At 41.1% G+C, this 529,568-nt stretch overlaps 2 protein-coding genes and 1 long non-coding RNA gene across 14 annotated transcripts; 1 reads left to right on the forward strand and 2 right to left on the reverse strand.

Moving 5' to 3' along the window:
* Positions 1–57,727: 57,727 nt before the first annotated feature.
* On the reverse strand, positions 57,728–65,082 carry LOC122467952. Its single transcript, XR_006293108.1, has 2 exons — positions 65,009–65,082; positions 57,728–58,617 (listed from the first exon to the last, which is right to left on the reverse strand). It is a non-coding gene; the product is annotated as an uncharacterized LOC122467952 (long non-coding RNA).
* Positions 65,083–189,286: 124,204 nt separating this feature from the next.
* FRMD6 (FERM domain containing 6) lies at positions 189,287–430,230 on the forward strand. 12 transcript variants are annotated; one of them, XM_043556141.1, is made up of 17 exons: positions 189,287–189,368; positions 229,422–229,489; positions 266,570–266,634; positions 326,958–327,030; positions 391,601–391,845; positions 397,692–397,782; positions 400,676–400,779; positions 401,795–401,871; positions 404,114–404,300; positions 407,537–407,692; positions 411,073–411,138; positions 412,004–412,072; positions 414,944–415,118; positions 419,562–419,897; positions 421,017–421,148; positions 425,217–425,308; positions 427,225–430,230. In XM_043556141.1, the coding sequence occupies exons 5-17, from the start codon at positions 391,747–391,749 to the stop codon at positions 427,507–427,509; spliced, it is 1,869 nt and encodes a 622-aa protein (XP_043412076.1). In that variant the 5' UTR covers positions 189,287–189,368; positions 229,422–229,489; positions 266,570–266,634; positions 326,958–327,030; positions 391,601–391,746; the 3' UTR covers positions 427,510–430,230. The 12 variants fall into 12 exon arrangements, with proteins under 12 accessions (XP_043412076.1, XP_043412077.1, XP_043412075.1 ...); XM_043556142.1 differs by having other exon boundaries at positions 189,290–189,368; positions 400,676–400,755; XM_043556140.1 differs by lacking the exons at positions 189,287–189,368; positions 229,422–229,489; positions 266,570–266,634; positions 326,958–327,030 and adding an exon at positions 350,209–350,367.
* LOC122468100 (translation initiation factor IF-2-like) lies at positions 349,812–350,834 on the reverse strand. Its single transcript, XM_043554550.1, has one exon. The coding sequence runs from the start codon at positions 350,832–350,834 to the stop codon at positions 349,812–349,814; it is 1,023 nt and encodes a 340-aa protein (XP_043410485.1).
* Positions 430,231–529,568: the final 99,338 nt, after the last annotated feature.

The raw sequence follows: 529,568 nt of genomic DNA on the forward strand, positions 1-529,568 counted from the left end.
TTTATTCTTTGTATAAGTCAACTTTTTCCTATCTGGTATTCATCAAAAGAGATCTCTTCTTTAAAAAACTGTAGGACTGGGGAGCCTGGTGGCTCAGTCCATTAAGCATCCAACCTCAGCTCAGCTCATGATCTCCCAGTTCCTGAGTTCGAGCCCTGCGTCAAGCTCTGGGCTGATAGCTCAGATCCTGGAACCTGCTTCAGATTCTGTGTCTCCTCTCTCTGCCCTTCCCCCTCTCATGCTCTGTTTCTCTCTCTCTCTCTCTCAAAAATAGATAAACATTAAAAGTTTTAGCAATTTTAGCAATGGACTTCCTTAGGAGCTCATGTACAAATAAGTCCTTGAGCAGTGCATATGCATTCTTCTGACAATCTTTTCTCCATGTGGCAAAAAGAAAACCCAACTTAATTTGGCTCCTGAATTGTCTGTTCATGGATATAGGATATCCTCATTGCTTATTCTATCACTCTCTCAAAGAGTTATCACTCCTTTGGGAATCACAGTCTACCTCCATCTGGAACATGTTGCTTAATGAGTAGAATTCTCATTTGTAAATATCTATAAGGCTATTTTATGTACTTAGTAATATACTGTCACTGATTGGTATCTTCTTCATATTTGTGTCTGCAACTTGTACTTAAGGGCAAGCATGTATCTTTTTCTTAGCTTAGGTCTCCACCATCCCCTCCCCTATACTCCTTCAAAGCACAGCCCATGACAAAAAGTGCTAAAAAGTAGTTTGTTTCGAAGTAATCCCACTGAGCAAGAATGAGGGGTCAGGGGGATTGAACAAGCAGGGAGGGGAAGCTTATACAGTGATACATCATTGAGTTGTCCATTCTTATGGGTGACTTGTGCTCAGTCTTGATAGGGTATTGTTTCAAATGTGTTTCGTAACAGTTTGCTTGGGGGACAAGAGGGGGAAGCTTTTATCCATTGGCTTTTGTTTCCTATTGGCTAAGGCTGGCCATGCAAGCATTAGCTCCAAGAGGTGGGACCAAAAGGATTTACAGTGGTGTGAATGAAGTGTCCAATAAAATTTTGTGAACTTGGGGTGCCTGGGTGGCTTAGTCGGTTAAGCGTCCGACTTCAGCTCAGGTCATGATCTCACAGTTTGTGGGTTCGAGCCCCGCGCTGGGCTCCATGCTGACAGCTCAGAGTCTGGAGCCTGTTTCAGATTCTGTGTCTCCCTCTCTCTCTGCCCCTCCCCTGTTCATGCTCTGTCTGTCTCAAGAATAAATAAACATTAAAAAAAAAATAAAAAAAAATTTGTGAACTTAATAGGACCCAGCTCAATTCTGAGCACAAACTATGCATCCAGTGATCACTTACTGACGTCATGGTTATCGCTCTGACAACAGAAATAGCACAAGTGTCACATTATTATTCCTATTTCCACCAGTCTAAACAAATAGGCTATATTTTATTTTATAATGGTTTTAAACAAAGTATTGTTCTGCTGATGTTTTTATGGTATCCAATATTCTTCCTACAGAATTTACACATTAATATCTACAGAACTTAAGTCCAGCAGTCCGAAAAGGTATCATGCATGTAATACCCTTCAGAAATGTGCCACATAGACATGTGTTCACTTAAACACTTAAAAAAAATCCTTAAAAAAATTTTTTTTATTTTTAAATAAGTGTCGACTTACAGAAAAGACTGGCAAAAATAATACAGAGTTCCTGTATAACCTTTACTCAGCTCTCTCTCATGTTTATACTTATTCCACAGAATAATAGGGCTATTAACATTGACACTCTACTATTAACTAATCTATGAACCTTATTCGAATTTCAATAATTTTTCCACTAACGTTGAAGAAACCCCTCTGGTCCCAGATCTAATCCAGGATCACACACTGCATTTAGTCGTCATGTCTCCGTGGCTTCCTTTCTTTGTTTTTCATGACCTTCTGGAGAGTACTGGTCAGTTATTTTCTAGAATTTCCCTCAATTTGGGTTTGTCTGATGTTTTCTGATGACTAGTGTGAGATGATGTATTTTTTTCAAGAACACCACAGAGGTTAGTTTGTACCCTTCTCAGTGTATCATATCAGGGGCACATGATATTGCTATGCCTTATTAGTGGTGATATTCACTTGGATGGCTTGATTAAGACACCAGGTTTCTTCCCTGTAGGGTAATTCTTTTTGCCTTTGTAATTAGTACATGTCTTGTAGGCAGATAGTTTGAGACTGTGCAAATATCCTTTTTCCCATAATAACTTTTGCCTGCTCATTTTATTATCCATTGATGGTACTTCTATGCAGTAGTTATTAGGTATGGTGTTTGCCTAATGGTGATTTCCTATTTACTTCATTCCTTCCATATTGATTAATTGGAATGCTAAGTATTTTCATCAGCTTTGTGTCATGAATATAATCCATCATTACTTATTACATATATTGTTGCTCAAAGTGTTCTTACCTTGGCTATGGGGCACTCTTTCCAGTTAGCCCCCATGTCCTGAGTGTGCCCCTATTAATTTTTGACCACTTCCTTCCTTTCTGACACTAGAAAAGGTTCCAGGTACAGTTTAAGTTTTTCCTGTCCCAGGTTTGGAATCTCTAAGATTTCTCTAAGGAGCTTTGGTTCCATTAATTAGAGAATTTCATTGTGTCTGGGCCCTCTCAGAAGATAGAGCTAGGAGATATATGTATGTGTGTTAACCCATGCTTACGCACATATTTTAATCTATTTTTATAGCTCTTTATCTGTATCTATGTTAAAAGCAATGAGTTCGTATTGATACCTCTGGTTACAGACCAGTATCACAGGATTCATTCTAGCTGTCTTCACCCCACCCCCCTCCCGCCCTTTCTTATATTGTAATGTCTTTCTTTGGTGGTCAGAAACATGGCTCCCATTATCCATGATATATTTACTTATTTGTTCAGAACCAGTAAGATGGCTTCAGAATTGCTAACTACCCCTGTGAAAACCAAATTTACTAAGTAAAGTATCATATTTGTGCATAGTTCCTTTGGTCTTAGCTCTTTTTACAGTAGATAGTCAAAATACTGTTTCTTAGGCTAGCTCTTGCTTTCCTACCTTCTTCATGTGGTTATATTATTCATGTAATACAGTTCAGTTCATTTGTTACTGTTTATTCCATTTTTGGGTTACCCCCACCCCCTAATTTATTTTAACCATTTATTTTGAGGGGACATATGAAAGCATAACATGATTTTAAGAGTCAGATTTATTAAAAAAGTTTTTTTTAATGTTTATTCATTTTGGAGAGACAGAAGTGACAGAGTACAAGTAGGGGTAGGGCAGAGAGAGAGGAAGACACAGAATCTGAAGCAGGCTCCAAGCTCTGAGCTGTCAGCACAGGGCTCCACACACGAGCCGTGAGATCATGACCTAAGCCGAAGTTGGACGCTTAACCGACTGAGTCACCCAGGTGCCCTAGAGTCAGATTTATTTTAAACGAAGTATATTCAGACTAGTTTCACTGCCCCCATTTAAATACTCTTTTCTTTTTCCCCATTTTTTTCTGCACTATTCCAACTTACTTTCTATAGGCAAAACTCATTAATTTTTGGTGTAACCTTTTGGCATTTCTTTTGAACAAATCAATGAATATATAATGAATACATACATATATATTGTTATACACCCTTTTGTCTTACATGAAAGGTAGCATAGTACAGATACTCTTAATTTTGCTTTTTAAATTTTATATGTTTTGGAAATCACTTCATATAAATTCAGAGAGATCTTCATTCTTTTTTATAGCCGCATACTATTCCATTGTGTGGATGTATCATAGTTTCTTCAGCAACTCCCCTACTGAGGGCATTGAGCATCTAGGTTGCTTCTAATATTTTACAGTTACAAACAGTGCTGCGGTGAATAATCTTGTACATATTTATTTTGTATTGTTGGAGGTTTATTCTCAGAGTAGATTCCTAAAAGTGGGATTGTGGGGCAAAAGTGCGTCTATAGTTTTTGTTAATTGTTGTCAAGTTTCATTCCAGAAAGGGTTGTTATTGGCCTTTATTCCCACCAGCAATTATGAGAGTATTTCACCCCAGTTTTGCCAAGAGAGTGTATTATCATACTTTCTAATTTTTGCCAGTCTGATAGATAAAAATGTTATCTCAGTGTTTTTTTAAATTTACATTTCTCTAACATTTTTTTTTTCACATTTTAAGGACTATTTTATATTTTGGGGATGAATTGTCTCCATATCTTTTTTTCCCTTTTTCTTTTGGCTTTTTGGTCCTTTCTTGATTTTCAAGAGCTCTTTATATATATAACATATGTCTTGCAAATATTTTCTCCCCGTTTGTCAGTTGTCTTTCGTCTTTGATGATTGTGGGTTTTGCTTTTGTTTTTGTTATACATTGTATTTATTCTTATGTGGTCAGATTACCAGTCTTTTGTTGTTTCTGTATTTTAAGTCTTTGTCTCTATGCCAAAATTGAAGATGAATTTACTCATATTTTCTCCTAATACTTGTATAGTTTTATTTGTTAGATATCTGACACATTTAGAGTTCATTCTTTCGTATGGAATGCATACAGATTTGATTTTACCTTTTGTTCCAAATGGCTACCCAGTTGTCCTGACACTATTAAGAAGTCTATCTTTGCTCCAGTGATTTGAGATGTCACTTTTAGCATATACTAAATTGCATAGAATTACCTATAAAAATTTATCTTTGCTCTTTTTGTACTTTGTAATGGTGTGACTGGTGTTATATTACCTATTCATTGCCTGTGGCCACAGATAATGCTCCAGATTGGTTTTTGTTCTGAAAGAATAATCAAGCTAGAGAAATTTACCTTCTGGCTATGAATTTATTAAACACTGTTACCTAAATTGAACCCACAGCTATGAGGCATGGCTCCTTCTGCCCAAATGTTATCAGTGTCAGTGTCTGCTGTATTGTAAAATCATTAGGCTGAAATAAAGCTTCCTAAATGAGTCTCAGTGCTATTTGTTTGAAACTACCGAATTGAGAATGTGAAGAATGGCCTCATGAGCCCTAGCTTTATGAAGGTTCGTTGTCTTTGGCGCCTTGGCTGTTTTCTTAATTCAGCTGCTAGATCTAGGTAGACAAATTGTAATACTGTGATTACTGCCAGAGTAGAGTCATTAGAATTAGGTGGTAATTTAACTTTGTAGGAGTTACCTACATCTAGGGTACAGAGTTGCCTGGCAACAATGGCATCCTTGTTAAAATACAGAAAACCTGAAACAAAGTCTAGACATTGTCCTTTCAGATGGTTTTATGCTGATGTGAGGAGAAACACCAACCCAGGGGCACCTGGTTGGCTCAGTCAGAACATGAGATTCTTGCTTTTGGGGTTCTGAGTTCAAGACCCACATTGGGTGCAGAGATTATGTAAAAATAAAATCTTTAGGGGCACCTGGGTGGCTCAGTCAGTTAAGTATCTGACTCTTGGTTTTGGCTCAGATCATGATTTCACTGTTTGTGAGTTCAATCCCCATATTGGGCTCTGCGCTGGCAGCATGGAGCCTGCTTGGGATTCACTCTCTCTCCCTCTCTCTCTCTCTCTCTCTCTCTCTCTGCCCTTCCCCCACTGTGCTCTCTTTCTCTTTCAAAATAAATAAATAAACATTAAAAAAATAAAATCTTAAAGAGAAAAAAAAAAAGAAAGCACTACCCAAAAGAATCTTCCTATTTACAAAATAAATGAGCTGTTTGGAGAAATAGATTAAAGAAGACTAATGCAATATTGTATTGCATTAGCCTTTTCCCCATATTATAAGGCCTGCCTTAAGTATTTGATTAGTGCTGTACTCTGGCTTTGCTTACAAAGCACCTCAAATTTGGGGGCTTTAAATTTCAGAGTACATATGTGGAAAGTGTCCGAAAGCCAGAGGAATTTTTATTTCTTGCCCTTATTGTATCCTTTTATGTGTCCTTTTATTGTAATAATGACTTATTTAAAAAATTTTTTTGAGAGAGAGAGAGAGAGAGAGAGGGAGAGAGGGAGGTGAGGGGCAGAGAAAGAGAGAGTGAGGGAATCATAAGCAGGCTCCAAGCCCAACTCCATATGGGGGGCTGTAAGGGAGGGCGACATGGGGATTGATTTCATGACAGTGAGATCATGTCCTCAGCTGAAATCGGAATCAGATGCTTAACCTACTGAGTCACCCAGGTGCCCCAATACTGACTTATTTTAATGTGAAGAAGAAAGTTGTAATGACAAATGAAGCGGAGTCTCCAATCCAAGGATTTTTTTTTTCTTTTACAGACATGTTATTCATGCCCTTGGCCTCCAGAGGGAGCAAGAGGGTTATACTTAAATAGTAATCATTCCTGAAAAAAAACTTTCTCCTCTGTTCTTCTCTTCCCTTCTCTCCTTCTTCTCTTTCTCTTCTACGCTACCTTCATAAACATGTAGATTTTGTGGACTCGTGTCCTCTTTATCATTTTCTGTTTCCGTGCTTCTTTTTATGTGACATTCACATAGTTTTCCCTAAAACCTTATTAAGTGTGCCTGTCTTCCGGTCGTCAGAACTTCCATTCCCCTATGATGCAGGAGGTACCTTACTGTTTCAAAAGCGTGACTCTCAAGGAACCCAGATGCAAGTTTGTTTCAGCAGTTGGGGATATTTCTTTGGAAATAGTGTTGGTTCTTTCACCCCCATCGCCCCACTCTGCCCCTACCCCCAACTCAGAGGGGGGCCTACATATTCTGATTTCCCTCTGCCTCCTCAATGGCAGAAATGTTAAGAGTGTGTGGTGAAACACTAAACCATAGGTCCATTTTGAATAGAGACGCCCCCCCGCCCCCCGACCCCGGGTGGCTTCTGGGCTGAAAAAATGGTCCACCATGAGATCCTTTGTTGATAGAAGGATCAATAGGGACTGCTTTGTTTCTTACTGGTCTCCTGCTTGTACAGGGAGTTTTCTCCACGATGAAGGATCCCAAGTAAGTATGTGTTACTTTTCTCTAAGATAAAAGTCTGTGCAGAAATGATGACCTAGTTCTGACATATACATTTTCTCTCTCCTCTGTGGTTATAGCTAAAATCAGGATGAGTTTGTGGAACCTGAGTCTGGACCTTAAATGTTACACTGAATCTTGAGACTCTGCCTTGAGGTAGGTTCGGATTGGGTCAGAAATTTTCCTCCTGTCCCTCTTGTCCTAATGTGGCTTGGCCTGCAGAAACTTCCATCCCTGGTACAGTCCATGCATGGACCTACCCATTCTTCATAAGGAGTGTTGGGCTTTAGGCATACAGATGACTGACTCCCAAATGTTTATCATCCTCTCTGGCCTCCCTTCTAAGTGGCCTATTTGACATTATCACTTGGATGTTTAGTTGAAATTTCAAATTTACTGGGTGCAAAACAGAGTCTTTGACTTTTCCCAAATGTGTTCTCCACTATTCCCAAATTGACCACCATCTCTCTGTTACTCACTTAGGAGTCATTCTTGCTTCCCCATTTTCTTCACCCCCTACCATCTCATCCTTCAGTCAGCTCTGTTCTTATTCCAACGTATTTCCTACATCTGCCTACTTTGCTCTCTCTTTCCTGATCTCTGCTTCACTTCTACCAGACAGCATGCTATGCTTCTCTCTCATCCAGACCATTAGGAGAGATTCCTTAACAGGTGTAATGATGGCAGTGGCTTGGAAAAATTAAATGTGCTTTTCTCTTTTTTTCAGATATAAAGGGATAAACGAATACAAACTGAAAGAGTTAAGATTTGGCTTTTGACATTGAAAAATAGGGCTGTGCAGAAAACCAGTAGATTTGAAAGCTTGTCTTTGTAGGGAGAGAAAGGATTTCATAAATGTTTTCAGTTTCCATTTACATAGCAAGGATCAGGACTCTAAGACTAGATCATAAATTTCTCCCATAACATATAGAATGTCTGTACTATTCACCTTTAATGCTTAGTGATAAGGCTGGAGTTCTGAAGGTGGGGCTATGGTAATGAAGCCTGCATACCTGCCCAAATAGATTTTTGTAGAAGGAAGACAGAGAGAAAGAAGACAGGAGATAATGGTCAGTTAGGGATTCTAATCTTCCCTTGGGGCTGTAGCCCAGAAGGAGAGAAGTCAATTAAATACTTGGAGGAATACAGAGGGCAGAGGGACTCCTTCTTGGCTTCTAGTCTGGGACACTGGGGAAAGTCACCTGGAGGCCCTGGGAGGGGGCCTTCCTGGCCAACCCGGTGAGTGCCTACATGGAAATAAATTCAGAGATGTGGTCAGGGAGAGTGAGGGTCTCATTTGTATCCCGAAGGCTTCCTCTGTTCTCTCTAGAATGAACGTTGAGTTCAGAGCCACCAGGGCCAACATGGGCCTGTTGAGATGGGGACTTCGAGGCATCCAGAGAGGCCTGTAATGCCAGTGAGAGAGGAGGTGACTAGCAGTCCCACCCAGCGGAGAGCTTGGTTACAGACCAAGATGTATACCAGCTCAGCCTCAGCTACAGCCCCTAATGACACCATTGTAGGTGGGGACAAGGGACATTGCTGGAGAGCTAGAGGAACCCAAGGACCCTGCATGGTTTTGAGGACTCTTCCACCAATTCCATAAGGACATGCATGCTTCTCTCCCTCCATGCACCATCCTGGAGGGCAGAGATTATGCCATAATCTAGAGACTAAGCATGTCTAACCAAAGAGGCTGAAGAGGTCTAAGAGTTCTCTCCCATGCTCCTTTTATTTTCCTATAGTTGATAACCACTAGTGAGTTAGAATAGATCAACTCTAGACCAAGTGGGAGTCTAATTTCTCCACACATGTGAGTTCTGGGGTAAGTTCACTGTAACGCTGTGACAGTGGTTGTGTCTTTGCATCTACCTGTAGCACCCCTACAGTGCCTAGTCCACAGAGTAAGCAGAGCACGCCTTAGAAGTGTGAGAAGCTGAGCATACCATCTTCCTACATCTTCCGAAGGCTTTGTATTGGGCACAGGATGAAGCATCAGCACCTCACCTCAGAAGGCTCCATATGATCAGGGCTTGTCTTCCTCTCTCTCCTCATCCTAAACCTTGTCCTCCAAGCTCCAGCTCAGAGGCCCTTCTGTTCCATGAACAAGCTCTCCTCTTTCCCGTCTCAAGCCCTTGCACTTGCTGTTTATGCTGATGCCTTCCATTTGCCCTTTCAGAACCAACTTCCATCCTTTGTCCTTTTGTCCTTTGACCCCATAGGCTGACCATATGAATTGCATCAGTGGACACACTAGCGTTCTGGCTTCCTATTGGAATTGGCCAAGGGAAGACTAGCAGGGGATCAGAGAGAGGGAGGGAAAAGATACTTATTCGTGGCATTTATTCTCCCTGCTTCTTTCTGGCTAGGTCACTGGAAATGTTCCTGGCTCCCCCCACCTTTGGTAGTACTGGAGTATCACCCACTGTCTCTCTAGTTTCATTAAATTCTGTCTATGACTTTTTATTTTTAATTAAAAAAATTTTTTAATGTTTATTTTTGAGAGCACGCAAGAGGTAGGGGAGCAGAGAGAGAGGGGGGACAGAGGATCCAAAGCAGGCTCTGCACTGACAGCACTGAGTCCAATGCAGGGGTCGAGCTCACAAACCATGATATCATGACCTGAGTGAATGTTGGACATTCAACTGACTGAGCCACCCAGGCACCCCAAACTCTATCTGTACTTTTGTCCAGAGTCCTGTTTGGGTGGTGCCTGCTTCTTGCCAGACCTCAGCTGTCATATTCTTCTGTATGCTCCCTTCTAGGCTTTCTGCATGCTGGTTTCTTCTTCTTGAGTCTCAGCTCTGATGTCATCCCCCTCAGGGAGTCTCTCCCTGAAGACCCACCATCTCACTGCCCACATCAGTGGCCTGCCTCTTGTCCTTCACTCTATCACAACATATTTTTTTAATGTTTATTTATTTTTGAGAGAGAGATATATATAGTGCAAGCAGGGGAGGGGCAGAGAGAGAGAGGGAGACACAGAATCCAAGCAGGCTCCAGGCTCTGACCTGTCAGCACAGAGCCCAACACAGGGCTCGAACTCACAAACTGTGAGATCATGACCTGAGCCAAAATCGGAGGCTTAAAATGACTAAGTCACCCAGGCACCCCTATCACAACATATTTTTAATGTCTTGCATTTTAGTGATCAAAATCTCATGCTATCCAATATTGTCCAATATTGGGCAATATCTGGGCTCCCTAAGAAGAGCAGGGCTAGCGCCAGTAGAGGTATTCTCAACACTAGCTGATTGTCTGCGTCCCCTGTGGAACTTACCCAGCTGTCTGGGCTGTACCCCAGAGCCACTGGGTCATACATTCCAAGGGATGGGTTCAGGAATCTGTACTTAAAAAAATTTTTTTAATGTTTATTTATTTTTGAGAGAGGGAGAGAGAGAGAGAGACAGAGCATGCATGGGGGAGGGGCAGACAGAGAGGGAGACACAGAATCTGAAGCAGGCTCCAGGCTCTGACATGTCAGCGCAAAGCCTGATGTGGGGCTCTAACTCACGAGCCACGAGATCATGACCTGAGCCGAAGTCAGATGCTCAACCAAATAAGCCACCCAAATGCCCCAGGAATTTGTACTTTTTAGAAGTTCCATAGATGTTTCTTTGATACAGCTGGGTGAGAGACACTAGACTAGCTTAAAGAAGAGGGGTTTTGCTTCCGTTAATTCAGGGATCTGATTATGTTGTTTTAACTCTCCTGAACCATTAGCATAAGGCTGATGAGCCAAATCCACTTTAAGTCACTTTGTGTTTGAATCAGTCAATGTTTCCACTCATGTCTTTGAAATCACTTCTCAGTGGCTATAATAGAGGTCTTGAAAAACTTGGCATTTGAAGGCTACTAGTATTTTTAATTTATAAAGTAAAAAACTGAAATCTGGAGAGGTTAGCAAACTACTCAGCCACAGTGGCCCTGAGACCATTCTTCTTCTCCTGTTAAGCTGTATTATAACTCAACAGCCCATTGCATAAAATTCTTTTAAAATATGACACCCACCAGGTCCCTGTAGAGTTTTCTTTCTTTCGTTTCTTTCAGTGCTCACACTGATCTCCGTAAAAGGCAGCTTCATCAACAAGTTTGGTATTGCTGTCTTCAGAAGCATTTTTCAGTCCATGTCTTTCTGTTTGTTGCTTATGAAATAGCAGGCATCTGTGAACTTAATTGATGCACTCATTGGCCCATGTCAGCTTCTGGTCCTATGTGTACATTCAGCTTGTACAGATTTACAGTAATATCACATCTGGAATTCTATGATATATATCCTCCATTTTTACTATGCCATGAATATTTTTTTCTCTGTTTAATTGAATTTAATTTTATTATTTTATTTAATTTTATTTTTTACAGAGCATCCAGTATAATTTATTTTATTTTATTTTATTTTATTTTATTTTATTTTATTTTATTTTATTTTTTTAAATTTACATCCAAGTTAGTAAGCATATAGTGTGACTGATTTCAGGAGTAGATTCCGTAATGCCCCTTACCCATTTAGCCCATCCCTCCTCCCACAACTCCTCCAGTAACCCTCTGTTCTCCAAATTTAAGAGTCTGTAATGTTTTGTCCCCCTCCCTGTTTTTATATTATTTTTGCTTCCCTTCCCTTATGTTCATCTGTTCTGTGTCTTAAAGTCCTCATATGAGTGAAGTCATATAATATTTGTCTTTCTCTGACTGACTAATTTCGCTTAGCATAATACCCTCCAGTTCCATCCACGTAGTTGCAGATGGCAAGATTTCATTCTTTTTGATTGCCGAATAATACTCCATTGTATATATATGCCACATCTTCCTTATCCATTCATCCATCAATGGACATTTGGGCTCTTTCCATACTTTGGCTATTGCAGATAGTGCTGCTATAAACATGGGGGTGCATGTGTCCCTTTGAAACATTGCACCTGTATCCCTTGGATAATTACCTAGTAGTGCAATTGCTGGGTCGTAGGGTAGTTCTATTTTTCATTTTTTGAGAAACCTCCATACTGTTTTCCAGAGTGGCTGCACCAGTTTATATTCCCACCAGCAGTGCAAAAGAGATCTTCTTTCTCCGCATCCTCACCAACATCTGTTGTTGCCTGAGTTGTTACTGTTAGCCATTCTGGCAGGTGTGAGGTGGTATCTCATTGTGGTTTTGATTTGTATTTCTCTGATGATGAGTGATGTTGAGCAGTTTTTCATATGCTGGTTGGCCATCTGAATGTCTTCTTTGGAGAATTGTGTATTCATGTCTTTTGCCCATTTCTTCACTGGATTCTTTGTTTTTTGGGTGTTGGGTTTGATAAGTTCTTTACAGATTTTGGATACTAACCCTTTATCTGATATGTCGTTTGCAAATATCTTCTCCCATTCTGTCAGTTGCCTTTTAATTTTGCTGATTGTTTCCTTCATTGTGCAGAAGCTTTTTATTTTGATGAGGTCCCAGTGGTTCATTTTGCTTTTGTTTCCCTTGCCTCTGGAGATGTGTTGAGTAGGATGTTGCTGCAGCCAAGATCAAAGAGGTTTTTGTCTGCTTTCTCCTCAAGGATTCTGATGGTTTTCTGTCTTACATTTTGGTCTTTCATCCATTTTGAGTTCATTTTTGTGAATGGTGTAAGAAAGTGGTCCAGGTTCATTTTTCTGCATGTCGCTGTCCAGTTTTCCCAGCACCACTTGGTGAAGAGACTGTCTTTATTCCATTGGATATTCTTTCCTGCTTTGTTAGAGGTTAGTTGGCCATACGTTTGTGGATCCATTTCTGGGTTCTCTATTCTGTTCCATTGATCTGAACGTCTTTTTTTTGTGTGCCAGTACCATACTGTCTTGATTACAGTTTTGTAATACAGCTTGAAGTCCATGCCATGAATATTTTTAAAATTTATTAAGTATAATAAACAATACCCGTTTCAGTATAGGTAGTTGAATTTTGACAAATGTATGTACCTTGTAACCACCACCACAATTGAGACACAAAATATTTCTAGGGGCACCTGGGTGGCTCCCTCAGTTGAGTGTCTGACTCTTGATTTTGGCTCAGCTCATGATCTGGTGGTTGGTGGGATTGTGTTGGGTTCTGCTCTGACAGCATGGAGCATGCTTGGGATTCTCTCTCTCTCCATCTCTCTCTGTCCCTCTCCTGCTTTCTCTATCTCTCTCTCTCACTCTCTCTCTCCCTTTCTCTCAAAATAAATAAATAAACATTAAAAAAAAAAAAGATACCAAAGATTTCTTTCCCTGCAAAAGTTCCCTCGTACAATGCTGTGGTCAGTTGCTCCCTCCACTTTTGGCCCAGGCAACCACTGATCTCCATTCCATCACTACAGATTTTGTGTTTTCTAGAATTTCACAAGGTGAGATCATACATACAGGTGATTTTGTGTCTCATTTCTTTTACTCAGCGTAATGTTTTTAGATGTAAATTTTTAAAAAAAATTTTTTTTTCAACGTTTATTTATTTTTGGGACAGAGAGATACAGAGCATGAACGGGCGAGGGGCAGAGAGAGAGGGAGACACAGAATCGGAAACAGGCTCCAGGCTCTGAGCCATCAGCCCAGAGCCCGACGCGGGGCTCGAACTCACGGACCATGAGATCGTGACCTGGCTGAAGTCGGACGCTTAACCGACTGCGCCACCCAGGCGCCCCATAGATGTAAATATTTTTTAATTGTTCTCTAGTCTTTTTTTCTCTTACCTAATATTTCTACTACCACCACTCTCCTGCTCCTTTAAACCAGGTAGCTTAAGCTTGGCATGTATATTTTCTGTCCCTTCTTATCAAAATGTACCCGTCCAAGAGAGCCTAGATAATTCGGTTTGTAAAGCTTCCTTTGTGAACACAGACTAGGACAGCAAAGGGCAGAGAATGGATTTGGAGGGGCAAAAGGAAAATAGTCATCAAAGGTAGGTATTCCTGCTAGTAGATGAGAAAACTGGGAAACTCAGAAGGTGCTTACAAATGGTCACTGGCTGGGACAGGCCTCTGTACAGTTCTTCTGACTCCAAATGCCACATCTCACTTCCCTGCAAGAGACTTTTTTTTTCTTAATAAGAATGTAAAGACCCCAAAGGCGATGAAATGTAAGGAAATTTAGAACCTGCACAAAGGCAGTGATATTAGTGATAATAATGGTGATCGTAGTGACATTAGCAACAGTGGAGATGCCGAGATGATGGCAGTAATGGTGAAGATGATGGCCACCATGGTGGTGGTGCTCCAGAGTATCACACTGAGGTCCAGGAAGCACTGAAGGGAACAGAAAACAAAACCCCATCTTTTTACAGTGCTTTCACCTATTTTTTTTCTCACTTCAACTTTGCAGTAATCCTGTGAGGTGTGTATTATTATCATTCCCATTTTATTTTTATTTAGAAAGAGAGTGTGTGGGTACAGTGGGGAGGGGCAGAGGGAGAGAGAATCTCAAGCAGACTCTGTGTCCAGTGCGGAGTCTGACATGGGGCTCAATCCCACGACCCTGGGATCATGACCTGAGCCAAAATCAGGAGTCAGATACTTAGCTGACTAAGCTACTCAGACACTCCTACCGTTCCCACTTTAGAGGAGGAACCTGAAGACAAAGCAGTTACTCAACTATTGGCAAGAGAAGAAGGTGATAAACTTTAGTCCACTCTTTACAGTAAGGTGTGAAAATCAATAAGCAAGTATTTCAGTGGCATGTATTAGGCATTTGACAGATTTGAAAAATAGTTCCAGTTGTTAACACTTATTTTTCTCCCAAATTTTCACACTTACAAGTAAATTTTCTTCATGCCAAGTTATTGCTAAGTATACTAGAAAGAATGGGTTGATCTGTATTAACTTGGAAGGATTTCTGTTACTTTATTATTGTTTTCCTTAGGTGGGGAAATAAAGATGCAGGTAAATGTAGATAGTAGGTTCTATTTTCATTAAATGAATATTAAACGTATTGAACTGTGGCTTTCAGTCTGGTTTGGCCAAGCTGAGGCTGGTTTCAGGAGATGAGCAAGTGAGAGGAGATGGAGGTCAGGTGGCTATCTCTCCCGTGCTCCCCACTCTGCCTGCTCCCTCCTTGCTTGGCTCTAGTTCAGGCAGGTGATCACAACTCCTGCTGATCTCTCCTTTCCCACACAGCCTTGACCCTCAGGAGGTCCCTATAACGTCCTTCCTTCCTCTTACCCCTTAGGTTTAGGGTCCTAACAGCCTCCTGCTGTTCCCAGTTGCTGGTTGTTTTACCATTCCCTTGACCTTGCCACGCCTTTTGTGCCCCTAAATTAAGCTAATATTGCTCAGCTCCTAACCCTTCTGTGCCCTGCTTTTCGGTGCTGGGCTGGGACTTTGCAAACTATACCCCTCTGTGCTAGCAGCAGCCTGTCATTTCTGCCAATGCCACAGGGAGCCTGCGAGGCTGAGGAGGAGGGACTTGATCTTCTCTTTGCTTGCTTTTCCTATTCTAGTCCCCCATGACAGCTGGGATTTCCTGAACAATTAGCACAGCGGGGTACCTGTATCAGCTGGGCAGCACCTCTGAACTTTTGGGTTGTAACAACCCCAAGCTCTTCACTTGATTCCCTGGCCAAAGTAGTGCCAGCCTCTTTTCACACTAATCAGTCCCTATCTATCTATCTATCTATCTATCTATCTATCTATCTATCTAGTTGTTTATTTAATATGTAATCTGTACACCCATCGTGGGGCTCAAACTCATGACCCTGAGATCAAGAGTCTTCACAACCCTCTGGCCAAGCCAGTCAGGCGCCCCTAGCTGCTTTTTTACACTTAACTTTTCTGTGTCCCCTCAGTGAGCCCTTTCACGTACTCAGCTCTCTAACACCTTTTTTTTTTTTTTCCTTTTTATTGTGGTAAAAAACACCTTAGTTAAAATTTACCATCTTAGCCATTTTTAGTTGTACAGTTCAGTAGTGTTAAGTGTGTTTACACTGTTGTGAAACAGCACTTCAGAACTTTCTCATCTTGCAAGACTGAAACTCTGCACCTGTCGAACCACTCCCCTTCTCCCCCTCCCCCACGTCCTTGCAACCACCATTCTCTTTTCTGCCCTTATGAATTTGACTGCTTTAGATACCTATTAAAGATCTCCAACTCTTTTAAACTAATTCCTTTTATTAAAATAATTGGCATAGTTTCTGTTTTCCTGATTGGATTTTGATATATCTCTGTAAATAGTCCCCTCTTTAAATAATTTTTGGTTAACTCTTTGAATGTGCCCCTTGATTCCTGCTGGAATCCCCACTGGTACACTATTTTGGGGGGGGAATAACAATTGTTAAAATAACAATAATGGTAAAAGCCCTTTTAAAACCCAAAGCACTATATATTAGTACCATATTCTATGTTATTACTATAATACTATGTTAGTGGTGGTATTCCAAATGAGGCCATATCTGAACCTCCCTTATAGTGTTGCTTGAAGCACTAACATCCAGAAGAGGATGTTAGACACGAGAAAATAGATGCAAGCTCAGAGTTTCAAAAAACCCATGGCTCTGAGCCTGAGGCTCAGAAAGAGAAGGTAAATGGGAACTGTCCCCTTTCCTAGGAGAGGGTGTGGGGAATATAACAAAATCCCCATAATCCTATTCACAAGTTACCATGGGGAAGAAGCCAGGGTGTCTGTGTCCTTAAGTGATACAGAGACTCTGGCTCTGGTCAGGATGAGACTCCAATCCCAGATGCCAGTCCCCAGCGATACAGTGACACTTCAACATCCTAACTTAAAATGAAAAATCTGGTTGCTTTTACCGAGTAGGAAAAGACTGGAAAATCCCCAACTACTAGCCAACTCACATATGCCAGAAACTCCTTGCAGCCATAGCCTTGGCTAGAGAATTCCCTGGCAGGGTGGGGTTCCCCCAACCTCTTTAAGAGGAGCCCTCCTCTCTGAGGAGGTCAGATTGTAGAAGGAGGCGCCAGTGGTCTTGCCCAGGGGCTTTAAAGGGACTGGGGGGGGGGGGCGAGGGCAGGAAGTATTGTGAACAAGTCCAGTGAGGAGGGCCTTGGCTTTTTTGAATAGTGTCCTGGTTGGCCATGCACTCTGGAGAATACAGTCAATCCCTGCCAGGAAAGAAGGACTCAAAACACAAGTCTGAGTGAGATTAAGGCATTTTCTGTAGCAGCTATTAATCAAGAAAACCTTAGCTACAAGGGCAGGATATTACTCATTTCTTAAACTATTTGACTAGGTTGGTCTCTTTGTATTTGGGTAGGACTAACTATGATAAAAAGCTCACCCACATGAGTTTTGTGGCTTGATGTTACGAGACTCACACATGGGCTATTCTTCTAATGCCCAGGAGCTCTATAAACCCCAAGAAATTATTTGAATTGTGTGTGTACATGGTGACCTGGAACAATTTTCTAGGGCCTGTAAATGTCATCTGATTCACAAGAGTCCATGCCCCCTCCCTGACTCCCCATCCTCAAACTGCAAATAGCTCTAGATTATGAATCATCGTAGGACGGGGCCATAAATTTCATCTTTGAATCTCCAACAACATCCTGCTTGATGGGCTTTGTGCACCATCTTATTTGATTTTATTTGATTTATTTTTAAATGTTTATTTATTTATTTTGGGAAAGAGAGTGTGAGTGGGGAAGGCGCAAAGAGAGCTGGAGAGAGACATTCCCAAGCAGGCTCTGCACTGACAGCATGAGCCTGACATGGGGCCAGATCCTATGAACCATGAGATCATGACCTGGCCCGAAATCAAGAGTTGGATGCTTAACTGTATTTTAATGAATATTTACTAAATAGAACATATATATAAGCATATATGTAACATATATTCATATGAATATATAACATATATATATTCAGCTTCTAGGAATCCACAAAAAAGTCTTTCTATCCTGAAGGCAGACTTGTGATTGGGTGACCTTTTGGGGATCTCAGTAACAGTTCCTTCTATTTACAAGGTGGCTCTTTGCACAGGGGTATTCAAGAAAAGAGTAAGCACTAGTTTGGAAAGCTGAGTGCCAGCATTGTTTCCCCCACCAACACCCCAGGCTTTTTTTTTTTTTTTTCCAATTTCATCATCTGAAACCTCATAGTCTCTTCCTGTCTCTACTACTCAATGAAATTATTATGGGGACTCATGATAAAAATGAGAAAGAAAGGAAGAAAGGAAGAAGTGAAGAAAGAAAGAAAGAAAGAAAGAAAGAAAGAAAGAAAGAAAGAAAGAAAGAAGAAAGAAAAACCATAGCATGAACTGAAAGTCATGGTATTAGTATTGATAGATGAAATAGTTGATCGCTTGCTTTCACTTCTAGGTTGTTAGAAGGAAAAAGGAGACAAATTGAGGGAGGAAAAAGATGTAATAAGACACTGTTATTAAGATCATAGTAAAGTAATATGACATAGTGTAGGTGAACAAGGAAGGAAGATAGCTTTGAGTCTCTCACTTTAAGACAATAATGTAAATGAGTCAAAATATTTTGGGAAGTGAAAAGATTATTATTATTTTTTTTTACCATTATCCTATTCTTAGTTTTTCTTTTCATTTTAGTTATGACCTCTGGTCTGCTAGAGACATTAAGTTGGGGGGGGCAGGGGTAGGGAGTGGAAACCAATTTCATTGATTCTAGAATACACATTTTCACCTTCCAACATCTCTGGGAATCAGATGGTGTCTGCTACACTCATCGGAGATGCAGTTATTAATATGGCCAAAACTTGGTCATAGCTGCTCATTATTGTCATCGCTTTGATTAAGTGTATTTCTGTTACTGTAACTGCCATTTAAAAGGTCCTCAGAAGATTGTATGTGATTTGGCCTTGAAATGAAAAATTATGTTGCAAAAAGGCACAGAAACAGAGCAGTGGGACTTTAATTTGATATTGGTGAAGCAAATATGCATGGTTGGAGGGATGAAGAGTTGCAGAGTTTTTGCAAAGCAACAACCAGCTGCTTTCTGGAAGCTTAGATTGGAAGAGCCATCCCTCAAGTAGAAGAAACTCTGAGATCCACAAAAGAGTTGGCCATCACTAGCCCAGCCAAGTGACAAGAGAAAATGCTAACACATGTCGGATGGATAAAAGAAACGTCAAAGCAACAAGAGGCTTGCACAACTGTGGAGGACTATGGTTAAGACATGCGTTGTCACTTAATGGACAGTATTTTCTCCAGTGGTACATAAGAAAAGGTGTGCCTTACAATCAATGGAAAATGGTACAAATGCAGGCTTACAGAGTTCAGGGAGCCACTACTATTTTATAGCAAAAGACAGTTCCAATGCTTTCTCTGCTGGTGGGCATACAATTAGGAGATTTGGCATAAAATTGGCAGATAGTTGACCAGGCACTCTATGAGTAGGAGCATCCTGTATGCTTCTGATGCCATGTGTCCAAATGACTGTAACAAAAAGGAGATCGAACAGCTCTCAAGAATATAGAGGGGGAGGGGCACCTGGGTGGCTCATTCGGTTTAGATGATTCATGAGTTTGAGCCCCATGTCGGGCTCAAGTTGACAGGATTTTCTTTCTCCCTCTTTCTCTGACCCTCCAATATTTGTACTTGCTCTTTCTCTCTCTCTCAAAATAAACAAATAAACATTAAAAAAAAGAGTATGGAGGGGGAAAGAACTTGTCTTCTTAGATGTATGGATTTGAGATGGACAAAGGTTTTTTTTTTAAAAAAAAAAGTATAGTTTTTTATTTAAAGAAAATATTTACTGTTTGGGGATGCTTCTTATACAATAACAAAAATTAAACATGAATTCTTAAAATGTTTATTATTTTCATACCCCACAGCAAATATAAAACATTTTCAAGTAAATTTGACTAGTAAATATTTAATTGTCTTAAAGATTATACCTTTAAATTTGCCAAGCATGAATATTTTATGGGTAGATTAAATTCTATACAGTCGGGGCGCCTGGGTGGCGCAGTCGGTTAAGCGTCCGACTTCAGCCAGGTCACGATCTCGCGGTCCGTGAGTTCGAGCCCCGCGTCAGGCTCTGGGCTGATGGCTCGGAGCCTGGAGCCTGTTTCCGATTCTGTGTCTCCCTCTCTCTCTGCCCCTTCCCCGTTCATGTTCTGTCTCTCTCTGTCCCAAAAATAAATAAACGTTGAAAAAAAAAAATTAAAAAAAAATTCTATACAGTCAATTATTAATGTCCCTAAAATAACAAAATTACTTCAGGTTAATAAAAATGCCAGAAAATTAAATATTGCATATATCTACATTTCTGCCAAATGTCTATTAACAGAACATGAATAAAAAGAATACATGCAACTTGTTTCCTTATACATCCCACCCCATCCCCACCTTGACTTTCCTCATGTGGGTATAAAAATTTTCAGCCATCTCTGGTTCTTAATTCTCCATCATGTTTGTGGTAATTCTTAACCTGGGGTTCATGGGCAGAGATTCATGGATGGGCTCCAATGAGCTTGTGCTGCCCTGAAATTATATGAAAAATCTTGGGTCTTATATGCTTTTTGGTGGTGTTGAGGAAGGGGATTCTGGTTGTTACCAGTTTCTCAAAAGCATCCGTTTTTTAAAGAACAAAAGAGTCCATGAACTACTAGTCAGCATTTTGGATCAGTTGGGACCTGGCCTGGGGTCCCTCCCAACAGGAGGTACTTTTAGTGGGTGTTCGGTTATAGTAGGAGTGGGAGCTAGACCAGCAGCAACTGAGCTGACTGGTCTCGTGACTCACGAGAGAGACGAGACACCTGGGAAATGGGCCTTGTGATTCTGTCTTGGTTTTGGGACTTGGCTGCCAAAATGTCCCTGCTCTTCCTCAAAATAAACAAAGAAAAGCCATCACATTCCTGTGCCTTCCAGGTTCAATCTGGCACTTTGAACTGTGTTTTTAAGTGACAAAAACCAGGTCTTAATCCTTTAGTTTTCCTCTCCCCCTGGCAGGTCCAAGATATCCTGTGATAAGGATAAGCTTAGGGGAGGGCTGAAGAGGCAGTGATCCAGGCCACTTGCTGCTGGTGGCAAGGAATCAGGTTGGATGGATTCTCATTTAGTTCCATAAAATTCCTGTACCTCACAGGACTGGCTTGGCTTAAACTGATGCTCAGCCTCTGAAAGTCCTAGGTTAAGAGGGGTCTTGAGAGCTAAGAGCATCTGGGACTTTAGCTAGTATCAGAAAGTTGTTGGAGAGCTTGTTCAAAACAGATTTCTTGGATCATCCCTACAGATTCTGATTCAGTAGGTCTGGGGTGGAATCCTGGAATTGTTCTGTTTGTTTTTTAGATCAGTGTCTCCAAGTGATTTTGAGAAAGGTGCTATAAAGAGTTCTGCTTTTTCAAATGTTGAGAGCTTGGATGAAGAGAAGGACATCTGGGCCCTCAGACATTCTGTCCTCTATGAGTTGACTCTGTTGAGTCTGGGTACTCTCCTTATCTCTAGAGAATGGCCTTAGAGGGGAACCCTGGGTCTGTTTTGTTTCTCGACAGATGTGATGCAAGGACAGGGGTGACTTGGGTCTTGGTGCCATGGCTCCCTCAGTCTTGGCAGATGGGAAGCCACTGCTTAGCCCTGTCACCTCCAGTATTTCTCTCCAGCCAAGGGCTTGTATCCCCTAAAAGAGCTATGAGTGGGGGTTGAAACATCTTGGTTAATTCAATAACCAAGAATTGTCTTTTGGAGGCTGTGTGTTTCCAAGCCCCTAACCCCACCAAAGTTGTGCATTGGAGCTCTGAAGAAGACAATATCCAAAGTGGCAGTTGCTGTAGCCTTCTTGCTGGTAGGAGGCAGAGTAGTACAGTGGAGAAGCATCCATCTGGGAGTAGTAAGTTATTCATTCACTCATTTCTCCATTCACTCAACAAATACTGTATTGCTTACCATACGCTAAGCACTGTGTTAGGTGCTGGGATTCAAGAATGAACGAGACATTGTCTGTGCTTTCATGGAATTCTTACTCTGGTCAGAGTGAAAGACATTAAAAAATGGTTTTAAAATTTCTACATAGGAGGGAATATTGGAGCTTCAATCTGGTTTTAAGAGAAAGGGAGTGGCATAGAGAGTTGTCTTGAAGGTGATTTTGTACTGCAAAATGACATCTCTCACATTATCTGTTTGTTTGGGGTAGATGGTGAAGAAGAGCTGATGGAGAATGTCAAGTGGTCAAAGACACCTCCCTCCCAGCATAACACAAAGCTACCCCTCTGTGCCAACATCAGAGAGTAAACAAATCATTATCTAATTCATTTACTCAGTCAATCAATCAATCAAGTGATTAGTTAATGACAGCCATAGTGCAAAGAAGTATAAGGCCTTGTGGGAGCTCACAAAAAGGATAATTAGTCTGGGGTAGGGCATGAGCGAAAGATTTCTAAAGCAAGTAACTTTGAAGCTGAGACCAGAAAAAAAAGGTAAGAATGGGTGTGGAAGGAGTGGTGAGTTGGGGCCCTGAAGCTGAGGTAACATGGGGAAAAGTATCCCCATGAAGTTAGAGAGAAGCAGGATGAGAGCCTACAGGGACTTATGGAGTTGTTTTTTTTTTTTTTTTTCTTTCTACTTGTCGGTATGTGATCTTGAGTAAGTTTCCTGATTTCTCGTCTGTAAAATGGGGGGACAGAGCCAACCTGACAAGGCCATGGCAAAGATGAAAAGTTGCTTTGTAAAACATAGTCTTACAGAAACAAAATTATTATGGCTGCTCAGTGTCTAGTAACTCACTTGAAAATGACAGACTGGTTTTGGCAAGAGCCCAGATGGGACCCTCCTTAGCTCTTCAAAAACCTCTCTGTGTAGGAAAGGAAACATGTCTCTTCTGTTCCATCAACCCTGGCTCTCTTGGCCATGCCTCTTCAGACCCTTCTCTGGGCTCAGCCAGAGCCGACATTTTCTCCAACAGGCTGTCTAGCTTCTAGAAGTTTCTCAGTTTCTGGGTGTGCCATCACTTTCATTTACTCTTGTGGTTTTTCTGACAATGAATTCTAGCCCATGTGTTTTGTTGATTTTCAGAAAGTAAGTTTGAGGGATGCCTGGGTGGCTCAGCAGTTTGAATATTCAACTCTTGATTTCAGCTCAGATCATGATCTCAGTGTTGTGGGATTGAGCCCCATGTCAGGCTCCACACTCAGTGGATTTTCTCTCTCTCTCTCTCTCTCTCTCTCTCTGGCCCTCTCCCCTGCTCATGCTCTCTCTCTCTCTCTCAAATAAAAAAAATAATTAAAAAGTAAGTTTGAGAACAGCAACCTGTGGTTAGATAAACATTCATTTTTTATCTCAGTAGCTTTATATTAATGGAATCTCTACAGATGGATGAATCAACATGACATTTGACAATGGTGTCACTGAACAGGAAGTATACCTAGCACTTATTTCAGTTGTATACATGAAGTACTACATGGTTCACAAATGGTCAGTGCAGAATCTGCGGGGAAATGAAGATCTGTCTACTCTTTACTCCTCTGGTCATTGTCTGCTTTTTAAAAGTTGGGTGAATACGCATAAGCAAAATTCCTAGATTGAACGTGATTATCTGCCCTTAAGATGTTATTGTCAACTTTACAATAGTTGATACAACACCTCTCTTCCCAAGGATAGGTACATCCCCACATTAGCACTTCTTCTTGATTGCATATATGTTTATTAAAATTTAGTCAGGGAGGAGATTTCTCTGACTCAATAAACGAGACACTGGAAAAATTTCTGGGCTGGGAGTCAGAGGTTTTGAGTTCTAATTATGGCTTAGCCACATGCTAGCTGTGTGACATTATATGAAACGGACAAATGGTGTCTTATAAAAAAAGAGGTTTGTTTATTAACTTTTAAATGACAAGAAAGCTGAAACCAGGAAGTTATTGCCTAGATTTCAGCCGCCAGTAAATGATGTCATCCAGGACCAGGTTCCTTGGGTCTTTTCCTTTCACAGCCCTTATCATGTGGCCCTTTTATCCTCATGCTTATAGTTTTATTGTCACAAGATGCCCATCCCGGCTTCAGACCCCATGGCTACTCAGGCAGGATGAACAGGAAAGGATAGTACGTCCACATCTGGCTTACTTTAAAAACAAAGCAGAGGATTTGCAAGAACGTCTCAGGACTGTTATGTAGTCACTCATAGCAGCAGGGAGGATATTTAGTTGTGTCACCTTGTGAAGTGGAACGTAGCAAGGGAGGAGAGCTTGCAAGTGCCTATAGGCTTAATCAAGGGGCAGCCTCTGCCCCAGAGTTTTTGGACCATTTATATTGTTTCGGACGTCAGTTTCCTCAGTTTTAAAGTGAGGTGGTTTAACCAGAATGTGGATGGTCTCTGGGGTTCCCTTAGTTCAAAACCAGGAATTCTCAAACTTATTATTATTTTTAGGTAATTCTTACATTTGAATGTATATGCAGATCACCTGGAGAGCTTGTTAAAATGCAAATTCTGGTGGCGGGTGGGGTATGAAGCCTGAGATTCAGTTTTACTGACATAGGAGTTTAAGGCATACAGCATAGTGACTTGACATACATATATTGCGAAACGATTATCACAGTGAGTTTAGGTAATATGCATCGCCTCATGAAATTCTGCATTTCCAACAGGCTCCCAAGTGATGGGGATGCTGCTGGACCACACTTTGATTTGCAAGGTTCTAAAGGTCTATGAGTTGATATTTTGCTGCTTTTCTCAGTGGACAAGCCAGCTTAAGGCAAACACCATACAAAGTTCATAAGTTGCCTAGAATGACTCTGAATTCACAGAAATGTTTCTTCCAGCAGTAAGTGTGCACATTCTTACTGATTTTTCAGCATTTCCAGATCTAGAGGAGGTAAGAGCTAGAGTCTCAGTCTTAGAGAATAAGGACGAGGAAAGGACTTTTCTAATCCTCACAGGAACCCTGTGAGGCCAGTGTGATTGCTCTCGTCTCACAAATGAGGAATCTGAGAGGGAGAGACTCAGTGAGGTGAAATTACTTTCTGAAGGTCATACAGTTGGTAGTTGACAGGATTTCGATTCTAAGCCAGATCTCTGATTTCGAGGTCTGTGTGTTTTCCGTCTCTCCATGCTGACCCTTGCAGAGGCCCACACGTGAGAGGAGCTAAGGACAAATACAAAACAGCCCACAGTTGAGTGATAATTAGCTTGTTTCAGACCTGCCCATGCTGATTAGCATCCATTTGCCCTCCCAGATCCCTTCTCTGCAACCCCAGGGAGACTACCTCTACCTAGGCCCTGGCCTCCAGTTGGATCCGGCCAATGGGAACCACCTCCAAGAGACTGCTGGAGTGGAAGAGACAGAGGTGGGATATTGGTTCACTCCCTGTCCCCGTGGTTTCTTTACTTCAAGGCCATGACTTAGGTGGCCTCTTCTTGGCCTTTCCCTGGTTTTCGGTAACTGCTTCCTCCCCTTGTCTCCTCAGGCCTGGGGGATAGTTGCTTCCCCCATTGCTAGATCCCTGGGTTGCTTTGTGTTTCCCTTAACCTTGCCTACACCTCCATAAATAGTCCCTTTGGCTGCCTTCTTGAGGTGCTACCCGATGAGATCATGACTCGCTGACTCATTTCTTAAAAGTTTTCAGGTGGTGGCAGATAGCAGTAAGCAGTAACAAAGTTGGTGGAAGATCTGGGTGGGGGGGGGCTCCAATAGTCAGGACTTGGAGAGAAGGCAGGGCTTCAGCTGGGGAGGGTTTGTGGACAATGGAGAGAAAATATTTAGGAAGAGCTTCCGGCAAAGTCAAGGATTGGAGGGGCATGGGGATCTGCCAGCATTTGGGAATCAATCAGAAAGTAAGTGGCCTGGGGTGACACCAAATAAGGGTGGGTTATAGTAACAGTGGTAACATCATTATGTGCTATGTGTCATTGTGGCCTAAGTGCTTTACTTGAACTAACTCATTTAATCTTTGGCAGCCTCTGGGTCACCTCATTTTTAGAGGGGAGGAGGAAACTGAATCACGGAGAAATTACAAACTTGTTCCGGGTCACCCAGCTATGGAGTGGCCAGGATTTGACTCTTTGTGGTCTAGTTCTGAGCCTCCCTCAGAACTCTTAAGCTGTGCTGAGGCACAGATTCCACTGAGTGTTTTGGAGACAGGATGACATCTGAAGAAAATAGTATTAAAGGGGCAGAGCCTAGATGTGTGGGGTAGAAGGCATGCTGGGAGGGAAGAATAGAGGAATCTAATGTGCCCTACATGGAGCCGTCAGCTTAGCACAGCTCTGGGTCACGTGTGGGAGTCCACATCCTGCCCTTTTCTGGGTGTGATGACAGAACTTCTGTCTTTCCTTTTTGTAGTCCTAGGTCAAAATCACATTTGGTTCTCCCACGGGCAGGGAAATGGAAGGGGCCTGGTGGTCAAGATGCTGGGAGCAGCCCCCGGTTGCCACAGACAGAAAAACCTGGAGGAGGAGAGGTCCCCTACCCTACACCTCTGCATCATTGTGGATTGAAAGAGAGCACATCAGGATTTAGCATAATTTTGTTCTTAATCTGCTCACTGAGGAATTTCTTTGGCAGCTAAGATAGCTCCAATGGCCCTATTTATGCTCTATTTTCCATGTGGAAATATTGATTTAGCCTGAGTCTGATTTTTCCTCCTCTAGAAACTGGTGGTAATGAAAGCCACCAGACATGTAATGTGCACACATATGAGGGCCCATGGCACAGAGACTTACCTTCGGCAGGTGCTCACAAATACTAGTGGAAATTCTCCTTTCTCCTAATTCACCTTACTTCTGTCAAAAGATAAACTGAGGCACATTAAAAAAATTTAAGAGTTTATATGAGCAAAAATCGATTTCAGTGGGCAGCACCAAACCAGAAGTGCTCTACCAGCAGGAGCTGGGGCCGTGGGGACTTTTATAGAGACAAGGCAGAAGCAAAGGAAGGACGTTTTTGGCTCTAACTTAACATCTAGTTTGCTGTTTGTGATCGGTTGTCCTTAGGTTTCAATTTTGTAACCTTGAGGCATTTATAGGCTTAGGTTTTGGTTTGCTTACTAGGCCAGCACGGCATTAGAGCCACCTAGACTAATGGCCTCCTTGTTTAATTAGTTGATCACTTTCTTCCATTTAAAGTCATTACAAAGGGGCGCCTGGGTGGCTCAGTTGATTGAGCGTCTGACTTCAGCTCAGGTCATGATCTCGCCATCCCTGAGTTCAGGCCTTGCATTGGCCCTGTGCTGACAACTCAGAGCCTGGAGCCTGTTTCAGATTCTGTCTCCCTCTCTTTCTGCCCCTCCCCCACTCTGTCCCTCTCTCTCTGAAAAATGAATAAACCTTAAAAAAAAATTTAAAGTCATTATGAAATGATAATAAGTGCGTTAGAGGGGTTTTTTTTTCTCCCTGCCTTCCTTCTCCTTTTCTTCCGCCCTCCCTCCCTTGCAACTTTATTGTGAAAAATTTCATACACACATAAAAGTAAAGGGACAGTGAAATGCACCTTCATCATCATCTAAATTTAACAGTGTTCCACAGCTTGCCATATTTAGTTTCTCTATTTTATTTTTGCTGAAGTATTTTAAAATAATACCAAATGTTATAAATTTTACCTCAAATACTTGAGTGTGCATTTCTAAAATATAGGAATCTTTTTTTTACACCATGACACCGATCTACCTAACAAAATTAACAGTAACTTCTTACTAGCAAGTCCTACCCAAACCGTATTTGACTATGTTCAAGGCCAACATAATCTTTTTTGTATTTGGTTTGATTGAATCAAAATCCCAACACGGTGAGGAGCTACAAAGGGACAGAAACCAGCTACAGTTTACAGTTCTTAGAGCTCAGGAATTTCTTCGCCTTTTGCACAATGACTCAGCCTTACCGATAAAGTGCACCCTAACATTTGTGGTTTTAACTGTCTGGAAACAACTCCAGATGTCCATGGCATTTCGCAAAGTCTGCGGAGGCACACATGTGAATCCTGGGCATTTCCGGGGCTGTGTCTGGGAAGGAATTGTTCAGCTAGAGCGTGCGCCTTGTCGAGAGCAGGCAATTGGCTTCTCAGTGATGTTCTGTTGTCCTCTCTTGTTCTTTCCTGATTTGGTATTTCACATATTGGGACAATTAAAAAAAAAAAACAATTAGAGTCATACATAGGATTATTGATTTTTTATTTTGCCAAGTAAGGACATTAGAAAAATATCTCTTATCACCATTATTTCATAAAAGGAAGGACATTTTAATATTAAAAAGACAGGACTGACATCGTTTCAGAATAAAAGGGCATCTTTCCCCAGGAAATGGTAGTTGGTCACTTTATGCTGACATACATATGTTCTGTGGTTCCAGTTTTCTCATTTTGCCATGGACTGGGGAGCAGCACTCCATCATAGTTTGGTATTTGGGAAGCATTTCTTTACTCAACATTGCTTGGATGGTAAAAACTTGCCAAGTGATAACATATGTCATTCTTTTTTTCGAAAAATAACCATTGAGTGGGAGATGAAACTTGAGTAAAAGTTGAAAACAAAGTTATCTTGTGATGTGGGGGCAGGTACAGGACAGAGGTGCCACTTTTTTGAATTGTGATTCAGGGACGTGTCAGGAGCCAGGCATAAACTTTTTCATATTTCCCTATCGGCCTGGGATTGGATCAAGGGATATCAAGAATTAATCATTTTAAGTCATTAGACTTCTGATGAAAACTCTTCTTGGTTCCCAAGAACTCCTTTGGATCTTGCTATTTTCCGGTCCTGTATTTCCATCCTTGTTCTGTCCCCCCTACTTGCCACACACTGTGTGAGACCACGGGCATTTCACACACGCTGAACTTCTCCCACAGCCTAACACCGACGCTGAGCCCATGACCCACCCATTTGTAGCTCTCACCTGCTCTGCTCTTGAGACCAGCAGGTCCAGCTGCCATTCAGCACCCTCACTTGAGTATCTTTGGCCCAATCTGGCTCCTCCTCCTTGCTTCCCCACTGCACACAATGGAGAAGTTGCTCATGTCAGAACCTGGGGGTTCTCCCTGACACTTCCATCACTCCTCACATTCACCCCTTACCTATTCCTGATGTGTTGGCTGCAAAATATATTCCTAGTCTGTTCACTTCATGCCGTGATCAATGCTATTGCCCCTGTCTTGGTTACTATTCCCTCTTGCCCGGGTTCTTGTGATAGTTCCTCTTAATCCCCATCTCTACTCTAACCCCATTGATCTGTCCTTCATATAGTAGGCAGGATGAATTTCTTAAGATGGAACTTGTGCCATGTTGCACCCCCTGTTCAAAACTCTGAGGACATTTGGGACAAAATGAAAAAAAAATCCCTAACAGGGCACACAAAGGCCCTGTGGTTGGCCCATTACTCAACCCTAACTCCATCTCAGGTTACTTCCTTTTCATTTACTATGTTTGATGAACACACTGTACACTTTGATTTTCTTGAACACTCAAAACCCTTTCCTACTTCAGTAAAGGAACACATGGTATTCCTTCTGCTTAGAAAGTTCTCCCCACCCTCCCACTCTCTGCCTGTTCCCCCTCCAGACCGTAAGCTTCCTGAGGACAGATCCTTGACTGTCCCTTTCAGTAGTGAATAACCAACATCTAATACAGTCCCAGACAGAGAGTAAATCTGCGTGGTAAACCTATGTTGAGTGAGTGAATGACTGTTCCAATTAACATCAAAATTCTTCCATCTTCGTAACAGGAACAGAAAGGGGAGGCTGCATATATTTTAGGAAGAAATAAAAGGCTATATTTTTGCTAGCTCAGCCAAATTGATATTCAGCCTTGAGTATTCAGGCCAGTATTTATCTCTACACTAATAATACGGGACCTTCCTGTGAAATAAGCCGTATTTTAAGTAGGCTCCACTTTATCTGCATTACCAAAATTGTCAAGGTTCCTGTAAAACTCCCGCAAAGGATGGTCTGTCTTTAATAAAGTGCTAAATCTGTCCATTTCTGAAGCACCTATAATACTCCCATTAAAAAAAAACTAAGTGCCTTAGTATCGCTGGTTATTGAAAAGGCTAAAATCAAATATACTAAAAATGGCACCATAATTTAAGCTTACCTTTTTGTTACAGTTTGAAAAGAGAAGAGTCAACATATTTGTAGAACCATTTCTTATCAAACTTTTCAATAAATTATGTAATTTTAGTTTTTCTTTTAACGGAAATGTTTTCTGAGAACAGTAAGCCCGTGCTGAGGTCCCCCATTTCTTATTCCCATTTATTTATTTATTTATTTATTACTTTTTAATGTTTATTTTTGAGAGAGAGAGACAGGGCAAGAGCAAGCAGGGGAGGGGCAGAGAGAGAGGGGGGACAGAGGATGCGAAGCAGGCTCTGTGCTGACAGCAGAGAAGCGTGATGCAGGGCTCGAACTCATGAACTGTGGGATCATGACCTGTGCTGAAGTCACATGCTCAACTGACTAAGCCACCCAGGTGCCCTGCCTCTTATTCCCTTTTAATGCATTGTGTTAGTGACTCACCTTTAACACCATGTCCTATTTGTGAATTATCTCTACTTTCCAACTTCGCTTTTTACTCCCTGGTAATTTAGTCTCTACATTTATTTTCTGCATATGACTTATCCCCTCAAGCTTCTTATGAATGGGAGTTGTTATCTTTTTCTGTAGCATCCTCAGTGTGGTGATCAGGTCAGGCCAGGTCATACAGTAGTAACAAAATGTCCAAAATCTCTGGGGCTTTGTTTCCTACTCCACTTACGTGACTAATGTGGGCCAGCAGGGGGATTCCTATCATTTGTTCTCTCAGGGACCTCGGCTAATGGAAGGCCTCATCTTCACCCACATCCCTGATGAAAACAACGGTGGGAAGGAAACCTGACAAGGCACACAACTGGCTTTTAAAGCTTCTGCCAGGATGTAACACATATCGTTCCGTATGTGTGTCATTAGCTAAAACAAGTCACGTGGCTATGCCTGACTTCAAAAGAGGTGAGCAAGCGAAACTCTAAAATGTCTCTGGAAAAAGGATAGTCAGGGACCGCAGATGCACTGCAGTCATGATTCACAATTGGTGCCTGCAAAGCCCTGCTCAATTCCAGGGCTCCTCATGCGAACTTCCATCATAATTGCTTACTGAAGTTTGGAGACACCTGAAGATCTACATGTGGGCTAAAGGTAAAGGAGAAGGTAGTTGCTGGTTGAAAATGAAGAAAGTATTGCTATAGTGTATTTGCATTCTCCTGGTTTCAACTTCCCTTCTAAAATCTGGAAATAGGGAAAGCTCTAGAGAATACTTTTTTAAAAAGGGACCCATGTGAATACCTACTTTACACAGCACATAGCTATGCATGCACTAATGACCTGACCCTACACCCTGACCTAATAAACATTTCTGCCAGTGATTTCAAAGACCACAGATGTTGACACTCAGAGAACGTTTGTGGACTACATGAACCTGGGAGGGGAGTGAGTGATTTGGGTGATAGAATTATGATTCAGAGCTGGAATTCTGGTCTGGATAATGGGTGCACTCTAAGGGATCAATGTGTAATGTTTGGGTCTAAAGCCGTATTACATAAGTACAGGATGGTAGGTCTTTGAACAACAGCAATGTGTGAAAAATCTCCAGGGCTTCCTGTTGACATAAATTGTATTGTTATTCAGTGGTGGGATGTGGTAGCCAAATGAGCTAATAGAATGTCCACACGGAAGCATAATACCCAGGTCAGGGGAAGGGCTCAAGGACTCTGCTCAGCTGGTGCGTGGAAGCTTGAATTCAGTTTGGGATGTCACTATTTGAGGGACCTGGGCAGATGAGCTTGCCCATGGGGAGAGTACCTGGATCGCCAGTGGCATAAGAAAACTCAAGGAGGAGATGAAGGAACTGGGTCTATTTAACCTAGAGAATGGAGAGACATGATGGGGGAAGTATGGGATGGGGAGGGCGGTCTGCATAATCAGAAGGTTACCAGGTAGAAGAGGGAATTTATTTTGCTACAGAAGACAGAATAAGGTTAGGTTGTAGGGACACTGATTTTGACTCATGATCAAGACTAGAATCCTGTGAAAGTTAAGTCTCTGGTAGGTTATGTTGTCAGGGGATTTATGAATCTAAAAAGTAGAGTGACCAACTATCTATCCAGTTTGCTTAAGACAGAGTTTTCTAAGACTTGGAATTTTGAGTGCTAAAATCAGAAAAATTTCAGGCAAACTTGAATGAAGTGGCCACTCTACCAAAAAGGATTGCCCTTAATGTAATCTAAGGTCTCTTCCAATTTAAAGACTCTCTGATAGGTTGATTTTCCCAGAAAATCAGGCAAAGCAGTTATTCTTATATACAATTTTCCTAATCCTTGCTTAATTTAATCAAAAGGGGCTTTGCATGCTCTCTGAGCAATTGTTCCACACTTGTGTTCAGATTTAATTACTGCTGCTAGATCCATGTCCTATAATTGTATCATATAATGAGGTGACATTTCCCTGCAAGTCCAAAGTCTTTCATTACATAAATGAGCATTTTAGAAACAAGGAGCTACACCTTTCTTAAGAAACAACAATGGATAATTATTTGATAGCTTGAATGGCTGTTATTCTTAAATAAAGCATTAAGGAGGTGAACAGCAATATAGGAAGTTAAGTTCCATCATAATGAAATTTCGGTTGGATTATGCACAATACAAGGGCTATTTGTGTTCAACACATCCTTGTGGAAACTTTATTATTTTCTTTTAATCACTTACTGTATTTGTGATTCTGGAATAAATTTATTCAATCAAACCGCAACCTTGCGGTTTTGTTTGTTCTTTGGGGTTCAATGTTTCTGTATTAGAACCAAGACTTCAAAAAGAGGTTTTGTAGTTTTCACCTGGCATTCTTCCTGGTGATGTACCACCTGCTAATTCTAACTATTTAACTTCAGTGAAACCATAAGGGATAGTTACTGAGTTTGGACAACTTTCCTAAGCCTTTTCTCTTACAACTCACTTGATACAGCCATGTAAGTAAGTTCTTTGAGAAGAAAAGAGTAACTGGTAAATAGGCTCTATTTTTTGTCTAGTTGGCGATTTATAGAGAAGAGAAGGAGTCCCTTCAATTTTAGGGCTTTGCACTCAATCCCAAGAATAGAAATCCAGGGAGGTGAGAGAATCATGGGAAGACTCTTGACGTGGCTTAAGGGAAGTGGCAATTTAAAAAGTTCCGCCTGAAAGGAGAGCAGTGGGGGACTAGCTGCTCATTCAAACCCACTCCACCACATGCTCCCTTCCACTTTAGCTTGGAATCATGCCTTCTGGGAATTTTCCTTGGATTGACACCTGACTCTGCCTCTCAAACAGAAATCACTCTCTGTTCTTACACCAGTGCTGGTGACTGTTCACTGTAGTTGTTGGTGAGAGACTTATTACAAGGCCAGGAAAAAAGTGGCTCATGATAAATAAAGCCAATAACCGTGGGTACAGTGTTGGATGTTCTACTCATTTAGGTGGCAGCCATGCAAGAGAGGCACACACAACTGTCTGAGATTTGCCTTCTGGTTATAGAAGCGCTGTGTTTACTTGACCATAGAGCCTCTGAAACCCTAGCTGGGAACATAATATAAGCAATAGAATGTAGAAGGACAGTAATACCCCCCCCCCCCCGCAAGGCCTTATGGGGAAGAGATACATTTGTTACTATAATCCAGAGCCTGCCTGGCAGCTTTACCAATCTGTTACATTCTCACAGATAACATTCTGGAATATCAAACTGAGCCCAGAATTCTGTGCTTACCTTGTGCAGCCCTCCACTGTTGATTTCTAAAGGAAGCCAGGACTATGAATATTTTCAGTGGGCACTGCACTTTTGATCCAGATTCTCTCTGAACTTTTAATAAATCAACCTAATGGTAAATATTGGAAATCCACTGTTCAAGTTCAGAAAGGACCCACTAAAGGTAAAGAGCGTGAGTTCGTCAGTGATAATTAGCTTTATTTTATTTTGCGGCATAATTAGCTTTATTTTGCGGTATTTCATCCATGTTGCCCTTTTCTAGGTTTGTATTTGAAGTTGTCTAACGGGATAAAGGTGGGTTTTTTTCCCTCCTTCAAGTGACTGCTTACTTTTTTCTCTCTTGGTACTCGTTTCCTGGTTTCACATCCTTTTCTCATGGTGTTCATGTTGAAGGAAGGTGAATATCTCCTTACCATTTCCCACAACTAGTGTAAGTGCAATAAGTTGAGAAAGAGGAGTGTGAAATAATTTGTGGGCATAAAAAAATAGAGAGATTAGGAGTGTTAGGTCTGAAAACTCAGTGTGGTGGGGATGGTGTGGATAAAGGAACTCTACAGTATCAATTGGTGTGAGAGGAGCTGTAGGACATAGTGTGGCTCCTGCGGCAGACCCCTCACGGACCTGACAGGTGAGCCATGGCTAGCCCCCTGCCTGCTATCCACAGCCACTCGTATGGGGCTGATGGGTCTTGCTGAACAGGATAGAATGTGATCTCTGATCTCCTGTGACTGTACTTTTCAAATAATCGTGTTTACATTTATGGACTTATTGTGAAAAACTGAAAGTTGCAGATTGCATTCATATCGCCCATGGAGAAATCTCCCTCACCAACACCCAGCGCGTGGCCAGATACGGTTACCTCCACTTCCCTGCGCAATTGCTTTCTGCATTTGCTGTGTTTTTTCTGTAGGCTGCCCCGTCGGTGTGACCCTGTCTGCACACGGCCTCCATGTCACCTGTCTTGTCACCTTTAATCCAGCCCCTGCCTGAATTGCACTGTCATGTTCTAAATTCAGCACAGAGTTCTTGTTTTTTTTTCAAACTGGTATCAAAGAAAAATTCTCCATGGGCAACCAAGCTGTTTTTCTTTTACTCCATTTGCTTTTAAAAAGGCTTTATAGGGGCGCCTGGGTGGCGCAGTCGGTTAAGCGGCCGACTTCAGCCAGGTCACGATCTCACGGTCCGGGAGTTCGAGCCCCGCGTCAGGCTCTGGGCTGATGGCTCAGGGCCTGGAGCCTGTTTCCGATTCTGTGTCTCCCTCTCTCTCTGCCCCTCCCCCATTCATGCTCTGTCTCTCTCTGTCCCAAAAATAAATAAACTTTGAAAAAAAATTTTTTTTTTAAAAATTAAAAAAGGCTTTATAAAGTAATAACATGCATAATATACAGTTACGAATATAACTGTGCTCAGGCAAGTCACCAAGTTATTGTTTGGTTTCTAACTTTCTTCCTCAAGACATCAATCAGATGCTTGGAATAAACAGTTAACACCAACACGCCCTTGTATTTCCTGTGTGAGTCTTGTCTGTCTTCCCTATATAATTCTCAGGTGCTTAAAACAAGTTCATGCTCTATTTGACCTTTGCACCGAACCCACGAAGTCACTGCAGGTGATGTTTGCTCTTGCACTCAGCAAAAATTTTTTAAGATTTTTAAAAAGTTCATTTATTTATTTTGAGAGAGAGAAAGAGAGGGGGGCAGAGAGAGTAGAGAGAGAGAATACCAAGCAGTCTCTGCATAGTCAGTGTAGAGCCTTCTACAGGGCTTGAACTCAACATCGAGAGATCATGACCTGAGCCGAAACTAAGAGTCTGACACTGAACCAACTGAGCCACCCAGGCACCCTATACTCTGAAATTTTAAGTGAGATATTAGGTCCAATGTCTGAGGCAGTCAACATAACAATGATGCTTCCTTGTTGTTGTTATTGTTTTTTAATTCCTATGGATTGCACAAAGATAAGCCTCTCATCTTTGTATCTATCATTATATATAAAGGCATTAGAGAGACAATAAGGTTTGCTTAACCTGTCCCTTTGATACAGAGGATGAGTGTGTGTGTGTGTGTGTGTGTGTGTGTGTGTGTGTGTTTAGCATAAAAAAATATAGAGCGAGAACATTTTTTTACCACAGTCATTTAGAAGGTAATGAGCTGGTATGATTCCTTAGCATGAAGGCAACTCTGATGTGCTCTATTTTTACCACACCCTAAGATGGTTGTGTTGTAAACTGGGGTTATGGTATGTTGACTTCATTATCACTGTTATGCCCTTATAGCAAAATTGCTATTCTGATAATTAGCATTTTCAAAAGAATTTCTTTGCTTATGCGTTTTAAAGATGTATTCTGCCTCAATTTTGTTTTTAAGCAACAAATATTTATTGAGCATCCTATTTGTGAAGTCTGTACAAGACAGTGAGAGGGAAGGGACCCCTGTCTTCAGGGAATTTATTTAGCAGAAGTAGATGAGTTCATATATGCATTTAAAGTGTGAATATGAGATTATTAGAAAAGAGGCATTGTTAAGCCTCCCACTGAAATATTTCTGCTTCCTCTGAACAAGAACAAAAACATACATTGCTGGTTAATATGCCAGCGTAGTGAATACTTAGATGTTGGTCTTATGTTAGCACCAAAGTGTTAGGTTATGTGTACCTTAACACACATGTGTTGGGGTGCCTGGGTGGCGTAGTCGGTTAAGCGTCCGACTTCAGCCAGGTCACGATCTCGCGGTCCGTGAGTTCGAGCCCCGCGTCAGGCTCTGGGCTGATGGCTCAGAGCCTGGAGCCTGTTTCCGATTCTGTGTCTCCCTCTCTCTCTGCCCCTCCCCCATTCATGCTCTGTCTCTCTCTGTCCCCCAAAAAAATAAACGTTGAAAAAAAAACACACATGTGCACATTTATTTAGATCAGTGACTTTCAAACACATTTTATCTTTTAAAGTAGCAAAGACTGGCTGAAGTGAATGGAAGGCAGGAGACCTACCCACTTACCTGTTTCTGCCACCACCTTTCTTCATGCAGTAGCCTCAGAGCATAAACTGAGAAGCCCTGCTTCAGATTGTTAAATATACAAAACTTTATCTTACAACATTAAATTATTACAACTGTGATCCATTTACACAAAGATGATTCAATACATGTTGTAATAGTACCCTGGTGGATTGCTATGTTGCTTAAGTAATCTTATTGCCCCTTATTTGTCCCTCCTTCCTAATCCAGGACTTGCACCTCATTCGGTCTACTTGGTCTGTGAATTCTGCTCTGGCAATTGATGTTTTGGGAAGCATAGCCATGATGATGCTTTGATCTCTGGATATTTAATAGCATTCCATTCCATTCCATTATAACCTACTCTTATTTCTTCAATATTTGCCCTTTCTCAACCCATTCCTCTAAACTTATTAAAACGTTTAAAACTTTTGTAGGGAGTCAAAAGCATTTACTAGTAGAAATAGTGTTCTTTTGCCAGAATGTTCCAATTGCTAGCTGTTCTCCAAACAGTTTATGAGAAGACTTTAGCAGAGAGCTTGGCACAGTGGCTAGCCGTTGATCCTAGCCAAATCTCATCATAAATGGGAAGCTCCAGGTTGTGACATGAGTAGCTTCCATGGGACCTGGAAGGTGAGAAGAAAGTGTGGTCCAAATTTGAAGGGAATGAAAGTAGAATTGTTTTGTTTTAAGTAAATGTATTTCATTACAAAATATGCACTGTAGAAAATTTGGAATATACAAAGAAGTAGAGAAATAAAGACATAGAAAAATCATATGTAGTCCTATCACATAAACAACTATTTACATTTTGGTTAGTCCTGAAGGAAGGAGTGGACAGCATGAGGCAGACTAACATGCCCAGCAAAGGCTGGCCATGGTGGAGAAGGTGAGGTGTCTGTGACAGGAGTTCAGACTCTGGTCAAATAGATGACTAGGTAACGTGAGGCAAAGTTGGAAAGGAGTTTCACATTTTAGTTTAGAGGATCCATGGGCCCAGGATGGTACAGGGAAGGTCAGTATAACCAGTGAAATGTCTGGGATTTTAAAGGCCAGGGCAACTAGTGCTAAAGGAAGAATGAGGAATTTGAGCAGAAGCTGATTTGGAAGCAGGTTTGGGGTCCATAACAGAAGTGTTTCCTCCATAGAATTTGTGTGGCCAGAAACAGAGTGGGGAGCAGGGGGCGTGGTTCAGATAAATGTAAGAAAGACAATCTTATAAAAAGGCTGATCTTGGGGTCTGGAGAGAAAAGGCACCTTTTTCCTCTGGTGGCCAAAACTGTGGCCTGGAAGGTAGCAAGTTGGTGAAAATAAACAAACAAAAAGGAATCCAAGGGATGCTGTCTACAGTATGGCCTTCAGACTAGAAATTCAAGAAACTGGGAGAGGGGAGTCACTGTAGGGTGCCCAGTAATTTATTATCCAAACTGAGATACTCTTGAAAACAAAAGGATGCTATGAATAATTGTGCAGTGAGATCCAGGAGTGTCCCAGACAAACCAGGACATATGGCCACCTCTTTTGTCATTAAGTACCTCAACCATACACAATTTGCAGCTTTACCACAGAAATTTTCTATAACCAAATTGGTTGCTTGATAATACCTACCGCATTTATTTTCCTAATAAATATCTGTGCCTCAGTTCAGGCGTTTATCATTTTTCTTCTGAATTATTAGCAGAACCTCTAAACCAGCTTTCCATCTCCATTCTCCAAACTGGTGTCCAAGCCATTCCCCTACACTTTGTTACCAGAGGGATATTTCTAAATCATCAGTCATTTCTTGTTCCTCTCTGCTTAAAATTTAGTGCTTTGCATGGTCCTTGAGGTAAAGTTTGAAATTCTTACCATGGCACACCAGTTCAGTCTAGTTCAGATCATTGAATGTCCGCTGGGGTAAACATTAGAAACAGGCACCTTTCCTCCAGCCCTCCTACCTCACTGCCCGCCATGTTTGCAATGATGTTTTCTAGCACCTCCGTGCCATGCTATGAGCGGTTCCTTCTGTCTAGCACAGCTTTCCACACTCTTGACTAGTTCAATATTTTTTAAAAACTCAGCTCAAGTTTCACTTCTTTTTAGCAATGTTTCCTGTTTATTCTCAGACCGAGAGCGCTTTATGTTCCCCCTTCACTCAAATATGTGCCAGTATATATTTTTTTGTTAGAATTCTGTTGCACTGATTGTTATAGTTTGTCTTCCCCTGCAAGAATGTGTCTCTTTGATGGACAGGATGGTGCTATTCATGTTTTTTTTTTTTTCTTTCTCTGTATTATATCATCAAGCAACATGACTCTTCTAGTGTTATTTAAAAAAAATGTGAACTGGGGTACCTGGGTGGCTCAGTCAGTTAGGTGTCCAACTCTTGGTTTCAGCTCAGGTCATGATCTCATGGTTTTGTGGGTTCGAGCCCCGCATTGGGCTCTGTGCTGGCAACACAGAGCCTGCTTGGGATTCTCCATCTCCCTCTCTCTCTGCCCCTCCCCCACTCACGCTGTCTCTGTCTCTCTCAAAAATAAACTTAAAAAAAATTTTTTTTAAAAATTTTACAAAGTTTTAAAAATGTAAACTTGAAACTATCCCAGTAGTCATGTCTATTATGGATGAATGTTTGTGTTCCTCCAAAATTCATATGTTGCAGCCCTAACCATAGTAATTTGCGTTAGATGAGGCTGTAGGAAATGGGCCCCCATGATGGGATTAGTACTTTTATAAGAAGGGACACCAGAGAGATTGCTCTCACTCCATGATCACGCACCAGGGAAGCGCCATGTGAGCATTCGAGGAGAGGGTGGCTGTTTGCAAGCCAGGGAAGAGAGTCCTCGGAGAATTTGCCATGCTAACACCCTGATCTCAGACCTCAGCTTCCAAAACTGTGAGAAAATTACTTTCTGTTGTTTAAGCCTAAGGCATCTTACTATGGCAGCCGAGCAGACTGATAGACCTTCAGAGGAAGAACTGCCTATTGATCATTTTGTTTACTGTCTCTCAATCAGATTTCTAGCTGTAAAAAAAGGTTTCTTTTAGTTCCATGGTAACTCAACATTTAAAAACATTTGTTTTTCCTTAATTAAAAAAAGTAATACATGCTTGGGGTGCCTGGGTGGCTCAGTTGGTTAAGCATCTGACTTCGGCTCATGTCTTGATCTCACAATTCATGAGTTCGAGCCCCTCATTGGATGAGCACAAGTCCCACTTCAGGTGAGCTTGACCCTTGTTTGGGGTGAGCCTCGCATGGGGTGAGCTGTGCTTCAGGTGAGCCCCACATCTCTCTCTCTCTTTGTGTGTCTCTGTCCCTTGTACGACTCTCTCTCTCTCTCTCTCTCTTTCACTCTGCCCTTGACTCACTTGTACCCTCTCTATAAAAAAAAAAAAAAAAGTAATACATGCTTAATGTACAAGATTTGGAACACACACACACACACACACACACACACACACAAAGGAAAAAAATCACCCATAATACAACACATAGAGAGGATCACTGTTAATATTTTGGTGCTTGGTTTTCTAATATTGTATACAATATAATGTATAAATATGTGTGTATACACACATATACATATTCCACAAAAATGGGATCATTTGCTTATGATTTTGGAGACTGCTTTTGATACATAGTGCACATTTTCCTATGACAGTAATTATTCTTCTGCAACATTATTTTGTTGTTTGTTTTCTATTAGATCAATATCAGATACCAGATAAATATGTAACTCAAATTTAGAAGTAACTCTTGGTCTGTTCTTTTCAGAAGTAATTAAAATTTTATTAGTTTATTAGTTCCTCCAAGCCAATAGTTTTTCACTCCTACAAAGGTTATGTATGTAGTTTCCTGTGGTTCAGGTATGACAATTTCTGGCAAGAGTGTTATGGAGAATCTTAAAACTCATTTATTCATTCATTGATTAATACATATTTATCAAATACCCACTGAGTAGTGAGTACTATGTTTGTATTTCTGGAGAGAAATTCAGCAGCATGTAGTAAGAATCCTAAAAATATTCATGTCCTTAAAACTATGCATGACCTTTGTTCCAGTTATTGTACCTTTAGATATTTGTTGTGAGGAATGTCTTAGATGCACAGATGGATTTATGTTTATTGCAGCATGGAAAGCAAAAGAATGGATGTGACATAAATTTCCACCAGGAGAGACATAGTTGAAATAATTGTGGCCCATCCATACGATAGAACATTTTTCAGCCATTAAAAGTACTGTTTTCAAAGAGTATTTAAGAATGTGGCAATTGCTTAGAATAGAATGTTAAGTAAAAAAAAAGTTAAAAAATTATGTGTACGGTATGTGAACCCAGTTTTGCACAAAACAAGCCGAAATAAAAGTCTATTCAGAGAAAATAAAACAGAATACCAAAATAGTAATGGTATTTTCTCTAATACCTGGATTCTTGATCATTTTTATTTTCCCTTTATTATTCACTGTATTTTCCAGAGTATTTATGGAAAACATGTATACTTTTGTGCTTAAAAATATTTTAAGTGATTAAAAATATGCAGGATAGTTTATTAATTTTAGAATAATGGAGCACCTTTTATTGGAATCATTGTTTCATTTTGGTGAAATGAAATGCTTCAAAAACAGATTAAAGATTCATCTTTATGGTGATGCTAAAAAGCTTTGGGAGTGTTTTTGATGAAGAAGAAATTCACCAGAGAACGAGGGGAGGCATCACCAAAATACCCTATTCGCTTACCTTCTAGACCCAGCTTAAGAGCCACGCTCCTGAGGCATTTTCTCTGCACCCGACTCCAGCACCACAGATCCATCTAGTCGAGCCACTGATCACACTGCATTGCGATTATGTTTCTTCTTCCTCCTGGATTGTTCAGAGCCTAGCATGGTACCTAGTTCATAGCACTCAGTAGAATGTAGGGTGCAGAAATGAATGACTTCCATAAACACCAATAATGCCCAATCATCCTGTGAAACTCTGAGACCTGAGCAAACCATAGCTAGTATGTTGCACTTGATGGAGTGATACCAGCTTTATTTAAGAGGAGCAACTGAAGTCAGGAGATGGGATGGGTTGTGTCTCTACAACCTCAGTGAATGTTTTCCATTTGTTGCCCTTACTCTTGTTCTCCCAAGCCCTTGCCTTACCTGAATTAGCCTTCACGTTTCTGAAGTGAGAACTGTTAAGCAGGAAGGAGGCTGCCTGCTCTGTGGGTCAGCTTCCTGCATTATTTGGTCCTGAGTCCTGAGGTAGTTGATGGTAGTCCTGTGGTAGAATGGTGCGTGTCCACACATGGAACTGTCTTTTTTCCAAGTGGGCTGGGGAAGTCTGCTGGGGTCCTCTGACCTCAAAAGCCTAATAGGGGCTCCTGGGTGGCTCAGTCGGTTGAGCATCCAACTTTGAGTCACATCATGATCTCCTGGGTTTGTAAGCTCGAGCCCCACATTGGGCTCTCTGCTGTCAGCACAGAGCCGGCTTGTGATCCTCTGTCCCCTTCTCTTCCTCTCCCTCCCCTGCTTGTGCGTTCTGTCTCTTTCTGTCTCAAAAATAAATAAACATGAAAAAAAAACTAATAAAGGAGCAGTCATACAGTAAAGACACTGGGGAGGGGGCTATCGACCAGTGCTTTTTTGTGTGGCAGCACACAAAGATGGGGGCCTGGGCTAGGAGTATGAGCCTTGCTAACAAGCAACCTGCCCTCTGGCTGCTCTTGTTGTCATGTGAAGGAGCTGAAGTCAGTGAGCAGATGGCTAGAGCACAGGACTCTTTCTGTTCACTTCAAATTCCATTCCTATGGTGTAGGACTGATTAATGGGACATGGGTCACATTCTGGCTCCCAAAGCCATGCCCACAATTCCTGTTGGAATCAGTGGGAACTGTGGGCTCATAGCTGAGGGCAATTTGGTTTCCTTAGATGAAGAGTATAGAGTGTATGGTGTGGATGTGTGTAACAGAGAGAGGGAGGGAGAGAGGGAGAGACACTGAGAGAGGTTGAGATTGAGAAATACTGAGTACTGGTCTTTTCCAAGAGAAAGGACTAAAGACATCCCTGTGTGTTTGGGGATAGTCCTGTCTTTGCTGTCATGAATCACTCTACTAATAGAAAGAAATAACTCCATCTGTCTTAGATCCCATTTAATATTCATGCCCGAAATAAACTGAGTTCTTGCCCTGATCTGGCTCACTGACTATTACTTTTCAGCCTGAGGGAATGGATTATCCCCGTGTCATCTCTTCCTGATATTCGAAGAGAAGAGGGTGAGGGTGGAGAAACTGAAAAGGTTGATTCCGCCTTGCAAAGAGTGGAATTAAGGCCACTGCCCTTTCGCCCAGGATTACTTTGTGGCAAATGGCTCATCTTGGTTTTCTGAAGCATACCACCTCTTATTAACAAAGGCCATTGAAGGTCACTGTGATTGGCCTTCATTTCTCTAGTGTCGCTCCCTTTCCAGCCAGGGCAGATCTCAACTTCTATCTTGTCTCCTGGTAAGGCTGCCTTTCCTGCGTGGGATTCTGAAAGACTCTACTATTTGATATTCAATTTTGCAGACTATTGCCAAAAGCTGTTTACATGTCCAGACACAGAATTGAATGTGTTTTCTATTGTCTATAGGAGCTCTTCGTGAAGGGTAGCAGAGAATTCAATTTTCTGATTTGGCCAGACCAGGCTGATAAGAGGTGTGTTGTCAGTGCAGGGCCTGGAAAACCGTGTCCCAGGTGGATCATGCCACCCCCACCTCCAGGTGAATCTTAGTGCCAAGAATTTGCTCTCTTAAGTTGCATAACTTGAAAATAAATTTTGGTGTCCTATAGGGTGAATGTTCATGCCTCGTTCTTCTTCTTTAAAATTGTTTTACATATTGTCATATATCATGCTGTCATATTCCAATCAAAATTGTTTTAGGTTTTGATTGTACTTTCTCTTAAATTATAGGTTAATTTGGAGACAGTTATCTCTACAGGATATTTAGTCCTATCACATGACATATCTTTCCATTTATTTGGCCTTCTTTCATATCTTTCAGGAAAGTTTAAGTTCTCCAATTAAAGTCTTGCACATGTGATTATAGCACATAATTCACTGCCTGGATACTCCAACGTTTATTGAATAAATATATTTTTGTCAATATTATGAAGAGAATAAGAGTTCAAAAAATGTTTTATTCATCTTTTATCCAGGAATATTTCTGAAGCATCTTTTTCAATTCTAATACTGTACGTCTTGGATTTTCTATGTATAATAATATAGTCTGAATATCAGAAGTTTTTTTTTCTTTTCATTCCTTATACATTTCATTTTTTTTTTTATTGACTTATTTTACTTGTATGGTTTCCAGTACAATGTTGAATAGAAACACTGATGGAAGACATCTGTGTCTTTTCAGGAATGTATTGGGAAATCAAAGTCTCCCCATAATATGTATGCTTTCAATGGATGCCCTTTATCAAGTTCAGGAAGTTCACCTTCTATTCCTAATTTTTTAAAGGTTATTTTTATTTATTTTGAGAGAGAGATAGAGAGCAAGTGGGGGAGGAGCAGAGAGAGAGGGAGACAGAATCCCAAGCAGGCTCTGCACTGTCAGCACAGAGCCCGATGTAGGACTTGAACTCAGGAACCAGGAGATCATGACCTGAGCCGAAATCAAGAGTTGGAGGCTTAACCCACTGAGCCACCCAGGCCCCCCATTCCTAATTTTAAAACCATGGGTGGGTTTCCAGTTTTATTAAGTGCAATTAAAAAATGAAAATCGCTTGATTGTATGTGCTGATATTCATTTTCTGCACCTACGTTTGTTCGGCGTTCAGTCTTTAGTATTTGTCAGAGCACTGATGCAAATGGGCTGTGAAGTAAGAGTGTTCTCGGTTTCAGTTCTTGTTCTGTCACTTCCTGACTCCTGACTTAGGCAAGTTACTCAAACTCTGTGTTCTACCTCATCTCCAAATGGAGTTAACGGCAACACCTGCTACATAGATATTAAATGGAATAATCAAGTAAAGCTTTTAGAATAGTTCCCAGTGCTTTTTGAACATTCACTGTATATCAACTGCTATTTTTCTGCCCATTGCTACTATTTCTTAGATGCTCCTTGTATCATTTTGGTATGAAGATTATAATAGTACCTAAAAAGAGATTGAGAAATGTCTCTTCTATTTCATTTCCCAATATAGCTTATATAGGGTTAGGACTTATATTCACTGAAACTTTGGTAATACAAATAATAAATAAAATTAATAAAAATCATCTGGCCTGGAATTTATATGGATAATTTTTTTGCTATTTAAAAATATGCAGATATATTTAAGTTTTGAGTCAACATTGACAAATTTGCCTAAAAATTATAAAGTTAGTTCTCCAGGCGACTGGGTGGCTCAAAGTGTTTGACTCTTGATTTCGGCTATTCTGCAAAAATATTCTGTGGCATGGTTGCAGAGTGTTGTGAGTGTACTCAATGCCCAGGAATTGTACAATTTCAGTCATATAAACAATTTTGAAATTAATAATAAAGACTATACAAAACACAAAATGATAAAATAATAGTTGAAATACAGCAGAAAGAGAGCACAAATGGGGAGAGGAAGAAGCATTCTGCTAGGATGTTGGGATTGGGTGATTGAACTGAGAGTCATCCTACAACTAGGTGTCCCCATGGGGCTGTGGGGGCTCTCAATATCTCTGGGATCCTGGTGGGGGCAGTGACAGGGACAGGGGCAGGGGAAGGAAGGGGTAGGTTTAAGCCCCACGTCTGGCCCTTTGCTGACACTGCAGAGCCTGCTTGGGATTCTCTGTCTCCCTCTCTCTCTGCCCGTCAGCCATTCACATGCTCACTCATGCTCTCTCTCTCTCTCTTAAAATAAACTTAAATAATTAATTAATTAATTAATTAATTAATTAAAAAAATAAAAATAATAAATTTAGCTCTCAAAATTTGGATTCACAGCATTCACTTAGGTCATTTCTTCAGTGTCCATTGCACCTGAAATGATTATCTCTTTTCTACTTCTAACCTTGTTTAATCTGTGCCGTTTCTTTTTCCTGACTGGTCTTACCAGAAAATAATCTATTTGATTTGCCATTTTGGAAAAACCTTGGCTTTATCATTCCTTTCTATTGTTCCTTCCTGTTGCCTTTGCTGTATCCATTCATCTTTCTTTGAGTTTTATCTTTACTCTTTCCGACCCCTTGAATGCCTAGTTCATCTTATTTTTAGTACACGTAGGTACACAAAGCTATAATTTTTCCTTTAACTCTGCTATAGCCATATCCTCAAGTTTTGGCCTGTTATGCTAATGATTTCTACTCTGAGTTCTTTGTTAACCCAAATTATTTGGATATATGTTTTCTTGTCATGTGTAATTGTTCCACTGTTTCAAAATTATGTCTTTCTGTTGCATTTGGGGGATTCAGGATTCTATATTTCCTTTAGGTCTATGTTGGTAATTATAATTCAAATATTCTGTGTCTTACTAATTTTTGGTCTGGGTGACTTATCACTTTCTGGGAAGGTATATTGGAATCTTCCTCTGTGATTTTCCTTTTTTTTCTTTCCTCCCCTGGAGTTTTGTAGCTTTTTGCTTTATATATTTTGAGACCGTATTGTTTAGCACAACAGAATCAGGCTCCGTCTTTCTTGCCACTCCAAAATTCCTTTTCACTTAGTTTGTTTAATATGAATAATTCTATTTGCCTAAATTCTATTTTGTCTGATGCTAATAAGGCTCTGCTAGCTTTCTTGCAGTTACCATTTGCCTGATACATCTTTTTCTCATCTTTCTATTGCAAATACTGTACAGTTGGAATTTTAAAAGTACCAGCCTGAGACTATATTATAGCCAGCGGTTTTATTGTTTTTTCTTTTCCCATTGATTACTGATATATTTGGGACTCTTTTCTTCCATCTAATTTTATGTTTTTATATTACTCTTTCTCTTTGCTATTCTTTTTGCTCTTTTTGTCCTTTCAATTTTTTATTTATTTTTCTCTCTCCCTTTTCTAATTTGGAAGTTATATATTTTTGTTTCTATTAGTGGTAATCTTTAAATTTTTGTCATCATACCTAGGTATAAAGCAAACATTTCCCAAACTGTGTGAGGACTTTTAATTTGTCCCAATTTTTAAAATTGTGGTAACATGTATATAATGTAAAATTTTACCATCTTAAGTATTTTTAAGTGTACAGTTTGGTGGTATTAAATACATTCATAATATTGTGGTGCCATCATCACCATCCGTGGCCAGAATTCTTTTGTCAAACCGGAAGTCTGTATTCATTAAACAACTCTCCCAGCCTCCCCAGCACCTGGCAACCACCTTTCTACTTTCTGTCTCCATGATTTTCACTATTCTATGGACCTCATAGAATTGGAATCATAATGATTTGTCATTTTGTGGCTGACTTATTTTAAGTAGCAGAATGGGGAACTTCCACTATTTATTTTAAAAAAAAATTTTTTTTTAATGTTTATTTTTGAGACAGAGAGAGACAGAGCATGAACGGTGGAGGGTCAGAGAGAGAGGGAGACACAGAATCTGAAACAGGCTCCAGGCTCTGAGCTGTCAGCACAGAGCCCGACGCGGGGCTTGAACCCATGGACTGCGAGATCATGACCTGAGCCGAAGCCGGACGCTCAACCGACTGAGCCACCCAGGCGCCCCGAGAACTTCCACTATTTAAACTCTGCTCTTCTCTCATTTTCATCTTGGGTACCTACTCTTTTCTTCTATCTTGTTTCTGACTTTCTGTTAGTTATTTGTGTTATTATTGTTTTCTTTATTGGCAAGCTTACTTAGATTTATTACTATACATATTGACATTAGTGTTCATTATCTCATCTGGCATCTTGTGCCTTTGTTTTGGACTACATTTCTTTCTTAACGAGGCAGAGTTTTTACTAGACATTCCAGTGAGAGTCCATGAGTGGTAAATTCTTCCTTGTCTTTGTCCATACGTGTTTTTATGGTGCTTGCTCTTTCTTGAATTTTGGTTTCGTCAAGTGTAGGATTCTAGGTTGACAGTTATTTTCTCACAATGGTATGAAAATACTGTTTCATTTTCCTGTCGAATATACTGTTGCTGGCGGGAAGCTGGCCGCCAGTCTGGCTGTCATTCCCTTGTACGTAATTTGTCTCTTCTCTATGTCTGCTCAAAAGATTTTCTATGGTTTTTGAAATTCTGCAATTTTACCATAATGTGTCTACTGGTAGAATTATTTTTATTTATCTTCTTCAGCATGGGGTAGTTATTCATTCTAAGTAATTATGCATTCAGTTCAGAAAAAAATCTTAACCATTTTCTTTTCAAATCCTGCTTTACCTTTATTCTGTCTTTTCTCTCTTTCTAGACATGTATTTTTACTTTCACATTCTAGTGATCATATCTCTGAATTGATTTCACATTTCCTGTCTCTTTATCTCTCTGTATAATATTCTGCATGAGTTTTTAGATCTATTTCCCATTTACCTTATACTCTCTTCAACTGTTTCATCTGCTATATCTCTTAAGATTTTCATTTTTAGCACTGTATTTTTCATTCCTAAAAATTCCATTTAAAAATCTGTCTATTTTCATACTTTTATTTATGATTTCCATTCTTTTAAAAAGTATCTTCATTATTTTAAACATACTAATTTTGTAGTCTGTTTCAGAAATTTGGAATAATAATTCCCCCATGTATTACATCTACTGGCATTCCTTCTTGGTGGCTTATTCATTTCTTTTGTGGATTTTAATACTTTATTTTGAGCTTTCTATCAACAGGGCTTTTGTTTTTTTCTTGTGGGACTTCTGGATTAAGCATCCCTACAAGAAATAGCTAAAGTATAGGGTCAGGAAAGTTATATATTTTTTGCTATAGGGGACCAAGCAGCAGCAAAGAGACAAGTTCCAAGTGAGAGAGGACAAAATTGAGAGAGTAAGATCGTGGAGAAGGTGAGAAGCAGGAAGGTAAGGAACCTAGGGTTAACTTTAAAGAAAGGAAGAGGAGTACCCATTTCTCTGAAATAGGAGAGAAGACAAAACTGTGGTAAAAAATATAGAGGAATTTTTTTATGAATATAATTTATTGTCAAACTGGATTACATACAACACCCAGTGCTCATCCCAACAGGTGCCCTCCTCAATGCCCATCATCCATTTTCCCCTCTCCCCCATCCCCCATCCACTCTCAGTTTGTTCTCTGTATTTAAGAGTCTCTTGTGGTTTGCCTCCCTCCCTCTCTGTAACTATTTTTTTCTCCTTCCCTTCCCCTATGGTCTTCTATTAAGTTTCTCAAGATCCACATATGAGTGAAAATGTATGATATCTGTCGTTCTCTGATTGACTTATTTCACTCAGCATAATACCTTCCAGTATCCAAAATCTATAAAGAACATACCAACTCAACACCCGAAAAACAAATAATCCGGTGAAGAAATGGGCAGAAGACATGAATAGACACTTCTCCAAAGAAGACATCCAGATGGCCAACAGACACATGGAAAGGTGCTTAATGTCACTCATCATCAGGGAAATACAAATCAAAGCCACACTGAGATACCATCTCACAGAGTTGCTAAAATGAACAAATCAGGAAACTACAGATGCTGGCAAGGATGTGGAGAAATGGGAACCCTCTTGCACTGTTGGTGGGAATGCAAACTGGTGCAGCCACACTGGAAAACAGTGTGGCAGTTCCTCAAAAAATTAAAAATAGACCTACCCTATGACCCAGCAATAGCACTACTATGGAGGAATTTTGAGTAAAGAATCTGAGAGGATTCTAAGCAATGACTTACTAATCTTCTTTAAAAAAATTTTTTTAATGTTTATTTTTGAGATAGAGACCCAGAGTGTGAGCGGGGGGAGGGTCAGAGAAAGAGGGAGACACAGAATCTGAAGCAGGCTCCAGGCTCAGAGCTGTCAGCACAGAGCCCAATGCAGGGCTCAAACTCACGAACTGTGAGATCATGACCTGAGCCTAAGTCAGCCGCCTAACCGACTGAGCCACCCAGGCACCCCAATGACTTACTAATATTCTCAGAATAATAAATGAGTTTGTCTTTCTAGTTAAGACAGTTACATGTGTCTGAGGAGACCAATGCTTTTAGAAGTGGTATACGGAAACAGGAAAAGTTAACAAAAATGGTCAGTAAGGAGTGAGGACCCAGCTGAGTTTAGAGAAAATAAGCACAGGGATGCAATCCATGTACTTTGGTGTTTTGTCCCGTGTTACTTGGCATTTTGTCCCACATTACACATAGACTGGGGGGAAGCAACAGTAAGAGTGTCCCGGATTTGATTATTGGCAATCTAGTCACAGTGGGTAGCTTGGGAGTATTTTTTTTTAATGTTTATTTATTTTTGAGAGAACGCAAGTCGGGGAGGGACAGAGCAAGAGGGAGACACAGAATTCGAAGCAGGCTCCAGGCTCTGAGCTGTTAGCACAGAGTCCAACGTGGGGCTCAAACTCATGGACCGTGAGATTATGACCTGAGCTGAAGTCAGATGCCTAACCGATTGAGCCACCTGGGCACCCTGGGAGTAATTCTAAGGTTCGGGGGAAAACCCTGCTGAAGTCATTTCTGATGAGTTCAGGCTGGGAAAGGGGCAAATGAAGCCAGAAGGACATTGATGGTTTAGGACACAGAGAAGGATCTAGAGAATGGAGGCCCAGAGGAGGTGGGGACAGATTTAGTAAGAATTAGAGGGCTGTAGGGTGAGAAATCAAAGGAGGTTTAGGTCAGGAGGAGGAATTTTTCAGCTTGAGGCCTTGGTGATGGAACAGTTGAGGATATCAATAATTCTTTGTGGATTGGTTATTTCCTAGATATTTGGCATCTGGAGGAAAAGTTAGTTGCTCTGAGCTGCAGCATAGCGATCTATTTCAATTTCTTCTTCTAAAAAGTGGGAATAACCAGCTTTGCAGAAGTCTTATCCTACATTTTATTTGATTATTTTTATTTTTATTTATTTTATTTATTTATTTTAATTTATTTTATTTATTTTTATTTTAGCCTCACAATCTCTTTATTATGATTTCTGCTGCACCCAGGATCTGGGCGTATCAGCTCCTTCAGGGGTGAAGGCTGTGCCATGGGGAGGGGGTGGGCATGCAGCTGTAGTGATGGGAAGGCAGGGCCTGAGGATCTCCCCCTTAGCTTACGGTCAAGGAAGGGCATGAGGGGCCAGAGGGCATTGGATCCTCCAGTTCCTTGAGTGTTCTCAAGAGCCCTGCTCACAAGCCTGTGTTTGGCTGGGAGACAGATCACAGCTCATCTCTTCAAGGAGACTAGGCCCGAAGGCCTTTGTTTCGCATGGATATGGAAAGGCCTTGCTGCTTATACCTCCATGTTCTCATCTATGGCCATGCCAACCCATGCATGAGTTGAATGAATATGCCCAGGCTTCTTAATCACTAGCCCAGACCAGATGTGACACTCTCTCCTCAATCCAGATCATCAGGGCATGTGCCAAAGGAAAGAAGGTTTTCCTTCATGCTAGTTGGGTCTAGTGGAAATTCTGTCACCTGTTTATTTTCTTTCCTTTCAATGTTGCCAAAAGCAGTGGCAGCAGGAAAGCAATGGTGGGAGCAGGGGAATACCCAGTCCCACCCCACTCTGGGACTGAGCTATAGTGCCTTAATATTTTCCTGCACTAATATTTTCCATTCTATATCCATTTATCCCACATTTAAAAAAAAGGTTCATAATAGGTGCTCACCAATTTACAAAAATCTCCAAGGATTTTGTCTAGCATCTTCCTGGGCTTTGAACTCTGCTTCTTCAAGTGCTTGCCCATAATTCCTGGAATCTCTGCTTTTGGGCTGAGCTCTTGGTTTGGGATATGCAGCGGATGATACAGCCACTCCCTGAGAGCGGCCCAAGGCTGTGACTGACAGTTTCCTCACTGAGCCAGCTGCAGCAGCCTTTGGCATGTTTCTCCAGAGTGGCGATTGTCATCAGCCGCGCCGTGGCTTGGCCATTTTCCATGCCAACTGCGGTCGCATCTGCTCTCCTTTTCCATAAGACATGTTGGCTGGCTTGGTGCTTTACCAGACTGCAGCGGGCTTTGTGGGTCTCTGTCAGCATTTCTTTCCTTCTGCCTTCTTGGTCTCAGCTGTTTCCAGGAGGGAGCAGAACTTTGTCGCTGAGTCATCACTGGCTGTGATATGGGAAGTTGGAACAACTTTTAACTTTTTCTTGTTAATTTATATCCGTAACTTTACACACACCCGCACCCCGAGCTCTCAGGGTTTCTTGAAGGGGAAGAATCATAGGAAGGGATTGGTTTAACAGGGATAATAGCCTGGGATGGGACATAGTTCCTCCCAGTCCAGGCGTTCCCCCCACCTGCTGGTGGGGAGGGGTCTGTTCACCATGCCATCTCACTGGGACTTGCTCTGAGGTCTACATAACTGAGATAAATGCAGGAAATGCAATGATGGGATTGCATTAGTTCTCGAAAAAAGTGTTTATTTGTGACTAGCCTACTTAGGAAAATGGAGTGGGAAAAAACAACAACAACAACAAAAAAACCAAAAAAGGAAAGTTTTGATGCAGAAAGAAAAATAGGATGGTAAGAGGTAGAAATAGAAGACTACAGTGAAAGATTAAGCAGATGGGCTGTGTCTGCTCTAAAATGTCCCAGGATGGTGCTCCTCCTGGCTTTGCCCTGGATTTTCCATTTCTGCAGACATTCCCAAGTCATAAGTCAAGGGGACATATTCGAAAAGCCTTATGATTCTGCTGGAATGTGAGTGCTGGGGAAACCCTCTGGGTGGCCGAGGGCTTGCAGGTGCTGGAGGTGGGCAGAGCGGGTGGAGAACAGCAGGGAGGGATGTTGGACCAGGTGACCACGCTTGTGGAACCCGAGAGCTCTCCTTTTTGTAAGCAACTTTGGAGTTTGGCCTGTAAAGGACAGCCCAGTGAGTCACTTCTGCCGAGCTGGGGCGGGAAATTGCTACTTTTTGCTCTCTTCAGATTTCAAAAGTCTGTAGGAGATGTGCAGCCATAGATTAGATCTTTCTTATTCCCCCTTTTACTTTGATTTTAAAAAAAAATCACAGTCAGCAAAACCTTCCCCACTCTGCCTCACATCTTTTTTCTCTCATTTGGGTCACAATAATTCTGAGCACTACATAGGTACTTTTCAGATGAGGAAGCTGCGTATTGCCCCAAATCCTGCTCTAAGGGTCACCTTTTCCCCAAATTTATGACTAATCCCTGATCAAATGCTTCATATTTTCAGAGCAGTCATAATTTCACTTTTTTGCATGTCCTAACATCTGACATGGACATTTACCTAGATGCCTTTCTCTCTGAGAGAGTGGGAGTGTGAGTAAGGTAGGGGCAGAGAGAGGGGGGCAGAGAGAAAGGGAGAAAGAGAATCTCAAGCAGGCTCCATGCTGTCAGTACAGAGCCTGATGCAGGGCTCGAACTCAGGAACTGTGAGATCATGACCTGAGCTGAAATCAAGAGTTGGACGCTTAACTGACTGAGCCACTCAGGTGCCCCAGGCACTGTTCTTAATTGCCTGATGCCATAGTGTTTGGGTTGTGACTGTGTAGCATGCTAATCTCTAGATATCCATAATTTTATTTAGTTTTTTAGTCCCTATGAAGTAGGTATTGTTATTAATCTCATTTTATAGAGGAATAAAATGAAATCAGAAGAGTTATGTAAGGCAATCCAAAGTAATGCAGTTGTTAAGTCAGTATTTGAATTGAAGTCTGTCCTACCCCAAAGCCTAAACATCTAACCAGTCTACCGGGGACTCTCAATCTGTGCCCCTGTCTCCCCTAAATTCTATGTGAGCTTTTGTGCACATGATTTTTTTTTTCCAGGAAGAAGGATCATGGTCTGTATTGGATTTTCAAAGGGCTATGGTCCCACAAAGCACTGAACTATTAGAGTTGGTAGATCAGTTAGGATGCTCTTGGTTGCAAAAGAAAGAAAACCCACATCAAACTAGCTTAGTCAAGTGTCATACACAGTTTCATCAGGATTTCTGTTTCTTTTCTCTGGTAACACTTTGTTGGCTTTGTGTGTTGACTTTGTCCTCAGGATTCCCTCCTTGGTAGCAAAATGCCTGCGGTAGTTCCCGATTCAGTGCTGTTCAACATGGGTCCAAGGAGAGTGTTTCTCTCCTCTCCACCATACCACAAAAATTGTGGGCTTCACTCTGATTGGACCCACTGAGATCATGTGCCCCTGTCTCCATAGGTTCCTGGGGTGGGGTGGGCATGAGCTGATTGGCTGTGCACTCTGTTCCTACCCAATTCCTGAATCAATCCCAACCCAAAGAGAATAAGGTTACACTGAGTACCTTAGGCCCCTGGGGACCAACGTTGGGGGATGGTATTTGAGGGAAGGGTCATTTTTGCCCAAAGAGCATGGCTGTTTCATAATGGTTAGGGGAGGAGTGGAATGGGTGAGGAGGAGGCATCCAGTAATAACCAATATTGTTAGTATTCTTCCCTTGCTATCTCAAAGAAGACCTTAGAACAAACTCCCTATCTTAATGGGACAAGATAAAAGCAAATTCCGGGAACCTGGGTGGCTCATTTGGTTCAGTGCCCAACTCTTGATTTCGGCTCAGATCATGATCTCATGGTTTGGTTTGTGGGTTTGAGCCCTGAGTTGGGCTCTGTGCTTACCATGTGGAGTCTGCTTAGGAATCTCTATCCAGCTCTCTCCCTGTGCTGCCCCTGTTCCCGCATGTTCTCTTTCTCTCTCAAAATAAATAAATAAACTTTAAAAAATTAAAAAAAAAAAAGCAAAAGCAAATTTGGCTTCTAGTAGGAAGCTTGTTGACATTTCATTGTTCTCTTTGATTTGAGGAGTTCTATATCCTGCCTTTCCTCTATCCCCAATCAGAGTCTATTTAGTGAGACAGGATGCCCCTACCAACTAAGAGATATTTCCTTTAGATGCAGTTCTAATTAGAGTTGCTGCTTCTGAGAAAGACTTTCATTCTCTCAGTTACACATTTCTTTGGTATATTTTCCACTTGTTTAAGAGTGTATAGTCTCAGACTCTGAGAGTGGGTGGGGAAAAGGAAGAGCATTTAAAAAGGAGAATGTGAGGGAAGACAGGAGTCCTTTTTATAAGAAACCAAGCAGAGTGATGACTGCATGTGTCTGAAAATATAATTATCCTCTTTTGTTTGCTTGATAGAGTTTTGATAGATAGAATCTTGACAGGTCTGTTATGAAATGTTAAAATGTAATTTAGGTTAAAAAAATCTTAATTAACTTAAATTATAGTCTGAAGTCATATTCGAGGCTTTGATCGTTTTATCGCGTGTGACACAGCAGGGGCTGCAGGTGCAGCTAATCCAGCTGCTGCGTTAGCATAAAAGAAAGAAAGAAATGGTTGATTGGCTCACTGGACACCCCTGGGGGGGATGTATGTATGCACAGAGGGAGGCCAGTGGAATTTGCTTCCTGCTCAGAAATTCCTGGAAGATGCTCTTAAATTTAGAGCTGAGGGGGGCATTGTGGGTACTTCCATCCATTAGAGAAGAAAGCCCAATCTCCTTGGGGCAATATTAAGTCTCTTCAGGACATGGCCTTCAACACCTCCTCAGGCTCAGGGAGACGTAAAGTGCAAAGGGGAGAGTATTGGCTTCAGAGCTAGGGGCTAGACTCTTTCCTCTCCTTTTGGCTGTTGACCATTCCAGGATTAACTGTTTAGGGTTTCTGAGTGTTCCCTCAGTGCACTGTGAAAGCAAAGAAGTCATGCTGACCTTCCTTGTTATGCCATATTGTCCCATCACCCTTCCACACCTGTCCCAGATGTCCCCTTCCTCTCTCTCCCTCCCTTCCTTATATTCTGTTACTTTTATTTCACATGGCCTTTCTTCCTCACACTGCTTCCCATCAAAGAGACTGAACATTTGTTCATTAGGGGCATGATGTGTCTCCTCACTTCATCCCTGGTCCTAGTAGAATGATTTGTAACATGGTACATGGTTAAGTCCTAGATTCAACTTTGCCAGAATGAATGTTCACCAATAGGTTTCATCATCCATTTGGCTTTCTTAGCAAACATCAATAAAAACATGAAATCCTTCAGTGAGGCAGAAGGAGAGAGAGGGTAGGTGAAGGTGACACATAGCTCTGTAGCATAGGCGCTAGATTTGGAAACACGGAGTTCAACTCCTGGCTAACTGCTGACCTTGGGCAAGTTCCCATTCTGGGCCTCCTCTTTAAAAATGGGGATGATCGTAGGACCCACTTCGTTGGGTGGTTGTGAGGAAAAAATAAGATGATGAATATAACACATACTGAGGAGAGTAGGTACTTAATTAGTCTGAAGATTAGTTCTTCTAGATGAGAATTCTACATATATGACATTCAATAAATGTCTTATTCTTTCAGGAAATGAAAACTGAGCAAGAGGAGAGAAAAGCTTTCTGCTCATGTTTCCCAAGGTGGAGACCAAGAGACATCTCCATAAGACGTTTCCCTTAGACAGTCTGAGTGACTGGGGGGCAGAGGGATGGTGGGTGGGGAGTGCTGCGCCCCAGCCTGATCACACTGCTGCCTGTTTTACCATATCAAGAGGCTGTTAGCCTCTGAAGCATTTTACCTTTAACATTTTCAGAAGCTACCTGTCATGAGGACTAAATCCTATATCCATTTTCTTTCAAGAGTCAATAATAACATTTGTTAAGCACTTATGATGCATCTATTGCATCTCTGTATTTTTATGTAGGTAATTCATTTCATTCTCACAGCAATCCCCTAAAGTCGAATCCCAGCCTCACAGAGGAGGAAACGAGAGCATCGGGCAGTCAACTGCCCAAGGTGAGATGGGTAGAAGTGATGGATGCAGGGTCTACACCAGGCTGGCTCACCCTGGACCCCGTGCTCTTCACCTCTGACCCTACTGCCTCTCCTTGGTTCTGATGTCTGTACCCCAGGGTCTGGCATGAGTCCACAGACACCCACCCACCCAGCTGCCCTTTCCTACGTGGGTGCTCTTCTCTTTGGTTTATTGACTCAGTCTCTGGTTCTCTATTGAATAGTGATAAAAGGTAATGCATTTTTGAACTTTAATGCCAAACAATAGCCTTTAATGTGGCTATCATTTCAAAGGGAGAATCATGATTTCAAAGAGACTTAGTGAAGTTTAATGAATTCACTTGTCAGAAAGGTGATTCTCCTAAGGCTCGGGGAGTTAAAAGGGAATTGAACACAAGCCAAGCAGATTGATGTGATGCCTTTGCTTGGGGCCTGCAAGAGTCCAGTGTGAGGCAAATGGAAAGGGCCAGCTGCAAAAATGGGTAGGCACACATTTCCTTTCTTCCACCACATGGGGTGTCCTTATTCTCAGGCTTCTCAGATGCCCTTCCCACCCTGCAGTCCTGCCCCTGGCTCTGAAACCCCGCACACCTGCAAGAAAGCAAAAACCAGTTTTTAAATAAACACATTGCACATGCTTATCTCGAACCCCAGGGTGGAATCAAGCTTTGGAAGGGGAAAGAGAACGTGTGAATTTTACTATTCTTCGGAGCATCTTGGACTCTATCTGCTTGTCTCAGAGGAAACACCAACGGTTCTCTGGGCTGTCTTTTGTGCCTGGGAAGACCAGGGAGGCCTTCGCTGCCTCTGGGGAAATCTCAAGAGAATATTTCTCCCATTTGGTTCCAGGCATTCCTGAAGTAGAGATTTTTAATTAGGCTTAGAGGATCATTTATACAAGGTTCTTTCTCTTTGGAACCTGATGGTTTAACATCTGCTTTGGGGCAAAGGTATATATATATATATATATATATATATATATATATACACACACACACACATATACACATATACACATATACATATATACACATATATAGAGAGAGAGACTTTATTTCTTTCCATTAACAGTTGTTTACCATGCAAAGTCCCCATGTATAAACAGGATGGGTGTTAATAATGCTGCAGCAGTTGTTGTGGAAAACCATCTGGCCTCAGGCCTCTGTGTATAACATGCTAGGACACACAGTAGAGTTACTCAGCCAGGGTGCCGGCAGGATGCAGGGGAGTCAAGGCACCCCACCCGCCTCTGCCCTGCCTGTTCAAAAGGTTTCTCTGTTTCCTTACTTTTGACATGTGGGGTGGTAAATATGAGAGCTTACTGAGATGTCAGCTACGGGAAGCTAGATTCTGGGTAATGCTGCAGTGTAGTATTCCAGACTTGAAGCCCTTAAAATAATTAGACGTATAAGTACTTGAAAGGCTGAACAGCGACAACGATGAGCTGAAGAAAGACTGAAACAAGACGTGACAAGCCTCATACAAATTATTCATAATTGCATTCTGATTCATAACAGGAGTTAAAGCAGCCTGTAAGCCCCACACTGCAGCTGGTTATATGAGAGCACTGGTCTGTTGATTTGCTCCCTCCAGTGAGGACAGGCCAGATGGAGAGGCCTTTGGGAGGGAGATCACTGTAGATAAAAATGATCCTTCCAGGCCAAATGGTCTTTTGGCTGAAAGTCTCAGAGATTTGGTAACCACAGTTGGACTATAACCAAGGAAAAGACTGAGGAAATTCTCAGCCATAGGCCACCTGGGTAGACTTTTGGGGGGTGGTGGTCCCTTCTCCACCTCTGCCCACACACTGCAGATTATCTCTGGAAAATGTCCCACAGTCCAATCTTTCTCAGGGTGATGAACTGTCTACTTCAAAATTACCTAGACTACTTATTAAAATGCACATTTCAGGTCTCCCCCCAGACCCCGTCATTCAGAAACTGTGTCAGTACAGCTGGGGAATCTTCTCTTCTAGAAAATGTTCCAGATGACTCTTTATACTTAAAAGTTCAAAAACCACTGCTGAAGCCTGATAGGCAGATACATTCTTGGGCTCTGGCATCATTTAACCTTTTCTTTAACTCAGGATGAGAAGGATCTGTTACGTCCCAGATTGGACATAGATGGGCAAGAACTTGATGCATCTCAGTAGGCTTATCCAGTGGTTAGAAAAATGAACGAGCAGGTGTTTCCTAAGCATTCTGTCATAGAAGAGGTGCTCAACGTTTGCTGTGTTTGTTGGTTTGTTGTGATGTTACCGGTGAAGGATACTCAGGTCATATGGTAGGTTCTTGCCCTCCAAAAGCTTTCACTTTGGTTGAGAAGTTAAGGCCAACACCGACGAAACATCTGCAAATCCTGTGAAGTAATAGATAATTTAGTACAAGATTGCCTGGTATAAAAAGTTATAGGTTAGATAAAAAACAGGCTGGCATAGTCAGAGGAAGCCTCATAGGGGAGATGGGATGTAAGCTGGATTGTGAAGAATTGGTAGATTTGGGGCCTGAAAAAGAAGGCAGGAAGTTCCTGGCAAGAGGAACATGATGGCTGGAGACCCAGAGGTAGAGGAGGGCTGGGGGATGGATGGCCCAGTAGGAAGATCAGAGTGGCTTCAGGGAAGGGATGTGTTAGGAAGTAAGTGGGATGGCTGATCACAAAGGTCCTGAGAAGCCAAGTAAAGGAATGTAGATAAGAAAAGGGAGTGGAAGCTATTGAAAGCTGTTGAGGAGCAAAGATAACACTATTTCATGGGCCCAGCAGGGTCAGGAGAAGTGTTATTGTTTTGGTGGTTCCCAAAGCTGGGCATCACTTACATGCTAGTGGGGAAAATGGTGAGGAGTCAGATACATCTGGGGAGACTCAGTCTAGAGTCTGCATGTCAGATATACGGTCTGGAGCAGATGAGGCAACACAGGGCAGTTCTGGGTCTAGCAGGGAGAGGGGTCAGTCCAAGATGGCTGGAGCCAGATAGAGAGTTGAGTCGAGGTCACGGGCTGTGGAATCTACAGTAGAGAGGGCCAGGGCTTCCCAGGCCAGGCAGGAGGCCAAAACAGACATTGAAACTAGCAAATAAGGAAAGACTTGGCACAGCAGAATCTGTGGAATTAGTCTGGTTATCCACGGTGAAACAAGGCTCATGGGATCTGTTCTTGGGAGACCCTAACAAAAAAATCAGTATTGTGCTTTAAAGGGCCATCCCACATTGCATGCGGATGGGCTGGAGCCAAGCTCCACCCAGCTGTGAGTTATAGTTAAGATTGGCTTTCCTCTGTGTGGCATGCTGGCAGGACCATTCTGGAGTCTGCCCAGAGCCACAAGTATAAAGGGGCACTAGACCATAGGCATATATGGCTGATTTCTAGGAAGTCCTGATTCCCCTTTTTCTGGTGATGCTCCTCAATCAGCAAACCTGTACTTTGAGGAAATTCACATCACAGAAGCAGAGAATGTCCAAATACTAAGGGAGATTTTAGATTGTAGCTCAGGGACACCAAAGAGATTTTTTTCTCCTGTGCTGACTCCAGTTACATGACGGTGGCTGCCCAGAGTGCTGGGTCTAGTGTGGGTTTTGCGGGAAAGAATAGACTGATTGATCAGGGATGTTTGCCATGGGTATGGGAGGAGTGGGTAAATATTGTCCCCAGTGCCACCTATTTGCCATGTCTGACCTCCTCTGTGGGGATCCAGAAGCCCGAGGATGTTAAATATGTGACCCACAGCAGTTCTAGGACTGGGCCTGTGGTCCTCTGACTCCCAGGCCTAGTGTTTTTCCTCTGGATCACACAGCCTTCCTACCCTCCTACTCACCATGGGGCTGTCACACTGACTTCATTTTCCCAGTCCCACCCTTGGCTTTTACTAGACTGTGTTAGGAACTTGGCCATAGAACTAATTTGCACAATGGCTAAACTTGTTTTACATGTGATCAGAACTCTTGGGGAAGGATTCTAGGAAGAGGAATTACAGATTGATTCAGAATTCCCGAGTACTGGGAAATGCAAGTAGGAAGGGGGACGGCAAGAGCTGACTGAGAGAAGCAGGGTGAATGAGGAAGCAGCCGTGGATTGCCATGACTTTCATGGCATTGAAGTTGGTGGGTGAGAGGTGGGCATGTGGTGGGAAGGAGAGAACCCTATGCTTATGGAACAACCACTGTGAGAGGTAAGGTGGTCCTAGAGGGCACGTGGGCAGTGGCCCTGCTCACATAATGTAGCACACAGTGAATGTCAGAACAAAGAAAAGCCTACTGTGCTTATAGTGTTTGGTCCTCACAGCCAGTCTGGCTGTGGATCTGATTAGCCCACATTTTACAGAAATAGGAAGTGAGTTGGGTCTCTGAATGGTTAAGGAACTCAAACACTTCAGTAAGAGGCTGATCATATTACAGATTCCAAATCCCATCTCTTTCCCCTGGTAGGGAGAATGCCTTCTTAGGGAACCTAGTATTTCAGAGAGATAGCCAAGGGTTATCTCGTTCTGCTTATTAGCCTTCTCTCGGATGAAAAACCGTCTACTTCCAGTGTATGACACATAAATCCAACCTCATTCCTAATTCCTAGGGTAGAGGTCAGCTCTGTGTGTTGTTTGCTTTTGCGTTGTGTGCATGTTTTATTGAGGAATTAACTTCAGAGGAAAGGGGTATGTTTGGAACTTTATAACTGCATCTGTCACTTCTCTTCGTCAACCTCTTCTCCTCTCCCCTACCCTGCTTTTTGCTAAGAGAATCAGGGATAAACCGCTTAAATAAATGTGCAGCCTGCTGAGTCCAGACTGCCCTCAATTGCTTGTGGTATTTTGAGACATAAAATGTTGTTATTTGAAGCTGTTCAAAGAGGCTTCCAGCACATGCCCGGGCAGGGCCTCAGGGTGGGCAGAGCTCAGCTCAAATGCTGGCTCCACCAGGCTAATAACAGGGTAACATGGCTCCTGTCTTACGACCAGCCTCAGAAATTAAACCTGCACTTCTGGGGCCTGGCTGGAAACCAGCCCTCCTTCCCCTGCCAAGGAGGAGCTGTTTCCCCCGGGACTATCTACAGAGATAGTGTGGCCACTCTTGGGCATTAAAAGCAAACTGACTGGTTTAAGCCATCTATTGCTGTTAGTGTTGGCTGCTGCAAGTGAGGCCAGAGCCTGGAGGAGGCTGGTGAAGGGTTGCCCACCTTCTCTCTTCAGTCCCACCATTACTCTACAGTAGCCCTGTAGTAGTCCCTCCCCTCCTTATCTGTGGTTTTGCTTTCCACAGTTTCAGTTACCCACGGTTGACCGCAGTATGGAAGTAGGTGATCCTCCTCTGACGTATCATCGGAAGGCCATAAGTAGCCTAACTCAATGTCACAATGGCTGTGTCATTCACCTCGCTTCATCTCAGCACATAGGTATTTCATCATCTCACATCATCACAGAGAGAAGGAGGCTGAGTATAGGACAATAAGATAATTTTGGAGAGAGAGACCACATTCACATAACTTTTATTATAGTGTATCATTGTAATTGTTCTAGTGTATTATTAATTTTGTTATGTCTATTTATTTGAGAGAGAGAGAGAGAGAGAGAGAGAGAGAGAGAGAGAGAGAGAGCGCGAGCACGAGTGGGGGAGGGGCAGAGAGAGAGGGAGATGCAGAATCCAAAGCAGGCTCCAGGCTCTGAGCTCTTGGCACAGAGCCCAACTCGGGGCCCAAACTCCCGAACCATGAGAGCATGACCTGAGCCGAAGTCAGATGCTTTACCCACTGAGCCACCCGGGCGCCCCTGCTAGTTTGTTATTATTATTAACATTGTTCATCTCTTTGCCTGTTTTATAAATTCAGTTTTGTTATACATGTACAGGAAAAACCATAGGGTTCAATGCTATCCATGGTTTCAGGCATCCTTTGGGGGGGGGGGGGCGGTCTTAGAACATATTCCCACAGACAGGTGGTGAGACCACTGTATGTGATTTACTCTAATAGTCCTACAAGCACACTAGGGAGCATGGAGGGTTCATCAAGCTCATTTAATACCAGAAAACCAGGACACAAACTTATTAAGGCTTAAGGTTACATCGAAACCCTAACATTTGTGTTTTGCTTTTGTTTTTTGTTTTTAAATTTTATTTTATTTTATTTTCCAGTTTTACCAAGATATAGTCGACATATAACATTGTATAAGTTTAAGGTGTGCCACATAATGATTTGATATATGTATATACTGCAAAAATGATCACCACATTAGGTTTAATTAACAGCCATCACCTCACATAGTTACATAATTTTTTTTTATTGTTGAGATAAAAACTTTTAAGATCTGCTCTCTTAGCAACTTTCAAGTATGCAATACACTATTATTAATTCTGGTCACAGTGCTGTACATGATATCCCCGTGACTTATTTATTTTATAACTGGAAGTTTGTACCTTTTGATTCCCTTTACCCATTTTGCCTACCTTCTGGAACCCTGACCTTTGGCAACCACCAATCTGTTCTCTGTTTCTAGGAGTTGAGTTTTTTTTTAGCTTCCACATAGATGTGAGATCATATAGTATTTGTCTTTCTCTGTCTGAGTTATTTTGCTAAAACCCTAACATTTAAAAATGGAAACCCAGCTTCTACATATCTGTAGAAATGATCATTTATGTGAATTAAAAATAATCAGATTCTATTTTAATTCTAATTTAATTTAATTTTAATTCTATTCACTGCTCCTTCCTGAAAAGAGATAATTATAATGCAAATGAAAAAAATCTCAATACTTCCCTGTTTTTAGAGCACCTGGGTGGCTCAGCTGGTTAAGTGTCCTACTTCGGCTCAGGTCATGATCTCACAGTTCATGAGTTTAAGCCCCGTGTAGGGCTCTGTGCTGACAGCTCAGAGCCTGGAGCCTGCTTAGGATTCTGTGTCTCCTTCTCTCTCTGCCCCTCCCCTGCTCATGCTCTCTCTTTCTCTCTCTCGCTCTCAAAAATAAATAAACATTAAAAAAATACTTCCATGCTTTGTTTTTTTGGAGAAGAGAGCAAACTGAAATCAACCAAAAAACACTTAACCACATGATATGTCAACAAGTTTCTACTGTTTTGCTTAGAAGACTTTCCAAGTGTTACATAGTTTCATTTTTAAAACACTGAATCCAGAGTCCTTTGCTATTAGATTTTAAGAAATTTCATATATACATTTATGAAAAAATAGGTTCTTTGTGAAAACTTGCAACCTGCTCTAAAAACAGAAAACAAAAGTCATCCTCTAGTGGAAATTAGAAGTAACAGTTTGCATTGCTATAGCTTCATTCTGTTTTTCTATGCCTATGTAATTTTCTTTAAACAAAATTAACACCTTGCTCAATACACTCTGGAGTCCTCATTTTTTTCACTCCACATCACCTCAACCTATTCCTGTAACATTAAGATGAGAATACATTATTTATAATGGCTGCACAATATTTCACCATTCTCTTCTTGAATTTTTTTTACATTTAGTTGCTAGGACAGTGCGCTCTCTCTCTCTCTCTCTCTCTCGGTTCTCCACCTTAGAATCTTCTAAATTTCTGCAGAACCTCTCCAATTTCTTTTAAAAAATTTTTTTTAATGGTTATATTTATTTTTGAGACAGAGAGAGACAGAGCATGAGCGTGGGAGGGACAGAGAGAGAGGGAGACACAGAATCCGAACCAGGCCCCAGGCTCTGAGCTATCAGCACAGAGCCTGACGTGGAGCTCGAACTTGTCAACCAAGAGATCATGAATTGAGCCGAAGTTGGACGTTCAACCAACTGAGCCACCCAGGCGCCCTGAACCTCTCCAGTATCTAACAGTGGGAAGTTCCCCAGAGTTCAGTCCTAAGGCTTCAGGCTGCCTCTCTTCTCCAGCTGTACTCTCGTGCCCAGTGATCCCATCCATTACCGTGGCCTCAAATACCATGCATGTACTGCCAGCTCCCCAGTTCTATCTTTAGAGCTGAACATAAGTACAACTGCCTTTTGGCCATCTCTGTGGCATCTCTATGACTCATGAACGTATTAAACTTAGTAGGTCTAAAGCTAAACTCTAATGAACCTGCACCCCAGGTCCCAATCTTAGCAAGGTCTCCATCCTTGACCTACGGCGGGCCTCCACCTTGGTCTGATGTTTTCTTTGACTCGTTTATATCACACATCCAGTCCTTCAGCAAAACCTACCAGCTCTTCCCTTCAAGAATGTTTAGAATCAGAACTCACCTTTCATCTCATCTTCATTGCAACCACCCTGGCCCAAATCACCTTCATCCCCTGGTTGGATGATTTCAAAAGCTACCAAATGGGTCTTCATCCTGATTCTTTTCTGGACCCTGACAGTTGATGCTCAACACAGTAATCAGATACTGTCATCGGTCTGTTCAAAAGCCTCGAAGGGGTATTCCAAACTCACTGCTAGTAAAAGCCGCCGCAAACCATCAGTGCTTCTACACCCACCCCTCTGGCCCACGTCCACCCTGCTCCAGCCACACAGGTGTCCAGTTTGCTCTCCCTTTGGAGCTTTGCCTGGGTGTATCCTAACCTGATAGGTTCTTCCCCACAGACAGCTGCCTGTCTTGTTCCTCTTTGCTTCTGGTATTTCTGGTCAAATACCATCTTACCTTTGACAGTTCTCCCTGAACTATATGAAGAGCTATCTTCCCACCCAATACTTCCTCTCCACACTCCTGTTTTTATTATTCTCCATATTACTTTCTCCATGGAGCATATGTATTAGTTTCCTACGGCTGCCATAACAAAATACCACAAATAGGGTAGCTTGAAACTACGTAAGTTTATTCTCTCCTGCTTCTGGAGGCTTGAAGTCTGGAATCAAGGTGCTGGGAGGGTTGGTTCCTTCTGAGGGTTCCGAGATTCTGTTCCATGCCTCTGTCCTGGCTTCTGGTGATGGCTGGCAACCCTTGGCATTCCATGGATGTAGGTACACCACTCAGTCTCTGCCTCCATCTTTACATGGCTGCCTTCCCTCCGTGTCTCTTTCCTACTTCATAAAATGCTACCAGTCATACTAGGTGAAGGTTCACCCTATTCCATTTGACCTCAGTTAATTTAATGAATCCATGTGCAATTATCCTTGTTTCCAAATAAGGTCACATTCTGAGTTAGGACTTTAACACATGTTTTCTTGGAGACACAAAACAGCCCATAGCAGCATACAACATATTTACTTGTTTATTTGTTTAGTGTTTATTTTATTAGGTTAGTTGGGTCTTTATCCTCTCTTATTGGGCATTTAGGTTGTTTCTGATTTGGACTTATTATAAACAATACCATAACATATCTTCATTGTTTTTACATATGTGAAATTTATTGTCAAATTGGTTTCCATACAACACCCAGTGCTCATCCCAAAAGATGCCCTCTTCAATACCCGTCACCCCCCCTCCCCCCCTCCCACCCCCATCAACCCTCAGTTTGTTCTCAGTTTACATATCTTCAAACACACTTTTTTTTCCTCCTTTGATGTCGATATTTTTTTTTCCTTAGGGCAAATTCTCAGGTCACAGACCCTCAAAGAGTCAAAGAGATTAAAATTTTTTTATAGTGTTTGATTTATACATCCTCATTTGAACCACTTGGACTAAAGAGGATAGTCATACATATTTGAAGACCATTCACATACACATCCATCTTTTAAGACAGTGGCCTCCCAACTTTTTGTCATGGCTATAGTCATTAATTAGTTCATATTCTCTTAGTGGGTAGAGTTTCCTATTAACTGGCCCCTACCTACTGGACCTGGGCCAGATTCAAAACTGAAGGCAATGCTGTGTGGGCATGGTGTGAGGGAACCAATCACCCCTGGGAGACTGGGAGAAATCATACCCATTAAATCCCTCCTAACCATGCAGTGCTACATGAACCAGCCAAATCCCCTATTTAAAAAATATATGTACATATAAGATGATCAAAGAAAAGGCCACTCAGCTAAAGGCTGTTGTTTTGTCTGGAGCAAGGGTGAGCAAATGGCACCGATTATCTGTGAAGCTGGCTGGACATTGCAGTCAGTCAGCTGAGGTCCCTGAGTATCTATGGTGCTGATGGATAATTCCTCCTTTTGCTGAACTTTCCCATGGTTCTCTGTAATAAACTTTTATACCTGCTAACAATTTGTTCACATATCCTGCTTGTAAGCCTGAAGAGAATTTGACTAACAAAGCAAGCACGATATTGCTGTACAGAAGGAATGTACCCCTTGACGATCTCACCAATGGTTATGCCTGTAAGCAACTGGGTCACCTCAACCTTCCCAGCTCTGGAGGTTGCCATGAAAACCTTTTCCTTAGGTTTCAGTTCAGCAGTTATAAAATGGCAGCTCAGTGTTAGTTTATTTAATTACTGGTTCGAAAAACTCAGCACTTAAATGTTCCTTACTTATTGTATACGAAGTTCACTGATAGACTGAAAATTAGTTGTAAGTGTTATCTGCTAAATAATATTCTTCATTCACTGGGAATTTATCTAACACTGATCTCAAATTATGTAACAATGAAATTTCAGATTTACTGTAGACACAAAAGTCCTCAGACTTATGGAATTTGAGGATCCATATTGTATAATCTATCATTTGATTTCTGTTGTTGTCAATTGTCTGAGCTGTGGCCAACCTGAATGCTTTGATGTTTCCATGTAGTGTTGACCCTTATGCAGAAAATAATCATCAGTTAAATAAATAAAACAATTAGGAATGGAACACTGGTACCTATAGTAGGCACAATTTTAAGATGAGCCCAGTGAGTCATACTTGTAAAAGCCTATGAATTGCTTTTAGCAAATGGGATATGGCAACAGTAATAGTCACCTCCATTGTTATTGTTATATAAGACTCCACTGTAGTAGATTCCAGAGAGAGAGATTGTCCTTCTGGCCTTGAAGAAGTAAGCTACCACATGGCAATGAACTGTGGGCAGCCTCTAGAGGCTGAGAATGGTACCCGGGTGAGAGCCAGCAAGAAAACCGGGACTTCAGTCCTTCATCTACAAGAAACTGAATTACGCTAGAAACCATGGGAACAGGGCAAAGGCCCCCACACTCCAGAAAAAAATGCAGCTGGGCTGACACCTAGGCTGCAGCCTTGAGAGACTCTGAACAGAGGACCCAGTTAAGCCATGCCTAACTTCTCACCTGTAGAAACTGAGAGAATAAATGGATGTTGTTTTAGGCTACCAAGCTGGTAGTAATTTGTTACTCAGCAACAGAAATGCAGTACTGTCTCCTTATCCCGGTAGCATGCAAGAGAGTGGGTTTAAATCTCACCTCTGCTACTTACTAGCTATACAGCCTTGGCAAATTTTAACCCCTCTGAGCCTGTTACCTTAACTATTAAAATAGTACCTACTTCAGGGTGTTGAGGATTGAATGAAATAATGCATGTAAGTTACTTAGCATGGCACATGACACTAGTTAAGTTCTCAGCAAGCGTTTTTCATTGTCAGCAGAGATGGGGCATTTTTAGTTCCATAATGCTAAACATTTTCATCGTTTCTTTTCTCCACGTACCCCAAGTTTGGAAGATTTTTGTCTATCACTTTAACTGAATTTGTTAAGTAATCATTCACTTCCCCATCTATTTCTGCTTAATTAGACACACAGAGCTTCTGATCAGCTTGCAGTAGTAACATAATAATTATAATTAATATAATTTGGCTAAAAGCAATGACATTTGATGTTATAGTTAATGCAATTTCCATTAGCTTTTGAAATATTAGAAAAGAGTGGTTGAGCCTTGTGAGAGTACCAGATTTGGACCCTTGCTGTTAGTTGATTGATGGGAAGTAGGCATTGAGTGACCTTCTGTAGTTCAGCAAGTTAATCATGATTTACCTTTATATGTCACCATATTTGCTCAGGTAGTGTTGGACAGGTGAGATTGGCTGAAAAGAAAACCAAGATCAAGTGAAAGAATAAAGTGCTAAGAAAGGACAAGAAAGACGTTGGATACAATATTAAAATTATTTTAGGCACTTACTTCTTGGAAAGTAGCTTTAGAATGGCTAAAGTTTTAGGAATTGTGCAATGTCAAGGTTTGAGTAATGGTAGAATGAATAATGTATTGATGCTCTGCATTTGTATATTTTAAAAAAAATTGTTAATGTTTATTTATTTTTGAGAGAGAGACAGAGTGCAATCAGGGGAGGGGCAGAGAGAGGAGACGTAGAATCTGAAGCAGGCTCCAGGCTCTGAGCTGTCAGCACAGAGCCCGATGCAGGGCTTGAACCCATGGGCTGCAAGATCATGACGCTTAACCGACTGAGCCACCCAGGTGCCCCTATATTTAAATGTTCTTATAATTTATGTTTGTATAGGAATATTTGAAGTATGATTACTACTCTTTCATTAGTGCTTTATTTCTTCTTTGAATATTAATTTTTTTATTTAAAAAAATTTTTAATATGAAATTTATTGCCAAATTGGTTTCCATACAACACCCAGTGCTCATCCCAACAGGTGCCCTCCTCAATACCCATCACCCACCCTCCTCTCCCTCCCACCCCCCGTCAACCCTCAGATTGTTCTCAGTTTTTAACAGTCTCTTATGGTTTGGCTCCCTCCGTCCCTAACTTTTTTTTCCTTCCCCTCCCCCATTCTGTTAAGAGCAGAATATTATTTTTAAAAACTGCATTTCATTGAATTGTTATCATCAAGGCCTGATATATTCAGTTTTTTGCTGAATACTTTTCAAGCAGATTGCAGACTTGATGGCAAATTTTATGTATTTAAAAATTTTTTTTTGATGTTTATTTATTTTTGAGAGACACAGAGAAACAGAGGATGAGCAGGGGAGGGACAGACACACACACACACACACACACACACACACACACACACACCCCACATAATCTGAAGCAGGCTCCAGGCTCTGAGCTGTCAGCATAGATAGAGCCTGAGGAGGGGCTCAAACTCATGAGCCAAGATCATGACCTGAATTGAAGTTGGTTGCTTAACTGACTGAGCCACCCAGGTGCCCAGGAAATTGTATGTATTTAGTAGAAGTTTCTTTTATACAAGCTTACCAAAAATTCTGATAAACAAGAAATGGCTATGTTGTAATGAACTATTTCATCTAGTTTAAAAGTATACTGATTTTTTAAGTGCAGAAAACAAAAATAAAGCTTAAGAAGTACATTCAAAAAGTTAAGGTTAAATAAATTGTATTTTCCAGTTTATACTCTGAATATACCTTGAAAAACATAAGTTCTGTGATACAACGTACACAATGCATGCAACAGGCACACAGTGCATACAACACCCCACAGTGCACACACAAAACACACAAATGGCAACCCATATTAGCATTTAAAGGGCTCTGAGAAGTCCTGCAGTAGAGCACTATTGAACTTTATTTAATCATGTTTTTCTGAAATTAATCTCAGAATCCTTCCTCCTCCTCCCCCAAGTGACCTTGATTTCTGATGACATGGTGCTTTCTGGAAAACACTTTGTGAATGATGGCTCTGGGAGATTTTCCCTAAGGAGTTAGCTATTATGTAGGATAAGTATAAGGTGCCCTGAATATTTATGGGTGAACTTTGCAACCATTAAAACAACTCACAAATGAGACACAACACCTCCAAACTATGTAAAGAACATTGAGGATCCTGGCAAGTACTGGAAACTCTGTTACTTCCTGAGTCCAGGTTCTTTCTTTTATGCACAGATGAAGCCTCGTGTAGTTGCAGTGCCATTCCCTGCTCATGTAGGGACAGAGGTCCTGATGAACATAAAGGTGGTCACTTTCCTGCAAAGTGGGTCAGTAACCCCAGGTTAGAAGTCCCTCTCCCAGCTGTGTCAGGAGACTTTGACTTGACAGCATGATGTGGAGCAGTAGGCTATTTGCATTCCTGCTCCAGAGGGATCAGATCAGGATCCAAAGGCAGCGCCTATCAGCTTTACCCCACCCTGTTTATTTCATGGAGAAAGACAGAGGACTATATTTCAACATCTCAAGAATGTACAGTAGGGCTTGCAGGGTGCTTACTCTAAAGATTAAAAAGGTTTTATCTTCATAAGGAAGCTTTGACATTTGCTGTCAGGACGCCAGACCACAATTCTATATAAGCTTTCTTTAAGGTTCAACCGACAGTGTCTCGGGTGCTGAGAACCTTTATTGCCAAAATGAGAATGAATGGCTGCACAGTCTAAGGCGTTAATGTTTTGTATTTTGAATAAAACTGTGATTGTTCCAAGAGTGTCTTAAACGTTATAAAGTAAATCAAATATTTTGGCAACTCCTAGATAGGCCCTTTCTTAGTAAATTACCTGTTTATTAAGGTGCAGAGCAATGAAAGAATTTGCTAAAAATTGTTTTGCTTCAGTTCCCTCAACATTTGAATACATACAAGATATTTTGCTGTGTTCTTTGCCTATTGATGTGCCCCATTGGTAGAAAGTAAATATCTGATACCTTCATTCTTCCAAGATAATTTCTACTCATTGAAGGTCTTATTTGATGGGCATTGCAGACTGAACACATCCCAGAGTCAGCCTGTCTGCCTTATTATTTTTTTTGATTTTTAAAAATATTTATTTATTTTTGAGAGACAGAAAGAGACAGAGCACAAGCAGGGGAGGGGCAGAGAGAGAGAGAGGGAGACACAGAATCTGAAGTAGGCTTCAGGCTCTGACATGTCAGCGCAGAGCCCAACACAGGGCTTGAACCCATAAACCGTGAGATCATGACCTGAGCTGAAGTCTGACGCTCACCCGACTGAACCACCCAGGCGCCCCCTGTCTGCCTTCTTAAACACACAAACTTAACCAGCCTGGCAAATGGTCCTCAACAAAGCCAGTTTCATGGGAATCAAATTGTTTTTTTCATGGGAATTTTTAAATGTTAAAGAACAACATCTATTCATAAATTAGTTTCTGATTAAAAAAAAATTTCCCAATCACCAATGCTGAGCTTTGTGCCAGTCCTTACTAGCCTTTTAGTGTATTGTCTTGAGCTGAAACACTAGAACCAGTATGTTGAAAGACACGTATGTTTCAGGAAGCTGCGTACTGATAGGATATTTCTGCCCTACCAGAAGTTCAGAGACAGGAGCTTCCTTAGCTTTAATTCTTGAGATCATTTCTAGAGATTGCGATCATTTCCAGAGCCTTAGTCTAGGTGCTGCGATTCAGAGGGTGGCCTCCTAATTGCTCGAGTGTGGATTGTAGTGGTGAATTTTATGTGTCAACTTGGCTGGACCATGATACCCACATATTTGGTCAAACATTATTCTAGATGTCTTTGTGAAGTTAGTGTTAGATGATATTAACATTTAAGTCAATAGACTGTGACTAAAGCAGATTGCTTTCCAGAATGTGGATGGGCCTTGTCCAATCACTTGAAGACCTTAATAAAAAAGACTGATCTGCCCAGAAGGAGGGAGAATTCCACAACATTTGTATTTTCCCAGATCTCTAGCCTGCCAGCCTACCTTACAGATTTGGACTTGCCAGCCTCCATAATCATGTGAGCATGACTCTTTAAATAAATCTCTCTCTCCCCCTCTATGTACCAATCCTATTGGTTCTGTTTCTTTGGAGAACCCTAATACATGGGTGGATCTTTTACTGTGCCTCGTGGTCAACTCAAGAGCTGCCGTATAAAGAGCGGTCTGGAATGACAAGCAAGACTTTCAGCAGTCTGTCTGGGTCTCCACATTTGGCTTTGATCTTTTCCTGGAGCTTAGCTTCTGGGTGCTTCCTGAAAATCCTGGTACTGACCCTCGGGCTGGCTCCTTATACACCAGTTTGACTCTGCCTTTTGTATAAGAAAACAGGCTCCCTTACGAACGAGAGTCTGAGCCCTCTGACGTTTTTCTCTCCAGCTAAAATTATATGTGGTGTGCTCCTAACTTTGTATAATTTAAGGATCTATTCAGAATTTAAACAGTAAACATGTCTGAGTTCTAATATGATACAAGGTTAATCAGTTAACAATTCTCAAACAGCATTTTCTTGTACTTGCCTTATACAAGTCACATAACGCTGAGCCTGTTCTATTATAGTGTCATTTTATATAATTTTGTGTATTTCTGCTTATCATGTTTCAGCGGATCCTATGCTGGAGGAGAGGACCTATAAAACATCTAACGCATAGTGTCATTTGTGTAAATACAATATTATATGTCAATGATCTAGTTCTCAATGGTGGTAACACAAGTATTATAGTGTTATGATATATCACTATATATATATGTGACTATATATATGTGTGACTATATATATGTGACTATATATATGTGACTATATATATATATATATATGGAGAGAGAGAGAGATCATGTTTACTGAATGCTTACTATGTGCCAGGCACTGTTGTGTAGGTACTCCAACAACTTAACTGAGAGAGGTGCTATTATTAGCCCCATTTTGCAGATGGGGAAACTGAACTGCACACCTAGCAAATGATCTTTGAGATTGCTTGACTGTCCTTGTTGGGAGGCACTTCTGGCGCCCCACTGATGGCCTTGAGAATTTCCCCTTCTGCTTCAACCCACAAATGTAATAGCGTAGTAATCTCCTAAACTCACGGTCAAGGACGTTACCCTGAGGAGCTGTTTCATCTTAAACTTTTCTGGCTGACTCTCTTTTCTGAGGTCTATTCTAGTGTCTGATTTGTCATGATTTCTTTTTGTTTATTTATTTATTTATTTATTTATTTATTTATTTATTTATTTAACGTTTATTCATTCTTGAGAGACAGAGCATGCATGGGGGAGGGGCAGAGAGAGAGGGAGACACAGAATCCGAAACAGGCTCCAGGCTCCGAGCCGTCAGCACAGAGTCCGATGCGGGGCTTGAACCATAAACTGTGAGATCATGACCTGAGCCGAAGTCTGACGCTTAACCGACTGAGCCACCCAGGTGCCCCTGTCATGATTCCCTTTGTTCCTCCCCTGCCCTTCCACAAATGACCCCTAGTTTGCTGGGTTTCTGTGTCCTGTCTCTTTTCCAGCAAGCTTTGTACCTGTCCCCAAGGGCTCAGCGTGCTCAAGGTTATGGCTGTACCATCAGAAAGCTCGTTCACTTCCTTCTCAGCTTCTTGGTCTGACCTGTTCTACAAGACTGAGGGCTCCGGATAGCTGAGGTTTTCTATCCATAAAAGAAGTACACCCATTCCTTTTTTCTGACTTGTGCATAGGATGATTTAGCCTCTTTTCACATACGTTTTTCCTTCAACCAAAGTTAACTTTGCAGATTTCATTTAAATACCACTTCAATGAACTTGTTACAAGTTCTCAGTGCTTCTGGTTCTGTTTTTTAACTTTGAGAGGGCAGCCTTCTATTGCTGTAATACACTGAAAAATCTCCCTAAAGCCAGATGAGCCTTTTCTACACTTGTCTCTCTGGAGCAGACTTCGATTGCCCATTTAACATATTCCTTCCTTTTGTGCCAAAGCATGCTTGTTGTCTGTGTGTGTTTATGTCTTCTTAAGTAGCAGAAGTCCATCATACCTGGGGCCCATGGCATTGTAATTGTGAAGTAGCTGTAAAAATACTACCTTCCTTAAGGCACCTGGGTAACTCAGTCGGTTAAATGTCCAACTCTTGATTTCAGCTCAGGTCACGATCTCATGGTTCGTGGGTTCGAGTCCTGCATCGGGCTCTGCACTGACAGTGCAGAGCCTGCTTGGGATTCTGTCTCCCTCTCTGTCTGCCCTTCTTTCCCCTCTAGCTTTCTGTCTCTCAAAATAAATAAATAAACATTAAAACAAAGTACATTCCCCCAAAACAATGGCTGCTACAATCCAATGCATTAATTCCTATTAGAATTATAAGGGTTGAATCCTGCTAGAGCTGAGCAGATAGGGCTCTCATGGTCAGGAGGCGGGGGTGGGGGGCAGGGGCAGGAAAGAGCGGATGGACTGGGAACTCTCAGACCCAAGAACAGGGCCCTGGAGTCAGAAATAGGCAGTTGCTTCTGATGGTTACTGACATGGACACTGAGGAAAGGATGGCCAAGTTGGAACCAGGACAGAGGGGCAGGGAGCCAGAAGTTGAGGTGCCAAGGACATAAATGGAAAGCCAACGGATATTTGGGTTCCTATCCAGGCTGAGAATTCTGAGGCCCTGAGGCATCTCCACTGGTGCTTCCTCAGAAAACAAAGTTCTTCTGAAATGACACGAAAACTCCCATTCTCTGCGGATTAAAGGGTCTGATTGTACTGGAGCTAGGACATGAGAGCTCTGCATACCAATGGTGATATCCTTGATGGTACATTCATGCCCTTTTCTAGAGAAGGAATTTCAATGCTCCTGAAACACTGAATTTAATTGAATTGAACTGAGTTGAGTTGAGTCCAATTGAAGAGAAAGTGTGGGGGTGGGGAGGGAGAGAGAGATTGAAAGAGACTGAGAGAAGGCTGCAGTTGGGTTGAGGCAACCTACCTGAAATTCGTATTTTAAAATTTAAGCGTTTGTTTATCTCCAATCATGATGTTCCATTTGAGAAAGGAAGGGAATCTGTCTTGTGAGTCAGATACTTCAGTTTAACTGTCTCATTTGTTATTCCTCTCACAGCAGAGGAAAACTAAGTAAATTGTATAACTGGAATAATTACACTTCCTATTTTTGGGCACCATATTTGCCAATTCTTTCTTAATAGCATTAGAACAAATTCAGTGAAAACTCATTGTGTGGTGCAAAGGGCAGTAGTGGTTAACATAACTTGACAAGTAGATCCCTGTGGATTGGAAAAGAGGCCATACGGGTCCACAGATTAGAGAGATACGGATCTAGACAAAATAATTTTTGAAGCATCTTTAAAGATATTATTCCAGCTTAATCCATAAACATAATTATAGCATTCCCCCACTTATTTTGCAGGTACTTCATCATTCTGTCCCCTCTAGAGAAGAATAATCTCTTTGATAGGATAACTCTCATTTACCTCTAGTGTAGCTGGGATTCCCACGCATAAACCTGCATAATTAGAGGCCCACAGGAGATCTGACAGTCTTTCACTTGGTTTGTCTCTCAAAAACTCTCATTCATTTTTAGTTTCTCTGAAGCATCACAAATGCCTTCCCTTCATTGTGCTCAGGTCCCCAGCATCCCGCCTCAGGGCAGCGGACTTTCTGGAACTTTCCTGAGACACGGCACCTATATCTAAACACCCTGTGGCCTGAGTTCTGGTAAACAATGAAAGGCATGTATGGACTTGTGAGGATGGGAAGATATTTGCCTTTGTGCTTTTTGTCAGTGGGAAGCCCAGGAGGCTGGCCCTGTTTCAACCTCTACACCTTTCTTTTTATGAAGATAATGATGATCACAGAGTCATATTATTGGCCTCCCTGCAGGCACTCAGAAGCAGGCAGCCTAATGCTCTGATGTTCCTTTGCCTTTCATTTAAAAACGACATGTAGAAACACATAGACTTGGTCAAGATAATTTGTGAAAGAATCTTTGAATTTAATTAAATAACATTTAATAATAATATAGTTAGTTCATTTGCATTGCGTATTGCAACATGGAAAGGACTTTCGCATGTGTTACTCCATGTGCTACTTGAAACATTAGACCTGTCTTCATGATCACACAAGTGTTACAGCAAATGTTTTCCTTTATTTCCTTTGGGAAGTATGACAGAAACAGAATATTTGCCCTTGACTCTTTCGCATATGCTGTCCTATTTTTATGCTTTTCATTATAGATTAAATCCTTTCTTAATCTAGTGCTTCTCAAAAGTCTCTTGTACTTGTCCTTCTATAGCCTAGTGCTTAAGCCAAATTTGGATTCAGGGCCATATTCTTGTTAATTTCCTTTGTAACAAGATGTGTTGTTAGCAATCTGTGCAGCTCCTTCTTTGGTTTGGACTTGCAACTGGCAAACTCACAAAGCTAGAGCAAAGGGCAGGTGGGCTGGCCTCCGGGATAATGTTTCCTCTTCTTTTCTGCAACAGCTTGCATCTGAAACAGTCCCCCCAAAAGGATTATTTGATGAAATTTTGACATTTGGAATATATAAATAGACTTCATAAAATGGTATGGATGAACAGAGATTTTTCTGAACAAATATATGAAAGAGAAAATAAATAACATTGAAATGGGAGCTGGATCCCTAAATCTGAGTTGAAGAAGAACTTCTTTCTTTTTCCTCAAAGCCTCCAAAATACTGAGGTGGGCTTCATATCAATAGCCCTTTTAGGGGGCTATGCTCGGGGCGGTGGGGGGCGGGGTCTGGGCAAACAAAGTGAGGGACAAAATGCAGAATTTTACCAAAACACCCTTTTTATTGAGTCTATCGTACATACAAAAAAGTATGTTGTGTGTGTATTGTATGTGTGTGTGTGTGTGTGTGTGTGTGCATGTGCACAGATTTTCTAGCTCTGCTCGCTGAAAAGGCCTAGAAACAATGACCATCTGGTAAATGAGCATCTCTGGTGCCCAGACTGTAGTCTTGAAATATCATTTCCCCCTAAAAGAATCTAGAGAAATAGCTATTTCCAGGTCTGGGGTGGGAAATGAAGATGTGTCTGGAACATCTTGTCATACTAGATAGTGAGAACACTTATCAAAGACCACCAGGATTATGTGAAAAACACTCCAGAACCAACTTGAAGAGACTTCTGGTGGCCAACAAAGGGAAATTTTGAGCTTTGAAAAGGATACTAATTAAAATTGATTGGAACCCATCAAATAACTTTAAATCCATGGCTTCATAATGCTATTTAAAAAAAATGATCCCCTTTAGAGTATGATAGGGAAGCAATTCTTTTTATGACAATTGGTAGATGAAGGGAAATAATCATTTATTCTGCTTTTCCCAGGTGAATGATACCACCAAGTAACCAAATAGTAGATGAGGGAAAGCATGTGTTTAAAAATTATGGATTAATGAGGAGAAAAGAAATGCTAGAAGTAGAATATTACATTCTTCAACCCCCTCTCAAGTAATAGAACATTGAACATCAACAGCTGCTACCGTCACAGAGAGACAAACAGACATCACATGACTCTTGAGGAAAGAACAAATCAACACCTAGAGTCTTGCAAAAGATAAAACCCAGGGATGAACAGTCCTCTGGATCCAACTGCCCATGTGCAGGACAGAGGAACATGGTGATCCCCCCTGTGTGTATAATCTGCCAAATCCTGAACATAGGAGCTCCACAGGTCAAATTTCCAGAGGAGTTGCAGGCAAAAGAAAGGGAAGGAGGAAGGAATCTGTGGAATATAAGAGACTTTACAAGACATGTCAAATTGACAAATGAGTAATATTATACTATAGTATCTAGGGATGCATGGTTACATGATAAAACTGCAAACACAAGGGTATGATTACTATAAAAGCCAGGGTTGTGGTTATGTTTGTGAAGAGGAAGCCACATTGACCAGCACAGGACATGTTGAAGGGCTTCATTAAGCTATGTGTTTGCTTTCTGCAGTTTTTTTTTTGAATCTGGGTTTTATTGTATAATGGAAAGTCTGAAAGAGAAGAAGAAAACCTGGATAGCAGTTTTCACATTTACATTTTATGAATGATGTGAGGGCTTTGATAGTCGAGAGCCATTTGGGTCAAGGTGCAGTACGAGGGAATGATAAAGAGCATGAGCTCTGGAACTACCCCAACAGGGTCCAAATCCCAGCTTGTCCACTTGCCAGCTGTGTAACCCTAGGCAAGTTACTCAGCTTCTTTGTGTCTCAGTTTTCTCATCTGTAAAGTGGATGACCTTATAGTTTCAACCTCAGCGCATCATCGTGAAGTTTAAATGAGAAGATACATGTGAATGTTTGGGATATTGCCAGGCATATATATAGTAAGAGCTCAACACACGTTGGCTATGTTATTTCTATTTCTTAAAACTTGCTTTTCTCTCCTGCTAATTTTCTTCACACGCCACAGCTTTATCTCTTTCTTAAAAATGCTTGGTGGGCAGGGGGAGGAGGACATCTTCTTCTAGTGTAGTCCATGCCTCTCTTCTCCTTCTATCCTCTGCTTTCTCATTCTGTATTAAAGACCCCAAAGGAAGCATCTGGCAAGACAAGGAAGGAAAGAAAGATCCCAACCGGGCAGTCAGAATGTGTTCAGTGATGAGTGGCGGGAAAAGGAGTTTTCTTATTTGCCACTGGATCCCCAGCATCTAGAATAGCATACAACATTATGTTGGCACATACTAGACAATTTGTTGAAGAGGTGAAGGAAATAACTTGCAGAACATGACTTAGAAAGTGTTGTTTAAAAGTGCGTGAAGAGTGAGAAACGATCCAGGTCTTTATTTCTGCCTTCTTCCTGCCTTGCTGGTTTTCTTTCCTGTTGCCCCATATCAGTATTCATGGCTTTGCGAGTCAGTCTAATTTAGTATCTGTTCGTAAAATTGTATATTGCACCTGCTCTTCTTTTAGAAGCTACATGTTGACCCCCGTGTGCCTGCCAACCATCTTGCTGCCGTGCCCCTCGGAGCTCCTTCCTGCCCTGTGGATCCATCCATTTTGTCCCCTCTTCCTCTGATACCCTTCTTGTCATTGTTCCCATACCTGGCTCCTTCACAGTTGATGGTCCCAATGTAGATGGGTCCATTGCAGCAAAGCCTTCTGAACCAGTCTCTCACAGGTAAATCTCTCAGGCTGAATCCTCCTCTTTTTCTTCAAAGTACCTACTACATATATACTTGTGAATAAATATTTGTTGAATACTTGGAGGAGTAAATGGCCATTACAACAAATAATTAGATACAGGCTATAAGAATGGAAGCATGAGAGTGAATTGACTTGTTCATTGTCTCTGCCATAACTTCCATGAAGGAACAATGACTGTTTAGCTTGATACTTTTTAGTTCTTGGCGGGTGCTCAAGAAATACTTTGTGAATGAATGAATGAACAAGTGCATAATGCATGCAGCCTCATGCTTGGATTTGGGGTAGGTGGTTCTACGAGATGAAGGATCAGAAACTCATTGAGAAGGTATAGCAAGAAGATGGGGAATCCAGGGCTGAGATGCTCACACCGTTAAGGAAACATGCGGTTGTACTAAAGATCTGCATACAGCCAGGTGGACCACCTCATAGCTTTATCCAGAGATGGACTGGAAGACAGGGCTTAGGAACAGGGACTGAGGCTGAAGCCAAGTCTCAGGGCCCAGGGATGGTGAGCTGGATTGCTGAGTCTACTGGGCGCCCAGTGGGCAGTCCTTGAGACACTGACTCCAAGGGGCATTTCTGGATTTCTGAGAGTGATTGACATCTGGGTTCTACCAGGACCACCAGCATGGCCTGCCCCTGCCACGGTGCTTTAGGACTTAGCCTGTACTTGCAGACAGAGTATAGCTTAGCAGGCTTGAATTTGAACTTTCTTTCTGCCACTTCATAACTGTGTGACACTGGGCAAGTTTTTGGCTTCTCTGAGACTTGGCTTCATCATCTATAAAACGCAGATCAAAATACCTACTTTCTGTGGCTGTTCGAAGATGAAGTGAGGTAACGTCAAGTGCCTTGTTGGGTATTGCTCAACTCTGGCTGTGCATCAGAATAGTCCATGCCTAGTGTTAGCAATGTACACACACACCCAGACCCGACTATTGGAGTTTCTGGCTTAGGAAGTCTAGGGCGGGTTCCAAGCATCAGTGGTTTTAGGGAGCTTACAGGTGATCAAGACACTCCAGCTGAGTTGAGCAAAATTGCCTTGGTGCATGTAGGCAACAAGACACGGTAGGCAGCTTCCTCATTCCCCTCTTCCTCCACGGCCACCACCTCGTCTTCTTTCTCATCCTTTCTCCTTGTTTCTTTGCTATTGGGTGTGGGTGTAGGTGGGCTCAGTCAGGAGATGGTTGGGGGAGCAGAGACATGAGAAACAAGTGAGGGCTAACAGTGTTTATGTTGGACATGGATCCCAGCAAATGGCTAGATGAAAGCCACAAGATTGAGGTCTTGGTGCTAATTAGTCAGCTTTAAACATCTGGAACAACAAATGTGAAGGTGTGAAAGGCAGTACTGCCAGTATTTCATTTGCATGAAACAACTCTTCCATGCACTTTTCTGCTATGTCTGTATTTTAAAATGACTTTCTGCTGGAGAGCTTTGGACATTGTCAAATAAAGTACAACCCTTCTAAAATCAAGGTGGTAGAGCTAAGTTACTCGTGTGATGAAAATTTATTAAGTGCCTCCTGGGCTAAGGACCGTGGAGATAGGATTGCTTTCCTTCAATAACTTTGTACTGAGCACTGCTCTAGGTGTTAGGATGTATCCATGAAAAAAAAAAAAAAAAACAGATGAAAATCCCTACCCTCTTTGAGCTCACATTCCAATGGGGAGAGATAAGCAGTAAAAAGTAGACCTAGTAAGTAAATCATAGAATGTTAGACTGTGGTCAAATGCTATTTAAAGGTATTTTATATGAGACAGTTAAGGAGACACATTGGACAGGGGAGACAGGAAGCCTCTGCGGGTCAGGAAGGGTGGACAGATAGGACTTGTAATATAACAGGATCACGTTGGTTGCAGCATTGAGAATAGATTATAGGAGAGCTGAGGTACCAAGGAGAAGACAAGGGAGGAGGCTTCTGTATGAACCCAGGGGAGACTCTTGGTGCTTTGGACTAAAACGGCAGCAGTGGAGGTGGTGAGAAGTAGATATATTTTGGAGGCAAATTCACCAGGGTTTCCTGACAGGTTGAATTGGGTATAAGATAAAGAGTGGAATTACTGATTCCAATGTTTTTTTTTTTAATTAAAAAAATTTTTTAATGTTTATTTTTGAGAGAGAGAGTGAGACAGAGTGTGAGTGGGGAGGGCCAGAGAGAGGGAGACACAGAACCAGAAGCAGGCTCCAGGCTCTGAGCTGTCAGCACAGAGCCTGACGTGGGGCTCGAACTCCTGGACAGTGAGATCATGACCTGAGCTGAAGTCGGACGCCCAACTGACTGAGCCACCCAGGCGCCCCAGGGTTTTGTTTTTTTTTTTTTAATTGTTTGGTTTTGTTTTGTTTATTTGGTTTTGCCTGAATAACTGAAAGACTGGAGTTGCCTGCAAGATGGGAAGACTGTGGGTAAGGCCAGTTTGGGAAGGAATACTGAAGTCTGCTTTGGGTCATTTGAGTCTGACCCCTGAGTGGAGATGTCTAGGAGGCCTTGGACCTGGAGTTAGAAGGAGTATCTGGGATGGACAGGCACATTTTGGGAGCTATCAGGGTATAGGTGATATTTAGAGCCAGGGACTGCTTGGGGTCCCTGGGGAGTGCAGATGGAGAATTGACAAAGCAAGGACTGAGCTCCGAGGCTCCCACAAGGTCTGGAAGACAAGGGGGAGTGAGAAAGGAGAAAGATGAGGAAGGGCTGGAGAAGTGAGAGGGAAATGAAGAGGGTGTGGTGACCTGGAAGCCCAGGGGAGCAAGTGTGGTGAGGACAAGGGCACTGGGCCAGGTGCCACTTGTGGGTCAGGGTAGAGGACAGAGAAACGCCAGCTGGGTTTCATGATGGGGAATCCATGACACACCGTGACAGGAGTGGTCTTCCGTGCAGAGGTTAAAGCCAGCTTGGAGACAGAATAGAGGAACGGCAGGGAGCTGAGTAGGAGAATTAAGTCCAGAAAAGGTTTTTGTTCTTTTTTCTAATGAGAATGACTGTAGCATTTTTGTGTGATGATAAAAATAATTGGATAAGGGATGGAAGGATTCTTGATGCCAAAGGTGTGGGGGGGAGCTGTTGGAGCAAATACCCTTGAGTAGGTGGGAAGGGATGGATCTAGAGCACAGGTTGGGGGTGGTGCATGGGGGGGTCATCCCTGTATTAGGTGGGAAGGTAGCACGCGTGGGTGCCGATGCCAGTGGTGAGTAGTGGGTGAGTCAGTGGATTCTTTTTTTTTTTTCTTCTTCTTCTGATGGCTTCAGTTTTCTCAGCGAAATAGGGAGGAAGGTCATCATCTAAAATTGAGGATGGCAGAGAAAGTATCAGAGGCCTGAAGAGGATGGATAAAGTATTACATGGTAGTCTAGGAGAGCAGGGAAACAGACACGGTTGCTTGGCAGCAGTAACAGCTCACCGCTGTTCATCATCGTGAACTTGAAGTGGGATCGGTGAGCGTGGCTGAGCTTTTCCCTAGCCACATTTAAGTGTTCAGGCGCAGGCACAGGTTGCTGGATTTAACTGGGGCTGAGGTTTTGCCGAGTGACAAAGCTAGAGGGGGCAAGGGAGCCATTATGATAATTGGCCAGGTAATTTAAGCAGTGAAAAAGGGAAGAGGACAAGGGATGGTGAGAAGTGGTGGGATCAATGGATCCACAGTCCCAGTGGCTGAAGGCTTGTAATAGTTGGGGCATGAGGTGAGTGAACTGGAGAGTTAGGAGGTGAGTGGTCAGAGACTGGGATGGATGAAAATGAGCATGTGGATGGTGGGGTAATTGTTCACCATCGTGGATGACTGGGCTACCTTTTGTATTCCTCCTTGCACTTAGATAGGACCAGTGACTACTTCTGGCAAGTGGAATGTAGGTGGGAGTGATGTGCCCCGTTTCTAGCCTGGCCTGCAAAAAACCCTTCCGTGCAATCCCATACCCTCCCTTTATTCTGACAGCCAGCTGGATGCTGAGAATCCAGCCAAGGACTGTAAGTTCCTGGGGTGTGGCTGTACCTCAAGTTAGAAGGATCCCAGGTCCCTGAACTGTCACCTGGATGACCCTCCATCCAGCTCCAAAGGGGTGATATACCAAGAACCATACATAAGCTTGGAGTGTATTTATTTTGTTCGATTCTTTGGTATTTTGCAAAGCACAGATCCCCCCCCCCCCCCGACTAAATCAGGTGTTGAAATTATTGGCTTGGGAGGGTGTGTCCTTGGGAGTGAGTGGTGGAGGGGAGAGTTCAAACAGGATGATTAGGGGAGGGGAGGTCAAGTGACTAAGAGGATGGATTTGGATGCTCCATCTGTGTGCATTGAAATCACCAAGAATAGGGAGAGACGTAGTACAGAAGAGAGGGACAGTGAGCTAGGTGCTGAAGTAATCACACAATGGGCAGGAGCCAGCAGGAGTGGGCCATGGCAACAAGGAGAGGTAGTGAGGGCTATAGGGGTGATGGCACGAGAGAACATGCTGAGGGTTGGAAGGAAGGAGCGGAACAGTGTGGAGGCAGTATTTGTGGGGGCAGGGAGGACACCCACTCCACCTCCAGGCCCAGTACTGGGAAGAATGAGGGGAGAACATCAGTGCTGCAGGAGAGCTGCAGGGGAAGAATGCCCTCAGGAGCCCTAGGTGAAAGGAATATTCAGAATAGATTTTGCTATAGAAGGGCTGTGGATCCGCTGGAGAGCCCTGTGATTAGAAGATGGAGACAGAACAAGAGATGTGCAGACCTTCTGGGGAGTAGAAAATCGGAGACCTGGGGCCACCCTGAAGTCGGGCTTCTGTGGATCCAAAGCGATCAAAAGCGTGATGTGAGTAGTCTGGGGGACCCAAGGCAGAGAGTGCTGGCAAAGGGGCTGGAGAGCAGGGAGCAGCTGGGCTTCCTGGGACTCCACCTCGACCCCTGTCGGTGGATGCCAAGAGGTCTGGAGAAACATGGAGTTAGTCCTACTCAAAGAGCCTTCTCCAAGCCCTCAGACTCCTCGTCCAGCCCCAAGGATGAAGGAAGAAGGCCTAGGGGAGTTCGGTCTCATAGTGGGATGAAAATACAGTCTCACTCTCGGGATGCCCACGTTTATAGAGAGAGAACACAGGTGCCCACGTAACTTTGCCTCAGTGGGCATATCAGAGCAAACGTCATTTAAAAGGTTGCTCTGCGCTCATTGGTAGAAAACAGAGTCAATATGCCATCTGCTTTATTGTGGTTGGCTGGGCAGCTGTGTACAAGTGCCACCCACCCAGGTGAAACTTTGCCATTTCCCCAAGCCCCAATGCCTTGCTTCTCACAGAGTGGGTCCACCAGCCAGCAGCCTCAGCCTCACCTGGCCACTTGTTAGAAATACAGGATTCTGTCCCACCCCAGACCTACTGAATCAACATCTACATTTGAACCAGATCCCCAGGTGATTCGTATGCACATTCAAGTCCAGAAGCACTGTGAATGGGTTCCTTGTTATTAGTAGGAACAAAGCTGGTGCCTCCATGAAGAAAAAAGGCAAGTATAAGAAGAAGCCCCAGGAAAGATTACGTGTTACTCATCCACCTTAAAATCCCAAGTTCAATGCATCTTTTCCCCAGCCCTGGCAGTGTATTGGATTCATGTGAACTTCATTAAAAAATAAAACAAACAAAGTTCTAACTTGCATGGCTGGAAAAACATTTCATTGTTTCTTTAGGGAGAAATAGATCAGCACAGACAAAGTTGATTATACAGAATAAGGAAAAAAACAACTCTGAACTTTTAACCTGCCTGAGTAGTCATGGAAGTCTTAGAATCATAGAATTCCAGAATGTAGAGCACTGGTTCTCCATGTTGGCTATAGATGAGTGTCACCTTGGGAGCTTTCAAAAGAAAAAAAAAGTAGCAATGAGCAATGCTGAGCCCCAACCCCAGGTATACTGAGTTGAGTGTTCTGGGGTTTTCAAAAGCCCTGAGTGATTCTAATACAACAAGAGTTGAGCCTCACTGTTAGAAATAAAATTACATACGTAATTTTCAGTGATCGAGTAGCCAAAGTCAAAAGGTAGAAACAAGTGTAGTTAATTTTAGTAATCTATCTTACTGAACTCAATATATTCAAAATATTATTTCAACATGTAAATAATATGAAAAAAATAATGATGAGATATTTTATATTCTTTTTCCTTAACTAAGCTTCAAAATCTGTTGTGTGTTTTGCACTTACAGCACCTCTCAATTCAGCTGAGGCACATTTCAATAACTCCGTAGATTCCTGTGGCTAATGGCTATTGTATTGGACAGGACAGCTTCAAGGAATAGTGTAGCGCCAGACTGTGAAAGATTTCCACTTATGGAAAACAAAATGATTGTCTATTTAAAGTAGAAGAGATGGTTTAGGGGACAGTAAGGTATAATTCTACATTATTTCCCATTTACAAACAACCTCTTAAAGGTTAGTTTGGAAATTCAGTGAGGAAGTAGAATTTAGAAGGTTTGCAAATTTTTTTTTTCCAAAAAAGGACACGTTGGGTGGGATTTAAGTGATGTAGTCAGATCCTTCCATAATGCTCTATAAGGCACATGAATACTGTGCTGAGTCTTTAGTACCCGATGATATTGGGACGTGTTGGACTTCTGGTTTTGATCTAGGAAAAGGTAAGAAGGTAGTCACTGGCCACATTCCCTTTTTCTCTCCTGGAATTAACCAGTATGATGTACAAGCATCTTTGGGGATTTTGGTGTCTGCATAGCTGAGTCAAGTGCTAGAATCAGGGTTGTGAAAGACTAAAATTCTGTGGCTTGGCATTCCTGGCCCAATCCTTCTCAGAAAACAAGCATCACCCACAGATCTCCCAAACCAGTTGTTGAGTATAATAGAGATCTACTTTCTAGGATTAACATTAGATTGGATTCTTAGAATCTGATTTTTTTACCATAGGTTCCCCCTCCCCAAAGGAATTAGAGAAATCACTTAGTCAATGGCTTGCATTAAATTATAACCAGGTCATGTAGCTCTTCTGAGCGTAAGGCAAATAAGTGGAAAACCTTAGAGACATGTGCTGAGAGCTAGGTTAAACACGTTTCCCAGGACAGATTGCAGAATAGGTTACCACTGCTGATGGTGAAGTGCAGAGGCACCCTAGGGGGATGGTCTCCCTCCCAACCCCCATCTGTCCAAGTGCCCATTGCTCATGTCAAGGCTCTTTTCCACTATAATGTCTTTGCTTCCACCAAAGCTATTCCTACCCAAAGCTGACTATGGTTTAACAAAGGAAAACATCAAGATGGACGAAATTTATCTTTGGCCCCTCTAGTCGCTCCATTTTGTGCTCCTCCCCCACCTTTGCCAGTAATAGCCCCTTCTTCTGAAGGCCCTGGAGTGTGTCTCTGCTGTCAAAATCCTTCTCAGCAGAGTCCTGAACTCATTCACACCATGGAGTAACCTGTTCCATCAAATGGAACATAGTACAAATGTTCCATAGCTTACAAATGACACATAGCTTTCTCTCCCCCATGCTTTTGTGATAAAGGAATAAACCACTTCCAGAAGAATATTAGGCATTGGCTAGGTGGTGGAAGATTTTTAAAAGGCGAGTGGAAAATTAATAGCACTGAATAGGCAACAGTGTCCCGATAGAGGAAAGGATGGCGTCGGAGAACCCTCAAGGGAGTCAAGTATGAACCTGCAATAATGATAGGCTACCACCAGGGGGCGCTTCAGTCCTTGGTTGGGTGGTCAAACTCCAGACGTTTACTATAGCCAGAGAATAAGGTAATTTTTACTTCTTTAAAAATGTAGAACTTAAATAATATTACCAAAATTAGGCCTAAAGATGGTTCATATGAGTAAGTTCTTAAAAAAATCAAAGCCTAAGAAAAAAATGTGCTACCTGTCTCACCACTCTTTCAGGGTAACTCTGTTCATACTCCCAGATGTCATGATTACGTTCCTTCTGACGCACACTGATTTCTGTTTGGGAGCCATACCCTTTTATTAGGACGAGAGAGAACACTTAAAGGGGACTTTTGCAATTCCAGTTAGCCCAACAATATTCTGTAACTTTCTCTCTTCCTTTTCTACTGCTATGTGGAATGGAAGGAGCAGCTCTCTGTGTTAAAATGTGGGGATTATTTTGTAAATTTGACTGTGGAGAATAGTTACATGATATATATCTGTTTTTGGTGAAGTATTCTTAGCTGATATTTTCAAGATGTTATAAGGGATTTTGAGGTCAAATTACTCGGAAGTCACCCATTAAGAAAAGCCTAACCCTGGCCAAATGTGTATGGTTTAATCTGTCTGAAACCCTGCAGTTGTCCCCTTTGCTTAAACATGAAGGCAAATGCTGTCTAATGTGAATGAACATAGGATAGACATAGTGCATTAACTTGAATTACTGCTGAAAGGTAACATGAAGACATATTATAAAGAAATCTTACTGTTTGACTCAGGAGTTTACACTTAACTAGGTAGCTGTAGGGAGCCACTGAAGGTGACGAGGAGGATATTCTTGCAGTGGTGCTTTAGCTGCCCTTTGGGAAAATGGAAAGGAGGAGAGGAGCCCCAAAGCTTGGTGGAAGTGAAACCTATAGGAGCAGCAGCAGATCGGATGTGGAGACTAGGGAGGAAAGGGGAGTTAAAGACGATTCAGATTGGGGCACTTGGGTGGCTCAGTGGGCTCAGCGTCCGACTCTTGATTTTGACTCAGGTCATGGTCTCACGGTCATGAGACGGAGCCCCACGTCAGTGCAGAGCCCATTTGGGATTCTCTCTCTCTCTCTCTCTCTCTCTCTCTCTCTCTGTCCCTCCCCCACTCAGTCTTGTTCTCTCTCTCTCTCTCTTTCAAAATAAATATATAAACATTAAAAAAAAAAGATGATTCAGGTTTGAGCACAGGAGGAAGATAGTGACTGAAAGAACAGGGAGGTCAAAAGTTGTTGGGGAGAAATATAATAAACTTGATCTTGAACATGTAATGTTTGAGGATCAAATAAAAGATATACTGAAGCACTTTCAAGAGTATACAGCAGTACTCTCAGGTGATAAAATAGTAACAATAGTATCATTTATTAAACGTGGGGCAAATATGTTGACTTTGATTCTTTGTTGGACAGGAGCAGGGACTATCAAATAGAATTGGCCGAATGCAAATTCAGATTCCACAGTTTAACTAGCTGGGTTATCTTGGGTAACTTAACCTGTTTATGTTTCAATTTCCCCATCTGTCAAATGGGACTGTCAGAAGTATCTGTTCATAGCATTGTTGTGAGGCTTGAGTGAAATCACACCTGGAAGTACCCAGAATAATGCCTGAAATACAACAGTAATTCAAAAACAATACTGCCAAATGCTATAGAGGACTCCAAGCTGATAGGGAGAAAATAAAAACCACGCATTGCATTTGGCAAAGGGAAGTGAGTAATGACATTTTGAGGGAGAGTTTCACAGAGTGGTGGTGGGGGAGCACAAAGCTTGTCCTCAGAACGTTAAATTTCAGTCACAATGTAGAGCAGTAGTAATAGCAAACTCAACAGAATCGTAACTCATGTGTATTTCTTTCAAAGTGGCCTGTTGGAATTTGTTACACATTGGGGGAGTTTTTCCAGTCTTTCTCATGCACAGGAACAAAGTCTGACATAGTAACAATATGTAAAAGAGTAGATGTTTAATATTTATAACATTCGTGTTTGTTTTTTCTCAGAAGAAAATTTAACAGTATAATTTGTAAAATGGAAGGAATCTAATTATCATGTCCATGCTGAGTAGTATGTTATCACACCTAGGAATTGCATTGGTGAACATTTAAAAAATATATTTTTTTTTAATTTTTAACTTTTTAAATTTATTTTTGAGAGAGAGACAGAGCACAAGCGGGGGGTGGGGGTAGGGGAGCAGAGAGGGAGACACAGAATCTGAAGCAGGGTCCAGGCCCTGAGCTGTCAGTACAGAGCCTGACATGGGGCTCAAACCCATGAACCATGAGATCATGGCCTGAGCCAAAGTCAGTCACTTAACCAACTGAGCCACCCAGGACCCCTTGATATACAGCTTCTAAAATATTATGTACCTTGTCTTAATATTCTTCACTATAACACTTTCCCTGGGATTCATACTAGATGTAGATCAATGATTTAATTACATCTTCTCACAGATGTTTTTTAAGGGTTCTCCTGAGTCTTAAATCAAGTTGGTTGTATATTAGTATCAAAATTTGGTTTCTTGGAGTATGAACATGTAGAAAATATAAAATTTTCTCTAATTTCATTTATAAAATGTAAAATTAGAAAAGCAATACAATCATATTTTAAAAAATACTGAAAAGTATTTACACTACTATTCAATAAATCACTTTAGGCAATGTGGACTATTTACTTCAGGATTTTTAAAAAATGACATTTCTTTTTACATAGTTGTAAATATCCCATATATGCAGTGTTGGACCTGCTCTTTAATATGAAATTAATAATTTTTAGTTGCCTACATAGTCTCCACAACCATCACTTTAATTATTGGATAATAATTTATCAAGTAAATATACTCTAATTTACCTATTTATTCCCTTCTAGCTGAACATTGGTTTCCTGTTTCCGTTTTTTACTGTTCAAAATAATAGCATTGAACATATTTAAGGATGTAACTGTTTCATATTTAATATTTTTTCTTTCTTCTTAGAAGTTGCACTGGGGATCAAAGGGAATATGCATTTATATAGCGTTTGGTATACACTGCCAGGTTAGTCCCCAAAGGAAATACATGTGTGTGTGTGTGTGTGTGTGTGTGTGTGTGTAGTTTTGCTGATAGAAATTGATGCCTTATTTTAGTTTGTAATTCTCTGATTCCTTGTAGGTTTGAGTCCTTTCCTAATTGTATCCCTCTAAAGTTATTTGCTTGTTCAAGAGCTCTTTTGTGTTGGCCCAATTTATAGGAAAGCAATTCTTCTGTTTAAAATTGGCAAGTGGTTACAATGAAGTTAGGTTATTTATTGCTTTCTGATATTCTCCACCCTCACTAACCAAAGTACAGATTTCAATCTGCAGCTATGCTTTAGAAATGTAGCCATAATATCAATAAGCTTTAAAAGGGCTTAATAATGTTTGTGCTGAAGTAGAATAAATTACCTGAAATACTTCCCTCAGAAAAAAGCTTCAGGGGTCCTTAAAAAGAGAGAGAGAGATCTTTAAAAGGCAAAGTTTGATGATATGAGTAGCGTGAACTTATAGAAGGCAGTGGGACAATTTGAAAGTATTTATTAAAAGTAATTAGGTTGGAGAGACTAATATTAGTCTGAAAGGAGCAGGAACAGATCCTAGCAAAAAAGTAGGACAAAAGGAGAAGAGAGAAAGTTTATTGGTGGGTTGGGGGGATATTTCATGCACTCCAAGGCAGGGATATAGCTGAGCCTCAGGAAGAGACTCGTGGGTGGGACTCTCTAGGGTACCTCCTTTCTCTCAATCTCTATCTCAGCTTCTCTCTCAATGCCCATTTATTCTTTTAGTTAAGGCCTTTCAGTCTTGGATCCAAAATTTATTGGCCAGACTTAATAGAGAACCCTACCCACAGTCCACCACAGCTGTGTGGCCAGGAACTCCAGAGTAGAGAGACATAGCACTTCCTACCAAACTGTTTGGGTGGTGAGTGAGTGGGTAGAAGTCATTCCTAGAAAATAGGCGCTGAGCAAAAAAATTAAATAACATGCGTGCTATACCTGCTATCCTATTTTCTTTTCTGCTGGCTAACTACAGCTTTAGTTTTGTAGGAGCTCTTAGTCTACTCTGACTTGACCATTCCTCCAATTGGCTAGATAATGGCACTTCTGGCAACATGAGTATATTCCAGTGATATGTATCTTTTTGTATATTTCTATTCCCATACAAACAGTGACTTGTAAATGCCTATGTGTGTATCTTGTGTGTATATAGATACAAAGATAGAAAGAGATACTTTCTCAATTGTGTCTGTGAGAAAATTCTAGGGAAAATACCTCATTTTCGTTGGCCAGATAAGTTCTAGAAGTACTGAGCTGTACAAAGATATACAATTTCTGTATTGCATGACTTCTCAAGGTCTTTAGTGCATTATATACTTTTAAGTTTAGGAAGCAATCAGTCTTTCTTTCTCCCTCTTCAAGGTATATAATGCACTATATACCTATTCTATATTAATTTGAAGAACATCGTGTAAACACTTTGCATATTATATAGAATGCAGTTTGGGAAGGGCTGGCTTTGGTCCAAAGATAAATCCGAAATTCCCTTCGGAAAAGGGGGTTGTGTGCAAAAGAGAAGATAGTTTGTTAAAACCCAGAGGAAAAGGCAGCTGGAGGAAATAAGCACCTTTGGAAGAAGATCAGCCAGAGCGGGGGATGAGGGGTGGGAGTGAGTTCTAGCCCTTACATTTTCCATTGACTTGTAAAGACCTCAGGTGAGCTGTGACCTCTGCTTCCTCTAGTGGAAAACACCAGATTGAAATGTCTCTTTTCTGGATCACCAACTATCTTTTTCATGGTGCTTGTAATGATTTATGAAACACCCGGCCTTGAAATTTAGCACTATTTGGTAAGTTTCCGTATAAGCTTAAGATCCAGATACTTCTCAAAAACAGTAAGAGGTCTAGCTACTTCCTTCAATTAAAATTATCATATCATTAACTAGGTACAGTATTTAGTAGATCTTTCAACTTCCTTATTTCTCCCTCCTTGCTCAAGATGTTTCCTTCTATATCAAGAGAAGGAGTTTGGTTTTTTGTTGTTGTTGTTGTTGTTGTTTTGTTTTGTTTTGTTTTTTCAGAGGCTACCTATAAGTTATTGATTTAAACATTGAAGCTATTGGGGCACCTGGGTGGCTCAGTCCATTGAGCGTCTGACTTTCTTTTTTTTTTTAATGTTTTTTTCATTTTTGAAAGACAGAGACAGCACAAGCAGCAGAGGGGCAGAGAGAGAGAATCTGAAGCAGGCTCCAGGCTCCCAGCTGTCAGCCTAGAGCCCGATGTGGGACTCAAACCCATGAACCATGAGATCATGATCCGAGCCAAAGTCAGACGCTCAACCGACTGAGCCACCCAGGCGCCCTGAGCATCTGACTTTTGATTTCAGCTCAGGTCATGATCCCCGGATTGTGGGATTGAGCCCTGTGTCAGGCTCCACATAGAGAGTGGAGCTTGCTTAAGATTCTCTGCTCCTCTTCTTGCTCTCTTTCAAATAAAAACGGTAATAAACAAATAACTGGATAAAAATAAAAATTGAAGCTATTGTTTTTAACATCCTTGAAACCAGCCAAAAATAGGTACATAGAACTTTTGATATCTTTAAGACACCTTAAAGGTTAGTCTCGCAAATCATTCATTCATTCAATTACTGTTTGTTGTGTACTTATTACAGGTCTGGCTTTCTCCTAGGTGCTGGGGCTGTAGCAACAAACAGATAAAACCCTACCCTCATGGATCTTCCCTTTGAGTGTGTGTGTGTATGTAGACTGAATACAGCCAAATTACAATATAGTGTCAAATATTTGGCAGTAAGAAGAAAAATAAAGCAGGATAAAGGGATAAAGAGTGACTGAAGGTACTATTTCAGATAGAATGGCCAAGGAAGTTCACTTTGTTCAGTTAACATCTGAGCAGAGACTTGAACTAAATGAGGGAGTCAGTCATGAGGTTATATAAGGGAAGGGAGTTCCAGGCATCTGAAAAGCAAGTGTGAAGGTCCTGAGGTGGTCATGTGCTAAGTGTGATTCAAGAGCTACAAAGAGGCCACAGTGGCTGGAGCCAGGTGACTGAGGGATGGAAAGATGGGAGTTGGTGCATATGTGTGTGTATTTGTGTGTGTGTGTTGGGGGAGAAGCAGACAATGAAGAGCCCTGTGGTCATAGGAATAACTTTTTATTTTATTCAAAGTATGAAAGGACATAAAAACCAGAATACAAAGCATCAGGGTCAGTATTAGGTATGTTTATCATCCTTTTCCCCCTCAATCCTTATAGTTAAAAGCTTTTTCCTTGCAAGGGAAAGAAACACATGTCCTATCTGGCAAGCACTTTGGGATTAGGGCCACAGGAAACAACAGTACCACAAGCATGAGAGCCACAGTGAATAGGCACTTTCCAAACGAGATGGGCATAGCTGCTGCTTTGGGGTTCAATTTGTGGTCTATAAATATCACTGCTCATACACGCCATTAACTTGGTGACGGGGTGAAGAAAGGCAAATAGCACCAGCTTGGAACTGCCTAATGATGAGTCAGAATTGCTGTGTTTCTACCTGTATGCCTTAAATGAACAGAAAGCTATTTGTAGGTACAGAGAGGCATGCTGGTGCAAGCTGGGAAGAAGCATAAATCAGGTGACTCTCAAGACTTCCTGGTGTCAGGAGCAGAGAGTTTTTCTCTGTGCCCTTAGAAATCCACTTAAAAAGAGATTAGGTGTGAGGAAGTAAACAGTCCTCTACCCTCCTTGGAACACATGCACTGCGGTGGGTTTCATGCAGGGTACTCGCACCTAACTCCGGGAAATATCTTTTTTAATGACACGTACACATGGTGACAGATTCCAGGTGCCAGGGCCTGATGGTGCGGCTCACCAGTCACTCTGCACTTGGAAGCTTTCAGTTTGAACCCTGGCCTTGCCCCTGAGTGAGTCCTCTGGTTTCTCCTTGCCCCTCCACCATTGTTGGTGCTGGAGCCAGAAAGAGCCTGGGTTCCAGTTCTAGTTCCACATCTCGGTCACCTTGTGTCTGAATTAGCAAGCACATACCCTTCCAGGGCCTCAGTTTCCTCGTTTAAAAAATGGGAACGATAACACATATCTGTTGTTTTAGGATGTAAAGTGTGCAGCAAAGAACCTGGCATTCCGAAAGCATTTGCAGTAGATCTTGGGATGCAGTAAATAGAAAATTAAATTTCAGTGTTATTATCCACATCCAATAGTTTAGAAAACAGAGTTCTGAAAAGCATGGAAAAATTTACCAATTGATAAAATGGCAGAGATAGAGTTTCAACTTATGTCTGCTTGAATCTCAAACCTGAATCCTTCTAGGATCCCGGGTGGTCTACTGAGAGAACATTACCATTAGCAGATACTTAGTGTTGTACTAAAGGAATCCACTGAAAATAAAACAACAGGGGATGTGGAGCCAGAGGGTTTATTCTTCTGGCCTAGCCTCTGAATCTCATTGGATTCTGTGAATAATTAATGTCCAGGAAACAGAGCCAATCCTGTTGTTGATGGATAAGTAGAAATGTATTCTTAGGCAACACTAGACAAAGATGCTTCTTGCTCATTTTCTAAACGAACTCCTCTTCCTGGCAGTCTGTTCTAGAATCTTCCAGCCCTTATAGACACCCTCATCTTGAGCCTTAATCCCCTTCATGGGGGCCACTACCACTCCTCTAATAGCTTGACCCAGACATGAAGACAGATCTTAAATCTCACTGTAGACATCTCCTTCTTGGAATAAATAGCCCTGGTTCTTTTAGATTTCTCATAAGACCTGTTTACTTAGCTTTTTAATAATTTTCACAACTCTTTTCTGGACATTTTCCAAACTTTTCACTACTTGTCTCAATTACTGAGTCCAAAATTAGACATTTAGCTCTGACAGAGCTCTGAGAAGGTGAACCAAAGGACTGGCCCCAGGGTCCTGTATACCCTGGTCCTGTTTATATGTCCCAGGAGCATGGTCTATGTTTATGCTACAGCATATTGAGTCATTTTCCTTGCATTTCAAAGAAATGCCAACTTTGAAAAAAATCAATAAATTAGGAAGCCAGGGCTTTTAACGGTATATAACAGAGCTGCTATTACCACTACTAAGGGTCAATCTCTATATATATCTTTTTTAGTTCTAAGGAAAAACATAAAAATGAGTGATTTTTTTTTTTTTAGCATCAAGAATTTACAAAGCATGTCAAGCAAATGGATCACTTAAATGCAGCATATTAGTGTTCTTGGCCTGAGCAGAGCAAAATCCTCAGGTAATAAACAATTTGGGAGGGACCCAAAGGAAGTAAGCAAATAAGCCAAGATAAAGACTTTACAGCACAAGACTTCTTTGAGTTTTTAAAGTACCAAGATTTGGTTTTTCAGTTATAACTTTTGGGAGATTTAAAAGGGAATACTTGGAATAGAGAAGGTTGCAGCTTTTTGCTTTTAAAAATACCCTTACATATATCTAGCCACAGGGAAACATGTTCATAATTTGATATTTAAACATTCAGTGTGTGATTTGGTTAATTATTTTGAGAGCTAATACCATTTCATTAAAAATTTCTTTCAATTCAGTTTGGGGATTAGATGAGTTTTCAAAATTCTCTTAAGTTACGGTTTATCGCATTTTTGGTCAGTGCTTTTTTTTTTTTTCTCTATGGGAATATATTTTCCATTTTCGATTTCTATTTCATTGACAAAAAATATTTCCATTTACAGAAATGTGTTATCTAACCAATTGATTAAGCAGACATCAGGCTAAGATTCTGTCTCCCACACTAACCAACTAGGTGACCTGGAAAAAATGACTAAAACTCTGTGGCTTAAGTTTTTTTTGTGACAATAAATGTACATAGAGTTTTTAATGCAAGCTTAGAACATGGTAACAGCTCAAAAAATGTTAATGTTAGCTAACAGAGATGTAAGTACTCTTACATCTTTATTCACTGCTTCTATTTGTTCAATTAATTTGAATTCTAGTCTAGTCCTTTAAAATACTAGTCATCTCACTATTTTAACAATCTCCTCATTGATAAAAACATAACATATCCATCAAATTAACAACCCTTTAAAAATTCCAGTTGCAATGTTGCTTACAAAATTGAACTATTTTCTTGCTTTTGTTTCTCTGACCTTACCTGAGATACCTTTTATTATTTCTTCATGAATCTTTGTTAACTTGTGACATTTCTACTCCTTATGAGATTTGTGTGTGCTTTATGTCATATATCTTTTTTGCCAACCAATATACCATGGTTTTCATAATTTCCCCCCCCCAATCACATGTGTACCCCTTCCTTTCCTGTGGTTCCAGGATAGTTTATTTTTTAAAGTAAGAACTTCTATTTTCCTGATTTTATATACCCATGACATTTTTTTTCTCTCGTGAAGTTTTATTCTTCTCTGACAATTTTCCTAAGCCAATTGGAAACTTGGAAAACATTGGTATTAAGTTTCTATCTAAAGGGTGCCTGGTTGGCTCATTCAGTTAAGTGTTGGACTCTTGATTTCAGCCCAGGTTATGATCTTGTTCTTTGTGGGATCGAGCCCCGTGTCAAGCTCTGTGCTGACAGCATGGAGCCTGATTGGAATTCTCTTTCCCTCTCTCTGTGCCCCGCCCCTGCTTGTGCTCTATGTCTATCTCAAAATAAATAAACGTTTACGTTTCTAGCTAATAAAAAATGTGTAAGTGGGTGAACAACATCAATGTTCAACTTTTCTCTGCTAATGGGAACAAAAATGATCATACTTTGTGGTAAACTGTTACCTTGGTGACAACAATGAACCTTGACTCTTGGTTCACACCCTTGTGTAGTTCCCTCTTACATTGACTCTGGACTTGGGCATGGAACTTTGGCCAGTGGAACATTAGCAACTATGATACAAGTGAGAGCCTGAGAAGTGCTTTGATCTTGGGGCTTGTTTTCTTGGACTATTTGCTCTTGGAACCCACCTGCCATATTATGAAAAAGCCCAAGCAGCCATGTGGACGGCCTAGAGAGCAAAGGACCGGGGCCCTGGCCAACAGTCCTCGTTGGGATCCCAGTTCACAGCCAGCACTAACTTGCCAGCCTTGTGAGTGAGCCATCTTGGAAGTGGGCCATCCAGCCCCAGTTGAGCTGCCCCAGCTGACATCATATGGAGTAGAGACAAACTGTCCCCACTGGATCCTGATCAAATGACAGAATTGTGAGCAAATAAATGATTGCCACTGTCGTAAGCTTCTACGTTTTGGGATGGTTTCTATGTAGCAATAGATAACTGAAATATACAATCACTCTCATTCCTGACCTCAAGTACATAATCAAGAGAAATTGGCAGCAAACTGACTCAGGGCTACACTGATGCTAGACAAACGTATATCGCTTCCACCTAAGACATAATTAGATCTCAAGAACAGGGGGAGCCTGAGGCTCAGGTGAGCAGCAAATGGCGCTTTTCTAGAGGTGGCAAAAGTTTCCTCCCTCCTCCTTCTCCTCTCCCCACCATCCTTATTGACATATATTCATGGACCACCAGTCAACAGGACAAAGTTCCTGCTCTGATGGAACTTATTTATTCTCCTTCCACTTCAGTTGTTTACCAAGATGCCATAACCTCTGATAGTTTGAAGTCTGACTTAATTTCTCATCCCTTATACAGTACCAAATGTTGACAAGTGACCCAAAGGCGGCTGGCCAGGAGAATGAGCAAGTGGGTCGTTAGCCCATTTTCAAAGACAGTGACTGACAGAGATGACAGAAGAATTGAGATCTTACATGTGCTGCATTCATCCTTAAGAGATAATTTTTCTACACATATATCGCCTGAGGTTGGAAAACTCTGCATTTCCCTTTCTTCAGTGGGCAGTGTGTCTCTTAAAAGCTCCCATGACCCAGATTTCCCTGTGGAATGTTTCCAGGCACCTCCTTGCCTCTTCAGTACTCATGAGGTTTGTGATGTCTCTCCAGATTCTGCACACCCCTTGGTGTGTGAGAGAGTAGGTGGGTTTTAGCAGCTGGGGCAGAGGCTTGCAGGGTGAGACAGCTCTTGGCTGCAGTTAGAGAGAAAATAAAACGGGTGGTACGTTCCAATTTCCTCTTATGCTGAGCAGCTGACCAGAGGACAAGCGCTGGAAATCCTGGAGAGGTAGAAACAAGTGGAAGAGAGTTTATTGCTCTATAAATACTTCATTTACTCTGAAGCAGAGGACTCACTGGTCATTTGAGGACACAATGGAAGATTAAGATGTTTTCCTTGTAGGGAGACAGTACAATGCAATACTTGCAAGAATGGGTGCTGGGGACAGACTGCTCAGGTTCTTAGATTTCTTTCATCACCTATTAATCTTGTGACCTTGGTTAGGGTATTTATATCACTAAATCTCAATTGCCTCCATGTGTAAAGTAGGGAAAATGGTAATCCCTGCCTCATGAGTTGTTGGTAAGAACAAATGTGCATGGTAAATGCTCAGTAGACATCACCTGTTAGTATTAGCTATTGTTCTTTCCTTAAAAACTGCAATTTACTTCCACCGATTGAGTATATTCTTTAACCTGCAAAGCAGAAAGGACCATTTTAACTATTCTACAGACACACTTTTTGAGATACATTCTGGTTTTGTTTTCTGATAAGAAACCTACTTGCAGGGACACCTGGGTGGCTCAGTGGGTTAAGCATCTGACTCTGGATTTTGGCTCAGGTCAAGATCTCACGGTTCATGAGTTCGAGCTCCATGTCGGTCTCTGTGCTGACAGCATGGAGCCTGCTTGGGATTCTCTCTCTCTCTCTCTCTCTCTCTCTCTCTCTCTCTCTCTCTCTCTCCCTCTGCCCCTCCCCAGCTCTCTTGTTCTCTCTCAAAATAAATAAGTAAACTTAAGAAAAAAAGAAATCTACTTGCAAGATCGAAACTGTCTAGCTTCAGAAAACCTTTAATCTAAAAATATATTTTAAAGCCATATCTCATGAGTCTTTTCATGCATGTAATCATTTAAATGGATCTGTATCATCAAGAATTTAAAGTAAAGCATATTCTTTACAACTCAGTATACAAGTAGGATTTGTGAGGCAGCTTTGAGTGGTTTATGGCTGCAGAAAGTTTTTGATCATGCATCCTTCTTGGAGCAGTCCATTCACCAGGGAGCTAGATCTAGGATTCCTATTATTTGAAGAATCTTAAAAGAAGTTCTATGTTATAGGGTCTTTATTGTCAAGCCAGTTCATCTATAACCACGCAAGTCAGTTTACTGACAGAGCTTGACAAATGCTGCATTTTATATTGTGTTTCCTTTATCTCTCCCCTTCCTCCCCTTCCTTTACCTCCTTCTTTTCTTGCTCTGGCCCTCTCTTGCTCTCTATCATGTTAAGCCTTGCATTATTCTCCTTCTGAGAGATGAGGTATTTTTTTTTTAAGTTTGTTTGTTTGTTTGTTTGTTTATTGAGAGAGAGAGAGCAGAGGAGAGCTACGTAGAGAGAGAGAGGGAGGGGGAGAATCCCAAGCAGGCCCTGTACTGTCAGTGCAGAGCCCAATGTGGGGCTGGAACCCATGAACCATGAGATCATGACCTGAGCCGAGATCAAAAGTTGGACACGTAACCAACTGAGCCACCCAGGCACCCCTGAGATATGAGGTTTTTTATGCCCATAGAACAAAGAAGGTCATCCATATAATCTTTAAACTTTACCTTGTAAAATAGAACTTATCTCTTCTACTCTCCATTCAAACTGTGTTTAAAGACTGGGGTGGAACTTTTGAGTGTGTTCAGTCTCCCTTCTTCCTTTGGTAATCAAGGCATGCGAAGCACACCTTAGAGTCCATCCACATGCACAGAGGACTCATGGACTCTATAATTAGAAAACCATGTTCTCATTTTATAACTACTACTCTTTATCAGTTACTTCCATGCCCAATATCCACTCTGTAGGGATTTGCCTGTTAATTCCCTCATTTTGATGTGTTCTAGTCCTATTACTTCTAGGAATGGGCCCAGCGTGGGTGCCAGATTACAGCAGAGTCAGATTTCAAGTACTTGTTTTAACCAGAGATACCTGAAGGGCACACATCTTTCTGTTGATTCATAGGTCTGCTCATAGTCAGCAAGAGACCTGGATCGTTCTGACTTCCCAGTCTTGAGAAGTGTCCTGTTATTAGCAATGAGTCTGGGTCCTAGAATCTGGAAAAATGCTCTATGCCTCTTGTGAACAGGTGAGAAATGACAAATGGATGGCCCTGGGAGGTGAGAAAGTTTAATTATTTTCATGATGGCTTATATCAATATTTGGCAGCATGTCATGGCTCATTTGATAAAGCATGAAAACACGAGGGATTCCGTTTTTACGATACGACCCTGTGAATTTCCTTCAATGAAGGAGCCATGTCTTATTTCTCCCTGCGTCCACTTAGCACAGTATGTTGGCAGTGAGTAGGCACAGAGGAAGCACTGATTGCTTGAATAAATGCATGCCCTTGTTCAAAGCTTCGTCAGTTACCATCTAATAAATGCAATCATTTTTGTGATTAAGGCTCTTAAGTTCTGACGTTGGCAGACAATTCATTGCCAGGATAAATTTCTGGGTATCCCTTCACAGTAGCATAAGGTCTGACCCCTCCATGCTCTTCTGCTTTCCTAGGACCCAGTGAATGGAATGTCGCCCTGGGATGTGGAAATCTCAAGTTTCCTGGATGTAGGGAAGTTTAGAAGGGAGAGTCAAATGAAGATTAACAGTCTTGAGATCGCTGCTAAAGGTGACCTAGGAAAATGCTCCTCTCTCCAATCATGGTACGTACTACAGAGATGGGAATTTGGTAGAATAGAAACAAGAGTAGAAACTTATGCTTACGTCCCCTGCCTGACTCTGAAGTTGATCTATAATTGACATCTGTGGGAAGGAAGGCAAAGAACCTCTTCTTTCCTGGACCACTTTGAGAAAACATTAAGGTGGTTTTCAGTTCCCTCTTCCCTTTTGTGTATAATCCAGCTCTCTTATTGTATAGAGGAGGAAACCAAGGATCAGAGTGGCAAAGTGGTTTTTCAAAGTTATCTAATCAGCTACAGGGCTGGAGCTAAAATCCAGGGCTCTAGAGTCTTCAGTGCACTGCTGTTCTGTCAGCTTCCCATTCCATCTTCCACCCAGTTCCATTCTCAGAGACCTCATCTCCTGGCCCCTGTCACCATTATCATGACTGCAGCATATGGAGAGCTCACTATGTTGAAGGCACTGTGCACTTGCCATGCATTTCATTTACTCCCAACAACTTCATAAGGTTGGTCCAATTATAATCCCCACATCCCCACAGCATGGATGAGCCAGCTGAAGTTTAGAGAAGCTAAGTATCTTACCTAGGTTTCCATAGCTGGTGCTGATTCCAAAGTTCATGCCCTTAAACACTGTGCCCCACATCCCTGTAAGGGGCTTGATTGGTTCATGGTCTGTGTTCCTTACAGAGCTTGCTTTTGTTTTTTTTGTTTTGTTTTGTTTTTTGTTTTTTGTGTTTTTACTATCAATTTGAGTGTAAAAAGCCTGTGTATTAGTCTTCTAGAACCACCATAACAAAGTACCACAAACTGTGAGGCTCAAATAACAGAAATTTATTTTCTCAGAGTCCCGGAGGCTAGAGGTCCAAGATCAGGGTGTCAGCAGAGTTGCTTTATTCTGAGGCCTCTCATTTTGGCTGATGGATTTTCACTTTCTTCCAGTGTCTTTACCTGGTTTTCCCTCTGTACATGTCTATGTCTTAATTTACTCTTATAGGACACCAACCATATTGGATTAGGACCCACCCTAATGGCCTCATTTTAACTGAATTACCTCTTGAAAGACCCAGTCTCCAAGGACAGTCATACTCTGAAATATTGGGTGTTATGAATTTGGGGGAGGACACAATTCAGCTCGTAACAGCCTGATGTGCTGTCACTTCCCAGGGTATTTTCATTTTGAAGGAAGTCTCTTAGATCTATAAACGCTTAAGCCCAAAGTAATAACCTATGGTGTGTGTTTCAAGCACTAGACCAATGCAGTATGCACTCTGTTTTTAAGGGGAGGTGGGAAGAACACAGGTTTTAACTTCACTTCCCATAATGTTGGCCAATCCTGCCTTACAATTAGCTTGCGTGTGTGAATTCTCAGATCATTTGAAGGGACTTGGATTATGAGAAAAACAATTAAAACTTGTAGTGCTTGTTCATCAGAACCTCACTTGACACCATACATTTCTAATGATCATCCCTTCTGGAATAATCTGTAACCCTCACAATTTAATGTCCTTAACAGCAATTTTCAAATTCCAGAGGTGTCTCGGGTGAATTCCCAGGGTCAATGAATGACACATCCCCAGAGTCATTTACTGTTAGCTTGAGAGCTATTTGCTTGGCGTGCAAATAATCCCCTGGCTCCTGACTGAAGAGAGGCCAGTTCTTCCTTCTCAGGAAGGCCCTTGAGTTCTGTTTATAAATCCTCTTTTGTCATAAAATCCAGACCCAGAGAGCTTCCACTTGCACTCTGGCTGCATGCTGTAATGAAGGAAAATCAAGGATGGGATGTGTGGACAGTTAACATAACTGGACCCCAAGAGCTGCCCACCTGGAACCCCCAGAATCATGAGTCAATGAGGAAATGAGAAAGAAACATTATAGGTTTCAAAGTGTGGGGCCTCCTGGGTTTCTCCTTCCCTGGGTGATGTGGGGCTTACACAGTGGCTCTATTGTTCAAAAAAGACTGAGGTGCCAGGCTCCTGCCCTGAGAAAGAGTAGCAACGTCTCCCCTTCTCTACTCTTCCTGTGCCCTCCGCCTTCCCCAGTGCCTTGGCATCTGAACCTGTTGTTCAGGTCAAGCCAGCTGGTGCAGGTGCCATGGTATTTTATTGGACCTGTCATACCTGTGTCAGAAGGGTGTCTGTTTATGACATAAAGTGATGACTGTTGCTTCCTTTCCCCATCACAACACCCGCAACCCCCTGGCTGTATTTTTCCTCGAAGAGTAGCTGGGTTAAGGTTATTACTCCTAATTTAAACCAGTCCGTGTGATGGCAAAACATTAAAAATGAACCCTCCGTCCTGGGTATCTAATCCCAGCTCTTCTGCAACTTGGTGTGTGAGTGGCGTGAATTGCCTGACCTTTCTGGGCTTCTTCCTTCTGTAAAATCACGTCTCAGTTCCCTTAGAGCTCTGTGTCGACTAAGAAACAACCAAACAGTGCGAGGCTGTTGGCCAAGCTGCAGGATCTGTGAGGCCCAGCAGTGTTCCAGCCCTGTTTGTCAGCGACTGCAGGGGCTGATTCATTCTGCCTCTCCGGCGGGGTGAGGGGGCAGAAGTGCCAGTCTCTGTGCTGTGTGCTTGGTGTCTCCCTCCTTGGGACAAGTCTGGGCTTCACCCCAAGTGCCCGTGAAAGCGGGTCAGAGCCTGTGAGAGAGGGTGGACGCAAGGCAGGGGGGTGGGGGTGGGAGTCTCTCACATTTGTTTTTGGTCCTCAGAACATACCAGATGGACTTAGGATAACTGAGGATCTGTGAGCCAACATTCTTGTCAGGAGGCCAAAGAGGACAACGCCAGAACCGTTCTGTGCCACGTTGTGCCGAAGGGTGACACTTCTCCTCAGAAGCTAGGAGCCTGAGGGCCTGCTCTCTGTTCCCGAGAGAGGCAGATGTGGTGCAGAAAGTTCCAGCATTGCCTAGTTTTGTTCATAGCTCTCAGGCACCTTGGCTAGAAAGAATCATCTAATTCATCACATCTCTTTCTCCCACCTCTCTCCCTATCTTCCTTTCTCTTTCTCTCTTTCAAAAAAGCATTCAGCTTCTCTTTTCAAAGCTATAACAAAAATGTTTATTGTTTTTAGTTTTATTTATTTCAAGTTTATTATTCTGAGAGGGGTGGGAAGAGGAGAGAGAGAGAATCTCAAGTAGGCTCTGCATGAGGCTCTGAGGATCTGAGCCAAGATCAAGGGTAGGATGCTTACCTGACTGAACCACCCAGATGCCCCCACCATGTTTATTGTTTGTAAATAGGAGGGTGAAACCACAGTGAAGAAGTTTAGTTCCTGCTTCATGGAACATCTTTTCTCTGGAACACTGATTTGTCTAGCACTTGAATACCCACAGTAATCTTTGTTGGGTCATCAATAACTGTTTAATAAACATTATTCGGAACACCTGGGAAGATAAAGATTTGAATGTAATATATTTTTCCACATACTTGAGAAATATGTTCCATGGCCTAGAACTTTCTTACACATTTATGCACTCACCAATGTGCTATTAGTTTGTAAATAACACGAAATGTTTGCTCATGGAGGTGGAAGGGATTTTCACATGATTCATAACCATCTGGTTATATAGCAGGAAATGAGGTGTTTGTCAAATTTCTTTTTTTTTTTTTCCTGAAGAAGTTAAACATGTGTTCCGTGGCCCACAACTGTGAGAGGTCTTGTACTATTTATCATTATAATCCGTGGGCTTGTGGCGCGTGCATTGCCAGAGAGTTCGGTGGCTGCTGAACACAGCTGCCCGAAGTTAATGATTCAGGAGCCACCATCTGCGCTGAGCTGTCTCCGCGGACGGCACACAGACCCATCCAGAGGCAAGGCAGTGCTCAGGCTCACAAATTAACATCCTGATCCTCAGAAAACTTTCCAGGTAGAAGGGCCAGTTTTCTGAACTTTAAAACTTCAGGTGAGTCATGAGAATCTTGCATTTGGGGAATCTGACAGCCGATTTAGTCAGCCAGCCAATGTGACAAGTCGGACACTAACGTGTAGCTTGGCAAGCTACAAGGGTCTTACTAATGGGTTAGCTCCAACAACCTCCTTTTTTATATGCAAATCCAATTTCCCAATTACAGTTGTGCTCAAGTGGGTGTTAGGTGTTCATGTAGTTAAGGCTAAGTGTTAAGCCGCATCATGTGTAGAGTTCAGGGGATTCATCTCTTGCTGTGACTGTTTGTAACTCACCCTCCATGGATCCCCTTCTGGAAGGGGCTGGACGGGAGAAGAGCTGACCCTTGGTTTGGTCAGTGAGGAGAAGAGAAGAATCTGAGAGATAATATCTTATCTGCAACGGGAGGTTGGAACATAGGCGGCCTGCCTGATGAGTTGTCAACCCAAAAGATTTGGGTGATTCTCTTTGGGCATATGACCTGAAGAAAGAAACTAAGGCAAAAATAAAGAGGTTCAAGCAAAGGATGGTGTGCACACACCTTGCAGAGAGTTCCCCCATCACAAAGCACAGCCACAAGTCCCATTTTTAAAGGGGTCTGTGGCTTCTGCCGTAGGTGGGGAGGTTAAGTATTAAGATTAACAAGGTGGGTCAGATGCCTCCCTCTGACCCCACAGTATCATAGGCAGGTTCAGACCTAGAGTTGAGACAAGACATGTGAAGTTTTCAGCAATTTTGAAATACGTGCAAAGTATATGTTGTATGCAATGATGATTTGTGGGGGAAGGAAAATAACTTCTACGTAGTAATCTGTTTTTTGCCTTTCTTCAAAATTAAGGACATGAGTGTGTTGTTGTACTTTGTGACTTGCTTTGCTAGCAAATTGGTTATCTTTGATATATTTAAAAGTGTGAAGTCCTGGGAGAAAGTTTAGAAGCATTTGGGCACAGAGAGTTTTTTTCTAGGATAAAAAGAAGCAAATGACCTTAGGAGAAAGTCGCTGTATATGTACCACAGACATACAAAAAAGAGTTCCAAAGATAAGGATTTTCTTTCAGATTTAGAACTGATTAGGTGCTTTTCTTGAAACTAGTATTTTTATTTTATTAAAACATTTTTTGATATTCATTTTTTTTTTTTTTTTTGAGAGAGAGATTGAGACAGAGCATGAGCAGGGAAGGGGCAGAGATGGTGACACAGAATCTGAAGCAGGCTCCAGGCTCCGAGCTGTCAGCACAGAGCCCGATGTGGGGCTTGAACTCACCAACTGTGAGATCATGACCTGAGCTGAAGTCAGACGCTTAACCAACTGAGCCACCCCGGCGCCCCTGAAACTAGTAATTTTAAATCTTTGGTCTGTTTCCTTGCTCATGACATGGAGATGTTGGTACTTGTGTTTAAATTATCGAGGCCATCCTGAGATGAGAACAGTCAATCTAACTGGGCTCCTCCACCCATGATCCCTTCTCATGTCTGCTGGCAGAAGTGGGTGTTCATTTCAGTGCACATTGCCCCGAGGTAGGAGTTACGGTCCATAGGCAAAGCAGAACTAATTTTCTTTCATTCCATTCCTGGTGGAATGCTTTTAGCACCTTACTCAAGAGTGATAGATATGCATTAATAGACAATTTCTCAAAGAACATTGTCTCATCATCTCTATATCAAAGACACATAGATGTACCAAAAAGTGTCAGTTAAAATGGCCAATATTTATAAATTGAGCAAATTGTATATATTTTTTGCATGTGTAACTACTCACTAGATGTTCTTAGATTATGAAAAGGGCACTTAAAAAATCTCTGATAACCAGTCTTTTGGAACAAAGAAATAATGGTAAATCTAGCTAATTCTTTTCTAGTTTCAAAAAGTTGCATCTGGAGGCACCTGGGTGGCTCAGTTGGTTGAGTGTCCAACTTTGGCTCACGTCGTGATTCATGGTTTGTGAGTTCGAGCCCCACGTCAGGTTCTTGGCTGACAGCTGGAGTCTGGAGCCTGTTTCAGATTCTGTGTCTCCCTCTCTCTCTGCCCCTAGCCTGCTCACGCTCTCTTTCTCAAAGATAAATGTTAAAAAAATTTTTGTTAAAGTGGCTAATAATTCTCTCTGAAGACAGCAAGTAAACTGAAAGATTGGGAATAAAACTCCCAATCAGGGACAATGAACCTCATAACCTTCTCGCTTGTCCCTAGGTTTTCCTCACTCTAAACCATCCTACCCACTGCCGCCTAAGAGAATGCCTCAAACCTAGGTGTGCTCACTCCTTGGCTCATAAAATGTCCATGGATCCCCAGTGCTTACTGAATAAAACCCCAGCTCCCTGAAATGGTCACTAAGTACCTCTAGGGCCTGGCCATAGCCCCATTCTCAAGTTCTGTTTCCCACACATTTGCTTGTCCTCACCCCAGACAGGCACACCTTCAACTCACTGCAAACTTCTCACTGCTCCCTGGGCAAGCCCTTTCCTATGTGTCTACCATTGCTCATGTGCTCTTGTCTGCTGATGCCCTGGCCCCAGCTCTGCTCTTGGAAACCTTACCCTTCCTTCATTCCCTGAGTCAGAATTAACCACTCCCTCTTCCACCTTCCTCAGACATCACTGCATAGCTCCCTTCTGCTTTGTATTAATATCAAACTATCTTTGCACATTTCCCACACTAGTGTGTCGGGCTGTCGCTTTGAGGGATTATTTAATCTTTCATCCCTCACAGTCACCAGAAAATAGAAAGTGTTCAATACATGCTCAATCTACTACTTTCCTCTGTAGCAGACATTAGCCCCCATCTGAATGTACTACATCTTTTAGTATAGGTATCTATGTCTAGTGAAATCTCATTAATCTAGATTAAAGTTGAGGTACTAGTCTGAGTTAGAAATATATCTGATCATTAGAATATTGTTTCCAAAATATGACTTTATTATTTTTGAGGGCCTGCAGTTACCAGAGTTAGGGTGTAATGTGTTGTTTCTCCTTGAATTGATCCTGATGAACCATTTGAAATAATGCTCTCATGATAGCCATAACAGTGCCCACCATGTTTCAAGTTCAGTGGAGTTATCGATACCTAGGTAGATGCTCCCAAAGCATTTATCTACCTAAGAGAACTGTTTTCTTAGAATTTTTATTCCAGAATTATATTGATTGATTCTCCCAAGAGAAACTTTAGCCCAGCTCTTATCATTATTAGTGAAATTGTTGAATCAATTCAGGTAGAATTGAGAAGTTTTATTGCATAAGGCAAAATACAGAGGAAGAAGAAAGTAAAAAAAAAAATGAAATCTGTTTTTTCAGGGAACATTGCTTTGTTAGGAATTATTTCTTGATTATAGACCATTAGTAATTTGAACAGATTTTACGAGGCTTTGCAATTTTATGCTAGTTTCAGGTAATAGTGAGATAGCTAGTAAGTACTTTATTTATGTAAAATAAAAATGACATAGACTTAGGATATAAATGAATAAGCTATTTTCTTATTTATCTATTTTTCCACGTTAATTAGTAACCAGAACTTAGTCATTTGCTGAAGCCAGCTTATATAAAACACATAAAACAAATGTCTGTTATTTTATCAGTGCTGGTACATATATGAATAATAACAACTATCATTTAGTGAATGCTTACTGTGTGCCAGGCACTCTTCTAACAATCTTACATTTATTAACTCACTTAATTCTTTTTTTTTTTTTTTAAATTTTTTTTTTTTCAACGTTTATTTATTTTTGGGACAGAGAGAGACAGAGCATGAACGGGGGAGGGGCAGAGAGAGAGGGAGACACAGAACCGGAAACAGGCTCCAGGCTCTGAGCCATCGGCCCAGAGCCTGACGCGGGGCTTGAACTCACGGACCGTGAGATCGTGACCTGGCTGAAGTCGGACGCTTAACCGACTGCGCCACCCAGGCGCCCCTAACTCACTTAATTCTATGAGATCATTTAATTCCTGTAGAATTTAGGAGACGTGATGGAATTATCATTTCGTTTTAGAGATGAAGTAACAGGCACAGAAAGGTTGAGTAACCTGCCTGAGGTCACACAGCTGGTAGGTGGTAGAATCAGGGTACTAAGACGGTGCTGTCTACAGGTAGGGACTGAATGAAGCTCCTTAGAGATAAAGCAGAAAACTCAGGGATGCCTGGATAGCTCAGTCAGTTAAGCCTCTGACTCTTTGATTTTGGCTCAGGCATTGATCTCAGGGTCATGAGATGTAGCTCCATGCTGAGCGCAGAGCCTGTTCAAGATTCTCTCTCTCCCTCTCCCTTTGTTCTTGCCCCACTTGTGCATGTGCACACACGCACTCTCACAAACAAACAAACAAACAAACAACTCCAGAAAACTTCGTCTCTGCCTCATGCTGTTATGGCCGGAAGTTCCACGGGGTGAAAGACAATAGAGGGATTCAAATAAAAGCTGATGGAGGTCAGCAGAGGAAGAAATTGCTGCTGGTGGGAAGCTGAGGAAGACTGCCTGAAGAAGGTGGCCCATTAGCCATGTTGTCTAGAAGGAAAGGACTTCATGTGGAGACGTGGTGTAGGGAAGGGGACAGAGAGAAGTGGCCCGATGTCACAAGAGTCTGGTGCAGATCCTGAGACTCCAAAGTGAAATTCTGGGTACGTGGGCAAGAGTACTGTGAGATTTAAGAGGTACAAACTTCTGGTTATAAAATAAATAAGCTATGGGATGAAAAGTACAGCATAGGGAATAGAGATGATAATATTGTAATAACTTTGTATGGTGGCAAATGATAAGGAGACTTCCTTTGTGAGCACAGAGTAATGCACAGAATGGTTAAATCACTACATTGTACACCTGAAACTAATATAACATGTCAACTATATTTTAATTAAAAAAAAAAAAAAGTAGCGTGAGGGTTTTTGGGTGGCTCAGTCAGTTAAGCATCCAACTCTTGATTTCAGCTCAGGTCATGATCTCACAGTTCGTGAGATCAAGCCCCATGTCAAGCTCTGGGCTAACAGTGTGCAGCCTGCTTGGGATTCTCTGTGTCCCTCTCTCTCTGACCCTCCCCTGCACATATTCTCTCAGTCTCTCTCAAAAATGAATAAACAAAAACATAAAAGGAAGAGTAATGTGAGATTATGGTTAGAAAGGCACCTGGGTCCACACTGTGGCTTTTAATGCCCACATAAGAAATTTGTACTTTCCAGGGGAGGAAATGGGGAGCTATGGAGGAGGTTGGAGCAGGAAAGCAATGCACAAAAGCAGTTTTTCAAAAAGATAACTGGCTGCTACTTACAGGGAAGATTGAAACACAGAAGGACCAGAAGCTGGGCTAGGTGCTGGGAAGTGTCTCAGTGGCGTGGGAGAAGGTAGGGATGGATGGTGGGGACAAATGAAGGAAGAGCAGGAGGCATGGCAGCAGAGTGGGAAACTGGGCTTTTGGGACCCACCTGAGTTTGGCACTGGCACCCTCACTCTCTAGCTGTGTGTCCTTGGGTGACTTCTTTATCTTCCCCGGGGGAAAAATGGGGATCATAATGCCTGCCTTGTGGCGCCGCTGTGAGTAACGTATGTAAGGCCACTGTCACCGTGTGTGTGCATACAGCAGACCCTGATGATAGCCACCGAGGAGGGTGGTTGTCCCTGCTGTCATCCATCACTCTTGCTGCTGCTACGGATACTTGCTTTCGGGAGAAGAGATCCTCAAAGCTGTCTCTACAGTCTTAAATGTCTCTGAAAGGAAGATGAGGCGCCTTTCATAGAAATAAGAAACACAGAAGCCGGAGCAGACTCAAGGAAGGAAAGATGAGCTCAGTTTTGAACAAGTGACTGGAAGGTTGTCCTTTTCAGGATACACGGAGCTCTGGAGGGAGATGGGGCAGGAGCCCAGGCTCAGAGAGTCAACTAATAAGGGGCAATGTTTAACTGCTCTCAGGAGGGCAAGTGGGGGAATCCCCACCTGCAGCCCCCAGTTCTGCAGGCCCGTGCACACAGTCTGTGCACCCAGGTGGGCCACTGTTGTGATTAGCCTTAATTGGTATTTTGCAGCAGGGTCAGAGTCCTACTTCCTTCTGTGTAAACCATTGTATGTGGACAGAGGTAACTGGATGGGGTTAATGTAACAAGCCTTTCCCCTGCGTAGTTGCCTCAGGGACATGGAGGATGACCTAGACTGGGAAGTGTTACAGAGTCCTCTCTACATCCACAGGAAGGAAAATGTTAACATGTCCCACTCTGCATGTTGTTTACCCCCAGGGAACAATAGGAGTTTTAAAGTGGTACCTCTCTGATGCTGGAAGGCCCTGAGTCTCTAGGAGAAGTCTGGTGGCCCTGGAACTAGGCCTTTGGAGGTATGACAGGAAGGGCCTTGGACAAGGAGTCAGGAAGGCAGATTTCTGGTGCTGGTGCTCTGCTCCCCACTGGAGGGCTGACGTTGGATCAGTCAGTTACATCTCCGGGTATCAATTTTTTTCCCTGACAATTTTGAGATTGTGCTAGAATCATAATACCTGAAGAATAAATCACACAATCCCTCCCCAGTCCTCATCCTGATCCTAATGGTGGCTCGCCCTGGAAGTGGTTTTCCAAAACCGGAGTGAAAAGCCCTAATGTCATTCTTACAACTCGTATCCTTTTGTAGAAAATTTCCAAATCTTTTCTTGTCCTAATGATTTAAGGACATATGCTGAATCAGAAGGAACCTGCCATTTTAGTGCAAAGAACTGAATGAAACTCTGAAATTCTGCATATATTAGAGTTAACAAAGTTAACTCTTTGTTATTAAAGCCCACTATGAACCTGAAATGCCTTTAGGTATGTTTCAGATTAAAAAAAAAAAAAAGATCACTCACAACATAGATATTGAAATATTTTACACCAGAGGGATTTTAGATGGTGTATTCTCCAACCGCATCTGGGTTATAGATGAGGACCCTGAAGTCCAGGGAGGTTCAATGTTCTGCCTAAGATCATGGTGCAAATGAAAGTCAGAACCAGGAGCAGAACTGAGTTCCACGACTTAAGAGTCATACCTGAGAGGAGATGAGGTAGCATTCATTCATGGTCACACAGTGGTTCTCAGACATGAGTGTATGCCAGGCTTCCATGAGGAGCTTGCGAAACATAGCTTCTCAAATATATTTACCAATCCAGAAAAAAAGACCTTGGAATCATTACAACTTCTCCCTTAATATTTTGCAGTTGTCCACTATCACCTAATGCAACAGTGGAGTTTTTTGTTGTTGTTGTTGTTGTTTTTTTGGCAACTCAACTTTATCCAGTCTCTTTAAAACATCCAGTGTTTGGAGAAATAAGAATCTCTTTGTCATTTCATCGGTGTACATATTATTTAATTAAATTACGTAATTACAATAAAAACGATTAGCATAAACATGTTTGGGAACAAACACAATGGATTCCTGGTAAGCATACGACTCACCTAGTGGGACTATAGGTGTGTGGGTTAACTAAAAAGAGCCTGCCAGCTGTGAGCACTCAGCATGCTGGGGCATTAGACATTAAGTTTATGTAAAGAATAGAGAGTTATGGTTATTCCAGGGGACTATTTAGATTTTCAAGAGCACTTCTATACAGTAATTTATTTAACCAATTTCCTATGTTGGGCATCTAAAGATTTTTTGTTGTTGTTGTTTTTGTCCACCGCCCCCAACTCCCCACCCCCCCACCCGCCGCCCTCACTGTTAAAAGTAATGCAGCATTAACTGTCCATGCAGCTAATTCTTTGGGGCACTTTCCCAGAATTGGGACTACTGTGTAAAATTATATACATCTTAAAGACTTTAAATCCACATTTTCACATTGTTCTTTTAGAAAGGTTTCCCTGGACTTGATATTTTAAAGCAGCATTTAAAATAATAAGAGACCTTTTAACAGGGAGTCTAATTAGACAACTAACTTTATTTTTTGGCGTGTGGCAGGAATTTAAGTCTTATTTTATCTTAAAATGGTGATTTCACCTCTTCCAAAACATGGCAGGAGAACACCTTCCCTTTGTTTTCTGTGACAATAGCAACAGTTCCCACGGATGGAATTTATTTTTCATCTAGTAATTCAACCCATTTGGTTTTAGGATGTGGCCAGGCAAAATGAGCCAAAAATGCAAGATTAAGGCAACTTGATTTTTAGGCTTTGTATATAGTTGAGCTTTGGGTTTGGCCACTACAAATAGTTTCCATGGTTTGGGAGTTTTTGTTGTAGCAACAAGTTCCTTGGGCAGTAGTCTGTAAAATGCAAGGTCCCTCTGTGAGGAACATCTTGAACTCTGAGAGTCAAAGGAGCAGATCAGGTGGTGTCTTGGATGGGTTCTCTGGAATGCCCATCCTACCCCAAGCTCAGGCCAACAGTAAAACAGTCATCCATTTCTCTGAAGAGTTTTTCCACTGTTCGCAACAGCCAGTGGTAGTATTCAACTTGCTAATGTCAACAGGGCTTGAGCAGGGAGGGCTAGCGGAGGTATGTGACTCAGCCTAAGATGAAGTCACTCTGCTAGAGTGAATTTGAAGCAGCTGCTCTTCTCTCACCTCCTTCCCACAGTGTTTGGGGTGGTGATGCGGGTGCCTGATTGGGCTGGACTCCTTTCTTTCAAGGGTGTTTGTCCGTGGAGATCACTGGGCTTATAAAGTTTGAGGATGGATGTTGAAAAACAGGCTTGGGGCTTGGGTAGGGGGTAGTGCCCAAGGTGAGGGTGAAAACCGTGGCCCATCCAGGTCACCCATCACATGAGCTGAGCCAATGGCAAGAGCCACGGAACTGGGCCAAAATGAGGGCCTTTGAGTAACCAGAAAATTAATTGGTTGAGGTCTTGGCAAATTCTGCTGAGAGCAAATGGCACTTTCATTTGTGTTTAGCAAATTTGCATGGGTAAACTGTGTTCATTTAAAAAGGCTGGGGTAGGGGTGTCTGGGTGGTTCCATGGGTTAAGTGTCCAATGCTTGAATTCAGCTCAAGTCATGATCTCACGGTGGTGAGATCTCTCTCTCTCTCTCTCTCTCTCTCTGTCTCTCTCTCTCTCTCTCTTTCTCTCTCTCTCTCTCTCTGTCTCCTTCCCTCTCTTTCTCCCTCTTCTCCTTTCCCCAGGTTGCTCGCTCGCTCGCTCTCTCTCTCTCTCTCTCTCAAAAAAAAAAAAAAAAGGCTCGGGTAAATGAGCCGCAATAGTCTTGAAAAGAATGCCTGCAAATGGCAGTAGGAGAATTGGAGAGTATTTTGAACCCCAAGTTTTAAAAAAGGTGGGAGAACAGGAGAGTCAGAGGCACTTGTCTCAGGCAAGGCAGTTGTTCCTCATGCCCATAGGTTAGGGGGCCAAGAAGGTTCTCTGAATCCCTTTTAAATCTTTCTCCCAATTGCTTATGAATTTTTAAATAACCTAATATAAATTCACTTTTTGAAGAGTATATCATATCTGAAAGTAGTTTTGGAATGAAAGATATAAAATAGTATATTAAACATGTATAAGATAAAATAAGGGTATCATGCATCTGGTTTATGGAAAATAAAGTCCTTTGCATGTTCTTCCCCCTTCTGAGAAATTATAATCCTGATTTTCGTGTTGATCATCACTTTGCTTTTAAGATTTACCTTTTATATTTATTTTCCTCTAATACATGTTACTTGGTTTTACCTACATTTGAACTTCTTATAAATGGTATAATACTATATTCTGCAACTTAAAAAAAATCCATGTTGTATCTTGGAATATTCTTGTGTGTTTCTATAGTTCATCTCATTGCTATATATAATTGGATTGAGTGAATATGCCACAATTTGGATTTTATTCTACAATTGATGGACATTTGTATTATTTCTAGACTTTTGCTACCACAAAACAGTCCTGCTATAAATATTCTTGCATGGTTTTTCTGGTGCATACGTGCAAGACTTTCTCTAGATCTATTCCTAGGAGAGAAGAGGTAGGATCATAGGTGTTGTAAATGTTCAAATTTATTAGAAAAAGCCAAATTATTTTCCAAAGCGGTTGCAACAATTTAAACGTCCACTGGTAGTGTATAAGTATTGTCACTATTACTTGCTATTTTCAGAAGTTTTAATTTTTGGTTTTCTGGTAGGCATGAAAGACATTACTGCAGTCTTAATTTACATTTTTTTCTTACTACCAATAAGCTGATATTTCTAGGTTGATTGCTATATTTTCTCTATAGTAATGTCTGTTCAAGCTTTGACTGTTTTTCTTTTTTTGTTAGTAAAATTTTGTTATCTGTTATGAATATTAAACTTTTGTCTGTTGTATTTGTCACAAGTATCTTCTTCCAGTTGATGGCTTGAATTTTCACTCCCTTTTTGGTGTCCTTCAACATACAGAAGTACCTAATTTTAACATAGTGAATATTTGCTGAGTCTTTCCTTTATGGGTTGTGCTTTTAAGTCTTATTAAAAAAAATGTTTTTCTATCGCACGATCATAAAGATATTCTATTTTTCCGTAGATGCTAAAGTATGATCTTTCTCTCTTAACTCTCTAATTCACCTGGAATTGACTTTTACATGAGCTGTGAGCAAGAGCTCCAATTTGATTGGTCTTTCTTATGGATAACCAACTGCTCCAGTTCCATTTTTTTTTTTTTGAAGTCCATCCTTTCTTTACTGTTCTGTAATTCCTCTCTGCCATACACAACATGTGCACTCTGTTCTGTTTTATCCCTGACCCATATTCCAGCATATTCCAGTGTTTTAATTGATGTAGTTATATAATAATTCTTGATATCTGATTAGGTACATTCTACTCTCAGCCAATTTTTTATCAAGATGATCTCAATACTTTTAGTTCATTGTGTTTCCACATATTCTAAAACACAGCTTGTCTAGTAATATATCTACCACGTACGTTCATACAAAAGGGAAAACTAAATCTTTGGAGATTTTGGTGTGCATTGCATCAAATTTACAGATTTTTTTGGGCAATGGCATCTTTGTGGTGTCTAGTTAACCATTTCCTGTTGTGACCTTAGCTTTTACATTTATTTATTTTTTATCTTTGAAATAACATTTTGTGATTTTCTATACTAAGACCTTGTACATTTTTATTAGATGTATGATTCTGTATTTTTGATGCTATTGTGTAAATCAGTGTTTTTAAGATCATGTCTTAGAGTTTGTTGTTTATATATATCTAAAATTGTGAGCCTAAACATGTAGTACGGGTGGCAGATGATGATCATTTGAACCAGGGTGGGGGAGGTGAAGATAGTAGGGGTGGTGAAATTGTGTATATATGTTTAAAATCAAGCCATTAGGATTTGTTGTTCAGTGTGACATTGACATCTTCTATATGTTTGTATGTATATGAGGGATTCTTATATGAGCTCATATTTTGAAAACTATCTTTGCTGGTTTTTTGCACCTAGGTCAAAAATGATTTCCATCACAGAGAATGTTCTCTGCTTCTGCCAGGCTCTGGGGCAACTACTAACCCCAAAACACTTTAATTCCAGTATTTACCTTGAGCAATTTTAGATGACCTCGGTAGCATAAAGCCACATAAAATCTGGATATCCAAAGGAGACTTTTCTCCTTCCCACCATCCCCACAGTTGGAGAGAGGTACTTTTCATTACATTACTCAGGGATGAGGACAGGTTTATTTCTAGTCTACTCCTTAACTGAATAGCCCTGATGAACCCCAGCTTCAGTGGGGATCTCTTATTAGCTTCCCCATGGTCTTAGGTAGAGAGATTTGTCTCTTCTGTCCTGAACCCATGAAGACAAAAACTAATGCTTAGTTTCACCTGGGGTTGGCAAATCCCTCGGGGCAAAAGCCAACCTAAGTGCTCTGTTTACCTTTCTTGCTTCGTGCTTTAAATTTAGGTTTTTTGGCCTCAGAGAATGTTTTGCTTTCTGGACAGCTTATCAACAAATTTGAAAAGATGCTAAAAGACATTTTTATCCAGGATTTTAGTTTTTCCCACAATGCTACCAGAAATGAATATCAACTGCATTCCTCTAAGCTGAGGCTTTGGTCCTTGTTACAATGTAAATGTCTTTGCTTGAGAGCATGTTAAGGCAGTATTTCTCACAGTGGCATCTTAAAACCACTACCATAAAATTCATGTGGCATGCTTGTTAAAATGCTGATCATGGGTCACATCTCAAACTTTCTGATACAAATCTTGGGATGGAGGGAAGAAGAATGTATATGAAGCGTTCCAGTGGAGAATCACATTGTTAAATTGTTATCTGTCTTTTATGCTTTTGTAAAAATTACTTTCAAATTCTTTTCTGAAACAAATTTTCATAACAAAAAAGGTTAGGAATACTTGATAGCTGGAGAAAAACATCTTCCTGATAGTGACATCAGAAAAATTACTCTTCTCTGTAAAGAATCCAGCATTCACTGATTACATTTCCCTGACCACTACAATGGGGGTATTCTCACCTATATCTTTAGGCTACTTGATCTCAAAATAACCTTGTTTTACTGAATTTTCTTGAGACCAGCCAAGGAAATGTGAAGGCTCATTTTTCAGCCACATTTATAGAGAAACTATGGAGCCTCAAAAGGTTAAATAGCTTCTCCTTTTAGAAAGAGGGGGGAAAATTCTTTAAACATTCTTATAAAAATATGTTTGAGCATAACTCCAATTATTCTCTCAGGAGAAATTCTTTGAAATGGATTCACCAGGTCAAAAGGTATGCATATTTTAAGATTCCCCATCCCATAATAAAAACAGCCTTATTATTCTGATTGTGAAAAAAAATATATATATACCAGTATAAACTCAATGCTAGATATGTGCACTTCAGAAAGATTTAAGAAGAAATTAAAATTACCCCAAACCTGGTACCCAGAGAAAACCGTGGTTAAACATGTTCGTATATTATATACCTTATTAGATTTTCTTCTTATGCATACACATACTTTCTTTTTCAAAGAACAGAATAATCCTGTTTTGCAATCTGATTTTTAAAAATCAACATTATATCGTGGATCTCTATGTAAATGTGAATTTTGGACAACTGCGTAGTATTTTATAGGTGTTGTACACAATGTGCTTATTGGCTAGCAAAATACCTGATACTAGCAGGTTCTTCATTTGTTCATTCAACAAGTATTATATTATCCAGCTTGTCATGCCTGTAACTCCTCCTGGGCAGTCTACCCCTGTCTTTTCAGACAGGACAGTAATCAGACATCTACGTTTTATACCATGTATTCCCTCTTCTCCTCTGTCTGCTTATTGGGTGAGGGGTACTTAGAGGCTCAAAGAATCCACAGGCTGGGACCTAAGGTGTGGTTTCATAAGCAAAGGATGTGCTAGCTACTGAGATTCCATTTCTTAAGAATTTGAACTAAAAAATATTCAGAGGAAGAGACAGCAGCAGGAGCGTTACTGAAGTCATCTTATATTGCAGGAATGGAGAGTCATAAAGGACCAAGTTTAGGGCACATGCATTAAAAAAAAAAAGCAGAAGCTATGAGGTAAAGGCAAGCTATGGAGATGGAGGAGGCCAGGGGTGGGGTACAGGAAGAAGCAGCCAATGGAAGGAGTCTGAGTCAATTCAAGGCAGAGCACTACAGCAATATCCCCATTTTCAGTCTGCTGGTCCTTCCCTTAGGTCACTGCCTGCTTATGCTGGGGGTGCCCCAGTTCTACCAATTCAATCCTATTGTTGGATTTCTGCTAGATTCCATTTCCCTGGTGCTCCATGTGTCCTTACAAGTCCATCCACCAATTCATCCACCCATAGACTGGGGGTCGAAGTGAGTCTCTGTACCCAGAAGCCTAAGGATATAAATAACACAATGGTTTTGATAATTTAGACCCAGGGTTACTTAAGGGAATGGATTTTTTATTTAACTTTGTTCAATATATTCTTTAAATACTCCATATAATTTTGGTTTTCTAATCTGTCAGTAACTAAAAAGTAGTCTGTTAAAGTCTTTACTAGTATACTATTTCTGACCATCTTTTTTCTTATACCTCCAATTATCACTTTATAGAGTTTGATGCAGTTCGTTTCCTTAAGTGCTGTTTTAATTTAATGTTCATTGCCATGACACCTTTTGCCTAACGTTAGTATGGCCACCTTGCTTTCTTTTTTTGGGTGTACTTTCTGATATGTCTTTAGTTACTCTTTTCTTTTTGAACTTTTCCATATCACATTTTTAAGTGTCTCTTATTGAAAGTATAGAGATTTTGTTAATATTTTTTGTTTAGACCTATCTGAAAGTCTCCAGAGTTAATAGGACAAGTTCATGCACTGTGTAACCATCTCGAAGCTCATTTAGTTTTCTTCCTGGGTCCACAGTTTCCCTTGGTGTCAGGTGTGGGCACATGACTGAGTTCTGGCTAACAGAATATGGTGACAGTGAAATGCCTGCACTTCTCAGCCATGATCCCTTTGTCTTTCTGGTCTGCATGACGATGCCACGGCAGCCTTGTAAACCACAGGTGAAATGGCAGTCTCTACTGGTTTGAGTCCCTGAATAACTGCAGGAAACAGACACCCTTTACTGCCAATTGGACTCTGTATGAGAGAGAAATAAACTTAGGTAAAGCCACTCAGCTGCTAATGCCATGACAGCTGGTGTGAACTAATGCAAGAAATGGTAAAGAAAGCGGGTGCTACCATAACCCCAAACTAAAACATATAGTACTGTCTTAAGAGCTGAGGAGTGGGCAGCAAGGAAACTGATCTCAAAGACTAGGGGATGGAGACCCATGATTTGCAATGGCAAAATGTCTGGAAAAATTTTTGTCAGTGATAACTTGCAAGGTAGATAAAATGCCTCTGAGCTCTTAGTTCTAAGGGAATAAATTGACTACAAGATTGTTATACTGTATGGTAGATGATAGTGGCTACATTTTATGACATTTTAGAAGGAAAAGCTCAAGCAATAACTGCAGAGACCTGAAACTTGGGCTTTTAAATAGGAAAAGTTGATGGCCATAGGGCTCAAAGAGCAGGAAACTAAGTTGAAAGAAGATGTTGAGGAGTTAAAGCCCTTCAAGACTCAGTCCAAGGCAAAGAACTCCTTAAAGGTACGGTATTCCTTACCCAGCCTCCCCAAATAGCCACCATTAAATTGAGAGAGTGGAAAGGAGTTGAGTAAGAAAAAACTGGATTCGGATTGGGAATTATGACCAGGAAAGAAATTTAGGTATGGTTTTTGACACACAGAACTTCTTGGAAGCAAATGCACTAGGTTCTTACTAAGGGCTTGGAAAAATTATGTAACCAAAGATTCCTTAGAGCCTGGATATCATTAGAAATCTCCTCTCTGATCATAAACTTGGGGACTGGTGGATGGAGGTGACACGTCTGTGTCATAATATAGCAGCCAAAGACTGCTATACAGTGGCCAAAGATCTGGGCCATGCTCAATCCCAAGTGAGACCCTTTCAAGTAGTTTCTGCCCTGTGTTTGGTAAAGCAACTTCACGAGAGACCAAGTTCTGAACATTGTTTGTTCTTTGGGCCAGCCTTCTGCCCTGCCTCTTACCTACACATCAGGAAGAGTCCCACAGCACTGGGGAGGAGCCCAGGCCTGCAAGCTTTCTCTTTGCTCTGGCTGCATTTGGCCTTGGGCCTTCTGTGTAGTTTCTGTAGAATGCTGCTGATCTGCCACCGGAGGAAGGTTTCAAAGGAGCTGGAATCATCTATCCTGTAGCTGTCTTCCACCCTCAGCCAGACTTAGAAGCATTGCTAAGTCTTCTTGAGGCTCCCTTCCCCTCCCTCCCTTCATTCCTTCCTAAATTTTTAATGACTTTATTAAGATATAACTCATATACCATGCAATTCACTCATTTTGAAATTCATTGATTTTTAGTCTATTCATAAATACGTGCAACCATCACCACTGCCAATTTTAAAACATTTTTATGACCTCTAAAAGAAACATGTACCCTTCAGTTATTTTCCCCTATTCTGCAACCCCCCCCCCCCCAACCCCTAAAGCAACCACTAGTTTACTTTCTGTGTCTACAGATTTCCCTTCTGGACTTTTCATATGAACAGAATCATATAGGGAGTGGCTTCTTTCACTTAGCAAAATGTTTTTAAAGTTCATCCATGATTAACATGTATCAGTACTTGTATGAATACACCACATTTTGTTTACCCATTTGTCTGTTAATGGACATTTGAATTGTTTCTGTCTTTTGGCTAGTATAAATAATGCTGCTATGAACATTTAGGTATAGGTTCCCTTCATTTGTTTCTTACAAAATCCTGTTATTTTCAGGAAGGAAGTCTCCAAGTCACCACCTAGGGCTTTCCTTTAAGTTGCTTCTGTCTGTAATCCATCAGGAATTCCTTGAAGTCCTAACATACTGATAGTGCTCTTTCCTTCTTTCCAGAGCTGATGCAGGTTTTCCGTATTTGAATATTCTTTTGATACTTTTAGTCATGATCTAGAAGGGAAAGATTTTGCTGGGTTTGAAGTACCTTATTACCAAAGTCATTCTTGTAGCCTTAACAAGAGGATATTGAGTATAAGTTAAACTTTTTATTTTTATAACTCAAGTTCATCCTCATAAACTAATTTATTTATTTAGTGAATAATTCAGGTTCCAACGACATACATAATTCTGTTTGTTTTTTTCATGAAATGGCCTTAGAAAATTATTTCCCTTTTTACTTACTATCATCATCAGCCTGGAGAGTGGTATTTAGAGAGTGATATTTATATATTTTAAATCTTCTGTAATTAGGACAAGATTTGAACCAATATTATCTATTTAAATTTTTAAAATAAAAATTTACATAGAAAATTACGAATACATAATACGTGTGTATTCATGTTTATGAAGTGTACATAGAAAAATATGAATAGTGACAAATATTGATCAATTCTATGAAGGGAACTAATAGTATAAAAGGAGAGAGGACAAGAGGGGGGCCTAGTCAGAGTGTCCTGGGAAGAATTTCCTGAGAAGAATTTACCATTTAAAAATTTATTGTAGTAAATAAAATTGATTAGTGACCTTAAAAGATGTTTTAAATCTGAATCTTCTCATTTAATGTTTGGGCAGTACTTTAATGATGAAGTGAAATTGAGCAGGCAATCAGAGTTGGCCTGGTAGAGAAAGGTTTTTCACAGTGCTGAATAGGAAGATCAATGTTCTCTGGGCAAACAGGTCTTTTCTGTGATGTAGGTGGTAGTCGCTAGCACGGTTTGCCAATACTCCCCTCTAGCAACATGGTGGATTGGACTCACTGCCCTTTTGAAGTTGGGTGTGGCCACATGATTTACCTTGACCAATGAGATGTGAGCAGCAGTGATGTGCATCGCTTTCGGGAGCAACCTTTCTGAGCCAGCTCCCCTTCCCATAGTTCCCTTCCCACTACCTGGGGGAACATGGAAGTTCATGGTGAGTCGAACCCCTTTATCAGCCTCGCTCCCTGAGTGAGTATGGCCGCAGAGCCTTTTGCCAGCCTGTTGTGGACCTGCAGAATGAGTGACCTAGAAACTTTTGCTATGAGAGGCCACTGAGATTCTGGAGTTTAGCTTATTCTGACCTGGTTCATCACACGAGTTTCAGGATAGGGGCGCTTGATAAGATCAAGATAAACCAGTCCTTTCCAGGAGTTGCCTTCTCCCCCACGTCTTTACAAGTGCACAACCTTCATATCTCATTGTGGAGTCTCAGTGGCTATTTCCTTATCTGGGAACTCCATGGCTATTGTGGTGTTAAGGAACCATACCCTGCAGCCCTCCTGGCCAGAAAAGTCCATCTGCCAGGGAGCGGGCTGCTTCTTGCTTCTGCTGCAGCTCTTCTTGCATGTGGACCTCGAGACTAGGCCCCTTTAACTAGTTACCAGGACCTTAAGCCTTTGTCCTGGAGCTGGAACTGAGCTCCTATGATGGCTGACCCTCCTTTCACTTCAGAGAAACTTTCCATCTTCTCTTCCTCACCCCTTAGTGGACACCCCTCCCAGATTGTTAAACTCATCTGTTCCAGAATCTTCTGGACAAGAACTTATTCTGCTGCCTCCCAGGCCTTTTTTTTTTGAGGCTTCTATAGTTTGTCACCACCATCGCACTGAACCGGGGGATGATTCTGGACATACTCTTTTTTCTTTTATATCAGCAATGGGGGCAGGGGAGGTGCCTGCTTCACCAATTTCCCCTATTTAATTTCTTTGTCCCCCTTTTTTGTTCTTATTCCCACTTCTTAAAGGTTTACTAATAAGGTGACTTACGTCTGGAGAAGTGGCCGGTTTCTCTGTGTAAAAATGATCTAGCACTCTCCTGGGGCTCAATATAGGAAAATTTAAGAAGTAAAATGCATAACCCTTGAGTATAAAATGCTTCCAGCCTAGTTAGAGAAAGAACTTGTTTATTTGAAATAATGCGTGAGTGAAAGAGAATTACATTCAAGCATTATGTATTGTTGAATTAATTAAACATCATGTATTGCTCAGTTAGATGTGGCTCTAATGCCTGGTGGCCTACATAAGCAAACCAGAACCTCAGCCTGTAAATGCCTCAAGGTTATGGAATTAAAATCTAAGGACAGTCAATCACAACCAGCTAGGCTTCAAGATATAGCCAGTCAATAATTTCCATACTTTTCTTCTGCCTTTTCTCTACAAAAGTTCCTGCTGAGCTTCTTTGATGGAGCTCTCCTAACCCCTTTTGGTTTGGTGCTGCCCCATTGGAATCAATTTTTGCTTGCATAAACTCTTAAAATGTTTTGCTATGCCTCAGGTTATCTTTTAACAGTTTTTTATGCCAGTGAATTCTATGTCATGTTGTCTGGACAGTTAAAAAATTGGGTAGCCATTGATTAGGCGTGATGAGATAGATTAGTCATCGATGAAGCTGCACAGTGCTTGATTCTATTAATAAGGTAAATAAGCCTTGACGAGGTATTGAAGAGAAAGACTGCTGCATTCCTTCTCATCCTCTGGGATGAGAAAGAGCAATAGACTTCAGAAGAAATGTGGAAATAGAACATTTTTGTTTCATAGGGTGAATGGATCTGTACTGAGAGAAGGAAGTCACCAAGATGGTGACATAGGTAGTTCCTGACTTCACTCTCCCTCACAGAAACAACAACTAATAACTATTCATGAACAAAGTATCACTGAGAGCATCCTAGAATATGAAGGTGAAGCTGGAGCACCCCCATGTACCACGTAGACCAAGACCTTAGAAAGGTTAAGAGGAGCAGCTGACCACATTGCCCCTCCCCCAGGCCGCTACAGATTACCATCATAAATACTCACTGGTAAGGGAAAATATGCCAAAGTTATATTGTGTAATATGGTAATATGGTGAATAATTCACTTATATTCACGAATGTAGTGAAAATAGCCATAACTATAATAATCTGTTATAAGTTACACTGTTAAAAATATGTAGGTTGTGACAGCAATAACCTAAAATATGAGGGGGAGGAGAAGTAAAATGCAAAGTTCAGGAATTTTATTGAATTCAAATCTAAGTTGTTTTCAGCTTAAAATAGGGTGTTATAATTTTTTTTAGAGAGAGAAAGAGAGAGAGAGTGTGTGTGTGTGTGTGTGTGTGCGCGCGCGTGTGTGGGGAAGGGGGAAAGGAAGGGGGAGAGAGAGACTTCTTAAGCAGACTCCATGCCTGGTATGTAGCCACACGCAGGGCTCGGTCTCACAACCATGAGATCATGACCTGAGCCAAAATCAAGTTGGATGCTCAACTTACTGAGCTACCCAGGTGCCCCGGGGTGTTGTAATTTTAAGATATTTTACATACTGAGACAAACCTCCCAAGTCCACATGTGGATATAAACAAGCTAAGCACTTCGCGAAATTGTTTTGTCTACATTTTATAAGAATTTCCAAGAGCACAGTGAAAGTAGAAAACGTGGCAATCCCATTTAAGTTCAGATCCTTGATCTGCATTGTATGGAAATCACAGGCTGTGCATCAGCCAGGATGCTTCAGTTGAAAGGCAGAGGCAGCCATTTTTGTTAACCTTCTGTGGCTTCCCAAATATGTTCCAGAAAATGGCCTCTCTTTTAGGGATACATGGCTTTGGGTACACCTTCGCTGCAGGCAGTCCAGCAGGTGTCATGCTGTTAAACTCCTCCTCATGGCTTTGTTGTGGTCTAAAGTACTGTTCTAAAGAGGAATTTCTGTTTCTCTTTTGTACAGATTTAAAAGTTTGCATGTGTTGTGTTGCTCTTTAGCAACAATCAGCAGAGCTTATGGGAAAAGAAAGTATCTCCAAGAACGGGAAAGAAAAGTGTGAGAAAAAGCAGCTGTCATCACACTCCTAGCCTTTCTGAGCCATTAATTTAGTTGTAGATTTCTCCAGAACAACTCCCTTCTCTATCCCTGCTCTACTCACTCCTGGGAGAACAAAAGGTCAGCATATTCTGTGAACACATCATGCATTTTGAGTTGGGCAGGACTCGCTTTCATACAAAACAGCTGAAATAGGGAATTCCAGTTCACGTTCTTCACCACCAGAGCCATCTGTGTCTGCCTTATCCTGGGCAGCATCTGGCCCCAGCCTCTTCCTCCTTTTATTTCCTGTGGCTCCATCCTTTGCTCTTGCTGGTGCCAAGCAGTGCTGCTGGTGCTCTTGTGCAATGGATGGTTTGGATTGGACTGGATACTGCTGCTTGATCTCGTTCTCTGCCCTGGCCTCGCACCCTCTCTGATTATCTTCACCCTTGGAATCCCCACGTGAACTTCTCTGTTATCAGCTCTCTATCCTTTGTTACCTTGATTCTGCTCCTCAATTCGCAGGCTGGACTTGTGACCCCCTGCCAAGGGCTCCCAGGACTGACCCTGCACACCCCAGGGCTCTGTGTCTGGTTTCAATATCTTATGTGCTTCTGAATCTTCCATCCCTCCCTGGGGCACTCCCCACCTCATGCACTGCTTCCCCCATTGCCTCCATGCAGGTGATCCTTTCTTCTGAGCTCAAGTCCTGTCTTTCCGGCAACTGCTGGAACATGTTTTCACCTCTGTCTACCCATTAGAATCACCTGCGGAGCCAATAAAAAATACCAGTGTGCATGCTCCGCTCCAGACCCAATTAAATCAGGACCCTAATCAAGGAATTAGTGATGTGTGACCAATTGTATTTCAGACTTATTATGGACAAGTTACTTCTCTGTGAATCCTGTTGTTCCCTTCTCCACTTCTGAACTTGAATGTCTCCTGTGATTTTCTGTTTCAGTGTGATAATTTTAAGGTGGGAATATGGGACAGAAAACTTGGCTTTTTGGCTGACAGGTCTTCAGATTGAGAGAATCATACTTCATAATCATACCTTATGAAGATATCATACCCTACCGTTCCTTAGACATGATTTAGAAGACGAAATTCTGGATCTCCAATCTAAACCTTTTGCTATAATGAGATGAGGCTCTTGAAGGTCAGGGGAGGAAGAGAGTGGATTTTGTATGTGGGAAGAATAGAAATAATTAGTGGTTAGGGGATGGACTGTGGTAGATTAAAGATGGCCACAAAGCCTTTGATACCCCTCCCACTGAGAGATGGAATCTGTTTCCCCTCCCTTTGGGTCTGGGTTGTCTATGACTACTTTGACCAATAGAAATGACAGAAACAATATTGGGCCAGTTCTGGGCTGAGTTGTTTATAAGGCAGTGGCACTTTCTGTCAGTTCTTGAACCCTGAGCTACCATGTAAGAAGTCTGCCATATAAGAAAATTAGGTAGAGATACCCTGTGACTGCACGGGAAGAAAGATTGGCTGAGCCTGGACTCCCGTATGTTTCCATCAGTGAATGAAAGAAGTGAGTGAGGCCATTTTTCATCCTCCAAACTGTCAGTCCAGCTGCCAGCTAAATACCACCAAGTAATCCCAGTTCATGCCACATGGAGCAGAAGAATCACCTGATTGAGACTTACTCAAATTCCTGTCCCTCAAAATTGTGAAATCTAATAAAATGACTGTTGTTTTCAGCTACTAAGTTTTGTGATAGTTTGTCACAGCACACTGGATAGCCAGAACTCCCCTCCAGGTGATTCTAATGTGCAGGCTAGCCATTTAGAAATCATTCCACCTGGGTAGCTACAAATATTATTTTTCCCCTAGCCCCTATTCACACATTACACAACATTTGCTTCATTTTCCACCTAAGTAAACTATTTTTATGTGGCAAAAAGACATCTCCTGCATTTGGGGGAGATAATCCATAATATTCAATAAAGTGTCATGGACTTTTAAAGAGACCAAACCCTGGAATATGAATCAGAAAACCTTGACTTTATTCCCAGCTTTGACATGACTAGCTCTTATGACCTTGGGTGAGTCATATATCTTTTCCCAGTCTTATTTTTGATGTTTGTAAAATGAGGAAGTTAGACTACGTTGTCTCTAAGCTCCCTTTCACTTGTGGGGTTTTGTGGCAGTCGGTGTAATGGTGTGTGGAATAATAACTATCAATAGGGAGATATTATTTTCACAGAAAAACACACAGCCCATCAATCTGCTCTTGATCACCACTGACTCAGTCTAGATTTATAACCACCACCCCGGGGTTTTGAAAAGCTTTGTGCTTACATCAGTAGTAACTTCTTCAGGCACTTAGCTTCCTGAGTGTGCATGCCTGTTTTGCATGCACAAAGTTCAAGAGGAAAGAACAAAAAAGAAAATAAAGCTCAGTATCCATTCTTTCATTCCATCAAACTCTGTAGATGCTTTGTGTTCACTGTGATTATGCCAGGCCAAAGACTTTCCGTGCCATAGGCTGTCCTGGTGGAATGAAGGATACGGTAATGAAATTCATGACATGTAAGTTTGGATTTACAATTTGGCAACAAATCCCTCTGTGAGTCCTCAGAGCCTCTCCACCTCGCCTTAGTGACATGTTAAAAGCTGAAAGAAAGCATTCTTTGTGTGGAAAGCTGAAATATGCTCCATTCTAGGACTGTAAATATAGTCACTCACTTCCTCCATCTCCAGTTAAGCCTTGGTGACCTTTCTCAAAGTATTCTTTTCTGGCCTCCATTAATAGAAGAGGATCTAACCCATTGCTGCTAACTGTACACGTGATAGTTGTGTGTCAGTTTTGAAACCTGAAAAATGGTGTCTCCATGTCAATTGGAATCATTTCCCAGTTCCTTTACTCTTAAAGTTCAGACATAACCTTGTATAGAAGCTCACATATTCCTGGTAGTTAAAATCAAAGTCAAGCTTTTTGCATACCACAGGGAATCATCAAAAGAACAGTTCCTTCTCATAAATCAGACCAAGAGGAGTCCCCAGTAAGAACATTTCTCTCATCTTTCCCTTGGCACAAAATGTAGCAGTACAAAACATGAACTGCATGGTGTTTACTACCCTTGGGTGGCAGCTGCTAGAAGGCAACATTGCCATCTGTATTCAAGGGACCTTTTATTCCCAGCTGCATAAGCCAAGCCACAGGACTTGCAAGAATGCTTGGGATGCTTCCTGTGAACTTAGGACACAAAGAATCTGTGGTGTGGCTCTGAAATGGGAACCGCTAAAGAGAGAAGAGCTGAAAGGGACTTTTATTACTCTAGTAAGGACATTGCTATTCATGTATACAGTATGTGTGTATGCAGAAAACAGCTCATATGTGTGTGTTGGAGGATATGTACATGGTGGGGTGTGTGTGTGGGGGGGGGGAGAGAGAGAGAGAGGGGGACACACACACACACACACACACACACACACACAATTGAGGTCATTGTTTTCCACATCTAACCCAGAATGGTGTTGGAATGGCTTAGTGGGCATTAAGCCATCATACCTGTGAGTGGCCAAGTTCAATAAGGGAACTGCAGAATTAGAGAACGAGCCTGTGTTTTTCTTATTAATGGTTAAGCCATTGACTCAGATAAAGGGAATTTCAGTGTTTACCAATAGGAAAATGGTCACTCAAACTGGAAATCCTTCCAAAACAGACTCCCTATTTCACTCAACATTGAGCAATTTTGGTATGCCAGGGGCTCTCAGAGAAGGTTTCTATGAAACATTCAAATCGATATGCTTCCAACTCATTCTTTCTTCCCTTAAAGGGCTGTGAAAAAGTTACCGGTAATACCACCTGGTACAGAAAGTGAAAAACTTGAAACTTTCTTTTACATCAAAGTCAGAGAAACCATCACACGTGCCAGGGGTCTTTAGGATGATTAAAGCCTGTATTCATAGCCTCTCCTTCTTAACCAAGGTCGTAGTGAAAAGCAAACTTGAGTTTATAGTTCATGGTCCTTAACTGAAGCATCATAGATTTACATACACAGAAATGTAGCAGTAATACAAGCAAGACTTTGAATTTCACCTGATGTCAGTGATGGACGCTGTTAATTATTTCTCCTCTTATGTACTTTTTCCAAATTGGGGATAGAATTATGAGCAGTGTAGGGTAAATGGGACCCTGAGGATGGCTTAGTTTTTCTTAATCTCATCTAACTAACAAATAGAGATCAAATTGCAAGTAGAATGGTTTTTAGGTGTCCATGTGGAGTTCTTGGTGAGATTACTTACATGCAGAGGAAGCACCCCTTTTAAATGCACCCATTTTGTAAGGGTGCCTTTGAACTATGTGATCGGAATAAGACTTGTACTTCATTACTTCCCTTCCATTCCTGGAGGAAGGCTATCACCAACTAAGATATTTCCTTGTTTAATTTGATAATGGCGCTAAATTAAAACAACACAACTCGTTTGATTTAGACAATCAAAAGAAGACAAGATGTAGCAGCAAATATTGAAATTAAGATACAGTAATGACACTTTTATTCAAATTGATCCAGTTTTTAATGATACAGTATTGGAAAGGCAGAGAATGGCAGAAATTCTGCCTTTGGTGAAGATGTGGTCCTAGGTGGATGAAACCCAGCTCCCTTTCCAGCCTGATCATACACACACACATAATACCTCAAGTGTGGATCTCCAGGGAGTTAAAGAAGACTTGTGGTTTATAAGGTTGATTCTTTTTCTCTCCAAAGAGCTGTTAAATGTGATTAATACAGATGAAATTTGGGAAAATTCCATTTTCCTGTTACAAACAGAAAGGTAGAGGAATTCACAGTGATCTGGAACACAAAATTGTTAGTCATGAGGTGATTCCCCTGCTTTGACCTTTGTGAATGATGAGTTCAATGACTTCCCAGTACGAAACATGAGTACTAAAGCCTGGAACTCAAACTGAAAGACCCTAGGCCTCATGTTAATTGTTAACTTCATGATTTCTACACCAAATACAGGGCTTGCTCTTAAGCATTTACAAAAACAGTTTTTATTGACATGGGAAACCTAAAAATAACCATAGCCTTGAATACTTAGATCACTGAGCCTGGTTAGGACACCAGCCAAACTACAGGATGAAGGACTCAGATAGTTGCTAGGAGGAACTGGAGTCTGCCCAGTGTGCTGGGTATGAATAGTGCTGAGAAAGGAGGCAAGTCAAAGGTCTTTATGTCTGGAGCTTAACCTCAAGGGCAGGGCCCATCCCTGAAGCCAGATATAAAAGTCTCACAGCCATTTCTGCTGTTGGCTTTTGCACTGATGAACAGATAGTTCCCACACGGAAAGATAGAGAAATGGCCTTTTAAACATGTTGAAAAATGTTCATACTTACTCATAATTAATACAAGGAAAACAAAACAGATACAATTTATTGCCTGTTGGATTAGCTAAAATTAATAAATCTGACAACATTCTGTTGGTAAAGGTTTGTGTGTGGGGGGAGAATAGGCATTCACATACATTGCTGATAGGAAATCTAACTGGTACAACCTTTCTGGAGTGAAATTTGGCAATATATTTTTATTTTTTTAAGTTTATTTATTTTGAGAGAGAGAGAGAGTGAGAGAGAGCAAGTGAGCATGTGGTGGGGGGGGGGCAGAGAGAGAGAGAGAGAGAGAGAGGGAAAGAGAGAATCCCAAGCAGCCTCCCTGCTGTCAGCCCAGAGCCAGACGCCGCAGGGCTTGATCTCACAAACTATGAAATCGTGACTTGAGCCAAAAGCAAGAGTTGGGTGCTTTACCAACTGAGCTACTCAGCTGCCCCTGGCAATACCTTTTAAAATAGCATATTTACCTACCATTTGACCCAGTAGTTCTGCGTTTAGAAATCTAACCTCAAACATATCTCCAATAATATGGAAAGCATGTGTACAAGGTTGTTCACTGAAGTATCATTTGTAATTGAACAATATTAGCAATAATCTCAATGCCCATACATAGAAGAATGATTGAACAAACAATGATTTGTCTATACATGGAGTACTATGTATCTCTAAAAAGGAATAAAGAAAATCTTTATGAAATGATAAGGAATGATTGCAGGATACATTGTTAAGTGAAAAAAGCAAAGTGCAAGAATACTCTTCATGTAAGGAAACATAGGATATTAAAAGCAAATATATGCATCTGTTCAGTTCAATATAAGTAATACAAAAAGAATAAATCAGAAGGGAATGAAATTGGTTATGTACAGGAGGTGGATGAAAACAGGGTCCAAAGAATAGGGAATGAGGTCAGAGTAGTAAGGACAAAGGGTGAGCAGCACTTCTATGAGTACACCTTCCTGTACAGCTCTGGCTTTTAGAACTATGGCAATGCCTCACATATCCCTCTCTTGCAATAATTAATTAAACCCAACCAAGATAGAGCACATCAGTAAGAAAAGAATTAACCTAAGTAACTTTGGAAAACTTTGAGTATGTACTATAACACTGAAGACAAAAATAACTATACAAATATTGTACACAAAGTTGGTAAATGTTTTTTATGGGGAGAAAGAAGGATTAAGAATTCCATGAAGAAATAAAGATTATTGGCATAGTCTCAAAGTTTCACTCTTAAAGATTCCCAAGGGAAAAATAGTGTCTTTATGGTAGAAAAATCTGTCAGCTACCATCATAACCAAATCACCAAAGTTGCCACCAGTAATGACATAGGGATATTGTGTACCCCTTGATGTGGTGCACTGAGAAGGGCATAACATAACCTCTAGGATTTTCTGCAAAAAAAAAAAGTATAATTATGAGAAATCATCAGATGAACCAAAATTGAGGATATTCCACAAAATAACTGGCCGGTACACTTCAATAGTGTCCAGATGATAGAAGACAAAAAAGGCTAAGTAAGTGTCATATGTTAGAGGAGATTTAGATGTGACAACTTAAGGCAACACATATGGAATCGTGGATTAGATCCTGAGGCAGATATGATTTGAATTTTTCCAGTTTTCCCACTTGTCTGAATATTATTTAGTAGTAGTATGTGAATATTAATTTTCTGTTTGATCATTGTAGTATGATTGTGTAAGATGTGAATGTCAGGGAGACTGGCTGAAGGACATCCGGGAACTCTGAACTACTTTTGCAACTTTTCTGTAAGCCTAAACTTATTTCAAAATAAATTAAAAAGAAATAGTTGGTTAAAGAGGAACAAAAGGCGACACAAATAACCATTTTTGCCTTTTATTAAAAACCTTAAGAGGCCAAGTCTTGAATTTATACTACTAAAAAGAGTACCAACCACATACAATTATGTTTACTTGAACCCAAATCATATTAAAAATTATTCATATTAAGAGAATATGTGAAAAAAATGACCCTTACAGGGATTAGCTGGTTTCTCCTCACCTGGTGAAACACAGCTAGAAATAAGACATAAACCAGAGATATTTTATGCTCGTATCTCAAATTCTCTGCACAGAAGTCCTTACACTTTACTTCAAGAAGATGCCCTTCATCTTGATTAAGAGCCTATTCATTCTTACTTCATGCATAGCTCTATTAAGTTTTCTCTATGGTTCAAGCTCTGTCTGGTTTTCCAGCTCATAACAGGTGAAGAGAGAGTAATCGTGCATCTGATCACTACAGGGGCAGAAACAGTAAACAGCCCAGTGATGTGTTGGCTAGATCATAACGTTTTTTAAAATTTGCATAGTTGAGATATTTAAGCCATAATTGGGTGGGACTGCCTGTGGCCACTCTGACTTGCCCTCTAACACGCTTCACCTCCTGTCACATGGCACTGGAGTAGCGGCAGGCATTTTTGAGCTCCAGGTAACTGAGGTGAATTAGGGTTTATCAGGATATATTTGTATATTTTTCAGTCACTTCTGTGTATTGTTAAATCATTGGTAGCTGATCGAGGGTAGGGGTTTCTTCCAGGAATACTCCCACTCTCCCAACTTGGGATCTAATTTTGTGTTTGTCATTTTGTATTCTTAAAGAGCTCTTTCCTCCCCCTCTGCTCAATGGTATGGTCTTCAGGCCTCTAAAAGTTTGAATCTACCCTTGACAATGACTGTAATGTTTGAGGGAAGACCGAGTTAGAGGTGTTATAACAAGGAATTAAGTAGGGAAAAAACTCCTATTAATTAACATAAACAAAAGATAAAAAAAAAAAACATAGTGCTCTGGGGCTATTTAATATGTAGATTAAGATTCAGCATACTTCAGTAGATCCTAAGGCCATCATTGTATTGAAGCATATATGATAATTGGTATTAGTTGTAATGATCCTGAGTCATGAAGTAAAGCTTAAACTGTTGAATATACTCTGTTAAAAAAATACAGAGAAATGTATAATTCATTTGAGGAAGATTTCCTTTTCAAATGTTTAAAATGAAAGTTTTGATGCCTATGCATCTAAATCTTCAATGATCCAGAAGACTTACCTAAAAACAGTTGTTTATCCAAGGATTTAGATGGCCTGGATTTTGCTCTAATTTGGTTAGGTAAAGCCTGAATGGTGCATTATGATCCTTACTCAAAAATCAGAGTGGTGTGTTAGACCATTCAGTTGGATCAGATTTCCATGATGGAGATCTGAATCTTCCCTGCATTTTTAGCACTTTTCTCATGGAAGAGTTGTGAATGAAGTAGGCCATTCTTAGAAAGTCCTGGAGAACCAAGATTTGGCTGAAGATGCTTTGTAGAGGCAGAATGGTGTCAAAGAATGTCTATAGGTTATACAGCTAAAGAGATGGATTGTATTTGTTTAAAAAAAAAAGCCAGACAAAATAGGACAAATACTGTATAATTTCACTTATATGTAGTACCTAGAGTAGTCACATTCATAGAGACAGAAAGTAGAATGGTGGTTGTCAGGGGCTGGGGGGGGGGAGGAGAGAATGAGGAGTTACTGTTTAATTGGTACGGTTTCACTTTGGAAAGATGAAAAGAGTTCTGGAGGTAGTGGTGGTGATGAGTTGTGCAACAGTGTGAATTTACTTAGTGCCACTGAACTGTACATTTAAAAATGGTTACTGTGGTAAATTTTATGATGTGTATATTTTACCACAATAAAAAAAGTAAAATAAAGCAACAGTGAGTTGCCAACATAAGTCAATTTTGTAATATGTCAAGCACAATAACTCAATAAGATAGGAATTAACTAGTCCTATTCTCCAAGTGTGGAAACTAAGGCCCAGAAAGGTTAAGTAACTTAGTCTAGGTCAGAGAACAAGTGGTATGACCAGGACTCAACCCCAGACAGTAGAATGCCATATTTTAGAACTTCAAAATCTGACAGACATAGGTCTGATCATCAGGTTTGTGCTTGACATATAGTAGGTATCTAATAAATGTTTTCTACTACTAATGTAGACTGTGCATGAGAATTTGGGTTTGTCTTTGTTAACTCTTACCTAAAATTTGGTGATTTTTCCTGTGTGTAATTGAAGCTCGAAAGCCATGGTAAAGAACACGGAATGTGCCTGAAGTTGAGGCACTATGGGAGAGGTTTGGTTTTTGGTGGTGACTTGAATGAAAAAACAATCCCTTCTTTTCCTGCAGTGAGCTTATGACTGGAGTCACCTGAATTGGCTCTTACAGCCTTTTGAGCTGGGCATCAGGCAGACCTCCACACATATTTGGACTGCATTTTGATGACTCAAGTTTACTGGAAAGTTCTTTGGGGCCATTTAAAAGGGACACTCTTGAACCACAGAGTTGATCTCAAGCATTCCAGAACAGAAAAACACAGCAGTAAAGGCAGCTTCAGAGTTCTGCCCTGCTCTGTTGTCTTCAGAGTTGGGGAGATGGTCCCTTCAGATTCCTGGGCTGGAGGAGGAGAAACTGCAGATTAAGCCAGCCTCACCAGAGCCAGGACCTCTTTAAAGGGTTGTCCTTCCTAAATACTTATGTTCTGTTTGTTTGTTTGTTTGGTTGGTTGGTTGGTTGGTTTTTTGGCCAACCCATGAGGATTGCCTCTCATTAGGCTAAACCTTAGACTAAAAGCCAATTATTTTCTCAACTGGAGGCTAGGAAGACTTTTTAAGTATTTGATCCCAGGTCTTTTAAATTCTAAACCTCATGCTCTAAACCAATAGCTTTCAACTTTTCTGCATGTAGATTTCCTTTTGATTATTGCTTAATTTTGGACACTTTCCTAACCAAGCCAGTCATTTATTGAAGACCTATTATGTTATGGTGGTAGGGAGTGAGGTGGAGTAGCAACGACTTCAGTTAAATATGTTGTTTCAAAGGACATCCCGATTAAATGCATTGAGTCCTGAGAACATCCCCATGAAGCAAGTCTCTGCTCAGGGATCCAAATTCTCCCTTTCCAGGCAAGCAGGAGGTGCAGATGGCTCCCAGAACTCTCTAATCTGATGATTTAGCACAGGGCTTCTCAGCTCTTCTCCTATTAACATTTTGGGTTGGATAATCCTTTGTTGTGAGTGAGGTCCTGTACATTTTTCATGTTTAGCGGCATCTTTTACTTCTATCCATTAGATGCCGTACCACACCCCTAACTTCCAGGTGTGACAACTAAAATGTTAAGACTCTGGTAAAGTGTCCCCTGGAGGGCAGAATTCTCTTTGGTTCAGAACCATGTTTGCCAGCAGGCTTGGAGTCACTACTGCAACTGTGGTGTCTGGTCACGCTCCTTCTGCCACCTGCCTTCTTCCCCACTATGCCTCCTGCAGATATGTTGTGTACTCAATCCCAGTCTGGCCTTGTCTTATGCTCCACAGCCTGGAATAAGACTCAGGGGGACTTCTGGTCCTGCCCAAGTGCTTAGCTCCTGACACTTCAGTGAAGAGATCACCGGGCCACTCCAGAAGTTCATCTTTCTGGAGATCTCTGTGTCCTGTCAGGGATCTGTATGTCCATCCTTCTGTCTCTCCTGAGTCCCAGTTTCACTTTCATGGCATCTATGCCCCCGAGCCTGAGGTTTGGAGTTGTGGCTGTCTTCAATCTCCTAGTTTCATCAGAGATGGCTGAGTTTCTGTTTCTATGTTCCATTCTTTTAAATTTTTATTTATTTACTTAAGGAAGGGAGTTGAACTGAAATGCCCCATTCTGTGATCTTCACCTGGAGACTTTGATCCAGTTTTACTCCGTGTGTCACAATACTATGAGAGATTGAGAGAGAGAGAGGTTGGGGGGAGGGGATGAGAGCAAGCATGCTAGAGAGAGCAAGCAAGGGAATATGAATGTCTAAATGTAATCCAGTACACTTAGAGCTTTGATAGAATCTGTCCTTCTCCTATATTGGTGTTGGAATTAAGTTAAAGAAGGTATATGGAGCTCCTTGTAGAACTATTGTATTTCAGAAAAACATAAAAAATCTTAGTTGTGGAGGGCACTTGGGTGGCTCAGTCGGTTAAGCATCTAACTTCAGCTCACGTCATGATCTCATGGTTCGTGAGTTCAAGCCCCTCACTGGGCTCTGTGCTGTCAGCGTGGAACCTGCTTTGGATCCTTAGTCTCCCTCTCTCTCTGCCCCTTCCCCTGTTGTGCTCTCTGTCTCTCTGTCTCTCAAAAATAAATAAACATTAAAAAAATCTTAGTTGTGGGAATAATATAATAATGTAAAATTGCTTTAGAAAATTGCCATAAATATACAGTGTATTAAATGTGCCTGGTAATTATATACTGTTTAATGAGATAATTAATCTTTCCTATCTCTGTCCACTCTGATGAATATAGAAACATTCTCTGTTCTCCTTCTGAGCACCTGAAAAGTGAGGATTCTCAAGGCCCTACCCTGAGGCAGGCTTGCTGTCCCCTGTCTGTTTACGTGCTCAGAACTCCCTGTAGCACTCAGCCCATGAGGAGTCCCTCAGGTCCAGGTGCAAGAATCCTTTTAATTGAGCTTATTCTGTAAGGCACATTAAATACTTTTTATACTTTTAGATGACTTAAAAGCATTCATGGATGGTAGTGACTATAATAATTCTGATATTGGTATAAAGTGCTTAGTGGTTTGGGGTGAGGGGGTTGAACTAATTGGTTATCCCTTCTTCCCTCATTGTCTTTCTCCCCTCCTTTACTGTCTCTTGTCCTTTCTTTCCCTCCCTAATCTTCCCTTTCTCTCCTTTTCCCTCCTTTCCTTTCTCTTCCCTCCCTCATTCTGTCTTGTGCTTGCTCTCTCTGACATATATACACTTGCACGTGCTCCTGTCCATATTTTTTCTTTTTTTTTTTATATTTTTTTTTCAACGTTTATTTATTTTGGGGACAGAGAGAGACAGAGCATGAGTGGGGGAGGGGCAGAGAGAGAGGGAGACACAGAATCGGAAACAGTCTCCAGGCTCCGAGCCATCAGCCCAGAGCCCGACGCGGGGCTCGAACTCCCGGACCGCGAGATCGTGACCTGGCTGAAGTCAGACGCTTAACCGACTGCGCCACCCAGGCGCCCCATCCGTCCATATTTTTTCTAAGGCCTATCAGGGGTTTCCACACCTTGAGAAATACAATTTCAGTAATTGCCAAGTATAGTGCTAATTAATTAGACATCCAGAAAGAAGACTAATCTTGAAACTTACACATAAGACTAAACGGCCCCGTGAGTTTTTTCTGTGATTTCACTCAGGCAAACTCCTAGAGAGCACCAGCCTGGCTTGCCTCAAGTTTTTCTGTCTTTAAGTTGTTAAATATTTATCCCTTCCTCCTCCCGCCCCCAAAATATTATAAGCTCCTGGGGGCATGAGCTATGCCTTTTAAACTTATACTATTCTAGTGACAGCTTAAGAAATATTTGTTGACACATTTGACATATTGATTGTCCCAAGTCACCTAATTTCTGTGGTTTGTAACTAAGCATTGCTGGTCAATTCTCCCTCCTCTGGGGCAGCCTCCTTCAGGGTAACTCTATGCCAGGCTTCTCTAGTGTAATCATTTTGATATAAAACATGGCAAAACGTTATGTTTCACCTCTGAAGAAGAGCAAGAAAGCCCACAAAGTAATGCATTATTTTGTCAGGAAGCCACAGAGTACAAAATAGAAGAATAAGCAGTATCTGGCCTTGTGTCTTGATGCTTTCTGAGGTAGGATTCCTGGTGCAGGAATCTCTGTGTGACTCTGGCTTCTGCATACTAATGAGGTCATGAAGGCACTAGAATGGGATTAGCTCCATAGGACTTGAAGCTGATGCCCATTGCCCATAAGCTTTTTCCCCTCTCCCCACCCCTGGCCTAGGAGACCCACATTCTACCTAGTTCTGAGAAAGAAACCATGCTTGTTCTCTCTCTTTCAACTGAACTGACACATTGAGCCCAATGTGTCAAAGATACTCAAAAGTTTGAGCAAAGGCTCTTCTTCTGACTTTGTTTCATCACAGCCACGCCTGCTAGGGAAAATGGCACGTACAAGCAAGAAGAATTTGGAAGAGTCCACGATATAGATTTTTTATTTCTTCTCCCCAGATCTTTCTATTTATATCCTATGAGTGTCAAAATGGATGTGACTCAGCTGTGAAACACCAAAGGATTAGGCAGCATGTAACTCAACCCTCACTCTCTTAGCATATGGCAAGGTTTGTGGCTGCCAAAAACTATGCAGACTCTTGTCTCCAAATGCATACGAGCAAAAAAACCTGTGTTGCGTGAAACCTAAGGCTGCACCTTCACCAGCTTGTACTGCATATGTGGCCCTTCTGGACCTGATAAGACTGAGGCTTCAAAGGACTTATACCAGTAGTTGGTTTGCCTATATGGACTTCATGCCTCACCCTTCTCTCCAAAAAGACTGTCTCGATGTAATCTCTGTCCTCATCTTTCATGGGAAACCGTGCAAAAGCTCTCTCTGCCCAAGTTTCTTTGATGCAGTCCCCCCTTAGAAAATAAACAGGGAAGTATTTTTTTTTTCCAGCATTTTCCAGAATGCTAGAGACTGGCTTACCTCCCACTAGCAGAGAATAGCAAGGATGATTGCTTTCATGAAGAAAACTTTGTGTGTGAATGTTTGAGGTAGAGGGGGGGAAAATGTATTATTCCCTTCAAGCTGTGAGTTTTTATCTGGTCAGTGCTGGTCCCACCATCAAGGGACTTAATGATAATTTTGTGGCCATCAGACACTCTTGAGGGTCCTCTTGAGGACTGCATGAGACTGGGGTGGGAAGAGGCACACTCCCATGTTGACACAGCAAGAGTTGTTTGTTGTACAGGGTTGCCATGATATGAATTTGGGATTATGCCTCAGCTCAGTTTTTCCTCTCCCATTTTCCCTGGACAATCTATTACAATTCCATTGTTAGCAATATATGCGGTCAGTTATTTCGAAAGCTGCCAGCCCACATTTGTGGGGCTGATGGAGAATGGGGGAGGGCAAGGGAATTTGGACTCATAGTCCATTGTTGTTAAGTACTTGAAGGCCCTTTCTCCTTCAGGTGGTGATGGCACAGGGAGGATGAGAGCCAGCTCTTCTTTTGGCCCTGGCAAAGGTCACTGAGCCCTATTCTCCCTTAAGAGTTTCGTTCTCCAGATTTCTCAAATGTTTTCTAAATTGCTTTAGCAAGCCCCCTTAGAACTGCTGGGGTGTGGAGGCATCTCCATGCGTGAGTCCTCTCAGTTGTTAATGTCAGTTTCTAGGGAACTCACATCCTGGTCCATTCCCCTCCAGCCTGAGATGAAGCAGCTCCTCAGAGATGTCTCTGAAGCATTGTGCTTGAAAACTTCAGAGATAATATAGTGATCATTGAAATGCTTCAGGAGCCTGGAGATGGCCTAACTTTGATTGACTGTTTATTCTTCTCTTTAATGGACCCAGGAAGAAAGTGAGGGTCTGTGTCCATTCAGTTGACCATCAAGCCTCAGTGACTCTCTGCATAGGCTTGGTTCCTGCCAGGAGAAGCTGGACTATCATCTAAAACAGTGAGAGATTGGGCAGTTCCTTCTATAGCTCTCAGCCTGAAAGACTCTCTTTGCTCCTGATCTGATCTATGTGTATCCATAGCCAGCCTGCTTTGTATGAGGGTTGTAGCTGGGCCCCCCCACAGAGCCCTCGGGCCCACCTGCCTTATGGAGAGTCATGTCCCAGGTTCCTAGGCCTGCACAGAACTCTCCGCCTTTTGCCCTGTTGTCATCAAAGCCAATGATCGGGTCTGGGTTGAGGGGTTTGGGCGCTTCCTTTTTTGTGACCTCAAAAATGAGTCCTCTGTGGGCTTTCCTAGTCCATGAGAAGGAGAATGGGAGGAGAATCTGCTGAAACGGAAGTGAGAGCTTTTACAAACAGCCAAATCCCCCATGATTATAAAATCCTATACTGTTAGAGCTAAAAGGAGCCTTAAAGATCAACTAGCCCAATCATCTGGCTTTGAAGTGCAGGAAACAGACCCAAAAGGATTAAGGGACTTGCTTAAAAAAGATTTTTTGACACCTGCTAACTAACACCTTATTAGAGACTCCTTGCAGCCTCCAATATAATAGGGAAAAGGCGAGAAAAGAATATCTTCCCAGGTGACATCATCTCAGGTGCTCTTCGTCTTTATACCCTCGACAGCTTGCACAGAGAAGGCTCTGTAAATGCTTTGTATGATATGAAAAAGCAAAGAATCGTCCACTGCTGTGATTCTGCATTTGTCCGTAATTAACTCAATACATACTTATTAAATAATGATTATTATGATAACAAGCAATTCTTACATTTACTACATACCAGGTATTTGTAATGTATTTTCCTCATTTAATCTTCACACTGATCCCGTGCAGTAGGTAGCATCACTACCTCCATTTTAGAGGAAAGGGGGGCAAGAGCATTGAGTGGTTTGTACTTACCCACTGCCATAGAGCCAGGAAATGGTGTGAAGATTCAGACTCATCATGACTGGTTGCAGAGCCCATTCTTCACTTCCATGGTGTCTCTCAGAAATCAGTTGTGTGCCTCATACTGTGCTAGGAGTTGTAGAAGATGGTTAGTTTTCCTGAGATATTTACATTTTCTGGGATAAAACAAGATCTGGGGATTCCTGGGTGGCTCAGTCAGTTAAGCATCCAACTCTTGATTTCGAATCAGGTGATGATCTCAGAGTTCATGGGGTCAAAACCTGTGAAGCATGGAGCCTGCTTGAGATATTCTCTCTCCCTCTCTCTTTCTCTCTCCCTCTGCCCCTACCCTAAGTACACGCTCTATTTCTCTCTCTCTCTCAAAATAAATAAATAAACTTAAAAAAAAAAACAGGATCTGCATAGCAGCAGAGATTCGAGTCAGAGCAGTGGTAGAGGAAGGGATCATAGGAATGACTGATATTTTCCCCAGTGCTCTTGCTTCTCATTTCCATCTTTGGGAAAATTTACCTTAATAATGAAGAAAAAATAGAGACAATTTGAAGATCGATAAGAGGCTGCTGCTGCCCAAAGGAAGAATAAGGGGAAGTGAAGAATGGAAATGCTATGGCCACAGAGTAGGTCAGTGCATCTCTCTATGTACATACATATGTGGAAGTTGGGGCTACCTGTATTGGATTCTAGATCTCTTAGTTTTCTGAGTCTGTAGCATATACAAATAAAGATGAGTTGAGTGGTTTGGAAGTCATGCAATATGGTTCTAACTTTACTTATTCTTTCAGAAATAATTTAGTGAGAGTCTACTATATATCCTCTAGTGCCTCAGACCCTTTGGATTTTGTCAGTAATCAACAAGCAATGGTCCTCACCCCCAAGTGAAGGCTCTAGTGAAGGTGATTACAGGACAGGGAGATAAGACCTCTGATTGACATGAGTGCAGGCACCATGCCAAATCCTGACAATATTAAGATGATTATGGAGCATTCCCTTAAGAAAAGGACTGAGGTTCTTTGCCTGGGAGAAGACAGACATAGGGAGGAAGTGATTGACATGTTGGAGAGAAGGGCCATCCTGGGGAAGTAAGCCATGAGCCCGTGATTCCTGGGAGACCTTGGGCAGGCAGGGAAGACAGCACTTATCATTGACATGGTACTGGAAATTCCACACTGCCTGTGAGGAAGAACTGAAAAAGGTAGTTGTCTCCTCCAATATTGTTTTAATGCTCTGTCCCCATATGACTAGGCAAATGTGGTCAGAGATCCAGGACTTACAAGGAGGGTACAGAGGAATTTTTGTAGCTTCTAACTCATTGCATTTCCCCTGGTTTGGAGTGGCAAAGTATAAATGAACAGAGCGCCCATAGGGGCTATAGGTAGCAACCCCAAGGCCACATCAGACTATGGGAGAAGCAGCGGAACTTGTGTAACTGTAGTTGGCCTCCTTAGGTTCAGAATTGTAATAGGTCCCTAATGTCCTTAGAAATCACAAAAATTGTTTTCTAGAATGGCCTCATCACCTTGAAACTCTGAATTAGCTTTCTAATTTTGCTATCTCTCCTGCTCGCAGAGATGGGTAGTGTTCTACATAATCTAGTGCACCAGCTTGAACACCAGGAAGAAGTCATACTTACTGGATGCAGATACTAGAGACTTTCCATTATTTTCTATCACCTGAACATATCAGAACTTCCACATATGCCTCCAGGCCTTTACTCATACTGTTCTGTCTGGAGAACCTCTCCACAGGGCAGGAAGACACCTCTGTGCAGATTATGCCCTGTTAAGGGCAACAGGCTGAAGAATAAAGGGAGGGTTGGCCTTCTGCTTATAGCCTACACTCTAGGCACCTTGGGTGGAGCTGTATTGACTTACAGGTAGGGCCTTTTCCTCATATGAACAAAGGATCCTATAGGTAGCTCCCCTTCACCCCCATTCTCCAGCTGTCTAAATCCTACTCATCTGTCAGGATCCAAATCCAGTTATATGCCACTTATTCCATTCATCACCCCTCAGCACTACTATTTTGCAGAATTAGTTGTTCCTTCCTTAGCTTCCTCAGAGCACCTTCTTTATAACTATTACAATTCTTATCACAACTTAAATTGTTTTATTATTGCTCTGAGGGCTTAAAATGCTAGGTTGACAGCTATGTACTACTTGAAGATATTCTGTCTTTTCTGGCCTCCAGTATTGTTGTGGGGAGGCTAGCATCATTCTAATTGCTGTTCTTTCATAGGTAATATGTCTTTTCTCTCTAGATGTTTAAGATGATCTCTTCATGTTGTTGTTCACAGATTCATTATAATGGGATTATTTGCAGATTTCCTTTCATTTATTCTACTTGGAAGTTTTTAGAATTCCTGATGTTTAGGAAATCCTTAGCTATTATCTCTTTAAATTAAAAAAAAATTTTAATGTTTATTTATTTTTGAGAGAGACAGAGACAGAATACAAGTGGGTTAGGGGCAGAGAGAGAGGGAGACACAGAATCTGAAGCAGGCTCCAGGTTCCGAGCTGTCAGCACAGAGCCCAATGCAGGGCTCGAACTCATGAGCTGTGAGATCATGACCTGAGCCAAAGTCGGATGCTCAACCGACTGAGCCACCTACGTGCCCCAGCTATTATCTCTTTAAATATTGCTTTTTCATTATTCCTTCTGTTAGCTCCTTCTAGATTTCCAAATAGATGTATGGTAGACGTTCTTACTGTATTCTCCATCTGTGTTTAACTATTTAAAAAATACACTTTATGGGTTGCATTTGGAATATTTACCTCATATTCTGGTTTACTAATCTATACTTAAGTGTGTGTATATCTAATTCCGCACATTAAATCTGTGAACTCCTTGAGGTGAGGGACTACATATAGTTCATCTTAGTTTAGTGTCTGGGACATAGCCAGTGAATAATAAGTGTTTGCTGAAATTAATTGCTTGGCATGTTGGAGGGGTTATTGTTGGCCTGATCTTCCTGTTCAACTCAAGGTACAAATACATGCTAAAATACAAATTGGTTATCTGCTGGCAAAGAAAGAGGAACCATGAGGGCTCACTGCTTACAATAATGATATATGGGACTGGTTGGACTATACTGCTCTCTCTGTGGTGGAAGGGCAGGTTCAGCCAGGCAGGAGCACATGGCAGGCTTGCCTACCAACCACGGCCAAGTCAGGTTTTCTCTTTCAAACAAAACTCCCAGATATCATTCTGCTTATGCAATAAAACTGGGGCAGGAAATGAGACATACTGCCAAGTCCCAAACCTAGGGAAAAGCCACTTTTGAATTGGGTTACCTCACCCAGTTTGATGTAGGTATGATCTTGACATCCTCCCCCACTTAAAAATACATGAAAGAAGGTTACCATCAAGAAAAAGGAGTTCAGTAAGTCTCAGAAGGCTTGTTCAGACTAGTTGTGGTATCTCATCCCAGGCAGCAGGTAAATGGGACAAGGGTAGGCAAATAGCGTATGCAGCCTCCCCTTGGAAATACCTGCTGCTGTGGTTATCCAGAGCAGTCTACTTTTTAAGTCTAATTAAAAGGAAAAGTTGTCCCTGCCATCTTTGTGGAACACATGTCTACCCCTCAGTTGTTGTACCCAGCTGCTGGTGACCACAGTCATGCACAGGCAAGGTCACAGTCCAGAAAAGATATGCATGACTTCAGAGGGAGTTTCCCAGAGTGTTTTTGGCCAGGGGGGGGTAGGGATGGTGGGAAGGGTGAGTCTCTCCCTGTGGCATTCAGCGTCTGGCATTCGGCCATTCTTCAGTGGGAGGTTCTTGGAGAGAAACACAAAAATCAGTCTTCAGGGCAGTTCTACAAAAGGGCATGTGATGTCTGCTGCTGATTTTGAGATTCCACCCAATGAAAAAGGAATCTCAGAACACAATGAATCTTTCCCTCACAGCTTATGTGATTATCAGGCTAAGGTACATCTTCTACTATTTGTCGGTGCTGGCATAGAACAGTTCCAGAGCCACAAAGAAATAGCTGGTCCACGATTCCAGAGCAGGCCATTTGAAATTGAAGGATGCTCTGTAGTCCCTGATCTGAAATCCTGACTTGGGAATGCTCAGTGGTACCCACAGTGATCCCAAAATGTGTCATCAAATTATCATAACTAGATTAAGTTGAATTAACTTTATTATTACTAATAGATATGTATTAAAAACATATAGTGGAGGTATCTAATAGAGGCGAACATTATAGGATGATTGTTAAAGCCTGGAATTCAGGGACATTAACTGAATGCAGTCCAGGTAAAGCATAAAACCACAGCTGGATGATTCGTCAGGCCCCAGGGGAGTCCCCAGCTCTTGGGTCAGCACAGAGGAACAGATGGCAGCCCCAGTAGGTCCAATTTTGATTTCCTCTGCCTGGAAATCTTTTGCTTTATCTCAGCCGGGGATTTCAGCTATTCCGGATGGCAGTGATTTCCATCTGGGCCTGTGGTGAAAAATAAACCTCTTATGAACCATTAAAATTCATAAAGCTGTTAACAGATAAGATGTAGAAAGCTCTTGATATGTCTTTGTGCATGTGATTGTTGTCTGTTTTGGGTGAAAACACTTATACCTGTGGTGAAAATTCAGTACACTTATAACATTGAATCTTTCATGCCAAGACCCTGTGACTTATTGTCCCAGAGGTAAGGTAAGAATTAAATGAGATAGCAGTGGTAGTTTGGAGATGATAATGTTACTACCGTCTTCTCTTACAGCTGTCTAGGGAAAAGATATGGAAGGAAATTTGAGAGAAAGTTTTTTGTTTCATAATTTGAGCTAGGAATTAAAGTAGAAAGATTTCTATATTAATAGAAATCTGGAAAGACAGAAAACCAGAGCAGAAGTCACCACCCAGGATTGACTTCTTGCTCACTCTCAATGTTCTCAATGGTCTCTGACCATTTTTTCACTCTTTAACCCAAAGCAACCATCTACCTGCTTTGGACAGCATCTGTTAGCTCCCCCAAATGAAGCCCAACCAAAAAATCCCCCCAAACATCTCATTGAGCACAAAGTAGAATGCATGTGAGGAACCTGCTTCTGGGAGTAACAGCTCCTTCCAGGGTCCAGGAGTGATGTAGGCTAAGAGTGAATGTGAAGATGGTAAGTCCCCTTTCTGATGAGGTCAGTACCACAGAAAAGTATGAACCTAATGTTTTCAGATATTTAGACTTCTTATGAGGTCCAAAATTTAAGATTTTTATATGAGGTCTCCTGAGTTTTAAACATTGATATTTTTCAAAAATAGCCATCACATGGGCCAAATAAACCATGTGACTGTGGACTGGATCTGATCTGCTGGCTACCAGTTTTTACCCCAAATGGAAAAGCTCCATGAATTGTTATCTACCTTGGGCCAGCCATTGTTCTAGACACTATGGACATCAAGATGAGGGGAGTCCTATATATGATCCTGGGAAGTTCACAAACCAGAGGGGAAGAAAGACTGACTTGCAAATTGATCATATGAGCTCACTGTGGAGAGTGATCTGGATGTGCAGGTGAGGGGCAGCTAGCTCACCTGTGGACTCTGCATGTCACAGAAAGCCACCTGGAGGCAATGATGCTAGAGGAGTTGAGTCTTGAACCTGAGTTGACTCTTGAGAGTTAACCAGATGAAGCAGGTAGACGGGACATAGCAGGAAAAGATCACTGCAGGAAATGAAGATGAGCGTAGTCTGGCTGGTGAAGACACCTATACAGCTCAATAAGTGATAACAAGGTGAAGCTGGGGATGGAGAGACCAAGGAAGACTTTTCTGTATTAACTTGTTTGGGCTTTATCCTAAAAGCAAGGGGGGGGGGGGGCGCCATGGAATGCTTTAAGCAGGGTAGAAGCATGGTAAGATTTCTGTTTTAAAACTATACCTTCAGCATGTATTTGGAACATAAATCTCAAAGGGAAGAAGACAGGCATCAGGGAAATATTTAAGAACCTAGAGTAGTAAAGAAAGCAAGAAATTGTAAGGGCATGAGCTAGGGGTGAGGAAGACAGCAGAAATTTGATAACTGTTTAGGAAGTTAGATTGGAAGGACATGGAGATTGAAGAAGGGGATGAAGGAGAGACAGTCAAAGATTACTCCAGATTCCATACCCAATGATGGGTGGGTGATGGTTAGGGTGACTATCCCTGTTTTCCTAGGACTGTTCTATTAAGACTGAGAGTCCCACATACTGAGAAGCCCCTCAGTCCAGGGCAAATAGGAATGGTTGGTCACTCTAGTAATAGTTCTCCAACTAACATGAGAAACAGTAGAAGAAGCTATAAGTCTGGGAGGTTGGGGAGATAATGAGTTGATTTGGAGCATATTGAATTTAAGTGCGAGTGGATGTTGAGATGAAGATATTCAGTAGGCCTTAGATGAATCAATAGCTCAAAAAATGGCGGGTGGGGGTGGAGCTCAAAAACGTGAGAATTTTGACTTGGAGAGAGTGGATTTAGAGGCCATCAACATAAATAGGGGTTGTTTAGGGCCATCCAGGGAGAATCATCCAGGGAGAGACTATAGAGCAAAAAGGGAAGTGGATCTAGAATAAAACTGCAGAATGAAACATGGCAAGTCCAGTGTTTGGGGAGCATACAGAGAAAAGAGAGCCTCGGAAACAAACTAAGAAGGAATAGTCAGAGGAGTGTAAGAAGTACAGACTAAATGCTCAATCTTGGAAGCAAAGTGAGTAGAGAGTGTCTCAAGGCATGAGCCATCATGGGGGTCAAGAGCAAGACATGTCCAGGACCATGGTGAGAAAAAGTGGCCTCCTCATTGGTGATCTTCAGTTGAACTTTCTTAGTGGTTTGATGGGTAGAGGCCAGTATACTCCTGGGGAAGAGTGGATGTGAACTGAGAAAATGGAGATGGTAAGTACAGTCTCACCACCTGAGAAACTTGAGGGAAAGGGAAGAAGAGAGGTAAAGCAAAAGCCAGAAGACCATGTATGGTCAAGGAGGAGCTATTTTCTTTAAGATGGCTGAGAACTAAATAAACTTATGAAGCTTATAGACTTATAAACTGAGAGGGAGCAATTGGTAAAAAGAAAATTAAAGATACAGTGACTAAGAGAAGTAATGAATGGATCAGGGCCCATGGGGAGATGAAATGGTAAAGCCATTGGCCATTGGCTTTAGGGGAAAGAGGGATGTGGCACACTCTGGGACTATGGGAGGGAGGGCAGGTTAGGATAGTGCTGAGGGAAAGGAGGAATGACAGGTTGGAAATGGAAAAGCATAAAACAAAGAGTTGTGGTTAATGTCAGCAAGGAGAGAGTAAAAAATGAAATATCAGAGGAAATTATAGACATGCTGAAGATCTACCTCAACCACTACTTTTAAGAGGAATGATTATAGTCTAAAGATTCAGGGCATTTTCAGATAACAATGGACATACAGTTTTTGGAAAGCTTCAGGAAATAATTCAGAAGCGACTGCATGTTATTTGAGAGGCTTATCCAATCATTCCCTTTAGAATGAAAGGGTCTGAGTCAGAATCAAATAGCACACATGCACACTGCTATGGACTGAATGAATTCTCCCCCATATGCTGAAACGTCATCTACAATGTGATGGTATTGGAACGTGGGGCCTTGGGAGGTGTTTAGGTCATGAGAGGGAGCCCTGTTGAATGAGATTAGTGCCTTTATGAAAGAGACCTCGGAGGGCTCCCTTGCTCCCCCTTCCATCAGATGAGGTCACAACAAAAAGACAGGCATCTAGGAAGTGGGCCTTCACTAGACACAAAATCTGCTGGAGCCATGATCTTGGACTTCTCAGTCTCCACAACTGTGAGAAATAGTTTTCTGTTGTTTATGTCTCCCAATCTGATATTTTTGTATAGCGGCCCAAAAGGACAATACACACACGCACACACACACACACACACACACACACACACACACACACACCCCTACACCTATGCTTTGTGCATAAACAATTTACAACTTGCTTGGTTTGCTTGGTCTCCAAGCTGAGTTAAATCTCTAAAAGTATTGTGTTCAGGACCAGTCAGGCTGAAGAGAAGGTTTTGCTAGGTGGGAGGTCAGTGCAAAAGTACAGAAAAGCAAAGTAAAAATTACCTTTCTAATTAAGTTGTGTATTCAGTTAGGTTGAGCTTAGAAATCATTGAGGAGTCATTCAAACCAATCTTGAAACACATGCTTTAAGAGGAAATTACCATAAGCAACGAAGCAGGGCTCTGCTCCTCGCCAGTCCGTGGGGGAAGCCACAGCAACACGAAGCCTATGAGAGAGCCGACGTCCCACAGGCAGCCAGCAGGGAGGTCCCCACACTGCCACAGTGAATCATCCTTGCTCACAGCCTGGTGCCTCCCCTGGCACAGGGAAATGCCATGGCATTTTACTAGTTGTGCTTATTTTGATCAACGACTAAGAGCCACGTAGTGATGCTGTCCAGGGTATGTACTTTACCTTCTCCAATTTTTTTTTTTTCATTTTTAAAGTAATGTTTTTTTTTTTTTTTTCTGGCATAAAAACAGTCGGTGCCCTTTGTAGACATTTAGGTCAATGAAGAGAAATAGAATTAAGACCAAAACACATCTCTATGTCGAGCAATGTTAACATTTTGGCATATTTCCTTCTTGTCTTTCCATTGTGGTTTTTAGGATGAAGAGAACTGATCTCTTCCTTTCTGAGAAAAGCCGATAATCCCAGGACAGGAAAAACTTCCTGGAAGAGGCACCAGAAGATCTGGGTTCTAATCCCAGCTTCGCCATTGAGTATCTGTGGTGTTGGCAGCTGCCAATCCCCTTGAGACTGCTTTCTGGTTATGAGATTATGGCATCGATTGACTAACCTCTAGGGCCTATTCCAGCCCGGGCCTCTGATATTCTGACTCCCTGAAAGATGTGCTTTTGAACACAAATTCTTCTGGAGCAATTATAGCTCCCACTCTGAAATCCTGAGTCTTCTGAAGCTATGAAGAAGGCTTTTTGAAGTGATGTGACTGCTTTCCTATCCTTTTGTTAAATTCTGGAAATTAACAAATGCACTGAGTAAGGATGCATTTCAATGCATGACATATGGCAGAGACTCTCTAATGAGAGAAGGTGTATGATTATCCAGTGAGCTGGGTAAGCTAGTGCCCTGCTTTGTTCTAGCTAGCAATCGAGTTAAAAAATCAGGAGCTAAATAAACCTATTAACTAAATCTGGCTCAGAATTTCCCAAACTGTATTCTCAGAGTGAATAGGTATACTCTAGAAAAAGAGAGCAATAGTCAAGTAAGTTTAGAAAAGGTTAGGTCAGGGGTGCCTGAGTGGCTCAGTTGGTTGAGCATCTGACCTTGGCTCAGGGCATGATCTCGTGGTTCACTGGTTTGAGCCCCTCATCAGGCTCTGTGCTGATAGCTCAGAGCGTGGACCCTGCTTCAGATTCTGTGTCTCCCTCTCTCTCTCTCTCTCTCTCTCTCTCTCTGCCCCTTCCCCACTCGTTCTCTCTCTCTCTCTCTCTCTCTCTCTCTCTCTCTCTTCCTCTCAAAAATAAATAAAAGATTAAAAAAATTTTTTTAAAGAAAAGTTTATGTCAAGTAAAATTTAATGGGTTTCTTTAGGATGTCTTAGAACTTGAAATATGCTTAAACTCAGGGAATACCAAGAGGGTGATAGGCAATATGCATCCTGAGCTAACAGGATCTTGGACTATTTTGTCAAGGAACACTGATTCACATCCCAAGGTGTTAGTCTTCCATAGAACACAGTTTGAGTAATATTGTTCTAGCTCCTTCTTTCAGTTCCCAAAGATGTGCTTTTTTAAGGCACCATTGTGGTTCTTTTAATAATTTTTCCTGACTATTCCAATCATCGTGGTGATGTCCTGAGCTGGATTTTTAAAAACCATAACCCTCTTGACCCTGTGTACTATATTTTATACGTTTTATAAATTCTTGCATTGCATCTGCAGGACAATTTTTAATTTTCTCAAATGTATATTTACCAACTGAGTGGTAGTCTGTGCCTGACACTATACTAGCATTCTTAGCTCTGACTTTTACCTTTATTCGTCTGTATGATCTTGATGAGTCATTTAATGTCTTTAAGTGAGGTAGGCTGGAGTTCATTTAATCTCTTCAGGTGATGTAGGCTGGAGTTCAGGAGCAGAGAACACCAGGCAGAGAGCTGCCCAAGAACCAGCAAGCTCAGATTCACAGGGTTTGTGGGAGTGAGAGGAAAAGCAAAGTTCTGGGGATCCCGGTGTGAGAGGAGAATGTAAAGGGAAAGGCAGAGGAATCTGAGCTCTCCATTGTGATAGTAGGGCCTCTTTCTCAGGGCAGGTCAATGCAAAGATGGAAAAGGTGAAGGGTAAAGTTCAGGGTCTGCAGAAGCCTCGTCTTCAGGAGGGAAGATTGGGAACCAAAATTCAGGAGAGATCTTGGACCTGGGCCTCATCTACCTGTCATTGTCTAGAATAGTAGGAAACACGCTGGTGCAGTGGGTAGACTGTGCCTGCAGACATGTGAGCTAAGGATCCAGGGAGGAAAACAGTTCCTTGATAAAAAGTTTTGGAAGCACTGGATTCAAGGGGACTCTGGGTGGGAGTTTATTTCTACCTACCTAATCTTCTAATGGGAATATTTCTTTATAGATTGCATAAAGCATTCCTAGATAAGGTCTGAGTCTAGCCTGAAGTGGAATAATACTATTACCATGACATGCTTAATAACAACAAAAATATATAACATAAATAACAACATAAATATATGTGTGTATATATGTACATATATACATATATACATGTACATATACATATGTACATATATACATATATACACACACACACATATGTATATATGTGTTTTTTAAATCAGAAGTGTCTTTATCAAGAGTCTTGGGATATAGGTGATAGAAAAAAGAAGCTTCCATGAATAATTAGCAAAAATCAAAACTTATTCTTTCCTCTCCTTCCTCTGACTCCTCCCTCTCTTCCTGTCCTGTTGTCTCCTTCCTGCCATTGGCCATGAACTCACTTCCCACTTTTCTAAACTTTTCTAACTCTGGGGAGAATGGTATGGTATTTTCTAGGGATGTTGACTCAGAATCATGTCACTGGTGCTGTTATCCAGACTTTTTTATTCATTTTAGCCCCTCAATAACCAGACTTCCTGGCTTGAGCTTTTGAACCCCCTCTACCCTTTTCAGTCTTCCACTAATATCTGAAGACTTGCTGTGAGCTGGGCACTGGGACACAAGATGAGCGGGGCAGACACAGTTTCTGACCTCAGATACAGACCGTCTGACTCTTGGTCCCCCTAGGCTCCTGGAGTCATGGGATGTGCCCCAGGAGGCCTCCCCCCCCCCCCCTGCCAAACTCTGGCCTCCTTGGCTACCTTGATTCAGCCAATTTGTCTTGTCTTTGGCATATCTGACTATGCTTTGGATCATCTGCCCTAGGATACCTGTTATTTCTTTTCCTCCCTACTAGGTCTCCCCTCTCTCTTCTACCCCTCCTTCTCTCCCTCTGCCTCCTGCCTACTCTCACTGACCTCACCCTCTCCACAAGCTGACTGTATTCTGGAGCTCCAACCCATCCTGCTCTCCCTGGCCCAATGGGGCCTCTGCTGATCCCACTTGTCTTAATGCATGAGGACTTGTGGCTGGGTTTTGTTCCTGGCAGGGAGGGGGGCTGTCTGCTCAAGGGGAAGTCTCTCATGCTTTCTGTTTCACTCTAAAAAAATGGCACAGTGATTGACTGCCTGGCTTTGTCAAAGGACTTCAGTTTTCAGAGGGCCCATGAATTCAGATACAAATGTACACAAAGCTTTGCTAATTCCAACTTATGGGGGAAAAAAAAATGAAGGAAGGCATCAAAATGCCTCAATTACAAGATATTTGTAAAAAATCCTTATATTTAAACATAGTTCAAACTTAATAAATGAGGCCATGCAAAATGCTAGAATGTAGAAATAGACAACAAACTGAACAAGAGGTCTGGAGAGCTAGCTTTGTAGGTTCCTCATGCCTCTGACAAAGTGTGATCTGAGGCAAGTCACTTCACCTCTCTGGACTGCTCTTCTCCAGCTACCTCTCCCTACAATGAAAAGATCTATTCAGACACTGTATGATTTTCCTCCACTTTAAAATAGCAGTTGTGGGGCACCTGGCTGGCTCAGTCAGTTAAGCATCAGACTTCAGCTCAGGTCATGATGTCACAGTTCGTGAGTTCGAGCCCTGAGTCAGGCTCTGTGCTGACAGCTCAGAGCCTGGAGCCTACTTCAGTTTCTGTGTCTCCCTCTCTCTCTGCCTCTCCCCTGCTTGTGCTCGCTCTCTCTCTCTCTCTCTCTCAAAAATAAATAAACATTAAAAATTTTTTAATAAAAAAATTTAAAAATTTTAAAATAATAAAATAATAAAATAGCTGTCTGCAAAAACCATAAAAATGGACTACCTCAACCCCTCTGCAACCTTTACAAGTAAAGAAGTGGTATTGCCATATTTAAGAGTTTTTACTATAATGATGTTTGAAAACCTTCAGAGACTATTAGAAAAAAAAAAGAGACTATAAATCATCAAGTGTATGATGACTAGAAAAAAACCTGACAGAAAAGTGGGTGTTGTGGTTGACAAAGCATTTTTATAAAAAGCAGATTTGAGAAGATACAAGTCTCTGTGATTCCTGGCCTTCGCTTTGTAGTGCATCTATTAAAGTATTTGGGGAGGGGTGCCTGGGTGGCTTAGTTGGTTAAGCGTCCGACTTCAGCTCAGGTCATGATCTCACAGTCTGTGAGTTCGAGCCCTGCATCAGTGTCTGTGCTGACAGCTCAGAGCCTGGAACCTGCTTCGGCTGTGTCTCCCTCTCTCTCTGCCCCTCCCCTGCTCATGCTCTGTCTCTCTCTGTCTCAAAAATAAAAAAATAAATAAATAAATTAAAAAAAATTAAAGTATTTGAGGAAACTTATTATTTTCCCTTTGAAGCTAATGATGTGGCAAAGAGTCCAAGAGATGTTCCTCACTTTCTACCCTGCAGATAGGCTTCTTAAACATCTATCGGTTATTAAATATCACAACTGAATTGTGCCTTACAAGATGCCCTGGTCAAACAGTAGGTTCCAGGTGTTGGGAATTAGAAAGGTTCTACCATAGCCCCTCACTGTAATCGGGTGAAGGGTTTAATCAGTGAGTACAGAAATATCCCTCATGGGAGCTTTCAGTAGGGAAAAATGGCTGATTTATAAAAAGCATGAATGCTTTAACACAGAACAAATGTTTACTAATGTGGAACAAATGGATGAAATCATGAATATTTAGTGAATCATGGACTCCTGTACAGAAGAGGAACTTGAGAACTCAGCCTGTGCTTGCTCTGAGATATGCTTGGGTTCTGACATGATTGTTTGTTTAGTAACCTTTCTAAGGTGCTTTGGAATGTGGGCCAGATAGAGTGGGTAAAATGCAGACACGCATTCCATATGAATAACTTGATTCCTTTGTTTCCGAAATTCAGCTGTTCACTCTTTGACCTATTTTGTTTCCTGTGTCATAATTTTCAATAATCTTTGAAGAGGGAAGAGAGTTGTATTGTTATGATATGAGTGGTTGATACCAGCAATTAATTGTCCCTCTTTCTTGCCTGGCCCCTTAGCCATCTCCCCTCACCCCACTCTAATCTCTTATCTGTCTGGGGAAATGTTTGCCAAATGACTGATTAGACTTTCACGGTAAATTGCATTTTTTGTAGATGATCCTGATAGCTTTTTCACAGCTTCCCTAGAAGGTTCCGAGATTATATATCTTATCTTCAAGCTGTTTGGTGTCTTTACTCTAAACCACATGCTATCTTTAAGGTTTTTTTGGTGTGTTTTAAATGAGAAATTCCTTTGAAGTTTGGGAGACAGTCTTTCTGAACTCAGTCGATGCCACAGTACTATCCTTCCAGACCATTAATGATGCAATTCCAGAACCAATTGGATGATTGATTATTTATAATTAGGAAAACTAGAAGATAAACAAGGTGGAGAAAAAAAGAACTGAAAGGGAACCTGGACTGTGTTCTAGTCTGAACCCTGACTTCTTTTGTTGGACTGGTGTTGGGGTTAGTAAAGGGTGAATCGCAGTGTCTAGTTTTTCCCTGAGCAACCATCCCCGTGGTGTGCCTTTTGATTCACAAGCCTTGATGTCCTCTTGGTCTTTTTCATGAGAAGTCTGCAGCTGTTTTAAGCTGCACAGAGGGCTGGCGATGGAAATGAAGGACTGTATTACTGAAACACTCAAGCTCATTGGCTTTGGAGATCATGGCTTTGACTTTGTGGCTTGGGCTGCCAGAGAAAATGAGGGAGCATAAATTAGCAGGGATGGCAGAGTTCCGTTAACACCCCCTCCCAGCTCTTCTCCATCATCTCTGTCAGGTCACAGAGTGTCAGGGGTACACAAGGCAGTACAGGGAAGTATTGACTGGTGCTAGTAACTGGCTAAAGAGTTTTCTCTTGGGGTACCTGGGTGGCTCAGTTGAAGTGTCAGACTCTTCATTTCAGATCAGGGCACGATCTCATGGTTCATGGGATTGAGCCCCACGTTGGACTCTGTGCTGACAGCATGCAGCCTGCTTGGAATTCTATCTCCCTCTCCCTCTCTCTGCCCTTCCCCTGCTCTCTCTTTCTCTCTCTCTCTCTCTCTCTCAATAAATACATAAATTAAAAAAAAAAGTTTTCTCCTTATGTTGGCCCTTATATCTATTTACTTATAACTGAAATCCATTGATTTTCCTTTGGTCTCTAAAGCAACAAAGAGCAGATCTTACTTTCTCTGATAATCCATCATCCTCCACAGTATTCTGTTGTTTTATTTTTTTTGTGCTTCCTGTAATCTCTCAAAGATGACTGTCCTTTAGGCCCTGGAGTCCAGTTCATACGTGCTGGGATTGTTGAGGCCACCTGAAGTGACAAGGCCCTCTCTCACTAGCTTCTTGCCTATCTGGGACTGAAATTCCCTCTTTGCATTGTTCTACCCTCTTTAGGTTGAACACCGGGCTTCCTTGTTGAATAGAAAAGTCAAGGGGCGCCTGGGTGGCTCAGTCGGTTAAGCGTCCGACTTTGGCTCGGGTCATGATCTCACGGTCAGTAAGTTCGAGCCCCACGTCGGGCTCTGTGCTGACAGCTCAGAGCCTGGAGCCTGCTTCAGATTCTGTGTCTCCCTCTCTCTCTGACCCTCCCCCATTCATGCTCTGTCTCTCTCTGTCTCAAAAATAAATAAACATTAAAAACATTTTTAAAAAAGTCAATTGGACACTTCTTTTTTCTCTCTTACCTCCCTTACCACTACATCAAGCAAAGTCCTTTGCTTTTCTCCTTGTTTCAAACATACCTTTAAAAGCAATTTCTGACTCTAGTATTTTTTAAAAGTCTCAGCTAATGCTGCTCTTTAGCTTTCCTGACACTATTTTATTATTATTTTTTAATGTTTATTTATTTTGAGAGAGAGAGAGAGTACATGCACAACTGGGGGAGGGGCAGTGAGAGAGGGAGAGAGAGAATCTCAAGCAGGCTCCCTGCTGACAGCACAGAGCCAGACACGGCACTCCATCTCACAAAACCACGAGATCGTGACCTGAGCCAATATCAAAAGTTGGGCTCTTAACTGACTGAGACACCCAGGTGCCCCTTTCCAGACACTATTTTAACAAGTTCTCACTAAATGACATAAAACATACTCTTGTTTTTCTGTTAATGCAATTTAATATCCTTATTTTTTCACTTGGTATTACATCATGAGAATCTCCCAAGTCATCAGATTTATTCATACTGTGTTCATTCTCTCAATCATTGAGCAGGCACTATGTGCCAGAAACTATCTTAAGTTCAAGATGTGTTGGAGAAGACAATAGAAACAGGGTTTAATATTAGAAATCACTAAATAATTACACAGATCTTTTTTTTAAATTTTTTACATTTATTTACTTTTTGAGAAACAGAGTGAGACAAAGCATGAACAGGGGAGGGGCAGAGAGAGAAGGAGACACAGAATCTGAAGCAGACTCCAGGCTCTGAGCAAGCGGTCAGCACAGAGCCTGATGAGGGGCTCAAACCCACAAACTGGGAGATCATGACCTGAGCCGAAGTCTGACACTCAACCGACTGAGCCACTTAGGCGCCACAATAATTACACAGATCTTTGAGTAATCATAGTACATGACACAAAGGAAGCACATGTGGACCATGATAGGGAATACATGGGGGAACTTGGCCTAGTGTGTCACGTAAGAGAAACTTCTCTGGGCAGCATGGAGCATAATATGCTTCGTGATTCCCCTGTTTGGGGACTTTATGCTGTTTCCAATCTTGGCTATTTTTAATAAACCTGCAATTAACACCTCTGTGCATAAGCAATATTATTTCCTTAGGGTAGAGTCATAGACATGTAATTACTGGGTCAAGAATGTGAATATTTTATGGCTCTTGATACATTTTTAGTAAAAAGTTTTCTAGAAGCAGCTGGTGCTTTTGTGGCTGGTGAGGGGTCTTGGGCCACCACATATCCAACTACTTTCATGGAAATAATGAGTTGATTTTAAGAAATCAGTAAAATTAGTAGTGAAAACAATTGGTATGTTTCTTGCACATGCTCGAAACTGATGCTGTTTAAAGCATAGACCTCTGACTGGCGTAGGTCCTAGAGATGTTGATTAGGAGTCTGTGATAAGGCTGGAAATGGACAATTAAACATTTAAAAACCTTTATGGCGCTATGATAGTGATTTCATGTTAAAAATTTGGCTGTGTATACTGTATGCTACTTGTTCATTTTATCTTTTTCCTAGTAATTAATTATTATTTTTTTTTACAATGAAAGTATTTGTTCATGATAAAGGAGGAGGAAACAAGTCCTTCCCCACACAGTTTGTGTGGAAGCTAGTGGAACCCCCTTAATCAAATTTCCTTTTACAGACCCAAAGTCCCCTGGTGCCATATAACAATTCCCCTCCTCATGGGAAACCACTGGGATTAGCAAATTTTGCCAACAAACATGTACATTTAAGTTAAGCCACACAAGATCTGTGAATACCTTTCCCAGAAAGATAAAGCCCACCCATTGCAACAATTGGGGCATGTGTTGTTTAATGAATTTCTGTGAGACATTTCTTGGTCCAGGAATTACAGTTGCTCATGGTTTTATTTTTGGTCTCAGAATGTAACAAGGTACTTGACCACTGAACCTGCCTGTATGGAGACAGTGGAATTATGATTAGGTGCTGCCACTGCCTGTTGTTTCTCCCCAGAGGAAGTAATGAAAGGTGTCAAAAAGCTTCCCATCTCTGAAACCTTTTGCCAATTGTGGTCATGGAGGTTAGCTGTGGGTTAAAGGCTATGTTGTGTCCTTATCCCCAATAGCAGAGACCAGAACTGTTAAGATATTTGATATGATGAAGAAATCTCACCAGTCAAGGGCTGAAACTCGTGTGGATAATACCTGCATATCATTTAGCACAGTATTGGATGGGAAATAAAAGGAACAACAAAATGTTTTTTTGCCAATTTGTCTGAAAAAATGAAAACCAGATCTAGCTCAGAGAAAGGGTTCACCCATAATATTGCTGAGGTCCCCAATGTGTGAGAACTGTTTTCCTAAAAACTCTGCCTACCACCAATTTGCTGGTCAATATAAGAATCAAGCATTTTTTTTGTTGTTTTTCATTTTGCATTAAGGGAAAACAGGTAATAATGAGTTGGAGTGTTGACTCTGAAGTCAGAGTGCCTGGGTTTAATGCCTCGACTCTATGTTTTGCTAGCTGGTGACCTAGTTGGAATTACTTTCCTCTCAGTGCCTCAGGTTTTCATCTACATCATGGAGACCATAACAATAAAGAGAAGTTCCATGTAGGGTATCTCATATACCCAGTTCCTGAATATCAGATCGTCAATAAATGTTAGCTGTTCTTACTCTTATGATAAAATTCATTAGAAGACATTCTGTTGAACAGGAAGGAAGGAAGGAAGGGTGGGAGGAAAGAAAAATCACAAAGCAATGGAACCCTTGTCACAGACTTCTTCCTGTGGAATGTTGGAGAAGAGCACAGGATTTGGGTCTAGGTGACTTGGGCTCTGGGCCAGGCTATGCTGTTCATTAGGTGTGTGATCCAAACAGTCATGAGATGACACTGAATGTCAGAGTCCTCTTCTCTTTTGTAGATGGAATGATGTTAATAATACCTGCCTCCTGGGTTGGTTGTGAGTGCAAATGAGCTAATGTATGGGTAGGAGCCTTGTAAGTGGTAAGAGTGATAGGGGTGTGGGCTATCTCTATCTACAACTCTTCCTTTGCTATGGCTTTCCTTGGTCATGTGCCTGCTTGAACTGGCTCTTGGAGGAGGAGGAGCCTTCCTGAGTTTGGGGCTTTGGGGCTGGTGTTTTCCCTTTTCTCTGGGCTTCCATGCAGTAATTGTTCATTGAGACTGAATGGGTAGACCCCATCTACCTTGTTCCTGGTAATTGAGAGGTGAGTGTTACTGCTGGATATCCATGTGTGTTTTCTGAATTGCTTCATCAGAACAATGTGCCCATAGATGAGGAAAAGCTTGGTCATGGACCATTCTGAATTTGGTTTATCAGTGTAAACTTCTTTGGAAATGGAACTGTGAGGAACCATAAGTCAAGTCTTTTAAAAAATTTTAAAAAGTGACTCATAGATGAAGAAACAAGTTAAGAACCCAGAGGCTAAGAGTTCCAATCCCATGTGGCCACAACTTGTTAGTGACATTGGGCAAGTAGCTTACTTGATCACTTGGTGGCTTCATTTCTTTGTCCATAAAATGTGGTATTATGGTACTAACCTACCTTGCTAGAGGGTTACAAAAAATAAAATTAATTTTGGCCACATATATATATTTCAGCTACCCACTGCTTCCAGAACTATCTGGTTTGGGGCAAGTTGGAAACATGAGAAGAGCAACTTTTCCTATTGTAGTTCAACCAGAATCTCTAGAAGTTTGCTCTTTCCTTCATGAATTTTCTCAATTCTATTCTGTTAGTTGTTTACTAAATAACACTACTCTATTGACTTAATCCACGGGAAAGGTCCTGGGAGGCTCCGGGGAAACACTAACACAAGATGTGGTGTTGACACTTCCAGAAACTCTTAATAATGGCCTTAAAACAGGGATCAGTGCAGCCTCGCCATAAGCCACACTGCTTACAGCCAGGCTTCAGGGCCGCCAACACCTAACACTCCACAGGGCACGTTGCAGGCCTTCGGCCTGAAAGACACATTAATTCATTGTCCACAATAGCCATTTGCACTTCACTATTAGAACGCAGTCATTGTTTTCTTCCTGAGGCTTTAGTGGGGAAAGAACAATTATACTCATATTTATTTCTCTTCCAACTAAAGCCTCAACTTTGCTGGCAGTAGAAGAATGAAATCTCTGTAAACCCAGCACAATGAGAGCAGAAGAAACAACAGCAGAGGAGAAGATAAATTTTTGGAAGACAGCAAACGGGTGAAGTGGTGTCTAACTTTGAACAGAGAAAGCAGAATGTGCTGAAAGCCAAGTAATTTGTGCTGGAGAACCTCAGACAGACTGGAGAATTAAAGAGTCTGGGTTTTCTGTCGGCAGGGATGAGGGTAGAGCTGAAAGTAGGAGAACTGGGTTAGCAAAAGCTACCCCTGCCTTAGCCTGTGCTACTGGCCTTCCCAGTCAGAGCCAAAGGCAGGGATTCTGTATCAATAGGTACAGCCCAAGGGGCTCAGGACTTGGAGACTTCAGTTAGAACATGGGGTAGAAATGAGGTAGGGGGTCTGTAAACAGGAAGGAAGAATTGCATACTAAATGATAATATCTCCGATCCAACTTGGCCCCAGAATGCTGGCAACCAGGCTTTCATACCTGAAGCAGAAGGCTAGAGAATTGCTCTCCAGGGAAACAGACAAGCTCGGGAGAAATGGCCTGCAGAAACAGATTTAGGAGTCCTTTAACAAAAAAGCTGGATCTCTGCTAGGTCAGCCAAGGATGAAGTCAACCCGTGATAATCGAACTCATTCCCTGCACATACGCAAAGCTTCCAATCAACCAAGAACCACCGGAAATGAAAGAACTACTCAGTATCAAAAACAGAAAACAAAATAAAATGAAAAGCAAAAACCTGAAGCGAAGGAGACAATATTAAGGAACATATGAAAAATAGGGAGAAAGATTTAACAGTTTTAGAAAATTAACAAAGATTTTGAGTCATAAAGTGTAAAAGAAAAAAATGCTAGTTTAATTTTTTGAATAACCAGAATGGTTGTTTCTGGTTTTGTTTTTGTTGCTTTAAATTTATTGAACTATAACTTAGTAACAAAATACTGCAATAGCTAAATGTACCATTTGATTATTTTGACATTTGTATGCATACATAAAACTGTCATGACGATCAAGAAAATGTATGTTTCTATTATTCCCCAAAGTTTCCTCACAGTCTTTTATAATTCCACCTCCCTCTGCCTCCATTTCCAGGCGACTATGATTCTTTTTTACTGAAACTATAAATTAACTTTCACTTTCTAGAATTCTAAATAAATGGAATCATACAAATACTTTTTTTTTTTTTTTTGGTCTGGCTTCTTTTACCAGCATGATGAGTTTAGAATCATTGATGTTGCCCCATATATTGAAAGTTTGTTCCCTTTGGTTGGGTAGTATTACCTTACATGGCTATCCACAATTTGTTTACTCATTTACACGTTGATGGACAGTTGAACATTTCTAGTTTTAGGCAGTTACAAAAGTTGCAGTGAACATGTATGTCTTTCTGTAGACATGTTTTCATTTCTCTTTGGTAAATATCTAAGAGTGCAATAGCTGGTTGTAGGGTGCATATTTAACTTTCCAAGAAGTGATCCAACTGTTTTCCAGAGTGGTTGTACTATTTTATATTCCATCAGCAGTGTGTGAGAGTTCCTGTGGTTCGACATCCTCGCTGGTGCTGCATATGGAAAGTCTTTTTCATTTTAGTCACTCTAATGGAGGTCTAAAGCTTTATTGTAGTTTTAGCTTTCATTTTCCTAGTGAAGATTGATGTTGAGCATCTTTCCATGTGCTTCCTGGGTATTTGCATATCATATTTGTGAGGTGTCTGAATCTTTTATCCATTTTTAAAAGTAGGTTGTCTCATGACTGATTTTTATAAGAATGCTCTACATTTTGGATATAATTCTTTTATATGACTCATGAATATTTTCTTGCATTTGCATATTTTAATGGTCTTCTGAAGAGCAAAAACCTTTAATTCTGGAAAAGTCCAGTCTATCATTTTCTTTCTTTTGAGATTTATATTTTCTGAGTCCTGAGAAGCCTTTGCCTTCTCTAAGATAACAAAACTTTTCTCCCATATATTTTTTAGAAGATGTATACTTTTAGGTTTTACTTTTAGGTCTCTGAGCCAATCATTTGAATTAGCATTTATGTATCATGTGAAATGAGGACTGATACTCATTTTTTCCCCCATACAGATATCCAGTTGATTAGCACAATTTGTTGAAAAGACTTTTCTTTCCCTATAATATCATTTTGGTACTTTTGTCATAAATTAATTTATCATATATGTATAGGTTTGTTTCTGAGTTTTCTATTCTGTTGATTGATCTATGTGTCTATCTTTTTGCCTGTACAAAACTGTTATTGTTACTATAGCTTTAGAGTAATTCTTAAAATTAAGCAAGCTAAGTACCCCAACTTCACTCTTCTTTTCTAAAAATTGCCTTGATTATTCTAAGTTCTTTACAATTCCACGTAAATTTCATAAGTTTGTCAATTTCTGCAAAATATCTTGCGGGCATTTTGATAGGGAATCCATTTAATCTAAAATCAATTTGGGGATACTTGCTATTATAATCATGTTGAATCTTCTATAAATGTCAAATATCTCATATTTTAGTCTTCTTTAATTTTTGTCAGTAATGATTTATAGCTTTCAGTGCAGAAGTCTTAGAAATATTTTGGTAGATTTACTTCTGTTTTATGTGGTTTTTTTGGTGCTACTAAAATTTTAGTTTTTTGAAAATTTATTTTCAAATCATTAGTATATAAAAATACAATGGTGTTTATATCAACATTGTATCCTGTGACTTAGCTTAATTCACATATTGACTCTAAAAGGCATTTTGTAGATTTTCTAAAATTTTCTATGTAAACTGTTTTATCAACTGAAAATAAGGACAGTTTTACCTATTTCTTTAATAATTTTTCTTTTTTTCTCTTTTGGTTTTGACCTCATTGCTGGAACCTTCAGTACAACGGTGAATGGGAATAGTGAAAGGATGTATTCCTTTTTTTTATTTTCTCCAAACTTAGGGCAGAACAATTCAGTCTTTTACCATGAAGTATGAAGTTAGCTGTAGGTTTGATTTTAGATGGTCTTTATTAGTGTGAGGTAATTCTCTACCTTTCAGTTTGCAGTGAGTTTTTTTCTTTCTTTAATTATGAATAGGTGTTGTGTTTTTCAAAGTTTTTTTACGTCTTTTGAAATGATTGTATGGTTTTTCTCCTTTATTCTGCTCATGTTGTGAATTATACTTGATTTTTAAAATGTTAAGTCAAGATTGCATTTTGGGATAAAATCTACTTGGTCATGATATAATATTCTTTTAAAATATTTCTGAATTGGGGCGACTGGGTGGCTTGGTCGGTTAAGCGTCCGACTTTGGCTCATGTCATGATCTCACGATCTCACAGTCCGTGAGTTCGAGCCCCGTGTCGGGCTCTCTGCTGACAGCTCAGAGCCTGGAGCCTGGAGCCTGCTTCAGATTCTGTGTCTCCCTCTCTCTCTGCCCCTCCCCTGTTCATGCTGTCTCTCTCTGTCTCAAAAATAAATAAACGTTAAAAAAATTTTTTTTAATATTTCTGAATTTAATTTGCTAACATTTTGTTAGGTATTTTCTGGCTATACTCATGAGGAATAGTGGTCTTTAATTTGTTTTTTGTTGTTGTTTTTGTAATTTGTAATTTGTAATTTTTTTGGTCAGATTTTGGTATTAAGGTTCTGCTGGCCTCATGAAAACAAGCTGGGCAATGTTCCTTCCTCTTCTGTATTCTAAAAATGTTTGTATAAGATTGGTATTATTTCCTCCATGAATGCTTTATTGAATTCACCACTAAAATGCTCTGCATCTGGAGTTTTATTTTTAGAAAGATTTTTTTTTATAACAAATTCCATTTTTTATATACATGAAGGGTTATCAGATGTTTGATTTCTTTTTGTATCAATTTTGGTAAGTTGTATTTTTCAAGAATTTTCACTTAATCTAAGTAGAGTTCTTAACATAATTTTTTATATTATGTTTTTTTCCTTTAAATATTTGTAGGATCTGAGGTGATAACTCCCCTTTTAATCCTCATATTGGCAATTTCTATTCATTCTCTCTTTCTCTCAGTCCATCTTGGGATTTGTCAAATTTGTTGATCTTTTTGAAAAGCAGCTTTTGTCTTTGATAATTTTCTGTTTTATCTGTCTGTTTTCTAGTCCACTCGTCTCTGTCCTTATCTATATCATTCTCTGACTTTTAAAAATTTCTTCCTTATATAATATATGCATTTAAAGATATTTTAGCTGAATTCATTTTCATTTAGCTCAAAATGTTTCCTAGTTGCCCTTGTGATTTTGTCTTTCACTCATGAATTATTTAAAAAGGTGTTTAATTTCCAGATATTTGGGGGTTTCCCTAGATACCATATTGTTATTGATTTCTTGTTTTAATTCCACTGTGACCAGAAAATACAGTCTGCATACTTCAGTCCTTTAGCATTCGTTGGCCCATTTTATTATCCAGCATATGGCCTACCTTTGTGCACTTGAAGAGAATAATATATACTGCAGTTGTTGGATATTATGTTTCTTAAATGTCAGTTAGATAGTGATTGATAGTGTTGTTCACATCTTCTGTGTGTATGCAGATATTTTATCTAGGTTTTCTCTGAATTGCTTACTAATGGATGTTAAAGTCTCTTGGTATAATTGTGGAACTGTTTGTCTCCTTACTTCTGTCAGTTTTGTTTTCATGTATCTTGTTATTAAATGCATACATATTTATAATTGTTATGTCTTCCTAATGAATTATTCCTTTTATCATTATAAAATACTCATTGCTTTTTTTAAAAAGCTCTTGGAAAATTAAGATATGATAACTGAAATTTTAAAATATATTTGTTAAAAAGAAGATTCAGAAGATAAAGTTATAGAGACCCCCATCCCCCCAACCAACAGCAAAAACAAAGAAAAGGACAGTGATGGAAAATGATAGATAAATAAGAACCTAGCAGAAGTACTCAGTGAGGTCCAGCATTCAAATAATAAGAGTTTAAAAAGAGAGAGAGAGAGAGAGAGAAACCCAAGAAATAATATAAGAATGTTTCCTGTAAATGAAGGGCATAGTTTACCAGATTCAAAGGACCTCCCTAAGATCCATGAGAGTGTAGGTTGAAGAGCTAGACCAAGGCACATTTATGAAATTTCAGAAGATCTGGGTGTTTTAGGGACCCTTTTCTTTTCATTCAACTGCTGAAGGGATGATGATAGCCATGAGAGAAATACCTGTCCAAGGAGAACCAACAGGATCCCTCCCTTTCAGTTCCTAAGCCTTGTCCTCAGCTTCCCTGAAATTAGACTCATATAGCTGAGGCAGTCCTGCCAAGAATTCAAAGCTGCCCTGTTCCCCTTACCCAGGTTTCTGGTTTGACTTGAGTCATGTAAATCTTTGAAATGTTCTTAGTCCTCAAGCACTCAGGCGCCAGGAATCTTTGTTGAACCACTTTAGCAAGTTAATCCCCTGGTTGTGCTGTAAGTCTGTTAACCAGATTCAATTAAGAATAATGTACTGTGTGCTGCTTTAGGAGAGTATTTGCCCCTACATGTGATAAGACCTAATGGTTACCCCATAGAACACTTATTAGTTATACCCTTAAGCATTTTGGGAAATAATTTTCAAATTAGGTATAATGAGTTAAAGTATTTTGGAGGTCATCCAAATAAGGGTACCTAGGCCAACAGTGGAGGCGCTGGGAAGATGTGAGGGCCTGGGATTATGCCCCTGCCAGCCCTGCTCCTGCTGCTGGTCCCCAACCCTAGGAGAATTGTTTACAGCCACAGTTTTCTGGGGCCATACCATTAGCGACAATCAGGACTTGGCCTTGACTCACCCTTTCATGTGGCTCTCAGCCACTTCTCAGTTTTACTCTGGTTCAAATTCATACGAATTCATATTCATATTTAAAAGGCTTTCAGTGCAGGACCATCTTTACTCAGCCAGTGGTAGGTTTCTGCTGCCATTTCCAATCCCCTGAGGCCACCACCACTGCTACTCCTCAGCCGCCCCAGCTGACTCAGAACCTGACACTGCTTCTCCAGTGATTGTAGCTTCTGACCACCTAGAACTCTTCGCACTTCCAGAGGTAGTCTTGTTCTTCCTGTTTTACACACCCTTGATTGAGGACATTTGAGCAGGTTGGGACTGGTACTCCTTCCATTTGAAGACACTATCTGTAGTGTCACCAAGCATCTTCCTTGCTGATTCTGGACTGATGCTGCAGGTTAGGGCCCAAGCTTCTGGCCCTATCTCAGGGAGTTTTCTGCCTTTCTAGAGCAATGCCCCCCCCCCCCCACTCCTTTATCCCTCTTCTGGTTTCAACCACCCACATCTGAGATGGGAGCATCTTTGTCTCCAACTTATTACTAAGGATTGATAGTCTTACTCTTGGAGCTAATTTTGATGCTTTTATACTTTTTTTATCTCATTAAATCTTAAGATCTTATGCAATATAATTTCTCTTGTCTTAGAACTGTCCAAAGTTCTCAAAGGAAAGATGCAGACGAAGGCATCCCTTCGAATTCTTGTTGCTAATCATAGTTAACATTTACTCAGCACCTACCATGTGTGAGGCACTATGCTAAACATGTTACTTATATGATCTCATTTAATCTTCACCAAAACCGTATGAACTCCCCGTTTTACAGGGAAAAACCCTGACTTAGAGAATCGAAGAAACTTTCTGTAAATTTGCAGAGAAAAATAGCCAGGCAGAGATTAGGATCCTGGTTTTCTGGAACCCAGAATCCACACTCTTAGTATCATTTGGTCTCACACAGAAAAGACTTAGGATACTAGCCATTCCAATGCAGAGAGACATATAGTAAGTAGTCTACATCCAGGTCTGTGTGGACTGATTTACATTTTACCTCAATTCAGGTAAATGCTTGGTACTTATTTGTTATCATCACTGTGATTAGCACAGTGAGGATAGACAGGGAAGTTCAGAAATTTCTCTGCCCTTCGCAATTTGAAAGACCAAACACATACACAGGAGTTAAATACTACATGATGAAATTTCATAGCTTAGCTAACACAGAAGAGGATGGACTAGTGACATAGTCAACAGGGATCTAGATTTGGCAATTTAGGCCTGGCAGGGAAGAGTTAAACCTCAGAACGCTACATAGTACAGCTGAAATGAAGAAATGAGTGGCCTGGCGTAGCTGGAAAGGTTTTCATGGATATGGATGGACTTGAACTTACCCTGAACCAATGAGATTTGGGTTTATGGGAAAGAAGAAAGGAAATTCTAAGTAAGGAAAGTATGATCAAAGGTGGGGAGGAGGGAATGAGTGTGGGCATTTGGGAAGGCATCAAACTGGGTCAGATTAGAAAGTAGCCCATGTTGGGGAATGGTGGAGGATACATTTGAAAAGGATCTTGAGTGTCATATTAGAAAGTTTGGAATTAAGTTTGAAGGCAGTGAGGGATCACAGAAGGCATTTGGATATAAGAAATATAGGCCAAAAAAGTTCTTATGGAATGTTTTTTTCACAGCATGGGTCATTTCACCATATCAAACAGGCTAGAGTCAAGATGTTAGCACTGAACTCCAGAAAATTAGGTTCTGTTATCCATTTAGCATTAGAGCCACATTCTTCCTGCCTAGATTTTTGCCTAAACTGAGGAAAAACCTTATGTGGTGAGAGCTTGCTCACTGTCTCAGGGTAAAAGAACTAGATGGTTTTAGTAATGTGAGTCATCAGTTATGATAATGCCCCTTCCAAAATAGGGTTGTACCTGCCAAGAGAATGACAATGCTTGTTTCAGCTAGCCAGAACATGTTGTCTCTCTTAGGCAGTGTTGAGGCTCACTGACAAATTCCTGTTCTTTGCTTATCTTTTTCCTAGATTCTGAGCAGACTGTATATTTTTCATTATTTCCTCAGTCAGGAGACTATGCAGTTTACTTAGTTATAAATGGATTTACATCAACAACATTCACATCCTGAGGATGCAGACAGGTCAACCTGGCACTTTGAACTACGTGGTTTTTCTGGACTCAGTTGGATGAACAAGCTGTTCTCCTTGCTGTAGAGTTGGGGAACACTATAACCTCAGGAGTCACTATTGCTGGCAGCTGATTTCACCCATTCTAAATTGATAATGCTTTCCACTTCGGAGAATGTTCTTACTCTCAAGTTCTGGAAGGGTTGTGGCCACTTTGAATCATGAGCCATTATATGGAGCTATTAGCATAATGCATGATTTTTCTGTCCTGTGAATCTATAAATAGCATGAAAAAAATCTCTTTGTTCTTCCCTTGTGTTGCTTTCAAAACTTAATATGGATAAGCTACTATAGACTACCTGTATCATCCTAGCTAGTGATATTTAAAATTTTCCTTTACAAACTTCTCAGGTCATCATAGCAGGAGACATAATATCGGAGATGCTTCCTTCCAAACTTTTCACCAAAATACCCATAAAACTATACAAAATATGTGAAAAAGGAAGGATGATATACTGTAAATTTAAGATAGAGAAAGGCTACATGTTGAGGTCCACAGGGAATGTCTGCTAATCTAATTGTCAGTGAGGTGGATTGAGAAATATATTCTTCCTTTTTTTTTTTTTTTTTTGAGAGAGAGAGCATGTGTGAGTGCCAGCACAAGCAAAGGAGGAGCAGGGGCAAAGGGAGAGGGCGAGAGAGAATCTCAAATAGGCTCCATGCCCAGTGCAGAGCCTGATCAACATGGGGCTCGATCTCATGACCTTGAGCCCATGACCTGAGGCAAAATCAGGAACTGGACACTTAATCAACTGAGTCACCCAGGTGCCCCAAGAAGCATATTCTTTTTTTTTTTTTAATTTTTTAACGTTTATTTATTTTTGAGACAGAGAGAGACAGAGCATGAATGGGGGAGGGTCAGAGACAGGGAGACACAGAATCCAAAGCAGGCTCTAGGCCCTGAGCTGTCAGCACAGAGCCCGACGTGGGCTTGAACTCACAGACTATGAGATCAGGACCTGAGCCAAAGTCGGACGCCCAACCAACTGAACCACCCAGGCACCCCCAAGAAGCATATTCTTAAATTTACAAAATACATGCCTCATGCACTGAACCCAGCTAGTGCTAAAAGAGAATAAACACAGAAGTACCTTGTCCCTATCATTTGCCCTCAGCTATTTCAGAATCTTAGAGCTGCACTGGCCAGGAAAGCAAATGGTCCAACTGGGAAGAAACTATCTTCTGAAATAGCCAGAGTCAAATCCAGAGTCATGCCTCCCAACCCAACCTATCAGCTTCTTTCCTTCTATATTCATGTAGAGATATGGCTCCCAGGCAGGAGGTATATGGAAACAAGCAAAGAATGTTTTGTGTCCTGGAAGGGCTAATTGTGTGACATTAAGTGCCATAATAGGGTAGAAGCAAGAAGAAGGCAGGGGACAATGCATACTGGGAAGGCATATGATCTTTTATGTACTGCCCTCTAAAACAGAACAGCAGATTGTCTCTTGGTCTCTCTCTTCTTAGTCAGATAGAATAGGAGAAGCCCTACCCAGAGACCTGGTAGACCCTGAAAACGGAGGTAGGTACTATGTGAGTCAGTTTGCCCTTCAGATCTGCTTTGCTTGTACCCAAGAGGAAAGTGAGGGAATATTAAGTCTCTTCACCAGTACTATCTGTTGGCAAGTGTCAGACTTGAACATACTGTTCTCTTTTCTGTCTATGAAAAGACAGAAAGATGCCCAAAGGGGTCCTAGGAAAAGAATACTGCAAGATAAGAGACAGGTATCTTTTCCATTAAAACTTGAAGCAAGCTTATCTATCTGGAAATAAATTTCTCCAGGAAAGAGAAAAACATGTTAGCAGAAATATTTTTGGTATACTCAGAAAGATGTGAGAAGGCATAGCCACCATGAAATAGGATTCAGGGGCCATCAGGATAAAAAGATTGAGATGAAAGATGATTTGTAAAGGTTGAAACAAATATGCCCAAAGTATAGTAGCAAAATTCAAGCGTGTACTGAAGAGAGTAAATATAGACAAGACTCTACAGAAGTCAAACTGGTAAAGTGGAAGGTAACATAAGGAACAGAATGACCAAGATGAAAATGTTGAGAGAGAAGACAGAAAACACAAATCTTATCTAAGAATTATATTTATTCCCAAAGAAGAAATGGAACAAAATACTGGAAACAATGGTCAAGCATATGTCAGAAGAAAACTTTCCAGAACTGAAGAAGATCTGAGATAACAGACCCAAATAGAGACATATCTCTTAAAAGGTTTGTGTTTCCAGGTTAAGGAATATTTTAGGCATTTAGACAGAAATGAATAGGTTATTAATAAAATAAACACCCAGCTGGGGTCAGACCTCTCAACCCTAAAGACTAAAAGACTGTTCTAGAAGATAAGGTTGTCTCTTAAGAACATCATATTCACCCAAAGAGATATTTATGTGCAAAGACCGTAGAAATTCATTTCTAGATTTACAAGGAAGTAGAAAATCCAGCCCACATGGTCCGTTCTATAAAAAAATGTATTTCAATCTGAAGTCCAATTGATCAACAGGTAAGTTGGTATGAGGGCACACACACAGAAAAGTACAAAATGACTTTCAGTGAGCAATTGGAAATTATTAAAAATATTTTTAGGGGTGCCTGGGTGGCCTAGTCAGTTGAGCATCTGACTCTTGATTTTGGCTCAGGTCATGATCCTGAGTGCTGCATGTGAAACCTCCTTGAGATTCTCTCTTCCTCTCTGCCCTTCTCCCCCACTCACGTGTTCCCTCTCTCTCTCTCTCAAATAAAAATTAAAAGTTTAAAGTTTTGAATATGATTACAAAACTATACACAAAAGCTAATACCTATTGCTGAAAAAAGATTTACGTAGGTCTGAAAACCTTAAATTAGATGAACAAAGATTGATAAAAGAGGAAGTAGGACTGTATTCCAAGTTTTCCACAGCGAGCGGGTATCTTTTCTACAATTAGGGAGAAAATATAAAATGTTATTATTTAATGTGAGTTAATGTTTTCTCTGAGTGAGTGATTCTAGTTTGAAAATTCTCCAGGAGAATGCTTTTCAAGCCAGCTTATCTCTAAAACTGAAATTATTATAGGATCAGATGGGCCATGTATCTGACTTCAGTTGGCAGTGAAGGAAATCCTAATAAGCTGAAGCTTTAAGAAACTACATCAGGAGACAAGATATATAAATGGTTTTCTTTCTTTCTGTATATATATTTTTTTCAAGTGACGAAAACTGCTTGCATCAGTGAAAGTGAGCCATATGCAGTGGTAACTATAACTAGGTTGACTTTGGTGGGCTGAATTTTCTCACTGGACATGTTGGTCAGAAAAGATTCTTTACTGCTTATAAGAGTTTGCTCAGAAACTCATGAGTTGCAGTTGAACCAATGTAAGAACTTTTAAGTAAGTTTTTCTCTGTGGTTTTTGGCTTTTGTTGAAGTTTTGATCTGAAGTGACGAGGAAGAGGAATCTTGTGAATTTTTACATATCCTCTTCTTTGTAGAATGAGTATGGGAATGAGAAACTGGAAATTACGACTATGATGAATGTATGAAATAATTGTGACTTTTAAAAAATACTAAAGCTTGGTCTAAATCATTATCTTTCCCAATTTTTACTGTGCTGTTTATCTTTGCTGAATATGTCTATACTAACTATGGTTGTTGGTTTTTTTTTTTTAATGTTTATTTATTTTGAGAGAGATAGAGCATGAGTGAAGGAGGGGCGGAAAGAAAGGGGAGACACAGAATCTGAAGCAGGCTCCAGGCTCTGAGCTGTCAGCACATAGCCTGATGCGGGGCTTGAACCCACAAACTGTGAGATCATGACCTGAGCTCAAGTTGGACACTTAACCAACTGAGCCACTCAGGCACCCCCTAACCATGGTTATTAAAGGGAAAAAAAGTGCTGGAAGAGATTTGGAGAAAATCCATAATATTGTGGTGTAAATATTTGGTTACTTGGGGAAATCTTGCTGCTACCTAATTTTTAATAAAAACAGAAGACCCAGTTCTTGGCCAGGATAAAATTAACAACCTTCCCTGCCCTGTAATTCTCAAAAATTTCTTTAAAAAAAAAAAGAATTACATTTGATTTTTTTAATATGAAACTTACTGTCAAATTGGTTTCCATACAACACCCCGTGCTCATCCCAACAGGTGCCCTCCTCAATACCCATCACCCACCCTCCCCTCCCTGCCACCCTCCAACAACCCTCAGTTTGTTCTCAGTTTTTGTTGTTTTTTTTTTTTTAATTTTTAAAAAAAATTTTTTTTTCAACGTTTATTTATTTTTGGCACAGAGAGAGACAGAGCATGAACGGGGGAGGGGCAGAGAGAGAGGGAGACACAGAATCGGAAACAGGCTCCAGGCTCCGAGCCATCAGCCCAGAGCCGGATGCGGGGTTCGAACTCGCAGACTGTGAGATCATGACCTGAGCCGAAGCCAGGTGCTCAACCGACTGAGCCACCCAGGCTCCCCAGTTTGTTCTCAGTTTTTACGAGTCTTTTATGTTTTGGCTCCCTCCCTCTCGAACCTATTTTTTTTCCCTTCCCCTCCCCCATGGTCTTCAGTTAAGTTTCTCAGGATTCACATAAGAGTAAAAACATATGGTATCTGTCTTTCTCTGTTTGACTTATTTCACTTAGCATAACACTCTCCAGTTCCATCCACGTTGCTACAAAAGGCCATATTTCATTCTTTCTCATTGCCACGTAATATTCCATTGTGTATATAACACAATTTCTTTATCCACTCATCAGTTGATGGATATTTAAGCTCTTTCCATAATTTGGCTATTGTTGAAAGTGCTGCTATAAACATTGGGATACAAGTGCCCCTATGCATCAGCACTCCTGTATCCCTTGGGTAAATTCCTAGCAGTGTTATTGCTGGGTCATAGGGTAGATCTATTTGTAATTTTTTGAGGAAACTCCACACTGTTTTCCAGAGCGGCTGCACCAGTTTGCATTCGCACCACAGTGCAAGAGGGTTCCCATTTCTCCACATAGTCTCCAGCATCCATAGTCTCCTGATTTGTTCATTTTAGCCACCCTGACCGGCGTGAGGTGGTATCTGAGTGTGGTTTTGATTTGTATTTCCCTGATGAGGAGCAACATTGAGCATCTTTTCATGTGCCTGTTGGCCATCTGGATGTCTTCTTTAGAGAAGTGTCTATTCATGTTTTCTGCCCATTTCTTCACTGGGTTATTTGTTTTTCGGGTGTGGAGTTTTGTGAGTTCTTTATACATTTTGGATACTAGCCCTTTGTCGGATATGTCATTTGCAAATATCTTTTCCCATTCCGTTGGTTGCCTTTTAGTTTTGTTAATTGTTTCCTTTGCTGTGCAGAAGCTTTTTATCTTCATGAGGTCCCAATAGTTCATTTTTGCTTTTAATTCCCTTGCCTTTGGGGATGTGTCAAGTAAGAAATTGCTGTGGCTGAGGTCAGAGAGGTTTTTTTCCTGCTTTCTCCTCTAGGGTTTTGATGGTTTCCTGTCTCACATTCAGGTCCTTCATCCATTTTGAGTTTATTTTTGTGAATGGTGTAAGAAAGTGGTCGAGTTTCATTCTTCTGCATGTTGTTGTCCAGTTCTCCCAGCACCATTTGTTAAAGAGACTTTTTTTCCATTGGATATTCTTTCCTGCTTTGTCAAAGATTAGTTGGCCGTACTCCAATTCTGGAGTCTCTATTCTAGTCCATTGGTCTATGTGTCTGTTTTTGTGCCAATACCATGCTGTCTTGATGATGACAGCTTTGTAGTAGAGGCTAAAGTCTGGGATTGTGATGCCTCCTGCTTTGGTCTTCTTCTTCAATATCACCTTGCCTATTCGGGGTCTTTTGTGGTTCCATACAAATTTTAGGATTGCTTGTTCTAGCTTTGAGAAGAATGCTGGTGCAATTTTGATTGGGATTTCATTGAATGTGTAGATTGCTTTGGGTAGTATTGATATTTTAACAATATTTATTCATCAATCCATGAGCACAGAATGTTTTTCCATTTCTTTATATCTTCTTCAATTTCCTTCATAAGCTTTCTATAGTTTTCAACATACAGATCCTTTACATCTTTGGTTAGGTTTATTCCTCAGTATTTTATGATTTTTGGTACAATTGTGAATGGGATCAGTTTCTTTATTTGTCTTTCTGTTGCTTCATTATTAGTGTATAAGAATATAACTGATTTCTGTACATTAATTTTGTATCCTACGACTTTGCTGAATTTATGTATCAGTTCTAGAAGACTTTTGATGGAGTCTATCGGGTTTTCCATGGATAGTATCATGTCATCTGCAAAAAGTGAAAGCTTGACTTCATCTTTGCCGATTGTGATGCCTTTGATTTCCTTTTGTTGTCTGATTGCTGATGCTAGCACTTCCAACACTATGTTAAACAATAGTGGTGACAGTGGACATCCCTGTCGTGTTCCTGATCTCAGGGGGAAAGCTCTCAGTTTTTCCCCATCGAAGATGATATGAGCTGCGGGCTTTTCATAAATGGCTTTAGTGATGCTTAAGTATGTTCCTTCTATCCCAACTTTCTCGAGGGTTTTTATTAAGAAGGGATGGTGAATTTTGTCAAATGCTTTTTCTGCATCGATTGACAGGATCATATGGTTCTTATCTTTTCTTTTATTAATGTGATGTATCACATTGATTGATTTGCTAATGTTGAACCAGCCCCGCAGCCCAGGAATGAATTCCCCTTGATCATGGTGAAGAATTCTTTTTATATGCTGTTGAATTCGATTTGCTAGTATCTTATTGAGAATTTTTGCATCCATATTCATCAGGGATATTGGCCTGTAGTTCTCTTTTTTTACTGGGTCTCTGTCTGGTTTAGGAATCAAAGTAATGCTGGCTTCATAGAATGAGTCTGGGAGTTTTCCTTCCCTTTCTATTTTTTGGAATAGCTTGAGAAGCATAGGTATTATCTCTGCTTTTAATGTCTGGTAGAATTCCCTAAGGAAGGCATCTGGTCCTGGACTCTTATTTGTTGGGAAATTTTTGATAACTGATTCCATTTCTTTGCTGGTTATGGGTATGTTCAAATTATCTGTTTCTTCCTGTTTGAGTTTTGTAAGTGTGTGGGTGCTTAGGAATTTGTTCATTTCTTCCAGGTTGTCCAGTTTGTTGGCATATAATTTTTTTTTTTTTAATTTTTTTTTTAATGTTTTTATTTATTTTTGGGACAGAGAGAGACAGAGCATGAACGGGGGAGGGGCAGAGAGAGAGGGAGACACAGAATCGGAAACAGGCTCCAGGCTCTGAGCCATCAGCCCAGAGCCCGACGCGGGGCTCGAACTCACGGACCGCGAGATCGTGACCTGGCTGAAGTCGGACGCTTAACCGACTGCTAATTTTTAATAGTATTCCCTGATAATTGCTTGTATTTCTGAGGGATTGGTTGTAATAATTACATTTTCATTCCTGATTTTATCTATTTGGGTTAGTTCCCTTTTCTTTTTGAGAAGCCTGGCTAAAGGTTTATCAATTTTGTTTATTTTTTCAAAAAACCAACTCTTGGTTTCATTGATCTGCTCTACAGTTTTTTTAGATACTATATTGTTTATTTCTGCTCTGATCTTTATTATTTCTCTTCTTCTTCTGGGTTTGGGATGTCTTTTCTGCTCTGCTTCTATTTCCTTTAGGTGTGCTGTTAGATTTTGTATTTGGGATTTTTCTTGTTTCTTGAGATAGGTCTGGACTGCAATGTATTTTCCTCTCAGGACTGCCTTCACTGCACCCAAAGCATTTGGATTGTTGTATTTTCATTTTCATTTGTTTCCATATATTGTTTAATTTCTTCTCTAATTGCCTGGTTGACCTATTCATTCTTTAGTAGGGTGTTCTTTAACCTCCATGCTTTTAGAGGTTTTCCAGACTTTTTCCTGTGGTTGATTTCAAGTTTCATAGCATTGTGGTCTGAAAGTGTGCAGGGTATAATCTCAGTTCTTTTATACTTATAAAGGGCTGTTTTGTGACTTAGTATGTGATCTATCTTGGAGAAGGTTCCATGTGCACTCGAGAAGAAAGTATATTCTGTTGCTTTGGGATGCAGAGTTCTAAATATATCTGTCAAGTCTATCTGATCCAATGTCTCATTCAGGGCCCTTGTTTCTTTATTGATCCTATGTCTAGATGATCTATCCATTGTTGTAAGTGGAGTATTAAAGTCCCCTGAAGTTACCACATTCTTATCAATAAGATTGCTTATGTTTGTGATTAATTGTTTTATATATTTGAGGGTTCCCATATTTGGCGTGTAGACATTTATAATTGTTAGCTCTTCCTGATAGACCATCTCATTATTATATAATGCCCTTCTTCATCTCTTGTTACAGCCTTTAATTTAAAGTCTAGTTTGTCTGACATATAAGTATGGCTACTCCAGCTTTCTTTTGATAGATAGTTCTCCATCCCCTCACTTTCAATCTGAAGGTGTCCTCAGGTCTAAAATGAGCCTCTTGTAGACAGCAAATAGATAGGTCTTGTTTTTTTATCCATTCTGATACCCTATGTCTTTTGGTTGGAGCATTTAGTCCATTTACATTCAGTGTTATTATTGAAAGATATGGGTTTAGAGTCATTGTGATGTCTGTAGGTTTCATGCTTATAGTGATGTCTCTGGTACTTTGTGGTCCTTGCAACATTTCACTCAAAGAATCCCCCTTAGGTTCTCTTGTAGGGCTGGTTATGAATTCCTTCAGTTTTTGTTTGTTTGGGAAGACCTTTATCTCTCCTTCTATTCTGAATGACAGACTTGCTTGATAAAGGATTCCTGGCTGCATATTTTTTCTGTTCATCACATTGAAGATTTCCTGCCATTCCTTTCTGGCCTGCCAAGTTTCAGTAGATAGGTCTGCCACTAGTCTTATAGGTCTCCCTTTATAAGTTAGAGCCTGTTTATCCTTAGCGGCTTTCAGATTTTTCTCTTTATCCTTGTATTTTGCCAGTTTCACTATGATAGGTTGTGCAGAAGATCGATTCAAGTTAAGTCTGAAGGGAGTTCTCTGTGCCTCTTGGATTTCAATGCCTTTTTTCCTTCCCCAGGTCAGGGAAGTTCTCAGCTATGATTTGTTCAAGTACACCTTCAGCCCCTTTCTCTCGCTCTCTTCCTCTTCTGGAATTCTTATGATATGGATATTGTTCTGCTTGATTGCATCCCTTAGTTCTCTAATTCTCCCCTCATACTCCTGGAATTTTTTATCTCTAATTTTCTTAGCTCCTCTTTTTCCATAATTTTATCTTCTAATTCACCTCTTCTCTCCTCTGCCTCTTCAATCCGAGCTGGGATCATCCCCATTTTATTTTGCACCTCATTTATAGCATTTTTTTAGCTCCTCATGACTATTTCTTAGTCCTTTGATCTCTGTAGATTCTCTGCTGTCCTCTATACTTTTTTAAGCCCAGCGATTAATTTTATGACTAGTATTCTAAATTCTTGTTCCATTATATTGCTTAAATCAGTTTTGATCAATTCGTAGCTGTCGCTACTTCCTGGAGTTTCTTTCGAGGGGAGTTCTTCCATTTCATCACCTTGGGTAGTCCCTGGGGTGGCGCCAAACTGCAGGGCACTTCCCCTGTGCTGTCGGGAGTAACTTGTGTTGGTGGGTGGGGCTGCAGTCAGACCCTATGTCTGTCCCTAGCCCACCGCTGGGGCCACAGTCAGACTGGTGTATACCTTATCTTCCCCTCTCCCAGGGGCAGGACTCACTGTGGAGTGGTGTAGCCCCTGTCTGGGCTACTTGCACACTGCCAGGCTTGTGGTGCTGCTTTGATGGGATCTGGCATATTAGCCAGGGTGGATCTGCAAGGTGCACAGGGGCGGGGGGGGCAGACTTAGCTCACTTTGCCTGTGGTGGTCCCCTGTGGGAGGGGCCCTGCAGCACCACAAGGTAGGCAGCCCCATTGGAGGGATGAATCCACAGAAGCACAGGGTTGGGAGTTTGTGCAGTGCAAACAAGTTCAGTGATGGGAACTGGTTCCCTTTGGAATTTTGGCTGGGGGATGGGAGAGGGAGATGTTGCTTTCCAGCGCCTTTGTTCCGCGCCGAGCTGAGCTCTGTCTTCTGAAGCTCAACAACTCTCTCTCCCGGTGTCCTCTCACCCTCCTCACTCTCCAAGAGCAGAGCTGTTGACTATTAACATTCCAGATGTTAAGTCCCTCTGGCTGTCACTCACTCTGGCCCCTCTGCTTTTGCAAGCCAGACTTCAGGAGCTCTGCCTCACCGCATGGGCTCCCCCTCCACTGCCCTGACTCCCTCCTACCAGTCCATGTAGCATGCACCACCTCTCCACCCTCCCTACCCTTTTCTGTGGGCCTCTTGTCTACGCTTGGTTCTGGAGAGTCCCTTCTGCTAGTCTTCTGGCAGTTTTCTGGGATATTTAGGCAGATGTGGGTGGAATCTAAGTGATCAGCAGGATGAGGTGAATCCAGCATCCTCCTAGGTCACCCTCTTCCCCCCTCGTTCCTCCAAAATTTCTAATTAATTTTGTCACTGATTGCTGACAGCTTCCCTGTGGCTTCTCAACTGTAAATGTTTCAAGCACGTAGAGGATGGATGTAGTAAGGTTAACAGAGAATCACCTAGAGATATTTGTAGACTATGAATTGTCCCAAACCATTCATCATTGTGCTCAAAAGGGTTTGTTTAGCATGTATTTGTGCACTCCACAAACATGGTACAAGTCTTCCAGGGTAGGGATTTTGAAAGATGTGTAATATTGATGTCTACAAGGGCCAACCAACAGTTGTGATAACTTACAGTGCACACAGACTCCACTAGTTGTGCAGAAGACACAGAATAAATATGAATCTCAGTCTCTGCTCTCAAAGGAATGGAAAGCTTATTGGGGAGACCATGATAACACAAATGAAATGATTAGCCAACAGTCAAGTGTAAAGATGAGTTATATTGTCTTCCCGTATCTGTGTTTGTTTATTCCTCTGTAAAAGAGGAATAATAAAACTACTTCTCCCAGGAGGGCCTGGTACACATGAAGTACTCAGTAGAAGTTAGCCCATCCTGACTGTTATTTATATTATTACTAATTTGTAAATGTGATAGAAGGTCAGAGAAAGAAGTGATCAGTGTGTGCTGAAACAGCGAAGAAAATTTACTTAAATAATTGCAATTTGAGCTTGGCCTTTGAATGATGGGTAAAACCTAGTGAGATGGTGACCTGAGCAATGCAGATGTCACCTGAGGTGGGAAAATGGTAGCTGTGGGGGCATGTGGGTTGCTGCCTCTCTAGTTAAGATAACAGCCTGACTGGTTCAGTGGGTGTGTTGGTCTTTTGGGATTTGTGGGAAAGAAAATTGACTAGATAGGGTGGGGAAAGATTATGGAGGCTTTACAAGTCAGGCAAAGGAGTTTGGGTTGTGAGATGATCAGCAATGAATTGTTTAAACTTGAGTGAAAGTGGGGGTCAGGACGGTTGGAAAGAGTGGATTGCTGCAGTCAGGGAGGTGAGAGAAGGCTGTTAAAACAGCCCAGTTGAGCAGTAATCAGGGCTGGGTTAGCAGAATGGGGAGTCAGATACAGCCAAGGAACTATGGAAGAAGTAGTGACAAGCTGGGGGAAAACAGCAGAGCAACGGAAGACAAGACTATGTTTTGAGATCTGGTGCCACATTTTCTGAGCCCAGCATCAGGATGCAAGGTTGACACATACATGTGTGTTTATAGAACGATTGAGGCGGAATAATTGAAAATGTCACTGAAAATGCAACTTATGAGAACCCTAAGTTTATGGCCAGGCAGAGAACAAAGACCAATAATAAATTGGGAAAGAATATGAAGAGAAGGGTGTCTGTCCTCTTCGATGTTCTTTTTGCTTCTATCTATTATGTATCTGTATTCCTGCTGTATAGAAAATTAAGACCTAGGAAGCAACTGTTGGTTTAAAAACCCAGAACTGTAATAATCTATTTTGCATATGTGTATCCTCCATTAGTGCATGTGGTGCCTGAGGGTAAGAAAGCATTGTGTTCACATATATCAGTTGGGATGTCTGGTGTCCTACCAGGACCTAGGTGCAGATCCTGACACTAACGCCCCTGAGTGAGTTACTCAACCTCTCTGTGTTTTAGCGCTTTCATGATTAAAATGGAATAATAGGGGCACCTGGGTGGCTCAGTCGGTTGAGCGGCCGACTTCAGCTCAGGTCATGATCTCGCGGTCCGTGAGTTCGAGCCCTGCGTCGGGCTCTGGGCTGACAGCTTGGAGCCTGGAGCCTGCTTCAGATTCTGTGTCTCCCTCTCTCTCTGACCCTCCCCCTTTCATGCTCTGTCTCTCTCTGTCTCAAAAATAAATAAAAAATGTTTAAAAAAATGGAATAATAATAGTATCTACCTCACAGTGATATTGTGAGGCATATGAGAGATAATACATGCTAAGTGCTTAGAACAGTGCCTGGTGAGTGTGAGATATTATCTGGGAGGAGATGTGGTAGTGGTAGGTTGTGGTATACTGGTGAAGGTGACAGTTCACTTCAACCCAGTAGTGGTCAGGAGACAATCTCCAACCAGTATGTTGAAAGTGTGATTGTCGAAGATGATCTTGTGAAACCACGTGCATGATGCTGTGCAAGTAAAGAGCAAATATCAGGGGGCCCTGGGGTCACCTACTAGGGCCAGTGTCTTAAGTTTCAGAGTGTTACCTTGATTCATCATTCATACAATGAGCACTTAATTAAAACAATGCTATGCGGATTGCATTCTTATACACACAGCACTTGAAAGGCAAGAATGAAAATACTAGGTACCTACTATTTGTAAAAGTATAAGCTATAAAAGACACAAACACTTCATAAGTTAATATCACTTGAATTTCAGGTTGAGCTCCCTTAGATGACGTTTTCCCTGGTCAAACAAGTTGGCTTTTATTGTAGCTCTTGCACTGTAGACAAGCTATATCTTAGGTCCTGAAAAGTGGCGAGATTACAATAAACATGTAGGGTCAAAGGAGAACTCCCAGTCACTTGACTGAAAACTGGAAAGAATTAGAGTGTTTTCTGGCATGGGGGCTCCTCCAAGTGCTTTCTGGAGTGGACCATTCAGCCAGTAAATCAGTAACAGAGATTAGAGCATATGCAGAACTGGCCCTTTTGTTGTTCCGGGAACTGGCCCTAATTTGTATTAGGTTTTATTTTGTTTGTCCAGATCATACTTTATAACTGCATTTTCCCTTGGGTGTACCTGAGAGCAAGCAGTATGATGCTGGGAACCACAGCTCATGCCATTTTTCAAAGGAGTTGGATGTTTCAGGGATTGGAGAATGGGGATCATTTTAGTATAGAAAAGAAAAACATGTCTAGCAAAAGATGACAATCTGAACTTGATTAGTGCTTTTCATGACATAAAAGAGATGCTGCCTCCAATAGAATTATCTGGCTTTACCTACTTTGGGCTCAAATCCAGATGTTCCCTAGAGCTATTTGCTGACCGCCTGAAATGTTGACTGGGGCTTATGTCATGGCACATGGGCAGGATGCAGCCCCTTTTTCTGGAGCCAGCCCTGGCACATGGTGTCATGGAGACTGCAGAAGCCCACACCCACCTTTAGCTGCAGGCCAGTACTCTCTCCAGGGCCAGTGGAGAGGATCCTCATTTCATGTTTCTAGAACAAACTTGAAGGGCAGCAGAGCAGGCTGAAAGAAAGGCTCTGTAGATATTTCTATGCCCTGTTTTTACCAGGGAGTCAGAATTGTGTTTTTCTCCGTCTCTGCTCACTGTGAATCACTGGGAACAGTAAACTTTAGGAATGCCACATTCTTTTGAAATGGGAGAATCTGTCTGGAACACAGAAATAGGCATAGTACAACTATACCTGGTGAACAGGGAAATCCAACTGAGGGAGGAACTGTGCCTGTCTAGTTGGTTTTTAATGAATCTAGTGATGTTTCCTCCTGTTCTGGTTTAAAAAAATTTTTGAAAGCTAAATATGTTTAGTCACACACTGGAATACTATTATTATCAATAACAGTTTGGTTTTATAAATGTTCTTTCTTTAAACCATTATCTTCGGGGATTTTTACTGCAAGATTAATTGATTCATCCAGTAAATACTGATTGCCTGTTTTTTAATTCATTAGACACTGTTCTGAACACAGGAGATGTAGTACTGAGGAAGACAGTGGGGCTGTCTGCTCACAAGGCACTTAACATTCTAACTGAGGGGGACGGACAGTACACAAAGGGCAAAGCCAAAAGTCAACAACTTAGAGCTTGTGCTATTTCCATTATGCCATGTTGTTTTAACATTTGGGTACCTTAGCACAGTCCCTCAAACATAGAAGACATTCAATAAATCTTTGTTAAAATATGGGAAGAGTGAACATTTCCATTAAAAATTCTTCCTTTATTTTTAACACCAAATCCCAAAATGATGGCCTAGGGTAAGAGGTAAATAAAAACAATAACATTAGCCCTGCTTTATTGAGGAGCTGAACACTGTTTGGAACTATCGAGAAAAACTCAGGACTTGTGTTTGAATTAGAACCCATGCAGGTTTCAATCATGGGAAACATAATCCATTTAGCTTTCTTCAGCAGAATAAAATGTAATACAAGGAATTGAACACATTCAACATTGTCAGAGAGTGAAACCTGACCTCCTAAGGATTGTGAATCAAGTATGAGGAGTCACGGTGCCTGAGTTATCTGATAAATGTGCGAAGAATGATATCAGCAAGATGGTGAACTGTGTGGTTCCTGATTTCAGTTCCCCTCATGGGAAGAACAACTAGAAACTCTCCACAGGCAAGACCCTTTTGTGAAGGTCTCAACATTGTTGGAGAGACTGGAAGAGGGGTTGCTAGGCTGGAACTGCAGGATGATTCCCAGAAGGAATTACTAATCTGACCTGTCAGGAGGAGCCCCTCTGCCTCCTTCTGCTGCAGTCAGGAACAGGGTATGAATCAGAAGTTTGTTGACTGAACTGTTGACTTCAAGAACACATCCCCTTAGCTGCAATGAAACATTCAGGAAAACTCCACTGCCACCACCAGAACAGCCCCTCATCTGTTACACATCTGGAGACTAGACCCTGGAACACTGCTGCAGAAAAGCTGCCGCCCACACAAACCCGTGTCCAAAAGCAACAGTAGAGGCAGCAGAGGGAAAAGTCCCTCTCTCACATTCGTTTTCCAAATCTGCTACACTTGCATCTAATTGGAGGATTGATTTGCAAACCAAATTCTGGCTGCAAGGAGCCTGGAGAAAGTAATTCTTAGCTTTCCAACCTCTATAGTAGAAAAAAAGTAGAGTGGATGATGGGTGCCAGTTTCTCATATCCACATAGTCTTCCCCCTTTTAACCCAAATGCAATGTTCATCACTTGGCAAACCAATTTGGAAACAAAAATGCAGCCAATGAGGTAAGTTTTTGGTTGACATCAGTCAGATGTAGTTCTCCTCTGAGCAATGAGGAGCTCATCTTCTTGTATGAGAAGCTTCTTGGACCTGTGTTTGTATCATGATGCTTCTGTCCTCAAAGAGAAAAGAATTGAGGATTAGATTATGCCCTGGGAGGTCCTCAGAAGAACCCAGCAGAACCAAGCTTGTGAGCATCAGTGAATGGTAGGCTTTTGAGAAGCCTGAGATCATGGGTCTTAGGAGGCCAACCACTAGCTCCAAGAAGGTGAAATATGCCTCCAGGCCCTTCCCTTTGCATCGCAGCTCACTCACATGGAAAGTTCACTTGCAGAGTGGGAGCGCCTGGGTGGCTCACTTGGTTAAGCATCTCACTCCTGATCTCAACTCAGGTGAGCCCACTTAAGTTGACTTGACACAGGATTTAGATTAGCTAATACAGGCATGAAGGTTATACCTCATCCTTCAGAAGTTTGAGCTGAGAAACCTGGCAGCATTTCATGCCAGTTAAGGACACAACCCTTTTCCTTGAGTTCTCAAAGAAAAATTCTGGCTTGACTCTTGGATTTAAATGTGGATGTTTATTAACTTGATTCTCAATCAACAGGTATCTATTTCATATAGGAGCTTATCACCAACCTAGTGTACTCGTGTTTCTTGGGTGAGTGCTAGAAGGTCCCCAAGCCACAGATTCCTTCTCTGTATAACATGGGCATTAAAAATAGTCATATCACAGGGAGGTTGGAAGGTTGCATGAGAACACATAAGAAAGCACTTCACATATTTCCTGGCATATATTTAGCACTTGGTCAATGAAAGCTTTGATCCCTTACCTGCATGATTCTCCTCTTGATGGATAGTGTGGTGACCAGATCTGTGTGGGCCACCAAATACACTGCCTCAATCTGTGCCTACAGATTTCTTCCCATTTCTTTTGAAAAACTGAGGCACTTTAACAAAGGTTATTAGCAGTGATTAATGGCCATACCAGTGGGAGGAGATTAAGTCCTTTTAGTATGATTTGTTTTACAAGGCAGGGAAGACTTCCATGTAAAATGGTAAAAATAAAGAAACTGGCATTTACAGGAATACTTTTAGTTGTATAGGAAATTTATTTGTGTAGAAGAACCCCTTTGTGACAATAACTGATAATGATATTTTTTCTTTCTTATTTTAGTCTAAGGTGGTTCCCTAGAGACAGCATGATAGAGGTTACATGGTCCCATGGAAAATCCTGAGAGTAGGACTAAGAAAATCTGTTTTTTATATCTGCCTCCAGCATTTATTAACTGTGTAACCTTCACACAATCACTTAAAGGCTGTCAACTTGAGTTTCTTCATCTGTAAGATGGAAGTAATAATAACCATTTGCCTATTTCCTAGAATCCTGTTGAATGTCAGTGGCATCTGATGCCCCTCCTCACTAGAATTACCCTGCTGTGAGATCCTATCTTGGCCTATATTATCCCAAGAACATCCCCCCCACCTTCTTCAGACCCACCTTAACCCATGTTCCAATCCCACAGGGCCTTGAAGTAGAGTGAATCATAAAATGTGTGTGAACCTGGCTTGCTATAGCATCCTTCCCAGTTAAACAGATCAACCTCCCCCCCAACTGCCACCTAGAAAACTGAGTAATGGTGCAATTTCAGGAAAATTTGAGCCAAAGGAATTTGGGGAGCTTTATTAGTTGTCTAGGGCTGCCCTAACCAAATACCACAAACCTGAGTGGCTTAAAACAACAGAAATCAAGTCTCTGACAGCTCTAGAGGCTTAGAAGTCTGAAATCAAGGTGTTGGCAAGACCATGGTCTTTCTGAAGGCTCTAGGAAAGAATCTTTCCTTGCCCCTTCCTAGCTTTTGGTGGCCTCTAGGAATTTTGGCATTTCTTTGCTGGTAGCCACATGACTCCAGTCTGTGCAAGTGTTTTCACATGGGTTTCTCCTCTGTGTCTCTGTGTGGCCTCTCTTCTTTCTTATATGGACACCAGTCCTTGGATTTAGGGTTTAATCCAGTATGACCTCATCTTAACTGTATCTGTAAGACCCTATTTCCAAATAAGATCACATTCTGAGGTCCTGCGTGGACATGAATTTTGGGAAGACACTATTCACCCCACCACAAGGCACCTTTAAATCGTGCCCTAATGGGGTGTATGCTTTCTCAGCAAGGATATCCTTAGATCCAGTATACACGTGTTTGAGGAGCAATGCCACCTTATCATCCTCCATCCCAATCGCACCCCCAACTCAATTCTGTACAAAATTCTTTGCCTGTTGGCTCTCTACCCTAACCATAAATCTGGGTGTCCCCTTGAACTCATCCCTTGCCCTCATTGTTCCCTTCCCCTTATTCTGCCCAGTCACCAAGGCCCATGCATTCTTGGTCTCTCCCCTGTCTTGGTCTTCCAAAGTCAGCCCCAGCTCCTCCAGGGCTGCCTGGGACAAGTATGAGCCTCAAAGCTGCACCCCCTGGCTCTGATCCCATTCTCCAGTTCCCATTTCCACATTGCCCCCAGAGCCTTTAGAAATGCAAATTTAGGTCATCTCCCATCCCTGCTGACTGGTGACTGCATCTAATCTCTCAGCTGACTTCCAACTCATCCCCTCTCTTACCTGCTCCCAGGCTACTTCACTCCAGTCACACTAAATGCCTTGCACTTTCCCAAGCTCACCTGTGCTCTGTGACACAACATGCTGTGCCAGGCTTACCTGACTTCCATCTGGTTACCTTGCAGACTCCCTTTCAGCTCCATCTTCACTTTTTTTGAAGCCATCTCTGATGATTCTCAAGCAGGGTTCCATATACCCTTCTGTGCACATTTGACTCTCCTCATCTGTATGCACAGTTGGCTTACTCCAAGGATTTTCTTGTCTCTCACACTAGGTTCCTTCATGGTGTGTACCTCTCTTCTCCATATTCCAGATATCTGTATCCCAGACACCAAACACAATACGAGGCACATAGTAGGTGGGTCTACGAAATGCTTGTCAAGTGAGTAAAATGAGGTCTTCCAACAGAGTTTAGAACTAGTAAGTGGCCAAATCAGGGCCACTACGTGGCTTATTCATATGTAGTGTGTGGCTCTTTGAGATTTCTAATTTTCACATTAGAATATTCAACATGTGATTCTCCAGGGTCTACTGAGGTCATGCCGTCTTTTTGTTTAGCAGTGATTGCGTATGTCGCTACAGAAGCATGGGCATTTCCCAGCTGAAGAATGTTGAGATATATATATATATATATTCATATTTTATTTATATGTCTATCTTTTCCTACCTAAGGGGAAAGTCTTCCACAGGTTAACTTCTCTGTGGAGCCCAGAGGGTTTTAACAATGGGAGACATCTGGAAAGCACCTGTAGCCAAGCAGAGGGGTTGCTGAGAAGTGTATCAGTGTGCGTCTCAGGAACTGCCTCAAAATTCCACGTCTGATTTTTGCTGCACTGCCTCGTTGAAGTTCCAGGCGTATCTTCAAGCTGGATTGCTTTCTCTCTGGGAGTCTGAATGGACTCAGGAGGGTACCCGGCCACGAACATTAGTGTATGCAGTATGGTACAGCTCGGTAGCAAGGATTCCCGTGTGGAATTGTTCTGTGCACGTGATGCTCTGGACATTTCATTCACCAACTCCATAACATTTATGAAGTTCTCACTGTTTACCTGTTACTGCATCTGGCACTATGGATATATGGAAAAAAAAAAAAAAAGATGACGATGATGACTAGAATAGCGTGCAAAGAAACCAGATTGTCTTCTTGTAACTTCAGTGGCCCTGGCACCATGCTAATTTCACTTTCCTGGTCAGTCCAGAGCTTTGCTTATCTGTAGATGTAAACACAGTCTGAAAGTGGTGATCTGGGGGTAGGGATGCTTGTCCTTATGTTGAAGATGCCAGTGATCCCCTTTTTTGTCATTTAACATATATTGTCATATAAGCCCCAAATCTCTGGCCTTGCAGCCTTTAAAAAGAATGATGTAATGCTATGTGGATGGCATGGAAGGATGTCCCAGATACAGTATTAAGTGAAGAAAGCAAGTTTCAGAACAGTGTATGTTGTGTGTGTATGAAATATAAAACCATTTTTAGTTTTGCAGTATTGGTTGAAATACCGTCCGGGGACCAGCAGGATCAGCATTACCCAGGAACCTGTCAGGAATGTGCATTCTTAGGCCTCACCCCTGACCTACTGGATCAGAAACTCTGGGTGTGCAGCTGGCAGCATGACCTCTAGGTGGTTCTGATGCTCGTGCAAGTTGTGGAACCACTGCTCTGCGTGTCCGTTTCTGGGAGAGTTTGCTACTGTGTACAGAGTCCCTCAGGACACTAAGGATGGGTCTGTAATGCCTTTATAATTCGCACAGGGTCCCAGGAAATGAATCACTTATGTTTTATAAGGGATTTTGACTGTGTTGTTTCTGAGTCATTGTATTCATGTATGCCTCTTCTTTATGTGTTTATTTTTCATTTTGAGGAGAGCACAAATGGGGGTGGGACAGAGAGAGGGGAACAGGGGATCTGAAGCGGGCTGTACACTGACAGGCTGACAGCAGTGAGCCCGGTGCAGGGCTCACACTCACAAACTGCGAGATCATGACCTGAGCCGAAGTCGGGCGCTCAACTGACCGAGCCACCCAGTCACCCCTCAGGTGTGCCTCTTCTTTACAAAATCAGTGAAACAAAAAGCCAACGAATTCTATGTGCAAAAAAATATTGGCAACCCTATGAAAAAAAAAAAGAATCCCTGGAGGACTATACCTTCAGCTGGTGCTTCTCAAACTTTAATGTGCATACAGATTACTTAATGGCCTTGATAAAGTACAAGACTGGCTTGAGGCCTGGGGTTCTGCTTATCTAACCCCTTCTAGGCCAAGGTGCTGTTCCGTGGGCCATGTTTTGAATAGCAGGCCACTAAGACGTTATCCCCGGTTATCTCTGGAAGGTAGAACTGTGAGGGTCTTCACTTTACATTTCACCTTTGTGCATTATTTGCATTTGTTTTTTAGACAAAGAACTGTATTCTGAGAGTAAAGAATTTAAAAATCTTTCACCAGAATTTGCCTTACTTCTACATCTCTGTGTTCTGCAGATTTAACCTTAAAAAAAATTTGTAAGAGTGCGTCAAAAGGAAACTGATTTCTTGTCCCCCTGCATCCCCATGCCACCCAGATCTTTATAGATGTGAATGTTTAAAAGCAATAGAGTTAGGTGTAGGGGGCAGTTGGAAGGCATTCCTATTAGCTAAAATGTTTCAGTGGCAGGCATCAGAAACGTAACTAAAATGGGCTTAAGAAGTTAAAGGAAATTTTTAAGAAAGACAAGGAAAATGCTGCTGTCACTCATAGCTGAATCCAAGCCTTCAAATGACATTTTCAGGAATCGGTCTCTTGCCATCTCTAAGCTCTGTTTTCCTCTGCAGTGGCTTTATTTTCAGGCCCTCCCTCTTTCTCTAGAATGGCCACCAGAAGCAGTAGGCTCTGTTCTACCAGGTTAGCAGCCACAGCCATGTGAGAAGGCCCCTTCCCTGCTCACGTTCCAGGGATGACGCTCGTTGTGTACGGACCCATCTCTGAATCTATCAGTGACTCCGATTGGCTTGACGTGGCCACATGCCCACTTCTGAAGAAGCCTGGGGGTGGTGTAACCTCATCTGAACCAGCTGAGAGGAAGGGGTGGTTCCCTGAAGGAGAACCAAAACATTGATACTAGGACGAGGTGAAATAGATGTGGAAGTGGAGAGGTGGTGTTCTGTTATTGTGCAGATCTCCAGCCCCGTCTTCTCTTTTGACTTCTTTGGAAACCAGGTTAAGTGATTTATCCGTAGACAGGATAATAAACACTGGAGCCAAGACTTTCCAATTTCTGTCCTTCTGCTCTGTCCCCTCCATGGTGTTACCTCCACCTTCTGGAAAACCAGGAATGAATCAAACACGAAGCTTCTATGACACTTGATTGCCATTGAAATGCCTTTTTAAACACTGCATTTCATGATATGAAACTTAAAGGAATTGTAATTGCACGTCTATCATCTTTGAGGCTCCTCCATTAACTGCCCAGAGTAAGAAAACCACATTCCTTCTGTGATAGTAATCCTTGCTACTCCTTCCCTCGTTGGGGAAACAAGTCAAAGCTTGACAGAGTGTAGCTGCTGATCTACTTGGGAGAAGTTCGAGCCCTAACCAGGTGATCCCATGAGTGAGGTGGGTGCCCTGTGGACAGAGGGGCTCACACCAGCCTCTGATCTTAGTTTGTGGCATATATTATCCCAAGAGCTTGATTAATAGTCTAGACTGGGTCCTCCCTTTGGGCGGGCTGTTGCCCTCCCAATTTTCCCAGGCACCGTGATATCCCTGTGGACAGGTACAGGCATGCATCACAAATCTGGAGGCTCGCCCAAAAAGTATGTCTGCTGTTTGTGAAGGGGCAATGTAGCAATTACCTGTGAGTAATGTAGTGGCAGATCTTCTATGAGAAATTAAAGCTGAAAAAAGAGGGCTTTCCTCTCCTTGAAGGACGTGTACGTTGGCTGAACCAACTCTTGCTTTGAGGACTCTTTCTTCTCCTTTCTCTCAATTCGATCCCTTTCTCCCCAGACATCCTTTCTTAGGCACCCCGCTTTCACAGTCGGCAAGCCATGGGAATAAGAAAGAATTGGCTGGAAGTAAATTGTCTGCTTGCTCATAGCAGTTGAAAGTTTTCTTTCGATGCTTCTGGTTCCAGGGGAGGGAGCTGAAGATTAAATCCTGGAGTCTGCCCCATTAGAAGAGCAGCAGCCTGGTTTCTGGTAACTACAGCAGCAGGTAAGAAACGAACGGTTGTTCTTACCTTTTGTTTTACATAAAATATAATTTTAAGGCAGATTTGATGTGACATGTCCGTGTATTAGGCATAGTAGAATCACCAAAAGATTTAAATAATATGATTTCCACGTGTAAACCACCCTCGACTAGTGGGAGGATTGGTTCTGCTGGCTGGAGAACCTGTCTCGGGATTTCTTTTGGAGGCAAGCGGTGCCTTGGGTTGTTCCCTATAGTAGACATCGTGGTCAGTGCCAGGAAGAAACTCATGTCTTGATGAATTAGACAGCATCTGTGTTCTCTAGATTTTCACTTGCAGTGTGCATATTTACAGGTGTATGTATCCTGTACTCCAGACACACAATCACCTTTGGTAAGAACACTCACAAAAGCACAGATGATGATCTGACTGGAAGATAGGCCCCTTTTGATGCATTCCTATTCTAAGTTTTCCAAGAGCCCATCGGTTGACTTCTTAGAAGACAACACCATGCATTTTTTAGGAGGAAGTTATTAGGAGTGTGAGAAATATTGAATAGGTGTCAGTTGCATTAGTACAGTTACTTGCTCACCCTCTGGATCACAGCAAAAGGCTTTCATGTATTTGGGGGTCATGCACTTCTTTATAAGGAATATAACTTAGTAAAAGTGGACAAGAAACCATAAAGTGAACATGATGAGCTGTTACAGAGTTTGTCATAACCAGTTCCCAAGTGTTGTAAAAGTAAAATATGATGTGTGTGTGATAGGAGGAAGTAATAAAGGGAATATGGAAAGGAACAAAATGGAGTTTTATGAGAATTTTTAGGTCTACTTTTTATTTTTTTTAATTTTTTTAAATGTTTATTTATTTTTGAGACAGAGAGAGACAGAGCATGAACGGGGGAGGGTCAGAGAGAGGGAGACACAGAATCTGAAACAGGCTCCAGGCTGTCAGGACAGAGCCCGACGTGGGGCTCGAACTCACAGACCACGAGATCATGACCTGAGCCGAAGTCAGCCGCGCCGAAGTCAGCCGCTTAACCAACTGAGCCACCCAGGTGCCCCAGGTCTACTTTTTAAAAACAAACTGAGTTTGTGAGTCAGCAACCAAAGAATCAATTCTCTGAGAAAACGCTTGTGAATGACCAAGTGTTTCTTGTTTGCTGGGTGGTGGGGAGGGGAGAGGGAGAGAGATGGAAAAAGGGAGGAGATACTTTCCTCACGTACTGGGTTGGAGCCTGGCTTATTTTAAATGCACCTCAGTAACCACTTATTCTGCAAACAGCACCTTTTGTGTTCTGGGCACTGTGCTGGGCTCAGGACTATATGTGTCATGCTCAGTTTCCTCTTCAGTAACTTTTGCCCACCTCTTGTTAGTGTCACCAACAAACAGACAACCACAGAGTTTAGTGCAATTACTTATCACTGGACTGTTCAGGTGGCCTGGTTACCTGAACTGCTTATGTATCGGTCTGCTAGAAAAATATATATTGTCTTCCAGTTGAAATGACACCCTGTCAAAAAGAAACTTCCTCCTGAGCTTCCTAAAATCCAGTTCTCTGAGGCCAAGGAATAGTAGAGCACTACTATGAGATTTGTGCTCTGTTTGTGACTCCTGTTTTCTGGGTAAGTGAGGCGCTGATCCTTGACTGGAAGCTTGGCCTGGAGCCATGCAGGCTCTAAGACAGGGGCAATGCCTTGCCTGCTAGTCTCTCACCCAGAAACTCTGTGGAAGTGAGGGGTGGGGTATGGGTGGGGACCCTTCCCCTTTGGGTGTATCTCAGGGGACCTGCTTCATCAGCTGGCAACAGGCCCTGGACCCTCAGCGAATATGATCAAACCTCCTTACATGCCAGGCCTGGGCCCTCTTCTGCTTTGGCAAGCTGGCTTCTGAGCTGATTTGAGGCAGACCCAGAGGCACGGTGGATAGATATAAATATTACCTCATTACCAGCACATGCTCTCCCTTTTCACTTCTTTCCTATGGCTGCATCTTCTCTTGGTTGCTATAAACAGCACCATTCTCCCACTCTGGAAAAGGTCTGAGTTTGTCACTGGTGGTCCCTCGACTCTGCCCGTCTCCCAGTTCTGGTGAGAAATGCTGCCATGAGTGAAATAACAAAGCAGAGGATAAAATGTACAACACAAAAATAATAATAGCACCTAACATTTGTGAGACCTGCCTGTGTGCCAGGCGCTGTGCTAAAGGCTTTGTATACCTGATCTCATTTGTTCTTTACAACTACCTATGAGGTGGGGACCCCTGGTATCCCGATTTTACAGGCAAAGAAACTGAGGCTTAACCATTTACTTACTGCTTGCAATTCAGACCTAAGTGCCTGACTCCACAGCATTTAATGACAGCCTGTGATAAGAGTGACAGTCAAATTTAGCTTGAATGCTGGCCAAGGGAAGATAGTACACACCAGTGAGCAGGGTGCTGAGGCAGATGCCCTCTGGCCCTCTTGGCTTTCCTGCTCTGCAGTGATGCCTCTGGAAAGGTCTACTGGAGACCACCAGGGAGACCAAAGGGATTGCTCGGCTGCCTGTGGCTTCTCTACAAGTGGCTTGTCATGCCTCCCTTTGAGGTCTGGCAACCAACATTTATCTTGGTCTTTGTTTACAAACAAAGGCCATGCATCCTGTTCTTTCCTTGCTATTTGGGGCTGACTCTAATTTTAAAGGAGCATATGTTCTAGTTCCACTCTGCTGGTGTTTTGGGACAGACGTTAGCCCTTAAGAGGCGTCAGGGAATGTTTGTAATAAGTTCTTTCCTTTCCTTGATTTCAGCTAATATATTCCCTAGAGCCTACCTGGAACCAAAAAGAGTTCTCCTTTAGAGATGGTCTCTACTTGGTCAATTACCACTCCTAGTACCTTTTTGAAACTACTCTGAGGAAGAATTTGGAAAGTCTCCAGGCTGTTTACCCATGGGCTCCACAATTCATAAGTCACATCACAGGCTCATTTCTGAGGGGTCCTCTCACATTTTGAGCCCCTTCCTGTTTTCAGCATTTAGGCAAACTCTTCTACAATATGGATCTTGTCCAATGAGACCAAAGCCAAAGAAGGGTTCAGATCAGCCCCTGCACCAAGCCTATTGGACGGCCCTTTGGTTAACTCAAGCAGTGCATCAAAACCCCATCCCCTTAGACTTCTTGCAGACTATTTTTATTGTGTGACTTGGCAATGAGCTAGTGAAGTATTACATTCTTTGAAATTTGGCCTTAACTTGCTTATTTCCAGTTTCCAACTGTTTCCCCTATTGTATGTATTTGAAGAGAATGAAAGCATTGGAGGTCTGGGGCGGCAAAAAGGAAGAGGACTAATATTAATTGAACACCTACTATGTGCTACATATTCCACTGGTCTCTATACACATGATATGATATTTAATCCTGATGGAACCTAGGAAGGTAGGAAGGCCCATTTACAGTTGAAGAAGCTCAAGATTCAAAAAAGTTAAGCTACTGTAGATGGAAGTGTAATACAAAGGTGGGGCAGAATTCACATATTCCCTTATCCCATACTGCCTTCACCATGTCACCTGGGTTCTACAGCCTTTCCCAGTGGACAGAGTACACTCAGATCTTCATGATCCTGGGATTTAGGTATGTGATACGTATTTGGTAGATGAGGAAACTAGATTCAGAGGGTACTGCTTGGGTTAATGGAAATCAGCTGCTATTAAGCCTTTGCTCATCTCCTATTCATCTCAGACAGCTGAGAAATGGTGTTCAGGTGAAAAATTTTAACCCCCAAGATCCTAATGAAGAGTAATCTATTTGTATCACTTTTGGTTTTCCAAACCTTGATCTTAGTAATGTGTTTACTTACATATGCCCTACTCTGTATTTCTCACATAATTTTATTTCAGAAATGCAGGTCAATGTTAATGAAATTAAATACTTATCACTTACACTGAGACAGTTTTCTGTTCTGTTACTCAAGCTGATTCCTTGTTATTGAGCAGTTGAGATGGTCCAAAGAATACAAGTTCATTTCTTCCTTTTGCTTTTCCTTTTGGAGTGTGTGGTCTCCAATAAGGAAATTGCTGAGTCAAATAGTATAACAAATTTTATAGCTCTTATGAAAAATTGCCAGACTGCTTTCATCAGAAACCTCACATTGTCACCAGCAACAAACACAAGGACTCATTTTCCTCCAATTCCAGGCTGGCCTGCTCTTTATTGAGCTGAATTTATTTATAGTTCTCCTCTCCAAAAGTTTTGGGAATACTAATCTTCGAGTGTCTTTCTTCTCATCACTGAGCCTTCTACCTGAAGACTGACACTGAGCCCGCTAACCACACAAGCCTCCAGTCAGAGTAATAAAGACGTGAAATGCCATGTTCCATGGCCTAACAAAGTTGGAGAGGGGAATAACAGGTATGGAATGAAATGAGAAGTAAAGAGAAATATTAAAGAACCCATGGTGAATAAATAGGTCAGAGAATAATAGAGGATATGGGAAAATTAGCCTCTTGCGAATTCTTCAAGCGTGTGAAATACACATATTCATTTATTGGTTTATGTGGTAGCCAGCCTTCAAGATGGCTCCTAATGATCCCTGCCTCCTGATATTAGCGCCCGGTGTGGTCCCCTCCCACAACCTATCAGAGTTGGTCTGTGTGCCCAGTAGAACACTGGATAAGTGATGGGATGTTGACTCTGATATTAGGTTATAAAAGATGTTATGGCTTTCATTTTGGTCACTTTCTCCATTTCTTGGATCACTCACTCTGGGAGATACCAGCTACCATGCTGTGAGCAGCACTCTGGAGAAGCCCATGTAATGAAGAACATGGTGGTGACAGCATTCTACTTGTGGTGGAGTCCCAAGTCACACCTCTGCCTGGAAACCTGAACCATCTGCTCAACTCTTTGCTCCCTGTTAGACTGTAAATAGACATCAGTTATCCATTGCTGCAGAACAAACCACCCCCCAAATAAGAGTGATACCCTCGTGTTTGGGGCCACAAATAGGAATTGATGGAACAGCTGGGGTTGCTAGAACTCTCCATATGGCCTTTCATTGTGGGCTTTATCACAGTATGGAATTCTCCCAGTACCAGTCAGACAAAAATAGAAGCTGTAAAGCCTCTTGAGGCCTGGGCTCGAAAGTTACACAACATCACTTCTTCCACATTCTGTTGGACAAAGCAAATAAAAAGGCCAGCCCAAATTCAAAGGGTGGGAGAAATAAACTGCTTCTTAACAAGACGATTTGTAAATAGTGTGTGGTTATATTTAATCCATCAAGCCCAGCTTCTGGCCATAATTATTTCAATTTCTCCCATAATATATAAAATACACTCCTCTCTCCCAGGACCCCCGTAGTCTCATCCAATGACCACATCAAGCTCAAAGTCTGTGATCTTGGGGCACCTGGGTAGCTCAGTTGGTTGAGCATCCAATTCTTGATTTCAGCTCAGGTCATGATTTCAGGTTTGTGGGGTTGAGCCCCACATAGGGGCTCCCTGTTTATAGCACAGTGTCAGCCTCTGTGGGAGGCTGGGATTCTATCTCACCCTCTCTCTCTGCCCCTCCCCCCTTGCGTGCTTACTCTCTCTCTCTCTCTCTTTCTCTCTCTCAAAATAAATAAACTTAAAAAAAGAACTATGGGTTGTCTATGTATCTCATTATTGTTCATTCCATTATCCACAATTCTTTTGGGGACTGGCCTCTACAGTAATGCTGATTAAAATACAGTACAAACCACAAATGTGAATGAACTACATATGTGGGGTTTTGTCTAATTCTAAGAGAAGACCCACAATTTAAATAACAGTAAAAACAAAACAAGTGAAATTAATTTTAGTGATAAATTTTTTAACTCACTATAATCAAAATATTGTTGCAACTTTATGTTAGTAATAAGATATTTTACATTTTTTAATGCTAGGTTTTTGAAATCCAGTATATATTTTATGCTTATAGCACAACTTAATTCAGACTAGCCACATTTCAAGTGCCCAATAGCTACATGTGGCTATATTGGGCAGCCCAGCTTGATTACTCAGAGCTATTTTGGGATTAGGCTCCTATGAATCTTAGAAGCCCTTTGTCTAGTTGAGAGGGCCCTCTCAGCACTTCCTAAAGTGTTTTCGAGGTCTTAATTAAGGGTCTTACACCCTATCTTTGATCAGTCTTTACTCTGAGACCATCTCTTCCTTTGAGAATCCTTTGCCAGCTGGAGAGAGTGGAAAGAGGAACTTTCTAACATAGCAAATCCTGAACCTCCCTTCTTTCTTCTCAGTTTTCTGTTTGCAAACATGGGTTCTGGCTTTAACTCTCTTTCCTTGTACCTTACTGTGCAAGGCTAAAATATCCACTGGTGCTTTAAGCATTCTGCCCAGGAGTCTCTTTAGCCAGACCAATAAATTGATTAAATCTATTTTCTAACCTTACAAATTACTACAGATGACAGTTTTGCTGATTGTTTCAGCAAGAAGGGCTGCCCGTTTCCCAGCCTCCAAAACCAATTTCCTCACTGCCCTTCCAGCCTCTCCCCGCCATCTGGTCCCAAAGGCAATACCACATGTTATAAGTCTTTGTTCGGCAGCATCCTCCTCACCAGGTTCTGTTTTAGTCACAGTAGAGTAACAAATAACCCTAAAACGTAGCGAATGAAAACAACAGATTATTGTTTCTCCATGCTTCTGTGAGTTGACAGGCTAGTTTAATTGCTGGTATTACCTGGGCTTATTCATGCAGTTACCTTCAGTTTGAAGATCTTGAAGATTGGTGGCTGGGCTCAGCTGGGCCAGCTGGGCCTCACTGGCTCCATGTGCTCTTTCATCCTTTAGGAGGCTAGGCTTTGTCACACGGTAGCGGCCGTGCTCTGAGGGTCCAAGCTTTAACGTGAAAGCACTTATGTAACCTCTAAGAATCTCAGTTTTGCTGATTGCACTGGCCAGAGTAAGCCCACGACCAAGTCCAGAGTCAACGTGGGAGGAAACTACATAAGCGCACGGTCTTGGAAGGCACGATTGGTTGAGGAATAACTTGTATAAGGCCTGCCATGCTATCTCTTCCAGGTATCTTATGGATTACATGAGGTAATTTGTACATAAACACTTAAGGTCTCACGGGCAGATACCTGGGAACTGGGTTCCAAAGTTGCTTGTACCTTATGTTTGGAAAGATCCATCCATGCTTGCTGCATTGGTGGTCTAATCAGGAGCAAAGAGTTGAGCAGACAGGTTATGTTATATGTCAGACGGTGTGCAAAAAGCTTTAACTATGTTAGCTCATTTCATCCTCCAAGTAGTCCATTTTACAGATGAGGAAATGAGTAACAGAGAAACTAGTTAACAGCCAAGGTCATGCAGCAAATTAGAGGTGGAACTGGGGCCTGAGTCCAGGCAGCCTGGCTCTCGGGGCCATGCTCATGATCGCTGTCCCACAGCTGTCTCCGTTCAGAGAAGGCAGAAGAGACAGTGCAAGGGTGGAAAATGAGGCCTGGAGTGCGGAAGAGGGCAGGGCGACACGTCAGAGTCTGTGTACGATCTTTTCAGGCGTTTAGTCCTTTGGGTTTTCTGCATAAACTGTTCTTCTAGAACTCTTTTCTCTGGCGACCAGCTTTCCCAATCAGGGCAGATGTGTAGGGAGGTATTTTTTTTTTTTTTTTTTCTAGTTGATCTCACTGGATTCTCCTCTCTGAGCTGAGCTTGTTAGATTGAAAATATTCTGATGTGTTGTGAAATATTGGCTGGAACACTGTCCAGAGAGCATGCTTCTCAGAATACCTTGGCACGGCTCCTCTCATGCTGGTGGCAAACACACAGGTCCCAACAGAGTGGAGTCACTCTGGGTCTGCTGCTGCCACTGCAAGATTTACGATATATGAAGGTGCCAAGTTTGTAGGGTGAGAAAAAGAAGCAGCTCACATTTACAATCATGTTTTTAAAAATCTGCCCACATGTTACTGGAGTTGTACTTTAAAGGCTTTTGCCAGATAACACATTTTGGGAAATGATGGGGGAAATCTTAAAGATATAAACTAAGGTAGGAACAGTATGATGTAGTGTGTGTGTGTAAAGGAAACAGATTTGAATGAAGCAAGATCCATGCTACTCGACTGTTTTTAGATTAGTTTTTGTTTGTGTGAACGTAGAAAGGCCTGGGTAATTAAGATGTCCTCAGGTAGCAGAGGAAGAAGATTTATGAGGTTGAAAAAACATGGAGGCCGTAGACGATGCCTCGTATACATAGAGGGGTGTGAGTCACACACCCCTTAAACGCCACACACCCTGAGCACCCTGAGTTGGAAGCCCATGCAGTGAGCAGTGAAGTGAGCTGTTTCTGGGTTAATTTCTATCGAAAGTGTCAGCAGTTTCAGAAATGTTGGCCTAAATTAGGAAGCTGTTTTGATCTCTGATGTCGCAGGGATTTTTGCCATGAATACTTATAGGAAATGTGCCAACTTATCAGGGCGGCTTGTCATTAAGGAAGCTGATGCTTCAGAGAGCTTTTCTTTTCCTCCTTCATATAAATCATTTCCTCTGCCCCAAAACTCTTAACAGTTTGGGCTGAAAGCCATGCTATTGCTGAATAAGAGATCGGAAATGGAAATTCAGAATCTCTCCATGCCCTGTTCCCTTCCGCCTTGCTTTCTCATTTGGGGTGTTTACGTCATTTTAAATGAATGGCCTTTTAGGCATTTCTAACAGGAAATAATCTAGAGCATTAGCTATGATTTATCTCGTGGAATTTCAGCACTTGATAGGAGCCATTTATTCCCATGTTCTGCATTATTGGTTCCCTGACCGAGCATATGGAAATCAGGTATGTTGTCTGTGCTGTCTTTCTATACCTCAGATTCCTGGTGTGTTTAAGAAACCTGGAATTTTTTTTTTTTACTCGTCGCTAATTATATCCATGTTTGGAAAGAGGAAAGTCAGGCAACCCGCAACAGTGATACTTCCTTATGGAGCAAATATTGCTTAAATTACATTATCTCCTTTCTAGTTAAGTCCTTTTTATTGAAGTAATAGAGGTTTTATTTGTTCATTTGCTGGTTTTGGTAAGTTAGGTGCTTCTGTTGCAGACTCCTTCCTGATACACCACAAGATGGAATGTGACTGTTTTGAAACAGTATGCAGAATGGATAGTTCCTGGTTCTGTGGGCCCAGCCAGAACTGCGTTACCAGATATCAGGAGCCACTTTTGATTTGACATACCCAGAAAAGAGGGTTTGAAGGGAGCCAGTGAGAAAAGGAGACAGGATTAAAACAAAACAAAACAAAAGGCATTTCTGGTCAGGTCAGAGTAAGGTTGTCCTGGTCTGGCGATGAGCTGCTGAAAAATGGGAGCTGGAGCTGATGCTCACGTTTCTACCTCAGCATGACTCTCAAAAGCACTTTTTGTCTTTCCACGTAAAGATTTATTAAGATGCTGAAGGGAGCCGAGCAGGCTCACATTACCCAGATTTGTTGTGTTATGTTTTTATTGAAATTGACACGGCAGCTGCCAGTCCGTTTAATTGAGCTGTTCAAATCCTAGCTGAGAAGCCAAGCAGCCAAAGGCATGGCGCCACACCCCTTGTTCCTCTTTAGGTCCTGATGTTTAAACCTGGCTCCTACGAGCGGGTCTCAGGTTGCAGAGCTCTGTCTTCAGGCAAACTCCAGTGGTTATGAATGGTTCTTCCAGCAGCTGACAGTGTTTTATTTGGTTTGGCTTTTTTTATTTTTATTTTTTGCATTTGGGATCTCCAGCAAGGAAACAGAGCCCCCGACCCAGAGGCAGGGGTGGGTGGAACTTCATGGGTATGACTCGAGAGAGCTCAGAAAGGCTTTTTGTCCCTCAAACATCTCCCACCCATTTGCCACACTAATAGGGGGTGATTTCTTTGTGTTAGACAAATACCCCCTTTAAAAAAGCATATCAATGGCACCATAAGATAGACTTCTTAATCTTCAAAATTTTATGTGAGCTGGCTACCTTAGATCCATTCTTTCTCGTGGCAAACTGGGCACCTCTGAGTGCAGGCAATGGGGCTCACGGGTCAGACATAAGGATAAAGACCAGAATACAGGGTGGCAGGCCTGGTTGCAAGGTAGGGAAAGGGCTCCTGCCAACTGATGTGTGGATTTGGAGTGCTAATGGTTCCCGAATCTACGTCCATCCACAGCCACAGCCCTTCTCCAGAGTCCCAAATCCATATTGGCAATAACAATTTCCCTTGGATATATCCATCTAAAGTCCAGTAGACCTTAAATGGAACGTGTTCAAAATTGAATCCGTCTCTTCGTTTTTGCGCCAACTCACACTTTGTTTGCTCCAAGTTTTCCCGAATTTCTCCTCAACTCCCCCCACCCCAGTCACCAGTCCTGAAAATTTTATCTCACCCGCTTCTCTGCTCTGCCGGTGACTTCTTTCTAACTCTGAGCTTCTTCATACAGACGATTGCAACAGCCATTTAATTGGTCTTTCGTCCTCTACCTCTTTTTTGTTTCCTCCTTCACACCACTGCCAGAATTAGCTTTCTATATATAAATCTTATCACTATTTGCCCCTCAAAACCCATCCTTTAATTATCTGCTGTTGCCACAGAAGAAAATCTGAACTCCATAGTGTAGTACATGGAGGCTGTCTCAGTCAGGCACCCCACCCATCCTATCCCCCCGCCTCACTGGAGCACAGGTCTTTGATTGTGCTTATGCTCTGTCTTCTGCATTAAATGACATTTTCCACCATTCCCTTAAACCTGGCATCAATAGCACCTCCTCTGTGAAGCTCTCTCCTGCTCCCCCAGCCACTCCCTCCTTCCCCAGAGCACCCTAGACCTTGCCACTTCTGTAGCATGGATGTCGAGTAGGTGCCTACACACAGGAAGTGCTCTATTAATGTCTGTTGTTGAGTGAAAGAGATGCTGGTGGGAAAAGAGCTCCATGCCATGACGGAGGTGCCAGAGGGAGAAGAGAAAACACTGAACATCAGATTAACACCGCAAATGAGACAATCATTTACAACCCTCAGACTAGAAAAGATGAACCACACTCCTTATGCCCTGCCTCCAGGGTGGACGAGGAGAATGGACAGCTCCCTTTGCTGTTGGAAGGATGGAATATTGGTCAAGGATTCCTGTAGGAGAATTTTGACAGGATGCATCAAAGCTTTTAAAGATGATGGAATTTGACCCAGCAGCTCCATTTTGAAGAATCCATCTTAAGCGAGTGATCTGACAAGGATTTGGTAATGTTTATGTAAAGATCCTTATTTCTATCAGCAATAACATAGTGACATCTGAAATGTCAAACTGTAAGCAATTGATTAAAGAAACTACAGCACATTTTTATCCTGGATTATTAAGCAGCCATTAAAATGATAACATGAACCTGTACTTATTAACATGGAAGGATCATATGTGTGACCTGCCGTGGAGTGAAAAAAGTTGTTTATAAAAATATACGCATACTGTAATCTCACTTCAAAATACTGCATTCGAAAAAAAATCATGAGGGTATGTACTGTCACGTCAACTGTGGTTATTTTGAGTTGGTGGTATTCACATGTTTCTATATTTTCTGAATTTTGAAAACTGGTTGAAGTACGTGTGCACACACATACACATGCACACTGCCCCCGCCCCCCCCCCCTTAAGTTATTCCATTAGTAGAAAGAACAGAGAAAGCAGAAGATGGCAGGCCAGCCGACTGCCAGTTCCCAGCTCCTTGGTAGCCTCAGGGCAGCCTGGCCGGTGGACATTTAAGGCAACAGAGAGGCAAATATGTCCCTACCTTTTCTGTTAATATCCTAGCTAGTCAAGAATCCTTTTGAGGATATTTGGAAGGTGTTGGGGGGGGGGGGCGAAGAAGGGGGCAAATCAGTTAGTGACCCTGAATAATTCATGGCCTTAAACCTTTCTAAAGTTCTACTGTAAGGAAGGGGCACCTGGGTGGTTCAGTCAGTTAAGCATCCCATGCTTGATTTAGGCTCAGGTCACCGCTCAAGGTTCAAGAGATTGAGCCCTACTTTGGGCTCCCCCCATGACAGAGCAGGGCCTGCTTGGGATTCTCTCTCTGTGTCTCTCTCTCTGTCTCTCTCAAAATAAATAGAATAAACATTTAAAAAATAAATAAAATCCTACTACAGAGGAAAATAATTTTTAGAAATCTCATCAGAAATCAGATCTGGCTGAGCTAAAACCTAGCAGGGAAGCAGGCAATAGCTTTGGAAGCCAATGACCTTCCTCTCCTTTCCCCACCAACACATTTCAGATCACAGAACGCCTACTAATTTCCAATTCAATTAGAAGTACTTCAGAGCAAGTGTTTGTTGAAAATACCACCCAGGGGGAGCTGAAAGGGGTGGGCTGGGCATTGCCGTGGTGACAATGGTGAATACAGGATCCGGGAGCGTGGCAGCTACATTTGACAGGAGATCATTCCCCAGACCCACTGGCTGCTTGGTCAGACCCCTGTGCCAGGCAGAAAGTCAGGAGACACTATTTTCTAGGTGCCGGGGAATAGGGTTACTCTGCCTTCCAAGCTGGTCTGTGCACCTTGATCAGGCCTGAGCCCTTGGGGCACACAGGTGGGAGCCAGCTCCTCCTTTGCTACTCCTTCCCCTACGTTGTGAGCACTGACCCCTCAGGCTCCATCTTGGACCCTGGAGCCAGCTTCTCCCCTCTGCAGCCCCCTAGCCCTTCCTGTTGCTGTTTCAGTGCCAGAAGGCCTGGGCAGTGAGTGGAGGAGACAGCACAGCGCCTGCTCTGTGCTCACAGCTCTGTCTCCCGCTGGGTGACCCAGGCTGGCCCTGCCTGGTGTTGCCTCTTCCCTGCTCCCTCCCTGTGGCCACCCCAACTCATCAATCCCGAGGGCCCCAGAGGCGGCACTGGCAGCAGTTTAGGCAGTGTCTGTCCCAGAGCAAATTGTCTGGGAGCTCTGCCAGCTTCTGAAGAAAATCTGCTTTGTGAATAGGGGAAGAAGCCTCTTTTATACTTTCTGTTAATCACGTTATTCACATAAGAGAGTTCTTCGTGCTTCCTTCCTTTCCCACAAGCCCCTGCTTGTCCAGGAGCCTCGAGGAGACAAGAGCAAAGAAGTGAACAGGTGGTAAGCGATCATCCAGAATATAAACGAAAAAGTACAGTAAATGGCCTAAGAAATGGTTCCATTTTTCAAAAGCCTAAAGTATTTTAATAACACATTTTCTCAAAACAGAATTAAAAAAATGATTTAGCCTTAGGGCGGGTGGCTCAGTTGGTTAAGCATCTGACTCTTGGTTTTGACTCAGTTTGATTCGTAGGTTCAAACCCCATGTTGGGTTCTGCGCTGACAGTGTGGAACCTGCTTGGGATTCTCTCTCTCTCTCCTTCTCTCTCTGCCCCCCCCCCTCTCTCTCTCTCTCTCTCTCTCTCTCTCTTGCTCTCAAGATAAGTAAACAAGTTAAAAAAAAATGATTTAGCCTTAATTGGAAAGTTTATTGCAGCCCATTATACGCACTCTCCCTGCTTCACAAAACAAAGAGTAGCATGAGTTATGTCTTAAAAAGCAAAGTGTAATTAACATCTCTTGCCTACAAGGTTGATTCCTCTGTGATGTTTCTAAGCTTATTTGATTTTCCCTGCCTCAACTTGTCCTTTAACTCTTGGCCTTTCTCTCTCCTCCCACCCCCTTTCTTCTATCCTGGGTCTTTTCCTTTCTTTCTTCCCAGCGTTCCCTACCTGGAAAAGTGAGTAGAGGCCAACAGCTCATGTGTAACAATAAAAGAATGAGATCTGTATGTTAGATCGTATTTAAAAAGTCAAAATTAGGTGAAGGACAGCCTTCAAGTAATGAGTTCAGGAAGTTATGCACTTAACATCACTGTGCACCATTTTTCACCATGTTTATACAAGTCCTCATTTGGGATTGCCTTTAGGGGTAATTTACAAGGTGCACACATGCACACACACACACATGCATACAATCAATCTGTACACTTTAATTTTGTTCCCTCTTGATTATGTTCCTTCTTCATTAGATTTGGCTCTAAGTGACAAATTCTAAATGAAAAAAAAAATCACTCCAGAAGGACCAAGATTTGCCACCAATAACAATACACATATGTGTGTATATTTTAAACAAGCACTAAGGATGTTCCTAACAGAGTCGGGCCAAAATTATTTTGTGAAAACAGAGTTAACGTTGGAGTCAGACATAGCGCCCAAAGTGGCCATGTGGGAAGATAGTGTTTCATTTGGATATACTGGCTTAGAAAAGTTGGATTTTTTTAATGATTTTATTATTTATTAAAGTTTATTTATTTTGAGAGAGAGAGAGACAGAGACAGAGACAGAGACAGAGACAGGGAGTATGTAAACATGAGCCAGGGAGGGGCAGAGAGAAGGGGAGAGAGAGAGAATCCCAAACAGGCTCTGCAGTGTGAGCCTGGAGCCCAACACGGGGCTTGAAACTATGAATCACAAGGCCATGACCTGAGCTGAAATCAAGAGTCAGATGCTTAACAGACTAAGCCATCCAGGCGCCCCTGTATGTTGTTTGTTTTTAATCAGCTTTGTGGCTGGGTAGGGAAACTGTTGTGACATGTGATATGCACTAACATATATTGAGTGCATTCTCTGTGATGTGCCAGGATCTGTGCTGAGCTTTTTATGTGCAGTATCTCATTTAATTCTCCCAACAACCCTGAGGGAAGGCTGAGGCCTTAGAGGCGGGTGACTGACCAAGGTCACACAGCTAGGGAGTAGCAGAAGGAGGATTTGGACCCATTTTTCTGACTCCAGGGCTCATTCCCCAAGTTACCAACCTGAGGCAGGTCACTTGTTTTCTTTGTGCTCCTAACACATCTGGTTGTTCAGAGCATCAAACAAGACATTGCATGGAAATACATCGTAGGCTGTCGAGTGTGAAACAAATACTGTTCGTGCCTGTTTTTGTGCAGCTGTTTGCCCTTAGCTCATTATTCCCATTTTATATATATATATATATATACATATATATATATATATATATATATATAAATATTTTTTTTCAGGAACTGGTTTCTCTATGTTTTCCTAAGATATTATTAATGATTTCCAAAAGATCTAAGAATATTTTATGACTACAGATTTTTGCTCTAGCCAATTGGCTTCCTTTGTAGATGTTTCTCACTTGCCTCATAAAAGAAAACTCTGTAGAAAGATTTCTCATTGACATACCGCAAGCAGCATGCATTATTTCCTTGTGATTTTAGAATCACTGACAGTATTTGGTCTTTATAGTTTTTTTGTTTGTTTGTTTTGGTTTCTGGGTTTTGTTTTGTTTTTGTTTTACTTTTAATCTTTGTGGTGGTTTTAGTACCAGCTTTCCAAAAAAAAAAAAAAAAGATTGTGACTGACTCAAATAAGACAGTATCATAGTATCATACAGGCCAGTGGCCGTGAACTAATATGAAGAAGAAGGTAATTCTGATAATGTGAGTAACAGCTTTGAATTGATCATGAATATTCTTTGGGGTTGGGTGATGGATCAGGGTAACGCATTTCAAATTGTGAAGGTGTGCCGTCTATTGGATTGGCTTGGCTTATGAATTAATTGTATTGCCATTAATTGGCACAGAGCGTGCCATTAATTGGAAATGTGAATACTTTTTGTAGGTTGTAGAACACCTCTCTTGATAAGCCATCAATGCTTATGATAGAGCGATAGGATAATACGAGCGATAAGAAAACCCCATCGTATCACCGTTTCATAGGTGGAAAAAATTGAAACAGAAAGAAAAGAAAGAATCTTTTCCCTTAGAAGGGAAAAAGCTAGGTTAAAAGCTAGGACTAATAGAGTAGTTCTTCTAATTAAATGATAAATTCAGCATACATATTTTATTCTTCTCTTCTAGTAATAGTACTTCACAGTATATATGCATAGGACTCATATGGTCCTTTGAATCACTTTAGTTCTCTTTAATGTAGTTCTAGAATTGAAGAACCTTGAATTTTGGGTTTTGCCTCTGTGATAAGCTCAGACGCTAAATGGCTTAGACACTAGCCATGCTATTCTTCAAGGGCCTCATCTTTAAGGGGCTGGTATGGAGCTGGGGGTGGTAGACGGATAATAATTGTGCATACTAAGGCGTTGTTGCAATTTAATTAATATTTATAAAGCACTTGGAAATCCTCAGATGAAAGGTGCTCCTCCAAAGGACAATTATCTTACGATCTCTCCCATGTTCCTGCTCCAGGTTTTTTGGCCAAAATGAAAGGGGTTTAACCTAGAGTCTGGGAATTCTGCTCCCAGAATTATGATGAAGAGTGTAGACATTAAGCTTGTCACCCCTTGTGCAGAGTGATGGTTTATTTTGGGTTGCTGAAATGCTGCCGCAAATCACTGTGTCCCCAGGAGACAATGTCATATCATCTTTTGAGCCGGCCACTGAGGAATTTTCTGTCTCAGCAACTCCTTGTCCTTAAAGCGGGCTCATGCAAGAAAGTCACAACCTCCTCCTGATAGTTGGTGTAATGTTTCATTTTTGTCAAGAAGGATAAAAAGAACGGCAGTCTTCAGGCTGCAACACAAATGAGTGGATTCCAGTAGCCATGGGGGAGAGAAATTGGGAGGAAGAACAACCTGTATGTCCCCTCTTTGGTCCCTTATTTCTGGAACTCTCCCACTTCCAGTCATGTGACCAGAATGAAAGCAAAGCAAAGATTGGGGCTCAGTGATGAGGTGTCTGTGGCATTGGGAGGGCTCCTGTCTTTGCTGCCACAGTGTCTCCTGGGATTGACCACAGCATTGCTGACCTCTGAGCACCTTGAGGGCTTCTTCTTCCTCCCCAACACTGAGCACTGATGTGTATTGGAAAAGAAGCCATTCACAGGCAGATGGGGAGGCTCTCTACCTGTGCTCTCAAAATGAGCAGTGTCCAGTTCAGTTCAGTTCTGACAAACACAGTGCATGGTGGTGTGAAGGGAACCTCTGCTACACTTTTTCAAAGTGGACCTCCAGGACCATCTGCATCAGAACCACCTGAAGAATGTCCTGAATCTGTGGGCCTGGGTCTCTGCATTTTATCAAGCTCTCCAGGTTTCTCTGAACTAGAACAATACCCTGACCCACTCCTTGTTGAGACCAGTCTTGCCTAAAAGTTTGGTCCCAATGACCCAAACAGGCTGGATGAAAAGAGCCAAAGAGCTCAGGGAAGAAAGCCAAACAGGCTCTTTTCAGGTTGCCTGAAAAGAGAGTAGCCATTCTTGTCAGCTGGCATATTAGGTGGCTGCTACCTTTTTTGAGAAAATATCATGTAAATTACACATCAGAGAATACTAAGGAGCTGATTCCTTTGGCTGTTCTTCTCAGCCCAAATCCACAGTTCTGTCACATGTTAAATACCTGTGCAAGACCTTTCTTTGTAATGGCTGCTCTGGCTTTACAGTGTAATCTGGGTGGCAAAGATTCAGGCAAAAGTTCTTGTGTTCCTAGAAACATGGTATTCATTTAATCGATGTTCTCGGCTACTTCCTGAATCTACTATCTATTTTTTCTGAATCTATATTTTTAAACTAAGGAGCATATATCTATCATTAGGAGTTTTTCTAATGATCCAGAGTCAGGTCTGGGTACCAGTCAGTTAAAACAGTTTAGTTTTTGACTTGGGCCAGGAGTATCTGATATCCTCTGTTATTACCCTTCTGTTAATCCCCTGCCTTCCTCATTTATTCACATCTGGGCCCTCTTATTTCTGCAGCTGATGCCCCTCTCTCCTCCGTAATCCTGATTGGAAGCAAACAATTTAAGCTTTCCCAGTCCCCCTAATGGAAAGAGCTTAGGCTGATGGGGCACTAACCAACTGTGGGATATCAGTGAAGTTACACAACCTCCCTGAGCCTCAGTGGCTTTATTTGTGTATGTGAGAAGAATAATTCTTACCTTGACAGGATTAAATTAGATTATGTATGTTAAGTGTCCTGCCTTGTACTGGTCACACAGAGCATGCTCGATTACATGATATAATGTGACGCTCATCTTCTCTGGGCTCTTAGACTGCTTCCCACACAGGTCTCTGCCTGCTCGCCTAACCCCGGATGCAGCCAGTCCTGACAACCAACCCCCAAGCACGATTTAGCTGGACAGAGACAGAGGAATCAGTCTCAAAGCACTTCTTCACCCTAGCACATTCTTCAAAAGTGATCCCTCTCAACAGTTTCTAAGATAAAATGTTTATTTAATACAAACAGTTATTAAGACTATGATGACAAGAAGAGAAAGGAAATAGTATAAGATGCAAAAATGTGGGGAGGATCATTGTGGGTGCTATTTTTATTTGAAGTATATTTATCTATTTTGAGAGAGACTGTGTGTGTGAGCATACAAGAGGGGGGGGGCAGGGAGAGAGGGAAGAGAGAGAATTCCAAGCAGACTCTGTGCTGTCAGCACTGAGCCCCAAGTGGGGCTGCATCAAACATCCATGAGATCATGACCTGAGCCGAAGTCAAGAGTTGGGTGCTTAACTGACTGAGCCACCTGGGTGCCCCAATACTTTTTTTTTCTAAGCTTTTTTTCTCTCATTAACTGATAGAGTTTTCATGCATACCCCGGAGTTCCTGACCCTTTGATTCAACCATGGTCGTGTCCCTACCCCACATCCTAGAACTTAGTTATGCCTCTTTTCTTAGATTATGCTACAAAATAGAAACGGAGCCATACCTCACACTTTCCCTCATTTAGTCCCTTCCTTCAGTGCTCCAGTTTTCATAATGGAGCTCTGACCTTGGTCCCATATTCCAGGGCACTCCTCCCCACCCCTGTTCCCATAATCCAAATCTTAGCTCTGCCTTTGTCCCGTTTCTGACTGCTCGTTCTGGGACATACCTTAGTCTCCTTCTACCCCTCAGGCCTGCCTATCTCTAACTAGGCCCTTTGCCCAGTAGCAGGGCCTCTGTTCTCCATCTTTTGATGCACCACTGCCTAACTGCTTGAACTTCAATATATGTGCTGCCCAAATTCCCCATGGCTGGGCTCTGCCTACCTGTTGGGCCCCCACTTCTAGAACACTTGGTGCCCCCATCTGCTGGAACCCTGGATGGAACTATCCATGTTCCCTGGACACAGTGGCTTGGTTTGGCAGAATCTCCACTATCACCTGGGCCTACCTTCCACCACCTGTCTTGACCTTAATAACACATTTGCTCCTCCTTACTGCATGGTCTTCAGTGTTCAGTTCCAGTCAGGACACCGGCTGCATGAAATAGGCAGCCAATGATGCAGAGAGATTGTTGTCAGGAGACAGAATAGCTGAGTTGCTACTGATGTTTCCAAGGAGACCCATCCCCTGGCTACTCCAGTAGCTGTGTTGAGGAAACCCATCAGGGAAGCTGAATTTTACCATTAAATAGCATAAAATCTCTTTACTGGGAGCCTAGGCAGTGAAGTTTGAATCCAGGAAAAGCCAGTTGCTAATACAAATAGAATGTGAGAAGCTTTAGACCAGCAGTTTCAAACGTCAGCAGGCTGAGATGCTGCAAATAGTTACTGTAGTAAGGCAAAGGGCTCTTTCTAACCTTCTGGGAGGTCACAGTTCTGACCACTGCTCTAAACAGCATCTTAACTTCATCTAGCCCTGAGCCAGGCTGTACCCAGGAGAGGGGAAGGTGCTCACATCTGGGAGAAGATGGGAGTTTCTCCTCCTGCCAAAGATTTGACCACTGGTCAACCTTGTGCTGTGAATTCCCTCCTCTAAGGACTAACCTTGGCTATTATGCATCAAGATACCCTCTTAAAAAGCAAAATGTGTTCCACTTGAGTTGAATAATAGATTCTCTATTTGCAAGGACTGGGTTTTAGGCTAGCCCTTTGCCATCCAGGCAATTAGACATAGGGCAGGTCCACTTACACTGGGGACCAGCAGAAGGAAAGAGTGCAGGCGTGCACTGATTCAAGTGTCCACTCAGGAATACAGTTCAAGAATAGAAGACATCAGAGAAGGGAAGGGAGTAGGGCAGTCGGAAGCCAACACAGAAACAAACTGGAGCCTCCAGATGCCTTCAGAAAGAAGCAGAGTAAGGATGAGGGAGTGTGTGTGTGTGTGTGTGTGTGTGTGTGTGTGTGTGTCTTTGAGAATGAGGTGAAATACTTTCATTTGTCTATATTCATAACTCTTTAGATCCTTGTCATCTTGGGTGTGTTAAAAAATGAGAAAGTACTTGTGCTTCCCTAAATACAGACAAAATGGACATATTCTTAGTCTCAGATAAATATGAAAAGCTGTGGGTTTAGAACTTCATGTGTTTATTTTTTCATGGCACTTAGAATAAAATGTTCCAAATTTAACATTTAAAAGGGAACAAACAAAGTAACCCATTATGCAAATGGTATTATGGGATGGAGAGTCCCTGGGCAAAGGAAGATAGATGTATTTATAATTGCATTTTAATCTTCTCCACTGGAAACAATCCCTTGTCTGTTTTAACCTAATGCCAATCTTTGAATCAAGAGATGGTGACTTAAATTTAGAACTTGGTCAAGGTGGCTATCAATTGCCTTAACTATAAAGGATCTTGTTATTTTGCCTCTGAATCATAATGTCATTTAATGACAATTCCCATTGTCATTACGGATGTTGTGGTATGAAAGACTGAATGATGAGCTTTGTTGGATACTTTAGTTATTATTTTTGTCATGAAAAATGCCTAAAATTTGAAACTGGGAAATAACAGGCACAATTAAGGAAACAATCTGTAACTGATGTACTCCTCTCTCTAAATTACATTTTCCAATGGTTTATTTATAAAAGTTGACCAATCCAGTTTGACTGTTTCCATACATATAAGGCCATATCTCTCCCCTGAGGAGCTTGCTGTCAGCCATGCTAACAGCATTAATGAGTTTTCTAATCCAGACCAGCTGGAATCAAGTCTCTAAAGTACTTTATTCTGAGCAAAGAATATACCACTTGTCACATAGACATAAAAATTCTTAATGAAGCATTAATAAAGAGAACTGCTTATCCTTCATGTAGCTTTTATAGAGGCCAATGAGAATGTAGAAATATAGCTGTTGAAGAAAGAGAGATTAAATTGTGTTTTTCTTGGTCATAGCTCTCAACTATTTGTGGGGATGATAGAATCTCAAATTTTGTCCAATGACCCAGCCCTGATCCTGAACAAAGTTGAGTTTTCCTTCCTTCAGCCCATTACAAAGCCTACAATTACACCATTGTCATTGAAGGAGGCAGAGACAAAAACACTTGACATTCTGCAAAGCAATGGTCTAAAAATGTAATCCTGCTACAATATTAATGTCAAGCCACGGCCATACTTGCCATTGAAGATCATTCTCCAAATGCAAGCTGGGTTTCCAATATGACTTGATGTGATAGCTCACAGTACTGCCTCGCTTTGTTCCTTGGAGGATTGAACAGAGGTGATGAGTAGCTCTGTGGTCCTTCCTCCCAAGTTCCTGTCTACAAGTATCAAGCCCCATTGTTCCTCCAAGCATATCAAGGCAATGAGATTTCTGAATAGATGTGCCTCAGCTATGGAGTTTCTCTTGGACAAGTAGCACATAAAAACAATTATGGAGGTTTCATCTGTGTAAAAGAAAAAAATCATGTCTTCATGCTCTAGCTAACTACTTATAAAATAGGGTTTGTATAGAAAAAGGAATTTGAGGGTTCACAGAGTCATGACTTCCAAGGGGCTCATTCCTATGGAATTATATGCAGCTTTGTTTCAAGAAAACTCCATTTTGAAAACAAAGTTTTGATGCAGCTTCATTTTCAAAATTGAGTTTTCTTTTGATACAGCTTTGTTTTCAAAATGGAGTTTTCTTTAATACTGTGCAGAGTGTACCATAAAGATACACTATAGTAAGGATAATTTATCTCATCTCATGACACACAAAAGGGATATTATTTAAAATTCAAGAGGAGAAGAGAAATGTACACTTAGATGTAAACTACCACCCATGGCACCCAGTCAAGTAAGGGCGTCGTCCTCCAAGGGTAGCAAAGAAGAATTTTAGAATCCAGCTAGTCCACTTTGCTGTTAAGTAGCTTTATAAAATGTTGGGCAAGACACTTTCATTCTCTGAACCTCATTTCCAACTCTGTATGATGAGGATGTACTAATACTCATACCCCTTGTGGCTACTTCCCAGGAGTATTGTAAGAATCCAGTAAGAAAATGTATATGAAACTGTTTTATAAACTGTATGAAATATTATGTGTTATAGTGGTAGTCAATTTTCTTCTTATTATTAATCTTATCTCTGATCTAATCTAGGAAGAAACTAATTTCCTTGTGACCCTGCTCATTTCTGAGGTCCCATGTATTTTCCCCCACTTTGGGAAATTTTAACCATTAGGAATCAAAATGATAGAAGTCTTACTCTGAATCATAATTGACTTCCTAGCTAGGATGTTACTGGGAGATCTGGATTATTTTATTGCTACCATAGCATCGTTTTCCCCTGAGTGGCTGTGGCTATTTAGTTATATAGCTTTCCCATTATAGAAAACATAGGAAACTAAGGCAAGGCAACTCTCTCTGATGCTTCATTTGTTCATGCATATATACAATCATTCATATATTAACTACATTAATAAATACCTATGTGCTAAGCACTGAGCACAGGAGAATGAATAAGATTCCTGTCCTCAAGATGGCTCGTTGTTCTACTAAGTCTAAACTAAAAGAGTTGATACATGGTACTCTAGATATTTCTTGCCTTTCTGACACAATGCTTGGGATACGGTACATTTTAACAAATATTTTCTAAAATACGTGAACAAAACACAGGCCACTAGTTTTTTTAAAAGAAAGGACAAACTCATTGAGTTCTGATTTTGAGAGGCAAGGAGAGGTTTGAGCTTTCTGGGTCAATGTATCAGAGATTTCTATTCCTAAAATCTAGAACATACTCAACTTTTAAATTACTTTTACAATGCAACAAGGAGGTCATGATGACCCTTACACTGCAATGAAATAGCGTTTGTACTCATTGCTGACTCATCTTGTGAAATAAAGAAGACTTTCTGTGGAGAAGTATTAGAAAGAAAGGAAAGGAATGAAGGTGGTCCTGAGGCAGAAACTCCTGATAGCACAAAATTTGGGGAGATATATCATTGGTGAATCTTATGCTCGATAATCCCCGGGACTCTTTGCCACAGAAGCATTATCAATCACTGTGGAATAGACAATGTGATTTACCTTGGCATTACATTTTAAGAGATATTTACTGCACTCACTGGCAAAGCTTATTTGTAAACAGATATGCCTACCATGTTCCAAGGAATGGTGCTGTCAAAAACTTCACTTCGAAAGACAGCATGAGAAAATGCAAAGGCAAATCACAAAATGGGAAAAAAAATTCACAATTCATATGTCTGTCAAAGAATGTCTTCAGATATATGCAGACGTTTTATCACTAAATAATAAAAAGACAAACAACCTAATTTAAAAATGGGCAAGAGATTTGACCAGATTGACTTCATCAAAGAAATATACGAATGGACAATAAACACATTTAAAACACATTAACTTCACTGGTCATCAGGGAAATACAAATTATATACCACAGTGAGATACCAACATATACCCACTGGAATGGCTAAATTTGGATAAGATGTGGAGCAAATGTTCTCATACCCTGCTGATGGGAATGTAAAATGGTGCATCTACTTTGGAAAAGAGACAGTTTCTTATATGGTTAATCAAATGTACCCCATGACCCAATAATTCCACTCTTAGGTATCTTACTCAGTACAAATGAAAATATATGTCTACACAAATATTCATATATGAATGTTCACAGCAGCTTTATTCTTATTAGCCCAAAACTAGAAACAACCCAAATGCCCATCAAAAAGTAAATGAATATACAAAGTGTTATATATCCATACAGTGGAATTAAATCTAGCATTTAGAAGGGAATGGACTATGGCTTCATGCAATAACATGGGTAAATCTCAAAAATATTATGCTGATCAAAATAAAAATACAGACACAAAAAATGCCCACTTTATGATGCTAAAAAAAGTTAATCTATAGTTACAGAAAGCAAGTCGATGGTTGTCTGGGCTGGGGGTAAGGAGGATGTTATTACAAATAAATTTGAGGGAACTTTTTGAGGTAATGCAAATGTTCTGTATCTTGACTGTGAAGGTAGTTACACAGATGCACACTTTTGATGAAACTGTATATTAACACAGGTGCATTTTACTCTATGTAAAATGTAAACATTTTTTTAATGTTTATTTTTGAGAGAGAGAGAGAGAGAGAGAGAGAGAGAAAGAGAGAGCGAGCATGAGCAGGGGAGGGGCAGAGAGAGAGAGGGAGACACAGAACCGAAGCAGGCTCCAGGCTCTGAGCTGTCAACACAGAGCCCGACGCGGGGCTGGAACCCACAAACTGTGACATCGTGACCTAAGCTGAAGTCGGGCACTAACTGACCGGGCCACCCAGACACCCCCATAAGCTTGATTTTTAAAAACTGACATCATGAAAGGGCGTACATAAATGTGCTCACGTAGAACTAAGGCAAAGTATTTATATTATATACAATTCATAGTAAAGTGAATACCTTTACTGTAGTAGAACGGAAGAGCTAAAGTAAGATTGGAGTGCATAACTTGAAGGAAGTGTTACTTGTATGTTCTTTTAACGTTCATACTGATATGTATCAGAGATGAAATACAATGCACCTGAATCTTCAGGAAACACTTACATATTTAGGTATTTTATCTTCCAGTATAAATTATATAGCCTTAAAAGCAAGGACTGCTGTCATTTTTATTTAAACTTAGAAAAGAATGTGGAATAGAGGTAGTGATTTGTTGATAGAGTTGGGCAGGTTAAGAAACTTAAATGCAAACACCCCAGCCAAGAGGTAGGTCTTAACATCAGTCAAAAAGAGAAGGAGGAGGAGGAGGGAAAAGACCCTTTGCAGGGACCAACTGTTTTGAAATTATAAATTTTCACTAAAGAGATGCTGTGCTCTGATAGATTAGTCTCCCAGGGATGCCAAGTTCAATGAATTGCTCTGTGTGCTTTGTAGACACAAATCCCAGGCTTGGCCCCATCTACTCCCTTTCTTTCCCCTAGAATATATCTTGGGTCCAAGTCTCATATCTATTTTACAGCAAACACTGAGACTCCTTTGCTCAGGCACAGGCTAGTCCAAGATAGAGATCATGACTTACCCACCTTCCTTCATGAGCCTCTGGCTTTGCAACTGGCATGTGGGAAGCTTAGTATCTATTGTGAAATGAAACATTCAGTTCTAAAATTCTGTTTCTCTACCTTTCTTAAACTCACCAAGACAAGTTTGTGAAGAAGAGAAGTGATACATATTTGCCATAAATGCTTATCTCTGGACACGTCATATTTTTGGTCCCATCCGGTTTAGGCCCATTTATGTATTTAGACTCCTCTCTGAGCTGTGCAGAGAGTGCTCGCTTAACATGCAATGGAAATTGTGGAGTGTGGAATGATTGCTTTTAAATGTAGTAGTCATTTTAAATGTACTAGGATTAAAGGTCATTTAAATGACTCATCTGTGGAAACATACAGTGAAAAGATGGCATTCTTAATTTAGCTGTTCCTTAGATTTGTTCTTGAGCAGAATTTTTAAAGTGGCTTAAACACACACCTCAGACCGATTTATCCGGGACCACTCATGAAATCAAAAATGGATTCTTATATAAAATGTCTTACTTCTAAGTGACAGGAAATAATCTTGTCTTAACCTCAAAATTTTAGGTTATGAATAACACGCAAACAATAGCATTTTCCATTGCAAATTTTACATGTGGCTATTTTTTATGTGAAGACATAAATCCAGAGAGCGGGGATGGGGTAAAATAACAAAACGATGGGCAATTTACACTTAGCCTTTGCAGATGGGCTTTACATTTTTCAATTAGCTCTGTCATTTAGATTTCTGTCCATCATATCGCTGATATAAAATCCTGCAGCACCGTGTTTGGGGAGTAGTCGCACAATAATAAGAGTGCCTGTTTTCCCTTCTACAGTTTTAGAAAGCGCTCTAGGAAATGGAGCGTGAATTTGAAATCCAGTCATATGTATCTGCACCTTAGCATCATCATAAAATCATAGATTTGCACAGGTGTGCCCCTTTGGGGATTTGGAAAGACAATGCTGCCCTTCCCCCTGGATCGAAAATGCTTGCTACGCCAGAAATTTCTCCAGCAACTAGAGAAAATTAGACTTGGCCTGAAGGACTCAGACCAAAGAGACACATTGCTGTGGGCAAATTTAAAAATAACAGAAACTGAAAATGCAACACGTAATATAAAATTTTTTGTACTCCATGTGTACTCCAGTTGGAACAGTACGGGAGGTTAGCGTGGTCCCTGTGCAAAGATGTCATGCAAATTCTTGTGTGATTCTCGTTTTACCAAAATGTAAGTTATAGATGTGATCTGCATAGGACAAAAATTACACAGAAATACAACCCCAATGTAGACAGTAATTATCCTGGGGAATTAGGACTCTGATTTTGAAACCTCTATTTTAGATTTTTTTTCCGCAGTAGGGGTGTGAAAATTCATAATTAGAAAAAAATAAAATAAGCATTTAAACACAAAATGATATGTTCACTCAAACTTGACTGCCTACATTTGAAAGCAGAGTTGACAAAAAGCGAATTAAATTTTTTTTTTTACTTTAAGTACCTTAGGGAAATGACTTTCTAGCTATTCTTCTTTGAGTTTCACACCAGTACAGTTAACATACAGTGTTATATTAGTCTCAGGTGTGTAATATAGTGATTCAACAATTCTATACATTACTCAGTGCTCATCAAGATAAGTGTACTCAATCCCCTTCACTTATTTCACCCATCCCCCCACCCACATTCCCTGTGACAACCATCAATTTGTTCTCTATAGTTAAGTGAAATCATAAGGAATTTTCTTTTTCTGTCTGGCTTATATCACCTAGCATAATACCCTCTAGTCCATGCATGTTGTTCCAAATGGCAAGATCTCACTCATTTTTATGGCTGAATAATATATATATCTCTACATACCTATATCTGTATCTCTATATACCTATATCTGTATCTCTCTCTATATAGATATATATAGATATAGCTATCATGTCTTCTTTATCCATTCATCTATGAATGAACACTTGAGTTGCTTCCATATCTTGGCTATTGTAAGATAATGCACCAATAATAAACATAGGGGTGCATATATCTTTTTGAAGCAGTGTTTTCATATCTTTTGGATAAATACCCTAGAGCAGAATTAATGGATCATATGGTAATTCTGTTTTATAAGTTTTTACACCAAAATGAAAAGCTTTTGCACAGGGAAGGAAATCATCAGCAAGACAAACAGGCAACTTACTGAATGGAAGAAGATATTTATTTGCAAATGATGTATCAGAAAAGGGGTTAGGGGCGCCTGGGTGGCGCAGTCGGTTAAGCGTCTGACTTCAGCCAGGTCACGATCTCGCGGTCCGTGAGTTCGAGCACCGCGTCGGGCTCTGGGCTGATGGCTCAGAGCCTGGAGCCTGTTTCAGATTCTGTGTCTCCCTCTCTCTCTGCCCCTCCCCCGTTCATGCTCTGTCTCTCTCTGTCCCAAAAATAAATAAACGTTGAAAAAAAAATTTAAAAAAAAAAGAAAAGGGGTTAATATCTGAAATACATAAAGAGTTTATACCACTCAACATCAAAAAATACAAATAATCAGATTAAACATGGATAGAGGACTTGAGTAGTCATTTTTCCAAAGAAGACGTGCAAATGGCCAACAGACACATGAAAAGATGCTCAGCATCACTCATCATCAAGGAAATGCAAATCAAAACCACAATGAGATAACACTTCACACCTGTCAGAATGGCTGAACTCAAAAGCACAAGAAACAACAAATGTTGATGAGGATGTGGAGAAAAAGGAACCCTCCTGCACTGTTGGTGGGAATGCAAACTGCAACAGCCACTGTGGAAAACAGCATGGAGGTTCCTCGCGGCCTTGCTTTTAAAGAATTTTCTTTCCTCATATGATGTTACACTTCCTCCTGCTTGATTTTAACACCTGGAATCTATCATGCTGGTGGATCTTCCTTCCTTCTGCCCCCTCCTTTTGTGCCCATTGCATCACAATCACTGACCTCCTTACTTTCAGCTCATCTTACACTTCTAGAGTATGGCACACATTCGCACACCCTCCCATACACTTGCTTTAAAGGGAAAGTCATAAAATAGAAAAGATGTAATATTTTTATCTTTTAAGAGATCACATGCATCACTTGAGAGGTTCTCTGATAGGTACAAATTCTGCCTTCAGGCAGTTGACTCTTTCAAAGATGGATGAGTAAATACAAAAGTGGATGTTATAAGTGCCACGAGAGGGGTGAGCTCAGAGTCCTACAGAGGACACAGGAAGGGGTCAAGAAGGCTAAGGCTAAGGAGGGGACATCTATTCTGAAACCCACAGGACAGGAGGAGTGAGCTGTGTCTTTTGTGCAAGAATGAGTAGTAAGCCATAAGTTGATCTTCCCCCAGGACTGTCCCTGCTCTTAATAGGGACTGTCCTCGGGGCGCCTGGGTGGCGCAGTCTTGTTAAGCGGCCGACTTCAGCCAGGTCATGATCTCGCGGTCCGTGAGTTCGAGCCCCGCGTTGGGCTCTGGGCTGATGGCTCAGAGCCTGGAGCCTGTTTCCGATTCTGTGTCTCCCTCTCTCTCTGCCCCTCCCCCGTTCATGCTCTGTCTCTCTCTGTCCCAAAAATAAATAAACGTTGAAAAAAAAAATTTTTAAATAGGGACTGTCCTCTATAGACTGAAATCTATAGTTAAATAGCTGTCTATAAACCAGAAAGTCAAAGAGATGCACTAGAGAATAAGTACTTTGCATTCAAGCAGTGACTTTCTTCAAAAGGTGGAGTAGTCACTCTGCCTTGCTTACCCCCCTCACCCTTATCCCTAAGTGCACAGAACTTCCAACTGCTGCCACTTCTTTATTTGAAGACTTCCTCTAGTCTGGAGCCTTCTCTGTCCCACGCTCCATCCGCAGGTAGTGTCAGGGAATTAATGCCCCAGAAGCAGGCCCCCATCAACAGCCAATAGGAGTTGGGACATAAATACCCCGGTCCCCTTGCTCCTTGTAGGGATGCCTCTGAGATGTGTTTCCCCAGAAATAAGCTCCAGTTGCCCACAAGGATAACTGCTTTCTTTCCTTGCCTCATTTTCTTGTCACCTTGTGGTGACATCTTCCAAATAAGTCTCTTTATAACCCTCAAATCCTAGGGGTGCCTGGGTGGCTCAGTCGGTTGGGCATCTGACTTCGGCCCAGGTCATGATCTCACAGTTCGTGGGTTCGAGGGCTACATTGGGCGCTGTGCTGACAGCTCGGAGCCTGGAGCCTGCTTTGAATTCTGTGTCTCCCTCTCTCTCTCTCTCCCCCTTCCCTACTCATGCTCTGTCTCTCAAAAATAAATAAAACATTGAAAAAAAATTTTTAAAAACCCTCAAATCCTTGCCCTCATAATTGTGTCTGAGGGAACCCAAATTAAGATTCATGAACAAAGCACATTTGGAAACAAACAAACGAACAAAGCCTCACTTCTTATATTGTGTCTACACTTCCTACTTCACTATTCATCCGGACACTCTCCCTGTGAACGCAAGGCTCTATCACAGTGCCCGGCTCACCACTCGCTCACTGCTCTGCCTCTCCCTTTGAATTGTAAGTGTTTTGAGAATATTATGTCTCTGTATCTCCAGGACCCCAATAAATGCTTGCTAAGTGGATTTCCTGTGAGCTTTGTAGTCCTTGGCCAGCAAAAATGCCTCAGCTGAGGATATTTTACAAAATGCCTGGCAAGATGGACAAGGTGAATGAATTTCGAGAATGTTCTGGAAGAGAAACAACCCTGAAAAGTTCTCCACAGTAAGACTTAACCCCTGCCCATAAGTAAAGCACATGCATTACTATGTTTCAAACCTCCCTGTCTCTAAAGCGAGGATTAAGTAACACTTGCCATGATTTAGTGTCGGAAAAGTGCTTTGAAACTTCAGTGAGGCTCTACACGATTAAAATAGTAGCCACCGTTCCATCATTTAAATAATCTCATTGGCAGAGACCATGCATTAATCATCACAGAAAAGTATTTTTATATTCACCAAACATCTTTCATCTGAGAACATCACCATCATTTATAAACATTAACTCAGTGTATTCCTCATGATGACATGCAGACTGGTCCTTTACATGAATTGATAAACCAGGTCCTGAAATAGTGAAACAGCTTGTTCCAAAACATCCAGATTCGGGGCAAGAAACAGGTCACTACTAGGAGAGTTAGTAATCAAGAGATAGCCCTATGTAAATATTTGGGTAAATGAGGCAAATAGATCAGATAAGCAGACCCTTAAGGAAAGTAGCTCCCTCTCCTTTCTCTGCAGCTCGTAGAAGCAATCTGGGATTCCTGATGGGATATCTAGAAAAGCCTCCACTGAATTAATGGTTTCATGAATTATGAAAACCCTACAAAATATTTAGCAGTTGCTTTGTGCTGAGCAGATACTCTGCGTGCATTCCAAAGATGCCCATTCAAGTGTCCCTACGTATTTTATGCTCCTGACAGTGAAGATAACTACCTTCTAGCCAGATAAAGGGGGAAGGCTTCTGTGTCTTTAGAAAAGACAGATGGGTGAGGCATACATTAAAACGGCTTCCATTTCAGTAAAATGTGATCCCTCTGTTTGAGCATCTGTTCTGCAAATGTAGCGGGAACCTTTCATCAAGACTGAGTGGCAAGTCTGCTGGTCAGCAGTTGCCAGTTCCTCTTGCTTATGCCCTGGTATTGGCAGGTGAATTCCCACTTTGACCAGTGGATCACCAGCCAAGAGGTATGAGTGACTTTGTGGCTCACCGACCCCTGTGTTGTCTCTCCTCAGCTGGCCCCCAGAAAGCACCAAAGTCAATAACGTGATACCAAAGGGGCACTTGGGTGGCTCAGTTGGTTGAGCATCTGACTTGGGCTCAGGTCATGATCTCACAGTTCATGAGTTCGAGCCCCACATCGGGCTCTGTGCGGACAGCTTGGGGCCTGGAGCCTGCTTCAGATTCTGTATCTCCCCTCTCTCTGCCCCTCCCCCACTCGTGCTCTGTCTCTCTCTATGTCTCAGTAATAAATCAATGTGTAAAAAATTTTAAAAAAATAATGTGATACCGTGATGTGACACACGAAGCATTGGAGCACTAGCCACTGGCACATTCTCAGCTGTGTGGCTTTGGGACAATCATGTTCTCTTTCTGTTACTCAAGCCCTCAGATCTGTAATTTTCCACCTGTATCACAGAATGCCTGCATTTCAGGAGATTTCTCAGAAGCCACTAAAGAGATCCCAGAAGGCAGAACACTGAGGTCCCCAACCTAGCGACGACCAACTGCCTCACTTTTTTTCCCCTCTTTTATATATTGAGTGCCCAAGTAAGAGTGCATTTGGAAACAAAGGGAAAAAAGAAGGCCTCTTCTTGCGAAAAAAAAAAAAAGTGTTTGAAAAATCACTGGTCCAGATATCTGCTTTTTTCTAACTGTGAAAACATAAAAGAAATCATTGAGATTGTTCTGATAGTCTACGATTCTTTTCTACCAGAGCAGAATGGGATTGAATCCTGTCAATGCAGGGAGACCTTCCAGCAATGCCAGTCAGCAGAGGAGCAGCCAAGAAGTTTTGTAGCATCAACGCTCTCACCGCCGCTGGTGCCCCCTCGGCAGTAAGGGCTTGGCATAGCTTTCCCAGCAAAGGCTGCTGCTTTCTCCTCTTTCAACTTCGTCATAAGGGCTCTCCCACTCCACAAGCCCCCACACCTCCTCTCATGTTCAGACACTTCCTATAACAATCATAAGTCATTTTTTCTGAAACATACAGAAGTAATAAATAGTCTGTCTCGTGGGGCATGCATGGTGAAACAGCCCACAGATGTAGAAACATGGTGTCTTGTGTTTCTTTTCCTGCCTTTCATCTAAATGGGCAAGAAAATGAACACTTCATAGTGCCTGAGAGCATGTTAATTCTGGTGCTTAAATTCCTTGGGCTTAAATCCTAGATTTCTATACTTATTAGTCTTCTGGCCTTGGACAAGTTGCTCAACTCCCCTATGTTAGTTTACATGCACATCGGTAAAGAAAAAAGTAGCAATGACAATTACAATAATAATAACACCTATCTGCCTTTCAGGATTATGACAATTAGTTAATACATGTTAGTGCTGTAAAATACCTTGCATTTTTTTTTAATTTTTTTTAACGTTTATTTATTTTTGAGACAAAGAGAGACAGAGCATGAACAGGGGAGGGGCAGAGAGAGAGGGAGACACAGAATCTGAAACAGGCTCCAGGCTCTGAGCTGTCAGCACAGAGCCCGACGCGGGGCTCGAACTCACGGACCGTGAGATCATGACCTGAGCCGAAGTCGGCCGCTTAACCGACCGAGCCACCCAGGTGCCCCTAAAGTACCTTGCATTTTAAGAAGTGCTACAGAAGAGTAAAAATACAAATGCATGCACATATACATATATACATGTACATGTGTGTCATTAAATATACAATATATAGAGAAAAATACATAAAAATATATTTTGTATATAAATCAATATAATTCTGATATTTTAACATAAACTTTCTCTATAAAATATACATATTATATATATTAGATATATCTACACACACACATACACACACACATGCACAAAGAGCATAGGTATTGGACCAGGCATTTTATCAATGTTGTTATTGTGTATGTATCTGTGTATTTATTACATACTCATTAGCAATCATTTTGCCCTTATGGATAAAGAAAAAGAACTGAGCTTTCTCTCCGAGCGAGCAGTAGGTGTCAAACTGAGAGTCTGGTCTCCTAGTCCCAGTGTCTCGGCATGGATCACTCTACGTGGAAAGATGCACATCCAAAAACTCTTGCCTGGCAAAGGCACCTGGCACCTGTATCTTGTAACGAAGAACCCAGTCAATGTTACTCTTTCCTCTAGTTCAAGTGCACATTTCCTATGACTGGAACAAATGCCAGACCACAGGATCTAAGAGAGATTTAACTGCTTATTCCCAGCTTTGTGACAAGATGCCTTGGGTGGGCCACCTGGCTGTAGACAGCCGTGCCCACAGCCATGTGCTGGAGTCAGTGCCTACCAGCTCATGAGAGCCAACTGTTAGATTTTCAGGAATTTTGTGAGGCAGTTGTAAAACACAGTCACTCTTAAAACTTAACTTATGTAAATTTGCAATTACATAAATTATATTCTGGGGGCACCTGGGTGGCTCAGGCAGTTAAGCATATGACTTCAACTCAGGTCATGATCTCACAGTTCGTGGTTTGAGCCCTGCATCGGGCTCTGTGCTGACAGCTCAGAGCCTGGAGCCTACTTCAGATTCTGTGTCTCCCTCTCTGTACCCCCCTCCCCCCGCTGGCACTCTGTCTCTCTCTTTCCCTGTCTCTGTCTCTCTCTCTCTCAAAAATAAAGAAATAAACATTACAAAAAAATTCAAACTATATTCTACACAAAGGTAATGAATACTCAACTCATCAAGTTCTAATTATTTTACTATGAATTACTGTCCTGTGTACTCCTGGGGTTCCATGCATCTACTGTATGTGGATGGCAGGCTGGGGTGCTATTCTGTATCTCTTGCCAACTGGGTCTTTAGTGGAGTCACCTTGGAAGCTTCATGTTGCTGTGGTGGGAATGTTTACAGGACAGAAACGAGCAAATGCTACAAACCAGGGTTCCGCTTATTGTTTTGTTGATTATGTAGACTTAGTTACATGAAAGTGTTGATAATGCAGTTTAAACTTAAAAGTGTGTTGCATCTACCTCAAGATACGTGTTGAGTTTTCTTATTTTACAGTGTAGAACCCCGGCAGATTCCACCTTAACAAAGTGACCGACGTTAATATCACCAATAGTAAGATATGTAAACATAACCCCTGATGCTCTCAGTCTGGCTTCAAGCTACTTTTCTGGGCATGGGAGCCGCCATTTGCATTTCCACCGTCTTTGCCCCGGTTAGTCTGCTAGACTCACAGCTGCCTCAGTCCACTTTTTCTCTGCTTGCCTTTTATGCCTGGTCATCCCTCTACTGCTGCCTGGAGTAACTCCTCTCTACCTCTCTGTTCAAGTGAACCTTGCCCCTTTACCATGCGCATTGCTGATTTTTTCCTCACTCCTACATGAAGCCCTCTATGAAGATGCCTGCAGTCTTCATTCTTATATTCCTGTATTATTTTCTATATTACTACTTCTTACAGTACCATTCAGGGATTACATGATATATTGGACTGCTGGGTTGTGTGTGCATGTTTATGTGTTATCCTCCAATATGCCTTCAAGCCCCTAACAACAGAGACTAACTGCTTCCTATGCTTCTATAAATCATTCCAGAACCTTAGTGTGTATTCAATAAATATTTGTTGACTGCTTTTAAAAACAAATGGACACTATAAGTGATGTCCACATTTTCATAGAATATTTTCATATGTCAGTCCATATTTTCACATTTCAGTCCATATTTTCATAGACCCTATTATCCACTGGTTTTAGTACTAAAAACACAATTAACCTTCTAACAGTGACAGCAGTGAGAGGACAGCACTCAGCCCTAGGTTATCCCAAGGTTCACTCAACCTCATTTTGTAAATCTTCATCAACCCAGTGCCTAGCACATTGCCTGGCTCTTCGTGGGCTCTCAGTAAATGTTATAAATGTTATTAATCCCTTTGAGGGCTGCAACACGGCTATTAGGTCACTCTGAAGAATGTTCCCCTGGAACAGTTTGGAAATTGTTTTTTATGAAGAGTAACTGTGTCTACATCTTCCGTGTCTGCCCAACGCTTGGGCTACATACCTTGTGCCGCCCTCTTGGTTTGACCCCAGTACAACACAGTGGCAAAGAAAGTACAATTCAGAGGAGTCACAATGTCGCGTGAACAAAGCCAAGACCTGCTTAGGTTTTTGTTGTGCTTCAAAAAGAACCTGAAGTTCTTTCTGGGAAAGGGCAAGTTGATGGTAGGGAACTGCACTACTCGAGGGCATTGGCAATTAGTTAGCAGCATTGATAGGATTAATTTCTTAGGGTGGTTTGCTTTACAGAAAGGTTGCCTTAAAAAAAAAAAAAGCTGGATAAAAACAGGTTCCACATTACATTTGCATGAGTTGTCCTGAATGGCATAAATGATTTTTCTTAAGGCTGTTAGCTCAGGATCTGAGTAGGACACTGGTATTTTATGGGATCAGGATGGAGGCAATCAGGGCTGCCTCTGTTTTGCATAATGTCTGACCTACTGCTGAGTCTCACCGAACGTTGGGGATCTTTGACCCATTCAAAAATGAGAAACTGTGAAATAATTGTCTCCAGATATTTCTGTCCAGTTTGTCAAACCTAGTAATTCCAACTTATAGGAAACGAACATCCTCTTGAACTCTTATCAATAAAATGTCATGCTCCCAGCGTGGCATTACCAGGTCCTTAGGGCCAGGTTTCCTGCTCTTTCCCAGGATTCCATCCATCTCCTCTGCTCTGCATTCAGAGAGAGCTTCTGGGTCCTGCCTCAAATCCTACCTTGTGAGTCCTCGTCACCACCCACTGACATAACTCCCCTGTTTTCAGTTTTCACTGCAGTCTCCTTTCCACAGTGTGGATCCCTTTATCTGCCAGTTGCAGTGAGACCAATAGGAGGAAAGTGTTGAGAAGAGCAACAGCAATGCCCCTCCCTGGTGGGTGGGGAGAGAACCCAGTTTGCAGACGTGCATTGCCTGGTGGTGTTGCACTTGTGTGAGGCAACTCTGCCAGCTCCTTGGACAACCAAGGAGGTGAGTCAGTGGAGGGTGGAGGCACACAGAGGGCACACCCCATTCCTGTCGGCCTGCAGGGACTTGTTCACACCATGCAGATGGCTGGAGATCAGTTCATTCCAAAGGCTACTAATTGGTTATTTTTTCTTTAAAAAAAATTTTTTTTTATGCTTATTCATTTTTGAAAGACAGAGAGAGACACAGCACAAGGAAGTCTGGGGTGGAGAGAGAAGGGGACACAGAATCTGAAGCAGGCTCCAGGCTCTGAGCTGTCAGCACAGAGCCCAACGTGGGGCTCAAACTCACTAACCATGAGATCATGACCTGAGCCGAAGTCGGACGCTTAACCGACTGAGCCACCCAGCTGCCCCTCGTTATTTTTTCTTGAACCACATGCTTAAACCAACGTCCCCTACATAAACAGCCATCACCCATTCCATATCACTGCTTTAAAAATGGAGGGATTTTGTCACTGTCCCCCTGGCAATATATGATTGAGTCATCAGCACTCAGAACTCAGTCCCAACAGTGCTGGAGGGTTGAAGAATGAGGAAGGCTGTGATGGTTAGATATTTTCTGGAAAAGTACCAAGGGCCTGGCTTCTTCCCTGGGGGACAATCTGAGTTGCTTGCCTTTTAAAACCTTTCTACCTTTCCTGTTTTGAATACCTGTCAGGTCTATATAAATATCACCATGTCTCTCCTTTGCCCAGCCAGCAGTCATTTTATTTAGCTTTTCCTTCTATAACATCTTGCTTACAGGTGTGGTCAGTGTCATAATCCTTCCCCTAAAACTGGAGATTAAAATTCTCAGCCTTCCAGAACTGGTGAATACGTGCTCCATCACGAGAAAAATCAATACGTGCCACCCCAGGAAGTGAGGCAGGGAGCATTTGGACAAAGGCCTCCACTTGAGCTTAGTAGCAAGGTCATTTGTGTGACCCAAAAGTTATGCTTTCTTGCTAGTTTTACAAAAAAAACTGATGAGCGGGGTAGAGGAACAAGAACCCAGATACAACGAGAAGCACGTGCCAGGTACTCCCCAGTGGGAAACATGGACATTTGTCTAGGTATCACATCCCCGCCACCCCAGGTCTAAGCAACCACGGATCTACCCTGGGTCTCTCTGAATAGGCCTGTTCTGGACATTTCATAAAAATGGAATCACATAAAATGTGATTATATGATTGTGACTGTCTTTTGTGGCTGGCTTCTGTCACTTAGCCTGATGTCTTCCAGGATCATCGATGTTATAGTGTGTGTCAGTGCTTCATTCCTTTTCAGAGCCAAAGAACATTCCATTGTGTGGCTGTGCCACATTTTGTTTATCCATTCATCAGATGATGAACTTTTGGTTTTTGTCTATTATGAATAATGTTGCTGTTAACATTAGTGTACATGTATTTATGTGGACATAAGTTTCTGTCCTTTCCTTTTTTTTTTTTTTTTTTTTTTTTTTGGAGTGCCTTTGCTAGGTTATATGGTAACAGTATGTTTCACTTTTTGAGGAAGTACCAAACTGTTTTCCAAAGGGATGAAACCATTTAAAAATTGCACCAGCAAGATAGGAGGGTTCTAATTTCTCTACATCCTTGCCAACACTTAGTATTATCTGTCTTTTACATTTTAGCCATCCTGGTGGATATGAAGTGGTATCCTACAGTTTTGACTTGCTTTCCTTTGTGACTAATGATCTTGAACATGTTACCATGTGTCTGTTGCCCATTTGTGTATCTTCTTGAAGAAATACTCTTCCAAATCTTTGCCTATATTTAAAAAGGGTTTTGGAAAATATTTTAACTTCCATTTTTGATCATTCATAAACCAGTCTAGCAGTATTAGGGAGAATGATTTGTATGGTGGACTGAGATAAATAATGGAATTTATTTATTTGGGCGGATTTTTAAAAAATATCGGCTTTTTAGAGTAGTTTTAAGTTCAAAGAGAGTTCCTCTATACTTCCCCCCCCCCCACCTATGCACGGCCCCCCTTACTAACAACATCCCACACCAGAGTGGTACATTATTACAGTTGATGAACCTACATTGACACATTATCATCACCCAAAGGCTCACTGTTAGTGTTGTACATTCTATTGATTTGGATAAGTGTATGAGGACATGTATCCATCATAGTATCATACAGAATAGTTTCACTGCCCTAAAAATTCTCCATGTTCCACTTATTAATCTCCCCTCCCCCGACCCCTGGTAATGACTGATCTTTTTCCTGGCTTTATAGTTTTTGCCTTTTCTAGAATGTCATGTAGTTGAAATCATATAGTATGTAGATCTTTCATATTGGTTTATTTCACTTAGCTATATATATTTAGGCTTCCTCCATGTCCTTGAATGGCTTGATAGCTCATTTCATGCTGAATGATATTCCATTGTCTGGATGTGCCTAAGTTTATTTATCTATCCACTTACTGAAGGACATCTTGGTTGCTTCTAAGTTTGGACAATTATAAATAAAGCTGCTATAAACATTCATGTGCAGGATTTTGTATAGACATAAGTTTTCAACTCATTTGGGTACATACGAAGGAATGTAATTACTAGATCATATGGTAAGTCAGGAAGTGCCAAACTGTCTTCCACAGTGGCTGCATCATTTTGCATTCCCGCTAGCAGTGAATGAGAATTTTTGTTGCTGCACATCCTTGCAGCATTTGCTGTTGTCAGTGTTTTGGATTTTGGTCATTCTAATAGGTGTATCCCATTGTTGTTTTACTTTGCAATCCCTAGATGCAATGTTGAGCATCTTTTCCTGCACTTTCATCTGTAACTCTTTTTGGTGATGTGTCTGTTCAGGTCTTTTGCCCAGTTTTTAATTGAGCTGTTCATTTTTTTTATTTAGTGAATTTTAAGGGTTCTTTGTATATTTTAGATGACAGTCCTTTATTAGGTATATATTTTGCAAATATTTTCTCCCAATCTGTGTCTTATTTTATCATTTACTTGACAGTGCCCTTCATAGAGCAGAACTTTTTAATTTTAATGAAGTTCATCTTATTAATTATTTCTTTCATGGATCGTGCCTTTAGTGTTGTGTCTAAAAAGTCATTGCCACCACCGAGGTTGTCTCTATTATTATCTTTCAGGAGTTTTATACTTCTATATTTTAAATTTAGGTCTATGATGCATTTTGAGTTAATTTTTGTGAAGGGTTTAAAGTCTGTGTCTAGATTCCTCCCTTCCCTCATTCTCCTTCCTTCCTTCCTTCCTTTTTCATTCCTTTCTCCCTCCCTCCCTCCTCTCTCTTCCTCTTTCCTGCCTCTCTTCCCTTCTTTCCTTCTTCCCTTCCTCCTTCCTTCCTTGACTCTGCCCATTTTAAAATTGAATGGTCTTTTTTACTCTCATAAGAGTCATAAGAATACTTTATATATTCTAGATATAAGTCCCTCATCTGATATATGATTTGAGAATATTTTCTCTCATTCTGTGAGTTGGTTTTTCACTTCCTTGATGGTGAAATTTGAAGCATAAAAGTTTTAATTTCATGAAGTCAAATCTATTTTTTCTTTTATCACTTGTGAATTTGATGTCATATCTAAGACTGTATTGCCTAGTCCAAGGTTAAGAATACTTGCTTCCATGTTTTCTTCTAATAATTTTACAGGTTTAGCTCTTTCATTCAAGTTGATGACATATTTTGAATTAATTTTTGTACATGGTGTGAGGTAGGGGTCCAGCTTCTTTTTTCTTTTTCTTTTTCTTTTTCTTTTTTCTTTTCTTTTCTTTTTTTTTCTTTTTTTTTTTTTTGGCATGTGGATAACCACTTATCCTGGCACAATTTGAAAAGACTATTTTCCCCAGTAGTTTCTTGGTTTCCTTGTCAAAAATCAACTAACTGTAAAAGAGAATTTATTTCTGGACACTCCGTTCTACTCCATTGATCTATATGTTTGCCTTCATATTTGTACCATGCTGTCTTGATGAATATACCTTGTAATAAGTTTTGAAATTAGGAAGAATATGTGTTTCAACTTTTTTTGTTTTGGCTATTCTGTGTTCCTTGAATTTCCATATGAATTTTTAGGATCAGCTTGTCAATTTCTGCAAAGAAATCATCTGGGGCATTAATAGGGGTTAATAAGTTTGGTGAGTATTGCCATCTTAACAATATTAAATCTTCTGGTTTGTGAACATAGGATTCCTTTCCATTTATTTCTTCTTCCTTAAATGTTTCAACAATATTGTATAGTTTTCAATGTACAAGTACTACACTTTTGAAATTAAATTTATTCCTAAGTATTTTATTCTTTTTGATATTATAAATGAAAATGTTTTCTTAATTTCATTTTCAGATTGCTCACTGCTATTGTGTAGAAATACAACTGACTTTTATACATTGATCTTGTGTCTTGAAACCTGAGTGAATTCACTTACAACTTCTATTTTTTTGTTTGTTTTATGTTTGTTTGTTTGGTGGCTCTATCTCCACTTTGTACTACTCTCTTCCCTTTTCTCTGAATTCTACCCTTTCTGATCTTCTTTCAGGTTCTCTAATATGCCAAGCTCCTTCTTGTCATAGGGCCCTAGGACATGCTGTTCCCTCTGCCTAGATCTCACCATTCTCCTGCATTTTTCACCTGGTTTACTCATCCTTCAGCTCTATCTATTTGAACTGCCCTCCCACCCCGCTCCATGTCTGATTCTTTTCTGGAAGCCATCACAAATACTGTGTTCTTCCTTAACACATACCTCAGCTTATGCTCTCATTTGTGTTACACCTTGACTGATGTCCTTCTTCTCCAACAGATTCTAAGCCCCTCTCCCATTTTTCTCACTGTTATAATTTTCATCACTATGCCTGGCACATAGTGGATACTCAACAGCTACTTGTTGAGTGAAATAAAGAATGAATGGTTAGCACTGGAGAAATATAGCTATAATTAAGAACTTTGGGTGGGGTAGGGGGGTCGAAGAGCAAATTGAAGGTGGGGCACATACCATCTGTATAACCGATCTGGCCTCCTTCTGGAGAATTAAGTTCTGGAATGGAATGTGGTTATCTTAGGAAGGCCGAGGCATTGAGTGTGTAGCCAGTAACGTTGGATTTTCCCCCATTAAATCTCCTTACTTGGTGGTAAGAAACACAGAGAAAAAAGACCCAGCTATGTGAGTCATTTGTAGATAATAGCCACAGTCTGACTTCTTATTCACTTCTTACCTTTCCTGGGGTACAGCTGACTTGTTGTGGGAGAGGAGGGGAGGAGGCAGTGGGGTAAAAGGGGAGGAGAAGGGGAATTGAAAAGATTCATTTATTTTTCTTGCCAAATCAATTCACTCTAAAAAAAAAAAATAGGGAAATCCCCAACCAGCTGTTCCAGTGACTAGCAAGAAAAATATTTCCTTGGAACACTGCAACAGAAAACACACTTTATGTGCTGGCCCTCCCAAAAGACTGCTCTGGAGCCTTGCAATTATTGTCCTTTTTGAGTGCTTCATTGATATCAAGGACAATAGTTAGAACAGGGTGTTTTTTTCCTAATTAGAATTCTCTTAAAAGTCTGGTGCTTCAACCCTGGTGCTTCAGTTGGAAATATTAAGATTAAGGGTGATAAGAGAACAGAGGGAAAGGTAGCGATGGGGTCTGGAAAATGAAGCAAAGATGAAATGGGCCTGCAGCTTTGTTGGCCCGTAACGTATTTCCTGTCCTATTCTCAGAATCCATGTTCCAGTTGTCAGGCCAGATAGAAGGAAAATGCGTGTGTGTGGTGAAAGAAATTTGGGAAATAGAGATTTGTTTTTTCATTTGGAGCTATAATTTAGAGGATTCTTACACATCTGAGATGAGGTTTTGTTCTAAGGGGTTTGAGATCTTTTAGATATAGTGAAACATTACATTATGAAACTAGGATACCATCATGGTAGGGGACACTGGTTTTCTTTGTGTCTCTGTCATCTAGCACAATGCCTGGCTCAGAGTAGAGGCTCAATGAGAATTCAACAGAACAGTTTAAAGAAGAGAATACAGGCCATACTAAATTTGCAAATTAGATATTACAGCCCAGTAACCTAAGCCCATTTTCTTTGTTTTTTATTTCATCCGATTCCCATTGTCCCATTTTGTCTCCTAGACAACAGAGTGCACATATTTTGAGTATTTAATTTGTAGTTGTTTAGGGTAGGTAATTAATGATAAATTCTATAAGTAAATGAACCAAATCATTGTTTTACTGCCAATAAAATAAAATTCAAAGGAGAATGATTCAAAAGTAAACATTATATCTTACTACCTACGGTTTTTAAATGTCTTGCCAAAGGAAATTTTAAAATACTAAGCATTTACATTGAAACAAGAACGAAGGGGCGCCTGGGTGGCGCAGTCGGTTAAGCGTCCGACTTCAGCCAGGTCAGGATTTCGCGGTCCGTGAGTTTGAGCCCCGCGTCAGGCTCTGGGCTGATGGCTCAGAGCCTGGAGCCTGTTTCAGATTCTGTGTCTCCCTCTCTCTCTGCCCCTCCCCTGCTCATGCTCTGTTTCTCTCTGTCCCAAAAATAAATAAACGTTGAAAAAAAAATTAAAAAAAAAAAGAATGAAAGAGGAAGTTTATGAAAGCACAACACTTAAAGATATTCATTTCTTAGACTGAAATGTTAAGCTATATACTATGCAGAACTACCATTTCTTATCTTCTCTCCTATTTTAGAATACCTCTCTAGTAGAAGAACAAAATCACAATTTGGAGTGCTTCCTTCTGAACTCTTGGAATCTCTGTCAGTAATGTAGATGTGAGGTGTCTTAGGCCAGAGGTTTTCCCAAGTGATCACAGCCAAGTTTCCAGTTCCTGCCTAACAAAATTCCCGGGGACAAAATTGTGGCAGACCTCCAAATCAGGATGACTTTACTTGACTTTAATAATTTGCAAATTGTTATATCTCTATATGGGTCAAGATTATTGAACTTGGATTTTCTTTCTTAGATTTCCTCTGCTCTCAAAGCTTTGTCTATCATTTACAAGCTCTATAAATTTTCACTGTGCGTTGACTGAGGTACACTTCTGGATTCAGGGAAAAAGAACATACCCAGTATTTTTTTATTCAAGGCACAAAGTTCCTTTTCTCATGGAAATTATGCCCTTGCAGAGCTTGGGATCTAGAGATGGAATTTGAGTTTTTAATAATTTGTTGCATGATTCTGAACAAGTCTCCTAACCACTCACTCTAAGACTCACTTTCTTCATAGTAGAATGGAATAAAAATACTACATGCCTCCCAAGGTTGTTCTGGGGACTAAATCAGGATGCAGGTGGGAGATGGAAGGCAGAGAGAAGTTGAGAAAAAAAAACACCAGCAGATTTTCAAGTCTCTTGACTACGTATGGATTTGAGTAGAAGTCAAAGGAGATCCTTTGGTAGGATGTAGAAACATGTGCATCCTTCAAGGGCATAGGAGAGATGAGCCTTGATCAGTTAACAGAACTGTGACTCCAGGTGTCATGGGAAAAAGTTTTGAGTGGGAGACTGTACACATGCTTATGTAACCAGGCTCTGGAGAAGTATCATTTGAAAGTGGTTAACAATTTTTCATCTTAGAAAGTAGGAACTTTAGAAAGGTAATGTGTAATGCCTCTGAGACATTTTCCTTGCTAAATTATGTGGTATGAGGCTTTTATTGTGGAAGTAATTTAAATGCCTGTAGGAGCAGAATATCAATGTTTCTCAAAGTATTTTCCCCAAACCACCTGCATCAAATCACTGGAGTGCTTGTTAAAACTACATACCAGGTCCCCCACAATAGAATCTCTGGAAGTTGGACTTGGAAAACATAATTTTTATTTTGGTAAAATACACATAACATAAAATTCACCATGTTAATCATTTTAAAGTGTTAATCCAGTAACATTCAGTACATTCACAATGTTGTGCGTCACTGCTGTCTAGTTTCAAAACATTTTCATCACCCCAAAAGATAAGCCCATTAAGCAGACACTCCACATGCCTCCCTGCCCTCCAGCCCCTGACAACTACTAATCTACTTTATGTTTCTATGAATTTGCTTATTCTGGATAAATCCTATAAATGGAATCATATAATACGCGACCTTCTGTATCTGGCTTCTTTCACTTAGCGTGTTTTGAAGGTTCATCTCTATTGTAGCATGAACTTCATTCCTTTTTATGGTTCAATAATGTTCCACTGTATGGTATACCAGTTTGTTTATCCAGTCATTAGTTGATAGATATTTGGATGTTTTTCTTCCTTTGGCTATTGTAAATTAGTGTCTCTGTAAACATTTGTGTCCAGGTTTCTGTTTGAGCACTCGTTTATAATTCTTTTGGGTATATGCCTTCAAATGGAATTACTCACAGTGGTTGCACAACATATGCATATTCTACTAGCAACATATGCATATTCTAATTTTTCTACATCCTCATCAATACTTATTATGTTCTGGGTTTTTTATTATAGCAACCTTAGTGGGTGTGAAGTGGTATTTCATTGTGATTTTGACTTGCACTGCCCTAATGACTAATGACCTTAAGTATCTTTTCATGTACTTGCTGGCCATTCATATATTTTCTTTGGAGAAAAGTGCATTCAGGTCCGGCGCTCATTTTTTAATTGAGCTGTTTGCCTTTTAGTTGTTGAATTATAGAAGTTCTTTTATAGTCTATAGTATACTAGACCCTTGTCAGGAATAGGATTTACACATAGTTTCTCCCATTCTGTGAGTTGTCTTTTCACTTGCTTGATAGTGTCCTTTAATGAATAAAAGTTTTAAATTTTGATGAAGTCCAATCTATTTCTTTCTTTTGTTGCTTGTGGGAAAGCACCAGAGTTGATTATGATTTTTGTGATCATGCTTATACACTAAAGCAGTACAATCTTGTACTGATGATATTACCAGGATACTATTTGTTGAGGATAGTATATTCCTAACGGTTGGATTTTCTTTAGGTGTGCATCCCTAAAAATAGCAAAGAAATAACATACATTCACCTTTGCGTCTTTTCAATTAAAAGATACTTAAGTATCATGTGTAAGTATTCTTTCACCTTAAATTTTGATTATAAGTAATTCTCATGCATTATTTAGAAGGGTTACGGCAAAACACAAGTACCAATTGTCTAGTCATCTTTACAACTTCCTTTTCTAGTTCCATTGTTCTAAACATTTACTTTTATACAGTATGTATCTCACATTCATTCCATTCACCAAAATCTTATTGAGCACCTACCATATGCCAATGTGCCAAGCATTAAAAATAGAAGAAAAAAAGACACGCTCCCTGTCCTTGTGGATCTCAGTCTTGCTGGAGATAAAAACATAGGAACTGATAAAAGATCATACCATACAAGAGGTTCCTATAAGAGAATAAGACCAAAGTGCTCTGGGGTAAAACAAGAAAGAATCACTGACTGTATCCTTTAGGTGATGGGGGTCTTCCAAAGAGATCTTTTGAGCAGGGAAACTCCATGAACTAATTTAATTTTTAGAAATATAATTCTGGCAGCAATGGGAGAGAGGACTGGAACAGAACAGACAAGAGCCAGTCAGTGAAATCAATAAGAATGGATATTTTGGCAATTAATTTTTCCTCATATCATTTTATTCAGCCCTAGAAATGTTCTACAGTGCTTCAAATATTGATATGAGATGAGTTTTCTTAAATTTTTTATTACGGAAAGCTGTAGACATATAAAAACTCTTTGACTAGTAAACAAACTCCACATACCCATCAGGACAGATCCAACTGTTATCAGTACATGGACCAAATATTTTATCTGTGTCCTCTGCCCCTTCTCCCTTCCAGATATTTTGAAGCAAATCTCAGAGACCATATTATTTCATCCATAAATATTTTATTATGTAACTTCAACAGATGAGAGCCATTTTTAAAATATAATCTCAATAGGATTATCCTACCTAAATAAACTTAATAATAATTTCTTAATAGTAGGAGGTTTTTTAAACTCAAGAATTTACAAAAATATTTACACAAAGAATTCCATCTTATTCCCTATAGAAATTTTTTTCCTTAATATTTTTGGTAGGGGCTGGAGAGGTGATAAAGTTTCTTAAAAACTAAAATAATACTGCTTGAAATACACAGAAAATATGTAGTTCCTAGGACTATGTTAGTGATTAGCTTTTCTATTACATGTATTTAGGTAGGGAAGTCTCTACTTTGTTACAAATTTATAGTTTAAAAATAATGTGTATAAATTGGGCTGTTGAGAAATTTTACCTTTGGAATTGTTATTCAGTAATAACTCTTCACATTTGTGTAGAGCCTTGAATTTTCCAAAGTGCCTTCATGCCTGTTATCTAGTGAACTCTGATATCTCTGCTGTGCAAAGATGTCTATTATCTAATGTTTACAATTGTTATCAATTTTACTTTGTTGTAGCTTTCACACTTAGATTAAAATAATAAACAGTATATGCAAAATCCTTTACTTGTGAGCCAAGAAAGACTTTGTAGTCAGGCCTGCATGGGTATGAAAGGAAATTACTGTGAATAATATCTTATCAATTATAATTTACTTAATTTTTCATAGTTTGGAAATATTTGGTATTTATGCTCACACACAACGATTTTAAATTCATGGTTATAAGCCAGTATCTTTCATGGACTCAAAACCCACACATAAATTTCCTGGAAACTTCTGGAAAGGCTTGTTTCTTGATTAAGAAACAGTAACACTTGAATTAGGACAGGGTTTAGAGCTGAAAAATGTTGATAGGTCACCCTTAATTGGCGCTCCATTCTTTTTAAATTACTTCTTCATTTTTCATAAGCATTCCCAGACATACTAGACATAGATTGTCTTCAAAACAGTCTGTGGTAGAAGAACGTGGTTAACTATTCATCAAAGAGGTTGATACAAATGTCATTTTTAATATAAATTCTTGCTCTTTACCCATAAAATATAGAAAACGCGAGTACTCTTTAAATAGTCTCACTAAATATAATTTATCTGAATGCAAAGGATATTAGAAATACCTTTGCATTCTCGTATGCTTTTCTCAAAGAAAGGGTGAAAACCTTCCCCATGGGTAGAGAGGAGGGCAGAGACTGAGAGCATGGGCTGTGGAGGAGGACAGATCTGGGTCTGAAAACCGCTGAATCTGAGTAAGCTGCATAGCCTCTCCGTGATTCAGGTTCCTCCCGGGATGTGCTGGAGTCTGTTAGACTGGCTCCCAAGGGCTGATTGTTACATGTGCAAGAATTTTTCCAGCCAGTGTGTAAACCATTGGCTGCTTAAAATCAGGCATGGTGGGAATATTTACATCCCAGGAACCAGGGAACCCTATAAATTAGCGTTCCCTCCCCATTCCTCAGAGCTGGTTTACCAGCACACTACTGCCTACCAGATAGGTTTAAGGACAAAACGAGTTGGTTTCTGTCAAGCATTTGCATGTTTTCCCCCCTACCAGAAAGCATTCAGTAAGTGCCAACTAGTAGTAGCAGCAGCAGTCTTTTACCATTAAACACTAATGCAACCAACTCTCAATTGTTTCCTTATCAAACTGATGCATGATCTACGATTTATCACCTGGAAACATGCTCAGACACAGAAAATAAAGCAGCCAAAACCTAATCAAATCATTGTGGGCCTTCTTACATCATCTTCATCCTGGCAAAACGTTTGATGGGAGAAAGAAAAGCAAGAAAGTTGTGACAAAATGAAAACAGAGGATTATATTTAAATTCAAAATGATCACTCGACTTTTGTCTTCCTTGAGACAGCTAGTTGGAATTTCATTATAAATGGCAAATGACAAAATGATGAACAACGTCAAATGCTTGGTAGAAAAATCTGACAATTCTGGATTTCGGCAACAAATGGCAGAATTCCCGACCCAGATTATGTTAAGCCCCAAAAAAGTGAATTATTTGTTCCAAAAGTAAGAATTCAGAGATAGGTCTGTTTTTGAACACAGTTTTCAGTAGGGCTCTTGCTAGCTCTTGAAAGTTCATTTTGTTTTCTGCCTTCGACTTTGTTAGCTCCATCCCCAGACTCCATATGGCAGCTCCAGCAGTTTCAAATTCTATCTTTAAAGTGGAATGTTCTTGGGGCAATAGGGTGGCTCAGTCACTTCAGGTCCAACTCTTGATTTTGGCTCAGGTCACAATCTCAGGATCATGGGATCAAGCCCTGTGTCAGGCTCCTTGGTGAGTGTGGAGCCTGGTTAAGATTCTCTCTCTCTCTCTTTGCTCCTCTCCCCTGCTCATGTTCTGTCTCTGTCTCTCAAAAATAGATAGATAGATAGATAGATAGATAGATAAATAGGTAGATAGATAGATAGATGATAGATAGATAGATAAAATAAATGAAAAGAAAAAATAATGTGGAAAGTTCTTCCCAGAATCATATGCACCAGAAAAGAGAAAAACACTTTTCTTAGAGTTCTTGCACAATGCCTGAAGTTCACTCTGATTGAATTGTCACATGGCTAACTCTAGTGTGAGAGCCTTAACAGACTGTCTAATAGAGACGAGAAAATGTACTCTTGAAAAAAACCGAGGTGCTATTACACTAAGGAGATGAGGTGAGTGTTGGGCAACCAGAAAAAAAAAAAACAATTTTCTACTATATTTTTAAAATAATTTTTAAAAATAATCCCTACCTCCAATGTGGGGCTCAAACTTAACAACCCTGAGACCAAGAGTCATATGTTCTACCAACTGAGCAAGCCAGGCGCCCCAAATATCGTCTACTATAAATCGTCTTCACTGTAATTGGATAAAAATGACAACAACTCATGTACACATGTAGAATATAAGCACACTGCTTGCCAGTAACCTTCTCAGGCTGGGTTTCAGCTCTGAGCACTTCTGATGGCGTTAGAGACCTTAGTCATAGGGAGGCATGAATAGAGAGAGTATCTTTACAAGGAACTGATTTTGAGAAACCCAGTAAAAGATTGTTCAAAAGCTAGTGCTGGCAAACAAGTTTTATAATACCACCTTACAGGCAGATTTCAAATTGACAGTTCAGATACCAGGTGAGTGTTCCCGACATGCCATTGGTGCCTTGTTGACCAAGAACCCGAGCCCGTGGTACAACGACAGAGGTTTGGGAAGAAGCATCACTGTGAAAATTGAGAGACGTAAAAACTTTTGAGTGTTCCGTAATGGAAACAAACCTGGTGGCATGTAGAAATTCCAGAGTCTTTGGCTATCAATTTGTTTTAGAATCTCATTCCAGGAAAGTAAGTTGTGACCCTAATGTTATGGAGAAGTTTAAATATTTACGCCAGAAAAAATAAAAAGGCACAAACCCCTCTATCCCCAGAGTACCCACCACTGACAGGTTACATAATTCTACACTCTGTGCATCATGGCCTCTGCTGGAAAGCTGAAGCTTCTGTTTCTCTTGGCTGCAAGTTTGTTCTGCCTGTGCCTGATGCCATCCTGATTCTGAGCCTTCTCTTGAAGCCACAGGCTGTCATACATGAGTCACAGTGGTTAAAATACAGCCTTTTCTGGTTTATATCATATGCACATTCTGTAACAGTCTTGGAGTGGCGTTCCGTGATTCACATCCTAGCCTGGTGTGCCCTAACCAAATACATCTTCTGGAGATATATATTGAGAGCCCTATAGTGCGTATTAGTATGGAGCAATTTAATTTTTCTATCCCCTGGGAACTTTCTGTCTTATGGTATCCTACCCAAATGTGATTTGTTTTTAATTATTGTGACACTCGCCTTTATCTTCATCATTGTATATAACATACCAAATAATCCTGTGATGATGCCAAGGAAATGCCAAGTATTATTAGAAGAGTATTTTACTATAGTCACATCTGTAAGCATTTTGGAGGGTAGGCATATTTCCCAAAGATTTTGAGATTGGGTAGATGTTGGCACTCTGTGTGGCCCTGAAAAAAATATCTTAGGTCTTTTGTAATTGAACTAGAAACTGCAGACCAACCAAGAATCTGTAAATAGCATCACACAGCATTCATTTTAAAATACACAGAAAGGGGACACCTGGATGGCTCAGTCAGTTAAGCGACTGACTCTTGGTCTAGGCTCAGGTCACGATCTCAAGGTTTCGTGAGTTCAAGCCTCACATTGGGCTCTGTGCTGACAGTGCAGAGCCTGCGTGGGATTCTTTGTCTCCCTCTCTCTCTGCCTATCCACTACTTGTGCTTTCTCTCTCAATCTCTAAAACAAAACAAAACAAAACAAAACAAAACAGCCTTAAGCAATTTAAAACAAAGAAATACACAGAAATGTTAATGAGGTGCTGCCATGAAATCATCTTTTACTAAAAAACGAAATGTGCCCAACATCAGACTGTGGAGATAATTACCAATTTCTTTTCTTTATGAAAAAATGACACCCGGAGATTTCTGGATCTTAGAAAGAAAGGAATTCCCATTATTTGCAAAAGTATCATTAAGACTGTGTAAGTGTGGCACCAAAGGACAAGTGCCACTTAAAAACAGAAAAATTAAAAAGAGGCATTGCCAGAAAATCAGTGAGAATGCTCATGATGGCTGAGCTCTGTAAGTAATGTAAACATATCTGGCATCTGTCCCCATTTTTTTCTTGGGACCTTTTAATTGAAAGGTTACTAATTCATTCTTAATCACCCACAAGCTGTTAGGTACTCCGTGGCTTGTAGCCATCAGAATTAATTGCAGGTGCCTCTGTGAATCTGCAACATAGCCTAGTAGGCTTAGGGTAATTAACTCTGGATCCCCTCTTCTTGTTCTGAAGTGCTTCTAATTCTCAGTGGATTCCTGAAGCCACAGTTTGCCATTGAGAGAACTGAAGAAGCTCTGTGGAAATAGAAAGATAACTGGACTAAATAAACTCCTGATTTTTGGAAGGGGAAGTGTGGGGAGATCTCAGTTAAAGCCTAAAGCACTTCTGTAAAGATGTTTCCCTGAAGAAGGAAAGATGTGGATTTGGTAGTGGTATATTTATCCTCAAACTTATGAAGAGGGACCCTGGTGTTCCAAAGTCCAGACTTCAAGGTCATCTTCACGTACTATAACATCTTTCCTATCAAACTGTAGTCCGAGGACTGGCAGCATTACCTGGGAGTTAATCAGACATGTGGAATCTGGCCACGCCAGACCTACATCAGAATCTGCATTTTAACAGGGCCCCCACGTGACTTGTATTCATACTGACATTTGAGAACCAGACATAATGCATGTCTGTGATACTTAATCCATTTAAGGAGCTTATCATTCTGTCTAGGTGGCATTCATATTCCATATATGACTGCCAAGCAGATCCAGAAAGAAGTGGGCGCAGTGTTGTTCCTTGGCAGAGCATGCTCTGAAGGCAGGGATACTGCCTTCCAGGCCTTTGGATTTGCATCACTTAGCTTGGTGCATGACATATTGGAGGTGGACAGATGGATGGATGGATGGGTGGGTGGGTGAGTGGCTGGCTGCTGGGTGGATGTATGGATGGATGAAGAGCATGGTACCTTTACCATTTTTTCTCCAAAAAATTCGAAAGAAAAATATAAATATATATAAAAAAATCAAGTCCAAGCAGAATTTAATTTTTGTTATTACTTCATTAGGAAAGGCTTGCTTAGTGTCATGATCACAATATAGTGACAGGCCAAAAAGGGCTTATTTTAGGAATTGATTGGGCAGTTATAGACGTCCATCAGCCCATGGAGCCAGGTTTGGGGTGTGGAAGGGTGTTTTCCAGCAATGAAGACAACATTCCCTCCGCTAAACTCATCTAACACTCTGCATCTGGGCCCTTTGTTGCTATGTTCCTTTTTCCTGGCTGTGCCCTATTTCCACAACTAGAGTATAAACCTTTTAGAGACAGGGACCATGCCTTAAACATCCACTCCCCTGCCACCAGAACATGTCCACTGACCTGACCACCACAATGGTGCTCATGCCATGTCTGCTAATAATCAGAGTCCTATTTTAACACAGAGGTGTTCATTCAGAGAGAAACAACCTGTGCCTCCTTTTCTCATCTTAAATACACCTGTTCACTGATACCATTTCTTTTGGAAAGAGGCATGATATCCTTCTATTATTGGTTCATTTTTTCATTCAATAAGTTGTTGGAAATTAAAGCCAGCCAATATCGTGTAACAGGGGGTGGCTTCTGCTTCTCTGACACGTGATGAAAACATTTGTGCCTGTGTGTCAGTGCTACCCTCAGGAAAGAGCTCTGAGTGGCTTTGCCAATACCAGCCTCATCAAAGAGCAGCTTAGGAGGAGACACTCCATGACTCCCAGCATGAGTGGATTCCTGAGATGAAGCTTCAGGATATGGAGGTAGAAGTGGGGTGGTAAAGGGAGTATTAGGAGCACTGGCCATGAAATCAGAAAACTTGGATTTGAATTCCAGCTCCCCCAGTAACTACTTGTGTGACCTTGGGCAGTTTTCATCATGTCTTTGATTGTACAATACCTGGTAGCGTTCACCAAATACTAGTTTCTTTTGCCTCTCTGAGCCTCAGTTTCCTCATTGTGATGCAGAAAAATATTGCATCCTTTAGTATGTGGCACATTGACGTGCATAATGAATGCTTTGAATTCCCTCCCAGTTTGCTGGTCCCTGGTGCCACTCATTATGTGGCACACCCTGTTTCCCTGTGCAAGATCTCCTTGGATTCAAGTGTTCTATTGGAACAACTTCCATTTGTCCCTCACTGAAATGGTCTGAAACGATGGTTTATCTGCAAAGTACACTTCCTTTCAACACCTGTGGTATTCTCTGCCCATCCCTGATCACTAGTACATTCCTGGTTTACCCCGGCCCTTATATCTAGATCTCTGCCCTGTCTAATCCAAGTAAAAACCTTGCCCCATTTGTCACAGGTAACTGACATGTAGACAAATATCAGAACCAGAAAGTAGTATTCTTAGGATACTTCTTTGAACTTCAATAATTTTGGCATTCTTGAAGAAAGTATAATCTTTATAAATAATCTTTAAAAGTGACCTGAAGGCATATAAGTTCATTGTAGAAGAAAAAAATTGTTTAAATACAGATGATCAATGCACTTTGAAATCTCTATATAAATGAACATATAATTCATTTTATATAAATAAATTCACAAATAAATTCATATAATGTAAAGCATATTAACATATATCATGTAAATATATGCTAAGATATTTTGACTATATGTATATGTGTATTTGCTCCATCACTAACTTAATAGAAACCATCAGAAACCACACATGTACATACACAATCTTAATATGTTATATATACAATATATAATGAATTTATGACCTGTTTTTTCTCATTTGATTATCCCTCATGTTATTGAATATAAGTCATAGGTTAAAGAGATTAGTGCCTAGAATATTGCTTAGCCCATAGCAGTTCACAGTGTGTGTATATGTGTGTGTGTGCGCGTCTGTGTGTGTGTGTGTATAAAGTAAACGAGTGTACATATGCTAATGTATTTTCTGTGTAAATTTTGAATTTTCTGTGATAGGTTTCCTTTAATGGGAGCAAATTTGTTGATGAACTGTCATGAAAAGTATATGTGAAATAAAAAGCCTGATTCTTTACTAAGGTGACCCCAGATAGGTGGACCCCTATCTGCCATAACTTGACATCCCAGAACCACACACAGATTTAGAATCGGTGTCCTGTTGGGTAGATTCAGCACTATAAGTGTAGACACGATTTTGCCTTTGAACTTTGGGGGCTTTAAGTGTAATATTTTTAGGGATTGGGCAAACGGTTACAGGTGACAAGTGTCCCTTGGATCCCCTGCCAACAGGCGCAAACTCTGATGCCTCTAGGGGCCAGGTAGAGATTTTACAGGAGAAGCAGACTGAACAGAATGCTGATCTAAACCTAGTATAGACAGTCTGAAAACTGGAGTGCCCAGTCCTTTCCAACAGGTAGCCGCTACTGAGGCCCATTCGTGTGCCAGCGTGAGGCCCAGTGGTGCCAGCTCTTCTGATTTTTCAAAAGACACCAAAAATTGAATATTTATGGGATATTCCTAATTCTGAAATAATGGCAACTCATTTAATTTACAGTTATTTTTTAAACCACCTTATAGAGGTATGGTCAACATAGAAAAAAGCTGTACATACTTAATAATGTATGAAACAATCAGTTTGGGGATAAGGAGACACCTGTGAAGCCATCACCACAATCTATACCATAAACATAGCTGTCACCTCCAAAGGTTTTCTTCTTCCCTCTTTATTATTGTTGTTGTTGTTGTTGTTTATTCTTTTTTATTGTTATATTTTATTTTATTTTTATCACGGTAAGTGTACTCTTTAATCCCCTTTACCTGTTTCACCCATCCCACCCCCACCTCTCCTCTGATAACCAACAGTTTGTTCTCTATTGTTAAGAGTCTGCTTCTTGGTTTGTCTGTCTCACGGTCTCTTTTTTCCTTTGTTCGTTTGTTTTGTTTCTTAAATTCCACATACGAGTGAGATCATATGGTATTTGTCTTTAACTTGTTTCACTTAGCATTATACTCTGTAGCTCTATCCATGTTGTTGCAAATGGAAAAATTTTATTCTTTTTTATGGTCAAATATTCCATTGTATATACGTACCACACCCTATTTATCCATTTATCTATGAGTGGACACTTAGGCTGCTTGTAAAATAATGCCGCAATAAACATAGGGGGTGCATGTACCCCTTCGAATTCGTGTTTTTATGTTTTTGGGTAAATACCCAGTAATGAAATTACTGGATTGTAAGGTGTTTCTATTTTTAATTTTTTGAGGAAGCTCCATACTGTTTTCCACAGTAGCTGCACTAGTTTGCATTCCCACCAACAGTGCATGAAGGTTCCTTTTTCTCCACATCCTTGTCAACATTTATAATTTCTTGTGGTTTTGATTTTAGCCATTCTGACAAGTATGAGATGGTATCTCATTGCGGTTTTGATTTGCATTTCCTTGATGATGAGTGTTGTTGAGCATCTTTTCGTGTGTCTGATGGCCATCTGGAGGTCTTCTTCGGAGAAACATCTGTTTATGTCTTCTGCCCATTTTTAAGTGGACTATTTGTTTATTATTATTGTTTTTCATTTTTATTTTTATTATTTGTGTGTGATAAAAATACTTAACATTACAAGTCCTACAGTACCCACCTGAGAACTTTAAGCCTCTGGATTAGGCTGGGGAGCTGTTTTGTTCACCTGAAAGACTGCAGATACTTGAATGCCAGGTGTGACTGCTTTAAAGGACTGACTGTACCTGTCATCATCAAGGCGTGCAATCTGTCATTTTCATAAACCAGACTTCTCAGTGGCTCCTGCAGGAAATCCTAAGTGGATGGAAGGTTTTGCTGGGCAATTACCATAAGTAATGTCAATACAAATAGAGGAGACGGCCAACATTTTTTACCTGGCTCAGTGAATTGGCAAGCTGATCAGAGGGAGAGGTCCTAAATACATTGTGAATAAGCTCTTCTCACTTCTAAAAAATATTCCTGGGACTAAATTATAAAAACCCTCAGATTTACCTGCTCTTGAAGGTCTACTGGAGTTAAAAGTCTAAATAGCATTTTAAAAAGTAGGTGGATGTCAAAAACAGACAAATCCCAGCCAAGTAACGGGAAATGTCATTTCAGGATAATAGCCTTAATAGCATCTGCACAATGGACATTAAAATATATTCTTTTCCTATAAATGCCCTTAACTCTGCAAGTTGGAGACATGGCTTTAATCAGACAGGTACTCATATCAGGTTACATCAGGATGTAAGCAGGGGATTGTACTTGCCTGATCAACATGGGAAAGAAACCCAGAACATTTTCTTTTATGGCTAAAGTGTTTTTTAAGGGAAATGAATAGTTAGGCATCTTTATTATTCAGCATCTACAAGTGTTAGAGTTGATTGAAAATGGAGGTTGACACAGTCACTACCCTGGAAATTTTTATGTAATTTCAAAGGACAAACGGTAATAAATACACAACTATAAGAAGAGAGGCACAAGAAAGATGCACCTCAAGTAATGTGGTACTCAATGGAGTATGCCCACTTTTGAGGTATAGAGTATACCTGATTCTGCTCTCCGTCCCCAAATGGCACGTACTCTCTGATGCAACTGGGGTTCAAGTCAGATCATGCCCCATAGTCCATGGCTCATTGGTGGGGCCAGGTCAGCACTAGACTGATCGAGGAGGAATAAGGAAAGCTCAGGAGCTGACCTCCAGATATCCAGGAGATGCTAAGAGTTACTCCATAGAAAACACACCTGAATGAGATGTCCTGTGGGTTCTCCAGAACCACATTAAAAACATGCTGGAATGAGGCAGGAGGGGACACCTCCTCTTAGGTCTTCTCCAAACCAAGCACTAGTTAGCATCTGTATTGTATTTCTCCTGACCTAGCCCATTCCTAAACCAGCTCCTCAAAGGGCTTGGGAACCTAGGGAGATGATTTGGTCCTGTATCTTGGGGAAATTGAGCTGATTTTTAGCTTATTATTGAACACTTTCCTTTTGAAATGATGGGTCTGGCAATTGGGTTACCTTTTTCTTCGTTTCGTGACCTCCATCCATCTGTCCATTCACTTACTGTACTTTCAGTGAATGCCTACAATGCGCTAGACACTGTGCTAGGTGACAGAGATAGAAGAAATAATCCAGACACACACGGTTCTTCTCCTTACAGAGATGGCAGCCTGGTGTGGGTGGTGGAGGAGACTTCCATTACATACTCCTACAAATGGTGAATAATTATGATCAGGATAAATGCTATGCACCGGACACTCCTTTTGCTCTTCTTTTTCACACCCCCTCAGCCCTGCCTCTTATTCAACCCCTCTTGTGGCAACATGTTCCAGGCAGCCTTTGACTAGCCTCACAGATGTATAATTTGACAGTGCCTGTCCTTAGACCATGGCTGCTTCTTCCTTCTTGCCCTGCGGCTTATCTGATACTCAAGTGTGGGAACCTGCTCAGAACTCACATTTAGCTAGCCTGGAGGGCGTTAATACCTACAAGGCCACCTTTACTAAATGGGAAACTAAGGATAATAAATTAATGCCTTCTCTTTTTATCCCATGGCTAGGCAGTTTTGAGATGTTTTTCATAAGGCTCTTCAAAATATTCCAGCAGGTTCAAGCATCAGTTGCCCACAGCAGTGGCCAAATCAATAGTATATCCTTTTACTGGCTTTTCCCCTTCCCTGTTTCATTTCCCTAGTTCCTCACTTCGATTTCCTGAAATCAATCACCAAATAAATTACCTTCATGTAGTCCTTTTTCAGGCTCTGCTTCCAAGGATTCTAGGTTAAGACATACTATGGAGAGGTATAATGGTTCTGAAAGTATATGTATGCATATATGTGTGTGTGTGTGTATTATATATATACATAATATGTATGTATTATATATATGTATGTGTGTATTATATATATGTATATATATAATATGTATGTATTATATATATGTATGTATATAGACTTGCTATATGTATGTTATAGACTTGCTCTTTTATAAATGACATGTAGTTTTCCACTATTTTCCCATATATATATATTATTATATATATAATATATGTATAATATATGTATATATGTATATAATATATGTATATATAACATATATATGTACATATTATAATATATATAATATATTTCCCATATATATGTACATATATATATAATACACACACATACACACACACACACACACACACACACACACAAACCCAACTTAATCTGTATTGTAAGGGAATAAAATAATGCCGTAGCTACTCTACCACACATTTTTGGTGAGCTACCCAATAGTCATGTTCCCCTTCTCTGCTGACAGAATCCTGATTTTATTTAGGTATCTAGCCCTCAGGAAAGCTCAAGGATATACTCTATTTGGTCTAAACCAATTTTGATAATCCCATGTAATTTATCAATGATTGATCTGGAGGTGAAGATATGACCCAATTTGGGCCTGTGAGACATAAGAAAATGTTTGCTGGGAGCTTCTAGAAAGCTTTTTTTTCATACTTCAAAGGCAAGAAGTAGATTCTCTATGTATCTAGATATGACACCTAGACCTGTGTCGAGCATCTTGTGGCCATAAGGGTATCTACTCTAAGGACAAGGACTAAGATAGCATGGCAGAAAGCTCAGAAGATCTTAGATCCTTGATGGCATTGTTGGATCACTGAACTAGCTTACATTTTGGTATTGTTTTAGCTATTTTGAGCTGAGTTTTTAGTTAGCAAGGAAAGATCACTTTCCCTAAAGGGGTGGATACCTAATGCTATAACCAAAAACATCAGAACTGAAACACCTGACTAATGGTAGAAGAATGGATCAGGTTTTCTTTGGGGATACCTACTAACTAGTTTTAAGAAATACAAAAATATCTGAAAGATATTATTCTTTTGGTGGCTATTTCTAATGCTACTTTGACCCTGAAGGAGTTGCTGATAGTGAAGAGCTAAGAGAAGAAATGGAGTGATATTTACCATGAAGAAGAGGGGCAGGCTGTGAATTTAGACAGCAATAAAGGAGAAATGGGACTATGAGAACCTTTAGGAAGATGAGGGCAAGCTTCCACCCAAATATCAAAATAATACCCTAAAACCCCATTAACAGGAAGCATACCTGGTGCTCAGATTTTGGTTTCTAAGACCATTCTCCAATAGAAGGAACCAGGAATCCTTGGAGAAATGGATGATTCTAGGACAGGGCAAAAATATACAAGATGAACCTGGCACATCTTATAAAGCCAGTAAGGAAGTGCTAGCTAAAAACAAAACAAAACCAAAAACTTAACAATGATTAGGGAACTCCAAAGGAATAAAGGAGCCAGTTGAAAAGAGCTCCCATGACCAACGCTGGAACACTTTGAGCAACAAAATGAAATGGTATTTGGATTAAACATTAATTAAAATTAATATCCAAAATTAAAATTAATATCCATAAGTCCATACTGATATAAATGAATGATTGAATAAATAAATAAGGAGAAGAAAGAAATTCTCCATGCCAAAAATTCCAGGTAGTTTATGTAGATGCTCTGGTCTCAAGATGATGGAACATAACTCCCCATCCCTTAAGGGGGGGGCTATGCAGAGTAACTTCTCTCCAAAGAGTAAAGTATGAAAAGGAGGAGAAAGAGTAACTTTACAGTGGAGAAACCTTACAAACACTACCTCAACCAAGTGATCAAGATCAACATCAATAGTGATACCATGTTGATACTATATATCCTTGATATGATGTGATGAAAATGGTACCACATCTGTGGTGTTCTTCACAGAAACCCATAACCACAGTCTGATCATGAAAAAAATGTTAGACAAACCCCAAAAAGAGGCATTCTATAAAATGACTGTCAAGGTCATTAAAAATAAATAAGATAAAAACAGAGAGGGAGGCAAGCCATAAGAAACTCTTAAATATAGAAAACAAACTGAGGGATGCTGGGAGCAGATTAAATGGGTGATGGACATTAAGGAGGGCACTTTTTGGGATGAGCACTGGGGGTCATATGTAAAAGATGAATCACTGGGTTCTACTCCTGAAGCCAAGACTACACTGTATGCTAACTAACTTGAAAATAAGTTAATAAAAAAAATTAAGAAATAAGGAAAGTCTGAGAAACTGCCCCAACCAAGAAGAGCCTAAGGAGATAAATGTAATGTGGTATCCATGATGGGCTCTTGGAACAGAAAAAGAACACTAGGTAAAAACTAAAGAAAACTGAGTAAAGTATGGACTTTTGTTAATAATAATATGTCAATATTAGTTCATTAGTTGTGATAAATATACCATACTAATGTAAGATGTTAATAATAGGGGAAACTGGGCCTGAGGTATGTGGAAACTGTCTATACTATTTTCACAATTTATCTATAAATCTAAGACTAGTCTAAAAACTTTATTAAAACTAGCATCCAAGTCTGAACTAGGAAACACTAACAGTAATAGTCCACATAATGTGAACTATCTCTCCAGTGCGTTTTTTTTTTTCCTCAAGAAGCTTTCTTGGTTAAAAGGGCATTAATGGCATCACTAGGCATCGTTTTACCTGAGGGCCACCAGATGTCTGTCATCTGGCAAAACATTATTCCCTAGACTTTCCTGCTGAGCACGTGATCTTCAGATGCATGTGGGAGAGCATTTAATTTCCAAGGAAGAATTCTACTGATGATGTCTATCTAAATAATGTGATATTTTTAACAATTTCAAATAATAGCAATGAATGCACATCATAAATATACAACTCAGGTAGTTCATAGCAAATTTAATCCAGATTTTATGTTCTGTTATTCATTCAACAGATAAATAATGACTGTCTACTATGTGCCAGGCAATATTTATACATACGAACATATATAACTATTTATATTTAGATATTTAGTTATAAGGAAACATAGATATTTGTTTTATTTTATGTTTATATTTATTATATTACTCATTACATAAAATAAATGTATAATTATAAGTATATTAACATAAATATAAAGATGTATTTTGTGTAAATATGTATCCTATATATATAAGTCACAGGCCTTTGATTTTTACAACTGGGCCATGTAGAAATTGCCTTTGGAACTGATTAGTTCTAAGCACTCATAAATTTGTAGCTTTATCTAGATACTGATGTGGTCTGCTCCTGGTTAAAAAGACAACTGATAAATAGTAGCGATATATTAAAGAAAAGATAAAACTATTGAAATTGGCACTAACTTAATTACACATTGGGTTGGGTTTACATCGTATGTAAGATCAGAACTCTCTGGATGATTTGTTTGAAGGTTGGAACAGGAGATGTGCAAAGTCACTCTGTAATCACTCCCTGCCTTCCGATGTAGTCATTTGTTTGTACCTCAGCTACTCATAAGCTTTTTCAAAGCCAGGGCTAAATATTATTTACTGTTGTGTCTCCCACCTGACTACCAAAGGGCCTTCCTTATAGTTGGTGTTCCATACATCTGGTGTACGAATTAACGTTTAACTCTTTTCTCCTGTGACTTAGCAGGAGGCTTGACAGGACATCACAGCAAGCTCAGAATACACCATTGTGGTTACTACTTCCTCCCACCCACAAACATCAGCAGTAATTTTTAGAAAGCTTTTGTTTGCTCAGCTTAGCAGATTGGTATATTAATGCACTATACGTTTTATCTTTTCATATACTTTATTCTTCCTATCAGTCTCTGAACAATTAGATGGCATTTCTTTTTCTTCAAAGTGTCAAAACATTTCACAGCACCAGTTTACTTTGCAAAATTGTACATTTGAGTAGGTGAGAGCCTTAATGATCAGAGTGAAGCCTTCAGCGCTGAAATGTGCTCTGTGGTGACATTTGCTTAATTGCTTCATCAGACAGAGGCTCAGTCAGGCTTGTCTTTCTCAGCAACTCTTATTTTTGATCCTATTATGCATCTAGACCAGGTCCTTGGTGGGCAAGGGAGTGAGGAGTAACGTTGGACAAAACTCTTTCAAAGAAGATTTAGTCCATAATTGTGTCCAAATTTCCCAATTCATAGTCCATCCCAGTTGTATGAGGATTGAAATGTAACTTACATGTAACATAGTATGGTAATGCCTTGTTTATCACTGGAGAGTGAGGCCATCACCTGGCTCCACCCTGAGCTGCCTTGTTTTCCTCTCTGCTCTCTGCACTGTACTCCTGTGACTTCAACTGAAATTTCTGCATAAGTGGCTTCCAGATCCACATAGAGATCTCTGACCTTTCTTCTAAGCCAAGATGCTTGCATTTCCAGACTCTAGAATTTTGCTTTTTGAGGGACCATGTTATTTTCTCCTGGCACTTTGCATGATACCTTGCATGCCATAAGGAAGGTAATAAATGAGCAAATAAATAACTGAATATATAATATGCAAAACCAAAGCTGATTATCTCAAAGCTGATTACCAAAGCTGATATCTCTGAAATTGTAGCCTTTTTAAATAGTAACTCTTCAAAAATGTCATACCTCCATGCCATTTTCAGCAAAATATTTTAAACATAGTTTAGCAATTTTACTTTTTTACTTAGAGATCACCATTATGAATATTAGTTGCTATAACATACAGTAACACACTAGATCTTAGGTGTTATTAATCATTTGAAGAAATTTTGCCCCTCTTCCAAATGAGTTCTTTTGTCTGCTTTTCATATTCTTTACTATCAGGATGTCTTCAGTGTCAGCTATCATTTCTTTCTGCCACCTATGTCTGTGCCTCTAGCACCGCCCCTGCCCCACCACGCCCTGCACCTCTCCTTGCCAAATTTTATGACTTTAACTGCTTTAAGCTAAGAAATCCAATAGCCAAGTTTTTAGACATCTCTAAAACAAAAATAAATAAGCTTGAAGCAAGGCCCTGAGGAGTTATTTTATGAGAACTGTGTGTGGATTTGCTTAAGTCAGTTTTTTCCACGCTGAAACATTTTTTTTTGCCCTATTTCCCAGCTTGACTGTGTTAGAGATAAATGAAGTTGCTAGGTAAGAGAAAGTTGCATGCACACATGGCATGACCAATATTTCACTTGCTTTGGTATCTACTCTCTGATCCTAGAGAATGTGCCATCTCTCACTCAGGGGAGAAATAAGATCTGTAAGTCCACTAAGAAAATATCATCTTTTCCCCCCTCTGCTTCTCTTTAAAGGTCATTAATTTTTGCCCTCTTCTGCAAGGCTCCAGCAGTCATCTTTTCCAAGCGTCTCTTGGACTGCGGTCCTTAGACCAACTGCATCAGAAACACTCAGACTGCATGTTATCATGCAGACTCTTGGGCCCTAATTCCAACCAACCCATTCAGAATCATCTGGTAGTGGGTTCTACGTACTTTTTTTTCTGGTTTTTAAAGAAAGCCAGCTCCCCTGGGATTGATTCTCAGGCAGACTGAGAGTCTCCATCACCATGCTGGTGTCCCCTCTGGCATCCTTCACAGTTCTCCCCCACCAGCTTTCCTCAGACCTTTGTGCTTTCTTTGGCCATTTCAGACATTTTCTTTATCCACTTTATCTTGAATTTTCCACTCTCCAGATCCTCCAATTTCAGTACCCACAAGTACCTTCCTTTGAATATTTTCTATCTCCTTCATTAATCTTTCTCTAATTAAAAAGAAATAAGATACCCATTTTCTTTGTGTGCATTTAACTCCTGCCATCTGCTCAGCTGCTTCCCTGAACCTGCATGTATAAGTGGGCTACATAAACTGATGAAACATGTTTTCAGGAAGTTTTAAAGACGTGAGTTTATCTTCATAAGTAGAAAGAACTAGATGATATATACAGCCATTTTTAGGCTTATTTAGAGTCTTGACTAGGTAAATAGTAATTTATTATTTTTTGTTGTCTCCACTTTATGATATTTGTTAGTTTTTTGACTTTGTATTTTGAAGCTCTTCTCTGAGGATTATGTTTTAGATTTTTTTTAATGTTCACTTAGAGTACACACTAGGAATCTATAATACATTATTGATGTGGAATAAATATGTGTTGATCAATATTTTGCATCTTTTTTTTCTATATCACAATCTAGGTGTGAGAAAGCAGAAATTCACCTATCACAATGAAATGGGCATAAACCAACCCAAAACTAAGTTTAATTCTATACTTATTTAAATATTCTCTGATAAACTCTTGAAAGCTTTCATGTCGGTGTCCTATGTATTTATATAAGAAACCACATGAATGGAGCAGTAATAGTCATAAATGTAGTGATATTCACGCAGGTCAGCAACAGGGTGTCAGAAGAAGCATGGGGAGAGTTTTCAACCCTGATGAGTTTTATGTAATGGCCAAGTTGGCAGGTGATCTCTGATAAATCCCACTCCTTTGCACTGATCCCTCTTTTCTTTAGGCATCCAGAGTCAACCCAATGGGGTCCTTTCCATATCCTGCTCTGACTTGTCCTTCTATGGATTTCTCCAAACTCCAAATTTACTCTTGGTCCTTCCTTGATAAAAGCTTCCAGTCCATCATCTTTGTATTAGGGAGAAAGTAACCTGATGTTTGTACTTTAAAAACAGAGTTTGTTGAATGAAATTAATCTTGAATTGTTCACATCTATGAAGACCATATTCTTAAGCCCCTCTCCCCACCATCAGAAGACTATGGTTTAGCAGTTTGCCATTTCAATTGGAAGTATCACAATTTTGGGGTAAAACTGAGCTAAATTCTGAGCACATAATATTTGCCCTCTGAATCTAGGTAACTCTTTTCAAATGAAGTCCTTCTGGAAGAGCCATTTGTACCAGCTGCCTTCCAGGGGTGACTCAGGCAAATTCATATAGCTAACCATGTGTGACTATAGAGGAAAGAAATTACTGCAACTGTGATTCCTTTATATGAATGACAACATTAATTTCCTAGACTATCAGTCTAGTCTTCCTCTTGTGGCCTCTAACCCTAAGACTATTACAGAAAAGGTATGTTTAATCATTAAGTGCTAGAATATGAAATTAAGTAAAAACAAACAATTCAATTTGAAAATCCCTTCAATAGTGGAAGGGACCTTCTTTGTACTAGAGCCTGTTGTGGCCCAGAATTAGGAATGTGTTATAAACTACCAGTGCTTAGAGTAGAGGGAAACAAGTATCCTTTGTAGAAACTGAGTCTGAAGCTGTGAATCATGCATTTAAGTAACAGAGCTGTAGGTAAACATCCATAGATTTGTAGGGAAAGATTAGGTTGCATTTGATGATAGGCTTAGGTGGTTTTTTAACAACCCCAACCTAACATTGATCTGATGAGTTTCAGAAAAATAGTCTTGAATTCAAGAACACTCTCTTCCTTGGAGAGGAGGTTTCCATGTTAATGGATATGCCAACTTTATTCAGTGAAAATGAACATCAAAATCTTCTGAATGATGATCCTTTCAGGCTATTTTAATTGGGCTTTTTAGTATCATAATTCAGTCAAAAGAAAAAGGAAGAAATCACTATAGATTCATTTGTAACCTTATCCCAATTGGGAAAAAATTAATAATATATTAGTTCATCTTTCCTAGGAAATTTGATTTCGTAGAAAGATCCTGGTGTTAAATCATTTTATAAAACTGTTACTTCCAGCATTGCCAATTCACTTTATTTTCTTAGTCTGTAGAATTTGGCCCAAATCAAAGATTCTCACTTTGGCTTATTTTATAAGTCTTCCAAGGCCCAAGTCTAGCACAAATTGCTTCTTCAATTTCAAGATGAGTTGAAAAATGACAATTTGAGAGGCATAGAACACTGCAAAGTAAATATCCATCACTCACCTCCATATCTCTATCCTGCCCCATCCCCAGGTCCATGGGTTCCATGATCTAAAAATGAATATCTTACTTTCTTAATCAGAATGTAAATATTAACCAGAAATTGCCTAGATCTGGGGACTAATGGAAGTAGATTAGGAGATTAGAGCTAGATCTCATCAGGAGTCATACATGATGCCATTCATCAGCTAGTGAAGGAGGGCAGGAGCATTGTTCAGGCCACATGGCACCCTGGGATCTTCAAGTTGGCCCAGGTATAAGCACTCTGGAGTCATAATTTATTAAAATCCTGGTGCCAAAACTGTTCTGAATAACTAAGAGTGCAAGTCGATTGTGCATGGTGATTGTATGAGACCCCGAAAGTGTTAGCCTAGATAAAGCTGCTCATTTTACTTCTTATAAGAGAACATCCAAGTCATCTTCTCTCTTCCCTCTCTTTCTCCCTCCCTCTACCCATCCTCTTACCCAAGTACAATTTTTGTGCAATGACAAATCATAATGGGCTGGGAAAACATATTACCAAGAAGATTTGAATCAGTAAAGGCTTTCCTCCAGCATAAAATTTTATAACCTGAATTGAATTAAACATGATAGATTAATTAAATACAATTTGTATCATAGTGATTAGGGAATGTTCTAGGTATTATTGCTGCATAACAGACTACCCCAAAACTTAGTGGCATAAAACCATAATTTGTGATGCCCTTAGATTCTCTGGGTCAAGAATTCAGACAGGACACAGTAAGGATAGCTTATCTCTTTACATAAGGTCAAGGCCCTCAGCAAGGGAGACCCAAGGGCTGGGGGTGACTTGATGATTAGGGGCTAAAATGATTGATTCTGAGGCTTCTTTCTGACATGTCTAGTGGTTGCTGATGATTTCAGGCTGGGCGCTTATAGGGCAATTAGCTAAAGTGCCAAAAAGTAGACCCTCTCAGCATGACAGTCTCAGGATAGCCAGACTTCATACTTGAGTGTAAAGAGTGAATATCCCAAGAGAACCAGGAGGAGGCTGCATGGCCTTTGCTGACCTAGTCTTATACAGTGTCATTTCCATAGAATAGAATATTGCTTACATCCCAAACTCAAGGGAAGGAGTAGAAAATCCCACCTCTCAATGTGTCAAAAAAATTTTATACATGCTTTAAATATGTTTCAAAGTAGCGTCATCCATATAAATCATACCTATCAAGAGCTAGAGCCACAATAGAAAGAAAAAAGACTATAGTGGTTGCAATTTTGATTACATGTATATCTCAGTAATGATAGGTAGTAAGAAAGATGAAGATAAAGTATATGAGGACAGCATATGACAGTATATGAGGAAAGTATATGAGATCAGTATATGACAATACTAATGGCTATTGGAAATGCTTGATATAACTGAGCTTGGAAAGTCCAGGTTTCTTCACAAATATTAAGGTTTTATAACTGTACATTTAAAGATTTTTGAAAAAAGATTTTCAAAACAGATTTTTGAAAACAGATTTTCAGAATTCCTACAAGGTAAATAACTTAGAATTGCAAGTTGTAAAACTTCTAGATTCTCACTGCTTTTGCCTCTTGAAAATAATTGTTTTATAAGCAGTGCTTAAACTTTTTGTTATGGAAAATTTCTTGGAAGTGCAGCTATATATTGATTGCATTTATTATAGCTATATTGATTATTTATACTAGACTTACTCAACGTCACTTAACACCCCACAGAAAAGCCCTAATTTCTCTTCAATCCTCCTTTGGCCACATTCCATTTTATTGAGTCTCTCCCTGCACTGTACTCATATTTGTCATGACTTATAAGCATTTTAATTCCTAAAGGGTAGTCTACTCATTAGAGTGAGAGAAAATGCATTCATGTTGGTGTCTTTGATCTTTGAGGCACTACATGATTTCAGTTTGTCTCAGATCCTCAGTTTCCTCTCTATAATAATGAATCTGGAAAGAAAATTGCATAACCTTGTTTTAGACAAAAATCTCTTATGGCTTAAAAAAATTTTTTTTAATGTTTATTTGTGAGAGAGAGAGGCAGAGAGTGAGTGGGGGAGGGGCAGAAAGAGAAGGATACACAGAATCTGAATCAGGCTCCAGGCTCTGAGCTGTCAGCACAGAGCCCAATGCAGGGCTCAAACCCACGAACCGTGAGATCATGACCTGAGCCGAAGCTGGATGCTCAACTGACTGAGCCATCCAGGCTCCCCTCTTTCTTATGACTTTTAAATGATGAGATGAAAAAAAGTTGCCCCCTTGAGAAGAGAGGAGGTAAGATGGAGCAACCAGTGGGGACCCAAGGAGATTAAAAGGCCTCCATTTTGAGCATAGAGCTCTGTGGTTCCAGAGAGAGCCAACCAAGGACAACTTTGACAGAAGAGATTATGGACTGAGGTAGGTCAGAATAATAGATGGTTTAAAGGATATAATTAACAACCTTCCTCTGAAGAGTAGAACAACAGCCTTAGAAAGAGGGGTCAAGAGCCCTTTTTGAAAGGCCTCAGGGCAACATCCTTCTTCCAAGCATAAGGGAAAGCAAATGTTTAAATAAGGAGCTCACCTACTAGTTACAGAGTGACTACACTTACGTGTAGGAGTTTGTACTTGCTCAAATCAGGTACCATGTCACTTATAGGAACAAGTTTATTAGCGAGTATGATAGTCTCTAAAAATATAGGAAAAATATGTGTGCATGTCCCCTATGAATGTATTTGTAGAGAATAAAAAACACGGGGAAATTATCTTGCACAGGAATAGTTGCAGACCTGTTCCTGTCGCTTAACTTCCGATTTGTCAAGTCAGTAAGTCATGAGTGAAAACTTCTGTGGAAAAGGTTTTAGAATTCAAAAGCAATTGTTCGCTCCACACCCAAACCTCTGTTTGGCTCCTCGGATGACACTGCTATGGGGCCTCCTCCCTTTGCTCTGCTCTGCACATGCAGAGAGGAGGTGGAGCCAAGGAAGTTGAAAGTTCTTGACACCACTGCCAGGCAGGACAAGTCTGGCAACTTTCTGAACAATGGAAATTAAATGGTCAAATTCTGTATTTCTCCCAGACTGATATGACTGGAGACTGATGACCAGAGACTGATATGACCAGAGACTGATATGACCTCTCCATTGGAAGTTGCTTAGTGTAAACCTGCCAGTTACCACTGTAAACCATTGAGGGGCAGCTATAGTTGAGCTGTTTAAGAATGGATGGTAGGCTACCTGCTGAAAGGGATTGGGGGGGGGGGGGTTGGTTTTAAATACTCTGAAAGAAACAACCCTTCTTGCTAAGGACTAGTGCCTGAGTTGTGGTCACTGATATGAATAGGCAACTATACGTGATCATCAAATGATGGAAGCATGAGTTCTAATTGGTTGAATTTATTTAAAGTTCCAGTTGGTCAGAAAATCACTTATTCCTAAGTTATGACAGCTATTGCTGTGAGACAATCATGTGTGGATTTTATATTTTACCTAGGTTATGAGTTTTAATTTATTCTAAATAATTATCTGGATTCTACAGATGATGTGCTCCAAAACACATTGTGTTCTTTTCAAATGGAGCTGAAAATATATGACATCTATATATGGTACAATTACTTACAAGCTTTATTTATATGACTTCCAAGGGAAGCTTTTAATATATGACAATTAGTTCTAAATCTATGTCAGGATAGGTGAATGTTCATTTTCCGTTAGCCTGGCTTTCTTCAAACTGAAGGTCAAATGGTTGATAAATCCATTTAGCGTGTTTTGACCTACAATTTTTAAAAGAAACAGGATGGAATGGAATGGAATGGAATGGAATGGAATGGAATGGAATGAAATAGAAAATACCAGAATGCATGAAGTAAAAGTTAATACCATTTCATGTAACTTTAATTTCAGTCTCGTGTGTAGTGTTATTCTGGACCAAAATGGAAAACTTATGTCTTTCTGAGGGTCACAATACAAAAGGTTAAAATCATTTAGGCTAGCCACTGGTTCTTGGTCTGGATACTCTCTAATATTTGTCTAATTGACTTCATCATCAAGTCTCTTCTCTGAGATTTGAGTAACTTGGCCAAGATCAATATAAGGTGGTACTAAGACCAATGGTTCATCTATCCACCCTCTCCTGAATTTCTTCAACATTCAAGCTGGACAGAAAATACTCTTACTCTAAAACATGCTACAAAACCTATCAAAAACATATCTGTGATAATGCTACATTATATTTCTGCAACCTCTTTTCTTAATGGTTTTAGGCTTATAGATATTAATGTACATGATACCTGTGTGTTAAAATTGTCTGTTTCCTGATGGGAAAGCTGATAAAACCATAAAATAAAGGGTTTTAAGGGCTCCTATTCCAGGACAAGTTTTCAACTCTATCTTTCAAGACACATGGCTTTCCAACCTGTTGTAGGTTTCTCTATCAGTAAGTTTTTATTTATATCCAAACTGTTTTCTTTTAAAAAATATTTATTTTTGAGAGAGAAAGAGATAGAGGAGTGAGTGGGGAGGGGCAGAGAGTGAGGGAGAGAGAGAATCCTAAGCAGGCTCCACACTTTCAGCACAGAGCGCGATGCAGAGCTTGAACCCACAGACCGTGAGATCATGACCTGACACGAAATCAGGAGTTGGACACTTAACAAACTGAGCCACCCATGTGCCCCTCAAGCTGTTTTCTCTTTAATCCCATCTCATTTCCACACTTTCTGTCCTCTGTGGAGAAATTCATAGAGAAAATGGTTTAAGCAGTAAAGCTTAAAGAATACATCTGGGAATCGAGAAATTTTATTCTCAAACTTTAAATTTTTTTTTTCAACATTTATTTATTTTTGGGACAGAGAGAGACAGAGCATGAATGGGGGAGGGGCAGAGAGAGAGGGAGACACAGAATCTGAAACAGGCTCCAGGCTCTGAGCCATCAGCCCAGAGCCTGACGCGGGGCTCAAACTCACGGGCCGCGAGATCGTGACCTGGCTGAAGTCGGACGCTTAACCGACTGCGCCACCCAGGCGCCCCTTATTCTCAAACTTTAAACTGGAAGCTGTTGAACTCTTCTCAGAAGAAGTGTATAGAGACTCCTGTGACCGTCCCATCCCTAGTCTCCATTTCCTCCAGTCTCCATGCCCCACATCGCCTTTCAACCAAAACTTGGAGCAGCTAATTCTTTCCTTGGGTCTCTCAGTGAGGAAGTGGGCCAGAAAGGGAAGGACTGCACCCAGCCATTAAATCTCCTTGGCAACTTGCCTAAACCTAAAAGAGGAGAAGGGAACTGTAAGGAGAAGAAGAGGAATATACCAAAATACATTCCAGATGGAGCCAAAGATTGAAGTATAACCATGCAACCATAAATGTCCTGAAGGAAAATATGAATGGAGTTTTTTTTTTTTAATTCTTGAAGGGTAAAAATAATGACCCCCCCCAAAAAAAACCCAAACAACAAAAAGAAGGCATAAAAGAGTCAGTAAATTCAACTACTCAAAAAATAAGATTTTCTATTCCATTGAAATACACATATACAATGTTAAAAGTCAAAGCAGGTGAAATATCTGCTATAATTTATATAGTAAAAGAACTAATTTCTATAATATGTAGAGAACTCCTATGAGCCAAAAAGAAAGAACCAAATAATACAATGTAAAAATGAACAAATAAATAGGAACTAAAGGTCTTTTAAAATGTTATCTTTCAGTTATAATAGGAAAATGCAAATTAAAATGGCACACTGATTTTCAGTTATCAGATGGGCAAAGATTTAAAAATCAGTAACATTATTTAGATTAAGGTGTAAGGAAAGAGATATTCTCATACATTTGTAGTAGGTGTGCAAATTGATACAACCTCTTTGGAGGATAATTAACCATACTTATCAATAGTTTAAATATACAGACACCGTGACTCGTCAATTCCATTCCTAGGATTTTATCAGATAGATATTCTCATACATAATGAAAAAACCGTATGTCCAAGATTACTGAAGAATTTTTTGTTGGGGAAAAACAAGCAACCTTAATTCTCATCTGAAAAAGGAAAGGCAAAATAAATTATTTATGTTCATTTGGACTGGATTACAAATACAGTCATTGAGCAGCTCTATGTGTACGAATGTGGAACCGTTGGTGAAGTATGTTAAATGAGAAGGGCAAGGGCGCCTGGGTAGCTCAGTCAGTTAAGCGTCCGACTTCAGCTCAGGTCACGATCTCTCGGTCCGTGAGCTCTGGCCCCGCGTCAGGCTCTGGGCTGATGGCTCAGAGCCTGGAGCCTGCTTCGGATTCTGTGTCTCCCTCTCTCTCTGCCCCTCCCCCATTCATGCTCTGTCTCTCGCGGTCTCAAAAATAAATAAACTTAAAAAAAAGAAAGTGGCCTTTAAATGAGAAGAGCAAGCCACAAACTCTTTGTGGAGTACACAGCTATTTGTGGAAACAGAAAGGGAGTGGCTGTTATTCATACATGCTGTGTATGCTTAGAACATCTGGAAGAATATACAACCAGATAACATTCATTGACTCCAATGAAGAGCAAGGTAGGTAGGCTTACATAGTCATGATTTACCCTATCCTCCTTTATCCTTTTCTCGCTTTTGAATCTTGTACAGTATGAATGGATCACCTAATGAAAAGGTATTTTATTTTAATTAAGAGAAAAGAAAGGAAAAAAACAAAGAGAAAATGGCTGAGGGAAAGAATAGGAGGGAGAAAGATATAGAAAAGTAGGTGAGTTTTACTTCTTTTTGCTAATATTTATTTATTTTTGAGAGGGAAAGCACAAGCAGGGGAGGGGAAGAGAGAGAGGGGAACAGAGAAACTGAACCAGGCTCCACGCTGACACAGCACCCCTGGTGCAGGACTCAAAGTCACAAACTGCGAGATCATGACCTGAGTCAAAGTTGGATACTCACCTGATTGAGCCACCCAGGCGCCCATGAGTTTTATTTCTAATCTGGAAATTCAAAACTCACAAATTGGAATTTAGTCAATAAACATGTAAGGATTTTCATTTCAGTGTTGTGTTAGCTGCCTAGGCATATCCAAACACTCTGGGTTCATGGAGTCATTCTAACTTTAGTATTGCAAGAAAATGACTCAAGTCCTCTTCCTGCTGGAGGAGCTCAGTGTTCGCCACCTCCAAGGCTTCTCAGAGTAGTAACATCTCCGCTGTGCACCTCTTATCCTATTTCCTGAATGGCATGAGGTTCTTAATTACACTTATAGAGTTTATCCTACAGCTTTGTGTCTTTCTGCCCTTTGCCAACTCAAATGAGTAACACAGCCTGTTACTTATTTTAATTTCCCTCCCAAAGTCTCTCAGAAAAAGCAGTTGGTCACAGGAGAAAGTTTCATCACAGCATGGCACAATAGATGGTCAATATTAGATAACAGATTGCCCTGGATTTAAAAGTCTTTGGGAATTTCTTAGAAACCTATTTTCTCTAACATATAGATTCGTGCCTGGTCTCAGGGCCTCAGAAACTCAGATTCTCCCCAGCACCCCTTCTTTTCTCCTGTCCCTAGAACATCAGAATGGCTGCTTTTTTATCAAGGAGGGCAATCCATTTTTGCCTCTTCTGCCTTGGGAATTCTTCCGGAGGCTTTAAAAGAATCTTCTCCATGGGGCACCTGGGTGGTTCAGTTGCTTGTGTCAGAGTCTTGATTTCAGCTCAGGTTATGATCCCAGGGTCATGGGATCGAGCCCCATCAGGCTTCACACTGACTGAGGAGCCTGCTTGAGATTCTCTCTCTCTCTCTCTCTCTCTCTCTCTCTCTCTCTCTCTCTCTTTCTGTCTTATTTTCCCTCTCCCTCTGCCCCCTCCCCTGCTCATGCTCTTGCCCTCTCTCTAAAAAATAAAAATAAAAAAAAGACTTTTTCCACCAACTGCATTACACTAGTAATGGGGGGAAGAAAGGTCTAAATGCTCAGTTATAGAGGACTGATTACATAAATTGTAATGCGCCAACACAATGGAGAATGATACATTCACTACAAATTATTTGAAATTCCATATTTACAGGAATAGAAAAAATTTTATAACATATCAAGTGAAGTAAGAAGTTTGCAAAATAATGTGTGTATAGTCAATGTATATGATATAAATACGTATATAGTATGCATATGGTATATACGTATGTAATGTGTATACGTATGTTCATACATATATATGTATATGAATATATTATCCCATTTTTAAAAATTTATTTTGAGATGGAGAGAGAGAGTGTGTGAGCAGGGTAGGGGCAGAGAGCAAAGGAGTGAAAGAATCCCAAACAGGCTCTACGCTGTCAGCACAGAGCCTGACATGGGGCTCGATCTCATGCACCATATCATGACCTGAGTTGAAATCAAGAACCAGACACTTAACTGACTGAGTCATCCAGGAGCCCGTATATTATCCCGTTTTTTAAAAACTCTACATAATATACATGTTTATATTTGTTGGAAGTATAGACATCAAAATGTTAACTGTATAACTCTTGGGGTGGCTTAGAGGATTTATTTATATTTTGAAGATATAATTATTCTGCAATAAGTATCTATTGCTTAAAAAAAATAAAAGTATAAAAGAAAATATCCACTGGGCAAGAGGGTAGCAGTGACAACAACTCCTCAGGGTCCTTCAGGGGCAGACTTCTGCTCTAAATAATCGGCTGATACAGTTAGAATCAGCCACTCCTGCCCCCCAGATGCCTGGTCCCTAAGGAGACCCTTTCCTTTTGTGCTCTCTTGCCCCAACACCTATTTTATAGGAGAATCTCTATCTTTGCTAAGAAAAGGTGAGATTTGAAAAGAATAAAAAATAAGAAAAAGCACAGAATTTCCTTTCCTTTTTTCTTAAAACTGTAGGCAATTCAAATATTTAATGTAATATTTTCTATAACTTTTCCATCTTAAGAGGTATTACAAGTTGGCCCCTCTTCTCTTCCCAGGTAGCCTCAAAGAAGGAGGATGAAATCTCATCCTCTAAGTCAACAAGATGAGACTGAGCTAAAAAGGGAAAAGACTTCCTAGGGGAACATGAGCATCAGTGATAAAGTATATATCAGAACCAGAAATCCCAGGGAATCTACCATTAGACTGTAGGGCCAAACAGAAAGGAAGCTGGATATGAAACACCAGTGTGGGCTTACTGGTGGGCACAAGCTGGGTATGAGACCACACCTGGCCTGCACACTGGCAGGCTAGGCAGCGATGTCTACGTGCAAAGGATTGCAGCCTGATTCCTAAGTCAGAACAGATTGTCTCCCTTTACCCTAGGCACCTTCTTCTGAAAACTTGGCATATTTTATCTTTAGGGACCTCAGAGATCATTTAATATGCCTTTCTCATCTGAGGAACCAAAACTGAGACAGGTTAATGGATTTCGACAAGTTCACAGAGTTAGTTAATAGAAGAGCCAAGAGAAAGCCCACGGGGCTGGGCTAAAGAAGTAAACACATTTGGGATGACCAGGTGAATAAATGAATGACTGTTCCAATACAAGTATGGAACTCATTCTAGATCTAACACATGCTGCTTGCATTGCCCGACCATTGGGTGCTCTGTACATTTCCTCAGAGCATACCAGAAGGAATTGGTTGTCCACAGTAAATATTCATACAGATGTGCCTTACTTTGGGACACACAGGGCTACATTATAGGTAGATCTGACTATATCTCAAATACATAGGAACAACTCTGCTTACATAAAATTCTTTGTGAAATAGGTAAATTTTCTGGAAGAGAATAATCAACCTCAACTTATCTGCTATCTCACTCCAAATTTTCATGCATAACATGCGCTTTGCATGGATCTTCCTATAGTAAGTGACCTGAAGGAGCTAATGGAGCATCCATCCTTCGTATGTGAACACAGCCTGGTAACCTCCACTAGAGAACATACATTTTGAATCATGATCACCAGCGTACTTACAGAATCCAAAGTTCAACTCTTTGTGTACGTTGTCCATGATATTTTCCTCTGTGGATTGAGAACAATTTTATAAGGTGTCCTTCTGTGTGTAAGTTGCTTGGACATCCTAAAGTGAGGCTGAGAGGGCAGGATCACTGATTGTGACCGAATTGGTTGAAGTGGAGCATATATCACAGCTCCCTGTGCGGGAGGCCCTATTAACGTACAGCAGGGTCATAAGCTCAAATGCCCACAGAGGCCAGATAGGGGATCTACATGAGCACAGCATGTTAGGTGAGAGAAGTTAGGGGGATTTGTTTGGGCAGTGGAGAGCAGAAAGTCAGTGCCCCATCCAAAGGGGGTGGGTTTTACTCAACTGTAATTCATTGTTACCAGGCAGAAATATATCCCAGGTTTTGATAGACTGTCCAATTGTCAAGAGAAAATCTAAATCTATACATTTTAATGTAAAATCATTCAACTTGTTAATGTTGGTAACTAGTTCAAATTTCTTTGAAAACGTGGCAAGTGATGGTCAAGTAAAAAGCTCTTTGGCCCACTGGTGACCATTTTGAGGTTTCTGGACACCCTATAAAGATATTTAGTGAGTGAGATTAAATAGTATAAATGCGCGCATTCATTTTCTGAATAAAACACAGAGAAAGACCACTTATCTTTTTATACAAATCTTATGTATCCTTTAATCTACTTTAATCACTTCTAAATCAACTTAAATCACTTAAATCACTTAAATCACTTAAATCAACTTAAATCACTTAAATCACTTAAATCAACTTCCTAAAGTTGTCCCCAACTCTCTGACATCATATATCTGTATGGTCTGTACTAAACAGTCCATGGTCAATAAACTCTGTCCTCTTTCTCCTTGTTTGTAATTGTTTCACATGTGCAGATCTTATATTAAGACTTCATTATAAATAATTCCAGGACAAAAACCATAATCTAATAGTTCTTTTATGCCAGCTTCAAAGTTCAATAAACATTTGCAGTTGTTTTTTTTTTCAGTAAAGGAAAAAGAGGATAGCCTTTGCTGACACACAAATACATAGTTATACTAGAAATGAGTTGAGTATCTTGACGTTCCTGAATTTCTAGCCTAGGCAAGCGAACAAATCCAAGTCTGTGGGCACTGTGCCCTGCTGAGCTGAGAAGCACTGGCTTGCTATAAATTTTTAAGAAGAAAGCAGTTAGTAGAATAGTTATGAGTTCATCATGCCTTTTCTAGAATAAAAATATTGTAGAATGTATATTATCCAATGGAGGTGATGTGGTCCTATGTAAGTCCTGACTTCAAAAAGTTTTCGGAGCCAACTCTTGTCTGCAGGAAACCTGCCATTGGTTTAGGCAGTTAGAGAATGGTAGGCTCACTTAGAGAAGGTCGAACTCATGTTTCACATTCACAAGTCAGAACTTCTTGGGCTATTTTAGAACGATTTGAAGCAGCAGAATCATGAGCTGCAGTCAACCTTAATCCAGAAATGAATGCATTGGGAGGAGAAATGGAGCAAGCCCTGAAACTCCAGAAATGACCAACCGCTATCTTTGTCCCGATGGGGTGGCCAAGCGATGGCTCTCATCACAAGCAAGTTTTGCAGTATGCTGGACATTAAAGTTATCTCTACACTAACAGAAGCAGGCTTCAGAGTCAGAACAGCTAGGCATGTGTGTCAGGGCAACCACAAACATGTCTGGGAGGGGGCCTAGTGTTTGGTTTGAATTGGCCAGTACCACTTGCACGTTGAGAAGTGTGGAAACAATACCCCTGTGGATCCCTAAGTCTGCTGAGCTCGATGTGATGGGGAATCCAAAGGCTAAAGTGAACAGACCAGTTCTGATGTGAATTGACTGTCTGACCAAAGAAAAGCATTGTATTTTCTTCCTTACTGGGAAATACTGAAAAAATACTCACAGAGCACTTTTACTGAAAATGTTTTCTCTCTCCATACTCCTTATTTTCACAAAACGACCTATGTGCCTTTCAGATACTTCGCAGTTCTCATCATTTTCTGCATATTATTTAGTAGTTAAAAAAAAAAAAAAGAAAAACATTACCAAGTAAACAGGACTCATTACATTAGGAAGTAGATTTTGGAATGCAAAAAAAAAAAAAAATGAATGCTTTGGTTACTAAAAATAATGCCTCGACTTAGGCAAACAATACTTGGGTCAAAATAAACGTTAACATTGTTTAGAAAATTTAGTTGTATCTCTGTTATAATTATCACCTTCTATTCAATCGAATTTTCTAAATAATGAAACGTCTTTTTTTACTTGTCACTGTGTTGATCCAATTACATCTTCATCTGTAAATTTGTTTAAGTTGCTAATAAAAAGCAAATGCGGAAAATACAATGAATGTATCTTTGGGATAATGGTGTTTATCTAAAAGTTACTATTAATTACAATGACAGAGTAATTTGGATTTCCTTTCTTAATTGCCTCTTATATTTCTCTCAACAGCCTTTACATCCAGTTTTTATTTCTCATGAGGCTTCTTCTGGTTGGAAACTACCAAATTTCATCAGGTAAGGAGTACTAAATGTGAACCTGAAAAGCTTGTTGTGAAGGAACCCAAGTTTAGAAAATCCAAAGATGTGTCAGCTCTGGACAAACGTCTAGAATATGAACTAGGAAAAGTCCAGCAGGATCTCTAGTTATTTTAGTGGATCTGACAGTTTGGTCCCCACACCAACAGCATCAGTGCCACCTGGAAACTTGTTAGCAATGCAAACTCTTGGGCCCTTCCTTGTGCTTTAACAAACTTGCCAGGTGTTTCTGATGCACACACAAGTCTGAGAATCTCTGCTTTAGATGGGCTTTATGGACCAAAGGAGCAGAAAATATCTCCTCTGGATTGATGGGATTTGATGGATTTGATGTCTCTTCTTCCTTTCTTTTCTCCATTGTATTTTCCTCCTTCCTGCAAGTTCATCCATTACTCATTTAGCAAGCTCAAGTTTGCTTCACAAAATCATACTACATTAAAACCTGTAATTACTGTCTTTATGACAACTTAATTGCTATCTAATATGGGACTCCATCAAAATTAGCTATGCAGTAGAAGTTGTCGACTAACTTTTTTAAAATCCCTTTTTTAGGCTTTAGAAGGAAAACCTCTGTAGTCACATAAGACACATCTAGAAAAGGGTGCCCACTTTCTAAGACGGTTGCCTTTTATGCCTAATATCTGTAGGACATTCTCTTTACAAGTTAATATTTTTATCTGGGCTGCAAGTGTTGAAGTTTCACCTCTGAAGTCATCTGCAAGGATTGTGTGGTCCAAAAGGAGCTCATGTTCTCTTGTAGTGTTTAGGATATGTTTGAGGTCTGAACAGTATTTGTTATCTCTAATTCTGGAAGCCAGTCTTGATAGCTTCCCAGCAGCCATTTCACCACCAGCCTTAATGTAATTTGGTGTAATCCTGTGCATACCTATGAATGTCTGCTAATCTATGAATTATGCTGTCATTCTGAAGTGATTGCTAAATGCTGCCCCCAAAATGCCTTTGTTCAAGATATCCCTCCCTTGCGGAGATCTACATGATTTCTTCTCTGTAGCATGCATATTTCATGGGCAAGTAGGTATTGGAGTCTCTAAGACTGTTTCCTTGTTTGTAAACTGGAGACAATGAAAGAATCTACTTGTTAGTATTGTTGTAAGAAATAATGAAAATAATCTAGATGCACTTAGCACAGTGCCTGGCTAAATAAATATTAGCTATGATTAAAAAATTATTGATAGAATTATACATTCAAAAATGTCACCTTAGACTTCATACCATTAAAAACAAGCACAAAGGGGAGAGATCAAGTGTATCTCCCTTGCATGATTCCAACCATTACTACGTTATATTTTCCATGGAGATTTACTGTTTTCAGCTCTCTGCTCTCTTAATTCCTTGGCCATTGCTGGAACTCCAGCATGGGGCCAGGTAGAATTAAATACATGATAGAGTGTAGAAATCCATCATCCATGGCCGACCTGTAGGGCTAGGAGAGCACAGAGTAGTGTCTGCAATTAGTTCCTCTAATACCTATCAGCCCTTTAGAGCAAAATCCAAAAGGCCAACGGGATGACCCAAGTGCAGTCATCAGAAGTCAGAAGGCATAAAGAGAACTCTGAAAGGTGATTTACCTCCCTAACCTCTATTCAACTTACAAAACACAACATGTATCCAATTTTTAAAGATTTCGGGAGAAGGAAATTTCCCTAATATCTTATATAGATACTGATATAAATAGATTTATGACTAATAAATCTAACAAATAGATGACTTTGGTGAGAGAAGGGATGCAGAGATAGGAAAGGAGATTCTTGGAACAGAGGTATATAAAACATTAGGATTAAATAAATGTCCAATAAACAAGAGATTTCTGACTTTGAATTAGTGACATAGAAAAATGAGAAACATCTGGAATCTGTACTTATTTTACTGGTCAGAAACACAGTTGAGGTCCTTTTTTAAATTGTTTACTTTGTAAAGACTTATTAAAAACAAATGTCTAAGGTGGTTGAGAAGAGAATGTAGTTTAATTCAGAACCCCAAGGCCTTAAAGGGAACTCTTTAATTTCAAAGAGTTTTTACTTTCCATCAACTAAGCTTAATTCTGTCTCCTCAAAGGAGTCCTTTTGTTCCATTTTAATACACAGTTGAAGAGTCAAAGGCTTACAGATCTATTTGAAATTTAATAGTACATTTTGGGGGGAAGATAGAGGACTCGTTTTTCTCATGATTCTTAAGTTATTTTATATGATTTTTCCATAACCAGCACTCCTCCATAATAAAATAATCTAATGGAAGGAGATCTACCTAGACATTGGCTCTTATTTTTATTAATGATGCAGTTGGGAATTATAAGTGAGGTTTCCCTCTTTTATTTCTGAGAAAGATTAGTTCTATGGATAGGCTTCTGCCCAAGACGGACTAGGGAGTGAGTATACAACAGGTTTATGGGTTACTTAAATCCTACTGTGTTCTCAATTGGGGCTTTCACATGCCCTTGCTGGGGCTCATAACTAGTCACTCACTAGAAGGAAAGCAGGCCAATGAGGTGACCCAGGGTGTTGGGATTCTGAAGGGACCACCTCCCCACCCTCTCCCACCCTGGGGATTATTTCATGCCAATACCCTGCTGTGCCTTTTATCATCCTTTCTGCCTGTATGAGACAAGGGAGAAGGGAGATGGGAGGGATGATGAAAAGGAGATTTCTGGAAGTGAAATAGGTATTCTCTCCTCCTACATCAATCTGCTATTCTTTTTAAGTACTTTACAAGAAAGTAAATATTGTGAAGAGCCAGATCTCAGGTGAGCCATGGAATGGAATTGTACATTAGACATAAAGTGTATTAATGAAATTCTGGGGGCATACTGACTTCCCATGATGCTACTGCTGAACCAGTCTCATGCTGGTCTTTTGTATTCAGATCATGGTAATGAAGAAAGTCCCCGTGTCTTCTCTTTTTTATACCCAAGTTATTAAATTCAGGAGTGTGGACCACTTTACCTTACAAGAGGCAAGGGTTGGGGGCAGATGACCACATGCCAAAGCTGTCATTCTCAAAAAAAACAGAAGAATCTCCACTTATAGTTCAGACCACAGGCCTGGTTGTCTTTCTCATGAAGTAGCTTTACTGTAAATTAACAACTAGGAATACTTTGCGGGGATGGGGGGTGGGAGGTGGGGGGAGTGGTGTGGAGCTAAGTTTGCTTTCTAGGAGGCATTCCCAGAATCCCGTAATCATTAGCTTAGCTCTTGTTAAATTCATCATCCTCCAGCCTATTTTTTATTTTCTACTTGAAACATCTCTTTAGATAATGGTTTCCATAGAATGAATAGCCACTGTGTGGCTTCATGCTTTCTTTTATAAATGCAAAACCTACCTTTGATTCATTTTGAGGACAGTCCTTGGTGTTCTCTCCCTACCCTATTCTTTATGGTTTAGTAAGCATCAGTCCTCTCTGCCTCCAGCCTTCATCTTTTTGGACTGAAAGGTGTGATAATTCTCCCTTACACTCGGCCTTTCTAGTTCCCTTTTCTGGACATGCCCTGGAGTTTATTGGCCCAAAGAATTCCAAACATATAGGGCAGTATATGTGCAAAAGCAGAATATAAATATTCACCAAACCTTTAAAACTACCCTAGGAAAAAAGTGTGTATTTTTTAAGATCTATATGGATTTTGTAATCCTAAAATAAAATATAAACCCATTGCTTTTATATAAGACCAATGTGGATTTTTTCCAACACACTGTGAAGCCTATAAAAATAACTCTTCTGTGTCTAGAGAGATGATGCCCACCAGTTACTCAAAATGGCTGCCAGGAACACTTCCATTAATTCTAGTTTATAGCTGAGAATGGCTTAAATTTTCATCTTAAGATTTATTACTTAATGTAATTTTAAAATATGGCTTAAATTTTAATTTTAAGATCCAGAGATGATCTAAAATAAAAATTTGGAGGAAAAGAATTCAGGTCGATTTTCTACTGACATGAAATGATTGTGTAAAAGACAGGCTATGATTATAAAGACAGCTTTGTCTGCGCTCCTTGTGTGTGAGGTCTTTGGTCTTAGGTCAGCTGAAGGGGCCCACCTGGCTTTGACTTCTCCCATAGATGCTCCCTGGCTGAGGGGAGTGGATTTACCTTTCTGTGACCTCCCTGTACTGGCTATACTTCATGGACTTCCTGGGTACCCATCAAACTGTTTCCATTTTCATGAGATTTTACAGAACTTTAAGTCTTCTAGTCACAAATTGTTTTCTTTGTGAAACCCTCAGACATTTGCTTTCCCTCTTCATCACAATGGCAGGAATAGAGCTTTCACATGATTTTTTAATGGGATTCAGCTGCCCAAACTGCAGTGCCTTCAGCTGCACTTTGGAATTTGCTATGTCGCTGCCTTATTTTTCATTTGCAGATGTCTGGAACTCAACCTCTTCTCTCCTCTTCCCTTCCCTTCCCTTCCCTTCCCTTCCCTTCCCTTCCCTTCCCTTCTCTTCTCTTCTCTTCTCTTCTCTTCTCTTCTCTTCTCTTCTCTTCTCTTCTCTCTCTCTCTTTCTCTCTCTGTCTCAACCAGCAAGAGCTCATGGACAAGAGCTGTATCCTTGCAAATGTGAACCTATCAGTAGATATTCCCAAATGAGGCAAATTTCACCCTATTTCAGCCAGTTTCAGCTATGGTCACACATTTTTTTAAGAAAATAGATATGCACTGGAGCACCAGGTGCCTGTCAGCAACAGGCAGTCACCGGCCATCAAGTGTGACCATGAGCCAGAACAAATCCAGCTTGAGCCCTGTGGTCAGCGGTGGGGAGAGGAGCAGCCAGCATATGAGAGATAAAGGGGAGTCAAAATAATTCAAAGATCAAGGCAGGCTTGACACCCAAGACACAGGAAGACGATTTGTAGGAAGAGTCTCTGACACCAGGGTGCATGGAGTCTGCAGGAACCACAGGGACAAAGCATGAGGAAGCACAAGGCAAGTGTATGTGCCAGCATCAAAGGAGCCCTTCTGATCATTTCCTGCTTCTGAATGTCTCCACATTCCTGTGGGACTGACAGTAAGCCCAGTATAGGTGGGAGCAGGGGAATGAGATGAGAACAGGCACAAAGAATCTGATGTATCCTTTAGTAGGAGGGGCAGTGACATAGAGGAGGAAGAATTCTTTAAAAGCACACATAGGAACATTAAACATAATGTAGTTTGCCAAGTCCATTCACACCGACTGAAAATTCCTCTGTCTTCTAGCTTTACACATGCCTATCTCATCTCTTCTTTTGAAGCAGACTGCTTTTTAAAATCTTTATCCTATAAAATTCAACATATTATCTCCTGTGACAGACCTTGTTTCTGCGCTCCATAAGTAAACATCACCCAATACGTCCTTCCACCCCTAAACTAACAAACTCCATCTTTTCTTTGAACCCCAGCATATTATCTCTTGGCCCAGTTCTCAGTGTTTCCATTTTCCACCATCTGCAAAATCTTCCCTGTCTTCAGAGCCCATAACAGTACAGATCTATGCACGCTGGGGACAGGAGTGTCCCAATATCGAATTAGTTACTTTGACCATCTTGTTTGACTTGTTGTGTATGGAAAACAGGTCCTTGTCCTGGTTCCATCTTGCACTGGCCATGAACATGAGGCAAGTGTCTTTCTTTCCTTAAGCTTCTCCTGCCTATTCCAATGAGCTATGGTAAGAATCAGATGAAGTAATGGAAGGGAAAGGATTATAAATTTTAAAGTACTACGGAAGGCATTGTTATAAAATATGGGTCCTTGGCTCACATTGAGGTGGGGTACCTTCAGTCATTCTTTTAGCTTGTTTATGTAACCTCTGGTGAAATATTAATAGTTGCTAAGTGGCATACATTTCAGTATTGCTTATTTCTTCTGTGGCTTTCACAGGGCAGTCACACCTGCCATGAACTGATAATTCCTCAGAAGGGTTGGGGTGGAAAGACATGTAACTAAAAGGGACTAGGAGGCCTCCGGTTAATGAGACATCTTAGATAGGAGTCATTTTAACCACTCCAACCCAGAAAAGGACAACAACAACAGCAGCAATGTTGTAAAAACCATAGCAAAACAGCCAATAACTTAGCACTGTTTCTTTTCACTTGAAATTTCCATTCACCCATGTTTGATCTTATAGCTACCACCATCATGGACATCAAATTTTACTGATGTCCTACTAGCTCCATTAAATTTCAACACGTATTTTTACTTATCAATTATGTGCCAAGCCCTAGCTACCACCATCATGGACATCAAATTTTACTGATGTCCTACTAGCTCCATTAAATTTCAACACATATTTTTACTTATCAGTTATGTGCCAAGCCCTCTGCAAAGTGTATAACAATGAGTAATTTACAGATTCTTCCTTAAGAAACTCACATACGGATAAACACACACATAAATAATATTCACTGTGAACGTTGCTACAGGGGAGGTATATTCAAAGCGCAGGGGGAGTACAGAAGTTGGAGTAACTCAGCCAACTCTGTATGGGAAGCTGGAGAGGAGGTAGCATGTGAGCTGGGCCTTTAAGGATGAATAGAACTTGGTCAGAAAGTGAATACAGTCCAGTAGTTTAGTACATGGGCTGTGGGGCCAGCCCAACCGGTTCAAATCCCAACTCTGTCACTTCCCACCTGCAAAAGTTGGCTAGTTACTTATCTTTTGATGCGTCCGTTTTCTTATTTCTACCATATGATATTATATGATACTAACAGAGCCTACCTCAAGGGTTATCATGAGCAGAAATCAGTTCAGGCATGCATAGTACTCAGAACAGGTCCTGTCATGTGGACAACCATTTAATTAGTAGTCATTATTATTGTTATTATTATTCTTCACCAAGTCAACAAGCAGGAAAGAGATTCTTGGAAGTCTTAGAGACCTGGTCTCTGAATTTAAGAGATTTCTTTTTTTTTTTAAACTTTTTTTTAAACGTTTATTTATTTTTGAGACAGAGAGAGACAGAACATGAACGGGGGAGGGTCAGAGAGAGGGAGACACAGAATCTGAAACAGGCTCCAGGCTCTGAGCTGTCAGCACAGAGCCCGACACGGGACTCGAACTCATGACCTGAGTGAGATCATGTGAGATCATGACCTGAGCCGAAGACGGCCGCTTAACCGACTGAGCCACCCAGGCGCCCCTGAATTTAAGAGATTTCTATGGTCATGATTATTATTATTCAAAACAATAAAGCTAAAACGTATGTGCTAGGCACTCGACACCTTACATATGTAGCTTGACTTCATTCTCATTGTGGTTCTGAAAGTCACAAAATGTACACTGAAATATCAGTAATGCTACAAAGAATATGAAGTGAAAAATAAGTGGCACGTAGGGTGGGTGAAAGAGAAGTACAAAAGGAAGGATATTTATAACCTAAAGTAAGGAGGCAAAAGTCAAAGGGTTTGCAAAATAAATGGTAGGCTTGAGCCAAATGAGGTTCCAGACATGGTTTTTTGTTGTTTTTATTTTCATTTTTTGTGTTTTTAGTTTTTGTGTTTGTTTCCTTGCATGCTTATTGACGGGCCTGCCCTTTCCAGTCTACTCCAGTTCCCAGTGCCCATCTCCTACCCAAGCCTGAAAACATTTCAGTATTGAAGTTTGTGACGTACAGACAAGGATCTAGAACCTGAAATTGGCAGCTTCTCACGTGTGTCAAACAGTGTTTTCATGCCAGGCACTGTGATAGGTACTTTGAGACACATGATCCATATAACATGCTGAATAAAGGTATTATTATCACCAATTTACAGATGAGGAAACTGAGTGTGAGAAGGGCTAAGCCCTTAAAAGGACAGGGTCAGAGGCACCAAAGCAGGGAAGTACATGGAGTGTTTGAGACTCATTTGACTGGAAAAGAGGATTTGTGCAGGGGAGTTGTAAGAGCACAGGTAGAAGGGGTTGGATGAGGGATGCCTGGTTGGCTCAGTCGGTTAAGCGTCCGACTTCGGCTTAGGTCATGATCTCACAGTTCGTGAGTTCGAGCCCTGCAGCAGGCTCTGTGCTGACAGCTCAGAGCCTGGAGCCTGCTTCGAATTCTGTGTCTCCCCCTCTCTCTGCTCTTCCCCCACTGATGCTCTGTCTCTCTCTCCTCCAAAAAAAAATTAAAACATTAAAAAAAATTAAAAGAAGAGGTTGGATGTTCTTGAAGGCCAGACTAAGGAATTAGAACATGGCTACATGAAGGTAATAAGTGATTAGCTTCCTTTTCTTCTTTATGGCCTTATGAAACTCACCCACAGCAAACATAAGGGCTGCCACAAGGTTCGCTATGAAGTGGGAGAGGTGCTGGGAAGGGCGGAAGATGTTCACTCGTCTTTGGAAAATGCTCCGCTCTAGGCAGGGATGGTCCTTCAGCTCTCATGACAACATAAGGGAGGAAGGCCTGTCCAACAAATATTCTCAGCTGAGCTTTTATTCATATATTATGTCATTTTTAAGAAAATGGCCACTCGGTTTCCCTCCCTAGATTCCAGTCCTTGAGATCTGAGTAATATTTAAGTCTTACACAGCAGAGCGCCCTAAAATCAAGAACAAACTCTTTAACCTTTGATTCTAAGAAGTTCTTTCTGGTATTTCTCCTGTTTACTTTTTCGCCCTCATCTTGCTCCACTCCCATGATGCACCTCGGCCATACTATTGTTCCCGGAAAGCACCAGGAACAACAGTGCTTTTCTCCAAAGCACTGCAACAGGCCACACACTACCCCTAACCTCCATAATGCTTTGCTCTTACTTCTAGGATACAACCTCTCACTGAGAATGTGCTTTTTGTCTAGATTAGACTATAAGCTCCATGAAGGTAGGAACACTTGTTCTCTACTGATTGTCTGCACCTGACACATCTCAGCATGTAGTCACTACTCTGTAACAATTTTCCAAATGAACAAGTAAATGATTAAATGAGAGAGTAAGTGTTCTGATCCCCTGGTCCTTATGGTTCACCTTCACCTTCACCTTGCCAGTGAACTTTCCCCTCTCTAATTGTCTGTCTGACCCTAGATTCCCCCCAACACCAACTTGATCATCGATTTCCATGTCACTTTCCAGGTCTTACATATCCCCCACTCTATTTACCATCTGACACATGCACATGCTCACCACCACCAAAAACAACAAAATCTGTTTTCTCTCTCCTTTCTGGTGGTCATCTTTTGCCAAAACCTATCATTCTGTTGCTGTTAGCCATGAAACGTTTTGTGTCTCTTGGGTTTCCTCTCAGATCTAACAATTATGTTTGAATGGGCTCATCTGGAAAAAAAGATATGGGGATGGCAGCAACATCTCGATTCTATAGCATTGTTGTTGGAAGTTCTTAGAATAGAGAGGAAGTATGTGTGCTTAGAGTGTGTGTGTGTGTGTGTGTGTGTGTGTGGTATATCAACCTGCAGCTGGGGATGGTCTGGCTAACTCTCATGGAATGAGTAGCCTGGGAAGGACATTTGATACCTGCCTGCTCATTGGAAAGGGGAAAGCCCTAGCTGGGCAGTCCCAGCTCTAGGGGCTCAGGAGGAGCTCTGCCTAGCAGGCCAAACCTGGTAGTCCAGTACTGGCAATAATAATAATTGCTAACACCTATGAGAACTCCCTATGTTCCAATCACTGTGCTAAGCACTTAACATAGATTATTTCAATTCTTTCTTACATCAGCCCTATATGGTGGGAGCTCTTATTACTCCTGTTTTGTAACTAAGGAAACTGAGGCACAGAGAAACTAAGTAGCTTGCACAAGATTACACACTAAGTGATGGAGCCAGGATTAGAACCCGTGCATTCCAACAACAGAACTCCATCCACTATGGAAGAGTTCCAAGCAGGTAGCCCTTAATCACTGAGAGTTAGAATGTGGAAGCAACACACATACAAAAACAAACATCTGTTTTTACAGTATAGCTCTCACAACTGGGGAAAATAGAAGAATCGTTTGCTTTAAGGAACAGGTAAAGAGGTTCGTTAAAAGTATCTTCCAGGGGTGCCTGGGTGGCTCAGTCAGTTAAGCGGCCGACTTCAGCTCAGGTCACGATTTCACGGTCCGTGGGTTCGAGCCCTGGGTCGGGCTCTGGGCTGATGGCTCAGAGCCTGGAGCCTGCTTCCGATTCTGTGTCTCCCTCTTTCTCTGCCCCTCCCCCATTCATGCTCTGTCTCTCTCTGTCTCAAAAATAAATAAAACGTTAAAAAAAAAAGTATCTTCCAAACATATTGTATTTCTCAGGATGTTTATAAATTTGTAAATGTATTCCATTATACATACAGGGAGATTAAGGGAGCACTGGGCTGCCACACATTGAACTGCAAGTTCCCAGGAATTGTGCAGTGCACAGACTGCTCAGCCTTACACGGTGGCTCCAGAAGGCATGCTTCTTTATACCCATAAATTAATATAGGGACCAAATGACAATGTATTAATGGGGCTTGAGCTAGTGTGGCCTTCAAAAACTAAATAAAGGAAAACATGAAACAATGATAACCTGCCGATCATAATAGAATAGAAAGAAGATGTCTTTCCCAGTGTGGCTGCAGAGAGACTCTGCAATCTCCTCTGTCACCACCCCTTCCCACTCGACTTTATCAGCGTCACTTGCCACTGTTCCTTGCACACACATCTTCCCTTACTTCCTAAATTGTGTAAATGCTTCTTCCCTCTTCCTCAGCCTCTCCCCATCTTTCTTTACTTATTACCTCCTTCTTCAAGATGTAGATATTCTTCGATCCATTCATTCAACAGATGTTTTGGGAGCACCTACCATAACCCAGGCCTTGAAGAAGATGCAAAGTGACAGAGATGAGGAAGGTGTTCCTCAGCCCCAGGTTGCTCACAGTCTAGAGGGGATTAAACAAAGTGAGTCTTCTCTAGGGAGTTTTATAAACATTCTCTTTTCTTCCCCCCATCTAGAGGAATTCTCATGTTCTGGAAACATGTACAGTGCATTTCCGTATGGGTTAAGGAACGATGTAAAACACTTAAAACTAATACATTGTAGAAAAACACAATATTTTGAAAGCTGTAAATCAGTAAGTTTATATGTCTGTATCTCTTCTGGTCCATTTTGTGAGGGGGCAATAAAAATGGAAAGTTAAAGTTCAGTTGATTTTCTCTAGATACTTGCCAAATTCTTGACATCACATTTTACTGTATTGTTAAGATTCAAAGAGTCTACCCAGTGCTTGTGCTGAGCAAAAGAAACGTATATATCAATCTAGTCTGGAAATGATTTTTTTTCATTAAATGTGTGAGGCTTAAGCCAAACAACTATATGTAGTATGAAAATAATTTCATCCCCAAAGACATAAAGTAACAGCTTATCTTATGAGAACCATCACAGGTGAAAGACTTTAAAAAATATCCTCTACTATGGATATGAAGCCTCAGCTGGCCATGCATGTTTCATTTGAGACACAAAGCCTTATCTTAGTAGACTATGAGCTCCTTTTGAGCAGGAACTGTGTCTTATTTACTTGTCTAGTTCAAGCACCCAACATAGGGCTCAGTAAGTATTTGTGAATATGTTATTCTGCTGATCAAAGTGGAAGTCTTTGTTGTTCTCTGACGGTTTGTCATATTCTCTAATGTTCTCAAGAAAGAGGTATCAGAGTTAATGTTTGGGGTTTTGGGGGATAGGGCAGAAAGGAGAATTGTTTTTCTTTGTTTTTGAGATAGGTCATCAATCATGAGAGACCAGGATGAAATCAAGAACCTTGTCCACCAAGACAGCTTAGATATTGGCCCACTGACCATCCCACTTGATGAGTTACAGCGATTAGATGACTTTATCTTCTCTGTGATGAGTACACTTATTACTTTGAAGTTTTGCTATATTTTCACCTCAGGAATTGTAACCAGCCCAGTCTATGGCTCTAGACCTCACATGTCTTCCAAAGGCATTAAGATGCTCCAAGCCTTCCCACCGCCCCATACCGTTGCTAAGTACACCTTGGTCTAGATCACCTGTGAGATCAATTTATAAACAGGAAGTACCTTAAGAATCATGCTTGGTCTGAAAAACACAATATATATATATATATATATATATATATATATATATATATGTCATCTCACCTTCAATGGAATGTGGAATTTGCTGTTACAACCGTCTTCCTGTTCAACCTGGCAATGGCATTTGGTTTGACTTGGTGATGAGAAATGTAACAAAACTCTGAGAAATTTTCCTTCCAGAGCACTTCTTTTTTTAAATTTTTTTCATGTTTATTTATTTTTGAGAGAGACAGAGACAGAATGCAAGTGGGAGAGGGGCAGAGAGAGAGAGAGAAGGAGACACAGAATCTGAAACAGGCTCCACACTCTGAGCTGTCAGCACAGAGCCCAATGCGGGGCTGGAACTCATGGAATGTGAAATCATGACCTGAGCTGAAGTCGGACACTTAACCAACTGAGCCACCCAGGCTCCTTCCAGAGCACTTCTTAAGGAAGCTTGGTTGCTTTATAGGAAATTTGTATTGCCTAGCATTCATGAAATGCCCCTTCAGTACATTATTGAGAAGTTTCAAGACCAAATAAACACATTTCATCTGGACACATTTAGAATTCACAATAAAATAAGTAAAAAGATGAGTTGATGAAATAAGGGCATTTTTACCATTTTATTCCACACGTATTTTTTACTTTCTCTCCTGTCCTGTAATAACTTCTCAACGTAGTGGCACCCATATACATTTTCAGAGGATTTTCATATTCTTATGTATGGAATTATATAGTGTCAGTAAATCCGTTACAAATTCTCATTTCCAACTCTCACAGTTTGGCCATAAAGATTCAGAAAGAAACCAAGACCTTAAGGAGAAACTAGTGGTTGCAGATGCAGGGTCTTTATTGTTTGTTTATATCATACACATCTTGGTTGGCCAAACCAAAATGGTTTAAGTTGTGATGTATCATGTAGGTCCCCACTGCCTGCCTTCAGGTGTCTGTTTGGAAGAAGACATGCGCCCACCCAGGGCACCAAATCCTCCCTGTTTTATCGTGTCATCCATCCACTGCTGGTGTGGACACTGTTGTGTCAACTCTCTGCTAATGTTCTTTTAATGATCTAGTGACAGACGGGCCCTTATTGATCTGAAATAGACTCCTCAATTTGAAATTTGGGTAGTTAGTAGTAAAAGGAAAACTTTTTTTTTCTTCAAGAAATATGTTGTTAAAAATAACAGCTATAGGGGCGCCTGGGTGGCTCTGTCGGTTAAGCGGCCGACTTGGGCTCAGGTCATGATCTCGCGGTCTGTGAGTTCGAGCCCCGCGTCGGGCTCTGTGCTGACGGCTCAGAGCCTGGAGCCTGTTTCGGATTCTGTGTCTCCCTCTCTCTGACCCTCCCTTGTTCATGCTCTGTCTCCCTCTGTCTCATAAATAAACGTTAAAAAAATTTTTTTAATAAAAAAATAAAAAAATAAATATAAATATAAAAATAAAAATAACAGCTATAGTTTTTTTTTGTTTTTTGTTTTTTTTTTCCAACGTTTATTTATTTTGGGGACAGAGAGAGACAGAGCATGAACGGGGGAGGGGCAGAGAGAGAGGGAGACACAGAATCGGAAACAGGCTCCAGGCTCCGAGCCATCAGACCAGAGCCTGATGCGGGGCTCGAACTCACGGACCGCGAGATCGTGACCTGGCTGAAGTCGGACGCTTAACCGACTGCGCCACCCAGGCGCCCCTAACTATAGTTTTTTAATTCCTACACGTGCATTGTTTTGTTCCCTATGTTTTGGTTCTCATAATGAATAAATGTGGTTCTTCTTCCTAGGAACCAACTCTTCCTAAAGTTAAAAATGCCCGCTGATAGGGAACCAATATTAGGTTGATATTTGTTCTCATTGTATTTTCCCTGCTCTGGTGTCCTCCTGCAAAACAGCTACAGTGTGATATTCATCCTTTGCAACCAAGTAAACTATGATGTGGTACATGAAAGAAGTCCTGTATATATTTGGGCTCTTTCCTCCAGAATTACATAAAATAGATTTTATACCTGCTTCTCCCTCTTGTTGAGGCTGGATGGTATCTCAGCCATTTGTTTACTCATTTACTTAATTCATACCCTCATTGAAATCATTTTTTAAGTTTATTTATTTATTCTGAGAGAAAAAGAGAGAGCACGAGCACACATGAGCAAAGCAGGGGCAGAGAGAGAGGGAGAGAGAGAATCCCAAGCAGGCCCCGCACCGTTAGCACAGAGACCGACACAGGCTGGAACTCACGAACCATGAGGTCGTAACCTGAGCCGAAATCAAGAGTCAGATGTTTAACCAACTAAGCCACCCAGGCACCCCTCAAAGCATTTATTAAGAACCAATCGTTTGCTAAGACATGAAAAAAATAGAAAATGGTGAAGATCCTTGCTATTTTCTTGGGGAAGCAATATCGACATGGGTTATTTAAGAGTTATTTAAAGTATGTGAAATTTAGTTGTGATAATAATAATAGATGATATTTACATAGCATTTTCTAGGTGCCAGAAACTCTTTATGCGTTTTACATGTATCAATCCTCACAGCAATCTTGCCAAGCAGCCCCTTTAATGATCCCATTTTATAGGTGGTAAAACTGAAGCACAGAGTGATTAACTAGTAGCTGGTAAATAGAGCCAGGATATGAATCCAGGCAGTCAGGCTCCCGAGTCCAGGCTCTTTGGCCACAGTCTACCATTGTACATATAGTCACTGTAGAATTAAATGTTGCAGCAGCTTTTGTTCACCGTAGGAAGCCCCCTCAGCTTCTCAAGACCAGATAGAGAAAAAACACTCAGAGAAGCTGCCCATTATGGTTCCAGAGTGTTTCTTCTCTATGACAGGCTGGAGAGGTGGAGCTCTTCCTTCCCACCAGGCACTCCACTCCCTGTGGTTGCTATTGTAACCTTAGCAGGTTTCGTTCACCATAGGAAGCCCCCTCAGCTTCTCAAGACCAGATCTTCCATGGACAGTGTCCATGATGATGTACAGCATAGAGGGAAGACTTGGACTTTCTTGGGAAGCAAGGACGGCGAGAAGAAAATCTGGGACTTGGAAATGAATACAGTATGATAGGAGGAATGACTAGCCTACAAAATGGAATGAGAACATTTTTATATAGGGCTTTGAGCACGAAGCCTAAAAGTTCAAACAGAAATCCGTAGGCAAGTGTAAGAGCCAAGACCTGGCTCATGCATGACTGATGTAATTACAGCTCTGGAATGTACCTTGGAGAGCATCACTTCCAACTCCTTCCTTGGTGATTATGGAATCCAAAGATCCAAAGGGTTGAAATGATTGTCAGTGTCACTTACCTAGTTGCAGAGCTAGGACAGGGCAGAGCTGTCCCGATTCATCATTTAATGCTGTTTCTAATGTTTCAGGCCTGGAACTCTGGAAGGTTCCCCTAGGAGAGGCATTTGGTTCAGCTTAGAAGGGAGAGACAGAAGCAGGGTGACCCGTAAGGCATTAGTGCAAAACCCAGGTGAACATACGAGGCCTGTGCTCGGTGGAGATGGGTGTCACTGATGAAGGAAGGGAACGGGTCAGGGTGCCTCCAAGTTGACCTAGCTTTGACAGAAATAGGGAAAGTGGACAAAGATGCCACTTGGGCAGAGAGATCATCAGTCTGGGTTTAGTACCTGTGAGAGAGAGGTGACTTATACCTCATCCATACGGCACCTTCTATAACATGGTGATTAGATCCCAAGGCTCTCTGCAATTTTGCTGCTGAGCGGTTACCACCATCATCAGTGTGGGAGAAAGTTCTTGCCAAGACTGAGATGAAATGCTTTGACACGCATTGTCTGCTCCATCCTGGCCTTCTGTTTGGTGGTTTCTTCTGCCGCCAGTCTGCCTCATGCGTGTTCACTCCCCTCAAAGGTTGAGCAGAATAGTGGTAAAGGGTGTAGGTTCTGACAGCAAATGGCCCAAGTTTGGATCCTACTCTGCAGCTCTATACTTGTGTGACTTGGACAGATTGTTTAAGTTCTTTGTGACTCAGTTTCCTTGTCCGTAAAATGACCCTGTGATCAGTACTTAACCTCCTAGCACTAATGTGAGTGCAAATTAATTGATCCATGTAAAGCACTTAGAATAGTACTTAGAAGAAGCGGTAGCTGTGATTGTTGCTCTTCTGTGATTCCACTCTGCTCCATTATGATTCCAGAGTGTTCTGTCTCTGTGACGGCCTGGAGAGATGAAGCTCTCCCTTCCCACCAGGCACTCCACTCCCTGGGGCCGCTGTTGTAACCTTAGAGGGTTTTGTTCACCACAGGAAGCCCCCTTGGCTTCTCCAGCAAAGGGCATCCTGTGCCCCTGCTCCCCATCACATCTGAGTCCCTGCCCAGTAAGCCACCTTTCACCATCACACATATACACACACAACCCAAGTTTGTTTTCAGGGGAAAATGATCCCTTTCTCTATTTTCATGCAAACTTATGACATAAAATTGTGATCAGGCCATCCAGCTTTCACCCAGGAACTCTCAAATTCAGTAGACCACCCTATCCTGGAGTTCACCTAGTTAAAGTTTCAAAAGTAAACTGTCTGCTTCTGACGCCGGTCTGAGAGGGATTAAAAGCAAAGAGGGAGGGAGGCAAACCATAAGAGACTCTTAACAAGCTGAGGGTTGATGGGGGCAGGGGCAGGGGAAAATGGGTGACGGGCATTGAGGAGGGCACTTGTTGGGATGAGCACTGGGTGTTGTACGTAAGCGATGAACCACGGGAATCTACCCCTATAACCAAGAGCACACTTTACACACTGTATGTTAGCCAATTTAACAATAAGTTATATTAAAAAATAATAATAAATAAAATAAATAAAAAATAAAAACAGATTTTACCCCCCCCCCATAAATAAATAAATAAATAAATAAATAAATAAATAAATAAAAGCAAAGACCTGAGAGGCAGCAGGACCTCGAGGCAAATCTAGGTTTCACATTTCCTAGCTATATGACTTTGGATCACATAACACCTCTGAGTCTTGAGCTCTTCACTTATAAAATAGGAATATTAACACCTATTTTGCTTGTTATAAGGATTACAGGTTTATAACCTTTACAAAGCATATCACCTGGCATATAGTAAGTGCTCGATAAACTCTGACTCTTATTATTATTGTTGTTATTGTTGCTGCCATGACTGCATCATCCTCCAAGCTGTAACAGATGTTATGTATTTCTTTTTTTAATTTGTTTTTGAGGGGGGAGTGCAAGTGAGTGAGGGGCAGAGAGAGAGAGAGAGAGAGAGAGAGAGAGAGAGACAGAGAAGTGGGGCTCATCCTAAGTGGGGCTCGTGTTCACCCAAAATGGGCTCGAGCTCACCTGATGAGGGACTCGAACTCACAAATCGCAAGATCATGACATCAGCCGGAGTCAGATCTTTAACCAACGGAGCCACCCAGGCACCCGGTGTATGTATTTCTATATCATTAAGGAAATGACTATAAAACCACCCCCAGTTATGAGTACATTCAATGTTTAAAAATACCCTAAACATTTTATTTTAGCTTTTTTTTTTTTGGCTTTAATAACTCAACCAAGTTGTTGCTCGCGATGACAGGTGATGTACAACATTAGAAGCCATCAGAGCAAAGCAGCAGCCAAACCGTAAGCTCATTGTTTTGATTTCATCTAGAATGTTGGCTCCTTAGGGTGGAGGTGCCAATGGGCCACTAGCCAAGAATTTCAGTTATCTCTGTTGGCCAGAGGAACTCAATGCCATGAGGCGCTGAGCTATTACAGAATGAGCCGTTTGAAGAGACTCTTCACTACTAGAAGTTTCCAAGTCAATATGATGATGCTACTGTCTGCCCTTTTCCATATTCTTTATAAAAATATCACAGGCCATGGAGCAGTTTTAGGCTTTTTTTGATAGTTCTCTGAGGTACACGGATAAGCTAGACATGAAAATTCACAGCTGGCTTCATCTAACACTGAATTTTAAATGTAGAGTGAGGTGACTTCTCTAGAAATACAGATGAGGGGGCAGAGACACCCCCAAATCTCTAAGGGGTTCTGTGCAAATGGCACCAGATTCATGACTGTGCCTGTCCATGAAGGTAACCTTGAGGGTCCTTCAGACAAATCTTAACTGCAGTGGTATTCTTATTCTTCCTCTGGGCATTCAACAGAAAAAGGCAAGGCTTAGCCTTGCAGCAAGATGGAAATGAGCTCAGTGGATCCCCAGTAGTCAAGGGCTATTTGGGTTAGAATTCTGGCAGACAATTTGTCACGCATATTATCTTTCTTTTGTATCATGTTCTCTGGCACTGCCATTGTCTATATTACTCTGCTGTCATTTGTTCCCTTCTAATTTGGCTTTAGACATCTTAAAAGATGGATTTTCGTTAGATACTAAACACAGGGAGAAGTTTAAAATAAAAAGGTATTCTATAAGTTTTTGCTTGATTATTTAACAAAAATTATAAATAACAGGGGATAGAAAAGCTGCCCTCTGATGAGATATCTTCTAGACTTGGCAACAGTAGGACCCAAACAGAGGTTCTAATTTTCCTACTCCCCATAAGTCAAATTCGAGTAGAGAGCCTTAACATCTCTTAACGCTGTTACTAGCCTAGCCTGCCCCGCATCCCACTCTGATATGCCACTGTCTGTGCCTGTCACGGCTCTGGCTTAAAGAGTTCTGACTCATCTCAGCTTTGAGGAATTAAATGGAAAGATATAAAAAAGCTCACAGATCCTGCGAAAAGGTCAGAAAATCAGACTCAGAACCCAGGTAGGGAAGAGAGGAAGCTCACAGCCCAGCTCTCATGTCACATAAACAGCGTGGCTCAGCCACTGCTGTCTCTGGGGACCCTGTGCCGTGGCTGGTACTGTTGTCCCTGGACAGTGGTTGCCATCACCTCTAAAATGAGCCCCTAACCTGTCCAGACTTCTCTTTGTCATTCACTCCAATATTAAATTCCGGAGGAAACACCCAATTAGCCTCCTACCAAACACAAAGTGGTGATGTTCCCAGAATACAGGTTGGGGATTCGGGTGATAGGCAGGCAAAATACTTTAAATATTTGCTTTCTCTTCCATCCTCCTCTATTTTCTCCCTTTCTACCTTAAATCTAGTATAGAGCTTCTGGGTTTTTTCCAAAAATATTTTTTGATCCTTATAGTATTATTATTCCCATTTCACAGATAGAAAGACCAAGTGTCTTCATTCAGGATGCTATAACAAAATGCCATAGACTGAGTGGCTTAAACAACAAGCATTTGTTTCTCACAGTTTCTGGAGGCTGGGAAGTCCAAGATCAAAGTGCCAGAAGATTTGGTATCTAGTGAGGGCCCACTTCCTGCTTTGTAGATGACCATGTTCTTGCTGTATCCTCATGGGTCAGAGTGAGTTCTGGTCTCTTTTTCTTCTTATAAGGGCATTAATCCCATCATGGGGGCTCTACCCGATGACCTCATCTGAACTAATCACCTCCCAAAGGCCACACCTCCAATACCATGACATTGGGGGTTAGTGCTTCAAATAGTGTCTTTTTGGTTTTTTTTGGGGGGGGGGGGTTGGTTTTTGGTTTTTAGGGAGACACAAACATTCAGTTCATAGCACCAAGTCTCAGAGAGGTTAAGTGACTACGGAAGGCCATAGAAAGTATTTGTGACGTCTATATTTGTTTGCTTCATGAATGGGTTTCCTTAATGCTACTACCCATCTTGCTTTATTTTTTATTGTTGGCTTTTTAAGTTTTTTTGTTTTCATTTTGCTACTGGAGCGTTTTAAATTTTTCTAATGAGACCTTACAAGAAACCTCAATATCTCAGGCAGATCAAAGCAGAGCTGCTTGGGTTGAAGAGGAAGGGAGAACAGAACTCTGTCTGCTCGGCCTCACACTCCTCATTTCAAACACACAAAACACCACTGAGGTTTAAACACTGCTGTTGCTCCTCTCAGGAAGAGAGGTTGGCCATTCGTGGTCCATTTCCTGTCACTGTCCCTCCAGCCCCGGGCTCAGGGACTAGAAATAGCTCTGAGTTCAAATAGAGAATTAGCTATTCATACCCAAATTTATCCATGGCCACGGTCCAACATTTCTGTTCCATAGAACTCTTGTTCATCAGGATATTAATAAATGAGAAATGAGAAAAATAAAGGTTTTGCTAATGGTGTATTTCTTATCTCAGCTAAATATGGGAAACAATAAATTTGTGAAAATTAAAAACATTTCTTACCTACATTAATACAGGGAAGTATTGTGATTCTCCAAAGAAGAGGTATAGTATCTAGAATTTTCCAAAGATTTGACCAGAGTCCTTATTTTCAAATTGCATTTCTCAGGGCCAGTCTCTTGGAGGTTTTGGTTTCATCTTTAAATGCCTAACCATTTGGCTGTCATGGAACCAGGATGAGTTGGTTCTTAACCAACGCTTTTTGTTGTTGTTGTTTTTAAAATAAGGATTCTTGTAAAGCTTGTAAATCCCAGAAGAATTGCTAAACTCACCCAGGAAGGGTAAACTTCTATGGATCCCTTACATCTGAAAGATCTGCCTTATGTATTTCTTGGGAAGGTAAGGTTATAGATACTGCAGCCCAGAAGAACTCTGAAAAATCCTGGGCCTTTATACTCTCAAGATAGTAACAACAGTAATTACAATTCTCTAATTAAAAGAGGTCTATAAAGTTCAATTGTGAAAGGCAGTAAGGTGAAGGGAAAATTGCTCTCAGATTCACTCTTTTTAAACACTGGTGATTATATATTTACCTCTCAGAGGAAACAAAGGTGTCTCCAAAGGTCTGATCCAAATGAAGAGAAGAACTTAAATTCTGGAGGAGAAATGATTTAGCTGGGGGGAAAGCATCTAGCTGCCCAGGGCAATTTATCCCAGGTAACAGCCATGACATCATTTTACTCTGTCAAAATCAAATGTGTAGCCTGGTTTATATATGTCTTACAGTCCCCTGTTGCCTTTTGCCTCAAATGAAACCTGCTCAGCCTGGAATCTACTCCCTCCTTCAACTTCATCTTTTCTCACCAATTCATTTCTCGCTTAAGATAAATCAGTTACCCGGGGAGCCTGGGTGGCTCAGTTGGTTAAGTGTTCAACTCTTGGTTTTGGCTCCGTCATGATCTTGCAGTTCATGGGATTGAGCCCTGAGTCAGGCTCTGCCCTGACAGCGTGGAGCCTGCTTGGGATTCTTTCTCTCCTGTCTGTCCTCCTCCTCCTCCCTCACTCCTCTCTCTGTTTCTCTCTCTGTCTCAAAATAAGTAAAAACATAAACTTAAAAAAAAAACTTAAAGATAAATCATTTACCCAATGTGAGTCTTTGGGGCTTTGTGTTTAGTGAAATTGGAGTAATCCTAACTGTTCTGTCAATTCTGAGGGTTGTGGTGAGAATCAGTTGTTTTGACCAGGACCAAGACTAGCCCACACTTGCATCTTAGTTAATTAGAAAAAGGCACCCCTTCTGCAAGTATGTGGGCGTCTGGTTCAAGCTTGGCTACTTGGCATGGGCTAGACTGCAGCCCCAGGCACCCCCAGATCCTGCTACCACCCACCCAGGGGCACACCTAGTATCAACAGAAGCAGAAGAACTATGTAAACTAAGAGGCGCTGTCATCAGGCAGGGCTGTGGAGAGGCACTCAGGACCAAGACCCATGTAGGATCTGGGTGTCTTTGCTGGCTCTGCCATAACAGCTGTGTGTCCTGGGCCAACTCAGTGACCTCTTCGAGCCCCCATGTCCTCATATGGTAGATGAGGATGACAGCAGCTAAGATTTGAAGATTAGGTGAGATAATACCTGAAAAGTACCCAGAACGTAGTAAGTACTTGATAAATGTTAGCTCTAACATTTGTAAAGCATGGACAAATGGATTTGCGGACATTATTGTCATTTTTATCGTGACACAGATCCTTTATTCTGGCCAAATTAATCTTCTTTATATAACAACAAACTACTGGTCAATCTCTATGCCTTTCCCTATGCTGCTTTGCACTAGGAAGCAGGTCAATCCAAAGCTCTCATTTTACCATTCCCTTGGTACTTTCCGGATCACCTACATCATTCTGCAATGTTTTTGGAGACTAGTTATTGGAACTAGTTAATACCTTATGATGTAGTGCTAAGGGAAAAAAAAGCAAGGTTCAAAATTGTATATTAATGACCAAAAATACGTTTAAAAAAATAGGCACACCAGTAGTCCACTCTTTGCAGAAGCTTGATATACATGAATTTCAGTTACCATGGGTTAGTTAAATAACAGCAATCTCTTGACACCTTTCAAATTTCAGTTACCCTAGTATATTAACTGTGAGTAATTGCCTAAGTAACGCTTGACTGCTAGCAATTCAGTGCACAGATCACCTTGTAAATGACAGATACATATCGTGATCAGTAACCAATCACATCACTTCTTTCCAAGTCTGTCTGTCATCGGTCATGGTACACCTGCCATTTAGTTCATGTACAGACCACAGAGTATGTGATTGTGTTGCCTCCTCATCTTCCAGTGATAAACCCACATGTCATTTTTTTTTTTAACGTTTATTTTTGAGACAGAGAGAGACAGAGCGTGAACGGGGGAGAGGCAGAGAGAGAGGGAGACACAGAACCGGAAGCAGGCTCCAGACTCTGAGCCATCAGCTTAGAGCCCGAGGCGGGACTCGAACTCATGGTCCGTGAGATCGTGACCTGAGCTGAAGTCAGACGCTTAACCGACTGAGCCACCCAGGCACCCCCCACATGTCATTTTTAAAAAATAGTTAATTGATTGGTCGACAATGGTCAGTAGATGCTAACTGGTTGGTCATCATTGGTCAACAGTGATGAAAGTGCAGCAAAGAAATGAAAAGTAGAAGTGAAATTTTAATCCATATAAGTGGAGTTATAGAAGAAATAGCTGACTATAGCGTGATTATATGTAAGTGATGGGTCACTGGGTTCTGCTCCTGAAACCAATACCACACTGTATGTTACTTAACTTGAATTTAAACAAATAAATTTTTTTAAATGTTATAGATAAAAAAAAAAGGAAAGAAACAACTGACTGTGGATGTTGACACTGCCACAGTTTGAGAGACCCTTGATATGGAGCCAGAGGAACTTGGGGAAGGCAAAATTGACATAAATGACGAAAGTGGTTGGGAAGAGAGGGATGGAAATGTCCTAGAGGAAGTGATGCTGGCAAAACACACTTGACATTAAAGGAACTCATGAAGATATCTCACATTGAAAGTGCAAAGAATATGGGGCACCTGGGTGGCTCAGTCGGTTAAGTGGCCGACTTCAGCTCAGGTCATGATCTCGCAGACCGTGAGTTCAAGCCCCGTGTCAGGCTCTGGGGTGACAGCTCAGAGCCTGGAGCCTGTTTCATATTCTATGTCTCCCTCTCTCTGACCCTCCCTCATTCATGCTCTGTCTCTCTCTGTCTCAAAAATAAATAAATGTTAAAAAATTTTTTAAAAAAATAAAGAAAGAAAGAAAGTGCAAAGAATAAAATACCGGAAGCTGATCTAAACTGAGAGAGGAATATGACAGTTTGCCAAGGCATAGAAAGGATTGCTCTGTAATGCAAAATACACAAGCACTACTCAAACTACTTTTCTTACATTTTTTCATAAAGAAATGAAGCACTTTATTGTTCAGTGTTTCTAATATTCTAAGGGTGCTAAATTTAATGAGTACTAAAGTCACATTTTGCTATTTTCTATTTCCCTGTACATTTATTGCCAACAGTAAGAGAGTTTTCAATGTTTTGACAAAAAAACCTTAAAGGTCACAGAACAACAGGATTTCCCCCCATTGATTATTAAAATGACTTTGCATGGTTTCGCTTTCCATGGTAACTTTTACAGTCAAACACTATCATGCAAGGTGACAACTGCCTGTACCTTCTCTGAATTGTAACTTATTTTAACTCTCTTCTCTGCAGTTTTTAATATTTTCAAATTGTTCTACAATTAACACTTGTTACTTTTATTATCAGAGAAGAAACTGTTATTTACAATAAAATTGGTTTAACATTCAGCTCCATAGGGAATATTGTTGGCCCTCTCTATCCTTGGCTCAGCACCCCTTAACCAAAATATAATCAAGATATCTTGTTGCTGATATATAGTTCTATAAAGCCATTTGGATTATTGTCTGGATTTCTTAATGATATCAACAAAATTAAAATTTTTGTGTATAGAGACATTATATATATAAATTGTTTTCCTTCCTATCCCATGGAGCCCTGAATGGTGTTCTGTATATATAATCGATGCCCAAAAAATATTTCTAACCTTCTCTCAAAAACGTGACAGCAGTAGCTGGGAGAAATTACCCCAAAAGCAGCAAGGAACATAATTAGGTGATATTTGAACACCATTTGAAGAAATTTCATGTACAATTATTTAAGTGTTTTACTCATTTAATTAAAAATTAAGTTGTTCTTCTTCACACAACACTATCGTTGAGAGTCTAGAGGCCTTCTACGTCATGGTGGTTACATTTTTCATTTCCACAGTAACTGTAATTCAGCCTCAGAGTCTTGACAGATTTCTTTGGGTTATAGCACGTGGACGTGGGGTTGAATTTTTTTTAATCTCTGTATACATACAAAAGCAAAGTTATGATTGTTCTGGAAACCACAATTTCTATTTCTTAAATAGTATTCATTAAAAATTAACAAAATATCTCACAGTTTTTAAAATGTATGCCCTTTGTTAAAAAGACACGAGATGCGATCAAAGCCAAAATCCGTGCGTGGCCGGTTGCAGCACCTGACATCTTTACAGATCCACTCTCAAGTCGGCTCAGGCCCAGGTGTAGGAGCTCGGGGAGGTAGACAGAGGTGGCAGGTGGATGGTGCCATTTTTGTCACTCACCTTAGTACACAGTGTGTTTCGCAGTTTTAACCTAAACCGCCTTCTTGTTTTTCATGGTCTCCCGAAAAATTGCATTTCATGGCAATGCCCTCAGCCTAGCGGGACAGACATCACCGAGGCCTGTGTCACCACACCCCCGTCTCAGAAGGAGGGGAACTGGAGAACAGAGCAGGCAGAGGGGCTCTGTCCTGTTGCCAGCTAACAGCACGAGATTTCAGCATCTGACAAAAAGGTTTTTGTAGCACAGCCTCTAACCCAGCCAAAGACTCTGTCTTCCTTCTGAAATTTGATAATTGCACCTTTTCCTGAAGAATGCGAACAAATGAAAGCAAAGACACACAAATTGTAATTTCAAAATATAACTAGAATCTTGAGCTCTCCCCACCCAGCATTTTACATACATACTCCCCTGCTTGCAGGCTTATCATATGGAACCTGTCACAACTGAGGCACGAATGACAGCTGGCAGTTATGTCAGTACCAGCTGAGAGTTGGCAACGTACATAAATCCCTGTGCCTTTCAGTGGTTTCCTTGAGGTCCCTGCCCTCAGGGAGGCTGTAGTCAGTACGCAAATGTGCCCACAGAGTGAACTCCTACGCTCCAATGGCAAATCCAGTTGATTCTGTTTGCCGTGCTGGGAGCTTGTGTGGCTTCATCCAGCTACACCTTGACTCCCACTTCTGGAAACCAGAACGCCTTTTTGATATTGTAAGTGCAAAATTGAAGATGGCGATTTGAAATACGTTTAGTTAGTATACATATATAAAGCCCACCTCTCCACGGCTATAAAATTTCCACTCCTCCTTCCCAAGAATAGAATCCTCGTATGTTCTGAACCAAAGATAGGGCCAAACGGGTGGGTGTTTCATAGGTGTACTTTTGGGGACAGCGAGGCAGGGAGTGTGAAATGGAAATACCAGACGGAATTATTGATGGAACCTAGGTGAACTCATGGCCTTTCTTGTACTGTATCCAGAGACTTCCTAAGAACAGAAGTCAGTACATGATTGAATCCTCATCCCCAGCAGGAATCCAATTCCTCACTGCACTTGGAAATGGGAAATAGGACAGGAAGGGTCCCTGTTATTTACAGGTAGCAGGACTTTGGTCAGAACTGTTAAGCAAAAGCAGGATTGACTGCCTTGAATTTTCATTTCTTCCTTGGGAGAAGGTGCTGTCAGGGAAACTGCCCAAAGTTGTGTAGAAGACACAGAGCCGAATGATAGATTGTTGAGGTAACTCTGGGTAATCCAGCCTCAACAGAAGAGGATGGAGTCCTGCACTGTGCTGAAAATTGAAAGGGGGAGTTTGGGGGTATTCTTGAATCCTCCGTACCTCCATCCTCCTCTGGATACCCAGACTTCACAGGGACCAGTGGACCAGGGGTTCTTGGAGTAGACAGACTAAGTAGATGCTTAGAAAATAGGTTTTGAGAGCTTATGAAAGACTTATTTTGCAAAGCTATTTCAATCCTCTTACTCTGAAATTCTGCCTTTTCGAGTTCTAGTTTTAAGCTCAGGCGTTATTGCTGGAAGATCCTCTTGAGCTCAAATTTGTTTTCTGGAAATATGTATTATTAGCTTCAATTTCTCCAGATTAGTTTGTAAAACACTTTCACTTTCCCACAACAGAGACTGGGGAATAAGATACTCTGGAATAATGGCACACGAGACTGGTAGAGTTTGATTATATTAGGAAGGATGAGAACAAAACCTGCTTCCAGGGTGAACAAAAGTATGAAAGTATTTTTAACAGTGTAAAGATCTACCCCTGGACTAACATGGCAGAAAAAAAAAAAAGACTATTTAGGGAGGAGAACACAGGGTAAACCCTGATAGCATCAAATCCAAAGGCAAGAGGAGAGGTGCCTGGGGGGTGGGGGCAGGTTTCAGCTGATTAAGCGTCCAAGTCTTGATTTCACCTCAGGTCGTGATCTCACAGTTCGTGAGTTCTAGCCCCGTGTCGGGCTCTGCGTTGATGGCGTGGAGCCTGGTTGGGATTCTCTCTCCCTCCCTCTCTCTCGGCTCTTCCCCCGACTCAGAAATAATTAAACATTAAAAAGAAAGAAAGAAAGAAAGGAAGAAAGAAAGAAAGAAAGAAAGAAAGAAAGAAAGAAAGAAAGAAAGAAAGAAAGAAGAAGGCAAGAGGAAAGCCATCTGCATGGAAAACGCTGTTAATCAGGGTGAGTTAAAGATAATATTGCGGGTCAATTACATGCTGTGGAATAGACAACACTAATGTTTCCATTTGGTTTAGACTATGGTTCACTAACATTCTTCAGTTAATAGCTTGCTTTCCTTAAAGTCTCAGGCAAAAAAGGATCTTCAACATTCTGATTTTTTTTAATAGTAAGATATTGCCAGTGATTAATTAATGGTATCTGAATGTGAATGGACTCTAAGTTCCACAGTCTTGAATTTATAATTCCTCTCTTTTAGAGTTTGCAGTGTTTTATATGTATTTTGGTTTGTACTTGTGAAAAATGTTTTACTCCTGCCGGTGTTGAAATCATGGCTACCCACTGTTTTCTGTAGCTGTGAAATATCATGAGTCTTGCGGCTTGCAGAACTTATGTTCTTACTGATGTACCTCTCCCGCCCCTTTGATTAAAAAGTAGCAACAGCAAGAGACAAGGCCTGGGACTGAGACCTGCCATTATTTTTATGTCTCCTTTTGTCACAGTAATTCTCCACTCAGGCTTCTTCCTTGGGAGAAGGTGCTGTCAGGGAAGCACCAGGCTTCACATCAGAGGGAACTATGCAGCTTTTTAAATTATGGAATTTCCAGAGGGACAGCCTGGTGTGTGTGTGTGTGTGTGTGTGTGTGTGTGTGTGTGTGTACACATTTAAATAATGCAGGGAATCTGATGCATAGCCAGAATCAAGACTTCTCACTTTATTGATTTCAGTAAATATCTGCAAACAGTTTAAGTCTGGGATTGGAAGGTGATTTAAACCTCTCTTCTCAACTCGTACTTACCACGTAAGATCCCTGCCATCTGATCGATCAAAATACTTTGTGTGTATTCCTCTGTCTGCCTGATTGTTTCTCCTGTTGCTTGCATGAAAATTACAAGACATAGACTCCTTCATAAGTTACTCACATGGCTGGAGGTACAAAGGCTCCTCACTAATGACTTTTTAAATACACTACTTCATAAAGAGCGGGATTGTTTTGCCTCCTGCGGGTGGTGGCCTGAGCTGTGGCTGAGCCCCAAGGCTCACGGTTACGCAGTGACGCTGCTGTGGCCTGTGAACACAGCTTGCTGTGTGGGCACGTTGGTGGATGAGAGACTCATCCTGAGCAGAACCCCACTGCCCTGGTTCAAAAGTTCATGGGTGCAGAGAGGGCGGTGGTGGACTTGAGGCCAGACAGAAACGCTTTCTTTAACCCGGGAGAATGCCGAGAAGCAACGTGGCTGCCCGTTCCTCTGGGCAAGACAGCGTGCTGCCTGTGTACATGGGGGTCCTCAGATTTCTTGCTCTGTTTTGCAGCTTTAGACACCCCACAAAAAATTGCATAGCATTTGACCGACATGGAAATATTCCTTTTTTTACATTTTTTTAATGTTTATTTATTTTTGTGAGAGAGAGAGAGACAGAGCATGAGTGGGAGAGGGGCAGAGAGAGAAGGAGACACAGAATCTGAAGCAGGCCCCAGGCTCTGAGCTGTCAGCACAGAGCCCGACATGGGGCTCGTGATGGACCGTGAGATCACAACCTGAGCCGAAGTCAGACGCTCAACCGACTGAGCCACCCAGGTGCCCCTAAATATTCCTTTTATAAATATGCATTTAATATATCCAGTGAGCCTAATTGCAATAGGTAAAAGGGGGCATTCATTCGTGAACTAACATAATGTAGAGTGTACATATTCACTCAGGCATTTTTTCTAACACGTGATAAATACTGCAGTGGGTATTATCTACTCTGTGCCAAGGGATGAACTAGCTGATATGGGAACCCAGAGATCAATCAGATATGCATCATACCATAGAGTGCCTGCCTTATGTTTGTAAAGATAAAAGGTGCATATAAGTCATTAGGATACAGGGTAGAACAGAGTACAATTAAAGTTCTTTGCTATTTCAGAATAAGGAGATTGGCTCCAGCTGAAGGCAATTCAGAGAGGCTCTCTGGAGGAGGTAGCATGTGCCCTGGACTGTGAGGGATAGGTAGGATTTGGACAACACTGAGCTTAGGTGAGGGGCCAGGGCGGGTGGCTTTGCAGGCATAGGGAACGGGGTGAGCAGGGGCACCAGACAGTAGATCTAGGGTGTATACAGCAAATTTGGCTAAAATGTGGGATGTGTAAGGAGGAAGGGAACCTCTGACACCTTCTGAAGGGCCACCTTGGGTAAGTTACCGAACCTCTCTGTGCCCTACTTTCCTCATCTGTAAAATGGGATAATAATAGTGCCTCCTTCCCAAGGCTGCATGAGAAACAAATGAGTGAATATATGCAAAATACTTAGAATATTCCGTGGTACATAATAAGTTCTCTAAGTATTAGATCTGAGTTATTATTAATGAAAGGGGTGAAGAGATAGCAAGACCAGATGAGCTCTAAGATCCCTCCAATTCTAGGGACCTAGCATGCCGACCCACTGTGAATTTTGAGTGGTCTCTGAGGGGGAGGAGGCCGACTTCCCACTAGACCTGGGGACAATTTTGGAAAACAGTAGGGAGGAGACAGAGGCCTAGAAACAAAGAAAGCTCTGAAAACAGAGGGCTGCTGACCCTTACTTTTGCTGTTAATATAGAGTCTGAAGAAAAGGGGGGGAAGAAGCCCTGTTATGTCATCCCTTTGTCTCCCAGTGGAGAATTCCCTATTGTGAACTTCCTTCAGCTACTCTTTTGTGTCCTTCTTTGGCCAACAAAGGATTAAAAAAAAAAAAAAGAGGGGAGAGAAAAAAACAGCTTTGCTGTAGAGAGGAGGAAACAAAACAAAACAACCAAACTGAAACAAAAAGAGAAATTAAGGTTCTAATCTGTAGTCACAGAAAGTGGCCCCAGGAGCCGAACCTTTATCTGTCCCCTTCACACTGCCCTCAGAAGCACATGAAGTCTGAGAGCCAATGAGACAGGTTGTCAGGACAGGGGTGTAGGGCAGTCTCACTGGCTTGTCGCCACATCGCGTGACCTTTCTAAGGCAGGCAAGCTTTCCTCAGTCACTCTTGGTCTCTTTTCTTCAAAGTTGGAAGTCAGGTTCTGAATGATAAGTGACTTCCCAGGTAAAATTCTGTTAAATGCTGAAACGCGTGCCCTTAAGACCCTCCTACTTCTCTGCACCTGGTTCCCTTTGGAGGCTAGTCCTCTCTCTGAGTGACCTCCAGGTCCTCCGGCTCTGGAGAGGCAGTCAGGAGTCATGGCGTCTATGTCACCTGCCTCTGGCCAGCCTGATCTCCAGCCATCACACAGGTTCCCAACTGCTCTTACCTGAAAAAATAAATAAATAAATAAAGTTGTCAGAAGATTTGAAATCACAAATCTGAAAGCCCCTGTGCTTTATAAATTCCAGGTGACATTGATAACTGTTTTAATTTATTTTTAACGTTTATTTATTTTTGAGACAGAGAGAGACAGAGCGTGAACAGGGGAGGGGCAGAGAGAGAGGGAGACACAGAATCTGAAACAGGCTCCAGGCTCTGAGCAGTCAGCACAGAGCCCGACGCGGGACTCAAACTCACGGACCGTGAGATCATGACCTGAGCTGAAGTCGGACGCTTAACCGACCGAGCCACCCAGGCGCCCCAATAACTGTTTTAATTTTTAAAAATTACAGCCCTCTCATTTTTTTTTCTCCAGAAAGGGCATAAAAGAGATGACAGTTTGGTTTGTATTTTATCCCTTTTCTTAGCTCAAGCTCTCCTTTGAATTGCCCAAGGGAGTGAATGACTCGAACACAGACTCAGAATTATGATAGTGGATTTTGCAAAATAAGATATGCTGAAGCTCAGGGGCTTAATTTTTTGCTTCGTTCAGTAACATATTTCAGAAAAGCACCAGTAATTGGGACATAATTTATTTATCAACAGGGATCCAGACTACTCCCTTGCTGTTGATTTCTGAAATCCATTTGACTTTTGCAGAGTGCTATATCCAAGGTGAGAGAGGCTAAAAACAGACGTAGAATTACAATTACCAGAGGGAGAAGATTTGGCCGTGGGTATTTAACCACGCTGGCAATTGGCCACCAAACTGGGTCTTTCTTCACAGCCCCTGACACATCCACTTGTGAAGGAGGTTAATAATAGCACCATACCTACACCCACACAGTTACAGCTAAATAACAATTTCCTTGATAAGCCTTTATTTTTCTGCAATTTAGAATTTAAGACCGCAATTTTATCTATACCGTCTAAGCCCTAAATTTATTTTTGGCCTTCTCTAAGAAAGTTGCACCCATTTAACTTCGCCTGACAATGTAAGAGAAAAATGTTTTTAAGAATACAGATTTTAATTAGCTAGGCAATTTGCCTTTCTCTGAACCACCAAAATGTGGCCATTGCCAAAGGCAGGGAGCCAGATGAAGTGGAGCCATGGTCAGATACGGAAGGCAATGTCAAGAGCTTGCAGCGAGCTGCGGTTGCCCATAGCCTGGGTTAGTAATGTGCGTATTATTTTAATGACTTATTAGCAATTGTCACTGAAATGAAAATTGTGCGATTAAAAAAAAAGGATATTTGGGCAGCAATTTTGGGGACTTAGAGGGAAGGTATATTTTTCACCATTGACTTTCAGAAGCAGTTTGATGGCCTGCTACTGACCTTCAAGCTACCTTTCCTAGCCCTGGGGCTTCTCCTGGCATTTCCTGGGCAGACCCCTCTCCCAGTCTCCCTTGTGCTCTGGGTAGAGCTGAAATGCAGCTTTTGGAGCCTCTGGCCTGGGTTACATGGATGGCAAACAAACATTACTGCAAGGGAGAACCTGCTGGTTTGTAGCCCCTGGGTCTAAAATTGTTTTTGTGGTGGGAGGCTACCTTTTTGTTCCACTTTTCTATGATATCTTTGAGGAAGCTTTCACTGTCCTGGAGTTTCGGAGATGTCTTTCAGGAAAGAAGATTCTTGTGACTTCAGTAACCTACCTTCCTCCACCTCCTTAATAAGAGGAGACCTTTGCAGAAAATGATTTTGCGCCAATATTTGTTGTCCTATCTCCCAGTGGTTGCTTAGAGTTGGTGGTGAAACTACCAGGTTCGGTCACTAAAGGGCTCATGAACACATTTTGTTTGGTGCGTCACAAATATCTACAGATTTAGTGAAATGCTCAAGAGCTGCCTCTAAGCTTGGGTTGCTGCTTAATAAAAACACATTTTTCTTTAATTGCTTATGCATACAACAGCACCAGTAAAACCATAGATTAGGGACTCTGGGTAAAAGCCTTGAGCCACAGAAGATGTTGTGAAGCTATTATCCACAAAAGGCAAAGCGTAAGACCCCGTGTCCAGCAATATACAATGTCCCCAAATGCCTGGGCTTGATATCACTGGGCAATTATAGCCTCCATCACAGCTTAGCCATTTGGTTTATCTACCAGTTTGTTCAACAGTTGATAGCCTCTGATTTGAGCTTTTAATTTTCTTTGTCCTGCCTTCCCAGTTGGATTTTAAGCACTGAGTAGACTAGTCATCGGAACCTCTTTGGCAAGCCTCATAACACCAAAATCAACTTCCTTTTTTTTTTTCTTAAAAATCAACTTTTGGAGTGGAGAACCAGATATCCTGCTACTTAAAAATGTCGTTCTCAACATCCGGTTAGCTACCACTGTGCATATTCCTTTAAATGGAAATTCCTAGAAGGGAGATTGATCCCTGACAATCACTCCTTAATGTGAATTACTTTGGTCAGATAGATGCTCCCAGAAAGAGAACTGATTGAGGAAAATGGAAGTAATTTTTGAGCAGCCAGTCCACAGAGGAAAGACTCTGGGGCAACCAGGTGTGTGTGTGTGTGTGTGTGTGTGTGTGTGTGTGTGTGAAAGAGAGAGAGAGAGAGAGAGAGAGAGAGAGAGAGAGAGAGAGAGATGATACAGGAGAAGGAAGGGCTGGAAAGCAAATTCTCACTGATTCTGTAACTTGGTCTGTGAATCTGGTCACATAAGTATGAATGGATGATTTGGAGCAAGAGTGAGCAGAGTATAGCCCTGCCCCCTGATTCTGTGTGGTTCACAGGCTAAGGGTAGTTTTTACATGTTTAAGTAGTTTAAAAAAAAAGAAGAAGGAAGAATACTATTTTATGACTCATTAAAATTATGCAAAATTCAAATTTCAGTTTCTATAAATAGTTTGGTCAACACACAGCCATGCTGTTTCATTTATGTATCATTTATGGATGTCGTTGTGCTGTAATGGCAGAGTTGACTGCTTGCAACAGAGACAATATGGCCTGCAAAGCTCAAATATTTACCACCTGCCCTGGTAAGCAAAGTCTGTCAACCCCTGACTTAGATAAAGTTTTCTTCTTTGTTTCTTTTTAGCTTTAATGCTTTTGGGTGAAAAATCGTTCACCATTCATAAAATGAGTAAACACCATTTCTTTCCTTTCACGCCTAACCATTTAGTATTGGTTAACGTGTGTTATATCTACACAATTGAATGCCATAGAATGCTTTATTGGCGTGGCACTCTGTGTCCAGTATTGAATCTTCACACACAAAAAATGTTCCAATCAAAAATATCTTAGGGGCACCTGGGTGGCTCAGTTGGTTAAGCTCTGACTTTGGCTCAGGTCATGATCTCACTGTTTGTGAGTTCGGGCCCCATGTAGGACTCTGTGCTGACAGCTCAGAGCCTGGAGCCTGCTTCGGATTCTGTGTCTCCCTCTTGCTCCGCCCTTCCCTGCTTGCACTCTGTCTCTCAAAAATGAATAAAATCTAAAAGAACTTAAAAATATCTTCAAAGATCCATTCCATAATTTAGACATATTATATCTGAATGGTGGGGTTACAAATAGTTTCTTTTCTTAGTTTTGCTTCTCTGCATTTCTAAAATGGTTTTCAGTGAACAAATATTTTCTTTATAAAAAGGAAAAAAAACTATTAAAAAAAACTCTTTTTTCCTTGGTAGAAAAATAGAACAAAATTATTACAATACATTAGGTATTTTGTGTTCTTCCCTAAGGGAAAAAGAGGAATTTTCCTGGAGATACTGGAACAGGGGCCTTAGCATCAAACCGCTCACTGGGGTTCAGAAACTAAACCTGGGGTGCCTGAGTGGCTCAGTCGGTTAAGCGTCTTGCTTCGGCTCAGGTCATGATCTCACGGTTCGTGGGTTCGAGCCCCGCATTGGGCTCTGTGCTGACAGCTCGGAGCTTGGAGCCTGCTTCAGATTCTGTGTCCCCCCTCACTCTGCCCCTCCCCCACTCATGGTCTGGCTCCCTCTGTCTCAAAAACAAACATTAAAAAAAAATTTTTAAAAAGAAAAAGAAACCAAGCCTTCCAGTCACTGGTTCTGTAATCTCACTCTTAGCCTGTTTTCCAAGTTCTCCAGTAAGGAAAGAAAACATCTTCTTAGGGCTTTTTCAAACATTAAATAAAATAATGCATTCGAGGGGCACCTGAGTGACTTGGTTAAGCGTTTAACTCTTAATTTCAGCTCAGGTCATGATCTCAGGGCTGTGAGACCGCATCAGCTCTGCACTGTGTGTGGAGCCTGCTTACGAGTCTCTCCCTCTTCTCTGCCCCTCTTCCTGCCTCACGTTCTCTCTCTCTCTCGCAAAGAAAAAAAAAATAATGCATGCAAAACAATTGGCAACCCATGTAGTGATAGGCACATAAACAATACAAAACTGTCAGTTTCCAGTCTATTTTATGAAAAGTATTTGCTATAAGGATGTCCTGCCTTCCGCATCAATTTGTCTTGTGAAAAGCGGTCCCTAAGTGAAATGTGTGGAGCGAGGAGCAGGGGAAGGCAGATGAGTGAACAGGAGGGCAGCGGGGGATGAGAGTGCCACCTGTCCTGAGGACAGTCAGAGTGGAGTGGTTCAGAAGAGGCATAGGTTTTGTCATTCAGTCAGGAAGCTTCCGTTACCGCCTAGAGTAGTCGGGGACAGCTAGATTGCTGGGGAGGGGGCGGGTGGTGAGCAGATGTGTATGTGTGTGACGGTGCAGGTCTTGGAGGAAAATTGTTGTGACAGTTCACTGTTTAGTTCAGCAGTTTTCAAGTGTCTATTATGTGAAAAGTGCCAGGCCTCCCAAGGTGCATAAAGCGTGGCTCCAGAGGGAGCCTCGCTTATAGGTTTAGAGAGATGACTTTGGGGAGAGGGACTGGGCAATGGATTGCTTGTGTGTCCAGCCCATTTTCCAGTAGCACTCCAAGGAATGCTTGCACACTCAGGGTTTAGCAAGAAGGAAGATGATTACGAAAATATTGTTAAAAGAGCCGTGTTTTGAGGAAGTGATTGGGCCAGAAATAAAACCAGTCACTAAAAACAATCTACCGGTAACATAGGGGACTAGATGCTAAATGCTTAAGAGAATGGGAAGAGGTGAAGAGAAGATTCGTGGCCAATTGCATTTCTTTCAGTAAACACCAAGGAGCAGCTCTTGGGTAGGATAATGTCAAGTGGGAACTCTACAGGGTGCCTTATTCTTCTCGTTGTCCTCCTCGTTCTCCTGGTTTTCCGGAGAATACTGCTCTGAAACTTCATTTCCACCTTTACTCTCTCCCAGGCTCTCTCCATATCCATGCAAAGTCCCAGCCTTCTAGACCATTGGTCACTATTGACACTGGCATGTGAATATGGTTCATTCCTTGAAATGATATCCTTGAAGTGTCAATGGCCTATACGAACTGCCATCTCAAGATACACGAGGGGTAAAACCTGACCAAACCAACCACAACCATCTCTTGGTGAAGAGATGCCCTCTAATGCATTACATAGTCATTACTTTTTCTATGCTGTTCACTTCTCTGTAGGTTTCTTTACATGTATTTGTATTATGTTATTTATTCCAATTTTAGGATGGGTTTGTATAAGCAGGCCTTTGCTACATCAAACAAGAGAAATAAATCATTCTCTCTTAATGTGTTTTTGCCTGAAGAATTTAGAGTCAATGTAATTACACCGTTTATGTCTTACCCCAAAGATACATATGTTCTGTTCAAATATATATTCTCTCTCTGCATCTTGGGAGGATGCAGAGAGAGAAAATATATCCTATCATAAAAGGCACTCCAGTGAAACACCATATCCCCATCTGCAGGAAAGGTACTCAATAGGCAAAGACTATACAAGATTTACTCTCTGTAGGATCTGGAAGAAGGCTCTTTCTATAGCTAGGCCCCCTCTACAGTTGGAGGTGATGTGTGGACCTTGCAAGGACTGGTAATACGATGTGGGTTATGTTATACATTTTGAGACATACTGAAAAGGAAGATACTTAGAATCACAAAATAGTTTATTCATCTATAAAGGGAATTAAAGTGGGTGTGCTGGAAGGAGCTGGAACCTCGAAATCCCAGAACTTGTGTCCTTCCCACTGCTGAAGCTGGCTCTCCTGAGCCACTCTAGAGTGACTATTAATTACCCAGTTTCCATACTGCTGTCTCCAGAGGGTCAGAGAAACTGGCATCTTAACTGAAAATTGGTGATATAGCCAGAAATGAGATGGGTCAGTTTCCAGAGGCTAGGGAAAGCATGTTCCCCCTGGGGTGAGGTAAGGACCATCCTCTACCATACCCTTGCATCAGTGAGGTGCCTGGAGGTCCTCTGCAAAGAGTTAAGAATGTGGCATTCAGTCTTTTAGCACCTGGAAACAGCTCCTCGGGCTTCTGCTTTGCGGGAAGCAGGATCTTTCCATTCCATACACATACTCATACTCACATACACACAGACTCCACACATGCAGTAATAAATATAAGCATTCACAAATGCTCATGCACACACATGTGTACCCTTATAAATGCTCAGACATGCATTCAGGCAGTACACACACAAACACAAACATGCACACATGTTCAAACACACACATACGCACATATGCACAGGCCAGCTGGCACCGTGCCGGCCCTTTCCAAGGAGCTATTTCTAGCCCCTCGCCCCCTCCCACCACCTCTGCCCTAATGATACACTGGCCTTCAGCTAATATCTAGGTGACCCTGGCTCTCTGGGGCTCAGCTCGTGAGTTATTCCTAACCCAACAGCTTTAAGGTTGCATCTCTAAAACCAGCGCTGGAAAGCGAGAAGGCTGATGTTGGGGAGGACAGAAGGGAATGACTCCCTTTCTCCATCTGTGAAACCATCAGAGCAGAGGAGCTCTTCTGTCTCTTCTGACTCAGAACAAACTATGAAACTGTCAATGTTTGGGAGGCACCTTGGGGTGGAAAGTGTATTCTGCATCCAGTTTAATACGGAGGGGAAACCGGGGCATTCGTTGACCATGGCAATCAAACAAAGCATTGGCGCCATGCCTGATGCGCTAACTTTAATCTTGACTGACACCAGGGTTCATCTTTCACTTTCTTTTTTTCCTTATAAACCTGTTTTTATTTATTTCACTGTTTTTCGTTACCCATTAATATAGGATTATCATAGTATTGTGCAAATTTCAAAAAAAAAAATACAAGTTAAGCCAATATGTCTCCCACATACGGCCCCCTCCTCAGAGACGACCACTATTAGCAGGTAGTGTGTGGCCTTCCAGACTATAGACTGTCTGGACTGTATCTTTTCCTGTCATAAATGGCACCCCACTCCATGAACTGTCTTACGACTTGCCATTTTCCCCACTTAATCGTATGTCTTAAAGGTCTTTTTATTAGGGGATTTTTTTTTTTCATATGAAACAAGTCAGTGTACTTCAAGGGGGTGCCTTTTCCCCATTTCTGCCAAGTGCCACGCTGGGCTTGCGGTTCTGTCTGAGATTCCCGATTCTGGGCTCCTGCCTTTCCCCATCTTACAGTTACAGTAGTCGCTTTGCAGCGTCTCTGGGCTCCCGCCTGTCTGCTGTGGCCGCGTGAAGGAAGCAGAGTCGTCTTACTGTAATTATTTGAGGTTCTGGGCACTTTTCTGTGCATCAAATCCAGTAACACAAAACAGAAGAAAACCATTATGCCTGAAACCCAGCTATTTACTCTCTCCCACACAGCATTTTCTGGGAAAGAGAGACTGTAGTACTCTGGGAAAGGGATCGGCCACGATGTTCAATTAGGCCCCAGAGCCATGACATGCAGCGCGCCCTCTGGGCCCCCAGGAGGGCCATCCCAGGCAAACGGGAACTTTTACCAGGAACACTAGCCCGGTGATTAAATGACACAGATGTGATCAGACGTTGCCCCCTCAAATCCTGGTTCCATCGCTAGCTCTAGAAGCGTGGGTCAGATACTTACTGTCTGCACTTTCATCTAGAAAACGGATGTCATAAAAAGTGTAGCTGTTTTGTGAGGGTTTTGTGAAGCTCGGGTGGGAGAATTCACGGAAAGTCCTTAGCACAGCGCTTGGCGTATAGTAATTCCTCATGAAATGTCAAGTGCTGAGTGAGCTTCCCCCACCCCTTCCATCTCTTAGAAAACTTCTCGGTGGTTCCACCCCCTTGCGTCTGCCCAGATAGTCACTCTTTCCCTGTTCAGGCAAGCTTACAGCAGCTGGGAACCTGCCAGCTGTTCCCAGCCTGGCCCTTCCCTGGGGGTGGGAGGGGGGGGTGCTCCCTGGAATCGCCTTCACTCACGTTTTCCACAAACCTTTCAGCTTCCTCTCAGCTGCAAGCCCAGTGAGGCTTACCTCCACTCATTCATGCATTCATTATTCGTTCTTTCAGCGTTATGTTAGCGCCTACTATGTGCCAAGCACTGATATAGGTAGTAGGGGTAGAAAGAGACACAGTCCCAGCTCTAAGGGAAGGCCAGTCTTTGGGGGCTAGAGTCTGGGTCAATTGGCTCTACGGTGTGTGGAGACAAACACGTGCTCTGATGAGAAGTCTTGTCCGGGATGCCTCAAGGACGCACACCAGCCTTGCCGCGGACCTCTACTTTCTGGGAGACTTCTCCAACTCTCTTCCAAACCTCCCCTTGCATTTTTTATGTCATCAGTTACGCTTTCAATTACCAAGTCTTCTTTTTTGTTCTCATCATTCTTTCTTTCATAGCGGTTCTTAAAAAGTGTATAGGAATCAGCCAGAAATGTACATTTGGACCAGGATGGATCCCAACAAGTTGAGCAGGAGCCTGGTTATCAATGTCCCAGCCTCTTGGTGTCAGGTTCTCTGTAAGAACCAAAGAGACAGTTGGCCACGCTGATAAAAGCAGTCATTCATTCCTTTATTCGTTGCATCAAAATTAGTGTTATGTGCTGTTGCACATTATGGTTTGGGGCAGGGAGAGGCATGATCTGTTCTTTCAAGATTTCACTAACGTGTGGAAGAAACCAGCACCTGAACAATAGCAATACCGAGGGGTAAGCTCCACATGCATCTTGCTGTGTGGATTGATCAGGAAACCACTGAGAAGAAACTGGGAAGGAGACAGGAGAAGGGGGCACAGCAGAAGAGGTAATTTGATTGCTGAGTCTTAAAGGATAAGAGGTAATTCCCAGGCAGGGAAGGAGCTGAGGAAGTAGCAAAGGGGGAATGGCATTCCTGGCAGAGAGAAAGGCGTGTGTTAAATCCAAGAGGTATTAAAGGGTTTATGGCCTGTTGGAGACTGGTGAGAAGTTCTGTGACTGGAACTTAGTTCACCCAGCCAGAGAGGATGGGGAGAAGCCAGCAGGAGATGGGGCTCCAGAGAGGTCGGTTAGTCTGGATTGTGAAAGACCTCATCTGCCATGTTAAGGATTAGGGCTTTACGCTTGAGGTTCTTCAACACTTCTACATGGACCCTTTTGAAAATAGGATAAAAATTATGAACCTTCTCGTCCCCCCAAAATGCCTGGATACACACACTTTCAGGGCTTGAAGGATCTGAAGCCCCTCCCTGTTCCTCGAGCTAGGCAGTGGGGAAGCCCCAGAAAGTTTTAAGCAGGAATGTCACATTCAGTTGGAGGACTGGGTTCTGGCTCTTCCGCTTCCAGGTGTATGTGGCTCTAGTGACATCTCTGTGCCAGCTTCACGTCCCTGCAGCCCACCTTGGATTTCAGTGCCGTTGAGGTGGACAGTTCCGTGCAAGCTCTGACGTGTCCTCACGTTGGCAGTGTGTCTTCTGTGACTCACACATAGGCTTAGTCCTGGGGCAACCCCCAAACCTGAAGACCCAAGGGTGAGGAGTGTCAGCGCATAAATGTCCCAGCCTCCCTTTTTCTGGGTTACTGTTCCTCCAACCACTTTCTGTTTTCCAAGAAATTTAAAACTCCCTCATAAGCTGATAGCCCTATCGCATTCTCCTTTTACACCTTAAGAAAGACCACCTTTCTTGATGGTGATATTTTTCTTCCATTTATTTTTTTTATAGTTTTTGAATATTCCATAATGAAACACCAGTTACTTTCATAACGAACAAAATACTTGCAAATACTACCAAGAGGGAAGACAAAACAATGTTGTATTCAGTTGGCGATCACCAGCCGGACATCTGTCTGATATGTTGTATTACTTAGAGTAAAAAGTTTTAACTATAAACTTAACGTTTAAAGTTTTAAACAAATATTAAATTGGGGTTGTTGAGCATTGAAAGAAATTTGAACCAGAATGGCTAACGTCCCTAAAACTGGGATTAAAGATTAAATCGCTTAAAAATCACTTTTAAGTTTTTTTAAATGTTTATTTATTTTTGAGACCGAGAGAAACAGAGCATGAATGGGGGAGGGCCAGAGAGAGGGAGACACAGAATCTGAAACAGGCTCCAGGCTCCGAGCTGTCAGCACAGAGCCCGATGCGGGGCTCGAACTCACAGGCCACGAGATCATGACCTGAGCCAAAGTCGGAAGCTCAACTGACTGAGCCACCCAGGTGCCCCTTAAAAATCACTTTTAGGGGCGCCTGGGTGGCGCAGTCGGTTAAGCGTCCGACTTCAGCCAGGTCACGATCTCGCGGTCCGTGAGTTCGAGCCCCGCGTCGGGCTCTGGGCTGATGGCTCGGAGCCTGGGGCCTGCTTCCGATTCTGTGTCTCCCTCTCTCTCTGCCCCTCCCCCGTTCATGCTCTGTCTCTCTCTGTCCCAAAATAAATAAACATTGAAAAAAAAAATTAAAAAAAAAAAATCACTTTTAATTGACCAAGTGTTTTGACATGTGCGCATGTTCCATTGCAACATTCTCTACAAAAGTCAAAATATTCAGAGAATGTGCTATGATCCTAGTTTATGTAAAAAGGGGAAATAATGCTGAGTCCTTGTTTTGAAAAAGTGTGTACCCATCTTGGTACCAGGGTTAAAAATGGTTAAACACTCTGCAGGACTAGGAGATCCAAGTCTACCAAGTGAACTGAAGTGTTCGTCTTTTTAAGTGGTCAGTTCATTGAAAAGAAAATTAGGGAAAACGGTTCACGGCTCTGACCTTGACTTTCCCACCTCTCTGTGCTTATGGCTTTGTGTAGATAGAGTCAGAGTGTCAAAATCTACTAGCTTGCTTCAATATGGGCAGATAGGACAAGTTGGATTTGGGGCTTGAAGGCAGGACACTGTGCCAAGACAAGTACAATTATTGAGAAGAAATCAAGTAGTCTTTCCATTGCTTCTTGGTGCTACGTTATAGGAAATCCATGTTTTGTGGTCTCTGAGCAGGGTCTCCAGAGAATATCATGGCCAGGAATCTCTTGGGAGAAGTGGCAAGGGAGGAGACTAGGGGGAAGTAGAAAGGGAAACACAAACGGGAAATAAAGAAAATTTTTTTAATGTTTACTTATTTTTGAGTCGGGGGCGGGGGAGAGAGAGAGAGAGAGAGTGCGTGCGCACACATGTGCAAGTGGAGGAGGGACAGAGAGAGAGGGAGGGGGACACAGTATCTGAAACAGGCTTCAGGCTCTGAGCTGTCAGCACAGAGCCTGACGCAGGGCTTGAACCCACGACCCGCGAGATCGTGACCTGAGCTGAAGTCGGACACTTAACCGACTGAGCCACCCAGGTGGCCTAAGAAATTTTTAAATTTAAATCTTCCTAAAAGCATTATGGGGTCTTGTTTTGTTTTCATTGTTGTTGCTCTGTTTTGTTTTGCTTGATCTTGTTTTACCAGAATTTCCCACAGAAATTTGTAGAATGCCTTATAAAAAGATCTCGAAGACTAGAGAGAAAGGGCTACTTAACTATTTAATCAGATTGTGGCAGGGTTTCAGTTCCTCCTTCAATGGCTTTCCAGCACATTGGAATCATCAGGGCAACATTTAGAAGACTGATGTTTGCCCACACCACCAACCCCCACTTCAGTTTCTGATTTAATCTCGTGTGACCTTGACATCAGGATTTTGAAGATCTTCCCAAGAGATTCTAAAGTGCAGCCAAGATTGACAACCACTGTTTTTAGCCACTACCTCTCACATACTAATGTGCACACAAGTCACCGGGGAACTGGTTAAAATGCAGATTTGAATTCAGTAGGTCTGGGGTAGGGCTCAAGTCTGCATTGGTAACAAGCTCCCAGGTGAGATACAGATGCTGCTGGTCTGAGGACCACACTCTGAGAAACAAGGGGCTACAGATCTCCGAGATCCTTTTGTGCTGTTGATGTTGTCATTCTACCAAGTTGCTGGATTTCATGCCTTTAAGTATCACTTCATTAGGACTCAAACAACTCCGAACATTGTGGTGTGAGTAACTGACGGGCTCTTATGCAGTCATGAGAAGTTATGTTTCTGAAGATTGTATAGTAATAATGAAGGAATTTTAATATCATGATGGGAGATGAAAGTAACAGTGACATAAAATTTTATGTGATCAAAAATATGTCAAACAAATAAAAAATGCATGGAAAAACTGGGAAGAATTACAACAAATGTTAACAGTGATCCTGATGGTGATATTTTTCTTCCATTTATTTTTTCTAGTTTTTGAATAGTCCATAATGAAACACCAGTAACTTTCACAATGAACAAAATAGTTGCAAAAGAAATGTCTAAATATCTCCAGGTTGAAATACCAGAGTGCGTGGAACATTTTCATATATCCAATTTTGTGTTTATCTCTGCCTTTCTTTTATATTTTTTCCAAATTTATTAAAATGTAATTGACACATAACACTGTGTAAACTTAAGGTAAACAACATGATGATTTGATACACACATGGGTATTGCAAAATGATTACCACAATAAAGGTAGTTAACATCTCCATCATCTCATATAATGACCTATTTATTTCTTTATTTTTGTGGTGAGACCATTTAAGATCTACTCTCTTAAAAACTTTCAAGTGTATAGTACAGTATTGTTAACATAATCCCCATGCTATACATTAAATCCCCGGAACTTTTCCACTATGTAACTATGAATTCGTTTATAATTTGACCAACATTCTCCATTTCCCCCATCCCCCGGCTACTGGCAACCACCATTCTTCTCTCTGTTTCTATGTTCCGCTTTTTTTAGATTCCACATATAAATGAGATCATATAGTGTTTGTCCTTTTCTGTCTGACTTATTTCATATACTCTAATGCCCTCAGGGTCCATCCATATTGTTGCAGATGGCAGGATTTTCTTCTTTTTGTGGCTGAATGATATTCCATTGTATATATCACATTTTTTATCCACTCATTTGTCAATGAAAACTTAGGTTGTTTCTACAATATCTTATATTAATAAAAAGTACAGCTAGAAAACTAGAAGAGACAGAGCTGAGTCTAAAACTAGTCTCATGGTCATAATTAGGTTCTTTTCACCAAAACGTTCTATCTGTACAAAATATCATCTTTGTTGGCCAAGAGACACATGAAAAAGAAGGTCAGCATCACTAATCATTAGGGAAATGCATAAAAAAAACACAATGAAGTGTCACTTCACACCAGTCAGAATGGCTAGTATCAAAAAAAAAAAAAAGAAATAAGAAGTGTTAGTGAAGATGTGAAGAAAAGGGAACCCTCATGCACTCTTGATGGGAACATAAATTGGTGCAGCCACTATGGAAAACAGTATAGAGGTTCCTCAAAAAATTAGAAATATTATATGACCCAATAATTCTGCTTCTGGGCATTTACTCAGAGAAAACAAAACACGAATCCAAAAAGATGTATGCATCCTCGTGTTTATTGCAGCATTATTTACAATAACCAAGATACTGAAGCAACCTAAGTGTCTATCAGTAGATGAATGGATGAAGACAATGTAGTATGTGTGTGTGTGTGTGTGTGTGTGTGTGTGTGTGTGTTGGAATATTACTCAGCCATTAAAAAGAATGAAATCTTTCCATTTGCAACAATACATGTAGACCTAGAAGGAATTATGCTTAGTGAAATAAGTCAGGAAGAAAAAGACAAATACCATGTTCTTTCACTTACATGTGGAATATAAAAAACAAAACATGAATAAATCAACAAAAAGAATCAGACCTATAACTACAGAAAACAAACTGGTGGTTTTGAGAGGGGAGGGGAATGGAGAGGGTAGGCAAAGTAGCTGAAGGGGATTAAGAGGTACAGACTTCCAGTTAAAAGTACATAAGTCAGAGGACTGAAAATCATAGCATTGGGGATATAGTCAATAATATTGTAATAACATTGTACCATGTGACAGATGGTGACTACACTTACACTTGTGAGCACTGAGTAGTATATAGAGGCATCAGATCACTATGTTGTACACCTGAAACTAATATGATATTGAATGTCAACTATACTTCAATAAATAAATAAGAATGTCATCTTTGTGCTTGTTGAATAACTCAGGTAGTGCCCCGAATTGTAAGTAGTCACCTGAGACAAGGGAAGGATAGCTAGGCCAAGTACAAGGAGAGCTGAATTCTGGTCTAATCTTGCCAGGTTACTAGCTACATGACTTTTGGTACATTGCTTAAATTCACTGAGGTCTCGCTTTTCTCTTTTGTTAAATGAGTGGTAATAGAAATGCCTACGTCATAGGTCATCACGGAGGTGAAATGAGGTAGCGGGCCCTCGGTGACTCATGTAACCTCTGAAGGTCTGGATTTGCTCATCCAGGATTGACAAGGGAGATTAGAAGATCTCTAAGGATCCTATCTCGTGATATTAGAGAACTGTACTTTTGGAAAATCTGGAGAAACAAGATCATGTGGCCTTTGTCTAGATGGCAAGTAAGTGCCTACAGTTCTTCACACTGTACCGTGCAGCGAGGACAAAATGAGTAACCCAGAGGAGCACCCGGTCAAATAATTCAATACAACATGATATGTGCCATAATGGAGATATAGATAAAGTGCTCCAGACTCCCAGAGTAGATGTAGTAGAGATGGTGATAACGTGGGTCTTGAAAGGGAAGAGGGGGAAGAGGCACGCAGGCAGAGGAAGTTCATGGGCCAAGGCTTGGGAGCATGAAAGGCCACGTGTGGTGTGGCTGGAGCAGATGTGGGTTGGGGGTTAAATCGTAGGTGCATCTGGGGTTCAGACAGTTTGTGGAGGGCCTTTTTGGCTACAATGAGGACTTTATGGTATGATCTTTGAACCAGGGAGTAGAATAACTGGATCTGTCACTTGAAAAGAAACCCTCAGAACAGTGATGAGGAAGGTGATCTGGAGGAAGGGAGGCCAGGTGGATGGAGGCCATGACAATAATCCCCTCAGTGGTGACAAACACAAAAGGGTGTATTAGGAACACTTGATAGGCCTTAATGATTGTTTGCACGGGCTGGCACGGGCAGGGAATGAGGAGACAAGGAAATTAAAGGTGCCCGTGACCCAGATAAAAAGTGCAGGAGGAGCAGGACTGGTGTGAGAAGTGCTCATACGTTCGGTTTTTAGGTGGAGCGTCCAGGAAGACAGCACAGATGTGTGGGTACATATACCTCCAAGATGAGAGGCAGAGAGATGACAGAATCTGTACGCTAGGGCGAAGTGATGGGTGGGTCAATGTTTGTCTCTGAAAATGCCAGAAGTTTCTAAGGCAGCATGTCTCCAAATGTAGGCCAAGGACAGCCTTGCCGGCATTACAGCCCCTGGTGGTGGGCTCTACCCCAGGCCTACTGAGACAGAATCAGCAGGATGAGTGACAAGCATGAGCATTTATAGCTCAGCAAGTCCTACTCTAAGCAAAAGAGCATTTTGATAAACTCATGGAAGCTATAGACTCAGTACCGTCCAATGGAAATGTAATGTCAGCTACAAACGTAGTTTTAGTTTTTCTCGTAACCATATTTTAAAAAGGTAAAAAGAAGCAAGTGTGATTAATTTTAATTATTACGTAAATAATTATTTATTAAGAAATAAATTAAATAATTATTTGAATTATTTTACTTAATCCAATGCACACAAAATATTATAACTTCAACATTCATCACTGTAATAATTGTTGAGATACTTCACATTCTTTTGATCATTCTAGGTCTTCAACAGCCAGTTGGAATTTTACACTTACAACATTCTTCAACTGAGGCTATACTATATCAAGTGCTTCATAGCCACCTATGGCTACTGCATTAGACCGTGTGGCTATAGATAGGTCCCACGACTCTGCCCTGAAAAATATATATGCACACAAAATTTTCCTAGAATTCTGGGGATTCTTTTAGCCCCTGAAGTATACCTATGCTTGGTTAAGGACTCTTCCTTTTAGAGGCACCTAGGTGGCTCAATCGGTTAAGCATCTGACTTTGGCTCAGGTCACGATCTTGTGGTTCATGAGTTCAAGCCCCATGTTGGGCTCTGTGCTGACAGCTCAGAGCCTGGAACCTGCTTTGGATTCTGAGTCTCCCTCTCTCTCTGCCCCTCCCCTTCTTGAGCTCTGTCTTTCTCATAAATTCTCTCAAAATAAATAAACATTAAAAAAAATAAATGGTAAAGCAATAGTCCTTTAAAAAAAAAAGAACTCTTGTTTTTAGAGACTTTAGGTTTCTTGAGACTGCTTCTGGAAATCCATGGCTTTCTTCAATATTATGAGGGTTAATTTTAAATATTCTGGTTACACAGAATACAAAGTAATGTACAATTCAGAATGACAAGAATTTATTCTTGCAAATAAAAGGATTTTATAAAAGGATGTATTGCCCAAATACATCTTTTTGGTTTGTAATTCTCCAGTGGACTGTCTACACTGAAAGATGGATTTTTACGTTTTCATGGGACACTTCGGGTTGCAGATTTGGTTTGTTAACCCTGTGGATATTGTTTCCAGGCCAGACAAAAGCAGAGTTCTAGGCATCATTTTCTAGGTTGATAATTTTAAACCCGATTCTTAATTCTGCAAATTGTTTAAAATTGGTTTGGGCGGTTTCTTTTCCCCTCACCGTGGTCATATACAAATTTCAAAGAAATGGCCGGAGGCACTACTTCCTTCCCAACCACCGATGTGTCCTCTCTTTAAAGCAGCACCCTCATAAGGGGGATTTCTTTCTGAATCTCAGGCAGAATTATTTTTAGAGGCGGCAGCATGTTATATATGAAGGAATGACCCTTCCTGTAACTGGCCTGTTGGGATGATCTGGCTGTGGCCTCACATAATTACAGACCTGTGCCAACAGTCTGGGGACCATCAGCATACATGTAAGGCCTCTGAATCGAGGATATTTGGTTAATTGCTCACAGGTGTTTTCTCGTGCTTGTGAATACGTGCAGCCTATGAATTTTACAAAACTTGGCAGGAAGAAGGGCCGTAATGTTGAGGAGTTTCTTAGATTTACTCAGCTAATTAATCAGGCTGGGTAGGGATTTGGCTCCTCTGTTGAGGGAGCTAATGCATTTGGAATATGACTGAGGAGCAACCTATACTTCTGAAGCAGAGTTTAAGTGCAAAACAAAAGGAAACAGAGAAAAACTTTAGTAAGCTGCTGCCACCAGAAGCTTAGTGTAGTGGCCCAGCCTATTCTGGGAGCTTTGCAAAGATGGGTTGGCCCTGCCTCTGCAAAGAAATGGTGCTAGATTCTAAAACACAGCAGACCGTGTTGGGTTATGAATTTTCATTTCTAAGACTATGCCTATAGTACAAGCCACACCGTTCATTCGTTTTTCTGCTGGCTACTAATGATCATTATTGTTGGTGCAATGGCCTTGAAAAGCGTGGAATGCTCATCAGAAGAATCCTATATTAGATTTATGTAGAAGTTTATCCTAAACAAGTAAGTATGACATTACTGGCTTAATATAAAATTCAAAAGAATGCCCGGATAATTGCCCCAGGTGATTTCTGTGACAGTTTATTCACGAGGATAAAAGTATGGGGGCTAGGTTAAATGAAATGTACCTACAGCCAGATGGAACACATCATTCCGCCCAAGAAATTAGGGGGAAAATGGTTTTGCAGTTCAGTTCAACAAGCATGGGTGAATGTCTACAAAACCCCAGGTGCTGATGTTAAGGAAGATGAAAAGGACATGGTTCCTATCCTCGAGGAGCTTAAAGTTAAGGGAAGAGAGAAAAACAAATAGAGAATGTCAATTGAATGTACTAAATGCTGTAGAAAAGTCTTGATTCAGCCATTGAATCCGGCAACCTTTCATGGAGAGCTGAAAACAACCAAGCCTGATTATGAAAGGTCAGTAAGAGTTAGTCCAGCTGAAAAAGCTGGTTTTCAGGGCAAATATTACCAGAACATGAAGAACTAAGTGGATAGTGGATGGGTGTGAGGCTGGAGACTGAGAGATGAAAAGATGTAGGGATCTTATCAAAGATGGGGGAAACTTAAATTTGCTTATACGCTGCAGGGAAAGATCCAGCAAAGAGGAAGAGATTAGAGACATGAGCAGGTCTTGGCCAAGACTGTAGAAGACATGGTTATGAAGGACTTAGTTTGCTTTAACTGAGCAAAGGACCACAGGGTGCATGTAGAAAAACTTGCGACACATTTGTGCTATACCACGTCGCGTTTTCTGCTGAAGTAGGAGGTGACATTATCTACTTAAAAACAATGGTTCTAATCCTTGGCTGTCTACTGGAATCATCTGCGGAGCTTTTAAAAACGCCGATGCTTGGATCCATTGCCAGAGAATTTGATATAATTGGCCTGTGTTTTCAGAAGGTCTTGGGGAGACTTTAATAGGTTGTCAAGGTTGAGAACTGCTGGCTCAGACTAGACTGAAGGGGTTGAGGAAAGTATCAAATAGTCTAGAAATTGCCACTGAGGGGAATGGAAAAGGGAATTAAGGGCGAGTGGAATCACTGGGAAGTGATGTTCAAGACCAGGTGAGTCTTCAGAGCACAGATTTATGAGAGCCCTGATCTGCAAAGGGTGATTTTGTTCTTTCTCCCCGCCACAGTGTGAGGCCAGCAAAGTAGGCTGGCGGTGGGACTGGTCCGAGGTGGGGTTTATGCAGGCTCGAGGCACAAGAAAGGGGTCAGGTCAGCTCCCTGCAGTCTAAGGCTGGGCTTGGAAGAAAGCGAGACAGGGAGCAGCCCAGCCCAGTTCTGCCTCAATCCTCTATTTCCACCAGTGGAAGTTTATATCAACAGGAATCTGGACAAAAACAAACCAAAACAAAAAAACAATCAAGTAAACAAAGCACTGGGAGAAGCAACAGGACCAGACGCTTCCCCACTTATGTCACTAATTGCCGGATAACCTAGAGGTGGCTGAACATGCTTCCTATAAATCTGTGTGACATTACATGTCAGAAACACATTTCACGCCCATCCCTTTTTGAAAATCACCGTTCATGCCTATGAAATAAAAAGGCAGGGCACGGTTTATGAGGGGTATGTCTTTCCCATTGGTCATAGAAAGCGTCTCCTAAATCACAGGAGTGCTATATGCTAGCTCCCTTACTTTCCACAGGGACAGGCAGCATTTTTCTGGCTAAGGCAGTGGCCTATTATTGAACTGTTTTGCATGGACACAGTGAGTCATTGTTCTGGCAGAATTCCCTGCTTTCCACACACATTTTTACCTACCTTTGGAATGTGGGAACACTGACCTTGTATATGATAGCCTGGCAGAAAAGTGGCTCTGTCAGAGGTTTTACTACTGAACAGCCTCGGGGAAGCAGGGAACAGAAGGGAAGGGAAGAAGGAGGGTGGGGAGGGCAGTGGCAGGGGATATAGAGAGAAGAAAGAGCATGGTGACCAAGAAAGAGGAACAGAAATCATTCCACCCGCAGTATTCCTCAGTATGGGAAACCTGACTGGGTAAAGCTCAATATGTTAGAGCGGTATCTCAGTAAGATGACCAACATGAAAATATACTTTTTATTTAAAAAAAAAAATGAATACTATGTGTGTACATGTTTGAGACCTTAGATAAGTTACCTAACTTCCATATCCTTAAAATAGGATAATAACGTTACTTGCTTCACAGGGTTGTTATGGGGATTAAATGAAGCAACTGGAACACTCCTGGGACATTATAAAAGAGCAGTAAATGTTAATTGTTGTTATTGTTTTTCTATATTTGGCAGCTCTGAACTTGAGAACCTTAAACTACTTTTCCTAACTTGTTTTTTTTTTTTCTTTAAACTGCTTTACTGTCTGTGAAAGGGGGATGCAATCATCTGGTCAATAGGTACATAAATTTAAGGGTATTGGAATACTCATGCACTTTTTATTTTATTTTTATTTTATTTTTTAAACATTTATTTATTTTTGAAAGAGAGTGAGAGAGTGGGGGAGGGGTAGTGAGAGAAGGAGACACAGAATCGGAAGCAGGCTCCAGGCTCTGAGCTGTCAGCACAAAGCCTGACACAGGGCTTGAACTCATGAACTGTGAGGTCATGACTTGAGCCGAAGTCGGACGCTCAGCCGACTGAGCCACCCAGGAGCCCCTAGAATACTCATGCACTTTAAAGAAAAAAAACATGCAATGTACAAATGCATTACAGTGATGATCCTTTGTTCACAAGTATTGATTGAAAGCATATTAATGTTTTATATGCCTCTCTGAACTAGGACATGCATGGTATCTGCCCTCATAGAATTTATAGTCTTCAGGAGAAGTTAAACATTATATATAATACAATAAACAATATTATTATCATACAACATAAATACACAAATCCCCGATCGATTGTGGTAAGCGTATTGAGAGAAGAAAGCCAGTTATTATATTTAGGAGTGGAACTACATTATACTATATTTAATGGGAACTACATTAGTTTGGGTACAAAACTTTCCAAGGATTGACATTTAGTTAAGACCTATCTGAGGATGAAAAGAAACTAGTGAGTGTCTGGGGCAGGGGTGTGGGGGTAAAGGGGCGGAGGAAATGTTCCACATCATTTCACATACCAAAAGAAGGCCAAAGGCAGCTAGAGTTTAGGGAGCCAAGAGAGAAGGGGCAATAGATCTAGACCTGTGTTAAGGAATTTGGAACAAGAGCACGACCTGCCCATGTTCACTTGTTTCAAGGGTTGCTCTGGTTGCTGGATTGGAGGGAGGCAAGTGTGGAAGAAGAGAGACCAGGTGGGAGGCTACTGATGAGTAGCCCAGCAAAGAACTGATGGTGGCTTGTGTGGACCGGAGTAGATGGAGATGGGAAGCAAAATAGGCAGAGTCAAAATAGACTGTGGGAGTGAAATTGACAGGACTTGGTAATAGATTGAATGTGAATGTAGATGGTGCAGCCACTGACAGAAATGAGGAAGTCTGTAGGAGGAACAGGTCTGGTAGGGAGGATGATTACTTGTGATTTGCTGTCAGAATCATTTAATTGCAATGCAAATTGTTTTAACCCATTGCAATCAACAGATAATTATTGTAATACAATTATGAATGTATATATTTTGTAGAACTGACGAGGTTTCATCTGGTGCAGATATATATAAAGTTGTAATATTAAGGAAGTCCAGATGATCCTTAGAATCCCTATGTTTAAAGTGTTTCAAACGATTGTGAGGCAAAAAAATATAATCAGTACTGTCAGTTTAGTACCCGCTTGACTATTATTTTGACATCATTTAAACTTAACCATGGAGAGTACAGCTCTGAACACAGAGCAAAAATTTCTCATGACAGAAGTTCTATACTGAAAACTCTGGGTCTTGGTTCTGGAAAATGAAGAGGCTTCTGGTATTTTATATTAAAACATGAATATTCCTCATATCTATACAAAAGCTGAGCAAGATGAAAGAACACTCATTTTTAACAAATGCACAGGAGGCCAGGGCTCAACAAGTGACCAACTGTTACAGTATCCCTTCCACAAGCATGTGGTGTGGGTGACTGTTTATTAAATAGCACAGTTGGGCTTTGAGGTGTGAAGAAAAAGGAGGGGGAGAAAAAAGGAAGAAGAATAAAGAGGACAAGAATGGCAAACAAGAGGGGGAGGTGGAAGGATAGAGGGAAGAGGGAAAAAAGGGAGAGGGAGAAGGAGGGAAATGAAGGAAGAAAAGGAGGAAGAAAAAAAAAACAGAAGAGAAAACCCTGACATTCACTTCTAATAAATCTGAGGCCAATACACAAAGAAAAAATGCCATTTGGAAGAGCTGTCATAAATATGATCAGAAAGATTTCTTCTCAATTACCCCATAAAACAAATCTTCCTACCATCACCACCTTCCCTAACTACTCTTCAGGGGCCAGAGACAGATGGGGAATCAGAGAATATACCAGACTCAGAGCATAAAGGTTTATAGCTAATGGACAGTTTATGACTGGAACCTAGGACACAGATCAGTCCAGATGTTTGGGGAGCTCTGTACTTTCCAACAGCTGGTCCACTGTACCTACCCAAATTACGTCAGCTGCTTTGTATACTTTTTGGAATATCTAAAACATCTCATCAGCTGGATTCCATGTGTTTTCTTTGGGGATACATCAGTATTCCATGAAAAACAAAACAAAAAAAAAAAAAGGTTAGAAGGTGAAAGGAAAGGCGGACTTGAGAAAAACAGACCAGGTCTTTGCTTATGACAACTGTATTCAAGTTGTCTCAGAAGACAAACAGGAATGATCCCTGTGGTCACCATGTCGCACATACCCTTTTCACTTTCTGAGGTGACTGGTAAATAGCTGTGTGACAGAGCAAATTCATTCACCTCCAGGAGCCCCAGGTCCTTCATTATAAGATGAAGTGACTGAACTAAATGGTGTCCATAAGACTTCTTCCAGGTCTGTCATTTGACTTTGACTTGCCTCCCTGGGAACGCTGTGTTCAAACCCCATGGGAATTGGCTTGACTTGCTCTGTGGAGGTCATCCAAACCCGATTTCCACTCAGCTTGTTCTGTGATTTCTACTTTTAAGTCGGCCTGGGAACGTCTCCTCTAAAATTTACAACTGGATGAAATAAATCCATCAAGGGCAGCTAATTAGCACGAATATAGTTGCCAGCAGTAACTTATGAGGGAAATTCTGTAAGGATGAAGGGAAATGATTCTTCCCAGACACAAGAAAAGTTCCACTGATTTGGCACACAGTTGGGAATTAGTTGCCAAGACGTAGGGCGGAAAGGTGATTACTAGGTCTTTTTCTCTGAGAAAGGTATGATTCCAAAGTGGAAATGGACAAAAGGGCCCCTGTGTCCTTCTATTTAGGATGAAGTTAGACTACACCAGTCAGACCTATGTATGGGCCATCAAGGCAGGGCTTCTGGAACCAGCAGCTGAGAGTCATCATCTCTTGCTCCTAAGGATGTCACCCTTCCCAGGAAGCCTTGCCCACCTACCAGCCTTTCTCTGGCTTGCTGAGCAGTGGCTGTCCAGCCCAGCAGAATCTGGCAAAACAGGGTAACGCACAGACCAAAGCCACCACTGCTCCAATGGGACTCGGCTATTTCCAAGGGCTCCCTCTGAACATGAGTGACCACAGCTCCTATGGGCCAAGATTCCCAAGCCGTGTTCCCGACTCACGGTCGGTTGCAAGCCGGCACCAGCCTTAGAGGGCTGGGCAGTGCACCCACACTTGTCCTCAAGTTCTGACTTTTCCAGAGACAGTCCCCAAGCAGGAAGTAGTAAATTCAGGGAGAAGCGGCATCCAGGCCAGCTGACTTTCCAGAGTTTGCTGATAGAATCAACTTTGTTTGCTGCAGTGGGGCTCTCACATCACCACATTCCAGGGCTGAAGTATAATTACTTTAAACACAGAGTGGCATTTAACCAAGCCACTGTTTATGTGCCTAAATCAGCACTCAGAGGAAACTGCCTTTTAAATCAACTTTTTGATGTTGCCTCGACAGTGCATGTGACTTTGGCAGGGAAAATAAGCCCGGTTATTGGCGCTTGACGTATGACTCAAAGGCTCTGAAGTGCTGTGCTGGATCCAGTAGCCTGCCCACAATGAAGCTGTCTTCTTGTCCTCACTGGGCCAGCCATGCCAAGCAGCTTCACGTGGGGGTGGTCTTCTGCCTTGCTTTCCTGCTTGTCTTTCTGTCACGTTGATGAACTGACACAGTATGACCCACCAAGACGAAGCTATTGCGTGGATAACACTTCCTTAGTCCACCGGCACCTCCAGATGCAGTGTTTTACCCAAAGGACAGGCACCCGGGTGGTCTTTTTAAGCAGGCTTTCCTGCTGCTCCTTCCTAGGTTGGTTAAGAAGGATCTTTGTGAAAGCAGACCAGAGAGGACTAACTCTAGTGGATTACGTGGTATTACTTACAGATTCTTGGGTCTCTAAACAGAAGATGCCTGGGACGCCTGGGTGGCTCAGTCGGTTGAGCGTCCGGCTTCGGCTCAGGTCGTGATCTCACAGTTTGTGAGTTCGAGCCCCGCGTCGGGCTCTGTGCTGACAGCTCGGAGCCTGGAGCCTGCTTCGAATTCTGTGTCTCCCTCTCTCTCTCTGCTCCTCCCCTGCTCATGCTCTGTCTCTCTCTCTCTCCTTCAAAAATAAATAAAAACACTTAAAAAAAAAATTTGAACAGAAGATGCCTTACACACCAATGACTAATTTTTATAAGATATAATTTATATTTAAAAATGACTTCTAGGGAGATAAAATAAAAACCCGCACAACAGTACCTTTCCTTGCAACCCACTCTAAGTAGGTCGATGTGATTACCCCCACTTTAAGATCAGGAAACAGAGATTCTCCCAGGTCCAGCAGGGGCAGAAAGGCAAGGAAGTTGCAAAAGTTGGAGTGGAAAGACTCTACCTGGTCCCAGCGTGTACAGTTCCAGAGGTGACCGACATAAATAGGGTGAGCATTTAATTGACGGTGCAGAGCGGGACTGTTTGTTTTGTTTTGTTTTCAGAATGAAAAGGGAATTATTAAAATTTAAACAGGAATAACAGGCATAACCTGGGGCTTTCTGGCAAACCCGGATGTGTATCCCAGTCATCCTGCAGCCTTCATCAGTGATGCCATATCTGGGTGAGCCCTGAAGCCAATGAAGCTTCTGGTCCCTAACTCACACGGGTCCCTGTGCATGCTGGGAGTGGCCTGGACTTGTAGAGCGTTGTAGGTGTGTAGTGAAAACTAGACCATGATCAGGAAGCATTTCTGTGTAAAGCATCCCTGATAATTTCCCTGAAGATGTTTTTGGAAAAGTTCCAAATCCCCAAGGCTTCAGTTACCTGTTGTGATTTCTTTCCTAAGTAATTGTTCATCCGTGGCCTTAATTTTGCACACATGATTTGTTATTCTTTTAGTTACTTATTCTTATTGTTTTAATGTCTATTTATTTTTGAGGGAGAGAGAGAGAGGAGCGGCAGAGAAAGAGGGAGACAGAGGATTCAAAGTGGGCTCTGTGCTGAGAGTGGAGAGCCCAAGGTGGGGCTCAAACTCATGAGCTGTGAGTTCATGACCTGAGCTGAAGTCAGACACAATCGACTAAGCCACCCAGGTGCCCCTCTTTTTTTCTTCTTTTTTTAGAGAGCATCCTTCTCCGCACCCTCTGACTCCTACACAAATTGTATGAGCCTCAAGTTCCACACTTTGTAGTAAGGGCACCTGCTCAGGTGGCACAGTCTGGGGAGAGAAGTAGGGACCAGCATCATCCCAGTAGGGTGTAAATCACATTATTTCTTACTCTCATCATATTTATACCAATGTAATTAGGATGAAATGATCACTAAAGGCAGCTCTAAGAGAAGAAAATCAATCTCCCAGCTGGAGCTGAGGGTCATAGACAAAAGAAAGAGGTAGCAGTGGCCTTGCTTTTGAGTCCTTGGTTAGTTATAGGAAGAAATGTAGGAGAAAATGGTGCATTGCATGTTTGTGAGCTTCAGGTCCTTTTATATTATTCACTGATAGGGCTATTTCCTGCCTGAGAACTTTACTCTGAGTCAGTCCTTGACCCCGCTTCTACTGCTGCCCAACCCCCAACACATACATACTCTGCTCAGGTTCTAGTGTATTTGCTCCTACTCACAATACCCTGAAGATTCATCCGGACCAAGCCTTAGGAGACCTTCAATCTAATTCTTTGTCTGCACTGACTCATTTTCTGGCTTTGCCATTTTTCATAAGCTCTTCAGTTCTCTTGGATGTGTGATGAAAATGATTTAATACCTCAAGAAATAGGAGATCAAATTTTGCTCCTCAAAAAAAATAGGTCAGATCTGAAAATCAGCTGCCCTCTACACACGTGTTAAAATACCTTTGCTCTATGGACCGTGAGAAAGGTATAGGTGATTGTTCAAAGAGAACAACACAAAAATGATCTTGGCAGAATTCCTTTTCATACTTCAAGAAATCAGGGGCACCTGGGTGGCTCAGTCGGTTGAGCGTCCAACTTTGGCTCAGGTCATGACCTTGCGGTTTGTCAGTTCAAGCCCCTCATCGGTTTCTGTGCTGACAGCTCAGAGCCTGGAGCCTGCTTCGGATTCTGTGTCTCCCTTCTTTCTCTGCCCCTCCCCAGCTCATGCTCTGTTTCTCTAAAAAAATAAATAAACATTAAAAACATAAATAAAAAAAAAAAAGAAATGAAATGAGGTGCTCTTGTTTCGTTACCACCTGGGTACACTGGAGAATCTATGCCTCAAAGAGCTATGCATTCTGAACCAGTCTGCCATCATGTTTCCTATCCATAAAATGGGCTCCTGAATTCCACAGGTCCAAACAGTCAAAATTCATTATATTGTATAAACCAGAGTACAGCTGATGACTCAGAGCTAAATCCTGACAATCACTCAGCCCTCTCTGTCACCCAGCTCTGTCACCTTTCCTATTTTTGTGAAGGTCATGCACATTTTCTCATCCCTCTGGACATGCTTTTCTCCTATTAGAAAGCCGCTTTACCTCTTCTCCACCTGGACTGTACTCCTCGTTGTCCTTCAGAGTTTTCCCGGCTATCACAGTTTCCTGGAAGACTTCACCGTTGCTGTCTTCCTCCCGTCACCATTAACACCTAGTTCACAATCATATATTTCTCTATACCGTATCATCAAGTTTTATTGACTAGACCATGAGCAATCTCAGTAAACACTGCATTTACTGTAGTTGCAGTAGACATCCAATAAATGTTGAATAAATGAACAAGTGAATGAAAGCAAGATGGCATTAGAGAGCACTTATAATGCAAGAACTGTGGTTTAGTGGTTCCGGAAATAGATTAAAAGAATTTCCTATGAACCTTACTCCGGTGTTTCCCAACTTAGAAACAGTAGCCCCTATTGGGAACACCATATGGACAATACTATTCACCAGTTGGGATAAAAAATTTCAAGGACCTCCCAGACCTTTGATCTATCAAGGGTAAGTTAGAATCTCCAATTTCTGAAACTTTCCCTTACCGCCTTCATTCCTGCCCGTATTAGTGCTGCCTTCCTACAGGTGCCTGGATGGCTCAATCAGTTAAGTGTCTAACTCCTGATTTTAGCTCAGGTCATGATCTCATGGTTCATGAATTCGGGCCCTTCATCAGGCTCTGCACTGACAATGAGGAGCCTGCTCTCTCTCCCTCTCTCTCTCTCTGCCTCTCCCCCTCAAAAATAAATAAATAAACTTAAAAAATATATATTGCTGCCTTCCTAAAAGCAAGATGAATTTGTAGGATGAGTGTATATGATTGTGTTATCCCATTGTGGAATATATATGTCTATTCCATTGCTCCATCTTTAAAAAAAATTTTTTTAACATTTATTTATTTTTGGGAGACACAGAGAGACAGAGTACAAGTGGGGGAGAGACAGAAGAGAGGGAGACACAGAATCTGAAGCAAGCTCCAGACTCTGAGCTGTCAGCACAGAGCCCAATGTGCAGCTCAAACTCATGAACTGTGAGATCCGTGAGATCATGACCTGAGCTGAAGTCGGACGCTTAACCGACTGAGCCACCCAGGCATCCCCTACTGCTCTGTCTTTCATAAAATGGCTCTGCTAGGCTCTGCTTAGCCAGGGACATGGGCACTGTCTAGATCTGCTTCAGTCCAGCCTTAGGGGCCCAGAGTGGTGTTCTTTACTTGCCCTTCTAAACTGCAGCGCTGAGACAGCTAAACATCAGCACCAATCTTTTAAGCTCAGCAAGTTAGTAAAATGAATTTTTTAAATCCAAATTAGAGCTGAGGGAGCTTGGGAACATTTGTCTGGAATGCTAACTTGCCTTCATAAAACTCACTAAAATAATTGCTCACCCCCCATCTTGCTCGATCAAAACTATAATTAAACACATTGGAGATTTTTCAAGTTGTCCAGGTAGCAGGAAAACTATAATGACAGTAAAAAAAAAATTACACTATATCTAGCAACTGTACTTGAAAACTATAAAGAGTGTTAATACCATCTCTCCTGTTATACTAAAAATTCCCAACATTGTTATAGTTTTAAAACATCATTTGCCACTCACCCTGTCGCCAGCATTGTGTGTGCTGAAGGGAATGAAACAGAGTAGTTTGGGAGTACTTTCATTACCCGGATCAGTAATTTGAACACTTGGTGTCTTACTTCCAACAATCCGCATATTTAGAATGGGATGAATTTGTGTGTGTGGAGGGGGAGATGATTATATATTTTTCCCATTTAGCTGAAACTAATTCAGAAGAGCTTTAATAATTTCTGCTGTTGCGTTTTCAGAGAATAAATGACTGAAACTGAAAACAAAACCCAGAAATTCTCATTTCTAACCCTACATTTGTCCTATGACCCTTCTGGGATTCCCCTGACTTCTTCCGTTGCGTTCCGTTCCGTTCCATTCCCTTCCCTTCCCTTTCCTTTCTTTTTTTCCCTTTCTTTTCTTTTCTTCTTCTTATATGCTGGCAAAAAAAAAAAAAAAAATAGACAGATTTTTACCCAAGACAGGAAGCAGTACCTGAGTAACTATTCCCTGGACCCTGACTGGAATGGAATCTCCTTAGTGTCACAGGCTGCCATAGGATATGTCACTGTAACATTCAAATCTTTTTGCTCCCCAGCAGAAACCCCACCACACTGACCCATCACAGGTGTGTGTCCTCACTGTTCTTCAATGCAACATGCCCATTCTTACTTCCAGGTCTTGGTAGAATGTTCTTGTCTCTCTTCTCTGCTATCCAAACCGTGCTTTCTGTGAGGCCCACCTAGGCCTGGCTTCATTTGAGGAAGTTATACCCATTCTCATCAGCTCATAACTGCCCCTCTCTATATTCCCTTAGCATATACTGTCTAAGTCATTCTTTTTATAACTGAATTCTGTTCTTTTCTCTTTACTGAATTAGGAGCTCCTGATGAACAAGGTTCATGTCTTATTTGGAGGGAGGGGTTGTCATATCCTAGGTTTATTTAGGCATGAAGTAGGCAACTGACAGTGTTTGTTTAAGTGGCCAAAAAAAAAAAAAATCGAATCCTTGATGATACTCCCAGATTTGGTGAAGAGCAAGATAGCATGATGGAAAGCACATGAGTTCTGAGTCAGACAGAATTTTTTAATCTCCCTTGTCCTCAGGTATTTGGGTTTTTTCCCCTGTCAATAGGAATAAGAAGACTTAACTTGCCTAGTTATCAGGATTAGAAATAAGAAATGTGAAATTCCATGTACAGCGCCTTCTATATAGGCGCTCAATAAATTGGAACTATATAGAACTTCTATATAGGCGCTATAGTTCTATATATACTATATAGAACCTATATAGTAGGTTCTCAATAAATTGGAGTTATTATTGGTTATGAAACCGAGACCTGGAAATAATGATCCTATTTTCTGTTAATTTACCAAACAGATTAAAGAGTTTTGAGATTTCTTTTACTTAGGGAAAATAAAAATCATTGAGTGCCATCACTTGCACTCACGATCAGAGAACTCTAGAGGGAAAATGGGAAAGATTGAAGTTGCCAGGCTTGCCCGTGCAACCTCTTATCATTATTAATCTGGGGACTGGGTTGTTTTGCACAGTTAATATAGCAGCAGTCACATCTCCACAATGAAAGATTTTAAATCATATTCCTCTGTAAATCATTCATTCCATTCTCAGGATTTCTCCTCTGCTACTCTTGCCTGATGTCAGATTAAGAAGATAAATAATTCTGAAACATACCGAAGAGAGATTTTAAAGGGATTTGATATATAATGACGTGCCTTAAGTAAAAGGATGAGTTTTAGTTCCTTAAAATACATGCATATATCCACCACATGATAATGTCACTGATCCATCATCTCATGTCTCTTCCTCAGTGGAAGTGATGCCAAAATCTTTGCATTAAATGTAAAGTGAACAAAACTGCTCCTTAATTGGCTCTGATGACCTGGTAAGCTAAATACAAATGGTCCTTTTATTTTCAGCCACTCCAGTGATTTCCAGAAAATGAAGAGTCTGAATTGTTCTGGCTGTCTGAAGCCTATAGCTAGAGCTCAGGTAAGTACCCTATAAAAGAAGAGAGTCCTGTTCAAGAGAGTCTTATAACCTTGTGAACAATTTATAAAGTGCTGAAGAGGAGCCCAGGACAGAAATGTACAGAGAACCAACTTATTGGCTATTCTTGAGTGGGTCATATGCCATGTCCCCTGTGGCTTTTCCATTTTTTTAAAAATGAGGGTGACAGTTTTTGCAAGATATTATCAGGAGGTCTGTTTAGATGTACCGTGTAGTGACTGAAGACACTGGCTTCGGAGTCAGAAAGACCTGGACTTGAATCCTGGTTATGTTACTTATCAACTGTCACTTTGAACAGAAAACCTCTGTGTTACTTTTCTCATTTGTAAAAAATGTGAGTAACTATTGCTCCTACTCGTAAGATTAAATAAGGTGCCTGGGACATCGGAATAGATCAGTTACTGTTAGCTATTATTTGTAAAATACTATAAGCTTCTTATAGAAAAGAAGCCCATATGATTCAATATCTGAATTATTCACCTGGCAGGTACAGGTTTGGGAGGGTATTTTCAATTTTTTTTTTTAATTTTTTTTTCAACGTTTATTTATTTTTGGGACAGAGAGAGACAGAGCATGAACGGGTGAGGGGCAGAGAGAGAGGGAGACACAGAATCGGAAACAGGCTCCAGGCTCTGAGCCATCAGCCCAGAGCCCGACGCGGGGCTCGAACTCCCGGACCGCGAGATCGTGACCTGGCTGAAGTCGGACGCTTAACCGACTGCGCCACCCAGGCGCCCCTTTCAATTTTTTAAAAGTAGATTTTAAATAGGCTTTTACTTTAAATAAGCACCATATGCCAAATTATGGTTTAGTTAACTCATACATTTCTGATTATTCTTGATATGACTGTAGAGTGGCAACCATCAGTATTAGGAGTATATCACATTTATCTGCATGAAAACAGTGCTTCCTCTCTCTTGATAATTTTACTCTGAAATACTGGGGCTGAATGAAGTGAACAGGAGAATTATTAAATTATCAAGTTCCAAAATAGTCAAGCTTCACTATTCTTTGAGATTCTCATCCACATTCACTTTCTTCCACAATGTAAGTTGCGAATTAATAACCTTAGCTTCTCAGGTATAAGTTTGTGAATGAGACCTAGAAAGAGGTTTTATGAGTTTCATTAGTATAAGGAAAATAATGATTGAAGCATAGGGTTTTCCTTGGTTTAAACTATTACATGTAAGGGTTAAGATACTTCAGAAGGTCTAGTCAGATAGGACACCCTGGTGCACAGATGACTGAAGGACTAACAGATAGCAAAGCACAGCCCAAGGAGGTTGGAAATCAAGAAAAAGGGAGAGTGAGGGAGAGGTGAGGCAAAGAGAAACTTCTGGGCAAGATGAAAAATGGTGAGATGGCTATCTTGGGTCCAGGTCCTCAAAAGACCAGACCATACAGGCATCCTACTGTCTCCATTCCTGCTATTGATAAACAGAAGTAGCTCTGGAATGCTCATCTCTCTCCTGTGGCTACCATCACCCAATCCTGCTTCTCCCCTTGCTCACCACCCCATTCCTTACCCAGTTGGAAAGTTGGAGCTTTGGAGTTGTTTATAATCAAAGTCATGAAATAATAATATTTGAGCTTAAAAATTTTTTTAATATTTTATTTGTTTTTGAGAGAGAGAGAGAGAGAGAGAGAGAGAGAGTGTGTGTGTGTGTATGTGTGTGAGCAGGGGAGGGGCAGAGAGAGGAGACCAGACTCTGAAGCAGGCTCCAGGCTCCAAGCTGTCAGCACAGAGCCCCATGCGGGGCCCATGAACCATGGGATCATGACCTGAGGTGAAGTCGGCTGCATAACCAACGGAGCCACCCAGGCGCCCCAATATTTGAGCTTAAAGACAGATGTGGGACTGTTTCCAAGAATACAGCCTGATGATGATATCCTCTACAATCTCTGACTGTTACTGTTGATGTGGAGATCATCTCATTAACTGCATAATGATAAATTTTTTTAAACAACTTTATTGAGGTATAATTGACATATTATAAAATCTATTTTAGGTGCACCTATAATTTCGTGACTTTTTAATAAACTTAGAGTTATTTAATCATCACCACAATCCACTTTGAGGACATTTCCAACATCTCTCCAAAATCTTTTATCTCTGTTTTCAGTTAATCCCTATTTCTACACCTGACCCCAGGTGACTACCAATATCTTCTCTGTCTCTATAGATTTGCCTTTTCTAGACATTTAAATGGAATCATCCAGTAGGTCTTTTGCATCTGACTTCTTTCACTTAACATAATGTTTTTGAATTTTATACTTGTTGCAGTCGTTTGTTCCTTTTTACTGCTGAATACTATTCCACCATCCATGTACCAAATGATAGACATTTGGATTGTTTCTAGTATTTTGCTACTATAAATAATGCTGCTATGAACAGTCACATACATGCCTTTGTGTGGATATTTGTTTTCATTTCTCTGGGGTAGATTCCTAAGAACAAAATTGCTGGGTGAGGTGGTAGGTTTAACTTCTTAAGAAACCACCAAATTATTTTTCAAACTGAAAAATATATTTTACCCACCTGTGAGCAACATAAGAGGATTCCGGTTTCTCCACATCCTTGTCAACACTTGCTGTTGTCAGTCACTTCAATTATGCTCATACAGTAGGATCACAAACATTCCTCATGGACCAGAGTCTCCTTACTACTTGAAACAGGCCCTTTGATGTCTATACAAGAAGAAAAGGAATGCTTAGTTTCCATTACTTGTTTTGGTCAATTAGAATAAGTTAAAAACAAAAGCAAATACCTAGTGCTTGATGTGGGCAGGAGTAGAGGCTCCGTGCTCACCTGTATTCTTCCTCCAGCTACCTGGACAGCTGCTTCTCCAATAGATTCTCATCTGCTCCGACAAATTGAAGCAGATCCCTTTAGGATAAGCCTTTCATGGTGCTATATCCTGGTATCATGTCAAAGAAAATCCCACACATTCAGGGAAGTCATGTATTCTTGATTTTCTTCCTGAAATGATGGGATCGAGTGATAAATAATGCAAGCAGAGGAAAAGAAAAGAAAGCAAAGAGCTCAACATCTGCCAATTGCCCACATACTGGATATGAGATGAGTATTTTCATATTTTTCACATGGTGAAATTCTCATAATCCTTGAGGTAATTTTACAATCACCATTTCACAGGTGAAGAGAGGTTAGGTAAATAGCATAAGGACACACACTTAGTAAGTGAAGCTGGGTTTTAAGCCCAGGTCACCTAGTTGGAATCCAATCTTATTTCACTGTGCCAACTGAGAGGAAAAAAACAAAGGATGAAAATTCTGATGAGCAGGGGGAAAAGTTAATGTAAATGCTAACTAATGAGAAAATATAACAATGAGATTTACAGTGGTCAATTATTATAACTACATTGTACAGCCAATAATTATCTTGTGGTCCAGGCCTTATTTCTGTAGTTGGATGCCATACACACACACACACACACACACACACACACACAAAGCTCAAACCTTGGGAAGGAGGAATCAATCTCACAGCTTCAGGAGGAATGGGGAGAAATGGTGTTCTAGTTTATTGAATAGGCATTTTGATTTTTCCCCCAGCTGAGAAAAGATTGTTCATCCCAAGTACTTGCCCAGATAGTGCAGCGAAAATCCACAGAGACATTTTTACCACCCAGAGTGAGGAACTAAGAAGTTCCAGAATTAAACTGGTACATTTTTTGAGTAATAGTTCTGCTTCCCTCGGGTGAGTGGAATCTTTACTGATGTCATTGCCACCCACCACCACCTGGCATCCCTGCATGGTGGCGGTCACAGCAGTGTATAGATGGAGAGGAGCAGTTAGAAGATGCTACAGGGCGCTTGGAGGAACTCTCTCTCTCTCAAGACGACAAAAACATACATTTACAGCTTTCAGAGTGGTGGCCTCCTTAATCTTTGTCTTTAGGAATATTTGATTTATGTGTTTCTTACTTCATTTGTTTTTCATATATGTTTATGTGATTACCATGAAAGAAAAAATGAGAACTCATCTTTATGATGCCTAGTTTCTTTTTTTTTTTAATTTTTTTTTAACGTTTATTTATTTTTGAGACAGAGAGAGACAGAGCATGAACAGGGGAGTGGCAGAGAGAGAGGGAGACACAGAATCGGAAACAGGCTCCAGGCTCTGAGCTGTCAGCACAGAGCCTGACGCGGGGCTCGAACTCACAGACCGTGAGATCATGACCTGAGCCGAAGTCGGATGCTTAACTGACCAAGCCACCCAGTACCCCTATGATGCCTAGTTTCAACGGAAATGTCACTATTTCCTGAAGTTCTTCTATTCCTTAGAGCACCAAATTAGAGGTTGTTCAGGCAAGGGTTAGAAATGTGGTAAAAGGGACAGGGGATGGGAGATGAGAATATGAGTGATACATTCTGAAATTACTTTTTCTCTACCGACAGCCAACACAGGTAATTGGGGATTATTTTAATTTTTACCAATTAAGTTCTTCAAATTTTAAGGCTTTAAGTTACATCCTAACTGGCAGCATTTTGTTACTGGGCTCATATCATGTACTTAATAGCACTTATCTTTCAGTGGGATTAAAACTAAGAGTGAGAGGAAAACTAACAAATGTGATTATTAAAGTGCTCTGCCAGAACAGATGGTTATTGGTGTACCTAATCAAAGCAGTAATAATTGTAGCAAAGATCAGTGCACTTCTCAAACTGTGTTCCAAAAGATGTTAATAGGGGATCTGTGGGGAAAAGAGACCCGACTCCATAATCAGATAAGTTTGGGAAACACAGAGTAAAGTTTGTGTAATACCAAAGAGCCTTTAATATGTTAAATGTACATCATGAGCCTCCAAGAGGGGCATGTTGCACAGAGTATTTCCTGAACTGCTTGAATTGAAAAGAAAACCTTTTTTTTAAGTGTAGTTGACACACAATGTTATATTACTTTCAAGTGTACAACATGGTGATTCCTCAAGTTTATACGCTGAGAAGAAAAACTTAATCACGGGAACATTTTGTAAAACATTTTGGGGAAAGACAGGAAATTTGCAATTGCTTTAGGAGTACCATTTCTTGTCTATTCAAAGTTCACACACGCGGGAACCTCTTTCCATTTCACCCACATTCCATCTCATATCGCCCAAAAAAGGACCCTGACTGGTAAACCCACAGAGCGTAGAAATATGTTAAAGGAGAAATGAAATCTATGACCTTTCTAAATCTGAATTTTCTTGTAAAAGCCTAAAGGGCCAACCTGACTGAGCGCTGCTTAATGGTAGTTTCATGTGAAACGGGAATTTTTCATTGAAAAAACAAACTAGGGGTGCCTGGGTGGCAAAGTTGGTTAGGTATCTGACTTTGGCTTAGGTCATGATCTCGCAGTTCATGACGTCAAGCCCCGCACTAACAATGTGGAGCCCGCTTGGAAATATCTCTCTCTCTCCCTCTCTCTGCCCCTCCCCCACTTACACAAGCACTTTCTCTTTCTCTCTCTCTCTCTCTCAAAATAAATAAATAAACTTAAAAAAAACCCTAACTCATATAATAATGAAATGCAATGCATGGCACTTATTTAGATCTGGATTTCAACAGACCAACTATAAGAAGACATTTTGGGGATACATAGAAAGCTTGAAGGCTAAGGAATTATTATTTTTGTTAGGTATGATAATGGTATCTGGTTATGAGCAAAATGCCAGTTTTTAAGGATGCATACTCAAGTGTTTTGTATGAAATGTTAGGATGCTAAGGATTTGCTGTAAAATCCTTTAAAAAATAGATGAAGCAAATTTGGCAAAATATTAATAACTTCAATCTGAGTAATGGGACAGGTGAGGATTTTATACAATATTTTTCTGTAGGCTTGAATATTTTGGTGTTGATGAGTTTTTTTTTAATTTCTTTTTTAACGTTTATTTATTTTTGAGACAGAGAGAGACAGAGCATGAACAGGGGAGGGGCAGAGAGAGAGGGAGACACAGAATGGGAAGCAGGCTCCAGGCTCTGAGCCATCAGCCCAGAGCCCGACGCGGGGCTCGAACTCACAGACCGCGAGATCGTGACCTGAGCTGAAGTCGGACGCTTAACCGACTGAGCCACCCAGGCACCCCTATGAGTTTTGGTTTTTTTTTAATGCAGAATAATCAGTCAGCCCCAATCTATGAAATCAGACTCTCTGGAGACTGGTCCTAAGAGTCCTCTGTTGTTTCTTCTCTGTCACTCGCTCTTTTTAACAATCCTACTATCAGCGGTTTTTAGTGATGAAGGCTGAGATGCTAGCTTCCTCTGGAATGCTATAGCCTTTACACCTCGCCTAGTCATTCATGGCCTGGTATGTTGTTTTTTAAGAGCTTACAAAGCAGTGATGTAGGTGTGTGAGAGAGTTTTAATATAGCAAAAAGCCTGTTGCGCAGATATGCAGGTTAAAGCTACAGATGCTAACTAAAAGCTCAACCATCTCATTAAACAAGTAAGTGTAATGTGGCTTTTTTACTAAGTAGTTTTGATGTTTACTGTTTGTAATGCAAACACATAGTTGAATTAAGAATGAAAAAGTGAATAACTTGTCATAATTATAAGGTAACCATAAAATTATAATCAAAAGTAATGTTATATTTCATAAGTCAAACATATAAAAGCAAACAATATAAATAATAATAACTAATCAATTCTAATATGTGTAGCTAAAACTAAGTTGCTTAGAGAATGGCATTATGCATAATTAACCTAATAAAGTTACATATTATACTTCACATATTAAATGAGTCAACTTCAGAAGTCACAATTTGATACATCTTCTTAAAAAAATGCAGTGATGAACACAGAAATTCAGTACATGCAGAATCTATGCTATTAATCCATATCATCTGCACTTTAAAAAAAATATTTTTTATTTATTTTTGAAGGAGAGACAGAGCATGAGCAGGGGAGGGGCAGAGAGAGAGACACACACAAAGAATCAGAAGCAGGCTCCAGGCTCTGAGATGTCAGCACAGAGCCTGAGGCGGGGCTCGAACTCACGAGTCTTGAGTTCATGACCTGAGCCAAAGTCAGACACTTAACTGACTAAGCCACCCAGGTGCCTCCATATCATCTGTACTTTCAAAAATCCATATGGTCAGGGTGCCTGGGTGCCTTAGTCAGTTAAGTGTCTGATTCTTAATTTAGTCTCAGGTCATGATCTCACGGTTGGTGAGATTGAGCCCCATGTCAGCACGGAGCCTGTTTGGGTTTCTCTCTCTCCCTCTCTCTGCCCCTTCACCTGCTTGCGTGCATGCTCAGGCACTCATGTGCACTCTCTCTCTCTCAAAATAAATAAATAAACTTTAAAAAATCCGTATTGTCATACTTTGGAAATGTTATGGAAGAGGGTTTACGGAACATGCCTGAGCTTCATACCCATAGTTCATATGGTCTGTATAAAATGGATTGTGAGGGGCGCCTGGGTGGGTCAGTCGGTTGAGCATCCGACTTCAGCTCAGGTCATGATCTCACGGTCCGTGAGTTCGAGCCCCGCGTCGGGCTCTGGGCTGATGGCTCAGAGCCTGGAGCCTGCTTCCGGTTCTGTGTCTCCCTCTCTCTCTGCTCCTCCCCCGTTCATGCTCTGTCTCTCTCTCTCTATCTCAAAAATAAATAAATGTTAAAAAAAATTTTTTTTTAAAATAAAATAAAATAAAATAAAATGGATTGTGAGCATAATTGGCCATGTCCTAAGCCATAACATCTATTAAATATGGGTTTTGAGCTGTTTTGGTTTTTCTAAAATACATTGAAATGAACATATAACTAGTTTTTGAAAATGCTTGTCTCGGGGCGCCTGGGTGGCGCAGTCGGTTAAGCGGCCGACTTCAGCCAGGTCACGATCTCGCGGTCCATGGGTTCGAGTCGCGCGTTGGGCTCTGGGCTGATGGCTCAGAGCCTGGAGCCTGTTTCCGATTCTGTGTCTCCCTCTCTCTCTGCCCCTCCCCCGTTCATGCTCTGTCTCTCTCTGTCCCAAAAATAAATAAACGTTGAAAAAAAAAATTTTTTTTTAAATGCTTGTCTCTCACCATCAAAAATCATGGTAATGATCGTGGTGTATACCACAATTAATACTCTTCATACACCTTGGGAGACATCAGCCTCATTTGAGAACATCAAGAATATATCAGATCCTTTGCTAATAGGAAACAAAGTGAAAACATATACCTAAAGGGAAAGAACTATGTCATAATTATATTTGTATGAGCTATACCTAGCACAGTGCCTAAAACATAATAGGCATGTAATACATGTCTGAGTAAATGAATGAATGCTTATCATATCTCTGAATTAGCTCTATCCCCTATTCTCAAAACCAATTATTTGTCAAGGTAAAGGCTTTAATCAGAGCTCTTAGCCCATGAAAATTAAATTGCTGAGCCTGGCCCCTTTGTAGGAAATGTAAAACTCATGAAATTCAAGTACCCTTGGGAAATCCAAATACATTTCCATTTACCATTGTATATAATAGAGGCAAAAATAAATTCAGATAAATTTACTTAAATACATGGATATTAGCTTTTGACGTTTCTTAAAACATTTGAAAAGGAAATGGAAAATTCTCTCTCACAAATTTGGAGGCACCTTAGAGTAACAGAGAATGCAGACAGAAAGCCTGGGTTGGAATCCTGGCTTTGCTACTATTTAGCTGTTCATACCCTGGGTAAAGCCACTTAATCTGAGCTTTAGCTTGCTCAGTTATAAAATGAAAAGGTGAGATTAAATTATCTAGGTTTCCTTCCAGCTCTAAAATTCTTTTTTTTTTTTTAATTATTCTTCTCCCAGAGGCTACTGACCAGTGCCTTGCGTTGACCAATGCCTTGTGTTAAGCTTCCTATCTTTTCCAATATTAAGTAGACAGAGGCTGGCATAGCCCTGTGCACAGACTCAGCACCGTTCTGAATTATATGAGCCCAGGTACTGGCCAGAAAAAACTTTCACATATAAGTAAAGGCTCTTTGTTTTTCATGTTTTAAACGAGTATATTTAGGAAACCGTTTAACATGCTCTCATTTCTTTTAATATTTGAAGTAAATTTTGTCAGAAGGCAGCATATCCAGCTGTTAAGAACATATTCTCTGTAGTCAGATTGTTTGGGTTTGAATCCTGGATTTAGAATTTAGATAAGGATAGATGTGTTAACTAATCTTATTGTGGTAATCATTTTGCTATTTATGTGTATATCAAATCATCAATGTTATATGTCAATTATATCTCAATAAAGCTGGGGGAAAATAGCTCTTAGGACAAGGGACTTCTCCATGACCCAGTTACCTCATCTTTTTAAAGTGATTACAAAAAGAAAAAAAAAAATAATGCTACCTACTTCACAGGCTTGTGGGAGGCATAAGAATTAAATGAAAACAAAACAAAACAAAAGCACTTAGGAGAGCGCCTGACATGTAGTAACCACCCAATAAAGCAGCTACAACTGGTCTTTTCCAAATATCCTTTATCTGGGAAAACATTGTTTTCCCTACTAAAGAACACAGTAAAACGTTTGCTGTGTACCTGTCTCTTCATTCTGACCTGTTTATGCTCACATCTGCAGAATAAACGAGGAAGGCAGCGGGGGGGGGGGGGGGGGGGGGGGAGGGGGGCGAGTCGTTGCTCGCCCACCCCTACCCTGCAGTCCTAGGCCTCTCCACAGCTAATTGAATTGCTTTAGTCAATTTGTCATATTTGCCTATAGTTGACCATTTCCCTGTGTGGCTATGTGCTGTTGGCCCATTCCGGGCAGCTATGGAGAAGCAGCCTTGTGAAATGCTGACCTGTGTTGAAGATGGTCCTCAAGTCCCTGTACTGTTGCCAAGAGGCAAATGAGATGCTTTGTGGTTTAAAAACTGCGAAATGCTGTTCAAATGCCACTTTTTTATATGTGAAGTCCAATTTGAAGATCAAATCTAGAGGAAAAAGGCCATGATGTGGGAGGTGACCTCCAAAAGGACTGTCATTATTACAAGGTACGGTGATCATTTCCCAAAGGCCATGGAGTAGCTGTTCTTCTGTCCTGATTCTGCACCCAGAGAGGGAGGCCCAGAGGGGTAGGAGAGACTTCCCCCACCCAGGGGGCTGACCAAGGCAAGACAGAAGCAACATAGGGAAGAAAAGGCCAGCTTCGTTCTGAACCATCTTCTCACCTGCATTACACATTTTACATGGAATAGCAGGTGTCTTTTACATTAAAAAAATAAAGTTTTGTTTTTCTTTAAGATAACTGGCAGGGGACTTTACTTGTATGGATGTGCTTCCTATTTAAGGAGAAGAATAAGCATTTTATATAGCAACCATTAAGTGAAAAATCTTTAAAAACTAATTTTACTCTATAATTGATGTGTCCCCATTTAGTATGCAAATGAATGATGTTAAATATATGTGTAATTCCCTAACTTTAGGAACATACTTTTGCAAATTTTTATTTTTAATTTTTGGAAGCACTACACATAAAAATGATACCATTGGCTAGAAATAGTTGCTGGAGGGAAAAACTGACATAAAGCAAATGGCATGTTATCAGCACCCCAGACCAGTACAATTAGCAACAACATTTTATCCTGCCCGCACACAATTGCAACGCTTGATGTATCTAAAAACAAACCTAGAGGGTATTATGCTAAGTGAAATAAGTCCGACTGAGAAAGGCAAACATCATATGATTCCACTCATATTTGGAATCGAAAACAAAACAAAACAAACAAACAAAAAAACCCCCAAATAAATGAATAAACAAAAAGCAGAACCAAACCTATAAATACAGAGAACTGATGGTTGCCAGAGGGAGAGAAGGGGCTGGAGAGTTGGGCAAAATGGGTGAAGGGGAGAGGGAGATGCAGGCTTCCAGTTCGTGAATAAGTCACGAAAATAAAAGGCAAAGCCTAAGGAATACAGTCAATGATACTGTCATAGTGATATAATGGAAAGATGGTACATACACTTGTGGTGAACATTAGTATAATATATAAACTTGTCAAATCCCTGAGTTGTACCCCTGAGACGAACATAACATTGTGCGTTAACTGTACTCAAAGAAATAAAAACAAATGTACAGGGGATGGAGAACAAGAAAAATATTTTTTCTCTGGTAATTAGCATAACAGGTCACAAAGCTAAAGAGATTTTGTTTTGAAGGAGGACTTGCAAACAGAGCAATTTTGAAAGGTGAGGATAACGGTGAAATTCATAATACAAACTGATATGTTTATATCTTCATTAATGTCATCCATAAATCCATCTAAAACGGTTTTTCTTTTTTAAGTTGTTATTTAAATTGCAGTTAGTTCACATACAGTGTAATATCAGTTTCATATGTACAACATAGTGATCCAGGACTTCCATACATCACCCAGGGCTCATCACAGCAAGTGCACGCTTTAATCCCCATCACCTGTTTTACCCATCCCTTTACCCACCTAAAAGTTTTTTTTTTTTTAATGTTTATGTATTTGAGAGAGCTCGAGCACATGCACACATGAGCAGGGGAGGGGCAGAGAGAGAAGGTCAGGGAGAATCGCAAGCAGGTTCCACGCTGTCAGTGCAGAAACTGATGTGGAGATAGAATTCACAGCCCGTGAGATTGGGACCTGAGCGCAAATCAAAAGTCGGAAGCTCAGTCAACTGAGCCACCCAGGCACCCTCCACCTAAAACAGTTTTTAATTTTTTTTTAAATGCTTCTTTGTTTTTGAGAAACAGAGACAGCATGAGCAGGGGAGGGGCAGAAAGAGAGGGAGACCCAGAATCTGAAGCAGACTCCAGGCCCCGAGCTGTCAGCACAGAGCCCGATGCGAGGCTCAAACTCCCAAACCATGAGATTATGACCCGAACCAAAGTCAGATGCTTAACCGAGTAAGCCACCCAGGTGCCCCACCCTAAAACAGTTTTTAAAAATCATCCCAATTTAAGTCATCTCTCCCTAAATCCCCCAAAAAATTTGATGGGTGGCTTTTCTTGAAACTCAAGGACATTTTCTTCAAGAGTTCTCCAAGTTGAGAAGAGTAGTAGGGAAATCTTTGATTTAAGAAATAAAAAATTTGCCAAGTTCTTTCCATGGATAATGAGTCGAATGAGACAGGATAGCATGGTGCCCAAGCCTCAGTGCCAGTGGGAGCAGTAATTTGGTCTCTACCACCTCATTCAGACTGGGAGCCTCCAGCTGTGGGTGGTTCTGCATTGTTTGAATTCCTCCTGGAGGCTCAGGGTTGACAGCCACTGTTCTGGGAGCCACAGCTGACCTAGGAGGCTCATGTCGCATGCTAGATTTTACAACCTGGCTCTAGCAATGCTAAAATCATGGAGACTAAAGGCAGAGGTGATTCTAGGGACTGCCAGTTGGCTCCTCAAATGTTCCCCTGAACTGTCCACCTCTCTCCTTTATGTAGTGGTGTGGCTCAAATGAAGTCACTGGAAACTTGAAAGGAAAAAGTGGAGTTGCAGATGAATGCAGAGGGGTGTAGTTACTTACCTGAGAGCCCTGGTCATCATTCCTTTAGTCTGATCAATTTAAAACACAGGCCAATTTACAGCTGGTGGAGTGGAAAGGTATCATCAAGCACTGCCCTCTGGGTGCCTTCTTGCCAAATGACCTCATGTAATTCTACCCACTGAAAACAGAGCTGCGAATTTTGTTCCCAGCCCTTCCTGTCCCACATACAGTTTGAGTGGGTCCATATCGTGGGTACTTCTGCACATTTTCTAATACCATAGCTTGCTGTCTGAAAGTCACTCTGCTAAAAAAGTGGACACCTTAGTGTTAGATTTTAAAATTTTTATCAGGGGCACTTGGATGGCTCAAGTCAGTTAAGCGTCTGCCTCTTGGTTTCGGCTCAGGTCATGATCTCACAGTTTGAATTTGAGCCCTGCATCGGACTCTGCACTGACAGTGTGGAGCCTGCTTGGGATTCTCTCTCTCCCCCTCTGTCTCTCAAAATAAATAAACTTAAAAAATATATCAAATCTGGGCATTTCCATTATTTTCATGTGACTTTTTCTATTTTGTTTTTTACAAAAAGTATTTAGAAACTCCAATACTAGTGGGCTATTTAAATTTGTGCCCTAGTTTCCTTATTTGTAAAATAGGAATTGTGATGGTATCTATCTCATAAGGTGGCTGTTATGATAGTAAACTTAAGACATTTGGCATAGTACCTAAACCACAGTAAATGACCAATAAACAATCACCTGTCCTTATTTTAAATGCATTGTATTCCTGGAAACTACTCTTCTGAAGTTACTTGTCATTCATAGAACAAAATAGTATCTATCCACGCAACTTTGAATTTATCAATGAGGTGTCACCTTCCAAAGTCCTGAGTGAGTCAGTGCCGTGGGGATGAAATATATATGTGTTTACTAGGCAGCATCAGAAGAGCAAAGCTGTGAAATGGGAAGAAGTAGAAATTGGGTTACTTACATATTCTCTTCAGTCTCTATTCCATTTTCTCAGAGCTGCCCTTCAGCGTATTTATGGAAACATTAATTAAGACTCCGATTCATTTATACACTATTAGATTGATGTGGAAGTTTCTGGGGACTAGATGCAATTATGTTACTCAGTAAGACTGGTAGTCTCCATTGTTTTATCTTTAGCTGAATGGCTTCTTATTGACCGAATTAAAAATCATAGTTTTAGTAATTCCATTTACATCACAAAGAATCAAAAATAGGCAACCCTTCCCTAAGTTGAATGGGTTGCACTGATGTCACCATCCTTATTGTGATAAAATATTACTAATCACATCTTAACACATTTTCCCTCCACCTCCCTCCCACCTAGTTTTATTCATTGGAAGGGGATGGTGGAGTTACAGTACCTAAAGCATTTTGGGGCATCAAATTAAATATTTCTAAAGTATCTTTAATCTGGCCTCTTCATTTAAATCTTACTTTAGTATAAGCATTAACAGTGCAACTACACATATGGTCACAAATGGGTGTAGGAATGATTTGAAGAGTTTGTTGCCACTATATTGAGATTCCCAACCTTGCCATCGCTCTTAAATGGTTCTGATACATTTATAGGTTTGCAAATGACTATATAAAAGAAATCAGCTAATAAGTCTAAGTGGAAATCAGGTAATATTTGAAAATGGTGGTTAATGATATACTTCTTATAGTTATTCTTGGGTTTGCTTTCATGAAATTTGAATATATTTGAATACATACATATATCCTTTATTATAAATGCTAGTAATATGAAGAATAATGGAAGTATAGGGTTAGGAAATGGCTTTAGTCAATATAAATGTGATGAATATGATTCATGCAAGTAATTGATAGCCCTAATGATCCTTTCAAAGTTTATTTCTATATATTTGGCAGTGGCTATTTGTTCAAAAGATTTGTTTATTCTATCATATGCATTTATACTACTTAAAAATAAAATTTCGTGAATTATTTAAGCAATTACAGTTATCATTCACTATAAGAGCTGATAACTAGTCAGGTCTAGTTAAATTATAAACTTTATACTTTATTAATAATATCCGTAAGACTAAAATTGCTCAAAAGTTGATTCTTCACTGATGTCAGTGAAAAGCTTTAGTGTTTCCAGCTTTTTTCTTCTTTGGCCTATTGTTTAATTTGGATTGAGATAAATCTTGCTATACCTCTGTTGACAAAGAGCATGGTGTTCTACCACATTGGTAATTTTATAGCCAGAGGTAGAAATTTTGCTAATGTAAAAAAATGCTTTTGTCAGATACAGGGATTATCCTACTTACTTTTCCCTCTCCAGGTCCCCATACACTAAAATAGGTGATGCAAGATGTCATAAAATGTGCATGAAGTGTCTTGGAGCTAAGAGAAAGACTCAGGTAAAGTTTGGGGAAGAGCAGACGGAGAAACTCAGCCCAAACTTACTCTGTAGGTTCCAAATGATTCTTCATCTCTAGACAGTCTTTGACAGACCTTCAGCAGTCTTAGCCAGAATCCCCAAAGGGACCCTTCCCTCAACCCAACTTACAGGGCAGCTAAATGTTCTGGTCAAGTTTAGACCCATGGTTATCAACTAGGAGCAATAATTCTTTGTTTTGAGGTGCCCTGTGTTGTAGGATGGTTAGTGGCATCCCTAGCCTCTATCTACTAGACACTGGTAGCAATGACCCACTTACCCCAACCCTGACTTGTGACAACCAGAAACATCTGCAGACACTGCCAAATGTTCTTCTGGGGAAAAATCACCCTCTAGTTGAGAACTACTAGATTTTTTAAAAATTTATTTTAGAGAGAGAGAGAGAGAGTGGGGAAGAGGGCAGGGAAAGAGAGAGAGAGAGAGAGAGAGAGAGAGAGGATCTTAAGCAGGCTCCATGCTCAGCGTGGAGCCCAACACAGGTCTTGATCCCACGACCCTGGGATCATGACCTGAACTGAAATCAAGAGTCGGATGCTCAACCAACTGAGCCACCCAGGTGCCCAGAGAACTACTAGATTAAAAGTTGCAAAATACGGGTTTAAAAAGTGCCTTGTTTTACAAATATCTCCCCCGCCCCTTACAAATGCTGAAATTCCTTTAATCAGATTGTGTCTTTCTTTTCACAATCTTAGATTATAAGGCTTAAACCACAGCTACCAGTTTGAGGTAACTTTGGTGGGAATAATTTCAGTTAAAGTGCAAATAGTCAATCAGTCAGTAATGGCCAAGGGTTAGTTTTCCAAACCTTCCTAAATCGCTGACAAAAAGTCACTGACAAGACAGTTTAGGGAGAGAGTGTGAGCTTAGAGACAGATTTCCTGAGTTTCAGATCCAGCACCTACTTTCTTTAAAATCTTAGGCATCTGTAAACCAGGGATAATGACAGTGCCTCCCTCCAAGGGCTGTTGTAAGGATTCAACAAGGTAATCCTTATAAACCTTTCAGACCAGTGACCATGAGAGACGTGCTAGGCTGAGCCTTGACAGCAGCAGGGTTTTGGACTGGGATGAGGGACCTGAAGAGACACATAAGAATCTGGACATTATGGTAAAAGGGAAAGGGAGCCAATCAGGAATGAATAAAAAGTTGACCAAGCATCTGTGTTAAGTGCTCCACTGCTACAACCGTTGTCTTGGTGACGTGACTGATCAACGCGTTCGTTATTTTCTGTAGTCTTCCTTGGTGACTTTAAAGCAAAATGCAAGAAAATGGGCGACTGAGTTGACCTGTTAGGGCTGTTAAGAAAGCTGTAGTAGAAGGTCAAGGAGATATGGGGCATAGACTACGGGGAAAAATAAAGTCAAAATGGTGAGCCTAGGCACTAAGTTCAAAATAAAAGAAGAGAGGCCAAAAACAGCCAGTAAACTGGAAGAACTGGGAGGGTTTTGGGTGACTGGAAGTCTCAAGCCAAACAACAGCTCTGGTGGGAGAGGTAGAAGGGCAGGACGTGGTGGACAGAGCAGCTTCATATGTTAGAGATAGAGCAGCTCCAGACGACAGTAGGATACCTTCACGTGGAGGTGAGGGCATTGACCAAATGGAAGCAAGGCCACTTCTTTTTCCCTTGCTCAACGCGAACCACTCTGTTCCTAAGAGGTATCTCATCAAAATGCTTTGTTGGCAAGGAATTCGATAATTCACTGCTCTAGTAAAATCCCTCTCATGTTCTTCTCACTCTTTCAAAAGTCTGTAGTCTGAGTAGTTAAAGATAGAGGTAAAGGTGCAAACAGAAATAAAATATCCATTAAGGAATATCAAGAGATATACTCCAGACACTGTTCTAGATGCCGGGGCCACAGCGGTTAGTGAGATTAGGTCTATGTTCAGATGAAGCTTAAATTCTAAAGGGAGAGACATGGACAAACAAGTGAACATATTTATAAATTATTTCAGATAATGAGCAAAGTGCTATGAAAAAAGTAAGTGACGTGATAAAATATTTTATATTGATGCATATATAATATGAGGTCTATATATACATAAAATAATATATTAAGAATATATCCCATTATCTCTTAAGAAATTGGGGTGTAAAGGACAAAAATTATCTAATACAGAACTATGCGCAGAATGAAAAATCACTGATCTGCTGATTCTATTTTTCTGCTCAAGAAATCACACAGATGAATTATAAATACATAATCAAGTTTTTAAAGAAAAGCATGTTTAAGGACTGGCCCTACCCCTCCACCCCAAGAGTCTTACCTTCCAAGCTAGATCTAGTTAAGAATGCTATCACCCAGCACTTTCTTCTCCAGGCCTGTCAAAACTAAACATTGGAATCTGAGGCCATTTGAGAACAATCTTACAATCCTCGGTTTCTAATTCAAACTCCATGCCTAATTACCACTGTTCTTTCTTCAAAGAACTAAAGCATAAGAATTCTTTTTAGGCTAATTGAATGATACATTAGCCTACTCTTGTAAAAGAAAAATATAACCACTGCCTTGCCTATGGAAGAATTCCTTAAGATTTTTTTTTTTGGCATTTGGTTCCATAGCCAATCCAAACAAGAGCAAGGGTAGATTTTGTTTCTCATCTAGGATCAGGTGAGAGGAAAACAGGGATCTAATGCGGGTGTTCATAAATGTTTTTTCCCTTGCGTACAACTGGGTAATATAGCCAGCGGATCAGGACTTCGTGTTATAACCAAAATCCCAGCCACCACACATGGATAGGGTGTTCCTTGGAGGCCCCGCCAACAGAGGCAGTTAGTGTCAGTGAGCTTCCCGTGGGATTCCAGAACCAGCATTTCTTACTTGTATTTTTGTTCATCATTCCTTTTCAAGCAACTGAAAAGACGCTTAAGGGCACGTTTGTTGTGCTTAAAATATAACTCAAGGTAACCGAATTAAAACCAAATGGATACATTTCACGAATCCTCTTCATAAATGAAGCTTTTGTGGGTATTCTCAAGAAAAACAGTCAGCTAGGCTGTAAGCCTGTGTTCTGGAAGATGGATATTCACATCTCCTGTTCTAGTTCCGTGTGTCTCTGGCACAAATTGATAAGATGTCATAAAATACTGAAGAGAATTTCAGTGACATCTGCAATGGTGTCATTTGTGTTTGAAAGTGACTCTTCCAGGAATATTATCTCAGATAAAGATAATCAGAGTGTGCCTGAGGCCTAACTTGGAGTAACTGGTCCTACTTCCTTTCCTTTCCCGTCTGTCTCCCCGAGTGGGAAATGGAGGGAGTCGCCTTCATCTCTGGGGGTAGGAATGTTTTCTTTCAGCTTTTCAGAGAGTAATCAAGGAATCAGAGCCAAAAAACTGCTCTGGGACATTGAGGCCTGTTGTATAAACACAAATGGTATACATCAGGAAGCTTTATCCTATAGGGAGTCTACCCCTTGTCTCGTCCCTTCTGCTAGACATTTTTCTGTACTTGTCCTCAATCTTCTCTGGAATGTGAAGCCCCATGCAAAAGCAGAAATGCTATGCGCACACTTAATTCCTCACTCTATTTTAATTCACAACAGTATCCCTCAAAAGAGCATGGCCTCTCTGCCATTATGCCTTTCACCTCCAAGACCTCAGTACTCAGTTATCCTACCTGGTGCAGCTAACACCTTCACTGCCCCACTTCTCAAGAGTGAAGGGCCTGGCTTGACCCTCCCAGTCTTATCAAAGCTTTTGTCTGGAGTGTTCAAGTATGTAAGCCCTCAAGGAATAGTAATGTGATGTTTTGGCAAAACTAGAGCCTTAAAAGAATGGAAAGAAAAGTAGCTCTTCGAATATGTCTCCTGTAGAGTTTCACATGTTGCATTAAAACCAAACTTTATACTAGGATAATTAATTTATCCTATTAAAAAAATTTTTTTTAATGTTTATTTATTGTTGAGAGAGAGAGTGTGTGTGTGAGGAGGGGAGGGGCAGAGAGAGAGGGAAACAATCTGCAGCAGGCTCCAGGTCCTGAGCTGTCAGCACAGAGCCCCAAGTGAAGCTTAAATTCACGAGCAGTAAGATCATGACCTGAGCTGAAGTCAGACACTCAACCGACTGAGCCACCCAGGCGCCCCTAAGTTATGCTGTTTTTAATGTTTTCTCAAAATTTGATGGCCAAAAGAGCAGAATCAATTAATTTAATTTTTATAACTTTGTGTCTCTAAATTGGGGAAAGGTACATCTGTGTTAGATTGCTACATAATATGTTATGCATGCTAATATATTGCTATGCTGTGCTACCTCTGCAAAATAATTATTTGCATTCTTGGTTAGGGGCTCCTGGTGCATACTAATGAGACAGCTGGATTAAATAACTGATAATCAATTTTACTGACTTTTCTTGAGTATTAAAATCTTTTTTTTTATTAAATTTTTTTTTCAATGTTTATTTTTGAGAGACAGAGAGAGACAGAGCATGAGAGGGGAGGGGCAGAGAGAGAGGGAGACACAGAATCGGAAGCAGGCTCCAGGCTCTGAGCTATCAGCGCAGAGCCCAATGTGGGGCTTGAACCCACGGACTGTGAGATCATGACCCAAGCCAATGTCAGAGGCTTAACCAGCTGAGCCACCCAGGCACCCCTTAAAATCTTTTGGTGTTTTTGTTTTGCAGAATATAGTGATATACCAATGAGAATAATAAAAAGAGCATTTTAAATGTTAGGCAGTGAAAACCAGAACTATATCACTGCACTGTTAAGTTTCCATATGTGATTAGTTTGTCTCTCAAAGTAATATACATTAGCTAAGTGGAGATTTAAGACCTCAGAGTAGGACTTTAAATGTATTTTGAATGCTTTCAAATGCATTTTGTTTTGCTTTTTAAATTGCACTTCAGCAATTACCAAAAAGAAAAATGAACCTAATTTCCGTATTATGACCTTCATCCAGAATGATGAACAGTATTTAACTTGGGGAAGGTCTTCTTTAAAAGCCAGTATGTCAAATGACCGACTTCTTTCTCTGACTAGAACTTATATTTCAGCATTAAAACATACTCTGAGTCCCAAATAACCCTGAATTATATAGAAAGGATGAAAAAGAACTAATTTTTTTGTCTTTTAATATTCTGAATGATCTTAATTCTCAAAATACTATTCCAGTGTTTGGAAGATACTTGTAAAGGGGTGTGAATTATAGCAGTTTACGGCTCTTTCCCTTCTATGTAATTGTGTTCTTTATACCAAAAATGTGTAAATATCAGCCACCAAAGCTTAAGCCTCTTGAATTATAAAATGAGGCTATGGCCATCATGCTTTAAACTCACACCCCAGTACACGTGCTCACTCTTGTGCCCTCTACCTGGGATACCATATCCACACGTGTGTCCACTTAAAATAATCTGGGGATTTAAAAACATTCCCAACCCCAGGCTACATCTCAGACCAATTAACTCACATGCCTGGGACACAGTTTTTGAAGTTCCCCAGGTGATTCAGGGTACTTCCAAGTTTGAGAACCACCACCTTGACCAACTTGTTCCTTGGCAAACTTCTGCTCATCCTTCCCATCTCAGTTCATCCTTCTCACCCAGACAGAGGTCTGATGCCTGCCCTGAAGGGGCCAGGCCTTCCTACTATGCCTTCTGCATATCCCTAGCCTGGCAAGCATTAAAGTATGTTGTAACTGCTGACTCACATGCCTGCTTCCTCAAACCACTGTAAAATTCAGGAGTATTTTTACCTTCAGATCCCAGAGTCTAACCCTGTGCCTGGTGTATGGAAGTACTCAATAAATTTATGGAATGACTACTTTCCCCCTAAAAAAAAAAAGCAAAAATATGGAGTTATGTTAATATTTACATGCCATGGAGAAAGTAGTCATTTAAGATGTGCTCAAGGTGATGTTTCACTGATGGGCAATGTCTCATATTTAGGAAAACATCATATTGGTGAAAATAGATCTATACCTAAACATCAAAAAGAACCATAAAATATAACTTTACCTATGAATTTGCATTCTTTACTGTAATAAGTGCAAAAAAACGTGTCCTGTGGTAAGAAATATCTAAAACAACCCATCCTTTCTCAGCTCCACCTCCATTTTGAGTGGATTATGTGTTGTTTTCCAAAGCAATCCTTTCAGAAATTTGTTATGTTTCACGGGGCTATAAAGTGGTTTTTAAGAGTGTTACTTAGTTTACAAAATGCATTATGTAAGAATGTATGTTTATTGGTATTCACTATTAGTATGATCATTATGAGTAAAAAAATATCCACACAGTAAATTTTGTGACAATCTAATTCTAGACAATAAACCCAATCTTAAACATGTTTTTTAAAAAGCTGTTTAAAATATTTTGCTCCTTGGATTACCTAATTATATTGCAGCAATGTTTCACAATCTAACAATATGTTGTTCTTTTTTCTTTTAAGTTTATTTATTTTTGGGAGAAAGAGCACATGTGCAAGTTGGGGAGGGGCAGAGAGAGGGAGAGAGAGAGAATCCCAAGCAGGCTCCGCACTGTCGGTGCAGAGCCCCATGTGGGGCTCAGGGCTCCAACTCCTGAACTGTGAGATGTATTGAACCAAAATCAAGAGTGGACGCTTAACCAACTGAACCACCCAGGTACCCTACAATATGTTGTTCTTTATGCACTAGATGCAGAAAGCCTGAAAAGAAATCAGATTTAGGAACTGTTTTCCAAGATAGTAATGTATTACTCCTTTATCTCGTTTATCTTTACTTATGAAATGCTGGATTATCTCATTAGACATCAAATTAATTTAAGATCTTATCAACCAGTGTTTACTGTGCACTCATTCTGAATGCATCTAAAAAAGTGAGAGAAAAGTGTGAGCCTCCACGTTTAAATGCTTACATTGTCATCAACCAGTGTAAGCCAATTTTTAATTTTACTCTGTTAATTAAATACAACTACTTTAGAAGACAGTCATTGAAATGTAGTTCTGGTCCTTTTTTCCATAATGGAATTATGACTTTAAATGCAATATCCTTAGACACTGCTGCTTTGCTTTATCAGAAATAAGCTCTGAATGTATTATCAATTGTGAAAAAAGATCACAGCTGCTTCTAAGATTCAGTTCCAGTGTCATAGTTCCTCCATTGTAAAAGCTGTCAATGAGGCAACTATTCCAAGTTAGCTTCAGCCCTAATGAACACAGTGAATTTCTTTTGCCAAGCACACAGACAGGCATACTTTAGACCAGTAACAGCCAGCTTTACATATTTATGTTTGGACTAAAAGAGCAGAGCAATTTTTATGTTGGCTTCTGTAAGCATAAATCTGATTTGGGTATTGTCCTTTCTCAGGTCCTCGTCTTCTGGTCTCTTCACCCATTTGTCAGACCCAGAAACATACACAGCCTTACTCCTTTAGTGAAGGGCCCTGGGGGGTATTACTGCTACACTGGCCAGGGGTCACTGGGTCAGCAATCAACATAAGACCTAGGAGGGCAGAAGCCCGGGAGGCGGGAGCACTGTGCACCAGGGGTCTGGGGACGACGTGACTCTCCCTTGGCTCCAGTTCCCAGGAGCAGGTCCTAGTGGGCACAGGTTGACCAAAGAGGCGTAGCTCTTTCCCAGACCCAAGAAAACTCCGTAAAAACACCTTCCGGGGGCCCTTTGCATCACCCGGCGCTCTCTCCAGCCACCTCCAGGAGCTGGCAAATAAAATTTCTGAGGGGTCACGGACACTAAAAGCACAGCCAATAGACGCTGTGTCTACCTTCACAACTGGAGACTCAGGAGGGGAGGCTTGGCTTCCGGGCGACGCCCCCACCATGTAGGATAAAACCCGCGAGGGCGCGGCGTCCCGAGTGGTGGGTGGGCCGGTGGGTGCGGGACAGAAAGACGGGAGGGAAGCTAGGAGTCACGAAGCCTCCTCCGCTGGGATCGCCTCCTCTTAGAGTGGCCTCCCTCCACTCCGTCGTTCAGAATTAGTAAAACGGTGCTCAGGCCAAACAGCCGCCCCCGCCCACCCAGACTTGGGCTCGGGAGGGAGCGTTCCCGGGGAGCGGGGCCGAGCGTCGGAGAGGGCCATTCGGCCAGAAGGGGGGAGCTGACAGTGTCCCCTCCCGCATCCGTCGCGTGAGGGTAAGGGCTAGATGGCAGTGGTCCACGTACGGTGCCCTTCTGGGTTCTCCTCCTTCCTCAGGACCCGAGAGGGGTGGCTCCCTCCGTTTGCTCCCACCTTCGTGTCGCGGCACCCCTCCGCGGGACGCTTGGTTGGGTCCGGGGCGGGGCCGACAGGCGCTCCACGTGCGGCCGCGAGCAAGGCGCTCTGCTCCCGCGGCCCGGCGGCCACCCCCGCCACCTCGGGGCGGGCGTGGGGGCGGAGCCTCTGGGGGCGGGGCGGGAGGCGTGGGCGGGGGGGGCGGGGCGGACGCGGAGCGCTCGACAAGCTGCCGGGGCAGAGGGGCTGAGAGGAGCCGGGCTGGCGCGGCGCAGGCAGGAAGGGACGAGGACCTGGGAAGAGTCCGACGCCTGGTGCTCCGGGCTTTCTGGGAGGTATGAGCGGGAGCTCGGCGCTTGGGGGCCTCCCAGTCTGTCCCCTGGCCCGGCCTCCGCGCCCCGGCTACCCACTGTGCCCCCTGCCGGCCGGGCGGCGGCGGCGGCGGCGGCGGCTGGACGGGACTTTGGGAGGGTTTCTGGGAGTCGAGAGCCCTAGCGAAAGCAGTGTCTTCCCTGCGTCTTTCTTCGCCTTCTTTTTGCTTCCTCGACTCTGGGCTTCGGGCACCGGGCTGGAAGGTCGCCTCTCCGCGGGTCAGAGCTCGCCCACGCCGGGGCGGGAGGCCGGGGCCCCGGGGCAGCCGAGCCAGGCAGCGGGGGAGGCGCGGAGCTCCGGGGCCGCCTCTGCGGCGAGGGCGGGAGGCCGGCCGGAGCTGCGGGCTGCTCCCCGGGCTCACGGTGCCGCGCTCGGCTCTCCAGTGGTCTCTGGCGCGCTGTTCCGGGGGCGCCTGTCGGTTGCGCCCCATCGGTCGCCACTTTGACGGGGCGCCGGGGCCAGCGCGTGAACCCTAAATTCCTGGGTGCCCTGCCGCCTGTTGTGCGTGCTCCGGGGGAGGGCAGCCCGGCTGCGGGAAGGGACCCGAGAGCAGCCTCTGCCCCACGGTCCCTGAAAGTGTCTAGTCGGGGAGCCCGAGATTGAGCTGGGGCTCGGCGGCGCCAGAAGGGGGCCTCGGTGGGATGCTAGTGGGGGGCGCGGCCTGCAGAATTTGGGTTCCTGGAGGTGCTTGCGGCGCGCAGGCCCGGCCCGGGGCAGCAGAGACCACCAGCCTGTCCTCGAGGAGGACCAGGAACTGTCACGTATGGACCGCTGGGGGCCACCCGTGTGAGATCCACAGGGCTTAATAACAGTACCTCGAGTCCTGGGACAGCGTAACCTAATAGTGAGGGCGTTTTCTTTAGGGCATGAATAAATGGAAAGGTGTCAAAATAAGCATATTTTAAAGTTGAAACGAAAACTGGCAGATTTTCAGGTCGTGCAGTTGTGAAGTTAAGTGTCCAAAGAAATATTAGCTCTTTTACACCCTTTTCGTTTTTATTTTTTGGCAAAAATCTGTTTTGCCAGAATTTCCCTCAGGAGCTTTGCATGGCCCACAGTGGGGCAGGAAAACTTGAGCAAGCGTTCTCAGGTTGCTTTTGACTTCAAGCCTGTGCTCTCCAGGTTTTTTGAGTGTGCAGAAAAAGTGTCTGATTCTGTTTTTCTCTGGGATCCGACGATGTTTGTTTATTGGGTTTATAAGCATCTATTTAAATTCAGTTTTTGCACGAAATACTCCCCGTTGCCACAGGGTGTAGTTTAGGGATTAGAAAATACTGTTGGAGAAAGCTGCTAGTGGCTTCATTTTCCAAGAATGTAAGTCATTTCCTTTCTGTGATTTCAGGGAGTTGATATTTCACAGCATCAAAACTTTGTGGGGAAAATTTTCCGTAATACATCTGTCATTAAAAAGGCTTTTGACTTTTGGATTTTGTCTTCTTAGAGCAGCACATAAATTTAGGCTCAGCAATGTTAAAGGATAAGAAGTTTTTCAGAAACTGCAGCATTATGAGAGTCTTGTAGAAAGTAATTTTAACAACCACCAAGACTTACAGCCTGCACCATCGAGATGGGGGAGGGGAGAAGACCAGAGGAGAGAGGCAGGAAAACAGATGCTTTTGCTGTTGTCCTTTGTAGTACAAAACTTGTAGCAGTTAATCATTTTCCTTGGGTGTGGTTTTGAGAAATAAAAGTATTACGTTAAAAAGGAAAATACTGCACGATATGAGGCAGCTGACATTTAAATGCTCTTTCCGTATGTTTGTAAACATATTGGATTTATATTTCATATTAAAATGGACCTTTGGGATCATTAGATGAGAAGGGTCCCCCAGGGGATATCTTCTATCAAGTTATCTGCAGGATATCTTCTCCAGAAAGCAGACTGACTGTAATAGGAACTAATTTTCCCCCTTTTGAATTGCTTGTAAAAATGCCGGAGATCTGACACTGATGGACCACAGTAATCAGCAGTTCTTGCAGAACTCAAAACATCTTAAGGGAAAGGAAATCTTTCCGTGTTTCCACTCCCTCCTTTTTGGGGGGCACCCTGGGTAAGCTACCAGCTTCAAGTACATAATTTGAACTTGCTGCTTGAAGATGCTCCTAGGTCTGCAGTGAAACAATAGGAGCGAGGAGGAAGACCCTGCTTGTTTGAAAGCAAAGTGCCCATGTGCTAGGTGATCACTTCTGGCAACAAGTTCTGTAAAAACTCATCCAGTTGGGCTAGCTGAATCCAGGGAAGGGGGGGTTGTAGAGCTTTTCTGGTTTCTGGACTTTGTTTTCACTTTTAACTACACTTATAAAGCCTTTGGCTTTCAGAACTTATGACATAATAGACTGTGTAGCCTTTTGTGGCAGATGCTTGAAATGAAAGTTTCAAACAGAATTGCTTTTGACTGAACTGTCAAGTTCAGAGTTTAGTGTAAATGAGTCCTGTCTCACAGCTAACTTTTTTGATAAAGGAGTTCTTTGTAGTTTTCAGTGTGGATGCTGCACATTTTGATTTCTGAGACTGTGGGTTTAAAAAAAAAAATAAAACCTGCAAACAATTATTTTATTACATGAAAGCCAGTACCAAGAAAAGATTAATTCAGTCCAGATGTAAAAATGTATGTGAATTTTAGATTTGGATGATCTCAACAAGTTTTCCCTTTTGTTGATGAAACTGCCTGGATCCCAGATGGCATTCACAAACTGTCCCTTAGGTGGTTTTCTGAGTTCAGAACTAAATTTCAGGGGCCTTCTCTAAAGTCACTTGAAAATTGTTTTAAGCATTCTCAAGAATAGAAAGTCTTCTCTATTTATGCAGAGATAGGTTTTTCCTATTCCACATGAATGCAAACCTTATAAATGCCCTGGTTTGGTAAATGAGACTGTGTGTTTCATAAATAGGAAAACCAGAGGTATTCAGTATTGTGTATCCTTATGAACAAAGCATAGAAACGTTGGCTTTCATTTATGCAATTCCAACTTTTTTTTTTTTAATTTTTTTTTTTTCAACATTTATTTATTTTTGGGACAGAGAGAGACAGAGCATGAACGGGGGAGGGGCAGAGAGAGAGGCAGACACAGAATCGGAAACAGGCTCCAGGCTCTGAGCCATCAGCCCAGAGCCCGACGCGGGGCTCGAACTCACGGACCGCGAGATCGTGACCTGGCTGAAGTCGGACGCTTAACCGACTGTGCCACCCAGGCGCCCCTGCAATTCCAACTTTTTAAAAAAATATATTTATTTATTTATTTGCCGGGAGAGCATGAGCAGGGGAGGGTCAGAGAGAGGGGGACAGAAGATCGGAAACAGGCTCTGCGCTGAAAGGCTGACAGCGGCCAGCCCAATGTGGGGCTTGAACTCATGAATGGTGAGATCATGACCTGAGCCAAAGTCAGATGCTCAATCGACTGAGCCACCCAGGCGCCCCAATTCCAACTTTATTTTTATAAAGAGTTTTAAGTGTGTTCTCAGTCTTTAATAGGATCCTGTTGTAACACAGTTTGTGGTTTCTGATAAAGCAGTTGGTCCTCATATGATGATCCTGTACCCTGCTCCCACACCAAGAAAGAACAAACAACTTAGAAGAAAACTCCAGTACTTAAAAAAAAATCTGTACTTCCAACACTAAAGTTACTAAGGGTGTGTGTTGCACACTTAAAATTACATATTTTTAAGAAGTCTTTGTTTATGTAATTATACATTTAAGAGTTTGATTACATTGTGATTGCATATTAAACAGTTGAATGCAGGAGGGGGGAATGGAAAAGAAATAGTGATGGGATTTTATGAGTGGTGAAATTTTAGTTAAAACATATCTTTCCTAAAACCCAAACAGGAAAAATAGTATTGTTGGCTTCTGCAGTTAAACTTTGATACAGGGGGTAGTTGAGAGGGTTTTTTGAATTGCACATTATCCTGAGGAAGAGGCTTTGGGGTCCTATAAAAATAAGTAGAAACAGGTTAAGGGAATAATTTGAGAGGAAGGAGGAAGTAGAATACTGGACAATGAGTTGCAAGGAAAATCTGAACTTAGAAGGATGAATATTTAAAACAAGGCTGAAGTAGAGAAAACTTTGTATTTAAAAGTGGAAATTAAAAAACAAGATCTTTTTTAGCAGAGAAAAAAAGGATTCATGTTAAGGTGCCCTACAAAATCTGCATACAATATGAAATGGTGCTGTTATGTGCTACTCATCCTGGAAAGCTTGTGTGCATTTGTGTTAAATTGCTGCTTTGGTCTTAAATAGTGTTTAGGGACTGGATGCTTATTATTGTGCCCCACCGCCACCCATGCCACTTCTCATTTTGAAGATTAAAAACATTTTTTTGTCTAAACTCTAATGATTCTATAAATATATAATTTTTTTTTAATGTTTATTTTTGAGAGACAAAGTGGGAGCAGGGGAGGGGCAGAGAGAGAGGGAGACACAGAACCAAAGCAGGCTCTAGGCTCTGAGCTGTCAGCACAGAGCCCGACACGGGGCTCGAACTCATGGACCATAAGATCATGCCCTGAGCCACCCAGGTGCCCCTGGTTCTACAAATATTTAATTACTCCCCCAGCATTTGTGAGAGCGACAACCTGCCTGCCATGCTGTAGGACCAGAGGGGCTCTACAGTAATAATGGCCATAGTTATGATAAGATTTTGAGTGAAAACAAGCTATCAGTGCTTCCAGATTATCTGACATGATTTGGTGGTGTAATTACTTCGGATGCAAGTAATGCATCAGAGTATGATATCACTCTTGATACGTATCAAGTGGAATCAATCATGCAGTATACCATACTGATCAAAATGATATCAAACAACAGTGGGAGGGGGAAAGGAAAAAAATCTCTGATCTGACATGAAGAATAGTCTCAGGAGGAGAAAAATGTAGCACTGCATCAAATTCAGATGAACCAGTTACAGGCCAAAGGAGACGGCAGTGTTGACTGGAGCTTTCTTGGAGCTGTGTGTAGCACAGCATTTTCTCCAATGCCTTTTCCCACCCGTGTGGCCTTTTCCTAGCGGAGTTTAATCTGCACAGCAAGAAACTAAGAGATTTTGCCATGACCCCGTGTATTTCATTAATGTGGTAACTGGGATAATTTGGACCAAAAAGATCTATTTAGAACCTCAGTATTCCTAATTGATTATCCAGGGATATTTTCAGCTGTTTTCGAATAACCCTGCCTTTGTACATAGATACGATACAACTTTGAGTAGTAATGTTTTATAGGTACATGAAGACAGAGAGAAAAACAATTATTTTATACTGTCTTCTAGCCACAGTTTCATATGAAGGAGGAAATGATTATAAAAATTAAGCAAATTCCGGATGAAGATTTTAGGAAATTAATGAAAAGCTCACTTAGCTTTTTGGGTAGTTCTTTGTGTAGTTTACATCAAATGAGTGATTATTTAGTAGTGGCACTTGTACTATCCAGTCTCAGTAGATACAACCAGGAAAATGCACGGATCAGAAGTATAGCACGAAGTGGTCATATGCAGGCAGCCGGCATCCAAGCCAAAAAAACATCATTATCTGCTCCCCAGAAGTCTATCTTTACATTCACAGTCCCTGCCTGCCCCAGGGATAACCACTGTTCTTTCGTTGCCATAGGTTAGATGGTTTTTTAAAAAATGTTTATTTTGAGAGAGAGAGAGAGAAAGAGAGAGAGAGAGAGAGAGAGAGAGAGAGAGAGAGAGAGATTCCCAAGCAGGCTCCACTCTGGCAGCCCCTCAGGCCTCAAACCTGCAAACCCTGAGATGATGACCTGAGCCAAAATCAGGAGTCAGACACTTACCTGACTGAGCCACCCAGGCGCCCCGCTCAGACTGCACGTAGGTGCAATCAAATAGAAGTTCTCTCTTGTGTCTTCTTCAGCTCAGCATAGCGTCATGTGCACATTGATGCAGGTAGCCGTTCTTTTTTCTTTTTTTCTGTGCATGAATATATCCAGTGTATTTATCCATTCTGTCGATGGACACTTGGGGATGGGACTAATATGTGGGGTAGGACCTTTTGAAGGCTCAAGAAAAGTCGAGCACCTTGGAGTTGAAAGGAGAGTATAGTCTTAAGATTAAAAGAGAAAATTACTTCAAAAACGTGAGAGAAAAAAAGAGAAAGGAACATTACAAAAACACTGAAGTCTCAGCTCAGTCCACGGAATCCTATTGTTTCAGGGACACAGGAACATACCAACTGGATCTTGCCAGATTTTAACTGAGAACTGGAAAGAGGGAGGAGGCCATAGGTGGCAGACAGCCTCATCAGGTTTTAGAAGTGGAGGGACTGAAGCCCTGTGAGGTTGAGTGACTCAGAGTCTCACAGGTAATGACAGCACCAAGTGAACAAGCTCCTTCTCACGCTCAGTCTGGTCTAGGTTCGCGCCATCTGAGGGCTGACAGCCGGCCCTCTACTCTGCAGTGAGTCCACTGGCCTCAGGATGGGGTGCTTTTTTCTGTCAACACAAAGGGATTGTGTGGCTTTGTTCAGATAGACTCAGACCTGCCCGGAGAAAACAGGGCAGTGGTCCAGTGAGGAAGAATTTTACCTCCTCTAGGCTGGTCTGCCTCTGCTCCCATGCAGAGCCCTTTTCTCCTTCTTCCTGTGTTCTAGGACTTTCTAGTGAGAGGTTGGGCGTCAAGTGCCAGGTAGGTGACATCTTGAGGTCCCTCTTGACTCAGTGTTTCATTGATCCACAAGTGATCTAGGCTGGAACTCAGTTTCAAAGGACTGCTTTCTAAATATTTTCAGAGTAGTTCACTCTTAAGAAGATACTATGAAAAAGTCTTTTTTTGTTTGTTTGCCTCTTCCTGCCATTATGTCCTCACCGGTTATACACTTTTCTCCTCCCTTGGACACGCTTCCCCCTCCTTCAAGTTATCTTTTCATAAATATCTGTGGAAACATCCTGTCTCTACCTAAAACAACAGTGAAATTCTGATGCTGATGTCTGTGGCAGTCTCCAGGAAGCATTTATTGTAAAACAGAGGATTATGAGAAATCTAACAGATAAAGTGCTTACAAAGGAAAACAAATGATGTAGATGTTTTTTTCTTTTATGTTTCCCTAAAGGGGAAAAGGGCATTTTTCATGGTTTAAGAAAAGGCTCAGAATTTTGACTTAGGCTCATAAGGAAAGTGAAAAACAAGTAAAATAGCAGAAGTGTTACAAATGGGTAGTAAATATATTCTGCTCAATGAAATACTGCTTACAACAGCAAAAACCTAGCATGTGCAATCTTAGAAAATTAAAAAAATGTGCTCACCATAGGGTCATATCTCTGACAAGTTCCTCACTGAAATTACTGCAGAAAAGAATAGTACATTTCAGAGGCAACATGGAAGAGAAGCAGAAAAGTCTAACGGTAACAACAAGATCTTTGAAATCAATCCTCTGGGGCACAGATCCAGGCTCCACTATTTTCCTGTGTGTAACCTTGAGGAAGTTACTTCATTCTCTGAACCTCTTTTTTCTTACCTGTAAAATGAGGATAATGATAGTAACTATCCCACAGGGTTGTTTTGATTACTATATGAAAGAGTACGTAGAAAACAATGGCGTGGTCTGACACATAGCAAACTGTCAAGTGATGTTAGCTCTTACTACTTAAGACAAAAAAAAAAAAAAAAATGATGTATAGGATTTACAGTTTTTTTGGAAGTCCCTGAGCCTTTAATTTACAAGCAGCTCATGAGATGATATTATATTTTGTTTTCGATGACCTTCAACAGGCAACAAAACCTAGTGTTTCTCAGTTACAGATACTGGGCAGTCTATATCACTGCACTGAGAATATCTGCTGGCCTATCCCGTTGACCACTAATTGATTGAGTTATTTTTCCTATTTCTCTTCTGATTTCCAGTAGTCTTACTCAGGCTCTCAGCTTCTGCTTGCTAGATACATATGCCTTTCCAGATGCCAAAAAGTAAATCTACAGATTAAAAAATAATCTCTTTTTATGATAATGAAGGCCGAACAAAGTATTTTTAAACTTAAAGACTACCAGTGGCCCATGTCTTTTGCTCTTGTACCCTATAAACTACATGTGCTTTTAAAGAAAACTACTACTGGGGCACCTGCCTGGGGGGCTCAGTCAGTTAAGCATCCAACTCTTGATTTCAGCTCAGGTCATGATCTCACAGTCTGTGAATTCAAGCCCCGCATCAGGCTCTGTGCTGACAGTGTGGACCCTGCTTGGGATTCTCTCTCTTTCTCTCTCTGCCCCTCCCCACCCCATTTATTTAATGTTTAAATAAACATTAAAAAAAAATAAAACCACTATTATTGGTAGAAAGCAATTATTGTTTATTTCTCCCCTCCCCATCCCCACCATTGGCATAGTTTCTATAATGTGGGTTGGACCCCTTTATAATTTTCTCTCAGTAGGCCCAAAGCTTAAGATTTTAAACCACTCATTCAATGGAAATTAATAGTCTGAAAGTTTCAAAAGGAACATTTAAGAAAGAGTTAAGCATATTAGAAAAAGACACATTTACATCTAAACAGCATAATTACAAGCCAGTCAAAATAGGCACAGGATCCTCCAGAATAATTGTGATGTATCATCCCACTGTGTTCTTTAAAAGCAGGACCTACCCTGCATAACCCATGCTTGTTATGTGTTGAATAATATCTTGAACTTAGTGAACGTTTTTAAAACATTAAGTTTCCTAAGCCCATCAGAAATAGGTTTTATGTCTCTATGAAGTATCCCGGGACCGTGTTGGCGATTCGAAATACGATGGCCACAGTAGGACTTACCGAGAAGATGACTCGAGAGAGGAAGTTGGCCACACAGAGATACCTGGAGAACATTGTTCAGCAGAGAGACCGGCAAAGGTCTCAGGTGGAAGTGTGCCTGGTGTGTTCCCGGAACAATGAGAAGGTCACAAAACAGTAATAGATGAGGTCAGAGAAGTTTAGGGGGCGTGTCACGTAGGGCCCGCTTGGTGGACCATTTTAAGAACTTAGGCTTTTACTCTGAGTGAAATGGGAAATCATTGGAAAGCTTTGAGCAGAGGAGTAAGGGTTTGATTTACATTTTAATAGAATCACTGGCTGCTGTGTTGAGGTAGAAAAATGGAGCAGGGTGGTCGGTCAAGGGCAGAATCAGGGATACAGGTTAGCAGTTGTTGATAACAATCCAGTTGAGAAATGCCAACAGCAGTGGAGGAGGTGGTGAGAAATAACCAGGGTTTATTTTGTAGATCACACCACCTAGATTTCTTGGCCAGCTGTTTGAGGAATATGAGAGAGATCAGAGTAAGGATAACATCAAGGCTTTTTGCATAATTATGGAGTTGCCATGAATTGAGGTGGGGATCTGATTGAGCAGTTGGTTTGGGAAAGATAACAAGGAGCTGTTGTAAACACGTTATCTTCGACTTCCAGGTAGAGAGGTTGAGTGTGTTGTTCTATAGCATTCTGGAGTTTCAGATGCCCAGGCTAGAGATTCAAATTTGGAAGGGGCCGAGAGAATTTGGATGAGATCCCTTGGGGAATGTGAATAGACAGAGAAAACAGTCCATGGACCAAGCCTTGGGTCATGCTAGTATTTACAGTTTGTTGAGGAAGAGAAGAAATATCCTAAGAAATTATCTTACAACATAGGAATTATGCACACATTTCTAACATAGTGGATCTAATTGTCTCCATTTCCTAAATAAGTGTTATTAAAAGATACTCTTATTTCTGTTGACCCACAAAATGGGAAGAATGAACTGAGAGTTATTTTTCTATGATAAGGCACTTGGGCTGAACCTGAGGTGTTTCAGCCTTTAAAGATTGAGTTGGTAAGAAGGGACCAGTAAAGGAGAATGAGAAGGAGCAGCCAGATGGATAGGAGGGAAATGGAAAGAATATCCTTGAAGTCAAGTAAAGGAGGTGTCTCAGGGAGGAGAGAGTGAATCAGTGGCGTCATAGGTTACTGAGAGGTCAGGTAGGGTGAGGACCGAGTGGCTCATTGGATTTAGCAAGGGAAGTCATTGGTTACCTTGACAAGTGCTGTGTTAGTGGAGGGGTGGGGGCAAAACGTGACTGGAGTGGGCTCAAGAGAGAATAAAAAGCTTATGAAAGAGAATTATAATTTTCCTTTTATTTATTTATTTGAGAGAGAGAGAGCGAGCGAGCATGAGAGCGGGGGAGAGAGGCAGAGAGAGAGAGAGAGAGAGAGAGAGAGAGAGAGAGAGAGAGAGAGAATCTTAAGCAGGCTCCACACTGAGCTGGGAGCCTGACACGGGGCTTGATGGCATAATCCTGGGATCATGATCTGTGCTGAAATCAAGAGTTGTACACTCAACCCACTGAGCCACCCAGGTACCCTGATAATTCTTATTTTCTGTTCAGTTTCTTATAAACAGTATTGAATGTGAGTACTTTTTAATATGTCTGATAGAATGTGGGGTAGGATTTCAGAATACTAGAGGCCATGAGGGGTCTTCAGCAGGCTCTGACAGGGATGGGGGTAATGGGGAGCCTTTGAGCTTCCCTCTGGCTATTATTGGGAAAGCTCTCAGCATATAGATTGTAGTCTGTTTCTTTTGAAATAGAAAATCAGTTGTAATGCAGTGTCTTTGTTCTATGTTGCATCCCTTTAGATAAGAACTATATCCTGGAAGCACTGTCACTTTGTGTTGAGACTTCTGTTTCTAGTAACGACGTGTTCTTTACTTCAACCCATTGATCCTTTACATGAAAAGGGTATAAGAGAGCCCTTGCGAGACATGTGCTTTGAGTTAGCCTCTTTTTCGGCAATGGTGATAGATTTGAGCTGACCAGGCACACATCGTAGTGCCCCACGAACCTGGAGGCCTTCGTTCACAGAATGGATGGCTCAGGGTAGGGGTTCCCAAGAGCCAGAAGAATTTAAGTAATAGAAACATTGCTTGTTTAACAGTTCTTTTATACTTTGTTGATAGCTTCCACTCTGAATATTATTTCAAAGCATGTGATTAAGCAATTTTCATAGTTCTGTATTGTATATCATAATTATGCACCAAGAATTTTCTCTTCTGGGAATTACCTTTGAATTATAATGCTAACTTTCTGTAATACTGTCATCAAAACGAATCAACAAGTCTCTGATACTAATTATCTTTTCTTTCCCTAAGCTTATTAAAATGTTAACACATCAGCCTTTAGTACTTAAATATTGTTTTTGGATAGTTAAAAGCTTACAGTGAATGGTAGAATTAAAACTTTGCTACATGTGTTCGAGTGTTGTTTGGTGATAAAAGAAAGTGTAGTAATAGTCTTTAGAAAGTTGCTAAGTATGGGAGAATGCTGGAAAGAGCAAAGACTCTTCTTTTGCACTGGATTATGGTGCATGTTTTTTGAGAAGTGGAGCTCCAGGGACTGTGTGTGTGTGTTTCTAGTGGGTTGTGGTGTAACATAATGTCAGCATTCTCTTAGGCACTGCTCTGTCAACACTGCTTTATTAGTATCATTTTGAATGTTTTTTCAGCTGAAACTTATAAGTCACTCTACAGTTTGTTAAATGAACATAATTGGCTTGTAACGGAGAAATACACAAGACCAATGTGAAATAATTTGGCAGTGTTGAGAGTTGTACGTGGTAAATACTGGAGTGTGCAGAGGTATAAAACTAAGCAAATTTTGGAATAAACGTTAAGTCTCTTAAGTCAGTGACTACAGGATGAAGTCCAGATCTCTTGAGCATGGAATTCAATATCCCAAACCAGAGCTCCAAACCTGTGGCCCACCAGGAAGACTGGCTACAGACATATTTTGGTTTTTAACATAGCATGAAAATAATTATTTGCTAACTTTTAAGAGTTGAAACTTTTCACTTAAAAAAAATTGAATTTTATATCTTCTTTTGAAAAGCCGGAAGGCCTGGCAATGAGTTTTGGGGAGCAGCGTAACAACTTCCCCTTTTATATGGGGTTTGTACTCTGTAGCCCACCATACTCCCCAGAAGAGATCCTCTTGGCCCCAACGTTGAGACCAAATTGCTGTCGGCATTTTCGTCCTGCAGGCTTCACTCCTTTCTTGCCTGCCCCTGTCGGCATGGGAATTGACTATCCGTGTGTTGTAGTCACTTGGATTCTTACATAATGTCATCTCACAGATCCGTCAGTCTATCCCAGTTCTCCTCGTAGTCCCCAGTTGTCTCCATTACCAGGCTAACTACGACATACATACTTAGTCTGGGTCATGCTTGCTATTCTCCTTGCACTCAAGTGAGCTGCAGAATGCTTGTGTCACTTCACTGGAACTTAGTACATCCTGCTTTATATTGTCATCTTTTTATATATTCTAACTTACCAGCTCGAAGTTTCTCGAGGACAACAACCATATCTTATTTACTAGTGCCTAGCAAATTTACTCTAGATTTACTAGATTAATTATTGTTTAGAGTTACCTTCCAGTAATGGTAATATATAATTATAGTGATGCTTGAGAAGAATTAGAAAATACCCAAAACTCGTATAAAATCTATTTCCTCAGACAGGGCAATCTTAATTTACTATATCGATTTCTTTGTAGCAAGATTTATATCATTTATTTGAGTATTAAGTCACCACCTCATGTATTGCCTGTTTAGATTCTGTTATGTAGGTGGATGATGTTTCCAAATAAGGGGAACTTTATTACATACCATTTTATAATTTTAGATATGCTTCTTTCTAAGGCTAATACTGTTTTTTTTTTTTTGTTTTTTTTTGTTTTTTTTTCAACGTTTATTTATTTTTAGGACAGAGAGAGACAGAGCATGAACGGGGGAGGGGCAGAGAGAGAGGGAGACACAGAATCGGAAACAGGCTCCAGGCTCTGAGCCATCAGCCCAGAGCCTGACGCGGGGCTCGAACTCACGGACCGCAAGATCGTGACCTGGCTGAAGTCGGACGCTTAACCGACTGCGCCACCCAGGCGCCCCAGGCTAATACTGTTTTAAATGTCTTATTTTTTCATTCATTTGACAAATAGTGAGTACCCTATGTAGAAGGCCCTGGAGATAGTGTGAATTCAACAGACATGATGGTACCTGCTCTCCTGAAGCTTTAACCCATTAGCCAGAAAGGCAGATATCAGAAAACAGAATGTATAATTGTTTAATTTTGGTAAGTATTACCAAGAACTGGGGGGTTCTCTGAGACCTCCTAACAGAGCAGTCTGGTCTGAAGGTGGGGCTGTAATAGGGAGTATAACATAACTGAATTCTAAACTCCCTGACTTTCTCATAATGCCATAGCAGTTTATAAAGTATTCTAAATGTAAAAATTTAACCTTAGAGGGGCACTGGGTGGCTCAGTTGGTTAAGTGTCCAACTTTGGCTCAGGTCATGATCTCACGGTTCGTGAGTTCAAGCCCCGTGTCTGGCTCTGTGCTGACAGCTCAGAGCCTGGAGCCTGCTTCAGATTCTGTGTCTCTCTTTCTCTCTCCCCTCCCCTGCTCATGCTCTGTCTCGCTCTCTCTCAAAAATAAACATTAAAATTAAAAAAAAATTAACCTTAGAAACAAATAAATTAAGTGGTAATTTCTGTGACAAAATAAGAGTTAAAAAAATCTCTAAGGAACTTACCATTGGCTACAGTCATTAATGAGGAAGAATGAATTATTTATTTTCTTTAATCTTTATTTGTGTGAGAGAGAGAGAGACAGAGACAGAGTGTAAGTGAGGGAGGAACAGAGAGAGAAGGAGACACAGAATCCAAAGCGGGCACCAGGCTCTGAGCTGTCAGCACAGAGCCCCACGCGGGGCTCAAACCCATGAACTGCGAGCTCATGACCTGAGCTGGAGTCTGATGCTTAACTGACTGAGCCACCCAGGTGCCCCATGAAGAATGAATTATATTTTATAACTCTAGAGTTTACTTTGTTTGGTACCTGAATTGAACTCTATTTAAATAAGTAAATGAAAGACAAAAGGGAATTTGGGCTAGAAATTTCAGATATAGCTAACTCGCAAACTAACTTTTATGAAACTGTAATTATTTTAAAGATGTTTACAGTGAGGACATTTCTTATGGCTTCTGAAAGTAGGATATAAAAAATAAACTGACTTATTCCCTCAAGAGCGAGTAGTGGATAGTACCTTTATTTTCTATTTCCAAGCCCGTGACTAAAAAATACTAATAGTTTATTAGTATGATCTTGGAGTGATGTAATAGGGTATTATGAAAAACCTCAGAGGTAAAGTTAGTAGCATATGTGAGCCAAAAAATAGAGTGGAATTTTGTGTGGTGTATATATTTATTAACAGCAATCAGAAATGCTTTAGGCATTTTCCCCCCAAAGAAAATAGAATTCTATACTTAACTAAATCCATCTAAATATAGTGGTAAAGTTAATTTTTTGCATAGCTTAGCATCACACTGAAACAAAGGTCAGCTGTAGTGGTGCCATGTCTGAAATTTCTGTTAAGAAACTCATGTTACTGGTAATTATAGAAAGAGATTCAGAAAAATTAACATACTGAAGGAAGTTTTAGTTCAAATTCACCCAAGATTTTCAGATGTGAGCTTAAGGAAATTTAAGGAAATCAGATCAGGAAATAGTTTTTAAGAAATGTCAAATGTCATGTAGAATTTAAAATAAGTACCGGATAAATCTTTTTAACCTTAAATATTCATTAACTGAGCCCATGTCAGTTTTAAGTTGTGAAGAGGGTGTTTAACAGATGATATGTTATTTACTAAATTAATTGCTTTTACTGGTGCCTACAGAAATATAAAGAGAAGTTTTCATGAATTTTAGTTGTAGAGTAAAAACTAGCAGGGAAAGCCAATGAAAGTTAGTTAACTTATAAAACAAAGTTGCCTTTAATGATTGGTTGGCTTATGTATTCTTGAACTAGACTCATAATTTACCAATACGTTTTCAGGAAATTTGTAGTCACCGTATTATAGATAAAGGATCTAAATTAATGCATTTTAATGTATGAACTATTTTCAGTTGAGGGGCCTGAAACAAATTCTCAATTGCCAAGGGGTTGGGAAAGGCTCTGAAATGTTTGGGGGCTTGTGTAGCCTGGTTGTGGTCAACTGAATTCCATTTTCTAGTGCTTGAATCCTGACCAGACATGTTGCAGTGGTGACTGAGTTTGTGTATCTTTTTCTGGTATGATATTATTGTCTGTGTTATGGACGTTAGTCATGTCTTCCCAGGTAGGCAGTAATGTTTGAGGACACATAAGAGGTGATTTCTACTCTCTTGAATTCTTTCATAGCTCCTATAAAACTGTTGACTCTTGACTTCAGCCCAACAGCGTTGTGGCTTTATTCTTTCTGATCTGTATGATGTGAGAGAGCTGCCATCTAGATTTAAGCCTTCAGCAAGTCCAGGAAGCATCTGACCCATTAAAAAAAGTTAACAGAATTGTGTTTGTGTGTATCTCCTGAGTCTGATGTATAAATGATGTATATCAATAGCACAACAGTGACATGTATTCATATTTAATATTGGCATTGGAAATACACATTTTGTTGCTTAAACATTCAAAAGGCCATGAAGAATACAAATTTTGTTCCATAAACTTTCAAAAGACCATAAATAAAGATTGGATTTTAAGCATTAATAATAGAATGCAGCAATAGAAGTTATCTGTGATTTCTCAGTGCAAGAAAACAAGGTCTCTTGAAATACCTCAATTAGGGATTTCCTCCCAGCCTGCATCAGAACAACGTTTCTTGTTTCCTCATGCCAGATGTTTTCTTAGTGATGGTACACCACGCACTGGGGCCCAAGACACAAGCCTAATCCACTGGAAACGCCCATTCAACCATTCTTGCAGTTTTTCCTCCTTGGTTTGACATGTGGTGGTGTCCACCCTCGTTGTGATGATCGAATTGCCTGTGAGGAGGTAGTCCTGAAATGACACCCTCCCACCATTTGAGTTGATGTGCTTGGCCCTGTGCCTAGGAGCGAGATGATAACGGACCTCATAATTTCTTACAAAATAGTTGATATAGTCTTATCTTACTTTAATATTGGGGGTGGGGTCAAAAAGTTGGGATTATTTCTAAATGAAATTTTTATATTTGCTGCACCACCCATCTTTGCTGTTGTCTTGACCTCCTTATGAATGTGAGTTTTAGCTTCCCCTGCCTTCTGTTTCTTCACCCCTTCTGTGTTCTGTTCCTGCTTCATCTGATCGCCTATGTATCCTCTATTACAAAGAAAAAAACAACTCTGCATGTCGTATGTTCTATAATGGGATGAAAAGGCTCACAGACAAGAATTTAACTAAAATCATGTACAGAGATTCTACTCCTTCCTAGTTTCTTTTCTACTCAAATTGTGCGTGTGTGTGTGTGTGTGTGTGTGCTTTCCCTGAGGATATTAATAAAGTTATTTTATAAGTATCTTTATGAATTTAATCCTTTCACAGGCCAGAAGCAGTTGATCCATAAAACAAACTAAAAACTGTGTTTATGAAAATCCATGTTGTATATCTCCCAAATCTGACATATGAACAAAATATAACTTTCATAACAGTAATACGTAATTAGATTTAATGTCACACTGAAAAATATAAATTGTATCTCTGTGAAAAATATAAATTTCAAGTTTTCAAAAACTAAACAAAGATTGAATTTTGAAAATTACCAATAGAGTGTAGTTATAAAATAGGACATTTTCCTCAAAGAAACAAATCAAGATGTCATTGATTAGCTTCCTATGATCATTTATATATATATTTGATTATGGGAATAATTATGTAATCATAAGAATAACTATAAATAGTGTTCTCTCAATTCTCTTTGAGATGCTAAAGTGTAAAGTAAAATAACAGATCTTCAGAATGGTATATGCATATTAATTGATAAGGTTTTTCTACCTAACTGCAGATAGAAATGTAGCTATACAGCACGATTAAGAATTCTGTCATTAGAGTTTGGTATTATAATAAATCATCATTGAGAAGTTGAATTACATCTGATATTTGAGTGAGGTCACAGATTTTTTTTTTTTAATTTTTTAGAGAGAGAGAGAGCTTATGAGCAGGGGAGAGGGGCAGAGGGAGAGAGAGAAGAAAATCTTAAGCAGGCTCCATGCTCAGTGCAGAGCCGGACACTGGGCTCAATCTCACAACCTTGGGATTATGACCTGAGCCCAAATCAAGAGGGACACCCAACCCACTGAGCCACGCAGATGCCAAGGTCACACATCTTAAAGTATTGTTAGATAATGGGATATACTACTGAGATGAAATAATGCATTTGAAAGTGCTCTGTAAATGTGGTATCCCATGGAGACACCTCAGGGTCTTACCATAGATGTTATCTGGGTGGTCATTTACTACCCATAGGTGTGGGCAGGAGAAAGAAGCGATTGTTACAGCGTTTACCCTGGACTGCAGGTGGTGAGCGGGAGACTCTGACACTGGAAAATGAAACATTGATGCGTACTTGTGGGGCAAGGATACATGCTATTTATCAGATTAAGAACCATGATTTGTATACATTACCTTTCTCAAAAATTAAAGGAAGGTGAGCATGTCTTTCCTTTAACTAGATATTCCGGCATCATCATAATTTATCTCTATGTGACATTTTGTAGGTTACTTTATTTGATCCTCAGAGTAGTAGTCCCTGTTTTACAGATGAGAAGGTTAAATAATTTGTATGACTTGACAACTTTACCTGAAACAGTTGGTGAAAAACCAGAACATGATACTCTCCTGACTCTGAGGCCTGTGCTCTTTTTTTCTTGCTACCAGTCATCCTGGTGATAAAATATTTCTAGAGTATTTGCAAAATACAGTGTGACATTTTGATTTCTTTTTTTTTTTTTTTTAGTATTTTTTTAAGTCAATTTTGGTTTCTGCCCGATATTAAATCAACTTTTGTTCCTTAATTAGCTTACACTGATGTTGCCGTAGAGAATTTTTTGTGTCAGTCCAAACTAGATAGGGTAGTCTTTTCAAACATATTGTACTTCCTGTGATAATGCATTTAACTTCACACAAAATTCCTGATCATTGGATTTTATTAGAAGACAGAAAGACATGCATAAAATTTCACACTATTAATCCTTTGTTCAGAGCAGCTGTTACCTTGAAAAAACCTCTAGTAATTTGTAGGATTGGCTAATAAAGGAAAATCAGAATAAAGGTGTTTTTGGAATGATGGCACATCGTACATTTAAAGGTGACACATTAAATACATTTGCTTGATTTCCCTTTAGAACATTATAATCTTTAAGTGCTAGTGTTTTATGGAAACATACTACAGGCCTTTCTGTAGGAAGTTTTAGACATGTGGACTGTGTAAATGAACCCGAATTTAGCATGAGAACATCTGCAAATCTTTCTTTCATTCAACTCTTATTTATATGCCAAGCATTTTGCTGGAAATTCAATGATGACCAAGGCATGGACCTGTCCTCTGGAAATTAGAGCCTGGTTGATGAGGGAGACAGACAAACCAGTGAACACTTAAACCATGTGATATGCGAAATGCTACCTGTTTAAAACTCTGCTGTGCTATTTTTGTTTAATAAGAAATTTTCTTTTATCTCTCCGGAATTCTTACCAGGTGATACCATTGGTAAACATCAAAAGGCCCTAACTTTTGGTTTTACTTAGTATCGTTTAAAATTGTAGTGTTTTTTTCCAAATCACCATGAATTCCTACCTTTCAATTTTTAAGGTCAAGTTTAAACTTTCGGAAGCCATGGGTTTAGCCAGTTTAGGTAATAATACCTGCATCATGCAGCAAAGGGTTTGAAGTAATGTGGTGTTACTTAAACACATAAGGCGCTTCAATGAACATGCAGATTCATTAAATTTGTTTAAATCAAATCTTTAGTTATATAAATTGCATGCAGTAAAAATAAAGTTCACAAATTTTAAGTAGATAATTTGGTAACTTTTGAGAAATGTGTATAATTATGTAACCAGTGTCAAAGTCAAGATATAGAACATTTTTGTCATGCCAGAAAGTTTTCTTCAGCCCCTTTTTAGTTAGTCTTCTTCTCTTCCACCACTTTCTTCTTTTTCTCCTTCCTCCCACCCCAGTTATCCATGACAACTACTGATCTTTAGTTTTGCCTTTTATAGAATTTCATGTAAATCGTATCATGTGACCTGTAGTTTTTTTGTGCTTTGCTTTTGTATCTGGCTTCTGTCCCTTAGCATAATGCTTTCTGGATTCATGCATTTGTTGCATATATCAAGTTTTTTTTTTTTTTAATTGGGTAATATTAAGTTGTCACAACTTGTTCATTCATCTGCTATTAATGGATATTTGGATTGTTTCCAGTTGGGAATGGAAGTTTATTATGAATGAAATTACTATGAACGTTCATGTATAAATTTTTTTTTAATTTGAGGCACACCAGTTCATTTATATTTTTAAAATTTTTATTCAAGTATAATATATGATTTTATGTTAGTTTCAGGTGTACAATATAGTAGAACAATTCTATACATTTCTCAGTGCTCATCAAGATATGTGTACTTTTAATTCCCTGTATTTATTTCACCCATCCCTCCACCCACCTCCCCTCTGGCAGCCACCAGTTTGTTCTCTGTATTTATTTATTTTTAAGTGTTTCTTTATTTTTGAGAGAGAGAGTGAGAGAGAGAGAGAGAGAGAAGGGAAGGGGCAGAGAGACCGGGAGAAAGAGGATCCGAAGCAGGCTCCATGCTGCCAGCACAGAGCCCAATGCAGGGTCCAAACTCACAAACCGTGAGATCATGACCTGAGCCAAAGTCAGAAGCTTAACTGACTGAGCCACTCAGGCTCCCCTGTTCTCTGTATTTAAAAGTCTGGTTTTTTGTTTCTCTCTTTTTGTTTTTTCTTTGTTTGTTTTGTTTCTTAAATTCCATGAATGAAATTCTCTGTGAGTGAAATCACACAGTATTTGTCTTTCTCTGTCCTACTTATCTTATTTAGCATTATACCCTCTAGGTCTATCTATACTTTTTGCAAATGGCAAGATTTCATTCTTTTTTTTTTTTTTTATGGCTGAGTAATAGTCCATTGTGCACATATACCACACCTTCTTTATCCATTCATCTATGGATGGAACTTGGGCTGCTTCCATACTTGGCTATTGGAAATAATGCTACAACAACCATAGGGGTGCATATATTTTTTTGACTTAGTGTCTTTGTTTTCTTTGGGTAAATACCCAGTAGTGGAATTACTGGGTCATAATAACTTTTTTTTAATTGTTTTTAACTTTTTGAGGAACCTCCATACTGTTTTCCACAGTGGCTCTACCAATTTGCATTCCCACCAATAGTGCGTAAGGATTCCTTTTTCTCTACATCCTTACCAACACTTACTTCTCGTCTTTTGAATCTAGCCATTCTAACAGGTGTAAGCTGATATTTCTTTGAGGTGCATTTCCTTGATGATTAGTGACATTGAGCATCTTTTCATGTGTCAGTTGGCCACCTGCATGTTTTCTTTGGGAAAATATCTATTCATGTCTTCTGCCCATTCTTGATTGATTGGATTATTGGGGGGTGATGTTGGGTTGTATGAGTTCTTTGTATATTTTGGATAGAACTCTTTCTCTGGTATATCATTTGCAAATATGTTCTCCCATTCATTAAGTCGCCTTTTTTGTTTTGTTGATGGTTTCCTTCACTGTGCAAAAGCTTTTGATATGGTGTAGTCCCAGTAGTTTCATTTTGCTTTTGTTTCTCTTGCCTCAGGAGACATATCTAGAAAAATGTTGCTAAGGCTGATGTCCAAGAAACTGCTGTCTATATTTTCTTTCAGGAGCTTTAAGGTTACAGGCTTCACATTTAGGTCCTTAGTCCTATTGTATATAGTGTTAAAAAGTGGCCCAGTTTCATTCTTTTGCATGTAACATTCTAGTTTTCTCAGCACCATTTATTGAAGAGATGAGATGGTCTTTTTCTCATTGTATATTCTTGCCTCCTTTGTGATAGATTGACTATATAAGCATGTGTTTATTTCTGGACTCTATTCTGTTCCATTGATCTATGTGCCTGTTTTTATGTTGGTACCATACTGTTTAGATTACTACAGCTTTGTAGTATATCTTGAAATCTGGGATGGTGATGCTTCCAGCCTTGTTCTTTTTTCAAGATTACTTTGGCTATTTGGAGTCTGTGGTTCCATTTGGTATTATTTGTTCTAGTTCTGTGAAAAGTGTTATTGGTATTTTGATAAGGGTTGCAAGTGTAAGTCTTTGGTGGATGTATCTTTTCATTTATCGTACTCAAGTACCTAAGAATGAGTTCTATGATAAATGAATGTTTGACCTTATAAGAAGCTATTAATTGTTTTCCAAAGTAGTTATATCATTTAACATTCTCACCAGCAGTGTCTGAGAGTTCTAGTTGCTCCAGATTCTCACCAAGGTTTGGTATTCTCTGTCTTTTCAATTTTAAACATTCTAGGGGTGTGCATTGTGGTATCTCACTGTAGTTTGTTTTTTATTTTTTTATTAGAGAGAGAGCGCACATGTGTGAGTATGGGAGAGGGACAGAGGGAGAGAGAGCAACAATCCCAAGCAGGCCCCATGCTCAGCATGGAGCCCAATGTGGGACTTGATCCCACAACCCTGGGATCATGACATGAGCCTAAATCAAGAGTCAGATACTCAGCCAACTGAGCCACCCAGGCACCCCTCACTGTAGTTTTTAATTGCATTTTCCTAATGACTAATAATATTGAGCATCATTTCAAATGCTTACTTGCCATTTGTGTATCTTTTCCGGGGAAGTGACTGTTTAAATCTTTTGGCCATATTTTTAAGTGAGTTTTCTTCTGTTAGTAAGAGCTATTTATGTATTCTGGATTTAAGTCTTTAATTAGATAAATGTTTAAAAATATTTTTTTCAGTCTGAGGATTGCATTGCCATTTTTAAACTGACTTGCAAAGAGCAGAAATTTTAATTGTAAAGAAGTCCAATTTTTCCTTTAAAAATTTTTTTGATCACAGAGATCTCCTAGAAGTTTTCTGTAAGTTTCACAGTTTTAGCCTTTATATTTGGATCTGTGATTCAAGTTAATCTTTGTATTAGGGCCGAAATCAATTCTAAGTTTATTCCCTCAGTAAAGTACCTTGGCACCTTTATCAAAAATCAAATGACTTTTGATATATGGTTTGTATCTGGACTCTTTATTCCATCAACTGACATATCTTTAGGCCAATATTGTATTGTTTTAGGGGCACCTGGGTGGCTATCATTAAGCATTTGACTCTTGATTTCAGCTCAGGTCATGATCTCACAGTTCGTGAGATTGAGCCCCACATGGGCCTCCATGCTGACAGCACAGAGCCTGCTTGGGATTCTCTCTCTGTCTCTCTCTCTCTCTGCCCCTCCTCTGCTCACACATGCACACATGCTCTCTTTCTCTCAAAATAAACTTAAAAAAAAGTAAAAATATACACCGCTTTAAGTAATGTATGTACTCTTTACAGTAAGTCTGAAAAATCAGATATTAAGTCTTCCAACTTTGAATTTGAGTCGAAAGGGCAGACATACCTGCTTTGTTCCAATATTAGGGAAAACCCATTTACTTTTTCACCATTAAGTGTAATATTAACTGTAGATTTTTCTTAAACTGTCATGACTTCTAGGAGCAAGTAATTTCCAAATTCCAGACAGAGTAATGCAATTGGAAGATGTTTTTGAAAGACTCCTTAGAAGGATTTTCAGGATTTTGTCTCTTCATTATCACCAACTGTATCGAGGGTTACCAGCAGACAACCTACAACTTTCCAAATCTTATCTGAAAAAGAATTTTCATCAGCTTTCCCTAGAGAGCCCATGATTAGTACCAACAACGTATTTTCTTAATTCACTTTTCCAAATGTGAAGGTCATGAAGGAAAATAGGCACTCATCTCTTAATGAGGAATTTTTGAATACTTGAATAGTTTTGCCTCTGGATCTGAGGTGATAATGATTCTATGGCATTTGTTGGCAGTATATAACATTTTCTTGGTAGAATTAAGGCAGTAGGAGGACAGTGATGGACCACTGGTATTGGGCAGTAGTCCTGCCATGAAGAATGGCTGACCTTGGAGTAGGCTGCTCTTTTAGTTTATTCAGGATAATAGTCTGTAGGTCAGCCTCAAGCTGCCTTTCCAGGATGATTAGAGCCATTAAAAAAAAAAAAAAAAGCAATACTAAACAGAGATAGGTTGGTTTCTGTTTTTTGTTTGATTGGTTTGTTTTTAACTTCAACGTTGAGTTGTGGTTCCATTTTTCATGGAGGATTAACCCTGTCACTGTAGGGTAACTTGTAATTCTGATCTCCTTCCTCCACACCCTTTAAAAATCAGGCTTTTAAGTCTCTCTCACAGCATTAGAGGATGATTAGTATCAGGAGGAATGTTGTCTTTTGGCGGTATGCAGAGGGATACACATCACAGAACCAGAAAATCCGATGAACAGGTAGGTCAAATGGAGACAACTTGACTGGGCTATTCAGTGACTCATTGTTGGACAGTGTGGACTTCACCAGAGAATGCAGAGATTCACTGTTAAATGACTTTTATTTCTATTCTCTTTGGGATATAAGGTAACACTCAAGTTGGCTTTGGTCTCTTATTTCAAAACCTGGTTGAGAAGAGTTCTAGAAACGAGGTCTGTGAGTTGGTGTATGGGAAATAGAATATTACTATATAGGTAAATACTACTTGAAAATGAGATTTCACACTTGATGGACCTGGCAAATTTATGGTGGTTATCTTCTACAAGTAAGCTAAGGGAATTAAACGCTGGATGATGGATACAAGAGAGCCAACTTCTGATTGAAGGTTACCTTGGAGAAAACCTAAGGGATGCAGCCGTGGTTCCCAGTGATGTTCCTCACATCCGTCTTAACAGTCTTGGATTTGTGTTTCTCCAGAATAGCACAAATCACCTCAGTCTCCTTGGAGAAGATTAGCTAATGACTGGATGATGCCCCAGGGGGATGGGGTAGCTATATATAACTGGGAAGCCCTATATAAAATGAACATTTTCATCAGTTTTCTTAAGCAAGGACTTTTAAAACTGTAAGTCAGAGTTTTAGACTTTTTTTTTTAATGATTAAAATAATCATTGTTGGGGTTCCCAGATGGCTCAGTCAGTTGAGCATACAACTCTCGATTTCAGCTCAGGTTGTGCTCTTGTGGTCGTGAGATCAAGCCCTACATTGGGCTCCACACTGGGCATGGAGCCTGCTTGGGATTCTCTCTCTCTTTCTCTCTCTCTCTCTCTCTCTCTCTCTGTCTCTGTCTCTTTGTCTCTGCCCCTCCCTTGCTTGTGCGTGCACATGTGTGCTCTCTCTTTCTCTCTCACTAAAAAAAAATAAAATAAAATAATAATAATAATAGTAATAGTTGTTTTCTCTGACTTTTTAAATTGGTATTTTCAGATATCTTTATAAGTTTACGTGACAACTTTGTCTCTACCTTACAGCAAAACCCCCAAAGAGGTGTTAAATAAGAACTTTTGTAGCAGTATCAAGCCTTGTGAGAATGTCCAGAGGAATTGCTTACTTTGAAGTCTGTAGATTGTGCTTTTGATCTTTTACTGTAAAGAGTACCTGGACCCATGAGGTTTACTTCATGCCCTTCTGCACGTTTGGCACATGAACAGTATGGGCACATGTGTGAGGGTGTGCCCTGATGCGAATGCTACTCTTTCGGGTGTGTCTGGTTAACAAAGTAATTGCAGCCCATCATTTATGTGTATCAAGGTAAAAATTGGATTCCTAGCACCTCAAACTCTTTTTCTGGCTTCATAAACTTCTTTACATATAATGCTACAACTGTCAGGGTGGAAGGCAGGTCTTATTAGCATTTGAGTACATTCACTTTAGTAAATCGTTTTAACATATTTCTTAACTTCATATCAAAAATGAACTTTTTTTTTTTTTTTTAGTTTTTTTTTTCAACGTTTATTTATTTTTGGGACAGAGAGAGACAGAGCATGAACGGGGGAGGGGCAGAGAGAGAGAGAGGGAGACACAGAATCGGAAACAGGCTCCAGGCTCTGAGCCATCAGCCCCAGAGCCTGACGCGGGGCTTGAACTCACGGACCGCGAGATCGTGACCTGGCTGAAGTCGGACGCTTAACCGACTGCGCCACCCAGGCGCCCCAAAAATGAACTTTTTGAAGACAGACTAGATTAAATTAAATTGTTTCCTACTCATGGGAGTTTTTGAACAGAATTTAGAGAAGAAAAATCCTGGGGGGAAAAAAAAGGATACTGGGTACCTAAAACTAACTGGTATTATCTTGGCAGATCATTCTCTCACCACATTGGTTTCTTCACCTATAAAATTATGGGGTTGGGGGGCGCCTGGGTGGCTCAGTCGGTTAAGTGTCCGACTTCAGCTCAGGTTGTGATCTCACAACTTGTCAGTTCGAGCGCTGCATCAGGCTGTGTGCTGACAGCTCAGAGCCTGGAGCCTGCTTTGGATTCTGTGTCTCCCTCTCTCTCTGCCCCTCCCTCACTTGTGCGCGCTCTCGCTTGCTGGCTCTCGAAAATGAATGAATAAACTTACAAAGTAAAATTGAATCAAGGGATTGGAGTAGATCATCTGTGAGATCTGATACAGTGGGTCAGATTTTCATTTGGTTGTTCTTCTATTGCGTCATTATTCCATTTAGTAGTAGATAGAATCTTAGAAATTAATACATATGCCTACTACTAACTTGTAAATACTGTAAAAATTCATTAACAACACCAGAATATCTAAGGCTTTTTCCCACTTTTGGGCCATGAAAACACTTATGTAGTGGGTACAATAATATTTTATAAAGATTATTTTAGTTTGCTGTAAAGTCTTTGCATAGGATCCTCAAAGGATTCAATTTATGTTAAAAGTAACAGGCTATTTATTTTAACAGGATTGCATACTTGTCGTACTTTATTTATCAAGTTTAGTCACCAATATGTAGTTGTTCACAGCATTTTCAACAACAGTACCTCTGATAATTTTTTTTAATTATGAAATACACACATAGAAAAATGCCTATAATGTCTGTGTACATTTTAAACAGTAATAGTAATCAACACCATTATATCCCCTATCAAGTATAAGAAAAATAATTCTCTAGCTCCTTTGTAGGTCCTGTCCCTTTCTGAAGACATCTCCTGCTCCCAGACTACCCCATCCAGCACCATTTTGAACTTACTCATTACCTTTCTTAACAGTTTTACCAATATATATTCTGTATCCCTGAATGAGTTATTGTTTCATCACCTGATTTTGATGAATTGTATATATTCTTTTGTAACTTGTTTTTTCACTGAACCATTGTCTTTGAGATTCACAGTTGTTCACGTGTGGCTGTGGTTCATTAATGTTCACTGCTGAATTGCCTTAATGTACCGTATTTTATTTATTCTGTCAATGGACTTTTGCCTCTCTGGTGTGTGTGTTTACTTTGTTGTTGTTAAGAACTGTTTAATGACATGAAAAGCCCTTCTGCAGTGTTAAAGCTAGAAACTCTCCAAATCCTTAATTCAATCTTTCTTAGGGGTGCTAAAGTCTCTTTGGAAAAAAAAAAATATTTCAGAGGAAAAATAAGTAAAGTTAATGTTAAGGTTCCTATGTAATATAAGGATTTCTATATTTCTACCAGATAATGAGAATTTCACAGCAAAATCATTATCAAGAAAATTGCAGTTCCACTGTCAGAGAGAATTGAGCGCAAGTCCCATGAATGAAGGAATCAAAGATTTCATTGTGGAAATTAGAAGCAGATGCTTCTAAGTTGGAGGATTTTCCCTGAGAACAGCACTTTTTGTTGGCGATGTCATGCTAGAAATCCATCTTGGTTGAAAGGAATTTTTGTGCCTGGTTGCTAAACCCGATATGACTTTTGAATACAGATGGCTATGCAAAATCAAGTTTCTCTGGCTTAAAATTCATGAATTTTACCCTTGACTTTGTTCTTCTTGTTGGTTGCCTATCTAGCATCTCCCCTCATCTCCCAGGCTTTCCAAATGTACTCAGATTTTTGTTTTGATGTCTATGTACTTGAGGGGAAGTTGATCCTACCTCTAGCTCTAGAAGTGGGCCCTGGGTGGCCTCAGCTAATCATGCAGGCCCCTGCCCTATATTGTGTGTGTGTTGGGAGTGGGGGTGGGGGGGTGCGTGCTGGTGACTTGAGACATTCAGTTAGGATTAGTATCATTACTCCTGTTTGCCTCCGCATTCTGGTTTATTTGGCCACTCTGAGAGAAGCAAGCCTTAAAGTGGAGTGATTCCAAGGTACCAAGAGGAAACTAGGTTCTGGATGACATCTCAAACTACCACATCAAACCACCCACGGGCCCTTTCATCCTGCTTGTTGCCTTCAAGTTACTTTGGTTTTTGTAAATTTCCCTTATAGCATTTAACTAGCCTAACTACTAATAGTTAACATGTCTGTAGTGTATACCATATATCTTATATCATCCTTTAAAGTAGTTACTGTTGTTATTCCCATTTTACAGATATGGAAGCCGAGATGTAGAGAGAGGCAAAGGCATTTGTCCAAGGTCACATAGCTAGGAAGTAGATGGCTAATAGTCAGACCCAGGCAATTTGGCTACAGAGTTCAAGTTTCAGTTTGATGTTTTTGGTACTTACAATATAATGCATCCCAGCCAATGTGTCTTTTTATATATTTGCTTTCACATAAGTTGGCTTAGCTTGATGTACAGGGAGACTTTCCTAGAAACTGTATTTTGTTGATAGTTTTGGAGATTATTTTCTTTTATGTTTGGCTATCGCATTTAAAGATGAGGAAAAATTTGCACCTTTTCTTCTGTAACTAATATGCAGAAAATATTCAAGAAGCTGTGACCAATACCGACTCCCATTTCTAGGGCGCGGATTGGAGAGTGCTTCTTTAAAAACATAATTTTAATCTTAATTGCTAGAGAATTCACATTTCTGGTGAATTGATAAATAATTTACTCATTGCGTCCTGCTGTGTGCCTATTAGAGACCCAATGTCTCTGCCTACCACAGACATTCATCCTATCCTGGAGGACATTCCAGTTCTCTGTGGGGGGGACAACTTGCCAACAAGTACAAGGGTGATAAGAGTGCAAGTGAAATGCCCCTCAGCTGCCTAGCCATGTGGAGGCATGCTTCCCGGACAAGTATCTTGAGTTTTCTGGGGAGAACGAAGATACAGTATTTTGTTCTTGTTTTTTTAGACATGGGTGAATACTATGTGAGGGAGGATATCTAGGCAGGGGGAACAGGATGGGCAAAAGCATAGACATGTGACAGTAAGACTTGTTCAGAGAACTCTGAGGAAAACAACTGTAGTAATGTACAACACGAGTTGACAGAACGGCCACGTGGAGGCTGGATTCAACGCGAAGGTGAAAGGTTGTGCCTTCGAGTTTAGGAGTTGTCCTGTGGAAGTGCTGTGGCATGAAAGAATGTGTGAGCTGGGATGTGAGATGCAAAATTGAATGTGCAGTTTCATGAGGTCGCCTTGGCAGCATTGAGGGGGTGGCGGACTTGAAGAGTGAAACAAGACCGAACAGTTAGAAATCCAAGGGAGAGAGTACAGTGACGATGTATGGTAGAGGAGAAAGGCACTAGAATGGTAGACCAGACACAGGAAGAATATATATACATTTTTTTGTAACTAAGATTATTTTTAAGTGTATATGTAGCAACTGAATCACAGCCTTTCCACCCCTGGGATCATTTTTGTCGCCCTTCCTCTCCCCCACCTTCCTTGGGTCTTATGAAAAGATTGTCAAAGTGAATTTTCATTTTTTAAATCTGGTGGGTAAAACCAAATGTGCCATCAAAATAAGCACTTGAAAACTGGTATGAAAATGACTTAAGTGAATGATCTTTAAGTTTTCTTTGAAATATTACCATGGATAAATATACCAACTTTTATCAGGGGTTTTGAAATATCTAAAGTAATTGTAAAGATCCCATTACTTTTTCTGTTTAATTGAAGTATGGTTGACATGCATTGTTACATTATTTCAGGCGTACTACATAGTGATTCGGCAAGTTTCTGCGTTATGCTATGTTCGCCACAAGTATAGCTATCCTCTGTCACTATACAGTGCTTTTACGGTATGCTGTCCCTTTTATACCTGTGACTTGTTCATTCCATGTTCCTTCACCCATTTTGCCCATTCCTCCACCCCCTTTTCCTCTAGCAACCACCAGTTCTTGTATTTTGGGATCTATTTCTGCTTTTTGGTTGTTTGTTTTGTTTTTTAGATTCTACACATAAGTGAAATCATACGGTATTTGGCTTTTTCTGTCTGACTTACTTCACTTAGTTTAATACGCTCGAGGTCCATCCATATTTTTGCAAACGGCAAGATCTCATCCCTGTTTGTGGCTTTTACTCCATTGTATGCATATGTACCACATCTTCTTTATCTACTTATCTGTGGATGAACACTTGGGCTACTTCCATATTTTGGCTGTTGTAAATAGTGCTGCAACAGACAGAAGGGTGCATGTCTGCACCCTTTGAGTTAGTGTTTTTGTTTTCTTTGGGTAAATACCCAGTAGTGGAATTACAGAGTCATAGGGTAATTCTATGTTCAATTTTTTGAGAACCTCCATATTCTTTTCCACAGTGGCTGTACCCATTTGCATTCCTGCCCACAGTGCATGAGGGTTCCTTTTTCTCCACATCCTTGCCAGCACTCGTTATTTCTTGTCTTTTTGATTTTAGCCATTTTAACAGGTATAAGGTGATATCTCATGATTTTGATTTGTATTTTCCTAATGATTAGTGATGTTGAGCATCACTATATGACTTCTTTCAGAAAATGTCTATTGAGGTCCTCTGCCTATTTTTTAATTGGATTATTTGAGGGTTTTGGTGTTGAGTTGCACAAGTTCATTATATATGATATTAATCCCTTACTGGATATATCATTTGCAAATATCTTTTCCCGTTCATTAGGTTGCCTTTTTGTTTTGTTGATGGTTTCCTTCACCGGGCAAAAGCTTTTTATTTTGGTGTAGTCCCAATGGTTTAATTTTGTTTTGTTTCCCTTGCTTTAGGAGGCATCTAGAAAAATGTTGCTAAATCCAGTGTTGAAGAAATTACTGCCTAAGTTTCCTTCCAGGAGTTTTATGGTTTCAGGTCTTACATTTAGGTCTTTAATGCATTTTGAGTTTATTTTTCTGTATCGTGTAAGAAAGTGTCCCAGTTTCATTCTTTTGCCTATAGCCATCCAGTTTTCCCAGCCCTGTTTACTGAAGAGACTGTCTTTTCCTCATTCTGAGTCTCCTCAGAAACCTGGTCAGGGTACTGAAGGAAATGCCTTATCATTCAGGGGAACATTCCACAGCCTGATTTCTCATCTGTCCAGTCTGAGTTTGCATCATGGGACAGCAACACTGAATTTTTGACGGGCTCGGTCCTCTGTCCTGCCTCCCTAGCCGGGGCCCTTATCTGTATGACTTTACACCCTTGTAATCCTTTCTTTTTCTCCCCACTGCATACAAGCCATTTTACCTCCCTCTGTGACATTTTTCCTCTGTGCTGCACTTCCCTCTGTTCACAGCCTTTCCACAAATCCAGATACAACCTTCTTTTTACCACACACTTTAGCATGTAACTTAAAATACAATTGTATTACTTCCTATTGTTCCTACTGTGTTAATAGAGATTATAAGGTCTCTAAGGCCAGAATTTAGAAATGATGTGAGAGACGAGAAGGAGCATACTTAAACAAAGTGCTGGAGGACTCTAATTCCGGTTAGTTTACATGCTGTCCCACTAACAGAATACTCTGGATCTCCCTCCTTCCCTCCTTCCCTCCCCCCTTCCCTCCCTGTTTCATTTTGTTTTGTTTCCTTTTCTTTCTTTCTATCTTTCTTTCTCCTTCCTTCCTTCCTTCCTTCCTTCCTTCCTTCCTTCCTTGTCTTACTGTCTTTTTACTGTCTGTCTTTCTTTGTACCTATTTGATTTAGGGGCTTTCTTTATTCCTGCTAGTTCTATTCTGAAAATGTAGTTAAAGAGTAATTTGGGGCTACAGTGGGTATTTGTGATTTGGGAAGAATGTGTTCAATAAGTGGTACTTTTTATTGATGTACTATAATTTACTAATCCATTCCTGTTGTTAGACTATTTAGTTTTTTTCCCAGTTTTTACTCTGATGGATAATAGTTCAGTGAGTAATTTTGATCAAAAGTGTGATGTGTTTTGGTTGTTTCCTTCTTACACATTTTGTCCCCAGAAGTCAGATTATTTGGGTCAAAGGTACAAACATTTGTAGGACTGGCTGCATAGTTTTATTCCTTAGAGTATGGTAAGTATTAGTTGGCACCAATTCAAGTCCACTTTAGTTGGAAGGTGCTTTGCCATTCCCAGCCCCACGGTGTGGCTAGCAAATGTCATCATTAAATATAGAAATGAAAGAATCTATTAGCTACGAACAAGAGAAAAACACGATTTCTTTTAGAACTCAACACCACGTATTACACAAAAAGCCATTCTTCCACTTACTTTCCGTAATATGATATCAATAATGTTACCTGGTAGTAAATGAGTAGCCAATTTAATAATCTTCACGACAATTTGATTTCAGAGGTGAGAGAAATGGACACGAAGAAGTGAAGAGACTTGCCCACGGGCACCTGGGTTTCCGGTGGATCCAAATCCATGCAGTCTCTCCATGCTCTTAAGTCGCACATCATATTACCTCTTACTATATCCCCACTTTACAAGCTTATCATTTTTATCAATTCAATAACTACATTTCAAATGTAGTTATTCTAACTTGTATATTACTCGTACATTACCTCAAGCTATCACAGGTTAGGTTTGAGACCACTGCAGAAAAGCGAATATTGCAATAAAGTGAGTCAGATGAACTTTTTGGTTTCCCAGGTCATATAAAAGTTATGTTTACACTATACTGTTGTCTCTTAAGTACACAATATTGTTATGTCTTAAAAATATACACACCTAAATTAAAAATACTTTATTGCTAAAAACTGCTAATTATCATCTCAGCTTTTATCAGGTCGTAATTCTTTTGCTGCTGGAGGGTCTTGCCTCTGCATTGATGGCTGCTGACTGATGAGCATGGTGATTGCTGAAGGTTGGGGTGACTGTGGCAATTTCTTACAATAAGACAATGAAGTTTGCCAAATCAGTTTACTCTTCCTTTCATGAACAGTTTCTCTGGCTCATGCAATGCTATTTGATAGCATTTTATCCACAGTAGAACGTCTTTCAAAATTGGAGTCAGTCCTCTCAAACCCTCCTGCTGCTTTATCAACTAAACTTGTATCCTATTCTAAATACTTTGTTGTCATTGCCACAGCATCTTCGCCAGGCATAGGTTCCATCTCAAGAAATCGCGTTCTTTGCTCATTTATAAGAAACAACTCCTCATCCGCTCAAGTTTTATCCTGAGATTGCAGCAATTCAGTCCCATCTTCAGACTGCACTTCTAATTCTAGTCCTCTTGCTATTTCTGCTGCCTCTGCAGTTACTTCCTCCACTGAACCCGTCAAAGTCATCCATGAGGGTTAAAATCAGCTGCCTCGAAAGTCCTGTTCTTATTGATATTTTGACCTATTCCAATGAAGCACGAATGTTCTTAATGGCATCTAGAATGGTGACTCCTTTCTAGGTTTTCAGTTGACTTTGCCCAGGTCCATCAGAGGACTCACTATCCATGGTAACATTAGTTTTATGGGAAGTATTTCTTAGATAATAAAACCTGGAAGTCGAAACGACTCCTTGATCCATGAGCTTTAGAAAGGATGTTGTGTTAGCAGGCATGAAAGCACATTAATCTCAGTGTACGTCTCCATCAGAACTCTTGAGTGACCAATGTACTGTCAATGAGCAGTAATATTTTAAAAAGAATCTTTTCCTGAGTAGTAGGTCTCAATAGTGGGCTTAAAATATTCCATAAACCATGTTGTAAACAGATGGGCTGTCATCCAGGCTTTGTTGTTCCACTTATAGAGGACAGGCAGAGTAGAGTTAGCATTATTCTTAAGGGCCCTAGGATTCTCAGAATGCTAAATGAGGATTGGCTTAAACTTAAAGTCACCTGCTAGCTGCATTAGCCCCTGGAGAGGAGTCAGCCTGTCCTTTGAAGCTTTGAAGCCATGCATTGACTTCTCCTCTCTCGTTATGAGAATCCTAGATGGCATCTTATTCCAAGAGAAGGCTGTTTTGTCTACACTGAAAATCTGTTTCGTGTAGCCACCTGAGCTAGATCTTCTAGATAACTTGCTACAGCTTCTACATCATCACCTGCTACTTTACTTTGTACTTTTATGTTATGGAGATGGCTTCTTTCTTTAAACTTCATGAACCAACCTCTGCTTGTTTCATACATTTCATCTGCAGCTTCCTCAGCTCCTTTAGCCTTCACAGACTTAAAGAGAGTTAAGGCCTTGCTCTGGATTACTCTTTGACTTAAAAGAATGTTGTGGCTGGTTTGATCTATCCAGACCTCTAAGTAAAGCTTTTTTGCTTTTTTATCATTTGTGTGTTCGCTGGACTAGCACTTTTCCTTCGATAACTCCTCCTTTGCATTTATAACTTGGCTAACTGGTATAGGAGGCCTAGCTTTCATCCTATCTTGGTTGTTGACATGCCTTGCTTACTAAGTTTGATCATTTCTAGTTTTTGATTTAAAGTGAGAGACGTGCAACTCCTCCTTTCATATGAACGCTTGGAGACCGTTGTAGGATTGTTAATTGTCCTTATTCCAATATTGTTTCATGGGGAATGGAGAGGCCAGGGAGATGGGGAATGGCTGGTTGGTGGAGCAGTCAGAGCACCCACATTTATTGATTAAATTCATTGTCTTATCTGGGCACAGTTTATGGCGCCCCTCCCCCAAAGTTACAATAGTTACATTAAAGATCATTGATCTTTAATCATAGATCACCGTTATAAATATAATAATGATGAAAAAGTTTGAAATATTGTGAGAATTACCAAAATGTGATGCAGAGACACAAAGGTAGCAAATGCTGTTGAAAAAGTGGTGCCAACCAGATTTGCCACAAACCTTAAATTTGTCAACAAGCAAATAAAACCATACACACACAAACATCATCTGTGAAGTCCAGTAAAGCAAAGTGCAATAAAACAAGATGTGTATGTATTTTAAAAAACAACTGGATGCTAAAAAGTAATGACTCTAAGGAAACTTGTTCTCAACAGTGGGGGATTTTTCCCCAAGGGGGCATTCGACAATGTCCAAAGAAATTTTGGATTGTCACAACTGGGAGGTGGGGGGATTCTCCTGACATCTAGTGAGTAGAGGCCAGGGATGCTGCTGAACGTCCTACAATGCACAGGATGTCCTACAATGCACAGTGCAAAGCATATTTTACCCATGATGTCAATAATGCCAAGGTTAAGAAACCCTGCTATAGAATCTTCCTTGTCCAAGGACATGTATACAGTTAAGTGAAACATCCCTCACTTAATGAGCGTATACTACACCTGCCAACCGGAGGTTAAATGAAGTCTGAGTAGGGGAGACAGACAAGAAACATACACTACTGAACTGTTAGTGTAAAGATAGTTCTTTGGAATAACAGTGTATTCGCACAAATGAGTCATCCATGAAGCAGAATTTCTAACTGAATATGAGTCAGTCACAGGGCCAGCCCAAATTCAAGGGAAGGGGAAATAGATCCCATCTCTTAATGGGAAGCATGGCAAAGAGTTTACAGTTTTCTTTAATATAGCATAAGTCCTTAACAGGAGCACCTGGCACATAGTAAGTGTGTACTAAATGTTAGCTATAATCAGTGCCTTTTCTGAACAGTAGGTGAACCTTGGCATTTGCTGTTTCCTCTATTTGGAAAAGTCTTCCCAAGGTGGATGGATGGAGGCATGGATGGATGGATAAATGGAAGGAAGGAAGGAAGGAAGGAAGGAAGGAAGGAAGGAAGGAAGAAAATGGCATCCCTCTCTTAATTCTGTTATCAGTTCATATATCTACTTACCAGAGATGCTTCCCCTGATTACCCTGTATGAAATAGCATCTACACTACCACCTTATCTCCATCAACTCTGTCATCTACTCTGAGTTTATTTTTCCTCATAGTACATATCACCATCTACATTATATATTTGTCTTTATCCATCATCGCAGGATATTTGTTTTGTTCAGTGTTATATACTCAGTGCCTACGACAACACTTAGTACATTGTAGGTGTTCAATGTATATACATGGAATGAATGAATGAATAAATGAATGAGGAAAAAACCCAACTCATTTTACCAAAGGCACTTTGATATCACTTTTAGGATACCATACATTGAAAGACCATATACTATTTATGCCAAAATGATACTAGCCACAGTATTCATATACTTAATGCTGTCCCCTATTATGTCATCCCATGAGAGTTATCCGTCAGGATACGTGTGTTCTTGGGAACCAGAGGCAATATCATCATCTTAAGTTTCTTGGCAGTGGTATGTTCCTAACTAGATTTCAAGCTCAAGGATGCAGGGGCACGTCTTCTATTGCTGTTGTATTCTGCTTTTCAGCAAATAAATACAATACTGTGTGTGTAACTTGAGCTTCCTAAATGTATAGTCATTAAATTAAAAGGGCTCTTTGTGATCCAGCTTTCCAAGATAATTTTTCATCTTGTTTTTGTTAGGTAGTAAAGATACCTTATTGACCGTTGAAATATGACTACTAACCATGCTTGCCTTACAGTAATCACCGTAGCACATTACCACCTTTCACTTTTTTTAGGGTGACAGTCTCAGAATTGAGAATCCTCCTTTGCTTCCATTCAAAGTGAGACTATATTATGTGTGTTGGAAATTTCTGGTAACCTAGTTCTTTTATTTTTAATTAACCTTTTTAATTTAGAATACTTTCAAATATATCGGAGTTGCAAAGAGTATAGGAGTCCCTACATACCCACATGTACCCACTTCCCCCTGTTGGTAACATCTTACATGAGTGTGCTATATTTATCACAACTAATAACCATTATTGATGCATGATAATAAACTAAAGGTTATACTTTCATTCTGGGGTGACCCAGTTTTAAAGGTTAATTCTAATAATTTCTAAAAAAAAAAAAAAAAAAAAAAATGAAAATCTCTATTCATTGTACACACATACCAGATGGTAGCTTCCTGTTTCTTAAAAGAAACAAAGTAACTACCCAGTGCAGCTTATCAGGAAGTAAGGGACTTATAATAACGTGGGTTTAAAATTCAAGTGGGGGAATCTAATAGCTTAACAAATCTTATTTGTAAGTTGGGTATTAATAAAGACGACAGGATGTGGGGTTTGATCATTATTAAAGGTGTGTTTTGTTGCCTGGAAATCTGATCCTACAACATGGTATGTTCTTGGATACCTGTCTTAAAATCAGTAATCTATCCTAAGATCACTGGGCAGAAAAGGACTGCCTGGAGTAGGAAATGTGCCCTCCTGGGGCGGAGTTGGGACTTAGCTGAGGACACAGCAGAGGTAGCCAATGGCTCACAGGCTAATTTCAACAACTCAAATAGGTATAAATTTAGCCTAATTCTTTTCCCTAGGAATGTCCAATTTCAGATTAAATTTTATACTGGAGTGTATTAGAGACATAGGCATTTTGCTGTTTCACTGGAATCTTTTAATCAGTTTTAATGCAGTCCTGGGTAAAATAAAAACGTAATCCTATCTCTCTTTTAGGACATTTTAGTTTGCCATCCTCAAAGCAGAAAAGGCAGCAATGAGGCAGTGCTGCTTCTTAAAGACTCTGCTTTTCATTAATTTTTCTTCAGTAATCCTCTTCCAGTCCTTTTTTTATTACATTATTTGAATCATAAAATAAGTAAAAATTGTACTCAAATGAAATTTGAAAATTATTTTAATGAAGCTCTAGAAACATCTCAAACACCATAAGATGTTTTTTTCCTTAGTTTATTTTTTAAATTCTAGAAAGTAGGTCAGTAGAAATATCCCTCTTTTAATTGATTTAATTAGGAATGGAAAATTATAGGAATAACTCAATTTGAAGTGTAGATTTAAATAAGAAGAATTACACTGGGACTAATATCACTTAAGGGTTTGAATTTAAATAAGATGCGTTTAGTCATAGCTTAGTATTTCTTCTTGAAAAGATTTTAATAGCAGAGAGGAGACCTAAGTATTAGAATAGATCAATATGTAGGAAAAAAATTTTCCATGAAATTGACAAGGAAATTGTTTTACAACCATATTTCTCAAATAGTATGTTTAAGAATATTATTCTATAGGACCTTAATAGATAAGTCTTAGAGGTGGGGAAAGTATTCGGTGACCAAGTAAATATGAGAAATATTAAGTTAAACAGATTTAGGAAGTTGCCTGCAGTATTCCTCAGAGCCTTTAACACTTTGTTTCAGAGAAGGTATATATAGGGTCCCCTGTTTCTCCAACTTATTTATCCCTAGGTCACCTAGTAACACTTTTCAGGGAAGTGTTCTAATACAAAAATTTGACCTGTTTTAGGAATTTATACCTTTGAAAATATTGAGTACTTTTCAGAAGTCCTTATATGTTGCTTATTCCTCATTCTGTACCTCATGATGTTTTCCCAGTGTATGCTATGAAAGTATTATATTCAACTGTTTGCTCAGTACCTTCCTTCTGTTAACTCAAGTGCAGTCTTTATACATGACTATGTGTCAGAAATACCTGGGAGCTTTGTTAAAAAGATTAAGATTCCTGAGTCCTGACCTGGGAGATTCTGAGTGAGTAGAAATGTCACTGCACTTAGGATTCTGTATTTCTTACAGACACTGAAGTGATTCTGATGCAGCCAAAATGGGTCTTCCAATTGGTGCTTTGGAACTGTTGAACTGAAAGTGTGCATCTGTCAGACCAGTGATTGGATTTGGCGTGTACTTAGTTTGTGGTCATATAACACATGGGCTAACCATCCCATACTGGAGATAAACTTCAGTGTTGACCTCCAGTGACCCTATAGGGTGATGTGCTGGCTACAATCTTAATGTGAAACAATTGCTATTATCCTTTAAGAAAAACAGAATACTTGTAAGGGGGCTTTCGGTCACCTTCCTAATAAGGAAATACTGTATGTAAGATTACCATTTGTTTTTATTTAATTTAAGTAGCTTCCTTGTTGGTGGCATTTTATTCATACTTTAAAAAGAAATGCTAGTTTGTATTTACTCATAGTGCCATATAAGATTATATTCTCTCCCATCTTCCTGCTCATAACAGATGGACATTTAACCTTAAGCAAATAGACCAGATTATATCTCATTTATGCGTTGATTTATGTGAGCACTGACAGTAGCTTTTCTGTTAGAACTGTGTGGTTATGTACTCGGAAAACTATAGAATACTTATGCCTAAGGAAATTGAAATTGAAGAGGACACAAAGAAATGGAAGAGCATTCCATGCTCATGGATTAGAAGAACAAACATTGTTAAAATGTCTATACTACCCAAAGCAATCTACACAGTTTATGCAATCCTGACAAAAACAAAACAAAACTGGAAGCATCACAAACCCGGATTTCAAGCTATATTACAAAGCTGTAGTCATCAAGACAGTATGGTACTGGTACAAAAACAGACACATAGATACAGTGGAGCAGAATAGAAAAGCCAGAAATGGACCCACAACTATATGATCAACTAATCTTCGACAAAGCAGGAAAGAATATCCAATGGAAAAAAGACGGTCTCTTTAATGAATAGTGTTGGGAAAACTAGACGGCGACATGCAGAAGAATGAAACTGGACCACTTTCTTACACCATACACAAAAATAAATTCAAAATGGATGAACGATCTAAATGTGAGACAGGAAACCATCAAAATCCCAGAGGAGAACACAGGCAGCAACCTCTTTGACCTTGGCCAGAGCAGTTTCTTACTAGACACATTGCTGGAGGCAAGGGAAATAAAAGTAAACATGAACTATTGGGACTTCATCAAAATGAAAACCTTCTGCATAGTGAAAGAGACAATCAACAAAATTAAAAGGCAGCTTATGGAATGGGAGAAGATATTTGCAAATGACATATCTGATAAAAGGTTAGTATCCAAAATCTATAAAGAGCTTACCAAACTCAACACCCAAAAAACAAATAACCCAGTTAAGAAATGTGCAGAAGACACAAATAGACACTTTTCCAAAAAAGACATCCAGATGTCTAACAGACACATGCAAACATGTTCAACATCACTCATCATCAGGGAAATACAAATCAAAACCACAGTGAGATACCACCTCACACCTGTCAGAATGACTAAAATTAACAACACAAGAAACAGCAGATGTTGGTGAGGATGCAGAGAAAGGAGAGCCCTCTTTCATTTTTGGTGTGAATGCAAACTGGTGCAGCCATTCTGAAGAACAGTGTGGAGGTTCCTCAAAAAACTAAAAATAGGATTACCCTACGATCCAGCAATTACACTATTAGGTATTTACCCAAAGGATACAAAAATACAGATTCAAAGGGGTACATGTACCCCAAGGTTTTCAGCAGCATTATCAACAATAGCGAAACTACAGAGAAAGCCCAAATGTCCATCAGCTGATGAATGGATAAAGAAGATGGTGTGGGGGGGGGGGGGGCGGGGGGGGGTGTATTACACACATTTGCAATGATGTCGATGGAGCTAGAATGTATTATGTTAAGCAAAATAAGTCAATCAGAGGAAGACAAATACCATATGATTTCACTCATGTGGAACTTAAAAGACAAAACAGATGAACATATGGGAAGGGGGGGTAGGGAAGAAGAGAGAGGGAAACAAACCCCAAGAGATTCTTAATGATAGAGGGTTGATGGTGGGAGGTGGGTGAGAGATGGGCTAGATGATGGGTATTAAGGAGGACACTTGTGATGAGCACTGGGTGTTGAATATAAGTGATGATGAAAAAAGAAAGAAAAATGTGTGGTTATACTCTCTGGCAAAACAATTTTGTATTCTTAGAAATTCTTTTCTGCATCATACAAATATAGCTGGAAAGAGACAATATAAATAATTACTATTGGGGAAAAATAATTACTGTTTGAGAAGCAACTAGTCTTAATCTTGGTCGAATAATGTTATATTAGCAATAATATATGAAAAAGTAGACACACCCATTAAAAGTAGAATATATCCCCCGCTGTTTTAAAATTATTCTTCAAAGTCTTGCCAATGCAATAAGACATGAAACAAAGGGTGTGAGTGTTGAAGATTAGAGATAAAATCTTCATTACTTGCAAAAAAAAATTGCATATATTGAAAACCTGAGAGAAATTAAAAAATGTGTTTAATAAACTGAATAGATATGAGAGGGTATCTACAAAATCCACAGTTCTTTTGTATACAAACATGGTTTGATAAATACAGTTTTGTTATTTCTAGGTATTAATTGGTTGGTGAAAAGAAACAGAAAAATTGTTTGCATTGTCAGGTTAAAGAATCGGGAGAGAGAGCAGCACCATAAAACCTCAGGGAGAGGGGCGCCTGGGTGGCACAGTCGGTTAAGCGTCCGACTTCAGCCAGGTCACGATCTCGTGGTCCATGAGTTCGAGCCCCGCGTCAGGCTCTGGGCTGATGGCTCAGAGCCTGGAGCCTGTTTCCAATTCTGTGTCTCCCTCTCTCTCTGCCCCTCCCCCGTTCATGCTCTGTCTCTCTCTGTCCCAAAAATAAATAAACGTTGAAAAAAAAAAAATTAAAAAAAAAAAAAAAAACCTCAGGGAGAAAAAAAGTTGTCAGGAGGGCTTAACCTTGGTAAGAGAGAGATCGGTTGAAGTGAATCCCAGATTCTGCTGATGGTCTGGAGGTCACTGGCTTCCTTTGGCAGAGCCATGGTGGTAAAGTGAAGGAAGTGAAAGCCAGACCACAGCAGTTAAAGAAGGAATGTGATGTAAGAGCCAAGGCATTTATTTGAGTTTGCGATGGGAAAAAAGATTGAGAATTTTGTTGTTGTTGCTGGTTTGTCATTCTGTTTGTTTATGGAACCCTTTGTTATCTCCCATGCGAGACTGGAAACTTCTCAAAGGCAGGCTCTCTCTGCTTCTGTGAGCCCTGGAGTGCACAGCACAGCCTCGAATGTATGAGGCGCTCATTGGCTCTATGTTTAATTCATGACGATGAATGAAAGTTTTGAAAGAGTTGATAGTGGGCAAAATACAGAATGAATTTCAGTGAGTTCTCATTTATTAAAGCAGGCAGCCCTCGCGTTGAGACATGCTGTCTTTGTGCCAACAGAAACAGTTGTGCTGCTGCTTATGTCCCTGACTCTCTCCTCACCAATCTCACTGCCTTCATTTATGGCTGGCTTTTGGGCTCTTTTACAGCTATGAAACCTACGTAGTGGAACATCACGCTGCTTCTCCCGTAGGGCGTGTGATGAGGAACGGAGTTTGGCTTTGGAGTGCTCGGAACCAGAGGAATTGCCGAGGACTCGGAGCCCAGCCCTGACCACTGGAGAGCCCACAACACGATGAACAAATTGAATTTCCACAACAACAGAGTCATGCAAGACCGCCGGAGTGTGTGTATCTTCCTTCCCAACGATGAATCTCTGAACATCATCATAAATGTAAGTAGATTCGACTTTAGAAATGTTTGAACGTCCTGTTCCCACCAGTGGCCACATTCAAGTTATTACCTGGTGAAGGGTGAGAGCGCTACAGAATGAGACCGTTAATAATGTGACAGAATTGGGGGGTTAAAGTTGTCTACAAACTTTGAATTATGGCTTTAGAGCAACTGCCCTCAATATTCTTTCACCTGGGGTGGGGGGGGGGGGATTACAGAATTTTGGTTACTATATTATAGAAAAACGAACACCTTGCTATTTTAAAACTGTGTCTTGAAATATAAATTTTTATTAATCTATAATATGATTTTTCTTTTTAAATGTTTTTGAGTTGTCACACACATGATATGGTAATAATTGCTAGCTTCTTAATATGCATCTTGATCATTAATCGTAGCCTAAGTCTAGCCAATTTTAAGGACAGGCTGTGCACTTGAGCACTAAGCTGTTGCTATGGTTCATGACTCAAGGGTAACTCTCTTAGTTGACCTGGATATTGAGGAATATAGTACTGTTTTTCTTAACTTCTAAAACTGAGTCATAATCTACATACAGCAAAGTATAGGAATCATAAGCATGCAGCTCAGAGAATTTTTACAAGTGTATACACCCCTATAACCATCATCCAGCTTGAGATACAGTACATTTCCAGCACCCCAGAAAGATCCTTTATGACTTCTCCTTGTCAGTCATCTCTACCCAAAGGGTAATAAGTATTCCCTCCCCTATAGAGTAATTTGCTTATTTCTGAACTTCATGCAGCTGGAATTACATGGTATGTTTTCTTTTATATGTAGCTTCTTTCAATCAACTTGGCCTATGAAATTCACTTATGTTATTGCACATAACACTAATTCTTTTTCATTCTTGTGTAATATTCCATTGTATGAATATGCCCAATTTGTTTATCCATTTATTGTTGATGGATATTGGGTTGTTGTAAGTATTGGGCTATTACTATGAGTAAAAGTGTTAAGAGCATTTTATGTATATGCACATGTGTATACATTTCTGAGCCTCACCTAAGAGCAGAACTGTGAATCATAAAGGATACCTGTGTTTAACTTTGGTAGACACTGCCAAACAGTTTTATGGTAATCAGAATCATGCCTAGCACTTTTCAGCTCCTCTCCCTGTTACCGACTTTCATATTCTTCCTTTTACTGATTGTATTCAGATGGAATTAGGAAAAATATTGCCTCAGTGCAATGCCTTAAATTAGTTTTCTTTTTTTTCCTTTTTCTTTTTCTTCTTTGATCTTTATTTTTGATAGAGACAGAGACAGAGTATGAGCAGGGGAGAGGCAGAGAGAGAGGGAGACACAGACTCTGAAGCAGGCTCCAGGCTCCAAGCTATCAGCACAGAGTCCAGTGTGGGGCTCAAACTCACGAACTGCGAGATCATGACCTGAGCCAAAGTCAGATGGTTAACCTACTGAGCCACCAAGGCACCCCTTAGTTTTCTTTGTTAACCCAATTGCTATATAAAAGAATATTTCTAAGTGTTATACTGAATATATATGGCATTTAAATAGCTTCATTACAAAATTTACACAGGAAATGGCTCTGCTTATCACCGTAATTATTTCGGTTTTATTCTGACAACACCACAGTTTCTGGGTTTTAGTTTCTTGATTTACTAATATAACCTCGTTTTTACTTATAGGAATTGTCTGAGCATCAAACCTACCTCTTGGATGAATTTTATCATCTGTGGGGCAGAATTTCTGTTCATCAGCAACATTGCTATTCAGGGTACCCAAAGTTATTTTTGAATATGTGAAGTGATAGGCTATCATTTTTACAACATTTGTTTTTGTTTTTGTTTTTTTAATCTAATAAAACTTGGCAGCTTATCTTTTTCAGTGTGGTCATGGTCAAAATATATAAAATGTAGTTTTGCTTATACAGGTGAATATGCTATTTCAGTTTTTATATACCGTTATATAAAGAGATACTAAATTCTTTTAAAATTCAAAATCCAGGGCATATAGCCTAAGCTATAAGAAGTTAAGAAACTTCTCTCAGTTCCATTTATATGTTCCCACCCAGAGGGTTGTATATCCTTGTGTTCATGTGTGCATCTATGCGCACATACAGGATACGGAACAAAACCTTACTGACCTCAGGTGAGTGGAAGGAAGACTAATCTGGCTTCATGAAGAATACCGAGAGCCAGCTAGAATTTTCAAAGAGATTAACTTGTCCTAAAATCTCAGCCGAGCATTGCTCAGTACGTGAGCACTTAACAGAGTAGCGCTTGTTTTCATTTCTTTGAGCTATGTTTGTGCATTTCATTTGGGAGCTCTGTTAATGAAACTCAAATAGAGAATCCGAACCCCCTGTGGGCCTGTTGAGATCTTCTTATTCCAGGGCATGTAGACCCCGCTGCCATGTCCAGACCCTTCTCTAGCAAGTGATTGAACAAAGGAGGGAGGAGGGACTCAGTTAAGTAGCATGGAGGCCCCTCATTGCTGGAAAACCAGTTCAGGACTGCCAGAGCTCTGCCTTTTCCTTCAAAGTGTTATCTCTGCATTCATAAAATAGTAATTGTTATTTGCATGGCTGTAACATAGCAAATTAACTGTAACAAAACCAGTTTTATCAACGGTTTCATTTTTTTCATCATTTCTAAATATTTTTTACACAAAGATGGTTTATTCCTTGACGGGTAGTTGATAGAATGTTGTCTTTCTACATGTGAGGTATATTTAGTATCTGATCATTCTAGTTTCTCCATGAGGTTGAACTAGTAGGGGCTGTTTTAAATGATTTTAATCATCAGATAAATACTAAATATGGAAACTTGGAAAATTTTGGAAATAAAGTTATGGTAAATGTAAGAGCCACAAAATTTTTGAGTGATATAAATAGTGGCCAAGAGTTTATACTTGTTCACTAAAACTAAGGTAAACAATTCTTTTTTTTCTGGAATCTATTTAAAAAAATTTTTTTAACATTTATTTATTGTTGAGAGAAAGAGAGACAGAGCATAAGCATGAGGGGCAGAGAGAGAGGAGGAGACACAGAATCTGAAACAGGCTCCAGCCTCTGAGCTGTCCACACAGAGCCCGATGCGGGACTCAAACCCACAAACCACGGGATCATGACCTGAGCTGAAGTTGGATGCTTAACCAATTGAGCCACCCGGACGCCCTGGAATATATTTTAAATGTGCTTGCTCAATAACTATTGACATTTAGGACCAAATGCTTTTTTTTTATTAAAAAGGTCCATATAGAGGATATTTTTAGATAATATTTTAATTCTTATTCTTAATACTTCATATACCCTATAGCACTTTTTAAAGCTCCATTGCTCCTTGAAAAATTTCACAATCAGCTAAAATGTAGCCTTCAAGACTCATAATATGCAAATACAAAAAACTCAAGCCTTTTTTCACAGAAGGTAAGACTTCAGAGCCACAATTTTAAACAAGAACACTACTTACTCCATAGTTGTTACAGAGCTTTATCAGTAGGCCCCAAATACTTGATTTAAATTAGCAGAAAAATAATAAGTATATGGGATATATGGGAGAAATGTACAGCATTATTTGAACAACAGTTACAGTTACAACATGGTTTGTTTTATGTATAGTTTGTGGTTTGGAAGTTTTCTGCTAACTTTTTATCACATTTTATCCCAGTTGCTTTGTTTATAACATTTTAAAATACAGTAAAAACTAAGGATTAAAGGTATCCTAGATGGTATGGCATCTTAAGTCTCAAATTTGCAATGTGTATTTCAACTTTATATAACGTTTGATAGTTTTCCCCTTACTTTATCATGTTGGTTAAGCTTATTTGTAAAGTAGAATTAGGACAATATAGAACTCAAAAATACAGTTTTTTTTAATGAACAAAGAAGATGATTTCCTATTGGCAAATATAGTCTCCCAGTGGTGTTTGTGAGTTTGCAATTCTTCATTTTCCCTAAATTCTTCAGTGGCACATTCATAAAGCGATGTGCTCAGTGGGCCAGAGACTAGCCCATAGTCCTGGAACAGAACAAAAGCAAGAGGCCCAAATGGGCATCAGACACCTGCTTTTATCCATCAGACATTTACTGAGTGCCAACTATATATCCTAAAAATAAGATAAGACACGATCCCAGCTTCATTGAGTTCCTGGTGCTTCTAAGCAGCGGAATTGGTGCTCTTGGTCTTAAATAAATACCTTTTGCTCTTTCCATTAGATAAGGTGCTTCAGATTAGTTGCCATTTAATAATGTGGAAAGAGCAGCAAACCTTCACTTGGAATTATCACCATTCTGCATTGTTTGGCTTTCAGTTATCAAGGGGTTTCAGGGGTCTCTTATTTTCTGAATCTGAGTCACATATTAAGGTATGATAAAAAGTCATGAATTCAGAGTTAATTTAGAATTTATCGTTAAAACTGTAAGTGGCATCAGTATCATTGCAAGTATAGTACAAGTGAGGGACAAATGCCCCACATAATATATATAGCTGAAATGATAAACTGTCATGTTGTATATATTTTAAAATACACATTTGGAAATATTTTAATACTTAAATGAGCAAAGTTGTGAGTTGCTGCTTTGCCATTACTAGCTTATATGACTTTAAGCTTTGTAGGTTGTTCTTTCTTTCTTTCTTTCTTTCTCTCTCTCTCTCTCTCTCTCTCTCTTTCTTTCAGAGAGAGCAGGGTAGGGGCAGAGAGAGAGAATACTAAGCAGGCTGTGCACTCTCAGCACAGAACCTGTTGTGGGGCTTGAACTCATGAACCATGAGATCATCACCTGAGCTGAAATCACCAGTTGGACGTTTAACCTACTGAAGAACATGACATAACATGAAGAAATTGACCATAACATGAAGAAATCATCCATAACATGAAGAAATTGACCTGTATGGTCTCTTAAAGTCAGCTCTAAGCTTTAGTGATTCTGAATTCAATGAGACAGACCCAACAGAATTACTGTCCCCCAAAATACTTTATTAAATATTGGAGAAATCATTAAAACTGTGTTTGTTAAAGACTATGTTATTATTCAACATGTGACTTTTCAGGATAGCCTATTCAGAGTTCCAAATTAATATGATTTTTTATGGTTGAATTATACTAGGACTTAGAAAGGACCCTTGTTTAGGTACTTAAAAGGTATACTGGGGCGCCTGGGTGGCGCAGTCGGTTAAGCGTCCGACTTCAGCCAGGTCACGATCTCGCGGTCCGTGAGTTCGAGCCCCGCGTCGGGCTCTGGGCTGATGGCTCAGAGCCTGGAGCCTGTTTCCGATTCTGTGTCTCCCTCTCTCTCTGCCCCTCCCCCGTTCATGCTCTGTCTCTCTCTGTCCCAAAAAAATAAATAAACGTTGAAAAAAAAATTAAAAAAAAAAAAAGGTATAAAACAATAAAAGTAAGATAAATAAAAGCTAGTTATTCACTCATTCACTCATTGTAATAATATCTAAGTATTTTGCTTAGACCATCAAGAAGAAAACCTTCCTTGTAAAGATACCTGCCTAATTCATGCTTCTGATAATCTGAATAGGCTGTTTTGGGTACCTTCTGAAATATTTACCATGCGCCATGGGTTTAGAATTAAGGCCTCGTCAATGTGTCATAAGATTTATGAGTCTTGTACAAGATTGCATTGATACTTTATTGCCATGTTGTAAAAATTCATATTGTGATAATCAGTATTGAAACACAACACAGATTAAAGCAATTTCCATGAACCAACAGCGGTTTTGCTAGTGTTGGCTTGTCCTTTCAAGGCATATATTCAGGGTGTATTAAATTGCCTGATTGTGGCTCAGTATTTGGGTTTGAGTGACTTGTTGTCTCAAGTTGTATTTTTTGTGTGCTTGTTTGTTTGTCTCTACAGGTTAAAATTCTGTGTCACCAGTTGCTGGTCCAGGTGTGTGACCTACTCAGGCTAAAGGACTGTCACCTGTTTGGACTCAGTGTTATACAAAGTAGGTCTTAGTCCCATATCTGATAGATTTAGCCAACTGTCACCGAGGAAGTGATATTTTATAGCTGGCTGTGACTTGATTTGGGCGTATTGTGATAAGATTGTGATTGGCAAAATACCCATAAATTCATCATCATTTTTAGTCTGCTATTCGTGTTTTGATCTTAACTGTTGTGTATTTCTTACAAGACTTAGAATTTTAGGCCGTGTATCATAGTTTGAACTTAAAAATCGGTTCCTTTTCAGGAGTCTAAATTTTGTATTTGTTCTTTTCTGTTTTTATGAACCATGCTTGATTTTTGTTTCCTTGCACTCAGGGAACAGCTGGAGCTAGTAGGAAATTATCTTGCATGTTTTTGTAATGTGTTTCATAATTTTTGACATTAAAAAACTTAGGCATAAGAAAAATGGCTTTCGTCTATTCAAGTTTTCTTGCTGTTGACCATATAGTATAACAAAGTGATCTATTAATTTGCTCTTGTTTCCTGTTTTTCCCTCTTAACACCTTCTCCTTTTCTTCCAATCAGACTATAAGACTTAAAGATGGGGGATCAGTTTCTACTTTTACTTTATGTGAAGGCTTTCTTCACATGAAGCCTCCTCCACCTGCCCACCCCCATAATACCTTAGAGTTAAGTTCCCAGGGTTTACCTGCAGCCTTTCCTTGTAAGCTTTCTCTTTCAAGTCATATGTTTAAATTTCTCTAATTTACCCTTATGCAAAAAACCTTTTCTATCTTTGCTCAGTTTTTCAAGAATACTTTTTTGTGCGAAATGTATTTAACTACATTTTATACTTGTAGATGAATCATATTCTACTACTGGAATCGGCTTAAAAATTTAAAGGCTTATGACATCTTGAGAATCTGGTTAATACCATAAAAAGCTTAGATCTGCCAAGTTAGAAAGTGTATCATGATCAGCCCTTCTCCTCCAAAATATGAACCATCTTCAGCTGTCTTTTTAGGAGAAGCCAGCGAGCTTGGAGCAGGGAACACCTCAGGAACCAATGAATCAACCATTTGCTCTTCAGTTTTTTTCCTGTAGTAGTTAAAGCAATAAAAGCACAGATGCTTTGCTCTGTGTTTCTATTAGTACATCCCTCAGTCATTCTTTCAAGGAAGGGTTTGGGAGAAATAAGATGCTCTATAGATTCTAAAAATTGTTTCTTTTATTCTAAACTCAAAATTAATTCTTTCTTACTGCCACGACAGTCAGATTGTTGATCTGTGTTGTTTAACAAGTCAGTCTAATAAAACCAGTTTATGGCTTCCTTAGATTTCAAAATATGAGTTTTTAAGATCTCTTTTTTAAAAGAGAGATTGTAGTGTGGCAAAAGAACATTGGAAAAGGACGCAGATGACCTTGTTCCAATTCTATTTCTACCACTACCTAGCTATGTAGCTTTAGAAATGTCACTTGACTTCTCTCGATTTCAGTTTTCTCAGGTGTCAGCTGGAGATTACTTCACCCACTTTGCAGACTTCTGATATATGCTTTAGAATTCCTAAAATATAAAGCCATGATCAGACTGTCAGATGGCAGAGATACGGTGGTAGTTTAAAAGTATGTGCTATTACGCTGAACAGTCTCCATTCTGTTCATTATATTGCTTCTTCAGATGGGAATTCAAGCCAAACACAAACCATATTCAACAGGAAGGTTGTCTGGTCTTGTTCACTTCATGTTTAACTGGTAGCATGTGAGATATGGGAGATAATTTGGCTGATCTGATAAGTGGATTTAAGTAGCATCCTCTTGGTTTTTTTTGTTTTGTTTTTGTTTTGTTTTGGTCTCTGGGACCTCTTATCCCTTTCATTCAAATTGGCTGGCTTAATATGCCATTTATAGACAGAGAAACTCTACCCTTCTTGTTCTCTTATGGCTCTTTTTCAAGCAAACCTCTCCAGCATTCAGTCAGGAGTGACAGTGTAGTCAGGTCTGTTATCCTTGGAGAAGTCAAAGAGACACCCTTCCCTTCCAGAGTGAGTACATTTTTATGCAGAGCTCTCCACGAGGAAGCTGCCTTAGTGATGGTTAGAGAAAAAGGACTAAACTATTTTAAAAAGATTTACAACTTTGTACAAGATAGGAATGCTGAAGGTTTCTGTTGTGAAATATCTCTCTTTTAAAATATTCTCTTGGGGAAATCTGAAAACTTTAATATTTTTTAACAGCTTGTCTTCATATGTTTAGATCATTGTTACATGGGTTTTTAGCAATCATGGTTTCTGTTCATCTTAAGAACATCATCTCCTTGAAGAAATACTTTAGCGTTATTTTTTTTGCATGAGATTCTTCTCATCTTTCCATGGGATCAGTCCAAAGACAGTGTGTTTTACCAGGGTGTGTTTTATGTGGAAAACACAGAGAAGAAATTGTCTTAAAGGATGTTCTTCACGAAGCGTGGGTCAGACCCGTCGCTTGGAAATAGGCAATTATCCTCAGTGTTGTCTCATTTCTTACATAGCAGTTAGGATGGTGTTTCTGCCCTGTTTCATTATTCTGCAGCTATGACAGGAGTCCTCTGTGAGCTAAGCAAAAGCATGTTTCTCTAAGAGCAAGTAAGCACAGAGTTGGAAGTTTGGCTATGCATTAGGATTGACCATAGAAACTTAGTAAAAGCAGGATGTGGAAGCTAGTATTTCTTCTAAATACTACATATTTTTAATAAGATGTGTTCTGTATTGCGAACGCAAAATAGTTTATAAAGAATCTCATTAATGTCTAGCCAACTTTTGACTTTTAGTATCTTGTTGATTGTTCACGTTTTGTATGTGAATTCAGAGCACATTCACAAATTGTGAGGCTTTTTTAAAGAACCCGTTTTTGTGTGTATTTTCTTTAAAAAAATCATCTTTTCTTTATCATATTGCCTCCTTTTTTAATGTGCAGATAATGAACATGTCTATATGGAGTTGTCACAAAAGCTGTATAAATACTGTCCAAAAGAATGGAAGAAAGAGGCCAGCAAGGTACGACAATACGAAGTCACTTGGGTGAGATTACATTTATGAGCAAAACTATTTTGATTTTTTTTTTAAGGTTTATTTTAGCTATTAGACATTAGAAAAATATTTAATTTTTTAAATTTTAATGCATAAAAACACTATGAAGTAGAGAATGGAAAAGGGAAATGTGTAAGTTCTAAAATGTCACATTAATAAAGTATTAATAGCTTATAGCATATGATAGATTTCAGGTATCTGTTTATATCATGTTGGATAATAACTTTTTAGTAATTTGGGGATAATACTTTGAAACGAGAACCATGGAAAAAGAACTTGCTTCTCTTCTGTGGCTATGTTAGCCATCAAAACTGATGTTCTAGAAGTTATTCCTAATTTTTAAATCTACTTTTACTGTACTTTGATATTTTATTACTTTATTATACTGGTGCCTTTATTTAATAAACATCAATTCCATTTACATGGGGCATCATTCACAGGGAATTTGCCTAGTGTTTCCACCATATTAATCAGGAATAAGTCCCCAATGTCTAATCCTAGATCCTCCGATTCGTATTTAAGAATTCTTGGAATAAACGGGAAGGCTACTTGGAAGCTAACTACAAAGTAAGGAACATTAAAGTCTAAATAAACAAACAGCATATTAGAATTTGGTATGTGGAATGTCAGAGGAACAAGAGAACATTTGTAATGAGGAGCAAATGGTCACCACAGGGGATAGAGCTGAGAGAGGAACTGGATCTCAACTAGAAATTTCCACTGGCATTTATTTTTATCTTCCCTTATGTTGTCATTGGCATTACAGTGAATGAGTATCAAATACATGATGATGCTTTATAACTTCCCAGTTTTGTGTGAACTTAATATCCGTAATGGACAACTGTCTACCCTCTGCCCAGCCACCACCACCACCCAGCCCCATTAGAAGTAGATAAAACCTTTCAAGGTTTAAAAGTATCTTGTAAATAATGGTATTTTGTTGCGTTTAAAACCCGTTTTGCAGTTACTAAAAATAGCTTTCTTTTTATATGTGTCTTTGTTTTAGGGTATTGACCAATTTGGACCTCCTATGATCATTCACTTCCGTGTGCAGTACTATGTGGAAAATGGCAGATTGATCAGGTATGAGGACAGGGAGAGACTCTAAACCTTCACTTCCACAAGCACTCACCTTCTAACATAACCATATAAAGTTCTTGTGTGTGTTTGTCTCCATCTGCTAGAATACACATTTCAAAAGAGCAAGGATTTTAAAAGAAATCTTTGTGTACACTCGTGTATCCTCAGTTCCTAGAAAAGAGGCACAGTAAGCGCTCTAAATATTTGTGGAATGAATGAATGAATGGATGAATGATAATGTTAGACTATTGATGAAAATGTTAACAATGTCACTGCCTCACATTGTCTGTACTCCCCATTTTCGATAACCAGTCATTCACCAAAAAGAAGATATTTCATTCAAGAAGGAACTAGCACTTTTGTGAAGAATGGAGAAATTAATTAAAGGACTGTATTCTTTTCTGGTGGTGAGATGGGGAGTAGGGCAGCATTAAGAACTCTCTCCTGTAAAAATGGTGTCGATATAGCCTGGTTTTCTTTCCACCTTTGGGGTCTTGCTTCTGTTCTTGGCAGGGGCCTTAAAGCTAAGATTACACCCAGTGGAGCTATCCTGTGAGAATCTTAGATGCAGTTTGGCAAGGGCAGGTAATTGATTCTTCTTCTGGAGGTGGGTGCACGAGCAATTCTTTGCTACTGATACAGACTCGGAATTTACCATTTCAAAAGCTCAGTTTATCATTTGTATAGGAGGATTCAGTGCTGGAAAGCTTTCAGAGTTGGTTTTGTTAATGGATAGAAAATGTTGATGGAAAATACTAGAAATGTGAACTCTGTTTTCCTTATTTACTTTCAAACTCTGAGAAACTCCATTAAAAGATACAAAGATACATTTGGCTAATAAGTTATATGTGAGATCTGCTCTTAATATTTGTGTTATTGCCATATGTAAATTAAAAAGTAAAAAACATTAGCCCATAAGTAATTTTTTCTAAAGGCCAAGAAACTTTCTTAGTTATTTGGAGTTTATGTAAAATTTTTGCTCAATTTACCTACTAAGTATGGAATGTGCTGAAAAGAAGGAAAATACATTATTTAGCCACAAATTAACCCCCTGGGGCTAATGAATGTTTAATTCATCCCTGTACTTCTGCTCTTTTCCCCAGGGATGAACTAGTCCAAACACTGTGTGGTCAGCATTATAAAAAGAAATGCCTTGAAAAGTACTCTGTCCCATGGGGAAAAAATTACATAAATGCTTTATTTTTAAACTCATCATACTTAAACATGATCTTAGTTAAAATAAACTCATGTTTTTATTGTCATCAGCTAATGCATTATAAATCTCAGGTAAACCTTTGACTTAAACTAATAGGGGAGGCAAGTAAGCTCATTAAATACACACACACACACACACACACACTTTTTTTTTTCTTGCATTTTTACTTTGATCACAAAGGCATCCCATTTGCCTGTGACATTTTTTGGAGCTTGACCATGTTTTTCCCCAGTCAGCACTTCTTATTCAATGTCTTTAATGGGAACTATATTTATTTCTGACTTCAACGGATTGTAATGAGTGCACTAGTAGGATTTCCATCTGTGAGGAGTATCATGACTGTCATAACATGTTCCTATAAAACCACACCCATAAAGTAACATCCACTTAATTAAAAAAAGAGAGAGAGGGAGAGAGAGATTTAAAGCATGCTTTTTTTTTTTCCAGTTCATTCTGAGAAAGAAAACAAAACACTATAGTTTTTTTTTAATGGGCATTTAAACAGAAATTTTTTTATAAGGACCTTAGGGTATTTGTAATGTGCTCAGCTGGAAAACAAAACAAAACAGAGGAGCAAAACATTAAAGCCAGGATTGTCCCCTCAGATTTGTCCTTGTTTCTGTCATATGTGCCGCATTATTGCAGCAAAGTTACTTTAACGCAGACAACAAATGCCTAGGCTTCTAGAGTAATACTTGTTTCAGTGAAATATTTACCATGTTGGAATGGATGATTCAGATCTTGCTTCCATTCTCTGAATGAATTAAATGTTATAGGCCTCAGGAAATGTTATTTTTGCCTGTTGGAGTAGTCAGACTTGGAGTCCTACCTCCCTGCAACCTGGGTGAGGCAGCAATCAGGTATTAGCCTCAACCCCCCACCCACTTTTTTCAAGGAGTGTGGAGGGAGGAAGAGGGAACAGAAACAGAAGAGCTCTTGTCACCAGATGGATAGCAGGATTTGGGTTCTGTTTACACGCCATTGGATTGTTCCATCAAATGTGAGTTCTGTTTTCTTTTATTTTCCTAGTGACAGAGCAGCAAGATACTATTATTACTGGCACCTGAGAAAACAAGTTCTTCATTCTCAGTGTGTGCTCCGAGAAGAGGCCTATTTCCTGCTGGCAGCCTTTGCCCTGCAGGCTGATCTTGGGAACTTCAAAAGGAATAAGCACTATGGAAAATACTTTGAGCCGGAGGCTTACTTCCCATCTTGGGTAGGCACTGTTTTCAAGTTTTAAAGTGTTTTCTCTAGCACATTTCTAGTTCATTATGCTGCTACTCAGGTTGCTTCAAGAAATGGGAACACAGATGTTTGTGGCCAGTAAAACCCTTCATGATGCCCAGATAGAAGTTTAACACTTAAGAGCATTGTACACATGATCTCTTGATATATTTGATCTGCTCCTTCCAGTTAAAGGGGAAGAGGATTTCTGTCCATCCTAAATGTGGTGGAACTTGGAACTTACCAGCCTTCTTTTGGCAGTTGCTTGGTCTTTACTTTCTTATTTACTCTTAATTCAAGCATCATTTTCCTCCCTTTGAAGGGAGAAAAACATTACACTTTGAAAAGTAAGATCATTCACAGCTTTTCCTATGTTGAGAAAACAAATTAAATAGTCACTTTGCCCTGACCGCCATCTCCTCCACTCTCGAGAGAGGAACCACGCCTTTGCAGCAGGCAAATTTAGGTTATTCGAACTGTCTCAACTGTCCTTTCTCCGCCCAACCCTGCCCATGTCTGTGCCCACCCTTCCTCCAGGCCTCTGTTGAAAATCTGATTTTTTTACCTTATTTCCCAGATACACTCCTCAACACAATTCCATCTGCTTTCTGTCCCCGACGCTCCCCTCCACTCCTCATGCTGTCCCTACGGTCACCAGTGACCTTTAAGTTGCCAAATTCTGTGGACACTTTCCACTTCTTTTCTCGGCTGCATTTGACATAGAACCACTCTCATTTGGGGATCTCCTCCAAACGAATGCTTTTCTTTTTTTTAACAACCACCTATGTGCCAGTAGCTCCCAAATCTGTTTCTCTCCTCTGTGTCCATGAGACAGCTGTTTACCCATAGGCACCTCAAACTCAAAATGTCCCAAGTCAACTTCATCTTTCTCCCACCTGATTTCATGTATTCCTGCCTCTGTGTCCCTAATGTCAGCTAGTAGCACTGCCATCCACCCAGTCACCCAGAAACTTGAGTCTCCTGCAGAGCTCTCCCCATCACCCTTCTTTCTCCCTGGCCTGCCCAAACCAACCGAAACAACCTAGAACATAAAATACTTGATTACCCGTCACCAGCTTAAGAAATCAAATTCTCTTGAAGTTTCCTTGTGGTAGGCTTCCTGAATGTTTGTCGTGTGCCCTCCCCAGCGTCCTTGCTCCCGTCCCCCAGGTTCCAGCTCTCATCAGCACTCAGCAGCACTGCTGAGGGGGCTTGTTGTCTTTGCCTCTGTCTTTAGAGCTTGCGGATGAGTGGATTTTGCTCCTGATTTAAATCTTCAGGGGCTTCCCTCTCACCTACAGAGTGAGAGCCAGGCTCCCACACATAACCGAGGAACTTTCCAGGATCTGATCTCTGCCAGCCTTTCCAGCTTCCTTTCAGGTTGTCCTGCACCTTGAATTTTATGCTCTAACAACATCCAGCAATCCCTATGTCTCCAAACGCCCTGTGGTATTTTGCACTTCTGGCCTTTTTTCCTGAAGTTCCAACTTAGCCAACAGAACCCCTCTCCCTGTTTGACCTGGCCAACTCCTGTTCATTCTCCAAGACTCTGCTCAGATGTATTTCCTTCTGGGCAGACTGGCTAGGTACCCAGTGCCCCTCCTCTGGACTCTAGAAGCCCCCGCTACGCATAGTGTTTTACATCTTATTTTCTGTTTATCTTTTGCCTCCAGTGAACTGTTTATTAGTATATTCTAAAGGGCAGGCTTAAACTATACCTTTTCTGTTTCTTCAGCACTTCACATTGAGGTGCTCAATATAAATTTTTGTGAACTGATTGCCAGCATGTCAGTTGTTAAAGAGAAACCACAAAAGGTATCAAGCTTTTACATATCAGTGTCTGTGGAACCCAAATTAGCCTATGTTTACATCCGGTAAGTTGTCATCACGTACTTGCTGAATCTCGGTCTTTTAAATCAGATCTTCCCAGTCAGTGCGCCATAGCTTCCAGAGCACTGAGATACAAGTTTCTTCAACCTTTGGGATCACCAAAGCCACTTACTTCAGTGCCCTTGCAAATATTATTTTCTGTGTGTTCTTTGAGCCGAGAAAAGTTAACAAATACTAATTTAGGTGATCTCCATGTAAAAGGAGTCTGAAAGAAAAATCTGTAACTTGAGTTCTCAGCAATATTAAATAGCCAGCAATCTATCATGTTTAAACAATAGGAAGAAACAAAATGTCAATATCTATAAAAACATTTAAAACTAAAAATTCTTTAATTATTTTTTATTCTGATGATTTTAAGCACTACTCTTTTTGCTCTCTTTGCATAATCCTTTCCATGTTTTATAATCCTTATGAAATCGGCTAAGATTTTTTTTTCAATTTTTTAAATATTTTTATTTATAAAATAAATAAAAGAGACAGAGAGAGACAGAGCATCAGCAGGGGAGGGGCAGAGAGAGAAGGAGATACAGAATCCAAAGCAGGCTTCAGGCTCTGAGCCATCAGCACAAAGCCTGACCTGGGGCTCGAACTCACGGACTGTGAGATCATCACCTGAGCTGAAGTCGGACGCTTAACCAACTGAGCCACCCAGGTGCCCCTCGGCTAAGATTTTTAGCTAATCTTAGCCTGCAGCTGCTGGATACTATATGTTTTGGGCATTGAAAGGCCCAGGCTACTGTCCGTTGAAAAACTAAGCCATAGTGAATTGCAATGAATGTTTGAATGAAATTGTTTCCTCACAAATACTCAAATAGAGTGTTCACATCAGCCTTTTATGCAAAAACCAAAAATGTTTCAGAGAATTCCTCCCAGTCCCCTGCCTTCTTTGGATTAACATTTAGAACCTCCCACTCTGTGGCTGTAATTTTAGAAGAGTTAAGTAGGATCCAGAACCTGAAGATGTGTTGACAGTAGATGTATTTCATAGTACCAATAATTTTACAAGTATAAACAGTGATGTGTACAAAATTTTGCAAGTTTGCATGTTTTTTTTTTCTTGGTGAGTTTAAAGCCAAGAGAACATATTTTTCTCATTTCTTGTGATTTTTCTTCTCAGATATACAGCTAAATTGACTTTAGAGCTTCTAGTACTAGCTGATTCAGCCTAGTAACATAACAGATGGTGAAAACAGAATACAAGTGGGAAATTTCCTGGTGGAAATTAGCCAGTTTCCATGACCTATGTTAGCTCCTTGTCCTTCCATCATTTGGGGGACAAGGGTAGGACTCCCATCACTCCAATAGATGTGGCAGTGCATACCCATTGTATTCCAACAGGTTGTTTCCAAGAGAGGGAAGGACTACATCCTGAAGCACATTCCAAACATGCACAAAGATCAGTTTGCGCTGACAGCTTCCGAGGCTCATCTTAAGTACATCAAAGAGGCCGTCCGACTGGATGATGTTGCCGTTCATTACTACAGATTGTATAAGGTACAAAACTGCAGTCAGCCTGCAGCTTTTGGTTGTTGTTGTGAAATGTTTGTTTATTTTTGAGAGAGAGTGAGCGGGGGAAGGGCAGAGAGGGAGGACAGAGGATCCAAAGGAGGCTCTGCGCTGACAGCAAAGAGCCTAATGTGGGGCTTGAACTCCTTAAAGAGCTGTGAGATCATGACCTAAGCCCAAGTCAGAGACTTAACCCACTGAGCCACCCAGGCACCCAAGTCTGCAGCTTCTGAAGACAAAATACCTTCATGATTTGAAGAAGCTTTTAATTAAAGTTGTCATTTCATTTTTTAGTGGGCTTTTTTTTTTTTTTTAAAGGATTCATGTGAACCGTTTCTCATGGTAGTTCAGTCTTCGAGTTAATGATGCTATTCCTCAGGCCTGGGAGCATGATAGAGTCCCTTTATAATGGTTCTAATACTGAAATGCCAAGTGGCTTCAAATCGTGAGTCTGGCTTTTCAGTGACTATGAAATAGTTATTTTTCTCCTTTCCAAATCTGCATCTCTGCCTTGGGGACTAACATTTGCAACTTTTTTGATCAGTAATTTTTAATGTTCCTCTAAGTGAAGCCGTACCTGCACTGTATCCATTAATTAGAAGAATGACCACAACAGCTAGTGTTTACTGAGTATTGTTTTTATGGGGCGCGCTTTATTTTCTTTTTTAAATCCTCACAGTTCTATAAAATAGAAGCTGTAATATTCATTGTACAGATGAGGAAACAGACCAAAGACCACAAAACTAGCAAGGGGCAGAGCCAGGATTCAACCCAGGTCTACTTGACTAAAGGAATTCGTGGATAAAAATAGTGCCCAGCACATGTTAAGAATGATGTTAAGTTGTTACCATTATCCTTGTTATTAATGTGCTTCTTATTACTACTATACCCTTTGTGGTAAGTTTAGCATAACTAGACCATTGGAGACTAGGCTGTAGTTTGGATATGTTACTGGATGATCTTCTTGTCTGGTTCAGAAAACTTAATTAGGTACCAAAGAATGGTATTTTTTTTTTCTCACTTCTGTGCCCAAGAGATGAAATTGTTAATGTCCTGTCATCCTTGAGAGGCATAATTGAGTTCTATAAGATCTCTTTGGCCAAATTCCTGAAGGACGGAGTTGTTTGTTTGTTTCCTTGAGAGATTTCATTTGTGACACCTCAGTTTATATGAGAAAATGCAAATAAATGGCATTTGACAATCAGTTTATATTTTAAAATGTACAGAAAATATGAATGGTGTATAAGAAGGTGTGAGTGTAGCTTTAGAGTCAGATATCAGAAACCCTGCATCACCACTGTTATGGGATCCTAGGCAAATAGAACTATAATTCTGGACCATCTATTAAGTGGGAATGGTTCAATACATCTCACGAGGTTGGGAAAATTCTATGATGTAATGAATCTGAAATAACCAGGTGGAATGTCTGGTACATTAATCAGTGCTCAATAAATACCAAGTGCTTCTCACTTGATAGGGAAACATAGTATTTTAAAGAATCCTGTTAGGAATTTATCTTTTGCTTAAAAGATTTACCTTTTATTTGCTTACAATGTGGTACTTCTACATGGCATAGAAAATGACTCTCTTGGGGCACCTGGGTGGCTCAGTCCATTAAGTGTTGGATTTCGGCTCAGGTCATGATCTCGCAGTCCATGAGTTCAAGCCCCGCATCAGGCTCTGTGCTGACAGCTCAGAGCCTGGAGCCTGTTTCGCATTCTGTCTCCCTCTGTCTCTCCCCTCCCCCACTTGTGCTCTGTCTCTCTCTCTCTCTCAAAAGATCAATAAATGTTAAAAAATTTTAAAAAAAGGAAATGACTCTCTTATCTTCTTAAAGCAAGATAATTAATAATAATGAAACTGAATGAAGTGGGGAAATAGATATTGTTACCTCATGGGCGGAGTTTTCATTCTTTAGAGAAATCAAGTGGCAGCCATTAAAACTGCTCGTAAAGTGGAAATAAGGTAGACAGAGGACAGGAAACATTCTGGGGCGAAAAACTTCTGTGTCCCTCTCCCAGTAGTACATGCCTTGTGCCTGCACAGCCAGCATTTTTATGAGCACAATCTTATTTCAGGAAGCAATCAGAGTAGCCTTGAAGAGGAAATTGAGCTAAACTCACAGTGATAGATTGATTTCTCCTGCTGAACCTATACTGTATGTGCCTTTCTTGATGTAAAAACATATTAGTTGGAGAAAACAGTCCAAATAGTGAAAATAGGCCATATCTTGTCTTTACTATACCAGATGAGGATGCATTTTCTAAAAATATTTCTTCCCATATTCTTGGGAACGCTGGCACTAAACATACTCATTTATTTTTATTGAGGAATTTCATAATGAAAATATTTTAGTTACTTTGTGATTTTATTTATCTTCTATTTTGAACTTCATACCTTATATCCCATTATTACATATGAGCACTCCAAAGATGTGGTCAAATTTCAGAGTACATTTAAAATTCAGAGAACATTTAAGGGGTTTTTTTCCCCTACACTCATTTTAGTTGATTTTTTGTAGTTTAGCTGGTAGAATGTATATCATATTGGCAAGTGACAATTGAACTTTTTAGAAATAAGTATTTTCTTTCCAAACAAACTGAATATAAAGCTTTTACAGTTTTTTATCCTCATGGGATGACAGTCTTAAATATTTAGGCGTGCCTCTGATTTTGGCTTCAGAGGCAGGAGAGTTACATAGTTTGAAACCTATAAAATCTAATGCATCTCAGAATATATCTATGATATTAGATTCAAGATGCTGACATCTGAGAAAAGGAAGAGAATAAATAAATAAATAAACAAACAAACAAACAAACAAGCAGCAAAAATAGTATTGTTTACTAGAGTTTTCAGTGATGGCGGTATTTAGAATATTGTCAGATATGAAAGTGTTTATAATATAGTAAAAACACTAATCCTTTGAAATCTCAGTGGTTTAAAAAGTAGAATATATCCTTGCTCATGTGTATGTGCTCATGATTTTCTTAAAGCTTATGGTAAGCTAGGGATGCAAAAAGATGAACAAAGTTATTTAAATTTTGTTTTTAATGTTTATTCTTGAGAGAGAGAGAGCACGAGAGGGGGAGGGGCAGAGTGAGAGAGGGACACAGAATCCGAAGCAGGCTCCAGGCACTGAGCTGTTAGCACAGAGCCTGATGTGGGGCTCGAACCCAGGAGCTGTGAGATCATGACCTGAGCTGAAGTCGGATCCTTAATGGACTGAGCCACCCAGATGCCCCTGAATGAAGTTATTTTAAATCAAAAATTTTCTAATCAGATTTCTCCTTCTGTTTTTTCCCTTTGGTGTTTAATTGTCCATTGTACAAAAAAACCCACTACTGTTTCATATGATTTTATTTCTATAGGATAAAAGGGAAATTGAAGCTTCTCTGATGCTTGGACTGACCATGCGAGGAATACAGATTTTTCAGGTCAGTAAATGAGAAATGAGTGTCAAGTGGCATCTGCCATGTCTCATGTTGACAGTGTACCTGTGTGGTCCTTGGACAGGTTCACTGGTTCATTTCTGGCCATCGACTGGCCATTACTTCCTATTTGTCTAGTACAAATGGGGATGATGTAGGATAAATGAAGTGATACAGTCCAAACCTTGACAGTAATAAGTCCTCTAGAATAGAAAGTAATAAGCCCAAGATTGGCTCAGGTTCATCACTAACAGATCATTAACATCCAAACATTTTTCTTTGTGTGTTACTGATTTTAAATATCCTGATTATAATGCTCCTCTGGAGCGTTACAACTGTGTAAAGAAAAAAAATGACATCTTAATACAGTGGCAGACCACTGTATTTTAATTTTCATTACGCTTTTCCGATACAGCCTGTCCCCTGTCCCTGTCACGCTTTTGCAGGTGGGATGGTATTATACCACAGCCATCAACAGGAAAGAGAGAATCCCTCTTTCTGTGAGACCAGGGAGAATATAAGAATCTCTTATCTTGATGTAGGCACAATATCCAATTATGAAAGTCTGAGTGCCTTATCTCATCTCTCCAATGCCTGAGTCTTTTTGGATTTTTTATTTAAATTTATGGATAGGCTCAAAGGGAAAAGGTTGCCTTGAAAGGCCAGTTAATGCAGTCACTCAGGAACCCAAAGCTACAGAATTGTCTCACTAATCTTTTAATTACTGTCTGAACATCTCCAAAGAGAGTTGAGGACCTCTTTCAGATTTTAATTACTGTATTTTAGTTTTCTGGGAGAGAAGTTAGAGCCATTTTAAAGTGTCTGGCAGTTTCCTCAGTAACTCTGTATGCATTAAAATTTTTTTCCACAGAATTTAGATGAAGAGAAACAATTACTTTATGATTTCCCCTGGACAAATGTTGGAAAGTTGGTATTTGTGGTAAGTTTAAAGCAACTGACTAAAGAAAAATTGCTCAGTTGTTTGTTTTTGTGGATTTTCGTTGTTCCCTGTTTTGTTTTTAAAAACAATGCCGTGACAGGCACAAAAGCTGATATTTTTTTTTTTAAAGTTGAAAATGTAGACAACTCACTTTCTTATATTCTTATGTATGTGCTCTATTCGTTGCCACTCATAGGTCATGAATCTAAAATTAAGGAATCTTACAGCAAAAGAAATTATTTATTTAATTTGTGAGTCTGGTCCCCACCGTGCTATCCTAAGTTGTTCTAGTTGCAGAAGAAATGTAGTGGGGGAATGTGCAAGATGACTTCAGCAAAGAGAATGATTTTCAAAAGCCTACATCAGAGGGATCAGAAAACGGAAAGCCATAATCACAGGATAAATTACTCTTGGCGTGGGGGTAGGCCAGTTCTTTTGGAAGTTACTTCTTTTGAGCAAAGAATAAAGAGTGATATAAAAAGATGTTTCTATTAATATCTAACTCTTTGAAACTCATCATTATAAAGAAAGGTCTACAATTCTTAACAGGAAAAAAATGGTTTTATTTTTAGAATATTGAGAATAGTATCCTCTTTTTTGTTATAAGAGCAAATTCATGATTTTTCCCAGCTGTTTCTCTACTTTGCCGGCTCTATCCGGTTTGGGGCAGGGTTCAAAGAATTACAGTTAATAATATGTATATCTGGTGGTCATTAAAATCCATATTTTTTTCTTTGTTCAGAAATTGTTGGAAAAAAATACACAAAGGAGGAAGATAAGGATTTGTACACATACACAAATAAAGAAGATGGCCTATATAAATAAAGGGCTGTATTGCCAAAGAGCATTTGGGTACTGACTCCATACTGCCCTGTGAAGTCAAAGACCTGTTCCTGACTTTACATTATTTTAATTACTTGGGCTCAGTTCAATCTGATTTCACTTCACTCATACATCAAATGGGGCCCTACCTGCTTCCTCCTCACTCGCTCTCTCTCATTTAGGCCCTTTGTGAAAGGATCTGAGCTGTATGAAAATGAGCAAATTATTAGCCCATTACCCCAGTCATGTCCCAAATTGAGTAGACATAAAATGCATTTATGAAATTGAGTGTCTTAAGGGTCCTGGACACAGTGGTTCCTGAATCTAGTTTTGCATCAGCCTCATCTGAGGAGTTGGTTTAAGATAAAGATTTCTGGGCCTCATCCTCCTCCCCTAAGAGAGTTTTGATTCAGAGGGTGTGGGTTGAGGACCAGGCATCTATTTTATTGAACTTCCCAGATGATTCTTCTCACAGCCAGCCCAGTCCTGCCCCAGTCGTGTGACCTTGAGCAAGTTACTTAACCTCTGTGCATTGGTTTCTTTGTCCCCAAATGGAGATAATTGGTCCTCCCCCATAGACTGATTCTGAGGATTAAATGAGTCAATACCTGCCTAGTGTTCATTCAGTGTCAGTTATTACCATTCTAGCATTGGGATCCACTGGTGGTTCCTTTAAAATGAAAAATCGAGAGGTGAAAAATCCATTCCCAACCGAGATACACAGAGCCATATTGTTTTTTATTGACTTTAAGTGTGTGGTTGGAAGATGCCTCTCTCTGCTTTACTTCTCCCTTCTGGCTGAGAATCATTGTGTCCGCAGTATTCCTTATGCAATCCTGCTGCCCTGTTCATTCATAGGAAAGGTGAAGGAATTGATAATTCCATTTCTGGGGCATCTGGATGGCTCCGTTGGTTAAGCTCTTGATTTCAGCTCAGGTCACATGATCTCACAGTTTTGTAAGGTCCAGCCCCAGGCCAGGCTTTGTGCTGACAGTGCAGAACCTGCTTGCTTGGGATTCTTTCTGTCATTCTCTGCCCCTCCCTAGCTCAGATGCGTGTGTGCTCTCTCTCAAAATAAATAAACTTACAGTTTTCCATAACTATAAAAAACTGCCAAACTCTCACCCTCAGCTTATGTTAATGAACTTTATGTTAATGATCCCAAACTTAAACAATGAGATTCCTGGTATCTCTGATAGAAATACTTAACGATACTTATATCTCTTCCTTTCTCTTTCCTGTCTCATCCCTTGAGCTGTCCCTCTAGCTTCCACCTATCCCCTCCCACCACCCCCCCACACCTTTTTTAAATAAACCGTACACCCAGTGTGGGGCTTGAACTTAACAATCCTGAGATCACGAATTTCATGTTCTACCAACTGAGCTAGCCAGGTGCCCCCCCCACCCAGCCTCCCTCTTTTATCCAGCTGAAGAAGTTTTCTGTATTTTCTTAACCCTAAAAAGGTATTTATAGTGTTTGCTCTTATATTCCTCATTTATTTCCTCCTCAGAGTTTATCACAAACTATAGTTATTTTATATATTTATGTTTATTTGCCATCTCTCCCACCAGAATGTATTTCTGTGAAGGTAGCGACCTCGTCTGTCCTATTCACTGTTATTTTCTTGGTGACTAGCACAGTGTTTGGTACCTAGTGTTTAACAAATATTTGAATGCATCACGCTTCTAGAATGTCATCTTGTTTGCTGAATTAGGGTGTTGGAATTGCATTTGAAGATGCTTTCATGATGAGCCCTTCTCTTCTCCTGGCCTGACTAGCCAGAGAAACCAAAGATATTCCTCCACCGTCATACCCGGTCGGTGTCGACCGGATGACCCTGGCTAGACACTTCCCTGAGTTTTTGGTAATCCTTGTCCTGGGACATTTTTGAAAAGGAAAACAGCAATTTATCTCTTGCTGAATTTTGAATGCAGCTTTATACATCTCTTTTTGAATCTATACTTCTCCTTACTAAAGAGAAAATGAAGGGGACCTTGGCAAATTAGAGACTTACCTTCCAAACGCTGACTCGTGCTTTTGCTCCACAGGGTAAGAAATTTGAGATTTTGCCAGATGGCTTGCCCTCCGCCAGGAAGCTCATCTACTACACAGGGTGCCCCATGCGCTCCCGACACCTCCTCCAGCTCCTGAGTAACAGCCACCGCCTCTACATGAATCTGCAGCCTGTCTTGCGCCACATCCGGAAGCTGGAGGAGAACGAAGGTATGGCAGGGTTGGGGGGGAGAAGCACACATGGTGCCTTGGCCACCTCTGGCCCCTTAGTCTGTAGCTGCCATCAGTTGGGGCTTTAGACCCCTACAAAATGGGATTCAAGGGCTGAGCCTCTCCAGATTCAGGGCCGTGTTCCGCCTCACATCTCACCACTGTCCCAGCACCTGTCCCAAATACCTGAGGTCATCCCTATCATTTAGCTATCCCCGAGTACAGTCTCTTTAACGTTTCCCCACACTTGCTTTGAAAATCCTTGCAAAAAGCCACCACATGAAGATGCAAGGCAAGATTTATCTGCGACTCCGAGCACCTTGGAATCTGGAATTTTTTCCAGTGCAATTACTCCTTAGATTAAAGTAACAATAAAGGTGGGAGACAGAAATGTCTCCAGTCTCTCTCATTGACTGCTGAGAGGACCCCAGGTCTGGGTCAGCAGGAATGACAAAGGAGAAAGAAGTTTTCTTCTTTTTTTTTTAATGTTTATTTATTTTGAGAGAGAGAGGGAGAATGGGGGAGAGGCAGAAAGTGAAGGAGAGAGAGAGAATCCCAAGCAGTTTCCACGCTGACAGCACAGAGCCCAACGCGGTTCTCGACCCCACAAACTGTGAGATCATGACCTGACCTGAAACAAGAGTCCGACGCTTAACCAACTGAGCCACCTAAGCGCCCTGAAAGAAGTTTCCATTTGAGGATTATATCAGCCAGTCCTGTGGGGGCTTTGCTGAGATACATTTGGGGCCCCTGAAAAGGAGAATGAGTCACGGTAAGGAAGAGGAAGGCAGGGATTGGGGCCTCTAAGAGCAGGCTTCAACTCTACTGGTTAGCCCTTCATCTTAAGTCATGGCACCCAGGGTTATTCCATTTAACACACGAACTTCTGATCCCCCAAAATGCTACTGTGCTCATTTGCCTATTTCTTTAGAAAAATTTTTTTTTCCTTAATGTTTATTTACTTTTGACAGAGAGATAGAGTATGAGTGGGGAAATGGCAGAGAGAGAGAGAGACAGAATGAGAAGCAGGCTCCAGGCTCTGAGCCACCCAGGCGCCCCTGCCTATTTCAATGTCTTCCATTTGTTTTGTAGATTCCCATTGTGGTAGTTTTTATAATTCAATTGGATCAGATTTAGGATATCTGCATGAACATTTGGATGCAGATTCATATCCTTAGGTCCGTATCTGAAACAGATTTCGACCTCTCAGACCCCAGCTTTCTCACAGAAACACAGATACTTGTCCTCTTAAGAAAAACCCTGAAAGAAGCTTGTACATCTAATCAATTTCTCTCAAAACCTATCTCTCTAACTAAATGAGACCCAGTTTGGGGATGCCACTGCATCTTAAGTAGCCGTTAGAACATGACTCATTTTGCACGGTCTGCCACCAAACTGCTTTCTTGTCTTTGGAGAGAACTGGTGTATAACCACCAGGTGTATGGGCTTCCTCTGCTGCCAGGCTGCCCCTTCTTCCCCACGATGACACATTGCAATAACAAGCACCTCTCTCCAATGCTGACATGATTATTAGGAGGACTCGAGATGGGACAGAAGCGCCAAGGGAACTTGTAAGAATAGGCGACTTACGTGCAGAGCCCATCATGTGCCAAATGGGTCACATTCCTAAATGGCCAGCTTATAGCGCCTTGAGAAGTTTCTTTATTTCATCAGCTTTGCCAGCATTTTAGCAGATTCTTGCTTAGATGACCGTAAGGGGAGCCCTTTAGAGCCTGAATGAATTCCAGAACCCCTATAGGTTCTCAGGTAAAATGACAAAGAATTTTCAGTTCTTAGAGGGCAGGGTTTTGTCTGTCACCACGCTTAGTAGTATCAAGTGCATTTGGGGGCTTTCGCGATTAGGGCAATGAAGGAACGATAAAGGTGTGGATTGTATTTGTTATTTGGGTAAATGTAGATAGATTTGGGCGGATATCTCTTTTTTTTCTTCTAAAGAAAACATACTTCTTTTCTTCTACTTAGAGATCCCTCACAGTCTAAAGAACACCCAAAATTAAGTTTCTCTGGGCCAGTTTTGGCCTGATGCCAGTTATTTCACTCACGCTTAAAGTCTTCATCACTTTTACAATAAAGCCCTTTTCTTAGCAAAGAAACAGCACAGAAAGAGAGTGTATTTTTCTTAAATTTAATTTAGATCCATCTTGTCTGAGATACTCTTTTCGCATCTTATGGTAGAAAATGATCACAAGAATTACTCCATAGCATTTAGAAGGGGGAGAATGCTTTGTCATTAAAAAAGTTTAAAAACAAAAGTTTTTTTTTAACCCAACTTTATTCAACAGTGGGAGCTTATTCTTAGGCCATATGCCAAGAGGTCACACTGCATTCTGTTCCAAAATAATATATGAAAAGCTCTGTGGTCTCTGGGCTTTTACAACAGAGGGAATCCAAAGAATACCAACACATTGGTAATCTGTGCTCTTGACTCCGGTGATTACTAGGGAGTTAAGAGGTTGCATTTCCCAGGTCTCAGAATAAACTTCATAATCACGTCAGCATTTCCTTCATGACACTTTTTATTTGTACCAGGTCTAAGTGATACAGCTCTGGGAAGGGAACACTGGCCAGCCACGTAGAACAGTAAGGCCGTGCTGACACGCTGACACGAAGCAGATTTACGCTAGGCTCCTGTGAGGTAGACCACAGTTAGGCGAGCGCTTGCCTTCTGTTACTAGAGTAACCATAATAGACTCCCAACCTGCTGGGAAGGGTTGGGAGTAAAAGGGCTATTTGTAAAGAGGCAGAAAGCTTTTAAGTTATTAGAGCCACAATTCCCACTTGTCTTAGAACTCTGGCACCCTAAAGAACTTTTTAGAAAACTGTTTTTTCACTTTCCACCTTTCCAAGTGCCACGTGGCTAGTATTTTGAAACCACAGTGAATAGAAATTGTATGAGAATTTTGCAAACCCTTTTATCTCTCCGTCTTCATCTCAACCCCTGTTGTCTTCAGAAAACAGGAATGTTTATAACCCAGTCTAGCCCTAAAACATGGATTTTAGATGATGCACATCTGTCTCAGATGTGTGTTTTGGGCTCTGGTGTCCTGCCCCAGTCTGCTTTCTGTGTGGCTGTGCATTCTCGCTGTTGTGATGCAGCCTGATTCCCTAGAATTGACATGAATGGCTGGAGCCCAAAAACATACACATCGCCTTCTGCAAGCATTTTTGCATTTTGCATCCTGGAAAGCGCATCTTCTCTTTATGCTAATGCTTCTTCCCTCCCTGAGGAAGCTGTGTAGATTATACTTCAGACACCAGGAGTACAAGTGATTTCACTTACCCAAGAAACAAGACAATTAAATCCATCAGCAGGCCTCTGAGAACCCAATTAGTCTACAAGTTAGCAATTTCTGAAATAATATCAATTTAACATTCCTCAAATGCATTCTCCATCTTTAACATTGTTCTAACGTGTTATTTGTCATCAGTATTAAGAATACAAAGAATCTAAACTATTTCTCTGTTTTACAGTTCTGACCTGAGACACAAAAGTATTGTATACCTGCAACTCAGTTGTAACTTTGTGCCTTAATGTGATTGTTGCTTTAGCATTTGATAAAAGGGACTTTCTAACATTGCGTCTTGGTGTTAAAGAATGGCACTGACATGTTAAATCAAAGAACAGTTTTGTCAGTCAGAGGCCACATAGGTGTAAATCATCAAACCAGTAGTGATGACTGTGTTTTCTAAGTAGATGGTAAAACCTCACTAGTTCACCCCAAATGGAGAAAAGCAGTTTTCACTAATGAAAAACTAAATGTTACAACTCTTTGAAGGAAATTTAGAGAAGAATAGTTTTATTTTAAATTATATTCAGCAGTCAGAACTGAGCTACTGAATGGGCCAAATTGAATAAATGAAATCATTGGCAATTAGTGTAATTATATCTATCAAACAGTCTTCCATAGCAGTGCTTCTGAAACTATTTGTGGGGGAGGACCAGATTTTTAACATTCCTCATCCACCGTGGACTGATACTTTTACAAAATACAAAATCACCTTAGTGGCTGTCACGGCACTGTCAGGTTGCTCTGAAAACCTCTAAGTATTTATTCTCATTTACTGAGCTTACATCGCTGTGGACCAATAACAACTTGCAGACAAGAGGTGGTCTGGCGACTCTACTTCAAATGGCACTTTTCCGAGTTTTGAAGCATCAAAACCCTTTGAGTAGTCTCAGTACTTGCTCAAATCCGTTGTACTGGTTTTTGCTCATCTTCCTAAGTTGACCCCCTCCCACCCACCCGGGTCAGAACCCTCATGGCGCCTAGATCCTGGGTGTGATCCTGCTGAACTAGATCCTGGGTGTGAACTTGCACGCGTTCTTAGCCTGATGTGCCCTGTAGGCTAACCAGGCGTGTCTCCCCCTCCCCTCCCCTCCCCCGCCCGCCGTCCTGCGTGAATGTGCTCCTCACCGCGCAGAGAAGAAGCAGTACCGGGAGTCCTACATCAGCGACAGCCTGGACCTGGACGTGGACCAGCTGGAGAAGCGGTCCCGGGCCAGCGGCAGCAGCGCAGGCAGCGCCAAGCACAAGCGCCTGTCCCGCCACTCCACCGCCAGCCACGGCAGCTCGCACACGTCGGGCATCGAGGCGGACACCAAGCCCCGAGACGCAGGGCCGGAGGACAGCTACTCTGGCAGCGCCATCCACCGCAAGCTGAAGACCTGCAGCTCCACGACCAGCCACGGCAGCTCCCACACCTCCGGGGTGGAGAGCAGTGGCAAGGACCGGCCAGAAGAGGACTCGCAGGACGACGGTAAGCCGCTCGCCACGGCTTTCTAAGCTGGCAGCGCTGAGCCGCTGTCGCTCGCCCCCTTCTTCCTCTTGCCTCATCTTGTTTCTGGTTTTTTTTCCCCAAGCATCCCTTCTGGAGAACTGCTGTGTAGGGCACAGCCGGGGGGTAGTAATGGACAGGTGTCCTGCACCTTCCCGCGTGATTTGGGGGAGTTGCTCGTGTCGGTGAACAAAGCATCCCTCTGGTCACGATCCTTTGCCACCACAGGGTTGGACACCAGTGGAGGCTGAGTCCTGGCGGTTTAGCCAAGTAGAGGAGACGTCGGTGCCGCAGCACTCGTGTCTGCATTTCTGGTTCCCAGATTAAATAGGCATCGGTGAGGACAACAGCAGAGACGCAGTGATAGCGACAGAAATGTCTTAAACTTTGCAGAGGAAAAAAAAAAAGACTTGAGCCCAGGTCATTGGTTATTTAGTATTTCTTCAGTTCCCCCTATGCAGCCAGAACTCTGGGAATGTAAAAGAAAGTTAGCACCTGGATGCTTAACTCTGTTAAGGAGAGAAAAACCAGACTGTCTCAGCCAAACTTAACATATGTGGGCATCTTTTTTATTATTTTTATGCCTCAAGTGCTATAGCATTCGGGTTTGGGGAAAGGGTAGTGACTTCATTAAGGAAAACGGCAGCCCATTTGCTTGCTTACTGTAGAATTCATGTGGATCTCTAATGAAGTCAACTGAATGCCCTGCGGGCAGGCAGCTCTGGAAATGGGGAGCTTCATGAACTATTCCTTGTGCAGGTGACAGCAGTCTGCTCTGGCTTAGGCATGTGGCCCATCAGTCTCAGTTGCCCTTTGTCATCTCAGCAAGGTGGTATAGCTCTTTCCTTCTTTCTCACAAAGGAAAAAATAACACAGTTCAATCGTGGCATTAGAAGACATGTAGGTAACACAGCAACCCTGTGAAAAAGAGGGCAAATACATCTAGTTGAGAATTGTCCTAGAGTTTCCTATTGTAGATTCTCATTAGCAAATGTATTTTAAAATCTGAATAATTACAGAGCCTCCCGCAAAGTGTGGCTATGAATGCTGACATCCATTTCCCTTCGTGTCACTAAACGTCTTTTTCTTCTTCTGTGTCAGAAATAGAGATGTTGGTTGATGACCCCAGGGACCTGGAACAGATGAATGAAGAGTCTCTGGAAGTCAGCCCAGACATGTGCATCTACATCACCGAGGACATGCTCATGTCACGGAAGCTGAATGGACACTCTGGTGAGCTCTTGTGGGAAGTTCTTCTCCTGAGCTAGTGGATGGTCTTGGACTAAGGATCAGGTGCCTCAGAAAACAGAAGGGTCAGGGTGGGGCTCTCGATTAAAACAGGACTGGAATCAGAACCTTTCCAAGTCAGTGCCATAGACTGCAGGGTCGAGTACCTCATGAGGAAGAAAGAGAACAGAAGGGGAGAAGCATCTAGGATGGGGAATTAGCATCTTCTCCCCTGTGCTCAGCACAAAGTGGTAAAACACAGTTTTCTCTTTGTTGCTGTTGTTTTGTTTTGCTATTACAAATGATAATCAGAGAATCCTAGAATACATCTAGAAGGGACCTCGGAGACCTCCTTTTTACAGATGAGAAAACCCATAGATGAGGGGGACAGACGCTTAGGTGGCTAGAAACAGAAGGCAGGTCTCCGAGTTTGGTTTGTATTGTTTTTCCCCAACTAGATCAGAGTGGGTATGGGAGTGTGGAGGAAAAAGTGTCAATAAATGTTGGCGTAAAAAGGCATTCCTGGGGCGCCTGGGTGGCGCAGTCGGTTAAGCGACCGACTTCAGCCAGGTCACGATCTCGCGGTCCGTGAGTTCGAGCCCCGCGTCAGGCTCTGGGCTGATGGCTCAGAGCCTGGAGCCTGTTTCCAATTCTGTGTCTCCCTCTCTCTCTGCCCCTCCCCCGTTCATGCTCTGTCTCTCTCTGTCCCAAAAATAAATAAACATTGAAAAAAAAATTTAAAAAAAAAAAAAAAAGGCATTCCTATTATATTCTGTATTTCATTAACTCTACTAGGACACTTGCATTCACTGTAAACCTATTATGGGATTATATAATACGATATGTAATAATCTATTTCTATCAAATAAAAGGTATTACCCTTCAATATTACTGCAAAAAACCACAGTATGGGTTTTGTTTTCAATTTTTTTTAATGTTTATTTATTTTTGAGAGAGAGAGAGAGAGAAACAGAGCTCGAGAGGGGAAGGGCCAGAGAGAGAAGGAGACACAGAATCCAAAGCAGGCTCCAGCCTCCGAGCTGTCTGTCAGCACAGAGCCCGACACAGGGCTCGAACTCCCGAACCATGAGATCATGACCTGAGCCAAAGTCAGATGCTTAACCGACTGAGCCACCCAGGCGCCCCAGGTTTTGTTTTTAAACCTCAGTCACTCCTAACTGCTCTCGCCACATTTTATGAATTGGTCTCCGTTCTGTCTAAAAAACATACCTTAGGAGTGAAGTCAAAATGGCCCAGGTACTTACTGGTCAGCCGCTTTGAGCTTTGAGTGAAAGACCCTGTTTACAACTGGGGTGACCTGCCATTGCTGTGTCAAGACCCACGGTCCCTGATAAGTGAGCCTCACCCATGCAACAGGTGCTGGGAATGAGAGAGAAACAAGACCACAGTACACATGGTCCCCTCATCCTGGCATTGAATCTGTAAGAGCACAAGGCTCCTTTTATTGCAGAATTTCCTCTGCTCACCTAGCAGAAGCATGGCCTCCAGATGCTCTGCGGGGAATAGACCTGCCAGTGGTTACAGAGAACCGCTCTGCCTAAGCAAACTCAGATTCGTCAGGCTGCTTGCTCTGGTCATGCTGCAGGCTTAGAGTTCTCAAACCAAACTTTACCCCCGTTTCTTTGCCCATTTACTTTCTTACATAGATGTCTTCCCTCACAAATACATTTTAACACATGTATTAAATATAAATTTACAATTTGATGCACATTATATGTACATGGATATCATGCTCTCACTCGATATGTGCATGTGTATTTTTGTGGAAAGAAAACTGTCCAAACCATATACACCAAAGTGTCCATGGGAGGAGGGGAGATGAGGGAAACAGACTTTGGCTTTTTATTTATATATTTCTATGTTTAATTTTTATGATAAGATTTTGTAATTTTAAATAGAAATAAAATTTAAATAAATAGGGTGGCTGTTTAAAGAGGTTTTTATACAAAAAAAATGCTTTTTGAAATGTTATTTATTGAAAAAGAACCTGAATGGTTAACAATGAGCAGTTATATGCTGTCCATATAGTGAAATATCGTACAGCCATTAACTAATGACACTTTTAAAGAATATTTAATAATATAAGAAAGATAGGTAAGAAAAACAGCACAAATTGTATAATCAGGATGATCTCAAATTACAAAAATGTATATATGTATATGAAAAAATACATAAAAATATGAATAGCCTTTCTCTGGATGATGGGGTTGTGATGATCTTATTTTCTTCCTCGCATCATCCTCCTCTTCCAAATTCTCTACAATTTGAGCATTTACTTTTTTTAACATTTATTTATTTTTGAGAGAGAGAGAGAGAAAGAAAGAGAGAGACAGCATGAGCAGGGGAGGGGCAGAGAGAGAGGGAGACACAGAATCCAAAGCAGGCTCCAGGCTTTGAGCTGTCAGCACAGAGCCCAATGTGGGGCTTGAACTCAAACCATGAGATCATGAACTGAGCTGAAATTGGATGCTTAACTGACTGAGCCACCCAGGTGCCCCTACAATTTGAGCATTTAAACATTGTTTCTCAAGCATGGAGCTGAGATCGAATAGGGATGGAAGTTTGGTACAAGTCAGGTTAGTGTTCTCAGCACCAGACTTGCTGCTGACTTGTCTAATGCGGAGTTTGGGTTTGGGAGCACATAATTTACAGACATGGTGGCCAAGGACACATTTACCAGGAAGTCCAGACGGACCCATGCCAAGTGCCAACCAAGGACACCAGTCCACGTCATCCTCTGAGGATTTGTTAAAAGTTTAAAGCTTTTTAAAAGATAAAGATATTCTCAAGAAAGACCCCCTACTAAAGCAGTCTGTACCAACCCCCAAAACATAAGTACCCACCTGAAGGCTTTTAAACTGTCTACATGTAAACCAAGAATGTCCTCCTTCCATGTTTCAATTGAACAAAATATCAAACACTTAATATATACAAGGTATATACTCGTCACTGAATCGTTAGACGTCATTTCTAAAGAGTTAAGGGATAAAACACAAAAGGCCATTTCTGAGGTTATCAGCAAGTAGCTAAATAAAAATCACATTGCACTCCAGGTTCCTTTTTTATAAGGTGAGAATGTGCTTTATCTGAGAAGCCATTTGGCCTTAAGAATCTGGGGTTTGACTGACCTGCTTCATCTATTTGCAAGAAAAATGTCAGTGATCTCCACTTCCATATCCAATTCTTGTTAGCAGTTTTATCTTACGAAACATTTTTTCCTGGTGCTTCACTCAACATGCTAGAGCCACAGAGGGAAGTTTCAGCCCTGGATTTCTGTTTCCAAAATATTAGGAGGTGACTCCTGGGCACTAGGGTGATTTAGGGCCCTGTCACTCTCAGAGATCCAGAACTGAATGCTTAGGGTGGCCTCCCACTCGTGGCCTCTCCCCAGCAGGATTTGTTGTAGGAGGCAAGTGCCACAGGGCCCCTGTCAGCCCGAGGAGCTCTGAGCTGGGTGTGTCCCATGTGCAGGCCCTGTACCTCGCCCTTTCCATGCATTTACTCGTCAGTCGTCATTAAACTCTGTTGGATAGACACTGCTGTCAGGCCCACTTTATAAGATGAGACCGAAACATAGGGGGGCTAAGTCACTGGCCAGCATACACAGTTAATTACTTTTCTGGGCCTGCTTCCGGCTCAGATCCGTGTGACTCTGGAGGTCAAGCCCCACACTAGACTTTAACCGTCCATCTAAAGGGACCCAAACCTAGACGGCCGTGTCACAGTTTAGCTTTAGGAGGGAGACTGCTTTACATCTACGGTCTTTGTTTTTGTTACTAATTTAGAAGTTGTAGTTCACCTTAGAAAAGGCAGACTCTAAACTCCTTCCTGTACGCTGACCCCACATTTATCCTTCTCCCCGCTGTTTACTGTGAGACAGGAGATGGGATGTGTCCTAGGCTGGTTGTCTACCACAGATGAGTCACAGTGAGATTTTTCAGGAACGGTTAATACTTGACCTTTCAGTCTTGGTGGTAGCATGTGTCAGATAGGTGGCAAAAAGTATGAATAAGGAAGTCTTCATTGTTGTTGTTTTTCTGTGTTTTACTTCAGGGTTGATTGTGAAAGAAATTGGTTCTTCCACCTCTAGCTCCTCAGAAACAGTTGTGAAGCTTCGTGGCCAGAGTACGGACTCTCTTCCACAGGTACAGAAGGAATCGAAATGTTTAAGTTGTGCACTGAAGTTACAGAAAATGTTAAATTGGAACTTAACGTTTATATTTATATAAATGAGCAAAAATTAAGAACCATAAGGCAGTGATTCTTCTTAGGTACATTCTAGCTTTATCCTCAGTTGATAACCATTGTGTTTGCTAGTTCCATTCATCTCTGAGTTGATTTTCATTTGGATAAATTATATACTTTGTTTCCCACTTTATAGAGGTGGGAAGTGTGTAACTTCAGACTTCAGGTTGTGTGTGTGAACCTCAACAACTGAGAGAATAATTTTCTTGTCAGGCGTGTTATGGCAGAAACATTTCCACGCTGATTATTCCATTCAGATTACGTTTTCAAAGTATGCTGAGTGAGACTGATAACCTGTGATCACTTGCTAGACTATTAAAATATCAAAAGATAAAATACTCTGAAATTCATGGTTGTAGCGTCTGGATCTATTCCACAGCTGATATACTCACCTCTATTTCCTGTGTATTCTCTTTCTCTCTCCTTTATGACTCTCTTTCTTGGTCCATCTCTGTCTTTTTTGGGTTTTGTGTCTTTTTTGCTTTCTGTGTGTGCTTCTCTCTTCCCTGTTTTCTTTTTCATTTCTATGTGCACATAATGTTTTATTACATATTTTTTTGAATACTCCAGTGAATAATTTCTAAAGCAGTATGTGTAGCATGATGACTACAAATCCCAGGGTCCACTGCCCGGGTTTGCACCCAGTTCTGTCACCCGGTGTTAGATCTTCCTGTACGTAAGTGCTTGTGGTGCACAGCTGAGGATCAGATTCCACGCCTGCAAAATGGGAAGCGCGTTTGCGTGCCTGCTGTGTGGATTCGTGAGGATGACCTAATGAATTCTGTGTGGGAAAGCCCGTTGGCACCTGGGAAGCCGTGTGGGTCCAGGGGGCCTTCTTCAGGGAGTGCTCGGATGTGATACTTCCAAATAAAATGGTTTTGGGCTCAGACCCTGTTCTCTCCTCCTGGTGCTTTTGCCTTTAGCAAAAAGTGATCTCTTATTCTAACGAGGTTGGCTTTTGTGGTGTTCAGCAGCAAAAGCTGAGAGGTACAGTGCCCTGTTTCCTTAAATAACCCATTAAGCGTCTTTCGTTCATGTAATTATCTGAGCCATTTTTTAACCTATTTATGTTTTCAGCCAGTACCACTTCTGGGGATAATGAGTTCTGTAAGACTGTTGCCCGCTGTGTGGAGTATTTGGCACAGCACCTCCTACAGTGTTTGGGAGCTGCCTCTTGCCTCCCAACCTTTCCGTACTTTGTATTATTTTTTTATCCAAGAACTCTAGCTTTAAAAAAACCAAAAAAAACCCCCCAAAAAACGTTATTCAAATTGTATTCCTTGAGTAATTGGCTCATTTCCGCATTTCTTATGAAAATAATAATAGAGCTCAGCATGAAAGTATTACTGTATAGAATATGTTGATTGTCATATTCTAGTAGAAAGAAAAAGGAAAAGAAACTATATCTGTACGTATCTAGCCTCCTTTTAAGACATTTTCTTGACTTCTGAGATGCTAGAGACAGGCTTCTGTTGCATTTGCTTCCTTTGCCTTGGATTATTCATCTGTAAAATGGGGAGAATAATAGCACTGGGCTCATAGGGCAGATGGGAAGAGTAAACGAGTAAATACATAATATCGTGTTTAGGTGAGAGCCTTGCACATAATCAGGGCTCAGTAAATGTTAGCCACTCGGACTGTTGGTAGTGGTGCTATTTTCCCCGCAGGACCTCAGACCGGAAATCACTTTCTAACATATAAGGATTCCATGACCTTTTATGATTTTGCAGTGTCGCTCTTTACAAGGGCAAAATAGCGCTCACCTGTCACTTTAGTCATCCTCTTGAAGTGGTTTTAACCTTACTTTATTTTGCAGACCATATGTCGAAAACCAAAGACCTCCACCGATCGACACAGCTTGAGCCTTGATGACATCAGGCTTTACCAGAAAGACTTCCTGCGCATTGCAGGTCTATGTCAAGACACTGCTCAGAGCTACACTTTCGGGTGTGGCCACGAACTGGATGAGGAAGGCCTCTACTGCAACAGCTGCTTGGCTCAGCAGTGTGTCAACATCCAAGATGCTTTTCCAGTCAAAAGAACCAGCAAGTACTTTTCTCTGGATCTCACTCATGATGAAGTTCCAGAGTTCGTTGTATAAAGTACGTCTGCGTGTAGCTAGCCACACAGGCAGCCTGCTGTCTGCTGGAGGCCGGAGAAGCCACGGGTTCTCTCTTTAAGTATCGTGCCATATTTTCTTCACCCCACCACATAGCTCTTTCTTTATGATATTTGCAATGGAAATAAAAGCCTTGGGACAATTGCACTTTAAGTATTACACAGAGAGAAAAGAACTGCAGAGAAGGTACAGCAAGACAAGTGCCCGGAAGTTCGTGACCCTTTGGAAGGAAACATGCTTTACTGGTTACCAAGCCTTCAGAATATTGAATTGTGGTGTGTTTGTCCCTCGTTTTGTTTTTCAGTTTGATCATACGACATCACATTTTTTATCATGTGAAAGATGTTATTAGATTGATTTGTTTGCTTGTAAATGTGTGTGTGTGTGTGTGTGTGTGTGTGTCACTCCCTCATGCACATGGTTTGAGGGAGGAGAGAAAGGAGAGTCTCTCCTTTTAAGGGAGAAACCATTGCCTGGTACATAGCCATTGCCGCCTCGCTGGGGCTGTCCCAAAGTGAACACTAATGAAGTGGTCAAAATCTTGTAGTTCTAGCAAGCCAAAGATATGTACATAACAGAAATGCAGCCCGGGGCCAAGAAGACATGAATGAAGCAATAACCAGAAGGCTATGTGTGCTGTGATGCCTTGTGACTCCTTCATGCCTGGTCAGTGCCCTGTCCTCCTCCTGCTCTTCGCGAAAGCTCTGGGACCCAGCTAGTTTCTCGTCCGAGTAACTCATCAGTTGTTTTCACGTCTTCGTGCATTTTGTAGAGTTTGTAAAACCAGTTTCTGTTAAAACTATGGAAACGTCTTAGAAAATGTTTGTGCTTGGTGTTTTGTTTTGTTTTTTTTAAATCAACAACAAATTGTAGTAATGCTTGTTTCTGCTTAAGCAAAACACCCTAACTATACATATATGTTATACATATATAAATACCTGAGATTGTATGTGTTTATATGTGTTTACAGCTTACTAACGCTTCATTTTGGCTTCCATGACTGTTTTGTGTACATAGTCATTCTTGTTTAATATGGAGGAGGTGTCACTGAATGAATGATACCTACAGACAATCAGTTAATATATGCAGAGTTAAGAACAACTGTTTTCCCATGTGTCTTTTGCCATGATTCTCAACCCTGGTTGCACACTAGAATTATTTGGGGAGCTTTAAAAACAATAACACTGTCTGGATCCCACTTCAGACCAATAAAATCAGTCTGTTGCAGTGAGGTCCAGGTGGAATTGCCTTTTCCTTTAAAGCTCTCCAGATGGAGCTAATATGCTACAGGGTTTAAAACCACTGCTCCAGAGGGTGTCTTTTTCTTAATTTTGAAGTTAAGGTGTACAGAAAATGTCAGTGTTTGAGGAAGGACCATTTTTAAGACAGTTACTGCCACTGCTATTAGGATATATAATGAAACCTCGTCAGGAGAGTGAATTGATCAACCTTTAGATGTACAGAAACAATGTTGTTCACACTTCAGGAGAGAACTTTAGCACAATGTCTTTCTACGAGATGTTTGTAATGATTTCGTATTTAACGACATTTGTTTACCATATTTTGATACACCATTTTTTCTATCTGCCAGGTTTTCTTAAAAAAAATTATATATTATTTTCTAAAGAAACAGTCATATTTTTATACAAAATTAAGTTTTCAGGTAACAAAGAAATCAATTTAGGGTACAGCAGAACATGCAGTGTTCCCCGGGGGCGGGAGTCAGTATTATGAACATAAGGGGAGTGTGGACAAGCCTCACCTGTGCTGTGCTCGGACGCCCGCGTGTGGATGGGGCAGGCCAGTGTGGACACTGCAATCCCAATCGAATCAGTTCAACCCGACACTTGGAAAAAGGAACAGAAGTTCTATAGAGTTTTGTAGTCATGCGATTATTTTGTTTTTATCAAAAGTTTTAAAAGAACCAAAGTTTTCAGATACCAGAATGTACAAGTGTCTCAGTCTTCTGTATGAAAGGGTAGAAGGCTCATCTAATGACAGCTTCACTTATAAGTAAGTGGTTAAATAGTCCACCATTTCTTATAGATGCTTAAGGGACAAATCCTAGGAAGTTTAACTCTCAAGAGCCCAGATCATAATGTGGTGCGTTTCCTTAGCTCTTAGCGTTTCTTGCAACAGCGAGGCAAAAGCATATTTAATTCAGTATGTAGCGCTTTAGTTTCTCTGTGCTTCAGCCAGAATCAGGTCTTCAGGGTTTTGCCAGCATTATTGGTGGTTTTGCACACCCTCTTTCTAATTGGGTTTATGCATAGTCTTGTGGGTTTTCAAAAATGAAACATGCTAAGGAACATTTTTGCTTTTTGATCCTCTATTTGTGGCAGAATTATATATATGTATATGAAAATCCATTTTGGTTATCTACGTTTTGTATTTGGAAATTGTTTTAAAAAATAAAAAAGGAAAAGAAACGTACGAAGCTGTTATTTATTCTGCATTTGTTAATATCATCGCTAGTCGGTATACCAGTTGGTATATACTGCCTCGATACAGCGACATTTGTATTTGCAACAATGAGCTTTATATCTACATAAACTGTAAATAATCCTTTCTGTGAAAGGATCATCATATCAGGAAGATACCAAAAGTGTGTAAAAGAAAACTGCATTATTTTGTAATGATTTCTTATAGGCATTTCATGGTAAGATTAGCAGTCAATAAAGTTACTTTTTATTTGTCTTTAAAGTGCCGGTTTTTGTGTTTTTTTTTTTAAGAGTTCTCAATTAAGCAAGAAGCATTAAAGAGTGAATGTTTTCTTTATGTTCTTCTTTCTTATAATAGGCCATGTTGAGGAACATGTAAGGGTCCACGGTGGTAGGATTCTGAGCCCGGAGCCGCCCCCCCCCCCCCCCCCCCCCCCGTGGCGAAGCTGGTGGGGACTGAGCTGCCCCTGCTCCTGCTCTGCGTGTGTGAGGAGTTCACATATTAACTCCTTCATCCTCGTGTTTGCATACGGCGGGGTCTGTTCTCATTCTCGACCTAGAGACGAAGGAACCGAAGCTCAGAGAGGCAGTGGCAGCCAGCAGCTGTGCAGGCCTGAGCTGTGGGGCTAAAAGCACTCGATAAGATACAATATTTTATTTTTTTTAATTAAAATGACTACTTTAACTTTTCCCTCAAAATAATCATCATTGGCGTGTTAGTTTTAATTTTAAAAAAGTAAGTGGTTACATTTAAAAGCATGCCTATCGCAAGGCTGGGCGTGAGAGCAAAGCGGCATCGGGGGAGAGGCCGGAGCTGGCGGTCAGTAGACAGGCGTCGAAAGCACCGAAAAGCCTGGCTGTCCTTGTGAAAGAACATCCATTATCTTCTTGTTACTCCAGTTTTCTTGGCTCTCGTGGGATTAATAATTCAAAGGACTATTTGGGGGATTAATAACGTAATAGTTATAACATGCCCCTGATCACTAAGGTGGGAGAAAGGAGGGTGGGTGTTTTCCGATCTTCTAACAAGCCTTTAACTTGTGTAGAATTGAGCCATGTGGCCATTCGGAAGCCTCCGGTCCAAAACAAAAGCTTTCTGCTGAGGGGTAAACTCATGAATTTTGCAGCGTATCTGGTAAATTGTGAGTAAATTGGAGTCAAGGAAAAGAACATTTCTGGTCACCTGCTCTGTATCTGCCATTACACACGTCAAGTCTAACCTTCACAGCCCTTCAAGTAGTCAACACATGTTACAGCTGAGGAAATGGTTAAACTTCCCCAAGATCCTACAGTTCGTAAACAGAGAGCAGAGTTTTAAGCCCAAATCCATGTCCAAAAGCTTTGCTTTTTCTACTACACATACCACGTTATCCATTACACTCAGAGAAAGCTCAGAATCTGATAGGGAAGACAGACTTACGATTTGGATAATGTGATAAATGACATTTATTTGCACACTGTTTTTAAAATTGTTTTTAATGTTTCATTTATTTTTGAGAGAGTACAAGCAGGGGAGGGCAGAGAGAGAGAGAGACACGGAATCCGAAGCAGGCTCCAGCCTCTGAGCTGTCCACGCAGAGCCCGACGTGGTGCTTGAACTCATGAACCACAAGACCTGAGCTGAAGTCCGATGCTTCACCGACTAAGCCACCCAGGCGTCCCTGCACACTTCTAAAAAGAAAAAAAGAAATTTATTTTGAGACAGTGCATGAGCAGGGGAGAGGCAGAGAGAGAGAGAGAGAGAAAGAATTCCAAGCAGGCCCCATGCAGTCAGCACAGAGCTCTGATGTGAGGCTTCAACTCAACCATCCACCAGAGCCGAAGTCAGATGCTTAACCGACTGACCACCCAAGCACCCCTGCCCACCTTTTTAAAGCACCCCTATGCCAGACCTATAGAGCATTATTTGGGTAGTTCTCTGGTACAGAAGCAGTGGAGACCTGGGGGGTGGTAGTAGGGAGTGGGAGGTGGGAAGAACATAGAAGAGCCTTGAAGGGGGCCTTCTGGCAGATGGGGGTGAGGTACAAACTGTCCACGCAAAGATTAGAAGCCATGGATGACAGTGCTTATTCAGGGGCCTTTAGGCTTGAGTAACGACTCTCTCCAGACTAGTCGTGAAAGGCTCTGGGTGCCCAGAGGAGGACACTGAGTTTTGTTTTGTTTTTTTTTTTTTCTGGACAGGGAGCCATTGAAGGGGGTTATAAACGGAAAGAGACATGTTTGAGAGACATTATTTGAGAGAAATAATGGGATCAGTGCCAGTAGAAGATAGGGACAGGGGAGCAGGACTGGAGAGATGATGATCTGAACAAGGATGTGGCAGCAGGGAGAAGAAAGATTCAAAACTTATGTAGCTATGCCTCCCTCACCTCTCTCTCTCTCTCCCCCCCCCCCTCCTGTCTCACATCTCCCTCTCACCCACACACACACACATTACGTTCTAAGCTAAATACTGGAGAAATAGGCAAGTTTCCATACTTGGCAACGTCCCTGGGAAGACCAGAAAGCTCACTACTGCTTTATAGAATGAATTACAATCTACTCTGCACGGATGCTTCCAATGTTAAAAATTGGCACAATGGCCACAACTACTCTAGTCTATAGGTTTTCAGGCTGGGCTGCACAGAAGACTGACCTGGAGAATTTAAAACAGCGATGCCTAGGGCCCAGACCAGAGCTTGTCATTTGTTTGGTCTGGGTGGGCATATGGTACTAGGAAAAGTTCAGCAAGGGAGGCTAATGTGCACCCACTGGTCTACAGTGAGCCCGAGCAATACAGACCAAGCAGACTACTTGCTCTGAACTAGCATGATCCACACTTGGGGTTCATTGGGTCTCCAGAGTGTCCCAGCATATTGCATTTTGTGAGAATGATAATGTTTTTACTGATAAAGAGGTCAGAGAGTGGACCAACGTTCAGGCAAGGCACTGAACTCATCATCCCAGGAAGTCTGAATACACCCACATTCTAGAGAGCTGGGTATTACTTACACATAACTATTTTGCTAAGTATGAGAGTGGAGGTTATGTGAGTACAGTAAAATACTTCCAAATCTCCTCCCTGCCACTTTCATTTGCCTTGTCATTCCTCTGATGCTTTGTATGAGTTGATCGCTACTGAGAATAATGGAAAGAAGTAAGCTAAATTCCACCTAGCTCTTTGATTCTTAACACATTCATTTTGAATTAATGGAGGAGCCTGACCTCTGGAAAGTCCTCCTCAAATGCTATGAGACATTGTGGGTGATAGAGTTATGTACACTCAAGAGATTAATCGAAGGTCTATAAACAGGGCACAGCTATAATTAACCAACTCATTACTTACGATGGGTGTTTACCCATCTGGTGTGAACCCTAGTCTGTGAAGGTCTCCTCACTTTATTACTGTTATTATGGCGAGAGATGGATTTTATAAAAACAGATAGTTCCCAACTTAGAAAGGAATTATGTTCCAAGTTTGCTTCTAAATTGGTTGTTTGGTATTTAGAACACAACGTCGCCAAGTTCCCTAACTAGCCCACAAATGCCTGTTTATCCCAGAGATATTATTAGAGATGATTTTTTCCTGTGCATTAGTAACCACCAACAAAGAGGCCCAGAGTATAAATAAGATAGATGGAGTGAGCCGACAACCAGATACAGAAGATAGCACCCCCAGTAGACCAATAATTCAATCTTCAGGTTTTACGTCTCAGGGTACATCCATGCCCAACTGTAGCTAAAAGTAGAAAAAGGCTTCAGGTAAGCTATGCCAAAACGAAGCAGCTCTAAGCCAGTTTCTGCCTTGCGGTTCCACGAGGGATGTTTCTAGGGTTTTCCCATCCACAACCCAGGCCCCGGTCCAGAGCTGCTCAATCCTGCTCTGCCATCATGAGAGTCAGCTGGAATGAAGCCAACCCCTAAGATCAAGTCACAGACCTTCTTCTGATCTACAGGTGGGAAGAAGCAGAAGCCCCAGGGTCTTATTGAAACTCTGTCCCTGCATTGCTACAGGGTATAAATAAGATGCTAAGAAAGAAGCAAAGGAGACTCTAACGGGGCCTTTAAAGGCAACAGCAAAGTGAGTGTGGAAGACCACGAAAGCTACTGGGGAAATTTAAAAGAGGCCTAAATTAATACCCCATGTTCCTAAAAGGAAAGACTCAATAATATCATTTTTTCCCATCAATTTCAATCAAAACCCCAACGATGAAACATCGTAACCATGATGGAGTAATAGGAGCAGTGCTACCCTCTCACCTTAAACAACTTCAAAAACAGAAAAAATACGTATGAAAAAATGTTTAAACCTTCTACCATAGCGCGGTAGAGGAAGCCCCAGAAGGACAAACAAAAAGTTATCGCTGCCACAGCTCACGGCCTGGAGAGGGTTTCCAGGCCTCAATGAGGGAGGAGGAACCAAGCAGACCCCAGTGGTCTCCCAGAATTGAGAAAACAGGGTGGGAATTTGAGGAGGCCAAGGTAGCTAGAGTTCACAGGGCTGAGTCCCAGAAAAGAGCTGCACAGAGCGGGAAGAAGCAGGAGAGGGAGAGCAAATGGAGAGAGCAAGCACTGGTTTCTCTCCCTCCTCAGCGGCACTCGGCTAGCACTTTGCTGACCTATCATCTAGGCCCACTTTCAGGCTACAAGGGCAGAGAGAAGTAGCTATCAGCGGAGCCATAGAGCCTGCAAAACCTCACTATTACTGTTCGGCCTTTGTAGAAAACATTTGCCAATTCGTCATCACTACCATTAATAACAGGAATTCTGTGGTGTTTTTTGCATCTGGAAAAGTGAACGTGTTCTCATTGGGTCTGTATTTCAAAAAAAAATTCTAGGCTATTCCTTGTAAATGTCTCTGGTCAATTTTGCACTTAATTGATTATTGATATGGTTGGGTTTAAATGTTCCAATGTTCTCTTTGCTTTCACTTGTCCTATTCTTCCTTCTTTTTTTTTTCCCCCTTTGCCTTCTTTGGGCTTCGTGATTTTTATTTCATTTTCTCTCCTATGCCTCTTTGTTTATTTTTAGTAGTCTCTTTAAAGTTTATGGTATACACATTAAGCTATCATAATCCACCTTCAAATAATATTACACTACGTCAGGGGTGCCTGGGTGGCTGAGTTAATTAAGCGTCGACTTCAGCTCTGGTCATGATCTCATGGTTCATGGGTTCGAGCCTCACATCGGGATCTGTGCTCATGGCTCAGACCGTTGGAGCCTGCTTTGGATTCTGTATCTCCCTCTCTCTCTCTGCCCCTTCCCCACTCATGCTCTGTCTCTCTCTCTCTCAAAAATAAACTTAAGGGGCGCCTGGGTGGCGCAGTCGGTTAAGCGTCCGACTTCAGCCAGGTCACGATCTCGCGGTCCGTGAGTTCGAGTCCCGCGTCAGGCTCTGGGCTGATGGCTCAGAGCCTGGAGCCTGTTTCCAATTCTGTGTCTCCCTCTCTCTCTCTGCCCCTCCCCCGTTCATGCTCTGTCTCTCTCTGTCCCCCCAAAAAAATAAAGACATAAACGTTGAAAAAAAAAATTAAAAATAAATAAATAAATAAACTTAAAAAAATAATATTACACCACTTCAAATATAGTATAAGAAATTTATACGGGTCTTTTTGTTATTGCAGTACATTTGACTTTTTACGTATGTTATAAACTTCAGAATACATTGTTCTTATTTTTGCTTAAAATGGTCAGTTATTTTTTAAAGAGATTTAAAATACGAAAAAAATTGTGTTTTATCTTTACCCACATATATACCATTTCTAGGACTCTTCATTCTTTGTGCAGATAAAGTGTTTCATCTGGTATTTTCTTTTTGCCTGAAAGATTTCCATTTTTTATTTTTTTATTTCGTTTTTTTTTTTTTTTAATTTTTTTTTTCAACGTTTATTTATTTTTGGGACAGAGAGAGATAGAGCATGAACGGGGGAGGGGCAGAGAGAGAGGGAGACACAGAATCGGAAACAGGCTCCAGGCCCTGAGCCATCAGCCCAGAGCCTGACGCGGGGCTCGAACTCCCGGACCGTGAGATCGTGACCTGGCTGAAGTCGGACGCTTAACCGACTGCGCCACCCAGGCGCCCCTCGTTTTTGTTTTTGAAAGAGATTTTTGCTGGGTATAGTACTGAACAGCCCTTTTCTTTCAATATTTAAAGGCTTGCTTTTTAAGCTCTGTTGGATAGGACCAGAGAACCTTCAGTATTAGAAGAGAGAGTGAATGTGTATACAAGTGGTATCTTCTCATCTTTCATAACAAGAAGTTGACAGAGAACATTCCAAATTGAAAAAGGCAGTGTACAAATATTTGTGAGAATGTTACTTTCAAATATGGAGGTAAATACTTCTAGAACCACCTTAAGAACTGAAAATGTTAGCATCTGGGGAGGGAAGAGGAAACTGCTATTTTTTGTTAGAGGCATGATAGCACTTTCAAATAATGTAGACTTATTAACTTAAAAATTTTTTAAATTCTTTTTAAGAATTTAAAAAGTTATTTCAGTCACTAGCACAGAACCCTGGGTTCCCAGAGACCATAAAGAGAAAAGAATCAGCAAATGGAAGCAAGTGTGGTGGGCGTCAGTCTTCATTTTGAGGAACGGGCTGTTAAGTTTATCTCCAATGAACACGGTATGGATGTGAGCCCAGGAGGTAGAATGGAAGAGGGAGGCTTTTCCTTTGGGCATGGACTCTTCCTGATAACGCCTTGCAGGCTATTCTGGGAGGTGTTGGCCTATTAATGAAAAAGGCTTTGGGCAGCCACATGGGAGTTGTTTGTAGTGAGAGCGCCAGAAGGTGGGACGAATCTCCCTTCCTCCCTGCACACTGGGACATGTGGGGTTGATGCCCAGTGAAAGTGATCTGGCTGCCGTTTCCTTGGTGAGAACAGCCAGCAGATGGGTGTCTGGTAACTCAAAGCCTTTACTGAAACGGACCAAGGCAATTCCTCCACCTGGCATGGGCTTGGGGCTGACTCAGGTTTCAGCCTCCAGTCTCAGGGGGCTAAGACAAAAAGTGGGGCAGAAGATGGAACCGGAGGTCTTGTATTCGGAGGGAGTGGGTGGAGACACGGAGCCTGTCTGGATGGGAGACAATGATAAGCAGGAGATTGTTGATCAGTCTATCCCCTAGTTCAAGTGTTTACAAACCTGAATGATTTTCAGAAGCTCCAAAGACTTTTTTTTTTTTTTAAGATAGATTTATTTCCAGGCCTCGAAGCACACCAGCTGATCAGAACCTGCAGGCGTTTTCAGGCCCAGGATTCTGTTTCTCCCACTCATTCCTCCACCACGGCCACCCCCACAAGCCCCGCTGTGCCAGTTCCAGACCAAGCCTGGCCTGCCTGTGGCCTCGGGGCAGTCCTCTCCCTACTTCAGCTTTCTCTTCTTCCTTATTAGCAATTCAGAAGCAGCAGGAACTTTCTGAAACCCAGAGGTAAAAATCTGCTTTTTGCCAGGGGGTTGACAGCACCTGTCAGTTACCAATTCATGCTGTAGGAGAAGCCAGGGCTTCCTGGGAAGGGTGGGAACAAAGCTCTGCTATGGATTGTTGCTACTTTCATCCCATCACTTATCTTCAGTCAGAAACTCAGAAAGGCAACTGAGGGACTCAAAGGCAAAGAGTTCTTTCCCCTCTGAGGTCTGAGAAGTCTGGGCAGGCGTGGCCATTGTGCTTTTGCTCAGCTCCCCAAATGACAATGCCTGAATGGGCTGAATTCAGTTATGGAAGATATGAGCTCTACTTTGGGAACCCATTTCTTCTTCTCACCCAGAACTGGTGAGATGGGATGGTATGAAGGGAATGCTAGAGAGCAAAGAAAAGCTTTCTTCCCCCCAAAATGGGCAGGTTGTGATCCGTGGCTTTTCTTTCTTTAATATGAGTCACCGGACATTGTATTCAGTTTCTTGGAGACCTCCAACAGATGGTTTTCCCATCGGGTTTTGGTATTTGTAGTCACAAAGGCCTCCCCAGAAGGGCCACACTGTCCCAAACTAAAATAGATTTTCTATGATGAAGATAAGTGGTAAATGTAGAAACTGAACATCAGCAGAACTTTATCTTTAAAAATTACACCAGGTGGGGCACCTGAGTGGCTCAGTTAGTTGAATATCTGACCTTGCAGTTCATGAGTTCGAGCCCCACATTGGGGTCTCTGCTGTCAACCCAAAGCCTACTTCAGATCCTCTGTCCCCCTCTCTCTCTGCCCCTCTCTCTCTCTGCCCCGCCCCCACTCACATAATCTCTCTCAAAAAAAAAAAAAAATTAAAAAAATTACACCAGGTTAGGGGCGCCTGGGTAGCATAGTCAATCAAGCATTCAACTCTTGATTTCGGCTCAGGTCGTAATCTCACAGTTTGAGATCGAGCCCACACTCTGCGTGGAGCATGGAGCCTGCTTGGAATTCTCTCTCTCTCCCTCTCGCTCTGCCCCTCCCCTGCTCTCTCAAGCTCTTTCTCAAAATAAACACTTAAATAAATAAAAATTGCACCAACTTATCAGCGTTAGGAGGGCAGAAACCACGGCATTCTTGCTCACAGCTGCATCCTGACGAACTAGCATCATGTGACTCAAAACATGTGGTCAAAACATGTTAAGCAATGAGTTGAAATTCTGCCACCATGGGCCAAGCTGCCGGGTGAGCTTAGCTGGAACCACAAGAAAGTACTCTCTACCTGGAATATTCTACCTCAAGTCCTCTCCTCATTTCAACCTCAATTCCATGACCCCTCCGCAGAAAGTTCCCTGAACACCCAGCTGAAATGGGTCCCTCCATGGCATTTCTGCCACATAATACTCTTTATTTCTTTAATGGCACCGGTCACAACCTCCAACTCTGATTCACTAATTCATTTATTATTCTTTCATTTTCAGCCGTGTGAGGGCAACCACACTATGAATCTGGCTTAACTCTCCCACAGCGCTTGGAGCAGCTTCTTGGCACAGAAGGTACTCTGTGAATCTGAGTTGAATGAATACAGTAACATCAGATGATGAGAAGAAGAGAGAAACTTCTCTCAATTCTAAAACATATATATATATTTTTTTTATTGATTTCTGGAACTGGGCTGCGTCTTACCATGGATGAGCATATTTGATGCTGTATTTCACCCCCCACTCAGCCCTGCGCAGTTAGGACATCAGGGTGCTCCAGGAGCAAATTGTATCTTAGCACCAGGTGAGGACAACACACATTTTCCTGAGCAGAGAGCTTGGCTGCCTCTAATCCAGGATGATTTTGCTGAGCAATGAGGAGGAGGGAGGCACATCAAAGGGGATGAAACAAGGAAACCGGTGCCCGGAAATTAGAAGGAACACAGACCATGAAGGACATCAGGAGAGGGCAAGAGCCAGCGGCAGTGGTGGTCTTCATCTGGCACCAGGGAGTAAGAATTTTCCTTCATCCTCACCCTCCTTCATCCCACCTTAGGTGGGGTGTGTGTGTGTGTGTGTGTGTGTTTAATGTTTATTTATTTATTTTTAAGAGAGAGCGCGCAGGCAGAGGAAGGGCGGGGGGGAGACACAGAATCCCAAGCAGGCTTCAGGCTCCCAGCTGTCAGCACAGAGCCCCACGCAGGGCTCAAACTCACCAACCGCGAGATCATGACCCTGGCCAAAGTCAGACGCCCAACAGGCTGAGCCACCCAGGCGCCCCTCACCTTGGGTGTTTATTCAAGTGGCCAGAGACCACACATCTGATGCCTCATCCCACCTGCCTACTTAAGTCCAGGGCAAGGCACAGAGCCAAATCCCTCCACTTAGGGATTGCCCTCGTTTGAACAATCGCTTAAAGCAGCGTCTTGTCAAAGTGTGGCCCTGCACCACCCGCCTCAGAACTACTCAAAAGAGTTTGCGTAAAACGCAGATTCTGGGGCCCAAACCCTCCTACCGAGTGTGCCTCCACAAGCAGGACCCAGAATAAGCGCCGCCTCCGCCCCCCTCCCCCGCCCCACGTGATCCTTAGGTGAGTGGTTCTCAAACTTGAATGGAAATGAGGGCACGATTCCCTCGCGGACCTAACTCAACCCCAGGCAGCCTCTGTGACAAACGGGAAAGGAATCCCACAGGCCAGGGCTGGGCGCGCTGGGCCCAGTGTGGGTGAGCTCTCCGGGACGCGGGCGGGGCCTGGGGGACAGCGGGGGGCGGAGCTCAGCCCGGGGGTGTCCCGGCCGCAGCCTGACCCCTGGTGGCCAGAGCGAGTGGTTTGCTGGGCAGGACCCGGTACTTTTGGTCTGTAGAGAGTCCCGGGAAAAGTTAAATTCCACCTCCGCCGGCGGAGCCTCTGTTGCCAAGACTGGAACGTTGTGAGGAGGGGGTGATCTGTAGTTTGTGGATTTTCCAACTTCTTTGATTTGCCTCCATTGCTTACGCGTTTTGTCGGAGCCCCTCTCCCCTGAACGCCTGCAGGCGGCATTTTAGCTGCATTTCTATGTATCTCATCCGAGGGAGGAGGCGGGGGGGGGGGGGGGGGGGGGGGGAGAGATGGACAGGAAGTTGGGTGTTTTTACAAGACATTATTTTTTTTGAAGGTTGGGGTGGGGACGAAGGTTGAAAAAACGTAACTCGACACAGGTGTGCATGGGTGCGGCTATATTCGGGCCGCTGCCTTTCTCTCCCTGGCCTAGACCGCACTCGGCCATCACCTGTCTGCGCACCTGAACCCACTGAGGATGCAACCCAGCGAGCTGGGTCTACTCAACCCTCGGACATTGAACCTGTTGAACTTGCTGAAGTTAAAGCCCTCCCAGGATGCAAGCGATCCTAAAAACAGGTAATTCAAGGGGCGCCTGGGTGGCTCAGTCAGTGAAACGTGGGACTCTTGATTCCGGCTCACATCATGACCTCACGAGTTTGTGAGTTGGAGCGCCCGCACAGCGCAGAGCCTGCTTGGGTTTTCTCTCTCTTCCTCTCTCTTCGCAACTCCCCTGCTCATACTCTCTTTCTCTCAAAATAAATAAACTTAAAACAAAAAAACAGGAATTTCAAAGAAGTCTGTCCAACAATCTGTCTTTCCTTTTTCGTTTTTAATACTGGGTAATTTGTAACCAACACAAATAGGTCACTTGACTTTAATCGTGTATAATAATAGAGTTTTGCATTTTCAGAACTGATCTAGAGCCCAGTTCAAGGACTCATTATTCGTCTGGTGATCACAGAGAGAGATTAGTGTGTTGGGGGTAGCAACCACAGAAGTGAGAGCCCCACCAGGAGGGGTGGTGTGGTGGAAAGAGAACGGAGCCTGAGAGTCAGGAGTCTGAGCTGTTGCCCGGATGACTGCCACCCATTTATTCCATCACCTAACGCATTTTACTGACAGCCCTCTAGGAGGAATGCATTGAACTGGATACTTAGGAAACAAAGAAAAGGAAGCCATATGCTGCCTACCCTCAAGTTATTTTTAGTTTGTGAGAAGCAGTAGAAAGACAGAGAAACCCCAAATTATCAAACTGTTTGGACCATGAATTTCTCTGGCGTATTTAGTTCTTTGATTTGCTGCGTGACCATCATCATTGCCACTCTACACTGGTAGGGTGCAGGGAACCTTACTCAGTTCTCTCAGTAGTCCTATAAGAGAGGGCCTGTTACTGCCCCGTTTTATGAATGAGGACACCGAGTACTTGGGGACATCGGGTAGTGCGTCCGAGGTCACACAGCTGGTGAGCGCTGGGGGAGCTGGTATTGGAGTCCAGATCAGCGCGACTCCAGAGCCTACGCTGCTACCCACCAGGTGACCATGTTCTCCAGGGCCTTCCACCTCTAATCTTGTCTCATCTGCCGTGTTGCTTAGAGTCAACTCTTCACCCTCTCACTGACAGCTTATCTCTACCCACTTTGCCATCCTGACATTCTTTCCTGTGGTGTCAGAGAGTAAGGCTCACATCCTGCTGTCCAAGCTCATCCCGCCCCGCCTCTTCCTTCTTCTCCGGACTACATCTGCTCATCTCCTTTCTCCTGGACCTCCGATCCATTATCGCTGCTCATTGCTTCCCCTCCACCCACAGACGTGCCGAAGGCTCACCTTTGCTAAAAAGCCTTCAAACAAACAAAACACAACACAGACAAAAGCTTCCTATATCCTACACCTATTAGAAATGCTAACACGAGGGGCGCCTGGGTGGCTCAGTCGGTTAAGCGGCCGACTTCGGCTCAGGTCATGATCTCGCGGTCAGTGAGTTCGAGCCCCGCATCGGGCTCTGTGCTGACAGCTCAGAGCCTGGAGCCTGTTTCAGATTCTGTGTCTCCCTCTCTCTGACCCTCCCCTGTTCATGCTCTGTCTCTCTCTGTCTCAAATAAATAAACGTTAAAAAAAATTAAAAAAAAAAAAAAAGAAAGAAATGCTAACACGAAAAATACTGACAATACCAAGTGCTGGTGAGAATATGGAAAAATTGGATCACTCATAAATTGCTATTGAAAGCAGAAAATGGTATAGTCTTTTGGAAGATAGTTTGATGTTTCTTATAAAACTACACATACCCTTAACATACGATACAAATATGGCAAATATTTCAGAGAAATGTAAACTAATATCACAAAAATGTCTCCCGTACTTCTATACAATGTTCACAGCAGCTTTTATCCTTAATAACCCCAAACTGAAAACATCCCAAATGCCTTTCAAAGAAGTAAATGGCTGAACTAAGGGTGATATTCCCATATAACGCATGCTACCCCGTAATAAAAAGAAACAAACTCTTGATAACTGCAACAACATTGATGGTCTCCAGGACATTAGACTGAGTGACAGAAGACAGTCTCTAAGTGTTAATACTATGTAATGGCATTCCTTTAATATTTTCAAAATGACAATTACAGTGATTCATGGTCACCAGAGGTTAGATAATTTGAGGGAGTCCTTTGTGGTGCTGGAACAGTTCTGTATTTGGTTGCGGTGGTGGTGGCACAAATCTATACTGATGGTAAAGTTGCACAGAACTGTTCATGCACACATAAGTGCATGCAAAAACTGTTGAAGGTCTATAGGTTTTAGCAATGTCAATTTCCTGGTTTTGGTAATATATACGACAGCAAAGTAAGCTGTTACTATTGGGTGAAGTTGGGTGATGGACACGTAGAATCTCTCTGTACTGTTTTTGCAACTTCCTGTGAATCTATAATGATTTCAAAAGACAAGGTAAAAAATAAATGCCTGTACTTTAAAATCAAGCAAGTAACAGAAGCTTCATTGCCTTATATTCAATTCAGCCCTGCTAGGCCCCCACCCCAGGGCCACCACCCCATCGCCCACCTCTCTCCTCCCCTTCTCAGCTAGTGCGCCCAGAAGGTAATCTGCCCTCACTGTCTCCACTTTCTCAAGCTCCCTTGGCTCCCCAGTCCGCTGCCATCAGCCTTCTGCAGCCTCCCCGTCTCCAGGCAGTGTGGAGAGTCCACACTCCTCACCTTGCTGGGCCTCTCCGCTGCACTGAATGCATTGACTCCTTCCTTCTAATCATTTGGAGTCTATGGCAAAGCACTTTCCTGCTCCCACTTACACCTCCCTGGCCATTTCTTCTCTGTCTCCCTTATGGATTTCTCTTTCCAATAGCTTCTCTTTTGCTACTTATCCCCTCAATGTCAATGGTAAAGGAATCAACACTGACCCACTCCTTGACCCTCTGCTTTTCTTCCTCTTCACTCCATGCCAGAACAAGGTCATCCACTGTCCTGGTTTTAACCACACTCATCTGTTGCTGTCTCCCAAATAAATATTGCTGGCCCAGGCCCTTGATCAGGTTTCGGCTGCACCTGCCTGCTGGTCATCTCCAGCTGGATGTCCTCTGAGCACTTCAGATTCAACATGCACACGTCCTATTTTATCACCTTCCTTCCAAATCAGCTCTCCCTCTTGATCCCACATCTCCTTACTCTTGTAAGCTGGACACTTAGGGGTCTGCCCTGGTCCCTCACATTCAGTTGGTTGATGGGGTCCTCTTATACGGACCTTCTCAATGCTCCTCTCTGCCTTCACCACTGTCCTAGTTCAGGCCACATCATCTCCTGCTTGAATTACTGCAGTAGCATCCCGACTGGTTTCCCAGGACACAGGAATATCTTTCCTAAATCTGTCCTTCATCTTAGGGGAAGAGCAGCTTATTTGAAATATAAACTGTCGTGGGGGGCCTGGGTGGCTCGGTCGCTTAAGCATTTGACTCTTGATTTCGGCTCAAATTGTGATCTCATCGTTCGTGAGATCGAGCCCCACATCGGGCCCTGTGCTGACAGCACAAGGCCTGCTTGGGATTCTCTCTCTCTCCCTCTCTCTCTGCCTCTTCCCTGCTCTCTCTCTCTCTCTCTCTCACCTCTCTCTCTCTTTCTTTCTCTCTCAAAATAAATAAACATGAAAATTTTTTAATTAAAAAATAGAATATAAACTGTCCTTATCAAACTCTTCGGTGGTTCAGTTCACCACTTAGAGCCAGAGGCCTAGCCTTTCCCTCTGGCACAAGAGGCCCTCTATCTAGCAAGTGCCTGTCGCAGGGTCTGCTTCCTCAGTGACTGTCTGCATTTCACTCTCTAGCACAACAATACTGCCTGTGCCCGTTGCTTGCATTTGCCATTCCTTACCTCCAGCCCGCATGCCGTTGTGTCCAAGGAGAACGTGTTTCCTCATTCCAGTCCCTCTCCTCAGCCTAGGGACTAGGTAATTCCCACTCACTCGGCTTTGGCGATCATCTCTAACCTGCCCTCCTCACTCCCTCAGGTTTATGTTGCAATTATTTGTCTGTATGTCCGTACCACGTTCCCTCAAGATTTGATAGGAAAGATGATGACACCAGATTTAAGTGCAGGGCTTTGAATTACTTTAGGCAATGGCAATGTTCTCTTCTTTGCAAGTGAGATTTATGAGCTCCCGGGGGAGGTATTACAAATGCTTTGGGTTCCATAATACGCCTTTTGCCAGCTGGTGGAGTCTGAGGGAGGAGGAAGGACAAGGAAGGAAGATGGTGACCCTCTCAGCAGGGGGCTGCAGGGAGCTGTGGCTGGTAGGAGGGGCAGGACCACTGCTGCGCGGGCTTTGGTGTATTCAGGTGAAATACAGGATAAAATAGACTCATGTATCCCTGTACTGGCGTAACAACAACAATAAGTTTATCTGGAGTGGCTGCTCAGCAGCAGAGAACATGCGGGAAAATGTAAAAACCATGTCCTTGCCATTATGGGAAAAGAGGTAAGGAATACATATCTTTATGGGAGTAGAAGAGGAATTCAGGAACCTTGACGTCTCGTCAAGGCTCAAGTAGACCCTCAGTCAGGGACAGGGAACCCTATAGCCCATATTGGAGTTAGGAGCTCTGACCAGCATATGAGCAGGGAGGGAGGCAACAAGACCAGGTGCAAACACCAAAAAGACACACCCTCTCTTCTGCCAACCCTCCTGGGTTCCCCCAACGCAGCCTCCCTTCTCCCGTCATCTCTCAGGCCTTAGCATGATCTCCTTCCATGCTCTTTGGTTTGTCCTGGCCATTTTTGAAAGTGAAGGGGGCAACTCTTTAAAATAAATGCATTTTCACCCCATTGGAAATACGCCTGGTTTCAGACTTCCTTCCACGGCTTCGCTAGCTTTTCTCATCTGAAAGGAGAGAGTTGTGTGCCATCTAGTGGTTAAGAGCTGCCACAGCAGCAATTATGCACCTGAAGAACATCCTTTGCAGTCCAGCCCCAGGGCTACCTGGTGTAAAGCTCTTGAAAGGGTTGTGGCTCAGAGGGGCGGTAGCAGTCAGAGAATGCTTCAGTAGAGAGACACTGGGAACTGAGCTGGTAATTAATGGCATTGGACAAGGGGCCAAAGGGATTTTTTTTCCTGCAACTAATATGATTTTATCTCTAGGTGCCCTTTTCCCTAATTAATAAATGAATTCCGATTCATGGTGGTGTAAAGAAATGACCTTGCACAGTAACAAGCCAGACTGAGAGCTAAGACTCCTTATATCTGATTGCCCCTCTGCCACAGAGTAGCAAAGGAAACTAGCAGCAGAGGATAGTGGAAGGAGTATTGAACTGGGGCCAGGAGATTGCTACTCAAGAGCTACCACTGTCTAGTCTGTTAAACTTTTACTGAGCACCTCCCCTGTGCCAGGTGCTGTCCAAGGTATTTTTCATGTTTCTTCCTCATAGCCAGCCATACAGGTAATGGGTCTAGAAGTGAGGAAACTGAGGGGCACCTGGGTGGCTCAGTCGGTTAAGCCGCCTACTTTGGCTCAGGTCATGATCTCACGGTCCGTGAGTTCGAGCCCCGCATCGGGCTCTGTGCTGACAGCTCAGAGCCTGGAGCCTGTTTCAGATTCTGTGTCTCCCTCTCTCTGACCCTCCCCTGTTCATGCTCTGTCTCTCCCTGTCTCAAAAATAAATAAAACGTTAAAAAAAAATTTTTTTTTTTAAAAAGAAGTGAGGAAACTGAGACTCAGCAAGAATGAGTGAGCTGTCCAAATCACAGACTCAGCGAGTGACGAGTCAGGATCTGATCTGAAGTCTGACTCCAAAGCATACGATCTTTATTATTTATTTATTTGTTTGCTTGTTTATTTATTTATTTAATTGTTATACTTTTTTGTCATGTGAATGTGGGAGAGTTGGAGGGGGGGGGTGGCTCACACCTAGGCCAGATGGTTTGAATTTATTGTGCGCATTGATGATCGGGCAAGTGTGATTTCCACTTGAGTGCTACACATGCTATGCTGTTGCTTTTTAATCTCCTGTGTGTTCTCATTTCTCCTCATCAGACTTGGTTTATAAAGGCATTTTAAGAGATTGAACTACTTCTGCTTCAAAAATCATGTCCTTTGATTTCTGAAGATAAAAGATACAGTCTGGAGAGAGAACACTATCTGAGGGATTAATTGTAAAATCAGGTTCTTTACAGGGAGGACAAGATGCTGTACCGCCATCGATGTAGTACTTTTCCAAGCAAGGGCTGTCATTACAGGTTCTCACCTCTGTAACATGCTTGTTATTACTGCCTTCCTTTGACGCCGAAGGGAATTCAGGTACACTTGTTCAAGAAACTCGCTCGAGATCACATAACTATGACTTGAACATAGGCCTTTTCATTTTTTTATTTTTATTTTATTTATTCAAAAAATGTTTAATATTTATTCATTTTTGAGAGAGAATGAGAGAGAGAGGGAGCAGGGGAGGGGCAGAGAGAGAGGGAGACACAGAATCGGAAGCAGGCTCCAGGCTCCGAGCTGTCAGCACAGAGCCCAAGGCAGGGCTCAAACTTACAAACTGCGAGACGATGACCTGAGCCCAAGTGTCACGCTTAACCAACTGAGCCACCCAGATGCCCCAACATAGGTCTTTTTAAACGCAACTTTATTGAGGTGTAACTGAACTACAGCAAATGGCACATATTTAAAGTAAAATGTGGTAAGGTTTGATATGTATAAAATGGTGAAACCATCACAATAATCAGGATAATGAACATATCAGCCCCATAAATTCCCTCAGCCCTTTTATTTTTTTATTTTTTTTCCAACGTTTATTTATTTTTGGGACAGAGAGAGACAGAGCATGAACGGGGGAGGGGCAGAGAGAGAGGGAGACACAGAACCGGAAACAGGCTCCAGGCTCTGAGTCATCAGCCCAGAGCCCGACGCGGGGCTCGAACTCACGGACCGCGAGATCGTCACCTGGCTGAAGTCGGCCGCTTAACCGACTGCGCCACCCAGGCGCCTCCCCTCAGCCCTTTTAGACTTCCTTCCCCTGCCCCACACCACCTTCCTGTCCACCCCTATGCTACCATCTCCAGGCAAACTTTGATCTGCCTTCCGTTACTATGCTTTTCATTTTATATAATTTTATATAAATAGAAACATACAGTGTGCACATTTTTTTTTTTGGTCTGGCTTCATCTCACTTATCCTGAGATTCATTAATGTTGTGTGCATCCGTGGTTCATTTTTTATAGTTGACATATATCCCTTTGGATGGATATACCACAATTTATCCATTCTTTGATGGAAATTTAGATTATTTCTGTTTCGGGTTTATTACGAATAAAGCTGTTATAAACATTAATGTACAAGTCCTTGCCGTGGACATAGTCTTTCATTTCTTTTAGGTTAATAGCTAGAAATGGAATATCTGGGTTATATGATAGGTACATCATATAACTTTAAGAAATAAAGTTTAACTTTATTTAACTTTAACTAAAAAAAAAACTTTAACTTTTAAGAAATAGCTAAACTGTTTTCCAAAGTGGTTATATGTTTTACATACCAGTAGTGTATGAGAGTTCATTTATCCACATCTTTGCCAACACTTGCTATGGTCAGTCTTTTCCATTTTATATATCCTCACATGTAGTGAGATCTCGTTGTGGTCTTAATTTGCATTTCCTCCATGACTAATGACTTTAAGTATCTTTTCATGTGCTTATTAGCCATTCATACATCTTCTTTAGTGAAGTGTCTATTCAAATCTTTTGCCCATTTTAAAAATTAGGCTATTTGCTAATTATTGAGGTTTGAGGATTCTTTAAATATTTTGGGTATCAGATGTGATTTTTCAGATACTTTTCTCACTCTGTAGATTGTCTTTTCGTTCTCTTCTTCATGTCTCTTGAAGAGTGGACCTTTTAAATTTTGATGAGGTCAAATTTGTAAAATTTGTCTTTTATGGATCATATTTTGTCTTTTATGGATCATATTTAAGAAGCCTGCCTAACCCCAGATCACAAAGATTCTTTTTTTTTTCCTATGTGTTCTAGAAGTTCTATGATTTGAGCCTCTGATCCATTTTGGTTAATTTTTACATGATGTGAGAGTGTGCTGAGTTTCTTATTTGTTTGTTTGTTTGCAAATGCATAGCCAATTTTTTCAGCATCATTTATAGAAAAGACTGTCCTTTCTCTGTTGAGTTTTCTTTGCATCTTTTTTGATTGTCAATTGCATGTCAGATATATGTAACCCCGTTTCTCCAATCTCCATTCCATCCCACTGATCTATTTGTTTATCTTTAGGCCAATACCATACTGTCTGATTACTACAGCTTTATGATAAGTCTTGAAATCAGGTAGTATAAGTCCTCCAAATTTGCTCTTCTTTTTCAAAGTTATTTTGACTATTCTTGTTGTTTTGCATTTCCATACATATTTTAGAATCAGCTTTTTGATTTCTACGAGAAAAACATCTGAGATTTTATGTAGGATAGCACTGACTTTACATAGATTGTAAGACTCACTTCACTTTTTATCACGTCTCAAGAGTAACAATCCTTTGTTCCCCAGTGTTCAAATTTTTGAAGACCATTGTTTCTTTTTTTGGAGTTTTGTTTTATTTTGTTTTGCTTTTTGGTTGTTTCGGGCAGGAATTGTAAATCTAGTCCCTGTTGACTAGCAAACCAAGGCCTTTGAACCCAAATCCTGTGCTCTTTCCTTAAGAAGCCTGATGGAAGAGAAGTGGGTATAGTCCCACCTTAAAACAAGCAAACAAGGGGCGCCTGGGTGGCTCAGTCGGTTAAGCATCCAACTTCAGCTCAGGTCATGATCTTGTGGTTTGTGGGTTCGAGTCCCATGTCAGGCTCTGTGCTGACAGCTCGGAGCCTGGAGCCTGCTTCAGATTCTGTGTCTCCCTCTCTCTCTGTTCCTCCCCCTCTCGTGCTCTGTCTCTCTGTCTCTCTCTCTCAAAAAAACAAACATTAAAAAAATTAAAAGAAAACAAGCAAACAAAATGATTTTATAAAAAGTTAAATTTTACTCCTGTTACTGCCTTGAGTAAATGCTTAAAACCCTGTCCCCGGCTCCCTGGTAAGACTGGGTCATGACACATCAATTTTTACATTCCCAAATTTTGATTCTCATACATTAAATCTATTATTTTCATTCAATTCTTTTTATGAAAAGTCACAAAAAACACCTGATATTTGGGCAATTTACTTATTTGGAGGAGATGCTGTTTCCTCTGCAATTCTGATCATTAAAATGATTTCCTAGTATAGAGCATCTAGTATAAAAAGAGGGACTAGTTTTTCTAATAAATCTCATCTTGTTCCAAAACACAAAGCAGAATCAAGAACTATGGAATATTGGCAGTTCTTTTTATTTATTTATTTTTTTACATTTGTTTATTGTTGAGAGACACAGAAAGCACGAGCAGAGAGAGGGAGACACAGAATCTGACACAGGCTCCAGGCTCTGAACTGTCAACACAGAGCTTGACACGGGGCTCAAACCCATGAACCGCAAGATCATGACCTGAGCTGAAGTTGGACGCTTAACCGACTGAGCCACCCAGGCACCCCAAATATTGGTTGTTCTAAGCAGAAAACCTAATGATCTACTGTATATACTTAGCTTTTGACTTCACTAACTTTTTGGAAATGAAACTGTTGGGAAAGCTAATCTAATGCCATCCATTAAATAAGAAAAGTAGATCATTAAATGAATGTGGCTGGTGCCAAGGTGAACATAACAAAAAGTATTGTATTACTCTCCATTATTTCAAAGTAGTCCTTTCATTAAGATTTCTTCCACCAGCAAAACTAATTTCATAAGTTTATACAGCTAGCAAATTTCAATTTGCACCTCCAGAAAGTAACCCTTTTGCATTGTAAGGAATTTATGTTTATTATCCAGGAAGGAAATGAGGCCAAGAGGCAAAGAGAGACAGCTCAGCGTGGTGGAGTGATGATTGTCCTGTCAGCCTACAGTGAACAGCCACATTTCCAATTCCTCAGACTAAATTTAGTCTTATCTACTTTTCACATCAACAGCTAGTCTAAGAAATATTGTTGGACATAGCAGGCTGGCTCTGGATTGTATCCCTCCTTGAATTTGTTGATCGAAGTAGAAGCCTGAATAGCAGTCTCATCCCACTTGCTGGTTTCCATGAAGATGGGGCAGCAGAAATTCAATAACTGTTTAGAATATTAATTTAAGCTTGAGCCTGACAGCCAATGATCACGGGAACATATAGTACTGACCCAGCTGCTCAGCTCTTTTAGAAATGACTTAATTACACAGTTGGAACAGCTGTTAGAGCCAGCCAAAGACACACAAGGAAAAAAAAAAAAACAGTTAAAAGGAGAAACAAGCCGGGATTAATGTGTTGTCTAACTCATTAAGACCTCCTGCTGTCATCCTTTGCCAAGCCACTGGGCCTTCACATTTTAGAAAATGGTCACATACCTCCAACTACCCTTATTAGTTCCCTTGATTTTGCAGAAATCATAACAACACCCAGGAGTCATTAAAAGCACCTGGAGCACGTAATCTGTTCCAAATGGGAAAAGCCTGCCCAAGAAGACCAGGGATGGTCCACAGAGCCTCAGCCCTTCCCTCCGGTGGTGTAAAATCTCCCCCTAGACTTGGCTACACAAGCCTGGGGTGCATCTCACTGGCCTTCCGTTCTCCCCCTCCCCCTGCCCCTTCTTTCTCTCATCTCCTCTCTTCTTCCCTCTTTACCATCTTTCTTTCTACCTTTCCTGGTTTCCCTCTGGCTGCTGGATTGAGGCTGAAGATGGGGTGTCAGGAACATACATGTAGAGCTGCTGTTGATGCACTTGCTGGGCAATCTATATTCACCATTCATCTATCCTTACCAAAACCTGGAAGGGAGGCATTTCCTCCCGTTACACAGGTAGAGGAATTGAGGCTAAGAGAGCTTCTCTAAGTCCTGAAGGCCATTATCCCGGTTACTAGGTGATCTCTTTCTGTTTCAAAACCAATCTTCTCCGAGGTGCTGAGTCTGGGACTCTGCAAACCGCATTTCTGCTTCGTCATAGGTGCTCTGTTGGCATGCTGGCAGGAGACTGTAAGGCTGGGCAAGGGAGTAGGGACGGCTTCTTCCTGTTTGCTTCCTGGTATGGTCAGCCTCACCCCAGCTGTGGTTTTGACCTCAGCAGCAGTAACTTTCCACCTTCCCAGACCAGCACCTCACAAATACCAGCAGTAGTCAATGGGCACCCCTTTCCCAGAGGTCTGGGTCCCAATTATAAAGGGCCCTGCTCTGAGCTTCGAGGTTCTGATACCCTCATCTTCTTCTCTTGGTCCCCTAGCCCTAGGGAAGAAGCTGCTTCCTAAAGTCATTATCCCTCTGGTGCCTCAGTGTCCTCTTTTTTTTTTTTCCTTTACCTTTTTGCATCTTCGATACTCATTTAACCAATTCTCTCTGTTAAAATCTTTTCTGTTAAAGGTACTTGTTTGGTTTCTGTTTTCCTAACACATAGAACACTGGGACTCAAAATCAAGTATGTCTGACTCCAAATCCAGGCCCTTGATCCCTACTCTGTGCTATTCCCACCCACCCCCTTTCGCTACTTGTGGCAAAAATACATTACTTTGATCAAACTTTACTCAGTCTCTTTCTCCTGTGCACCACCTTATAAAACCTAGTTTTAGCAAGAACCGTGCTAAGTCAGTTTAACCAGAACCCTCCACTGTTCATAACTGATCAGGTTCCTCATGCTCCACTATCCCCCCCAGCGGATGTCTGATCACCCTGGCCTGTCTTCAGCAAGAACCCGGTTAGGTCATTTTAGCTGGACCCTCCCACCCTTACCCTGGATGTTTCGTCTCAGTAATTTTTCATCCACTGATCCCCACTGTGCTCCTTGGCTATAAATTCCCACTTGCCCATCCTGTGTTCAGAGTTGAGCCCAATCTCTCTCCCTGTGAAATTCCATCACAGTGGTCTCCATATATTCATGATGTTCCTAAATAAAGTCTCTCATCATCTTCAACAAATATCATTAATTTTTTTTCATCAACAGTGGCATTCAAAAAACACTCTGAATCAAGTATAATTAGAGATTCAAGTTATAGTCTTTGGGTGCATCCCTTGGGAGTAGGTCCTAAACATTGTCATATTGATGATGAAGTTCCATCCACTGTTAAATGGTTTGGAAAGTACCTGGCATAACATAAGTGAATATAATAGCCTCAGCTAAATAAGATGGAGCTCTGATTAATATGTTCCTAAAAAGATCACAGAATTGACACATTTACAAGTCATAGCAGTAGTGGGAACTTACCAGCCACTGAGTTTCAACTGGAAATCTCATTTCTCTAAAAGCAGAACATACAGTATATTTTTGACCTTGTCTTGCTGATAATTTCATTTTGCAGAGGAAGAGAAAGAAACACAAGGAACTTCTCTCCTAGATTTAATCCTGACCTCTGAGAAAGAGCTGGTAATTGAAGCAGAAGTGTAGGAAGCTGGGGGCTGGAATCTTTCACATGGGGGGGAGGTTAAAATGCCTGGAAAAAACCATTCGGGGGACTGTGACATGAATCCTAAAGTCGGCACACAGCTTTCAGAAATTCAGGGGAAAGTACAATCTGATCCTATAAGCAGACAATCTGAAAGAGAAAACAGTATAAGAGGGATGACAGTATCCCAAAACTGAGACTCTGAGAACAGAAGAGGATGGCTCTTGATAAGGAGTGAAAGGGATCAGCCTCCAAAAACGGCAGTGTGCCTGTACAGAGAGCCGTTTAATGCACTTAATTTATCAAAGGGCTCGGCCAAAGATGAGAGAAGTGTACAGCAGATGGTGATGTATAGATGCCTCTTTGTTTCAGGTACTATCTAGAAGTGAGCCATCCAAGTTGGTGCCTTCAAGATACTTGCACTCCCGGGGGAGGAGAAAAAATAAGCCAATAGATAAATAGTAAAACCATAAAAACATAAAGGATGACAGGTAAGCACAATAACATGTATGTGTGTGTTAGACCAATTGAAATTGACGATATTCTACCATTTTGACCTACGAGGATAGCCATTTTCTGTGGTATGACTATCTGTATTGTTGGGGTGGGGAGAGTGGAGAGTCTGCATAAGGTCATGAGAAAAGACTTCTCAGAGAAGGTGGCGTATGAGCAGAGACCTGTATGCGAGGAGGGAGGCAGCCATGTAAAAATGGTGGGAAGAGTGTTCCAGACTTAGGGGAAAGCAAAGTTCAGGATTTTGAGGTGGGAATTCTGGGTGCGTGTGTGAAGAAGGTCTGGATGTCCAGTGTGGATACAATAGAGGAACAGGGGCAAAAACAGTATGAGATAAGATGAACGTGGCAGCCAGATATAGATGACATAGGGCCTCATGTGACCCACAGGACATGACAAAGACTTTGAGTTTTATTCTGGGAGTCAAATGAGAAGCACTTAGAGGTTTGAGAACAGAGGTGATGTGATGAAAGATCAGCCTTAGGAACACTAGGGAGGTGAGGCTGTAGAGGGGCCAGCATGGAAGCGGGTGGAGGGGCAGTTGGGTGACCACGGCAGGATCCAGGAAGGAGGTGATGGTGACAGGCAAGGTTGTTAGCACTGAAGGAGGTGAGAACGGGTAGACTTTAGGACGTAAAAGCGGCAGGATTTTATGGATTGAATTCGATGTAACAGTTGAGAATGAAAAGTTAAAGATGACAAAATTTTTGGCCTGAGCTACCGGTAAGTGCTGGAGCCATTTACTGAACTAGGAAAGACAGAAGAAGGTGAAAATTAACGTGGGTGGAAAAAGTAAAGAGTTTGATTTTAGATACATTCAATTTAATACTCTTCTTATATATCCATTTTGAGATAACTGTATAGAAGTTGAATAAACAAATCTAGAGTTTTAAGAATAGGACAAAATGGGATATATACACTTGGAAGTTATTAGCATAAAGATCTATTTAATGCATGGGACTGGTAGAAATCACCTAGGGAAAGTGAATAGGGCGGAGAAGAGATCTAAGAACAGTGGTCCAGGGGTGCCTAGGTGGCTCAGTGAGTTAAGCGGCCGACATCAGCTCAGGTCATGATCTCTCAGTCCATGAGTTTGAGCCCCACATCGGGCTCTGTGCTGACAGCTCAGAGCCTGGAGACTGCTTCAGATTCTGTGTCTCCCTCTCTCTCCCGTTCATGCTCTGTCTCTCTCTGTCTCAAAAAGAAATAAACGCTAAAAAAAATTAAAAAAAAAAAAAAAGAACAGTGGTCAGGGCACCTTACCTCTTAGAGACTGTGAGGAATGGGATCTAGCACAGAAGGCTCAGGAGTGGCTGTCAGTGAGGACAGCGTTGAAACATACACGTGATCACTGTTAAGTCCCAGTCCTTGCCACAGTCCTGTTTGGAGGACAGATCTTTGAGAAGATACAGGAGAAGCTAGAGAAGGATGCACAGGAGAATCCTCAGGCACCATATGAGGGCGAAACTCCAGAAGCTCCCTCCCTCCCATGAGAACGAACCTCTGTGTCACCTCCATCTCTTCCATGACCTCTTCCTAACCCTAAGTGACAAAAGTCACTTCTACAGACCACGTATTTCAGGTATAAAAGCCCCTCTTGCCTTTCTGATGGTCACAACAATTATATCTCACAAATCCCAGTCAAAACGTAATCATCTTCTAGAAGCCCTTCAGAGAGCAACTTCCTGCTGAGGGTGTGAAAAATCTGGGTAGAAGGAAACCCGGAGGAATTCTCAGACATGTACTGGCAAAAATACTAAAAGGCTAAAGATGAAATTAATGGGCAGTCTAGACAAGGGATAAAAGAGGAGAATCCAATGAGATTATCAAAGATGAAGTAAGTTGCAAATGGAGTCATTCTGGGCAGTGCTGTTTGGAGACCACTTCTAGAATACACTTACGAGCCTACAGAAAAGGCTTCTAGAAGGGGCCAGGTCTCCATCACCTAGGACAGTGGGTAACCAGGACTTGCTGAGCAATGCCCCTCTGGCTACAGAGCTAGGGGGAGATACCTGCCCACCCCCACTTCCCTCATCTCTCTCTCTCTCTCTCTCTCTCTCTCTGTCAAAAATAAATAAACATTACAAACATTAAAAAAAAAATACAAATGCTCATCTTGAGGTCACATGATTTTTACACAAGGTTTTCAGAGGTATGGCTTTAAAATGTAGTGTTCGCCTCGTGAACTGCTGTGGGGGAATGTAAAATGATGCGGCCACTGTGGAAAACTCACGGCAGTTCCCCATAAAAAGAAAGCATAGAATCACCACGCGATCGATTATTCCACCTCTGGGATTCCTTTACTTCTTTCAAAGACGTGAAGGCAGAGAATCCGACAAATATTGCACATTCGTGTTCACGGCGACATAATTTACAATAGCCGGAAGGCAGAGCAATCTCAAGGTCTAGCAACAGACATTCGGCAGAATATCATTCAGCGTAAAAAAAGAGGGAAATGTTGGCGCAAGCTACAACATGGACGAAATGTGAAGGCATTATGCTAAGTGAATTAAGCCAGTCACAAAAAGACAAACGTATGATTCTACTTACTCGAGGTACCTAGAGTAGTCGAATTCATAGAGACAGGAAGTAGGAAGCTGGCTGCCAGGTGCTGGGGGAAGGAGGTAAGGGAGAGTTCTTTGATGGGAACAGAGTTCGGTTTGCTAAGGTGAAAAAGGTCTGGAGATGCATGATGTGAATATACTTAATGTCATTGACTTGAACACTTAAAAACAGGTAAGATGGTAAAAAGAAAATTAGTGTTCAAAGAGTATAAGGTTAAAAGGTGATTATTCATTAGGTAAATGTGTCTCAAAAGAATTATCAAAATTGCTTAGTTGGAGCAAAAATTTTATTGTTAGTATTAGAGAACCAATCTTTTAAAAATATGTAGGAGCATGTGTATGCAAAACTTGGCATATATATGTCAGCATATAATAATTTTGTATGACTCGCCCTCCAGATTCTATTTCTTCTCTTCGTGTATGTGAGCGCTATAAATTCATCATTGAAAAATTACAGATCTCGGTGCAATTCTGATAGCTGGGGGATAGTGTATTTTCAGGTGTTCTGGAGAAAAAAAAACTGGACTTCAAATGATTAAGCCAAAGTGATTGCATTAATTAACTTATATCCTTAATCACTAATTTCATTTTTTTTATATTTCCCCTGACTTTTGGGGCAGGAATAGTCTTTGTCTCAAAAGCAGACTTTAGTGACCTAACAGTTTGAAAAGCAACCAGAGATAAGGAGGCAAAGATATTTAAATGGAAATTTACCAGCGATCGTTAGTTAACTGAAAGTTTTTTATGATTTTGTCCTGAGGTCAGTGCTTTCCCTGCTAAGCTATAGTGTGGGCAGGGAAGAGTGACAACTTTGTTTCTCTTTTTTGTTGTTGTTTTATGAAACTACTGATGAGTAATTAAATTAGAAATTAAAAGATGGTAAAAAACAAATACTCTAACAATTTAAAAAATCTCGTATATTTCAGTTCAGGGATTTGCTTTAAAAGATTTTTTTAATTGAGATATAATTGACATATAATATTGTATTAGTTTAAGGTGTATCAATTGGTCAACATAGTGACCAATATACGTAGATATAGTGAGGTGATCACCACGATAAGTTTAATTAACATCCATCACCACACAGTTACAGATATTTTTTTTCTTTTGATTCCTTAACAACCCTGAATACATAATACAGTATTGTCAGCTATAGTCACCAGGCTGTACATCACATCCTCAGAACTTACTTGTTTTATAATTGGAAGTTTGTAACTTTTGACCTCCTCACCGGTGTTTTCCCTCACCCTCTGCCTCTGGCAACCACCAGCCTGTTCTCTATTGAGTTTGGCTTTTCTTTTTGGCTCCCGTGTTATCAATGAGATCGTACAGTATTTGTCTTTCTCTGTCTTATTTCACTTATGTTCATCTATGTTGTTGCAAATGACAGGATTTCCTCCTTTTTCATGACTAACTATTATATTTTGTATCTATACACCACATCTTCTTTATCCATTCATCCATTGGTAGACACTTAGGTTGTTTCCATGTCTTGGCTATTGTTGATAATGCTGCAGTGAATGTGGGGGGAAGATACCTCTTTAAGATACTGATTTCATTTCCTTTGGATATATGCCCAAAAGTGGAATTTCTGAATCATATGGTAACTTCTATTTTTGACTTTTCTGAGGAACCTCTATGCTGTTTTCCACAGTGGCTGCACCAGTTTGCATTCCCACCAACTGTGCAGAAGGGTTCCCTTTTCTCTACATTCTCACCAACACTTGTTACTTTTTGTCTTGCTTTATAATAGTTATTCTAGGGGCGCCTGGGTGGCTCAGTCGGTTAAGCGTCCGACTTCGGCTCAGGTCATGATCTCACGGTTGGTGAGTTCAAGCCCCGCGTCGGCCTCTGTACTGACAGCTCAGAGCCTGGAGCCTGTTTCAGATTCTGTGTCTCCCTCTCTCTGACCCTCCCCCATTAATGCTTTGTCTCTCTCTGTCTCAAAAATAAATAAACGTTAAAAAAAATAAATAATAGTTATTCTAACAGGTGTGAGGTGGTATCTAATTGTGGTTTGTATTTCCCTGATGATAAGTGATGGTAAGCACTTTTCCATGTATCTGTTGGCCATCTGGATGTCTTCTTTGGAAAAATGTTTATTCAGGTCCTTTGCCTATTTTCTAATTAAATTGTCTGTTTTCTGTTGAGTCATATGAGTTCTTTATATATTTTGGATGTTAACCCCTTATCAGATATGTAGTTTGCAAATATGTTCTCCCTTCTATAGGTTGCCCTTTCATTTTGTTGATGGTTTTCATTGCTCTAAAGAAGCTGTTTAGTTTGATGTAATCCCACTTGTTTGTTTTAGTTTTCACATCCAAAAAATTGTGCAAATACTGAGATCAAGGAGCTTATCCCCTATGTTTTCTTTATGGAGTTTTATGGTTTCAGGTCTGAAGTTCAAGTCTTTAATCCATTTTGAGTTGAATTTTGTGTATGATGTTAGACAGTGGTCTAGTTTCTCTGTGTTGCATGTAGGTATCCAGTTTTCCCAGCACTATTTATTGAAGAGACCATCCTTTCTCATCCTTTGTCATAAATTAATTGACCATTTATGTGTGATTTTTATTTCTGGGTCGCTATGAGGGACTTTTTAAAGATTTTTTTTAATGTTTATTTATTTTTGAGAGAAAGAGTGTGAGTGGGGGAAGGGGCAGAGAGAGAAGGAGACACAGAATCCAAAGCAGACTCTCTGAGCTGTCAGCACAGAGCCTGATGTGGGGCTTGAACTCATGAACCATGAGATCATGACCTGAACTGAAGTCAGGTGCTTAACCAACTGAGCCACCCAGGAGCCCCTCTACGAGGGATTTTTAAAGATAAGTCCAGGGACGCCTGATTGGCTCAGTCAGTTAAGCATCCAACTCTTGATCTTGGCTCAGGCATGATCTCATGGGTTGTGAGATCGAGCCCCGTGTTGGGCTCTGCACTGACAGCATGGAGCCTGCTGGGAATTCTCTCTCTCACCCTCTCTCACCCTCCTTCACTCACACACACACTCTGTCTCTCAAAATAAAATAAATTTTTTTTAAAAAAACTTTTTAAAAAGATAAGTCCATGTGAAATTGGGAATACATTTCTACTGGCAAAGTTTATTGATGATAACTGTATAATGTACAATTCCCACAGAATGTAAAATTAGGGGGATTCCAGGCACAGTATATTATCATGATACAGAAAACGGATACTTTTATCAAAACAGTATAGTCGTTCTCTGTTGAACCTTATACAAAATATCAGAGACTAAAAAAATATGGCTCAAAATGATGTGCCAAATATTGGTAAACTTGAACTAATATGATATGAAGGTGGAATTTTAACTGAAATGTGCTTTAATTTATCTCCACGTGTATTTTTTTTTTTTGGAATCAATTATTATGAACTCAGATTACCTTGTGAAAGCTTAAGTAGAAATCATTCTATGCAAGCTTGCTAAGAAAGTAATCTTGTATTCTGTAATCTTTTATGCACTTCACCAAAAAAAAAAAATCTTGATATGCATTTTAATCACATTTTATTCATCAAACTAAAGATTTATCAGAAAGCCCTCAATGCTACAGACTTCTTTGGCGCTGGTTTGGCCTAAAGTGGAAACACCTTCCAGAAACCCAACCTCGTGAGTGGGACTTCTTTTGTCTACTAGGCTCTCCTTCTACATCTCCAGTTTCTGAACAAATGAAGGCCTTTATATCTTTAGTATGCTAACAACTGATCAGTAAAATACATTAAAATGCTCCTAAGGAAAAAGGAACAAAGAGTGAATTAGCACAGGCTTAAACATGAAATGAAAGAACATTACCTTAAAAATTCAAATGTTACAATGACCACCCCCAGGGTGAGGGGAGGGGGAAGGTCTTTACACAGCAAGGGGAATAAAATAGAAGGGGGAGGAGAATACCATAAGATTTCAAAAAAAAAATTTTTTTTTAACGTTTATTTACTTTTGAGACAGAGAGAGACAGGGCATGAGCAGGGAAGGAGCAGAGAGAGAGGGAGACACAGAATCGGAAACAGGCTCCAGGCTGTGAGCTGTCAGCACAGAGCCCGACGCGGGGCTCGAACTCACGGACCGTGAGATCATGACCTGAGCCGAAGTCGGACGCTTAACCGACCAAGCCACCCAGGTGCCCCCCATAAGATTTTTTAAATAAAGCATAGGGAATTACTATCTCACGAAAGCTGATATCCAAATGACCGACCAACGTATGAAAAGGTGTTCGGTCGCATTCATCATATGGAAAATGCAAATTGAAACCAATTGCAATACCACTGCACACACGCCAGTGTGGCTGGAAAGAAAAGAGATGGAAAATATCAAGTATTTGTGACATTGTAGAGCCAATGGAACCCTTTTACACTAATGACAGGTGTATAAATTGGCACAACCACTTTGGAGACCTGTTTGGCATTATATACTGAAGTTAAACATGTGGGTATTTATGACCCCAAAATTCCACTCTTAGGAACCAACAGCAATGCTTACGTGTGTGACATATGTTCACCAGAAGACATTTACAAGAATGTTTATAACGGCACTATTTCAAATAGCCCCCAAATGAAAACTCAATGCACAAATGTTCAACAGTAAGGCGGAGAAAGTGTGGTATGTTCGCGCACCATTCACATGCCGAATCGCTGTAACAATGAGGCTTCTACTAACTAACGCACAACAGTGTGCATGGATCTCACGAATACACTGTTGGGTGAAAGAAGCCAGATACAAATGAATACATACTGTGTGCTTTCACTTATTTATATTATCAAGACTGGTAAAACTAGCCTATGCTGTTAGAAGTTACAAAGGTGACTTGGTTGGGAGGTGGGGCAGTAATTGAAAGGGAATGCAAGGGGATTTCTGGGTGCTAGTCTTGGTTAGCATCTCAGTTTAGGTGCTAGTTATACAGGTGTGATCAGGTTTTTAGAATCCATCAAGTAGCACGCTTAAGATGTGTGCACTTTCCGGTATGTATGTTGTATTTCAAAAAAGTTTTTTAAAATAAGGAAGGAATGAGGGACACCTGGCTGGCTTAGTTGGGAGAGCATGCGACTTTTTTTTTTTTTTAATTTTTTTAGCATTTATTTATTTTTGATACAGAGAGAGAGCATGAACAGGGGAGGGTCAGAGAAAGAGGGAGACACAGAATCTGAAACAGGCTGCAGGCTCCCAGCTGTCAGCACAGAGCCCGACGCGGGGCTCGAACCCACGGACTGCGAGATCATGACCTGAGCCGAAGTCGGACGCTTAACCGACTGAGCCACCCAGGCGCCCGCGACTTTTTTTTTTTAATGTTTATTTATTTTTTAAAGAGAGAGCATGCCTAAGAGTGGGGGAGGGACAGAGAGAGAGGGAGACAGAGGATTCTAAGCAGGCTCCTCACTGACATGCTCGAGCTCACTAGCCATGAAACCATGACCTGGGCCGAAGTCGAAGTCAGATGCTAAAGGGACTGAGCCCCCCAGGAGTCCTTGAGCATGTAATTCTTGATCTTCAGGTTGTAAGTTTGAGCCCCACACTGGGTGTAGAGATTATTTAAAATATAAAAGTCTTAAAAAAATAAAATAAAATAAAATAAAATAAAATAAAATAAAATAAAATAAAATAGAGGAAATTGGGACACCTGGGTTGGCTCAGGCAGTTGAGTGTCTTGACTTCAGCTCAGGTCCATGATCTCACAGTTGGTGGGTTCAAGCCCCATGTCGGGCTGTGTACTGACAGCTCAGAGACTGGAGCCTTCTTCAGATTCTGTGTCTCCCTCTCTCTCTCTGCCCCTCCCCTGCTCATGCTCTCTCTCTGCCTCTCAGAAATAAATAAAAAAAATTTTTTTAATTAAAAATAAACATTAAAAAAGGAAATAAGTAAGTACATAAGTAAAATAAGGAAGGAATGAAAATGACACTATTAACAGGGAAGTATAAAAGTGGGTTCCGGGGCGCCTGGGTGGCGCAGTCGGTTAAGCGTCCGACTTCAGCCAGGTCACGATCTCGCGGTCCGTGAGTTCGAGCCCCGCATCAGGCTCTGGGCTGATGGCTCGGAGCCTGGAGCCTGTTTCCGATTCTGTGTCTCCCTCTCTCTCTGCCCCTCCCCCGTTCATGCTCTGGCTCTCTCTGTCCCAAAAATAAATAAACGTTGGAAAAAAAAAAAAAAAAAAAAAATTTAAAAAAAAAAAAAAAAGTGGGTTCCACGACAGGGCCTCTACTTGTCATGCTAGGAGTGGCACGCCCTTAAGATTCCCTTGAGGAATGGTCCTCTTGAGAGAGGTTGGGTTTTACTTTTCTTTTCTTTTTTTTTTCTTTTTTTTTTAAATGTTTATTTTTTTTTTTATTTTTTTTAACATTTATTTATTTTTGAGACAGAGAGAGACAGAGCATTAACAGGGGAGGGGCAGAGAGAGAGGGAGACACAGAATCGGAAGCAGGTTCCAGGCTCTGAGCCATCAGCCCAGAGCCTGATGCGGGGCTGGAACTCACGGACCGCGAGACCATAACCTGAGCTGAAGTCGGACACTTAACCGACTGAGCCACCCAGGTGCCCCTGATGTTTATTTATTTTTGAGAGAGAGACAGAGCACAAGCGGGGAAGGGACAGAGAGAGGGAGACACGGAATCCAAAGCAGGCTCCAGGCTCTGAGCTGTCAGCACAGAGCCCAACTCGAGGCTTGAACCCACGAACCACAAAATCATGACCTAAGCCAAAGTCGGACACTTAACCAACTGAGCCACCCAGGCGCCCCTTGACTTTCTTTTCTGACAGCTGGTGCTACTCTCTGATAGTATCAACCAGCACATCACAGACTTTGCATTATTTGGAATCAGCTCACAGATTTTTAACTAAGGGTTGAAAAGGAAGGGAGAAAGAAGAAGAAAAACAAATCATGGCCATGACGCTTTCCCATGACGTTTCCATATTCTGTTTGTAAATCACATTAATCACCCTAAAACCTAAAATATAGCCGCTAGAGCACCATAAATGCTCTTACATGGGGAGTGGGGATATGCGCTGTTCTTTGCAGCACTGTAATGCAAATACAGGATTGGGGGGTGATAATAAAGAACACAAAATATCAAATTTGATAGGGATATATATATATATATATATATATATATAAAATGTGTATATATCATGTGTGTATATATCATGTATGTATATATATAGGGATATACATATACATAGGGATATACATATATATATAGGGATATATATATAATGTGTATATATCATGTGTGTATATATCATGTATGTATATATCATGTGTATATATATGCATGAGTATGCACAAAATGGTAGGAAACTTACCGATATTTATAATAAGATATTTCAAAAACAAAGGGCAGGAACTTGAGCAGGTAAACTGAAAGCATCAGCATGAGCTAATGCTTTACAGAAAGGTTTCTCAACCTCAACACTATTGACACTTGGCATCAAATAATTCTTTGGTGGTGGTGGCTGTCCTGCGTGTTATAGGAAATTTAGCAGCATCCCTGGCTATCTAGTGTGTAGACACTGGATGCCAGTACCAAGTCTCCTCTCCCCAGTCATGACAAGTAAAAATGGCCCCGAACTCTGCCAAATGCCTTGGGGGGGACAAATTTTCCCAGGTTGAGACCCATGCTTTATGGTATATTGTATCTTTGGTTCTGCCATTCCTACTTCCAAAAGTCACAGTAATGTCTGGAGTGCAACGTAGACTCCATGTTCTGACCCATCTCACTATTTTCCATGAAAAGGAGCCAGAGTTCCTTGATGGATATTGGACCCAGTCTTAGAGAAAAAGCAAGATAGGCTGAAAACATTCTGATAACTGTCAGAAAGTAAGAACACTTTTAGAAAGTTCTTCTAGATTAGTGTTAAAAGAGGATTCCCACTGTTAAGGTAGAGAAAAACTAAACAAATTTATAAAGATAATTAATAGTAGTAATAGAGTCCATTGGGATAAGTTATGTCTATCAAAAGCATTATGATATAAAAATAGGTCATAAAATGAATATATAAGAAAGTTTGTAGTAAACACAACAGTTTACAGTATTGTTACAAACCCTTCTGCGCCCTCCCCAAAGCTGTTTATTAATCTATTTAAAGTAATACAATTTCCGTTCTAATTTTAGATAACACCTAATATACTAATCACAACTGATAAGTAGAAATAGGAAGGAAACCATTTTTAGGATTGCTTATACAAATCTTACAATTTCAGAGTTGCTTTTAAGTCTTAAGTAAGTCGTTACTAGGACATATGTTAATCATTTAGAATAGAAGCCGTTTTGGGGCACCTGGGTGGCTCATTCAGTTAAGCACCTGACTCTGGATTTTGGCTCAGGTCATGATCTCACACTTCCTGAGACTGAGCCCTGCAGAGGGTTCTGCACTGATGACGTGGAGCCTGCTTGAGATTTTCTTTCTCCTTCTCTCTCAACCCCTCCCCTGAGCTCTCTCTGTCTCTCTCTCAAAACAAACATTAGAATAGAAGTTGGTTTGCTTTGGTCGGTTATAGTTCTGTCCAGCATCAGTGTTGGGGTAGGAGACCCCTGGATTTCCTAATGGATGACCTTAGGGATGAACCCGTCCTAACAAAAGGTGACCGGGAGACTGTCTGGAGGAGCTAAATGGGAGCGTAAGGCTAACCCTTAATGTCACAGAGTTGTTCTACTAACCCTGCCACACCAGGGGATACTGTCAATGGTGAAGCTATTCAAGAGCATGTGTATGAAGGCCAGCTGTTAATGAAGCTAGCTTAACTTCAACTTCAGAAAGAGGTGAATGCCTATTAATTGAGAAATAAATGGACTTCAGCTAACTCATTTCCAAGTAGGGGGGGAAGGAGGCCTGAACACAAGAGTGAGCACACACTCCACAAACCAACCGTCCCTCACTTCCACGATTCCCCCAGCTTCTGCCCCTGGGCATCCCCTCCATTTCCCTGCTTCTAAGACAAGGAGGAAGAAGACAACAACAACAACAAAAAAAAAACATTGCAAGGACCTTTTAGGGTTTAGGCCAGACTTCCTGGGACAATCTGTCATGACCAAAGGGCTATAACATGCTTCCTGAAATGGGTTTTTGATAGAGTGTGCTGTTACATAGTAAATGATATTAAGGGTTAGCCATGACTACCCTGTGAACATTCATTCGATTTTCCTTTGGGAAATAAATTCACATCTATAATCACATATTTTGGTAAAATGACCTAGTCTTCAGTGCCAGGGGATACTTCCATTTCCTGTGGCCATAGTGATTAGTTCAGGGATGAGTGTGTGATCCAATTCAGATCAGTGAGACAGAGAAAATGCCAGGATTTGTAGAGAAAAGGACCAGAAAATGGTGGCACAGTGTGAAGGGGCGAGGTTCTCAGGCCAGAAACAGCCATGAAGCCATTTTGCTGCCATTAAGGGAATGGACCTGACGATAAAGGAACAGCCAAAAGGTGTAAAAACCTGAGACTCGGAGTTTGAGTCTTGGGCTCTTAGTGTACCCAGAGCCAGGGCTAAATCCAACTATTCAGTTCTGGAAATGAATTCTCTCCATGTTCTTTTAAAAATGGAAGCCAGTATGTGAAGAGTTTTCAGTGACTTGCAACATAAAGTATCTTAACAAATATGGTATGTTCCCCAAATGTTTAGAAAACACACAAAACATGAAAACCAACCCTGCAGTCACCTCTGTAGAGGGACCCTAGGAGTCTAGGTTAGGAGAAGGCTTCCTTTCCATTGTGTATGCAAATGAACTGCTTTTATTTTCTCTTTGCTTTTAACTGTGTGTGTCTTCTTCAGTGAAAAAAAAAAAAGTAGCTGAAGGTTTTTTTTGTTTTTTTTTGTTTTTTTTAAATTTTTTTTTTTCAACGTTTATTTATTTTTGGGACAGAGAGAGACAGAGCATGAACGGGGGAGGGGCAGAGAGAGAGGGAGACACAGAATCGGAAACAGGCTCCAGGCTCCGAGCCATCAGCCCAGAGCCTGACGCGGGGCTCGAACTCACGGACCGCGAGATCGTGACCTGGCTGAAGTCGGACGCTCAACCGACTGCGCCACCCAGGCGCCCCGTAGCTGAAGTTTTTAATAAACATGTTTTAAATCTATGGTTGTCGGGGCGCCTGGGTGGCGCAGTCGGTTAAGCGTCTGACTTCAGCCAGGTCATGATCTCGCGGTCCGTGAGTTCGAGCCCCGCGTCGGGCTCTGGGCTGATGGCTCAGAGCCTGGAGCCTGTTTCCGATTCTGTGTCTCCCTCTCTCTCTGCCCCTCCCCCGTTCATGCTCTGTCTCTCTCTGTCCCAAAAATAAATTTTAAAAAAACGTTGAAAAAAATCTGTGGTTGTCAAATGTAGGGCCAGTTGCATCCAAATCACTCCAAGAGCTAGTTCAGACCACAGGTTTTCCCTTGGAGCGTCTGATTCAGTGGGTCTGGGACAAGACCCAAGAACCTGTATGTTTTCCAGTTTTCCCACTGATTCTGATGGCCAGTCAAGTAAGGACATTATTCAAATTTGTGGTTCTCAGCCCTGGCTGCACATTGGGATAGCCTGGGAGAATTTCCAGAAGTACCCATGTGCGAGTGCTGGCCCAGAACCAGAAGAATTAGGGAAGATTCTCTGGGGATGGTATCATATAAAGCTCCCTAGGGTAAACCTTTAAAAATCGAGTCACATTAGCTGTTGGAGAAGAGCTAGAGCAATTGTGATTCTCATCCATTGCTGGTAGGAATATGAATTAGTATAACCATCTTGGAAAATGCTTGACATAATGTCTTCCTTACAACCAAGCAATTGCACTCCTAGGTATATGTCCAAGAGAATTGGGTGTCTGCAGCACCAAAAGACATGTACAAGATTATTCACAGAAACTTTATTTGTAATCACCCAAAACTGGGAACAATCCAAATGGCCATCAGCAGTAGAATGAATTTCTAGAGTTGAGACACAAGAAGGACTTAATTTTAAAGAAAATGTTTATTACTTAAATTTATGTGTTATCTATAGCAGATACACTGGACAGAATAAAAAGCTACAGAGAGTTGTATGTGGAAAGTAAGTTTCCGCCTCATCCCTGCCCTGTAATCACTCGGTTTCCCTTCCCAGAGCAGTTGTTAACAGCGTCTTCCAGAGATATTTCACGCACAGAAAGACCCATCTGTTTCACCCGGAAAAAACAAACAAACAGAAGAATAAATAAACTGTGATATATTCATATGTTGGAATACTACATAGCATATAATGTATATATTGCATATAATATAAAAGAGCAAACTGTACATGCAACAATATAGATGGATCACATAGACATTATATTTGGTTAAAAAACCAGAATGCGGGGGTGCCTGGGTGGCTCAGTCGGTTGAGCATCCAACTTTGGCTCAGGTCATGGTCTCACAGCTCGTGAGTTTGAGCCCCGGATCTGGCTCTGTGCTGACAGCTCACAGCCTGGAGCCTGCTTCGGATTCTGTGTGTCTCCCTCTCTCCCTCTCTCTGCTCCTCCCCTGCTAACACTCTGTCCCCCCCCCCTCTCTCTCTCAAATAAACATTAACCAAAAAATTTTTGTTTAATTAAAAAAAACAACAGAATGCATATTGTATGATCTTGTTTAAATGGAATGTAAGAGCAGACAAAATTTGTCCAGGGTGATAGGTATCAAGAGAGTGGTTACCTCTGGGGAGGCCTCTGGGGTCCTAGAAATGTTCTATATTTTGATCTGATGGTGTACCCAGGTAGTTGGCCTTGTGAAAATTCACAAAGCTACATGCTTGAGATTAGTGTACTTCGCTGAACATGTGTCATATTTTAATACAAAGTAAAAATAAAAACAAGCAGGAAAAAAACATAATGACTCTAATTGGCAGCCAGGATTGAAAGCCACTGTTTTGTAGCCTGCAGCCTCAAAATGGCATTTAACAAACAGGTCACGCTCTGCTTTGTTAATGAGATTTACCTTGTACCTCTTATTTCTCTGAACCCCTTCTTTCAGTGGACCCACCCTGAAACTTGCCTTCTCATCGCCAATCCCCACTGGCCTGGGGGTTAGTGGGAAAGAGTGGAACGAAATGCTATAAATGTGGAACTATTTCTCTAAACCTCTATTTTGAATTATAAGAATGTCTTACGCAATAATAGCACTGGGAAGGATAATTGACATCCAAAATTTATCTGGATCTTTTTCTCTCCTGTGATATTTTCTGAACCGTGATATGGATTATGACTTGCTTTGTAAACACTGTTCAACGAAGAGGTTTCTTAGCACCACAGCCTGAAAGTGCACTTGATCTGAAAATATCTAGCCCTGCCTTCAAATTCTGCTCACAGCTACCTGACTAGGAAGCCAATTGCATTAACGGCATTACAGCCTCAGCTCTAGCACATTCTTAATCAAGTGCCATACCTTGGGAGGAAACCAGGGCTGGCTGAGGCTTCTCGATTCTGTCCAATGCCGGCATCTGAAATGAAAGCAAGTGGTCACATTTTTTGCTTTCAGGTTAAAGGTGTCTGTTCAGTTTCTGGAATGAATAGAAATCCTGTTCAAGATTAGGATTATACAATTCTTAGGACCTCCCCTATTTAAGGTTGGAACCTTCTTTTCCAAGTAGTTGGTCTTATCACTGCCCCTAGAAAATACTCTTTTCCTTATTTCAACAATGATTATGAAACGCTACTCTGTAAAGGAATGTGGTCAGAATGCCAAGCAAATAAGGCCTAGCCTTAACCCTTATGGGGTTTTTCAGAGGCATATCATATGTGCAGAAGTGAACATACTATGTTGCAGACTAAGCAAGAGTTTAAAAATGTAGTTCAAGCAAAGCGGCCCCAGGGTTCAGATGTGGCTGGGATCACTTCAGATTAGGAGGAAATAGCCAGGAGTCCCTCTTGACGGTCTCTACCCCATTTCAGCTTTATATAAAGAGCTGTAAGGGGCAAGAATAATTGAAAAGCGATTCAAACCCTACCAGAACCTCCTGAAGAGCATCAAAGGGAACACAAGAGATCAATTAGAACAAGTCCCACACCCCCCTTCATTTCTCTTTGCCCACACACTGCGTTTCCAAGAGCCAAGTGAGCAAAAGGATGGAGCGTGGGAGACTGACAACCCCGTGCTCGTCACTCCTGTCCTGTAACAGATGGCTTCTGTCATCTTCTACCATGAGCCTTTGATGTCGCTCCTCCTTCCTCTGTGCCCATAAAACAGTAAGAATACTAATATCTCACACTCGAATGACACTAGTGGTGTGGTTAGCCTGAGTACTTTTCCATTTACTTTTTGCAACCACCCTGTGAGGTAGATGTCACTCGTGTCCATTTTACAGATGAAGAAACCAAGGCACAGAGGAGTTCAGTAGCTGGCCAGGTTCACACAGCTGGTACATGGTAGAGCCAGAACCTGAATCTGGATGCTGAGCCCATGCTTCTAGATTATATTCAAATTCTAGGGCACTGCTCCTTGGGCAAGGCATTCCATGACAATGGGAGCTGATGCTTACAACCCACGCTCTCATTTAGCCTCAAAGTATTTCTGAATATGTTGCCTTCAGCAAAGGCAATCTGGAGAAAGAAGAACAAAGCTGGAGACATCATACTTCCTGGTTTCAAAGTATACAACAGAGCTATAGTGATCAAAACAGTATGGTACTGATGGAAAAACAGACATTTAGACCAATGGAACAGAATAGAGGGCACAGAAATAAATACATGCACGTATAGTCAACTGATCTTTGACAGGGTGCCACAAACAAACAATTGTGAAAGGATGACCTTTTTAACAAATGATATTGGGAAAACTGTATATCCACATGCAGAAGAAATGAAATGGAACCATTATCTCATGCTATATACAAAAATCAACTCAAAATGGATTAAAAACTTAAACACAAGACCTAAAGTTATAAAAGTACCAGGAGAAAACATAAAGGTAAACTTGTTGACATTGGTCTGGGCAGTGATTTTTTTGGATGTGACCCCAAAAGCAATAGGCAATGAAAACAGAAATGGACAGCTGAGGCTGCATCAAAGTAAAAAAGCTTCTGCATAGCAAAGGAAACAATCCACAGAGTGAAGGCAACCTACAGAATGGGAGAAAATATTTGCAAACCATGTATCTCATAAGGAGTTAATATCCAAAATATTACAAGGAACTCAGACAACTCAAAGCAAGCAAACAGCCTGAATTTTAGAAATGGTTAAAGGATCTGAATAGACATTTCCCAAAGGAAGACATAGAAATGGGCAACAAGTATAGGAAAGGTGCTCAATGTGACTCATCACCAGAGAAATACAAATGAAACTACATACCTCATATTTGTTGGTCTGTTGCTATCAGAAAAACAAAACGTAAGTATTGAGAATGTGGAGAAAAGGGAACCTTTGTGCACTTTTGGTAGTCACTATGAAAAGCAGTATGGAGGTTCCTCAGAATGTAAAAATAGAGCTATAAGTCTAGCAATTCCACCACTGGGTAGATGTCCAAAAGAAAATTAAATCACAATGCTGAAGAGATATCTGTACTCACCTATTTATTGAAGTATTGTTCACAATAGCCAAGATACTGGAGCACCATAAGTGTCCATTGATAGATGAACGAATAAAGAAAATGAAATACACACACACACACACACACACACACACACATGTTGGAATATTAGTCAGCTTTTAAAAAGAAGGAATTCTCATCATTTGCAATAATGTGGATGAACCTGGAGGACATTATGCTAAGTTAATTAAATAAGCTAGACACAGGGGCGCCTGGGTGGCTCAGTTGGTTAAGCGTCCAACTTCAGCTCAGGTCACAATCTCACGGTTCGTGAGTTCGAGCCCTGCGTCGGGCTCTGGGCTGATGGCTCAGAGCCTGGAGCCTGCTTCCAATTCTGTGTCTCCCTCTCTTTCTGCCCCTCCCCTGTTCATTCTCTGTCTCTCTCTGTCCCAAAAATAAATTAACGTTAAAAAAAAATTTTAAATAAGCTAGACACAGAAAGACAGGTACTGAATGATGTCACTTCTGTGTAGAATTTACAGGAGTCAAACTCTTAGAAGCAGAGAGCAGAGTGGTGGTTGCCAGGGGCTGAGTAGTGAGGGAAATGAGCAAATTTCATTGAAGGGCATAGAGTTTCAGATATGCCAGAGGAGTAAATTCTGAATAGCTCAGGTACAGCATGGTGACGGTAGTTAACCATACTGTATGGTATACCCGAAATTTGCTAAGAGAACAGATTTTAATTGTTCTTACACAAAGTAGTAATAGTGAGATGATGGGTATGTTAATCAGCTTGATTAAACAATTCAAAGTGTATACATAAATCAAATCACATTGTACACTTGAAGTATATATGATTTTTATTATATCTTAGTAAAGCTGGGAAAAAATGTTACCCATTCATGTCTGTTGGTGCCATGTCCACATTTAGAGTATTAAAGACAGTCTGTGACTCCCAGGAGCCATTAGAAATCCCATATTATTGAGGCACCTGGGTGGCTCAGTTGGTTACATGTCCAAATCTTGGTTTCAGCTCAGGTCACAATCTCATGGTTTCATGAGTTTGAGCTCCATGTTGGGCTCTGTGTGAGCAGCATGAAGCCTGCTTGGGATTCTCTTTCTCTCCCTCTCTCTCTGCCCCTCCCCCACTTGTGTGCGCCCGCACGTGCTCGCTCTCTCTCTCTCTCTCTCTCAAAATAAATAAATAAATAAACTTAAACTTAATAAATAAATAAATACTTAAAAATAAAAACTTAATAAATAAACTTAAAAAGAAATTCCCTATTATCTGCCTTGACCAGAGTATGGGCTCAATAAACATCTGATTCTTTTTTCCTGTATCCCATCCCCTTGCCAGTGCCTACCACAATGCCCTGCCCATACTTGGTAATCCAAAAATATTACTTGAATTGAAGACAATAAAGACACTAAATAAATTTACTCCAGAATTTTAGGCACAAGCTCTATATACCACTTTCATTTCTCAGACTACACTTTGCATATTTTGTGCTGTAAAACAAATAATAAATAATGTCAGGAAAGCTTATCACAGACCTTTCAGATGAATTATGGCAGACTAATAGCCATCTTGCCCCAAAATAACATCTGAACTAATGCATTAGTATGATTACTCTCAGCCTCTGGGTGAATTTAAATCATTTTTCTTCTTCCTCTCTCTCTTAGGAAAAGCAATGATTAACCTGTTTGTGATAGATTGGAACTGGAAAAATAAGACTCATGACCACAGAGCATGACTAATGGTCAGAGAAAGGGACCAGCAATACCCACAGAGCTCTGTCCTTGGCTCCCCATTTATTCTTGTGCCTCTGCCCCGGTCCTCATGCCACATGGTCTGTGTGCTTTGGGCTCTGCGTTCTGTCATGTGTGGCGAGAGCTGCTGGATTCCCTGCCCAGACTCTGCTGCTGTAAATCATGGCTGCTCGGGGCTGAGTGTGCTGTGTGCCGACATTGGAACTGCCAATATTTAGAATACCGCAGACAAGCTTCTGCTGCAGGCTTCTCCTTTGGATCTAAAAAGTACCCTTAAAAAAAAGGCATTGAAATACTGGGGGGGGGGGGGCGTCTAAGTCTTAATAGGATGAATTCTAAAGCACTATTCAATCAGGAAAACTAAACTTCAGATGATTTTGAGGTTACCTTTTAGGGCATAGGATGTGGATTTCCAACTTTATAGAAATAGGGGTTCTATCTTAGGGGGAGCACTTTTAGAAACTGAGAAAGAAGCCTATACACCTTCTCCTAAAATATTCCTCCTGTAGTTGGGGTGCCTGGGTGGCTCAGTCAGCTACGCGTCTGACTCTTGATTTTGACTCAGGTTATGATCTCATGGTTAGTGAGTTCGAGCCCCACATCAGGCTCTGCACTGACAGCATGGAGCCTGCTTGAGATTCTCTCTCTCTCTCTCTCTCTCTCTCTCTCTCTCTCTGCCTGCCCCCGCCCCTCTCAAAATAAACAAACAAAAAATATATTCCTCGTATGATCAATTAAGTCAAGGCATTTTGGTGCAAGGATGACTCCTTAGGGATTATATATATCCCTTTCTCTAATATGCTCTGGCCTGGAGCCTAAACCCCAGGCCTAGTCTGACTCGTTTGTGTTCTGTATCAACCAAGACCAACAACAGATCACATTTATGAAGACTGTGCTAACGCCAGCCACTGTTCCAACACGTTGTTGTCACTCATTTCAGTTTCACAACAACCCAATGACATAGGATTTACATCCCCCTTCTGCCCCATTTATGGCTGAACAAAATGAGACACAGAGAGGTATTGTGACTCCTTGTAGGTTGTAGATTGGTGGCAGAGCTGGGATTCAAACATAGCTCACCCCTTAAAGGCTGTGGTGTGGCTATACTAAGAAGGAATATTGGTCAATGATGGTGAGAATAAGGGAAGGATGAGGTAGAAGAAATGAGACGACACAGGAAATCAAAGATGGCTGCAGGTTCTTTGCCACTTCTCCCTTCAAGATATGGAGTCTATCTGGGCTGGCCCTGTGATTGTTTTGACTGGTAGAATGTGGCACAAGAGTCATTGTATGAGACACAGGCCTAAGTTTTAAGAGGCCTAGTGGCTTCTGCCTTTCTCCTGTTGGAAGTCAGATGTAAGGAAGCCCAGAGTATCTTGCTGGAGAGAGAGAGGTCACGTGGAGAAGACTGGAGAATGAAACATCTCATGGAGGGGAGACCATGTGGAGGAGGAAGGAGGCACCCCAGCCGATAGTACCAAGCACAGCCCCCCCAGTCCTGTGAGAGAGGGCTTCATGGACTTCAAGTGCAGCCCAGCTGCCAGCCAAATGGAATCATGTGAGTAACTCTAAGTGAAACCAACAGAGGAACCACCCAGTCTACCCATGATAGAGTAAGAAATAATAAATCTTGTTTTAAGGCACAGAGTTTTAGAATAGTTTGTCACACAGCAATAAGCAACTGATACAGATGGTTATTGAATTACTTGAACTTAAAGTTTCTTCTTGCGCTGAAAGTTTATGGCTCATGAAGTGAGATAAGCATATTTGGGTGGAGCAGAGTGCCAGACCGAGAAGTAAGTTGAGACCAGATGAGGAGGGCCTTCAGTGCCAAGCCGAGGAATTGGAACTGTAGCTGGTAGGTTCTGGAGATTTCTGAGGAGGGAAGTGATATGAGGAGATTGGTTTTGTTTTGTTTTTGTTTTTGTTTTTTTTTTGGAAGATTAACATAGCAGCAGCATATGGAACAGACGTGAACATACAGAACACATGTGAGAGAGAAGAAGGCAGAAAGACCTGATTGCTGAACCAAAAGCATGCAGTTAAAAATTACTGAGCAAGAAGCCACAAAAGGCAGAATCAAATATTCCATCTTTAAGGCACAGATGTTTTCTGCCTTAACTATAGACTCCACTAACTCTTTATCTTTTCCAACGATGAGTGTTCTTACTTTCAAACATTCATGGGAAGATACATGGTGTGTGATTAAGAGCCTGGGTTTTGAAATAAGAAAACTTTGGTTGTAAATCTGTTCTCTGTCACCTTCTTGCTGTGTGACTGTGAGAAATTACTGCACCTTGATATGTCTTACCTTCCTCGCTGTAAAGTGCAAATAATGGTATGCCTCATTGTGGGTGTTACAAAATAGGGACAGATGATGTCTGATGTGCGATGGTTGGTAAATAGTGCCTAAGTAATACAAATACTATGATGGTTGTTTCTCTCTCACAGAGCAGCACATGTTAGGAGTTTCAGGTTGGTGGGTGGCTCTTCTTTTTTGTTTTTTCTTTTGTTTTGTTTTTCCCCTTCACCTATTTCACCCCCCTACCCCCACCACATTTCCTCTGGTAACCATCTATATTGTTCTCTGGAGTTAAGGTTATTCTGGTCATGACCATTCCCAGCAGGAGGGAGGTGAAGGAGTATGGAGGAGCACATCGAAGAAGTTTTATGGGGCTGATCTAGAAGTGGCACACACTTTACTCATATTCCATTGGCAAGAACTTAGGCACATGGCCACAGAGGCTGCAAAGAGGGCTGGAAAATCCCAGCTACAGTTCCATTCAGTGAAGACAGAAGGGGAAAGAAGACTTGGGTACTAGTTAACATGATGGAACTACTAAACCAGCCTGAAAATATCTACCATCAAACTATACTCATCTCTTGGGTTGTAGACTAAGCATCAGGAGTTTAAAATTTTCCACAAGTGACTCTCATGTACAGCAAAGTTTGAGAGCCACTGGCTTAAGCCATCACTACCAGAGTTTGTTATTACTGGCAGCTCAGAGCATTTCTAACTCATAGGTTTTCTGAGGAAGGGCTTCTCAATCTTGTGTGAACATGGTGGGGTGGGGGTGGGGAGAGGGCTTTAAAATTTGTCAGTGCCCAGTGTGCATTCCAGACCAATCATATCTGAATTTCTGGGAGTGGACCTCAGCCATCAGTGGTGTTGAAAGCTCTCCAGGTGATTCCATTGCACAAGGAAGTTTGAGAACCACCACACTCAGAAGAGGAAAATTATTAGAGATTTGTCTCTTGGGCACTTCTCTGTCTCATGGGTTAAGCCCACAATTTTCAAACTTTCATGAGCATGGATATCACCTGGGGTCCTTGTTAAAATGCAGATGCTGATTCAGTAGGTCTGGGGTAGGGCCTGAGATTCTGTACTTCTAACAAGTTCCCTGGTGAGGCTACTAGCTCATGGACCACTCCTCAAGCAGCCAAGGATTAAGAAGCCATTTCCAGTTCTGGAACTCTGTTATAATTCAGCAGTTACAGGAATAAAGATTTTTGATAATTAGTAAAGACCAGAATATACTTTATTGTTCTTTCCTTCAACAGAACTATCCCATAAAAATACAATGAATACTTTCATATTTCAAAGTTGCTAGAGGGCTGTTTCAAAGTACTCCATGAGACATTCCAAAAAGGAAATATTTGATAGATATCTCCTCTTTGAGAAAAAGTGATTTGACCTTTTGTCCAAGGAAGTTAGAGAACTGTGGGAAAAGAGAATTTGTCATCATCTTTTATTTTAAAATAAAGTCTTCATTTTAACAAATTTATTGGTCTTTAATAAGAAACATGGACAATAATTTTAGAGGAAAATGAAGGAATGCTCTTTTAAAGAGGACACTAAATACAGACCACAAAGGAAATTGGTAAGTTTACCCTGGAATTAAAACTTTTGTGCATCAGGGCGCCTGGATGGCTTAGTTAACTGTCCAGCTCTTGATTTTAACTCTCACAGTTGGTGAGTTCGAGAAATTGTGTTCACTTGATTACAGAATACCTATCTTTTGCTTATTTTATTTTATTTTAGATTATTTATTTTGAGAAAGAGAGCAGGGGAGGGACAGAGAGAGAGGGAGAAAGACAGAATTCCAGGTAGGCTCCACACTATTAGTGTGGAGCCCAATGCAGGGCTTGATGTGGGGCTTGAACTCATGGAACCATAAGATCATGACCTGAGCTGAAACAAGACTTGGATGCTAAACCTGCTGAGCCACCCAGTTGTCCCTTTTTAAATTAATGTTTTAAAATAAGTATTATGTGCACATACTTAACAATTATTTTGTACTTAAAGATTTGTAAGTAAAAAAACCAAAGCCCATCATCACACTCAGTCCCTCTCTTGATTCCTGTTCCCCAGTGGCAACCACATTCACCTCTTTGGCCCTTTCTTCCAATATTTAAGTGAATAATTCTTAAATTGTAATTTTGATTTATCAATTTTAACTCTTACCTATTGACTTCCCACCAGTTGACTTCCCACCATTGTATAGTAGATTAAAATTGGCTCATCCTCTCCTTCCTAGTCCCCACCCTTCCAAACACACACACACACACACACCCCTGCATACATCCATTTGCAAGTGTATCAAACAACTGTCAATTCCGTTTCCCCACAGGGAAAGTACCTTTCTCCCAGAGATTTCTGGTCCCTCCCTGGGATGATTCCCAGGAATTCCCTCTGCCCTCCTATTTGCTAGGTTTCATGATGTCCTCTTAAGCGGTCAACTCCCTGACAGATCATCCTCACACTCAGTTGACACGTTGGCCAGATGGAGAATTCCAGTTTGAAAATCATTCCCCTGGGATATTTTCAGGTACTGCTCCACTGTCTTTTAGTGCTCCACTGTCTTTTAGTGTCTTTTAGTTCTTTTCCTATTTCACAGCCCCTTCGTTCTCAGCTGGTTTTTGTTGGGTTGGTTGGTTTTGGTTTTCATCTTGTATTGTTTTCTTTTGTTGTTGTTCTTGTTGTTTGCCAGTTTCTCTTCTTGTTGATGATGTCTGTGTGTTGATATGCCTCACGGTTAAGTTCTCCAGATGTCTTTTCCTCTTCATCTGAATCCACTGCTTAGCTAATCTCAATCAGTCCCAACATATTAAATTCCACCTCTTTGTTGATGGCTTGCAGATTTGTATCTCCGGCCTGGAGGTCTCCCCTGATGCCATGCTCAGATAAGCAACTGCCTCCTAACCATCCCAAATGCCTAATAGGCGTGTCAGACTTTACATCCCCAGAACTAATGTCTTCATTCCTCCCCCTCCACATGTACTCTTCTCACAGTCTTTTCATTTCAAGAAATGGTGACCCTGTCCTTTCAGCTGCTCAGGCCAAAAAAAAGGCCAGGTCATCCCTGACTCCTCTTTTTCTCTCACATTCCACATACAATCTGTCTGCAAACCCGGATCTCTGTGAAATGTTTCCTAATCCTAATCACTTCTCACTACTTCCTCTGCTTACTGTCCATGTTCAAGTCACCATCGCCTCATTCCTGCACATTAGCAAGAGCCCCCTAACTAGTCCTCTATTCTACCTTGGTCCCCCATAGTCGTTTCTGGACACAGCACCTAGAAAAGGAGTCTAACGTAAGTCAGATCATGTCACTCCTCTGCTCAGATGCTCTAGTGCCTTCCTGTCTGCAAAGTCTGGAACCATCTTCTGTCCCTTATCCTCAGCTCTCTGATTTAATCTCCTATTACTTTCTCTTTGCCTACTCCAGTCATTCACACTGCTGTCCTTGCTATGTAAACATGGGCCTTCCTAGGCACTTGCTATTATCTCCTTCTGGAGTGCCATTTTCCCAGATAGCCCTGTGGCTCACTCCCTTGCTCTCCCTTGAAATGTGACCTCCCTGACTGCCTGGATTAGTTTCCTGTGGCTCCTGTAACAAATGACCACAACTGGATGGCTTAAATCAACATAAATGTATTCCCTCACAATCTGGAGGCCATAAATCTGAAACCAGGATCACTAGGCCAAAACCAAGATGTCAGCAGGGCTGTGCATCATCTAGAGGCTCATCTTCTAGAGGAGAATTGGTTCCTTGCCCTGGACAGCTTCTGGTACTACCAGCAATCCTTGACTTGGAGCCACATGACTGCAATCCCTGCCTCTTCCTCTTCTGTATGTAATCGTCTTCCCCTTCCTCTCATTATGGACACTTATAAGTGGATATAAGGCCCATCCTAGATAAACCAAGATAGTCTCCCTATGTTAAGGTCCTTAATCACACCTTCAAAGACCTTTTTCAAATAAGGTAAAATTAACCAGTTCCAGGAATTAGGATGTGAATCTTTGGTGGGGGGAAGTATTTTTTAGCCTACAACAGTTTGCCCTCTGGCCCCCAAAGAGTGATGCGTCTCCCACATCTGTACCCAATTCATACATTTACAAGTCTCAACTCATTAAAGCATCCATTCAAGGCCAAAATCTCATCTAAATTTTTATCAGCTTCCAAGTCCCATATCTCATTATCTAAATTATCTAAACCAGGAATGGGGGACACTCTGTGTATGATCCATCCTGATGCAAAATTCCTCTCATGTGATCCATGAAACTAGAAAAGTTATCTGCTTCCAGAATACAATGATGGGACAGGAATAGGGTAATGGTTATGGACATTACCGTTACAAAAGGGAGAAAATGGAAGGCAGAAGGGAGCCACAGGTCCTAAGCAATATTAAAATCCAGTAAGGTTTCAAGGCCTGAAAATAATCTTCTGTGGCTCAAAGTAGACCTGTGGCTCTGCCCCCAGGGCCAAGGTTACCACACCACCCTGCCTAAAATTTGCACTCCCAGTTACTTTCTGTCTTACCATGCTTTTTTTTTTTTTTATAACATTTACAACTACCTGACACATATATCAGTAGATGAGAATCCTGTGCTTTGTGTTCAATTTTTCTGTAAACCTAAAACTGCTCTAAAAAAAAACAAGGTATATTACACTTGAAAAAAGTACAATCCTGCTCTTTTCATCATACCATTGTTTGGAAGAAACTAAGACAATTGTCTTACAGAGTATATCATATTCTGAACTTGTCTTACTATTTGCTCGTGGTATTATTGACTTGTTTCTTTCTCTTTAATTCACGTCTAGAGGCTTGACTGGATTCAGGTTAAATATTTTTGGCAAGAATACTTCAGAGATGTTGTGAGCTTCATGTTGCAGCCTATCAGAAGGAACATGCTGTCAGATTGCCACACATTTAGTGATGTGAAGTTTGATCTTTTGTCTAAGGGAAAATCTGCCAAATCCCTTCCTTGTTAAAGGAACAACCTTCTCTTTGCAATAAATAAAAGGTCGGTACACTGACAGTGACCAGTCCTCCAGCAACCTTTCCTGATAGTTTTAGTATCTGTTGATCATTCTTGCCTTAATCAGTGATTACATTGGAGGTTGCAAAATGATTATTTTTGTAACTGTCGTTATGTCAACTTTTCTAATCCAGCAAGTCTTCTGTCCTTTCGTTTCCCTTTCTCTTTTTTTTCTATCACTATTATTCCATGTGTTGCCATTAGTGATACTCATTATTATCTCTGATGCTCTAATTGTTCTGACTTTGGCTAGTGAGAGCCCTTTGATCTGGTTCTGAAAACCTTTTGACACACTCCCATTAGCCTGTGAGCATGCATTTTCTTTCTTCTGAAACAATATGTCAAGACTCACCTTGTACTTTTCCTGCCTTAGACACAGACTCAGCCTTTTCCCCCAAAGTGCCTTTTACTGGAGAATCTTTTTGTGTTGTTGTTTTCTGATTATGAAAGCAATACAGGTCATCATAGAAGATCTGAAAAATAAAATATAAAGAAGAAAATGAAAAGCACTATTGCTCTAACCACTCTTAAGATTTATCGTACTTATTTCCAGGTTTTTAAAATATATATCTATAGGTGAATATTTTAAATTTAAATTGCGGATGGATATTATGTATTTGGTATTGTACCATGCTTTTATTGACTATATATCATGAACTTATTTCCAGGCCATTAGATGTTCTTTAAAATCATTATTGTAATATTTTTTATTTATAGAATAAATTTAATGTTTATTTAATGTTTTTATTTACAGAAACCAAATGTTTTAATCTTTTCCAGAGCATCACAACTACCTTTTGTGATAAAACTAAAACCATTCCACAGCTATTAAGCTACATGCTAGAGCTCTGTGGAGGAATTAGGGCATTAGTTGAGTATCAAAAAAAAATAATGATGCAGGGGTGCCTGGGGGACTCAGTCGGTTGAGTGTCTGACTTCAGCTCAGGTCATGATCTCGCAGTTGACAAGTTCGAGACCCATGTCAGGCTCTGTGCTGACAGCTCAGAGCCTGGAACCTGCTTTCGATTCTGTGTCTCCCTCTCTCTCTGCCTCTCCCCAGCTCATGTCTCTCTCTGTCTCAAAAATAAAGATAAACATTAAAAAAATAAAAAAAAAATAATGATGCCATGGAATGAACACATCCCTTGAAAACAGAAATGCCCCAAAGACAGTATATTCATGCGAGAGTTACTTCACTAGTTACTGTAGTGGATGTGTTTCCTTGAATCTAGGTTCCCTAGTGTCTTGAAGACAACCACCAGGTAGAAAAAAACAAAAACAAAACACCAGGGACTATTTTAAGTGCCCCCAAATGAAATTGATTTTTAAAAAATATGGTTGACCAGCAAGTAAAAAGAGATTTCTCTTCTGCTACTTCCTTGCCATATGACCGTGGGATGTTACTTAACTGCTCTGTGACTTGATTTTCTCATTGATAGACTAGCAGTAGTTCCTTCCACATTGCATTGTTGTGGCAGTTAAGTAATCATTAAAGTGTTTATCGCAGGGTCTGGCATACAGTCAGGTTCAATAAGTGCTAACTATTGGAATTGTCACTGCAGGCTGCAATAGTGAGTAGGTTTGAGCCAACATTAATGGCAGAGAATGTAGGCTGATGGTGGTGGCACTGAGGGGCCCTCTGGGAGAAAGGACACTCCAGCACAGAGTTCAAGATGCACAAGTTGTGTGAGTGAGCCTGTGGATCAGGGTGGGTATCTATGTAGTGAAGCTTAGAGAAGACTGCTCTTAATGATAGCGCTGTAGCTCAGAGTAAGCATTTACCTTCTATCCGTCTTCCATGGCATTTTTCTTCATACACAGTCTACTGTTGCTGATGACTTGGATGAAAACAGTAGACGTATTTTTTATGGGGAAAGACTTGAAAATTTCTCATTGAAAAGTGAACAGAATATCAGCTAACCCATGCCAAGATGGGTTTTAGTAGAGTCCAAAGAGATCTTCATAGCTTTGAAATATTTTCAGTGTCTAGCTGATTCAAAATTCTCTCTATTCTTGCAGCCTCTGTCAGATCTGATCAATTTCTTAGAGGTACCCTGCTCCTCCTAATGGGATTGTAAAGTCAAGTGCATGCACAGACCACTTCTAGCCATGGGGCTATGGAAAAATTACTTAGTCCCCTAGGTCCTGACTTTCCTCATCTTTAGAACAAGAATTACAATGGTAGTAGCCACTATACAGGTATTGTAAGAATAAAATGCAATGTCATACATGTAGCACCGAATCTGATGCCAATAATTCATATATATATATATATATATACATATATATATGAATAAACAACAAATGTTATATCTATTTACGATCATATAAGATGGAAAACCCTTATAGCTTCAGCATTTAGATCCTCCCTCCCATGACATTGTTTCTTTTTTTTTTAATGTTTATTTATTTTTGAGACAGAGAGCATGCCAGAGGGACAGAGAGAGAGAGAGAAAGGGACAGAGGATCCAAAGTGAGCTCTGCACTGACAGCAGCAAGTCCAATGTGGGGCTTGAACTCATGAACCATGAGATCGTGACCTAGGCTAAAGTCAGATGCTCAACCAACAGAGCCACCTAGGCACCCCCATTATTTCTTATCCACTTTGTCAACTAGATTGCCTGAGAGATATATTTCTTTGAATGTGAGGAACTTAGTAGGAAAGAATCTCCCATATCTATTTCCACTCTAGTTATCCATGAAATTTATTCATTAATTCTACAAATTGTATTGAGCACTATATTATGCTTCATTATGCTGGATCATGGGCATTCACAGGAGGTACATATATATGAGAAAGTTGAAACCATTTAGTCCCCTATGATATTGTTCAGGGTTGAAAATGGGAGTACATGCCTGGTTTATAACCAGCCCTATTTAGCTGCTTATTTAGCAAGTCTAATATAGGTTCCTCTGCTTCTTGAAAGTTCAAGTTACTCCACTTTGCTTTTACTAAAGACCTAGATGGTACCTGTTTTCACTAACTGAAAGAAATCCAAAGAAGATTTCTCTTTTACAAAAACACAAAAGTAAAAAGTGATAACAGCGTTCAGTGTTTTGTTTTGCAGCAGCTGTTACAGAGGACCCACAGCAGGGAGAGTGTTCCCACCCAGCTCCTTCCTGGGGACTATACTCAGCATCTCAGTATCATGCTCCCTTAGCTTTGAACTGCGTCTCTGAGCATCTGGGCTTTATCTCCACTTAGTTTATGAGTCAGTTAGCAAGATGTATCCAAAGGTATCAGAAAACCATGAGAGGTTATTTTGGGGGTCTGGGAATGCTCAAATTTTCGTGTAAATTAGTGGGAATTGTTTCTTCACTTTATTCCATTTCTGCTTATGAAAGATTTTTTTGGTTAAAGTTTATTTATTTTGAGAGAGAGACAGCACAAGCAGAGGAGGAGCAGAGAGAGAGAGAGAGAGAGAGAGAGAATCCCAAGCATGGGGCTCGAACTCATGTAACTGCAAGATCATGACCTGAGCCTAAAGCAAGAGTTGGACGCTTAACCAACTGAGCCATCCAAGCATCCCACAAAAGCTTTCATAGGAATACTCTACTTTCAGATAGCAGGGGAAACCTGCATTCAAATAAATGTAGGATCTAAGCCCTTTAAGAAGACAGGACTTTCAAAGAGCCTCAAAGGGAAACTTAATAGGAACCCATGGGGGAGGGGAAGGGAAAAAAAAAAAAAAGGTTAGAGTGGGAGAGAGCCAAAGCATAAGAGACTCTTAAAAAATGAAAACAAACTGAGGGCTGATGGGGGGTGGGAGGGAGGGGAGGGTGGGTGATAGGTATTGAAGAGGGCATCTTTTGGGATGAGCACTGGGTGTTGTATGGAAACCAATTTGACAATAAATTTCATATATTTAAAAAAAAAAGAGCCTCAAAGGTAAGGTGCACATTTGATAGCTTTGTCTGGAACATAGTCTCCAGATTATCTCACCATGAGTGGGTGAGGGACATGGCTATATCCCTGGAATGTTCCAAGTTCATTATTGAAGGATCTGTCATGGCGATGGTGACAGATTCATGCAGCCATCTTCTCAGAAAAGCATGACAGACTTGGGGACTGGAGTGTGTGTTTAAATTCTGGGTGCCTAAGCAATATTTTGGGAAAGGCCCTTTTCTAGCCCACAGCTTCTAAAAATGTTCTGGGCTTAAAGTTTTGGCCCAGGGGTTGAGGTGCTGTGCTATAGAATGCTTTGGGAATTGTTCAGTGACCTTAGGCAGGCTACTCCAAGTCTCCCTAAATCACCTGTGTGCATAGTTGAGCTATATTCAGCAATGAACGTCTAAACAAGGAAAAGAGGACAATTGAGCGAAGGCAGCGGCAGGGAGAGGAAGATAGAGAAATGGCTCCACTTGCCTATCTTCCCTAATTTATCCATTAAACACATTGTCTCAAGTGCCTTTTATGTGCCAGGCACCGTGCCAGCTGTCTGAACCTTGCAGGTTTCAAGGCATTCTCCTCCTTGGGTTGAAATGACTCAGAGACATAGTATTTATTTGTCCTTTTCATTAATTAGTACTAATTGCACCAACCACAGATCATACCCTGGGGTTCCCATCTTTATAGTCCCAGAAGGGAATGGAATGTTAGGGGTCAGGGAAATACCATCTACACCAGCCCCAGATCCCATGATGAAAGAATCACTGGTCTCTCTCCCTCAGGTCTTATCAGAGGTGAGAGTCTTATTTCTCATTGGCTCATTTCCCCCCTAAAACCCCATCAGAAAGAAGATAACCTATTATTGGCTGGGCAAGTTTAATAAATCAAACCACTCTTCTGGCTGGGTCAGGCTGACCAGGGATAAAATTAATATTTGCTTCAGGACACATGTTGAGTTCAACCTTTGTATCCAAAGTTTCTACCTTCAGGAGGGCGGAAATTAATACTCTTCAGCATTTGAAAATGCTAAATACACACACTGATGCGTGATGTACCTTTTCTTATGAAAAGCTGGAGTTAGAGCATCACAAACAAAACTTTAAAAAATACCCTCACCCTCCTGAAACCGATACTACGCTGTATTTTAACTTGAATTTACATAAATACATTTATTTTAAATATATAAATTTTAAAAATAATAATAAAATTAAAGCATACTTCAACTAAAAAAATACCTCATTATCTGCAAAGGTGCTTTGTGGGGAAGCAACAACCCACCCCCCCTCCCCAACTCAAACTACATGAAAGAATACAGAAATTTACATTGTGGTGGTACAAGGAAGTGCAAGCTTCCAAGCCGGTTAACTCAGGGGGGGTGGGGGCAACAATGTCCACAAAGACCCAGGTTATCTTTGTGTCTTCACTCCGCCATCTTTTGTATTGGCATCCTCCTCCGGGGAGCCTCACGGTGACTGCAATAGTTCAAGGTCTCAAACCTGGACACAGCACTATTCTCCGGAAGGAGAGAGAGACAGACTCTTCTTGCTGTTCTGTCGTAGGAGCTTTCCTCAAGAGCCCCAGATTTCAGCACCCCCGTGCCTCACCAGTTCCTTTACATGGACAAGGACAAGGACAAGGGTAATGGGATTACACTTGCCCAGTCAGTGCCTCCCCTGGAACTAGAGCTGGAATCAGTCTCACCTGAGGCACCTAGCTGAGTAGGCAGGGAGGGATATCTGAACACAGTCGGTATTCTGCTAGGGAACAAGTAGGATCGTGGATGCTGGGTAGATAACATGTAGTTGCAGGAAACAAAACTCAATTTATGAGTAGATTAGGCTAAAAAGTATTTTCCCCTCATAACCTAAATTATTGTGTTAGCTGGCTGCTGGCATTGATTCAGCAGCTTGATGATGTCATGGTTAGACACTTGGTGAGGCTCTTGACCTTTCCCTTGTGTTTTTCACCTCTTGGTCCCAAGATCACCCTTTCAGATCCGTACGTCATGTCCAGATTCAAAGCAGAAAGAAAGGGGAAAGGGGCACGGGCTGTATAAAGTATCGAGTGCTGGAGTCTGTGGGGCATATGAAAAACTAGACTTAATCTCCCAATTTTACAAGGGTCTACAATTCACATGGGGAAACCAAACATACCCTAGAAACCACAAAACAATGTCAGGACCATGAGAAGCATGCCAACGCCTAGGTGGCTTGCATACCTGAAGGGAGCAGATCTGTGTCTACTTGTCCTTTGAATTGCTTTTCTGTTGAGACAGATAAATGTCTCAGAGGCTCTTGGATGACAGTATTGCCCTGGCAGGGGTTCAAGTTGGCTGGAAATAGAGAACATTTAATGAGCGTAGCAGCAGAGCCATTGAGGTGCAACTGAATGTAACAAAGAGGACAAAAACCTCTGGCAATGACATCTGAGTTTGGTTGGGCTCTCAGCTCAGGTTTCAGAAGGCCAGGCAGGTCCTGCTGAGAGCCATCTAACTGCCATATTCCATTCTGTGACCATGAGTCAAGTTTGGAAGAAGTTTAAGAAAAGTAGTTATTCTTTAGCTCGTCATTTGGGTGTTTCCTGTCTCCCATAACAAATTTGGTAAGGGCAGGGATATATGTCTTACTTACCTTTATACCATGACCCTAATGTCTGGCACATGTGAGTTTCCTGGACCTTCACAATGCCTTAACAGCTGTTACCCCCCACTCCCCAACTCCCATCTTTTCCCCCACCTTTCCAGCTTCTCTTTCTACCTTGCTTTCCCTCATACATGGATTGGACACAAGGTCTGGCTCCTGATGTGGCACTTCAGCTCTTATTTTCTGGCATTCTCTGTAGCACTCAGCACCTTTAACCACAGCTCTCTCCCGCTTGGCTCCTGGACCTTTCTCTCTCTTGGCTTTTGTTTGAGTTCTTCTCGGGTGCCTCTTTAAATGTGTGTTTTCCTCTGAGCCTGTCCCAGGTCCTTGGCTCCATTTCTCACTCTCTACATCCTCCCTGGGTCCTTCAGCCAAATTCACAACTAAGATCTCTGCTTCTGTCTCTCAACTCTACCTGTTACGAGACATCTCCATTAGTATAGCCCACAGGTACACTGAACTCAACATGACTGAGACTGGGGACAACATATTGTCCACAAACAGGATTCCTATCTTTTTTTTTTTAAGTTTATTTATTGATTTATTTTTGAAAGAGAGAGAGAGAGAGAGAGAGAGAGAGAGAGAGAGAGAGAGAATCCCAAGCAGGCTCTGTGCTGCCAGCACAGAGCTCAACATAGGGCTCAATCTGATGAACCATGAGATCAGGACCTAAGTCCAAGTCAAGAGTCTGACACTTAACCGACTGAGCCACCCAGGTGCCCCTGGATTCCTTTCTTTTTAGAGGACACCAGCACCTTTAAGCCAGAAGCCTGAAAGTTATCCTACAATTCTCTTTTGTAAGCATTTCATGTGACAGTCACCTTATTAAGATATTGTCATCTGAATATGTGACCTACTTAACCCCCTCTTTGAACCTTCCTTCCATCATGGCATGTCATTATTTGGTGGCTCTCCTGTGAAATACTCCCCTGCTGTCTCTTCTCCTCCAAGCCAGTCTGAATCAGTTGCCCTACTTCTGGGATCCAATAGCACCAATAGTGGCCAGTTCCTTCTTCTATGATAGAACTTATGACTAGGTCTTTAATCATGTGTTTCTTCTTCTGTCTATACTGTGATTTTCTTCAAGGCAAAAACTCTGTCGTAACACTTCCAGAATCTCCAGCAACTGGCATACATAGGGCCTGGCATCCAGTAGCTATGAAATCAGTGTTTGTTATAAAAATTGTTTGACAAATGGCTGACATTTTTGTACCATAAAAATTCATCAATACATTTTGATCTAAATGGAAAAGAGGGAAAAACCACTTATCGTCTCACCACCCAAACTGAACTACAGTCATATTTGGGTATTTTTTAAATCTTCACGTCTATGGATAAAATTCATTTTTATTTAAGCATAATCATACTGTACTTGTAATTTTGTATTCTGCTTTTCCAGTAAGAACATCATATTTTTTTTTCATATCGTGAAGTATGTTTTTCCAGCTCTGTTGAGATATAATTGACATATAACATTGTGTAAGTTTAGGATGTACAATGTGATGATTGGATATACATATAGATTGCAAAATGGTTACTACAATAAGGTTAGTTAACACCTCCATCACCTCACACAATTACATTGCGTGAATGTGGTGAGAATATTTAAGATCTACTTTCTCAGCAACTTCCACATACGCAATATTGTTAACAATAGTGACCATGTGGTACATTAGATCCCTAGAACTTATTTATCTTCCAACTAGAAGTTTGTATCCTCTGACCAACATTTTTCCCATTTCCCCCACACCCAGCCCCTGGCAACCATGTTTCCATGAACTTGACTTTTTTAGTTTCCCTCTATAAATGACATCAAATAGAATTTGTATTTCTCTTTTTGATTTATTTCACTTAGCATAATGCCCTTGAAGTAAGTCCATCCCTATTGTTGTAAGTGGCAGTATTTCCTTCTTTTTTTGTGGCTGAAAAATATTCCATTATGTGTGCGTGCACGTGCATATGTGCGTGCATGTGGGTTTGTTGGCATACTGTTTTCCATAGTGGCTGTGCTAATTTACATTCCCACCAACAGTGCACAAAGGTTCCCTTTCCTCTACATCCTTAGCAACACTTGTTATCTCTTGTCTTTTAGATAACAGTCATTCTGACAGGTGTGAGGTGATATCTCCTTGTGGTTTTGACTTGCATTTCTCTGATGAGTGATGTTGAGCATCTTTCCATGCACCTGTTGTGTGTCTTCTTGGGGAAAATGTCTATTCAGGTCTTCTGCCCATTTTAAAAGCATATTGATTTTGTTAAATTATATGAATTCCTTATATATTTTAGATACTATCTCCTTATCACATATATGGTTTGCAGGTATTTTCTCTTATTCCATGGGTTGCCTTTTCATTTTGTTGACTGTTTCTTTTACTGTGTAGAAACTTAAAAAAAAAAGTTTATTTATTTTGAGATTAATATAATACAATATTTTGTATTGTTATTCATGGAATCATGAAAAAAAATTTTGTTTCTTACTATAAATGGATGCCTACCGATGGTAGATCATTTTATAAGTACAGAAAGTATAAAGGATAAATAACAACCAACCATAATCCCACTACTCAAAGGTGTAGTTAATATTGTACATGTTTTATTATACTTACTAAAAATGAATTTTCCATAGCGGAACAACATTTTCTACTGTTGCAAATTCCTTTAGCTGTTATGAAATCAGAAATATTTTCCTGTGTCATTTGAAATATTGTCCAAATATTTTTTAATGACAGCATAATAGTCTATCTTATGGTTGCTCCCTAATTTCCTTAACTACTCCGCTAATGTTGGACCTAAAGGTTACTTGTGATTTGTTAGAAATTATTATAAATAATATAATATTCTTACACATACATTTGTGTGTCATTCATAATGTAAATTCCTAGCAGCAGGCAAATTGATCTATCAAAACATATGGATATTTTCAAGGCATTTGATATATCTTGTCAAAAACTTTCAGAAAGTTTTGACCAGTTCATTCTCTCAACAAACAAGAGAAGGCATTTCTCACTGCCTCTCCCTCAACCCTAGGTAGTTATTGTCTACCAGGTTGACAAATCTTTAAAAAAAAATTCAGATCTTACTATTGCCCTCATTTTTATTACTTCCATTGCTAATGAGGGTGAAATGTCAACATTTTAAAATAGCCATTTATAGGAGGAGGCTATGAATATTTGGGGGCAGTGCATATAGGGGAACTCTGTACCTTCTTCTTAATTTTGCTTTGAACCTAAATCTACTCTAAAAAATCTTTAAATATGAAAAAAGACAAAAATAAAATAAAATGGCCATTTACAAATTGGCTTCTTTTAAACATTGTTTATTCATATTTTGGGGATATTAGTTTTTGTGTTTTTTTTAATGATTTTTTTAACGTTTATTTATTTTTGAGACAGAGCATGAACGGGGGAGGGTCAGAGGGAGGGAGACACAGAATCCGAAGCAGGCTCCAGGCTCTGAGCTGTCAGCACAGAGCCCAACGCGGGGCTCGAACTCACGGACCGTGAGATCATGACCTGAGCCGAAGTCGGCCACTTAACCGACTGAGCCACCCAGGCGCCCCAAGAATATTAGTTTTTTATAGAAATATTACAGTTTTCCTGTTTAAGTTTTCTATGTAAAACTATTAGTTTTTCTTGATATTTTCACAACTATATTTTAGCTTATTGTTTACTCATTAATTTTATTAATAATTTTACATACATGTAGATTTTTCTGTTTATGTAGTCAATTCACTATTTTATTTTCTGATTTCTTCAGCTGATTTTAACCTTTTCTAGCACAGACATTTCTATTCATAAATCATATAAATCTTTAGCTATCATTCCTTCTAGTATATTTATGTTTTGATGGACTCATATTTAATAGTTTTATCCAGTTGAATTTATTTTGGCATGTCATGAGAAATAAAGGTCTAACTTGATTTTTTTTCTCCCAAGAGTTAAGCATTTGGGTAAGCATCATTTATAATAATATAACATTATAATATTCTGCATTGTATTGCATTTCAAGACAGGATTGTTAAAAGGAAGTCAGGGTAATGTTTCTGATGAAATAAAACCTTATAATGTAATTTGGAACATGAGTGAAGGGTATGGCATTCTAGGAGGCAGGGGCAAGTTGAGGCCAAGTATGAAACAGATCTTGGAAGCAGGAAGAATCTCATTTCTGGAAGCATCTTCCAGGCAGGTTCAGGTGCGAATAGAAAAAGCAGGAATGTATTTCTAGAACCCCTCAACCCTACGAGTATTCACACATAAAAGGATTATTTGAGAGATGCCTAGGTATGATGTGGCCACTTCCATTCCTATGGTGGTCTGTAAATACAATGAGATGGGGGAAAAAAAGCAGATGGGAAAGATATAATTTTAATTTGCATTACTTCATACCCAAACCTCAATCCTAATCTTATGTTAAACAATGACTCCTTTCTCCATAACTTGCTAAATATAGAAAAGTCTATAGGAATGCTGCATAAACTGAATGGAGATTTGTCTGCAAAAATCTGGGCTGCCATCATTAACGTGTACAATCCATATTTATTCAAAAGTTGAGGTGACTTAACAGCAGGAAGGAATCACTAATGAGGCCATTCCCTTCACCACAGAAGAGGACCAAGAGTTTCAGTACATATGATGGTGGTCTGCCTTCACCTAACAGATCTGGATTTTGTTGGGAAACTTGAGTACAACAGTTAACATCACTAAACAAGGACCTCTGTGGTTTGGTAGGCCAAGATAAGCTAACATACCCATGCATAGTACTAGGAAATTTGCCTGTAAGCCCATAATAATAATACCAGCATTGTCATTTTGCAGAGCTGAGTGCATCAGCAAAAGAGAGAGAGGGAGGGAGGGAACAAGAGAGAGAGAGAGAGAGAGAGAAGAGAAGAGAAGAGAAGAGAAGAGAAGAGAAGAGAAGAGAAATTTTTGCAGCTGCAAGCATAAGAATGCACACGCACACGTTTGGCTCAGCCTTACTGATGAGATCTTGACTTGGAAATGAAACAATTTTGTAATCCATACAATTTAAAAAACAGACCAAAAAACATCACTAAATAAGTAGTTGTCACAGAAACATAACAAATCCTTAAGTTACCCAGACACAGCCTATATGCAAGCTATCCAGATTTTTCTCTAAAAAAGATAGAATGTTCAAGCAGGATGGAATTCAAAACATATTGTAGTGCAACTCCCTTGTCTTACATTTTGAGATTTTCAGCTTGACTTTACAGTGTTTTTTATTATTTACTAATTGTCTACCGTTTCTTAGCTTTCTTTCCCAGACAGGTTACAAATTCACTGAATGGAGAGGCTGCATCATCTTCGTTGTGTGGCCCATCACCCTAAGCGCCTAATGAGTGAAAGACACTTGGTAAATATTGAAGACGGTCCTGGTGCTTCACCCACACCTTTCAGTACAGTCCCAGATAAGAAAATATTGCAAGCACATTTATTCCATGCTGTTTAACAGCCTTTAAGGATGAAAATGACAAGCTTTAACCATAGTTAATATACAATCGTGGGAAAAGTAGCTGGCATCTGTCAAAAAAAAAGAAAAAATGAGTTGACTACCTTATGATTCAGGACTCATGATCCAATTTGTGGATTATCCAGACGCCTGGCTTTCCTCTCCTTTGTAAAGGGGCAGGGAGCGCAGAGGAATGCAGACTTTTCAGTATGAGTGGTCTGGTCAGAAGCAGGGTTAACCATCTTCATGAACTACTGGAAGCTCCCAGAAGCCTCTTCTCCTGTGTGTAGTAAATGACTGATCCTGGGGTTGTGGGGAGGGGTAGTTATTTTATATACCATATTTAAAAGTCTTTACTCATGTTTTATTTCTAGCAATTAGAAATGGATATTTGGGGGGTGCCTGGGTGGCTCAGTCAGTTAAGTGTCCTACTCTTGATTTCAGCTAGATCATGATCTCATGGTTCATGGGTTTGAGCGCTGTGCTGACAACGTGGAAACTGCTTGGGATTCTCTCTCTCCCTCTCCCTCTGCCCGTCCCCTGCCTGCACTTGATCTTTCTCTCTGTCTCTCCCAAAATAAGTAAATAAACTTAAAAAAATGGAAATTCGATTTAATGGTAATTTAAAGAACTATGAGTTGGTCACTTTTTAAGAATATAGCTTTATTGGGGTGCCTGAGTGGCTCAATCAGTTAAGTGTCCAACTCTTGGTTTCAGCTCAGCTCATGATCTCATAGTTGGTGAGTTCAAGTCCCGCACTGGGCTCTGTGCTGACAGCACAGAGCCTGGTTGGGATTCTGTCTCCCTCTTTCTCTGCCCCTCCCTGCTGGCTCTCTAGCTCTCTCTCTCAAAAATAAATAAACATTTTAAAAAATAAAATAAAATATAGCTTCATCAATATAAAATTTAAAAAATCTCGTTTTAGAGCATTACTATCACCTCAGAAACTTTCTTCATGCCCACTTACAGTTACTCACAGCTCTTATCCCCCAACCCTAGGCAACCACTGATCTGTTTTTGTTTCTATAAATTCGCCTTTTGTAAACACTTCATGTAAATGGGATCCGACATACAGTATTCATTCTTCTGCATCTGGCCCCCATCACTTAGAATAATGTTTTCAAGTTTCATCCTTGTGGTAACATAAATCAGTAGTTCTTTCATTTTAATTGTTGAATATTATTCCATTGTATGGATTTATTGTAAAAGTTCTTTATATATTCTGGATGCAAGTCTTTTATAGGTACATGAGTTGTAAATATTTTCTTGCAGTCTAGTGGCTTATATTTTCACTTTCTAAATGGTGTCTTTTGAAGCACAGAAGTTTTTTATTTGGTAAGGTCCAATTTAACAGTTTTTTCTTTTAAATATCATGCTTTTGATGTCCACTGTTTTTATATTGTGTCAAAATAAGGAATTTAACATAAATATAACATTCAGTATCATATGTATAATATGTAATTTTATGTGAATGTAATGTTTGATGTTATATTAAATATATGTTATGAGGAAAATTAGTACCAAAGCTTTCTCTGCTATCCCTCCTAACTTACTTTGTATTTTGAATGGAAACAGTAGTACTCTGCTATAAATTAGTGTTAAGGTTTTTCACAGCCATGATGAAAGAAATCCACTATGTATCACCTAGTACTGAAGACCCAGTCTGACACCTGGACCACAGTACGAATACAAGCACACTTCCTGAACCAAGGTTGATTTAATTGTATTAGCTGAGCAAACAAAACTACACAGACACTCTTTTGTCTGCCTTGTTGATTTCCTTCCTGGACTGTGCTTCCTGTGTGTGTTTTTGTCATTTTCCTTCATTTTTTCCCCCTGCCTCTTCTGGAGTTGTCACTGTGTGAATAGGAGACCCTCAAATCCCCAGACAACCAGATTCCCACAGGGTTGCTGGATTTGTTGTTTCTTCATTGTGCTGACAGGAGCTATATGCTCACCTTTTGTTGAGCAGTAAATACATGTTGGAAGCAAAATACAATTAATACAATGCTTTATGCTTCTGAGGCAGCTTTCTCATTAGTCCCTAGCATATTGAACAAAGAAGTTATGTTCTAGAAATAAGAGAAGTGTGGTGTTGACAATACGAGCAGAGTCACGTGGCAAGGGGGAACGTAAAAAAGAAAAAACATTAAAACCAAGAATTCTGAATACCAAATTCAAAAGCTTGTAAAGGAGGCCTCTGGAAGGATTTACTCCTACTTTTGAATCAATCATCAGTAGGCAGCAAGGGCTGACAAACGGTAGCTGGGGTGTATATGAAAGAGCAATAAGGAAAGGAAGCAGAGTCAGAGTCTAGAAAGACTAAGAACTGAAGCAGAGGGTCCAGAGCCAACAGAGAGGGGAAGGCAAGGGCATATGGAAACAGCATATAATTAATCATGCTATGTGCTGGCGAGGTGAGGTGATTTGTGCGGCACGGTGGAAGTGTTGACCGTGAAATGGAGTAGGGGTGCATCCTCTGAGATGAAGCAATAACAAAATGAAAGGGTGTGGCTATAGATAAATTTGATCTTTGGATAGAGTATAAAATTGAAAGAGATCATGCTGGATGGAATGAATTTTACTTGATGAAGTAGAAGGTCACCTGAAGAGTTTACATAGGGATATTAGAATGGTTAAGTTTTGAAATTATTATTAATTATGAATAATGATTATTTTAGTGAGGGAGATGAAGACTAGAGAGAATCAAGGATAAGTTAAAAGCTAATGAGGGAGCACAACTAGGGTAAGCTACAGAATGAGAAAGCTATGTGGCTTTCTCCAGCCACACATGACGGCTAGCATTTAGGAACAAGGAGCAAATAGATTGACATAGGTTGGACACACATTTCCTGAGAGGAGGAGGCCAATACAAGGCTACAGGGGAATATCCAGGTGGGAGGTATAGTTTGCATGATTAACCACATCTACCAGGATGGATATGAGAGGAAGGGAAGATAGAAGGTCTTGGTACCAACTGCTTCCAAACTTATCTGTTCACAGTATCACCTCAGTTAGGATCTCTTAAAGACTTCAAAGCCCAGGGGCGCCTGGGTGGTGCAGTCGGTTAAGCGTCCGACTTCAGCCAGGTCACGATCTCGCGGTCCGTGAGTTTGAGCCCCGCGTTGGGCTCTGGGCTGATGGCTTGGAGCCTGGAGCCTGTTTCCAATTCTGTGTCTCCCTCTCTCTATGCCCCTCCCCCGTTCATGCTCTGTCTCTCTCTGTCCCAAAAATAAAATAAAAACGTTGAAAAAAAAAATTTTTTAAAACTTCAAAGCCCAAGCTACATTTCTGGTAAATTAAATCACAGTCTGAGGGCCTGGAACGCAGACACAAACCTCCATTACTTTTTGAAGCTCCCCAGGTAATTCTAATATGAAGGTAATTGGGGAATCATTGGGCACATCCATTAGCAGAGCATTCTCAAAATGTGGCCCCCAAACCAGCACATCAGCATCACCTGGGAACACGTTAGAAATGCAAGTTTGCATTGATCCCCTCCCCCCAGACCTACCGAGTCAGAAATTCTGTGATTGGGGTCCAGCAGTCTGTCTTAACAAGTCCTTCAGGTGATTCTCATGTTTGTTAAAGTTTGACAACCACTGAATAAGGAAGAAAAGGAATGTTGTCCTGGTAATCCCTCAAAGAGCGAGTGTAGTGAGAGAGCTAGAAGGACTGGTATCTTTTACTGTCAAGCGTTTCCAGTCTGTAACTAACTCAGCTTTGAGGCTCAAAAAGGTGAAGAAACTAAACACTAGTGTGTTGGATAATCATCCACATATATGTTTAAATATCCCAGAATTACGTCAGGATTTGGGAATGATGAAAAAACTCATATCTAGATTTTCGGTGTTTATGGGAAATAGAAAATGGTAGCCTCAAGAGGCATAAACTTTGGCAGAATTTGCACATCGTGTAAAAGCAGCACCAGGAAGCTGGATGAATCCTGACTCCAAGCCCCGCTTCCAGACATGCAGGAAAAACAGGAGCCTCCACTAGAGATGGAAGCAAAAGACCATGCACCTTTGGGAGAAGGTAGGCTTCAGTTTATGGTGGTGGAGCAATATTGTAAAGAAAAAATGTGGAAGCATTTTTTATGGAATAGTGGCTGCAGAGGGCATAGTAGGAAGGGTTAAAAGTTTGGAGACAGGGGTCGAGAGTGGGAGGGGCAGGCTATGGAAGCATGAGCTACAGAATACGAAAGAACAATGCTGGATAGATGTTTGGGGATGGAAGGATGGGGGATGAGGGCAGGTTCCATCTGCTTTTGGGACAGTGGCCATGGATTATCAGTATGACAGGCCTTGCTAAAAATGACTAGCTTCCTCAACATGAGTTATTTGGTGCCTTTGTGGCTGATGGTCCCAAACAGTCCTGTCGCCAACCCCCAGGGAGCTGAGTCAGCATGTGGCAAAAGCCACAGTCTTGGGACAGGCCACTTCATGACTGGTGGAGCACTGCAGACATGGGGAAGACACCTTAAGATGGATAGGTAGTGGACGGACTGGGTCTTCAATTAGCTCTTTCACCTGGCGACTTTCCTGCTTGCCAGAGCTCTGGGCCTTCTACCATCAAGGATGTGCCTGCCTGAAAATGGTCCCAGGGCCCCATTGTTATCATAAAGGAAAACAGAATCAGAAGACCTTGAACACTTTTAGATATTGCTTCTTCTGGCTCTGATAAGGGAGACAGGAGGAGAAAGGGAGGAAGGAATAAATCAAGGAGATGGTAACAAAAGCAGAAGAAAACAGATCCTTTTTGCTGGGCTCAGTAGTTTGTCTTATGATTTCTCTCTGACTCATGGGCACACTGAGAATTCTGGAATGAATTAAGTGTTCTTATGGCCACAAGATGTAGCTTAGTGTACAGACCAGTAACAATTGCTTGGGCTGGTCCAAGGCTAAGTTGTGAAGCTGGTTTCTGATTGTACTCCATTTGGGAGTCTTTTTCCCTTCTCTGGAAATCCTTCTCCTTGGGTTTTCCTCACCCTATAGTCCTGTGCTCGCCCTTCAGGAACATCCCTGTGGCTCAGGGTTAGGCACAGCACAGAGAGTTATCCTCTCCCTTCCACCTAATGTTTTGACATACAGTCATCACAGACACTCTCTGAAGGCTTTTAGCCACTGTCACACTCCCCAAATGCTCCTATTACAATTCTTGGGAAAGTCGAGGTCCACAATGGTGAGACTTTCAATTGCTTGGACTTGGGAATAACATCCACAATATTTAACAACTGATAGGGCAAAGACACCTGTCACCTAGAACAGACCCCACCTCAGCAGAGCAGCCAGGTACATCCTGCCCACCCAGGCTCTCAGTCCTCCAGGGGTTTCGTGCTTGCTCCCTCCCACCTCAGCTGTCCATTCCCGTGGCTATATCCTGGACTTGTCATTGCTGTCAACAATGAACCCTTCTCTATCTCACTCACCATCTCCTGACCTTTCAGCTTATCTCCCTTACTCTAAACTTCTTTAACTCGAACAGCTCTTTGACATACCTATGAGCTCTTGATCCTACCACCTTTTCTCTCTCTCTCCATCCCCCATTCCCCCTTTATCCAGTTTAGATTCCATAGCTCATCATCATTATCATTTGAGCTCGTCTCACTCACCTATCCAGTGTACTCATGTGGCAGCCTTCCTCCTAGTTAAATCCAGTTCATCGGACACAACAGACTCAGGTTTGCATAGCCATTTCCTACCACCTTAAAAACAAAAACTGTATCTTGATCCCACATCACCCTCTGGTCACTGACCCATTCTTCCACCCCCTTTTATAGTAAACCCCTGGAAAGAATTGTCAGTCTTCACTGTCTCCAATCTCCTTCCTCTTATCCTCTGTCGAACTCACTCCTACCAGGATTTTGCCTCCACCATTCCCACAACGCTGTTCTCCTCAGGACTCCACTGAGGTCTCCACTGCAAAATGCAGTGGATGATTCTCAGTGTTCATCTTATTTGATGGATAGGTAGCATTTCATAGCTGATCATTCCCTTCTTGAAGCACTTTTTTTTTTTAATACCAGGATTCCACACTTGCCTGGTTTTTCCCTCCTCTATCATTAGCCATTCTTTCTCAGAGTCCTTTAATGGTTTGCTCCCATTGTAGTGATTTGTAAACAGTGAGGCACTTCACCCGCTGAGTCTTTGGGCCTCCTCTCTTCTCTGTCTACATCACTCCCATACTGAGCTCCTGTCTTCTCATGGCTTCAATTGCCATCGTTGCCTTGATTTTCCAATTTTGTATTTCTAGCAAAGACCTCTCACCTGAACTCCATGCTCACATGCCAGCTGCCTATTGGACATCTATACTTGATGGATAGCTGGCATCTCATGTTTGACAAATTCAAAATGGAACCCCTCCTTACCTTTAAATGGCTCCTCCTACAGTTCTCCCAGCTCAGTAAATAGCAGGTCTACACTTCCAGTTACTCAAGCCAAAAATCATAGAGTCATCCATACGTCTTCTTTTTACTCTCAGATCCTACATCCAATCCAACATCAAACTTTAATATATATCCAGAAGCTAACCACTTTTCATCACTCCAGTTACCGCTACTATGGTCCAAGCTGCCGATGCTTCTTACCTGAATTATAACAGTAGCTTTTTTTTAATGTTCATTTATTTATTTTGAGAAAGAGAGTGCACTGGGGAGGGGCAGAGAGAGAGAGGAAGTTGGAGAATCTGAAGCTGACAGCGCAGAGCCTGATGTGGAGCTTGATCCCATGAACTATGAGATCATGACCTGAGCCAAAGTCGAGTTGGACACTTAACTCACTGAGCCATCCATGCACCCCTGCAGTAGCTTCTTAATTGGTCTTCCTGTGTTCATGATTGCTCCTCCTCTCGTCAATAAATACAGCAGCCAAAGTGATTTTTTCAAACATGAGATGCAAAACTCCTCTAAAAACCTTTTCCAAAGTACCCATTTCACTGAAGGCAAAAGCTAAATCCTTAAAATGGCTGACAAGGCCCTACAACACTGTTTCTCTCCCCCTATTCTTCTCTGACCTGTGTCCTACTGCTTTCTCCTTATTCATACCACACAGTGGCCTCCTTGTGAGTCCTCAGATGTACCAAGCATGTTCTGGCCTCTAGGCCAGAAACACTTGCTCTTCCTTTGGCCTGGAATGCTCATCCTCCAGACATCTTCTACTTTGCTAGTTCCCCAAATCCAAAAATTATTTAGCACCAATAGATTTAATGTCATATTCCCAGGGATCGCTTTACTTAATATTTCAACTTACCCCCTCACCCTCACTTCTGGCATTTCTTTTCCCTCTTTTTATTTTAAATTTTTTAAATGTTTATTTTTGAGAGAGAGAGAGAGAGAGAGAGAGAGAGAGAGAGAGAGAGAGACAAAGTGTGAGTAGGGGAGGTGCAGAGACAGGGAGACACAGAGTCCAAAGCAGGCTCCAGGCTCTGAGCTGTCAGCACAGAGCCTGACATGGGGCTTGAATTCATGGACCGGGAGATCCAGGCACCCCTCCCTCTTTGTTTAAAAAAATTTTTTCCCTTGGTGCGCCTGGGTGGCTCAGTTGGTTAAGCGTCTGACTTTGGCTCAGGTCATGATCTCACGGTCCATGAGTTTGAGCCCCGCATCGGGCTCTGTGCTGACAGCTCAGAGCCTGGAGCCTGTTTCGGATTCTGTGTCTCCCTCTCTCTCTGCCCCTCCCCTGTTCATGCTCTGTCTCTCTCTGTCTCAAAAATAAATAAACATTAAAAAAAAAATTAAAAAAAAAAATTTTTCCCAACACATGTATTTATTCATGTAATTTTTCATTGTGGTTTTGATTTGCATTTCCTTCATGATTAGTGATGTTGAGCACTTTTTCATGTACCTGTTGGTATTTGAGTATCTTCCTTGGAAAATTCTATTTGGGTTTCTTTGTCTGTTTTTTAACTGGCTTGTTTTGTTTTGTTTGCTATTGAGTTGTATGAGTTCTTTATAGATCTTGGACATTAGCCCCTTATCAGATATATGATTTGAAAATGTCTTCTCCCTTTTTATAAGTTGTCTTTTCACTTTGTTGATGGTTTCTTTTGCTGTGCAGAAGACTTTTAGTTTGATGCAGTCCCATTTGTTTAATTTTATTTTGTTGCTTGTGCTTTAGGTCTCATATCCAAAAAAAAATCACTGCCAAGATCCATGTCAAGGAGCTTACCTGTTTTCTTCTAGTTTTCTTCTGGTTTCTTATAGTTTCAGATCTTAAATTTAAATCTTCAATATATTTTGAATTAATTTTTATGAGTGATATAAGATAGGGGTCTAGTTTCATTCTTTTACATGTAAATATCTCATTTTTCCAGTACCATTTATTGAAGAGACTGTCTTTTCTCCACTGAGTATACTTGGCTTTCTTGTCAAATATTAGTTGACTGTATAGCATGGGCTTATTTCTGGGCTCATCATTCTGTTCCATTGGTCACTTTCTTGTGAGATCTCTCTTCCTGGCTTGAAGATGGCCCTTTTCTCCCTGTATCCTCAGATGGCAGAGAGAAAGAGAAGGCAAACTGTCTGGGACCTCTTCTTTTTTGTTGTTTGTTTTGTTTTGTTTTGTTTTGGGTTTTGTCCCCCAGTATCTCTTCTTATAAGGGCACTAACTGTATGATGAGGCACATCCTCATGACTTATCTAACTATAATAACCCCCCAAATGTTTCATCTCCAAATATCATCATACTGGGGCTTAAGGATTCAACATACAAATTGAGGGAGGGCAGGGGAAGGCACAGTTCAATCCATAGCAAAAGGCGAGAAACATTTGCATTAGCAGTCTTCTGCAAAGTTTAAAGACGGTCCTTACAAAATTGTAAAATGGTCTAATGAATAATTGGCAATTAGTCAGACAACTTTATATCCTTCTGAATTCAGATGGCCCTTATGGAGGGCTTATTAGCCAAGGCCTTAGCACAAAAAGGAAGTCATTTTGCCTTGCAGAGTTTTGAAAATTTTTCTTAACATCATTTATTTCTTTCTCTATAAACCCACTCATGACTCAGAATTATGAGGTCTGAAGCTTGTACGGTTGGGGGACGGGTACTTTGTTTGAAGAAGAATATAACATGAGCACATAAATACAGTCCTTGGGTTCTAGAACTGAAAGGGAGTCTGTGCTAGAGAGAACTTCCTGGAAAACCCATCTCCAACCCTCTTTGTAGCAATTTCCACACCTCCCCCTAAATCTTCTCTTCTAAACATTCCATGAAAATCTCCATCTTTCACTGATTCTCCTTCCCCATTCAAAACTCGTGTGTGCGTGTGTCTATTTTTTACTGTGGTAAATATATGTAACATAAAATTCACCATTCTAACCATGTTTAAGTGTACGATTCTTTGGCATTAAGTACATTCACAGTGTCCTACAAGTATCACCACTATCCATTTCCAGAACTTTTCATCATCACAAAGAGAAATCCTACATCCATGACAATAATCCCCACCCACCCCTGCCCTTGGTTCCTGATATGTACTTTTCTACTTTCTGCCTCTCTGAATGTGCCTCATCTAGATACCTCATGCAAGTAGAATCATACAGTATTTGTATGTATTTGTCTGGCTTATTTTATTTAGCCTAATATTGCCTTCCCATTCAAAACTCTTCTCCAGCTCTTCTTGGTCCATGAGCTTCTTCTCATGTCTCCTAAAATAAATCCTTGTAACATCTCCAAGCAACTTCTAGTTCTTGCTACCCGTTATCTCTATAGCAAGAGGCAAAAAGCGCCCTTCTTTGAACAGGAGAGGAATACGATAAGATTGTGAATATGAAGCTAATAATATGTGCCCCCTCAATACTTACTCTTTGGGAAAAAATCCAATACTTCTTTTTTTTTTTTTTTTCAACGTTTATTTATTTTTGGGACAGAGAGAGACAGAGCATGAACGGGGGAGGGGCAGAGAGAGGGAGACACAGAATCGGAAACAGGCTCCAGGCTCTGAGCCATCAGCCCAGAGCCTGACGCGGGGCTCGAACTCACGGACCGCGAGATCGTGACCTGGCTGAAGTCGGACGCTTAACCGACTGTGCCACCCAGGCGCCCCTCCAATACTTCTTTAAAAAAAAATTGTTTTAATGTTTACTTTTGAGAGACAAAGAGACAGAGCACGAGCAGGGAGAGGCAGAGAGAGAGAGACACACAGAATCCGAAGCAGACTCCAGACTCCCAGCTGTCAGCACAGAGCCCGACGCAGGGCTCAAACTCACAAACTGTGAGATCATGACCTGAGATGAAGTCGCACGCTTCGCCGACTGAGCCACCCAGGTGCCCCAAAACTCCAATACTTCTTAACACTAAGGTGGAAATGGGTAATAAAGCCTAATATGTAGGCTTCTTCAGAAATTTTTTAAATAATCAGGAAGCCTCAAATCAAAGGAATGAAAACCACTCTTTGTGGAATTTCAGGGAAAGGCTGTGTGATATTTGAGGGTTATAAAGAATGGCAATGTTGGTTTTTAGAAAAGCCACCGGGAACACACATTCTACAGAATGTCACTCAACTGTCCCCATAACTGGCTCATCGCAGCGTCATTCCTGTGTGCCCCCGGCCGGGATGATGAATGAAATTCCCATCTCATCAGAACTGCCACCACTTCTTGCCTTTTTTCCCCTCTTTTGACAATAATACAGGTGGCTGTACGGATGGTGTGGGATACACTGTGCTTTTATAGCTTACCATAGCCGGCTTGAGATTCCCTCAACATAAACATCAGAATGCCCTTAAGCCACTCTCATTGTGCAATACAGCTGAGTTAGAAACATGGTCCTGCTCTCTGAACAATTCCTGGAAGAGACAAAAAAAAAAAAGGCAAATATATTTGCAGAATGTTGACTTCATTCAGAATGTGCATTAAATAAATAATGCACTAAGGGTTTTGGAGACGGTAACTAAGACAGACGCAAATGCATATTTTTCTCCAGATAACAAAATCTTCCAAAGATGCCTGGTGCTCAGCACGGAGGATGTGCACAGCGGTGTAGAGGCTCCGGCCCTGTGATGGTCTCCATTCTGGGCTTGCCTGGCCCCAGCTTCCCTGCTGAGGTAAGAGCCGCATGGAAGCTAGGCCTTCCCTGGTGACTGAGAACAGAGCTTGTCAACCAGCTGGGAGACAAGAGTCCAGTGCTGGGGAAAGGTGGCAGATGAAAGGCTGGCAAGGCGCAAATGTTATTCCCTCCAGAGGGTAGCAAGTCAGAAGAAAGGCTCTCCTGCCTTTTGCAATAGGCTTTGTGCTCATGCGCCCTGTGGATGCCAGTGCCACTGGGTAGCGGGTAAAGAAAAACACATGCTATTCAACACTGAGGTTGCTAATGCCGCTTTAATTTTCTGGGAGATTCCCTTTTATGGGGGAGAAGGAAAGCATAAGGGACATCACTTAAGTGGATTCTGGGAACACAACTAGGGCTGTAATGAATGCAAAGTTACTGGGTACATGGCCCGAAGTACTCATTAATACGAATGCAAATGTTCTGGAAATAGATTTTCTCCTCCATTCCCTTTAGGGCATTCCATTTATTTCTGCTGTGTCCAAAGAGACCCATTTTCCTTAATGCTCTGAGTTAGAGCTCTTTATTAGATGCCTGCTTTAAAGATACCCTAAATGCCCACCCAGCTAATGTATAAACAGGTAAGGGCAGATGCTGTGCAAAAAAGAGCAGGGGACCCTGAGGTTCAGCAGCGTCTTCAACAGAGCAATGCAATGCAAATGAACAGAAGGCAAACTCTGTAGAAATAGGCTTAATCGCTGGAATTATGACCAAGACTCGGTTTTTTTTAATGCCCTCTGAGGAACAAGCAAAAGAGGAAACAAAAGAAAGCTTCGGGGCTAATCTGATGTTTATAAAGAGCCTGGAGCTGAGACTCAGTAATTACCCTGTGAAGCAGGAAGGAACGCTGAGCTAATCATATCAGATAAGAGACATAAAGCACCAGAAAATGGGAAGTGAAGAGGGAGAGTAGGCATCCAGGTTTCCTATTCTTTCCATATCAAACCTACCTTCTTATCCCAGGTCTTTTATTTTGAAGAGGAAAAATTACTTTATACTCAGACCTCCAGGTTTCCTATCTCTCTTTACCTGTAATATATCAGAGGTCCAAGGCTATATAGGTGAATAAGATGGGGCTTTTCAGAGTGTGCTCCCTGGTTTCCTGTCTTCCCTGTAGCTCCAGGATATCACCCACCATTGGTGTGAGGCCTATCAACCTCTAACCTGTCCCTTCCCATGTTCCATGCTCCTTTACAAACACTTCAACAGATGAACCTAAAGAAAAACATATTAAGGCAAACTTATCAGATCATCCTTTCCTGCCCTTAACCTACAACTTCCCCTTAAGGAAAGACCTAAATTTATGAGGCTCCCAAAGTCTCTTCCTTGCAGAATTGGGAATGAATGTAAACATTTGACCAAATAGAAAATCTTAGCTAAAATACTGTAATTTTGTTTCCTACCATTTGGTAAATATTGGCCTTGCTGCTAATCATCAGATCTCTTGCTGACAGGTGCTGAAAAGGGAGCTCCGATGTCCAAGCTTGAATGTTTCAGGATGAGATGCAGGTAGATTGCTACAGGTGGGTTTGGTGGGTAAGTAGAGGCAGTGTGGTGTGGCAGGGCAAGCATGGAACGCTGTGCTGGTCTCAGCGCTGTCACGAATTCATTCACTGAGGGACCTTGAACCCTTCATACCTCTGTTTCCTTTTATACAAAATGGAAAAATATATTTTATGGTGGCGTTCTGAGAGTCCAGTGAGACCATGTGTATGAAAATGTTTTTAGAATTATAAAAAGCCAAGGGCTCCTGGCTGGTTCAGTCAGTGGAGCATGAGACACTTGATCTCAAAGTTGGGAGTTCAAGCCCCACGCTGGGTGTAGGGATAACTTAAAAAAAAAAAAAATCAAATCTCAAAAAAAAAAAAAAAGAATTCTAAAAAAAGCATACATTTTTATAGTTACTCTATATATCACCTCCCTCATGAGTATTCCCTCCCTCCCCACAATTCTAGCACACACCCAGTAGTCATCTACCATTCACTTTTTGGATAACCTGACCAAAATATATCACTTCTAACCTACTCTCCTTCTCATGGTCCATGTTCCTCTACACGCTCTTCTTTTTTTTTTTTTAATTTTTTTTTCAACATTTATTTATTTTTGGGACAGAGAGAGACAGAGCATGAACGGGGGAGGGGCAGAGAGAGAGGGAGACACAGAATCGGAAACAGGCTCCAGGCTCGGAGCCATCAGCCCAGAGCCCGACGCGGGGCTCGAACTCACGGACCGCGAGATGGTGACCTGGCTGAAGTCGGCCGCTTAACCGACTGCGCCACCCAGGCGCCCCTACACGCTCTTAAATAGATGCACCAGGGGGGGGGAAATTATAAGGCACATTTATAGGATTATCCACTCTTGCCCCTAAGCTCCAAACTTCCCATTAAAGAAGGGACTCAAGGCCAGCCTATGATAAAAGCTTGTTTTTATAAATGCAGTAAAATATTTTTAGCATTGTATTTAAAGAATCTTAACATGGATGCAATAAAACATACATTAATTGTAAAACCTGTTTTCAAAGAAAATACCTCATTTTAGATTGTTTCACATGCCTAGACTTGGGAGAAAGGAAAAAAGTTGGATGAGATTAAGAGTTAAAATTGATTGAACATCACTATGAGCAAAGCATTCTGCTAAGTATCGTCAGATCTAAAGTTAAAAGCATGACTCATTCAAATATAAAGGGAGCACATGTCAGGGGCACCTGGGTGGCTCAGTTGGTTAAGTGTCCACTTCGGCTCAGGTCATGATCTTGCAGTTTGGGAGTGCTAGCCACGTGTCAGGCTCTGTGCTGACCGCTCGGAGCCTGGAGCCTGTTTCGGATTCTGTGTCTTCCTCTCTCTCTGCCCCTCCTCGGCTCGTGCTCTCTCTCTCAAAAATAAACATTAAAACAAAACAGGGAGCACATGTCAAAGATTTCTTAACTCATGAATGAGGGAACAGACAAGATAGTTCAAAAAGAATTAGGAAGATGGAAGTATTTATAGGGGCTGAGCAAGAAAGAGGAGCACATGGATAAATTTTGTAATTTAGGTACGGACCTGGTTCATGTCCTAGAGGGCAGTAACAGGATAATCTTGGGATTATCTTTTCGACCCTGAAAGCAGTTTCAAGACTTCTGGACAAAATCAATTTGCATTTCTCTTGGACAAGAATCATTTGCATTGCTAGCACTTTTCTACAAGTTAACTTTTACACTTACAGAATTCCAAAATCTCCTTATGGTGAGATTGAGTAAATAGCAACTCAAACAAAAGTACCCACCTAGAGAATCAGATAATTCTCCAAACAAGTCTACACACAGCCCTGACTTAACACTGAAAAAGACTTGCACGTTTCCAAATTTTTAGATAATTTTATTTTTAAATTTTTATATTTTTATTTTTTTAATGTTTATTTATTTTTGAGAGAAAGAGACAGAGTGTGAGTGGGAGAGGGGCAGAGAGACAGAGACACAAAATTGGAAGCAGGTTCCAGGTTCTGAGCTGTCAGCACAGAGCCGGATGCGGGGCTCGAACCCATGAAGAACCCACAAACCGTGGGATCATGATCTGAGCCGAAGTCGGACACCCAACTGACTGAGCCACCCAGGCACCCCTGGATACTTTTATTTTTAACAGAACTTATGCATAGTTTATGGAAGCATTTAATATTTATCATTTTGTGTGACCTACACAATTCTGAAAAGTGGTTATTATTAATTCCATTTACACGGATGAGGAAACTGAAAATCAAGGAGACAAAGAAATTTGTTCGAATTCACTGGAACAAATGGTTACCCAGACCTGTTAAATTGTGAAATCCTTGCTTTTCTTGCTACAGTGTATATATCACCCCCCAAAAATGTTTTAATTGTCTTTATTGAGATACAGCATACATATGGCACAGCGCAGATATCTTAAGTACACATTGTAATGGCTTTTTACATATAAGGACGTATGTGTATGTGTGTCTTTTGTCAAACACATATTACCATGACCCAGATCAAGATGTTAAACATTTGTAGCACCCCAGAGGTTCTCATGCCTCTTTCTACTCAATCCACCATCACCACTAACCCCAGATCACCTTTTTTTTTTTTCTACATCAATCACCATAAATTAGTTTGGCCTGATTTTCATAAAATTGGTCATACATACAGTAGCTGCTGTTTTGTGTCTGGTATATTTTGCTCATAATTATGCCTGTGGCATACACCCATGTCGTTGCATACGGTAGTATTCTTTCTAAAAAACTGTTTACAAAGTTCATTGCATAAATATACCCAAACTTATCTATTCTCTTGTTGAGGGACCCTTGAGTTGTTTCCAATTTTTGGCTCTAAGGCATAAAGCTATTAAGAATATTTTTGTATATCCTTTCTGTGAGCATGAGCATATATTTTTGTTGGCTGTATACTCCGGAGGGGAGTTGTTGGGTGGTACGTTTATATATTTTTGGTTTTAGTAAGTACTGCCAAATATTTTTCCAAAGTGGTTGCACCAGTTTGCGTTCCTACTAACATAGCAGTGTATGAAGATTCCAGTAAGTTCACATCCTTAACAACACTTAAATCGTTACTCTTTATTTTTAACTATTTTGTGATATGAATAAGTATTCCTCTGCATTTAAATTTGGTCCCCGTTATAAAAGAAAGAAATAATATGACAGTTCTATAAAGCATTAGGTCTGAGAAATTGATATCAAATAATATCAGCTCTGTCCAGAGTGCGTGGATGGATCCCAGTGCTTCCAATTTGGGGGCTACTTTAATAGGTGAGTGTAACATACCGAAATAAAACTATGTCTTTTTGATACATGCCCTCTGTTCACTTAGGGTGCCATGATTTTGATGGCATTTACCAATCAAATCTATTTGATAAAAATGCTCAGGGGCACCTGGGTGGCTTAGTCAATTACATGTCCGACTTCAGCTCAGGTCTTGATCTTGAGGCTCGTGAGTTTGAGCCCCACCGCTTTCTATTGTCAGTGCACAGCCATTGTTGGATCCTCTGTCTCCCTCTCTCTCTCTGTCCCTCCCCCATTTGCTCACTCTCTCTCTCAAAAATATTTTTTTTTAAAAATGCTTAGTAATATTAGAAAGCTTCTTTAAATTTAGCACTGTATAAAAAGACTAAGTTAGGAACCTAATTACTACTATGTAAAGGACCATGCACATTTGAATAAATCTAACCATAAATATAAACAAGCTACAATTAATATAGAGAGATCTAACTTCAGAATGGGTCCCTGTACCAAGGAGATAGTAAACACATGGTGCTCTATATATGTTTATGAATGATATTGATTGCACACCTCTTCTTTCTTTATCAGTTCTGAGTGGGGCTTTACGTTTTTTGTTGTTGTTGTTGTTGTTGTGTTTTGTGCCTGCTCCACATTAGATCATTACCTAAATTGAGGCAGACTCACTAATTTACAGAAAATTTGCAGTCTCCACAGATAACTTGGATGTACATCTTAAACAGTCTACAACTATTTCTAAATCTGTAGTTATTTTTATTCCTACTCCACAAATTAATATAATTTAGGACCCTAGGGAAGACTGCTTTCCTTTAATGGCCAGACTTTGAATTCACTATCTTTTCTTTTTACGACAATGGGTGAATCTTTGATAGACTGCTATGATTCGGGGCAGGAAAAAAACAAACAAACAAACAAACAAAAGCTGCCTGGCTTTAAATCCTATTTCTATTACTTAACCATGTGACCTGTGGTAAGTAATTTAACCTCTGTACACTTCAGTTTCCTCATATGTAAAATGAGAATAATCACTCCAACCTAGGAGGGTTGAGAATTAAATGACTAATTATTTGTAAAGCATGTAGAACACTATCTGATACACAGCAACAATATACAGGCATTTGTTTAGTTAAATAAATTTGAAATCGTACCTCAAAGTGTCTTTCATTCAATCACTCAAAAAACTTCTCTTTGGATTCCTGTATGCTCTCTTCAAATATCCCCCTCTGGAGCCATACGTCCCCCCATGCCAACTTATGCACAATCCTCTCAAAGAAGGACAAGATACTCAAGATACTCAGTGATAGTGACCCCCAAAACACACAACAATGTGCAAGGATCTCCTATGCAATAAGGTGAGTAAAAGGAGCCTGATAGAAGAGGCTACATATTGTAGGATTCCATTTACTTGACATTCTGGAAAAGGCAAAACCATTGGGATCAAAGCAGATCAGTGGTTGTCAGGGACCAGAGTCAGGGGAGGAGTTAACTGCAAAGGGGCACGAGGGAATTCAGGGGTAAGGGTGTTGATGTGGATGCAGTCGTCCTATATCTCGACTATGGTGGTGATTAATCAACTATATGCATATCTTAAAAGATACACAACTATACTTTTAAGAGGGCAAATTGTGCTATGTGCAGATTACACCTGAATTTATTAATAGAAAAAAGAATAAGAGGTACCACAAGTGTTTTACCAAAAAAGAAGTCATTCAGTTACACGTAAGCAGTCCTAGAATATGTGCAGCACCATGTCTAACTGCAGACACGGCCAGTTCCAGAAGTTCTAGGAACAGATCTCCAATAGTCCTGAACCTTTGGCCAGTTGCAGGATGATCTCAGTGAATGGGTCTTTCTTTGCTTAATTGTCTTGCAGGAAGCACTTGAAATGTGTGGTAGTTGTTTTGCAACAATTACTGACATCTGGCAACTAGGGATCTGTTAAGGACTCAACGAGATGTAAACGTGGCTGTAAGAATGGGCAAGGTGAGTTTCTCATGTCTGGCGAAAGGCTTACTCCACCTGGTTGGCTTCACCAGTAGCTCTCTGTCATTATCAGAGCCTGGGAACGGAAGCCTGTACCCGGGTCTGAGTACCTCTCACCTTGTCTCCTGCTTTGCCTGACTCTAGAACGTTATCCCTTGTCATTTTAGCATTATGAAACTTCTTGTTCCTGTACTGTTTCCGCTGGCGTCTTTCCATCGATTGCATCCCTTGTGACACCTATGAAATGTTCCACACGAGAGCTAACTTCCACAGAAAATCAGAAGTAGCTTCTAGAACCTGTGAGGCTGCCCGGCCCCACCCCCCTCCCCGGGCAGAGTCTCCACTCTCCACTCTGGATGCGGCCCGAGCTACCCTGTACCCCAGCTCCCCAGGGACTTCTCCCCTCTGTGATGCCCCTCTCTGGCCCTCCCCCTTTCATTCGTCTCCAACTCTCCTAAAACCCTCTGCATCTTCAGCTTTGCTCCTCAGCCTAGGTGGTCACTTACTCCACTGCTGCAGCATCTTTCCCGGAGACAGCTGAAGACAGGCTCTGGGTCCAGTGAACAATGATGAGAGAAGAAAGCTACGTTTGCCCTTCAGCCCCCAGGTCTAGCATCCAGGAGAAGAATCTGACTTTCACACCACTCCAAGGGACTGCCTTTTGGCATGACACCAACGCATGTAGCTAGAAGAGAGACCCCCTTCTTTCCATGTAAGTTTCATAAACAAGTCCCTGAAGCCTCTCCTACCTTGTAGTATTCGGAGCCCTGATACTGGGTTCAGTCACATGCACGTGTGATGCCAAACACGTATTACCTCCCACCATAGCAAACACAGATTAATTGGAGCCCTCGCATGTCTGATCATTTTTTCTAAAAGTAGAGGTCGCGGACTGATGCTGAGAAGTGGCCAGAAATGTCTAATAGGAGACCACTTTAGTAAGAAGATAGGTAGTTCTATAGAGGTCCTCCACTGGTAGGCAAATCAGCCAAACACTATAACAACTGAGATTTGTGGGGCGCCTGGGTGGCTCAGTCAGTCAAGCGTCCGACTTTGGCTCAGGTCACGATCTCGCAGTTGGTGAGTTCGAGCACCATGTCGGGCTCTGTGCTGACAGCTCAGAGCCTGGAGCCTGCTTCTGATTCTGTGTCTCCCTCTCTCTCTGCCCCTCCCCCACTCACACTCTGTCTCTCTCTTTCTGAAAAACAAATAAGCATTAAAAATTAAAAAAAAAAAAAAAATAGGGGCGCCTGGGTGGCTCAGCCGGTTAAACATCCGACTTCAGCTCAGGTCATGATCTCACAGTCTGTGAGTTCAAGCCCCTCATCAGGCTCTGTGCTGACAGCTCAGAGCCTGGAGTCTGCTTCAGATTCTGTGTCTCCTTCTCTCTCTCTGCCCCTCCCCTGCTCATGCTCTGTCTCAAAAATAAATAAAAACATTAAACAAAAATTAAAAAAAAAAAAAAAACACCTGAGATTTGACTTGGGGGAAGCTCAAGAGAATAGGAGGGAAGAGCAAGGACTGTGCCACAGGAGGCAAAATTTTAATTTTAAGTTGTGGTTCTTAACTGCCACTGCATGAATCAGCTGCAACAGGCCTCTCTCCAGACTGACTGAATCACAATCTGTGGCAGTGGCCCCAGGAATCTGCACTTGAGAATATCTCCCCAGGCGGTTCTGACATTTGCCCAAGTCTGGGAACCCCATGTTTAGAGGCTCCACCAGGAAAAGAGCCCCTCAGTGTTCTCTATCTATAAAGTGCTCACAATGACTCTGTAAGGAAGGTACTAATATCCCCCTTTTGCAGATGAGAACACTGAGGCACAGAGAGGTCACACAGCTAGTAGGCAGTGGAGCTTGCTTTTGAACCCAGGTAATCTGACCTCAGACCCCATGATAATATTTCAACAGAATTATTAAGAGGACATAAAACAAGCAAAATATGAAATATATGCTAACATATTTAAGAAAGATGTTTAACATGAGTTCACTCTTCCCCCATTACACCCAGAAAGTCCCATCGAGGGAAACATGCTAATCTCTGAACATTCTGCCTAAGGACGTTTTTACTCCACTGTGTGTTATTTTCCCATTGTGCAAAAGACCTCCTTTTTTTTTTTTTTGTCTAACCTAGATGGACACCATGATGTCATGCTTATTTGCCCTTTCCTGACCTAAACAGTAATGAAATCTATGTCCTTGAAAAACCCTCCTATTCAGAGCCAGGACACTAAAAGCTTATTCAGATATGAGACAAGTGTCCTGATATTATCTGGTCTAGACATAGGGACTCATGAAAGAAGGTACAATTAGAATCTTTCAGTCTGGAGTTGATGTCTTCAAATAAATTTTCCAAAAATCTGATCTTAATATGTGTTATTTTTTTATAAAGAAAGTGAGAGAGCAAACATCTTTCCCAGGTCTTCGCCAGGGCAGTTAATTGTGTTTCTTCTTTCTACATCGTCTCGAGCTGCCAAAGTCAGTAAGTGAACCTGTGACTGGCAGGCAGGGTTTCTCTCGTGTCAGGCACAGGACACTGCACGCCTAAACAAAAGTGGCGAAAAGCCACTTACTTTCCCAGCACATGAGTGGTGTTTCCTGAGGTCCCACCAGAGTGGTCATGGATCCGTTCGGGGTCCAAAATTAATTTATTAAGATGGCACTTTGGCCTGTTTTGCCAGACAGAGGGCCCACGTGTGACCCTTTTTCACAGAACACGGTTATTGTCAGAACCAAAGACCGACAAAAAGGTTCTTTTCCTCTGGAGAACCCTGTTACCATTGGTATCGCTCAAGTAATGGACTTAGATGCTGTGGCAAAAGACCCACCCGTGTTAGAAAGCAGGAGACCAACAACACGATCAAGTTATAAGTAGCTGAACTCCTTCAGGTGCTTCCAATCCACACTATTCTTACCAGAAATCATAGGGAAGGTCTTCAGGACAAAGAGAGCAAAGAGATGTTTTTATATTAATGCAAATCAATAATTGTTGAATGGATAGACGAAGGCACAAGCATTCACTGTGGTTGTTTTGCTCCCGAGGCTACTCCTTGCCTCCTCTTTCCCATTCTTCTCTGTCATCTCTTCCCAGACATTACCAGTTAGTGCTGTGAAAACCACTCAACTATTTTGTGGGTCTGCTCTGCTCTCATCTTCCACCCTACCCCATTTCAAAGCCTACCCCACATTGTCATGCAATGGTTTTTCCAAAATGCAAGCCTAGTTATGTATCTAAGTTATGTACCTAAAATCTTCTGTGGTTCTCATTTATCCACACTGGCTGAAACATCATGGAAGGTACTTCCCAAAAGGTGGATCCCAGTCCACCTTTACAATCCATGGAGCACCCCCTCGATACAGCCCAGCCATTTGTTCCCACTATACCAAACTATTCATGGTTCACAGAATAAGCCATGTTTTGTCCCACCCTCTTTCTGAACAGTTACCTAGCTTGCAAACCCCCCTTCCTATCACTGAGCACTCAGGCACCATCTCAATTGCTGACTGTTCTGAAGGCTGTCCTGGCAACCCAGACAAAATAAATCTATCCCATCCCTATGCTTCCTCTCCTCAGTTTCCCCCATCTGTGCTCCTAAGGGGTGTACATGGCTGTCCCGGCTACTTAGCCAGTTTGATCGAAGAAGCTCAACTTGTTGAGATAAAAACATGGACCCATTTTATCTTTCCCATGGCTGCTAACCCACTTGGTTCCTTTGTTTGACTCTCCTTTCCCTCTGGGCAGCAAGCTCCCTTAACAATAGTTCATTCTATCCCAGAACTCTTCAGTCACTTCTGTTTATTAAGACAATCTGGTCCTGTTAACCATCTCATATTTGGTACAAACCCCTCTCCATCTCCCCAGGGCAGACAGGACAAGGCTGGACTGGGGGCACATCTGCTTTCTGACATGGTCCCCTTTTAAAAGATCAGAGTGAGTAGGAGGTTCCCTACTCAGGGAACCTCAGAGGGAGCAGAGGTTTCCCTTTGTCACTTTTTTTCTCTATCTTCAGTGGTAATGAGGCTGTTGGCAACTCTTTTGTTTCTCCCAGCTCATTGGTTGGTGGGGGACAGGGGCTAGGAGTAGTCTTATAAAGAGACACTGTGGTCAGAATGGAAGCCCCCAAATCTGCACTGATGGGAACTCAGTCCCAAAAAGTTGCCTAAGCATTGGTGTTTACTTCCCAGGAGAATCCACAGCAACTCCAGCTGACCTTTACCCCCAACCGCCCCCTTCCTCCCCCACCCCACCACCCACCCCCCCACCCCGGCCCAAAGGAGGCATGGCTCACATCGCTCTTTGCTCCTTGCCACAACTTTTGTTGAAAAAATTGAGAGGTCTTGTGGAGTTTATTGTTAGAGAATTTCATCTAGACCTATAAAAGCAACAATAAAACCTCGACAAGGAAAATATATGCTCATCTGCTCAGATTCAAAATAAATATTCTGAAAGACACCCAATTTATTGAGGATTCTTTTTAAAATTTTTAAAATTTTCTCTTGGCTTTCTTAAGAATTTATCTATGAGCTAAATTTTAGGGTATCATGCGGAGGCAATCACTTGTGTAAATTTTGTAATTTTAAATCATAAATAAAAATTTATCTTTAAATTATAATTAGATTTGAAAGAAATCTGCCCCAGCATTTCTCAAAGTATGCTCTGAAGTACTGGGGATGTTCTGTGAAGATATCACTCGGTGATCAGATTCATCTGGGAAACAGCATATTGTCTAGAGCCCCCTCCTGGAGAGTCACCATAGGTATTGGAATATCAAAATCGCTGAGAAGTTACGCAGTAAATAAACCTGCTTAACATTCTTGAACCTAAGATTTTACAAAATTATTTGAGCTCTGAATTTCCTGCCCCAACTTTTTACCTTGTGTAACACTTATTGACCCAGTTTGGAACTTGCTGGCTCTTGCAAAGAGGCAGCGTTGGATGCCAGAAAGAATATTAAGAAATGGCAGTTACAGGGCCTGGCTTTGTCTGCTTTGTACCCTGGAGTACCCCCAGGCACAGAAATTTATCTCTTGGTGTCACTTCTCTAGCATCTATAATACGTGGGAGGCTTTCGTTCAATGCAGATCTAACCTTCCCCAAGATAGACATTCAAAAAAATTACCTTGTGATTCAACAGCCAAAAATTAATAGTAAAGCACCAGTAGCTGCCTATATATGTGTTTTTCAACAAACCTATGGAAATTCTGCCTGATTAGGTTTTTGAAACCTTTATGTGAAACAGTCAAAAGGCAGAAAGATTTTTCTGGAAAAGGAACAACAGATTAATTTTAAGCCATTTGCTTTTAAGATATGATGGAACGTCAAAGAGGTAAGTTATCAACAATTTTAGTTTTTGCATACATAGAGTAACACAAAATATATATCTTTTTACATGCCAATCCTCTTTATAGACATTACTAAACACAGTTAACACACAGTCTATGAAAATCATAGAAATCTGGATTAATCAATATTCAGCATATGGTTTCATCAGGGTGTTACAAATCAATTTTTAAAAAAATAGATAAATAGCTGCATTTAATTCTCCAAAGTTATTGGAAAGAAATAAAAATTCATTGTTGGGTATTAAATTGGAACACTTGGAATCTTAATTCTAAAATTATAGAAGTAATTCTAAATAAAGTCCATGAGACTTATTTTTGTTTTGTTTTGTTTTGTTTTCAATTCAACTTAATTCTTCCACTCCAGTTAAATATTTCAGATTTCCTCTCTGTGGGACTCAGGCTGATTACTGAAGGGTTCCTGGCACCTGAGAATGGCATCTGTCTTCCTGTCACCATGCCAACTTCACTACAAAGGAGGGATTTCCCCTTTTTTCCCAGTCTTCCCTCCAGTGAAGGAGGGACACACTCCTGTCTGGGGGGGGGGGGGGGAGGGGGAAGGGCATGATTTCTAATCATAGTTGGTTCCTTTCCTCCTCCTTTGTGTGAGAAAAAGCCTTGAAATGAAACGCTTTGTCTTTTTAAATATGATTTTTGTGTTCTCACTAGTCTTACTGACGTCTTTGTGTGGTGCAGTGGCTGGGATCCCACTGCATTTACATGGCAACCAGGAAATCAGTCATTCAGAGTTGCCATGGTAACCAGAGGTGGGGAGGGGGGCAGGGAGAAGTCCATTTTATCACAGTAGGCTGGTGTCCCTTCCAGGAAGCCTACAGAATTTTTAGAAAGAGGTCATTATGAACACAAGAACAACAACAACAACAACGACAACAACAACAAAATGCCAGTTGGCGTTAGGACAACCATGCTCCGGCATCACAAAGCTCTTTGCGGTAGAGGAGGGTGCCAGTGAGCAGGTGGCAAACATTACAAGGAGATAAAGGGCGTTGCCTTCTCCCCTCAGAGCACAGGGTGTTGACTTGGTCTAGCAGGTCTGTTCAGGGAAGTCCCTAAGCACAAGCTCCACACTGAATTGCCCGATTCTCTCTCAAGTTTCAGGTCTGCAAAGGAAAGGCAGGTAACTGAGGTGTAAGCAGGGGGAGTGTCTTGTTTGGGTTGGGGCACAGTTCTACTTTTATGGTAAGAAGAACCCTGAACTGCAGAAGTGGAGCAAAGGGTGCTGTCCCAAGAAAAACGGAAGTGTCTGTTAAGTGTTGTTTCCTGCCACATCTGCTTCTGGAGCTGAGGGTAGTCATATTTCAAATTTTTTTTTTTTTTTTTAAAGAAAGTCATGTGAGGTTAACCAGTGAGATTATCTTTTACAGGCTTGATAATTAGAATCCCCAGCTGATAGGCAGATCATGTTTTATAACAAACTACAGGGGCTCTGGTCCCCCGGAACAGACTTGGCTCCTGGATTCATTTAGTCTGACCTGTGGGGAGCCAGAACTACCCATGATTTGATCATGTTTATAGCTAAACTTGAGAATGCCCTACTTGATTTTTTTTTTTTTTTTTTTTTTTAGATTTTTTTTTTTCAACGTTTATTTATTTTTGGGACAGAGAGAGGCAGAGCATGAACGGGGGAGGGGCAGAGAGAGAGGGAGACACAGAATCGGAAACAGGCTCCAGGCTCTGAGCCATCAGCCCAGAGCCTGACGCGGGGCTCGAACTCATGGACCACGAGATCGTGACCTGGCTGAAGTCGGGCGCTTAACCGACTGCGCCACCCAGGCGCCCCTGCCCTACTTGATTTTTAAAAGTTTTCTAATGGCAGTATCCTAATAGGGAGATAGGAAAGTGCCTCTGCAAAGGTAGATCCTCTGGTTTGTAAAATGAGGAAAAAAAACCCAAAACCTCTCATCTTCCTTTCTAAGAGCAGAGTGTTTGTTACTCTTTTCCTCTTCTGAAGATGAAATGATCCAACTCTTGATTTCTACCCCTCCTTCCTGCAAACTGCCCTCCTCTGCTCCCTGTGTTCATCTCAGTAAATGGCTCCAACATTCATCATTCAACTGAGAGTCTTCCTTATCCATACTTCTCTCACATTCAGTTTAGCAGCTAATTCTTACAGGTCTGGTTTCAAAACAAGTCCTGAATGCAGTCTCTTCTCTCCACCTTTTCATCCATCATACCCAAGCTGTCATCATCTTTCTAAATTCTAAAAGAGCCTCTTGACTGGTCTTCTGGTTCCCACCCTGGTCACACAAGGCAAGTTAGGTCATGCCATGCCCGCATTGAGACCGCTCCCCACCCACCCCATGGCTGTGCACAACACTCAAAATGCAACCGTGGCCTGCTGTGGCCCCAGCCTACCCCTCCATCCTCATACCCTAACACTTCCCTGTGTGTGCACTCTATTCTCTTATGCTGACCTTGTCATTCTTTGAACACATCCAGGATTCTTCTTTGGGTCTTTGCACCTGCCTTGATATTCTTTCCCCTGCCCCCCATGTTAGGAGGGCTCCTTTCCTCGTTTTCTTCAAGTCTCTAAATAGGCTCTCCTACAGGAAGCCTTTTTTGTTTGTTTGTTTATTTTTTAATACAATTTATTGTCAAATTGGCTAACATACAGTGTGTAAAGTGTGTTCTTGGTTTTGGGGGTAGATTCCCGTGGTTCATGGAAGCCTTTTGATTAGCCTGGGTCTTTCATTGGAAACGAAAGTCACACAAGTTTTAGGAGATGAAAGGACTTGTTTGCTGTGTGCAGGAATAAGGAAGCCAACAGCGAGATTGAATGCCATAGCTAGTCTTAAGGGGGCAAAGGGAAAAAATAATATTGTAGGTGCACAAAGGGAGCTGCATCCTGGAGTCCTGTGGGGCTGCCCAGAACAGAATGCTGAGGCCTAAGCCACTGACCTCACTTTCTGTGGATTGGCCAAACAGAGCTGGAAACCAGAGTCCAAGAGAGTCCAGGTAATGTAGTATTGGGTACTATAGAAGTTATCAATGGTTGCACAACAAATAGCCCCAAAATACACTGGCTTGAAACAATAAACATTTGTTATCTCTTTCTTTGGGTGGGGAACTTGGAAGCAGCTTATCTTCGTGTTTCCAGTCCCAACCCTCATGTGACATTGCAGTTAAGACATCAATTATCTGAAGGCTCATGTGGGATGAAGGATCCATATCCAAGGTGGCTCACTTACACGGCTGGTGAATTGTTGTTGGTTGTCAGCAGGAGACCTAAGATCCTCCCCATGTGGGCCTCTCCACAGGGCCGCTTGAGCATCTTCACAACATGGCATCTGGCTTCCCCCAAGGGAGTGATCCAAGAGACCAGGGTGGAAGCTACAATGCCCTTTTGTGACCTAGCCTTGAAAATTCCTTGGGTCACTTCAGCTGAGTAGAGCAGTTCTGAGTCAATGTGAGAGGAGACCACACAAGGGTGTGCATACCAGGAGCCAGTAATAACTGGGGGACATCTCAGATGTAGTAGAGATACCACTGAGTGCAGCACAAAGCAAAGAAGGGTGGAGGATGAATTGAAATGGCCGGGGCGGGGGGGTGTGGGGGATGTAGAAATCAGGGGATAGCAACCTTCTTACTTAAAGTATTGTATGCAATCCTGCCACTCCATTCCCCTTTACTCTGTTTTATGTTTCTTCATAGGACTTAATGCTACCTGACATATATTTATGTATTAACCACATTGACCCTGAACAACACAGGAGTTAGGAGCACTGATACCCCACACAATAAAAAATCCACACATAACTCTTGACTCCCCCCAAACTTTACTAATAGCCTACTATGGACTGGAAGGCTTACCATAACATAAACAGTTGATTAACACACATTTTGTATGTTGTATGTATTATATACTATATTTTTTGCAATAAAATGAACTAAAAAAAATGCCAAGAAAATTGTAAGGAAGAAGAACTATACTTGTAGTACTGTACTGTATGGGGGAAAAAAAACCCACGTGTAAGTGGACACGTGAAGTTTAAACCCGTGTTGTTCAAGGGTCAACTATGTTTTATTTTTTTTAATTTTTTTTAATGTTTATTTATTTTTGAGACAGAGAGAGACAGAGCATGAGTGGGGGAGGGTCAGAGAGAGAGGGAGACACAGAATCCGAAACAAGCTCCAGGCTCTGAGCTGTCAGCACAGAGCCAGACGCAGGGCTCGAACCCACGAACCGTGAGATCATGACCTGAGCCAAAGTCGGAAGCTCAACCGACTGAGCCACCCAGGCGCCCCTACTATGTTTTATTTTTTATTCTCCCACTATCGTATAAACTTCATGAGATAAGAGACTTAGTCTATTTTGTTTCCAGCTGGCACTTAGCAACCTTTCAAGAAATACTTTTGTAATTGAATGTATAAGTGATACCCAATTTTAGATAAAAAATAAATGTTTTCAAATGCCCAATTCCAGTAACATCTCCACCTTTTTAAAACTAAAATCTTATCCCCTCTGCACCCCCCCCCCCCAAAAAAAAAGAAAGAGCACTGCTACTCAGTGAATTAGAATTTGCCTCTGGGAGCTTTGCAAGAAACACAGTTGCCTCTTAGTCCTGTCTCCTCCTTTGGTTTGCTATTCCTTTGAGTTGTTGCTAGTGCTTTCCTGAAATTTTAAAACCAAGGTTTCACATCTCTCCTTCTTAAAAGTAAATTAAATTGTTTTCTGTTTATCTGGCTCTCCGTTGAGTTCTGTTTTCTGAGGTCTTGTTTAAAAATGGTTTTTGCGAGAAAAATAAACACTTCCCTCCTAGCTTCCCCTTTATTTCCCCCTCCTCTGTTTCTTCCTGAAATCTGGCAAGGGCACATGTGGCAATTTCTTGTCCTCCGTGGCACTTAAGAGGCTAAAGAGATTGTTGACCTCTGGTTACCCATAGGCAGAAGAGAACAGAGCAAGCAGGAAACAAAACACTTGTCCTGGACCACCCCCCACGCCCCCTCCCCCCCCCGCCCGGCACCAACTGGGGAGGCCATGTTCATGCCTTATCCCAACTGACTGATCATAAGAAGAAGGCAGCCTCAGGAACATCTAAACCCAAATCTAGAGTGGGTAAACCCAAATCTATCCTCTACCAGCCCTAGGTGTGTGATAAATTAACACCTTCCCAGATATGAATTGGGAGAAAACTAGTCTGTTATGCTCTGAAGCAATGGCCCTTGGAGTGAAGGAGACAAGCTGGTTGTTACAGCTGGTGAGAAGACATGACTTAGTGCCACACTTAGTGCCATACTTACACACGAAATCTACACACAGAAGTCTTCGTTGTAATTCCTTTCAGTAATGAGCTACACCCATTCAGAATCTGTACCAGAACCAACAGCTTTAGCTCTCATCAATACTAAACCTCATCATTTGTATATATTAGAAATATGAATAGTGAGTTTCTGTCATTCTTGTAAAGTTCACTTAACAAAGATTTAGTGAGTAGACACTGGGTTCCAGGCACCATCAAGACCCTGGCTAATCAAAATAAGCACCTAGTTATCTTCCTAGAAATGTAGGGGTAGAGAGGTGTTTTGATTTTTCTCATCTGATGATTGTCGTAAACGGTGGGGCTTTGAAGATTCTTCTCAGGCTATTGTTCCAGAATAAAGTGGGAGAGTCTGTCTCACTAAAAAATTAAGCAAATATATTCATTACTGTACACTTTCACTTCTTTCTTGGAATCTTATTTTTCTCTGGTGGGGTCCCCTTAGCTATGGGCACATACAATGTTTTTTTTCCCTCTTGTGTATATTGTTTGAGATTATTTCTTTCACTTTCTGCAGATATCAAACCACGGATATACATATATAATCCTTAGAACATGGGGAATGCAGTCTTATGTTAAAGTGCCAAGTGTATTTATTGGGTATTGGTGGAGTTTTCTTAGTCATATTTATGCCATTAATTTTTAGTATAAATCTACCTACTTTCTAAATGTGAAAATGTGAGGTTGGGGAGTTAGGAATGTACACAGATATTTTAGTAGCAAACAAATGACTTGGCTGTGCGCTGGGTGAATTCTGGTATTTTGAGCTGGGAAGGATGCAATGACAATAACTGATTTTGAGCGAGTAGCCCATTCTTTTCGTGTGAAAACAAAGCCATAAAGGACAAGGTATAAAGAGTGACAAACTTGCCTACCAACAAGATACTATAGGACTTTATTAATTTTTTTTTAAAATTGCAAATAAATCCACAAATGTTTGGCTCATAATCTTCCTCCTCAAATTAATCTGTGTCCTTTACTTGGCATGCTTTTTTGCCTTTATTCATACACGCGACAAATATTTATTGCACACCTACAACGTCCTGTGCACTAAGCATTGCAGAAGGTACTAGAGATAGAGCACCAAGTAAGACATTACCTGGGTATTCTAGAATTCCACATACGGTAGATGATAGAGAAGGAGAAACACACAATGACACTAAAGTGTGATAAGAGCAATAGCCAGGATAAGCAAGAGGTGATTTGTGAAGGAGGAAGGATCCACCTAACCCAGTCATTTTCTTTGAGAAAACTTCACAAGTAAAAATAGTAATTTCCTGAGGAATCATATTGTTTATTTTTGCTAAGTCAATAATTTGAGATATCCAAATTTACTGTATACCACACAATTCTTCTCTGTTGAAATTTCCCTGTGTAATCATACTGAAAGAGCAGACCTAGGCCAGCCAACTAGTGACTATGTCCCTGACATGGCCGCAGAAAGAAGTTCCCGCTCAAACCTCAGACCACACCTCCTCCCCTTGAGTAACTTATGTTTTCTAAGAAAGCAGGCTACGGATTGATGCATTCTTCCGAAGTCTAAGGTGGGAGGAAGGGGAGTGTGAGAGGCGTGGAAAGTGTGAGTAGAAGAGGGAGGGCTTCTCTCAGGTAGGGGCCAGAGGCAGGAGCCCTCAACTGTCCAGGCTTAGAATGACCTGGGAGCATTTTTCCCCTCCCCCAACCAATTAAATCAGAGTCTCTGGGGATGGTGTTTGGTGCTAGGTATTTATATAGCACAGCAAGGCTGACAGCCAATGGTTAATAGGTGACCAGTGAGAAACGTTCTGTATACACTGAGGCCAAACATGTTAGAGATCCTCAGACACAGTGGTTCTTAAACTTCAGGTGCATCAGAATCTCCTGGAAGACTTGTTCAAACACAGATTGCTGAGCCCCACCCCCAGAGTTTCTGATTCAGTGGGTCTGTGACTCCCCCAGGCCCAACATTTGCATTTTTAACAAGTTCCAGGTGACCCTGATAATTGCTGATCTGGGACCATACCTTGGCAGCCATCGTTCTATCCTTCCCCAGCCAATAGGCTGAGGCCACCACCCTTCCCTAGCCAGTCGGCTAAGGCCCTGATCCCTATAAAACCTTTGTGCTTTTGAAACCCACGCTCTCTCTCTCTCTTTCCGGTATCTCACTGCTGTGTCGGTGCAGGTAGGGGATTGAGCTGCAGCTAGCTCGAATAAAGGCTCTTTGCTTTTGCATCGGACTCGGCTCCCTGGTGGTCTTTGGGGATCACGAATTCTGGGCATAACAATACAAACGAACCTTGAATACCTTCTTACTAACGGAACTGATACCATTTTTGTAACATTTCACAGGAAGTTATAGAAAATGTTTTGCGTTACTGAAGATGCACCATCCAAGTGTGCAGATTTGCAAGAAGAGTAATCAATGATAAAACTTTTAGGAGCTTTCTACATAGAGTGGGACTCCACTGTCATCTGAGCAAATGATGGATTTTCATACTAGTTAAATATTAACATTAGTCAGCTGGTAACTTCAGGGTCTGTCCTTTTAAAAAAATACTTCTTTTTGAGAGAGAGAGAGAAAGAGAGAGTGAGGGAGGGGCAGAGAGAGATGGAAACAGGATCTGAAGCAGGCTTCATGAATGGGGCTCGAATTCAGGAACCGTGAGGTCATGACCTGAGCCGAAGTCAGAGGCTTAACTGACTGAGCCCAGGGTCTGTCCTTTTTTAACTTCAGTATCACCTTTTCCTTTTTTTCTGATTTTCTGATTCTCAAGGACATTCTGGGTAATATATTGAGCAGCCAGGGTGGTTTGCTCATTCCTAGAATTTTGTAAAAAATATGTGCTTGTGTTTTCAAAGTGGTCAGCAGTACTCATAACTTTCTCCCACGGGGCCTCATTGTTTAGATTCAGTTAAAGTCAACAAACGTGTACTGAGCATAACGTGACATGCCGAGTCCTGTGCAAGGTGCTGAATAGTGCAGAGAGCACAGCCCTTGTCCTCAGCACTCAGTCTACTTATTAGACTCAAGTGGACTCTGGTGGGAGACACAGGGTCACCACCTAGCCCTTAACACCATAGTTCCTTCCTCAGTGCCTGGGGTTCTGTCTCTGAAATTCTATCATAGGAAAATTCAAAGTGAGAACTTAGGAGAAAAACAGAGCTGGCGGGGAGACGGAGGTCGTAAGTAAACCTGTGAAGTATCTTTACAATGGGGAAATCAACAAAGACACAAAGAAGCTTTCAAACATCTTTTGTTCTCCAGCCTTTTGCAACTCTGTTTGCTATAGAAAGAGCTCACCTTATCTGGTTGACATATTTGGTGCAGAAAAATCAAGTCTCGCCTTTCTGCCCTGCCTGCAAATGATTGGAGTTCTCAGCGTACAGCTTTTCTTTCAAGACACTTCAAAATGGTTTCCTTGTGTGACGTTAATCTCACCGATTCCTGTCCTTTAATACTGACATTCCTTTCAAGAGTTGTTTTCGCAAGGCTTTGCTGCACTCCATGGTCTCTAACCTCTGTCGTACTTTGTTGCTGACTCCCTCTTCTTGATCCTGTTGCTCACTTCCTGTTGTCCCTGATTTTCTGTGTGGTGCTTCAGAGACTTTTTAGAGGAAACAAGTTGTATTTTGCGGCAATTGCTGTTTCTGTTCTTATGGTAATAATGCATTTGGTTTAGACTGTCTCATCAACCCAGTCAATGGTCCAGCTCCCACTCCTGCTGGTGGAGGGTCTGGAACGTTTCCTCCTTCTGGGAAGACCAGGACTGCAGACACAGTGCAGGCAGTGTGCACTCGGGGAGCGTCCAGCCTTCTTCAGCCTGGCCAAGCGCCCGCTGTTTCCATCCACATCCAGGCCGCTTGCTGACTGACTTCCAGCTCTGGTTCTGCCTCCCTCCCCATCTCCTGCCTTCTTCCTTCCTGCATCCCTCCATACCTAGTATCTTCTAGCAAGACCTCATGCTTCATGGTTAGCCTCCTCAGCTCCCAGCTCCTGGCCACCCTTGGCCTCCGAACCCACCCCCTTCCTTCCCATCAACACTTGTGTTTCTTCTCTCGTGGGATATTAGGAAAGCAAATTTCTTGAACTCATTCATCAGTGACAACCTCCCCAGGGCCTTATGCCTGTAACACACACACATGTACATTTGGGTTAACAACCCAAATTGGTTTAATGGTGACGTTTCAGGCAATACCAGGGAAGTATCTGGAGGGCGTCACACTCTTGCACTGAATCCCCTCCTTAGCCCTGCCCAGGGGAAAGGGAGAGGGGGAATTCATGCCTCTAACATTTTGCCCTCTAGAGGAAGCCTTGGTCATTACTCTGCAGACCGCTTGTCCTACTAGCTTTTGTCCTGGGCCATGACACAGAGACGGCCACTTTTCATTAGTGAGGGGCAGCCGCTCTCTCTCAAGAAAAATCTATTCTGTCTACTTCCCCCCCGCCCCCCCACCGCCTTGACTCTCTTTACTCCAAACATGATTTACTCTTGTTGACTCCTAACAGCTGGGGTAGGCTCAGATGTCTTGGGGGGAGGGGGGTTGGCAGTGACCCTGTGACACATAGATCTGACTGGCACAAGATTTATTAATGTATGAACTTTCTTTCCATTTCACCCTCCCCTCTTCATTGCAGCCACACACAGATGCAGTCCAGCAGCGGCTTTGCCGGTTCGCTTTATGGCTCCTGGCTGCTACAACAGAATAAGAAAGGATAGAGAGACATCAAAGCTGGGACAGGGACAGGAAAGTAGGGAGGGCTTAGCCAGAGAAAGCAAGTCAATCAAAATAGTGAAGAACTAGCAGGCATGGCGAGGGCGGCAGAGGGACAGGAACAATATCGTCAAGAGATTGGAGAAGGGTTTGGGGATCTGGCATAGGAGAGCCTCTGGGACAGCTGCGAGGCGGCAAAAACTGGAGCGTGCAGGAGGGAATGCGAAAAGTGTTTCTGGCTTATAAATCAGTCTCTTTAAAGTTCACCCAGAAATGCAAGTAAAGAATAGCTTTTTTCCTTTTTTTCTACTTCTTTTTAGAGTTTATTTTTTAAAATTACTTTTTGAGGGGCGCCTGGGTGGCGCAGTCGGTTAAGCGTCCGACTTCAGCCAGGTCACGATCTCGCGGTCCGGGAGTTCGAGCCCCGCGTCAGGCTCTGGGCTGATGGCTCAGAGCCTGGAGCCTGTTTCCGATTCTGTGTCTCCCTCTCTCTCTGCCCCTCCCCCGTTCATGCTCTGTCTCTCTCTGTCCCCAAAATAAATAAATGTTGAAAAAAAAAATTAAAAAAAAAATTACTTTTTGTTGCCAGATTGTGCTTCTTTATAAGCAATTCAGTGCAGACATAGAACCAGGATTTACCTACATAACCAAAATTCAGAATTTGGCATGCAAGTTGCAGAAAACCATGGTTTTCTGCAAACAAGCAAACAAACAAACAAACCTAGAGGGATTATTGTCTCTTATCCCATGACCAACTTCTCATATCAGAGACTTCCCTTTTCTTCCCCTCCCCAGGCACCCAAAGGAATACAGTGGCAGGTTTGGAAGTTCTGCCAATGATGACTATTATACAAACAGTAACTGCCTGCTTTGTGACACGCAAAGATGAACAGAACGTGGCCCTAACCTTAAGGGGCTCAAACAGTAACAGGTGAGGCGGACATATAACAGCTCATGAAAACAATGCAGTTAATGCTGACTCAGAGGTCGAGGCCAGGCACCGTGTGTTCTCCCAGCAAAAAACACCCGGCCGTGGGGCACCTGAGTGGTTCAGGCAGTCGGGCATCCGACTTCAGCTCAGGTCATGATCTCTCAGCTCATGAGTTCGAGCCCCGCATTGGGCTCTGTGCTGACAGCCCAGACAGGTCCTGGAGCCTGCTTCAGATTCCGTGTCTCCCTCTCTCTCCGCCCCTCCCCCACTCATGTTCTGTCTGTCTCGCTCTCAAAAATAAATAATATTAAACACAAGAACAAAAACACCCGGCCCTGCTTGTGCAGTCAGGGCAGGCTTCGGAGAGAAGCTGAGTCTGAAGAGATAGGAAGGGGTTGCCAGCAGACAAAATGGAGGAAGGAATGAGGGTGTTGCTACCCAAATGAAGGGCATATGCCCAGGTGCAAAGGAGATAAAGGGCATGGTCCCATGAGAATCCCCGTGGAGGTGGAGGTGGGGTTGTAGGTTAGCCAATAAGGTGAGAGTGTAGTTGGGTGACATTCTGTAAGGTCCTGTGTGCCAGGCAGAGGAATGAAGATTTGTGTCCTGTAGGCAATGGGGAGGGGAGATGCTGACGAGGTATAGCAGGCCAGTGATGGTATCAGCTATCAACAGCTTATCTTAGAGTTTATTTTTATTTATTTAGAGAGAAAGAGAGCAGGCAGGGGGAGGGGGCAGGCAGAGGGGGAGACAGAATACCCAGCAGGCTCCAGGCTCCGTGCTGTCAGTGCAGAGCCCAAAAGCAGGGGAACTCAGGAACCGTGAGATCATGACCTGAGCCTAAATCAGCAGTCGGAGGCTTAACTGAAGGAGCCACTCAGGTGCCCCCTGAACTGTTCATTTTAATTTTTTTTTAACGTTTATTTATTTTTGAGGCAGAGAGCATGAACAGGGGAGGGTCAGAGAGAGAGGGAGACACAGAATCGGAAACGGGCTCCAGGCTCTGAGCTGTCAGCACAGAGCCCGACGCGGGGCTCGAACTCACGGACCGTGAGATCATGACCGGAGCTGAAGTCGGATGCTTAACCGACTGAGCCACCCAGGCGCCCTGAACTGTTCATTTTAGAAGTGTACTTCTAGCAGGCATGGTTTAGAAGAGAGACTGGAGGGGCGCCTGGGTGGCTCAGTCGGTTAAGCGGCCGACTTCGGCTCTGGTCATGATCTCGCGGTCCGTGAGTTCGAGCCCCGCGTCGGGCTCTGTGCTGACAGCTCAGAGCCTGGAGCTTGTTTCCGATTCTGTGTCTCCCTCTCTCTCTGACCCTCCCCCGTTCATGCTCTGTCTCTCCCTGTCTCAAAAAATAAAATATAAAGCATTAAAAAAGAAGAGAGACTGGAGGTAGAAGGACACAGGAGGGAGTATTGCAGTCACATAGAGGAAACCAAAGCATTTATGTTAAGACAGGGGCAAGGAAAACAGGGATTTAGTCAAAGGGATAGTTCAGTGCTATCAAATTATATGGGAACAAACAGATAAGGAACCTTCAATCAGGCATGGGGTGACAAACACAAATGGTTTTTTTTTTTTTTTCAACGTTTATTTATTTTTGGGACAGAGAGAGACAGAGCATGAACGGGGGAGGGGCAGAGAGAGAGGGAGACACAGAATCGGAAACAGGCTCCAGGCCATCAGCCCAGAGCCTGATGCGGGGCTCGAACTCCCGGACCGTGAGATCGTGACCTGGCTGAAGTCGGACGCTTAACCGACTGCGCCACCCAGGCGCCCCACACAAACCCATCAAAATGGTTTTGATAGCATTCTTATATTCCCTCTGTGGGAAACAGGTTTATAGTCCTCATTAAATAAAGTGGAGAATACAGAAAGGGGAACATGCTTTGGGTGAGGCAATATATAAAATTTGGAAAATGCTAATTTCGAGGGACATTCAGCTAGAATGTTCAGTAATGCAGGAGAGATATCAGGCTGAAACGATGGCTTCTTTATGACCATCAACCACTTCTACACGGTGGACCTAAGAAATAGGAGGTGTCAATGCCTATAAATAAGACTATTGATGAGTTGGAGTGTTTTACGGGTTTCTGTTCTGTGCATTGATACAACGCATCTAGGCTAGGCTCATGTTTAGTTACTGATGGCATGAACTGTTAATGGTGAGATGTAATTATATCTCCCAAGAAATGAACACTTTGCAGACTTAGTGTGTACTTACACTATGCTTGTGTTAAGAGATCTGAACTGGATTGATCTTCTCTCTTGGCCAATCTACTCCCCCCATCTTTCTCTTCTCCAGAAAGAGTCTGTTAGGACCAGTTGAAAGCAATGAGGTTAATGACAGAAAGAGAAAGAGCTTAAAATCTAGTTTTCGGCTGTGAAGAGAGGTTGGTTGGGCGCTCACAGCAGTGGTCAGGTGAACCTACTGAGAGTTTATTAAGCTCCAGAGGGGGAAGAGCCAATCAGAAAACAACAGGTCAAATTCCTGGCAGATTTCCTTGTCTGAGATTTTCCTATAAAGATGTAAAGGTAAATACCAACCACTCTCTGCTGGTCGAGAGAACGTGTGAGAAGGAGAGAGACAAACAGAGGATTAGAAAAATAAATAAATGAAGAGACCTGTTTGAATCCAGAGTTAACACCAAAATCCACTAGTCTAAAACTAACCAGAGATTTGTTTCTGTAATCTTCCAAGCATTAATAATTGCGCTTCTCATTTTTTTCTTAGACTTTGTAGCACAGATACTGTATTTAAATTTTTACGTAAAAGCTCCCGGGAACCTCTGCCATGAAGATTCCTGATTTGGAGATAATTCGTGTCTGATTTCCATTGGGTTGCAGGAGGCAGTGGGAATCTATGTCCAATCTTTCTCCCTACCACAATTCTGTTTCTTGGTGGCTCAAAAGCAGTTCCTTGATTTTAATCTTAAAACAACCCATTTTGTAATTTTCTGATGTCAGTGAGTTGACATTAGGGTCCTTTTTGATAAAAGATTTCCAGAAAGAAAAGTCAAGTCTGTTCTTGGAACGTCAAAACAAAGAGTATGCTGGGACCGTGTCAGAACATTTCCTATTTACTAAATTCTGTACCTTCAGGTGCATGTGGCCTCAAACTGCCGGAGGGTTAAAGCAGGACAGGATTTAAACAGGTGGAGTTGGGGAATTAACTCTTTTGCCTGGGGAGGATTAGCTTTCTGGGCACTGAAGCCTGGAGAGAGGTTTCTTAACAGCAATGCTTGGACACTGGGAAGATTTTCTCCTGCCCCTAGGCCATGTTTAATCTGTAGCTTCCCCAAAGCACCTTGTACTGGAATCGAGGGGAGGGTGATTCACAAACTGAATAGATTGTCGCCAAGAGCATCAGAGTTTAGTGATGAATATACTGATGGTGGGGAACTCAGAAACCAAAGACTGGTCCTGATGTGGCTGCTGACTCTCAAAAGTCATCTCGTCTCAGAGCATCCACGTTCTCTAAAAGGAGCTAATGTGTATTTAACACTTCCTAAGTCCCGGGAACTATTAGCATTTTGTGGCCATCTCCTGTAACCCTCACATTTCTGCTGTGGGATGTGACTGTAATCCTTTCCATTTTGCAGAGGAGGGAATCGAGGGACACAGAAGTTAAATAATTCACCCAAGTTCATATAGTCAGTCATGACAGCTTGGATTCAAGTGGACAGACTGCCTGCAGTCTCTACCCTTACCCATAACATGATACCCGTCCTAAAGCCCTAAAGCAAGGGGGAAAGGATTAGAGGGTCATGAGGGTCCTTTCAGCCCTACCAGTGGGAGTGGGTGGGGGCAGGGGCAGAGTTCTCTTTCTAGGCTGGGAAGGCATTCAGCTCCCCCC

Source organism: Prionailurus bengalensis, chromosome B3, assembly GCF_016509475.1.
Source record: "Prionailurus bengalensis isolate Pbe53 chromosome B3, Fcat_Pben_1.1_paternal_pri, whole genome shotgun sequence".
Taxonomy (NCBI): Eukaryota; Metazoa; Chordata; class Mammalia; order Carnivora; family Felidae; genus Prionailurus; species Prionailurus bengalensis.

Bases quoted from the DNA above. Each gene is read 5' to 3' on its own strand.
- LOC122468100 (XM_043554550.1), bottom strand. From the start codon at position 350,834: ATGGGGCGCAACCGACAGGCGCCCCCGGAACAGCGCGCCAGAGACCAC.
- FRMD6 (XM_043556141.1), top strand. From the start codon at position 391,747: ATGAACAAATTGAATTTCCACAACAACAGAGTCATGCAAGACCGCCGG. The intron at 407,693-411,072 runs GTACAAAACTGC...TTATTTCTATAG, and splicing joins ATTACTACAGATTGTATAAG to GATAAAAGGGAAATTGAAGC. The intron at 412,073-414,943 runs GTAAGTTTAAAG...TTTGCTCCACAG, and splicing joins TTGGAAAGTTGGTATTTGTG to GGTAAGAAATTTGAGATTTT.